This window comes from Gopherus flavomarginatus, chromosome 10, assembly GCF_025201925.1.
Source record: "Gopherus flavomarginatus isolate rGopFla2 chromosome 10, rGopFla2.mat.asm, whole genome shotgun sequence".
Taxonomy (NCBI): Eukaryota; Metazoa; Chordata; order Testudines; family Testudinidae; genus Gopherus; species Gopherus flavomarginatus.
In genome coordinates, this window is record NC_066626.1 from 71,095,102 (window position 1) to 71,501,224 (window position 406,123).

A 406,123-nucleotide genomic window follows, 5' to 3' on the forward strand; every position below is an offset into this window, starting at 1 on the left:
TTTAAAGTCTTATTTGGTAATATGCAAGTAATATTAGACAGAGGCCCTGATCGCAGTGGGCTGTAAGCCCATGACAGCCATATCCAAATTTGATACATCTAGGTTTTAAAACAAGGATTGCATTTACTTTTCTGAACAGGATTTATATTGTCCGTCCATTAATATCACTTTAAAATTTAATGTAACTGATTTTGAATTGTAAATGGTTTATTAAAACCAAAACATCTGGTGTCTGTGATCTTAAATCCTACACAAACATTCTTCTCCAATTCTGTTGTTGTTTATGAGAGAGAAGTTTGAAAACAGCCTTTCAGTTTTTTCCCCACTGCTTTGTACCTTGTGTTGTCACACCTGTGCAAAGTGGGTGTAACACTGTCACAGGTGTGAGGGAGGGAACTCAATTTGATAGTGTTTTTACACTCACAAGGCGCGAGACAGCGGGACTCAGAGCTTTCTCATAAATCAATCAACTTCTCTCTGTAGATGTGTCCTCCTTTGATCTCTGTGGGCTATCTGCTCTCGGGAGTAAGATTCCTTTTCCCGGGCTCGCCTGGGATCTCTGCAATCAGACTCCTTTCTGTGTGCTGCCTGCGTGCTCCTTTGATCTCTGGGATAGCGCAGCAGGCTGCCTGCTGTAGGGATCTCTGAGCTGCGGAGGAGGTGTGCGCTCTGGGTACTGAGCGGTCTCAGGTCAGGAAGCTGCATTCATCTCCACTGCACACACACACCCTCCCTTGTAGGTCACCAACGTTTGTTGTCAAAAGTGCAGCAGCCCATATGCAGCAGGCTGTCTCTGAAACTTTTTCCCAGCGCGCGCACAAAACCCGCCTTCCCCAGCCCAAACCCATGCACACGTTGCCTAATAAGGCTTCTGCTAACGCTAAGGCTTTAACTGACCCCACGTTTCTTGCTGTTGTGAGAGGCAGGGAAGCTTAAAACCCCCCGCTTGGATGGTGCCATTGAGCAACTCTGCAGGAGGAGGAAGGGAGCTGGCTGAAGTTTCCTCCGGGTCTCTCTCTCTCTCCCTCCCCCAGGAGGCTTCCCAGGGCAGCCGCGGCAGATCGCAGTGAGTAACCCCCTCTTCGCTCATTCATTCCCCGGCTCTCGCCGCTGAGCCACCCGCTTCTATTGCTGGCTGGGGAGAGACCTTGTAAATTGCCTGGCGCGGGCTGCGAGCCAGGGAGCAGGTTGTGTCTGAGCCGCCTTCCGCCGGGGGTACTGCTCCTCTGCCTGCAGACTCGGCCTTATTGGCAATTACTTTTGCAAACAGGGTCCGCTTCAGCAGCAGGGTCGGTGCACGCGAAGGAGCCCAGCTCTGTGGCGAACTCGCTGTGCTTTCAGCCGCTAGCAAGCTGAGCCTGGGATCCGTCCCGAGCTCGCTGGGAGCTCGGAGCTCCTTGGAAAGCTCTCGCATGTGAACGCGTGGTACTGCATGGTTTGATTTCCCTGCCTATGCACACCAGTTTGCCCAGTGTTTTATAAAGGGGCCGTGGGAGCTGTCTCGAAACCCGCCTGTGTGAAATGCACTGGCTGGGTTTAGAGCGGAAAGGAGGACGGGAGGGAATGAAAACTTTTCCCTCCTCCCAGTCCTAGATCTGTGTGGGGGGCCGTTTTGGAAACCAGTCGCGAGGTGACAGTGAGGGGGAGAGACAACAGGAAGCGACATTGCAGAGCTTGAAGCTGTTTTGCATCGCTTGGGATTTTGTTGCAAAGTCCCTGTCCGCAAATCTCCCGAGCGAAGGTCAGAGCTCCTCCTCGCCTAATGCACACTGCAATGCCCTTTAGTTTTATATTCTCATCCTTCATACAAAGTAGCAGATACTCCTCCTAGAGCCACGGTCGGATTTTGTGAATAGCTTCTTTCATACTAACTGTGTTTCAAAAGGCTGCCCAGAGCGATTTCTCTCTCAATCCGCTATTGTGTCGTTTAAGTGGCGCACTCACGCGAGGGAATAAAGAGATGTGTTCAGCGGAGGTTTGAGATGCTGAGGAAGAAAGGTGTTCCGGATGGCAGGAGCTGCAGGGAAGAAGGCTCTTGTGCCAAGTTTGAGGGAGGGAGACAAACCCCGGCAAATCCTCATCTGGTGTAAAACACCCTAGCTCCACTGAAATAAAAAATGCATTGAAGTCAATGGAGCAAGGGTGATTTACCCCATCTGGGATCTGTCATGGGGATGTACCCTAGTACTAAGTGGCAGTGTTAGAAAAATACACTTCATGCTCCAGCAGGCCTGGATGCCAAAACACTGATGCACAGGAACTGGACACTTGAGTAGTCCTATTGAAGTCAACAGGGACTTCTACGCATAAGTAGAGAAGCATGTACTTAAGCACTTGTAAGATTGGAGTCTTGGTTTCCCACAAAATTATTAAGACCTCTCTAGCAATGGTGTGATCTCTGAAGTCCTTTCTCTTGCAAAACTCTCATAGGAGTTGTGCATCATTTGCTCCGGATAGATCTCAGAAACTAACACATGGCTCTTTATTGGTCCTGGCCCTGTATTTTTTGGGGAAGTTTTTTTGCTTTGTTTTCTTATCAAGAGCTTTAGGGCTTCCCACGAAGTTCTGCATGAAAAGGGGACTGCAGGACTGAGCCCCTATTACCAGGAATTCATTATTTTGAAAAACAGGTAGCACAGCATATCCTCTTATCAATGATTAATTAAAAAAAACACGATGTCTTCTGTTTGCTAGCAGCAAAGACTTGTCTAGAGCAGATTTCAGTGGGTTAGGTTGTAATTACCACTGCAACTACTTTCACTCAAACCCCTTTTGGGTCTTTAAAATATAAAGAAGTGTGTGCATTCAGATACATAGAAATGTTTCTTCCAAAGTATGCTTATGTACTTTGAATTTTTAAGAAGATTTTTTTTATTGTAATATTGTGGACTGTTAGGGATTTGAGCAATACTATCAAAATTACATTGAGTGCCTCACCCAGGGGTTAAATTCCATTGATCTCCTTCAGATATAATGCATAAGTAGTGGTGGGAGGGAATGGGATACTTAAAATTATTAGCTTGCTGGGAGGAGGGGGAAATTACTTCACAGCACTCTAACTTCATGCCTTAGAGTAGCACAGCTGGGAATTCTTTTCCACTTAATCCTCCCACCTCCTGTCTGCGCACATCTGGCCATTAGCTTGGCATCACTTCCTGGATGGAATGGCATGAAATTGACTAGCAGAGTCTGGAGATCCCTGATGCAAAGATGGGTACTTTCTCCTTCTAAACTATCTGTTCCTTATCTATAAAGTGCAAATCAGGTCCCCAGACCAGGTATTCTGGCTGGGTGCAGGGAGATGCATAGGGAGAAATATTCCTTCCAAGGCTGAAGAGTGGTGGCAGAGTTGCTCCAGAGCCTAGAACATGCCCTCCACAGGGGAAATGGCTGGAGGATAAATGCTATATTAGGTTCTCCTTTACCCTGCCCCTAAATTATTCCAAGCAAGGAGCCCCTGCTGAGTTGGTCTAAGTGACCTGCAAGGAGATACATTCCTTCTGCAGTGGCTCCCCAAAATTTTTTGCCCTTTTTCCCCTTGGTGGGGGAACCATACTGGTCCCTCCATTGGGACCCCTCTGGCCCTGAAGGGTAGGGGCAGACTTTGCATCTAAATGTTCAATAAATTCCCAGCCTGCAGATACATTTTCCTTCTCTGGTTTTCCCCACTGGTTGGATTATTACTGTATTTGCTAAACATACTTTGGTTTGCAGGTTTGAGATCTTTTCCCCTCCCACAGCTAGGAAACTTACAAATAACTGGTGGAGTCTAGGAGTGTCATGTGAGTTGGAAGAATATTTGTCTCTTAAGCTATAGTATATTTACTAGTAATTCTCTATCACCTGACATTTTTTCAGTAATATTCAATTTGATCCACCCCAATATTATGCTTACTGTTTCCTCCTTATCTCTATACAGGGAGAACTTTTAGAGCAGGCGTAGGCAACCTGTGGCACGGGTGCCGAAGGCGGCAAATGAGCTGATTTTCATTGGTACTCACACTGTCCTGGTCCTGGCCACCGGTCCGGGGGGCTCTGTATTTTTAATTTACTTTTAAATGAAGCTTCTTAAACATTTTAAAAACCTTATTTTCTTTACATACAACAATAGTTTAGTTATAGACTTCTAGAGAGAGAGAGACCTTCTTAAAAACATTAAAATGTATTACCGGCACACGAAACCTTAAATCAGAGTGAATAAAAACCTTCTGAAAGGTTGCCGACCCCTGCTTTAGAGCATTAGTTATCTGCATTTAAGTTTTATTGTAGAATTCTCAGTATAATCTTTCCATAATGAACTCCTGCCTCAGTGGAGTATGAACAGTCATCCCCATAGCTCAGCCCTCTATCACTTGAGCTATAGGAGTAACACCATTAGCTAGGACCAGTAGTGGGCTGTTTGCTACAAGGGGATGTGATACATGCTGGGCTAGTGTGGCTTATTGTAATAGTGCTCACTGCTTTCAGTGCAATTATAGCATCACAGCTAGGATATTATGTAAATGTGAGAGGCTCACTGTGGTTAATATCCTCACCCTAATCTTTATTGGTCTTGTAGGGAAATCTCAAAGGGTCTGCTGCCAAGGAAGTTTGGAACTTGGTACTCTACTGTTACAAACATTTGATGTGTCTCCCCCTATGTGTACTTGCCCCACTATATGATGCAAGAGAAAATGCAGGTGATGGTCTAGTAAGATTTGTCTGACTAGCCTGTGTAATGCTGAAGGTGAAAATATTCCTTAATAACACATGACTGTGTACCATTTGCTCAGGATAGATTTCAGAAATTAACGCATGACTCTTTATTGGTTCTAGCCCTGTTTTGGGAGGAGGTTTGTTTGTTTGTGGTGGTGGTTGTAGTGTTTTGTTTTTCTTACCAAGAGCTATAGGGCTTCCTTTGGACCGAGATTCTACTCTTAAGGCAACTGAGAGCCCTAACTAAGACATGCAGGCTACATGTGCAGTGCTAGAAAGATTATACATCTACAGTTACAAATTACTTTACGAACCCTCCTAAAACTAATTGCAGATGCAAATGGGGTTGAGGATTTGGGGAGAGTTCCAATGCCCTCAAGCTGGGAGCGATTGGGATCAACAAGCAGCTGGAGCTATGATGATGCAGGCCATACAATAAATACATATAGATGGGTATATGCAGAGTTTTGGGCCCAGCTCATTAGAGAGATTGGGGCCAACATTTGTATTCTGAGCCCCTCTCTGCTCCACAAGTTAGCGGTTGTTCAGACTCAGGGATTTGGTTTGAGCCTTAGTGTGTCTCACAGTAGAGAGAAGAGAGGCAAGGTGGGTGAGGTAATCTCTTTTATTGGACCAACTTCTGTTGGTGAGGGAGATGAGCTTTTGAGTTTACAGAGTGAATCTGAAGAAGAACTCTGTGTAAGCTCGAAAGGTCGTCTCTCTCACCAACAAAAGTTAGTCCAATAAAAGATACTAACAAGGCAAGGTGAGTGAGGTAGTATGCTGGGACTGACACGTCTCATAGCAGAGACAAGACAGGAGTAATCTGTAATGAATGTACAGGCCAAAGCCATTGGATTTAGGCCAGGGCCGGTGCAAGGATGTTTCGCACCCTAGGCGAAATTTCCACCTTGCGCCCTCCCCTGTCCCCGAACCCCTGCCCTCAGGCGCCTTCCCTGTGGCAGCTCCCCACTCTGAGGCCCCCCCTTCGCCCCAGTTCACCTCTGCTCCGCCTCCACCCCGAGCACACCGTCGCTACTTCACTTCTCCCGCCTCCCAGGTTTGCGGTGCCAATCAGCTTAGGTGCCGCAAGCCTGGGAGGCGGGAGAAGTGAAGCAGCCGCTGCATGCTTGGGGAGGAGGTGGGGCAGGGGTGAGCTGGGGCATGTAGTTCCCCTGTGTGCTGCCCCTCAACCTCTACTTGCTGCAGGCGGCCCTCCCCACGTTCCCCTGCCTCAGCTCCCTCCGCCTAAATGCTGGCGGCGACTGGGGCAGCCAAAGATCCGGCCACCCTGGTCACTGCCGAAGAAAATGGCGCCCCCCAAATCCTAGTGCCCTAGGTGACTGCCTAGGTCATCTAAATGGTTGCATTGGCCCTGATTTAGGCTATGCCTACACTTAAGCTTGGGGCCACTGTAGTGCTTCAGGGTAGCCACTTACTACAGCGGCAGGAGAGTTCTCACATAACTTTAGTTAATCCACCTCTGAGAGGTGGTAATTAGGTTGACAGAAGAATTCTTCCATCAACCTACAGCTGTCTACACTGGGAGTTAGGTTGGCTTAACTACATTGCTTAGGGGTGTGAAATGTTCAAATTGCTGAGCAACATAGCTTGGTTGATTTAATATTTTTAGTGTAGACTGGCCTCACGTCCTTTTGGTACCCAACCTCCCAGACAAATTAAACACAACCTGTAGTGTGCAGCCTGCAGTCACACTATGGGGTCTTCTTAAATCCTAGCCTGGACTCTGCAGTCATGGATGGGACTGTTGACTACAGTAGAGAGCCTGTCTATAATAATTATCTGCACATAAATGCCTCCACAAATAGAATAAAATACTAACAGAACCCATATCAAAGGTGAGAATAAAGATGTTTCTTGGCTGATTAGCAAGTTGCTAAACATTAATTTCTGACTGCAAACTTGAAAGGCTGATAACTTTGTTCATAAAACAGGCCATAAGGTACGAACTGAGACATTTGTCTTTTAATGAGCTAAATCCAGCAGTTCTGATGCAGGCAAAACTCCCATTTTAAATTAGTGGAAATTTTGCCTAATAAAGTTTTTTGTGTTCATAATTATTTATCAACTGTTTCTACCTCTGGAGATTCTCAGGGACTGTGCTCTCTCTCTCTCTCTCTCTCTCACACACACAGTGACGGAGTTGCATTGATGTAAGTGAGGGTAGAATCAAGCCCCTAATAAACAATTGAGGGCCTGATTCACAGAGATTAGAAGACAATGAGGGAGACAGCTGCAACCCTGAAAATTCAACCCTGAAATTCTGGAATAAATTTAGCTTGCACTTCTGTAGAGGGGGAGATTCTGTGAGAAACTTTCTCTCAGTGATTTATTAACTGAGGCTTTTCAGGTTTACTGGAATTTAAGATGTGAGCCTAATCTACCTTTTGTTCATCCAGCTCGCAGGATTTAAGGTTTTAAGGGGGTCTACAGAAGCTTCTCCCTCAGACTGCTTATTTAATTAAAGCATCTTTGTGCATTATTTACATCTAAAACCCCCATGTATCAGGGAATCTTCCATCTGTCAGAACAATGGTTTAGGAATAAACATCTTGAAAGGTGTCTGGTCAATGCTTCATTGTGAATAGAATCAAGGAAAAGAAATGGAAATTTGGGCCATAATTTTGAAACTTGAATGCCTACGGAGCGGCACCTGCATCTGTATTTAGATACCTATGTAGCAGTTGCTGGAGTTTCTGAGATGCTGAAGTGACTTAAATGGGAATTAGGGGCTCTCTGCACCTGTAAAAATCACAGGTGCCTAAATGTGGATTAAGGTGCATGTGCTTAGACATCCAAACTGGGGGAACTTTGGCCTTAAAGCCGGTTGTCACTGGCTTCCATGGGAATTCTTCAGAATAAGCACAGAGAGTATCAGACTCCTCATATGGTGGTATTGGTTATGCTTTAATAGTTCAGGAAATACAGTCTGGAGGCTGCAATCTTCTTCCCCCCCCCCCCTTCCAGGGTGGATTTGATTTAAATCACTAGTCAGTAAGACTTAATTTAATCATGGATTTCTACATAAAAGTGAATTCTTTTTGGTTGTTATTACCTTAATACATATACTTCACAACCCAGAGATGTAGATTTCATTTTTAGACAGTACATACTATACATTTTTAAAAATGATTTATTTTGAAAACTTTTCAGATTAGTTTTACAGCTATATCAGAAAAGGAATGATTGGTTATTTCATTTACCAAAGGTAATTGAAGCAGATATTTATGAAGTCATTGGGAGGTGAACTGTCTCCAATTCAACAGGTGAATCATTAATATTTAGAGGATTTTCTCACCATGCTGTATTAGGAGGAGAACATCACCAGACAGTCATTTAAATTGTTTTAGTTAACTAAAACAACAACATTATGTATTCTGGATTTTTTTTTCTTCAACAGCAAACACATAACATAACAAAACAAGCATATGAATTTTTGAATTTAGTTAAACATTCAAGGTTTTTTCAAATCAGGTATGTTTTTGTTAAAATTGTTAACTAAAATAGTTAAATGAAGTATTTGAAGTATTTAAAAAACCAAAAACAAATTAAATCGTCTGTGTCAGCCAGGTGAACATGAGAAACTTAAAATATTGGCTTCTGCAGCTAACTCAGTCATCTTCTTTCGTTTTCCTGTTTGTTCATAATCTGGAAAAGAAAAACAAGTTTTCCTGCCTTTTCAGGTCCCAAATGATTTCTCAATTTGGAATGAATTAGTCTAAAGGAAGAAAATATTCTTTCTACAGCAGCAGAAGAAGCTACTGCAGTTAAAAGTGAGATTATCACTTCAACAGTCTCTGAATCCAAGCGCTTAAGTGACTTCCACCAGTTCACTGGTGCGACTTCCTTTAAAACATCATCAGCAAACATATATTTCTTGAATGGTTCACCCTCAGCTCTGAAGTTTATTATAGTTGGCATCATGGATTGCTGGATGGCCATGTCATAGCCAACTCCTTTTCTTCAGTAGTTAAGGTTTGACCCTTGTACAAAGAACTGAGAATATTTGCAAGAAAATGAGCTTGAAATAGTGCTTGTGCCATTTGTTTTTGTTTTTAATGCTTGTAATTTAACTCTGGCCTGGTCTACACTACAAGCTTATACTGAATTTAGCAGCGTTACACCGATTTAACGCTGTACCCGTCCACACAACGAAGCCCTTTATATCGATTTAAAAGGCTCTTAAAACCAATTTCTGTACTCCTCCCCGACAAGGGGAATAGCGCTGAAATCGGTATTGCCATGTCGGATTAGGGTTAGTGTGGCCGCAATTCGACGGTATTGGCCTCCGGGCGGTATCCCACAGTGCACAATTGTGACTGCTCTGGAAAGCCATCTGAACTCAGATGCACTGGCCAGGTAGACAGGAAAAGCCCCGTGAACTTTTGAATTTCATTTCCTGTTTGCCCAGCATGGAGCGCTGATCAGCACGGAGTGTATGGGAGATACTGAATCTGATCACTTTATGGGGAGACAAATCTGTTCTATCAGAGCTCCGTTCCAGAAGACGAAATGCCAAAGCATTTGAAAAAATCTCCAGACAAAGGCCACAGCAGGGACTCAACACAGTGCTGCGTGACAAGCGTAACGGAAAGCCAAAGAATCAAATGGACGCTCAGGGAGGGGGGACTGAGGACTCTAGCTATCCCACAGTCCCTGCAGTCTCCGAAAAACATTTGCATTCTTGGCTGAGCGCCAGTGCCTGAAAGGTCAAAAACGTTGTCCCGGGTTGTTCAGGGTATATCTCATCAATTTACCCCCCTCCCGTGAAAGAAAAAGGGGAAAATAATCGTTTCTCACCTTTCTTCAATGTCACTGTATGTCTACTGCATGCTGCTGGTAGACACGGTGCTGCGGCATAGAACAGCAGCATCCTCTCCTCTTCCTTTCCTGATGGCAGACAGTGCAAAATGGTGGAAAACTGTCCTCATCATCCCGTGAGGCTGGCCTTGGTGAGGTTGGCTGAGGGCGCCTGGGCAACAATGGGAGTGACTCCTGGTCATTCCTGGCAGACGGTGCAAAAGGATTGAAAACCGTCCTCATCATAGCAACTAGGGGCTGAGTGCCCCTCCCCCATTTCTAATGAAGAATCTGTACTGCCTGACTATCATAGCAGCTGGAGGCTGCCTTCCCCTCATTTCATCTCACTAAAAAGTCAGTGTCTCTTATTCCTGCATTCTTTATTACTTCATCACACAAATAGGGGAGACACTGCCATGGTAGCCCAGGAGGGTTGGGGAAGGAGGGAAGCAATGGGTGGGGTTGTTGCAGGGGCACCCCCTAGAATGGCATCATCATTTCTGCGGGATCTCTGGGGCTCTGACCCGGAGCGGCTGTGCTCTCTGGTTCTCTAGTACTCTTGCCCCATATTCTCGGCAGGATTGAGTCTATTTTTAGACAAAACATAAAGAAGGGAATGACCTGAGGAGTCATTTCCATTTTTGTCCCATGCGCCCCCGGCCGACCTCAGCAAGGCGAGCCAGGAGCACCCATGACAGCAGCAGACAGTACAAAAGGACTGATAACCATCATCGCCAATTTCTAATTGCAGATGGTGCTATAGCTGGTAACCGTCTCTGCTACCTTGCAAAGGCAAATGAATGCTGCTGTGTAGCACTGCAGTACCGTGTCTGTCAGCAGCGTCCAGTACACATACGGTGACAATGACAAAAGGCTTAACGGGCTGCATGGTTGCCATGCTATGGCATCTGCCAGGGGAATCCAGGGAAAAAGGGCGCAAAATAATTGTCTGCCGTTGCTGTCATGGAGAAAGGATTGAGTGATGACATTTACCCAGAATCACCTGCGACACTGTTTTTGCATTGGGATCTCAACCCAGAATTCCAATGGGTGGGGGAGACTGCAGGAACTATGGGATAGCTACCCACAGTGCAACGCTCTGGAAATCGACGCTAGCCTCGGTACATGGACGCACAGCGCCGAAATAATGTGCTCAGTGTGGCCACGTACACTTGACTTTATACAATCTGTTTTAAAAAACCGGTTTATGTAAAATTGGAATAATCCTGTAGTGTAGACATACCTTCTGTCATTGCATATTTCTCTCTTTAAGATCTCACTCCGTTCCTTCACATTTCAACAGCATCAGCAATAAAACAGGTATTTCATTGCATTTTGTTCAAGGCTACAGAAATAGGCTTCAGGGTACTCAGCATGTGTTCAACATTTCTCTTAAGCCCAATGTTGAGAACTTTGGCTGTGACGATGCCATCTATTTTTTCACGATTTTGTTCACAAACTGTCATCAGATTAGGCCAGTTCTTGATATAGTGCTCAGAACAGTCCACTACTGAGTTCTGTCGCACGTCTTGTGGGAGAGTTAGCCTGGTTCCTCCCACTTTTTTCAGAGCAGCTGCTGCAAAGTGGTTGTTACGGAAGTATTTTGCAATTTCAACAACATTAACCTTTTATTTCTGGAACACTGAAGTATTTGGCTAGAAGGTGCATCAAATGAGCACTGCAACTGTATGTCATTAGCTTGGGAATCTCTTCAGAATAATTTCTTCTCATCTTGGATATATTTGCAGCATTGTCTGTGACCAAGCTGCATACTAAACATCTGAATTTTTTTCATAGTTTGTTATACCATTTACTGCTGCTACTTGTAAGTATTTTGCTGTGTGTGGATTTCCGGATGTTGCTTCTGTAAGGAAAACATTCCCTTCTTCTGTTGTCACACAAGCACATACAACAGGATCATTGTGGTCATTGCTCCACCTATCAAGACTCAGGTTAACAATTTCCCCCTCTAGACCTTTTGCACACTGCTCAATTTCTCTTTCATACAATTTATCCAGCAATTCACCTGCAACATCTGCTCTATTGGGTGGACTGTATCCTGGTCTTTATGACTGAGCCATGTTAATGAAGTGTGGGTTCTCAATCATACGGAAAGGAGAGTTTGTTGCATAAACAAACCAGGCAATTTTTTCATCAATTACCTCTTTTTGTAATCTGCTGGTTCTTATCACAAATTTATCTATGGTTGTTTCTGGATGATGGAGTTTTTTTCTTTTTGCTACAGGTGATATACTGTGGCTATGTGATATACATGATGTGACTGAAAACCTATCATTGGCAGATAACGCGGGAACTATAGAAAACGATGGTGATCTTGAAGGTGGATAGTCTTCAGAATCCTGTATGTTGAGGATGGATTCTCATAAATAAAATAAGTCAATGCAGTTATTTCATTATTACCATACTGCTTATTTAGTATTATTCATTGCATTCACTGATACTCAGTACTACTTTAAAGGTGAAATTGTAAAAGGAAGATCTGCCTATTTCAGCTATTTATTTTATATCACAACTGCATCTAAAACGATAGTGCCATAGAGTAGCAACTATATTTTTTGCTCAAACATGAGAATTCAAGAATAGTCCAGAAGGAAGTATGAAGTAAAAAAGTTTACCAACTTGAAGATCCTGCATGTTCAGACATGTTCCTTTCATCATCTTCAACACAGCTTCCTCCTGAGAAGGAGCCCTTTTCATTATATTGTTTCATTTAGGTAACCAGGCCTTGCAATTCTTTGTTGTGCTGTTTGCATTTTGCACACATGCTTGTCTTACCCACAGATAGAGGAACTTCATTACAATATTCCCAAACTGGGTCTCTTATGGTCTGCTGCCATTTGAGCTTTTCCCTTCTAGTGAGAGAATGGTATGGTGGATCTCAAATCAATGAAGGCTACACTCAGAAACACCTCAAGACTTCTGAAATATGCTGCTCAAACAGTTTCACTTTTGTTTCTACTGCTTGTTCCTCCCTTCTCACACTTATCTCCAGACTTCTTTTCCTTGTCCAGATCTATTCCACCCCCAACAATCTTCTATTCATTGAACTTCTTGGGTAAGGGATTCACTCTGTGTACACAAATTTGCAGAGGGACAATAGGGTTGAGGTCTGTCATTTCTCACTTCTATTTATTTATTTAAAACCATTTTTGCTGTTAACAAGGATGTTATCTCTGGAGACACAAATCCAGAGTTTGAGAACTGCAAAACTAAGCATCTCTGATGGTATCTTCTAGACTAGCACTGAGTCCCATTGGGTAGCTGTATAGATTAACCTAAATAATCTTTCTAGAAGCCCCTGGAACACTATAAGATTGGGTCCCTAATCCATGAACTCATTTACAAATCTTTTCTTAACCATTACATTAATATGTTGTCTCATACTCTAGAATTAGAATTATAATCCCTGTTCCACGATGAGATATCTTTGAGCTATAATGTCTTAATTAAAACTATCTTTAGAGAGGGTTTTTTCCTCAAAAAAGTTCATTTTAAAAAAAATTGATTTTTATCCACCCTGCCCCCTTCCTCCAACTTACGGTTTATAGTTTCAAGCATTAAGTTGTCTTCTGAATGAAAGCAATGAGATTCATCTCTTGCCAATTTCAGTTAAGCATTTAGTATTACACTGCACATTCAGAGTACTCTCTCGCTGAATCCCTTTCCCAGTCAATTTACTGCTACATGTTTTTGTATAATGACCCCAATATTGCTAAAGTTCATTGCAGTGTGTCGGCTCATTCAGAGCTCTAGAGATAAGACCAGCAAGCAAGCTGCTGTTCTTGCACTAGCAGTTGTCTTTACTGCATCACTTCTTCTGTGACTGGATTAAATATATTTGTGCCCTTGTGCCATATTAATTCTTCAGCCAAGAAGTGCCTTTTGTGTGCCTATGGTTTGGCTGGTTCTGAGGGCCGATAGTGCTTTCAAAATTACTATGCCATACTTGGTGATATAGCTGATGTGCCACAGGATTCAGAATGCTTATTGACTGCTGGTTTTCAGTTACTTGTTACACTTAAAAAAAAAAAAAAACAACTGTGTGTGGGAGCACTTAAAATAAGCCCTCCCCATCTATCCCGATTGTCCTTCATTCCAGTATAATATAATCTGTGTAAGGAAGAGGAAAGGTGGTTAAAATCCAAAAAAGCACTACTCAGGGCTGTGCCTTAACAATGTAATCTAGTCCCTGGTTGAGAGCCATGCCAGTTAATTCTGTCCCTCAGGCTCCTCGCAAGTTGTCTGTATCATGATTTGCTGTTTCTTATATGATTTACATTAATAAAGATGAGTCCATACCAGGTTTGTATGGGATGAAGGGAGTCCATCATAATGGGGGGGCCAGTTTGAGAAGAATGAGCAGGAAAGTGTCTTTCTGGTATCGTCTGTCTTGATGTTGGGCCAAATTCAGAAGTCCTCACTCAATTTTGCCTCAGTTCTATTACCTGCTTAGGTAAAACTGTCGTTGGAGTCACTGGGAGATTTGCCTGAGTAGTGCCTTAGGCAAAGCTGAAGGTAGGTTTCAGGATTTGGCTACTCTAGAACAGGGTTCTCAAACTTTTGTATTGGTGACCCCTTTCACACAGCAAGCCTCTGAGTGTGACCCCCAACCCATACAGATTAAAAATGTTTTTTATATTTCACACTACCATAAATGCTGGAAGTGAAGCGGGGTTTGGGGGTGGAGGCTGACATTCATGACCCCCCCCCCCAGTAATAACCTCATGACTCCCTGAGAGGTCATGACCTCCAGTTTGAGAACCCCTGCTCTAGAATGAATTAAGCACATCACACAGAAACTGACCCAGCGGATATTATTGAGGAAGTCTATATACAATGGTCCTTGATCACCTCTAAATTCAGTCAGCTATGTCATTGTTATTGCGCATTGTCATAATGATCAGTGAAATATGATGAATATGTTGTTGTACCTAGTTGGATTTAAAGGAGGCCAAAGGCCCTATTTAGAGTAATACTGTTACCAAGCTCTTATATTGTATAGTGCAGTGGTTCTCAATCAGGGGTATGTGTACCGCTGGGGGTGCACGGAGGTCATCTAGATATTTCCCAGTTTTACAACAGGTTACATAAAAAGGCACCAGCAAAGTCAGTCCAAACTAAAATTTCATACAGACAATGACTTATTTATACTGCTCTATATACTATACACTGAAATGTAAGTACAATATTTCTATTCCAGTTGGTTTATTTTATAATTATATGGTAAAAATGATAATATAAGCAATTTTTCAGTAATAGTGTGCTGTGACACTTGTATTTTTATGTTTGATTTTGTAAGCAAGTAGTTTTTAAAAGTGAGGTGAAACTTGGGGGTATACAAGACAAATCAGACTCCTGAAAGGGGTATAGTAATCTGGAACGGTTGAGAGCCACTGATATCGTGCTTTTCTTAAAGCATTTTACAAGGGAGAGTTAGTGTCTCACATTCCCATTTTATAGATGTGCACACTATGGCATACAGAAGTAAAGTGGCTTTTCCAAGATCATACAGCAGATTAGTAACTGCAGAGCTGGAAAATCTCCTGACACCCAGACCCATACCCTATCTGTTGGACCATAATGTTTTCCAGTATACACAGGCTTCTTAATTCAGCTAATCATCTAGAGCGTCTAGAACACAAAGAATTGGAAAGTAGAAAAGGCAGGGAATGTTGAATGTTCAACATAAAAAGAGAAAGCGCAAAGAGTGCAATATTCAGGCTTTACTCCTCTCTCTCTCTCTCTCTCTCTCTCTCTCTCTCTCTCTCTCTCTCTCATATCAGTCACTTCCTGAAGATAGAATTCTCAAGGTTCCTATACATAATCATGCTATAATCAGGGCCGGTGCAAGGATATTTCATGCCCTTGGCAAAACTTCCACCTTGCGCCGCCCCACCCCCACCCCCCCCCAGCCTAGGGATCCAGGGCCATCCCTAGCTATTTGGGTGCCCTACACAGCCCCTCCCCCCCAGGCCTCCACGGGGTGGGGGCTTGTGTGGGGTCCTGCCCCAGGCCTCCACGGGAGGCGGGAGTGACCCAAAACCTCTGGGAGGGAGGGGGACAGGCCACTTCCTGCGGGAAGTGGAGTGACCCGGCCCCAGCCTGCTCTGCTTCCCTGGCTCCCAGCCACCCACCCCCACAAGTCTGGGAGCCAGGGGAGCAGAGCAGGCTGAGGCCGGGTTACTCCACTTCCTGCAGGAAGTAGCCAGCACCTCTTCCCCCCCCCCACCCCACGGAGGCCTGGGGCCCCAGCCTGCTCTGCTTCCCTGGCTCCCAGGCTTGGGGAGAGGAGGAAGGGGGAACCCCCCCCAGCACTCGCAGGTGGCATGGCTGGGAGCCAGGGGAGCAGACCAGGCTGGGGCCGGGTCACTCCACTTACCATGTGGTGAGTGCAGGGTTGGGCCTGGCTGCAGTCTTCAGCAGAGTGGGAGCGGGGCTGGGGTGGAGCAGGGGCAGGAAGAGCTGGGAAGCCCCCCTGCAGCAACTCCTAGCCCTGTGGCGCACCCCCCGCAGCAGCTCTCCTCCCCCCACCCTGCCTGGGCAGCCCCCACTGCGGCAGCTCCTTGCCCCAGCTCACCTCCGCTCTGCCTTCTCCCCTGAGTACGCCAGTGCTGCTCCACTTCTACCGCTTCCCAGGCTTGTGGCATGAATTAGCTATTTGGCGTGGCAAGCCTGGGAGAGGAGGAGAATTAGAGCAGAGGTGGCGTGCTCACGGGAGAAGGCAGAATGGAGGTGAGCTGGGGCGGGGAGCGGTTCCCCTGCACACTCCCCCCAGTTACTTGCTGCGGGCAGGCCTCCCTGCCCCAGCTCACCTCCACTCCACCGCCTCCCCGAGCATGCTTTTTGGCACCTCCGACCACTTGGCACCCTAGGCAGCTGCCTAGTTTGCCTACTGGTTGTTATAATGCCCTAACAGGAAGCTATTTAGCATAATAATGGAGGTGTCGTCATTGATGATGATGGAGGAAACAGGACTAATATAGCATATGTATTTTTTTTCTCATAAAACTAGTAAACTGTAAAGGAGATATTCGTTCTTGTCCATTATCTGTTATTCTGTGACAAACAAAACTAATTATGTAGCTTTTCAATGCTTTTTGCTTGTTGGTTAGTTTTATTACGTGGGAAACACTAATGTGTATAAAGATTGGGGAGATACAGATTTTAATAGCTGATGCATTAGGATCTTTGTCAAACACATCTAGTTGTTTTTTTGCTCCATCTATGATACAAAGAAGGTTTTACAACAAACCAAGATGCAAATATAATCATCTTCCCTCCAGGGCTCCAAATTTAAGTTGTTATGAAGCTAAACACAAGCCCAGGACAAAGATTTCATCGTCTTAAAGAGGAACTTTTATATGCTATCTTTTCCTGACAGGATCTGTTTTATCCCACAAGACCGGAAATACAGCTTTGCTGATTTTTTTGATGAGGTATGTAACTTCCTGTCCTCTAAGAGAGGTTCGGCTATGTTTGACCAGAATGAAGTGGTTCAAGATGATTGAGTGGACTGAAAATTTCTGTTTTCCTATAATATTAGGATTTCTGGATGTCTTTATTGATGTCTGTAGTTTATTCATTAAAAAAAAAAAAAAGAAGCTCTTCCACCAATATGGAACCATTCAGTGGTTTTTTCCTCTCTCCAAATAACTATAATTTAGTTTGGCCTAAGCTGTTGTATTTCCTTTCATTGTGACCCCTCCCCCTCCACGTTGGCCTTCCATAAACTTGTCCATTTTCTTAGTCTATAATAAAATGAGTTAAACAAAAATTGAATGCAGAGGCTGCATGTGAAAAAAACCCAACCCATGTTTTTGAAAATGTGTAGTTACGCACAGTTATCATTAGACTCTCTCTGAGACAGTGGCCAGAGTGGGAAATTACCCTGTCTGTAGAAGAACATAAATCTGCATACTCCTGTGGTAAATCATGTGGCAAACTTTTTAGATTGATTGTCAGGGGGTCTCTCTGAAACCTTGAAGGATTTTGTCAAAAGCTCGGTCGGCATGATGAAAAGCTAATGCCTAACAGAGAAATAGATTGACGTATAGCATTTGGTATTGCAGTCTGGCTCACCTACCAGTACTGCAATCTAGGTCACCAATATCTTTCAGTGTTTTTCTTTTAGTCTATCTTTAGTAGTAATCTGGATTGCTGCTGTGTAGGAGAATTGCTTGTTTTGCTAATATAATGAGTGGACTTTCCTTCCCACAGGAAAGCAGGTAAAGATCAAAGGAGTATTTGATTGCCATGCAGTAAAAGTGCATGATGCTGTCATTGATTAGTATTGTAATACTATGTGAAAGCCATTGTTTTTAACCGTATGAATCAATTTCTGTGTAATGCTATTCAGGGAAACTCATAATATGGCACATATTTCTCCCTCTATGTATGTATACAGACACACACAGAGTATATAATATATATCTTGCATTTATGTGGCATGTTCCATTGCAGGATCTCTTAAGACTTTACAGATTAATTAATTTGTGCTATAACATTCTGAGAAGCAGGTGGGCCTCGTTATTCCAATTTTATGGAAGTGCAAACAGAGCCAGAAAGTGGTTTCCCTATGCTTACACAAGAAGTCTCTGGACATAGCTACAAATAGAACACTGGTGTTCCTGATAAACATTCCTGTGCAGTAACCACAAGACCAGCCTTCCTCCGTAAAGAAATGTGCTTATATCAAACAGGAAACCAGTGTTAAGCAGAAGCCATATAGAAGTATTTGTCCTAGACAGACACACAGGGAAGATGAACTTGTGTTGGGTGAAGACATTCAACATGAATTGTGGTCCAAGTGATCTGCTAAATGAAATAAGTTTAAACAGATGATGATGATGATGATGTTGCTTAGCCAATTCCAGTTAGTGTTAACCAACAACCATGCACTAACCGAATAACCTGTTTAATAGTGTACAATTAGTAGTTGCTACTAGTTTTTTTTATTAGCCTGGCATTTTGTTAACTTCTCTGGAAACTTTCCTTGGCTGACATTGCTCTGTTCCTAGTCTTGTTTTCCAGACTCTTTTGATGTCTCAGAACAGATATTAGCAGGATTCAGATCAGTGTTCGTAAACTTTCTCTAATGCTTTTGGCAGCTTTTCATGTTCATGAATTCTTCATGATTCTGCAGCTCAGCATCTTAAACAAGCTGTTGAGGGGAATAGGAAGACTTACTCTGCTAGTAATAAGCATCCGTTTTGTGGTGCTGGAAAAACCATATTTATCACATCGGAATACCAGAAAATAAAGGTATTGTGCATAACCGTTTCACCTTGTCTATTGAGTTGGAAACTCTTTCGCCCTGGGACTATCGGGTAATCTGTGTTTGTACAGTGCCCAGAACAATGGGGCACTATTTTCATTTGGCCCTTAGGCACTTTGGTAATAAATATAATTAATAATAGTATCTCAGTGAGGCTGGTGATATTGCCTGTCTGAGTCAATCCTAGCCTGTAAATAAGGAATTGCTGATGGAGAAACTGAGGCAGAAAGAGGTAAAGCGATTGAATGTAAAGGAGAGTCAGCGATAGAACTTGGAACCGGCGAATCCTTTTCCTAAGGTCTATTGCTTGCTAACAATTAGACAGCACTCCCTCAGTAGGAGCAATCGACCTAAAGTGGGAACGAGAATTAGGGATACAGAAATCTGGATGTAAGATAATAGAAAACACCAGGCTACACAGTGAGAAATATTTGCTATATTTTTATTAAAGAGGAGGGCTAATACTCGATGATTGTTCAATATCTTTCGGTGCAGAATTGGGTAGAAATATCCTGTTTGCCTAAGGATAAAAAACAATATTGAATAAAAAGTATTCCTGGGGCATGAGGGCAGCCCAGCAGACAAAAAGTCCCTGTAGTTCTATCAAACAGCAAATTTCTGGTGAGTTTAGTTGCCATGGAAAATATTGTGTAAATTATACCTGCCCCATCTTCCCCCCCACTGGACCCTCCTACATTAACTCGCACTATAAAGATCTGTGCTGTATTGCTGAATGTCTAGGTTTCAAACCCTGCTGCCAATCCGCTTGGACTATGGGGTTGTCACGGTTGGACATCTTCTCTCTGTGTAGTTAGACCTTCACAGATTCCTTCAGTTTGACCTCTGGGGGGACAGACTTCTGAGAGTCAACGGAATACTTTACTGCCTGAACAGCTTAGCAAAGAAGTGGAGCTGTACACTGAAAAAATGAAAGTGAAATTGTCCAGACTGGTTTCATCATTCAAGCTGATTGAAATGCATTAATTGTGAGAGACTATATCTTTAAAATAAACTTTCAGTTCTAGTTTGTTAGTGAGAACTTGGGAGCAGGGGCTGGAAATCATCCCCTCCTGCAATAGAAACTCGTAAGGGGGAAACAACGTAGAATTTCTTAACTTGTTTTTTCAGAGAGTGGGGTTTAAGTCATCTGCTCTGCAGGAGCATGGGGGCCTCACACCCATTGCTGTTAACCCCTCAAGATCCTTGCTGTTCTTGGGGATTCACCTGAGACCTTGTGTCTTCCCACTAGCTCTGGAGCTCCTTGGATTGCTGAAGAATCCATCAGAGAAGGCTGTCGCTTTTAAGGCAGGATTTAGGGAGTTTGAAGTGGAAGGGCTTCTTACAGGAACTGTGCAACCTCTTGTGCAGGTTACCCATAGGATTTTGTGGCACTTGTCTCTGTGTTGTAGTAGCTCCAAGAGGCCCCAGTCAGGGATCAGGGCTCCATTGTACTCAGTACGGTATGCACATGTAAGAAAAAGATGGTCCCTGTTCCATATATCTGACAGTCTTAGTGTACGAGGTGAGGCAACTGGTGGAAACAACAAGCAAATGGGGACAGAGGAGAAGGCAGTGTAAAAGTGGAATGATCATGTTCGTAAAATCAGCTGTAAGAGATGAATCCTCCTTAGCCTTACTTCAGCACTCCCTCTCCTAGCCCATGGCCTTCAGATGTGCAGATCCAGGAACTTGCTGAAAGCTCTCCACGTGGTTCCAGGAATGGGTCAGGGGAGGCATCCTGAGCTTTCCTATCATGTGAGTAATCTTCCACAGGTGGCTCTGAGGGAAAGATTAGGTCCTCCTGGAGTCTCTGTAATCCTATGGATGAGGAAACTAAGGCACAGAGAAGTAAACAATATGTTCAGGTTACATAGCCATTAGTTGAACAGCTGGGACAGGACACAAGGCTTCCATTCTCCTGAATAAAAACCAGTGGTCTAATCCTGGAAATCTTATTGTGCTCACTGGCTTCTACGGGACTGCTTGAGTGAGAAAGTGCCTGTAAAGTGAGCAGGCTGTAAAGGGCTTTTGTCTACTTTCCATATACCAGTATGGATGTACAGCAAAAGGGTATAGTAAACATATACAGCCCAGTTGGTCAGACTTCAGTTGCCTAATCTATTGTTTTGGTTGTTTATGCTCTTGATGATGTACTAGTTAACTTTAGTCTAAATGGAGAGGGCTTTTTTTTAATCTGAATAATTTTGTAGCGTTCCAACTGGAATATTTTTAGCATTGCAGTATAATAAATCTGATAACTTTTCTGTATTCCGTTGTTGTATGCGGTGTAGCCGTGTTGGTCCCAAGATAGTTGAGACACAAAGTGAGTGAGGTAATATCATTTATTGGACCAATTTGTGTCTTATCAACAGAAGTTGGTCCAATAAAAAGATATTACTTCACCAATCTTGTGTCTCTACTAATGAAAAGTGCTATATAAATTGAGTCTCAAAAGTGCTTTTCAGTGACAGTCAGTATCATTACAAATTTACAGAGGTGGAAACTGAGGCATAGGGTAAAGTGACTTGCCTGTGATCATAGCAAGGAATAGAACCCAGACATCTTTAGTGCCAGTCCCGTACTCTGTCCACCAGACCACACTGCCACCAATAGCAATCTCAGTTATTGACTGTAGAATGTGTTTTGTTTTGTTATAACTTTAGCTTGTTCTGTGTAGAGATATGCCTTTTAAGTATGAAATACTAATTCCTGCTGATGGTCCCTTATGAATTTCAGTATTGCATTGTCAGTTGTAACAAGTAAGCCAAGGTCGCTGTCAAATGTTAATATGTTGCTATTTTGATTCTATTCCACTTTTGCAAGTCACTTTTGCTTTCAGCTGGCTTCTGTTTTTCAGTTCAGTTAGGTATGGGTATGAATGTGCTGTATGTCCTGCAGGTTGCTATGGTAATACTGTAGCAAAGCCCTGTGTTGCTATTTAACATGCAAATAGAACCTATGCTAGAATGGCTACCTTTCTGGGAGAGCAGCAAAGAATATAACAACATAGCCTTGGGGACGAGGGAGGGAGGCAGGCAGGCAGGCAAAGAAATTTCTGGGATTGGGTTTTCTCTGAAGGAAACTATAGTTAGGTCTTATTTCTGTAGTGCTTTTTGTTGTCCAGGAATCCTAGGATGTAGGGGGGAAAATGGTGGAGGGGGAGGGGAATCATACTTAGACTGTGTCTAAACACAAAATAACATTGATGTAGTTGAAACAGTATAAATCCCCTGAGTGGACAGACTTAACTTACATACAAGGCAGGCTTATACCACTGTAGTTTAAGTTGATTCCTTACTGAATTCAGCTCAATCAATATGAGTAACATTTAAAGCAATTTAAACCTGTGCATGCCCTTGTGTGGACAGTCTTAATTAAAAACACAACTTTAGTTTAACCCGTGCAAACCCCCCAGTCAACTGTGTATTCATTCCAATAACCAGTATTTGACTAAAAAAATCTTGATTTGAAGACCTCAAGATACCAAGAATCCACCACTTCCCTGGGTATTTTGGTCCAAACCCTCAGTTACACTTTAAAAACCTTTTTTTTAAATAATCCTTATTTCTATTTTGAATTTGTGTGACTTAACCTCCAGGCATTGGTTCTTGTCTTGACTTTCTCTTTTAGATGAGAGTCCTTTTAGTACCTGATATTTTCTTCCTGTGAAGGTGCTTATACACTGTAATCAAGTCACCTCTCAATCTTCTTGATAAGCTACATGAACTGACCTCTTAAACCATCTTAAATGTAAGATGCTTCACCACCCAGCTCTCTCATCACTTTTGTGGCCTTTTGCACCCTCTTCAAATGTTCAACATCCTTTGAAGGGATTAAACGAATCTCTCAAGAGTCAAGCCCAAAGTTCATTTCCTTTCCCTCCGCCCCACCCCAAACTCTTGTGTGATAGCAGTTAAATTTGCTGAGGGGATGCAGTAAATAGGTTTGCTATGGTCTTATTGTCAAATGGACTGTAATTCTGGTTATACTAGGTGATTCTCTGAAAAGGTGAATTCAACCCAAAAGCTGGAAGAAAAATGTTGATGCTGGATGTTTTCTGTGTCATTAAAAAATAAATTAGGCTCATGGGGTTGATCTTGATTGTATCTTGTTTCCCCTTCCAGTCTGTAAAGATGCTTGTAGTCTTTGACCCCTAATGATGATCTGGTTAATGTGTTGGGTTATGCTTATACATTGTGGTGATATTGTTTCCATCTAGCTCCTGGCAGGCAGATTGGCAACGAGTCAGTCTTTGTGGCGAGGGGGCCAGATTTATATGGAGCAAATCAGCACCAGTCAGAGAGTCATCCTGGCAGAAAAAGAGTAGCCTTGTAGTAAACTCGGTTTATATAGATTTGTAGAGTGGAATATGGTAAAACACCATTTCTGTATTGTTAATGGACACTGTCTGATTTTTTTTTCTTTAAAACCAAGGTATAATACCCAGGGGCAGCTCCAGGCAACAGCGCTCCAAGCGCGTGCCTGGGGCGGCAAGCCGTGGGGAGCAGCCTGCCAGTCGCCATGAGGGCAGCAGTCAGGCTGCCTTTGGTGGCATGCCTGTGGGAGGTCCACCGGTCCTGTGTTTTTGGTGGCAATTCGGCGGGTATGCCAAAGGTGCGGGACCATGGGACCTCCTGCAGGCATGCTGCTGAAAACCGCCTGACTGCCGTGCTTGGGGTGGCAAGATACATTGAGCCACCCCGATAATAGCTACTCATTTTTCAGGCATGTGAAATGCATGTGGTAATCCCAGAACATTAATACAGTACTACATCATTCAGGGTATTTAATTCAGTTGGCACCTCTGGCAACAACTGTGATGAGAGATCCTTGGGAGACTATATTTTTATTCGTCTAGCCTTTCCTGGGGTTACGTTTTAATCAAACTCAATTAGTTGGGGTCAATAGAGGAATTAGTGGGTGAAGCATAATGGCCTGTGATATAAAGGAGGACAGACTAGATGATCTAAAGATCCCTTCTGGCCTTAAATGCTATGAATCTGTGACATCAAGTCTGGTGCCCTATCCACTTGGCAACACTGTCCAGGAATCATTCCGTAGTGACAGCAGTGTGTAACCTGCATGAGTGGTCATGTGTGTAATCTGTTCCGTTTAACCCACAGAGATGGTCAGAGAGAGCCTATGGAGAGCCCTGTGCTTCTTCCTATTAAAAATACAGGGAGCTCTACCTTATCTCCCTCTCCCTGGCCTGGGCAATGTTGCTCCTCCTCTGCTGTGTCTGAAGTGGGGGACTGTCGGTCTGCTTGGGGACATAGGATCTGGAAGCAGCTCTTCTTCTCTTTTGAGAGACAAAATGGATGATATCTTTCATTGGACCAATTTTTGCTGGTGAAAGAGACAAGCTGAAGAAAAGTCCTGTGTAATCTAGAAAGCTTGTCTCTCACACAACAGAAGTTGGTCCAATAAAAGAGATTCCCTCCCCCACCTTGTCATTTAATATCTTGGGACCAATATGGCTACAACACTACTAAACAACTCCTCTTCTGTTGTCGTCCTTCATCCTCCCTCATGCATTCTCTCACCACAGGATAATGTGGCACTGACTTCAAGACCCATCATGACACCAGTAGAAGTGGTGACCTGCCAGTGACAGGGTGGTCTGCCCCTTTAAGGCCCAGGAGGCCTGGGGTGGGGCAGGCCAACCCCATCCAGTTACTCACTCCTTGACACACTTGGACCCTTTCTTAAGAAGAATATTGTCCTACTGCTGGGCTTTTATTGGGGAGGAGTGTGGACCAACTGCTTCTCTCTAAGGGCTAAGAGCCTTTGTAGAAGGTTGCCTGAGGACGAGACCCAGGCAAAAACAGAGTCTCCACTGAAAGACCTGAGGGAAAACAGGTGCGGATGCTAGGTCTCTTGTGGGATGGCCCTGGGCAAGGAGCCCAAGTGAGCATAGGGCTAGAGGCCAGTGAGAGGGGCAGGGTGTACCTGGGGCTATTGTGGACTCATGGAACTAAGAGGGAGGCAAAGGGGATTCTTTACAGACCCTAGTGAGACAGCTGGAGAGAACCCCTGGCATCAAGGGAATAAGGAATGTGGTGTGCCCTAATATAGGCGAGGGGAAAAATATTGACAGGCCTGAGTGTAAGGCCTGTGGACATTAGTACCCTGAAAGGGGTTGGGACTGACTGAGACTTAGGCTTGGTCTACGCTAACAAGTGTAGACAAGCCCTTAGCCAGAGATCTCAGTCACTGAAGCATCCCAGAAGGGATTGGCAGCTTGGGCGAGTCGCAGAAGACCTAGGGAAAACTGAGGCAAATCTGCTGCAATACCTCATTCTGTCTCGGGGGGGTGCTGTGGGACAATGAGTCTTGTTACATTCCCTTGAATAGGTTGATCTAATTAAATCCCTAAAGGGACAGTGGTGACAAGCCCCTGAAGAGAGAAGATGTAAAATCACTTGCCTTCTAGAGAACTGCTAACAGGTGTTGGCCTTTAAATGAACCATTTCTCTTCCTAAAACTGCTTCCTCTGCTTCTATCAAATGTTGATGTCTAGTCTGGCATTAATCACTGTATTACAGACCAATGGAGACTAGGGGCTTTGGAGTAGGAGGGTGTGGTAAAGAGGTCCACTGTCAGTTAAGAGATGTCATACTTTGGAAGATTATGTCTCCATACTTTAAAAAAGGCACAAGACTGTACTGTCTGACTAATTCTTGATGCAGTGTGTTTTTAGTGGCGGCGAGGGAGATGTGGGATGGTTATAGAAAGAAATGCTTTGGTCACAACTTGAATCTTTAATAGCAAGTTTTGCTGTGAGGAAGCTCTGAGGCTGTGGTGGTTCTTGGCCAGCTAGTGCTATAAATTTGTGTGATTTTTTAGAGAGAACTCAATAATAATGTTGTCTGAGGTTGGGATTTCTTACAGCAAATGTGGTTTCTATTGCAATATCCCACTTCTATTCAAGGGCCTGACACCATATTCTTCTACTTCATGAGCCAGCTCAGGTCTCACTCAGAAAACCCTCACTCCTTGGAGACCATGTTGTCAATGCTCCCGTTCCCTTCTAGCCCAAGAACTACAGGCTTCCATCTCTTTCAGGATATGCCACTTCCATACCCGTGTGTGCTATTGCCATTGTCTCTGCAGCATTCTTTGCCAGTGGAAATGCTTTAAAAATGAGGAGCAACATTTGTTAGAAAGAAAAGGAGCGAATCAACCCTATTCCCAGGGTTATAAAACAACTTAATTCCTGGTGCAACTCCATTGACTTCAGTGGAGTTGCATCAGAAGTGGGTCTGGCCCATTGTTTCATTGCTGTAACGAATGGCAATTCTCGAGCCTTTAATCCCTAGGGAAAGGTACACTAGAACCCTTTAGTAAGAAGGCTCTTGAGGGAAAATTTATCCCAAATCCATCTTGCTCATGTAAATGTGTTTTGAGGACCCATACCAGTTTATAGAGTACAAGAGAGCATGAATATCTACACTGTGGAGCAAGCCTGGATCATTAGATGGAGCTGATCACCCTGACCTGTGGGAAAATCCTGTAGTAGTGTTAGAGGCTAATATCCTCCATGGGAGGAGAAAGGATGGTGTTGAATATTACATATTTAATACTATAGCTGTTGGAGGGGGAAAAAGCAAAGGAATTTTGGCTTGATCCACCTAAGCCCAGGAAATCCAAGTTAAGGCTAACATTCCATACTTAATTCTTACAGTTGTGGACAAGAAAGGGAGCAAGTTCAGTGGTATGAGGATAAAGGCAGAGGGCCCAAATCCGCCCTCAGAAATGCAAGCACAATCTTTAATTTTAAAGGAAACTGCACAGCTCAATTTGAGGGCGAAACGGAGCCTCAGAAATATGTTTTCAGTTGGAATCTCCAGTGTCTTGATGGTTTAACCCAGATCTTTTGTTGTTCAGACTAGTTTCTTTGAATGTAATTATCTTAATAAGGGATGGGAAATAAACAAGGCTGCAATTGGCAAGATCTTTCTTGAGGGATGTTTGTAACAAGAAATAAAATTTGCTAATAAAGTGTAAACGGGAAGCTCCCCAAATTGGGCTTCAACCTAATCCTACACCCTTAGGTTTAGAACCTGGCCTTCCCAAAGGCATTCTCCCAAGCAGCCATTCATATAGCTCTGTCCATGAGACACCTGTACGCAACAAGGGAGAAGTTGAGCTGGCATTAAGCCTTTGTACACCTGACAGTTCTCCTCAGGTTCATACTCGCACACACTGAGCTGTGGCAAGAAACCAAAGAGGAATTCGACTAGCTGGCTCTGGATAGCTGTAATTATGCACCTCTTGAATACTTGGAAATAAGTGTGGTGTTCATGCTCTCACTGTTGAGAAACCTGTTGTGCAGAGCAGTAGTTTATGGAAATAACTTGGAGCGATGGATGTTGAATCTTCATCTGAGAAATTGGGGGAGAATAAATTGTCTGCAGTTTGTTTTTCATAGCACCTAGAAACCCTAAATTCCCCCCTTATTGCACCAAGGAAGAAACTGGGAAGGAAGTATGTTGTTCTTTGGGTCTTGATCTCTTTGTGAAGAAGTTTTTTTTTTTTTTTTTTTTTCCCAGAAGTTCCTGTGTCTCACTGAATGTCGGTGGGACTTGGGCTCCTCCAGTAGCTTAACTACTTCTGAACATTTTCCCCTGTGTGTTGGGTCAGAGCTAGTCTGTTTGTATGATACTTTTCCCCAAATAAGTGCTATATTAGGAGCTCCTAATTCTGCAGACTCTTGAGCATGTGCTTATTTTTAGTGAGACAAGGTGGGTGAGTTAGTATTTTTTTTTATTGGACCTGTGTCTGTTGGTGGAAGAGACAAGCTTATAAGTCACTTGAAAGCTTCTCTTTCACCAATAGAAGTTGGTCCAATAAAAGATATTATCTTGTGCACCTCTTTTCTCTCTCGTATCGTGGGACCATGGCTACAAGCACGCTGCAAACAACTTGTGTAACGTCATTCTGCACCGTAGAGCTCAATAGGAGTTTTGCAGTTGACTGCAATAGGAGCGTGTGTGTGTGTGTGTAAGTGAGTAAGTAACCCCTTTGAACCCAATAGGGCTACTGGTGTGAATGACTGTTTGCAGGCTGAGGCTCCTAGTGGTTAGGCCAGGGTGACTGGAAGTCTAGACTCACTTCTAGTCTTGCATCCACCACTGTCTTGCTGCATGACCTCAGACAAGTCCCTTAACCCTTCTTTTCCTTGGTAAACCAGTATAATCTTTAAAATGGGCATAAGATATTTACCTGCCTCTGAGAATGTGATGGTTTAAATGTTAAAGCTTGCAACAGCATTTGAAAGCCCTATATAAGTGCAACCCCCACAAATAAACAAACATGTATTTAAACAGTATCTGGAAAAGAAACTACAGCTCTGCCTTGATATAACGCTGTCCTCGGGAGCCAAACAATCTTGCCGTATTCTATTGAACTTGCTTTGATCCACCGGAGTGTGCAGCCGCCCCCTCCTCCCCGGAGCACTGCTTTACCGCGTTATATCCGAATTCGTGTTTATATCGGGTGGCGTTATAACAAGGTAGAGGTGTAGTTTGCTTTATAAAAGCCTGTCCCGTTTCCTTGTTGGAAAAACAAACTGAATCTGTGAAACATATATTTCCTTTTGAGGGCTACGTCTTGAGTTCTTTCACACTCAGCTTAGCTGAAGCTCAGAAAGAATTGGCAGATATTTCTTTTTTTATTCCTCTTTCTCTCTCTCTTTCCTTTCCCCCACATCCCGCATGCCCCACCCCACAGGATCGCTGTGCTCCAAGCCAAAGTGAAACCGATATGGATGTTCTAATAATGTCTGAGGCGGGGAAGGAGCATCTGGTCAGCTAATCATTATTATCTCTGAGGTGTCTAACATGACACATCTTAGAACACACAAAATCCAAACCAGCCAATCCCCCTCCCCCAACTCTGAAACTTATCTGGAAAAGTGCCAGAGGCTCCATGAAATCAGCTAGGCACTTTGCTATTTACATGGAATGTGCTCTGATTCTGTGGCACTGGGCAGCCATGTAAAGATAGCTCAATATTACAGTTTGACTCATCTCCATTTAGACATGTAGGAGGAGTGTGATTACAGCCCATGGTTTATCAGCTAGTAGTAAGTGCCATGGGGTCCATAGCTAACCGTTGCTGATCTCCTCTGATGGGTTAATTCTGAAATTGTATCTAGTGCAAGTGCAGAACTATTCTATCCATTAACTCCGTTTATCACATTTGGGTGCAATCAGTTGTACGATACCAGGGCATTGCAGGGCAGAGTTACCCTTTTCCACTTATAAACAAATCCCTAAGGAAGGAAAAATGATAGGAACTTTGATACTCAAAGATCTGCAACTGCAGAATTTTGTGTGCATCTGGAGTTGATAGCAAACTGGGTTACAAAGAAGCCTATGCAACCCTCTATATGTCTAACCTAGGAATCCTCTGAGAGGTATGAGCACGTGATGCAGATAGGAGAAGATGAATTTTTAGCAACTGAGTGGAAAACAAAAAGGCAGGCTGCTGAATGAGTGGAATTTGCATTAAAAACAATTTGAGTGTTTTGTACTTTACATAGTCTGCTTGGTAATACATACTGTCTTAAAGATCACTAGCTAAGAACTGAAGAGGTGAAACAAACAGGCTTGTTTGTGTCAGGCATTGGTAGTGGGGGAGAGAATCTTTTGAAGAGTGGAGTGGGAAGTTTAAAAAGACTAACCCCAACAGAATCTTAGATTAGTTGAGGTTCAGTGAATGGCTTTGTTGAAAATTCAGGGAGAGAATTTAAATAGGGAAGAGCTGATAAGGTGCAGGGCATCACAGATCTGTTTCCATAGTGACATTGTTCAAACAGAGGCTTAAAAGAACATGAATACCATCTCTGTTGAATACTATAAGCGATACCAATCTTCCAATGGGGAATACCAGTCATTGTCTTGTGTGATGATTTTCCCCTCTAGATTTGGGGAAGGGGGAGGAGATGGGGTTGTGGGTAGACAAACTGTTGGTTTGATTGGCTACACTTTTCCCCTCAAGCCACTAAGTTCGTTCGTTCTTTCTCTCTTTTTGATTGGCATAGATTTCTTAAGGAATATCCATATAATATGTAATAAAGTTGTTTTGCGCGCTCTCTCTTTATATATATTTACACACACACACACTTGCTCTCGCTCTCTCTCGCTATAGGTATAGCTATCTCTGTATCTGAAAACTTGGGAGTATGATTCAAGAAGGGGTCCTTATTTTGCTTCTTATCAATATTCCTCACTAGCTGCATCCTTTGATCAGATGCAAGGGAAAACTCATTGTAAATAGCCTGGGTGTAATGGTAACTTTTTACCTTTCCACTCCACATGGCCCTCAATCCCAAAACACAGCATATCTGATGGAAAATCCAACATTAGCTTCATTTTCTTCATCTAAAGGTCCTGATGCTCTCCCATTGATTTCCCTGGGAACAGGCCCTTAGCACATAGCTGTTTCAAGTTACAAACATTGGGTTTTTTTCCTTGTAAAAAACTGCAGTACTGTAGATTTCCTTTCCATCACAAAGTAAGCTCTGAAAATAATCATAGAACCATCAGTTATAACTTACATCCTGCATATTTTGAGATGAAAAGCATACCAGTCATATCTGTCTGTCTAAATTATGATTTAAAAATTTATTAAAAAGACCATAGCTGGTTTTAGATACACTTGCATTTTTTTTATAGCAGGGTGAATGAGCAACCTACCAAGAAGGGAGTTCAGTTTAGTCATGGGGGATTGGGTACGTGTGGAAATACTGTCCACTTCCTCTTTAAAGGACTTACTTAAATTGCAGTGCTTAAAAAGACAGGGGTAGCATTCAGACCTATGTAGAATTTGTCAGGGTTAGAAACTCTCCACTAGGGTGACGAGATGTTAAGGGGAAAATATTGGGACCGCCGCAGGGGAGAGCGGTTTTTTTACACTCACCCCTCTAAGAGTTCGGCTGCAATTCGGTGGAGAGCCCTTAAGTTGCAGACGGTCTTCAGTGGTATTTCAGCAAGGAGTGTTTCTGTCTTTGGCGGCAAGGTTTATTACCTGCTGCCAAAATACCCCCGAAGACCTGGAAACAAAATATCAGGACAGATGGCGTCCCGACCATACTCTGGTCGGAATGCAGGACAAACTCCTCAAAATCGGGACAGTCCCTTTTATCGGGACATCTGGTCACTGTACTCCTCACTATAATACAAGCCTGAGTTTGATGATAGTCTGAGTGGCTCCTTTGCTGCTTAACTTGTGTTTTCATGACCTTTATTACCAAATTATCAGAGGCAGCTGGAAGTCATTGGTGTTACACTTGATATGAATTTGATGGCTATCCCTTTGTGATCTAGGATCAAAAATAGTTCAAAGTGGAAAATCTTTATTAGATCATTAAAGCTCTCCTCCTGCAGGACAGGGCTAGTGCACTCAAAATACCCATGGTGAAATTCTAGGCTTATTGAAGTTAAAGGAAGTTTTGCTGTTAACTTAAATGGGGTGCTACTTTACCCCTAAACTCTCCCTGCTGCATGGTCCCAAACAATTAAAATGTAGTACGTTCATACACCCGCTGTTGTCAGAGAAGAAATACTCCTTAGAGGTGTTTGAGAGCAGAGGGAAGTCAAAGGGATATTTTTAGGTGTGCAATGTCTTGGTCTGAGTACACTTTTAAAGGAACAGGTCTAAATATCTCACCTTTATTTCTGTTGAAATTGTTTTAGGAAACACGTCTTCTAAAACAGTCTTGCAAGAAAGATTGTCAAGAACAGACACAAAATATATTCATCTGACGTTTACAATGCTGATGCCAATAGCGTTTGCTGAAATTTTTTTGAATTTTTTTTCAAAAATCTTTAATTTTTTCAATTTTTTAAAAGAGAAAATTAGGGCTTCCTCCCCAACGCTTTTTAGTGCCAAAAGATGGGGAAATGATAAGCTTAATCCCTTCTCCTCCCAAAATGAAACCACAAATTTTCACTGTAAAATTTTTTGAAAAAAATTCAAATTGATGAAAAATGTTCTTTTTGAAACCTGTGAAAGAAAAATGATTGACGTTCTTTGTAAAACTTTGAAGATTTAAAAAATGGGTACTTTACTCCTCAAAACAACTTTCTCTAGGTGACTGGACAAGTAGAGCTTGGGTCCTTTGCCCCACTCCTGCCTTCGCATTGAATTGTCACAGTCAGGAGTCCCCTATCGACGACTCCTTTAAAGGATGACTGTCTCCTCACTCATCTCCTGTTGGAAGGGAGGTCTCATTTTTACTAGGTACCTTGCCCACTCTTAAGGGATAAATCTGTGGGAAAGTTTATGCAAAATCATTCTTCTAAGCTACCCCAAAAATCTTGTATAATGCAGGGAAACGGGTTTAGTAGAAGAGGACCTGCGTTTCTGTGTGGCGTTTCATCAGTTCAGGTTCTCCATCCCAATCAAGTCTAACTTTTATGGCATTTATAGGAGCAGGAAGGGGGAGCAGCGGAGGGCTGTACCTACCACGCTGCTTCTCCCTTTCTCTAAAAACACACATTCTGGGTGGCTGGCAAGGATCTTGCTTAGGGACATGGACTCCTTAAAAATGCATTTATTCATCATGCCATTGCTACTTCCAGTCACAGCACGTCACTTTATAGTACTATAGAACATCTAGGCTTGTGACAGCAGCCACCAAAATTGGTGCGCTGCCTCTTCTGTCTTTGGCCCTGAGACATACACGTAGGACACATGCATCCGACAAAGTGGTATTCACCCACGAAAGCTCATGCTCCAAAACGTCTGTTAGTCTATAAGGTGCCACAGGACTCTGCTGCTTTTACGTAGGTCTTGTCAGCAAGGCTGGCTGAAAGTTTTTTGATGGAATATTGGATTTTTGACTAAATTAAATTTTTGGTGAAAAGAGTATGCTTTCTGTCAAACTTTGGGTGGATTTTTATTTTTTTTTGGCTGTGAAATATTTCAGTCAAAACACCTGACATTTTTTGTGTAAAATTTCAACAAAAGCAACAGTATTTTTAGTTCTTCAAGGAGATGGGAGGGATTCAGGCCAGCTCTACTTGTCACCTGGGTGGAGCATTACATACCTTTGTGGGCACGGAATCCCACAGAAGTCAGTGAAGAAGTATCAGAAAACACCATATAAAATGACTGACTACTCCATTTTATCACAGATTTGTAGGGCCAGAAAGGACTTACGATTTAGCCTGATGTCCTGCATAACACAGGCCATATAACTTCAGACTCTAGCCCAACAGTTTATAGTACATCGACTTGTCTAGATATCTGCCCAGTTTTACAACAGGCTACATAAAAAGCCAGTCCAAACTAAAATTTCATAAAGCCAGTGACTTGTTTATACCGCTTGATATAGTATACACTGAAATGTTAAGTACAATGTTTATCTTCAAATTGATTTACTTTATAATTATATGGTGAAAATGACAAAGTATGCAATTTTTCAGTAATAGTGTGCTGTGATACATCTTTTTTGTAAGAAAGTAGTTTTTAATGAAGTGAAACTTGGAGTACACAAGACAAATCAGACTCCTGAAAGGGATACAGTAGGCTGGAAAGGCTGAGAGCCTCTGAATTAGAGCATATCTTCTAGGAAGGCTATCCAGGCTGGGACTCTGAGGGAGCCTAACTTTAAATATTTAATATAACTATCAATGGGATTGGGCACCAGAGTCCATCTGGCTCCTCTGGAATTATCTGTTACTAAGGCTGTGAATTGGTCATGGAAGTCATGGATTCTGTGACTTTCCATGACCTCTGTGACTTCTGCAGTGGCCGGTGTGGCTGGCCCGAGGGCCGTCTGAGCAGCTTGAGCAGTCTCGGGCCACCCCCACCCGCAGCAGGATATGTTTGAGGGGGGGCACAAGGTTGGGGCACATGAGGGGGTGAGGGCTCTGGGCGGTGCTTACCTCAGGGGGCTCCCCAAAAGTGGCAACATCCCTCCGCTCCTAGGGGGAGGTGTGGCCAGGGGGTTCTGCCTGCTACCTCTGCCTGCAGGCACTGCCCTGCACCTCCCACTGGCCGCAGTTCCTGGCCAATGGAAACTGAAGAGCCAGCGCTCAGGGAGGAGGCAGCATGCAAAGCTGTGTGGCCGTGCCTCCGCCAAGGAACTGAGGGATGTTGCCACTTCCAGGGAGGCATGGAGGTGTGTTGGCAGGGCTAGCAACCCCCAGCACCAGCAAGGGTCCCGGGCCACTTGCTGCTGCCGTCCACCTCCCCAGAAGCAGCAGGGGCTTTGGCCCCCCTGAGCACCTGCGGCACCCCCGGGCCACCCTGATCCCGAAGATTTTGTCAGGGTATATAGTGTAAATCATGGAGAGGTCACGGGCCATGAATTTTTGTTTACTTCCCAGGACCTGTCCATGACTTTTACTAAAAATACTTGTGATTAAAACGTAGCCTTATCTAATACACTAGCACCTACACACCCCTTATTCTTAGCTAACTTAGCTACTCTGTCACTAGATTTAGTGACTTTTTTGTTTCCCTAGCGAGAAAGTGAGTGTCAAAGTGACCAATCTAGAGACTTTCACTGTCAATTACAGTGACATGCAGAGAAAGACGTCACCGATATGTATAGTCACAAAATCCTTCACAAGCAGTTCAATAGTGTTGTTGTTAAAATTCATTCCGTGTTCTTACTACATTCTGTTGCACACCAAGTCAGTCATTACATCTCGACTGAGCATGTCCTTGGACGGAATCACTTTCCAGGGCTTCTTGGGCTGAGATCACTGTCATCTGCAGGCAAGGAAAAGAAGTTTATGGAGGCTAATTAAATACTTTGCTAAAGCCAGGCACGCTTTGGAGAGAGCAGCATATTTGCCGGGGCTTGTTTTGACCCAAATGTGGGTTTTTTTGCCATTCTATAGTAGGTAGCACACCCTGTGATGCAGGGAAAGATGGCTAATGAAGCTGGCTGGGCAGGGGAGGCAGGTTAGCCAACAAGGAGAGCTGCATGGATGGAAGGTGGGCTGGGATGAGATAGGGCCATGTGCCCCAATGGGGCGGAGTGGGGGAGCACCGTGCCTCCAGGGATGAAGCCCTTACTACAGGATCAAAGGTGGAGCTTGCTTGAATTCAGTTCCCATTTACTCCTTCCCCTGGCTTGGCCTGGGGTTAGCTGTCCAGCTGTTTTCAGAAACGAAACTCTGGAAGTGGGTGGAAGGGGTCCGGCTATTGGATTTCTGTTTTTAAATCTACTTTCTTGGCTTCCTGCAGCGCTGAGCTCAGATCAGACGAATGCCCTCTTCCTCCTGGTTCTGGGCTCTCCCGTTCACTAATCTGTCCTCTGAAATCCAGGCTGGCAAGAAAGGGAAGCTCAGCTGAATTAACCAACCTCAGCCAACCTGGGCTGCCATGTACAGAGCGCCCTTCCCAATGAGCAGAGGGCACCCTCCTGATGATGACAATGTACTGTTCTAGTTGCTTCTGGTGTGCAACAGAATGTAGTAAGAAGAACATGGAATGGATTTTATTAACACTATGGAGCTGCTTGTGAATAATTTTGTGACTCTACTCACTTTTTGTGTGTGTGTGTGTGTGTGTATGTGTGTGTGTGTGTGTGTATGTGTGTGTGTGTGTGTATATATGTGTATGTATATGTGTGTGTGTATATATAAAAAATTCTCTGGAGATTTTGTTTGGTGACATCTTTTACTCCTTTTGAGTGCTTAAACAGCTACATCTAGCAACTTTTCATGGTTTGTCTGGTGAATTCCTGCTATGTGGAGTTGGCCGCCCCGTTGTGCTAGGCACAATACAAACACATAGTGAGAGAGAGTACTTGCACCGAAAAGAGTGTGCTCAAAGTAGACAAAACAACCAAAGGGTTGGAAAAGGAAACTTTTGTCCTGATTTGATAGGTTGGTTAAGTGACTTGCCCGGGGTCACATAAGAAGTCAGGGGCAGGTCGAAATCTAATGCCTAACTCTGAAGACCATTCTAATCTATTAATTGGTCATTTTAAAAATGTTTTAACCTACACAGTAAAAAGCTCTGTCCCAAAGAGCTGGCAAGGATACTAATTGTGAGGTTGGGATTTTTCTCTGGAATGGAACATGCTTTGCCATAAACCATCAAAAAGCCTTCAGAGGGTAATAATTTTCAGTTATTACCCATCCTGGCAGGATTTGATCTGCTGACTTTATGTCCTGTTATCAAGTCCCTGAGCCATCCAGTTCTTCTGATTGCAGTGTTGAATACCAAGATCCTAGATGCTATCATTGCACTGATAGGTATTAGCTTATCTTAACTCCTTTGAAGACCTACTGTATGATCATTAGTCTTTAAAAATGGGTTGACATTGGTCAATATTATTTTTTAGGGTTAGCACTGAAGAACTAGAAAATAAAAAGCTTTCTACACTCCTTCTTTCCCTTCCAAAAGAATGTGCATTGGTATCGCTCATTACAGTTCTTTGAAATAAGAACATGACCTTCCTTCATAGCGTGATGTTGTTCTTTCATAGTCATTAAATACAGTGAACAATTTTGTGAAGGAAACAGTCCTACTGAGAAATCTGACACTAGGATTTCTGAGGGGGTGTGGTGTTTTTTTTCCCCCTGCTTTTAAGTGATGTGGAAAATGTTGATGCCAAACAATAACAGATGAAATACTGATAAATGTGGGAATAATTTTATTTAAAACAGAGGCGAATTGGAAGGCAGCTGGTTTTCATCTTGTTTTGTTAACTTTTAAGGAGGGGAAAAAAAAGAATTGACTGTATTGATTTATGTCCCCACTGTTGTGCCCTTGAAGAAGGAATATGCATGAGTGCTGTGTAAAAGAAGCAAGCACGCAGTGTTTCTTTGGGCTTCTATTCATCAGAGGCTGTCTCTTCAGAAATGCAGTAGACTTTCCTCACAGGGCCCCATCCTGATCCATCAAAGAAAACGGCAAAACACCCATTGTCTAGGATGATAAATAATCCATAGTAAAGAAACTTTTAGTCACAGAACAACTTAGAACTAAGTGGAGGCTTGGCTAGAAGCAGGATTGGGGTTGTCATCTTGCAAAGCCTACGTAGAATTCAGGGGTTCCCTTCCTAAGGGAAGTGGTGGTGCTGATCTTTGTGGTTAGGTAAAAATTCCCCTTTAGGTCACTGCATTTTGCCTACTAAAGCTACTCAGGCTGGGATATGGTGGTATTCCACTTTCTGGGGTGAGGTTGTATGCTTTTCAGCACCTGCTAGCTTCCGAAGCTCAATCTATGTTTTGGGAGAAAGTGATCCCTATACAGTATCCTAACCTACCTGTGAAGTTCCAAGGCTTAATTAATAGACTTGTGAAAGCTAGAGATGAAAAGGACCCATCTGGTCCATTTCCCTGTAAGTGCAAAACTGTTCTCTGAAAGATACTTTCTGCGTTTGATCTGATCCAGGCTTAAAAGTTCCAGATGACCAGGGTTTTTCCCCCTTCCTAGAGAGACTATTCCACATGACTTTCAACTTAATTCTTGCCCTTTCTTAGTTTCATCCTGTTATTTCTAGTTACCACAAATTACCATATATCAACCTAATTTATAGCAATCTTTCAGATATTTGAAGGCTGTTATGAAGATGAGGTAGAGGGCCTTAAAATATGCTCAATGAAAGGAAGGATGGTCCAGCGGTTCAGATGTTGGCTTGAGTTTTAGGAGAGCCAGAGTCAGTTCCCTGCTCTGCCACAGACTTCCTGTGTGACCTTGGGCAAATCACTCAGTCTGTGGGGACAATAGCACTTCCCTAATTCATAAAGGTTGAAGGTGCTCAGAAACTATGGTAATGGAGGCCATGTCTCCAGTAAGATATTATAAATAGGATAACTTTCCTTACTGCTGCTCATCATTAGTGACTTGATTTGGCGGTGAGTTCTATTTCCAAGGGCTTGGTTTGGTTTTACTAGACTTTTTTTTTAACATTTATTCAACACACGTAAAAAGAAACTAAAAAATATTTTACAACTAAAAATCAAACAAGCAAGTTTTGTTTGTAACAAACATTGTAACAAACTCCCTTTTTCTCTCTCCATTCTATTTTGTATAGTCTTTTGTGTAAGTTTCGTAAATGGCCCCAGATGTCCTTTTTGTGGGGGAGAATTAACTTTAGTAAGTAACACTTGAGTTATGTTGTTTTTGAAGTCTGACAAAACAAGGCAACTTTCTAGTGTAGGCCACGCTAAACTTGCTCAAAGAAATGGAGAGACAAAAGAACAGCCAGAGCTCAGGAAAGGCCATCTTCCCCTCTGGGTTGCAGTTCAGTTGCTTGACGACTGCAGGCACAGTACACTGCCTAAGACCCAAGTAACCCTGGACTCTGTCCTTACTTCCCTAGCTCTGGAAGATATTTGGCTAGGTTGCTCTTATTTTTTTACTCTGTGGGAGGCAAGGATTGTTAACATCCCAAACTGACTATGGCAAAGTGCGGCAAGATTAAGATTTTTGCTTAGCCAAGAGACCTATCAAATGGTGAGCAGAGAGAAGGGGAATAAGTGAGGGTGGAATTGACATGTTAGGAGCTTTAGAGGTCACTCTGGACACACATGAACATGGGTTTCCCTTTCCAGGATCCGGAAAAGACTCTGCTGGGTGATGGTAAATCCTGGTGCGCTGGTTGTGCTAATGATGCTGGAGTGGCAGTGCTGTCCCAACACAAGTATCAGATTTGACAATTTATCAAGTTCTCTCAAGAAAAAAAAATGCTTCAAATGGGTGGCCATCTTGTTCCATCAAGCACATCCAATCACATTAAACTTCCAAGTGTCTAGTATGGATATTTCCTCTCATTTTAGGATATTGGTTTGCTGCTGTAACAATTTTGTAACTTTTTCTAATTTCATTAGAAGTTGTGAAAGCCTCTCATCAGCAATTCTTTTAGTCAAAGCAAACTCCATTTCTTATGTAGCTCAGGTTACTTCGACCTCTTCTGCAGCCCTATCCCATTAGAAACTCCAATAATAATTGATGTTGCTTTACCCACTACTAAGTCTCCTTCATTGTGCCTGCTTCCATCCATTGTGTGTATGCATTTCAGATAATCTTCACTTCTCTCAGATATTGTAATACACTGAGATTTTTTCATGATGTCTCTAGGACACTGTGTATTTCCCTGTCATAGTAACTTTAAGAGGATTTGTGATGGTAATGAATCATAAAGTACTGTTTCATTATTCTATTTCACCACTATCTCAGCTTCACTCCTTCAAAATCTTACAGCAAGCTAGTTCACCTGGAAATGTTCTCTGAAGGCAGCTGCATTTCATGCCGGCAAATGAATGTGTGTTTTTTGTTGTTTGTAATACTATCACTTCGCCCTGATCAGACTTCAGGGCAATACCACTGTCACATTAATGTTGTGCCAGCCAATACAAACTGTTGGAGCATAGCAGTTTGTCAACACCTCTGCTCTGTAGTGTTCTGAAAGTGGAGATACATTTGCTGCCCTCCCAGAGGCTGGGAGCAGGAACTTGCAAATTTCCCATTGTAATCAGTAGGAAACCAACAGGTGCTCAGGGATGGGAAGTGTTCTCTCTTCCCATGTCTGGCCCTGTGCCTATAACCACATTGCATTACTTTAGCTAGCACTGCAACTTCACTTTCAAGGTGAAGAAGTCAGGAAGTGGGGTACCCAGGGTGTCTTTCAGGTTTTCTTCCCTGTCCCTTTAAAATACAGGATACCCTAGAAAGCTCTTAGCATGCCAGCCTCAGAAAACAAAGCAGGCTCCACCATCTTAGGGACAGTGCCTCAGTTAGGCACCCTCCTTACCCAGAGCAACATTACCCTAAGGGGAGCTCTGGAAATGTCTACACTACGAAATTAGGTTGAATTTATAGAAGTCAATTTTTTAGAAATCGATTTTATACAGTTGATTGTGTGTGTCCCCACTCCAAGACCATTAACCTGGCAGAGTGTGTCCACCGTACCAAGACTAGCGTTGACTTCTGGAGCATTGCACTGTGGTAGCTATGCCACAGTTCCCGCAGTCTCCACCGCCCATTGGAATTCCGGGTTGAGCTCCCAATGCCTGATGGGTCAAAAATGTTGCTGTGGATGGTTCTGGGTGCATGTCGTCAGGCCTCCTCTCCGTCCATGAAAGCAATGGCAGACAATCATTTCCAGCCTTATTTCCTGGGTTACCCGTGCAGACACCATTCCATGGCAAGCATGGAGCTCACTCAGCTCACCGTCATTATACGTCTCCTGGATTCTGGCAGATGTGGCACTGCATTGCTATACATCAGCAGCTCATTGCCTTTTGGCAGCAGATGGTGCATTATGACTGGTAGCCATCATTGTCGTCTTCTGGGTGCTCTTTTAGCTGACCTCCGATGAGGTCGGTCAAGGGCGCCTGGGAAGACATGGGTTCTCCTGGCAGACCTCGGTGAGGTCTGTCAGGGGCACCTGGACATAAATGGGAGTGACTCCAGGTCATTCTCTTAAGTTTTGTCTCCTGGAGATTCAGTCCTGCCTGCAGTCGTACTGCACTGTCTTCTGGCGAGCAGCCAGGAGACTACAATGGCTAGCAGTCATACTGCACTGTCTGCTGCCAGCCTAAGATGTATAAAAGAGAGATGGAATTGATCAAAACAAGAAAGAGACCAGATTTGTTTTGTATTCCTTTGCTCCCCCATCCTTCCCTCAATAGTGGCGGGAGAGATAGCTCCGTGGTTTGAGCATTGGCCTGCTAAAACCAGGGTTTTGAGTTTAATCCTTGAGGGTGCCATTCTGTGTGACAGTTGTGTGTGTTTCTCCTTGATGCAGACTCACCCCTTTTGTTGATTTTAATTCCCTGTAAGCCAAGTCGCCCCTCCCTCCATCAGAGCAACAGCAGACAATCATTTCATGCCTTTTTTCAGCGCAGACACCATAGCAGGCAAGCATGGAGCCTGCTCAGATCACTGCCGCAATGTCTGGAACGATTCCCAGTGGCTGTGAAACTTTCACATGCGTAAGAGCACTTACATGGAACGTTGTGACTTGCTTTCCCCTGCCCTGAAGCACAAGAATACCAAGATGAGAGGAGCCCTAACAGTTCACAAGCAAGTGGCGATAGGCCTGTGGAAGCTTGCAACACCAGACAGCTACCGGTCAGTTGGGCATCAATTTGGAGTGGGCAAATCTACTGTGGGGGCTGCTGTTATCCAAGTAGCCAACGCAATCAAAGAGTTGCTGATATCAAGGGTAGTGACTCTGGGAAATGTGCAGGTCATAGTGGATAGCTTTGCTGCAGTGGGATTCCCTAACTGGTGGGCTGATAGGGACATGGGTTCCGTCTATCTTGGCACTGGAGCACCAAGGCAGCAAGTATGTAAACCAAAAGGGGTATTTTTCAATGATGCTGCAAGCACTGATGGATCACCAGGGACGTTTCACCAACATCAACGTGAGATGGCCAGGAAAGGTACATGATGCTCGCATCTCCAGAAACTCTGGTCTGTTTCAAAAGCTGCAGCAAGGGACTTTCTTCCCAGACCAGAAAGTAACCATTGGGGATGTTGAAATGCGTATAGTTATCCTTGGGGACCCAGCCTACCCCTTAATGCCATAGCTCATGAAGCCGTACACAGGCAACCTGGACAGTAGTCAGGAGCTGTTCAACTATAGGCTGAGCAAGTGCAGAATGGTGGTAGAATGTGCATTTGGACGTTTAAAAACATGCTGGCGCAGTTTACTGACTCGGATAGACCTCAGCGAAATCAATATTCCCATTTTTATTACTGCTTGCTGTGCGCTCTACAATATCTGTGAGAGTAAGGGAGAGACATTTATGGTCTGGTGGGAGGTTGAGGCAAATAGCCTGGCTGCTGATTACGTGCAGCCAGACACCAGGGCGGTTAGCAGAGTACAGTAGTGTGCGGTGCACATCAGATAAGATTTGAAAACCAGTGGTTTCTCCTCTTGCTTGCTGTGAGCTATCTTCAACCTCCTCCTCATCATCTTCTTTGTCCCCTAAACCCGCATCCCTGTTGCATGCTACTCCGTTGACAGAATCTAAGCACAGGGGTGGGGTAGTTGTAGGGGTACCTCCTAGAATGGCATGCAGCTCATCATAAAAGTGGCATGTCTGGCGTTCTGGCCCGGAGTGGCTGTTTGCCTCTCTGGTTTTTTGGTAGGCTTGCCTCAGCTCCTTAAGTTTCCCGCAGCACTGCTGTGGGTCTGTGTTATAGCTAGGGCCGGCTCCAGGGGTTTTGCTGCCCTAAGCAGCCAAAAAAAAAAAAAGCTGCGATCTTGATCCTAATCTGCAGCAATTCAGTGGGAGGACCTTCGCTCCAAGCAGGAGCAAGGGACCCTCCGCTGAATATCTGGACGTGCTGCCCCTCTCCAGAGTAGCCGCCCCAAGCACCTGCTTGTTAAGTTGGTGCCTGGAGCCGGCCCTGGTTATAGCCTCTTCCTTTCATGCCCTTGGAGACTTTTTCAAATGTTTGGGCATTTTGTCTTTTGGAACAGAGTTCTGATAGCATGGATTTGTCTCCCCACACAGCGATCAGATCCTGTACCTCCCGTCTGGTCCATGCTGGTTTTTTTTTTTGCGATTCTGGGACTCTATCATGGTCGCCTCTGCTCATGAGATCTGTACTCACCTGCAGATTGCCACACTGGCCAAACAGGAAATGAGATTCAGAAGTTCACTGGCCTTTTCCTGTCTACCTGGCCAGTGCATCGGAGTTGAGAGTGCTGTCCAGAGCGGTCACAATGGAGCACTCTGAGATAGCTCCTGGAGATCAATACCATCGAATTGCAACCACACTACCCCAAATTCGACCCGCAAGGTTGATTTCAGCGCTAATCCCCTTGTCGAGGGGAGGAGTACAGAAATCGATTTTAAGAGCCCTTTAAATAAAAAAAAAAAGGCTTCATCGCAGACAGGTGCAGGGTTAAATTGATGTAACGCTGCTAAATTTGACCTACACCCATAGTGTAGACCAGGGCTCTGTCATCCTATTGAAGCTCTGTGCCTTAAAGGTAGTGTTTCCCAAATGATGGATATGGCCCCTTGGGAGGACTAGCTGGGAGTGTGGGATATGGATGCACATCACAATTGTTCTGTAGAATCTCTGTGGCCTGAGTGTAACCGATGCAGCAATACCTGTTGAGTTTTGCATAGAGCCCAAAACAATAAGCTCGGAGACATAGACACTGGCTTCCTCCGGGCCTTGGGGGGTGCTCAACCCCCTCACCTGACCCCTTCCCCCAAGCTTCCATCCCCTGCTCCTCCTTTTCCCACCCCTGTTCCACCGCAGGCCCTGCTCCCACCTTTTTCCCTAAGTCCCCCCGCCCCACCACTTCCCACCCCTGCACTACCTCTGCCCCAGTGGGAGCTGCGGAGCCGGCGCTTGGGGTGGGGGCAACGTGTGGAGCTCCCGTGGCTGCCCCTCCGTTTAGGAGCTGGAGGGATATGCCGGCTCCTTCCTGGGAGCTGCATGGAACCGGGCAGGGAGTCTGCCTTAGCCCAGTTGTGCTGCCAGCTGGACTCTTAACAGCCAGGTCAGCGGTGCTGACTGGAGCCGCCAGGGTCCCTTTTCAACTGGGTGTTCCAGTCGAAAACTCGACACCTGGCAACCCTAGGTGCCATTGAAGGAGGAGGCTTCATTTTCTTGAAGTGGGGGAGTCAGTTTTGAAAAGTGGGGGAAAACACTGCCTTAAAGGCACAATTCCATGCTGCATGTTTACTAGTGACATATTTACATACAGGCTGGATGAGTCAAGGCCCCAGGTGACAGTTAATGAGGGAAAACTTACAGTGATCTCAGAGAAAAAGGATGCATAGATTTTATTTTATTTTTTCTGTTTCCACTGGAGTCAGTCATGCATTTCTCTAGTGGTCCATTTCATGCTCTCTGAACTTTTGGATGCTGTGTCTAAGGTATTCTCGTGTATACTTAGTTTTGTCTGTGTGCCAGTTTTTGTCTCTAGGCAGCCTGCAGGAGGAAAAGATAAATTTACTTTCCACTTTGGAAAGAGTAGCCAAGTGTTCATCTTAATTTTATTTATCACCAAAAGAAGTGAAATCAAGTTGGTGGGACAGAGTGTTGCTGCTTTGCACTCGTGCTTAGGAGGAGTTTGGAGTGACTTGCCCTCTTATTTAAAAAAAAAAAAGGGGGAAAAAAGCGGGGGGGGGAGGGTTGTGTTAATCTAAATTATAGAGCACTGAAGAAATTGCTTGTAGAGGTTCATGTTTCAAGGAAGCTCCGGCTGCTAAATTACCATCTCAAATGGCTGAATTGTACGAAGAATCTAATTCTTTCTCTTTCCCAATATCAAACATGTCCCAATCCTAAATTACTCTAATTACAGGTTGTTTTTAATAATTCCAAGTTGCTATATAGTTAAAGGACTTTCATGTTCCAATTCAGAGGAAATGTCTGTTGGTTAGAAAGTGTTTTAGTATGGAATTAAGTCGAACAGCGCTGTAGTAAAGCAGTTCAAAACACGCAGTCTGGAAAGATTTAAAATATTCAGTACCCAGGAAAAAGTTTTTCGATTAGAGTGAAAACAAACTGTGTGCCTAAACAAGAGCAAGGCTCTGGGAGACTGCAAAGAACACAAGATAGTAACCCTGTTTGAAGTTAATGATGGCAGAGTGAGTCATCCCTTTGCAAGAACAGGATACATAGTCCCTTTGACAGTCTATATCAGATATTAATCTGATGCTGTTACCAATGTTAGCCAAACGGCCTTAGGAGGTACAAAGCCAGGTCATGCTGTGCCTGATCCTAAGCCCATTTAAGTGAATGGAAAGATTTCCATTGACTTTGGTAAGCTTTGGATTGGGTCCATGAATCCTGTTCTAGTTCTCAGTCTCTCTTTAAGTGATGGTGTTGTTTCTATTTATTTGAAGGTTTTATATGGCCACTCATTGCTACAGCATCTGAACACCTTACACCTAAAATTGTTCTGCAGTTGGGAGGTGGGGGTTTCTTTGCAGGCTCTCGTTTGCCTTCCATCCTGGTCTACAAGCTCCTGTGCACACCCTCAGTTATAAAACACGTTATGGTAGCATTGACAGGTGTCTGGTTTTCGACCAGAACGCCCAGTGGAAAAGGGATCCTGATGGCTCCGGTCAGCACTGCCGACTGGACCGTTAAAAGTCCAGTTGACGGTGCTGCGGGTCTAGGGCAGGCTAGTCCCTACCTGTCCTGGCACCACACTGCAGCCTGGAAGCAGCCAGCAGGTCCAGCTCCTAGGCCTGGGGCCATGAGGCTCCATGCACTGTCCCTGCCCTGAGCACCAGCTCTGCACTCGGGAACCATGGCCAGTGGGAGCTGGGGAGGCGGTGCATGCGTGTGAGAGCAGCGCGGGAAGCCTCATGCTCCCACCCCCTCGCTTAGGAGCTGGATCTGGTGGCCACTTATGGGGTGCAACGCGGTGCCAGGGCAGGCAGGAAGCCTGCCTTAGCCCGCCCATGCTGTGCCACTGAATGGGAACCACCTGGGGTAAGCTCACACCGGAACCCTGAGCCCCAACCCCCTGCCCCAGCCCTGATCCCTCTCCCACCCTCTGAACCCCTCAATCTGAGCCTGGAGCCCCTTCCTGCACCCCAAACCCCTCATCCCCAGAGCCTGCATTCCTAGCCAGAGCCCTCACCCACCCCCAACGAACCCCAACCGCCTGCCTCAGCCTGCAGCCTCCTCTTGCACTCTGAATCTTTCGGCCCCACCTCCCAGCCTGGAGCCCACTCCTGCACCCCAAGCCCCTTATCCTCAGCCCCCACCCCCAAGCCTGCACCCCCAGTCAGAGCCCTCACTCCCTCCTACACCCCAACTCTCTGCCCCAGCCCAGTGAAAGTGAGTGAGGGTGGGGGGAGAGCGAGCCACTGAAGGAGGGAGAATGTAGTGAGTGGTGGGCAGGGCCTCGGGGAAGGGGCAGGGCTAGGATGTTTGGTTTTCTGTGATTAGAAAGTTGGCAACCATATGCAGTTGGCAGCTGTCACAGTTTCATGTTTAGCTAAATGTTTGGCACCCTCCCATGCCATTCCTCCTGGAGGGCACCTACTTAAGGTTCAGATTCCAGTCATCTCTTCTTTCAGGCAGAGACACGTCTCCCTCCCTCCAGACCGGGCTTTAGGCTTGCAGTCTCTCTGCATTGCACTGTGGTTTCCCCAGCAGGTCTGATTGGGGTCCGACACCTGTGGCTAACCTTTCTCCAGGAGCTACAACAGTGTACCCCAGTTACTTACCAGTTTTCACAAAGCAAAATACATTTATTCTTCGGGTAAAAGCATTACAGAAAAAACATAAACAATAAAATGTTCTATATGCAAACCAAGAACTTACTAAGGGGCAGGACCCCCATCAATCTTATTCCCTAGTAAGCCCAAGTCTTCCACCAACATTGGGCCCCCTCCCTTGTGCAGAAGGTCCTGTATGTTTTCTGAATCAAAAGAAGGCCCTGTATTCTTTTAACCTCAGACTTTTGATAACAAAAGGTCTGTCTTTGTCTGTCCGGTCTCTGAAAAACCCTGTTTTGAACCAGTATAAATGAGCTTCCCCAGGGCATGGTACCTCTCTGGATGTCTTTGCTGCCTGAATTATTCACCTTAATTACCAACCCCACCCCGCACACTATTTTTGGTTCATGGAGGAACTGTGGTAACTCTCCTCTCCCTCCAAAGTGCATACAATTCCTGGTCCATACTGATATGTAAACCATTCATAAACTTAATGCAAGATGGTCACCAAAGATATTGCATATGGTTGCAATATCTGTCACCCCATCTATACCGCACAGCTTTGCAGCTGTGTAGAGCTGTGTTTTGAAGCATGCTATATTCAGACTCCATTCTGACTTGATATAGGTCATTGTCCCTGACTTGCACGTCGGTTGTGGATTCAGAAGGGAAGAGACTGACCAAAATGCTAGACTTGTGGAAGGTTTTAAATCTAAGCTCTGTTCTATGTCCTATTTGTCCTCTGTATGTCCCAGTCTCTTTCTTGCCTCTTAATTCCCCTCACAAGTTCCATTTCATTGTTCCCAGACTTTCCCTCACCACTAGATCCTTCTCTTCCACCCAAGACCCCTTGCAATGTGTGTCACATCCTTGGTTGTTGTCTGTCTCTCTTCCAACCCATCACAGTGTGTATGGAGGATCACAGAACCCCCCTTGGGAACTGCCAACTGGTGTGCCAAGACTACTTCAGCCCCTGCTTTCCCTGCCAGCTTGCGACTCCAGCACCCTGTCTTGTTGAGCCAGACACGCCAGTCTGCTCCAACACAGATCCAGGTTCTGAACCACATGCCCCAAAGCTGCAGACTTAAAGTGAAAGCAGCTTACAGAAGTGTTCCTGTCTTTAACACTCAGATGCCCAACTCCCAGTGGGGTCTTGTGATGGGACAAGGCCAGATGGCTACAGTAAAGTAGTGAGGAACAGGTATGTTAGCCCCAGGCTAATCAAATCCCTGGTACAATGGTAACCAAGTGGCAGTTGCTCCAGGTTAATCAAGATACCTGGGGCCAGTTAAGATCCTTCTAGAAGGCAGTGGAGATAGCTAGATTGATTGGGACACCTGAAGCCAATTAAGGGCTGGCTTGAACTAGTTAAAAGCCTCCCAGTTAGTCAGTGAGGTGTGGGTGTCAGGAGCTATAGGAGGGAGTTGTGCTGCTGGAGGAATGAAGCAGTACAAATCCATATCAGGTGCAAGGAAGGAGGCCCTGAGGTAATGGTGAAGGAGATATTGAGTGGGGGGCTGCTGTGGGGAAGTGGCCCAGGAAATTGTACATGTCCTATTTCCAAAAAGTCAGCTACCATAGCTGCTAATTTTAGGGTCCCTGGGCTGGAGCCCGGAGTAGAGGGCAGGCCCGGGCTCCCCCCTCCCCTCCCTGATTAATCACTGAGACTGGGTGTCATAGCATTCTTTCTCAGATCTGAACCTTAGAGTTCAGAAAATGAGATACTAGCACCTGAATTCTCTAAGCTTAATTACCAGCTTAGATCTGATAGCACTGCCACCACCCAAAAATATAGTGTTTTGGGGCACTCTGACCTCCCCAATCTTCCCTGGGGACCCCAAGAACCCAGATCCCTTGGATTCTTAAAACAAGGAGAAATAAACCATTCCCCCACCTTTCCCCCTCCCAGAATTTCCCTCCTTGGGCTATCCTGGGAGATACTGATCCAACCTCTTAAATCACCATACAGAGAAGCATCTCCCTTCCTTTCCACAAAGAGGCAAACAGATTCAAGGAAAACAAAGAGAGATTCTATCTCTCCCCCTCCTGTTTCCCCCCCACCCATCCTGGTGAGTTATCCCAATCCCCTGGAATAACACAAGGGAAACAAGGGGAAAAAAATCAATCAGGTTCTCTTAAAAAAAAGAGAGGAAAAAGTAAAGAATTATCTCTGTAACTTCAAGATGTAACTATTAAAGGGTCCTATAGCTTACAGACACCAGAAAGAGACTTCCCCCCAGTACCAATACAAATCAAAATATTCCCAGCAACTACACATATAAAAGTTAACCAGCCAGATCCACAATTGCAAATAGAGTAAAAACAATCAAAAAGCCTAAACCTCCTGTTTTTACTTACTATATGAAAAGAAACTTAGAGAGCCTGTAGTAATGTCTGGTCTATCTCAGACCCTCCGAGAGAAGAACCCACAACGGACAAAGAACACACACAAAAGCTTCCCTCCGCCCAAATTTAAAAGTATCTTGTCTTCTGATTGGTCTTCTGGTCAGGTGTCCCGTTCCCTGCTTGTAACCCTTTACAGGTACAAGAGACATTAACCCTTAACAATCTGTTTATGACACTGGGAGACAACAGAGACTGCGAGGGAGGACTGCTTCTCCTCACCTCCGTTGTTGGCTTATGATGAAAATGGCTCAGTAAGCTGTGACTGTTGTCTCTAGAGAGAGAGAAGGGCTACGTGGAGGGTCACAGTCAGGGCCGGCGCTTCCATTTAGGCGACCTAGGTGGTCGCCTAGGGCGCCAGGATTTGGGGGGGCAGCATTTTGCCGCCCTCTGTGGCAATTCGGTGGCGGGGGTTCCTTCCGCACTCCGGGTCTTTGGCAGCAATTCTGCGGTGGGTCCTTCACTTGCTCCAGGACCCGCCGCCAAAGTGCCCCGAAGACTGGGAGCGTGCAAGGATCCCCCTGCCTCAGAATTGCCACCAACGACCAGGAGCACGGAAGGACCTCCGTCTAGGGTGCCAAAAACCCTGGCGCCGCTCCTGGTCACAGTGAGCCTCTGAGGCTAGCAAAATCCACCAGGAAATGCAGGACTCACGGAGTTAAGGACAGTACTTTGTCACAGTCTAAACCCCAAATAAATCCTTTTTACCCTGTATAAAGCGTATACAGGGTAAACTCATAAATTGTTTGCCCTCTATAACACTGATAGAGAGAGATGCACAGCTGTTTGCCCCCCCCTCCCAGGTATTAATACATACTCTGGGTTAATTAATAAGTAAAAAGTGATTTTATTAAATACTGAAAGTAGGATTTAAGTGGTTCCAAGTAAAAGCAGACAGAACAAAGTGAATTACCAAGTAAAATAAAATCAAACACGCAAGTCTGAGTCTAATACAGTAGAAAACTGAATACAGATAAAATCTCACCCTCAGAGATGTTTTGATAAGTTTCTTTCACAGACTGGATGCCTTCCTAGTCTGGGCACAATCCTTTCTCCTGGTACAGCCCTTGTTCCAGCTCAGGTGGTAGGTAGGGCATTTCTCATGATGGCCGCCACCTTTGTTCTGTTCCACCCACTTATATATCTTTCGCACAAGGTGGGAATCCTTTGTTCCTTTCTGGGTTCCTTCTAAATGGAAAAACACCAGGTTAAAGATAGGTGACATGATCACATGTCACTGTAAGACTTCAATCAAGATTCCAAACCACCATTAATGGCCTACGCTTTGCATAACTACAATAGGTCCTCAGAGTTATGTTTCATATTTCTAGTTTCAGATGCAAGAGTGATACATTTATACAAATAGAATGACCATATTCAGTAGATTATGAGCTTTGTAATGATACCGTACAAGAGACCTTTTGCATGAAGCATATTCCAGATGCATTATATTCACACTCTTAACATATCTTTATAAAATCATATAGAGTGCAACGTCACATGCACCTGAACCAACTCTTTCCTCCCAGGCATGATGGAACAGAGACGTGCATGCACTGACGATCATATGGCCCTTTGTGTAAGGGTACTGCAGTTTCCTGGTCAAATTTTACATGGGGTAACTGAGCTCTAAATTGAATAGCTACAGGATTCTGTGGCTGGATGTAGTATCACCTACTCTAAACAGTTCTGATGATCTGTTGTATATTACTAAATCTGCTACGCCTCATCCCAGAAGTGGTTGCATTTCAGTGGTGGGTGTAATGATTCACGTATATAAACTGTAATACTCATAAAGCATTCTGGAAAGTGCTCTATATATTCCAGAGATTATTAATTCTACTGTTCTAGAAGCCATAGTATCTTCCCGGCAGGACAGACCCAAAGATCAGCTTTGTTTTCCTGGCACTGAATCCAGCCAAGACCACTCATATCCAACTCCCCAAGTGATTGGAAACCACTGAAATGGATTGTTTTAAACTCTAATAAGTAATTCCCTATTACCATGAAGGATGCAGTTACTGCCAGCATTATACGGGTTCTGAAAGTGGATTACATTAGCCCTTTGTTTGAAATCAAATGAGTTTACAACTCCACTTCAGAGTCTTTACAGCTTTAGAACAGAGCCAACAGAAACTGTTTAACAAGTCAATGCTTCTATGGGATTTGCACTGTTCTATCTTTAGCTTTCTGTAAGAGGGAGAGATTGTATTTTCTTGTGCTTTCAATTCACCCAGGGAAAATGATGCCGAGTATTAGCCTATTCAGTTTTGCCTTGTAACAGGTAGATAGCATTCATTCAAGTGCACATGCATCTATACATAATGAGTGGTAGCTTCCTCATAATGCTCCAGGTCTTTTTTTAAAGCTTCCTCGGATCTGAGATTGCTTTATCTGAACAAACCAGTATTTGCAACCTCCTCTTTAAAACCAGCAGGTTTTTTATTATGTAGGAATTTCATCATCCTCTACTGCACCCATTAGAGAGAGTACATTCTATTTAATTTTTTATTTCCTTTCTATGGTAGGAGAACCTGGGACCCAAGGAAAGTGGTGTCATTGATTTAGGGAAGTTTGGTGCATCTTTAGATTGGCTGCATGATCATCGAAAACAAAATCCCCCAACTGTTACTGAATCTGTGGGCGACATTTGTGCATTTGTGTCCTGGTTCCCTTGTTCATAACTCATGGGTGGAGGAAGATGCATTTAGAAAAGACCATCCTGCCGTAGAAATGGGATACTTATTGTCCATAGCATCTTATGTAGCCTGTACGGTTTTTGGTATGTATCTCCTCTTAGTAAGAGGTCAGGAATAGGAGAAGCACTTCAGGGCTCCACTTTCACAGGCTAGTGGTTTGGCAATGAGATAAATTGGCTTTAAGGAAAGGCAAATCCTAACTACCTCATAGTTAGGATTGAGAGAGAGAGGTTCAATCCCTGATTATACTCAAAGGGAACAGTAGGCTTAGTGATAGAAGTACCAGGGTGTACTGTCAGTTAGAAATACAAAAACAAATAGGGAACAAGACATTGCTAGCTTTCTAAAATATTCCCCTCTGAGTTCCTGCCCAACCAAAATAGATTTAGGGCCTCTATTCTAGTCAACCTCTTTGAATAGAATAGTGGCCCTAAATAACCATTGCCATGGTGTCTTAGTGATTCAGTCTAGTCTCTTGATTTGTGCGTTCAATTCTGTGTGTGCAATTAATTTCCCTTAGATATTGGTCTACCTCTTATGTGTGCCGGTTCTCAACCACTCAATTAAACACGGGTGACACAAAGTGCCTACAAAAGCTGGGGGTTCAGTAAGGGATCTGTGGTTTAAAAAAGCTGGCCCTTAAGCTATTTGTACTTGACTTTAGTAAAGCTTCTGATACTGTCTTGCATGACCTTCTCATAAACAAACTAGGGAAATGCAACCTAGATGGAGCTACTATAAGGCAGGTGCAAAACTGGTTGGAAAATGGTTCCCAGAGAGGGGTTATCAGTGGTTCAGTCATGCTGGAAGAACATAAGGGGGGGTCCCACAGGGATCAGTTCTGGGTCCAGTTCTGTTCAATATCTTTGTCAATGATTTAGATAATACCAAGCTGGGAGGGGTTGCAAGTGCTTTGGAGGATAGGATTACAATTCAAAATGATCTGGATGAAATGGTCTGAAGTTAATAGGATGAAATTCAATAAGGACAAATGCAAAGTACTCCACTTAAGAAGGAACAATTATTTGCACACATACAAAATAGGAAATGACTGCGAGTACTGTAGGGGGGGTCATAATGGACCACAAGCTAAATATGAGTCCACAGTGCAACACCTTTGCAAAAAAAAAGCGAACATCGTTCTGGGATGTATTAGTAGGAGTGTTGTAAACAAAACAGAAGAAATAATTCTTCTGTACTACTCTGTGCTGATTAGGCCTCAACTGGAGTATTGTGTCCCATTCTGAGAGCCACATTTCAGGAAGGATGTGGAGAAACTGGAGAGAGTCTGGAGAAGAGCAACAAAAATGATAGTCTAGAAAACATGACCTATGAGGGAGGATTGAAAAAACTGGATTTGTTTAGTCTTGAGAAGAGAAGACTGAGGGAACTTGGCAAGTTTTCAAGTACATAAAAGGTTGTTACAAAGAGGAGACAGAAAAATTGTTAACCTCGGAGGTTAGGACAAGAAGCAACGGGCTTACCTTGCAGCCAGGGTGGTTTAGGTTGGACATTAGGAAAAGCTTCTTAACTGTCAGGGTGGTTGAGCACTGGAATAAATTGCCTAGGGAGGTTGTGGAGTTTTTTAAGAGCTGGTTAGCCAAACACCTGTCAGGGATGGTCTACATAATACTTAGTCCTGCCATGAGCGGTGCCTGCTGGTCTTATGATTCTATGATTTGCACTTGCAACGCTAATTGGCAATGAGATCAAACCTGGTACTACTTGATGTGAAAACATGAGCTTCTACTGCTTGAGCTAAAAGACCCACCCTTTTAGCTTAAAGGCTGGAGCTGACCCATTGACCTCTAGGTGGTCTACCCACAAAAGGACAGAGCACCACGCAGTGTAAGCGTGCATCACATACTAGATCCTGATCTTGCATTAAATTTAAGTAGTAGTTTAGACAAAATACAAGAAGTTTTGTTTTTTTTTTACTTTGTTTACATGCTAAGCAGGGATGATCTGTCTCTTTACCATTAACTCTTTTCTATATGCTTTGTTAGCTGTCTCCTCTAAAAGCTGGCTCCTGCAACAGTGAAAAGTTTCCTAATACCATGTTGGGCCACTGGAGACAACAAAGGAAGAGAACCACCTGCTCTAGGCCACAACACTCCTTCCTTAAGGTCTCCCATCCAACTACTGATGCAGCTCATCCTTGCTTAGCATGTAAACTTAAAGTATAACAGCACAATGTGATTTGGCTGCAGACTACTTGCTCCTGTGTAAGATTTTCTCAGAGCTGGTTTTGGACAAATATCTTTTTAACTATCAATGCTACGTTAGCTGACATTAAACTTGGGAAGTTTCCAGTTTCACTAATATAAGAGTTGGGGAGATATTTCAGGGTAATTGTGCTTGGCTGACTCGGTGTCTAACAGTTAATTTTTTCGATGTTATGTTTCCTTTGAAATACACTGTGCCAGACACTGACCAGCATGACAGAGAAGGTATTATAGAGATAACTTTGAATGTCTTGGCAGCAATTATTGTAGTTGTATGCCCCAAGTAAGGAACTTCTCATTGTGCACTGGGTATGTATGCATCATTCAGTGAAGATTCAGATGAGGTTCACATGAAATTTTAGCCATTATTATTAGACATCCTTGATAATCATCTGAGCAACTTACAACAAAAGTACTGGCTAGTCCCTCAGTATTTGTAATGCACTTGTAAGCATATTATCGTACGGCATGCTGGGTACAAAATGAAGCATTACATGTACGTGTCTATAAATGACATTTACCCACCACTACTAAAGTGAGGGAGTGTAGTGTCTGTCTATATAAAAATGACAATCCATCGGGAGATCTGGTTGAACAGTTATTTGCTTTGTCTCTGATCATTAAAGCAAGGGTCTACTTCATAGCATAGTCACAACCTTTATTCTCTGCCCTACCAAACTATGCTAAAGCCTTGGATTTTCCTTGTGCAGAGACAGCCAGATTCACATAGCATGAGGTTGAGGTGTCAGTTACACAGCGAAGTATAATTTTCCTTTAATGTAGTAGGGGGACAATTGTATTGAAAGTCCATCAACAGGGTTGTACTTGTAAGGTACATGCCCCTTGCTCTCAGTCACTTCCCTATATCAGAAAAGGAAGGGAATCATAACTAGGGTTGCCACCTTTCTAAGTGCTGGTAACTGGATCCCTGAGGCCCCTCTCCCTGCTATGTCTCTTCCCCAAGGCCCACCCCCATTGCTTGCTCCTCTTCCCCATCGCCCACTAGATTGTCTCAACCTTGACTGCAGGTAGAAGGCAGGCCTAGTTGAGCGGGGGCTGGTGCAGGTTAATGGGCTGGTGCCTCCACCTGCCCTATGGTAACCATACTTTTTGGTTCAGGTGCCATTTAGAGTTGCCAGGTCCCCAAAAATCAGGCACTTGGCAACCCTAAATGACACTTGGACACAAAAGCCCCAAACTGGATATCCGGGTAAAACCTGGATGGGTGGCAACCCTAATCATAACATCAAGGGAGCCGGTTAGGGGTGGATTTTCCATTCTGAGTCCATAAATTTCTGGATAAAATAGCTCAGTCTTTTCTAAGTGCATAGGGCTGAAACCCAGAATGTAGATTGTGAGCTTAGAGACACTTTTTTGGCCCTCGACTGAAGCTTCGTAAAGAAGCCAGGAGCGACACAGGCTTGTGCTTAATCTAATGCTATGAGCTGGATGAAACCTTGTTATGGGTTGAGGTAAAAAAATCCCACCTATGACAAAAGAAGTTTGAAACCACCCAGCAACCATTTTTTCTGAATATTGTTTAGGGAAGAAGTGTATGTGTGGCAGAAGTCAGAACAGAAAAACTGGCAAAGACAGAGAGAGAGAGAGAGAGAGAGAGAGAGAGCCAAAAGGAGCAGCTTAGAGCATCAGGCTGACCCTGGAAGACACCAGAGGAGAAATTTTTTGTGTTAGGAGTACAGGCTGAAAACGGTGCTCTCGGTGCTATGAGTAAAAGAAGTTCTTTCCTGCTATTTGATTCCTTCTGTGTTCATAGACACAGGATTTTGTACACTCTTTGTAAGTAAACAAAACTGCATCAAAGACAATCAATTTCTACTTCCAACTGGAATGTCCTCAGGGCCCTGAAACTTTGACTGGCTGCTCAGATCAAAAAGGGGCAACACTAGAATGCATGTCCAGGTGCTAGAAAAGTGGGGTTGAGTGAACAATGAGATGTCTACAACTAATTCCTAAATACTTCTCTCTTCTGTGGTCACATCTATCTTTTAAAGCAAGCTCTTCTTTTGCAAGCATTGGGTCCCAGGTCTGGTACAGGAAACCCATAAGTTCATTGTGCCTGGGAGCACTTTTTTCAGAAGAGAGAAAAAGGTTTAATGCTATTTGTTCAACTCAGCCGGAGATCTTCTGTTTATAGTCTGAAATATCCTAAATGTGTTCTCAATTACCTTGTGCATATTTTAAAGGAATTAAATTTCCATCAAAGGATTTTGTGAACTGTTTGTTCTTGCTATGTCTAAAGAGTCCAATCTGACTGGAGATAATTTTGTCTGAGCACATATGGTACCATTGTAATGAATTTGTGCTCATTGTGGGGTGTGATTTCAAGGGAAACCAGTCCATCTATTGACTTAGTGAGCTCTGGCTTTTAATGGTGAGTGTGGAATGAGTAGCCAAGGACTTGGCCCTGCAGCAGGACTGAGGTTCTTCATACTATTTGATGATTTAAGCTTTTGTTTCCTGGAGGGGGATGCTCAGTTATTTAGTCATCTGAGTGGCCTGTGATGAGTTGTGGAACCCTAACTTGTAACAAAAACCTGAAAACAAGAGGATTTGGTGGTGGTGGTATTGTTGGTTCCTATAGGTCCCTTCTGAGATTGGGACCTCATTGTACTATATACTGTTCAAACATGTAGTGAGAGACAGTTCCTGCAGTGCAGATCTTACAGTCTAAAGAGACAAGATAAAGGGGGGAAGGGGAAAAAGAGGCATACAGAGAGGAAGTGACTTGTCCAAGGTCACGAAGGAAGTGAGTAGTTGAGCCATGAATAGAAGTTGTGTAGCCTGACCCCTAGTTCAGTGCTTGATTTACTAGACCATGTTGGCTTCCAGAATGTTAGCTCTAACTGTAACGGTGGAAATCAATCTCCCATTCCTCACACAGGCAAATGATATTCACTAAACAGATAAAATATTGATATCTTCTGTAGAGTTCTTGATTGTCCTAACACATTTCACATTATGCAGAAATTAGACCGTAATGACATGAAATGCCTTACATTTTCTCCTTAGAGAGCTGCTCATGCCCCATGAAAATCATTGACTGTTTAGAAGCAGTTCTCTTGCTGCACTATAGCATGCATGTTCTTCATTCTTCAATACTGAGAGATCTTGTGTGAAAGCAGGACTTATATTTCTTGGGAATTCTGTCTGCCCCCACTGCTTATTCCCCATCTGCAATCCTAACCCTCTCTTTGGGAGACTGGTGATCACATCCAGAAAGGTGGGAGGGAAGCTGTCAGTATTGCTGTTTGTATTGTACCAATATAATTTCCAATGCTCTGCTAGAAATTTAAATTAATCTGCACAAAATTAACTAATTTTAAAATGTACTGCACCAAATTAATTTAGGGACACGTGATTATATGCATTTATATGGCAGCTTTAATTACCAAGCCCTTGCTGACGTGATTGCTCAGGAAATATCTGATGTCACAAACAGATGTCACATGGAAAATAAGCAGCAGCAGGTGAACTGTTAAGAAACAAAGATCCTTCTTATGCAGACATCTTCTATATTAAACAATGAGGGGAGAGAAAACCGAACACTCTGTAGAGCAAAAGCATAATTGTTTCTAAACAGAGAAGGGCTTATTTTCCAAAAATTTCAACTAGTTATGGGAAAGGCTATAATGAGAGACAGAGCTGCTTTTCATCCAATTTGCAAATTCAGTTCCAACAAACATGACAAATAAAAGTTCCCATTTATGAGGGTTTGGGGGCAAAAAATAACTATTCACAAATGCTCTTTTTCATTTCCACTTTGATATTTGCTACATATCTGACTGCATTGTTGCTATAAGGCTATAGAAGACTCTATGAAATTATATCCGTGGAAAATCCGTAAATCGGGATGGGCAAACTTTTAGGCCCGATGGCCACATCAGGGAATAGAAATTGTATGGCAGGCCATGAATGCTCACAAGTGAACACGTGTGATGTTCGAGTTTAGAGGGCTAATATAGTCCTTGGATGTATAAGCAGGGAAATACCGAGCAGGAGTAGGAAAGTGGTATTACCTTTGTATAACGCATTGGTGAGACCATTACTAGAAATCTGTGTCCAGTTCTGGTGCTCACACTTCAAAAAGGAAGCCAAAAGCTTGGAAAAAGTTTAGAAAAGAGCTGTAAAGATGTTTTTAAGAGTCTGGAAAACATGCATTATAGTGAAAGACTAAAGGAGCTCAACAGAACTATATTTTCAAAAAAAAAAGGTGAAAAGGTGACTTGGTCATAGTCTACAAGTACCTACATGAGGAAGAGATTTCTAATATACAGTATTTAATTTGGCAGAAAAGTCACAAGTGAATGTCTTTCTAAAAGAATGCCCCACCAGAAATCATAGGTTTAATGGAGAAATTATTGGGTGTGGCTTTTTGGTCTGTCTTATGCAGGAGGTGATGCTAGATGATCACAGTAGTCTCTTTTGCCCTTATGACCTATTAAACTTCTTGGTCACTTGTTTGAAATTAGTTCAAGCCTTCAATTGGTGGTTTATTTTATATGAGGAAATCTGTATAATCTGAAAACCTATGTGAAATAAGCTAATGATTTAGGCCTATTTATAAAGGACAGGGGTCTGTGATAAAAAGCATAATCATCACAAGTAGTGTCAGGAGAGAGTCTCTTCAGAGAGGCCATGGATTGAATGGGCCTGGTGAACAATGTTGAGGATTAATTTAATTAGTTATTGTTATCCTATTGATTGATAACTAAATGTCTGTGTTAAATCACTAGGCTGTCTTCCCTCAGATCACATAGTTAAGTGCTATAGCCTAGATGAAGGCTGGAATCTCCTTTCGCTTATATCTATGTAAATCAGGAGTAATTACACTGAAGTCAGCGGAGATGACGTGGGACAAAACTGGTATAAGTGAAGAAATCGGGCCTATGGCTGAGCTCAGAGCACAGGACTGAGACAGGAACTTCTGAGTTCTAACTCCATCTCTGTGCCCTTAAGGAAGTTACCTTGGCACAAAATTTTACACGTGAGCCTGCAAAAGTGTGTATGTCTGGCCAGCACTCATGTAAATCTGGGGTTTGCACTCAAATGTATTGAGTTTAATAGATCATAAGGGCAGAAGAGACTACTGTGATCATCTAGCATGTAAATCAGACTAGCTTATGAAAATGTCAACCTTAACTTCTGTGCCTTATTTTCTGTCATCTCTAGTTGTAATTCTCATTTATAAAGAGCCGAAGATGGAAAGTTATAAGTGCAGGGTTTCGTTATTATTAACTGTCAGCCACAGAGAGATCTGTTATCTTTTTCCATAAATGTCATATAAAGACGGGATGGATTTTAAAATCTCACAATTCTCCACTCACACCCAAACTTTAAAATAAAAAATAGCTTCTAAAACATAGGAAAGAAACCTACTTTATGGGAGAACCATCGATAGACATTGAAAACATTTGGTACATTGTACCAAGAGAACAACTCTTAGACATCATTTTGAAATCCTCTTTAAGTCACATTGTTAGAAGCTTCTTGCAATATGTAGACAACACAGTGCAAATAAAATATTATATAGATTGAAATTTTGATGGCCCAATAACTTGCAGTCCCAAATACATAATAATTACATTATTTAAAAAGTTTATTATACACAGTAGCTAAAAACAATATTGTTACTGATTTTGAGAGAGAGAGAGAGTATTGAAAAACAACCAGGTGTGCTAAGCAGAGATTTCAAGTGAGTAAAAGGGCAGTATTTCAACCATCAGGCAAAAAATTGGCCAGTGTCATTGCTTTCCATGCAAACAGATTTTTTTCAAATAACGGTATTTCATCAGGCTGTTTTATTCCAAGACATAAATCATTCTTGGTGAAACTGAGCTTTATTTTTTTATTATTTACTCAGGTTGGAAATGGCCTCAGTATCACTCTCAGACCCATATAAACTGAATAGTAACTCTATGGCACGTTTAATAAAAGCTTCAGCAAAGAGGTTTTATTGGAGACTATGTCTAATGTGGACAGAAGAAGGAAGCTGTCCCTGTCAGTCACTTGGAGTGGGCAAGGAGGCTCTTGAAGATGAGATGGTGAATGCTTCATGAAATCATCCTCTCATGCAGCCCAGCCACTGCACTTCAGTTTTCATGTAGTTTTTTTTTCCTGTATGCCTTATGGGATTTTCACTGGTAGACAGCATCTGATGTACAGAATGGAATGTAATTCTCTGCTTTGGACATGACTTTGCTAAGCAAGACAGTTTAGTGCTGCATGTCAAACACGTTAATCATTGCTACCACCAATATCCCTTTCTCTGGAAGAGACTAGCCAAATGTTAAATTCTTCCCTGTCTGTTTAGCATTTGGGAAGCTGAATTTTGGTACAGAATTCACAAGCCCTTACATTATTGAAAATAATAGTCAAGAAGTAGTTGTCAGTGGAGCCCTTCAATAGTCAGACCTCAGATCTTTTCTCAGCAGAGTGTTTTCAGGGTCAGTGAGGTTAAGGAATAAGGTGGATTGCTTGCCCTCTTGCAGGCCTGAAGTATCTCCCTTTAAAAGGAGATCTGGTTGGCACCCTCTCTTCTTTCGTGCAATTCATGTGTAGAAGAGTACCTCCGAATTCTCTCCTGTTTTTGGAGAGCTGGGAAGACTCTACTATAAAATGGATCTCTTTCACCCACCTCCGTACCTCTGGTGGGGATCCATCGTGATACTGTGGGAAATCCCACCAAAACAAGTCTAGAACCATCATCTGCATGCGTCAACGTGGGGGAGAGGAGAACTCCAACACTCTGCTGTTTTCAGAAGAGATAAAGGGTTGGAAAATGCTGCTGTGTTCTGTGTGGTCTTGAGACAGATCATAGACTCATAGAATATCAGGGTTGGAAGGGACCTCAGAAGGTCATCTAGTCCAACCCCCTGCTCAAAGCAGGACCAATCCCCAACTAAATCATCCCAGCCAGGGCTTTGTCAAGCCTGACCTTAAAAACCTCTAAGGAAGAGATTCCACCACCTCCATAGGTAACCCATTCCAGTGCTTTACTACCCTCCTAGTGAAAATGTTTTTCCTAATATCCAACCTAAACCTCCCCCACTGCAACTTGAGATGCAAACCTGAATGTTTCCTCTACAGGGACTGATTTGACTATTGCTAAAATTAGGAGGCAATCCTCTATCGTTCTGATAGATCGGGAACTGCTTTCCTAGGAGTACTGAGTGTCTGTACTTAATGCATTCCACAGCTCCCTATTTATATGGACACAAGTTAAATTATACGCATACAGCATTGTTCCACGTCTAGCGGCAGGAGCACATGCTTATCATCCTGGTCACTTGCATTTTATCCCTTTTGCCCACCTTTTGATCCTTCCGTTTTTTAGGCTGTACGTGCTTTAGAATTGGCACTGTGGCTTCATCCGTGTTTGGAAAGCACATGGTAGGAGCTTCAGCAATATAGATAGTAACTCTCAACGTTTGGGAGGAGTCAGTTTAACAGAGATGGAAGGCCATACTTAGAGTGCTGCACCAGAACAATCTTAGAACATAATTTGTCCACCCTGGTATTAAAAAAAAAAAAAATAGAAACATGACCATTTTTTTTCCCATAGATGAACCAATTATCTAACTCTCAATTTATTTTTCTGGCTTAGCCATTGTGTGCTCAACACCATATAGAGACTATTCAGCCTCTGGCACTAAGAGCTTACATTCTTATAGGCCACAGTGTGTGTGTCTGTCCACTGCATGGGCATGTGAGAAGCAGAGAGTACTAATCACCACAGAATGGGCAGAGAAAGTGCAGCTGTGGCTCTGGCTCACTTCTGCACATGCCCACAGGGAAGGGGCACACTCTACAGTCTCAAGGGTTGCAGAACCAGGCAGGTAAAATCAGGGTTTGCAGAATCAGGCACATACGGAGACCTCGCATGTAAAAATCTCAGCCTAAAGCATCTGAGAAAGTTAGAAGCAAGTGGAAAAGGGTGGGGCTGCAATGGTTGATGGTTGGGACTTGACCTTAATCTATAGCGTGAGCTACTTGTGCACGCTGCAGTGTACCACATGAGCCAGATATATTGGAATTTATGAACAACAGAAAGGGAGAAAAGGTTGTCCCAAGGACAGAAGTTATTGTTGAAAATAGAAACATTATTGCACAGTGCTCATAAAGCAAGGGAAACTGAACATTCCTTTGGTGAGATGGGAATGGAGGGAAATAACTTTACATTGTTCATTGAAAACCACTAAGGAAGATGGTTCTGTTTAGTGGGGGATGGTCTGCATTTTTGCCTAGCATAGCCCAGCTCTGATTAACTGAATTTGGGTATGTCTCCTGTGGCCAGACTATCCCAGCTCTCTGCTGTGGGTCACATATCCCCACAGTGCAGCAAAGAGAATGCTAGCTACCTTTAAGGGACCATGCTAAATGAACCATAGCCCCTAGTAAAAGCCGATGAACTATCTTTTATAATCCTTCCAACTAGCTCTCCTGAATATCTGTTTCAGGTATTCCCCAATCCTTAAAATAAATAGGATTATACTGTACAGTCCATAAAAGGAGAGAGCAAATTACTTTGAGAACAAAAGCAAGAATTTGAACTAAAAGCTCCCCTTCAAATTACAGACATATCAGCCTTCAAATTACCTTAACATCTTGTGTCTCATGGAAAAGAAACAAGTTTAATCTGACACAGCCCTGTTCTAAATAAAGGCCTTTCAATAACTGCATTTTCCAGCAATTGCGTGTCTGTCCCCATTGGACCTGTAAATAAAATCTGTATAAAGCCCGTAAGGCGGTAGCTCTGTTACACTTAAGTTATTTTGATACAGTTAGTTTGGATCACTTTGCCCCTAGAAGGGCTGTGCATTAAATCTTGCAGTGAATTTCCATTTTCTCCATTATCAAATGATGTCATTGTGGGCACAAGGAAGGAACATGGATGTAGCCAGAGCAGTAAAGATTTACAGGAGTAGAAACTCTGCAAAGATTTGGATCAAAGGATAATTCCAGAGAACTTGGTGTATTTTTGCAGTGTCCAAAACTAGTTAGTTTTATTTTTCAGTGTGTGCTTTGGAGTTAGTGAAGAGTCAGGGGGCTGACAGCAGTTGACCATGCCCACAGATAGGTAGGTGCTCTTTAATCTTTTCTCTTTGGCTATGGTGTTCCATTTCAATCCTGCAAAAAAGCAAATATCATTCTGGGCTGCATTTGCTGCAGTATTGTAAGCAAACACAAGAGTAATTCTTCTGCTCTACTCTGCACTGATTAGGCCTCAACTGGAGTATTGTGTCCCATTCTGGGAGCCACATTTCAGGAAATATGTGGACAAATTGGAGAAAATCCAGAGAAGAGCAACAAAAATGATGCAAGGTCTAGAAAACATAATCTCTGAGGGAAAATTGAAAAAATTGGGTTTGTTTCGTCTGGAGAAGAGAAGACTGAGGGGGGACATAAAAGGTTGTTACAAAAAGGAGGCCGAACAATTATTATTGTTAACCTCTGAGGTTAAGACAAGAAGCAATGGACTTAAATTGCAGCAAGGGTGGTTTAGGTTGGACATTAGGAAAAGCTTCTTAACTGTCAGGGTGGTTGAGCACTGGAATAAATGGCCTAGGGAAGTTGTGGAATCTCCGTCATTGGAGATTTTTTAAGAGCAGATTAGACAACCACTTGTCAGGAATGGTCTAGTTATTAATTTGTCCTGCCTTGAGTGCAGGAGACTGGACTAGATGACCTCTCGAGGTCTCTTCCAGTCCTATGATTCTATGTCTTTTGTGGTAAATGGAAGACATCAGTTTCCATGTCTGTTAAGTCTATATCTTTCACAAGCAGTAGAATCACTTAAATCTCTCTTTGTGGTTGAGATTCTTTAGATCTTACCTCCCTTTGCTGTGGATGGACCCTTTCACCCTCATTTTTTTGCTGTCAAACAGCTGATATGCAAGAATAACCAGGCTCTCAGACCTCTAAATGGAATTAGTTGGATCCAGAAGCAGGGCTGGATCTAACTTTTTTGTGCCCCAAGCAAAAAAAGAGAGTGCCACCCCGCCATAATTCCCCCCCACCCGTGAGCGCCACGCGCTGAACACCCCCCCACGCTGCGCCGCCCGAAGCCCCCACCCCCCTGAGCGCTGCGCTGCCCAAGTCCCTGTCCCCCTCCAAGCGCTGCCCAGCCGAACCAAAAAAAACCCAAAAACCCGAGTACTGTCCCGCCCCAAGGTGCCACCCCAAGCACGTGCTTGGTTGGCTGGTGCCTGGTGCTGGCCCTGTCCAGAAGGCTAGTTTGATCCTGTAAGTCACACCCTTAAAGGGAGTAATTTTTGATTTAGCTAGTTTAAAGCTTCAGAACAGACATTCAAATGTGCTGCTTGTTCTGGTGAAATAAACTATGGGAAAACTATATAAACTATTTAGGAAATAAACTATAACAATTAATTTAAACCTTCTGGCTTTTATGTCTGTCTGGGTTGAATGCACGGCATATGTTCTTTTCTAGGCTACAGTTAAGCCATTTCTAAAAGCTGGAAGACTGCTGCTGCTTCTGTGTCCCATTTACCAAATTTACATGTTGTGGCAAAAAATACCATGTAGCATCATGCTTCACTTTGAGTGGAATCTATAATGGCGTGCTGGTTTTCACCTTTAAATGTGGTGAAAATGAAAAATTACGCTCATGAAAAGAGAAAATCCTAAGGAGATGTATTAACAAGAAAATTGTCTGCCCTGCTAGGAGTTTGCAGCTGTAATCTACTTCACATTTTAAATCTCTTACTCAGGCTCCTGTAGATTTAGTAATTTTGGATTTTAAAAATTGAGCCATGCTGCTCCAGAGTCCTTACTGTAAGTTATATATTTTTGTTATAGATTAATAAATTTTGCCTATGAAATACTTTTAAAAGAGCAAGAACTTCCTGGTCAGTTTAAATTTTTGAATCGGGAAACCTCAGTGTACTGGCAAACATGTGGCCAAAATTATGCTTTTGTCTGTTGCTAGGATACTGGCCTCTATATAGAGCATATTTTTAAAATGACTTGGGGTGTAGGGAGAGAGAAAAGTAAACCCAAACAATATGCATGCAAATCTTTAATTATTTAAGTTAACAGATGTATTTCTATTTGAGACTCTTGGGAATTTTTTGGCTTCTAATGCTGAATCCAGGGTAGGTCTGTGTCTGTCGGTCTCTCTCTCTCTTTTTTTCTTTTAACAAGCGCACAAACATTTTCACTCTGTGGATGAATTGTGTAACTTCAAGCAGATGCCTCTTACATCTGCTTAGGTTTTATCAGACCTCCGTTCCTGTGCCTTAATCTTGGTTTTAGTGCTTCTGGACTTGTTGATTTTCATGCCTTTAATTCAGGATCTATCAATATTTCTATTAAAGCATTTATTTTCTGAGCTGTATAGCTAGATGCAAAAATCTCTCATCATCCTGCCAAATGTCAAACACCCCCAAATGCTTAGCACTTTACATGTTTCAGCCTGAAGGGCCTAGTCTGTGCTCTGTATCCCCTTTCCATAGTCTTCATCTGTCTGGTGTCTTTTTAGGCCCCAGTCTTGAAAACACACATGCTTAACTTTTGAGTTCAATTAAATGACTTCTGTGTAAAGTTCAGCATGTGTCTAAGTGTTTTCAGCATCAGAGCCATGGACTGTAAACTTGTTGGGGCAGGGACTCTGGCCAGAATTTTCAAATCTGGTGAGGGGGCCCACCGTTTTGCACCGATGTAGTCTGGGATTTTGCAAGCGCACAATACTTGCGGCTCCTATTGACTTCAGTGGGATTTTTAAAAAAATCACTTTAAAATTGAAAAGTGATTTTTAATCTTTTTTAAAAAACAATTTGCCCATCTTTCAGTTTATAGACGAATGAGGGGAATAACAGTTGGTTTCAGGGATTGAAAATATTTTTATAAGAAAGACATTAGAAAATCAGTGAAAATGTGGCTTTTCTGTGTCATTCACTTGAGCCCCAAAGTGAAGGACCTGCTTAACTGCCGTTAAATGTACCCTGCAAAGTGCATCTAGCCACTGACAGTCTTGATCTTGCTGGAGTAATAATATCTAGCTCTTACATAACAACATACAAGCTGTCAGCTCAAGAACTGGTTTGGGGGTCACTTGGTTTCTATTTCCACGCAGAAGGTGCAGGAGCTCTAGCACCAAATGGGTTAAAAGACAGACACTCCAAATTTAAGAATTTATTAAAATACCCAGTGTAAAAAAGGCAGTAGAAAAGAGCCCACAAAAATCCTCTACTCGCCTCTGGAAGACACCACAGAGCCTTTCCTAAAGCAAGGTTTAAAAGCTGTTTAATAATGCAGCAAGGCACGAGAAAATTTATCACTAGAGCTGGTTGAAATGCGTGACAGAAAGAGGGATGGTTCAAGAAGCGGTTTTTATTGTTTTTTTTTCCAGAGACTATTTTCCTATAATCTCTGGTTACTGTAATAATAATATTTTCCACTTCTATGTGTAAATGCCTTCCACCTGAGAATCTGAGAGCATTAACTGATGAAGCCTGCCAAAGGGCCTGACCTAAAGCCCTTTAAAGTCCAATGAGAGTTTCTCCAATGGACTTTGAATCAGGCCCCATGTCCTTGGTAGGTAAGTAGGAGGTTAGGGATTTGTTATAGAAGTGGATGGGTAGGGTTCTGTGGCCTGCTTTGTGCAGGGGGTCAGACTAGATGATCACATTGGTCCCTTCTGACCCTAGAATCTATGAATCTATGCTAAGTAAGGAGTTATGCCGCATAACCTTAGTTTTGGTTTTTGTACAACCTGTCTCAAACTCTAGGCACCTAACAAAATTAAAGCTCCTTCTATGCAAATTTTAAAATCAGACATAATTACAAATCTCTTCATGTACCATCACTTAGCAGACCCACAATTAAATAAGAACACATAATAAAGCCCCAATACTGTAAACATATAACTGCATACTTAAACTCATGCATAAGCATAATCCCACTGAATTTGGCTAAAACTCTTTCTACACAAATTTTAACCCAGTGGGGTTACTGCCGTGCATAAGAGTTTGCAGGGTCTGGAACGAAGCAGTAACTCCAAGTGAAACCTTGGACAAGCTGCATCAGTGATGAAGATGGTGATTGGGAATCGGATCTCAGTGTTTCTTTCTCCTGATGGAACTGTTTGACCAAGGAGCCCGTGATCTGGCCTGAGCTATACACGCCTTTGTCACCTCTTGTCTGTACTACAGCAATGTTTTATAGCTGGACGTGAAGCCAACAGCCCTCAATAACTCCAATTAGTACAGAACTCTGCATCACATCTCCTCAGCAACACAGGCTAGCATGCATACGTCAAATCTGTTATCCACTCTCTACGCAGACTCCCCATAGAATATTGAGTCATGTTCAAGGACTGAGTCTTTGACTTGAAGGTGCTCAGTGGGACTGGGCCCAGCATATCTAAAAGATTTTCTGTAACTCTGGGATGAGGACCGTGACCGACCAACTCCACTCCCTGGGTACAATGGAACTTTCTACCATAAGGTTAATATTCACTTGTACTGGACACAGAACTTTCTAGGAGCCCCTCTGAGAGTTAAACTCTCACTGGAGCTATGGACCATCACAAACCTCATCACCTTCTGTTCCAGGTGCAAGGATCACTTCTCTGAACTGCCTTCTCTAACGTAAACACAGAGCAGTTGTGTTCATTTAAAAACAAAAACCAAATCCAAGCCTTACCAGAAGAAAATACTTCCTTGCACACACAATTCTCCCTGTGAGAAGAAGGTGAGAAAGAGAATGAAGCATACAGGACAGAAGTTAGTCATGATGTTTAATGCACTGCTGTATGGAATGGAATAGACCAAACTAGAAACAGTCACAGCAGTTGAAAGCAAATGATTCCATTGCTCTCCAGAGGCTAATCAAACAACAAAAGTCCCCCTGCCACCATTTTCTTTCCCCTCTGTCTTCTTCATTTTTCATGTCTAGGTTGGCTTCCTGGGCCTAGAAAAACATGTGCCAGATGTATCCAGAGGATGGCTCTTTTACTTAGACTGCCTCCCCATGTGCTTTTCACTTCCTGTTTTAAGCTCTAGTGTAGTGTCGTCACGATTGTCTTCGTGATTCTGAAATCCCTGTAATATATAGCACATACTCATGTACCCGGTCAATTACTATTTCATTTAAAACAGTGCCATTGGCTTCCCTGGGTTACTCCAGATTTACATAAATGTAACAGCAATAGCTGGCCTACTGTCTGTAAAGCTCTCTGTGAATGTAAAGGCAGAAGTAAGTTAATATTTAATGAGAAACTAAATAATAGAGACTTTTCAAAATTAAAAACTCTGGAAGACATTCGCACAGCAGCTATCATCTGACTGTTGCTTATGTGGCATATAGAGAAGCTGGAGCCTGATGTCTTTTCCATGCCTACTCCTTGCCTGGCAGGAAGTATTGTTTGGAATGGCTTTTGGAATCAGTGAGGAATCAGTTCAAGTGTGTTACAGCTTCGTATATATCTCTTCCTTAGTTTGCTGCAGCACCATAATAATAAAAATGATTCAGCAGTAAGGTTTCTGTCCCAGATTAACATGACAAGGTTTTATTGTCAAGCCCAAAAGCCAAAGACCTTTGCATGAGGCAGTGAATGAAGCTGCTGGGTAATGTCTGTCTGAATCTTCCCGTATATGAAAATACAGGTTCAGCTCATTATTCCATTTTGCATCTGGAGATTGCAAAACTTGTGTGCTGGTTGTGCTTCTGATAACACTGAATTGCAGCTCTGCTTTGAAAAGTGACTAGGTAAAAAGGACTATTACTTTCTTACTCAACAGATCTGCTTCCTATCTGCTCAAAGTCCTATCTTTTGTCTCCGGGGCACTGTAATATTGCTGAGTGGTGATACTTCCATTACCAAGTGCATGTGACTAAGCTATTTTCCTTTCTTGCTTCTAAATCCTTTTGATCATTACATCCACATGATTGAATGCAAGTGGCGTTAATATCACTCAAGGCCTTCCAGGCTTCTTCAATTTAGCGTCTCTTTTCCTTCATATGTATTCAATATAGGAGCCTCCTGTTGAACTGAAAACAAATACAGTGCATTTGTCTGCTTAATTCATTTTACAAGCTTCTAAGATTCTGTGCTGCTGTTCTCCAGCTAACAGATGTTACGAAAATAGCGTAAGATTAGATTGATTTTCTGTGGTTTTGTGTGGCTCAGAAGCAGAGAAATCACTTGCTGAATCGGGCCAATAATTGTTAAGATCAGAAGTAACTGTTGTGACTAGAGGAGCGAGAATCTCAACAGTTACACTTTTCACAGGCTCTGCATGGATTTGTCTTATCCCGCTTCGCCTTGATGTGGGTTTGCGCTCGTCTTGGGTTTCAAGTTCAGACAAAAGCCAAAACTTACTGTGGTTTGGGATGGGAACAGTAACTGAAATTCTTGGAAATGTTTGCCAACATCAGCAAAACTGGCCCAAATTTTGGATTATAATGAAGCCTTTAAATTGGACAATTTTCTCATTGGTTCTGATTTTGGTATAAGAGTATCTAATTGTGATATCTAAAGCGTACAGAGTTTCATATTTTTAGATTTTCTCTGCATTCTATGTGGTGATCCTTGTCCTTGAATAGCTGTGGTAGATCCAAAATAGTGCCATTCCCTGATGATTCATCCCAGCAGAGGAGCAGCAATCTCCTTGAAGTGAACAGCTTGTGTGTTGTTTTTTTTGTTTGTTTGTTTTTTTTAAATCAATGGATTAGGTAATGGTCCTGGGAAAAGCTAAGCTTGTCCATTGACCTAGAAAGCCAGTTCTCAAACGGAGTGATGTAGTATGTCCTAGTGTGTTTTATCTTTACTGCTGCTGTCCCATCAGGGATTTGAACTGATAAGAGAGTCTTCAAATGTTCATTTTCCTGCAAAATTCTGCAAATTTTATTTGTCAATAAATAAATGTGGAAGCTCTGGCATGACAGTAGGGAGACCAGGCCACTGGCTGCACAGAGATGGGAGATCACCATGCAGCCCCCTCCCCCACTTCGGGACATGGACTTGGAGGTGAGGCTGCACCTGATCCTGACACAGCGCAAGAGCTGGGCCTGACCCTCGCAACAGGCACACCTGGTGTGGGCAGACAGGCTCAGCTTGGCAGGACCCAAGTGTGGAGGGTCTTAGAGTGGGGGGATCCAGGTGTGGGGTGGGGCAATCTGGGTATGGGCGGCTCAGTGGGGGGACCATATGCAGGGGGGAATCTGGATGCACAGGGGTTTTGGGTACAGGGGCAATAGGACTCTGCAGGGGGGTCCGGATGAAGGTGGTTGGGGCTCAACGGGGGGGGGGGTCTGGGTGTGGCAGAGTGGGGCTTGATGGGGTGGGGGTCCAAGTGCAGCTGGGGGCTTGTCAGGGTGGCCTGGGGCAGTGAGACTCATTGGGGTGGTGGTTCGAGTGTGGGAGGATCATCAGGAATGGTCTGGGTGCAAGGATGAGGGTTTGGGTGCAGGGGAACTCCAGATGCAGGGGGTGAGGCTTGGTGAGGTGGGGGGTTGGGTGCGGGGGCTTGGTGGGAGGGCTGTGGATGCAGGAATATGAGGCTTGGCAGGGGGCTGAGTATGGGGGGGCTCTGGATGCAATGGTGGAGGTTCAGGTATGGCGGGCTCCGGATGCACTGAGGTTGAGCAGACAGGGGAGCAGGAAGCAGAGTGTGTGTATCTGTGGTGCTTCCTGCAGCTAGGGTAGGTTTCTGGGATTGGGTCTGGCCACTGCTTGCAGGAGAGGAGGAAGTCCCACCCTCAGGCCAGCCAGGACTAGAAGCAGAGTCAAGCCCAGGGTAGGACCCACGGGACTGGGTATCCACACCCCTATTTCTCTCTCCATGAGCTGCTCTGACATGCCCATGCTGCTGGGGAGGGATGCATGACTGCTCTCGCAGCTTCCCTTTGCTTCCCTGTGAGAGTCATTTTTCTATGTGGAAGCAAAGAAATCTGCAGGACATGAAGTCTGTGTGCATGCAGAATTCCCCCAGGAGTAAACGCAGAAAGCAGCAGTAAATATCTTTGTAAGATGCACTCTAGTTCTACAGTCCCATCCTAGTGCAGCTCTATTGTTTTCCTGAATGTCAAAGCAGCTGCTTACCTTTGGGCTTAAGACAGTGTAGTGAATCTGTTGCTCTTGTTCACATCAGGAGTTCCATTATGACTAATGGTACTGGTCATATAAGTAGTGACTTAAATCACTTATGATTGTGATTAAAAGTTGCAGATTCAGGCCCCTGATACTAATTATGTGGAACATACTTGATCTGATGGCTTAATGAATAAATGAAATGAATTCCATCTGAGATGAATAAGTGCTATTGTCCCTGTTTTTCACATGGGAATACTGATACATAGAGAGGGTAAGTGACTTGAATTAGAATCAGAAATAAACCCCAGAAGTCCTGGCTGTCTCCAGCTGTAATTACTAGACCATATATGGAATTTGTCTAGATTGCTCTGTTTAGGGGTTATCGACTAATGAAATGGGGGGAAAAATGTCTCTGTTTGTTTAGAAGCAGCGCCCATGACAGTTAATCTAGAGAGAAACCTCAGTGACAATGCTATCTCTGGTTTCAGATAACTTGGCAATTCACAATATGACTGATGCCTTAGAGGCAGAAATTGTCCATTGTCCAGTATCTGTCTGAGCAGATTTCTGGATTCTGGGTTTCCTGCCTGATTTAGATATGGAATAAATAGTGCTAGCTCACTGATTCAAATACTTCACAGAAATGTGGAACAATGGTTCATGTTTAATGGCTTTGTATTGAGCTGCCAAAACAGACATGCTAGCTGAGGATCTGGTAGCGTAAATCAGAGTAGCCCCACTGACTTCATTGGAGCTGAGAATTTGACTCATTGGCTTTTGGGCCACCCCCTATTAATCCATGCAACATGAGGGTTGAAAAAGTGTCATTTGCCTGCAGTTGGCCTGGCTCCTGCGTCTTCCTTTTTTTGTTCGTTTGTTTTGTTTAAAGAAAACTAAATCTGGAGCATTGTAAACCCTCCCAGGACAGATAGCTGTTTGATCATGTTTAAACAGTGCCCATCAAATACGCCAGGTACAAAATAAATCACTGTTTTGCTGCCCAACATGCAAGGCACATCTTGCAAAAGCCACCTTAAATGCTACGTGATGCACCAAGAATGTTGCAAAGCTCCGTTGGACTCCATAGACTGCTGGAATGTGCTCAGCAGTGATGCAAATGGTGGAGAGCACAAAAATGGCTAAATAACCCAGAAAGCAGCAGGTAAACTCTGCTGAAAGTCGTAATGGAATTAACGCTAGGGTCAGGAAAAGGGTGAGAGCGAAAGGATAGGGTAAAGCTAGGAATGAGGAACTTCTCTATGGTTTTACAGTTCAGAATATTAAAGTTTGGCATTCCAAAAAATGATGGAAAGTTGAATGTTTTCTTGGCAAACTGCCTCTGAATATATGCATGCTTTGGTCCTCTGTGTGCATGGGCGTTAGATCTGTGCATAACCTGGTGCTGTCTGTTCACAGTGGGGATTCACACCCTCAGAGTTTGGGGAGTTCACATAAGTGCCTCTCCAGGTGCCTGAGATGATTGATTTTTGATTTGTTTCCACTCACAACAATAGTAATAATAGTTCACCCTTCGATAGCGCCTTGAGTGCATGATCTCAAAGCTCAGGCTAATATCAAAACCATGTGAAACTATAGCATTTCACAGGTTAAAACCCAACATTAGGACTTGGGAGATTTGGTTTCTGTTCTCAGTTCTGCCACAGACTCATTTGGATCCAAAGTTTCAAACTTCGGTACTGAAGATTAGGCACTCAGGACAGGTCTTCACTAAAGAACTACAATGGCACAGCTGAACCAGTGTAGCTGTACCAATGAAGTGCTTTGGTGAAGTCACTACTACACCACTAGGAGAGCTTCTCCTGTCAGCAAATTAATCCATCTCTGCAAGAAGCAGTCGCAATGTTGATGGGGAAAGCTCTCCCGTTGACATAACTGTCTACACCAGGGGTTAAGCTGGTATAACTGTTGCTCAGGAGTGTGGATTTTTCACATCCCTGAGAGATGTAGTTATATCGATGATTGTAGACCTGGCCTCAGATAAGGCCTTCTGTACCCTAGGAAAAGTGGAAGCCATAGTTGGTGCAGCTCCACCAGAGATAACAAGTGTTGTGATGAATCCACTGAGCAGCAATAGGTCAGCAGAGGGCAGCATGCTGCTCTTTTCCCTGGCTGAGGAGAGGATTAAGTTGGCAACAGGAAAAGATTCTGTGGTAGTTGAGAGAAGTAGGTCACCAAGCAGGATGTCTGTGGCCCTGTGTTGAAGGCAGTTGGAGGGCATATTGGGGCCCATAGAGCATTAGTCACTGAAGCCCCAGCAAAGCTTGCATGAGCCATGGGGAAGCTGATGTGTTACCAGGGGCTGCGTCAGGCAAGGGCTGATAACGTGGCATGCTGGAGACTCCATGACAGACTGACAGTTACAGTGAAAACAGGACCCTGTGTGCTTTTATGATGAGGTTGCCTTATCCTGTGCTGAGCAGGTCTGGGGGAGACAGTGGTGAAAACACCTGAGCTTTGTCAACACTAGTCTCCACCATTTCTACCAGTGAAGATGTATCAGTGCACAACAGAGATAAGGACTTAGTGTCCTGGCTTTCAGAGGTAGGTGGAGGATCAATAGGGAATCCCTGAGAAAGAAGCATTTGCTGATATTTGTCTTATTTCGATACTGATTTAGAACCATAAAGGGATTATCTTTGTTACCCTCCTTTTCCTTTGCTTTCTCCCTTCGTGCCTGAAGTCTGGAGAGAAAGGACTTGATTTTGAAAGGCACCTCAGCCAGGCTGTATTTGATACAAAAATTAGACAACTGATTTGTGGGCATAGTAGCGTACTTAGACATTTGGTTTCTTCTAAGAAGTATTTGTACCCACAAATTCATCCAACAATAATTTTGCACATGTAAACTTGGAGGCGCCTTCTCTAAAACTTGGGCCTAAGCATTCCAAGGTCATCAGACTTGGATGTTAACCACATGAGGTAGAAATATCCTAGGAATTTCCTCAGCAAAACTAGAGTACATTTTTGTGGAAACCTCTTCAGTGTATTCATTTTATTTCTTCCTTATTGATTCTGGATATTGGTAACCTGCTGTGTGCCTTTTATTATAACCTGAAGCAAATGTTGGTCTTCCAGAAATCTCCCCACAAAGGAATTAGCTCTTCTTTTGCAAACCTGAGCCAAGTCTTCTTGTCCAAATGCTGCCTCTCTATTTTTTGTAACTCTGTTGGGAAATGAAACCAGTTTTCTACTCTCTCCCTGCCCCCTTCCTGGTGTGAGTCCCAGATTGGCTGTGTGGTGATTTTTGTCTGAAGTCGGATGTTCATCTTTTTCAGATTTCTCATTCCAGTTTGAAATTTGCTATGAAAAATTTGGGGGGCTACTGTGAGATTTTTCAAGTTGTTTCTGGAACCAGAGATCAAACTTTTTGGAGTGGAGAAAAGTAGATACGCATTTTACGGACTTTCCAAACCTCAAGGTGGCGTTGCAAGTTTTCTAAGCACATTAATACAAAGTTATCAATAACTTAACATTTCTGCATTTCCTTTTGACGTTTTCAGGTTAATTAAGGGCCTTCTGCTCACAGTGTTCTTTTAGGATTGGGCTTCATGCAATTATTTAGTTAGGGATAGTGGCTAAGACTATCAAATTTGAATTTTGGGTGTTTCCATTCTTGAGTGTCCAACTTTTGAGACATTTTGGAAGGGCTTGAATTTCAGAGTGTGCTGAGCACCCACTCCTTGAAAACCAGGCTTCTCTAAAGTGTCTGAAGTTGAGCTCCCAAAATCATTAGCCACTTTTGAAAGTCCTGTATGGTACAAATAGATACTTGTTCCCTGTAGCTTGCCTTTTTGGGATTTGGCACCCTGAAAAAGAGGAGAGGAACATCAATCCAGTTATATCACTGCAAACCCCTTATATTAGTAATACACAAACTGATTTACAGGCCACTTTTATCTGTTTGTCCTAATGCAGTGTAAGAATACTTTTTAAGGCGCCGTGAGTCTGTACTAGGAGTTCACCCCAGTGTAGCTAGATTGATTTTTAAACTATTTTAGCTACGTTGATGCACATCTGATGTAGACAAGCCCTTAGTTCATTCAGACATGCTAAGAGAAATGAAAGACTTGGAAGCACGGAGGGTCTCCCCTGCGCAAATTAAAAAAATATGATCAATGTGTGACATTTTTTGACCAGCTATTGTTATATGGAACACCCAAAATGGCTGGCTGTCACTGAGGTAGAGGATAAAATACTTGTGTGTGATTCAGTCTAACAGCATTTTGAATATAGTCATTTCCTTCATGTAGTCACTTTCCTCTGTTGTTTGTGAGGGTCTTTCCTGCAGCCAGAGAAAGAAAAACACTTAGATAATTTTTCTATTTTACAACATTTTTTTTTAAATCAGGGGCATTCAGAGGCAAGTGTAGGACCCAAAACAACTTTTACCTCATTTTTTGGAAAACTGACTTGATTTCAAGTTGACAGGTGTCCCCTGTAAGGGATCTGGTTTGGAAATAGTATGCAGAGTTTTAAGTAACAGCTGTAAGGCTTTAATTGAGATGCTATCTTATTCCAGACACATTTGTAAAGACTGACAATCATTGGCTGGGGAATCATAATGTTTAGGGCATAGAATTATACTGGGAAGTGTTTGTAAACAAAGAGCATAAGTGGGATATTAGATCCCAGGTCATCTTCGTTGAAGTCAATGGGAGTTTTTAGACTGACTTCAGGAGTTGGATTGAGCCAATAGTCTGCTGTTCATCTCATATATCCAACAGTAGACTAAAAGTCCAGCAGCAGGAGCAGTTTGCTGATATTGAAGTTAATTAGTGTTCGACCCTCATCCCAAACTGACTACTGGAATAAATTTGATAGGATGATGCTAAATTCTAGCACAAAGAAACAGAGTAGTAGGTTGCTCCACTAGGAAATTTAAGCAGTTGACTGACAAAAGCTAATTTAACGATACTTTAATAATTAACAATTGTCCTTCAAGATGAAACTTTTTCTAGGAGATTGTGGGAAGCACCAGGGAGTGTGATGAGGAGTCAAGTAGGAGGTCAGGGGAGGTTAGAGGAGCAGTTTTCAGGTGTAGATTTTCAAAGGTACCAAGTTTTGTAAGATGCCTAATTGTCACTGAAAATCAATAGGATTTTGGCACCGAACTCAGATATGTGGCTGTGAAAATCTCCCCCAGATGTTTTATAATCCCAGATGCCAACAATCACAGTTTTAATTTTCTTCAAATGTTGTACATTTTATTCACATCTGTGCAAACAAATGGGCAATTGGCTTCTTTCTGACCTGCCCACTTTCAATATTGGCTTCCAGAATGGTTTGTCTGGATTATGTGTAAAGGGGAAACCGATCCATGCTGGCAGTTTGACCAACAGACAGATGGTGAGTCACTTTGCTGGGGAAAAATTAAAAAATGTTGTTGTATAAACAATGAAGCCAAAAAGAATCAGACAGTTTCTCCACCATGCCTGGCACTGAGTGGGGAGCACCAGGCCACCAGCTGCTGAAGGAGTTTCTGTGAATGCTGGTTAAACCTGGTTATTTATTCTTAGATGAGAGAGTAAAAGAAAATAACCTGAAATCCAATAATGTAAATGGTCCATGAGACTTACCAGAGGAACCTAGATGCCCAGCATATTTGAAAACTAGTTGCCCCTCGACTGTCTTGATCTTGTGCCCTATTCTCCTATCCCCAACTGTCTCCTCTTATCTGCCCCCTGTTTGTTGTCCCTGTGTGACTAAACTTTCTAATTTCTTTTCTGTACTCTCCTGTTGTCCACATTCATCCTCTGCCATTTCTCCTCTTACTCACATTTCCTTCTTGCCCCACATTGGCTTCCCACCCTTTTATCCCACTTCTTTATCCTCTTCTCACCATAGGTTCTCTGTCTGGCAATGACTTGAAACTGTAGTTGCTTCTCACTCATTGCCAGCAGGGGGAGCAGGACTGGGAGCTGCTGATGGCAAAGACAAAGGGATGTCATGTGATGGCTGGGTTTTGCTCAGGAACCTTTGACAGTCCTCTTTTAAGGACTAGAGTCAGAAGGTCCCTGACACTGGAACTCTGTTCATTTTGGTCAGTGTTACAAGTTGTTATGCTGGGCGGGTCTGATGCAAATTTCCTTTTTCTAGCCAAGCCATTGGTATAGGTGAAGGATTGTCTTATCTGTTTTATACTGGTTACAGGGTGTCAAGCTCCCTTCCCCACTCTGAACTTTAGGGTACAGATGTGGGGGACCTGCATGAGAAGCTCTAAGCTCAATTACCAGCTTAGATCTGGTCTGGCTGCCACCATCCCCAAGCACTATTTTTTCTTCCCTGGGTAGCCTTGAGAGACTTCACCAATTTCCTGGTGAAAACAGATCGAAACCCCTTGGATCTTAAAACAAGGAGAAATTAACCATTCCCCCTCCTTTCTCCCACCAACTCCTGGTGGATCCAGATCCAACCCCCTTGGATCTAAAAACAAGGAAAAAATCAATCAGGTATTAAGAAAAAGGCTTTTAATTAAAGAAAAGAAAGGTAAAAGAAAACCCTCTGGGAGAGATTAGCATACCAGCTACTCTCACAGACAACAGATTCCAAACACGGAGGATGTTCCCCTGGGCAAAATCCTAATTACACAAAAAATACCCAAATACTCAATTTTGATGATTCCCTTAATGGTACCAAGACAAGTTACAAAGAAAATAAACATAAACCTATTTATCTCTTTCTAAAACTTACTACTCTGATAAGAGGCTAGTTCCTTGATCTTTTTCGCTGAAACTGAAAACTAACAAAGGAAAAAACCCTCCTTCCTTTTGAAACATCTTGTTCCCCCATTGGTTCCTCTGGTCAGGTGTCAGCTTGGCTAGGTGAACTTCTTAACCCTTTACAGGTAAAAGAAGCATTAACCCTTACCCTGTGTCATAAACTGATAGTTATATCTGATGTGCTCAGTTGCCAGAATGATAGTGTCATTGGGTAGACCCACCTGGACACCTTCCCTTGGCAGGCTTCAGCATGATCTATATGCCTGTCTCAGTTTTCCTTTGGAATTCACCTGTACAAAGGACTATTGTCTTAATGGCAAATTCAAACCATTTTATTAATAAAAAGGGCCATAGTCCACAGATACCTCGTTGTAAAAAACAGTTTCTCTGAAATGCCCCAAGTAAAACAAGATTACAATGCAGCAGCTCTTTCAGAGGTCGCCATTCCCAGGTCATCAACCCAAGAGTTATTAACTATTCTGTCCCAGTTCCTTTAGCCCCTGTTCCAGGACCCCACTCTCCAGGCCTCCTACCTGAGAGTTCCAAGACACACTTCTCTCCCATAAGTCTTCTCTTATAGCCTCAAGCCAGGTCTCCTGTGGCATAACTCCACCACAGTGCCCCACTCAACCAGGCCTTCCTGCCTCTGACTCCTACCCCTGCTTCGAGGATCCAACCTACAGTATCAACCCTCTTGTTTTAGGCTCAGCTTCTGTTACCCAGGCTAGGTCTTCTCCCTAAAGCTCTCTGCATGAGTTTTCCTGGAATTCAGCATGTGTTCCCCAACTCTGGCCATGCCTCAACATCAATTTTTTGCACTTCCAAATGGCAATCTGTATCCACTCTCCTCTGCTGCCTCTTCTCCCTGGATCTCTCCTTTCTTTCTCAGGCAGCTCTCACCTGCCGTTCTCACCTACTTAGACAAGTTAGACGTCTTCAATTCATTAGGGCCTGATGAAATACATCTTAGAATACTCAAAGAGCTGACTGAGGAGATATCTAAGTCATCAGCGATTATCTTCAAAAACATATGGAAGACAGGAGCAATTCCAGAGGACCGGAAGAGGGCAAATATAGTGCCAAACTATAAAAAGGGGAATAAGGATAACCCAGGGAATTGCAGACCAGTCAGCTTAACTTCTGTACCCGGAAAGGTAATGTAACAAATAGTCAAATAATCAATTCACAAACATCTAGAAGATCATAAGGTGAAAAGTAACAGTCAGCATGGATTTGTCAAGAAGAAATGATGTCAAACCAACCTAATTGCTTTCTCTGACAAAGTAACAAGTCTTATAGATGGGGGGAAGTGGTAGATGTGGTATATCTTGGCTTTAGTAAAGTTTTTGATATTGTCTTGCATGACCTTCTCATGTTCTAGACTTGATTTTAACAAATAGGGAGGAACTTGTTGAGAATTTGAAAGTAGAAGGAAGCTTGGGTGAAAGTGATCATGAAATCATAGAGTTTGCAATTCTAAGGAAGGGTAGAAGGGAGTACAGCAAAACAGAGACAATGGATTTCGGGAAGGCGGATTTTGGTAAGCTCAGAGAGCTGATAGGTAAGGTCCCATGGGAATCAAGACTGAGGGGAAAAACAACTGAGGAGAGTTGGCAGTTTTTCAAAGGGACGCTATTAAGGGCCCAAAAGCAAGCTATTCCGATGGTTAGGAAAGATGGAAAAGGTGGCAAAAGACCACCTTGGCTTAACCACGAGATCTTGCGTGACCTACAAAATAAAAAGGCGTCATATAAAAAATGGAAACTAGGTCAGATTACAAAGGATGAATATAGGCAAATAACACAGGAATGCAGGGGCAAGATTAGAAAGGCAAAGGCACAAAATGAACTCAAACTAGCTATGGGAATAAAAGGAAACAAGAAGACTTTTTATCAATACATTAGAAGCAAGAGGAAGACCAAGGACAGGGTAGGCCCACTGCTCAGTGAGGAGGGGGAAACAGTAACGGGAGACTTGGAAATGGCAGAGATGCTTAATGACTTCTTTGTTTCGGTCTTCACTGAGAAGTCTGAAGGAATGTCTAATATAGTGAATGCTTACGGGAAGAGAGTAGGTTTAGAAGATAAAATAAAAAAAGAGCAAGTAAAAAGTCACTTAGAAAAGTTAGATGCCTGCAAGTCACCAGGGCCTGATGAAATGCATCCTAGAATACTCAAGGAGTTAATAGAAGAGGTATCTGAGCCTCTAGCTATTATCTTTGGGAAATCATGGGAGACGGGGGAGATTCCAGAAGACTGGAAGGGGGCAAATATAGTGCCCATCTATAAAAAGGGAAATAAAAACAACCCAGGAAACTACAGACCAGTTAGTTTAACTTCTGTCCCAGGGAAGATAATGGAGCAGGTAATTAAAGAAATCATCTGCAAACACTTGGAAGGTGGTAAGGTGATAGGGAATAGTCAGCATGGATTTGTAAAGAACAAATCGTGTCAAACCAATCTGATAGCGTTCTTTGATAGGATAACGAGCCTTGTGGATAAGGAAGAAGCGGTGGATGTGATATACCTAGACTTAGTAAGGCATTTGATACGGTCTCGCATGATATTCTTATAGATAAACTAGGAAAGTACAATTTAGATGGGGCTACTATAAGGTGAGTGCATAACTGGCTGGATAACCATACTCAGAGAGTAGTTATTAATGGCTCCCGATCCTGCTGGAAAGGTATAACAAGTGGGGTTCCACAGGGGTCTGTTTTGGGACCGGTTCTGTTCAATATCTTCATCAACGATGTAGATGTTAGCATAGAAACTACGCTTATTAAGTTTGCGGACGATACCAAACTGGGAGGGATTGCAACTGCTTTGGAGGACAGGGTCAAAATTCAAAATGATCTGGACAAATTGGAGAAATGGTCTGAAGTAAACAGGATGAAGTTCAATAAAGATAAATGCAAAGTGCTCCACTTAGGAAGGAACAATCAGTTTCACACATACAGAATGGGAAGAGACTGTCTAGGAAGGAGTATGGCAGAAAGAGATCTAGGGGTCATAGTAGACCACACGCTTAATATGAGTCAACAGTGTGATACTGTTGCAAAAAAAGCAAACGTGATTCTGGGATGCATTAACAGGTGTGTTGTAAACAAGACATGAGAAGTCATTCTTCCACTTTACTCTGCGCTGGTCAGGCCTCAACTGGAGTATTGTGTCCAGTTCTGGGCACCGCATTTCAAGAAAGATGTGGAGAAATTGGAGAGGGTCCAGAGAAGAGCAACAAGAATGATTAAAGGTCTTGAGAACATGACCTATGAAGGAAGGCTGAAGGAATTGGGTTTGTTTAGTTTGGAGAAGAGAAGACTGAGGGGGGACATGATAGCAGTTTTCAGGTATCTAAAAGGGTGTCATCAGGAGGAGGGAGAAAACTTGTTCACCCTAGCCTCCAATGATAGAACAAGAAGCAATGGGCTTAAACTGCAGCAAGGGAGATTTAGGTTGGACAATAGGAAAAAGTTCCTAACTGTCAGGGTAGTTAAACACTGGAATAGATTGCCTAGGGAAGTTGTGGAATCTCCATCTCTGGAGATATTTAAGAGTAGGTTAGATAAATGTCTATTAGGGATGGTCTAGACAATATTTGGTCCTGCCATGAGGGCAGGGGCCTGGACTTGATGACCTCTCGAGGTCCCTTCCAGTCCTGGAGTCTGAGTCTATAAACAAACTAGGGAAATACAACCTAGATGGAGTTACTACAAGGTGGGTGCATAGCTGGTTGAAAAAACATTCCTCGAGAGTAGTTATCAGTGGTTTACAGTCAAGCTGGAAGGGCATATCACAGTCAAGATGGAAGGGATGATACCAAGCTCGGAGGGGTTGCAAGTGCTTTGGAGATTAGGATTAAACTGGACAAACTGGAGAAAATAGTGTGAAGTAAATAGGATGAAATTCAATAAGGACAAATGCAAAGTACTCCCACTTAGGAAGGAACAATCACGTGCGTACAAAATGAGAAATGACTGCTTAGGAAGGAGTACTGCAGAAAGGGATCTGGGGGTTACAGTGCATCATAAGTTAAGTCAACAGTGTAACATTGTTGCAAAAAAGCAAACGTAATTCTGGGATGTATTAGCAGGAGTATTGTAAGCAAGATGCAATAAGTAATTATTCCACATTACTCTGCTCTGATAAGGGCTCAGCTGGAATGTTGTGTCCAGTTCTGGGTGCCACATTTCAGGAATAATGTGGACAAATTGGAGAAAATCTGGAGAAAAGCAACAGAAATGATGAAAGATCTAGAAAACATGATTTGTGAGGAAAAATTGAAAAAATGGTTTTGTTTAGAGAAGAGAAGACTGAGGGGGGACATAAGTTTTCAAGTACATAAAATGTTGTAACAAAGAAGAGGGAGAAAAAATTGTTTAACCTTTGAGGATAGGACAAGAAGTAACAGTCTTAAATTGCAGCAAGGGCAGTTCAGGTTAGACATTAGGAAAACATCTTAGCTGTCAGGGTGGCTAAGCCCTGGAACAAATTGCCTAGGGAGGTTGTAGAATCTCCATCATTGGAGATTTTTAGGAGCAGGTTAGACAAACACCGATCAGGAACAGTCTAGTATTTATTTATTACTTAATCCAGCCTTGAGTGCAGAGGACTGAACTAGATGACTCCTCAAGGTCCCTTCCTGTCCTACATGTCTATGATTCTTTGATTCTCTCTCTCCGGCAGCTCTGACTCATCAGGCCTCTGTCCCCTCAAGGGCCTTAGCCTGTTTATTCCCTCTGGGGCACCTGGCATTGGTCACTATCAGAAGAGAGGACACTGGGCTAGATGGACCTTTGGTCTGACCCAGAATGGCCGTTCTTTATATTCTTAAGGGCCCAGCCAGATGCAATCTTTTAAACCCAGCTGGAGTGAGTTGATGAATTACAGTGCACTGGCTTCTTCTCTCTTAAAGGGACAGTGTTACCCTATGATGCATGGGTGCACCAAAACAAATAGACTAGGGATGTTCTGAGGAGGAAGAATTTGGATCTGGATTTGACTTTTTCTAGGGGCCCAGCCTTTGGGGTTTAGGCTGAATCAAAGCTAAAGTTCAGGTTCAGATTTGATGGCGCTTGGAATCGTACAACCAACTTCTCTCTCAAACTTTCACCATTGCAGGCTTAAATCTCATGTGAGATTTTAGCATGATCCAAACCTGAAACAGGAAAATAAGTCCCTCCCAGAGTTGTAGTACATCAGTAAGGGCAGGCTTGGAGCTGGGGAGTCAAATCCAACCACCTTCCTCCTCATACGGGCCACATGGAAGTTCTAAGGGAATCAGGGTCAGTGTTCCAGTTTTGGCTCTCTTTTAAAAATAGACCTGCTTGGAAATAGATGTCAAAACCAGGCATTATGTGCACATATATAGAATGTTGTTGAGTAAGTCTGATGGGTCCTGTGTGAGTTGCTGCAAACCACTAGTTTATAAACACAATGGTAAGTTATGTAAACCAGCTTTTTAATGTAGTAAAATATTTGACAGTATCAGAATGTGAAAGAGCAAAGGTATTAAAGGCACAGATTTGTTTGTGTATGTGTCAGTCCCAGCTCTTTCCTCCAGCCTGAAGTGAAACCTGTGTTGAGTTGTTTGTGGAAATGGATGCTTTGTGAGCTTGGGTCTAAACAGGATTAGAAGAAATGCTTCCAGTCTGCCTCATTGTGGTAAAGCACTGACATCGTTAATGTCTTGTGTGTTATATATTGGCGTTCTGTGTGGCTTTTCATATGATGACTGTTGCCTTTCCATAATTCAGTCTGTGTTCTCTGCAGGGTAATACTCTCTCGACCTAGACCTGGTGTGCTTTGTCTGGGGGAGTCTATATTCCAAATTTAATACATTGTATTGTAAGCAGTCAGATGACATGGCTCTGTCTGATTCCTAAAGAAAAGGTAAATCCAGGCAGGAAAAGGGAAGAAGTGATTTATCTTCTCCAAGCAAGAGTAAGTAAATAGTTAAAAGCTCACATTTAATGGTTTGAAAATTGGTTTAAATTGGTGCTATTCAGGTTGTGGTTTTGGAGCTACTTGGCTCTTTAGGGTGGCTCTTCTGAAGCCTTCAGGTTGAAGGGAGCTTCTTACACTTTGCCTAGTCTCAGGCAGAAAAAAACAGACCACAAGGGAAGTGCCCTGCTGCCTGAGACACATGCAGGATTATGGACGGGGTTGAGACAATCAACCAGAGGCCAATTTGCCCTTCTACCAATGGTTGATTTATGCCTTAGAGCATGAGAGTTTATATCCTTAATAAATGTTTCTTAGCTAAAATAGCTATGGAAGTTCTTATTGTCTCTTTGAATCCTACTAATCGCCTGGCCTCAGTAGCATCTTGTAGCAATGAGTTCTGCAGGTTACTTATTCACTGTTTTAAAAAAAATTCTTTTGTTAAAAGCTGATTCACAATTACATAAACACCTGCCAGGATACAAGACATTGTAGATCTAGCTTGGAAACTCTTCAGGCAGGGACTGTTTCGGTATATTTTATAGCTTCCGGCATGCTGTCAGGGTTTGACAAAGAATAAATGATCGCTGTTTGCCCTGGAGTAGGTAATGCATATCTGGTTTGCATACATGTGCACGATTGTTGTGCCCAGGAAATATACACTGGTAACATGAGCTTATGGACTTACTCTTGTGCGGACAGATAATGAGATTGCACAGAATGCAAGTCAGTGCTAGATTCAGCCCTATACAACACAGCACTGCACAAAGTACCAATGGCTCTCTTTAAATCAAGAGCGTAATTCCTTTTGTCGTAAATATTCACAGCATAACCCCAAACTTGGTGACATTTACTCAGGTCCCAGTCCGTCTCACATAGAAGACAGTGGGGGCCTTTCCAGTGATTTGCTGGCATTTACAGACCTGAGCCCCTTTGTGGGTTGCAAATGAACTGTGTAAAACTTGTGGCTTTTTTCCCAAAACTGGAAGGAACTTGGCAGACTTGACTCTGTTTGTTTGTTTCCCTTGAGTCTCTTGACTGTCTTTGAAATCAAAACTTGAAGCAGGTACAAATCCCAGGCTGATTGTAAAATGTTTCCTTGACCCACCTTTTGTGAAGCATTATAGTCCTAGTAGTTTGGAAGCAGGCATTCGGAATCGACCACTTGCAGCAGAACCAAGAAAATACACTGATGCTTTGTGGTTACTTTGTGAAACATGGAAACTAAAGTTAATCTGTATCCAGAGTTTGAAGAGAGAATCTGTTTAGCTGTTCAGATAAGAAATTGCAAACAGCATAAATTCAGCATTCCATAATGTATCCCTATCTCCATTATCACCCTCACATATCTAAATCCATGAGTTCATCAGAACAAAAGGAGGAGGTTTAGTAACATATCCTGTCTTTTCCTTCATAAAATGCATCTTGTCACATTAGTGGTCTGAATTCAAAGATGTGCAAGAGGCTTTATGATAATGGTATCTCTGAGCCACAATGCAATCTGCTATCGTAAATCTAATTTATGACTTTACTAGAAACATCTGGATTAGGCTTCATTTTGTTTAGGGTGTAAGTCTCTGTTCTAGCTTTTTAACCCTCTGCCTCAAAGGATATATCTAGCTATAGCCTGGATCAGCAATGCTTGTATTGGGGCTTCTGACTGGGACAACTTGTGCTGTTTTGAGGGCTGAAAGATCAATGACCTTCTGAGGATGTTAGCTAGTGCTAATCTTAATTTGTGCTAATCTTTTCTGCCATACGCAGCCTAAAATCTGGTAATGTAGGTTTTGTTACAGTAAATGATTTGCAGATCAGATAAGGGTACCGCTAGGCACATTCTTCCTCCGATTCTTTCTCTCCATTCCTTCTTGCAGTATATCATAAGGGGAACTGTGGAATATAAACCCAGGAAAGGCAACCCTCCTAAAAATGATTTAGCAAGGGAAGCTGAGTAACATGGGAGGCAGCGATCAGAATCAGACTCCATGGCTGTTTACAGTTTTCCTGCCTTATCAACTAGATGCCTTGCTGGCACAGCTTGTTAAAACTGAAGCAGGTCGTTAAAGACTATCAGAACTTCCATCATATTTGTTTTCAACAGTTCAAAAATCCTCATGCAGCTTCTTATCTAAAGTTGCCTTTTAAGCTTAATATTCAGTTTGTTAGTAAGGTGATGCAGAAGAGGTGTAATGTTTGTATTTTTTAAATTGTATAGATTGCTTAGATCAAAAGGTAAAGCAAGAACAATTGGAGCTAAAGGAAGCCTAGAATGTATTTCTTGGCGGCACTGCAAAAAATGACTGTCAAAGTGCTATAGAGAGGCAGCATAGTCTAGAGAGTTAGGCAGGGAACTGGGGCCAGGAACTCTTGTGTTCCAATATTCTGTCTCGCTGGGCAATGTTGGGCAAGTCATTAACCTCTCTGTATCTATCTTTCCCAGGTGTAAAATGGGGAAAATATGTGGGGCTTGGAAAAATTGTTCCACACCTACTTGCTGCAGGATTAAATTTACTTGTCAAGGTAAAAAATACACTTGCCGTTGTTCACTCCTGCAATTTGAAGGATAGCTCGTATATTTATGGAAATAAAAAGTAAAGATCAAGCTAAAAAAATTACCAGAAGAAACTAAAATCCCATTTCTTTTTCAAGGAGTTCATTTCCAATGGTAGTCTCCTTATCATTTATGATTTTGATCTTTTCATGTACATCTGCTGATTTTATTAGGAGGTGATGTTAGGTTTGGATGGGCAGAGTAATATTTTCTTTTGAGGGGATTTAGGCTTGTGTTTTGGGAGATGAGAGCATGTTGAAAACTGGGCTAATAATGGCAAGCTGGCTTCAACATTTACTATGGAGTGGCTCCCACCACTTTGTAATGAGAGTTTGTTTCTACAGAAAGTGATGAACGTTGACAGGAAGTTGAAGCTCTTATTTGCCACATGTGGGTAAATGGATTGTTTTCCAAGCCCTGCTGACTTAACCACCTTAGAAGGATGGTGTGGTGATTATATGCCTAAAGAACACATTCTGAAGTTGTATAACACTATTGTAACAAAGAAGTTAGGACGTATGTGTACTATCTCCTTCTATGAATAGAATCAGAACAGCTTATCAGAGACTGGAAGTGGCTCTGTATGGCTAAGGCCACGTCCAGACTAGGGTATTAAAATCGATTTTAGATACGCAACTTCAGCTACGTGAATAACGTAGCTGAAGTCGAATTTCTAAAATCGAGGTACTCACCCGTCTGGACGGCGCGGCATCGATGTCCGCGGCTCTCCGTGTCGATTCCGGAACTCCGTTCGGGTTGATGGAGTTCCGGAATCGATGTAAGTGCGCTCGGGGATCGATACATTGCGTCCAGACTAGACCCTCACATATCCCTGAGCAATCGATTTTAACCCGCCGATGCCGCGGGTTAGTCTGGACGTGGGCTAATACAGCTAAGGAAGGTTCTTTGCTCGAATGGTAGAGTCCAGTGTTTCTGAAACAGGAGAATCCTTGTTCTGTCCCCATTGCCACCACAATGCTCTGAGTGGCCATGGTATAGTGTACAGCATAATGACGGCAAAGAAGTTTCTAGAAGATTTTAATTAAAGTATTTCTTTGTTTCTGTCCAAAGGTTACAAGCTGACATCTTGCATCACCTAATAAATGTAAACACAGACACTCTATGACCTGACTAGAGCTGTGAGAAGCCCAGCAGGTTTCATTCATAAGGGGGTCATTGTAAGCCTTTTGTCCATTGTTTATTCCCAAACTCTTTACACTTCTTGATATTTGCTTCTTAAACAACCCCAAAACTCAAAGTAATTCAAGCAAAATGACTGATTTTTTTTTCATCCAGGTGAAACCAAGAGAATTATACTTGTTCTCAGCTAAATTCATAAATCTTGCCAGGGTAGTTCAAATGTGACCGGTTTGTGAGTGTTGCTGGAAAGTCTTGGCAAACCTGGCCTGACTTTTAGATTAGTAATAAAATCCAAAACCAGTTCTGCTTGGCTTTGGTTTTCCTAGAAATGACTATAGAAAGGGAGTTCTCTGATGCTCTTAGATTTACCTAGTGTTGTATTTGGTGGCTCTGCAGTCTAGTCAGATGCATGTTAGATGTACCCCTTTCTTGTCAAGGGGGGGAGGGCTCAGGTCTGGGGATTGGGATGTGGGGTGGTGCTTACATGGGGGGAGGCTCCCTGGATGGGCAACAAGAACTCCCTTCCCTCAGCTCCTAGATCCACTTGCTGCCGCTGCCCACCACCCCCGCCATACACCACCGCTCCTATTGGCTGCAGTTCTTGAGGTGGTGCGCACACAGCACATGGAGTAGGAGCTGGGGTCACAGCTTCCCAGGAGCTGGGTAGAGTGCCTGCCACAGCCTTGAGCCCCCACAACCACTGAGCATTCATGGCACCTCCTGTCCCCAGCACCCAAGGCACCACCTGTGGTGCCCCCCCCAGTACCCGAGCTGCCCTCCCCAGCACCCGTGGGGCCCTCAGTGCCACCGCCCCCCAAGTTTTAGTCATGTATATTGTAAAAGTCATGGACAGGTCACGGGCCGTGAATATTTGTTTTACAACCCCGTGACCTGTCCATGCCTTTTACTAAAAATACCCATTGCTAAAACCTAGCCTTACCTATAATTAGCAGGAAATTTTATTGTTTGAAGCCTGATGCATGCTGCATGACTGTAAAAGAAGCAGATCTTTCTCCTCCCTGACCCCCTTCTCAAAGTGAAAGAGAGAGAAAGTGCAGTGTTAATCTATTTGTGTTGTGAGGAGTGCTCGTTTACTCTTCTGTTCTGCTCAGCCACACAAGACAAACTCCAGTCAAATCCATGGACTATGCAAGAGCTCCATGTTGAGTTTCTCTATGGGGACAGATTACTCTTTTAGAGATTTCTAAAGGTTGAGTTTGGGATTAAGAATAACTTCACATGGGTACACTAGCCATGGACAATCAGTCAGGTGTGTTGCTTTTTTGTTTTTTGTTTTTTAAATCAAGATTTTAGTAATCTTTTCCAACATGGTTGGGTGGTTAGAGTATAGAATTATATGTCAGGAAAACAGCTGCTTATAATCTAAGATCTGATGTTGAGCCTTGGGCAAGTCACTTAGCAGCTTTGTACTTCAGTTTCCACATCTGTCAAGTATCTTATTCACTGCCTGTGCCTACTTCTGGCACCCATTACTAAAGTGTCTGAGCACCTCACATTCACTTTTTCAATAACCCTGAAGAGTAGGAAGGTTCCCCATTTGGGGAACTGAGGCACAGAGAGACAAAGTGGGTTACCCAGTTCGCATAGGAACTCTGTAGTGGAGCAGGGAATTGAACCCAGGTCAGCTTCCTAAACACGTGACTGTCCTTCCTCTCAGAGAGGTGCTGTGAGTCATAGTCCATTAATGTGAATATAAGGCTTTAAGATACTCAGTTGGAAGGTGCTATTTAAATGCTAAGTACTGCTATTATTAAAGCAGTTTATGGGACTTAGGTTAGGTGAGCTCTTAAGGCTTGAAGCCAGGACCTTGGCTGCAAATCTGAGCTTGTGCGTGGGAGACTTGTTTCATGCTGTTATCTGCTTGTATTGACTTATCCTAGCCCTACATACACTACAAGGCTGTAAGTGGGGCTCTTGGCAGCGGAAGCCACTGTAGAATCCTGAACCATGGGCCTCTAAATGTTTCAACAAGGTTCCTGACTTCCACATGCACCTGAGATTTGCAACTACAGGTTTGATCGGTTGTGAACTGGCTGAGGGCATATGGACAGGAGATGAGCAAAGCAAACATTCTGGGTACTATCAGTAGTGTCCTCCAGGGTTTCTATGTCATGTTCATCATTGTACCATCTGGACAGCACTGGGAAATTTGTTTCCCTAGTTGCAGCGATTAGTTAGCAGAGTGTGGTGTACTCCTCTGTATATTAGAGATGGACTTGGACCACACCTCAGAGTCACCTAGATTTTGAGGAAGTCTGGCCCCATCTCTGATTTTTGTGGCTCTTGCATGTTTCTGTAAGAAATTCAACTGCAAGCAGCCTCCTGCATCCAAATGTCCTATTTGTGTTTGTAAAGCATAGGAAGCCTTCAGATATAAGGTGCTAATTAAATGCAAAGGATTATTGGTGAAAATGAAAAGTCTGAAGAATGGGAGAACATATCAGTCACCCTAAGAAATGCTGGCTTTGTGTTACAAGAATCATTCAGTCCCTATATAAGGACTGGGAAAGAAATTATTAGAGATTTGGGCCTGAAGTTTGGCTGATTATAGAGTTAACTGTCAGTGGCGAAATTGAGACCCAGATCCATGTTGTAATTCCAAAGATTTCCACAGATTGAGATGTTTGGCTTGAGTTTTGGAAATCATACAGACCTGTGAAGAGATTTCTATAATGTGTCAATAGGGGTGTCCTGTCGTTTAGTACACTGAAAACCTTTCAATAGAACCCTCTTCTTTTTTCTATATATTGTTTATGAACTAGAACCATAACACATGCTTGTGATCGAGTTTGAATCCCACTACAGTCCTACAGAAAAGTATGTTGGAATCTTAAAGAAAAGCCCCACCTTGTATTCTGTTTGCCAGCTGGGTTTCCCTCTGGCTTCAATTTGCTGCTATAAAATAACTCTTAGGTACGGATACCACATAAGAACCTGCCCAGTACACTTCACATTCACTTGCTCATTTTTCTTCTAAAATAACAGCTGCGAAGAAACTGGATTTACTGCTTCCTAATCTGATGTTTCAGATTAAACATCCAAGGATGTTCTGAATCTTCAGAAGTTTCTGCATTCTTTTAAAATATATTTCAGCCTTTTTGTAAGATGCATACTTTTAAACTTGCATTTTTTTTCAAAATTATTATTTTTTCAATTATGAAAAGTTATATTATACAGAATGGTTTGTATATAGCAGTTAAATAATATATATACATATCTCCCTGTATGTGTGTTTATTTTGTATGCTTTTCCCTTCCTCTGCCTTTCCCTTCCTCTGAAACCCTCTAGCAATAAATAATTAGAGCCTCAATCCTGTAGAGTCTTATGCCCATGCTTAAATTACAAACTGTCAGTAGTCCCAATGAAGTCACCAGGGCTACTCACCTCATGTAAAGTTGCATAAATCTTTGTAGGAGTGAGGCTTAAGAGTGTCCTAAAAAAGTAACATCATTAACAAGTTGGGGGAGGTTGCAGGCCGTGACTGATAGCGGTTGCAACTGAAAATACCTATGAAAAATACATGTCCTCAATAGTTGTTTAATGTTGAGAGGGACAAATGGAAGGATCTGTCCACAGGAGTGACTTTCTTTGCCTTTATTATAAGGCGTATGTACTTATTAACTCATTAAAACAGTGCTTTAAGTAAATTGCCCATTAATGTCTCCCATGACGGTCAATCTGTATTCTAATAAACCTGTCTCAAAACTGAATGTAGATTTAGTTTGCATCATCTAGACTCCTGCTGCTGCACATTGTCAGTGAAATTTCTCATGCAGCCATGTGGTGGCAGAACAGAGAGTTGTTAATGTATCTAGATCAGGGGTGAGCAAACTTTTTTGGCATAAGGGCCACATTGGGGTTGCAAAACTGGATGGAGGGCCAGGTGGGGAAGGCTGTGCCTCCCCAAAGAGCCTGCCCCCTGCCCCCTATCGACCCCCTCCCACTTCCTGCCCCCTGAGTGCCCCCCTCAGAACTCCCGACCCATCAAACCTCTCCCCCCCCGCTCCTTGTCCCCTAACTGCCCCTCCCGGGACCCCCACCCCTAACTGCCCCTGGGACTCCAACCCCCCTGCTCCCAGTCTCCTGACTGCCCTGACCCCATCCACACCCCTGCCCCCTGACAGGCCCCCTGGGATTTCACACCTATCCAACCCCCCCCCCGTTCCCCATCTCCTGACGGCCCCCCAAACCTCCCCCCCATTCAACCACTCCCTGTCCCCTGAGGCCCCCAGGCCTTTATACAACCCCTTCCGGCCCACTTACTACTAACCAGGCTGAGCAGAGCATGCAGAGCAGCGTGTCTGGCTGCCATGCTGGCCAGAACCAGACACATTGCTGCTCTGCTCGGCAGGAGTACGCAGCTCTGCCGCCCAGAGCGCTGCCCACATGGTGGCATGGCTATGTGGGGGATGGGGAGGACAGCAGGGGATGGGATGGAGGCTAGCCTCCCCGGCCAGGAGCTCAGAGGCCAGGCAGGACGGTCTCATGGGCCAGATGTGGCCTGCGGGCTGTAGTTTGCCTACCTCTGATCTAGGTAAAAGCTTGTGTTGATTCAAATGGGATAAAGATGCAAGTTTTATTGAATAGAGGGTTAGATTTCCAGTGCTGCCACTGACCTGTTGTGTGAAGATGGGGAACACACTTCACGTCTCTGTGCCTTCCTTCCCAAGCGCATACAATGAGGATAATGATGCTTATCTACTTTTTGTAGAACACTATAAGTTCTGTGGGTGAACAGCTCTACCTAAGAGTTAAACATTTGTTAATTTATGAAGTGTGCTTTGCCTCCTAGAGCTAGGTTATCTTTTATTTAGAGACATTTCTGTAGCAGTCAGCCCTGGATTTGGAACACTTAACAGAAAATAATGAAATTAAGTCTCACAACGTGCTTGGGAAGTGGGTAAATAGACATCCCCATTTTATAGATCAGGGATTGGCAACTGTTTGGCACGTGGCTCGCCAGGGTAAGCACCGTGGCGGGCTGGGCCGGTCTGTTTACCTGCTGTGTTGACAGGTTCAGCTGATTGTGGCTCCCACTTGCTGCTCCAGGCCAATGGGGGCAGCAGGAAGCGGCGACCAGCACATCCCTCGTCCCGCACCACTTCTCGCAGCCCTCATTGGCCTGGAGCAGTGAACTGCAGACAGTGGAAGCCATGATCGCCCGAACCTGCTGATGCAGCAGGTGAACAAACCAACCTGGACCACCAGGGTGCTTACCCTGGCGAGCTGTGTGCCAAAGGTTGCCGTCCCCTGTTATAGATGCTCACAGAGTTGAAGTGACTTGCCAAAGGTTACATAGGAAGTGTGTCACAGAGGCAGGAATCAACATACATCTGATTAGCAGAGGGACGCTGCACGGAAGAGGTGTGCTAAGAAGGGATTTGGGAGAGGAAAGGATGGATGTTTATCTGTCCAGAAGAGGAAGGGAGCAATTTTTCACTCTCAAAAGGTTCCTAATTACTGCCACCTAATGTGCCTGGTATTTGACACACAACTTCTTGCTGCTTCCTAGATATCTTCTTTGAAGTGGCAGCGTTTCAGTGAGTGATGGCACTTAGTAGAACATTGTTGCTTTTTAATTACACTTAGAGGCTGCAGTGGTATTCTCTTAAAATGAGAAACCAAGCAGTTTATAGTGTCACTCTGCTCTCTCTCCTATACACAACCAGAGTTCTCACTGACATGACAGACCATGGGATGCTTGTTAACTGTAGAATCCAAGGGGACAATTCACTGGATTCTGGGAAAATGTAGTCCTTTTAGAAAAGCATTGGGGGCCCATCTTGTAATCTGCATTGAGTTTCTGCACACTCATTTGTGTGAGGAGGACACAAACTGTATTTGCACATTTGTTTGGGCAGATAGGCAAGTACAGTTTGTGGGAGCACATCCAGGGTTTTGCACACACAGTGTTGCCCAAAAATTAAATTTACAAAATCTTTGAATCAAAGGCTTGGGCGTTCAAATTTGGCATCTCATTTTGTTCCCGCCTGGAATGAATGACAGTGCTATAGAACTTCACTGGGAAAAGGATCGGACCCTTGGAGGTCAGGTTGAAGACATCTTGGAAATCTGATCCTCCAGAGTCTGGATTGTTGGATCGGGCTTTTTCTTCCTGACTTTGCCTAATTTGGGTTCCTAAATTATACCTGTAAAGTATTTACACTTACCTGCACAGATGGGTATTTTTTGTGTGCAAACAGCTCGTCGTGGGCGAAATTGCCACTTTACAATCTGCTCTTTGTAGGCAGCCATGTGTAATTGTGCTGCTGTAAAAAGTAAGTCTAACTCAGACTTCCAATCTGCCTCCCAGGCTCCCTGTTGCTCCAGGTTGGAAGGAAATAGTACTGGACCCCTACCCAAAACAGCATGTATCTCCCAGTGTTCTGGCACAGGAACTCCTCCAGGGTATTGGAGGCATGAACCAAGGTTCCGTCCTGTTACTACCTCCTCTACCCACCTTCTCATGAGGAGAAGGTAGTGACTGTATGGATTCAACTTCCCCTGGTGTTGCTACTAGTAGTCTGAGTAAAGGAGTCACTTATGCCCGCCTTTATGCCATTGGAGGTTGCGTAGGACTAGACCATCAGAAGCCATATGGGTGTAAGTACTTGCTTCTGCAATGTTGTGTGTACGTTTGCAGAATTGTGTGTGCAAAGGAAAAGTTGTCGGTGCATCTTAGCCTTCAGGATAAAGCTAGGATCTGAAAGAAAAAGGTGTGCTAAAATTGGTTTTGTTGGGTAAGGGATCCATACAGCCTGCATAGCCAGCCCTTGCAAATGGAAAGGCACTCTAAAATACTGAATTATTAAACATAATGGGCCAAATTTAACTCTAGTGACACTCCACTGAATTCAGTGAAGGTAGAGAATGAATTTAGAGGATGTATTTTGGAAGATAGACACACTTTTTACAAAATACCTTCAGGTTTTTTTTAACGTGGTTTTGTTTTTTATTTTATTTTTTTTAAACAAGAAGTAGCTTATTGTGAATTTATGGCCATCTGTGTCCCTTTCGCTCGGTGTATGGTACTTACACGTCCCTTCTTCCCCCCCCCCCCCCCCGCATAGCATCTGAGCGCCTTACAGTCTTTAATGTAGTTATCCTTGTTACAGCCCTGTGTGGTAGGGAAGTATCCTCCCCATTTTACAGTTGGGGAACTGAGGCATAGAAAGAAGCTTACCTAAGGTGAGACACAGGCAGTCGTTCCTAAAGCAGGGAATTGAACTAGGTCACAGGCAAATGTTCTAACCACTGGACTAATCCTCTCACTCCACTCCTTAAGGGACTCGATAAAAATTCTATGTAGATTTCAGCAGTGGTAGTGGTTCAAAGGTTTCTGAGGGCACCCAGGTTAAAATAACAGAATGGCTGGACTCAGTAAAATGTGGTGCCTAAGTCTGGAGTTGCAACATCAGTGAATGAAGTCAATTTGCAGACTCTGATTTCTCCTCTCTCTCTCTCTCATATGCACACCCTCCCTCTCTCATTTCACTCCTGACTCAAAGGACGGATTTGGGAAAAGGAAATTAGTGTAATTAAATGGCTATGTAGGAAGCTGTTGGTAAGTATTTACTTATATACAATATATAGAAGAGAGAGACTACTAGGTGGATTTCTTAGCATTTGCTTTTCTCGGTTTATTTTTCTAAACAGAATATTGAGTGACAGAGATTTGTTCCCAGAAGAAAATGCTTGAAACACATTCATCCACTTTGGTATTTAAAGAGATTACAGTGCACACTGTGTGAATTTGTAAGGATTTGTGTGCTTTTTTAGAAAAGATTAAGAATAAAAAATCTAGAATAGAATTGCTGTCTAGCTGAATCATTACACTACACACCAAAGTTTCTATGCTGATTTATGTTGTATTCTCTAATACATACTGCACTTTTTGTTTCAGCATATTTTCTTTTTAAGACTGTAATCTAGCTGTGAAAGCCAGGTGAAATGAAATGGTCACAATCAATCTAGAATTCCTGGAATCCTATTTAGTAGCAAGCTTGCCATACTTTTAAGAAAGAGATTTTGGGGATAATCTGCTATTCTATAAAGTTGCTTAAATAAAAGGATAAATAAAATCATATCCTAGCATTCAAGGATCTCGACTGCATTTGTTCAGACTTATTCTGCCTGCCAAATTCTAATACTGGGCAAGTTGATTTGGTCTCTGATTGCGTTTGTGTAAAAGCTTCATGGAAATGCTATTTTCTGAGCAATCCAAGAACACTTTCAGTGTGAAATTATTTTTTGGGGAACTATATCATTTAAGTATTTGCTAGGCAAAAAGATTTCATAATTGGTCACTAGAAAAGGCTTTAAAATGCAGAGCTCACTAAAGTCAAACCACTAAATGTGAGTGATTAGTGGCTTATGTTGCTAAAAAATTGCTTGTACTCATTTACAAGTTCTTAGTCTTTGGGAAACACAATCTTAGCCCCTTTAAACGCTGCATTTAGAAAAACTTCAATTCACTTTTTATTATTAAACCAGATGTGTGCTAAAACAGAAAAATAGCTTTTACTTTATTCAGTGGTTCACACTAAAACCAAAGCATTAACCTGTTGATTGTATTTGGCACTGCACCAAGATACACTAAATCTGCAACCGAGAGGGTAGGAATGATTGTTGTGCTTTTTTGTTCTGTTTTTTTAATATCTTAAAAACCCTCCTAGGGTCTGATCTAAAGGTCATTGAAATCAGTGGTAAGATACCCTTATGGATTTTGATCAGTTCCCTTCAGAGCCTTTCATCTGAGGATCATCATCTATGTACAGAGTGGTTTTCATTCATTTCACCTTATGTTTTGCACACAGCAGTATGTTATGTCCATGTGGAAACAATTGCTTCTGAAGTATTTTGTTCACATAAAGTAGTCCCATGGGCCACTCAAAATATTTGAATACTATAAAATACATGAGTAATCGTTGGAGGGTCTGTGGGGACAGAGGGCTGGGGGGCTCTTGCTGGTGATTAGGCCACTCACCTGGAATGTAGGAGACTCAAGTTCAAGTCCTGCTCAAATGAATATTTATTTACACAAAGTGGAACCGTTTCAAGAAGAGAGAGCAAGACTCAACCCAGAATATTATATAGCCTGGTGATTAGGGCATTTGTATGGGAAGGGGGAGACCCAAGTTGAAATATTTGCTCCAGAGGAGGGATTTGAAACCGGGTCTCCCACATCTCAGGGTGTAAGGGTGCAACCACCACCTGAGTTTCATGTCCCCAAAATGATTTTTTTTCAACTTTCTGTTAACAGAGAATTCCCCCCAAAATTCATTTTCAGTTTGACCTGAACCATTTTTCCCCCCTACTTTTTCAGAACTACCAATGAACCAAAAACATCAGTTATTCACCCAGCTCTACTTTTTGGATATATACTGGTGTATGTTAGAGAAGAATTGGATCCATTTTTTTAAACATTGTTTTTCTGATATAATTTTTGATTACGCAAACTTTCTGCCCATTGTGAGGTTGATATTTAGGGTCAGATTTTGCACTTGTATATAGCTGTGTTGGCAAATAGACTAATATCTTCAGGACTGGGGCTTTGCTCATACGGTCAGTTTAACAACTAACACACGTGCTATAAAAATAGCCTCGTGTGTTATTGGCCTATGTTGATGCTCAATACGCTTTCCAGCTGATTAGGGGCCTAATTGGTTGATCAACTTTGCTAATTACTTGTGTTTAACTGTTGGGTAAAGGTGGATTTTAGGCTGGATCTTTCAGAAGTGCTCCAGGGAGTTGGAAATCAGTGAGAGATGTGGGTGTATGTTGAGAAGATCATCTGGAGAAAAGAGAGATTCAAAAAAGAAGACTAGGAAAGAGGATTATGGGAAGGAAAAAGTAGATGAACAACATAAAACAGAGAATTTGGTCCAATCAAGAAAATGAAATGAGGAATAACAAATGAGGAATAACAAATACAGAAGTAGCACCTAACTGAATATTGTATGCTGATTCCCACAAAGCAGTCTAGTTATGGATGGCACAATATTGTAGTGTGTTTTCCTTACAATTTGTCAAGTATTTTCTTTATACTTTGTAGAAAAATTGTAGAATACAGCAATTCCAACAATTCTGTTAACCAGATTCTCCATTCATTTACAATTGAGTAAATCTGGTGAAATTCCATTGTAATCCTGGGTGTTGCTCTGGAATTCCAAATGTGAGACAGAGTAGAATTTAGACCTGTATGTATTTCATTAATGTGAAGCAAATTTAAAAAAAAAATTCTTTCGCTATTCAGACAAGGTATATGACTTTAAAATTATGCTAGTGATGACTGCTTTCTTTTTTTCTTTTCTTTTTTTCTGTAGACCATCTTGTCTTGCACTTCGGGCCTGACACAGAACTTGGCACCTTGCAAGATTGGGCCCTTAGGTTACAACAAAAAGTCTGCTTTTGCAAACCTGCTCAGCAGAACTCTCATTTTAGACAGGACAGAGCAGTGGAGAATACAACATTATGAATACTGGTGTGATGAGTGAATGGACTAGACCTCATGGGCCAAATTCATGCAGGTGTAACTCCACTTTCTTCAGTAGAGTTGCACTAGGGATGTATTTGGCCTATTAGTTTTTTTTCTGCCCCCAACTCCTTTGATGTAGAAGACATTCATTTTAATAATAGATCTTAATCTTTGTCCAAACAGTGGACCCTTCCAAAAAGTCCACAGGTTCTCTACTGAAAACTTAGTATCTTGTCTGTTTTTGTATCCTTCTCAGGAAAGAAAAGTTAGTGTCAAAGAACCAGTTTTCTGCAAGAAAACCACTTCACCAAAAGATAGCAGGATTAAAACTTGCTCTTCAGTGTGTTGTGACAGAATACCCTATCCCGCTAATTTACGCAGGATGAGCACAACCTTAGTCCAATAATAGTCCCATTGACTACTCAGGGATTAAGGACCTTCTCTCTGAGTAAGGGTGGTAGAATCTGGCCCTTAAGTATAATCTGTTTTCTTGGACAAGCCTTTGAGTTTTTTTATTGCAGCCTCAAGTTTAGTTGCTTACTCACAACTTGGAAAATCATCCAGTTTCATGTAAAAGCTAAACTCCCACTCATTAGATACCAGTTGTGGCTAATCTTATTAGTGTGGAATAATAGTGGTCAAAACCTGCAAGATATATAGCCAGATCGAACACCTTCACATTTCCTACTTGATCTATTAAGGGTTCCTCCATCCTTGTTAAGAAGCTCTACATCTCTGCGTTGCTTTTGGAATGTTCCTTCATGGATTTGGAACTAGTTACATTGCTAGGAACTGGACACAGGCAGGTTTCCCCTTGTAAAATTGGTGCAGTAGTTGTTTCATTCATAAAGTGGATACTTAATTATGTGTGTTAAAGAATTGCTTATATTGAACGTATAGATCCATATTTTGCTCTTATTTGAATTAGTGCATATTCTGAGTAAGTGCATTGCAATCACAGGATTTACTCCAGGATTTATTCTGGTATAAATGAGGGCTGAAGTTGCAGTGTAGTTAATCTTATACCATCATTAAAGCAGAAATATCTTTATTCTTCTTTATATGTAAGTCTGAGATATTGCAGCATGAGAAGTCGCATGGTTTTCTTTTATAATATTTTCACATATGTATATACAAACATAAGAACAGCCAAACCAGAACGTATCAATCATCTGTGCTGTCTGGTATCTTTTATAATTGCCAAAATCAAGGGAGATTTTGGTTTAACTCCCTTCACCTAACATATGCAGGCAATGAACCTAACTGGTAGCTTGAGGGACATTTCTTCCGAACCACAACTGCTGAGTTCTGAAGCATTGTAGCTTGTAAGCATGAGGACTTACGGCCTTTTCAATGTTTATCCTAGATAGTGTGATTGCATGTGCTGCCTCCTTCCTATCTCTCTCAAGACTCATTTCTTCAGTCCATTCTTCCAGCATTAGCCACTGACCCTTGCTTTCATATTTCACTCTATAATCCTTTTAATTTAGCTTGCACGCCAACAAATAATTCTGAATAGACCTATACAAACATAGGCAGAGTTTAACTTCTGTATTTGGGGGAGTAGAGGTCTTAGTAAGTATAGCTCTGACTTTTGAATTTACCTATTATCAGTGGTACTTAAATTACAGTTTATTTGAGATCACAAATATGGCTTATGTTATTTAATCACCCTTTGTTTTTGTTTTAATGTAGTTATTTACATGTTTACCAGATACCACTAAACAGAACTGAGCATTTTCATGTAACTATGAGTCACAGCTCCCTAGTTTTAGAGCTATAGAATCATTGTCTTAATATAGAAATAGACAGGCCTCTATGCATTCGGTTTATATTCTGACAACAGTAATTTCCAGTGCTGTAGAAACAGTGTGAGCAGCTGGGCCAGACGCCTAATGGCCCAAGTATATTGTGGGTTTGTGAAGGCTCCCAAATATTTAGGCTATTATTGAAGTATTTAAATGAATGTTTGTTTTAATAAGATATTATATATAATAATAAGGATAGGACTTTCAACAGTACTGTACCTTAGAACTGGGTGGGAAACAATTTTCCTATCCCAAATCAGCCCCGCTCCTACCTCTTTTCCCTCCCCACCTCTTCTCCCTCCCCTCAAAAAAAAAAGTAAACCAAAAATCTGGAAAAAAAATAATTTCAGATTGGATCAATTGAAATGCTTAATTTTGATCTTTTCAAAAATCTGTTTAGATTTTGACCCTTTTTTTCTTTTCTTTTACTATAACTTTCATTTAGAGACCCAAAAAACCTTTTCATTTGGAAAATGTCGAAACAGGATAGTTCAACGGTTTTGAGACAAGCTTGTGAGTTTATACAGAGCTCTTCTTTAGGTCTGGGAAAGTATCTTCCACAGACCTGAAGAAGACAAGCTCTGTGTAGCTCAAAAGCTTGTCTGTCACCAACAGAAGCTGATCCAGTAAAAGATATTACCTCACCCACCTTGCCTCAGTGAAAAGATTGTTCTTTGTGCATACCTAGCGGGCCTTTCCCATGAGGCAAAAGATAGGATCAGCAACAAGCCTGTGGACTGGGACGCGGTAAAGCTGGGCTCAATTCCCAGCTACCCCAAGCTTCCTGGGTGACCTTGGATGTGTCAGTCAACCACCCTCAATTCCACATCTCTGAGGTGGGTGTAATAATATGTACTTTATCTATCTTGTTTGTTTAGATTGTCCTTTTGAGCAAGGACTTTGATTTGGTGAGGCTTTGTACAGTGCCCCACAGACTAGGGCTCCAATCTCAGTGAGCCTCTAAATGCTACTGTAGTACAAATATAAATAATAATGAGACACAGAATAAAATCTGAGGTGCTTCTCACACACATATACCATGAATGACCAGGAGTAAGTTGAACTACGATGTTCAACTCTGACTTAAAAGTTATTTGATCCTTTTGTGATCCAGGATTGTTGGTTGTGTATTGTATAAAACCGTCATGCTGCGTGGTGTGGTGTGCTACTTGAGACAGGAAGCATGTAACAGAAAATTCAATGTTCGATCACTGCCTTTTACCTGCAACTCTTGCTGGAATGTCACTTTGATATGATTCTTTTTTCTTTTTCTCCCCAAACTCCAGCTATGCTTCAGCTGGTTGCGTGCATGCTCCGCCTATACGTTTGTCTTTCTTTCATTGCATGTTGGTTCCTCCCAAACTTTAGAGCCCAGGTAATGCAGTTCTTACTGCAAGAAGAAACATAATGTTCACAGAGGTGATCAGACTGCTACTGGGGAAAAAAAAACAACCTCACTTTGGTTTGCTACATGTATATAAATTTAGATTAAACTCTACCCAGAATTCACAAGAGGAGAAAACCAGTGAAACACCCTTAGTGGGGAGGCACTTGCACTTAGGGTGAGGGTTGCCCATTATTAATACCTCCTTTTCCCTAATCTGAGAGGCAGTGATTTTGGGGGGAGGGTCTTCTTCATGTGGCCATAGTGGTCATTGTACTTCCCCGATGGTCACATGCCTGGGGAAGTTTCATGGACCTTTGGAGCCCCCCCCACCAAGGAATTTGCCTGGCTGCACCCCAAGTGGCACTTGGAGATGTGGGGGAGCAGGAGCACCCAGCTGGAGGAGGGAGCCTGTGGAGTCTGAGCTGTCCTCTCCTCCCACCATGCACTGAGGGGACTGGGCTGCGGCTGGCAGATCCAGTGCACATCACTGCTGTGTGTGTGTGAGAGAGAATGACTCTGACGCTGGCAGGCTCTGGAGCACCGCAATAAAAGCTCCCACAGCTGCCTTCTTCCATCCCCTTTTCTCTGCAAACCATGTCCCCTTCCCCGGCAAAATGACCACGGTGGCTGCAGCCTCAGTGTAGAAAGGGTGCTCCTTGACCAGCATGAGCCTCCTACTGCCCACGCTGGGCCAGGAATACAGTTTGGGGGCAATGCTCCTGCATGCCTCCCCAATCTCTGCCTATGTATAAAGACTCTCTGGAATTAACAGTGCAGGTATCAATCTTACACATCTCTTAGTCAGGGCTGGTGCAAGGAAGTTTCACGCCCTAGGTGAAACTTTCAGCTTGCACCACTCCTCCCCCCAGCTAACCCTGCCCCCCCGCAGCAGCTAACCCCGCCCAGGGAGACAAACACCTCCCGTGGCAGCTAACCTCGCCTAGGGAGCCCACCCCAGCTCACCTTGGCTCCGCCTCCTCTGCTGAGCATGCTGGCGCTGCTCTGATTCTCCTCTCCTCCCAGGCTTGTGGCGCCGATTGGAGGAGACTTAAAGCAGGGGCTCAGTGCTCAGTGGAGGAGTAAGAGTGGAGGTGATCTGGGGCGGGGGGCGGTTCCCCTGTGCCGCCCCCCCCATTACTGTGGGCGGCCCTCCCTGCTCGTCCCAGCTCACCTCCACTCCACCTCCTCGCCTGAGCGTGCTTTTAGGAGCCCCCATCCACTAGGCGCCCTAGGTGGCTGCCTAGTTTGCCTAAATGGTTTTACTGGCCCTGCTCTTAGTTTGTTTTTGACAACTTTAGATGTTTAGTTCTCTAGGGCAGGGGCTTTTCCCTTTGTACAGCACCTTGCATAACAACTGTGCTCTATAAAATGTAGTTCTCTAGGATGGGATTTTCAGAAACACTGAAACGATTTAGGAGCACAAAGCCTATTAAAAGACAGTGACAGTTGTGTTCCAACTCCCTTAAGTGCTTTTGAAAATACCATTCTTAATCCTTTTATTTAGAAGGAGGTTAGGGATTTTTAGGGAGTGGTACAGTGGATAGTGGAGGGATACTATGGATGGGATTGTTCTGCTTCATTCTTAGCAGAGGTCCCAAACAAATGTGAAGTCCCCTTGAGTTCTGGGAGAATCTACTTCAAGGGCCAGTTAACTTTTGTGAACATGAATGGGGGGCAGGGGAGGGGTCCTATTCTTTTTGGTTTGCTTTGGTTAAAAATAGTCCACAGTGCTTGTTTGTTCCTTGCTCTGTCTAATCAACAGTCATCTAATATCAGCATGCTAATAATATAGCATGAATTTAATGATTTACTTTGTATTGATGATTTCAATACAATTAAAAATTGAGGTTGCAGAGATAATTTTCTCCAAATTATTTCTTGTAAATTCCTGGGACAGTTGGTTGACAAACACATAGGTACTGGTCAATGACACAGCTTCCCCATTAATCATTATAGGGAGCAAACCTGTCAAACTTGTTTTAGGTTTTTGCTTTTGCAGGATACATTTACTTAACAAAAACTTCTAGAAGCTTTTTCCAGCAAATAGTTGTAAAGTTTTGGAATCCTGATTGTCCCTAGCATCATCCCTCTCCCCCTACACCAGTAGTTCTCAAACTTTTGTACTAGTGACCCCTTTCACATAGCAAGCCTCTGAGGGCGACCCCCTCCTTATAAATAAAAAACACTTTATGTATTTAACACTATTATAAATGCGGGTGGCAAAGAGGGGTTTGTGGTGGAGGCTGACAGCTTGTGACCCCCGATATAATAACCTTGGGACCCCTTGAGGGGTCCCAACCCTCAGTTTGAGAATCCTTCCCTTACTCTCACCCCCACCTCCCCAGGTTTCAGAGCATGACCCAATGAATGTCAATCTCTCCTTGCTTCACAATGCTGGGACGCTGTCTCATCTGGGGATGAGAGTGGACAAGGAGTAGGAGCTTTATGGATATGTTTGGGTAGTAGGGTAAAAACGACTATGGCTACAGACCCCCTATCTGTATTTGTATTAGAGCAAGGTTTAAATTCTGTTCTTGCTAAAGGTAATGGGTATCAACATGTTTTCCCTAAAGAGTGTATACTGGGTTGCAAATAGTCTTGGCAAATTATACTCTAGATTCTTCCTCTTTTCCACCCCCATCTTAAAGCTATCGCAAAACTGTTTATAGTACAGTTAATTCCTGTCTGCACTGGACAGGAAAACCATATTAAGTGGAGACAGGCATCGTCCAAATCTCTCTTCTGTCTGGATTATTTTTTACCTATCATCATTGTGAGTAACTCTTAATGTGGGGTAGCTGAAAGTGTCTAGAGAGAAATATATTTTCTTTTTTTCCTCACCAGGCTTAGTTAGTGCATTGAACAGCATTTTGTATAGCGTCCATGTTAAATAAAAGAGGAAAACGTAATTCTAAAACCACAAAAATTGGCAAGGGTAGACGCAGAGCCTGCAGTGACACTTTTGTTTTAAATTGACCAGCTTTCATGCTGATGTCCTTGTAACACTTGGCCACTTAGACATGCAACGGAACAGGGTCTTGTGCTGCACCTTCCCATGGGGAGCTTTGGAAGGCTCCCTAATGTGTTGGGGAAGCATTCAACCTGAGAGGGTGCATACTGCTCCCCATAGCATGCCTGACATGGGAGAAATGAAGCTGTAATGTTGGCCCTTCCCCACTTCCTCCAGGGTTGTGGGAAATCCCTGGGTGGTTTGTTTTTTTCCGTAGCACCTTTTGAGATGGCATGCCCTCTGCATCTGAACAATGCAGCTCTAAATTTGCACAGTTCCTGCCTATTTAAGTTAAACCTTTACTGCCTAGTTATGTATTTATATCTGTTATAACTGATATCAGAAATGGAGATAGCATGTATTAATGGATGGGGCACTGAACTGGGACTTACAAGACCTGAGTTCTGTTCATGACTCTGCCACTGATCTGCAGTGTGACCTTAGTCATTTTCCCCTTCCTGTCCTTTGTCCATCTTGTCTGTCTATTTCGTAAGTGTTTTGGGGCAGGGGCTGTGTTTTCCTGTGGCGGCATACAGTGTTCAAAATAATGGGGCCTTGATATTTGTTGGAACATCCAGGTGGTGCTGTGATACATCAGCAGTGTGATGTACATAGACGTTCCACGATGATCTGTCTCTGATGGGATGATTATCCATAATGGGACTCTTAAAAATGCCATTTCAATTGCAATCTGGTGTAGTTACCCTCTCTAGCATTGATCTTGCTTTTCCTCATGCATGTAGAAAGCCTTTACTTTTCCAGTTGGAAATTGGAGGTTTGGAATGTTTGCAAAATAAGTATCCCTTGGGTATCTGCAATGTGTTTCTTTGGAGGGAGATTTGCAGATATTTCTTAAGATCTTGAAAGCATGGTATGAAAAATCAGATTTTCAATAGTCACATCTGTAACTTATGTCTATTGGAAATAGAACTCTCTTTATGTCACATGTATTTGTTCAACATTGGCTCTGCTTTTACAGCCTATTGATTGTCAGTGTATTCTGCGCCAGGAAAACCAAGGAATCATATTGTTAAAAACAACTTTAAGTGCATTATTACAGTTAAAGCACAGCTGAGAAGGGTGTGCTTGTGGCCTTGGACTTGGGAGATTTGCGTGAAGTTCAAGGCTCTCACTGATTTACTGTGTGATCTTAGGCAACTCGCTTAAACTTTTAGAGCCTCAGTTTCCCATCTGTAAGATGGAAATAATACTTGTCACTTAAGGCTGAAGACCCTTTGGGGGCAGAGATTGTCTATTACTATGTGTGCATATGACACAACCAAGTCCTGATCTTAGTGGCCCCTAGTTGCTACTGTTATATAAATAATAGTAACAAGTCAACATTTTACTTCTTGTTTTTCTTTCTTTTCAAAGCTCTAACCATGGGGGATGTGAAACTGGTATCATCGACTAGTATTTCCAAAACCTCTATGACGCTGGAGCACTCATCTCTCAGCCTCTCTGTCCCAACAGAAGCACCAGCATTCATTCTTCCTCCTAGGAATATCCGGGTGCTGCTGGGAGGCACAGCCAGATTTGAGGGGAAGGTAAGATATACATAGTGGGGCGGTAGGGGGGCTTTTCATTTCACTGCTCTCTCCTGAAGTTTGGGTTGAAAAACGTAAGAATCTGGTTAAATATCTCGTTGACCCTCATTCTGACATGAAGTCACCCCTTGTCAAGAGATAGCTAGTATCAGAGATCTAACCCATGTCAGTGGAGGATAAAACATTGTTGCTATCTTACTATGACCTAAGTGTAAACTTTGGGCAATCCCATCTTCCAGGCGTCTTAGCCCAGCATGAATCATCATCTCTGCCCCCATAATTGTCTCTGATTACAGCCCAAGGCAGAAAACATGCTCTCCCATTGCTGGCACAATTCCTTCTCTCCCAAAACTGCTTCTGCACAAAACCTTACTTTTAACTCAAAACTAACACAGCAAGTCTTCCCAAGAGTCAAAAGCTGCTCATGTTCTCTAAGACAAAGAACTTGAAAACCTACGTGTAACGATGCCACTTGTCATAACTAGTATTAGTCTGAAAGCAAGGCAATATTTTCAAAATAAAGCCTAATTAATATATAATTTGTTTATCCCAAAAGGACAGAGATCTGGAGAGATAAAAGAGGGGAGAAAAGCCTACAAGATTTGTACAAAAAAACCATTTTCCTTTGGACTTTCTATATTGTCTCTACTTGAATCTGTATTATCTTCTTACTCCGTCACGATAATCTCTCTTTCTCTCTCTCATATCCCAGTTATCTCCTTTTCTTTTCTCACTTCTGGAGCTGTCACCCTTTTCTCTCCCCTCTTCTACCCTGCCTGTTTGGTTGCGTGCTGACAGCTGTATAGTGAAATTAACTAGAATCCTAATCTTTGAAGTGTACATGTTTGCTAGTGCAAGGAGTAGAGTATAGCGGAGAAGCAGGAGGTATCAACCTACTGTTAACAAAAACAGTAGTTGGAAGGTTTTAAATAATTCATTGCTATTAAAATTTAACTTTAAGTAGGGGGCCAGTAGGGGCTGCCTAATATTTATCTTATTTGTTGTTTAAATGAGAGCTGATTGGAAAAAAAAATTTCCTGAAGAAAACTTTTTGACAAAAACAAAAAAAGTTGTTTTTGGAAAACGTTGACTTTTTGCTGCAAAACTGAAAACCAGAAATTAGTTTTTGGATTTTTGTTTAATCAAAAATGTATTTTCTGTCAAAAAACAGTTTACATGGACATTTTTCAGTCAGCCCCAGTGTACATCTTGATTCAAAACTAACAAAAAACCATTTGATCCCTCTGACCTGTGAGGAGCTGACCTATGCAAAGGCTTGTTCCTCTTCTTATTGCTTCTTTTGTACTCCTGCTCCTTTTCCTTCCTATTGTGTTGGCATCTTGTTTCAGACACAAACTCTGTGGATCCAGGAGTTTCTTTACTCTTGAGTTTGAACAGCATCAAGCACGATGGGCAGGGCCAGCTCTGGGCAACAGCTCTCCAAGCATGTGCTTGGGTCGGCACTTTCCAAGGGGCAGCACTCAGTCTCCCTTTTTTTTTTTTTTTGCTTGGGGCGCAAAAACCCTTGGGGGGAACATAGGAACCTCTTTCCCCCCCCAGCTCACTTCTGCTCCACTGCCGCCTGCTCCCCTGAGCACATTTCCGCTCCGCTTCTCCCCCCTCCCTCGTAGGCTTGTCGTGCAAATCAGCTGTTTTGCGGCAAGCCTGGGAGGGAGGGGGAAAAAGCAGAGCAGCGGTGGTGCACTCAGGGGAGCAAGAGGTGAGCTGCGGCAGTGGGGGGGCCTGGGGAGTGCTGCAGGAAGTAACCCTGGGGGGGGGCAGAGGAACCGCTCCCCCCCAGCGCACCTCCACCTCCTCCCCCAAGCATGCCGCTGATCCACCTCTGGAGGGAGGGAGGAATAGAAGGGGAAATGTGGCGCGCCTGGGGGAGGAGGTGGGTCGGAGATTTGGGGAAGGGATTGGAATGGGGCAGAGTTGGGGTGGGACCAACGGGGCACAGGAAAATTTTTTTGCTTGGGCCGGCAAAAACTTGGAGCCAGCCCTGACAATGGGGTCCCAGTCCTGACTGGGTCTTTTATGCAGGACTGTGATTAAAAACTAACAATACACTGAAATCATGGTTGGAGCCCAATATTTGGCAAATTTTACTTCCTTTTGTATTTTAAGTCTTCATTTGGCAATTGACAATTTGTGTTTATTTTCCCCTACAAGCCTTGATGATTACAGATAATTCTGTTTGACTGCAGTGATGCATACATTGGAGATCAGTGACTGTTTTTATTTGCAGGTTGCGGTCCTCATTTTTTTTTATTTTAATAAAAAAGCTGATATATCTGTATTTTAGGCCAAAAGGACCTCATTACTACCCACAATGCACCACTGCATTTCAGGATTAAATGCCAACAGAGTCAAATCTAAAAGATTCCTTTTCTTATATCTTGAATAAAACATTCCAATCAATAACAATAAGGACTTGCATCCTTAATGAGGGACAGTGGTGGGCAACCTGTGACCCATCAGGGTAATCTGATTGCAGGTGGCGAGACATTTTGCTGATGTTGACTGTCTGTAGGCATGGCCCCCCGCGGCTCGCAGAGGCCATTGGTTTGCCGTTTCTGGCCAATGGGAGCTGCAGGAAGCAGTGGGACACCAGAGGTTGAGATATGAAGTTGCATACTTTTTTTTGATCTATGTATAATAGTCCAGGAGTGTGAAATAATAGACAACATGTTCTCTTTATTAACTTGTGCAAAGAAGCTGGGCTCCATTTAATTTTTAGTCAATTAAATCATTGCTTTAAGTCAACATGTTCCTGTCTGCCTGATCCATTGTTTATAACCTAATGTGGTCAGTGACCTTTACATTTGATTCAATTTTATTATGGTTTATAAACCAATCGGGTCATATTGGTGTCTTGCTTGTGGTTCTAGTCCAATGCTGTTGGAGCACTGCACACTGCTGCTTAATAGCCATAGTCTTTGAGATAGCAATCTGCATACTTCATACCATATGTGTACATCTTTAGTTGGTTAGTGCAATGTTGCTCTTTCTGTTACTCTGACATTCCAAGGGCTCAGAAGGACAGTATTTGCTACTGGACAGTCAAACTGCTGAACATGCTTCAGATTTTCTACCCTCGGAAAAATAGGCTATAGCTGTTATGATGAATCATTACTGACACTGTGCTTCATCACACAATATAAATATTAAACTAGACATACATTTAAAGAAAATCTCCTGTCTAGCCATCTTTAATTTTTTTTTGAGAGTTCTTCTGCAATGGAATTTATCTTATCAGAAAAGAACTAACATTTTGAGACTCCAAAACAGATATCAGTTTCATATTGTGATTATCTTAAATTCTCTTAATGGGTATATATGAGAGATCCCAAGAATCAAACCCATTGTTTTTCTTTTCCACATGTTTTCAAGTATGACAGTATGTTAAGTAAGTTACACAAAATGAAAGTTAAAAATAAAAGTCTAAAAGTTGAAAAAAGAAAGTAGCTCATAAGTCTAGGAAACATGAAGTTAGAAAGGAACAGATGTTGTCCTCAAAAGAAAGTTGGGTTGTTTTTTTGGGGTATTTTCCCTCTGAATTTTTGTGAAAACTGTGGAAAATTCACATGTATCTGAATATTCATCTCAGTTTTCCGCATGGGAAATGCATGCATTAGGTGGTATATGAATAGTACTTTTCTCTAGAACTTTTCTCTGGGCTATATAACACTCACTCACTCACTCACTCACTCACTCTGTTGGCATATTTTTAAAATGGCCTAAGCCAAAATGTTGCAAGGATCTGATTTTATGTATAAGCATATTTATTCTGTTAATCATTTTACCAAAGGAAGTAGGAAATCCATTACCACTTCACATTGTTAAATCAAGATCACAGTTTTTTCTAAAAGATATGCTGTAGTTCAGCTAAGTATTGTTGGGTTTGATAGTGTTCACTTGCGTAGCAGTGACAAATAATTCTCTTCACTGTAGAAATTACTAGGTGGATTGCTGTGGCCTGTGTTACACAGGAGATTTGATAAGGTTACCATAGAAGTCCCTTCTGGGCTTAAAATTGATATAAGAATCTATAAACTGCCAATCAGTGGTATCTAGGTGTTGCTGACTAAAATGGGTAAATTCAGGGTCCAAACAGGAACCCATACCAGTTGCTTTCAGAACGTAGCAACCCCTTCCACTACATGACCTGAAGCAAATGACCCTACATTTCACTTTATGCAGCTGTGCAGGCTATTTTCATTACAAAACTGAGAGCTGAACATTTTAGTAGGCTAGCGATGTTGACACAACACCCAGAAGTAAATTATCTTTTGCCCTATTCCTAGTTGAGAACATTCCTTTATATTGGGGGAAAAAACGAACTGAGATATTCCATTGTAATGGTTCAGAACACTGTAGTGTAACAGTATAGTAATAGTGTAATATATCCCTAGTCTAGAGTCTTCCATCAACAGAATTCAGCTCTAGAGAAATATAATGAATTAACTCATGCTGCACTCCCAGGAGATGTGTATCACTATTGGAGCTGCTCAGAAAAATTTCGATTAAACATTTTTCTTCAAAATTTGGCAATTTGTCAAAATTGAACCATTTCAGAGAGAACCCCTTGGAACCCAGGCCTGAATTCCTGCCAACTCACCTGACTTGCTCCTGGGCAGCCCATGTGAGGGACTGCTAGAAAACACAGGACTTTCCTGGGCTTTACAGCTCCAGGGCAGTTTACCAGGCAGACTGCCCCAGTTTTTTTTAGGAGAATTTCAATTTTTTTTATTATGAATAATTGGAACAAAAGCAATTTTGAAATATCCAAATTCCCTAAGAAATGGAATTGCCTTTCTCCACCCAGCTGAAATTGGAAGAGTAAGTATGTCTTCACCTGAGTTTAATGGTGTTTTCAACCCTGCGTAGCTGGCCTGTCCTGGGGTATAGGCTAAATCTCGGGTGCTGCTTTCACTTGGGCTGGTAACCCAACCTCTTTGCAGTGAGGACATAGGCAAAATCACTCAAGGGCCCATAGTTCACTAATGCCTTCTTACAGTTCCCACTGAGAGCTTGAAGGACAGACAGGTTCTCCCAGAATTCACTGGGAAAGAACCACAGAGCAGCTCAACTTAATGCATCACAAAGAACCAGGGGATATGGCCCCCAGAAGTCCTAGTAACACAGATGCGGGAGCGCAGCACCAGTGAGACACAGTAACATGAGCAGGGCTTTCTTGAGTGACTACTCATGCCCCAACTAGGTAAACCCCAGGTCCTGATAACCTTAGTTAACTCAACAGTGAAGACATATTCTAAGGCACAGAGAGGTTAAGTTACTTGACAAAGCTCATACACCAACTTAACGGCAAAGCCAAGAATAGAACCCATGAATCTTGACTAGTCTATAACCACTAAACCACATTCTCTTGATCTTTCCCTCCCTATTTTAAGCTGCAGGGTTTTGGACCATTAGGGTAGAGAACTGCAGGTTTTGTTTTTTTTTAAACCAGGGTAACCCACAACAGACACACTCAGTTGATGACTCTATGATTTACAAAGCTTACTGCCCACTCATAATTTTGCTCAATTTGAATAACATGGAGTACACCAAAAATTTCTGATGAATATTTCTCCCTCTTTACTGAAAGAAATTTCAGGTGTCATATAATATGAAATGAAGCAATTAATTTCTCAATGAAATTGAAGAACTGTCAGTTTACAACCAAGAAAAAAGAAACACCGCTGTATTCAGGGTAATATTAAACTCTGCATTTCACTACTGTGGACAGTTAACTGAACAATGCTTGGCTGTACTATATTTTTTTAAAAGGTAATATCAACGATCATTAATTTTTATGATCCTCAATAATACTTGTACCATAGCTCTGCATGGGAGGTATAGCCAAATGTGCTACAGAGCACGAACTGATTGCACTGGGGGTCAGGAAGGATTTTTTCCCTTGGACAAAGCATTGCCCAGATGGGGTTTGGTGGTTTATTTTAATCCAAGGCAGTTGCCAGATGAATGTTAAATCCAACCTATATTGGTAATGTTTTTTAGGACCTCTCTCTATCCAACCAATGCTGGGTCCCTAGGGCAGGATTTAGAGGCAGGTGACCCAGGCAACCACCTGGGTTGCCAGGCTTGTGGGGTAATGTGCTTGGGGTGCTATCTTTGTTGTTGGTGACAAGGGAAAAGAGATTGTTTGTTTGAAGTGAAATGTTTCAAGTATTCTGTACGTGGATTCATTTTTCACTAACCTCCTGGAATGTTCTGGACCTTTGTAAAATCTCGTGGAACCTTCCAGACTTTCTGAGAACTAAGTTTTCCTTTAATCTCCTAGAATGTTGTTGTCAGCCATGCCCTCACAGGTATATAAGGGGTGGAGCATTGCCAGTCAGTCAGTGAGATATAAGAATGAAGTGAAGTGAGAGCTCTGGCTGCAGCATTGTGAACCTTGTTTTATTGTGTAATTGTACTGTGTTTTAAGACTTGAATAGTATAAGTAGCGACTAATAAGACATTTTAATGAGATGCCAGAGAGATCTAGCAAACCCCTGTCTATGCAACAATACACAGGTGCTAACTTTCTTATGTGTTGGGGTGTTCTCAACTCCTGACTCTGTCCCAGGTCCAAGACCCTGCTTCTGCTCTGCCTCTTCCTGACCTGACCCAACCCACCCCTTCTCCCAAGCTCCTGCCCCCATGTCATCCTGCCCTGATCTGCCCCCTCCCCCTGCGTGCTGTGCCCTTGCTCCTCTCCCCTTCCGCCTGCAGCCTTCTGCACACCGCCAAACAGATAATTGCAGGAGATGTGGGGAGGGAGGGGAAAGCACTGATTGGCGGTGACCACCAGTGGGTGGGAGGCGCTGGGTGCGGGGGATGAGGGGAGCTGATGGGGTTTGTGGTGGGTGCTCAGCACACAGCTGCAGTGCTCCAACAGCATTGGACTAGAACTACAAGCAAGACACCAGTATGACCCCATTGTTTGCTATTGTATCACTTGAAAATGCTATTAGCCAGTGTTTGAATCTCTCTGACACTGTGCTTCGGTTTGTAAGAGCAAAGATGAGAAAAGCGGCCTTTCGAACTAAAGAAATAGGGTTAACATTCTAAGGCTGTCACTTACTGTAACACCATTTAATACTAGAACACCCAGTGTTGGTGCACAGTTCCATTTCTTGATGTTAGTACATTTCAGTTGTTGTTAAAATTAAAAAGTTTCTATAAGCTTAGAGGAAACAATTTTTATTTCCTTATATATGGCATGAATAAATAGAGATTTACAGATTCTAGGGTGCAAATTTATCATCTTAAACAACAGGGATAAATCATGCATGCAAATGATGCATCAAAGTGGTGAATTGGGCTGCAAATGCAATAAAAGTAAGATATTCAGAAGTTTAACAAAGGGAGGGAGGAGGGGCGCCGCAGATGCTCCTCACCTGGGGTGCCATTTGGTCTAGGGCTGGCCCTGGCAGTCCCAAGTGTGCTTTTGTGCTGAATCAGCATTTCTGGAAGCAGCACTGAGTCCAGAGTGATTGAGCAGAGGCTGTCAAATGAGCAAGGCAAGCAAGAGCCTCTCCTAACCTCTTCTCTCCTACCCTGTCTCCCTCAGCCTGCGCCGCTTCTAGCAGCTCCCATTGGCCTGGAGCAGCGAACTGCGGTCGCTGGGAGCTGCGATCGGCTGGACATGTGGACAGGGCAGGTAAACAAACTGGCCTGGCCCACCAGGGGCTTTCGCTACACAAGTGGTGACCCCAGTTTGAGAAACACTGAGAGAGTTTCCTTCTGCTATGAGCCACACTTGATATGCAGTGTCCATCCATACTTTTAGCACAAGCCAAAATGGCTGCATTTGCCGGGTCTTGAACTCCTATTTTTTTTAATGTGCTTCCAGTTATTTCAGATGCTGCTGTTTCCATCTCAACAATTTAAAATCATGTGGAAAACTAGACAATAAAAATTCAAGGAGACTTAATCAGCATTATCTACTCCTACTTCACAAAATTATTTCTGATCCTGGAAAGCTGGTTAAAGAAGACTTTTTGTACTTTCTGTTGCTGTTGACTGACTTATCACCGTAAATCATGACTGCTCATTTCTGCAGCCCTTGCCTGGAAGTTAAACAGCAATTTATTGATTTATAGTTTGAATGGTCCAAAAAGGAAAAGATGACAAAAATATACATCTTATTGTGTGAAGGGAGCTAGTGTGAGGTTGCTAGTTATGATACTGGTCTTTAGCAAGGCTCTTTATGTTCCAATATTTGGTTCTATTTCAAGCTCCTGCTGGATTTTGACCGTTATCCTTTTTTCATATATATGTAGAATGTTTATGATCACAAGACGTCCTTACTCATTATCATTTTGTTCAGTCCATGCTCACTTTGGCACCAGAGACACTCCAAAACTGACAGTTTCTGCTCTTGACATGTTATTTGAGCATAGATGTAGCATGAATTTTGAAAACCTGCTGTGAGAAACCGAGCATCTTACTTTTTGACTTGGGACATCTGGACACCGTAGTATGTAATATGCATACATTAAATATGTGAATAATACAGAACTCAGCCCTTCAACAAAGGAAGCCAGGTTGCCTTTCCACCATTATGTTAATTCTGTGAGAGACAACAGCTTTCTAGATAATTGGGGTGGATGGTTCTGCTGCTGCTGTGTGTGTGTGTTCTTAAGTGAGGCTGCTAGACCCACTGGCTAAAGTTCACTAGCTCAGCTTCAGTACTTCCTGTTTCCCTCTATGAACAGATTCCTGTGTTAAGGTGTTGAAGCCCATAAAGTAAAAACACTGATGTAACATTTATTGCAGAAATCCTCTGTGACTCAATATAATTGTTGGCTTTGCTGGATGAGTTACAATCTGCTATACGTAATCTACCTTCCTCATTATTTGAGAGTGTCATGCAATGTGAGATGCAGACCACTGTTGCTGAAGGAGAGGAGGAGATGGTGTAGGAGATGGGGGCGGGAGGGAAAAGACCCTTTTCTTTGCCTCCCGTTTTTAACTAATTTAAAGCTCTTCTCTCACAGTAGTATGTGTGAGAGGCTGTATGTGATGAAACAAAGACAAACAAAACTGGGCCCATAGTTGGAGGGACCAGCATCAAAACAGTTGGGCAAATCAGCAGCAGTACAAGGGGACAAGCTAGTGGGAAAGAAGACAAGAATAGTCAAAGGTGGGTGGACCTGACTGGAAAGGCTCCTACTCTGATCCAGAGAGAAACTGTCAGACACCCTTCTCAAGGTGTGTGTTTCATAAATGGGGCACCTGAATGGAGAAGCCCCTTCTCCGCACATAGACTGGGAGGAACCTTGGGATGGAAAACAGTGAAAGCTCAGCTGCCCTCTATTTCCATGGAGAGGCTTGTAGAGAAGAGCTATGCTGCTTAGAATGTGCATTGTGAAAGCAGTGTTTATAGTGTTGCAAAAAACGAAGCATGGGACCATTTCAGAGAGGGAAAGAGAAGTGAAAATCTGTTTATTTAAGGGAAGAAAAATACTACAGATGTGCCAGACACCTGAAATTCAACTATTTTGAGCTATATAATCTATGGTGAGACATGAGTCTACAGCTGTATTTCACTGGATCAGCTATTGCATATGGAAACCTGCTGTGCTGTATACCTAGGTTCCCTGTACCCCAGAGGATACTCCAGGAGATGCCTGCTTCTATTTACTTGGGAAAGCTGCTTTCTCACAGTTTGATTTAAGAGTGGAGTTTGATTAAAACATGAAAATTGGTAAGACCTTATACGCTGCTTGGCTTGTGAAGGTGTATCAAATGGATTATTTAGGAGCTCCAAGCAATGTGAATCTATCAGATCTATTTCCAGCAGATGCAAAGCATCACTTATTCTGGTACTTTGACCCTAGACTGGGTGTGAATGTACTGGCATGAAAAGAGACATGAAGCCAGTGGAGAATCTTGATGGAGGTATGTCTGTCTGTAGTACTTATGTCCCTCCTTATTGTAATATATGAGCATCTCATTGTCTTTATCCTCACAACACCTGTAGGGAAATATCTTATTTTTCTTTTTTTAAAGTAAAAATAGGAAAATTCACCATCTGCGTGAGAGAGAGAGCGTCTAGAAATGTTCCATTTTAAAAATGCATCGGTTTCTAGTCTTTGCAGTGGGGAAGATAGTCTTCATTCTCTGTAAGTCAGTGCACTTCTGTGAACCTGCAGTCAGACCGAACAAAACAGTCTTTGTCTTTTGGAAATATTTTGATGCTCAAGAGGAATGAGGAAACCTTAATCTAGTGTGAATTCCAACTAATGTCATCTTTGCATGTCTCGATCACCTGTGCAGACTTCTGTGAGACCTAGACAGAAGGAGGTGAGGTGAGGATGGACTAGTATCTTTCTACCAGTATTTCCTTTGGCTTCTTTGCTTTTGTTTGAGGGTTTTAAAAATTCTATGTGCCTTTTTATAACACTTTCCATTTCATGGCAATTTAGATTGAGAAATAATTGGAGCTGAACTATTAGAATACTAGTAAAAGGTCACGTCATATGCTAAAACTTAATGTACATATACCTTTCATCTGAATATCAGAGTAGTTTACAAACATTAAGCCTAATTAAAACAGGTCACGTAGCTACTCCATGATAAAGAGGGGAACAGATGCAGAACTCCTTTTATCCAGTCCTGTGCTATTACAGTTGGACCAAGCTAATCCCTGCCACTAAAAAGGAAATTTTCCTCTAGGTTTGCAGCACGGTCTTAAATTTGACCAAAAACCTCAGTCACAAGACATCAGCAATCTTTCTGTGTTGGTAACACACCAGCAAACATATAATTTGGTGCACTTATTTGTTATTTGTATTAATTCACATCTACGAGCCTTAACTGAGATAAGGGCCCCATTGTGCTATGCACTTTTATAAACACATAATTAGAGAGTCCCTCCCTGTTTTACAATCTAAATAGACAAGACAGACAAACTGTGGAAGGGGAAATAAGCACAGAGAGGAATAGTGACTCACTCAAGATCACACAACAGGTCAATGGATGAATTCAGATCTGGTTTTTATTCCTGGTTCAGCCAATGTCCTATCTGCGAGCTCATGCTGTCCTCCGTTTGCTAGAGTTTTATTAACTTTCAAAGTAAGCTCTATTTTCTCTCTCTCTCTTTTTGTATTGCCCCAGCACCTAGGAGTCCGAGTCCTAGTCCAGGACCAGGACTGTATTGTGCTATACAAACAACGAATAAAAAGATGGTTCCTGCCCCAGAGAACTTACAGTCTAAGTATAAGATAAGAGATCATGGGGGTTACAGATGGATGGGGGTGTATAAAGAAACAGTGACACAATACTGGTCAGCCTGATGGACAGTGGTCTTTGTAAGCTAACAGCCTAACTGTTATCAAGTTTTTGTAGACATGACAGCAATGGAATAATCTGTCAGTCTAAGCTTCTATACCTTCCCATCATCATAGCATTTGAATACTTCCTTAATTTCTGACTCATTTACATAGTATTTCCCTGGTCCTCAAACAAGAAGCTCCACTAATTAAATTATATTTCTATAACGTATCCAGAGATCAAACTTTCTTTAGATCAGGAAAAACTGAACTTTTGTTGAGACTTATTATATAAGAGTTCAATATAGTGAACCCAAGTTCTTGTCTTTTTAGAATTCTGTTGTTTAATCACAAAAGAATATCTTAGCAGTTTATACAAGAAGGCAAATATAAATTTCTCAAGAAGTGTGTGTACATTCAAACAGAACAAACTAGAAGAAGAAAGATCTTAAAAGAAGAGAGCAAAGGACTGTGATGAATGTCTTTGATTTTTATTTATTTTATGGTCGATTTAAAGTGCCCAGTTGCGTTTGGGTCCCATTTTGCAAGGAACTGTATGCACACATTGTAAGAGGCAGTCCCTGCTCCAGTGATCTTGCAGTCTAAATAGACAGGACAGACTAAGGGAGAGTGAAGGGTATTCTCATTACCCCCACTTGACAGATGAGGAACTGAGGTACAGAAAGATTAAATGTCTTGCCAAAGGTCACATAGGAAGTATGTGGCTGAGCTGGGAACTGATCGATCTTCTATCAGAGGGGTAGCAATGTTAGTCTGGATCTGTAAAAAGCGACAGAGTCCTGTGGCACCTTATAGACTAACAGATGTATTGGAGCGTAAGCTTTTGTTGGTGAATACCCACTTCGTCAGACGCTTGTAGTGGAAATTTCCAGAGGCAGGTATAAATATGCAGACAAGAATCAGTCTAGAGATAACGAGGTTAGCTCAATCAGGGAGGATGAGGCCTTCCTTTAGCAGCTGAGGTATGAACACGAAGGGAGGAGAAACTGCTTTTGTAGTTGGCTAGCCATTCAGTCTTTGTTTAATCCTGAGCTGACGGTGTCAAATTTGCAAATGAACTGAAGTTCAGCAGTTTCTCTTTGAAGTATGGTCCTGAAATTTTTTTGCTGCAGGATGGCTACCTTTAAATCTGCTATTGTGTGTCCAGGGAGATTGAAGTTTTCTCCTACAGGTTTTTATATATTGCCATTCCTAATATCTGACTTGTGTCCATTTATCCTTTTACATAGGGATTGTCCAGTTTGGCCGATGTACATAGCAGAGGGATATTCCTGGCACATGATGGCATATATTACATTGGTGGACGTGCAGGTGAATGAACCAGTGATGATGTAGCTGATCAGGTTAGGTCCTGTGATGGTGTTGCTGGTATAAATATGTGGGCAGAGTTGGCATCGAGGTTTATTGCATGGATTGGTTCCTGAGTTAGAGTTACTATGGTGCGAAGTGTGGTTGCTGGTGAGAATATGCTTAAGGTTGGTGGGTTGTCTGTGGGCGAGGACTGGCCTGCCTCCCAAGGCCTGTGAAAGCAAGGGATCATCGTCGAGGATGGGTTGTAGATCACTGATGATGTGTTGGAGAGGTTTTAGCTCAGGACTGTAGGTGATGGCCAGTGGAGTCCTGTTGGTTTCTTTCTTGGGCTTGTCTTGCAGCGGGAGGCTTCTGGGTACACGTCTGGCTCTATCTTCTGGCTCCCAATCCACTATCTTAATCATAAACCCATCATTCCACTCAATTAGATTTCTGCTACTCTGTTGTTTGTTTGAAAGGAGTGACCCTTCCAAGCAGAGGTGAATATCCCTGAAATCAACTCTTCAATGTGAATGAGGCCCTTAATACCTTACTATAAAAGCTATTCTAGTTCCCCTTGCCTGCTGGACCTGGTAATGGACAAAAGAACACACAGATACGTCCATGACACAAGTTGGGAGATTATTACATAATTATAGGTTTGTTGGAAAACATTTTGTTGGGTTTGCTTGAATATCTCGGTAAGCTGGTGACCTCAGTTTAAGTGGGGCTTTATTGAAAACACATGCTGAGCGAGCACTTTTCTCCACAACTCAAACCAACACAGTTATTGCTGAGCTAACATACGAGTGTGTGTTGCTCTTACCAAGATCAGAGAAATCTTGATTTTGAAAGCATTAAAGAGGGGGTTGCAAGCCCATAAAATTTGTCTTGAACTCTATATGTCTATAAATATTTATTCTGAACTGTTCAGCTAGAAAAACAAGCTGCATCAGTTTATATTTTAGTATTTCAGTTAATTCTTTGACTTTTTTTTCTTTTTAAACCGTTGTTGTCTGGCACTGTTGTATTGCTTTGAACTTGTACTGCACACAGTCCCAGCTGCTGTGAGTCTTAAATCTATATTAATGCACTAGTCAGATTGAGAATTGTATGAATAAAAGATAGGAAACTCAGCTGTTAAGGCTCTCTCAGAACCATTTACTCTCTTGTAAATGCACATAATGTATACAGTGAATGCAATATGTTACAGTAAACGTTGTGGGGCCCTTAACATTTGGGATTCCTTAAGTCTAGTTCATTCAAATCCTCACATTCTCATGATGCATCAACATAGGTTTTTAAATTTAATTTCCTTTTTTATAAATCAACAACCTTACAAAATACATAATTCTGTATTATGTATAAAATGTAACTTGCCAGCACTAGCAAGTGGCATTAGCCGTGGAACTGTACAGATAACAAGAAACAGCATTTTTATTACTGACATAGCACACTTCCTCTGTTAGCACCGTTTGCCACCAGACAGTCTTAAGTGAAGATAGGACTGTGCAATTAAATCATCGAGGAAAAACATTTAGCATTTCCCATGGCCACTGACAGCTTGCTAAATTATAGTAAAAAAAAAAAAAAATTTGTCTGGCTGAAAACTTGGTAAGACCATACTGTGTTCATTCAGAGTGAAGGCTGTTTGTTACCATCTCACAGTGCAAACTGGATTGCTGCCCTTAATTATGGGTTTAGTATCTACAACTCTCTTTTCAGGCAGAAGTGAGTATTTGGTACCCAAAGAAAGCAGAGAACTCTATTTTCCACGTATTCGTAGAGAGATCTTGCATTATATATATGGGTGTGTTGTGAATTTATATCAAAGCTTCCACACTTAAGTGCAATTGGGACTAGCACATATGTGCGTTGCTTTCTCTGGGAATGACATCCCAGCATTGGTAGACAAGTGTATAGATTTGCAGGCTGTTAGTAGACAGAGAGTATGTATTTATTCTCCCAATTTCTGTTTTAATTACTATATGTCACAATCAGTAATCCAAAAGGGATCCATTAGTTACTGTACTAAGACAATAACTCAGTTCCCAGGTTACCATAGACGTCTTACAGGCTCTTGATGCTGATAAAAAGGCATTGCTTTGACAAAACAGCCTAACTCGTGTGTTCAGTGACTGTTTTCCAGCTAGAGGAAAGCCCACCAGAAACGTTATCCATAATGTTAGTAACTGCTTCTAGTGTGTGTCAGCTGTTGGCTCTTTGTTTGCAGTGCACAGTGAGATTGATGCGTGGCATACGTAGATCCCTACCGTAGATGCACACTACAGAAAATTGGAGCTATGTGAATTTAGCATCTCTCAAGATCAACACCATACAGATGAATATTGGAATGGGGACAAGATACAGAAATGTGTAAATTCACAAATAGATCTTCATTGCTGTGTATGTTACAAACAGAGATGGGTGGCATTATTGATAACCTCTGTATTGGCACCTTCTGCTGGATAGAAGAAGAATCTGTGAACATCATTAAACTGTTAATCCAAGGCAATGGCCTTTTTATTTCAGCATCAAGAAACTGTAAAACATAAACAGGTTGAACCTGCTCCCATTGACGTAAATGGCACTACTCCCAAAGTAGGATTGGGCCTCCAGTAATTTGAGACTTGTAGCTAACCCACATTCCATTTGAATGAAATCTTCATATTGACAAAAAATTGCATAATCTTTTAAACCTGTCTCAGATAATATACAATAGAAAAATGATTATGCTCTGCATATATTACAATTACTGATTGTCTATTTTCTTTGTGATGGAGTGGGAGAGAGCACTCATTTTAAAAAGATCACTCGTTGGAAAACAGACATTCTTATTATGAAATGATCATTGCTTTCTTCAAGTAATCCTTGACATTTTAGAATTGCTTTTTTATAGCATCCGCACATTTTCTGATCAGCTTATTTCTCCGTCTCAAAAAATGGCTCAGAGACTTTCTGAGATCTGTGGTCTGTTTTGCATGATCATTCAGTTTAAATATCTAAGACTCTCCCCCCAAAAGATAGGGTACATCTGTTTCTCCTTTTGCTATAGATAAAAGGCCAATCTGGCTCTTAATTGCACTCTGTGTAGTCCAGTAGGCTTGCAAGAAGTGTAAATGGGGCAGAAAGTGACTCAAAATCAATATTTGTTCAGTTTCCTCAGTTCTTGTTTAATGAAGGCCCATGGCAAAATCTGCTTCATTGTTTGTTTTTTAAAGTCAAAGTAGATAAGGAAGAAATTCCAGCTTCCCCAAATTTCATTTTTCTTGTATTAAGTGTCTTACTCTCATGTCTTGGCCTTTCTTCTGAGGCTGTCTGCAAAAAAATCATGAACAAAAGCAATGGAAAATGCAGTAAATCAGCCCCTCCTGTAGAATTGGAAATGAATGAGCCATTCCTGTTTTTCTGATGGCTTTCACAACACAGTGAAGGTCTGTCCTTGCTTTTCAGAAAACTTTCTTCCTGGGACACAAGTTTCTGCTGCCCTGAAATGAATACTTGAAATGACCCAGTATCAGTTGGCATCATTTTAGAAGTTAAATGGGGTATGTGAAGCAATTAATAGAGGCTACGTGGGCATATCTATCCATTCAGCAGCCACTAGTATTTCCCTTTTAACTAATTTGTTTTTATTGTATAATCCTAAATGAGCCATAACAGCGCACACAGCTCAGCCATAGTTTTACCTATGACGTTTAAACTATTCAAAATATTCAGCACTTAATGAAATCCAATGTGTTTTAAAAGGCCTTAACACTACCAGTTGGTTCATGGGAGGTATGCTGCCTCATGTTGACAAAATCAATCTACATGGTTTTTAAAGACTTCAGACTCTGGAAAATCTTGCATTGACGTCAATGGGAGTTTGGCTTTAGTAAGTCCTACAGGGTTTTGTTCTGAAGCAGCAATGCTTACCCTGAAAACTCTTTAGGTCTTTTCTTCTAAATACCCATCTATTCCCCGAATCTGTGTTAAAGTACTAAAACTAATCACATCCTCCAGTGTAGTATCTTACTGGTCTTGCTCTGTGTTCAGACCATTCTGTGTTGGGTTTTTTTGTTTGCCTGTTGTGAGCCCACTTTAGTTTTACTGCAAGGGGTCTGGGGCAGGGACCTGTTATTTGTTAGGCAGTACTCCATCTGTTGTACAGCTCCATGCACATAGATACTTCTGTAAATACTAAAGTGCTGGGCCTAAATATCAGTGTAGAAAGGACCAGCAACTTGATGTAATGCAGATAGACGTGGTACTGAATTGTTTCCATCAGAAGACAAGGAGAGGGAGAGCACCTGTCTCATGTACTCCACTGTGCAATTCCACTATAACGTAGAACATTGCAATGTAAAATCTGTTGGTTACGAAGAAATACAGTTCAGTGATTAGAGCTGAGTATGCTGAGAACGGGAGTCTAGGTTCTGTTCCCAGCTCTGTTGCTGATCTTTTGTGTGAACCTGGGAGATCACTGCAGGTCTCTGTTCCCCTACCCATAAAATGGAAGTAACACTTACCCGCCTTGGTGAAGTGCACCTGTGATCAGATGTCTTTTATACCCCAGAAGACACTAACCATTCTGGAGCAGGAACTGTCTTTGACAGTGCCACGCACATTGTTAGTGCTTGTGACAGGGGGCAGGGCTCTTCTGTCAAACCACCTTGGCTGCAGGTATTGGAACTTCAGCAGCTCTCTGCAGGGTTCTGCTCTCTCATTGTGGCAGGTGCAGCTTATTAACTGCACAAGGCATATAAGGAAGACGAGAGCCCCTGTCTAGGGAGAGGAAGTTAAGACAGCAGATGGAGACAGCCAAAAGTCTGGGAGAAAGCTTTGGCTGAGCTTTGTAGTGTATAATTGCTTTTGAGTTGTCAACAAAGCCAAACTTCAGGAAGGGGGTGAGTTTGGATGTTGACCAAAGGTCGGTCTGAGGACAGGGTAGGGATTCAGCTTGTTCACAATATTTTACAGACGAAAAAAGTCCAGTACCCCTTAATGCTAAAACAGAAAAATTAAAATAAAATCATCTAAGTGAGCTATTTGAGTGGCTTATATAAAACTCTCCTGACATACTTATTGATAGAGGTTAGCTAGCTAATATGCTGGGAAAGTAGAAGGACAGATGTTGCTTCCAGTGAAATGATTTATTAATGCGTTCCCTCAGAAAGCATTCTTGCCACCCACCACCTTGGGATTGCAGCACCTGATTCAGTCTGTGTGAAAACAACATCTGCTGTTGTAGCAAAGTGCCAGTGCTGGTAAAAGATCCATTAACTGAACAGTATTAGAGAAACACCAAAGCGTGTGTATGTGGAAGTGTGCATATGTCTAGTTATTAGAAAGGTTATCACTGTTGGAGTGTTTCTTTATAGTGTTGTCTCCTGCACCACTATTGAAGATACTTTAGTGTTGCCTGGAGATTATATGGTCTATTTTGACATCCAAAAGCTTCAGTAAAAATGTAGGCCATGATTCAGGAAAGCATACAGGCCTGTGCTTAAGTCCTATTGAAGTCACGCTTAAGTGCTTTGCTGAATAGAGCTGTTTTTCCTAAGTCAGAGCCTTAATGCACTTTGTGGATGTTGCTTTAAGGTATCAATCAGTTTAGCTCTGGAACTCCACTTCGGGCCATTGGAAATGATTCAGGGCATGTGGACCCAGTGACATTATGGTACCAGGGAAAGTGTTGCCTTATCCAAATAGTTGGTGACTAAATACCAAAGTCAATACGTTCGGTATCTCTGGGGAAACTACTCCATTTCCATTAAAGAATTGTGGAAAAAATGTAGAATTGAGACGAAATGATCTGCAGCTGCTGTCTGTTTTACTGTTAACAGACCATGTCTTTAGTGGATAGATCATAAATGCTTCCCTGTTGGAAATACCATAAATGCTGGATGAGTTGGCACTTCTACCATTTGTCCTTATAGTATTTTTGAAACTTTGCAACCTATAGCAATGCTTTATTGTTGTGACAACTTTGTCCACTGTGGCTACAAACGTCCCTGTTTTACTATTACTTCTCGACAACACCCACTTGTCTGTTTTTCCATCTTGTTACAATCCAAATTTGTAAGCTCTTTAGGGCAGGGAGTAAAAGGCTGAGATAGATGTGGCAGTGAAGTTAGAAGACTCATGTTGAGATAGTGCAGATTCAGCCACATCTCCCAACGTATCTTCTACAAGCACTAGCTCCTTCTACTGACACAAAGGACCTAAGACCCGACATATTGCCTGTCAGGACTTTGGAGAAAATGCCAGACTAGTGAGCTGTGAAGCACCTGAGTCCTTGCCCCATCCAGGAGCAAGGAAACCACAAGAACTTTGTGTAACAGTTGTCACCCTTACAAAGAGACTCAGTAGTTCCCGAAAGCTCTCCATCCTATTGCTGCTTTGGGCTCCCAGTCTCCTACTCCCTCACTTGTGCTCCTTATCCATGGCCTCAGCAATGTGTGCACTTCAAGATGGAGTATTTTGCCATTGTGTATGTTACATTCTTACTTAAGTGATGAGAACTTGGGAGGTGCTGGTTCCCAGTCGCCTGTTTAGTTTGCTGTATGTAGGTTTGCTATATGTAGGTCTCCTATATGTTCTGTAAATTACACATGTACCATAATGCCAGCATTTCTTTATCAGATAATTGAATCAAAAGTGTGACTTCGGCCTCTATAGCACCTCCAAATGGAGCACTGCAGAAGTAACAAAGCAGGACCTAAAGAATTCTTTTCACTGGGAAAGAATTTTCTATAAGAGAAACTCTCTCTCAGTTTGGGGGGTCCTTCTTTTAGAGAGAGAATTCTAGAACAGTGGCTCTCAACCTTTCCAACTACTGTACCTCTTGTAGGAGTCTGATTTGTCTTGTGTACCCCCAAGTTTCATCTCACTTAAAAACTACTTGCTTACAAAATCAGACCTAAAAATACAAGTGTCACAGCACACTGTTACTGAAAAATTGCATACTTTCTCATTTTTACCATACAATAAAAAATAAATCAATTGGAATATAAATATAAGTATATAGAGCAGTATTAACAAGTCATTGTCTGTACTGACTTTGCTAGTGCTTTTTATGTAGCCTGTTGTAAAACTAGGCAAATATCTAGATAAGTTGATGTACCTCCTGGAAGACCTCTAAGTACCCCCAGGGGTACTTGTACTCTTTGGTTGAGAACCACTGTTCTAGATCATCTGTACTGGTGTTAAAAGATGGAATAAATACAGTAGCATGGTGAAGTCCTTTTTCCATGTGGTTGTGTCATTTCTCTCCTCTAGAACAGTGATTTTTCAACCTTTTTTTCATTTGCGGATCCCTAAAAAATTTCAAATGGAGGTGTGGACCCCTTTGGAAATCTTAAGACATAGCCTGCGGACCCCCAGGTTGAAAACCACTTCTCTAGAATATTAGGACTCTTTACCAGAGGACTATCTAAATCTTCAATGCATGCTACAACCGGGAGAGTGGAAGTCAAGAGAATGACACACTCCACACACACATGAATACATTGGGGCGAGCCTCCTATTTTTCCCCATCTAACCAGAATCATGAAAATGAATCCTCTGTTTGAGTTCACTGGCAGGGAAATAGACCCAGGTTCAGTAGTCTGAGACTTGAGCATTCAGGTTTGTCATGTGTCTTTTTATACAGACTCCACCTTTTACCGAAGTATGTTGTTCTCCTGTAGTGCCCCAGCTTGACATGGTAATCACAAGAGGCCAGAAGTGCTGAGCATCCACAACTTCATTTGAAGCCAGTGGGAGCTGCAGGTATCTCTTCACCTCTGGAAGTCAGGCTATATGTTTCTACATAGGGTTAGGAAGAGATAATCGCCAAATGACATATTAGTATTTGTACTTCAGGAAGGGTTTTAAGAATGTGCATTAGTAATGAGGAAATAGGAGCTCAGTGCCAAGTCTAATGCAGACTCTCATTCCTTCTGGCTCTTGCTACACTTGCATTGAATTTTATGAGTTGCATCTTCATGAGACTGTTTCCCACCTACTGTTGTGGTGAGGGAAATGATCAAAATGCATACAGCCTGAAAAGTTTAAAGAGAATTTATGACATTTTCCCTTCCCTGCTGGTAGTTATCAGGTAATATCGAGGAGGTGAGTTTGTTAGAAGTTTTTTCCTCAATGCCACCAAGTGGAATCCAGGAAAAATACATCTGATCTGAAGTTTATTAAACCTGTGAGAGGAATTAGACACAGTTAGTTTTGTGGACTGATGTTATTTTTTAAATGCATGCCATGACATGCCGTACGCTGACGCCAGGAATGAAAGTGAGTTGTAGAGTTCAGAGATGCTTCACAGATGCTTAATCCACAAAGGTGTAGTTTGTTTGTTTTTTTCGTTTTTTAGAAGACCTGGTTGAAGATGTGGTGTTTTTCTCTCACTGCTCCAGATCATATGAGGGGAAAACTAGATAATCACACTCTCCAATTGTGAAGATGTATGTTTTCACAAGAGTAGCATTTCAATACAGGTAATGCCCAGAGAACTGATTTATGAGGACTCCATGCATTTGGAACATAAAATCTAAACATCACCAGATGTAAAATACCAGAATTTGGCACTTCAACGGCAACTTAGGTTTACACAAAGACCAAGACACACTCCTTGAAACACAGGCACTATAGCTAGTGCTTTCAAGTGAGCTACATTTGATCCTAGCTTTTACATTAAATGATAGCTTTAAATTGGCTACAAAGGGTTCTTTACCATTTCTTAGAAGGGGTATAGTTCCTCTTATTTGAAAAAAAAAAAGTATAGCATTGCTCAGATTGCAAGGTCATAGCTAAGGTACCAAACATCTTAACTTTTTTCAGATTTAATCTTGGCTTGTCAGGTTCCAAACCCAGAAGCAAATTTTTAAAAAACTGGATCAAATATATTTGACTTACGCTTTTAGCATTAAAGTAGGAGCCATAACACTTTATCATACCCACCCCCTCTATCAAGAACATCTGCTCTTTGTTTGTCAAAGTGGGATCACAGTATAAGCCCTACTTGACTGATCTGTACAACCATTCTTGCAAATAGCAGCAGTGGCCAGAACCACATTTTCCCACTTAGCAAGAAAATTGGACTCCTTCCCTGGATCCTCTCCAGGGTGTTGACCTTGTTACCTCTAGACTAGAGCTCTGCAATGCTTTCTACCTCAGGCTCATAGGGCGAGGTCACACACATTTCAGGTGGTCAAACATTCAGTGACTTTTTTCCTGTCAGGAACATGCTACTGCTCAGTGCCCTGCGCTCAATCTCCTGTCCAGTACCAGATCTACATCACAGTTCTAGTCTTCATCATGGAAATATTCAGTGACTAGGACCTAGCTGCCTACAGGGTCACGTCCTTTTTTTGCACAGCCCACCAAGAATACCATGATCCATATCAGTAGTGCAATTGATAGAGCCCGACATGAATCTCTCAGGAGCTGGTATAAAGGGGCACTTGCCCTCCACTTTTTGAGTTCCATATGAATCCATGTATCATATAGCTCAAAGCAAAATACAATGCATTCCTCTTTGCAAAGGCCTTCCCTGAATGGCAACTGAGGTCTTTTATACCCTTGGTTATTATTTATCCCCTCAGTATCTCATAGTAATAGTGTGAGTGAGAAGTGCTGAAGCTGCTCCATCCTCAGGCAAGAATGATTTCCTTTCTAATTGTTTTTGCTGGTAGCTAATTGTTGTTGCTGGTGTGACAGTCCAGGGCAATTGCACCTCTATGCCCCCCCATAGTCCAGCAAAGGCACCCACTCTAGGCTCCCAGCTTCTCAGCTATCACCTGTCTTTGGCAGTGACCTGCATTTCTCTTCCTCCTGAGTGAGTTTTTTTCAGGTACACAGTGCCCTGCCTATATTGTTGTTCTCAGCAAGCCAGCCTGCCTAGACAGACCAGTATCTTCATTTGCTTTCTCCTCAGAGGCTGTAAGCAGCATAATTACCTCTAGTTGTTACCAAACAGCTCTGTCCGTGCAAGCACACTTACTCTTGAGGTGAAAGTATTACAGAGAAAATATATTAAGACCATAGACATTCCTATACACATGGTAAAAGCTTACCAGAGGTCACCCAAAGTCTTATGCAGCCTCCGTAGGCCAAAATCCTTCCAAAGCTTCCCGGAATGAACTGCCCCCTCCCCTCCCTTTGATCAGAAGGTTCTATCACTTTGCTGTATCTAAAAGAAGACTCTGAGACAGTTTAAACTCAGGCTTTTTATCCAAAGGTGTTTTCTTGTTTGTGGGTCTCTAGAGAATCCAATTTGAGCCAGTATATGCAAACCTTTCCAGGTGCTGGTACCTCTCTGGAGGTGTTGCAACCTGTGTGAATTTGCCTAATCACTCTTTACTGTTTGAAGCTCCTGGAGCCCTGTGGTCACCATTCCCCATGGAATTTCATACAATCCCTGACCCACAATGATATGTACATTTAATACAATAAAATTTCCCAAAGATATTGCAGGAATTGACGTATCTGTCACATATAGATACTGCAGTGAGAAGTGCATTATAAATGAGGGTAAGATTATGTCTCAGTTATTTTTAGTAAAAGTCATGGACAGATCATGGGCAACAAATAAAAATTCACGGAGCCCAAGACCTGTCCATGACTTTTACTAAAGACCTGGGTCCAGCCCCAGCCATGGCTCCAACCCTGGCTTCAACAGCGGACAGGTGAGGATGAAGAAGTCACGGAGGTCTGGTAAAGTCATGGAATCCATGACTAAATCGTAGCCTTAATTATAAATACATAACAGACTGAATGAGGTACTGTATCAGTGAATAATGCATGTATCAGGTGTCTGTCAGGTGTCAGTGCCATGGCATATGAAGGTTTGGCGCATTTTTATAACAGCGTGGTAGGTTTTCAAGCAAACTAGTGATAAAGGCCAAGAGAACTAGCAGTCTTGAGTTCCGTCTTGTTAGAATTATGAGTGTGTCTGATTTAGGATATCAGTCCCCATCAGTTCAGTCTTTTACCTGAAGTGAACTTCATGAGTTCTCTGTGCCAGTTTGTAATGAGGAATGCTATGTTTCTTCCAAATACTAAATCCTCTCTCCAGTATTAATTTCAAAATGGGACGTAGGCAAGCAGGGAGAGAACTAGTAAGATGGACATTCCTGGTTTGTTCTTTGCCCTCATCTGAGGAAACTGATGTGCACGGATTCAACCAGTATGTCTGCTGTTTTAAGGGCAGAACTTTAAATCTAAGAGCATGGACAGTATAAAAGCAGCTGGTTTGAACAAGGTGCTTGAGATTTCGGAACTGTTGCTTTGCTCTTGTGCGGTGTCAAAATGCACTAAATAACGTCCTGTGTGAGACGAATCATCTGGTATTACTTCTGTTTACTGCCAAAGATAGCAAAACTGGTAAAATTAACATAAAGCTTGGATAAAAGAAAGAGACCTGCCAGCGGTTTGGACAAGTGGCATGGAAGCTGAAATAAAGCAGTGCTCAGAATTGATAGGAAGTGCAAATGAACAGATACTGTCTTCTGTCTGCCCAGATTGCTTTGAGATACTATAATAAAGAATCTATTTAGTTATATCTAGAATTTGTACACTGCCCATCACTGTTGCGTGTGGATTCTACCTAATTAACCTACAACTTGCCTTCCCTAGCTTTCTTATGCTATAACTCTGCTATTGAGTAGGATTAAATGTGCAGGCTTCACAGCGCTATTTATTTAGTCATACTTTTCTCTGGGATGGTAGGGTTGTATTAAATTATGTATTTATTGAATGCATTTTAGAGAATGCACTAATATTATCCTGTTGTTAATTTTAGTAATTCCTCTGGCCCAACCCCGCCCCTTCTGTGGTAATTTAAGAATCCAAGAAAACAAAGTAACAGCTGTTTATCCTTGGAGGCAGGTATCCCAAGCAGTCTTCTATCATGTGAACAAATCACCCCTCACTGGGATTCCTGACTCCATGATGCCTGCGTCTTAGATCTCCACCTAAGCGAAACTCAGTAGCTCCGTTTTAGAACTTGGCCACCTCCTCACGGGAGAAACGTAGCAGCTGCCGCTGATTCCTCTTCCTCCTGAGGGAAGGGAGCTTATTTATATCCTTTCTCCCTTATCTAGCATCCCTTGCTTTAGTCTATAACTCCCACAGCCCTTTTGGTTCTCAGTGGAAACTACGCAGAGAACAGAAGCTGGACCATGACCTTTTCTCACAGGGCTTGCTCACTGTGTGACACTCTGTTAACAGCTATACAGGCATATATTCAAACAATCTAGAAACCTACCAGCCTTCTTGTGAAAGATCAGAAAACTTTCAGGGGTTCTCAGCAGAGCTGGCTGGTCAGTTGCTCTTGGATCTTTTCCTTAGCTAAGTCTTCTGTGGAGGCATCTTTCTTGTAGGAGTAAAGGACAGGAAATTTAAATATGACGGGATCTAGAATAGGATAACAAGTGCTCTGAGGGAAGGAGAGGAAGGATGATAAGGCATGGACTATGGCAAAAAATAAGCCATCTGCTATGTACATTCCAGGTGTTAAGCTTTCCCCAGTATAAGTATACAGCAGCAGTTTATCATGGTTCTCCTATGAATTCAGTACCAGTGATCAGGCATTGTGATGCTCCAAACTGAAAGCCAGTCGAGGGTATAGCTACAACTGCTACTGTCTACTAATAATAGATGAACCCAGCTGCAATATCAAGCTTCAGGCTTTTTTTTTTGTTGATTAAGAAGTCACTGTGTACACCGGAGAATGAGGCACTGATTCTGGGCAACAGCAGTGGTGTAACCCTAGGGGATTGTGTAATGTCTAGGTGAGCATATGCCTAAAAACATCAGGGCATGTTGAAAACCTTTGTTCTGTATCCCTGTTTCACTTCATGTGTTCTTAGTCCCTGCTGAGCTGAGAGCTTTCTCTTTGAAGTGTGTCCATATTTATTCCGTTTAACCCCTTTTGGCTTCTAAAATAAAGATTTCCCACATGGAGAACCTGGAGTGAGAGGGAATAGCATTTAACAGCAGGAGCAACAAACCCGTAGGTGTCAAAGGATTTAATGCCACCCAGCATATTCTGTTATGCTTTAACACTGTGTTGCAATGACAGCCCTCCCCAAAAGAGGCAAAATAAATATAGAGGAGTAGAAAGCTATGCAGTAGAACCTCAGAGTTATAAGACGGGAATGGAGGTTATTTATAACTCTGAAATGTTTCTAACTCTGAACAAAATGTTATGGTGGTTCTTTCAAAAGTTTACAACTGAGCATTGACTTAATACAGCTTTGAAACTTTACTATGCAGAGGAAAAATGCTGCTTTTAGCCATCTTAATAAAAATGAAACAAGCATGGAAACAGTTGCCCTACCTTGTCAAATCTTTTTTTTTTTAATTTCCCTTTATATTTTTAGTAGTGTACGTTTAACACAGTATATGGGTGGTGGTGTGTGTGTGTGTGTGTGTGTGTGTGTGTGTGTGTGTGTATCCTGTACTTTGGTCTTCACAATCCAAGACAGACTTCTTAGCTGTCATCTCTTTCCTGGCCTTATCATGCTGTATGTTGCTGTGACGGAGATTAGCATTATGTCACACACACCTGAACTTTAGCTGAAATGGCAACCTTCAGACACTTCAGCCAATATTGGAATGAACAAGATAGTACAAGATTTGATATTGTTTCAAATATCTTCTTTGCGACTACACACCAAGTGCATGTAACTCAGCAGCGCAACACGCCTCACTGATATGTATTGCAGTATATTGAATTTGGGATTGTAGCTGTTCTTTGGGGTCTGTGCTCAGCTCTTGCATGTACCATTAACCTCATTGGAGCCACTGATGCCTATCTCAGAGCAGGATTTGACTCTGAACATCAAAGCATAACCTACACTGGTTCTTCAGCCCACCATGACCTGCCATTGAGACTGTGGCATAACTTAGAGCAGGGGTCAGTAACCTTTCAGAAGTGGTGTGCTGAGTCTTCATTTATTCACTCTGATTTAAGGTTTTACGTGCCAGTAATACATTTTAACGTTTTTAGAAGGTCTCTTTCTATAAGTCTATAATATATAACTAAACTATTGTTGTGTGTAAAGTAAATAAACTTTTTAAAATGTTTAAGAAGCTTCATTTAAAATTAAATAAATTAAAATGCATAGCTTCCTGGGCTGGTGGCCAGGACTTGGGCAGTGTGAGTGCCGCTGAAAATCAGCTCGCATGCCGCCTTCGGCACGCATGCCATAGGTTGCCTGTCCCTGACTTAGAGAGCAAACTGCTGGTTTTTGAGTGTAAATCACCTGTCATGTTTTAGAAAATCATGCCCCTAATTTGGAGCAGTCAGGCAAAAAGCCGCTGCTTCTTGGCATATGCGCAACGTCCCCCAGGTGGCATGTGACCAGGATTCATCACTTAATTTGGTCTGCTGGTTGGATCATTAGCCTGCCTTGCCCACATTCATGGGGAGTGCGACATGAGCTCTGAGCCACTGAGAGTGCATTGCTGTCTTAAGGTGTCTTTGGGTGCATATAAGAATCCTGGTTGCAGCCATTTTACGTGACACTGTCCCTTGAATGCATAGTTTGTGATGTTTTGTTTTTCCTATGGGCTATGCACCCACAGAGCTAGACACACAACTGTGACAGTTTCATGGGCATAGAGTTCTTTCTCAGTCCTGGTCTACACTAGTGTGAAATAATAGAGTTAATTTGAAAAAAAAAAAATGATTCCATCCAGATGACCAAACCAGCTTTTTCGATTTAAAGGACTTTTTAAATCAATTTCTCCACCTTGACAAGTGGAGTAGTGCTTAAATCGAGATAGCAATCCCGGGTTAAAGGTATTGTGGACGCAATTCAACGTTACTGGACTCCGGGAGCTATCCCAGAATGCTCCCTTGTAACCACTCTGGACAACACACTTAACTCCAGTGCACTAGCCAGGTGGGCAGGAAAAGCCCCTGGGAGCTTTTGAATTTCATTTCCTGTTTGGTCACCATCAGCACAGGTGACCGTTAGCACAGTCCACCATCACAGGGGACCATGCAGAGTCCACCATCACAAAAGATCACGCAGTCCCGAATTCACAGACGAGCTCCAGCATGGTCCGAATGGGAGGTACTGGATCTCATCGCATGTTGGGGAGACGAGTCTGTTATGGCAGAACTACGTTCCAAAAAAAGGAATGCAAATACGTACGCTAAAGTCTCCAGGGCCATGATGGAAAGAGGCTACTCCAGGGACACAGAGCAGTGTCGTACAAAAATCAAGGAGCTCAGGCAAGTGTACCAAAAAGCCAGGGAGGCAAACAGGCGCTCTGGATCACAGCCCCATACATTCCACTTCTACCATGAGCTGCATGCAATTATGAGGGACAACACCACCACTATCTCACCACTGTCCATTGACACTTGCAAGGGGAGAGTTGCACGGAGCGAGGAGGAAGAGTCATTGGAGGAGGAAGAGGAGGAGGACAATGCACCGGCGGCAAGTGAGGAATCCATTTCCCCCTCAGCTAGGAACTATGCTTAACACTGGAGCCGATAGCCTACCCCACTCCCAATGCGGGCTCCTGGACCATTACCCTGAAAAAGATATTTCTGGTGAGTGACAGCCTGATCGAAGCCACGCAGTGGAGGGCGGGGAGGGGGGGAACCCAGCCGCACTGGGCTGTTCATGTTTGAAGGGCTCATCCCTGCTCAGAGCCTCATCGGAGCCACGCATTGGGTGCAGGGGTGGGGGTTGTGAGTTGTGTGAAGTGATCATCCCAGAGAGCCTGCAGGCCCTCCTTTATGGCAAAACCACCAGGCATTGCTTGCTATGGGAAAGGGGTCCCAGCAGTTTGAAAACATTGAAATTAATGTAGAAGAAGCAGAACCTCGCATGGCCCTGGCTGTGTGTGATGGCTTATTCATACCAAAGTGTCCCCTTTGTTCTCTGAAATGTATATTTTAAAATACTACCCTCCCTTTTTCTCATCCTGCAGGTGCAAATGTTTCAACGCGGCCCCTATTTACTCCATCCCAGAGGCTGGTCCAGATTAGAAGGCAGAAAAAACGAACTCGGGAAGACATGTTTGCCGAGCTCATGCAGTCCTCCCGCACTGATAGGGCCCAGCTGAATGCGTGGAGGCAAACAATTGTGGAGTCCTGTAAAGCATTACAGGAACACGAACAGAGTAGGGACACGTGCGATGAGAGCAGGCAGGACGCTATGGTCAAACTCATGGGGGAGCAACCTGACATGCTCCGCTGTATGGTGGATCTAATGCGGGAAAGGCAGCAAGACCACAGACTGCCACTGCAGCCCTGTATAACTGTCCTCCCTCCTCCCCAAGTCCATAGCCTCCTCACCCAGACACCCAAGAACACGAGGTGGAAGGCTATGGGGACCCACACGCTCAACCCCAGAGGATCACACAAGCAGCAAAAAGCTGGCATATGCGAACTTTTGATTTGGTTTCTCGACTTGTCCTTCCCTCCTCCTCCACCCCCCTAACCCTTGTGTTGGCTCCTTGCAGCACTGCAGCCTCCACAGTATATTTGCCCACTCCAAACTGATTCCCAAGTGACCAGTAGCTGTTGGGCTTTGCAAGCTTCCACAGTGCTATGGCCACTCACTTCTCAGCGGTCAAGGCTGCTCTCATTTTGGTGTCTTTGCACTTCAGGGCAGGAGACAGCAAGTCACAAAGTTCCATGAAAGTAGCCCTATGCATACGAAAATTTCGCAGCCACTGGGAATCATCCCAGACCTGCAATACTGTGCAGTCCCACCAGTCTGTGCTTGTTTCCCGGGCCCAGAATCAACATTCCACGGCATGAACAAGGCCCAGTGCCACCATGATCTCCCAGTCGCCTCATGCCACGCTTCTAGGAATGTCTGTGTCCATGTTCTCATCAGTATAGTAATTGCGTTGTCGTCGCTTCCTTGCCCGGTTTTGCAGGTACTGCACATAGTGCTGGATAACGTGCGAGATATTTACAATGGTCAAAACTGCAGTGGAGATCTGACCGGGCTCCATGCTTTCCGCGCTGTGCCGCCTGCACAGATAATCCTGGACAAAGGGCATGAAACGAGCTGTTCTGTTCAAGATGGCCAATAAAAGGCAGTAAATGGTTGTCTTCTGTAGCTTTCACTGAGTCGGGAAGCTCATTAGAGCTGCAAGAGCGGGAGAGCAGAGTTTGCGGCGGAAACGTGAGCAGAGTTTGCGGCGGAAGCTGTGTGGCTCTGTTCATGGTGGCCGAAAAATGGCGGGGACTTGTTGCCTTCTGTAGCTTCCATGGGAGCCCAGGACAGACAACATGGAAAAAGCGGCAGAAGCTGTGCAGCTCTGTTCATGGTAGCTGAAAAAAGGCAGGAAATGGTTAGATGAAATATGAGAGGACATGCGAGGTGGATTCATAGTACCAGGAGACAGGCGGGACACCGTGCTGCACCATCTGCTGGCAGTGTGGCATCTGCCGTAGCTTTCACGGAGGGAGGAGCGAGTGATGGTACACGCCCAGAAACACCCGTGAGTATGTTTTTGCCCCATCATGCACTGGGAGCTTAACCCACAATTCCAATGGGCAGCAGAGACTGCAGAAACTGTGGGGTAGCTACCACAGTGCACCACTCCGACATTCGATGCTAGCCTCGGTACTGTGGATGCACTCCGCCGTATTCACGCGCTGTAGTGGGGACACAACACTGAATGTATAAAATCGCTTTTGAAAATTCAAATACATTCAAATTAATTTCGTGCTGTAGACCTACCCTCAGATCTTCGTCTTGGTGCTTTGATATACAGTTGTGTTTATACTAACAGGACTTTTCAGGAAGATTCAGCAGTTGACTGTCACAGCCCAAAACTCTAAACATTTACATGTACCATACATAAGATCTTCACTATTTTTTGTTGTTGTCAGCATTTTTTAATGTTTGTTGGAGAGGCTGGAGTGAAAGGCCAGGGTCTCATCAGAATTGGAGATATTCATACAAAGAAAGGACGAGGCAGTAAATAAAGGTTATAGCCCTATGCTGCAGGGCATTAGATAAGCAGATAGATTCCTCCTTGCTATGGATGCATTATTCAAGGCAGATGTTTTTACTGAGCTCTGGAAAGGTTGGGAGAGGAATATAAAACCTGCTGCAGTTCTGGAATTGGTCCATCAGCATAAAACCCAGTAACCAGTGATTCATTTAAGAATCCCTGACACTTTTATGGCAAGGCTATGTCTTTCAGAGTGGGTCTGGCTCAGTTTGAAACACATTCCAAACCCAAACCTGAAATAAATCCTTTCAGTAGAGCAGTGCTGCAAACTTTCCTCTCCATTTCATTTTCAAGCCTTATATTAAAGAACAAAAAAATAGAGCTAGCGAAGGGAATGACTTAACCCATCAAAGGGAAATCGCATGTCGATCAGCCTGTATTATAATTTTTGGTATGGAATTTCCGCAGCTTCTTAGATGTGCATATGTCTAAAAACATACAGATATCATGTACAAAATAAACACACATGGAAGAAATTGAAAAAATGTTTATGTATAACTCAGCCAAATGATACTGAAGAGGTATCTGTAGATGCCTGTCCATAACTGAAGAATTGGGTAGTGTTAGGCAAAAAGATTCTTTTCCCCAAGAATCAGGCAAGCACAGACAATACTGTAGGGGGTTTACTCACTGTACTGGGAAGACTGACAAGCAGCTTCAAAAATATGGTGCCCTAGTGGCCAGTTATATACATTGTCTTATCAATTCATTTGCATTTATCTGTACATACAGAAACAGACATTCTTACAAGTCAAGAGAGAACCCTGAGCAAAGATTAAACTAAGAACAGTACGTACATATAGAGGTCATCCTAATTGCATCAAATGTCTATGACTACCTTATGGGGGAAGGAGGTGGGTGGGGGGTAGGGAGGAGTGTTTACAGATATCCGGTGGGCTGTGAAGGGAGGATTTGTTCTGTTGTAAGAGCTGAGTTACTGGCGGGCATTGCCCATATAAGCTTATCAGTTGTTTACAGTTGTCAGTGTCCTTGCTGCTGAAGCATTCCTGCTTGTTCTGTGGTTTTTGTCTTAGCTGTTAGCTAAATTTTAACTCTTGCCTGACAGTGCCCTCCTGTTGACATATAGAACTTTTAGATGAGATAATGTCAATACTTCAAATGCTTTGATATACATGATCTGTTTTAGGGTTGCCCAAGGGAGGGGGAGGGGAGAGAGGGAAATGGGGAAAGAGGGTAAAGGTAGGAACCATAGTAAGATTTTTAAGCATGTGTCTAAAGTACCCACACATGACCAGAGAGGTTAGCAACACAAATATAGAAGCAACAGCAGCATCAGGAGATGGGGCTGTAGGATGCATTATGAAGAGGATCTTCCAGTTGGGTGATGGTTTGATTGGATGGTTTGGTGATGTGGTTATGAACAGTGGTAAACACAGATGCAGCAGCCAGGACGACTTTGAGTAGTACCTCCTTGGCTAGTTGAACCAGTGTATTGTCCAGGTATAGGTTGTTATGCCATGGAGGACCCGCTGTCATTTTAGTGAACACACGGCCGGGGAGGTGCACATCACCTGGGGTAAATGAGTCAGTAATCTGCAGGCACATGGAAGCGTTTGCCTGGCACTGTAATCATCCGTATGTAATAAGATGCAGTGATGATGAAACACCATTGTGTAGCGGATACTTATACAGCAACTTCACCATCTGCAAGAGGAAGGACATCCACAACAACAGAAGAGGACAAGATTAAAGGACGAAGGGTGGAACAGTAACACCACAATGTAACTGTTTTGTTTCTGTACAACAGTCTGAGGTTGTCATCAGTGTAGCATTAGCAGGAGATGGTGCCAGGTATCTGGACAGCCCTACTTTGTACACCATATCGTTAGTTACATATCCAATAGACTTAAAACAGAAAGGAGGAGGAAACACATGGGTAGGGATAACAGAAGCATACACAAGAAGGAAATTAAAGGAGAAGGATGAGTCTGGAGGAAGTAAAGAGGCTACTATCAGTTGAGTAGAAATGCCTGCATGTGGGCAAGGGTGGGGGAGGAAAGGGTATGGGATGGAGGAAAACCCTGGCATACATCTAACATGTTTTCTTTTGCAATGTTAAACATATCACAAGCATATCACAAGCACAACCTTTAGCTTGTGACTTGGCCAGGTTGACTATAGCATCTGAGGTTTTCTCAAGGATTTTGTAAAAATCCTCTATGCCTACAGCAGTTGCAGTTGGAGCATAAGATAACCTGGTGTTAGTATGCTTAAGGGCTTGGGTGGTTTGGCCTTTGACCCAAGAATTGTATGACCTTGCATCCCCAAATGGGGGTCCTATATGTGTGTGCCCACATCCCATGGAGCTAAATACTCAGTTACAGTCCAGATCCGGTGAAATGCAGGGAGGGAGCCGAAGACTGCTCCTAGGCTGTGATAGATTGAGATCTTGGAACCTGGATGTTTTTGGAGGCGAGCTGTAACCATGATAGGTCCCAGGTGGTCGTTCTGGGGGCAAGCCAAGGGTCCGTTTTTTGTTTTGTTTTTTTACCTATTCACTGCTGTCTCCTGTAGGGAGTTGCACATACTGGCCAGCTTTGAAACAGGCATCTTGTGTAACATGCGTTAAGGGCAGGTCCCAGGAGGCTGCATCAGGTACGTTTGCCAGGAGGATTAACGTGGGGAGTTGTTTGTTACCTAAAAGGATACAATATAAACAAAACAAATTTTTTTATACATTTTAATTCTGGTTATATGAACCCATGTTTTAATTCCTTGCACTTTCACAGAGGTATCTGTATGGGCCAATACCATGTGCGGGCTGGAGTATTTTGGCTGAAATATCCCAGAGTTGTATGTTTTTACCATGACTTGATCTCCCTCCTGTACGTCCACCCAAGAGGGGGTTTCTGGAGGGTCCTGGGCTTAAGAGGGGGCACCTCCACAAGGAACCAGTATACCTTGCTGAAGTAAAGAGTGAATAATGTTACCTACCACATCTACGGCCTCAGGTTTGAGAGGGTATTGCTTGGTGGGTGGAGGGAGTTGACTGGTAATCTGGATAGGTGGGCATAGATGAGCAGGCATCAAACTGCAAGACCATTTATTTTCTGCCCAAACAGAGGGGAACCTGGAACATAATTCTTGAAAAAGGGTTAGAGGTGTCCCAAGTGAGAGCCATGGATTTGGCAGTTGCAACAGAAGAGAGAAGTTTATCATTACGAAGAGGAATGGTATGAGTACGCATAAGTTTATCAGTAACTGTACTCTGCGCAAGATTAAGAATTGCTGCCAGGTCGCAGAGGACATCCATGCCCAAAATAGTCCCCTCTGCATTTGGAACTACATTTTTAGAAAAAGGCTGAGTCCAGAAGGATAGATGAGATTTTACAAGAACAGGATAGCTTTTATAACCCATGAGTTGTGCACCTCCTACCCCTGAAATACTGTAGTAGCATACTGTTTAGTAGTGGGGAAGGGGAGGTCAGTAATGGAAACAGATACTTCCATGTCCACAAGAATTGTGCATGGCCAGCCCCTAATTCATGCTTGTAAGTGTGGTCTCAAAGGATTTATATCTGCATTAGCAGTACTGATGAGCAAGGGGGGGCAGCTGGATCCTAACGGGTCATGGAATTTAAAAGCCTAGCCATTTGCTCTTTGCTTAGGTGTGAGCAAGGGTTGGCAGCTGGTTGAGATACCGGTTGGGGCCAGTTGCCCAGGGCTACTCGGCTTGGGCATCCAGCTGCCCAATGTCCGGTTTCCACACGTACAAAACACTGTGTGTGGGGGAGGAGGGGTGGGGACGATACTGAAAGGGCAGTGAGGTGCTGCAGGGATTCAACTGGCCATAATTATGTCCCTGACTAGGCTTTTGGGCCTTGTGCCTGCAGTGCTTTTGGATATGTCTGAGACAGCCACAATTATAACAGGCTACATGATCTTCTGCTGTTACCATGGCAATGCAAGTAGACTTGCTCCTTATTTTTTTTAGCTTGTCTGGCTGCACATTCACATACAGATGGATTCATAATAAGAGCTTGGGTTCACTCCCAAATTAAGGGCTGTTTGCAGGTGGGAGTTAAAACCTTCCTTTAACATTTTTAGAAACCCCTGACCTGTTTTCTTTGGGTCTGCAAGGCCTGCATTGCTGGAATATATCTCTCATTTTCTTTCTCAATATTGAGCCGCAGGCTCAGCCTTGCATTGTACACTGCCCACGATCAGTCCCCAGTTACCGGCTCCATTCCCCAAGGCTTCTTGGACAGCTTCCTTAAACTCAGTGCAGGCCCGGGTCATATCATTTTCAGATTTAACAGAGGCCCAAATGCTGTTTCGGTGTTCTTCTGTAGGGATCTTGGCCCATGATAGATCGGGGTATTTAACTTTTGTTAAGATATAAAGATCCCTTTTGGGATGTAACGTATAGATGGTAACCATCTGGCTTATTCTTTTCCAGAATATCAAATTTGGGTTTTTGGGCTTTAGATCAGGGAGATCTTTCAGTAAGCCCTTCATTTCCTCTGTGCTGAGAGGAATGTACTTGTAAGTATTATGAGCCACTCTGTTTTCACCTGTTCCTGACCACCAAGTGGTCACTTGGAGAGGGGCCAAGGGAGCACTGGCACTTAATTCTGGGTTAAAAGGGGGGAGAAGGAGGGGGTAAATTATCTTGATCTTCCCCCGTGCGTGCCAGGTTCCAACTTTGAATTTGTTTCTTAAGGTGTTTCCAATTAATTTCATTTTGGTCTTTATCAGTATTGCTGCTTGAGTCAGGGTCAGTAAAATTACCCTTCTGTTGTATGGTAGCAACAATACGATGCGCATAGGAGTTGGGCTTTTTTTTTTAGTTTTGCTTTTAGAGCTTTGTTTTCTGCTTCAAGCTTACTCAGCTTGCAGTTGCAATCTACCTTTTGATTTAGCTCTGATGTAAGAGCCTTTTGGAGTATTTCCAACTCTTGTAGTTTCCTTTCGTATTCTCAATACATTTTTACAGTCCCCTTCTCTAATCTTCCTATCGTCTGACCAGACCATCACAACACACTGTCCATCATACTCATACCCTCATTCCATCCATTTTTGCGATCATCTTTTGAACCTTCTCATGTTTCCCTTTTATAAAATCAATGAGCCTCCCTTCCGTAGAGGGCATCATTGATGTTCCCCGGGGCCAGTCAATGAGTTTCCCTCCTGTAGAGAGTAAGTCTCTTTGGTGCACCTGGGGCGTGCCAATGAATCCCCCTCCCATAGAGGGAATCATTGACACATTCTGGGGCAACTCATAGGACATTGTATCCCAGCTTCCTGAAACCCACTTAAGCAGTGCTTCAGGGGAGACCGACTGAGCACACCCTTGTACTCAGTTTACTGCAGCACCCACTCTGGTGCTCAGTAACTAGTGATGCAGCCTTCGCCTCCAGCGATCTCTGCACTCCAAAAACTTGGCCACAAACACAGTTCCATTCAGTCCTCTGGTCTGTGCACCCTATATGTGGTTCATATTAAAAAGGGAGTGCGAAGGGATGTCTCGGGGAGTCCCAAATCAAGGTGTACAGTAGAGGTGGTAAGTAAAAGGATACTCACCTCTATCCCTGGTTGTGAGAAACTCTCCGAGGATTCCCGATCACATCCTGCTCGCTGTGCCAAAACTGTTAGGCAAAAAGATTATTTTCCCCAAGAATCAGGCAACCACAGACAATACTGAAGGGGGTTTATTCATGGTACTAGGAAGACTGACGAGGAGCTTCAAAAATATGGTGCCATAGTGGCCAGTTATATATAGTGTTATTAATTTGCATTTATCTGCATATATATGAACAAAGATAGAACTAAGAACAGTACGTACATATAGAGGTCATTCTAATTGCATCAAATGTCTATGACTACCTTGTGGGGAAAGGAGGCGGGATGTGGGGTGGTGGTGGTAGGGATGAGTGCTTACAGATATCCGGTGGGCTGTGAAGGGAGAGTTTGTTCTGTTGTAAGAGCTGAGTTACTGGGCAGGCATTGACCATACAAGCTTATCAGTTGTTTACAGTTGTCAGTGTCCTTGCTGCTGAAGCATTCCTGTTGTTCTGCGGTCTTTGTCTTAGCTGTTAGCTAAATTTTAACTCTTACCTGACAGTAGGAATATCTACTGTGGTCCAAGTTGGAGCTGGGAATACTATGACAAATAAAGGCAAAAATGTAGACTAAGGCCATGCCTACTATAGCTCTTATGTTGGCCAAACTTTTGTTGCTTGGGGTTGTGAAAGAAACACACACCTTGAGCAACGTAAGTGTTGCTGGCATAAGTGCTCATATGCACAGCGACACTCGTCAGCTGGTTTTATTATGTCAACAGGAGAGCTCTCTCCCATTGGCATAACATGGCTACAGGAGTGCTCTTACATCTGTGCTGCTGTAAGCTGGGAAATGTAGACATGGCCTAAATCTCAGGAAAATTCTTCCAGTTACAAGTCTGTTAAATGTTGTAATTGTTGCCTCCAAAAGAAGTAATGGAAGCCCATTGCATGGGCCATTTGAAGCTGAACTGGACCATACACTAGAAGAAATATTGTAGGGAACAATTTTGCACTGGCAGGGAAATGGAGTGATATTTTTCCTATATCTTTAGCATCTACAGGCCTATACATTCTGCAAGTGTGTGTGTGTGTGTGTGTGTGTGTTAAGCATGTGTCTTGGGTGAGGTGAGGCAGATGAATTATGCTTATGGACTGGATTCTCAGCAGGTGCAAATTGACATAGCTAGTGTAACTTCAGTAGAGCTATGCTGATTTACACCAGCTTAGAATCTGGCTCATTCTGGCCAAAAAATGAAGTAGCTATTAAAGAACCTCCTTTCTGCATACCACTCAAATAGCTGCTTTCTGAATATTTATGACAGTCTTCTTGGTCCTAAACGTGTGTGTATAAAACAATAATTTTAAATTCTATTTCATCTAAAATTCCTGAAACCTAATATCTCCTACTATGTATGGCCTAACATCGAAATTCAATTCTAATTAACACTTTGTCCCTAATTACCATTGGCTTTGCTCATGTCCCTCAACCCCTCTGTGGCTCAGTTTCTTAATCCACGCAGGGGAGATCAGACCTTCTTACCAGGGGGGCAATAAAGACTAAAGAGTTAACAGTCGATCATAGCACATTTTTGAAGATAAAGAGAGTCTTCCTAAATTCCACATCTTATTATGTATTAAAAATTGGGAGAAAGGGCATTCACTTTAATTTCATAGTCGATGGAGAATTTAGGGCCTGTCTACACTAGGATTTTTGCACAGATGTAGCAGCCCTGGTACAAACCCTTGGGGCAGATGCATTACACTAGTGTTCAAAGGTTCTGATTGGGATAAACTGCAGTGGCTCAAGCCACTTTTATACCAGTGCAGAATCATTAACAGTTATCGGTCAAAACCAAACTTTTGGTTTTGGCTGAGAATTGTTCAGTTCTTGTGCATTTGGTCTTTCAATGGAAGCAGACACTTCTTAAGAAAAGTGTTTTGTAGAAAATCCATTGAAAAATAGTTTTGACAGAAAATTTTTGACCAGTCCTAATACCGTGGTTACAGAATCCAGATGTTTTAGGTGTCAAACATTGTGTAGAACAGTGGTCCCCAACCTTTTTCTGTCATCCCCCCCTTACCAGTAATGGAATCTGTCCATGCCTTCCCGGGAGCCACAGTCGGGAACTGCAGCAAGGGGCCAGGATTGGGCCTGGGAGCGGAGCAGGGGCCGTGGCTGCGAGCAGGGCTGGGGCTGTGGTGCTGGCCAGGAGCCAAAGGTGGAGTTGGGGGCAGAGTGGAGCTGGGTGGTGTTCCCTTCCTGCCACCCATGGGGGCTGGCCCAGGCCCTGCTGCAGCCCCCCAAATGTTCCTCTGTGCCCCGTAGTGGGGAGTGCCCCACAGCTTGGGTACCAGTGGTATAGAAGATGTTTCCCTTCTGCTACGTGATCATCTCTGGGTGAGCTTTCCTATTTAGTTTTTAAATTATGATAGAGATTTGTTTGGTGTGTTTTTGTTTATTTTTAAACAATATTCCTGTAGCTTGAGGACCCTGTGATAATCTTTTTGACCATGAAATATAAACGAGTATAGTGGATGCACAGTCTGTGTGTTGTTGGACCTTGTGCTCTATGAAATGCATGGCCACATAACAACATGGAGAGAGGATGGACAGTCTAGTGCTTGTAGTATTAGTCTGAGCTGTGAGAGACCTGGGTTCAATTCCTGTTCCACCGCAAACATCCTGTTTGTCTCCAGGCACATCATCTAGCTTCTCTGTGCCTCTGTTCCAAATCCATAAATGGGGATAATAGCATTTCCCTACCTTACAGGGGGGCTGTGAGGATAACTACATGAAGTTGAGATTCAGTGGCTCTCTTTATTTATAATAGTGCCTCCCATTACTGAAGAATTCAAAAGAACTTTTGTAACACCGACCAGACCCTGGTCGTCAGTGGGTGGGATAGAACCTGGAATCTCTGGAGCTAAATGCATGAGCTAAAAGTCCCATGGCTCTTAGCTAAGACTCATTAATCTCTTTCTAAGTGGTCTCAGTGCCACTAAATGGGACAGAGCACCTACACACAGAAGGTGTGTGGGTTACATACTTTCCCTAACTGAGGAAGCATATCCTGAGCTTCAGAGACTTCCCAGTCGAAATCCAGGACAAACCCCCACTTTTAACACCAACAGATCACAGTCGATGGTGGGCAGGATTAAACCTGGGACCTTTGGAGCTTAGTGCATGAGCCTCTACTGCATGAGCTGAAAGCCATATGGTTCTTAGCTAAGGCTGTAGAGCAGACTCATTAATCTCTCTCTCTAAGTGGTCTCAGTGCCACTAGATGGGACAGAACACCACACCCAGGAGGTGTGTGGGTTACACTTTCACCAAAGGACCTTGATGTTGTTTAAGTAAAGATAGGCTTGAGAAAAGCTTTAGATGTTTAGATTGGAAATAGAAAGCTCCTCCAGCACATTCATTATGTTGCCTACAGTGGGAAACATAAAATGTCCTGTCATGACATACTCTATATTAGGTAATTAATGTGACGGAGTGTGGATTGCCATGTCACTAACAAAAGTAACTAGGACCTGTGGAGTTAATGGAAGAGAAAGGGCTTCTGACTACTGTAAGTGATGTGGTTCTAAAAAAAGTCTTACAGATCAGAATGTTAGGCTCCAGCAGAAGAGAAACCCAGGTGGTGTGAAGAGGGATTGGATTAAAAATGAAAGGGCTGGTTTTGAAAGAAGAGAACAAAGGAATGAGTATGAGTGGTGCTGCTGAAAATTGTAACTAGGAGAATGAGTGGTACAGGAAAAGGAAACGGACAGCTGAATTAAGGCAGGGAGGAAATGTTGGAGGAATCTGAATAAACTAAGTTATGTACAACTAAAGACAAAGCATCTAAATTTTGCTGGGCAGCTAAATTGTCAACTTGCTAGGAAGCCCAACTTCCATAAAATAGAGCAGATTGCAGCATTCCTTCTCCTTAGTAGGAGATGGAGGACAGCATGAGGCATTTCTTCTTGATCCATTCAGTTATTAAGAATTTAAGGCAAAGACAATACGTTTGATCAAGGAAATGGGAGCTAAATTATCAGTTAGGGATTAGGGAAGGAGAGTGAAAATGTTGTAGCCGAGTTATTTTGCTGGCTGCATTAGTGTGACTTGACACATACAGAGGCATAAAGTGGTGGCTCTTCTCATGAAGTATGGGAAGAATCATTGCCTGAACAGTTAATTTTGTGAGGAAATCAGGGGTATGTCTGGTTTTTGTTTTTTTTTCTTGCTTCTGTGAGTGAAAAGGCCACAACCTCAGCTGATGTGAATGGTTTAATTGAAGTAGATAATGCTATGACAATTTATACCAGTTGAAGATCTGGCTCAAAATGTGAAGCTATCTGTAATACCTGCAGCAGATGATGAGCTACCCACATCCTCTCCTTTCTTTTAAACAAAATTAACTTGGTTCTCTTCTGCAGTGAACTTGCTACTGTCATTTTATAGTCAATTATGCGTGTCTGTGCTCGCTCACCAATAGACTGAATCCATTTAATATAGCAGGGATTGGCAACCTTTCAGAAGTGGTGTGCCGAATCTTCATTTATTCACTCTGATTTAAGGTTTCGCTTGCCGGTAATACATGTTAACATTTTTAGAAGGTCTCTTTCTATAAGTCTATAATATATAACTAAGCTACTGTAGTATGTAATGTAAACAAGACTTTTAAAATATTTGAGAAGCTTCATTTAAAATTTAAATTAAAATGCAGAGCCCCCTAGACCGGTGGCTAGGACCCAGGCAGTCTGAGTGCCACTGAAAATCAGCTCATGTGCCGCCTTTGGCACCCGTGCCATAGGTTGCCTACTCTTGTAATATAGTATGGGGGAGAGATGTCTGATCTTTCTAGGGTCCTGTGCTATGCCTACCACCAAGGCATCTGAGTGGCTGTTAAGGCGTGTTTTCAAATGTGGACCCTTAATTTCTCTTTTTAGGTACCTAAATAAAAGTGGGTTAGTTGATAGAGGGATTGAGTACCCATAGTTTCCGCTGATGTCAATAGGAGCTATAGGTGCTCAGCACTTTGGAAAATAAAGTCCCTTTCATATGGGTGCATAAATACCATTTCCAGTTGCAGCCAAACTGCAGGCAACCCTGTTAGAAAAATTTGGCCTAAAGGCCCTGAATACTTAAATGTACGGTAGTTGCTCTGCCTTTGAATTTCTGTATACTTGGAACCTAGGCCTCAGAATTCCTCATTGGTGAGTTTAATATGTTGTTGCAGGCAAATCGTTCTAATGGAAAACTTTCACTGCATAGATATCTGCCTGAGTAGTATTATGAGTTTAACATTTTGATATGTCCAGTAGTTTCTCTGTTTCATTAGGTTCTGCCATTTGGCTTGCAAAGTTTTTTATGTGTTTAACAGTTACTGCTTCAAGAACTTTCCACAGTATTGCTCAATATCCTGCATTTCTTATTGCTAAAATCACTTGTGATGTTTTTCTTCTTCCTGTCTTCTTCCCAACCCATCTTTCTAGGTCAGGGGCTATCCAGAACCTCAGATCACATGGTACAGAAATGGACTTCCCATCACAGAGGGAGAGTATTACGTAGTGGACCGCAGCATTCGAGGGATTTTCAGCTTAGTGATAAAAAATGTGCAAGAGGAAGATAGTGGTAAATACACTTGTGAGGCTGCAAATGATGGTGGAGTTCGCCAGGTGACAGTGGAGCTAACTGTGGAAGGTAAGAGGAATATTATTATTCTGCTCCTTAAATATAATCATAGGTATGATAAAACACACCCTCTAAAGGGGGAAAGGTAGATGAGATTATCCAACTGACAGGTGAAGATCCGACCTGTATGTACAATGTTGATCACTGATGCAGAAGTAGCACTCGGTATTAGCCTCTTCACCGTTCTCATTGAGAAGAGTGGTCTGAGCACAGGGTTAGGGGCCAGGAGTTTCTTAGTTCTAATCCTACCTGGCACTCATTTTTTCTGATGCTAGGAGCAAGTCACATAGCCCCAAATCTTCAGAAGCGTTTCCACTTACCTTGGGTGCCTCCATATTTGGGGGCTGTATCAGTACAGAATGGGAAATGAGCCCCAAGAATACCAGAGCAATTAATAGGAGTTTTGCTGCTAAAACCTGGTATGACATTTTGAAAATGTAAGGGGAGGTTTTAATTTAAAACAATGGAATTTTTGAACATCATTGCATGGCTTTATTACAGCAATTTACGGTAGCATTTAATGTGGTTGGATGTACAAGACAGTTTGACATGTACTTATCACAGATGGCACCTTGTATTTTGAATTTTTCTAGATTTTTTTTTAATGGAAATCCAGATCAAGAAAAAACTCACTTAATCAGTGTCCTGTATGAAATAAGTTTGTGTTTAAGTATTAAAGGCTTGAACCAGTGTTCATTGGATTCACTGGAAAGCCTTCCAGTGACTTCAGTGGGTGTTGGATCAGACCCATAAGTTTCCTCTTGTCATTTGTAAAGATGTTGAATTGATACCAATAAAAGTATAAGCAAGACTCATGAATGATGTAATTCCATGAGCAGGGGTTTGATAGCAAAATGTCCCTTTAGGGAAATCTACCACAGGAATCTTCAGTCCTCTGGCTGCTGAAATCAAGTTTTTTCTGGAAGTCTGGCCACCCTCCTCTTGTTCACTGTTTTGGAACCTGGCAGGAGCCTGCTCAATAGAAACAGTAATCTTTTGCCTGTCACCTTCTTCTTTCCCCAGAAGCAGGGGAGTTCTAACTGTGTGTGTGTGTGCGTGTGTGTGCGCGCGCGCATGTGAGGTGCGAAGGTAGGTGTTGTTTTAGCTTCTTATGCCTTAAAATGGCTGGGTAACAAAGGACCTGATCTTGGGGGCTGCTAAGGCACCGTTAACTTCCATGGAAGCCACTTCTCAGGATTAAGCCGATAACCATGGAAGCCTCAGATTTCTGAGGGAAATAGCAACTGACTGTCAGATACAGTGATGGCACCAATTACAGATGCTTTTAGAACACAGTAGCATCACAAGTGAAAGTCTGCATTTCTTGAGTATCTCCCAGCTATGCTCAATATATGGTTCAGTTTGCACATATGTCTGTGTCACATGGGAAGCAGCGAAGATCAAAATGGGAATTCAGAAAGGCATATCTGCATATTAGATAATCTAAGGCTTTGTTTACACTTGTCGCTAAAAGTTAGGCAGTGTAAACTCTGTTTGTCAGCACTTTTGCCAACAAAATACTTCCACCCCCTACGAGCGGGTTTGGCGTTGTCGACAGGAGAGCGCCTCTGCCAACAACGAGCTGTTTACACTGCCACTTGCTGCAGCAAAACTTTTGTCTTTTGCAGGGAGGAGGGCTTTTTAAGCACCTGTGAACAGCAAAAGTTTTGTCCTTCAATTGGCAGTGTAGACAAAGCCTTACACTGCTAAATTTAAAACTCCCAGTAACAGAGCCAGAGAAAAGTGTTAGAAATTGACATCAGTGCTACTCTCTGTTTCAAGCTGGCCAATGTGCCTCTTTTCACAGTTCTGGTGAATACCAAAGCCCTTCAGGTTGTTGGCTTCCTGTTGAATTCCCAAGGTATATCTTGCCCAACTTCATCCTTTCCTGGAAAAAAAAAAAAGAAGTTTGTCTATTCATGGTCAAAGACCTCTTATGGAAATCATCAGAGTGCAAACTGAAATATGCATGTTTCTGGCATGATCATTATTATTTTCTGTTGGAAAAATGTATGCAAATTCTTTCCTTTTCTGATTCTAACTTGTTGCAATCAACAGGTTGCACAGGGGCAGAGTTTGAAATCAGTTTCCTGACATTGGCTATTCAGTCCTGAATTCATTATTGTTTTAACTTCCTTGCAGTAAAGAACCCAAGGGTTAAGCTCATTAGGGTTTAGGAACTACAGAAGTCTCTGTTCTAATAATCCTCCATGCGCCACTGATGTAAAATACAGAACTGTTTTATTTCCAGCGAAGATAAGCATACGGGACTGCTTGTTGTCTGAAAGAAACATTACTGACTCACTACATAGCTTTCCTGCCCAGAGGTTTTGACTGGTACCATTCCATCTGGTATTCTTGTTTTAAAGGAGATCTATGGCAGATACTTATAAATGTCAAGAAGCTTACATTTTTGACAGCTGCCATATAGTTGTTTTTCCTCACTGTCACCCTTGATCTGCCCTGTTTCATTGACAATTTTTGTCTATTAAAAAGCTAGTAATGTTTATTTTGTTAGTCTGTCCAGTAGATGGCGCTAAGTATTCAGTGTATATTTTGTCAGTACTGTAGGGTGGGTTATATTATCTTGAAAAAAAGCACACTGAAAAGAAAAGGTGACATGGACAAATACATGAACAAAAGAATAACCTGTTCATATGACTCTCTAAAAATGATTATTAATAATACTTGGATTTTATAATAGAGTGTTTCATCCTGTGATCTCAAATGGTTTTGCAAAGGTGAATAAGAAATTATCCCTATTTTATGGATGGGGAAACTGAGCCAAGAATTTAGCTGTTAAGTCCTAAGTTTTGAAAACTGGCCTCTTAAGTAATTTTCCCAAAATTACACAGTAAGCCAGTGTCAGAGTTGAGAACGGAATCCAGGTCTTTGAACGTTGGACATGTTGTTTGATGCCTTCTCCACTGGAATACAGTGTGAGTGAAAGTCATGTTCTCTAATCATTAGTCAATATTAGTTATAAGTAGACAGAGGTCTTTGTGGCTTGAGTCAAAAGTGTGGATAGTGGATTTGTAAATTCCTAATATTCAGGGATGATTAGATTGGAGTTCTGGCTGGAACCCAAATCTAGTTAATAGTTAAGTATTTAACACAGTCTTGAACCAAACACAGTCCTATACTGAAGGGCATACAACTGCATTGGTTAGATTGTGGGTAAAATAACTTGTACCATAGGTATCTTCCGCCTCTAATTTTCTTGATCCTTGTTTGAAAGCAGGAGAAAGAAATATAGTACTTACACAGATTTTGGTATCTGTAGTACCTAATAATCATAAGTCATCTAATTTGTTGTCTTTCTATAACATACAGGAAACTCCTTGAAGAAATACAACCTGCTGTCCAGTGCCAAAACCCTTGGGTAAGAATTCTAGGCTCCATGGAGTTCTTTAAAACACAAGGTCTGGTAGAGAATTTTTTTTCCTCAAGTGACTTTGCTGTTTAACATTACTGCTCAGTTTTACTTTGAGGGCCAATTAAAACGAGTTTGATTTCCGCTTAGTGACCTTGGCAGCATTCTCTTCCAACATCAGAGGCTTGAATAATGGAGGAAGGGGTGGTCTTGTTAAGGCACAAGACTGAGAGCTGGGAGATCTGGGTTCTATTCCCATGTGGCCTTGTAGAAAACACTGCAGTGCCATAGTTTTCCTGTTTTGTAAAATGGGGTAACACTACTAACCTAATTCCCGAAAGTGCTAGAAGGCCGACCTCATTAGTGATTGTGAAATGCTCAGATTCTGTGACGGAGTGCCCACGTAATGCCTGTAAACAAGTAACCAGGATAAGCCCAAATCAGTGTGCTACAGTGAGAGCTGTTCTGTCTATAAATCCATGAGAATAATATATGCAGAGGATTGACATTTGTCTGTTGAGAAGGGATGGCAGTAATCTGCTTCAGCTAGTCCTGTCGCATGCCAGTCGGGAGAATACACCCATAGGAATCAATGTGTAGACAAGCACAGTTTACTCCTGGTTCACCAGGGATGTGAACTCTTTCCCATTTATAGGAGAGCTGGAAAGATGCATCTCGCTAGCCCTTTTGCAGTTGGCACTCATGAAACTGTCTTGAGTTGGGATCATTGAGATTAAGCAGCTTAATGGGCCAAATGGTGTTTCTGTAATATTACCCATGGCCACAACCAAAGCACTTGGTTGATGAGAGCTTTTCTTAAGGAGGCGATGGAAGGATTTTGATAGCTTGAAGATTAGGTGTGAGTGCTTTTTAAATAGAGTTGCCAACTTTCTAATCGCACAAAACCGAACACCCCTGCCCTGTCCCTTCTCTGAGGCCCCACCCCCACTCGCTCCATCCCCCCTTCCTCTGTTGCTCGTTCTCCCCCACCCTCACTCACTTTCACTGGGCTGGTTTGGGGGAGCAGGGTGGGGTATGGGCTCTGAGCTGGGGTGCAGGCTCTGGCTGGGGCCAGAAATGAGGGGTGCAGAGTGTGGGAGGGGGTTAGGGTGCGGGGGAATGAGGACTCGACTGGGGGTGCAGGCTTGGGATGAGGCCAGGGATGAGGGGTTTGGGATGTGGGAAGGGAGGTGGGGTGTGGCAGGGGAGGTGGGGTGCGGGAAGGGGTTTAGAGTGTCAGGACATCTGGCAACCCTATTGTCAGTGTTGGTATCCTTAGTGCAATACCATATCACCTGCAATCCCTGCCCATTAGCATTCTAAACTCCTACCGGCATTACCTGTCTATTTATCCTTAAAGCCGTGGCAGATATAGATAAAAACTGAGATTTTAGAAGGGAAGTGTACTGTAAAAGAGTGTTCTCCCATATTTAAGGTGATCCCCTTCCTCCCCCACCCCAGTACCCAGCACAACTGTGTGTTTGATCAAGATTTGCCCCATATTACTGCTACCACTAGCAATAATGGACTAATGTATCCAGACATAGCTTCAGGGCTGAGGCTGGCACAAAGGACCAGGGGTGGCTCCAGGCCCCAGCACGCCAAGCACGTGCTTGGGGCGGTATGCCGTGGGGGGTGCTCTGCCGGTGCCGCGAGGGCGGCAGGCAGGCTGCCTCTGGCGGCTTGCCTGCGGAGGGTCCGCTGGTCCCGCAGCTTCGGTGGATCTCCTGCATGTGTGCCTGTGGAGGGTCCACGGGTCCCGCGGCTTCTGAGGACCTCCCGCAGGCACGTCTGCGGAGGGTTCGCTGGTCCTGCGTCTTCGGAGGACCTCCCACAGGCACGTCTGCGGGAGGTCCGCCGAAGCCATGGGACCAGTGGACCCTCCGCAGGCAAACTGCCGGAGGCGGCCTGCCTGCCGTGCTTGGGGCAGCAAAATCCCTAGAGCCGCCCCTGCAAAGGACAATTTCTCCACTGCATGGGCTGTGCTCTTCACCAAACATTTATAATTAAATGGTGGTTTTGGGGTTCAAAATTCTGAGTCTGATTCTTCTTGCAATTACCTGCAGTTTTACACTTTCATAACTCGATTGACTTTAATTGGCTTATTCCTAATTCACACCACTGTGATTGAGTGGGGAAATGGGCCCCCTAGGTTCAAACAAAAATAATTTCCCTTGCCAGTGTTAGTGATCAGAACACAGATGATTAGTATTGAGTATTTTAATTTCCCTTTTCGCTATGAATCCTATCTGTTTACTTTTTGGATTTCGCTCAGATTACAGCGATGAAAATAGACTAGTCAAGCAAGTGAAAATTACTAGTTCTTCTTCGAGTTCTTGCTCATGTCAGTTCTATTCTAGATGTGCATGCGCCCACATGCCCGGTCGTTGGAGAATTTTGCCTTAGTGGTATCTGTACGGCTGGCTGTGGTGCCTCTTTGAGTGCCGCTCTCATGTGTCGGTATGTCAGGTGCTGCCATCCCTACGCCCTCTCAGTTCCTTCTTACCACCAGTGGTGGTTACTCAGAGCGCCTTTCCTTGTAGAGCAAAGGCTAGCAGTTTTGTCTCTTCTGACTTCAAGCCTTAGGGCCTTGTAAATAGTTGCTTATAGTAGTTAGTGTTAAGTGTAGTTAGAAGTTCCAGTTCCAGCGGGGACTTTGCCCCAGGGGAGCATGCCCCAGTCTCTAGGTTTAAGCCCTGCATAGACTGTAACAGGCCTATGCCTGTAAGTGATCCCCACAGCAGCTGCCCCAAAGGATTGGGGGAATCATGTGTGAAGGACAAGCGTCGTATTTGCAAAAATTTTCGCCCCAGCACTCAGAGCAGGATATTTGTTTGTGGGCTCTTCTCATGGAGATGGCCCTTTGTCTGGCTTCCTAGCCATCCTGCTAAGACCTGCCTAGAGCCTGGTGTGCTGGGCACCCTCGGCACCAGGCTTCACCAGGCACTGCTCCCCATTGCTGGTGCCCAGAAAGAAAATGAAGAAGCATGGTTCCCTGGCACTGAGCAAGAAAGGCCATGGTGCATCAGATAAAGAACCCAGTTTTGGCCAGCCTGCCACTCCGGAGCCATGTGGACATACCTCTTCTGTCGGGGCCCTTAGCCCCTTAAAGGATCCACCACCGTAGGAGCAGTAGGGGACCCAAACTTCAGGCGACAACAACACCTTCCCAAGTTCCCTTGATGCTGTGAGAGTAGTAGAGGCCTCCGCTTGCATCGTATCTGCTGCAGGAAGCGGCAAAGGCTCCCTGTGAGGGCAAGCCAGCTGCTGAGACCCCTCAGAGGGCAGTGGAGTGCTGCCGATCCTCCGAGATAAGGCAGCGCTCTCCATCTCCGTGCCACAGATCTGCAGTGTCTCAGCCCGGATCCTCTGGGGCTCACCATCAGTCACTAGCACCGTGATCATGGTCCCCTCCATCTCAACGAAGGTCGCCTAGGGGGAGGTGCTGGTCTCTGTACTACCAGCACTGTTCACCCTCCTGCCAGTCATTCTCTCAGCACAGATCTTGGTCACCTGCCCCGTAGGAGCACTCCTCATCGTGTTTCTGGTCCCCCCCAGCCCTGGCACTGATTCCCTTGATACTGGCACCGATCCTCCCACTCCAGGCACTGGTCTCTGGCAGCAGTGGTCAGCAGGCAGACGTAGGTGTTAACAGCCTCACCGTGGTCATCGGAAGGGAATTCCTCCAGCACGGAAGGGCACCCTCACCAAGACCCCACCAGTGCGATTGAGCACCTGAGACCCTGTCAACATCTGTGATGTCGCTTTGGCAGTACAGCCAGTGGCCATGTTGCTGATGACTACGTCCCTTCCGTACCGTTTATCTGCCACCAGCTCAGAGCAACAGCTAGTGGCACTAGCGGCACTGGGGTCGGTGCATAAGACACGCTCAGAGGTAGGGGTAGAGGAGACAGCACTCACCCCCCCAAAAACCCTTCCCCATGAGGGATGATGCCCTGGAGCCTCCCCTAGTGGTACAGTCATCATCCTCATCCCTGAACGAGGTGGTTGCGGGACCCTTGAGGGCCAGCCCCCCGGACAGTTTTAAAAAACACCAGGTACTGCTTAGATGGGTGACCGAGAACTTGGGCCCAGAGGTGGAAGAGATGGCCGAGCAGGTGGACACCTTGTTTGATGTCCTGTCAGCCTCTACCCTGGCACGTGTTGCACTACCAGTGCATGAAGGGGTCCGGAAGATTGGCAAGGCCCTCTGTCAAACCCCATCATCCATCCATCCCACCTCCAAAAGGGCCGAAAAGAAGTACTTTGTCCCAGCCAAAGGGTTCAAGCACCTTTATACTCACCCACTTCTGGGCTTGCTGGTTGTCTCTGCGGCCAACAAAAAGGACAAGTAGGGGCACACCAGTTCAACTCCCAAAAATAAAGAGGCCAAAAGACTGGACCTTTTGGGGAGAAAAATTTATTTAACAGCCAGCCTGCAGTTCCGGGTGGCGAACCATCAGGCCTCCTTCCGCAGGTACAATTTTAACTTATCAGACTCCCTCTGTAAGTTAAACAAGTCTCTCCCTCAGGTTATGGCCCATGAATTTGGCACCCTGATGGAGGAGGGCATCACGGCAGCTAGGTGCTCTCTCCAGGTGGCGTGGGACATGGCAGACTCAGCAGCTAGGGTGGTCGCATCGGCGGTGGTCATGAGGTGCAACTCCTGGCTTCAGACCGCCAGCCTGTCCCAAGAGATGCAGACCTCTATCCAGGACCTCTCATTCGATGGGAATGGACTCTTTTTGGAGAAGACTGATGCAAGGCTGCATGGGTTGAAGGACACTAGGGCTACCCTTTGCTTGTCGGGCATGCATATGCTGCAGTCGGCACAGAAGCAGCTCCGACCGTCCCCACCCCCACATATTCATGTCACATTATGTGCTTACCCAACAAGCTCGAGATGACACTGGCTTTGGCAGAGCAGTGCTGCAAGCTGCAAGTCTGTGAACTCTGAGTCCACCTCCATGGACATTGCTTGTGAGTGACCTGGAATGGAATCGACATGAGCAAGCATTCAAAGAAGAAAAAACAGTTACCTACCTTTTGGTAACAGTTGTTCTTCAAGATGAGTTGCTCATGTCCATTCCATTACCCACCCTTCTGCCCCTCTGTCGGAGTTGCAAGAATGAACTGAGAGGGCATCGGGCCGGCGGCGCTTGATATACTGACGCATGAGCGCGGCACTCAAGGGGGTGCCACAACCAGCCCTATGGATACTGCTAAGGCTAAAATTTCCCATGACCACGCACTTGGAAATGTATACACCTATAATGGAATGGACATGAGCAACACATCTTGAAGAAAGTCATTTATGAAAAGGCAGGTAACTGTTTTTTAGGTTCTTTTGTGCTATTATATGTATTGCAAACACGCTAGGGGAATATGCACATCCCAAATAGTCCTACTGAGGAAGGATAGTCATATTGCTATTTAGCTCTGTCTTTCTAAAGAGCACACCTAATCCAGTGGATTTTAATAGTTATTAAAAGGTTCATTCTCCTGTTTTCTTTGCTCTTTTGTTTTACTCCTGTTTAGAGCTTTCAGAATTTTCAGTTATGGAAAGATTTAAATCCAAAATACTCGAGTTATTTTAAAAAAGAAAATAATATGAATATAGCTCTTTGTATTTGGTTTTGTAAATCCTAGGAAGGGTGTGTATGTACGTCTAGTAATCTAGTGGTAATTAATATTCTCTTTTGATGTATCAGTATATATACATACACCTGTGTGTACATGTATGTATAGATATACACACTTGTGTGCACACATGCGTGCCCTCTAAGTTTTGGGATTGAACTATCTGAGTGACCTTCTTTACAAAGCACTAGCCTTTCTCTTTAGGGTAAGGCACCACTTTTTCCCAAAAAATTTCAATATTCCTATTCTCTGTTTAAATCCTCTCCATCATGGTCTTGTCTTGCTCAGAATCCTCGAGTAGCCCATATGGCCACCATCATATCTTGGAGCTCCTTGAACTGAGGCTGTGAGGTCTGTATTAGTGTTCTGATACCTTATAGAAAAAGGGAGGTATTTGCACGTGGGTAAGATGCTGTGTGGAAAATCAATGCCCCAAAAATGGTTTGATTTGCCGGAAATTCAAGGCTAAAAATAATCACCATCTTCTATCTTCTGCTGATGTGTGGCTTGATTATACCATGGCTGTATTCAGATAGCTCCTTTTGACATTAACAGGCATAAATGGCACTTATTTTGTCTTACTTACAATGCTGTTTTGTATTTCAAGGTTATGTGACTGACCTCACTCAGTGTTGAAGTGTCACTTCCATAGCAAAGCACTTTGTTCCACAGCTATGTCATCTTTATAAGCAAAGCTGGGCCAATCCTGCTAAAAGTTATTAATTATCATTAATTTGAACTTCTAAACTCATTTGCTTTGTTTTGTTTGTGCTCTTTTCATGTTCACTTTGTGAACATTTTAGCGAATGAATTTCTTGGCAGAAACATTTACTAAAATACTGAATTTTAAGTACACACGTTAGAACAGTGCTGAAAAGTGAATGTCATTCATAACCACAAATGATTGTGATTATGACACTCATCGACGGGTGGAATAATTGAAGAATAATTCTGAACAGCTAACAAATACGAGTAAATCTATATCTGTTAGCAGACAATTAACAGATTGGAAAAAAAGGACTGATTTAAATGTGTATTTTGTACATTGTGACTCGTTGCCCAGCTCTGGTTATAAGCAACCAGAATTGTCAAAAAAAAGGTGTGAGTGCTTGTTGTGTGTTTGTTGGATGAGGGCACATAGAAGAACAGTGTCCAGTTGCATGAGAAGTTGAGAGCATGTGGGCCTGTGCTGGGTGTCTCCTTATCACAAGTCAGCATTTTGTTCCTTACGTTGGCCACACATTTGCCAGCTTCTGATTTCTGAACATTTTGTCCTCTGGCCAAAAATTGTCATCTTATGCTAATACCTTTGTAACACAATGTTGGTTACCACTTATGCTATTTCACAGTTGGCAGACCACTGTTCTGATAATTTTTGTGAAGTGTGCCTAACCAGAAGAAAAGGTTACAACTCCTCTGCTAAGCTAAGATGTTCATTGCCTTTCCAGGGGCAGATTTTCTGTTCCGTCAGTGGAGAACAGGCCAAGCATCTGGGGAGAAAGTCCACCAAAGTTTGCTACGAAACCCAACAGAGTCATCGTGCGTGAAGGCCAGACAGGCAAATTCTCCTGTAAAATAACAGGACGACCACAGCCTCAAATAACTTGGTTTAAGGTATGGTTTCCTGAGGGGTTAATGTCCTTGTTCTGCCTCATAGCTTCTATTATAGGAGGATGAAGTCTGTTGGTTCTTCAAGTGCGGGTCCTGCTATGTCTTTTTCCAAACGAGGGTATGTGTGCATGCCATACACCTGCATCCAGAAATGCTTCAAAGCAGTGTCCATTGACCAGCACATGCACAATAGTGTCCCTCATGCTCCCGACTGAGAATATAAGAAACAGTGTGGGTCAACACCTTTCCAGGTCCTTCTTACCACTGCATGGCCTGAGTCAGAATCACGTCCTCCTTCTCTCCATGCATAACCTGTAATGGAGACTTGCTGTAAATAGTTTTTATATCTTAACTTGGTAGTTATAGTTAGTATATTATAGTTAATATAGGATAGTTTCTCTCCTCTGCCCCCATTTATGGAAATCTTCCTTGGTCCAAGACTACACCCACAGTCTTCGGATTCAAAAATTGCATCTCCTGCCCTTGCTCTTTCTCTGTCAGTGATGAGCATCAAAGGTGCCTGTTCTGCCTGGGTAAGGTGCACATCTCTGCAAAGCACAGTAGTTATTGATCCTTCCCACCCAGAACTAGAGAGCTCCAAGAGCACTAACTAAAAAATTTCCTGATGGAGGAGGTTCTGAGGCCCCATTCTGACCTTATTCCCAAAAGACCCACCATTTATTGGCCTCAAATGACCAGCAGTGCCCCTTCAGGCATGAGCCTTGGTACAGAGCCTTCACCACAGAAGCCCAAAGAGTCCTCCTCCAGGACTTCCCATGAGTGTTAGGGGAGCTCTTATGGGCTTCAAGAAGATGACCGCATGCCATTTATCAGAAGCCGCCCATTTCAGGATCTCTTAACCCAGGATGGAGGGAAAATCAAGCACCCAATCCCAGGCTCACTCCACCTCAGGCCTGGTGTTTGGATGGGCATCTGAAATAGAATACTCCTACGCCACCCCTGATCGGGAAATCCTTATCCAAGGTAGAAAGGATTCTACTAGAGCCTGCTACCAGGCTAAATGGTGGCACTTTTCAGCCTGGGCACAACGCCACCAACATTCCCTTGGTAGGTGAGCATTCTGGTTTATCCTAGACTAGTTCCTCTCCTTAGAGACTTCAGGTCTGGCCCTTAGTTTGCTGCAGGTACACCTAGCAGCAATTAGTGCCTTCCTCCTGTGTTCTGTGTTGATACACCTGGCTACTGTGCAATTTATGAAGGGCTTGATCAGTACCTTCCCACTGGTCTTCAAATCTGTGCCTCAGTGGGACCTTAACCTTGTCCTGTCAACACTCTCAGGTCGACCTTTTGAATCTATGGCAAAACGTACCATGACCCACCTGTCCATGAAGGTGGTGGTCTTAGTGGCCATCACTTTGGCCAGAAGGGTCAAAGAACTAGGAGCCATGATGGCAGACTCTTTATACAGTATTTCAGAAAGAGAAGGTCTCTCTTAATTTATACCCCAAATTCCTCCTCAAGATTGTTTGAGTTCTATATCAATCGGTTGACTTGCTTACCTGCAGGTCCACGGACACTGCTTTGAAGGATTTCTTTACTCAGGTGCATTGTGGGCATGCACACCCACATGTACAATACAGACAGGGGCAACACATCTCGAAGAAACTTCAATTACAGTTAGTAAGCGCCAGTGACTGTGATAGTATAAACTATACTGCATGTCAAGAAACCTGTGTACAACATTGAGGGGGCAAATCTTCCCCTCACTTGTAACCCAGACAACTCCACTGAAACTAGTAGAGTCATTCCAAAGTGTAACTGTCACTTGTATCTGTCTCTTTACTCTTGTTAATGATATTTATTATTGGTATTGTGATAGTGCCAACCAGGATCGGGGCCCCATTGTACAAGCCCCTGGTACGAAATAGTCCCTCCCGCAAAAGGCTTAGAATCTAAGGAAAACACAGACAAAGGATGAGAAAAGAGACATATTATCATCTCTTTTACAGATGGGGAACTGAGGCCCAGAGAGATTTAATAACTTATCTAGGGTCACCAAGGGAGTCTGTGGCAGAGCTGGAAATGGAAAACCGCTTTCTTGAGTCCCTGTCCAGGGCCTTACCACAAGGCTATCCTTTGTCTTTTTGGTCTTTAGTTGTCCATAAGAAGTTTATATTTAGTGATACCTGAAAAGATCCTACAGAGGAAAATGGAAATAAGCAGTCTAAATGCAGTAACAGCCAGGTGTATTTTTATTTGCCAGTATTTTGCATATTTAAAAAAAATCCAGGTTTGAAAAAGAACAGTTCATCCACATCAATATAAGCTCTGCTAAACCAGCCACATCACAAAAGAGTTTAACTTCTAAAATGAGCAGGGCCGCCGAGAGAGGGGGGGCAAGTGGGGCAATTTGCCCTGGGCCCCACGGGAGAGTTTTTTCAGGGCCCCTGGGGTGGGGTCCTTCACTCACTCCGGAGGCCCCAGAAAACTCTCACGGGGTCTGGGTCCCCAGAGCTTCTCCCGCTCAGGGTCTTCGGTGGCGGGCTTCCTTCCACTGCGGACCCCCCGCCATTGAATTACTGCCGAAGTGGGACCCACCGCTGATGTGCAGCCTGGTCTTCGGGGTCCTTCCATTCTGGGACCCGCCGCCGTCTAAGGGCCCCGAAGACCCGCGGTGGGGACTGCCCGCCACCGAATTACCCCTGAAGACCGGTCTGCACTTCGGTGGCAGGTCCTGCTTCGACGGTAATTCTGCGGCAGGGGGCCCCCACCGCGGGTCTTCGGGGCACTTCGGCGGTGGGTCCCAGAGCGGAAGGACCCCCCGCTGCTGAATTACTGCCAAAACAGGCTCCCTGCCACCGAAGACCCCAGGCCCCAAGAATCGGGCCCTGAAAATGAGGAGGGGCCTAAGCTGCAAACTTCAGATCAAAGCTGGGAAATGTTCAGGTCTGGTGTTCAGCTTCTAAACAAATAACACTACAATTTCTGATTTGTAAGGTAAAGTTAGGGTTATTAGAACAGTTAAAAAACACCATGCTCTAGTGACTTTTGTTATCTGGACGATTTCCCAAGTTTACAACCATATTTGTCTCAGTAATTGTGGCGCTTTTGGGTGATATTTAATTATTAGATTGGTTTGCCCATCCCCTGCTGAACCATTTGTTTTGAAAGATTGCAGACATTTTTGCTTTTCAAAATTATAGAATTGAACATGAATTCTTTTGTCTTCCTCTCTTCCACTGTCTTCTGCATCACAGCAAGGACTGTTGACCAGATGGTAGGAAATGTAGGGAATTTTTCTCACTGGTTTTCATTTCTTCTGCTCATACAGGTTCTCTGCCAAAAACTGAACAATCCCATTAATCAACAGAGGAGGTGTGGGAATGTTTAAAGGTGTGGGAATGTTTCATAATTGAAAGAACACATTTCCAGTTACTGGGCACTATCATAAAATCTATCTCTGTCTTCCCTTCTCTCTTGAGATACAGAAATGCCATGGAGCATCAGTCAGTGTTCAGGGCTCCACTCTGCCATGCAAAAACATAATAAAGTCCCAAGGAGCTTTAGCTAATCTGCATTTCATTAATCCATGTTTTATAACTTGTTCTGCCAAGTGGCAGTCTCTTCCCTTTTCTTAGCAAAGATCTAACAGCAGAGTGTTATCGTGAGGCATCATAAAACTAATGTACACTTACATAAAACCACAATTTTCAGAATGAATGAATCAGATCCATTTGGGGATGCCTTATTCTTTCCTTTTACATTGCTTACCTGCTAATTCAGAAAGATCAGTAGTTCATGCTGGATTCCTAGGACAGTGGTGTCAGTTGGTTTAACCGAATTTTCTTTCAGCTGTGATTTATACTATTCAGACACTAGGAAGTTATTGAGTCATCGGAGGTGTTAAAAATTCAACATCTACCAACAAGTATCATACAATGCTGCTGGGGAGAGTACAATTTCTACCTGTATTTAGAATAGGAAAGTTTGTGGCATCTGTTAGCAAAGACTACTGAAGCACATGCACTGATTAGCTTACAATAGCTTGCTCAGTGTGAGATACATAGATTATAATGCCAAAAGGGACCATTGTGCTCATCAACACTGATCTCCTGTGTAACACAGGCCATAGAATTTCGCTCATTAATTCCTATGTCAAGTCCATGGCTTGTGACTGAACAAGAGCCTATCTTTTAGGAAGTCATCTAATATTGTTTAAAAGATTTCAATTGATAGAGAGCCCATCACATTTCATGATAAGTTGCTTCAGTGTTTGTTTATCCTCTCTTTAAAAATAAAAGGGGGGGGGGCTTTATTTCTAGTGTGAATTTAACTCGCTACAGATTCCAGCCATGGGAGATTCTCTCTTTGTCTGCTAGATCAAAGAATCCTTCATTATCAGAAATCTTCTTTCCATGTAGATACTTCCAGACCGGCAACTTTGACCACGACTGTTTTTGAGGTTGAAGTTTCAACCAGAACTTACAATTCTGATAGGTCTTGCATTTAGTTGTGCCTCAATCTTAATATTATTTGCAAACATAAGAGACTCAATTGTTGGCACAGGAATGGAAAGGGTGAGGGTCAAATATAGCTTTTATCCACCTTTGCACACTCTGTATTCTAGGCCCTGCAAGGGTTTGCTCTAACTTGCACTCTGCTTCCCGTGGCCTCCAGTGAGCTAAGGAAAGCAGAGAATAGCTGTACTACAGTAGCCCAAGACCTTTTGCTCCCTATAGTCTAACCCTGAGATGCTCCCTATGCCAGAGAGAGACTGCACTGGGTCTCTCTGGCAGCTCTATGCTGCTCAGGAACCTCTCTTAGGCTGGGGGAATTTCCTTAGAATCATAGAATATCTGGGTTGGAAGGACCTCAGGAAGTCATCTAGTCCAACCCCCTGCTCAAAGCAGGATCAATCGCCAGACAGATTTTTGCCTCAGATCCCTAAATGGCTCCCTCAAGGATTGAACTCCCAACCCTGGGTTTAGCAGGCCAGTGCTCAAACCACTGAGCTAGCATAAAGGGGCCATAGCACAATGCACAATGGAGAATTGTTCCCAAAGTCTCTGTCTGTAACTATAATTCTAAAAAGTGACAGAGTCCTGTGGCACCTTATAGACTAACAGAAGTATTGGAGCATGAGCTTTCATGGATAAATACCCACTTGATCAGGTGCTTGAAAGCTCATGCTCTAATACTTCTGTTAGTCTGTAAGGTGCCACAGGACTCTGGATCTGTAAAAAGCAACAAACGCAGCTGCCCCTCTGATGTAATTCTAAAATGTGATGTTCATCTCTCAGGAAAGGAAATAAAATGTTTTACTGCTTCAGTTGCCTATACAGTAAAAGTAAATTTAATTTTCTAAGGATACTAATGTGAATGATGAAAATTCAGAATAGAATGGAAATAAGGGGTGGCAAAATCCAGGAGAAGCAGTGTCCTGCAGATTTGAATTATAAAGCTTTGAACCCAAAATGTTTGTTTACACTGGCTGAGTACTAGCCACAGAAGGTATTTGGCTGAGAGATAAGTGGAAAGAACAATATGGGACAATGGACTGGTGTTTTACCACAAGCTGCTTATTTCCATGACTGTGTCTCTAATGGGACTGTTTTGTGATCTTTGCAGGGTGATATTCAGTTGCAGCAGAAAGATCGTTTCAACATGTTTGAGAAATCAGGCATCCAGTTCTTGGAAATCCAAAATGTTCGTCTGGCTGATGCTGGAACTTATACTTGTACCGTGATGAATAGCTCTGGGAAGGCATCCGTGTCTGCAGAACTCATGGTTCAAGGTACAACAACAAGAGATTAATTGGGAATAACACAAGTGCATTACAAAGCGTTCTTAAATCCTTGCTTTCAGCAATGTCTGAATACAAGTGTTGATTTTCTCCCCCCCCCCAACTCACTTGCTCTCTCTCTCCCCTCCCATGCGCCCTCCCCTTGTGTGGAAATTCTACATATGTAATTAAATACAGTAATCATACCTTTTAGAGAGAGCCTCATTTGGGATGGGGAGGGGCAAATCTTTTTACCATGGTTGTTAAGTAATTGTGTTTAGCATTGTCATAGTACTTTATTCTTTCAGTGCACTGTATGAACATTAATCTTCACAATTCCCCTTTGAGTAGTAAAGCATTATTATTATTATTATTATTATTATTATTATTATTATTATTATTTTTATTTATTTATTTATTTATTTATTTATTTATTTACTTATTATTCATAGATGTGTAGAGAGGGATGAACAGAGACATGGGGAAGTTAAGCTTGCCCAGACCAGCACAAGAAGAGAGAAAAAGCTGAGTTTAAAACTCGGATGATCCTAGCTCCCAGCCCTGTCCTCTTCTGACTGTAATTAAAAGGAAAAAATAGATTTGTATAAACGTGTGCTCCATATGTCATGACATATATAGTTAATTTTCTGGGTTGATGCTCCTTATGCTTGTACGTCAACACCAAAAGCATAGGCCTCTATCACTTGAGCTATAGTGGAAGCCTTTTTATCTCTGAGGAAGACTGGGGCCAGCTGTGTGCACAAAGCCAATACATTACATATGCCCCTATTACACCAGCTTGTTGTAATCATCTGAGGTCCATAGGAGTCTGTGTCCCATCTGGTGAGCCATTTTGAGAAGCAACAGGGTTATATGTGTACAAATGACAATGGGAATTGAACTTAACCATTTGCTACTTAACCTAAAAGGATGCTGTGAGCAAGTATCAATCTGTGTAACCACTGTGGTCAGCCACTAGAGAGACCCCATTTGCCGGTGTATTACTCAGGCAGTTTTTTGTTCATTGAGCCTTTTATTAAATATGTGACTGAATCTCTGACTGCTCCTGCCAGGTTAATGATCCTACTGTGTATAATGGACACATCTGTCTTGGGACATGATGCAGGCTGGGAACCAACAGTTCAGCCACATTATGTATAAATTTCAAATGCTAACTGCATCCCTAATTAAGGGGCACAGTCTTTCCTGGATCAATATGTTCAGAACAGGAGAGGACTATGGGCCCCGGGCATTTAATAAAAAGGAGGTTACATGGTAGTGTATTTATCTTATCAGCTGCCTTTACCATTCTAACCTCCTATATCTAATTCTTTAAGTATCAATTAAATCAGCTAGTAGGAAGTTCTGTAAAGCATTATCAGGCAGTCATACAATTGAAATTATTGCATTAATTTTAAGCAAAGCTATGTAGATCTCCTGTAAAGATAATCTTGTTCCAAGAGCTTTATTTCTTCCAAGTTTCCACAGTCGGGTGGAGGGTGGAAAGAACATTCTCTTAATTGATAGGGTCATGTAGCACTCTTTTGTCTTCAGCCAGCTGAGGTTTGTTAAGCTTTTTATGGATCTTTAACTGATCATCTTTCAACTGGGATTCAGCTTACTTCTTCAGTGAAAAATTTTGGTAACTGTTTGTTTATGGCCAGACTAATTGCAGGGTCGTGATAGGTTATTTTTGTCCTATGTACCTTACGAGTCTTTTGTTCACTCTTTGTGGAGTGCCCTGTTTGCACCACATCTCTCATCTCTACCCTGAGACAAGGATTCAAATGTATGGCTCACATTTTTCATGGTTCATTCAGTGTTTGCTCACCTCTTCCTTCATCTCAGCTATTACATTCCTTTATGCTGCAGTCCCAGTCTCACAGCTGGCCTATAACACAGTAGTTCAACTTGAAACCTGCTGCTGATGCACAGAGGATGGGAAACATTGCCTTTTGGAGGCTGAGCCTCTCTGATGCTTCCAAACACTACCTGCCTAATATCTGAATCTGGATCTCCCAGAACAAGTGGTTGTGCGCTTTTGCCAAAACGCTAGTCTGAGCCTCCTGAGAATGAAGTACACTACAATGAACTTGGAAAATTGAATGAAAATGCTTCTTTGAAATACTGTCCAGTTCTGGTGTCCACGGTTCAAGAAGGAAGTTGAGAAATGGGAGAGGGTTCAGAGAAGAGCCACAAGAACAACTACAGGATTAGAAAACATGCCTTAGATTGAGCTCTTTGAGTCTATCACTATCACTATATTTAGCTTAATGAAGAGAAAGTTAAGGGTTTGGTTGCAATCTGTAAGTACGCAGATGGGCAACACATATTTAATAATGGACTCTTCAGTCTAGCAGAGAAAGGTCTAACATGATCCCATGGCTGAGTGTTGAAGCTAGACAAATTCAGACTGGAAATAAGACATTTTTTTAACAGTGAGAGTAATTAACCATTGGAACGGTTACCAAGGGAGTAACTGCTTCTATTAGTGACCAAAAAAAAAAAAAAATCAAAATTGGATATTTTGCTAAAAGATCTGTTCTAGAAATCATTTTTGGGAAGTTCTGTGGCCTGCATTATTCAGCAGGTCAGAGTAGATGATCACAATGGTCCCTTGGAATCTGTGAATTTCTTAGACTATTCTGTGGCATTTTAGTAACTCTCTGGGCTAACTGGAGTAGCCACAGCTCATGATCTGGCAACATCATCAGTGCATTCAGAGAGCTAATTCTACAGAGTCCCCCAAGGTGTAAGAAATGCAGTAGAATCTTTGTGTTATGTTGTGAGTGTAACCATAACTTGTGCAAAACACGTGCATAAAATGCAGTATGGATTTCTGTGTGGCAGCACACAAGGTGCTTTGGAGAGGTGTCTGTTAGGAGTGTTTTATGCCTTTGGTATTAACCAAGCTACTTTCATTTTTAAAATACTTCCTCAGAAAGAACATTCTTGGCCCCTCCTACATGGGCTTCGTTCCTCTGAGGCAGCTACTAAGGCTGAGTTTAATTTGCTGTTCTGTGCCTCAGTTTCCCCATCTTTAAAATGGACATTTGTCACCTTTGTAAAGCTCTTTGAAAGCTGTGAATGAAAAGTTCTATATGAGAGACAGGTATTATTTTTATAGTGATTTTGGGTTTCAGCTTCAGACACCTGAAAGCACCTGATTTGTCTGCATGTGCTAGCATCACCCTCTCAAAATCAGGCCATTTAAGGTATCTCAGAATCACTTATCACTTTTGAGTAACTGGCCCTAAATCTGTTGTAGCTTGCTGAAAAGGTATTGCCCAGGCTCTTTGCACCTGCCAACACAGCCCTCAAAATGTTTCCTAAAGAAGAGAGTTTTCCATCCTCCTTGCCATCAGCTTGAACACACTTACTGACAAAGAACCATTTCTAGGCAGCTTACTTCCTGAAGTGCATTGCTGGGGCTATTCAAAGACTCTTTGGTCAGGAGGAAGACTGCAGAAAGAAGAGTCTTGGGCTCAGACTGCTCTCCAGTGGCAGGAAGTTCCATGGGCAAGTCCCTGCCTCCCAGGCATTCCCCCTCATCTTAACTTCTTGATTTCAGTGTTGCAAAATACACAGATCAGAAGAGACCAAACATTCACTGAGCGTGATGAAATAAGTGTATATGGACTGAATGTCCCCGGGTCAAATTCCAACACATTTAGTTAGCGTGAATAGCACCATGCTCCACCAGTGATAGCTTTTCTTTCATTGAGAATACTTGTGGAGTGAAGCGCTGTTCAACATGAGTAAAGGTATCAAAAGCTCCCCTCAATGGGCACTGAACAGCAATGTAAACTTACACCTGGCATTTCCTGCTGGAACGTAAGCGGTGTACAACCTTCTAGTTGTCCCTATTTATTTAATTTTTTTATAACTTGCAAGTCTACACCAGGGTGCTCAGCCCTGCTGGAGGTTTGTATGGACATGGGCAAAACACCACAGAGTGAAAATAAAAGTTTCTGAATCTTGCTCACATGAGGGAGTCTGTGCTCCTGCTTTTCAAAAGTGAGGCGACAATCTTTGTCTGGGAGATAAAGCTGTCCAGTAGGAAGTAGTCCACAGCCAAATGAATTGTCAGATTCAGAGGCAAGTCCCTTTTAGGGTGAGAACATGTCCCATATGTCTGGGGATGTTCTCAGCCCCCTCCCCCAAAGTCTGTCTCTGTTCCACATGAACTTTACACATACGGTTGTTTTTGTCCTGGTTTTTGTAACTCCCTGTAGACTAGTCACCTGAACGAGCTGCCTCAGATATTGATACTGACAACAAGCAGTCTGAGTTCATACGCTCTTCAAGGGACACTCCCCCGACCTCCTTGATCTGTGACATACTGAAGACCTGCCCTGTTTCACCTCCCACTGCCCTTCCTAGCACAAGTTCTGAAGCCCATCTCTGCAAACTTCCCTGTACTTTACCAAGGCCCAAGTTCAAGAAAGTAGCATTATTCAGGGCAATACTTAAATATGTGGGACTCAGTGGGAATTTAGCATCATTAAACATGGGCTTAAAGTGCTTTCTTGTACTGGGATCTAAAACTGTTCCTTATGCTGCCCTCCTTTCCTGAACTGCTCTCCTGGTTGTTCACTTTAAAAATCTGGTCACCATGTACTGTAACCAGTGCTTTCCTGTGCTTGCAGACTTAGAGCGCAGCAGACTGCACTAACTGGCATCCTGTCTTTGCACTCTGCAGAGTTGGCAGCCCATTTATGGCTACCAGTGCTATGTGCATAAGTGTGGGAGAAAGAGCTTTCTCTCGTGGCATACTTACACAAGGACAGATGTAACTGGAACTAAATGACCTAGAATAATTAGAGTATTTTAAAATAAGAAGAAAACTAAATCTCTGTTTTGGGCTGTAAACTACACTAAGCAATTTGAATCCCTGGATTCATTGTAAGCCCTGTGTGAGCTTCCATGCCAGAACATTTCTTCCAAAAGTGAAAGATTCAATATGTTGGTTTCATTTTTATGCTGTTGTTTGTCTTTGTGTTGAACGTGTTCATCTCTACCAGCCAGCTAAAGCTTAGTCAGGAATTTGCGGCTGGACACAGTTTACAACCAGAACACCTGATTCAGCATCTTCGTAATTACATGGTTTAGGTCAAATACAGAGGATGAGTGGCCTTCCCAGGTCCACATCCTCTCTGAAGTTCCATTAAGAATTAATGGGCTGCCTCCAGCTGGAATATCATACATACCTGCCTTTTCTAACCCAGAACATTTCAGTCTGACAAAACCCTTTAATTTTCAGTGGGCCTTGCAGTTGCTAGATCCAGAAATATCTTAAACTGAGCCAAGGCCTCTTGCCATTTCTGTTAAGCAGTCAGCGCTTGTGGTTGGGAGTCAAGATCTATCAATGAATCTGTTGTGGTCCAGTGACTCAGCAAAAAGTGGGTATGATTTAGATCCATATCAACTTTCCTCTGGTGGCAAGCCATAATTTGGCTCCCATACCAAAAAAAAATGACTCTCCTAAATATAGACTTTACCTAAAGCTCTATTTTGACATTTACAAGGTTTGTATTTAGTATAATATGTTTCCTTTATTTTTATTTCAGGTTCAGATAAGACAGACCTGTATGTTCACCCATTATGGTATGTTTTTCATTCAATAGATTTTCCCTTTTCTGATCTTTTAAAATGCAATATACTGTGTCTTGTAACTGCAGCATGAAACTCCACTGAAAAAGAAACAAACCATCCTCCTTCATAGCGTAAGTCAAATCTAACTATTGAGGATTAGAAGGAAACTTTACTCGGGGATAGATTATCTCATAATGGATTCCTTGTACCTCCTGTGAAGCAGTCAGTATCGATCGCTGTTGGTGGGTGCATTCTGTCCGAGACAGACCACTGATCTGATCTGTAAGGGAAAATTCTGATGTTTCTGTTGTAACAAAGTCAGGCCGGGTGGCCATAGGAGTCTGGTAGAGGGCCACTATGTTTGCCCTAGAATGTTAAAGGCCCTCTCTCCTACAAGCTGAGAAGGGGTTACCTCAGGTCAATTAGGGACACCTGCATCCAATTAAGGGACTGCCTGAGACCTTTTAAAGCCCCTCCTCTGCAGCTGCCAGGCTAGTGGCAATAGGGAAATAAACTTCCCTAGGGTGAGAGGCTGTTCTCCTTCCCATAAGGGAAACAGCCAAACATGAGTGTCTGCTAGGGGAAGAACTGACACCCCAGAGCAAACAGGACAACACTCTGCCCCAGCGAGGGAGCAGGGAAAGGTATCCCCCTTTGTTTTTGTGTTTGTGAGACTGTTTGTTTCATTTTTGTTTGGTGGAGACTCGCCCCTTAAGCCGATCCCAACGCCTACCCTGAACATATGGCCAGAGGAGTACAGAGAGGGGAAGACACTGCTCCGAGTGGGGCTGATTTACCCCAAGCCCAGTGCAAGCAAATGGGGTAGTGCTAGATCTGGCGAGATGAAGGTCTGCCACACTATATACACTGTCTTCAAGGAGGAGCTCCAAATGTGGAATGGCTACAGCATTGACATGTGAACTGTATGAAACAAGAGATTGCTTGCTCTGAACACTCCCCTAATTCATGCTCAGAATACTTGCATACATCATGTCAATATGGAGCAGATCTTTCTTAAAAGCATGGTACTGCATGAATCTTAATTAAAAAACTGAAACTAGATGAGTAAGAAATTGGTCTAGTGATTATGATTTCTATTTTCATACATTTAGAAAACCTCTGAAGGTTTTAGTCCTGGAAAACAAATTTTGGGAACGGAACAATTTAAACTTCTGCAGGACTAGCTTTGTGTTTAAATTATTGTGTCTGCTGAAGTGTAAAGGAAGGCTGGAGTTCTAGAAGTGATTGCTGAGATTTTCAAAGTAGTTTAGAGGATTTATACACATCTTCCAGGTAACCAGTGTAAGCAATGACTATGGAATACCTGTGCTCCTTCTTTATACAAGTACATACTGTGCTTCTGAGTCCTTCACATAGAAATTCCAGGATTAGATCTGGTCAGAATGATAAATATTTCTGTGAAAAAAAGATATAAGAAATGAAAAATGTTCTCTCAATTTTTTTCTGAAAGTTTTGAAAATTTTAATTTTTTTAAGTTGAAAAGTGAAAGAAACATTTTCAGTTAGAAGAAAGAGCATTTTTAATAGGAAAAAATGTATGAATGAAAAGTTTTAACCAGTGTTAACCAGGATGTACAAGATCACTTCATGGAGTCATCGAGGCTCATATTAATTTATTGAACGTACCCACTAGCTCTGAGTTGTAGACCATTCAGGATGTTGGATTTCTGTCCCAACACATCTGGAGTGGGATTTTCAAAAGTGCTCAGCTCTGCTGGAAGCAGATCTAAGCAAAAACTGAGAGCATTGTGATAGAATGAAATTTTGAAAAGCAAAGATTTAGGCTTCTCCTGGTAACGTGCTTTTTAACAGTAAAATTGAGCTACTCGCCAGAGCTTGCAATGTCCTGAGGACTCGAGAAGTAGAGCTCCTAGGAGAACTGGTATGTTTTGTAAACCATAACATTGTACAATCACAAGTGCAAGCCTGATACATAGTGCCTAAGGGCCTCAACAAGGTTAGGTTGGATAAATAACTATGGGTAAAATTTTCAAAAGTGCCTAAGTGACTTGCAAGCCTTAGTCTTATTTTCAAGAGACTTGAGGACTTAAGAGCCTAGGTTTCATTGAAACCTAATATAAATTAGGTTCCCAAATCACTTAGGCATTTTTGAGACTTTTACTGTATGTTTAATAAGCATAATAAAATACAATGAAAATAGTCAACTAGAATTATCTACAGGAAGTTGACTTATACAGTGTTTTGAGTCATTTGTGTATGTGGCCTGAATCCGTTCACACTTGCATCGATTTTACACCACTGTCACCCCATAGATTTAAATGGAATGAACTGTAAGTCTAAGACAGTGTATGTGAGATCAGAAGCTGACCCATGTCCTGTAAAAGAGGGCCTGAGCAGAGGAATGGGATCCAGCAATTCCTGTTATGTAATCCACATTCTGACATTGGCACAAGTCATTTATTCCCCTTTAACAGATAGAGGTAAATAATATTAACCTCTATCTCACAGGGATTTTGTGGGGTTTAGTTAGTTAACAGGAATTAATTCAAGGATGTCCTGTAGCCTGTGTTATACAAGAGGTCAGACTAAATGATCACAATGATCCCTTCTGGTCTTCTAAACTATGAATGCTAGAAGTGCTGTATAAGTACTAATTATTACAAGCCATTGATTATATCTCTAAATAAATAATTTCCCTTCAGCACTCCAACAAAATCAACTTCCACTGCAACCAAAACTACTGAAAATTCAGAATTCAAACTTGCAACTAGCAATGGGATTGCTAAGGAACTGAAATCCAGCAGCACTGGCCTCACAGTTGAAACCAAAGAGAGGACAGCAGTTAAGAAAGAGTCCTCTTCTATCTCCTCCTCCAAAGAAGCCAAGGACAATAGACAACGACAGCTCAGAGAACCCAACACAGAACCTGCTCAGGAACCTAAAGGGGAAGCGAGGGGATCTCAGGGCCTACAGAAAACTTCCAGCACCATAACCCTGCAAGCCATTAAAGTGCAACCAGAGCCAAAGGCAGAATCCACGGCCACTTCTACTGGACAGGATGAGGACAGGAAAGGGGCCACACAGCCCCTGACGACAACTCGACAAACTGCGTCTCTCATCAGACAGGCTGGTCCAAGGAGTAGAGAAGCAGAAAACAGAGTTGGAACAAGGAAGAGCACAACAGAGCAGAAGAGGGAGCCTCAGGGTGTCCCTCCGCAGTTTGAGAGCCGTCCACAAAGCCAGGAAGTATTAGAAGGCCAGGAGGTCAAATTCAAAAGCAAAGGTAAAGGGATGAAAGCTCAAAGAACCCAGTGCTTAGGGCTCTGTTGCTGTAGATGGGATAACGGGGAAATACGTCACACTTCAGTGCAGGTTTCTTCTCCTTCCTAAACCATTCTTAAAATAGCTCTTCTGTGGTACTCCACACTTGCATCAGCAAAACCGTTATTCCACTGCACGCCATTGTGGTGTTCTGTCTCTGTGTTTTCTATACAGGGCCAGACCTTAATATGACTGTTCAGGGGAATAAGAGGGAGTGTCATAACATTTTTTCCCAGATCTGGACCTTAGCGTCCAAAATATGGGTGTTAGCATGAAAACCTCCAAGCTTAGTTACCAGTTTGGACCTGGTATTGCTGCCACCAGCTAAGAATTATACAGTGCCTAGCTCACTGTGGTCTCCCCAGAACCTTCCCTGGGGGACCCCAAGACTCAGATTCCTTGAGTCTCACAACAAAGGGGAATAAACTATTTCCCTTTCCCTTCCCCTTCCTCCCCTCCAGGTGTTCCCTCCCTGGGTTCCTGGAGAGACATACAGAAGCAAGCTCCGTGAATCTAAACAAAGGGATTCTACCCTCCCTGTTTCCAGTCCTGGAAACACAAGTACCGAGAGAGCTAATCTCTCTTCCCCCTCCCCCAGAGGGTATGCAAAGTCAGGCTTAGTAAATCTAACACAAAGAGATTTTCCCCCTGACTTCTTCCTCCCACCAATTCCCTGGTGAGCTGCAGACTCAATTCCCTGGAGTCCCCACTAAAGAAAAACTCTAACAGGTCTTAAAAAGAAAGCTTTATATAAAAAGAGTGAAAAAGAACATAATATATAGTGTCTGTATCAAGGTGGCAATATACAGGGTCAATTGCTTAAGAAAAAAAGTGAATAAACAGCCTTATTCCAAAAGAATACAATTTAACACATTCCAGCAACTACACACATGTAAATATAAAAGAAAACAATATAAACCTATTGTCTTACTATCCTTGTACTTACAACTTGGAAACAGAAGATTAGAAAGCCTGGAGATAGAAAAATCACTCTCAGAGCCAAGAGGGTCAGACCCAAAACTTCCCTCCACCCAGATTTGAAAAAGTCTTGTTTCCTGATTGGTCCTCTGGTCAGGTGTTTGGTTCCCTGTGTTAACCCTTTACAGGTAAAAGAACATTAACCCTTAGCTATCTGTTTATGACAGAGAGTACAAGCCCGAGGCCACTCTCCTGCATGGCTGTCGTAGGGCTCCCTGCATCAAGGCTCAAGTGCCGAATGGCCGACCATGGGCTGCGTGCCTAGCGCTCACTCCCTCCTTATCCTGCCCCACCAGCAGATTCTTGCTTCTGTCCCCTTCTCCAGTATGCTGACCTGTGGTGCAGAATTGGTACAAGAGGATAAGTAAGTGCTGTAGTAAGTTACTGACCCCTGGAGCAAGGAATGGAGTAGAGAGGATGAATTGTAGTGGAGTCGCACTGCTTCCTCTTGGCACTTACACATCGCCCCCTGCTTAGGGCTCAGTCTAGCCCCTGATGTTTAGGCAAGTGTTTCTAATGTTTTAACTACAGAAGGTCATAATTAAAAGGCCTTGGTTTAGTGTTTCCTCTTCTTCAGAAATGGATCAGATTTTAACCTCTCAGAAGAGAAAGGAACAATGGAGGGCTTTTTGGCTGCATATCATGGGTAACCTTTTAATCCATTCCTTGAGGAAAATATGAGGAACTTCCATTTTTAGTGCAGTTTAGTAGAAAATAATTTTGAAGCATTTTTCTGGAATTTTAATGTAACATTTGCACATCAATTAGCCCCCTAAAAAAAGAGAGAGATGACTTTACATTCTAGGCAGGAAAAAAATCTAGTCGTTGCTTTCCTTTCTGGATGTGTCTTCCTCGCTCTATAAAGAATATATTTTTTATTACCCTCCCAGTGAGTCAGGATTGGAGAAGGTATTCCAAAGGGCTCTCTGAATACTGTATATACTTGCTCATAAGCAGAATTTTGTTGATAAAAAAGTGAAGCATTAAAGAGTGGAGGTTGGCTTATCAGCAGGTCTACACCAAAAGTTGATGATTTTAAGCTCTATTGAATTGAATATCTAATATATTGTCATTATAGATCAGGGGTCGGCGAACTTTGGTTCCTGGCCCGTCAGGGTAAGCCGCTAGCAGGCCGGGATGTTTTGTTTACCTGGGGCGTTCGCAGGCACAGAGCCCCGCAGCTCCCACTGGCCACAGTTCGCTGATCCCAGCCAAGAGGAGCTGCAAGAAGTGGCAGCCAGCACGTCCCTCGGCCCGTGCCACTTCCCGCAGTTCCCGTTGCCTGGGAATGGCAAACCACGGCCAACAAAACGTCCCGGCCTGCCAGTGACTTGCCCTGATGGACCGGGAGCCAAAGTTTGCCGACCCCTGAAGTATAGGGACGGCTTATGCAAGGGTCATACGGTTTTTGCCATTTTTACTTATCCATTTTGGAGGGGTCAGCTTATAAATGAACAGGCTAATGAACGAGTATATACAGGTAGTTTTATTTCCATAGTATATTAAGCTAAGCACTTCTTTATCACCTTCTCAACGGACTTTACAAGCATGAACTAGTGAAGTCTTGCACTACTCCTGTGAGGGAGGGAAGAGTTCTCTGTTTTACAGAGGCACTAAGGCCCAGATTCTCAAAGGAATTTAGGCTCCTGACTTCCATAGAAGTTAGGAACTTAAATAACATTGGGGATCTGAGCCTAAGGGCCTCCCTCATTCACTGCCCACTGAAGTAAATGAATGTCTTTCTATTGACTTCAGAGCGCTTCCGATCAGGCCTTAAGAGTCAAGTGACTTTGTGCAGTGTCAGCTCTTCTTCTTGATATCTCATCTGCCTCGGTCAATCTGTCCTCCCTGTACTTCACAGTTGTACACACAATAGATGCTCCTCCAATTTATTTTCTCCCATTGTGTCTGCTCCTCCTGTTTGCATCCCTCAAAAACCAGAGAGGTACCAACAAGATGCGTCTATGATGTTAGGCGCATCTCATGATCTTTCACTCTTGTAACCACCATTCTCCCCCATGCCTCATCCCTTGCTGTGCTGAGTCAGATTAAGTATCTGGTCTTGCAAATGCACAGTTGAAGGAATGGCATTTTTTCTAATTTTTTACTGTTCTGTTCCCCTTTGCTGTGTGAAAGACCTAGCCAAACAGCAGAAATTGAGCAACTACTATAACCAATTTTACAGTAGAAATTGACAATTCACAAAGTGCTGCTAAATGCAAAAAAAGCAAACAAACTTGAGGGTAGGGGAAGACAGTGGAACATGTTTCTTCCTCCCTACCTCCTATCTCCAATCTAGCTGGATTATAGCAATCTTAGATGTGACTTGTAACAACACTAGAGGAACAATTTTCAGACAGAAGTGCGTGTGACTTTTTTCTAGTTGTCAATGTCTTTTTAAGGGCTGGGATGGGTGGGGAAAGATAAGCAGTAACTGTGTGTCAGAATATTTTACAATGTCTACTGTGTTGGTAAAAAAAAATATATATATAATAGGCAAAGGTGAAGGTTTATCATAATGGGGAAATATCTTTAATGGCCCTCGCCCCCATGCTCCAACTTTGCATCATCTAGTTTCAGGGAAACCAAAACCAGATGTGGAATGGTTCAAAGAGGGAGCCCCTGTAAAAGGAAAAGATGGCATCCATATATATGAAGAGGATGGAATTCATTGCTTGTGCTTGATGAAAACCCACTTGGGAGACAGCGGATCCTATAGCTGTACAGCCTTCAACCCCAGGGGTCGAACTTCCACCAGTTGGGTGTTAAGTGTAAACAGTAAGTAAGTTAGGGTGAACCAACATGCACTTTAAGAACTGAGGATGGGATTTTTAAAGAGATTTGGCTGCAAAATTCCTATTAAAATTAATTCACATATAGACTTTTTAATTCCCAGCTCTGCTCTACCACCAGTCTGGAGTGTGATCTTGTGAATGTCCCTTTATATCTCTGTCTCCCTTCCTCACCACTTCACCCTTTGTCTTCTCTCTTGTAAGTTCTTCAGGGCAGTGGCTGTTCCTCACTGTGGTGGTAGGATGCCTGACACCTGGGGGGGGGGGGCGGGTCCTGATCTTGGTTGGAGCTGCTATGGCTGTGTGTAATAAAACAATGTAATATGAATGAAGAGGAGGGCAGAGACCCTGCCCAAAGAGGTCTGCACCTTCTGCACGGAACTCTGTTGGAAGTTTTTTTTAACACTTATGTAGTGCTTTGCATTTCTGAAATTCTTTCCAAATGCTGACTGATTCTCATGACACTCTTGTGTGGTACAATAGGAATAAGAATTACATGGAACAAAACCTGAGAGTTTTGTCTGGCACCATTTTTGAGCTTGAAATCTTTGAATATCAGGTTTGCTTGAAAGATTCCGGAGCATCTTAGCAAACACTGGCCTAAGTTATGTTTTTTTTCCAAGCCCATTCTTTTATGTGATTTGAGGTTTTGTTACAAAGCTCCAGTCATGTTGATGCAACATTTCTCTGCTAGCACTGAGAATTGTTGGCTTTTAAACCTGGTCCCTCCACAGCACACTTCCTGCCTTGTCAGAGTCCTATTTCCAGCATGTGGGCAAAATCCTGAATTCCTCCTCTGTTTCATTGCCTAACGAGGAGAATTGTGAAAAACCTGATCCTTCCTGTTCTTTGCACTTCTTCACTTTCTGTTAATAGATTTCAGTTCCTCATGGTGGCCTGATGCACGTGGCTGCGTGTGGGGTTTCACTTGCAAAACCAGAGCCTAATGCAAAGCATGAAAGGCAAGCAAAATCTTTTGAAGATTATGCAGGGTGCCCTATTTTTGTATTAGTCCATGAGTCAAAATTGTTTTTACTTCCAAAAGATTCTTTTCTTTACAGCTGTGATCTTGCACATGTATGTGGAAATTATTTTGCATTGTCATTCCAGTATATCCTCTTAATCTACTGAGTAAAACTCCCAGAGGAATTGTCGATTTGTCAGCCCTGTATCAACAGATCCACTTTTGCTTTGACTTAAAGGGCCTAAAGTTGAAGAGATTGCTCCGAGGTTTTCCAGTGTCTTGAAGGGATGTACAGTGAGTGAAGGGCAAGATTTCGTGCTGCAGTGTTCTGTGGAAGGTACACCTGTGCCTCAGATCACCTGGCTCCTCAATGGTAAGAGAACTTCCTCTGGCTGCAGAAACACATGCATCCAGATACTCAGATACCATGGGGATGGGCACATTATAGAAACCTAGATGACTAAGCAATACGTACTGCACAGAATTTGTTAGCTTCCCATAATGGGATATGTGCTGAATAATGAGTCTGGGTATATTTAATGCAGTGGTTCTTAAACTTTTGTACTGGTGACCCTTTTCACATAGCAAGCCTCTGAGTGCGACCCCACTTCTAAATTAAAAACACCTTTTTATATATTTAACACCATTATAAATGCTGTATGCAAAGCGGTGTTTGGGTGAAGGCTGACAGCTCATGACCCCACATATAATAACCTTGTGACCCCATGAGGGGTCCCAACCTCCAGTTTGAGAATCCCTAATTTAATGTGCCATTGGGAACATTTTCATTAAGCAATTTTGTTCTTTATTCCAATTTTGATGTGCATCCAGCAGGGGGCTCTTGTGACACGGGTGTGTCATACTGTTGTTTTTTTAAGTTTGGTCTTAATAGCAATACAACAGAGGCTTCAGAGAAGTTTTTAGTCTGATCCACTAAAGTTACTTTTATGTACCACCATTATCCCCAAGAGTGACATCAAAATGGCAACAAGGTGCTTGGGAAAGGATGAATCTGGCATCATTACCCCCATGCTTGATCCCTGCCTCCACCCTTGGCTCAAAAGTCTAGGTCAAGTTCACAGTACATTTTAGCTTTTGCATGCCCAAACAATAGAAATTAGTCAGTTCTGTGCCACTAAGCCACAAAGCCCATCAAGCTCTTTGAGTCTGGAGGACTAAAGCTGACAAGATTAACCTTAAGGTGTTTATTGGGCCAACTTCTGTTAGTGAGCGAAACACACTCTCGAGCTGGTGCACATTCAGAAGCTTGCCTCTTTCACAGAATCGTAGGGTTGGAAGGGACCTCGAGAGGTCATCTAGTCCAATCCCCTGCACTCATGGCAGGACTAAGTGTTATCTGGACTAGTGGTTCCCAACCCGTGGGCCGCTTGTGGCCCAATCAGCACAAAGCTGCAGCGCACGTGACATTTTTAGGGCCATATGTGTAGTATATATATTGCGTGGATGTGGCCCACATAACACGTAGAGACCTACATATGCAGCCCACAATAGTAAATAGGTTGAGAACCACTGATCTAGACCAGTATGCATACTCCTGGGGGTAGGCAGAAATCTCATCTAGATATTTGCCTAGTTTTATAACAGGCTACATAAAAAGCACTCGCAAAGTCAGTACAAACTAACATTTTATACAGACAATGACTTGTTTATACTGATCTATATAGTGCACACTGAAATGTAAGTAAATATATTCCAATTTAATTTATTTTATAATTATATGGTAAAAATTGGAAAGTAAGTAATTTTTCAGTAATAGTGTGCTGTAACATTTTATGTGTTATGTCTGATTTTGTAAGCAAGTAGTTTTTAAGTAAGATTAAACTTAGAGTACGCAAGATATATCAGACTCCTGAAAGGGGTACAGTAATCTGAAAGGTTGAAAACCATTGATCTAAACCATCCCTGAGAAGTGTTTTATTGGAAGCTGGTCCAGTGAAAAATATATTACCTCACCCATCTTGTCTCTCTAGTATCCTGGGACTGACATGGCTACAACAACACTGCATACAAGATTAACCTAAATGCATTTAGGTATCAGAACCTTTCTTTAGGGGTTGAGGGACTTAACCCTTGCTGTATCTCACACATCATATGCACTTTGTTGATGAAAAAGAATACCTGAGATGCTGTTAACATAAAACTTGTGGATTTTTATCATTTTATTCCTCGATAATACTTTGTATCATTTAAACATTTTTTAATTTTTAAACTCCTATTGCCTTCTCACCACCCAAGCTGTGTCTTTTGTGCCCTTGTCTCAGCTGGGACAGTGAAACCAGACTGGCAGTTCCATTTTCTGTTTTTCTAGTTCTTTCTGTACTAGCAAGATGGATTTCTAATAGTACACAGAAAGGGAATGTTATGTCCAAAACTATTTACAACTATTTTGTTTTCATTTCATTAAAATATTTCTGTTGATATCAGGTTTAATACTCTCAAACCCAGATTTGTTTAAACAAATGAACAGTCCACAGACAAAACCTCACATGTAGTTCTTAAATGTCTTAATGGATCCTTTTACAATTAGAGATGGGCCCACGGTTCAGTCTTCTGCATAGAATCCAAACTTCCTCAAAATTCCAGAAGAGTTTAGTTTTGGGATTTTTTTGGTTCACGCCATCTCTGTTGAAGGCTAGCCTAAATTATTCAGTTTAGCCCTTATCTGGTGTGTTATTCACAAAGCATGAGTTGATGTTTCAGGTTTTCACAGGCCATAAGTTTTAAAGGGGAAAAAACAGCATGCTTTGTTCTCAAGTTGCTTCTCTCAGGGTTGCTTTACAGTGAGCGGTTTGCACATAATCGTTGGTTACACGGCACACTTTTTCAGTCATTCAGTGTGAATGGGAGAACTCAGAAAGGTGGCAGGGAGAATAAAATGTGACCTTGAGATTGGTATGTTCCCACAGCCTGGCTGGATCCCTTTCTCAGTAACTCAGCAGTGCTCCATGACTGTAATGGAAAAGCCCCTGTTTTATCCCCAAAGATAAACACATGTGAGAGAAGCTCTGACCTCTCCCACTGGAAATAACTTGCCTGTCTGGCTGAAGGCTGCCTGGGAGGGAAGTACTGCGCAGAAGGAGCACTCCCACAATTATACGCGGTCAGCCCTGTCTCCTTCCCAGTCCATGGTTCCTCCTCCTCCTCCTCCTGAAAAATTCCCCAAACCATGGAATAGCATGGTTACACATAACTGCATGTGGTTAACTCCCTGTCACTGCCTTCCTGTCGCGCAGAGCACCTTACTGTCTCTTCATAGAGAGACTCTTCATTTCCAAATTCAGGAAAATGAGCATTGTCCTGTCAGAATGACCCTAGCCACAGTGCTTCAGGGGTGACGTGCATCATAAAGCCTCTCCAAATACCTGAAGAAACACCTCTTTGTGTAACTATTATCAACGGCACTGCTGAAAAACATACAGTCTAGAGATAAATAAATACATGATTGTTATAGAAAATCCTAGATTTTCAATATATTTATACTCTCTTCTTGCCATTCTCCAGTATGTTAGATTTGGATTGACCTTCCGCCTGCTTGCCAGTATGGCCTTCACGTACCTGGATAATTGCCTTTTACAGTTGCTGACAGAGGGTGCTGTATTCTACCAAAGCAGCCTGGTTTAAAAACATGAATCTCTTTTTGGAATTCACATTACACCTTCAACACTGGCAGTTGAACAACAGACCCAGGGGCAGAAATGCGAACATGGGGAGATACTATTTCCTCTCTCTCCCCTTCACCCCCACTCCTGCACCACTGCTTATCATTCAGGCTTGTTCCTAACCACCTTGACCACGTGACTTTTGACTTCCAGTTATGAGCCATCTCTTGTATCTTGGAACCTGGGTAAAACTTCACAGAGAACTTCTATACAACTGCACTTTATCCTGTATATTTTGCAGCCAAGAATCCTGTATTAGTCTTCATGATGGCTTTTGGCTGTTGAGCTGCTTTGGGTTGTTTTATCTACAAGTACTGTTGCAGTACAGTGGCAAGTGATCCTGTGCTCCAGGATTGTGTGTAAACCATTATTAATTTATATTACATTAGTGCGCCTGGTGTACTAGGCACCAGAGAAGCACATAGTGAGAGGCCATCCCTACCCAAAAGAGCTTACAATCTAAATAGACAAAGGCAGGAAGGGAAACAGAGGCACAGAGGGAAGTGACTTTCACAAGGTTACACAGGAGGTTGGTTGCAGAGCTAGGAATAGAACTTTGGTTGCCAAGCGCCGAGTCCTGTGCCCCATCTACTAGACCACGTGACTTCAGATATGCTTGTTTCCACACTCTAACTACATGTGTGCTAACTACATCGTGGTACCAGTTGACAATGAGGCATTTTTTAAAAGACTTTTTTTGTTGCAGAATTATCCTGTAATAGAATACTTGCAATTGATGCATGGCTTCTTGGTGTACAGACCATCATAGCCACCTGACAGTGTTAATGGGGAGATGTGCATTAAAAAGCTGCTGTTGGTGGAGGGGATGGCCACATACTGTATTTTAACATTAATATCTTGTAAAATACTAAAGTGTGTATATAGCATTTTGAATGTACTCCGATATTGGTCCTAATATTAATAATGCATAGTATGACATTACACTACCCACAACCCTCAAGAGTAAACTGGGTGTGTCTTCCTGGGGAGTGGAAAAAATGGGTTTGCAGGTTGTCCAGAAGGCTAACTAATTTGGACACTGGCAAACTAAATGTAAAGTAGTGAAATGTGGAAAGGCAAGGCTGGCTCTGATTCTATAAAGATTTGTGTGTGTGTTTTACTTTAAGCATGTGTATAAATCTTTGCAGGATCAAGGTGCCTGACTGCAGTTGTATCAGTATCATGTGGGCAGGGAGGCGATCTCTCTGATAGATAGATCCCAAAACATTTAGGGTTTTATAGGTTAAAACCAACACCTCAAATCCCATCCTATACCAATTGGCAGTGATGATTTTGAGTAATAGTTAGCGATCAGTGTTACCCAAAAAAGCCACAGTACTGTGAATTCATTGTTTCATTTACTATTTACTATTTATAAATGAATTTATTATATATAAATAGTAAATGAAACAATGAATTCACACTACTGTGGCTCTCTTCCTTCCCATATTTCATTGCTAGCTTCTATCTAGCATGCAGTGGTATGGCTAACATCTCATTGTTCCAAACATCTCCTTCTTGCTTCAGGGGGTCTGCCAAGCAGGGCCAGTGTTAGACTCGGTGGGGCACAGGGCAGAAAGCTGAAGTCCCACTGCATGGGGCTGAAGCCTGGGGCCCTGAGCACTTCCACTTGGGACTGAAGCCAGAGCCTGAGCAACTTACTTGCCTGGGGGCCCCTGTGGTATGGGGCCACAGGCAATTACACTGCTTTCTACCCCCTAATACGAGTCCTGGCTTTTATATGCAGAAAACTAGTTGTTGTGGCACAGGTGGGCCATGGAGTTTTTATAACACGTTGTGGGGGGGGAGGGCTCAGAAAGAAAAAGATTGAGAACCCCTGGTGTAGCCAGTCAGGCTTGGGCTGGAGCCCAAGCTCTGGGACCCTGTGAAGGGGGAGGGACCTGAGCTTGAGGTGCAGCCTGAGCAGCTATACCACAATTAAACAGCCCCTTAGCTCAAGCCTGAGTCAGCGAGCATGGGCCAGCTGTGGGAGTCTAATTGCAGTGTAGACATCTCCAAAGTGGTTTATGCTACAGTGCCACCATGCATATATTTCAGTAACCATCCAGCATTCCATGCGTTTTTGTCAGCTGAAATCGTATGAAGCTTAATATTTTCTCCAAGCCACAGCACATGGAGACTTCCACTAAAGATCAGCTAGCCTGGTAGATGAATAAATGCTTTCAACTATCCCATCTGTAACTACCTCTCAGTGCCTGCATGGAGAAAGCACATACTCATTTTGCACAAATAGGTGCAGCTGAAGATCTTCACAGTATCCTGGAACCACCAATCTTTTCCATCTCTTACTGCTCCCATGAAGCATTGTTGCCTACAGTACATTTTCTGGTATTTTATCCAATCTAGTTTTGAATTATCTGAAGCTTCTGCTATTCCCTTTGGAGACTCTTCCTCTTCCTCAACTTAACAAAGTTTTCCTGCTTTTCACCCTAAAATAGTCCTGTCCTTAGTTTAATCCTATTAGTCCTAGTAATGCTCCCTTTTGCCACCTGAGCCACTTCTCATTCTCTTTGCTGTTTACATCCTCCATCTTCTTGTAGATGGTTACTAGGAGAGCGCATAACCAAGTTCTTTACGCAAGTTTATTAATCTTTCATAAATCAGTACCATCCTGCCCTTTAATGATTTTAATTGCTCTTCTCCAGATTCCCATCAATATAATATCAACTTCCCCAGAACTGAGGTACGTAGAACTATACCGCAGTATTCTAGGAGTGATCTCACTGGAACTGCTCTCTGTCATCATACTTGTGTATGTAGCTCAGAATGGAGCTGCAAATGGCTCTTTAATGTGTCTCCTGCAGCTCTTTGCAGCACATGATATTATAAAACACTCTGGGATTTAAGCATCAGTCTAAGTTATTAACCAATCAAATGCTTTTACTGTGTTATCCAATTGTAGTTGAAAAAATAATTATGCTTGGTCATTCATTTTGCTGTGAGAATAAAACATATATAAAGCAGTGATACTCAGATCTCAGTAGTTAGCAATCATTGTTACCCAAAAAAGCCACAGTATTGTGAATTCATTGTTTTATTTACTATTTATAAATGAATTTACTATATATAAATAGTAAATGAAACAATGAATTCACACTACTGCGGCTCTCTTCCTTCCAATATTTCATTGCTAGCTTCTGCAGTGGTATGGCTAACATCTCATTGTTCCAAACATTTCCTTCTTGCTGAATATGCTTTTCAGACTGTTTACCCATTTTCCCAGGCTGAATCTCATTTTGATGGGTTTAAAAAAGAATGAATATTACCTTAACCTTTTAGCAAAATAATTCCCCAAGTTGTGTTTTATTTTAGGACAGCTTTTAATAAATAGGAGGAAAATTTCCTTTCTTCTGTTATAAATTGCCAGCAGTAAAGTATTTTTGTTATTATTCTTGCTGCCAAACTGTCAGAGATTTGAATGTTATGTCCTTGGAGAAGAGAACATTTCCCTACTGGGAAAATTGTTATTATTAGGTGTAAATCTAGACAAAGGGGCGACATAAGGTAGACTCTGACTATTGGTTGTTCCACTGGGCAGATGTGGTGTTTTCTTTTGTTTTTTGTTTGTTTTTTTGGTTCTGTGTCTGTGTTTTCATGAAATGGCAAGTAGTTCTGCAAACAAAGTAAGTCAAAGTTTTGTTAATACCCAAAGAGGAAAATTGAAGCACCAACAAATTTTGATTTAGTTAATATGGCAAAAGAAATTACATTGCTTTTTCACAGAGAACATTTGCATGGCTCTTTTGCTGCTTCATGCCTGAAGAAATTATGCCGTCTTGTTCTCGGTAAACCAGATTGCATACTGAATGCATTTAAGCATGCACCCCTCTGATACTGGAATTCTTTTTATTATTATTTTAGTGCCAAAAGTCTTAACCAGGATCCCCATTCTGGTAGATGATGCACAGATCCAGCCTAGGAAGATGCTCCTTGCCCTCAAACAGCTTGCCATCTTGGGCCTTAGTCCTTCAAATAATTATTTGGATTTAACTGGATTATTGCATGCATAAGTGTGGGATTGGAGCCACCACAGTATGCAAAGGGTAGAAGAGAGGATAAAGGAAATAGCAATAAAAACATGTCTGATTTGGGAAATGAATGTTTTATGAAGTGGTTTAGGAGGTTTAACCCTGAAAATATATTGCTGACTCCCAAAAAAGTAGTTAAATGCTGACCCCAAACTTTTCAAGAAATAGAAAGTTACTTATTTTATAAGATGGTGATTTAGTGGACAAATAAATTGAGATCATTCATCTTAGTATTTTGTAACATTGTAAGTACTACACAGGAAGACTTCAAGCTTCAGGGACAAATGGAGTATGAAAGCAAATTGTCTTCTTTCCAAGACTGAGAGCACCAGAAGAGATGGTAAAAACCTGCTAGATCATCCAGTTCATGGTTGGTCTCTGTAAACTCCCGTGCTTTGTCCTAACTAACTTTAAATGACTCAGACAATATTTCTTTTTTTTTCCCTTGGAGATTTTTCCCCCATTGATTGAATTTTTTGTCCAATTCAACCTACTATTTCTTTTGCTCAGTTCCACCCCATTTTCTCTTAGATATACCCCAAAGGATGACCCTAAATCCTTCCTCAGCTTCGTGTTTATACACAGCTATCAGGCTGTCTTAAACTTTATTTAAACTAGGAAAACATACCATTGGTGAACCAATATTGGAAACTAATTAAGACCAGATAAAACAGATTTCAATAACGTTTCAGAAAGTCTGACTGAGACTTGGTGGAACTTTCTGAAACAACATTAAAGCAGTATTATCTGGTCCCACACTAGCACTTAAACCATTTTCAGGATCTCCTTAGGGGAACCACTTGGTGAAAACCACATTCAGAAACAGTCAAGGTTTCTAATATAGATCAGGCTACAGTTGTCAGTAACCAAACCATTCATACTTGGATGTAATTCTCTTACTTTTTCTTCCTAAGTCAGTCCCTCCAGCCTTCATCATTTTTTGCCATCTTGGAATGCCTTCTAGAACTAGCAAGATGTCAATAAATGGAAATGTTCAGAACAGTACATTATTCTTTTATTATTTGTGGTGTAGCACCTGGGACTCCCATTCATGGACCAGGACACCATTACGCTAGGTGTTGTACAAGCACAGAACAAACAGACTGGGTGGCAATTCCACCATCTAATTTCACACTGGTAGAAAGTGTACATGGTTGTTAGGATAAACAATAGTTGACTGTTATTTACCAACCTGACTATGAATCTATTCAAAGATACAGGGCCAAATCCTTCAGCATTTTCTTGAGTAAGGACAGCAGGGAGTCAGGGGGAGAGTTGTCTCGATAAGGACTGCCACACGTAGATATAATGATACTGTAGCAAAGGCCACATTCTGCCTTTGGATCCATGTGGAATGTTTCTGTTGCAATCAAGAGAGAGCAGCACCTGGGCATCAGAGAGCAGAATTTGGCTCTTGTTTGTAACCTGTCTACAGCCATTACGATTATAATGTGCATTAAAACTGAGCAGTGTTTATGGAATTTATGGCCTGCTGAATGTGATGTGTTAAGAAATGTTCTCTTTCTTCATGTCTGCAGATGAACCAATTCAGTACGCCCATTCCATCTTCGAAGATGGGCTTGCAAAGTTGACTGTACAAGATGCTTTACCAGAAGATGATGGTGTTTATACGTGTCTGGCAGAAAACAGCACAGGACGGGCATCCTGCAGTGCTCAAGTCACTGTCAAAGGTGAATGTGTCAAAGATAAATACTCAGCTATTGCAGTAGAAATGCTCCCTGACCTGCAAGGATTTGGCTTGATTCTTCTTCCTCTTTCTTAGCTTCCATGTTGATGTGTCCATGTGTGCATCCCATAGGATATATAAGCTTTAGTGGGCTGACTGGAGAGGAAAGTGATCAGGAACAGTCAGCATGGATTCACCAAGGGCAAGTCATGCCTGACTAACCTAACTGCCTTCTATGAGGAGATAACTGGCTCTGCGGATGAGGGGAAAGCAGTGGATGTGTTATACCTTGACTTTAGCAAGGCTTTTGACACGGTCTCCCACAGTATTCTTTCCAGCAAGTTAAAGTAGTATGGGCTGGATGATTGGACTATAAGGTGGATAGAAAGCTGGCTAGGTCATCGGGCTCAACGGGCAGTGATCAACGGCTCCATGTCTAGTTGGCAGCCGGTTTCAAGTGGAGTGCCCCAAGGGTTGGTCCTGGGGCCAGTTTTGTTCAATATCTTCATTAATGATCTGCAGGATGGCGTGGACTGCACTCTCAGCAAGTTTGCAGATGACACTAAACTTGGAGAAATGGCAGATACGCTGGAGGGTAGGGATAGGATACAGAGAGACCTAGACAAATTAGAGTATTGGGCCAAAAGAAACCTGATGAGGTTCAACAAGGACAAGTGCAGAGTCCTGCGCTTAGGACAGAAGAATCCCATTCACTGTTATAGACTAGGGACCGAATGGCTAGGAAGCAGTTCGGCAGAAAAGGACCTAGGGCTTACAGTGGACGAGAAGCTGGATATGAGTCAACAGTGTGCCCTTGTTGCCAAGAGGCTAATGGCATTTTGGGCTGTATAAGTAGGGGCATGGCCAGCAGATCGAGGGATGTGATCATTCCCCTCTAATGGACATTGGTGAGGCCTCATCTGGAGTACTGTGTCCAGTTTTGGGCCCTTCACTATAAGAAGGATGTAGAAAAATTGGAAAGAGTCCAGCGGAGGCCAACAAAAATGATTAGGGGGCTGGAGCACATGACTTATGAGGAGAGGTTGAGGGAACTAGGATTGTTTAGTCTACAGAAGAGAAGGATGAGGGGGGATTTAATAGCTGCTTTCAACTACCTGAAAGGGGGTTCCAAAGAGGATGGATCTAGACTGTTCTCAGTGGTACCTGATGACAGAACAAGGAGTAATGGTCTCAAGTTGCAGTGGGGGAGGTTTAGGTTGGATATTAGGAAAAACTTTTTCGCTCAGAGAGTGGTGAAGCACTGGAATGGGTTACCTAGGGAGGTGTTGGAATCTCCTTCCTTAGAAGTTTTTAAGGCCTGGCTTGACAAAGCCCTGGCTGGTATGATTTAGTTGGGAATTGGTCCTGCTTTGAGCAGAGGGTTGGACTGGATGACCTCCTGAGGTCCCTTCCAACCCTGGTATTCTATGATTCTATGACTGTCTTCTCCCAACAGCTTTACAATGGTGTGTGCAGCTGCGTCAGAGCCATGTGGCTGATCTTGTTAAGGCATTAAGACTCTGAAGCATAAAATAATATGCAGTTTTATATAACAAGCAGCTGTGGTGCAAGGAATAGTGCTGCTAAGGTTTTGTGAATGCCTGGCTTGACGGGACGTATAACTACAGGACAGTAGTGTCTGTGATGGAAGCAAGATGAGTGCAGTATCCATAACTATCAGGCAGGGAAAGGTATGGAACAGAGGATAGCCTAGTGGTGTTCATACAGACTGCCACATCATTCCCCTAAAATGCAGTGTTTCGAGAACCCCATTGCCTGGGGGCAAAATTGCAGTAGCAAGTGTGATGCCATAGTACAACTCCTCACACCTTGAGCTAGCGCGGCTGGGAGTTTGGCTGCACACTTGACTCCCAGATAGAAGCATTAACTTTAAATTGGTCTCAAATAACACTTTCTGGCTACCTGGGAGCAGTGGCTTTCCAACTCAAGGGAGTCTGAGTAAGGTGAAAGGAGTGGGAGAGGAAAGTTGTGATGAATGAATAGGGTGATCGCCTGTCCCTGGAAACTGGGAGTCCTTGCTTTGCAAAGATCTATGCTTGTAACGCTCTGGATACTGGCAAACTGAAGGCATCCGCAGCCAACTGACCTGGTGCAATGGATGACTGCATGGCTGAATGGATGTGCACTGAATAGAACTTCCCCCATCAGGCCTGTCCTACGCTGACCTCTTGCCCTCCAACTGGGCACCTCGCAGGGAGTTTCCCTCACAACCCACTGTGCAAGAATTTGAACCAGCCTTCCCTCTCACTCAGAGTTAAATCTACTGCATGTCAGAGAAAGAGAGCAAGGAGTGAGTGCCCTCCTCTCAATAAACCCTCCTCTGCGTACCTCCATGATGCCCACAAGAATGTCTCATTGCATTGTGGCATGTTTCCCCAAGCACCTGCCCCCAGTCCCACGTGACAGGCACCCAGATTTCATGATATGAACAGCTGATCATTGTATTCACAAAGGCAAACGGTTGATTTGGACCATGTGGGTCCCATTCATTGTGTATATATTGAGGGAGACAGTTGCCTTCATTGAGGTTGCCTGGAGTGGAGTTCAAAAATCCTGGTATATGAAGACAGTGGCTGGCAAGAGGGGAAATCCTATTCTGTGCTGAAAAACAAGCACAGGCTCACTTCAGCGTTAGCTTATTTACTCTCTTTATTCGAATATAAAACCTTCTGGTGCATTGTTAATGGGAAAATGCACATTAATCTCAGGGATTAGAAAAACTGTAAAAACTGCAGAACAGTAACCCTATAAAACCATAAGAGCCAATGCAGGAATCACACTGCCTCCTGAGATCAGAAACTACTTTTGGAGCTTGCATTTGGGCTTTGTCATTGGCCTGCATCTGTCTGCAGCTGCCGCTGTGAGATGTTTTTTCCCCCACTTCCCATCTCTGCCTGGCTTATGGAATGCACAGCATCTGCGGGGAGAACAGGAGCAGGGTTAGATGTTTGTGGGTCTCACTGTAAAATCATTTAACATTTTAACAGATTTAGGTCACCCCCTAAAACTCATGACATCCCTGCTGCCATTTGGATTACATTTGTTTTCTCTGTGATTCAGATCATCATGGATTTTCATGCTAAAAATAGTCCCAAATTTTAACCTCTGATTTCAGAATCTCTTATCTTTTTGTATATTTTCATAAGACACCCTAGCAAATACTGGTTGGCATTAGTGTTCTCTGAAGCACTCAGTGCTGCTGGTATGGCCACCCTAAATGCTTGGTTTGCAATGGGCATATTACAGCAGAAAATTAATGTACGTACTGGAAAAAGGGAAGTAATAAATCTTCTCCAGACCACACACTGCATTTTGGGATAATACCTAGTGCAGGGGTGGGCAAACTTTTTGGCCTGAGGGCCACATCAGGTTTCCAAAATTGTATGGATTGCTGGTTAGGGGAGGTTGTGCCTCCCCAAACAGCCAGGTGTGGCCCGGCTCCCACCCCCTATCCAACCCCTCCTGCTTCTCGCCCCATGATGGCTCCACTGGACTCCTGCCCCATCCAACCCCCCCCCCCCCCCATTCCCTGCCCCACACATCCCTCCCTGACTGCCCCCGGACCGACTGCCCCATCCAACCACTCCTCTTATTCCTGACTGCCCTCCAGGACCCCTGCCCTATCCAACCATCCTTTCTCACTGACTGCCCCTGGAACCCCATCCAACCCCTTCTCTTATTCCTGACTGCCCCCTGGAACCCCTGCCCTCGTTCAATTCTCCTGTTCCCTGCCCTCTGACCACCCTGCATCCTATCCACTCCCCTGCCCTCTATCGAACCTTCTCCGCTCCCTGCTCCCTTACCGCGCTGCCCGGAGCACCGGTGGCTGGCGATGGTACAGCCGCGCTGCCCAAAGCACCAGGACAGGCCACCGTGCAGCACAGAGCACTGGGTCAGGCTGCGGCTCTGCAGCTGCGCCACCCTGCAAGAGCATTGCGCTGGTGGCGCAGGGAGCTGAGGCTGCAGAGGGAGAGGGAACTGTGGGGGAGGGGCCAGGGGCCAGCCTGCCAGGCCAGGAGCTCAGGGTCCAGGCAGGAAGGTCCCGCTGGCTGTAATTTGCCCACCTCTGACTTAGTGTGTGACCCGTCTCTCCCCACTTTGTATTCCTCTCTCAGGCAGTTTAAGTCACCAAGTCTGATCCATAACTCCAGTTGTTCACACTCCCAGTTATAGGTAGCAAAATAAATAATAGTACCGTGTCCTTACATATCACCTTTAACCCAGGGATCTCAAAGTGCTTCGCCAACGTGGGTTAATAGTAATATTCCTTTTTACATATGAGGAGTCCCTGAAGATTATTGGCTGGACTTTCAGTAGTCCAGGGTATTGTGCCCAAAGGGAGTTGCAGATGTTCAGTGCTTTGAAATTCAGGCCACAGATGATTTACCCAAAGTGCACAGTGAGTTAGTGACAGAATTGAGACTACAACCCACTCACTGGCCCTTGCTCTAACCATTAGACCTGCTGTCTCCCTCACTCCAATGAATAGCAATAGAAAAGAAAATGAGAGAGCAATTTGATAAGCTCTCTTTGAACCTGAAATGATTGTTGGCTTTGAACAATTTGTATTGAGTTCAGATCAAGCTGGAGAGGAAACAAGGATTCCCATTGTATATCAATATTAATCTGATACCAGTGTACAGAGTTCTGCTTTCTGTAACCTGTTTCCCTGGCCATATTTCTGAATCTGTGTGGAACTAAATTTCATGCTGCGTCACCATTTTGGCTCAATTACCAAAATGACACTGTGATGGGGTGGAATAGGCCCAAAGGCCCCCTGCTGGAGGCCTCAGGGTTCTGTCACGCCCATCCCAGGAAAGGAGCAGTGGAGAGGTCCTCCAACCAGATTAGAGTGGCTGCAGGGGAAGCAGCCAATCAGGGCCCAGGAGGGCCATATAAAAGGAACTGCAGAACAGCCCAGAAGGCAGTTGCTGCTTGGAGCTGAAGAAGAAAGGTTTGCAGGCTTGGCTGCCTGGAAGAGCAGCAGGGCCATGGACAGCTCAGTGTGTGCAGGGACCAGGGGAGTGAGAGGCACCTGGCTGGCTGCAGGGACTGAACCGGGAAGGGCCACAGGAAGATAGTGTCTCCAGGGAGGAAGTTCTGGGGATATGGCTCCATACAGGGCTGGACTGATTTAAAGACCATGGACACACCCACAAGGGGATGCTTACGAGAGATGGATGCCGACCCCGTTACAGACGCAAACCTATGTTGAAGGAGCAATAACATCTGCTGTGGTCATTTGGGGAAGTTTGCCTGGAGTGAAGTGTCTTGAAAATTTAACTTAGTTTTGCCCAAAAATCCAAAAAGCTCTTTCCAGTTTTATTTTTCAAAGAAAACAATTATTGAATTAAAGCAAAGGCTTTCAAATAACTTTCAGAAAGGCCCCATGCAGGCGTGGCAAATAATTTATAAAAGGAAAGTCTGCCTTGTACGTACTTTTAGATTGCAGATCAAATTTAAAACTGAAAGAATATTACACATCCCATAAGGTAAACAGGGTGTAAAAATAGCCTAAACATTGTCCCTTTAGAACCCCGATGCTCTCCCTTAGTCTGTCTCTTGTTAGACCTACTACTTGGTTTCTGTCAAAGATAATTTCCTAGTGTGGCATTAATGCAGGAAACTAACATCTCAAATCTCCTTAGGGTTAAAAAGGGCCTGATCCACAGCCTATTGAAGTCAATGGGAGACTTTCCATTATCTTCAATGAGCTTTGGATCAGGCCCGTAATGACCAGTTTGGGCCATTGTGATGAAGCATTTCTTCCCCATCATCAGTTTCGGATTAATTTGTAACTGAGATTTGCCTTATTAATATGAGACAGGGCCCAGTGCTGCGAGGGGCTGAGCACGCTCCATTCTTACTCATTCTAGTGAATGAAAGCTGAAACGGCTCGGCATTTCACAGAAGGCTCCTAGCACCTTGTTGGACTGGGCCCATGCTCTGCACTTCCATTGCACCATCCCTATGACCATTTCAAAACACTTTACAAACAGTAAGTAATTAATCCTCCTATCATCTGATCAGTGTAAGGCAGGAAAACGTTATCCCCGCTTGACAGATGGTGAAACTGAGATAAAGGAAGGTTAAGTGATTCGCCTGAGGGAGCCTGTGGTAGAAACAGAAGTAGAATCCTGATGAAGCGAGAGACTCAGTGTGGAGAATCCTAAAAACCTAGCTGTCTTTGACTTCAGTATTATATAGCTGAAATGTGGTAATGGGGTTGATTTCCAAGAAATGAGCAGCACATTTTTAAAAACAAGTCTGACAAATCTTTTCAGCATAAGCTTTGACCTCCTCCAATGGAATGCACTGCATAGAGTGCTGTGCTAATGATTATTATATAAGGAAAACCAGATGTGTGCTGAAACAGTATAAACCAGGCTAGTCAAGCCTTCCCCTCTGCATTTATTGGAAATTCCTTGATTTTTCAAACTTCAGTGGTGCCCTCCACTACATTTGGATTATCAAGGTTTCTATCAGAGATGAAGAACCTTTTTTCTATCAGAAGCCATTGACCCACATTAAAAATGAGTTGTGGGCCACACAGCCCTGCTCAGAGCTGGGGCAGGGGGTTGGGGTGAGGGAAGAGGTTCGGAATGTGGGCTCTGGGAAGGCGTTTGGGTGCAGGAGAGGGCTCAGGGTTGGGGCAGGCGATGGGGGTGAGGGCTCTGGGGTGGGGCCAAGGCTGAGGGGTTTGGGGTGCAGGAGGGGGCTCTGGGCTAGGGGGCACGGGCTCTGAGGTGAGGCTGGAAATAAGAGGTTTGGGGAGTAGGAGGAGGCTCCGGGTTGGGGCAGAGAGTTTGGGGTGCAGTCTGTCGCTGGGCAGCACTTGCCTTAGGCAGCTCCTGGTCAGTGGTGCCCCAGGGCTAAGGCAGGCTCCCTGCCTGCCCTGGCTCTGTGCTGTTCCCGGAAGTGGCCGGCATGTCTGACCCCTAGGGAGAGGCACAGCCAGGCGGCTCTACGTGGTTCCCAGCCAATGGGAGCTGTGGAGCTGGCGCTGGGGGTAGCTCAAAGCTTCCCTGAGTGCCTCTGTTCCTAGGGGCCGCAGGAACATGCCAGTTGCTTCTGGGAGCTGTGCGGAGCCAACTGGACTTTTAACAGCCTGGCAACCCTAACTTTCCTCACCCCTCACCAGCACTCGCAGCTCCAGCCCTGCAGGACTAGAGGGGGGGAAGAGGGGAGGAGCCTCAAGGCTCAGAGCTTCCAGCCGGCATAATGGAGACTTGCCACAGGCCAGATGAAATGAAGCAGCAGGCTGGATCTGACCCACAGGCCATAGGTTCCCCACCCCTGGTTTATACTGTGTATATATTTGGGGGTTGATGTTTTGTAAAAGTGAGCAAAATGTGTTTTCAATTGCATGACTAGTTTGCTTGTGTAAATTATTGTGATTATGTGTGCAAACTAGCCAATTACACACTTAAATGGCAATAACAAAAGCATTTTCACATATAATTGTGCACCCAACTTCTAAAAAGCTCATCTCCATAATGGGCGGCGCATATTTACAACGCACTGTGCATTCAGGTCACCTGAGATAAAGCTATAGTATTTATATCCAGAGATAGTGATTTTAGATGCTGAAGCTGAAATATAAGGTAGCTATTTATAAGTCATGTATAACAGTACTTCTATCATTCTTTCTCTATAGGAATCTAGTTGCTTTCAGAGAGGGAGTAAACATTATTATCCTCATTTTATGGACAAGAAACTAAGGCACAGAGAGACTGTGACTGGGATAAGGTTTATAGCAAGTCAGAGGCAGAGTTTGGAATAGAGGTCCAACACATAGCCCACACTCAATCCCCTAGACTCTGACTAGCAGCATGGTGTTTCAAATACACTAACATCATAAAGCCCTTTGAAGCGCTGTAGCTATTCACTAACAAAAGCCTGGGGAACCTCTTTTCTTTTATTCACAGTGTAGACTGGTCTAAGCTACAAAGTTTGGATCCCAGCTCCTTGAAATCTGGGAAGATTCTGGATCTCTGTTTATTAATATGAAATGATTTTGTACTGCAAGGATAAAACAGCTTGCTTTAATGTCTAGGGAAATTTCCTTCCACCTTGCAGTTAAGTCTAGCAATACATGATAACCAATGCAACTGACTGGCAGTGTGCTCTGCTTTCATAATTTGGGTCTCTCTCTTCCTCTGGACTCTCCATTTCCACCAGCTTGTCCTCCGCATTGGCAATATCTAGTCATGAGGATGGTGGCAACATAGATGCAGGCCTAAGACTTTCTTTTGGTGCTGTCTTCCTGGTCTGTCACCATATAAGTTCATTTGCAGACACTCATTGTCTGCATTCTGTGTTCAGTGTAAAGAGTCTGCTTCCTAAAATTGCTTCTCTGGCTCAGCTAATGCTGTACGGCGAGGGCTGCAGCTCTAATTAATGCTCTTGACCCCATTTCTATCCCTTGCCAATGGTTCACTTTTTCAGTTTCAGTTCTGTTCTTCTCACCCCCACTTAATACCACCCTCTATATCCTATTCACATAGATATTTATTTATACAGTCTCCCCAGAGTAAGTGTCTGTGTTGGGTAGCCTCTGGCCTTCATAATCTGATTAGTATAGGCATTCATTGATCAGCGGACAAGCAGATTAGAGTCACCTGAAAGCCTGTCAGTCTCTGCTGTAACCATTTTATCACAGCAGTGAAAGGATATGCTTTCTGGAAAACAACTTGGTTTTGTTTCTGCCACTGTTCAGTCCAGTGTGAGTGGGGCCATAATACGTAATTTAGCGGATGACAAGATTTCAGGTAGGAGACTTTTCCCTCTGTATTTGCTTAGCAGGTTTTCTTTTTACACCTTAGAGTGACCTCTCTTGGACAATAATCTTTAAACGAGGTTATCACTGATTATTCGGTAATCAGCCTTTTTGAAGCCTAAGTGAAATCCTGTATATTTGTGTCACAGAAATATATATTTCTGCCTGAGGTACATGAAGTATAATGTTCTACTTGTGTAATGTTGACATTGGCTACAGCTGTGCAGAGATGCAGCTTTATCTGAAAGCATTATTGTCTAATGTGGTGTAACTGGTAGAGGACAATAGATTTTTAAGAATATATAAATCAGTCTTGTTACACATTAAAATGTTATACCGAGCTATTGATCTAGGAAACCTCCTTGGCTGCATGATCAATGGATCACAGGACTAGCTTTGAAAGGACATATTTTTGTTGCCCAGGAAATGCAGTGAAGTGTCAGAGGGAAGCTATAATGATCAGAACTAATGTAGTCAACTTATTTTAGCAGTGTCTTAGTGTTAATATTCCAGCCCTCTGTTTTTATATGTTTCACTTACAACTGCAAGCCTTATAGGATTAAACTTCCTTTTAAACAAATTTCCCTTCTCTTGACACCCAAGGCCCAAATGTGAACACAAAATTCAGGCTAAAAATAAAAAAGTGAGGGACAAAAGTGAAACACGTGAGCAAGTTTTAAATTATGTAGGACTCAGTCCATCAGCATGAGTGATGTTTTCTAAAGACAATTTAATGAGATGAACAATTTCCAGGAAAAATGGAACTAAATTTGCATGGAATTGAGGGATGTCTGTGTACAGAAGGAACAAAAGCTGAAAAGTATGAATTACATAAATATTTCTTGTAAAAGAAAAACGAAGTTGAGCGGATGGTATTCTTGCCATATAAGGTGGTCAAATGCTGTGATATTAAAGAGACAAGGTGGGTAAGGTAATATCTTTTACTGGACAACTTCTGTTGGTGAGAGACAAGCTTACACAGAGCTCTTCCTCAGGTCTGGGAAAGGTACTCAGAATGTCACTGAATCACAGTCAACTTAGGAACAATCCTGCATTGGCAGGGAGATGGACTGAGTGATCAAATAGGCCTTTTCATCTCTGATTTCCAGCCTTGCAGAAGTGTCACATCCTTTTGTCAAGCATTCTGTGTTGAACAAAATGCAGCCACCAAAATATGTTAAAAAACAATGTTGAGAAAATATGTATAAACTAGTTTAAAAACAAGATCACAGTGATCCTAAAAAAGTTTCCTAAAGTAGCGAATGTGCATTAGTTAACTAGTTATAAATCAAAAAGCCATTCTGCTAAAACCATCTGTGTGAAATGAGCCTGATTTTATAAAGCTCTTCAGATATTATTGTTGTGCATATGGATTCAGAGCAGGTGTGATATGGATTGTCAGGAAGACCTAGGCAGAAGAAATCAATAGGAGCTGCAGGTGTTCAGCCTCTTGGTAAATTAGAACCCTAAGTACCTGAGAATAGGATGCAATTAGTATTTTATAGAAGTAAAATGGGCTTGGATTTTAACTCTAAGTCTCATAATTGTACCAACTAATTTAATGCTTGTTGAGATTCTAGCTGAAGTTATGAATTCACCCTTCCTATGATATACACACTGGAAGGTACTTTCAGTCTAACTGTATTGAACTTCACATCCACAAGCAAATGGCTTTCCAGACTAGCCTTTGGTTATTATATACTCATGCTCATGAGACAGCCCTGTTGCCTCTGTATATGTGAGTGAATGGGAAAGAGAAAACCAATCACATGCTTCAGTCCCCTGCATGGCATGCATCCTGGTTCCCATTGCTTGAGGCACTCATGAGACCAACTTTGACATCTACAAGCTCTGCCAGACAATTACATAACATTTAAAATCATTAGGTGAGCAATTACATAATGGTTAAAATGGTTAGCTGAGCATTGGTAGTCCAGTGAGTTAATGTATTAACTAGGGCTGTCTATTAATCGCAGTTAATGCATGGGATTAATGCAAAATTAATTGCGATTAATCACACTGTTAAACAATAAAATACCAATTGAAATTTATTAAATATTTTGGATTTTTTCTACATTTTCAAATATATTGATTTCTATTACAACATAGAATACAAAGTGTACAGCTCTCAATTATTGTCAATTATTGTTGATTACAGATATTTGCACTGTAAAAATAATAAACAAAAGAAATAGTATTTTTCAATTCACCTCATATAAGTACTGTAGTGCAGCTGTTCTCAAACTGTGGGGCAGTGGAGCTTGGATGGGCGCAGGCTTCGGCCCCCTCCTGGGGTCGTGAAGTAATTTTTATCAGAAGCGGGTCACCGTGCAGTGAAGTTTGAGAACCCCTGCTGTAGTGCAATCTCTTTATTGTGGAAGTGTAACTTACAAATGTAAATTTATTTTTTTTTGTTACATAACTGCACTCAAAAACAAAACAATGAAAAACGTTAGAGCCTACAAGTCCACTCAGTCCTAATTCTTGTTCAGCCAATCATTTGTAAAAGTTTGTTTACCTTTATGGGAAATACTGCTGCCTACTCCATATTTACGTCACCTGGAAGTGAGAACAGGTGTTCACATGACACTTTGGTAGCCGGCACTGCAAGGTATTTACATGCCATATATGCTAAACATTGGTATGTCACTTCATGCTTAGGCCACCTTTCCAGAGGACATGTATCCATGCTGATGATGCTCGTTAATAAAATGCGTTAATTAAATTAGTAACTGAACTCCTTGGAGGAGAATTGTAAGTCTCGTGCTGTTTTACCCTCATTCTGCCATAGATTTCACGTCAGCATCTCGGATGATGACGCAGCACATGTTGTTCATATTAAGAACACTTTCACTGCAGATTTGACAAAATGCAAAGAAGGTACTGTGACAGGTTGCCTCCCTTTAATATGCCACTTGATATGCTGAGATACCACTGAGCCTGCCTGTTCTGCCAGCCTGGGCACCCTATAACCCTGTCTTGCTGAGCCAGGCATTTAAGCCTCCTTTAGCACACACACAGGCAGGGTCACAGCCCACTGTAGGACGACAGACACTGAGATCAGCTCTGGGAAGACTCAGATTAAGGGACTTGCCCCAGCACTCAGGTGTCCACCTCCCTTGAAGCTTAGACCCAAAGGTATATTATGAAATCCGCCTCCTTCCTCAATGTGGAGGAAGGTATGCACAACTTCTCTCCCTGCCCCTCATTATGAATTGTACAAAAGGGTTTATATTATAAACAGGAAATAAGTGTAACTACAAAAGGTGAATTTTAAGTGGTTAAAGAGATAGCAAACAGAACAAAGCAGATTACTAAGCAAATAAAACCAAACACGTAAACTAAGCTTGTTTCACTAAAGAAACTAGTTACAAATAGTATTCTCACCCTAAATATTGAATTTAGGCAGGATTCAGAGTTTCTGTAATTCCGCGTTCCAGTTATTTTTCTTACAGACTGGACCCCTGCTTTTCCCTTCAGGTTGGGTTTTGTCCTTTCAGATACTTTCAGCAGTCTGTCTTTCTTGGGTAGGCAAAAGAGGAGAGTCCCCTTTGCCTTCCTCCCAACCCTTAAATAAGATTTACATAAGGCGGGAATCCTTTGTTTCACAAGCTTGATGTGCCTGCCCCCTCCTTTTAGTGGAAAGTTACAAGAGGTCCAAGATAATGTTTAGTATCAGGTGACAAGACCACCTGATCTAGTAGTGTCACAGTTAGGTCCCAGGATGCCTCCCAGGAGGGGGAGAGATTAGTTTCTTCACAGTCTTGTTGTTTCTTCCTAATGGCCCATCAAATCTGATTGCCTGTTGTCTGGTGGATGTCTTCTCAATACACACCCAGTTGTAATTGTTACACCGTCCCTATTCCTAACTACAGAAATGAGACATGCATATAAGTTAGATAATCACATTTGCTAAATCATAATCTTTCCAGTGATATCTTACATGAGCCATCTTGCATAAAGTACATCTCAGTTATGTCATATCCATAAGCATATTTTCATAAAGAGTATGGAGCGTAATGTCACAGGTACCAATGTGAGATTTCTAAAGATAGCTACAGCACTTGTCCCAAGTTTTATGGATCTGAAGTGCCTTCCAAAATCTGAAAGGGATGATGTGTGGAGCATGCTTTCAAAAGTCTTAAAAGAGCAACACTCTGATGCGGAAACTACAGAACCCGAACCACCAAAAAAGAAAATCAGCCTTCTGCCAGTGGCATCTGACTCAGATGATGAAAATGAACATGCATCAGTGTGCACTGCTTTGAATTGTTACTGAGCAGAACCCGTCATCGGCATGGATGTATGTCCTTTGGAAGGGTGGTTGAAGCATGAAGGGATACACGAATCTTTAACACATCTGGCACATAAATGTCTTGCAACACTGGTTACAACAATGCCATGTGAACGCTTGTTCTTATTTTCAGGAGATGTAAACAAGAAGAAGGCAGCATTATCTCCTGCAAATGTAAACAAACTTGTTTGTCTGAGAAATTGGCTGAACAAGTAGTAGTACTGAATGGACTTGTTGGCTCTAAAGTTTTACGTTGTTTTGTTTTTGAATGCAGTTATTTTTTTTGGTATGTAATTCTATGGTGGTAAGTTCAACTTTCATGATAAAGCAATTGCATGACAGTGCTTGTATTAGGTGAATTGAAAAATATTGTTTCTTTTCTTTTTTACAGCGCAAATGTTTAATAATATAAAGTGAGCACTGCACACTTTGTATTCTGTGTTATAATTAATATTGGAAAATGTAGAAAACATCCAAAAATATTTAAATGGTATTCTATTATTAACAGTGTGATTAATCGTGCAAATAATCACAATTAATGTTTTTAATCACTTGACAGCCCTAGTTGCTACATGTACAAGGAGGGCAGTATTAAACAGGGCCCTGAAGTGAACTGAGAGACAAAGGGATAGTTTTGATACTAGGGTAATGTGCATATGTTGCTTTGTATCTATGAGGAGCTTTCTGTACATACTGATATCCAAAGAGTGAAGGCCTGAGGTGTCCAGAGAGTCAGTCAGAGGCCAGTATAAGAAGGTGTAAGTGAGGATATCTGCAGAAATGGCCCTAGACCAGTGGTGGGTATGAGCAGAGTTGCCGGGGTGAGAGAAAAGGGAAGTTCAGGGTCAATGATTGCATCGAGTTTACGGACAGAGGAGGTCAATGGAAAATTTGAATTTAGGGAAACTGACGAGATAGAGGGGCATGTGAGGATGCTTCTCTTGACCAAGACTTCTGTCTTTGAGTCAACTAGCTAAAGAGAAAAGGCTCCGAAAGTGATACATCCATCAGACAGATTGTGGGGGTAAATATGGAGCGGAGACCACTAATGGGGGGTGCTTTGAAGGCATCCCTCAGCAGTGGACAACCAGTAAAGAAATCTTAACACAATCCAAAAGGTCACTTTTGAGGTTCAGAGCTGAAATGCTGCATTTCTGACTGACTAATTCTCTGAATGTTCACATCCTCAATGCTGCTATCTTGCAAATGTTTTAGGAGCTCTGGAAAACTGCTAATTGAATTCCTAGAACAACAACGCACCAAGTGTTTGGGCCCTAGAGATGGTCTCCACTATCCAGTCAAGACCTACAACAGCATGTTCCATTGGAGCGGGGTCAGATCAGGCCAAAGATGATAGGCAGAGCTCTCCTCCCTGCTCAGCAAGAATGTATAGTTAAGGAACCACACAATATTGTGGTGTAAAGTCTTTGGTCCATTCAGCAAAGCACCTAAGCACGTGCTTCAGTCAATTCTTAATCAGGAAAGCCCTTATGCACGTGATTCAGTAGCTTGCTGAACCAAGGTCTTCATCAGTAGAACTTAGGAATGATGAAAGTTACTCATAGTGACACCGCCAATGTTGTGTTAGGCAGGTCATCTCAGCCTTCTGTACCACACTATCGTTCTATATATGCTACAAGTATTACAGAAACGCTATATTTTATGAGTATATAGAAAGATTTGTATCCCCCATCCTCCCTTATGGCTAATTTTTGTGTCCCTCCACTTGTCATGCTAGGTCTGAATTACTATGAGACCAGCTTCACAGATCTCAAAGGGAGCTATATAATTCTTTAGAATTGAGCTCAAAGGGCTTTTCTATACATACAAATGTAGTGATTTTAAAGTCTGTTATTTCAGGAATTTCCGGGGCTGGAAGTGAGTTCCTGGTTTCACTGAGGTGCTATGAATTTCTCATTTTCCAGTAGTCAAATGCAACCTCCATTTTTAGCCCTGCATCACTGTGAGATATCTGAGTGAAACTTGTGACATTTTTATGTATAGAGAAGTTGGTACTGGTACATGACTGAAAATGGTGTGACTCCATTTAACCCTGCAGACCTGTCACACAGCTAGTTTCCCCCTCAATTTGGGCAAGTCACATCACCTATCTGTGCCTCAGTTTCTCCATTTGCAAAATTAGCATAATGACAATGACGACCTTTTGTAGAGTGCTTTGAGATCTCCGGCTGAACAGCACTATATATGCGCTAGCTATCTCCATATCAAATCTGGTCAGAGATTGAATCAAGGGGCATTTTGTGAATTGAAATGGAAAAACAGGATTGTACTAGTTCATTCTGATATTCCTTTGAAAACAAAGGCACAAACCTATTATTAGTAGAAATCTGTATCCTTAACTAAGTTGCTTCAGGATGAAATTCACCTCACCCACCCAAAACCTGAATGTTTGGACTCTGTACAAGTGGTGTGCACTGAAGTTGGGCAGGAGTAATGGACACAACCCTTTTCTACCACACTTGTGCAAAGTTCTGAGGCCACTGGATTGGTGTAAGCATGGATCTGCAGCCCTCCCGTAGCCAGCCCCAGAGCTGAGTGCAGTAAACACTTAAGGGAGCCAACCATGTGCAATTATTCAGGTAGCAGAACACCAGATCAGCACAGCCCCTATGCTTGGCTTAAGTAGTGCTAAGCATCTTATGCTGCCCTCCACACCATGGACAAATTTTGCCCATAGGGTGGAAGAAACACTACAGCATCTCCAAAAATATTTATAAGACGTGTACTGGGTACTGCTGTCCAATTGCGCAAGTCTATTTTTTCCACACATTCAGTAATTTTAATATTTTAATGTCTATTTATTACCATTCTTTGAAGATCTCATTGTTTTACAAACATTAAGCTTAATACTTCTCTGAGGGCAGTATTTATCCATTTTACAGTTGGAGGAATGTAAGACAGAGAGAGGTTAAGTGACTTACTGTAGATCAACAGTGAGTGAAAGTGGCAGAGCTAGGGAATAAAGCCTAGAAAGCTTGTACAGTTGTATTTTATGGGAAATATTTCCATGTAGCTTCAAGCTAACCGGGCATTCCTCTAGCTTGCGATTGCATTGAAGATCATAGACTGAGTGGCATGTTACCCACTCTTTGCATGGATAACCCTGGATCTTGGTTTGTTCTGAGTCCTATTCAGTTTTCAAATTAAGAACCAATTGACTGTAAGCAAGGTCACAATAACTCTACATTCTCTTTACAGAACATAAATGCCAAATAAGCCAACAATCCAACTAGTCTGGTGTCACATCTCTGATGGTGGCTAACCTGGACGTTGTGGATTAAAAAGTAAAACTTCTATACTGTCCCTGGAGAATTTTTTTCCTGAGCCCATCTGATATCCTGAAACATGAGGGTTATTAGTTCGTGTACTTTTCTCTTTGTTTAACTCCAAACACACTATTTTAAGTTATTCTTAAAAGTTATTCTTGTCTTGATATTCGGTGACAGTAAATATCACAGATTGTAGTAAAATTAAAATGTCATTTCAGCTAGCAGGTCCATTCTGTTCTGTTCTGTCCATATGTATAGCTCCCACTGTCACTAATGGGAGCAGTGTGCCTGAATCTCCACACATCAAGACTAAACACTTTTTAAATAGCCAAATTCTGCCATCAGTTACACCTGTGTAAGTGCTGTATCTTAAACTGAGGTGGCATAGGTGGTAACAGAGCAAAAAGTCTGCTCCAAAGAGCTGATATTTAAATCTGGCACTCCATTAACTGCAGGCGTAAGTGATGGGGGTTGGGTGTCTAAAGGAAACTGTCATGTCACTAGATCTTTAACTACTATTGCATGCACATGCAACATCGGAGACAAGCTGAGGCTTCTTTAAAAGCAAAATTGGCCTTAAGTGCCTTAAGCACATAGAGATTTGATTATTTCTTGTGGTGGTTTTAACCAAATTTGCAAGTTGTGCAAAACTTGCAGAGAATGTGTTGACCACATGAATTTAGGTCTAAGACAGAAAAACACTTTTAGGAAGAATGAGGGACAAATTAGATGAATGTCAACCCATAGCAATTTTCTATGAAATCAGCCCATTTTTTTATTGAGTTGACAGCTCTGTTAATCTGCGACTTGCCAACAGCCGGTGATATTTACATTGGAAATACACAGGAAGGTGGAACTCCTTTCTAAGTGTGTAATTCTAGCTGATAGCTGGGGAGGCTGCTACAGAACTTTAACTGTACATGTGTGTGTGAATCTCTGTGTCGGAGAGATGTTAGTGGAAACTGCAGCTTCGTTGTCTGAGTTTGCTCACAAGGAGTGATTTCTGGAGTTAAGTCTTCTCTTCAGCTCAGTTGATTTATTAGCCTTTGAGCCAAAGCAATATTTAAACACCATAAATGGTAAACGCTGCTCAGAGAGTCCCTACGCAAGGGTCAGGCTAGGCATTATTTGGCTGCTTTACCATATGACTCTGGCAAACAGATTCCTCTGGTATAATTAAGTCTTTTATAAGACTAAACAGTAGGTTTGCAGCATTCTGAGTAAAAGGCAGCAAACACTTCATTCTTTGCATATCCTTGACTGTAACTGGCTACAGGCCTGATCCTGTGACAAACTGAGCGTCCTGCAGTTGCAGTGATTTCAGGGGGGGTTGATAGCTCTCTGCTCCTCACAAGGAAGTGGCCCTATGGGTGTGCTTTGATATCCACTTAGAGTATTGAGAACAGAAGGAATATTTGTCACCACTGAACACTAAGAATATTAAAATTGTCGTAGCCAAACAGACCAGTAGCCCATTTAATTGGCTGACTAAATTGACTAAAATTTCCTGGCCCCATTGATATCAATGGCAAAACTCCCAAATAGGATTTTACCCATTTTTCTCAACTCTTTGTGTCTTACAAATCCTACTAACTGGCTGAGGGGAGATGGTTGCTTACCTTAAAAATTCTGGAATTTTGGGGTGTATTTTCAAGGGACCAAGACTCTGCCTCCCTTTCTGATAGGCACAGTTTCTGCCCACCAAAATGGGACATAGGCACAAGTCTAACTAATTTGTGCTCAAAATTCCTTTGTGATTACCCCTAGCATCCCTAGCTGAACTCCCTATTAGCTGTGTTGGCTCTGCAGGCCTCACAAGAGTAAAAGAGGAAAAAAAAACGTTTTTTGGCCCTGAAATCAGCCAAATTATGCTAATTAATTATAACATGAAAAAAGAGCCACATACAAGTCATTTATATATAGTCCCATTTTAGAGTAGAGCCATGCTTTAAGGCTTAATATGCTAGAAGATGGCTTTCCAAGGCAAGAACAATGGGGATTGAGGCAGAAATCAATATACCAAACCTTAATGCTATGAATACTGCGAGCTATTGCAATGTACAGTTTCTAAGGATTGCTGTGAATGAAGCCAAACATTGTTTTGTTAAGAGATAACATTTAGCAGTTACCTCTTGTAGCTAGAGACAAGGTGGAACCAAGGTGCCATCTCTGAACACATTCAAGCTTTGAAAAGGATTGGATCCAGATCTTCCCATGTGCCTCAACATAACTTTAGTGCCGGATTTAGGAATCATAAGGCCATGGTCTGATTAGTGATGTTTTTTATTCTTCTTTCTCATCTATATTTTCCATATTAGAAGATAACCATGCAACAAACAAATCTTTCAGACAAATTAAGTCTGAAAGACTTAAATAAATAAGTTACACAACTGGCATGTAGTAGGTTTACTCACCTTATAGTGCAGCATGAATTTGTCATATTTTTTCTCTTGCAAGTACTATGTTTAACAATGGCACTGTTTGCAAATGTTTAATAATAATAAACAATAAATGTGTGCGCCTCAATTTACCCTTCTGTAATATGGATCTACTTATTGAAGATGCACTCAAACCATAGAGTTCTGATACAGATCTAGACTTTCCTGAAGTCCAAGTGTGTTTTGGTCTAGATTTTTAATAGTCTAGTAGTAATAATTTACAATGTACAGAGATGTGGCGGTTCAATTAATATAATGTACTCTTGCAATCTGGTAGCAAAAGAGGTGATAGAATTTCAAAGTATTATTCATCAGAGTAGGTGTTTATAAACAGTAAAGAATTGGCACAGCAGCTATAGAGAGGTGAATTACATAGTGTTGATTATTTATGGCCACAAGCAAATGAGGACGGAATAGAAATTGTATACCAGTGCATCAAAGGCTGTGCATCTCTTTCCTGTCCTTTTCCAAAAATGCTAGGACCCTGTCTCTCTAGTAGGAAGTCAGAAGCATTTGAACTTTGTCTCTTATCTTTCTGGATTTAATGCACTTGCTGGCTGTTCTTTTAATAAACAAAGAATTGGATGCCCATTTAAGTGGCTTTTTCTAATAAAAAATGAATTATTATGGGAGAGGAAACACTGTGGGAAAATCCTATATTACTCCTGCCTGGTATAAGATACATGTGGGTGTATAATGTAGCCTTTAAATGCCTCCCTTTCTATTTCTAGTCTTCCAGGCCAAGGACTGTGCTCTTTGGACTGATAATTATGGAATCTATTTGTTTTCCCTCTGGGGTCTGCATCCTATTACTCTGTTTCCCAAGGATCTTAAGTCCTAAAACCAGAAGGAAGAGAGAAATGCAGGAGTTGTATGATTATTACAACAGTTCATAAAGGGTTGATCCAAAGCCCACTGAAATCATAAGGAGTCTTCCTATTGAGTTCAATGAGCTTCAGATCAAAACTGGTTTTAAGACATGAGCAAGAATTATTAAGCTGTGTGCACAAAAGGAAGATCAATACTTTTAGACTGGGAATTTCAATGGAGCCTAAGGGAGTTCACCACCAAAATCCCATTGATAATCAATAGTCTCTTTGAAAATCCCAGGCTTAATTCAAGGGATAGCATAGACTATACTGTCCTGCATTATTTGGCCTCCTGTATGAAGCAAACAGCTGCTGTTAAACTGGTGCCTATTTTTATAAATTACAGTAATATATCCCAGCTGTTAGACAATTACATTTTTTTAAAAACAGATTTATGAAATTTTGCCTTAATGCTTCATCAAACCATTTAACCATCTGTTTAACCATCTTGATTGCTAGCACTTGGGATGGATTGTAAAGACATAATTCAGTAGAGCTCAGTGCAGCAACTATGCTAAAATTCTTTTAAAAAAAAATAAACATCCCACAGTTCAATAGGTTATTTTTGTCATCATGACAATTTTCTCATGTGATAGCTTCTGGCTTTTTACTCTTAAGGTAAATCTAAGGCTGATAAAGCAACAGAACAGTGATCATTAAAAATGGAGGAGAGAAGTCAAAAGGATGTAGTTTGTTGTAGTGCTTAACACCAGCTGAGGTTGAGGTTACTGAATTTCACATTTGATGCATCAAGGCCAGGAGTACAGGCAGAGATGAGGATAAATAAAGGCCTTCATCCAAAACCTCAAACCAACCTGTGTTGAGGTCCCAGATTTTTCAATTAACTCTTTTCCCATTTGACTGCATTTTTACCTCTGGCACCAGAAATGCCTTAAAAATGTCATAGGATGGGCCTGCACAACTCGTAAAGCGGCGAGGGCCATATTACTCCAAAGAAAAAGCTTAGAGCCAAAATTCCCCGGCCCCACCAAAACACCCGCCCCCCCCCCCAGCGCTGCCCAGCCCTGCCGAAACACCCCCCCATAGTACTGCACGCAGCAGTACCAAAAATTAAAATACTGAAAATGCCCCCCCCAGCACCAACTCGCTGCTTGCCTCCTCACCCATCCCCCCCACTATAAAGCCTTGCCGCCACTGCCCGCCCACCCACTCAACTCGTCATTTGCCCCATGAAATAAAGGGAGGGGAAAAGGGGGACAGTTTGAAAGGATTTTCTGGGGCTATGAACTAAGAGGAGAGGAAAGTGGGGCAGTATGAAGGGATTGGATGTGACTGTCCAACGCACAGACGCAGGGGCCGCAGGGAGCCCCGGGGGGGGTGGCAGTGTGATAGGGGCCGGGGAGAGGGAAGTTCCCTGGACCAAGAAAGGGGGCAGCAGTCGGGGCGGGGCAGGGCAGGTGCAACACACACACACACACGTCTCCCCTGGGGATTTCCTGGCTACCAACAGACAGTTCAACCCCCTGATCACTATGGAGGCCAGCCTGGGACCAACCAGCGCAGTAGCCACCCTGCCTCGCTCCAGCCAAAGAGGGGGGATGGGTGGGTCTCGGCCCAGTCCCTCCTCTTCCCCCCCCCCCAACCTGTGGCTCGAGCCCAGGCGAGGCGGCCCTCCCCTTGCTCAGCACTTACCGGCTCTGCCCCGTGCCCAGCGCTTCCTGCCTCAGGCTATGAGGCAGGTCCCCACCCCGGGCAGGGGGTGAACCCAGCAGCCCTACCCCAGTGCTTGCCCGCGGGCCACACAGTGAGCGCACACGGGCCGCATGTTGTGCAGGCCTGTCCTAGGAGAAGCTGTTCCTGCCAGAAGTTTAGTGAGACACTGCTCTCATAAGATTTCCAAACAGGAAGCAGTTCAAAGAAGCATCTGAACTCGGGGGTTAATATGGCAGAAAGTGCTGGGGGGTGGGGGGGTGAGAGAAAGAAATCCCAACCCACCCCAAGACCTGCCTCTTGTTGTATAGGGTGTGCTGTCAACCCTTTGTTCTTGAGTATTATGTTTCTCTTGTCCCATCCCCGCCCCCACCCTCCCCTTATACAAGTGTTTGGAAAGTCACTAGTTCAATTCCCAGTGCCGTGTGTGGTTATTTGGTGACTGGTGGTGGTTTTGAGTGGTTGTGGTCTGCATTTGTGGGTTGTTAAATCCTGAGGTTACTCCAAGGACCCATTGCAAGATGTCACACTCTTTTTCCAACAGAAAAAAAATCAATCAAAATACTTAGCTAAGTATTTTCATTACATGGTGGAAACATATAGTGCCTGTCTACTTTCGTCATAAATGGGCATGAGTTATTTATTTAACCTGGAATTATAGAGGGCATGTTAATGTTTTATCTTTTTTTCATAAAAACACAAGACATTTTTTTAAGCATAATCTATGCAAGGTGAAGTAATGTGTGTGAAACTGAAGAAAATAGGTTTTCTTCCAAAGTAAGTTAGGAAAATACTTGTGCAGCCTTGCTAACAAGTTCTAAGTCAGGAAGTAGTATAATGCAGTCTGCAATAGCTTTTAAGTTAACGTAATGCATTATTGTTTCCAGTGTTGTAGCCATGTTGTTCCCAGGATATTAGAGAGACAAGGTGAGTGAGGTAACATCTTATATTTGACCAACTTCTGTTGGTGAGAGAGAGAAGCTTTTGAGCTTACACCGAGACCTGAAGAAGAGCTGGTCCAATACAAGATATTACCTCACCAACCCTGTACTGCAATATGTGATTTACAAAAGGACAACTGGGTAATGATTAAGGCCTAGATCCTGCAATTTAATACTCCTGCACTAGCATGCTGTATGAGTAAAGCATTCCACTCCAGCACATCACATTGCAAAGTTGGATCCCAAACTGAGAAAGTGTGGCTTTAGACTAAGAGTCAGCGAGACTACAAGAGAACACCCATATTGTCAGTCTAGTGTCCAGTAGAAGTCACACCTTTGTCAGCATAGCCATTCAATTTTCCTAAGCATAATTAAAATCCAGTGTCTTGTGTCCTTTTTAGAGGAAAGGACATTACATGGAATAAGTGGTCATGGTTTCATTTTAAACAGATGGTGTTTAAAATCCAGAATTTAAGTCTCTATAATATAAGCCATTTTCAAGTTTAGAAATAAATGGCAATTATGATAATCTGCCTTAAAATATCAGTGCATGCAGGACTCTGTGTTTGAACATGAATAGCTTAAAATCAGATTGTTCCCTGTAAGACGCATCTGGGGGAGGGATGGTTAAATCTGTTTTGTTAGTGATGTGTGTGTTTGAAAAAAGTATGTTCTGGTTTCTTTGTAGTCAATCTCTTCAACCTTTCATTTATTGCACTCTGATTAGATTGTAAGCCCCGGGGCAAGGGCTGTTTTTTGTTCTATGTTTGTACAACACCTAGTACAGTTGGGTCCTGGTTATGATGAGAGCCCCTAGGCACTATGGTCATACTACTACTAGGTGTCATAATTTGAACAGTAACACTCGTTATCTTAGCCATGATTGAAAAAAATAGGTTTGTTCAGTCTGAAGAAGAGAATTGTAGGGGGAGGGGCATGATAAGTCTTGAGTACGTTAAAAAGTTGTCATAAAGAGGAGGGTGATAAATTGTTCTCCTTATCCACTGAAGACAAGACAAAAAGTAATGAGTTTAAATTGCAGCAAGGGAGATTTAAATTAGCTATTAGGAAAAAAATCCTAAATGTGAGGCTAGTTAGGCACTCGAACAAATTACCTAGGGAGGCTGTAGAATCTTGGTCACTGGAGGTTCTTAAGAACAGGCAAACACCTGCAAGGGTCAGGTCAATACTTAGTCTTTCTTCAGTGCAAGGGATTGGACTAGATGGCCTGTCAAGGTCTCTTCCAGTCCTACATTTCTATGATTCTTTGATTGCACTTTTCATTTCCCTTGGAATTCTCACTCAGAGCAGGTGCAGTTAGAAGCTATTAGAGCACTGTCAGAGTCTCATAAATGCTCACCTCCATTGCTTCAGAGCTGCCTTATAGACTCATAGGTCAGAAGGGACCAATATGATCATCTAGTCTGACCTCCTGCACAAGGCAGGCCACAGGACCCTACCCATCCACTTTTATACAACCCCTAATCCAGGACTGAGTTATTGAAATCCTCAAAACTGGTTTGAAGACCTCAAACTGCAGAGAATCCACCAGCAAGCGACCCATGCCCCACGCTGCAGAGGAAGGCGAAAAACCTCCAGGGCCCCTGCCAATCCGCCCTGGAGGAAAATTCCTTCCCGACCCCAAATATGGCGATCAGCTAAACCCTGAGCATGTGGGCAAGACTCACCAGCCAGCACCCAAGAAGGAATTCTCTGCAGTAACTCAGTTCCCATCCCATCCAACATCTCCCCACAGACCATTGAGCAGACTTATCTGGTGATAATCCAAGATCAATTGCCCAAATTAAACTATCCTATCATAACATCCCCTCCATATACTTATCAAGCTTAGTCTTGAAGCCAGATAAGTCTTTTGCCCCCACTACTTCCCTCGGAAGGCTGTTCCAAAACTTCACTCCCCTAATGGTTAGAAACCTTCATCTAATTTCAAGTCTAAACTTCCTAATATCCAGTTTGTACCCATTCGTCCTCGTGCCTACATTAGAACTAAACTTAAATAATTCCTCTCCCTCCCTAACGTTAACCCCCCTGATATATTTATATAGAGCAAGCATATCCCCCCGCAGCCTTCTTTTGGCCAGGCTAAACAAGCCAAGCTCTTTGAGTCTCCTTTCATAAGACAGGTTTTCCATTCCTCGGATCATCCTAGTAGTCCGTCTCTGGACCTGTTCCAGTTTGAATTCATCCTTCTTGAACATGGGACACCAGAACTGCACACAATATTCCAGATGGGGTCTCACCAGCGTCTTATATAACGGTACTAACACCTCCTTATCCTTGCTGGAAATACCTCGCCTAATGCATCCTAAAATCGCATTTGCTTTTTTAACAGCCGTATCACATTAGCGGCTCATAGTCATCCTGCTATCAACCAATACCCCAAGGTCCTTCTCCTCCTCCGTCGCTTCCAACTGATGCGTCCCCAACGTATATCTAAAATTCTTATTATTAATCCCTAAGTGCATGACCTTGCACTTTTCACTATTGTATTTCATCCTATTACTCTTACTCCAGTTTACAAGGTGGTCCAGATCTTCCTGAATAGTATCCCTGTCCTTCTCCGTGTTAGCAATACCCCCCAACTTTGTGTCATCCGCAAACTTTATTAGCACATTCCCGCTCTTTGTGCCAAGGTCAGTAATAAAAAGGTTAAATAAGATTGGTCCCAAAACCGATCCTTGAGGGACTCCACTAGTAACCTCCTTCCAGCCTGACAGTTCACCCTTCAATACGACCCGCTGGAGTCTCCCCTTTAACCAGTTCCTTATCCACCTTACAACTTGCATATTCATCCCCATCTTTTCCAATTTAACTAACAGTTCCCCATGCGGAACCGTGTCAAACGCCTTACTGAAATCGAGGTAAATTAGATCTACCGCATTTCCTTTATCTAAGTAATCCGTCACCTTCTCAAAGAAGGAGATCAGATTGGTTTGGCACGATCTACCTTTAGTAAATCCATGTTGCAATTCGTCCCAATTACCATTGACCTCTATGTCCTTGACTACTTTCTCCCTTAAAATTTTTTCCAAGACCTTACATACTACAGACCTCAAGCTAACAGGCCTATAATTACCCGGATCACTTTTATTCCCTTTCTTAAAAATAGGGACTACATTAGCAATCCTCCAGTCGTACGGCACAACCCCCGAGTTTATCGATTGCTTAAAAATTCTCGCTAACAGGCTCGCAATTTCACGCGCCAGTTCCTTTAATATCCTCGGATGGAGATTGTCCGGGCCCTCCGATTTTGTCCCATCAAGCTGTTCAAGTTTGGCCTCTACCTCAGTCACGGTAATATCCTTCTCTGCCATATGTGTGCTTTAGCAAGCGTGAGCATCAGAAAACAGTATCATTTCCGCTACTGGGTCATAAAATATAATGAGAAATTAAGTAGTGGACCATTTAAAGTAAATCTGAAAGGCTTAATACTACATTCTTAAGGAGAAGTTTAAAACAAACAATGTCTGTGTATTGATACAGAACATGTTTATAAGGATAGGAATGTCTCCCTAGTGGTTATGATATACACTGTGCCTTTCTTTCTGCTCCTGAAGAGACCCTGCTCAGCTTCAGGAATTTTTTCTCCCTGCTAATATTCAGCCTAATTTTCATGTTCATAATTTCATCCCATTTCTGCCTTGTCCCACCTTAATTCTTCTCCCTCGCTAGTGTTTACATCCTTTTGCCCTCTCCCTTCCAGCTCTTTTTTTATTGAGCTAAACATACACTGTTTAAGTATCTTTATGCTTTCTGTAAAGGTGAAATTCAGCTATGTGGAGAGATTGGTACAAGCCTAAGCACTGCTTAAATTCAACCTAAGCCTTGTTTCTGAGACTTAAGCGGTGCTTGGCTCTCTGCACTTCATCTTAAAGTGTCAGGTACTATAGGTCAGCATTGGCCAGTCATGATGGAAGATTGCTTATTTAGACCTTGATCCTGCAAGTTGCTATACATGGGTAGAGCCGCCCTTCCACACACAGCCCCAGTGAAGTCATCAACACTGCATGTGTGTGGAGGGGTTCATCTGCTTGGAACAACTTGCGAAACTGGAGCCTAAACTTGTAATCACTCTTTGTTATATTTGAGATGTAATTATTTGTAGTGGTTTGCTCTTCACCACCACTGCAGATGTCCTTTAACTTTGATACAGCTTTGTATAAACAACTGGTTTCATTCCCATGGATAAAACATGCATTTTTGTGGTGCACATTCGGAGGAGTTAATGCTGTTGACACATTGTTTTTTGAGTTTTGTTTTTGACATATTCCTTCTGCAGTGATTAAACCGGTTTAACATATTCTGCGCATGCTGTGTAGTCTCATCTCTTGATAACAGAACAGAAATTCACCTGTTAAATTATACAGAACAAGGAACTCAAACATTCTAGTAAATGTCCTGGTCAGTCTTAGTGGAGTACTATTAGTAACAATGCTGTTTCCACCCTTTATGTTCTTCCTGTTCCTTCTTTTTTAGTTTGCCTCCTCTGTTCCTCCTCTTTGCGTGCCTTCTTCCTTCTCTCTGTATTTCTAAAGTGTTATGAGGTGCTGGGATAAAGGGCATTCAAGAAGCATTATTTCTCAGTGTCATTTTTGGTCTCTACTCTCTCCTATTTCCTGTCCTATTTCTCTCTTCCTCCCCTTCCCGCCCCCATTCTATTTGTCTCCTCCTCTCCCTTTTAGTGGCTGTCCCCCCTCCTCGATCTTTATTCCTTTCTGTGTGGTGCTTTGCCAGGCATTAGAAATGTAGCAGAGGAAGCTAGCTTGGATTGCACAAGGCAGTAGTCCTTTTCCAGCACTTCCTTTCTCTAACATTCTCTATGAGTGAAGAATGAAGTACAGGGGGAGCTAACAAACCCTAGTAGCTTGTTACTGGAGTTGGGCCTGAACCAAAATCATGACCATTTTACCTACACAATGCCACTTGCACTGCAAATAGATGCTAGATACATGAAGCATGGTGGAAAACTAGGCATTTCAAAAGCTAAGCCCATTAAATCCAACTGCAGTAGGTCTGAATTCCCACATTTCTTACCGAACAAGCTTCGATCTCTTTCTATCCATCCCTATGGGAAAGTTTTCCTGTACCATAAGCCTCTGGGACAAAACCTCATTAGAAAAGGCCCCTTAGACAAAAACACTCTAGGGAGAATTAGGGCAAAATCTCTTGGACGGGAACAGACACAAAAGAAGCTGTTCTTGTTTATGGAGGGCCATGAGTGTGTACTTGTCATTGTACAAGACAAAACAGCTCTACCCTCAGCGAGCTCACAAGATAAATCAAACAGCAAGTGTTCCCAAGTGACTGACAGATGGTTGATGGCTTGCTATATTTGGCCACCACCACTACATTGGCTCCATAAATGCCCTTCCTCTGAGCTTTTGAGCAGAAGTACCTACCCTTATCTGATGCATCTGTCAGGATCTAGCCAAATAAGCTGATTTCACACCATATGAATCCCTCCAGACAGACCGTAGTAGGAGTCTCCAGCAATCCTGGATAATTTTTAACAAAAGGAGCTGTAGTTTCGTTATATACCCTAAAGTAAGGATAAACAGAGCTTATCCTTCAGGGCATAAGCCAGTTGCCTCAGGGGGCAGGAAGAAATCTTTCCCATCGTTGCATATTTTGCTGAGTGTAATACAGGACAGGGGTGAGGTGGGTTTCCATATTCCACTATGAATTTAGTATTCATGAAAGGAACTGGATTGTCAGCTATAGAGAGAGAGTCTCTGCATAAGGAGAGGTGTATTAAAGAAAATTAGTTCAAACTTCTCCATGCTATCCTTCCAATATACCTGAACTCTGAGCTGGAAGGACTGGGGGAGGGAGGACACTTCAGTCAATACTTTCACTCAGTCTTTGGCCTCTCTTCTGGGGCTGCCAGCAAGAGAGACAGCCATGTTGGTGGTGAGTTTTGGTGATGTGTATACCTGTCTAAGAACTGGACTGAACCACTCAACTGAAATCATCCTGAGTCGAAGAACAGCTAACATGCATAGTGAGAGTTCCCAGTAAGAGACCTATTTTTCCATTGTTTCCACAGAAAAGAAAAGCAGCAAGAAAGTGGAAAGTGCACAGTCTGTCCAGACTAACAAGACCTTTGCACCAGTCTTCCTTAAAGGCCTGACTGACCTCAAGGTAATGGATGGAAGCCAAGTAATAATGACTGTGGAAGTATCAGGTAAGTAACCAAGTATCAGCATTATTTAAAAGAAAAACCTTGGATGCTAGACCTACCAAATAATTAAAATGTGCAGCGTTTGCCTTTTATGTCATAGTGAGAGAGACTTTTTGTAATTAAATATAGTGCTTCAAGGAGCCAATTTTAACAAAGTAAAAATCAGGGTCATCTAGACTGAACCTGAAGGTGGATGAACACTGTCTATTGTTAGTGTTCAGATCTGTAGAAGGATCTCTTTATTGTAATAATAAGCAGAATAATATCAACTCCTTGTTGAACTGAAATTAAGTCTTGAAGGGCTCATAATAGCCTGTGCTGTGAACCAGACAAGATTGAACTGCTGTCAGCTGGTGCAAGATTAATGCTGCAGAAGAGAGATCAGCTGTAGTGTGAACTTTAGTAACACAAATCTTTGGCAGCTAACTTTGATCAGAGGATCTAAAATGTAATTTTATAGCTCACACCTTTATTTATTTATTTTTTATCTCCAAAGAGATGTACTAAAAAATACTCAACATTACCTCCTATCGCAGACATCTCCATTGACATCCATGGCTTTTTGAAGATGAAATCATCAAGTGTCAGACTGATTCCCTTACTCAGAGTAGTACCTTACTATTCAGTACTCCTATTTATTCCGTATGGGATTGTGTGAGGGAAGTGGCGTATTATCGCCCAGGCCTAGGGTGGAAAATTTGCAGGATCGGCAAATTTGCTCATGCCTGCTCCCCAACTCCGCCCCTTCCCCAAATCCCGGGCCAGCCTCCTCCCCCAGGCGTGCTGCGCTTCCCTCCCTCCACCTCCCTCCCAGGCTTGCCACGTGAAAGTGCTGGGAGGGAGGGAAAAGCGAGTAGCGGCACTCAGAGGAGGCGGAGCAGAGGTGAGCTGGGGCCTGGGGGTAGGGCCGGGAACCACTCCCTGCCCCAGCTCACCTCCACCGCTGCCATCACCTGAGCGGCACAACTCCTCTTCTGCCCCCTCCCTCCCAGGCTTGCCGCGCAAAAACGCTGGGAGGGAGAGAGGGAGAAGAGAGTAGTGGCTCAGGGGATGGTGGAGGTGACCGGGGGCCAGCGGGTGCGGGGAGTAACTCTTTGGGGGGGGCAGGGAACCACTCCCTGCCCCGCCATCCCCCGAGCGTGCCACATCTCCCTCCTCCCTCCCAGACTTGCCGCGCAAAAGTGCTGGGAGGGAGGGAGGGAGAAGCGAGTATCAGTGCGCTCAGGGGATAGCGGAGGTGACCTGGGGCCGGCAGTCGCAGGGAGTAACTCTTTGTGGGGGGCAGGGAAGCGCTCCCTGCCTCAGCTCACCATCACTCTACCTCTGCCATCCCCCGAGTGCATCACAACTCCCCTTCTCCCCCCTCCCTCTCTCCCAGGCTTGCCGCGGGGGAGCGGAGGTGAATTGTGGGGGGGGCAGTTTTTCGAGGGCCTAGGGACAGCAAGTTTCTTAATCCGCCACTGTGCAAGGGATAAAGTACTACTCAGCAGGAATAAGGGTATCGCCTGCTTGACCCAGAATTGAACTATTAAAAACAAACAAGTCTCATCCTACCACCTTTTGGCTAAGATCTTCCCTATCGAGCAACCAACATCTCATGGAAAACCTTCTACTGGAAAAGCAGCAAAGAATCCTGTGGCACCTTATAGACTAACAGACGTTTTGGAGCATGAGCTTTCGTGGGTGAATACCCACTTCTTCAGATGCATGTGGTGGAAATATCCAGGGGCAGGTATATATATGCTAGCAAGCAAGCTAGAGATAACGAGGTCAGTTCAATCAGGGAGGATGAGGCCCTGTTCTAGCAGTTGAGGTGTGAAAACCAAGAGAGGAGAAACTGGTTCTGTAGTTGGCAAGCCATTCACAGTCTTTGTTCAATCCTGAGCTGATGGTGTCAAATTTGCAGATGAACTGAAGCTCAGCAGTTTCTCTTTGAAGTCTGGTCCTGAAGTTTTTGAAGTCTGGTCCTATAAGGTGCCACAGGATTCTTTCCTGCTTTTACAGATCCAGACTAACACGGCTACCCCTCTGATACTGGAGTTCTACTGGAAATAATTTTGCCTGTTACAATAATTAGAGTAGGTGACTGGGAGACAGCCTTTTGGGCAAAAGTTGTCATTGTACTTTGTGCTCTCACTGCGGACCTCTGCTTTAAGCTAGCACCTGTTTCTTTTGGTGTTCATCCACTGCTTCAAGTAGATGCAGCTGTGTATTCCACTTAGGATCCGGCACACTGGAGCCAGAGAATTTTGCCTCGCAGTACCCATAGGAGGCAGTGCTCATGCCTGTTGCTCATTACCCCTCCCCTGGCTATATGAGGCAGCATCGCCTCAACCCCCCTCAGTCCCTTCTTACTGCCTGTGGCTGGAGTCAGAGCTCTGTGTGATTCTTAACTTCATAATCTCTCTCTCTCGTTTAGTGACTTTTCTAGTTCTATATAGTTAGTACCCTTAGTTTTAGTATTAGTTAAGATTTATTGTGAATTAGCTTTAGTTAAGTATTTCCCTGGTGATGCCCTCACTGGGGTTTAAACTTTGTCTGTTGTGTTGGGGGAGCGACCCCATGTACGATGCTTGCTGTACTTGGGCAAAGACCATGTCAGGGAGTGGTGTTTAATTTGTAAATCATCCACAAAAGGGACTCAGGTGGCTAGGGACCTTCACAGGTCATGCGGCCTGCTTCAGCACCAAGGCCTATATCAGACTGAAGGTTGCCCTTGGGTTCTGAAACTGCTGCTGTTTCGCACTCTGGATCTGGTGCCTCACTGAAGAGATGGAGGAGCTGATCCCACTCAAGTGCACCAAGGAAAAGGTCGCATAAGACCAATTGAGACCATGCCGGGTCTCATGGAGACTCTTCTCCAGAAAGAGCATGGGCCAGCCTAGTGTTGTTACCAGCATGCAAGGTGGAGCAGGTCCCTCTCACCACTCCCCAGTACTGTGTAGGGGGTTAGAGACCCTGTACTGTCTACTCTGGTTCCAGCTCTGAAGTGTCTGTTGTCTGGTACCTATATAGGTGATGTCAATACTGGCGGCGTATCAGGCTGCAGTGGGCCTCCTCTGCCCCGACCTCTGCCTTAGTCCAGAACTTTTCCAGGGCTAACCTAGGTTATAGCCCTGGTGGGTAGGTGGGTGGGCCATTGAACTTTTGTGTCTGTTGGCACAGCAACTCAGTGTTTCCTTTTGTGGTCTCTGGAAGTGGGGCAGTGCCAGGCTCTGTGCAAGGGACCTCCTCAACACCAGGAAACTCCTTGTTACTGTGCTATGCTCAGTGCCACTAATGTTACTGTGGCAGCACTCACCATTCTCCATTTCATCACTGTCAGCGACATTGTTACTGCTCCTGGCTTCAGGGTTGGTGCCACTCCTAGCACCGGAAACAGAGGTGTACTCGATGCTGGTGGTATCATTTCCACCATTGGGGCCAGTCCCTGCCTTGTTCTGGGTGACGGCGGATGAGTCAAACCAGATACTTGCACCCTCAGGGCTGGCTCCATCTTTATTCCTGGGAGTCCGAGACTCCTTGGCATTCAGGTTGGGTTCTTCCTCCTCCCACTCTCCATTACCTGGCATACATCAAGGGCTGTTCATGGAGCACCATGGGCACCAGGATTGGCACTCATCTTTTGGTCAGGATGGGGACTCCTGACCCAGCACCTCCTGGCCATCAATGCCCTATTCTTTCCCACAGTGGGATCCATGGAACCTGGGGGACACTCACTTGAAGAGGTCGCACTCCCTCAGCTTACCCTAAGGTAAGATCACCAGGCAGATCAGTGGCAGGGACCGTTGATCTGCTGCAGATCCAGGCACCAATTCAGCCTTCCTCTTGCAGAGCCTCCAGAGTTGTCCTGTCCAGGTTCATCAGTCCAGGAACGGGATCCAGCCTGGTGCAGTTAATGACCTCTTTTTTTGTCCCCAGATGATTTGTCAGTGCCTGGCTCTTCCTCTCCTTTAGTGCCAGAAGACTTGAAGGCCAACCAGGACATTTTGCAGCACATGTCCGCTTCCCTGGGCATTCAGGAGTTCCTGAAGAAGAATACCCATTAGTCGTTGGATGTCCTGCAGCCATCTGCCCCTGGGAGAGTGGTTCTCTCTATTAACTGTGTGCTCCTAGATCCTGCAAAGATTCTTTGGAGCACATCTGCTTTGGTACTCCCTCTGCAAAGAGCTTGGAGAGACACTATTTTGTACCGATGGAAGGATTTGAGGGCATTTACTCCCATCTGGCCCCAAATTTCTCTGGTTGTAACTGCCATGAAAGATAGACTCCGGCAGGGCAGATTTAAGTCCACTTCTAAGGACAAGGAGTAGAAAGCTCTAAACCTCCTCTTCACTGAAAATGTGGATTGCGAGCCAGCAGGCACTATTGTCCAGATATGATTTTGTGAATTGGACGGCTCTGTCTAAGTTTGCAGATCAGTTGTCTGAAGCCTCCAGGGAGAAGTTTCAGGGGTTCATCGCCAAAGGCTGCCATGTGGCCAAGACATTGCAGTCCACATGGGATGTCACAGACACGTCGACCAGAGTGATGGCCTCAGCAGGGACCATGAGAAGAGTCTCCTTGCTGGAGAACGTGCGCATTGTTCCTGACATGCAACAGACTATGGAGGATTTACCCTTCGACAGCTGAGTGCTTTTTTTCAGACAAGATGGACGAGACTCCATTTCTTCAAGGATTCCAGGGTTACGTTACATTTCTGGGGGGGGTGTATATTTCAGCAGTGCAAAGGCACCACTATGGTGGTCAATAGCAGCAGCAATACTGTCTGCAAAACACCTTTGAGCAGCCTGTCACTTCCCCAAGACAATGGAGCTACCTCAGAAAGGGGCGTAGGTCGCAGAAGAGAAAGTATTCAGGTCTGGGATTTGGCCAGTCAACATGACCCTACTCTCTGATGTTTCTCTCTCCCCCTACTCCACCTCGAGCTCCCATTTTGACTCTTTTGTCCAGAGCAATGGTCCAGTCATCACCTCTGTTCAGGACAGGCTGGCTAGCTATCACAATGCTTGGGGCTTAATTACCACTGATAGCTGGGTTCTGAGCACTGTCAGATTGGGCTATGCCATCCAGTTTCTGTCCGCCCTACCCTTCCTCCCTGTCCCTCTTCAGGAACTGTTCTCACGAGATACTATGTCTCAAGCAGGTCTGCTCTGAGAGCAGTGGAGAAAGTTCCTCCAGAACACTAGAGTCAGTACTTTCTGATTCCCAAATCCAAAAGGAGGGGGTAAGACCTATTCTCGTCTTTTGCAGTCTCAACAAATATATGAGATACTTGAGGTTATGAATGGCCATCCTATCCACTATCCTCCCCCACATTGTTTCAGAATGACTGGTTTGCTGCTCTGGATTTTCAGGATGCCTATTTTCATGTGGTGATTTTCTGAGCCACAGAAAATTCCTCTGGTTTGTCGTGGCAGAGTGCCGTTTTCAGTTCATGATGCTTCCTTTCAGCCTCTCATCTGTTCCGTCCCTGTCCCCTGAATATTTACGAAGTGTGCAATCATGGTGATGGTGTACCTCAGTGTAATAACCTTAGTCCCAGATTTGGACCTTAGCGTCCAAAATATGGGGGTTAGCATGAAAACCTCCAAGCTTAGTTACCAGCTTGGACCTGGTACCTGCTGCCACCACCCAAAAAATTAGAGTGTTTTGGGGCACTCTGGTCCCTCTGAAAAACCTTCCCTGGGGACCCCAAGACCCAAATCCCTTGAGTCTCACAACCAAGGGAAATAATCCTTTTTCCCTTCCCCCCTCCAGGTGCTCCTGGAGAGATACACCGACACAAGCTCTCTGAAACTACACAGAGGGACTCCCCCTCTCCGTTCCCAATCCTGGAAACAAAAAGTACTTTCCTATTCCCCCAGAGGGAATGCAAAATCAGGCTAGTGATCCAACACACAAATCTCCCCTTGATTTCTTCCTCCCACCAATTCCCTGGTGAGTACAGACTCAATTTCCCTGAAGTAAAGAAAAACTCCAACAGGTCTTAAAAGAAAGCTTTATATAAAAAGAAAGAAAAATAAGTACAAATGTTCTCTCTGTATTAAGATGATACAACACAGGGTCAATTGCTTAAAAGAATATTGAATAAACAGCCTTATTCAAAAAGAATACAAATCAAAGCACTCCAGCACTTATATTCATGCAAATACCAAAGAAAAGAAACCATATAACTTACTATCTGATCTCTTTGTCCTTACACTTGGAAACAGAAGACTAGAAAATAGAAACTACTTCTCCAAAGCTCAGAGAAAGCAGGCAGCCAGAAAACAAAGACACAGACACTCAATTCCCTCCACCCAAAGTTGAAAAAATCCGGTTTCCTGATTGGTCCTCTGGTCAGGTGCTTCAGGTGAAAGAGACATTAACCCTTAGCTATCTGTTTATGACACGCCCCCCAAATTGCAGACAGTGGGGAAGCTCACTGGCGGCGATTTCCTTTTAGAACTTTAAAATAAACAGATTAATACAACACATACACCTTTACATATACTCCTAAGTATATAACTAACAGACTTCTACATTTTAAGAACACTTTTTAACTACTGAATTTTGGGAAACTCTTACGGGAGAGTGCATTAGCAACTTTATTAGAAGCTCCTGTGGTGTGTTGAATTTTAAAATTAAAATCTTGGAGAGCTAAACTTCAACGAAGAAGTTTTTTGTTGTTCCCCTTGGCAGTATGAAGCCACTTTAGTGCAGCATGGTCAGTTTGTAGTTGGAACCGCCGTCTCCAAACATATGGGCGTAGCTTTTCCAGGGCGTACACAATGGCATAGCATTCCTTTTCACTGACTGACCAGTGACTTTTCCTCTCAGACAGTTTCTTGCTGAGAAACACGACAGGATGGAAGTTGTGATTTGTTGCTTCCTGCATGAGCACTGCTCCTATACCACGCTTAGATGCATCTGTGGTTACTAGGAATGGCTTGTCAAAGTCCGGGGCCCTGAGCACAGGGTCAGACATGAGCATTGCCTTAAGCTGGGTAAAGGCCTTTTGACACTTATTAGTTTACTTAACTGCATTTGGCTGGGTTTTTTTGGTCAGGTTGGTTAGTGGGGCAGCGATTTGGCTGTAGTGTGGTACAAATCGCCTGTAGTATCCGGCCAAGCCTAAGAAGGATTGGACCTGCTTCTTGGACCGTGGGACAGGCCACTTTTGGATAGCATCCACCTTGGCCTGTAGGGGGTTTATGGTTCCTCGACCCACCTGGTGCCCCAGGTAAGTCACTTTGTTTTGGCCTATTTGACACTTTTTGGCCTTAACAGTTAGTCCTGCCTGCCTGATGCGCTCAAAGACCTTTTCCAGGTGTAGTAGGTGTTCGGGCCAGGAGTCTGAAAAAATGGCCACATCATCGAGGTAGGCAACTGCAAATTCTCCCAGTCCAGCTAGTAGACCATCTACCAGCCTCTGGAAGGTGGCGGGTGCATTTCGAAGGCCGAAAGGAAGGACATTGAATTCATACACCCCCGCATGGGTGACGAATGCTGACCTCTCCTTGGCAGGTTCATCTAGTGGTACTTGCCAGTACCCCTTGGTTAAGTCTATTGTAGAGATGAACTGGGCACGTCCCAACTTTTCCAATAGCTCATCGGTACGTGGCATTGGATAGTTGTCCGGACGAGTTACAGCATTTAGCTTACGGTAGTCCACGCAAAAGCGTATTTCCCCATCTGGTTTGGGTACCAGAACCACTGGAGATGCCCATGCACTGGTAGATGGGCGGATTATACCCATCTGTAGCATGTTCTGGATCTCCCGTTCTATAGCAGCTTGGGCATGAGGAGACACTCGGTAGGGTGGGGTTCTGATTGGGTGAGCATTACCTGTATCAATGGAGTGGTATGCCCGTTCAGTCCGTCCTGGGGTGGCTGAGAACAATGGGGCGAAGCTAGTGCACAGCTCCTTGATTTGTTGCCGCTGCAGACGTTCCAGGGTGGTTGAGAGGTTCACCTCTTCCACGCCACCGTCTTTTTTCCCGTCGTAGTAGACACCGTCAGGCCACTCAGCATCATCTCCCTGGACTGTAAACTGACAAACCTGTAAGTCTCTGGAATAGAAAGGCTTGAGAGAATTAACATGGTACACTTTAGGCTTTAGTGAGGAATTGGGAAATGCTATGAGGTAGTTTACAGCTCCCAGGCGCTCTTGGACCGTGAATGGCCCTTCCCATGATGCTTCCATCTTATGGGCCTGTTGCGCCTTCAAGACCATAACCTGGTCTCCTACCTTGAAGGAACGTTCTCTGGCATGTCTGTCATACCAGGCCTTTTGCTCTTCTTGAGCATCCTTTAGGTTCTCTCTAGCAAGGGCTAAAGAGTGTCGGAGGGTGCTTTGTAGGTTGCTTACAAAGTCCAGAATGTTAGTTCCTGGAGAAGGCGTAAACCCCTCCCATTGCTGCTTCACCAACTGTAATGGCCCCTTAACCTCGTGACCATACACAAGTTCAAATGGTGAAAACCCTAAACTGGGATGTGGTACAGCCCTGTAGGCAAACAGCAACTGCTGCAACACTAGGTCCCAATTATTGGAGAATTCGTTGATGAATTTTCGTATCATGGCCCCCAAAGTTCCATTGAACCTTTCCACCAGGCCATTGGTTTGATGGTGGTACGGGGTGGCAACCAAGTGATTCACCCCATGAGTTTCCCACAGTTTTTCCATGGTCCCTGCCAGGAAATTAGACCCTGAATCTGTAAGGATGTCGGAGGGCCAACCTACCCTGGCAAAGATGTCTGTTAAGGCCAGGCACACAGTGTTAGCCCTGGTGTTGCCTAGAGCTACTGCTTCCGGCCATCGGGTAGCAAAGTCCACTAAAGTCAGTACGTACTGCTTTCCTCTGGGCGTCTTTTTTGGGAAAGGGCCCAGAATATTCACAGCTACTTGCTGAAATGGGACCTCAATTATGGGGAGTGGCTGGAGAGGGGCCTTGACCTGGTCTTGAGGCTTTCCCACTCTTTGGCATACCTCACAAGACCGGACATACTTGGCAACGTCCTTGCCCATCCCCTCCCAGTGGAAGGACTTCCCCAACCGGTCCTTGGTTCTGTTCACCCCAGCATGGCCACTGGGATGATCATGGGCTAAGCTTAAGAGCTTCTCCCGGTACTTAGTTGGAACCACCAACTGTTTTTGCGGCTGCCATTCTTCCCGGTGTCCACCAGAAAGAATTTCCTTGTATAAAAGTCCTTGGTCTATAACAAACCGGGATCGATTAGAAGAGCTGAGAGGCGGTGGGGTGCTCCGTGCCGCCGCCCAAGCTTTCTGAAGGCTGTCATCTGCTTCCTGCTCAGTCTGGAACTGTTCCCTTGAGGCTGGGGTCACCAGTTCTTCCTTAGACTGTGGACTTGGGCTTGGTCCCTCTGGAAGTGATGTAGGTAATGGGGTTGTTTCCGTTGCTGGTGAACCGCTCTCCGCTGGTGCACCTGAGGGTATTTCAGGCTCTGGCTGAGCCTTTTGGGTATGGCTGTCTTGTGCTTCTGCCAGTTCTGGCTCGCTGGCGCCCTCTGGCGTTGAGTTTGAAGATGGGGTTGCACTTGCTGGTGCTGGTTGCTGTTCCAGTTCCGGGCCTGGGACTGGAGATGCTGTGGCTGTTTCAGTGGTAGGCATGGAATCCGGGTCCACTACCTCTGTCTGGGTCTCTGGTAACACAGACGGGGCCTCTGTGGACGGCTCAGGAACAGGAATGGGTCTGGAAGCTTGCCTGGTTTGGCTACGTGTAACCATTCCCACTCTCTTGGCCTGCCTCACCTGGTTGGCCAAGTCTTCCCCCAGTAGCATGGGGATAGGATAATTGTCATAGACTGCAAAAGTCCACATTCCTGACCAGCCTTTGTACTGGACAGGCAGTTGAGCTGTAGGCAAGTCTACAGCTTGTGACATGAAGGGGTAAATTGTAACTTTGGCCTTTGGGTTGATGAATTTGGGGTCAACGAAGGATTGGTGGATAGCTGACACTTGTGCCCCCGTGTCTCTCCACGCAGTAACCTTCTTTCCGCCCACTCTCAAATTTTCCCTTCGCTCCAAGGGTATTTGAGAGGCATCCGGGCCTGGGGATCTTTGGTGTGATGGTGGTGTAATGAATTGCACTCGCATGGTGTTCTTGGGACAGTTGGCCTTGATATGTCCCAGTTCATTACACTTAAAGCATCTTCCATCTGATGGGTCACTGGGCCGAGGTGAGTTACTGGAGACTGGTGAGGTTGAAGGGTAGGGTATCTGTGGCTTTACTTGGGTGGTATGTGGGGTCTTTGGCTGTCCTCGGTTGTAGGGTTTATGGTCTGTGTGCCCCCTGGGGTAATCGTTCCCCTTGACAGTAGCTTTCTTGCTTTCTGCCAGTTCCATCCATTTGGCTCCAATCTCCCCCGCCTCAGCGATATCTTTGGGATTTCCATCTTGTATGTACCGTGTGATGTCTTTAGGAACACCATCCAAGAACTGCTCCATTTGTATGAGGAGGTTTAGTTCTTCCAAGGTTTGAATGTTGTTTCCTGTTATCCAGGCCTCATAGTTTTTTGCAATGTAGTAGGCGTGTTTGGGAAATGACACCTCGGGTTTCCACTTTTGGGTTCTGAAGCGCCGACGGGCATGATCTGGGGTTATCCCCATTCGGTATCTGGCCTTGGTTTGAAAAAGTTTATAGTCATTCATTTGCAGCTTAGGCATTTCAGCTGCCACCTCTGCTAAAGGTCCACTGAGCTGTGACCTCAATTCTACCATGTACTGGTCTTCGGGGATGTTGTACCCAAGACAGGCTCTTTCAAAATTTTCCAAGAAGGCCTCGGTGTCATCACCTGCCTTGTAGGTGGGAAATTTCCTGTGCTGTGGAGCAATATTTGGCGCCGGGTTGTTAGGGTTGGCTGGCACATGCAGCCCAGCTTTTGCCAACTCCAGTTCATGTTTCCTCTGTTTTTCCTTCTCTTCCATTTCTTTTTGTTGCTTTTCCATTTCTCGGCGGTGGGCCAACTCTTCTTCTGCTTGTTTCCTTCGGTAGGCCACCTCTTCTTCTTCTAGTTTTCTTTTGTGTGCTGCCTCCTTGGCTGCCTCTTTGGCTGCCTGTTCTCTTTGGTAGGCTGCCTCTTTGATCTGTTCTTCTCTTTCTTTCATCTCCATCTCTTTTTGTTTTATTTCCAGTTGTCGCCTGTGTTCAGCTTCTTTGATTTGTTCTTCGGCGTCAATTTTTGCCTTAGAAGTCATGGTTCCTGTTTTCTTGTGTTGGGGTGCCCTCCGGTGTTTATCTTCTGAACTGCAGGTTCTGTTGCCTCCTGAAGTCTGCCTAGCAACAGTGCTTTTTTTTCTTTTCTCTCTCTAGCTAATGTTCAATGAAGGGAAACCAGAAAAACCACTTTATTTGCATGCCTATAAGTGCTGGTACTTGCCTCCTAATGGGAGGGCTATTGCATGACAAAAGACCCTTAACATGCAAGCCACAAACTGCCAGAGAGAGCAGAAAAAAAAAATTCTCTCTGGTTCCCTTTTAAAACCAACTGTTTCTCTCTGCTAAAAAGCCCTTAGCAGAGAAGAGAAAAATAAAATATTTCCACTGGCTTCTGGATTCTGTCTATATCATCCCACCGCTGCCACCATGTAATAACCTTAGTCCCAGATTTGGACCTTAACGTCCAAAATATGGGGGTTAGCATGAAAACCTCCAAGCTTAGTTACCAGCTTGGACCTGGTACCTGCTGCCACCACCCAAAAAATTAGAGTGTTTTGGGGCACTCTGGTCCCTCTGAAAAACCTTCCCTGGGGACCCCAAGACCCAAATCCCTTGAGTCTCACAACCAAGGGAAATAATCCTTTTTCCCTTCCCCCCTCCAGGTGCTCCTGGAGAGATACACCGACACAAGCTCTGTGAAACTACACAGAGGGTCTCCCCCTCTCCGTTCCCAATCCTGGAAACAAAAAGTACTTTCCTATTCCCCCAGAGGGAATGCAAAATCAGGCTAGCGATCCAACACACAAATCTCCCCTTGATTTCTTCCTCCCACCAATTCCCTGGTGAGTACAGACTCAATTTCCCTGAAGTAAAGAAAAACTCCAACAGGTCTTAAAAGAAAGCTTTATATAAAAAGAAAGAAAAATAAGTACAAATGTTCTCTCTGTATTAAGATGATACAACACAGGGTCAATTGCTTAAAAGAATATTGAATAAACAGCCTTATTCAAAAAGAATACAAATCAAAGCACTCCAGCACTTATATTCATGCAAATACCAAAGAAAAGAAACCATATAACTTACTATCTGATCTCTTTGTCCTTACACTTGGAAACAGAAGACTAGAAAATAGAAACTACTTCTCCAAAGCTCAGAGAAAGCAGGCAGCCAGAAAACAAAGACACAGACACTCAATTCCCTCCACCCAAAGTTGAAAAAATCCGGTTTCCTGATTGGTCCTCTGGTCAGGTGCTTCAGGTGAAAGAGACATTAACCCTTAGCTATCTGTTTATGACACTCAGAAAGAAGGGAATCTATATCTTCCCATTTCTGGATAACTGGCTACTGTGGGGCAGACCCAGAGAGGAAGTTCTGGCTCATGTGCACACTACATTGCATTTACCTGACCATCTGAGTCTCATCCTAAACACAGAGAAGTCAACTTTGACTCCCACTCAGAAAATCAAGTTCATTGGGGCACTAGTAGACTCTAAGAGTTTGATAACATTTTTGGTGATTGATCGTTTTCAGGCAATTCACCACCTTTGCCTCGGTCTGCAGTCTCAGCCCTCCATAACAGTTTGATGTGCCTGAGGCTCTTGGGCCACACGTCCACTTGCACACAGGTGGTTCAGTTTGCAAGGTTGGGTCTTTGCCTCCCTCAAATGTGTCTCAGAACAGTTTACTGCTTGACTCTTCATCCCTTGGACAGATTGGTCCGTCTCCCTCTGCTGTCCTGGTCATCTTGCAGTGGTGAACACTTATGGAAAATGTATGTCAGAGCATTCCTTTTGTCCAGCTCTTACCAACCAGGTCTGTGGTCACCAACACCTTCCTGGTGGACAGGAGCACATCTGGGGTCCCTGAAAGTTCAGAATCTGTGGTCAGAGCAGGAGACCTCGCTGCATATCAATGTACTGGAGCTTCAGACTATCTACAATGCATGTCACGCCTTTCTGGACTGTATGAGGGGCTCAATGATTCACCTACGTACCAATGCCACCGTGATGTATTATGTCAACAGGCAAGGGGAGCACACTCCAGGGTGTTCTGCTAAAAGGCAATCAGGTTATGGCAGTTCTGCATTGAGGAGAGTATCACTCGATAGCTGATCACTTGCCTGGTGTCCAGAATCATCTTGCAGACCATCTCAGCAGGACTTTTTCCCTGAGTCACGAGTGGTCCCTCAAGACAAGCATCCTGTGGGTCATCCTTGTAGCATAGGGCATTCCAGTGATCAACCTGTTTGCTACAAGGGAAAACAGGAAGTGTTGTCTGTTCTGCTCTTGAGGGGGCCTTAGTCTAGGCTCCCTGACTGATGCCTTCTATCTCAGCTAGCAATCGATTCTCTTGTATGCTTTTCCCCTGATCCCAATTATTCCACAGGTCATCCTCCAGCTGAAAGCGGATTGGGCCAAACTCAACCTCATTACCCTGGCATGGCTGAGGCAGTGTTGTTTCTCTAGCCTTCTTGTGCTGGTGATTCAGCCTCCCATATCCCTTCCTCCCCATCCCGACCTATTCTCCAACGAAAAAGTTACTTTACTGCCACACCTCAGTTTCATTTAGCCAAGGAGTGTATTTACTTGTGTTCTTTCCAAAGCCACATTCATCCCTGGAGAGCAACATCTCCAAACACTAGATGTTGTCTAACCTACCTGGGCAGGATTAAACCATTTTGTGCTTCGCCTCATCTGTGTCATATGCAGATCATATGAAGGGGCAAATGGTCTCTTCACAAACGATGTCTAGGTGGATAACATCCTGTAAGAAGACTGCATACAAAATAGCTTCAACTATACCTCCTCAGCAGGTGAGAGCTCATTCTATAAGAGTGCAAGCTACGTCAATAGCTTTCCTCAGTGATGTTTCAGTACTGGATGTTTGCAGGGCTGCCACTTGGCTGTCCATACATACATTTACGAACCTTTATGCCATTACTGTGTCATCCAGAGTGGATGCAAACGTGTAGATAGAATCTGAGCCCAGCCTCTTGGGGTGGGTACTGCTTGTGAGTCACCCAAGTGGGATACGTAGCTGCATCTACTTGAAGAAGAGGAAACAGTTACTTACTGTAACTGTGGTTCTTAGAGATATGATGTGGATGTGTATTCCATGACCCACTCTGTCTCCTCTGCATTGGAGCCTAGTCTTTGGACGTTGAGCACGAAGCAACTGACGGGGGATCAAGGCAGCACTGCCTCATATAGCCAGGGGAGGGGCTGTTGGCGTGCTGCACAAGCACTGCCCCCTAAAGATACTGCTAGGCACAATTCTCTGGCTCTGGTGTGCTGGGCATGCACACACCTAAGTGGAATACACATCTGCATCACATCTCAAAGAACCACAGTTACAATAAGTAACTGTTTCTTCTGCCAGTTCTTCCCTACCTGAAATCACAATCTTTGATCACTTCTATTGTGACCCTATTAGATGATTCTGGCTTGAATCTGGGTGAGGCGGATACAGATTCAACTTTACAAGAGGGTTGTGCTTCCATGCTGATCCCATACATGGTAGCAAATAAAAAAAGGAACAGTGGCAGGGGAGATAATGCAACAAGCTGAGTTATGTTTATACCAAATCTCATGAAACACTCTGAAAGACTTGTGATCCAAGTCCTAGCACAAAAAGGCACAGCACACAATAGGTAATCAGTATGATTTGTGCCTGCTTATGCCATGGCTGAAATGGGTCTTTTCTGAGCTCCTATGAAGCTGATGAGGTTGTGTCTCTTTTCAGTTGTGTTGATGCCTTTTGTTTTTTTGGTGTTGTGCAGCTAACCCACCTCCTGAAATTATCTGGCTGCACAATGGGAAAGAAATCCAAGAGACAGAGGACTTTCACTTTGAAAAGAAAGGCAATGAATACAGCCTGTACATCCAGGAGGTATTCCCTGAGGACACGGGCAAATATACCTGCGAAGCATGGAATGACTTAGGAGAAACTCAGACCCAAGCAACTTTGACTGTACAAGGTATGAAGCTGGAAGCTCTCTGAACCTTCCAAGTTTAGGAAGAGCACAAAGGACAGCATTCCAGTCTGCTGGATGAGATCTATTTAAAGTAGATTGTGTATGTAAGGTATGTTGTGGTGGATACTGCGAGCACTCAGATCTGTGTGTCTGGGTTAAGAGAGATGTTGAGCAAAAGCAACTTCTCCATTTTTACTATGGAACTTCACATTATTTAAAAACCTCATCCCTGCACACTATTGCTAAGGACAGTGCAAGAATTCTGCTAAATACCACTTCAGATTCTGATTATCAAGGCTTACTTAGCTATGGACTTACTGTAAACCAGTTAGTACTGTTTTTCTTTCTAATTAAAGCACTGGGCATTTGGAAAACCTGCCCAGGAGCCAGGCATGCTGGCTTCTTTTATTACTTGCTCTATAAGAATAATGTGTGAGGAATATGTGGCATCTGCAATTTGAATACAACCCCATAAATGAAGTCTGTGAAGGCAACTTTTGTGTGATGTAAATCCCATCCTTAATGTGGTATGAGGTACAGGGAGGGGGCTCTGCCCTAAGCTAAGTGCATGGGGTTTTAGGTGTACTCAACACCACCTCTTTTTAAAGAAAAATTCAGGGATGTAGCACGGTCAAGTCACTTAAGTATATGAGAAGCAGCCATAAGTCTTCAAGCACTCCAGTCTGGTTCTTTCGCTGGGGCCCTCAATAAATAAAATCTTCATTCAGTTTTCCTCTCTGATGTTGGAGGCCCAAGTTGATGTGGTTGGGTCTGTCTTTCAGATGCCCTGAGCATCAATAGCTCCAATTCATGTTATTTAGAATTGTGAGTACTTGGTTACTTTTGAAAATTGAGCCCAAGATGTCTCAGTTTGGATACCCAAAATGAGAGAGGAGTTCCAGACTTTGTCCTGAATTCCTCTGTCCCAGTTTCCCTAAAATGGGAAATCTATTTCCCCCGAGTTATCTGATAAATTAATGTTTCTAAATGATTTGGAGGCTATAGGGCTTAATCCTTGGATACAGCAGACTAGTGACTGGCACACTTGGGTTTGCAATGAAGAGGTAGCTTTGTCTGCCTTTCCCCCTCTGCCCGACCCAGGATTCAGCCTTCAGGGTTCAGCCTCATGGCAGATCTGTTACACTAGTTTGTAAGAGCCCCATGAATCACATTCCACTGACACCACACCTGCTCCCCGCATGTCCCCCTACACTAGAGAGAAATCCTCAGTTCTCCATTTAGGGCAAGTTTGTAACATGGGCCTAAATCTGGCTAATAATGTGATCTATCATTACTTAATATTAATATTACTAAGAGTTTCTTGCAAGGCTAAAGGCCAGCTGTGTTATCAGGTTGGAAGATTATACCCTAAAGTGTTCAGAATTCCCTTGTGACCCTGTGATTACTTTGTATGTAGTGTAGGCAGTTGGATGCTCACACTTAGGTGTGGCCATTTCTCTTGCTTTTTTTTTTTTAATCCCATATTGCTCCTTCATTTGTGTGCTACAGAACCTCAGGACGGTATTCAACCCTGGTTCATTAGCAAACCACGATCAGTGACAGCGGCTCCTGGACAGAATGTCCTTATTTCCTGTGCCATCGCTGGAGACCCTTTCCCCACAGTTCACTGGTTTAAAGATGGGCAGGAAATAATGCCGGGAGCAGGGTGCGAGATCCTGCAAAACGAGGACATCTTCACACTGATCATGAGGAATGTGCAGCGCCGTCAGGCTGGACAGTATGAAATCCAGCTCAGGTACGTTCACCACAAAAGAAATACCTGGTCGCCATTTTTTGAGGTGCAGATTTGTTGTTTCCCCAGCCTTTGGAGCACTTTGATGTAGTTATTTTCGTCCCACTCCCACTTCCATCCCCCAAACTGCAACCAGGCCTCCCTCCCTTCTCCATCCCCTGAACAAAACAAGACCCCTTCCATTTACATCTTCCTTTCCTAAAACCTCCCAGCACCCTAGGAAGGCATAGAACCTCATGCTGCCTGCTTCACAGCCTTGCGTTCGCTCATCCCATTGGCTTATATGGTGCTGTCCTGGACAGCTTGCCTGTTATTCCCAATGGCCAGCCATGGTCTTTCAGTGTAACCAGTCCTCCCCTGGCTGATTCCTGATCTTATGGAAAGGTCTGGATGGAGTTTAGCTCAATGATTACAGCATGGGGATGGAGTTCTATTCCTGGTCTTGCCCCTGACTGCCTGTGTGACCTTGAAAAGTCACTTAATCTTTTGGTGCAACTCCTTACCCGTTTATAAAACAGATGTTACAAGGGTTCATAAATGGTGGTAATATGCTTTGCAATCCCTGAGTCCAAGTGCTGTAGAAATGTAAAGTACTATTTTGTGAATAATAAAGTAGCTGGGTCCATGTGATAGATCAAAAGACCCATTTAAAGCTGCGACAGGAAATGAGGTGCATTTGAAAGAAAAAAGGGGGGGAGAGAGTAGGGGCATAATTTTCTTTTTAGATGCTGGAAAAAAAATCAAGCTTGGTCAGCGGCAGTGGGAAAGGTAAAATACGTATCTAATTATGGATTTCATGGCCAAGCCTATTTGTTTACCATGCTCCCCTGCTATCTCATTGGCTTTTTTTCTAATGACCCCAGCTTTTTGAGGGAACAATCCCTCCGAGAAGAACCATTTCACATGTTTGACTCACCACATGGGGGGATGCACTTCCCAGAGCCTCCTTTTCCTGGCCCCTCATTTGGGCTAAAACACTATTAGACATTGCCTTTATTGAGCAAGATACTCCATGCTTGTGTTAATCCCCTAAAAACCTGGAAGGCACTTCTTAAAAATTCTCTAGGATTTGCCTTTTAGTCCGTTCTTAAAATTATGCCCTTCAAATCTAGCATCAACTTTGCTGCCATTCTGTGTCACATAGAAAGTGCTGTAGCTTTATTTCCCCCTATTGATAGTGACAATCAGACCTATAAACATGTTCCCTTTATGGTCATAAACTTAATTGTATAACTTTATACCAATATCATTCTACGCTAGGTGCCTTATTTGTCCAATTTTTGTGACTTTCTTTATTAAATTTTATTTAACTTCCATGGATCTTTGAGCCTGTGACATCAGGTACAAATGCATTTGCTCTGATTGCTCTATATGCTACCTTTTTAGTCCAGATTGACTAGTGGACAGTTTAGACAGGAACTTCTTCAGTGTTACTTTCAAACGTTTGTACTCCAGTTCTAGTCACTCTTGCACACGAGTTATTTTTATCTACCTTACATAACACACTGTGCACCATACGTTAGCATGACACTAAGATGTTAAAGGAGCACAGAGGAGTCACAACACTGATTCATTGGGGTATGTCTTCACTGCAGAGTTAGCCTGGGCTTTTACTCACCTAACCCTGCCACCCCTCCGCACACAAAAACCTCTCACTCACCGTAAGTGCTGCTTTCAACCCATGCTAGGTGGCTTGACTGAGGGTGTGGAAGCCCATATTCTGCTTTTATTCAGGCAGGTAACTGACCTTGCAGTGGGGACACAGGATTAATCATTCAAGTGCTGATAGTCCGTGACTTCTGTGTGCCCAGAAAGACAGACAGCTTCTCCCATAATTCGCTGGGAGTGGCTCAGCTTACTGCAGCACACAAAAAAAACCATGGGACATGTCCCCAGAAGTCCTAGTGACACACAGGTGAGTACAGCACTAGTGAGGACACAGTAACTCAAGTGTGACTTTGCAGTGTGGCGTGCCCAAGCTAGGATAACTTGGGTGCTGATCATCCAGGCTAACTCTGCAGCGAGGACATACCTAAAATGCCAGGCTTTCCATACCATGTGATAGACTAGAAAATAGAGCTAAGGCCATAAAATTCTGTAACAAAGCCAGTGCCATAGGAGATTTCTGGTGGGCTTGATGCAGGTATGAAATAGTAAACTGAAGAAAGCATAACAGAGAGACTACATAAAAGTTGAAGTTTATTTCCTAATCTGTTTACAACAAGAATTGTTGGAGATCATACAAGGATAATAAAGCTATGTTGGAATTGTTGGATGAATTTTGAAAACGCTGATTACACTCCTCTGGTTTGTAAAAGTTTCAGTTACCATTCAGGGAGTAGAAATAAAACCATGTGCTTTAGGTAACAAACCACTCACCACAAATAATAGCCGAAGAAATTTCAGCTGGTATAAATCAGCATAGCTCCATCATGGTCCATGGAGATGCACTAATTGACAGCAGCTGAGAATCTGAACCAACATGAATAGCCCACACTGTCCTGCACACTTGATTGTTTGTGGAGTATGGAAATATGTTTATTGCCTATCTAAACATTATCAGAGGCAGTGACAGCTGAATCTATTTGCCTTCTCTTTAACTACATGGCTCTGAGAGAGCTAGATGCTTCTGTGTCAGTGCTACTGGATTTTATAATAGCATGTGATGGGGTGCACCACTCACCGGTAGTCTGGCGTCTCCTCTTCATCACTCTGGGGATTAGCTCTAGAGGTTGCATGCCGCCACACCATCTTTCTTTCAGGTCTGTCGCTCCTCTCAGCCCAGGAACTGAAGTGTCGTCTTTGTGACTCAGCCCTCAGGCTAGGTCACTCGGCATCTCCCCCTTCCGGGGGGTATATCAAAGTCTTTCCTTCAGCAGCCCTAGGCAGTTTTCCCAGGACCTATTCACTGCCTCAGGTGCCACTCCCTCAAGGGTGATAGGGGACTGTGCACCCGCCCTCTACTCTGGGTTCCAGTTCAGGGACCTTCAGCCCAGCAGTTCTGTGTTTTACTCTCCCAGCCCCTCACTGCTCCTTCCCTGGACTACTTCCTATCGTTCTTGGTGGTCCTTCCTTCCCTGGGAGTAGCAGCGCCAAACCCTCCTCCCTCTTTCCAGGGAGTGACTGCTGTTTCCCAGCAGCTGCCCCTCTCTGTTGCCAGCTTCCAGGCTTTATAGGCCCCGCCTATTCCTGCCCAGCTGAACCTTCTTACAATCAATTCCTTGCAACACAGCTCTTCCTCCAGGTGCAGCCTGTGAAGTTAATAGGCTTAGGGCTTGTCTACATCACAAAGTTGCAGCGCTGGTGAGGAGGTTACAGCACTGCAACTTAGGAGGTGTACACATCTGCAGGGCATCACCAGCGCTGCAACTCCCTGTTTGCAGCGCTGGCCGTACTCCCGTTTTGTCTCGGGTGTAGAGGATCCAGCGCTGGTGATCCAGCGCTGGTGATCCAGCGCTGGTGATCAAGTGTAGACACTTACCAGCGCTTTTCTTGACCTCCGTGGAATAAGCAGATATCCCAGCATACCTGAGGAAGCCTCTCTGGTAATCAAGCAGGTCTCCTTCCCCAGTTTGCTCTTGCGTTCCCCGAACCCCCGAGCAAGCAGGTCTCCTTCCCTGCGGTTTGCAGGGGGGTTCGGGGAACGCGAGAGCAAACCGCGGGGAAGCTCGTCTCCTTCCCCGGTTTGCTCTCGCGTTCCCCGAACCCCTGTGCAAGCAGGTCTCCTTCCCTGCGGTTTGCAGGGGGGTTCGGGGAACGCAAGAGCAAACCGCGGGGAAGCTGGTCTCCTTCCCCGGTTTGCTCTCGCGTTCCCCGAACCCCCCTTGAAGCCGCCCAACAGCGCTGCAGTGTGGCCACATCTAACACCACTTGCAGCGCTGGTTGCTGTAAGTGTGGCCACTCTGCAGCGCTGGCCCTATACAGCTGTACTAATACAGCTGTAACAACCAGCGCTGCCAAATTGTAGATGTAGACATACCCTTAGCTGATCACCTTAACCCAGTGGTCCCCAACCTTTTCATCTGGTGGGCACTAGATGAAGGACCGTGGTGGCAGTCAAGCATCCACCGAAATGCTGCTGAATTTCTGTGGCATTTTGGCGGCGACGCCTCTCGATGACGCCGTTTGTCGGCGGCAAGCAGCATCATCGAGAGGCGTCGCCGCAGAAATTCGGCGGCATTTTGGTGGATGCTCGACTGTCGGCCAGGACGCAGGTGTACTTAGATGCCCCCGTGGGTGCCATGGTGCCCACGGGCACTGCATTGGGGACCCCTGCCTTAACCCCTTCCAGTCTTGTGTGGGGTGGATACCCCATCACATAGCATAACTGAGAAATCCCAACAATAGAGCAGGCTGGTAATATAATGCACCAGAAGATCTTAAAACTTAGTCTATTTTTCTTCAAATTAAATGTACTTTGCCATTTCTTGTATTAATTTTATATAGCACCTTGCACGAGCCATAAAGCATTTGCACAGAGACATCCTGTCACCCTGAAGCTGATGGCAAAACTCACATTTGACTTCTACAGGGACACCTTTAAGAACAGACTGATCAAGTGTGATATTCTATCTATCTTAGGTGTTTCTAAGAAGCCTTTCTCTGAGGTTTCTAAGCGCTGCCAAATGTTATTCATGTCTTCCCCAATTTTCCATTTGCATTGACCACCCACATATTCAAAAAATATGTTAAAAATCTTTAGGCCCCTTACCTTCATTCTTCCACTCCATTGTATCCTAGTTAATTCACAGAGGCATATAACCCAGTTTGGTCCTTGTGTTCTATCAGTGATTATTAGTTAGCTCCCTTTCTTTTCCTTCAGTAAATGCTAACTGGATTATTTGCTTACCTTGTCCCTTGGGGGTGGAATGCTGAATGTCAAGGGACAGTGGTTAAGCTGATACTGTTCCTTGTTTTAAATCTAAACAGAACTCGGTTCTTTGTGGTAGCTGTGTTTGTTTTCATTACCTTAGCAATGTTTTGCTGACATGTTATTGTAAAGGGCCATAGGAATGGTGTTCCACAAATTAGTATAAATAGAGGGATCGAGTCACCCGCTCCTGAGCTGCAGCCATTGAAATGGAAAACAGCAGCCTGTATAGCTGCAACAGCAACTCTGCTCACTTGAGAGACAAGGGAGCAGAATCCATTTGCTGATACAACAGTGTAAATCAGATCCTGGTCCAGGATGTGAAGAAAAATTGGTTTAGCCAATTAAAGGTAAGCAGTGCTTTTTAACTAGGGGAAATGGAAACACCTTCTCCCCCACCCACCCCCTATGTTCTGTCAGTGATGTCTGCTTTGATACACCTTATCATCATCTTGTTTTGCAAAAATCTCTGTGCTTCTTTACAATGCTCTCTCTTTCCTGATGCACCTTCCCTGATGTAAACAGGGAGATCAGGAGTAATTGGAGGAGCCCCCCCTAAAGCCAAGCCATTGTCTCCATAATAACAGTCTTGCAACAGAGAGCTGAGGAATCATCCTCTTGCTTCTCCTGCAGATTCTCTGCTCTGCTTATGTCACCCTATCCCCATAGTAGCCGAGCCCTTCCCAAACATTTAACAATTGCTCTTTCTTCCTCCTTAGCAACCTCTTCGAAAGTTTGATTAGTTTTGATTACTTTATATAGAGTTTTTGAGGGTGTGAAGAAAATCTAAAGCTAGCTCCCCCTCCTCATGAGCCAGGGATTCTTTGAATTTTATTGAGTAGAGGTAATTTGCAGAGCAATTGACATGCACCAGATTGCACCCAGAAGCAGTTATTCTTTAGAAACAATGGTCCAGAGGGAATGTGTTATTCATTTCTGTGCAAATCTGGTGCTCTCCTATCAACATGCTGTGTGTTTTTAAGGAAGAAAGCAGTGACCTCCCCTCTCTTGTCCCTTTTTCTATTGCAAATTTGCCAAACCCTAATAAAGGTGTAACAACACTTTTGGGCCAATCCTTAGCTGCGTAAATCTGTGTAGCTACTTTGACGCTGACAATCTAGCCCATTATGGTTAGTGAGTTTTTTTAGGGTTAAAACTTTGCATGATCTGGATGTTGTTCCCATGTAACTGCCTCTGAGCAAAGAGTTGCCAAAGTCTATTCTGAACCCTCACAATGAGCATCCCTAAAGCACCAGAGCTGCAGCTAGAGGTCAATTTGTTCGCCCTTTTTCAGTTAATTTTTAGAAAGCATAATTCAATCTGCAATCCTTGTTTCGCATGCCACCACTTAGCAGGAATCTTCAACATCGCCCCTTACTTCAGCTACTATGCTTCTCCTTTGCTTCCCACTTTCTGGGGACATACAGGAAGAGTAGACTGGAGATACAGTGAAAATATTTGAATAGATCCTGCCAAGAAATGAGCATTTTAAGATATCTTGAACGCAAAAGTCATTCCAGAGAAAACTGATCCTACAATTAGGACAGAAGCTATTTTTAAAATAGCTTCAGGCTTCACAGCTGGGGTTTTGTTTGTTTTTTTAAAAATTCTTTGACATTTTAAAGATAAGTCCTGTGTAGCAATGTTATGCAAAGCAATTCTACAGAGTCCAACACTTCCGAACACAGTTCTTTATAGTGCGACCATTAAACTCCGCTACAGTTAGGGACCTATACAGAATTCCAGCATTAGGAGGGTTTGTGGTAACTCAGACACTGAAATCTGCCTCTGTCTGCTGTTTAGCATATAAGATCCCAACACGAGAGAGTTTTTATATATATATAAAATAAGTTGCAGGAATGCGCAAAAAAAAAATGCTTCTCCCAGCCTAGCTTGGAGTCAAACCAGCGTCCTGTATGTGAAATGCTTAATATCCTCTCACTAATCCTCTGAGCCATCCAGTCCCTCCTAAATAATAATAATTCTTTGCACTTATATCACCGTATTAATCTAAAGAACTCAAAGCACTTTGCAAAGGTGAGTAAGTCATATTATCCCCATTTTATAGATGGTGAAGTTAAAGCACAAAGGTAAAATCCTGCCCCCATTGAAAGCAATGGTAAAAAAGCACATAAATTTCACTGGAGCCAGGATTTTACTCAGAGAGTTAAAGCAATTGGACAAGGACACAGTGAAGCAGCGGCAGAGTCCAGGCGTGAAGCCAGTGGTCCCAAATCCCAGGTATTTGCTAGAACTTGTAGATCATAAAAAAAGATTTAGGAAACTGCCTCAGGATGGTTTTATCTATCTAAGCACTTATGTGGCCCACTATCACCATAGTATCCGAACGCTTCCCAAGTATGTAAAAATAGAAATCTCTCTCCCTTTTGCCCCCTCTTCCATTCCCAGACCGTAGGAGAAACAGCTGGGTAGTCTATAGGACTTTTTCTTTACTTTGTTTATTTTGCATGTGTGAAAAACTTGTAGAAGGAAAGCTATGCTGAAGTAATGAATGGGTTCTGCATTCAGTAATGAAAATGATGAGGTCCAGGGTCATTTATCTCATGTGGGGAGTGACTTTCATGGTTCCTCTGGCACTAGTCTGAAGAAAGGGCCTGCAACATTTCAGAGTGTTTCCATTCACGCTGAAATCTTGGAGGTGGGAAAGGAATATTATTTGGGTATCAGATGTTGCAAAAAGGTCCATTAATATGAGCACAGAAGTACTGCCCCTGGCCTGTGAACAACAGGAGGGCTTTATCCACTGTGCAACAAGTGCCGTCCCAGTACCATGCCTGGCTTGGAGCCCGGTTGAGAGGAATCCAGTACACTAGCAGCTTAACACGTGATGTTGGAGACTGTTGCTGTTCTCCTGTTTTCTTAATTCGCTTGCTTCCAAAGGAAGACTGGCCGCTAGGAAGTAGATTACAAGGTCTCTAGCGTCAAGCAGTGGTTTCTTTAGGATTGGTTGGACCATAGGCGGCTTGTGACTCCTCCATCTGGGGAGGCTGGGCATACCCGGGCCATGGGCCCACCCAGAGGCCTGCCTCTGCTCGGCCTCCTGCCCCAGAAGCCCCACCCATGCTCCACTTCCAACCCCAACCAGCCCCTTCCCCTGAGGTCCCCTCCCTGCTCACTCCTTCCCCCAAGTATGGTTGCCAGGCATCCAATTTTCGACTGGAGTGCCCATTTGAAAAGGGACCCTGACAGCTCCTGTTGGCAGGGCTGTTCCTATGCCTGCACAAAGTATGCAGCCAGGGCCATGCCTTGCTATTCTGGGGCCCTATGCAGCCCCCTTGGGGGTGGGGCCCCAGGCCTCTCCTCTGCGGGGGTTAGGGAGCTGTCCCCGGGCCTCCATGGTGGGGGGCTGGCTTAGGAGCAGGGCGGAACCGTCTCCCAGAACTCACCAGCAGCGTGGCTGGGGCCAGGTCCCTGCACTTTCCACCGCCAGTGAGTGCAGGCCCGGCCCTACTGCAGAGCTCAGGGGAGTGGGGAGGTGGGGGCGAGGGCAGGGGCTTTGGGGAAGGGGCAGAGTAGGGGTGGGAAAAGGCGGGGCTGGGGCGGAGGCCATGGGAAAGAGGAGGGCAGGGGCTGGAGCAGCATGCAGCTGCTCAGGGCACCAGGAAATTTGGTGCCCCACATTTCCTGGTGCCCTTTGCAGCTGCGTACAGTGCCGTCCTTACCCATACGCAAAGTGTGCAGCTGCATAGGGCACCAGGAAGCGTGAGGCACCAAATTTCCTGGTGCCCTGCACAACTGTGTGCTGCTCTAGCACCTGCCTGCCTCTTTCCCCTGCCCTGTCCCAGCCCCACTGCGTAGGGCCCCAGAATAGCTAGGGACGGCCCTGCCTGTTGGCACTGTCAACCAGGCCGTTAAAAGTCCGGTTGGTGCAGCGGGGCCCTGGGGCTAAGGCAGGCTCCCTGTGGGCAGTGGCGTAGCCAGGTGGAGGGAACACAGGGAACAATTAAAAAAAAAAAAAAAAAAAGGGCGCCACCCACTGTGAGGCTTTTACTCACCTGGCAGCACTCTCTTCACTTGCTCCCGGTGTCTTCGACGGCGCTGCAGGTCCCGCTGCCAAAATGCCGCCGAAGACCCGGAGCGCTGCCAGGTGAGTAAATTCAGTGCCGCAGCAGGTGGTGCCTTTTTTTATCATTCCCCCAGGTGAGTAAAAAGGCGCCAAGAAATTGCCAAGGTGCAACTTGTGCTCAGTTGGGGAGCGGCTGCTCCCCCGCTCCCTCCTAGCTACGCTACTCCCTGTGGGTTCTGGAAGCGGCTGCCAGGTCCCTGCAGCCCCTAGGTGCATGGGTGGTCAGGGAACCACCGCGCATTTCCCTCACCCCCAGCGCCAGCTCCGCAGCTGCCATTGGCCAGGAACTGCAACCAATGCGAACTGTGGGGGCGGTGTCTGCGGGCACGAGCATAGCACGTGGAGCCTCCCTGGCCGCCCGTGCACCGAGGGGCTGCAGGGACCTGGTGGCCACTTCCTGGGAGCTGCCATAAGTGCCACCAGGACCCCAACCCTACCCCAGCCCAGAGTCCCCTCCTGCACCCAAACTCCCTCCTGGAGTCCGCACCCCGCTCTCCCCCTCTCCTCCCCCTCCAGTCTAATATATTACCATTATAAAAATAGAGCCTTGTGCTGGACCTTCGGTATTGATTCTAACCACTGTGTTATACTGTTGTAAGTCACAGAGGCTTGGGGCATTGATGTTGAATACTGTAGTATATTCTAAAAGATGTTTGTATAAACAGGGCCTTGTCTAGGAAAACATTTTCTAATTCTGTTGAAAAATTGGCCAGGCAAACTCTGTTTAACCTGAGCTACCAGAAACTATTTTAAAATCCATATTTAAAACTTCAGTGCATAATGGGCCAAAGGGGGTCCTGTGGTGGTCTTACTAAATAAAAGCCTTTTGAAAAGGGAAGAGCTGGGAAAAAATAACCTCTACTTTCACATGCACATACCTGAGAATGTTTCCAATGATATACATCATCTTTGTTTAAAAAAAAAAAAAATCCATCCAAGAGGAGTTTCCAGTCCAGTTGTAAGTTTTTGCTTAGACTGGAAAGGATCAAAAGTCCACCCACCAATAAAATATCTCTGTGGTCTTTAATCATTGGAAAGGATTGATTAATGTGGGGTTTTTTGTTTGTTTTTTGTTGTTGTTTTTTGACAACACAAGGTGCAGTCAGGATGACTGTACTATTGCCAGGGACATGAACTTTAGCACTTGAAGTCTCCTAAGTTAAGTGGAGATGAACCATTTGCAGCTAGGAGGATATTATGTCTGCTGGAGAAGCATAGGTGGGGGAGGGAAGCACTCTAATAACTTCTTTAATGGGAGCCATTTACAAAAGGCATCTGTGGCATTCCTCTGCAAAAGGAAGAATAAGGGCTCAGCACCATATATGGTGACACTTTTATGTTTTTTAATATAAACATGTACAGGCTGGAGCAATCCATGTGGATTGAGTGTTCTGACTGGTTGGCTGGGGAGGGGCAAGGGGGAATGAGACCCTGCTTTTACTGTCTTAGCGTTAGGAAAATTAAAAGCTTGGATCTGAACATATAAACACTAAGGCAGAGTTGGAAAGATTTTAAACATTGCAAAATAGCCTCTTCCTCTGCCTAGATTTTCCAGCTTTATATTTGTTTTTCTTTAGCTTGTTTGTGTGGGGCTGTTTCATTCTTTAAGTGTGCTTTGGTTTAAGAAGGCGGGTGGGAGTGTTTGTTCATTCCATAATGCAAGCAACAGCCAATTAGCAACAGCTTTTGGAGATACCATTCATCCAGACAAATAGTAACCTAAACCAACTTAGCCATCCACCAGGACACTGAGCTCAGAAAAGGAGAGGGACACACTGGGTTTGATGTATTTTAGTGGAACACAAACAATTTAGCTCAAGCATCTTATGCTGTTGGAGGTGGGGGTGAGGAATATCCTACTCTTCCGATTTCACTTAAACTTTTCAGGAACCAAGTTGGAGAATGCAGCTGCCAGGTGTCTCTGATGCTGAGAGAAAGTTCAGTTTCCGGAGGAGAAATGCACAGAGAGTGAGTACAGTTCCCAGGGACTTGCATGGGTGGGTTCTGTCTATTTTTGCTCTGCTAATTCTCTGGCCTTCCAGACCCAGGCTGGCTGCATTTCAACCTAATCCCCAAATGTGACCCAACAAATTGTTTTCATCATACAATTGAAGCATATTGTACCAAGCCAGTGTAGAGATCTTTTTTGTTTGTGCCCATATATGGCTCCTGAAGTCATCACTGATGCAATAAACTAATGGAGTGTGCTCCTCTAATCAAACTTCCCTTCTATAAACACATTTCATCCTTTCTCTGAGATTGTTCCCTGACATTTTAAACCAGCCCCTTTCCTGGCTGTCTTTCTGTTTTCTTTTGCTGATCACAGTGGTAGGGAACCAGCCTGCTCTGGAGAACAAAGAGATGGTGGTGATCATGGTGCACTAACATTCGGCAGAATCAGTGGCTTCAGAAAGAGTGGTGGTGAGACCAGACCATCTGAGGAGGAGCAAGAAGACGTTCGAGGGGTACTCAAAAGACGAGTGGAAACCCGGGAGCACACGGAAGAGAGGCTCCGGCAGCAGGAAGCAGAGCAGCTCGATTTCCGTGACATTTTGGGGAAGAAAGTCAACACTAAAAGCTTTTCTGAGGAGGAGCTGAAAGAAATCCCAGCTGAGCAAATGGACTTCCGCGCTAACCTGCAGCGGCAGGTCAAGCCCAAGACCTTGTCGGAGGAGGAAAGGAAAGTTCACAGCCCTCAGCAGGTGGACTTCCGTGCGGTGCTGGCCAAGAAGGGCACCGCCAAAGTCTCCTTGCCAGAGAAGGTGCCACCCCCTAAACCAGCCACCCCAGATTTCAGATCTGTGCTTGGCTCGAAGAAGAAGCCACCAGCTGAGAATGGCAGCACCAATACCCAAGCTCAGGACACCAGCACCAATTCTGTGGCTCAGAATGCCAGCACCAACTCTGAAGCTCAGCATGCTAAACCAGAGGTGAAAGAGGAGGAGAAGAATGACACAAACTGTGCACATGGGTGCTCGATGGTAGATGGTGGAATAATTGAGAAGAAAGTCGACAGCAAAGGAATGGCACCATCATTTACAGAGAAGCTCCAGGATACTCATGCAGTGGATGGTGAAAAATTAGTGTTACAATGTCGGATTTCCTCTGATCCCCCTGCAGCTGTCACCTGGACTCTAGATGGCAAAGCCATCAAATCATCAAAGTTCATTGTCATCTCTCAAGAAGGTAATTAAATGAATAACACACCAACTGGATGGCACGCTGTTCCATCCACCTCTTGATTAATAATGTTTACTTTATTAAATGCAATGCAATACTTTATTTGAGTGCTATGCGAGTAACTGACTCCAGATGCATCAGTCTTGTTATTTCAGTGGCGTGCACAATGAACAGCATTGTTTGACGTTTCCTGTAGATTCCCCTTTAACAACTTGCAGATTTTTATAAAACTGAACATCTTGCATTCTTGTTAAATGCTGTTTATATTGTTAACAGTGTTTAAGGATTCCGTACATGGTGTTTATTTAAATTGAACTTAAAGGATTTATAACAATGAAAAACTGAATAACATTATTGCTGGTTTGTAAATTTTGATTTATATCTCATGTATGTTAATTTTTCAGGCTGGTTCTAATTGAGCTCAGACACATGAGAGGAAGGGGGGGGATTGAACTGTAAAAAGTTGCTACAACTCCAAATTATAAAGCAGCCTCCAAGATCAGAGCTGAGAGATTTAATTCCCAGTGCATTTAACTCAGATGTATTTAATTGATGTTATACCACTTGAAATAATACCAATACCGTGCAAGATTTTTCAGCATTCCAGAAAACTAGCTTGAAAGTTTCTAAATTAATTAAGCTATTTCATAGCTCTGGGAAATGGATCAGAATTTGGCAAAGACCCTTAAACACAGTGTTGTCAAATTATCAGAATCATTCCTTTGCTATGTTCTGCATACTGAATAAACAGACTGTCTTGAACTGGTTTTGTACAGTATGAAATGGGCTGTTGTCTCTAGTACAACACATTTTGCAGGGGACAAAAATAGGAAAATGTAATATCAGTAACACAGAATGAAGCCATTGTTTGTTGGTTTCATAAGGCACCTTTAGGTGTTGTGCAGAAAATGACATGGTCCTATGGAACTCATAGCAAAAAAAGTGATTGTGGTAATAAGTTACTCAGCCTTCTACAGTATCTGTTCTCTTATCTATGTTTCACTGTATAGCTAACTCACAATAATGAAACTAAATCAGAACCAAAATACCATACCTAGGTGGTCCATCAAAAGCAACAAGTTACTGCACAATGATCTGAACACACGAGCAACTTCTGGACTCCTTTATTTTAAGCCAGTGGGAGCTAGACGTTTTGCAGAGGTAGCACTGTCTTCACATAGCTACCAGGTTGGTGCTTCGATGCCACAGTGATGGGCACAGTGTCAGTAGTTAGATGGCGTGGAAGATGCACCAAGTGCATGACTTCTTGCATGTACCTGAAATGGTATAATAATTTCACTGACAAGCATCAGCCCTACTTGTCAGCGGGTGTGTCTCAACTTAGTGCAGCACAGGTATGGTGTGTGCATGTAGGTGTGAGAGGGGTTGAAAGGGAGGGAAGCCAGCCTTGAATAACCCTCATCCTGAGCTGAATCCCTGCTTATGCAGAAAGAAGCCCAGGTGGCAGGGATTTAACTCTGGCCTTGGCTGCAATTAGTGTTTCATCTCCCCAACCCACCCCACCCCCTACCCGCTCACCACAACCCAATGCAGAATTACAGCAAACAACCTGACAGTGCAAATCTCTCTCCCAGACAATCATTTTTCTGAATTGCATTGGAGCCTGCTGGGCCCGGTTTTACTGTCACAGTGCTCTTTCTGCATGAAGTTGCTTTCTTGCCTGATGGAGGTGGAGTACTAAGAAGTATTAATGTTATAAAGGAAATGGGGGTTATGATATGTGGGTCAAGCTAGAAACCAGAACTAACTAGGGCTCCCTATGGTCCGGGTTTTCCAGGGAGAGTAATGATGCTGATGTTGGCCTGTCAGCTAGCCTGGCTGATGGGTTGTTAAAGCCCCCCAGTGTAATAGGGCTGGTGCAGCAGCATTGAGTTGTGGTGCCACATGGCTGATATTTTGTCATGAGCTCACAATAGGGCAAGTTCTTGCCACGAGACTGAAAAGAAAAGTTTATGATGAGAGGAAAAGTACAACATTTAGAGATGGCCACACTGCAAGGAGCAGGAGCTCCGTCCCAGATTTTTAAGATATTTAGGCATTGGTCTGCTCAGCAGTGCTACACTGAAGTGACTTAGGAGCTTATGACTAAGGCTCTGTCCACACTGCCAAACTGTTTGGTCTTCGAGGATGTGAACAGCAGTACACACCAAAGTGCTGCTCAGTAACTCCCTGTATGGATGCTGCGGCGTGTACTAACAGGTTCCCAGTTCAAATGAATGTAGCCCTGTTTGAAGAACGCTATGTTAACGCGAACAATGAACCTTTTAGTTTGCATCTGCAGTACTGTTGGCAGAGTGACAACGCATCCTTAGGTGCATGCTGCTATTCACACCTCCATTGTCTGAACTGCGGAGCAGTGTAGACAAGTCCTTAGAATCAAAGTGAATTGGGCACTTCGGAGTCTAAATCTCACTGAAAGAGACTTAGGTTCCTAATTCAGTTAGACAATGCAGTGCTGATTGGAACAATATCTAAATATTTCTAAAAATCAGGGCCACCGCCTTTATGTTCTAGTAGTAGTAATACTATTAGCTCCTTGGTATCATCTTTAACTTGTTTGGCTTTTGGAAGCTACCCACTCGTAAATTTCGAATCAACATCAGCTGGCTTTGGAGCTTGTGGTGGTGGTGGGGATTAAGTTGTGCTGCTGTTCTGCAGTGAGATGCTTCCATTGCCTGCTGTGAATTAAATAACTAGAGTTTCATGATCCTCGTTCAAAGCAAGTGCCAATTATTTTGGTGCTTTCTTTTCTTTTTCCACTAATAAGGTTTTGTAAATATTTGAAGGATGTAAACACTGAGACTGGAGAGGAAATAATTAGCATGCTAAAAGGACATATAACTAGCAGCTTCAAGGTAGATAGTAAGAAAGGGCAAATTTAGGTTGAATATCAGGAAAGAATTCCTGACAGTGAGCTCTGTTGTCCTATGGGATAATCTCCCAGAGAAAGTGGGGGACCCCACCACATTTTAAATCCAGATTGGATGTAACAGTAGTAAGTGTACAAAGGCAGCGTGGGTCAGTGGACAGGGAACTGGGCTGGTAGTCAAGAGACGTGGTTCTGTTCACTGACCTGCTGTGTGGCCTTGGACGTATCATGTCATCTCTCTGCGCCTTTATTTCTCCTCCAACCCTTTGTCGGTCTTGCCTAATTAGACTGTAAACTCTTCTGGGCAGGGACTGTCTCTTAACTCTATATCGTGAGACCTTGATCTCAGTTTGGGCTTCTAGAAGTTGCCAGAATATAAATAACAATAGGAAACAGTCCTGCACTGAGAAGGGGTTAATCTAGGTGACCCAATAGGTCTCTTCCATCTCTAGCTTATACGCATAAAACAGCAACAGACTGGACTGGTTGCAGGTTAGAACTCTGCATTACCATGCTGAAGACCCAGGTCCAGTCTTTGGGACTGGAAGTGCTGAACAAGCAGCCTGCTCCCTCCTGGCACCTTGTCGTCCTGCAGCAAGACCTTCTGCCAATCTATGAGCAGCATTTAATGGGCTCTGCAGATAATCCTGTTCAGCCATCCTCAGCTAAAAGAAGGTTGATGCAATGTAGAGGAGAGGACTTAACAGCAAAGGAACCTAGCTCACGTTAATGGGCTTAGTTCCTGCAAAGCTATTTTTGAGTGCTAGGGTATCATCTAGCTCTCATCGTATTCAACAGTAAAAATCCTAGTGGAAGCAGGATTGAGCCTATTGTCCAATATTTCTCCCTCTCTTTGGAATGTATACTACCCTTAGATTTGATGGCAACATTTTAGTTGATGGCCATCAGTGGTAGAAAAGGAGATCTCTGGGAAAGAATACCGTAAAATGTATCCCACGATACTGTAGCTTCATTGTGAAGGTCACAGAAATGGCATGCACCTCGTTAATGAATCAGGATCTAAGGCTGCATTGGAATAACCTACTGCCAGAAGGAGAGAGTCCTTTACTGCCCTTTTGCATAGCGCCCACCTGTTCTCATTGATGTGGGCTGATTGCTCACAAAGCATGCAGCATCAGTAACACATGAACCTGGCACAATGCCACATTTTTGCTTTTCTGAAACCAAATTAAAACGCTCCAGCGTTAGTGGAAAGCCAAAGAGGTTGCAGCTTCGCTTAAGTTATGTGACCTCCCATGTGGCCAAATTTACCACTGAGGCAAGCACATGGAAAGTAAAGTAACATGGCCACCTGCCATATGCCAGTGATTTATTGGTTTAGGAATTCCAGGTTAAAAAGTATGTATCTTACACACACCCAGTCTCTTCTGACGTCTAGGTCATACCAGTGATCTGATTGTTACCACCTGAGTGTAACAATCCTTTGGAAGGAACTTCCCCTGCTGTGTTTGTCCCCTATTTGTAATCAGCCCTTTCCTCTGCTAAACACCCTTCTACTGAAATGTCTCCCTCCTCTTTGAAGAGGCTAACCTCGTAAGCTCTCCCTAAACCAAGTCATCCCACCGGCAAGCAGGAGTGATGGGCCCAAGCAGTGAAGCTTTGAATCTAGATCCAAACTTCCCCAAACCTTAGAGGGTTGCAAACTGGAACACAAGCTCCAAATCCCATTTCGATTCTAACGTCTCCAGCAAACAAGAGATAACACTCTGCTCAAGGAACCCCCTTCAGGCCCTGGCCCTCTGTACTTAAGACTGTGACAAAGTCATGGACCAATTCTTAAATAAGGCTTCCAAAATATTTCTCTAGGTTAAAGCCCATGTTAGCTATAAAAATCCAGAGCCTGGACAGCATAATATTGGACACTATCTCACAATCACAACATACTGTATCTAAGAACACTGGCTCTTCCTTCCATCCCAGCATCAAAACTGTTAACGTCATCACTGATTTTATTTTTCTTATTCAACTTAGGCACCTTCATACTAACTGCCTGTCTCCATGCTGTTAGAAGAATGCTTCCCCAAAGAACAAGCTGCAAGGTTTAGTTTTTTAGGGATGGGTGCATTTGATACTTGAGGTATAATTTTTATGGGAGGGTGAGGCAGGATCTCCAATGTTTCTTTTAGCAACAGATTTGATTGGCTGCTATTTGCATGTGGTGGAGGTCACTGCTGGTTTTCTTTTCATAATTACAGTTTGTGCTTTTAAAAGCCTGTCAAAGGTTCGGTTGTCTTAGCACTTGGGATAGGCACCTTTCTTTGTCTATCATAACTTAACTTAAATAAATAACTGATAGAAAAGATACCCAGGAGGTGGGAAATGTTACTCAGGTTAGACATAAGTACATCTGTGTAGTTAAGAGACATCTGATTTTAGTTCACGTTAAAGTGTGAGCACGTTCTCTCTTTTTTAGGTGACTTATTAGGGGGAATTTGAAAGTCAGAGTGCTAGATCCTGGATGGACAGATTGGGGAGGAGGGATAGCTGAATGGTTTGAGCATTGGCCTGCTAAACCCAGGGTTGTGAGCTCAATCCTTGAGGGGGCCATTTAGAGAACTGGGGTAAAAATGTGTCTGGGGATTGGTCCTGCTTTGAGCAGGGGGTTGGACTAGATAACCTCCTGAGGTGTCTTCCAACCTGGATATTCTATGATTCTATGGAGAGCAGCAGCATGGAACAAAATTACTTTGACTGTAAGCTACGTGGGGGAGGGATTATCTTTTTGTTCTGTGTGTATAGTGCCTAGTGCACTGGGATCCCGGTCCATGACTAGGGTTCCTAAGCACTACCACAATAGTACTAATAACCGCAAGGCACAGAGACTATTATGCGAGAAGGTGATGAAAGGAGCATTGAAATGGGTCGTTGCTGGAGAGGAGAGATGCAAAATTGGTCTATGTCACAGCTGGGTGCTTTGCCTTTGTAATTAAATTCTGATTTAACGTACTCTGCAATTTCTGCCCAAGTGCACCGCCACCACTGTGGAATGACCCTGTCTCACTCCCTGAAATGGTTCACAACTGTGAATGCCAACCTCAAGGCAGACTGCCAAAAAGCAGGGCAGAGACCCCAATTGGTGATAGGTTCTATATCTAGATTTCACCAACTCAATAACAAATGTGAACTCCTGAAGCACTATACCAGTCTCACCATGGAGTTACAGACAGACTGGAATGCCCAAAGGGACTATCTTGCCTCCCAGGCAAGCTGCACTTAGTGATAGTTGGTTGCTATACATCAAAGATCACAAAAGATTCAGGTTGCTTCCAGTCCCAAGAGACCAGTCACTTACCCCACCTCAGATCTCACACTAAAGATAATGCTTGTAGCCAATCCTATAGTAAATCCACTAAGGATTTATTAACTAGGAAAAAGAAATGAGAGTTATTTACAAATTAAAGCAGGCAACATATAAACAAATCAATTTCAGTCTGTGTCCAAAAGGTGACAGAATTGTAGCAATCTGTCAGCAGCACTGAATGTCTTTGAGGGCTAATCCAGATTGACTCCGGGGATCTCCGCTTCAGTTTCATAGCTCCAGCCCTGTGAGAGTCCAAACAGCCAAAGAGAGAGAGAGAGATTTTCTTCTCAGCGTTTTTTTTTTATATCCTTCTTCCAGAATTCAAGTTGATGGGACGAGCACTTTTGCATGTAATCTCTTTGGGGGTGTGTAGGGGCAATTAACAATGTCTCTGAATGCGAGGTCCCACAATGGCCCATTTAGTTTTGCTAGGTCTTCTTGATGGTTAGAAGACAGTCCCTCCTGATTGAGTTCAGTTTCCAAGCAAGCATTTCCTTATAGCATATGATAAAGATATTGCAATTGAGATTAATACATGTAGCAATTTATAAGCATTGTGTAACATCTAACCACTAAACACACTTATAATTCCAATACCCATCTTAACCATCCTAACACAAAGGTGAAACAGATTTCCAGCAATGAATTTGTCATTGCTCAGCTGAGGTCTAAAGCTTTGACAAGAACTGGCACTTGGTCTGCCAGCATCAGACCCTATACACAACCTTGGCCTGAAGGATCATTGTTTCTACCTGGGCCTACATCAGGTGACAACAGTGCAGCTTGGCATTCACCAAGCAAATATGGGGTTGTGCACCAGAATTCCTGTTGCTTTTCCCAGAACATAGCTCCTTCAGTGCTAGTGTTCTTTTCCCATCCCTGGCGTTGGGACAGCATAAACTATTGTTGATCTTGTTAGCAATAATGCCTTTAACAATTTCTTTGTGACTTAACATTTCTTCTAAGCCCTCCTGTCAATCATGCATGTCCGTCTGCTGAACCAGTGCCTGCCATGACTTTTTGGATAAAATCCTTCCTTTATCAAAACAAACAAAAATTTTGAGAGGATAATTCCACACCTGTACACCACAGATTTTACCTCCCTGCAGGTGCATTTTCTTGTGCCTAGCGAATAACTGCATCTGATGTCCTATATGTATTATTAAAAACACTACAGCTCCTTTGGTATATCTGACATCTTAGGCCTCAAAATGTGTAACCTCCAGGAACTGACTGGAAACCCATCATCATGAATTAGGACACTCCATAAATCTGAACACTCTAGGAAAGGTCAGAAGAAAAGCAACTGCAGAATCTCAAAAAGGCCATGACACAGTTCTGCTAAATTATCCCAAATGGTCCTTTTATATATGATTTCCACCCCCACCATATTGTGGTTCCTATTCCTCCAACAAAATAAAATGACCTGGTCTGACCAATGCCTTATACAGAGGTAAAAATCACTTCTTTACCGCTGCCCCCCAAGGATCTCCTTATCCCTTTTTGCCATAGCATCACACCAGGAGTTCATGTTCAGCTGCTTGTCCACAATGACTCCTAAATCTTTTTCAGCATTGCTACTTTCCAGAGTACAGTCCTCCATTCTGTAGATGGTGGCCTGCATTCCTTGCTCCCAGACGTATAACACGGTATTTAGCTGTATTAAAACACATTTTGTTTGAATGGGCAAGATCGCTTTGTATGACTGACACATCCTCCTCATTATTTACCACTCTGCCAATCTTGTTGTCATCCACAAATTTTATCGGCAGTGATATTATATTTAATTCCAGAAACTGTTGTACAAATCCCTGCAGAACCCAACTAGAAACACCCCCATTCGATGATGATTCCTCATTAACAATGACTTTTTTGAGATCTGTCAGCCAGCAATTCTTAATCCATTTACTATGTGCTCTATTGATATTTTATAGAGAGAGCTTTTTAATCAGAATCTCATGTGGTACTGAGTTAAATACCTTACAAAAGTGTAAGTATATTACATCTACACAATTACTTTTATCAACCATGCTTATAGTCTCTTCAGAGAATGAAATTATGTTTGTTTGATCAGAACAAGTTTTCATACAACCATGTTGACTGGTGTTAATTATATTCCTATCCTTTATCAGTAGAATCCCATATCAGTTTTTCCAATATTGTGCTGGTATTGATGCTAGGCTAACCTGCCCAGAGTTTTACCCAGGTCATCCCACTTGTCCTTTTTGAATATTATCACAGTATTAGCACTCTTCCAGTCTCCTGGAATTTCCCCACTATTCCAATATTTATTAAAAATGAACATACTCATTCTATTGATCTCCTCAGCCAACTCTTTTAGGATTTTGGGTGCAAGTTATCTGGGCATGCTGATTTTAAAATGTTTATCCTGAGTGAATGATATTTAACACCATCCTTAGTTACTAATGGATTAGTAAGAACTTCATCATCTGATTTGAGTTTACTCCCATGGGAGATAAGGAGTCAGGGGGTTCCCTGACTCGGAGTCAGGACAAGGAATTGGACACAAGAGATGGTGGTTGTTAGTTTGTATTCTTGTTGTGTGTTCTGGAGCTTGCTGACTAGAGCTTCATGGAAGCAATGCAGCAGCCAGCGGTATTTTGCTACATTTGCACTATTTTGGTTAAACCACAAAATCCTGAAATAGGCCCAAAACCCCAAAAAGGGGTTTTGTGTTTAAACCTGAACCTCCTGTAAACTGTCTGCTTACATCTTCCTTAACCCTGCCATAGCACAACTACAGAGCACCAAGTGGTAGTCCCTGAAAATGTCTCATCCAGACCATTTGTATGAGCTCTATTGCATGTGCACTATCCTCAGAGGCAGTGGTTCTCCATAGCGCTGATGTGCGAGCTGTAGGGTTTGTCTCAATTGGCTGATTACTGCAAACAAATCTGAGCAGGACAAAATTCATTGTGAAGTTGTTCACTCAGCAGGGATTTGTGAAGTGCCAAGATTCAAAATACCCAGCTGGAATCACCAGGCTGAGCTTTCTCAGAACTATGAGAAAATAATCTCTGTGCAAGAGGTCACGGAGGGCTTTTGCAGAGGAAATACCAAATACTTCATTGGAAGACATTTGGCCTCCTAGCCCAGGGAATGGAATATAGCCCTCGATCACTGAACACAGGTCTTTCGGAAAGTTTTGGGGTTTATTGTTTGTGTTTCTGTCCCTGTTGAACCCAATCAGATTTTTTTGTTTTTGTAGTTAAGGGCTGTAGTGAGGTGACAACTCACTGGCGTGGCACCTCCTGCTTGTCATCTTGGGAATTCGTTCTTTTCCAGCATCTGGAGCACCCGCTGCAGGCCCGTGTCTCGCCTGCCGCTGGCCCCATGTCCCTCCCAGACCTCGGTGCCCTTTACCTTGGGGTTCTGCCCCAGCAGTACCCCCACACTCTGGGTCTCCCCCAGCCCTCTAAACCCACCTTGCCTCAGTGGCTACTGCCAGTCATCATCTAGCCCCCACTCACTAGGGCAAATGGCAGTCTGTAATGGCTACTCATCATTGGCAAGGGGTTCAGACCAGCTGCCTCTGCCTAAGCCCGGGCAGCAGCCTCTGCAACCCCAGTACCCATTTTGGCCTTTTTCCAAGGCCTGCAGCCTGGGGATTTGCCCAGCTGGAGCTCACCAGCTCTCTTGCCTTTCCTCAGCCCCGCTCTGTTCCTTGAGCTCCCAGGCAGCCAGGTCCTTCTCCCTCCAAGGCTGGAGAGAGACTCCTCCAGGTCCTGGCCCCCAGCCCTCTTATAAGGGCCAGCAGGGCCCTGATTGAGCTGGCCACAGCTGTGACTGCTTCCCCTCAGCCTAGCTTGGCTGCTTTTAACGTTTTTCCAGCCACAGCCCCTCTCCAGGGTTGCTTTCAACCCCTGTTCTGCAGGAGTGGGGCAGCCACCCCACTACAAGGACATATAAATATTCAGTATTAAATTCTATAAGCAAAGAGGGGAGACCGAAACCTAGACATTAAGTGAGAAAATATTTTCCAGGAGAGTATTTACAGTATACATTAGGTAACTTAGTTTATAAAAGAGGAAATGAGGTTTGGTGGATGGGGTACTGGACTGTGAGTCCAAAGATTTAGATTCTGTTCCCAGCTCTGCTATAGATTTGTGTGATTGTGGGCAAGTCACTTGACCTCTCTGTGCATCTCTTTCTCCTCCCACCCTTTACCTGTGGTGTCTAGATGGTAAGCTTTTCAGGGCAAGGGCTATCTCTCATTGTGTTTGTACCGTGCCTGGCACAATGGCACCCCAGTCTTAGTTGGGGCCTGTAGGCATTACTGCCCTACAAATTACAACAGGCAGGGAAACCTCGCTTCTGTGAGTCAGATCCTTACTTACACTGGGTAGCACCTTAATCCATGAGTGATCCTATTGATTCCCATGGGACTACTGAGCTAGCTAACGAGTAAAGGTGGCCCTTTATTACTGCCCCTATGTTAGTACTCCATTTATTTGCTGGGCTGTAGTAAGTGAAAATTAATGAGCAGGGGACATGACACATGCTAATTAAACAATGAACTTGGACCCTGCTTTGCATTTAGTACATTTAAACGAGCTCTAACGAGAACCCCAGAACTGCTAATAGAAATACAGATGTTTTCAACTAAAATGATGAGCAATGAAATAGTTAACAATGTTGATGTTTAAATTGATAGCATAGGGCTTTTCAGTCTAGCCTAGCTGAGATGAATGGAGCAAATGAAACATCTCAGAGCTGTTGAGCAGTTACATGAATGACATAGCAGCTTAATTCAACTCTTGCTGTGGACCCTCAAGCTCGTCGGTTATGAATGCTATTGGTACCTATTTCTGCAGTTGCTGTGAGACTGAAAGTTGGTGCAACAAAAGCATTTCCTTGTAGCCGTAAAAGGGCTGGATTTTAAAAGCATTTTAACAAAGATTGTTATACACCACGTGGCACATGCAGCATTGTTACTAGAAATCCTGAGGATTTGTGTATAGCTAGTATTTTAATAATGGGGAATGATCTGTTGGTCCGGGTAGGAACTTTCTATTTGTATGTTGAATAGGGAAGCATTTTTCTTAAGGAATTAACTTTCTAAGAAGGATAAATGACATATTTTCAGTGTCCTGTACAGCTAACTGTAGTCCGTTTTAGTAAGGTGTGTAACAATCCACCTTATATGTGTCTGTTTCCTAGTTTAAGTTTGAATAATGGTGATTCTGTGAGCGAATGTGTTATCTTTTTTATGCAAGTTTTAGAACTCTCTGAATTATTTGAAATTACTCTTAATATCCACTCAGACTTTGTCTATGAATTAGAAAAGACTGCCTTGAACGTTGTATGTCATTGCAAGCTGCTTGTGAGAGCATTTTTTTAATGCTTCTCCTCCATTTGCTGTTCATGCTGCATTTTGAGTTCAGACCTGATTATTGAGATAAGTCATGTCGGGGAAGACACGCATTTCTTTTCCTGTGACTGACAGAGCCTATATACTATGTGACTAAGAGGGCCAGCCTTTCTCAGCAGAAATAATTTTCATTTTGTTCCTTGTGGAGCCGGGGGGGGGGGGGGGAATTGAATTTTAGTCCATTTCTCCAATCTAGCTGAGAGTCCAAAAAAAAAAAATCATTGTCCTCCTGCTCATGCTTGCTTCACAAAGCAATTGCGTTGAGAACAGTCTCATTACATTTCATTTTGCTTCACATCGACATACCCTTTTAAAAAGGGAGATTTTCTCTGTATGAAGAGTTCAGTTGTTGCATCAGACCAGAAGCCAAATCTTTATGTATCCCTGGGAAATCCGTAATCTCTGATATTCCTGTCACACTTCTAAGGGAGTTTGGGTTCAGTTTCACCTGTGATTGTTTTCCTTCTCAGATCATGAGATAGGGATGTGTGTGATCAAGAGGCAGGCCTGCTGGGAGCTGAGAGGTAATCTGTACTTAACCCAGAGAAAGAGATCAACCAGTAGGAGGTGCTGGAGAATGGTACGGTAGTCAGTGTCCAAGATAACTGGAGAGGCCTAAGAGGAAGTAGGACATGAGACTCCAGGAATGATAAATAGAGGACAAAAGAGGCTTGGACAATCAAGCACTGTTGGGCTGGAGGCCCAGAATTTGTACTCGGGTGTGTTAGGGGCTCAGGCTGTGCTACCCAAAGAGAGAAGAAGGAAAGAAGCAAGCCCTGTCTTTCACCTGAGCTGAGAAAGCTGCTTGCTTGTATTTGGATTTTGCCTTAACCAGGGGGCTGTCACTCTAAAAGCACCAAAGCAGCATATGAACTGTGGGGAAAGGAAGGATGTGCCCAGAGTTGGACTGAGTAAGTCATTGGTACAGCCTCCACCTATTGGAAACAGACTCTTGGTTCACAGAAGAATAGCATGTTTTAAACAGGAAATTCGTTTCCCTTGGGTTAGAATTCCATGGTCACAACAGAATTGAGGTGGAATCCTGCATTCTGTCTCTGTGACCCGATTGAAACCAAGTCTTGTACATTTTCCTCTAGGAATGCATTTGCTGCAGCAATACCTTTTGATAGTGCTGATGTATGGGCCTTTTTCTTTTTTGAGAGCTACCATTACACTTGTTCTTTGAGCCATGCCAACAAAATGAAAGTGACTTTTGCAGTATTATTTTCAAGCTTAGGTACCTATCTTAGGTTACCCATTTTCACCGTTGGATACTGAGATGAGACCAAACAAAAAGCCTGCATCTGATCAATTTGCAGAGGTCCTGTTGTCCGCAGTCTTAGACTGTAAGCTCTTTGGGGCAGAGACCATTTCCTTGTTATCTAGTTGTACAACACCTAGCACAATCTGGCCCCAATCTCAGGTGGAGCCTTTAGGTGCTGCTATAATACAAATAATTATTACTACTAACAAAGGTTTGTATCTTGTTCTTGCGTGCATCTCTACCGAAAATCCATTTTAGGTGCCTCGGTCCTACTTAGAAAATCCAGAGTAATTCACTTAATTCAGCCTTCATATATAAGGTGTTCATCACTCCAGTGAATTTGAAAATTGGCCTCCTAGTTTAATGAAACATATCTTCCAGCGTAGAGACATTTAAGGAACTGTGATCTCCTACAGAACTCAGCATTGCCAGTACAGTTCAGCCACTCTGCTCCATCACTGCTAGCAACACTGTACTTCCAGAATTTGCAAAATGCAATGTGTCTCTGACCTCTCTTTCCTTTGTGTTAGGGTCACTGTGCTCACTCACCATTGACAAGGCCTTTCCTGAAGATGTGGGCCAGTACAAATGCATAGCTGAGAATGCAGCAGGGAGAGCTGAATGTGCTTGCAAAGTGTTGATGGATGGTAAGTACTTTCCCTGATAGGGAAACTCCTTCAGTAAAACTCCCTCCCTCTTTCTATACGTGCTCTTTCCCAACCTCATCCCTCACTAAATGGCAAAAAATAGCTGCCTTCTTCCTCCGTGCGTTCTTTCTGTGAAAAATTGTAACTTAATCCCCACAACAGACAGCCCAAGCCGAGAACCAACAGGGAGCTGAGCAATGGGGCTGCTTTGGGGTCTAATCCCTCTTTGCTCCTGCTGCCACTGGGTTTCTAAAATGATTTTAGAACAGTTAGTGTAGAGTGTTGCTGGGCCTATGAGGATTTGCCTCTCTAAGCTCTCTCCATTCTGTCAGTCCATGTATAGGTGATCAGAGTTTCTTTGGTTAAAGTTTGGTTAAGTTCTTTGGTTTATGCCCTCCATCCTGAGCTGTGCAGAGAGCAGCTCAGGCACAACCCCCCTTCTTCTCATTGGTTAAGAAAGGCCAGTCATCCTTGGCATTGTCCTCTTTAATTGGAGCAGTTAACTGTATCAGCTTTGTCAAGTCCCGAGTGCCGCTGCTTCTGAACTGCAGAGAGCTTGCCTTCCTTGTTGGTCCCTCTTCTCTTTGGAGCTTGGTGTTCCCCAGCAACTGTGAGCAGTAAATCCTGTGTAAACAATGTGCAAACCAACAGTTTTCCCCAACTTTGCAGGAAGACCAAAAACAAATTTATGATGAAGGAGGGGGAGATTTTCTTCTCCCCCTCAATTCTTAAATAAGATGAATATTTTATTATTACTTTTGTTTAAATTTCAGATCCCTCACCTACAAAGACCCCAAAGTCTGCTGAGAAGAAGACCAAAAAGCCAAAGAGCTCGCTTCCTCCTGTACTTGCAACAGAGAGTAAGTGGTGTAATGATTTAACAACTTCCTTTTCACTGGAATTATGAGTGCTTGAGCTTCGATGGTACTTCCTGTGTACAAGCACTGTAATGAAGGCAGGCAGCTTGTGTTGTTTCTTTAACCCTTCCGTGCAGGTCATGCGAATTGAGAGTTTGTGCCTTAGGGAGAATGGAGGGGAGAGGCAACAGTGTTTGACACGTCCCACTCAGTTCCCATCATGATGCAGTATACTTACCACACAGATTATTTTCTGACTGCTTTCTAAAAGGAACTTGGAAATTCTCAAAAGGTTTACTATCACTGCAGATTCAAGGCACATTTTATTTCCTGTACGGAGAAGAGAGGGTACTGCAGGTGACCCTGTAACCTGAATAAAATGTCATCAGTACCATAGTCTGCTCAGTTTTTCTCCATTTGAGTTGGATTGTGGGGTTTGTGCACTTTTTGTTTCAAGTTAATAAGGTTCGGTTTGTTGGAGCATTAATTGAAATGACAGTTGTCACTAGCCATAACCTGGAAAAATTTCTAGTGTATATCAATGAGATGCACATGCAGTGATTTCCCTACACCCCTCCTACCGGGGGTGTACATCCCCCGTGAATTTCCCCAACACCGTCCCCAGTTTTTTGAACTAGTTACATGCCAAACCTGGTGGCTGAACTTTGCAACTTTGTTCTCATCCACAACTATTTCACATTTGGGAACAATATATACCTTCAAGTCAGCGGCACTGCTATGGGTACCTGCATGGCCCCACAGTATGCCAACATTTTTATGGCTGATTTAGAACAAAGCTTCCTTAGCTCTCATCCCCTAACACCTCTACTATACTTGCGCTACATTGATGACATCTTCATCATCTGGACCCATGGAAAAGAAGCCCTTGAGGAATTCCATCATGATTTCAATAATTTCCATCCCACCATCAACCTCAGCCTAGACCAACCCACACAAGAGATCCACTTCCTGGACACTACAGTACTAATAAATGATGGCCACATAAACACCACACTATACCAGAAACCTATTGACTACTATACTTACCTACATGCTTCCAACTTCCATCCAGAACACACCACACGATCCATTGTCTACAGCCAAGCTCTAAAATACTACCACATTTGCTCCAATCCCTCAGACAGAGACAAACATCCACAGAATCTCTATCAAGCATTCTTAAAACTACAATACCCACCTGCTGAAGTGAAAAAACAGATTGACAGAGCCAGAAGAGTACCCAGAAGTCACCTACTACAAGACAGGCCCAACACAGAAAACAACAGAACGCCACTAGCCGTTACCTTCATCACCCAACTAAAACCTCTCCAGTGCATCATCAAAGATCTACAACCTATCCTGAAAGATGATCCCTCACTCTCCCAGATCTTGGGAGATAGGCCTGTCCTAGCTTACAGACAGCCCCCCAACCTGAAGCAAATACTCACCAGCAACCACACACCACAGAACAAAAACACTAACCCAGGAATCTATCCTTGCAACAAAGCCCAATGCCAACTCTGTCCACATATCTATTCAAGTGACACCATAACAGGACCCAATCACATTATCTATGCCATCAGGGGCTCGTTCACCTGCACATCTACCAATGTGATATATGCCATCATGTGCCAGTAGTGCCCTTCTGCCATGTACGTTAGCCAGACCAGTCAGTCTCTATGCAAAAGAATAAATGGAAACAAATCTGACATCAGGAATCATAACATTCAAAAACCAGTAGGAGAACACTTCAACCTCTCTGGCCATTCAGTAATAGATTTAAAGGTGGCAATTTTGCAACAAAAAAGCTTCAAAAACAGACTCCAACTAGAAACTGCGGAACTTGAATTAATATGCAAACTAGATAAAATCAATTTAGGCTTAAATAGAGACTGGGAATGGCTGAGCCATTACACACATTGAATCTATTTCCCCATGTTAAGTATCGTCACACCTTCTTGTTAAACTGTCTTAAATGGGCTATCTTGATTATCACTACAAAAGTTTTTTTTCCTCCTGCTGACAATAGCACATCTTAATTAATTAGCCTCTTAGAGTTGGTTGGGCAATTCCCACCTTTTCATGTTCTCTGTGTGTGTGTGTGTGTGTGTGTGTATATATATATATATATATCCTCACTATATGTTCCATTCTATGCATTCGATGAAGTGGGCCCACAAAAGCTTATGCTCAAATACATTTGTTAGTCTCTAAGGTGCCACAAGTCCTCCTGTTCTTTTTAAAAAAGCAAACAGAATGTTGGGAATCATTGACTGCTGCTGCACGCTGAGTGGATGTTCCCACAATGACTCCAAGATCTCTTTCTTGAGTGTTAACAGCTGATTCAGACTCCTTCATTTTGTATGTATAGTTGAGATTGTTTTCCAATGTGCATTACTTTACATTTATCAACACTGAATTTCATCTGCCATTTTTGTTGCCCCATTACCCAGTTTTGTGAGGTCCCTTTGTAATTCTTTGCAGTCTGCCTGGGACTTAACTAGCTTGAAGAGTTTTGTATCATCTGCAAATTTTGCCACCTCACTGTTTACCCATTTTTCCAGATCATTTATGAGTATGTTGAACAGTACTGGTCCCAGTACCAACCCCTGAGGGATACCACTATTAATCTCTCTCCATTCTGAAAACCGATCATTTATTCCTACCCTTTGTTTCCCATCTTATAACCAGTTACTGATCCGTAAGAGGACTTCCCTCTTATCCCATGACGGCTTACTTTTCAAAAGTCAATTTAAATTAAATACTTTTTCAAAAAATTATATTTTTTTAGAAATCTAGACCTGTTATGTGTTTTGGTGTAACTTGCATTATTCTTATGTTAAATTTGCATCATCCTAACAAAACATTTACTTTATTCATATCTCTTTTATATATCTCATTGGTCCTGACACCCACCCTAATTTCAATTCCTGCGGAAACCACTGTACACATGCACTACATTTCTTTGCAGTGACAACACACTTGCGACTCTGCATATATCAGCAAGGTTAAGGAGAAAAGTGCCAGTGTGGTAATATACAGTGTTTTATTTCAAGTGGCACTGCTACATTTAAAAGAAAGAGTAGCAGAACATATGGTGTCTCCCTGAAATGAAGTTTAATATATTAAGCTCTTAAAGAAGCTGTAGAGAGAAGATTCTCTTTAAATGCAAAAATCGTGTCGTCGTCTTTAAGATGTTTCCTTGTGTAAGGTGTGTCTGATGGAGCCACAAAATAATATAATCATCTGTTTTAAATAATAGTCTGCTTTTCTGGTAAATGGAGTACTTACAGCTTATTGTACACTTGCCCAATACAATTTGGTTCTGCACTGGAAGTATAGTAATGAACATCACCTTTTGGATTGTTGATGCATAACAAGGCTGTGTTTACCATGTAACCTCAAAATGTGTTGTCATGATACACACTGTGCATGAATCCTAAAAATGTACTCTAAGTGCTGCTCCCTGCCTGCAGATAAACATGTTCTTCTTTAAAGGTGACTTGCACATTGCACTGTATCTACCAAAACACAACAACTTGAGGATCCTTCCCTTAGTATTCAATCCTGATCTGGGTGCAAGTTCACATAGCACCATGGTCTTCCATGGAGCTACACTGCTTTACACCAGCTGAGTATCTGGCCTTAAAGGGAATAGGAAGAGTTAAGAAGGACCATCAGCTTATACTTTACCTTCAGTAGAAAAGAAACTTACAAGGAATTGGATATTCAGATCCCTTTGGCAGTTTTGAACATCTCAGCCTTAAGTCTCATCGGGTGTGTACTTATCTTCCTGACATTCCTGTTTATGTTCCTCTGTGGTGACATACTTAATATAAAAACCAATTCAGTAGCGTTTACCATCTCAGCCGTGAGCTGAAATCCCGCTCAGATAATGTACTAGTAAGAAGCATTGCCATCTGAAAGATAATGGACTTAATGATGTGTGTGTGTGTGTGTGTGTGTGTGTGTGTGTGTGTGTGTGTGTGTGTGTGTGTGTGTGTATACCTTTTTAAAGGATCACTATTACAACTATGAGTGTCCTTCAAGAATGCCAATAAAGTAAGAGGTCCCAGTCTAAATAGGTCCCAGTCTCTTCCGGGCCATGTCGCCTCCTCAGTCCTAGACTATCTGTACCCTGCCCGTAGCTGTATTTTTGGGTTAACTCTGTGTTATTTGCATTGTTTGAAGATGGGTTTACTTGCAAGTTTATTGAAAAGTAATTTAAAAAAAAACCCATCATGTCAAAGGGAAATGTGCTAGTTGGTCCAATTTTATGTGAATGTCTATATCTGAGCATAACGAATGTCCCACTAGCTTTGATAAGTGGATCCCTGGCCTAATGACTATAAATTGTCATTCATACTGGCAGGTAATACTCATTCATGAAGGCAAGGCCATTTGATCAGGTAAAGAGAAAGTGAGCGCAATGTTGTACCCGGGTAGTTAGGATACTTGCCTAGGGACACCCAAGTTCACATCCCTGTTCTAATGACTAATTATTTATAAAAAGTGGAAGAGCTTCAACAGGAGAGATTGAGACAGACCCATACCAAAAATATCCCATTGCCCAGTGACAAGGATGCTCTCCTGCAGTATAGGAAATCAAACTTCAAATTCCTTGGGGACATCAGGCAGAGTGAAGAATTGAACCTGGTGTGACGAACTGGGAATGTTCTTAATGTTTTCTCTGAATACTGTGTTGGTGCCTCAGTGTCCCCATGGCCGTTCTTAAGTATCTGGCAGAGCAAGGGCCAGTGCACCTAAATGCCTGGCACTCTGTCTCCTAGCAACTGATGGCCTGGGCCCCTCCTCTGCAAAGGTGCCAGCTGAAGGTGTTGGAGACAAAGAGATCAGGTGACCTCCTGGCCCGGGAAAGGGGCTGAGCAGAGAGAAGGGGCTGGAAGGGGTTGTTAGTCTGGAGCTGGCTGAGGGCAGACGTGGGGGTCTGGCTCACTGACCCCCAGAATGGACCCGGCCGAGGGGTCCGGTTCTCTGTACCTACAAGCTCTGTTTTAGACCTTGTTCCTGTCATCGAATAAACCTCTGTTTTACTGGCTGGCTAAGAGTCATGTCTGACTGCGAAATGGGAGTGCAGGACCCGGTGGCTTCCCCAGGACCCCACTGAGGCGGGCTCGCTGTGGGAAGTGCACGGAGGGGCAGAGGATGCTGAATGCTCCAAGGAGAGACCCAGGAGGTGAAGACGTGTGAGCTTCTTGCCCTGAACAAGTCTGCTCCAAGGGAGAGGAGGCTCCCCAAAGTCCTGCCTGGCTTGGTGGGGAGCAGTTCCAGAGCATCGCCCGGTGACTCTGTGACACCTGGGTCTCCTACACCTTAGGAGAGCACCCTAACCACTGGGCTAAAGATTGTAAGGGAGGTTCTCCTAACATGGCAGTAGTTGTGGAATGAAAATTACAGTGGTCCGAGATCAAGGACTTGCCTCAATCCTGCCCAGTATCTTGTAAAAAACACCCCGTAGACAAAGCAACCAGTGACATTTGTAATATTGATAATATGTGCTACAATTGGCCAATGTCAACAGCCACCCTCAACCTCATGCAGCTCATCGTGTGGTTTAAAAAGAATGTGTCATGGGTTCCCTATGCTCCTGGAACAAGAGCCATTTTCTCATTTGGTTTGATTCTTCACTTCCTCTGGCCTAAACAAAATGCTAGCCTGTAAAATACTACCAGATCAGAATAGTGATGTATTGCATTCACTCCTCGCACATGTCAATAAGCACACAAGACCCTGGAGAATAGGAAGGTTGCCGAGTTTATGTACAGTTCCTTGCATTGCTGGAGCAGTCACATTGTCAATGGATAATGCATGGGCCACCAGTTGAGAATCCACCAAAAAAGATGTGGACAACTAATTACCATTAAAATTAATGGGAATTGGGCATCCAGATGTCCAATGTGGCTTTGAAAATCTTGGTCTACACCTCTGGTGTTTTATGAACTTCAGTCCTCACCCGCCCTATCAAGAAGAATGTTGTCCTCTGTTATGGAGTGGCAAACTGAGGCAGGGAAGTTTAAGACTACCATTTTCAAAGCTGACTAGTGATTTTTTTGGTACTCAACTCTAATTGTCCTTAAAGGGATGGATTTTCAGAGGGTGAGTACCCAGTAGTATCTAAAATTGAGGCCCCTTTAAAGTGTCCTATGTAGGGAGTCCAAAATAGTTAGCTTCTTTAAAAAAAAATTGCTTAAGTGACTTGCCCAAGACCACAAAATGAACCAGTGGCAAAGGTGGGACTTAGAATCTAAGTCTCCTAACTCTCAGGCCTGTGCTCCCTTGGTCCACTATATCACAGTCGCTCTCCAGAGTGAGCTAATTTTAAAAATCATGAAAAATAGCACTTGTCCCAGAGCTGGTTTTCAGGGCTGAACGTGTCTGCTCTCTGAAAACATTACCTTTATGAAATATCAAAAGAATCAACCAAAAAGAAATGTGTGATAACAGCTGGAAGCGGTTGCAGAGGGATTGTGATTGAACCAGGGCTTAACAGTGCAACAACACAACTCCGTTATAGTGGGAACAAACTGCATGCAGCTCACAATGAGTAATGCAGTGATCCAGACACTGATGCATTGTGAAATGGTCTTCTAGAATTTAACATCTTCGAAACTGAGGTGTATGAGAAGAATGACACACTTGTGAATGTCTTGAAAGTAATGCCTGCTATATTCTGTAGGCATATTTCACTGCACCGTTTTAAGCTAAATATTAGGGAATGGTGACTAACTCTTGTCAGCAGATGAAGTAAATTCCATTTGGTTGTATTGGATTCTCCCATCTCAACTGCACGTATTACACCTCTAGCTCCCATTTACATGATACATGTTGAAGGGATGATTTAACACAGAGATTAATCAGATCAGGTACAACTTCTCCCTCTGCTCAGTGAAAAATGCATTGTACTGTCAGAAAAAATATCTTGTGTATTGATTTTATTTACTTGGAAAGGAACAGGCCCAGTAACAGGAACTACAGTATTTAAAAGTATTTGGTATCCTGCTGAAATAAATCTTTATTCCTGCTACTACATGAAATCTGTTTGATTTCACGTCAGACAAATGTTATGCTTACTTTTGCTGACAGTTGTTAATAAAATGTCATCACAACACTATCCAGAATAAATCCTCTGGAAGGCTGTAGCCTTATCTTACCAGATCTGATTTCTCAGCATCACTGTTGCATGGATGGAATGCTGAGCAGCGGCATCATTGGAAGACTATGTCATAAATGTAAATGTGTCAGGGGTTCTTTATCATGTTACATATTTATCTCCAGAGCAGGGAGGATTCAGGGCATTTTAATTACTGTGGAAAAATCAGCAGTCGATGACCAAGTGATTAGCACATAGTTCTGTTAGTTGCTCTTCAATTAAAAAAAACCCTTGTCTGAGAATCCAAGTCTGTAGGAGCCATTTTAGGTAAATGTCACATTAAAGAACCAGACTTGACATGTCTGGTTTGGGAGGTATATAATCAAATCATAAAACACTTCAGGTTATTCACTGTTATCCATTCCTTGTCAAGATGGAACGACAACTTTTGTGATTTATTACTATAGTGTAAGTACAAACCGTGGCCACTAATGCTTATTTCTCCCTTATGAAATGAAGTGCTTCTACATCCATTTGCTGTGTCACGCTTTCAAGTTCTTTTACCTCTATATAAAATTTGCCCAGTTACAGATTCGTCGTTCTTCTTGTGAGGATGGGGAAACCTAACTGGATCTGGGAAATCAGATACCCTTAGGTTAGGACAAAATTATGCAGGAAAAATATCAAATCTGGTATTTTGCTGTTCCAACAGGCAGCAGTGGGAGATCTGTGTTCTTAGGGGATGCAAAATGTGTTAGCAGAGATGTGTGCATCCGAAATGGATGTAGAATTTTGCCCTAAAGAGCAGATCCCATTCCCTGTCCAAGTAACTGGCCCCAGGCACTGTGCAGATACAGCAAGGGGTAGAGGAGAGGACAATTCTGTTGCAATGAGGATTGTCTTCACTCCCTAAGGGAGTAGGGGGCATTTTAAGGGTCCAAGTAAGCTACTCCAAGCTGCTTCCCTCACTCCACCCCTTTTCCCAGGATGTTCATGCCCCACCCATTGCATGCTGACATGTAGAGTGTTCCCAAAAGCAGGGCTGTGTTCTGGGCAGTAACTGCAAAGCATTCAGTACCATATCTTGTACGTTGGAATAACCAGTTCATTGGCCGGGAAGCCTCTTTCCCCATAGACAGTGGGACTGGATTTGTTCCCAGCTGAAATCTGCTTCCTTAATATACACAAAGAAGAGGACACTGAGCCGTAGCACTTGAATCTGGACCTGAGCTTCCCCAAAGCTCCAGGCATTTGGAGCAGAAGTTTCAATTGGGCATACCTGGGTTTTGTGAAACTTGAGAATTAGTCAAGCATCAGCTTGGTGAAATAAAAGAGCATAAGAGACTCAGCTTGCTGAATCTTTAATATGTGCCTTAGTTTACAATAGAGAATCCAGTTAATGTGTATATATAAAGCAATAGAGAAATAGTCACCTATTGTGTAAGTTATTCCTCCTTGATGCCTAGTTCACTACCATCTAACTTATGCCAGGTATGCTACTTGAATCCATGCCAGGTTACTGTACAGTTTATGCCATACTGACATTTTCTAACTGAGTGAACATTGGCAAAGAGCAGTATTTTCCATGGGCTTTGCTTATAGTCCATCCTACATAACTGCATGTTGCCAGAAGAGGAGTGACTTTTATTAATTGTCCTACATGAAGAAAAATGAGAGCATCTGTCCAGAAATATGTTTTTTGCAACATAGGGCTGAACCAGAGAGATGCTACACACTGTAAATTTCCAGTGCAATAATCTAGTAAGCATATGAGAGCTCGAATATGAAACAGAAACATAAGACAGACCAGGTTTTCAAAAACAGGAGCCTAAATCTGGGCTCCTAAATCCATTCTTAGACTCCTTAAGTGCTGAATACCTATCCACTCTTGCCGAAGTCCCTCAGAGCAGCTGAATGCTCCACATTTTTGAAAATCAAGCCCCATATACTTTGGAGTCTAAATATCCACTCAAGAACTTGGCTTTAGGACCTAATTCTGCAATTTCGGCCATGGCATCTTAGCACCACGTCTTACTTAATTGAAGACGATGAGGGTTGTAAGTGTTCACAACCTCCTGGTATGTGAGGAACATGAAAACTACAAGAGCCCGACTTCTCAACCTTGCTCCCACTGAAGTCAGTGGTAAAATTCCCATTGATTTCAGTGGTGTAGGGCCAGATCTGAGGAGCCTATATTTCTATTTCATGCTTGGTTTCTATATACTTACTCGCCTTGGTTTAATGCGTTGTAGGAACAGCCTGTGTCCTATCAAAGCTGTTTTGAACCAGTCCTTTCATCTACCATGGCTGTTAAGAAAATAATGTCTCCTACTATATTTAATCTTCGGAGTAAAAGAGGCTCAAGAGAGGGTCAGTGTGTCTTCTCTCTTCCCTGGGAAAGTCTATGTGAATTTCCCCAGATTTCTTAAGGGAGGCTAGTGAAAAAGTAATGATGGATCTGTCTTTAAATGTTTTAGAAGCTAAATATGGGATTTTCCATTGAACCAGCTGGTCATTTTTTAATGAGAAAATAAAAACTATTATAGACGTATTATAGAAAAATATGTTACCCTACTCTCTGGCCTGGATGGCAAATGAGTTATTCTGTCTCGCTTCTGTTTGTCACCAAATTTAACTCTTTGATTACTAAGTTAATAAGCATTTGTCTCAAAATGTTGTGAGAAAATTGCAGCCTGAGAAATTGTGAATCTGGAACTGTTTAGTTTTCAGCCCTTCACTGCTGTTTCTGGACTATTGGGCAGGTTCTCTTGTCGCTGCTCTACTTTCCTTTCCAGCTATTTCTGTATGTTCTTATATCTGTGTCATGGGACAGCAATACATTACAGTACCAGAAGACACTGCATTTTAGTCTCATCTTATACTCCACGTTCTCCAGTGGTGACTGGGTGTTGTAGGCATCTATCTGTCACCAGACCACAGAGGATATTAATCTCTTGCAGCCCTACCTAGAGAGGCTTGGGTCTTTAGCTTAAACTATTAGCTGCTTATGTGGTTAGGGGTCAGGAGGTCCCTGGTTCAATCCTGGTGTGTCAACCAAGATGGTAGTCATAATGTTTGTTTTTTGAGTTCTGTCTCTTATTTGATATATTTTTGTATTTTAAAATGTGATGTTCTTGCATGTTTGATGTAGGAGATAGAGAAGATTGTTCAGTATTTTGTATTTTGAGAGATGTAAGTGTTGCAATGTTTCCATTGGAATGTATTTTTTGCTGACTGATGAAGGGGTTGAAGGCCAGCTGTTAGATACCGGGTGTTCCATGCCACTTTCTGTAGTTCATTAGAGCAGTTTTCATCCCCATAACTTGGCTTAATTGGGTAAGGAGTGTCTCTGTCAGTGCTTTCATTTTTTGTTCTTTGTCTTCTGTTCTTAGCTGTTATGCATAATTGCTAATGTATTATAAGGGACCATAGATGATATTTTCATATAAAAGGTCAGTGGAATTACACAGGAAAAATCTGGCCCAAGCAAGGAACAATGATCTTTTGTCTAGTCATGGGACTGGGACTTAGAAGATGCATGTTCAGTTCCCAGGATTGTATGTTCTTGAAGACCAGGACTGTTTCTTACTGTGTATTGTATAGGACCTAGCACAGTTGGGCCTGGTCTCAAGGCTGTTATGGGCAATACTGCTACTGAATAACGTTTTTACACTTGTTAATGCAGTTTCTTTAGCATCTGTCAGTGCTAAATGCTATTTATGTATCCACTGTAGATTGAAACTGTAGCATAGCAGATTCCCAACATATCTTGAAGGGGGATATGAGATTGACCAAAAGATCCTTTTACTCCTAATAGCTAGAGAAGTTTCCTACCCACCTTACCTTTTGCTCATTTCCTTTATTTCAGGGAGAACATGGTCCCCAGATATTAATCCCTGTGCTGGCCAAGGAGAGAGGAAGACTCTTATGTATTTAGGGCTACCTTGTGTTGCTCTGGGAGGATCCCTGGGGAAGGCATTGTGCCTTTAAGGAATCATAAGGGTGGGGGAGGTGGAAGGATCCATGCTGACATTTCACCACACCTGTTTTCTCATGGTGTGGAGAGTCTCAAGATTGTAGCCCCTGCTCCTTCCTCAGACTGAGCCATGACTGGATTATGTCCTGCACAGCTGTGTATGGAGATGTGCCCTACACTGCCTTACTCTGCTGCTTGGATGCATATGATCACGGTACAAACACATGGCCAGGGTACTAACTGTACTCTTCCAGCATGTGCTGAAGTCCATCCCTATTCAGGGCAGCTCTTAAGCATGTGCTTAACTTTAGGCATGTGCTCCAGGCCCATTAAATCAGTAGGACGTAAGCACGTACTGGAAGTGCTGTCCTAAATAAGGATGTTTTCTTGAATTGGGATCAATGTGAAGGACAGGCTTTACCTGGATGACCAAGTGTCCATGCTGTAGTTACATTTGCTTTTCCTTTGATATTTTATGAAGGCTCAGACTGTGCAGAGAGCAGTTTCCGGGAGAGGGGACTCTGACTATTTTTAGTAGAATTCCAAAAAAGGGAAACAACAAAGAAAGAGAGGTTTCCAAGCATCTCTGCTCCCATGAATTTAACATCGGGGCCAGGGAAACAGCCCGACCAAATGTTCCACAGATATCAGCCTGCAGAGGAATCTTTCCCTTTCAATGTATAACCTCTGGCTGTCTCAAACAAACTCCCTAACAGGCAAATCTGTCTATAAAGTTATGTAAATACCAGCCTGGCACTGTTTACATTATGTCATTTCTGGGAGGCTGATTCATTTAGGGAGAGCATATTGTGTCCTTTTGTCTCCTATAAGCTGGTGTTCTGCTTCAGCCCCTTTCAATGTAAATATCAGGAGAGAGACACATTGTCTTTTCTAAACAGCTGAAGCAGCCTTGAACCAAATAACTAACATTTTGCAAGAGGCTCAAATATTTTAATGAAAACAATCATTTTGACCTTGTCAACTTGGTTAATGCTATTAGTCTTCTTTTTTTGTAACTGTCTCCAGCAGCTAATGAGAGAAATTTGGTTATGCCCTTTGCAGGAGACATGCAGTGGGAGCTGGAGTTTTTAGGGTGAGGTCCAAGAACAATGAAGTAAATTCTGTTAGTGAGGACAGCTATAAGCTCTGTAATACACACATGCACTCCTCCCAGATTGCCCCAGTTTTTTCTTCCTGCCCACAGCTATTTGTGGCTGCAAAATAAGATCAGGATCATCAGTCAGACCTTCTCGCTACCCCTACCCAGTCTGCGTTCTTTTGATGAAGTACAGTGGCAGTCTGCACATCCTCTGTTAAGTACAAGTAATGTTCAGGATTTTTTCAGCATCTGTGTATTATACTAAAAGCAGCAATCCCAGCTGAGTGAGGTGATAGGTTTATGTTCTCTGCTCAGCTGGTACGGAAATCCTCATTGATGCAAGAGCCTTTTAAACTGCCTGAGCATAGCCCTTAATTCTCACAGGGATAAGCACTGTGCATTAGTTTCACCTGCAGTGTAAATTTAGCAGATGGTGGTTCACTGTACATCTTCACATATATATACACGCTGGCCATTTCCATTGATGAAGTAACTATTACTGTGTTAATCTGTGAATGAATGAATAATGTGGAATGATGTGATTCTTGTTTTATGAAGTGAGTGGCTGGTGGGTAGTAGACAGAGGGAAGTGATAGATGTGTATGAATATGTATATATATACTCTGTGTGTGTGTGTAATATATCCTTGAATGTGGAAAGCTAAAGAATGAAACGTAGGTAACCAGGAAAAATATCTGGTGAGATGTAGTCAGACTGAATCTTACAAAAACAAGAGAATTCAGAGACAGAAATGACTCTACTCATTACCTTGCCTGTTAGCCAGGATTTAGCGGTACGTGTATAGTTTATGTTTTGACTATTTGAATGTATCGGACAAGAGTTTAGCATAGATCCTGTTCGATCAGAACCGTGTGCCTTTCCTGTTACTTGTCCTGCACTGGGGTTTCTAAAAGTTGACCATTGTACCTTCAACTCAGGAAAGTATGTGGCAAATTGTGCTCATTCATATTCACTGAAGTCCCTTAATGTCATTCATCTGAGACTTACTACAATACATAGTCCGTGAGATCACTTTCATAGCTTTAACTAGCACTTAAAGCCTTCATTGTTCTCGGAGGACAGTCAATATTAATTTCACTCTCAGTTTAGAATATTCTTAGGGGACAGGGAGACTCTGATGTGCGGTGCAGCAAAAAGAATAATATATACCTAGTATAAACCAATATAGTGCAATAAGTGTACGTGGCACTATACAGTAATGGAGTTGTGCTGAACAAATAACAAAGGACACAATCTACTCCTCTAGAAGTCATTTGTAAAACTTGCATTGACTTCAGTGAGGGCAGAATCAAGCCCCACTTTGGAGTTTACAATACAAATAGAAAGCAAGATTCCACAACCATTAATGACTAGCATCTACTCACATAAGTAGGTGCTATTGATAGTGAGACTGCTCATGGGAACAGAGGTACCTATTCAACATGGGTAGGCATTGCAGAATCGGGCCAATAGCAAACATAGTTGAGGAGTTACATATAGGATCTCACTCTTTTTTTGTTTTACTCATACAGATTTTGGGAGAGATGTGATTTGGAGGGTATTTACCTGATGTAGATAAATGATCATGCTTAGAGCATTGATGCTGAACAAGACCCATAGGTAACTAGGCTGATAACCCAAAAATTGATAGTCCCCTTTAAGGGTTATGGGCATTTCTGAAAGTATCTGTCTAAAGTTAACAATACAAGGGGGTGAAGTAATATCTTTTACTGGACCAAGATCTGCTGGTGAGAGAGACAGGTGACCTGAAGACGAGCTCTGTGGAAGATATTACCTCACCCCCTCACCCTTGTCTCTCTAATATCCTGGGACTGACATGGCTACAGCAACACTGTACATGTCTACAGTTAAACAGGAATGGGTCCTGAAGGAGTGTGTAGTGAGATGGTGAATATGAAATGCTCTGGTGGTTCAGTTATGTCAGGGTAAACATCCCAAAGGTAGATACCAAAGTGAACCAATAACACTGGTCTACAATTTTTGAGAAGTCGTCTGCTTCAGAGATAAAATGTGCTATTTATTATGTATTTTGATGTGCTGAATTCAAATATGACAATTAAAACAACTGATTGGCTACTGTTTCTAGGATATTTAAGTTTTTACATTTTATGTCTATGTATATTGTGTAGATAGTAGAGTTTTAATCATAAATTGTAAACCTAGGTCTTTTCATGTGTTTATGGTTGCTTTACATGATAATATTTCACCTGTCCTGTTTATGTAACACATTAAAAATCAGCAAAAGGATTATATAAATAAAATTTATTATGAAACAAAAGGCAAAAAACTATTATGTACATAGTTTAGTCCTATTCAGTGTCTACTTGGCGCTTCTTGGCTTGTCTCTTGTATTCATTAAATGGAGCATCTCTTGTCACTGTCCAGCAATAGTCTGCAAGCATTGATGGGCTCCATTTGCCCTGATAGCGTTTCTCCATTGTTGCAATGTCCTGGTGAAATCACTCGCCGTACTCGTCGCTCACTGCTCCGCAGTTCAGTGGAAAAAAAACTAGATGAGAGTGCAAAAAATGTATCTTTAGTGACATGTTGCAACCAAGGCTTTTGTATACCTTGAGGAGGTTTTCCACCAACAACCTGTAGTTGTCTGCATTGTTGTTTCCGAGAAAATTTATTGCCACTAACTGGTAGGCTTTCCATGCCGTCTTTTCCTTGCCACGCAGTGCATGGTTAAATGCATCATCTCGAAGAAGTTCACGAATCTGAGGACCAATACCGACACCTTCCTTTATCTTAGCTTCACTTAACCTTGGAAATTTTCCATGGAGGTACTTGAAAGCTGCTTGTGTTTTGTCAATGGCCTTGACAAAGTTCTTCATCAGACCCAGCTTCATGTGTAAGGGTGGTAACAAAATCTTCCTTGATTCAACAAGTGGTGGATGCTGAACACTTTTCCTCTCAGGCTCCAATGACTGTCAGAGTGGCCAGTCTTTCTTGATGTAGTGGGAATTTCTTGCACGACTATCCCATTCGCAGAGAAAACAGCAGTACTTTGTGTATCCAGTCTGCAGACCAAGCAAGAGAGCAACAACCTTCAGATCGCCACAAAGCTGCCACTGATGTTGGTCATAGTTTATGCATCTCAAAAGTTGTTTCATGTTGTCATAGGTTTCCTTCATATGGACTGCATGTCCAACTGGAATTGATGGCAAAACATTGCCATTATGCAGCAAAACAGCTTTAAGACTCGTCTTCAATGAATCAATGAACAGTCTCCACTCATCTGGATCGTGAACGATGTTGAGGGCTGCCATCACACCATCGATGTTGTTGCAGGCTACAAGATTACCTTCCATGAAGAAGAATGGGACAAGATCCTTTTGACGGTCACGGAACATGGAAACCTTAACATCACCTGCCAGGAGATTCCACTGCTGTAGTCTGGAGCCCAACAGCTCTGCCTTACTCTTGGGTAGTTCCAAATCCCTGACAAGGTCATTCAGTTCACCTTGTGTTAGGAGGTGTGGTTCAGAGGAGGAGGATGGGAGAAAATGTGGGTCCTGTGACATTGATGGTTCAGGACCAGAACTTTCATCCTCTTCCTCTTCCTCATCTGACTCAAGTGAGAATGATTCTGGTGCCTTAGGAACCGGCAGTCCTTCTCCGTAGGGTACTGGGCGTATAGCTGATGGAATGTTTGGATAATGCACAGTCCACTTTTTTCTTCTTTGACACACCTTTCCCAACTGGAGGCACTATGCAAAAGTAACAATTGCTGGTATGATCTGTTGGCTCTCTCCAAATCATTGGCACTGCAAAAGGCATAGATTTCCTTTCCCTGTTCAACCACTGGCCAAGATTTGTTGCACAAGTATTGCAGCATTTGTGTGGGGCCCACCTCTTGTCCTGATCTCCAATTTTGCAGCCAAAATAAAGGTGATAGGCTTTCTTAACCATAGTGGTTATACTGCGCTTTTGTGATGTAAAAGTCACTTCACCACAAACATAGCAGAAGTTATCTGCACTGTTCACACAAGTACGAGGCATCTCTGCTCACTTTGGCTAAACAGAAATGTGTCCCTTTGCAAAATCAAACACTGACAAATAAGAGAGCACGACACTGTATGATTTCTAGAGCTGATATAGGGCAATTTGTTCAGCAGAGTGATGTAAGCTTCCTTATGATTGCGTCATCCATGACTTCTAGGAATAACATGATGCAATTCATATCATGTATGACGCAATACCAGCTTCAGATTGCAGCATTCATTGTTTTGCCTAAAAAGCAAGTACTGTACAAACCCAGTCATAGATTTATTCATAGATCTAGTCAAAGATGTATTTTAGTCATTTCTGGTTTAAATTGAGATCCCTTCCCTTTATAACTCACTTATCCTCCACCATTCCCAAGTCAAGGGTCGTATATACTGACCCAATAGCATATCTTGAAAACTAGAGCCAATCAACAATTTTAAGCATCATTTTCGTTCTCAGTGACCCAGAATTAGTAAAGTTGGACTACATGTATTTCAGAAGCATTTTGGCTGTAGAGCAGTGTAACCAGCTAAAGAAGTCTCTAAGGAACAGTGCTTCTTAGGGAATATACAATACTTCCTGTTTTGTGACTCAGCTGTAAGTATTATGATAATAGACTTTCAGTGTATCACAGTATTTCTGGTCCCAACCAAAACCAATACATGCAGCGCGTGTGGAAACGAAACATATTTTTGGGGGGGAAGAGTTAAACTTTTTTATAAACAGAAAGTGATATTGACCAGTGTCATTGTCCAAACTTTGTAAGATATTCCCAAAAATGAAGAGAGAAAGCATTGATGCTGAAAAATAAATTATAAAGTTCTTTCTACTGAAACAATCTAAAGTGATGTGAGAGCTGCTATCTCTGCTAATAATAGGGATTGAACTGGGGAACACCATAGCCTAGAAGCTGAGTTTCTACCATTTGAACTAAAAAACCAAGCCCTGTATTTATTTAGCAGCTGTAGCACACTCATAGCCTGCATGGACCAGGTATAGAAGGGACATTTAACACGGAATGAGCAGGGAGTTACATTACTAACATGAGCAAAAGCTGTAAAAACTGTATTTTGTTCGCTATCTGCATTACTGTTTTCAGAGCTCAGAACAATAAAACTACTGCAGTTCTAACTAAATGTTCCACAGCTTCAAGAAAAAGGCTTTTTTGTAAAGACTGAGACTAATACTTGCAGATACAGAATGTTCAGAATCTGTTTAAAGGGAAGATTTACATGAGAGACAGAGTGTTTTTACAATTTGATCTCCCATCACATTTGTCATAACTAATGGGCCAAAGGTTTCAAACATAGGTTCGGCTGCTGTATGAATATTTAAGCTCCAAAACAGATGTGGTCTAATATTTGAAAATATGGAGAAACCCCAGTTTCTACTGAAGTCAATGAGAGCTGCAGCCCTTGTCTTGCATACACATGGATTTAGGAACCTAAATGTAGGCAGCTAGGTTTAAAATGCCAGTCCATTTTTTTAACAATGGTGAGATTCCCAGCATCTTGGAAAATGGCAAAAGCTGTCCCCATTCATAAAAGCAATAAAAAATACTAGTGTTCAGTTCCTGTATATGCCAATTTCTATATCCGCACATGAGGCGCAAATAAGAAATACAAAATCAACTACCTAGTTTTAATTGGGGTTTTCTCTAAACTATTCAGCAATTTGCACATTGAAAATCTGTGGTGATATCCAGCATGTGGTGGATCTCAGCCATTTGTCTGGGCCAAAACCAAATATGGTGGGTGCTTAAATGCAGAAGAGCACAAATCTAATAGGAACACGGATGCCAAACTGCCTTACATACCTTTGAAAATCCCAGCTTTAAATGTGAGTATTCTAAGGATCAGGTCAGACTCCTTGGAAGTGCCGAGAAGCAATACAAGTGTAACATAGATTTTGTGCTGGAGTGAGCTCAGCAATACTGCCAGGAATGTGACTATTTGTATAATTTAATTTGTATCTCCCAAAACGCATCTGCTAATGAACTGTTTAATTTTTTTTATTCATTTTTTACTAGGTGAAGCAACAGTGAAAAAGAAACCACCTCCAAAGACCCCTCCGAAGGCAGGTAAACAGCTGCTTTTTGTTGCACAGAAAGCATAGGCAGTAATGCAATCGGATTTCCAAGAAAAGGCCACTCCTACCTTGAAACAAATGTTTGCCTGCTACATGTTTTCTTCTGATTAAATGGTAGGTGTGATATTCTATGGGGACAATTTCAAAAGCACTATGTTCCCCTTCTCTAGTAGCTCCACCTAAATTTAAGGTTGCTCAACAGTTTCTGTTATAGGACCCTGTGTTCAGTTGTTTATAACTTGGGCAAACTTTAACCATTGAAGCTGATATTTGCCATGCTACAGGCTGAATATTTTTCACAAATTTCATCCAAAACAGGTCAGTCAGGAGCTGCTGGGCACCAGAACTCAGCGCAGGAAGACTCTCTCTCCTGTGCTCTGAGCACTGTGCTGACTGATGTCCAGGCAGTGAGGAGGCAAAAGAGGAAGCACTTGAATTCAAAAGTCAAGAAGTGCAGAATGGGGGTGTGTGGAGGAGAGTGGGAGCCAGAGGATAGGAGCAGAGTGGAAAAGATTGGCAGGAGATGGAGTACAGTGCCAGAAAGGTCCGTAACCACTAAAGAAAGCCCCTTCCCCTCTGAAATCTGGAGTTGAACCAAGGAGTCCCAAATGTGTACATTCCTCTGCTGTCAGCAAATAACTGTGACACCCATTGGTAAAGTGTGTGTCTTATCCTCTTGTGGATCAGCCACTTGAAGGAGATAACAATGTATTATTGCTGCCAGTTACTCCTTTAGCTCACAGAAGGGACCATTGTGATCACCTGATCTGACCACCTGCACATTGCAACCAACAGAACCTTGCCCACTCACTCCTACAATAGACCCATAACCTCTGGCTGAGTTGCTGAAGTCCTCAAATTATGATTTAAAGACTTCAAGTTACAGAGAATCCACCATTTCCTGTAATTCAAACCAGCAAGTGACCCATGCCCCAGCCTGCAGAGGAAAGCAGCAACAACAACAACAAAACACCCAGGATCTCTGCCAGTCTGACCTGGGGGGGGATTTCTTCCTGACCCCAAATATGTACGAATTCAACTGTTCAGGAAAATAGAAAATATAATTCTCTAAAGAGCTGGGTTTTTTCTCAGTTCTTTCCCCTCAGATCATTCAGTTTCCAGAAGACCAAAAAGTCCGTGCTGGTGAATCAGTGGAACTGTTTTGCAAAGTAGTAGGAACGCCACCCTTAACTTGCACCTGGATGAAATTCCGAAAGCAGGTAAATTGTCTTTTGTCATGTTTTAACAATGCATGATGATTAATTTGAGAAATGCCTGAAACAATGTCTAACTAAAAGGATGCATAATCCGAAAGAAGTGTTCTATGTTTCTCTCCTGCCCTTGATACAAGAAATCCCCCTTTCTTCATTGGTGCTTCAGGTTTTCAGCTTTGCAGATCGAACCAAATGCCACTGAAAAATACTCTTGAGTAAAGAGCATCTTACAACAAAAATATCTCCATACTAAGCTTGTTTGTTGTGGATATAAATGTTCCCACAAACTGTTGTTGTACAATTCCTTTCTCTAATTAATTGACCTCTCTGGTACTAAAGCACAAACTTAAGCACTGTTCCTGAAGAGGGAAAATTTCCTGAATCAGGGCTTTAGTGAACAAGTTCAAACACTTTAAACTCAGCAGCTCAGTGTGAGCTTCAGCAAGCAGAAGCTGGAGTATCATATTGGCATGGAGCAAAGATAAATATCTGCTGGAGCAGCTACTATTTATTTTATTACGAAGTTGCTCAGCGCTGTACAGTACACAGATAAAAACAGTGCCTGCCACAAGGAAGCTTAGAATCTAGACCTGAGTTTGTCAAGATGAGTGTTGAACATTTCATCGGGAACTTGGGGGCTCTATATTAATTGTACAGTCTATTGCAAGTTCTACCTTTTTAAACATTTTAAGCCAGTTGCCTTTTATTCCAAAGTATCTTGTTCTTATATTATGGAAAGGGTGCCTGGTAGCATCCAAATAATTTTTTCTCTACCATTCATTATTTTATATGCCTTCGTGGTATCTCCTCTGAGGCTTTTCTTTTCCAAACTAAACAGTTCTAAACTTCTTTAAATTTCTGCAACCTAAAGACTGATTTAGGACCAAGTAGACCATTTTTATCAATGTTATTTTTATTGCAGTATCCTCAAAGAGATTTGGTGTCCTCTAAGGAATCCTGCACTACATCTTCAAAAGACAAGCCTAGGAGCTTAAGTGAATACCTTTACTAGACACTAAAAACCAGGGCCTGAATAGAGATGCTGGATTTATGGCTTATTACAACAATCTAAAACTCACTGTATCCTCCCTACGCATTTTTTTCCTCCTTAGGACTGCAGAGATGTTAACTGACCACTTCACCTTGAATAGTCCCTTGAAATATGCATTAATTACTTACACTAAACAATCTGTACCACCTTGTATTTAGCTGTGACACTGGGTACATTTCCCAGACCTGAAGAAGAGCTCTTTGTAAGCTCAAAAGCTTGTTTCTCACAAACAGAAGTTGGTCTAATAAAAGATATTACCTCATCCACCTCATATCTCTAATTCTCCTTTAACTCAGCAAGGAGAGGCCTGAGGTCCTTTTCCTGCTGAGTGACCCGGGCATGTAGCGCAGTGACTAGAACTGGTGGGGAAAAATTGTGCATATGACCATTTTGTGGTGGCATATTGTGTTCTCATAGAGCACTGAAGCAGTTGAATAAAATTTGAGAATCATGCTACCTACCTACAATCTCATTGGAACCTCAGCAAATTACAGTCCAGTATCTTGTGTGTGCATAGCTGCACTCCAGCGAATGGAGTCTCTGGGGTGGGATTTTCATGAGTGTGTAGCATTGGCTACCTCTGCTCCCACTGACTTCATTGGGAGTAGCTGTGATATTAAGCTATGCCTACACTACAAGCGCTACAGCAGCACAGCAACAGCTATGCCAGAAGGGTTTTTTCCATCATTGTGATTAATCGACCTCGCTAAGAGGCAGTAACTAGGTTGATGGAAGAAAAACACCTTGAATGGAACCTAAATTGTGTTACTACTTACTCCCAAAATGCTTACTCCTATTGCTAGTATTGCAGATGCAGCTATCAGGTTAACTTCAGTGGGCTAATGCCAAAGTGTGCTTCATATCTAAACTAAGGGCAGAGACCTGCTCTGACCGTCATGATTTCTTGTTCTGTAAACATGTCTGACAAGAGAATTAAACTAAATAGCCCTCGTTTGTAATGAAAAGTAGAGAATGAATTGAAAAATCTCTTATCTGGCAGGAAATGGTGGGAGGAGGAAGGGCACTGACATTATGCTGTCTACATCACTATAAGAACACAGTGTGCTCCTTTTACAGTTACAATGTAGCATCAGGTTTTTTTAATTCCCTTTAATGTCTCAAGTTAATACAAATCAAAATGGAAATCTTTTTGACATTTATACTGAAGTTCTTGGTTTAGTTGAAAGGTAATAGTTATATTTACAAGTACTTAAAATGTTTGTGGAGTTCAGCTGTGATTTTGACTTTTGGTTTTCTCTGAAACCATCTTAAAATCTTTATCTATTTCAATTGAATTAGAATGATTTATTTATTCTATTCAGCTTGGGAACTTTAAGAATTCAAAGGTGAATGTATCAGAAGAATCAAAATGGAAGTTGAAAGGGTAACAAATACTTTCTATGGCATTTTTCTGGGGGTTTTTTTTTTGTTTTTGTTTTTGTTTTTTTAATTTTGGAGAGTTATTTTTGGTTCTAGAAAAGTCAGACTGCCTTACTAAAGCTAGGCCAGTGCTTTGTAAACTTTCCTACACAGTTCTGCCAGTGCAGTTTGACTCCAACCAACGTGGTACCATCCGCTGTTCCAGTCTAGAAAACTATGATGATCATTTGTGTGGCAATGCTGATATGGACACATGGAGACTAGAATCGGATAGTGGCATGGATGATCTGGGCCAGAATGTGAAGTTGGGCCTTGAGAAGTGAATGGTGAATGAACCAGTGTTCTTGGGGCCAAATCTTGGTTTCAGTGAAGTCAGTGGTAAAACTCCTATTCATGTCAATTTAAATAGAATTTGGTCTTTTGCCAGTTAGACACAATTTTTCAACTACATTTCCTGATCCTGCAAAGGGATTTTAGCCATGGACCCTAACACCCAAGCACTCTCATTAAGTCAAAAGGACTGTGTGCATGTATACTTTGCAGGATTGGGACCACTGAACTACTGGCCTGCATCTCTTGACTTTCTTGGTTAGTTTCACTCTTTGCCAGCTATTCTTACTCGCTGCAGTAATGGAATTATCTACATTGCTCTCCTAGTGCTGTAATTTTGGGCTCCTACCTGACTGAGAGGTTGGGAGCCTCACTTCTGAAAGCGCTTTAACAGTTCTTCTGTTTAATTTGGCAGATTCAGGAAAATGAACACATCAAAATCGAGAATGCTGAAAACAGCAGTAAGCTGACTATATCCTCCACGAAGCAGGAACATTGTGGATGTTATACTTTAGTGGTAGAAAATAAAATGGGCTGCAGACAAGCACAAGTCAACCTCACAGTTGTCGGTAAGTGCAGAAAAAAGATTTAATTCTATTATAAAACACCCACCCGGTGCTCTGGGTGCTGTACCAACAATCAGAGCAAAACAGCACAGTACGTTCAAGAGCCTGCAAAGCAAACAGGTCCATTTAACAAATTAAATTGCTAGGCCAGATCCTAAGCTGGTGAAAATCAGCATAGCTCCTTTGACTTAAAGGAGCTGTTCTGATTTTCACCGGCTGGTGATCTGCCTGTTGTTTTGATGACACCTTATATTTCAATTTAATCTGAAGACTATTGTAATGAGAGATGGGAGAGGGGAAGAATAATCCTTCTTATATTTGTTCCTTGTTTATATGTAGACAAAAGTCCAGTCCTCCTCCTCCCATTAACCCTTTGTAGGGTGCAGATGCTCACTAGGCTATTAGTTTGGGAAAGGTCAGTTTTTGAAGGGTTGAGGAGGTTTGTGTTGTATTGGAGATTACAATCTGGAAACTGTCCTGGTGTGTAGTTACTTTATAGTGCTGTTGATTTATGAAGGCAGTCTTTTTAAAGCATACATGTTTATGCAAGGGCTGCACAAGTTTTCTGTAAACATGTATGAAAAGTTGAGCGAGAATCATGTGTTTGATGCTTTAAAAGCTTGTTTCTGCTCTGAATAGTGACTCTGTCAAATGGAATTGTGTGGCTTCAGACTTACTCCCTCTCCAGGGCTCCAGAGCAAATTTGGTCAGTTTACTAGTTAAAGAAGATGTTTATTCAAACTGCCAGTCTGGTTCTTTCCACTTTGTGCAGGGTCACTTGTAATGAAAGTTCTGCTGGCCAAATTCTGCCCTCAGTTACCCATTGTCTGTAATGGGGTTACTCAGGTGTGTCTGAGGCCAGAATTTGTCCAGGCAGTTTGAATTTATGTAGCCTGTCTGTTGATGACATTAGCCAAAATAGAATCCTAGTCATTCTCCCATAATTGTAGTCCTAAAAGGAGTAACAAGTAGTAGGCAACTAATATTGTCTCTAAAGAAATGCAGGTATGAGGCCAAGGATGAAGTCCTGGCTCCACTGAAGTGAATGACAGAATACCCATTGATTTTCCGTGGAGCCAGGATTTCATCCCAGGGATCTACTGAGTAAGATATGATTCTATTAACTAAAATTACACCTTATGTTCAAGTATAGTATCCTGTGAAGAGTGAACACTGCTGCTGTATGTATTGTGTATACAGGCCTCTTGACCATTTAAGTACATGGTTATTTCTGTTGTCTAAACCAGATTGCTGATTACATTTAAAAGACAATTGGACAGACAAGTGCAATTATTAAATAAAGTTGAGCAATGTATGAAATTCAGTTTCCTGTTATTCTGTGAGCTTCATGTAGTTATTATGTAAGTAGCAATTTTATATTCTGAGGAATATGTTGGTTTGAAAATCAGTAGTCACAGAAAATGTTGAACTCTAAAACCTCATGAAGCTACATACCAGCCTCTTCCTTCATGATGCCATTGGCAGGAAATGTGCTGCGGGGTTAGTGGGGCTCTCAGAGATGCTTCGGGAGAGCTGGGTGAAGAATTCCTACAATGTGCTTGAGTTTGCCATGCCTTCTGGCTGATGACTCCCAGATAGAATTACTATTGCAAATTTGCCAACTGCTTCAGCTAGACTTCTTACTGAATTAAGAACTGTAGTGGGCATGATGGATGTCAGAAATGTGTTGCCATCAGGATTTCTACTTGCATGAAGAAAATGGCTTGCTAGCTGTCATTTTTTTGGGGGGAGAGGCGAGATTCCTGCCAGCCCTAGCTGAGTATCCATGCTGTAGGCAGGGATGGGCACAAGGAGTTTCTTCTGCTTGGGCACTAGGGGAAGAATCCCATTACTGAGTACAGTTGCTGCCCCTTGCTAGCACTTTTATGGGCACCTGCTGTCTAAAACGGAGTGGAGAGACCTTGACTTCTCTCCCTGTCTATCTTGCACCAGGCAACATGGCAAGGTCACTCGGTTTGTATGCCTGGAGAGACTGCAAACAGTGGCTCCAGCTGTGCACACCCTGGGAGAACCCTGCAGGAATTCTAGCTGAGTCAGCCAGAATTATTCCTTGGGGCTCCAGTCCGAGCACATCCATTTTCTGCACCGTCTCCAGTGTGCTGGGCTGAGTCTTGCCCCCCCCCCCCCAAATAAGGATTTATAAAGTGGCTATAAATCTGGCTAGTGCCAGATATCGGCTTTGTTTGTCTTAGCTATTTATAATGAGGCTCTCTGATCTTTGTGTGAGCTGCTTCCCTGTCGGATTACAGATTAAAAATCACATCACCTTGTATGTTCTTTGCTCAAAACATAGCTGGCTGATCAAGGTACTTGCTTGGGTTTTGAATGTGTTTAGAGAATTTAGATGTGGTCTGGAATGTGTGTTCTCCTGCAGGAGTGGGCCAGGACTGACCTAGAGCCAGATTCCTTTAAAGAGGTAGCTGGCAGGCTAGTCTCTTTTTGAATTTTAAAAAGTAAATGACATATTAAAATTCAAAATGAAAGAAATAAGGAAATATTACTGTAATATTCTAAATGTGTGGACAGCTGAGCATCCATGTGCATGGTAAAGATAACATGACATTCATATGTACAGTCTCTCACTCCAAAGGATCTCAAAAGCTCTTCACAAACTACATCCATGCAGCACCTCTGAAGTGCAGCCACCTCTAAGACAGAAAGGCAGCAACCAAAAACTGTGCATAGCGCACTATACCCCAATGGGGAAGGGGAAATTTTGGTCTAGGTCACCATACCAGAAGTGCCATGGGATTGTTAAGGACAGCCAGGACCTTGTTTTTAAGCCCTCTTATTGAAAAGCCCCGTGCACAGTAACCTGCAACACTGGTTTATCTGCTACAGAAAGACAAAGTACTGAGTTGACTCTGCCAAGATTCAAAGCAGAGATGATTCTTCTGTGATTCAACCCGTGACTCCAGGGAGTCAAACCCAGGGCTGGCTCTAGCCATTTCGCCACCCCAAGCACAGCGGCATGCCGCGGGGGGTGCTCTGCTGCTCACTGGTCCCGCAGCTCTGGTGGACCTCCCGCAGGCGTGCCTGTGGATGCGCCACTGGAGCCGTGGGACCAGTGGACCCTCCGGAGGCACGCCTGCGGGAGGTCCGCCGGAGCCGCCTGCCGCCCTACGGGCAACCGGCAGAGCTCCCCCCGCGGCATGCCACCCCAACCACGCGCTTGGTGTGCTGGGGCCTGGACCCAGCCTTGGTCAAACCTGTATTTTAGCCCACAGTCCTTAGCTGGATGTATGAGCAGCGCACGCTTTTTATAAATAGCAATGGCATTTTTTCATTAACATCTGGATAAAATTAAAAAAAAAATCTCCCCATTCCCCTTTTGATGAATCTGGCTCCTAAACTCTTATCCTGCACTGCTGAAACTGTCAGACTCGGACTTCAGCTGTGAGTATAACTGAACCAAGTAGGGGTTCTGACATTTAAGGAGTTCGACTAGTCAAAAGACCATTGGCTTCCTTGTTGGCAATGGAAAAAGCAGTTCTGCAAAGAGTCCCAGTTTTGAATTATTCTAAGGGTTTTTTTCCCCCCCTGTGATCTTAATGAAGATCAGTGAACTAAATTTTCATTAACTGCAGCTCCAACCTGAAAAACCACACAAGTATCCAGGCAGATTAGGGAGTCTGCTTATGCTAGGTGATGAGTGCACAGGACTGGAGTCAGGAGGAGTTTGAGCTTGACACTGATTCCCTGGGTGACTTTGGGGGTCTACAAGTAATAACAATATTATGAAACCTGTACAGGAAGGAAGCCACCCTAGTAAAGCAACCTCTTGTTTTAAGAGAGTGCAAAAACTACCCACAATATCTTCTGCCTCATCTATTTTAGAGGACCACTCCCAGTAAATGACCAATTGGTTTGTCCCTGGAATAGTCACTTAAGAGAGGCTTTTCTGTAATGTGTTTCTGGTACCAAATCCATAACTATATGTTCTGGGACACAGCTAGGGATTTACAACCAACTGTTAGTGTCAAATGGTAGTAGCCTCATGTTGCCAAAGTTTCATTAGAAGAGTTGGTGGTGGGATGAGTATAATCTAAAGCTGAATTAGGGAGGGCTAATGTGTCGTCCTTAATGCCATAATTTAGGTGCCTGTAGTATGTGGCCAGTAACAGTCGTCCCTCTCAGCAGTGCTTTATTTTTTAAATAAAAAACCTGTGTGCGCTTTATAGAGAGATTTGTGGTAAGTACATGGGTTAATATAGATCATGGGTGAAATTTTTCAAAAGCACCTAAGTGATTTAGGAACCTAAATTCATAAGACATTGGCTCCTAAGTGCCTAACTGACTTAAAAATGAGACTTAGGCTTCAAAGCCACTTAGATGCTTTTGAAAATGTTACTCAACAAGTATGTACAAGTTTGAAATTGGTTATTGTAATAAAGAGAGGAAAGAATGATCCTGTTGTTAAAGAACAGGACTGGGACTCAGGAGGTCTGGGCCCTGTTCCTGTTTGTGCCACAAGCTTCCTGGTTGTGAGGTGATGAGTCACTCCTGTGCAAGCCTCCCGCCAGGAACTGATCTGGTGACTCTTAGGGCAGGTATATAAGCCTCACAGGAAGAACAGCAGTTCAGTTGGCTTGCAACTCTCTCCTGCCTAATAGTGGCAATGAACTCCCCAAACCTTAGTCTGCTGTGGCCTTGCTCTTGCTCTGGCTTTGCTTCAACCCCGCTCCTGACTCCTGGCTCTGACCACTAGGCCTGACTACCCTGGCTCTGACAACTATCCCAATCACAATTTGTGACGTTGGGTAACGTTGGGCAAGTCACTTAACTTCTCTTTGCCTCAGGTTCCTATTTTACAGGGGAGTTTAAGAAGGTAATTCACTGTTTGAGTAATGCTTCTGGCTCCATGGACATAAGTGCAGATTGTTATTGTATAAAATTAAGAACACACATCCTTGTGGGTTGATTCTGATCAGTCATAACATGGGGTTTACATAAGTATAACTTCATTGGCATCATTGGAGTTACTCCATATTCACACCAGTGTGGGGTACTTGGTGTAGTGATGTCATAGTAAGATTAAATGCTGTGGTCACTGGGGCTCTAGAAATACCTATGCACAGGAATTTGGTGCAGTTAGTATTATACATTGACAGTGGTATGCAGTTTTTAATTTCACTATTCGACTAAGTAGCTGTGCATGTGCTTTACTTGCACAGTGCTGAGCAATGGTGCCCCAAATACCTGTGTGTAACAATGTGCTGCATTAAGTAGCAGTTCATAATCTTACATATAACATTATTGCACTAAGTATCATCTGCTTCTCCACTTGATGTAATTATTCTGTACTTTCGTGGGGATGGCAGTGTTATTTTCTCCAAGGAAATTGGTATTTCCATTTCTTGGAGTTCTGAGTTAGCAGCAGATCTTCTAAGCAAAAATTATGAAATATATGTTAGCTTCTGGATGAGATATGCGTCATGGCCCTGATCCAAGACTACTGAATTCAGTGGCAGGACTCTCTGACTTGAAAGGGCATAGGCTTAGAACCCAACTCCATAAGTTAAACCCATTCCACATGACACACTGGCCTGAGCACCTTGGTCTCAATCCTTTTGTCAGGAAATGACAAGGTAACAATGGTACTTCCTCTTGGCAGGTTTTAGGATTGCTTAAGAAATCTGGCTCAATGGGAAACTTTCCATTTTTGTGTCAGAAACATCACATTCCCCTTTTGGAAAAGCTAAGACCAACTTTTGTGATATTGAAAGAAAGGTGGAGGGGGAAGGGGCGTGAAGCAACTAATGACAAATCCCAGGAAAACAGTATAATTCCAGAGTGTTAATACTGAATTCTTCTACAACGTTTCATCTTCTCTTCACAAGCCAGCTACTCGATGTTTAGTGTTCCTGTGAGGCAAGTGATTATCACCCTTTTACAGATGAGGGAGCTGAAGTTGAGAATTTAAGTGACTTGCCCCAGACTGCAGAGGAAGGCTGTGTGAGAGGCAGAAATAGAATTCGAGCATTTTCTTTGCCTCCGATTGCTTGTCCTTCCTCTGGGCTGCCTCTGGAGGGACTTCTATCTCCAGTGAAGAGGGCAAGTTGGCCAGTGGGCCAAGAAGGGATGCTTTATACTGCCCTCTTACAGTCTTCAGCGACACAACATACACTATGGGAAGATTACAAATGCTTCATCTCTAAAACTTTGTGACAAACCTCAGCAGCCACATCAACACCAAAGATTTTTGCAGAAGGATCATAGAAATTAGAGGGAAACCAAACTTATTAGGTCACCCAAACGGTCACTCAGCCAGTACTGGATTGTTACCTTTGGGACATAAGGTTTGAAAAAAGGCTCTTGAGAATGTATTTCCCATTATATGTATGTTAGTTCTGTTAGGCCTATAGGAGAAGGAAATGTTCTCGTGGTTACAAGACGTGTCTGGGAGTGGGTCTATCTGAATTCTCCTAGTTCTGCCGCAGACTTCCAGTGTGTCCTTGAGCAGAGTCATTTTACCTCTTTGTGTCTAGGTTTCCGCATCTGTAAAGGAGGGAAGATGTATCTATCTTCCTCAGTAGGGTGTTGTGTGACGTCATTGTGCTTTGAGATCCTCAGAAGAAAGTGCAATTATTTAACAATGCAACTTAATTGAATTGTTGTGTAAGAGGCAGAGAGGTTGCCAGTGGTTTGAACTGTGAGAGTAGGGAGGGACAGGATTTAGGAGAGGCTGGAGCAAATCTCTTGAAGATTTTAGAAAAAGTGGACGGCAAATTTCAAATTGTGTTCTTAGCTCTGGGAGTGGAGCTCCAACTAAACTTATTGGGGGTTGTGCACATAGCTAACAGCAGGATTTGCAATTTGGCATTTGGGGAAGATGTTTTATGAGAGGAAAAGTTGTGTTCACTGTAGCGCACTTCAGCTTCTCTTGTACTGTTTTTTTATGAAAAGAGATTTTGTTTGTTTTTTCAGTCTAATGTTATGCTAAACCTGTAGTAAATTAACATCCGTAAGGTACAATACCTTTAAATTATAGCACCTCTCTCACTTGGAAAATAAGTTCCAGGTCACAGTTTTCCAAGGAAAGCAGAGAGATTTGCTATGACCCCAAAGTCCTATCAACAGTAACATAGAGTTCAATTATGACCTTTTATGGTTTCGATTTTCTCCTACTGATGGATTTCAAAAGAAGGCTTTGCCAGTGCTGTCGGCATGGATATTGTCCAACTGGCTTTAGCAGTATATTAAATACCTTCTCTGGCTAAACAGCCTGTGGAGTGGAATTAAATTGTTGCTTTCTGTCTGCTCTTTATCTGGCAGACAATTATTGTAATTGCTAATAATAGTATTGTATAGTAATATGATAACTGGATTTAGAAAGAAACCAAACCAATTTTGAGATCAGATAAAGAAAACCACCTCACAAATGTCGTTTCAATGCTGTCTTAGTCTGAAGAACAACAGTATCCTTTTCTTTCAAGGTCTGTGAATATAATAATCTCTGATTTTAGGGGTTCTGCATTGAAACAGGATTGCTGCTTAAGAACTCCCTATAGCCTTATAATCTACTGGTGCAAAATGAGATTTGGTTTGGCTCAGGGTGACCCTTGGATCAAGTAGCAGAACAGCTTCCATTTTCTGCTCCAGAAGTTAAAAAAGGATATATTGCCTTTTTTGGTCTCCTAGAATGGAATTTATTTACTGTGGACTTTGTAAATTTGAGCCACTTTGGGAAACCAACTAGATTGAGGTAGCATAGAATTTTTTTGTGAGTGTGTCCTAAATAGGCTGTACTTATGCCGCCGATACGGGGTTGAGGCTGGGGGTCTCTTGGCCTGACAAGGGGCTAGAAAGTCTCTTTCCTCATCGGGAAGAATTACAAGTTAAACAGCTTGCACAGGATTTCACTGAAAAGTTAGAACAGAATTGTAAGTGAGACTGATAAATAATAGTGATTTAAAGGTCAACTGGATTCATGCTATGCTCTTCTCTGCACTTCAAGTGAAATAATTTAATGGGTTAATTAAAGATTATTCCACAGTGTCTTTCAAAACCTGTCTATCAAAAAGCCTGAGCATTTGTCAGAGGAAGAGGTGCTGCTGAATCCAGTTTGGGAGGAAAAGGAACTAACCGTAGTGAAGATAGTTTGGTATGGTCCTAGCAGAGGTTGTTATAGGTCGTGTGGGACCAGACTGTAAATTACAATCTGCTCTGAGTAAGGAGTGGTACATAGCTACATTGCTGCAGGCGCAGAGGACAGATTGGGACTCAGAATGACACACTTCCTCCCCTGCTTCCATGTTGCTCTGAGGAAGGAGTAAGTTACCACTCTCCCTTTCACGGAGCAGCTTACTCCCCTTTGTGTGCCCAAACCATTACCCTTGACAGGTGATTGGAGTGGTGCGGGAAGGAGCCAGTGCTCTTTCTATTCCTCTCCATCCACCCACTTGCCACTAAGTGTGGAGTATCCAATGACTAGCTTCTCTCTTTCCTATGTAGCTGGAGTCACGATCTGAGCAGGGCTAAGCAGTGTCAAGGAAGGGCTGTGACAATCTAGCACATCATTATTTTTATACAGCAGACTCCTGTCTGAGGAGTTGTTTGCATGATATAGTTAATAAAGATTGGATGGTCCCCAGTTTCTTGGAATTAAGGACAGGGAAGACTGGAAAACAATTCTAATGGAGAACAGTTCTGGAAACTGTTAGGGTATATCTACACACTTGCTGGGAGAGCGTCTTGCAGCCCAGGTCGACAGAGATGAGTGAGCAGGGCTTGCGTTAGTGTGCTAAAAATAGCAAATGTGGCTCGGGCTCTGAAACCCACGCCCTAGCTCCAGCCTGAACCCAAATGTCAAAGCAACATCTCCATAGCTATTTTTAGCATGCTAGCACAAGCTCCACTAACACAGCTCTGTCCGCCTGGGCTGTAGGCCTCATAGCCAGCTGCTGTGTAGACCTACCCTTAGAGCCCAGCACCAGCCACCACAAGGTGTGTGCTTCTCTAAGCGCACTGGAAAACTCCGGGCTCCACTCCAAAGCCCTGGGATCAATAGCTCTACCTACTATTGGCCATTTTTGACTGTGGATGCCAGCTCCAGTTATAGAGTTAGAGCAAGCTGGTTTTTGTTGACACTGCCTGTAGTGATCATTCAACTCTTGTGGATTAAGGGTCAAATTTTCAAAAGTGATGTAGGCACTTAAGAAACTAAGCCAAATTGAACATCAATGGGACTTAGGAGCCAAAGTGCCTAAGCGACTTCAGAAAATATGACGTGGGCTCAAAAGTTACTTAGGTGCTTTCAAAATGTTACCTGAAATCTACCTTCCCAATAACCAGCTCTACAGGGTGGTGATGGGGTCAGCTGGTCAGGAAATGTTCAACTCATTGTTTATATGTCAGAAAATGAAGATTTGTCAAACCTGAAACTTTTTGCAAAAAAATGTTGGTCTTGAGGACATGTTTGTTGGGGTGGTTTCTCAGATCCAGACATAATGAGACTGCAGTCCTAGGATAACCAGTAGTCTGGTGGATAGGGCACTCATATGGAATGTGGGAGACCCAGGTTTATGTCCTTGCTCTGAATCAGGCAGAGTAAGCGCTCTTATCCCTGGGATATTGAGTGTCTCTCTCTGTGGTCCCATTAATACTCACTTACTTTTACAAAGTGGAACAGCTCTAAGTAGGAGAGGTTGACTCTATAGCCCAGCTCGCTCATGTGGGATGTGGGGAATAGGGGCCAAGTTGATGTTCCTCCTCCTAATCAAGGACTTGAACCTGGGGTCTCCCTCATTCTGGGTGAGTGCCCAAACCACTAGGCCATTGAGTATTCTGGCATGGGGCTTTTAGTGTTTCTGTTGGCTTGTTCGTTTGCAAAAGATTTTGAAAGGTCTAGTTTTCATTCCAGTGCAGAATGAAAATAAATGTTAAACCCTTGAACTTTTTTACAAAATGGAATTCTTGTCTTCTGGTCAGCTCTAGTGACATTTCACCCCCACACGGATAACAGTGAAAGTAATGTAATTCATTCGCTCCAAGGGTCATGAATCTTTTGATGTATCTTGTCTGATTTTCAAAGTTGGAACAATTCTCAAAACTGTATGAGTTTCATGTGTGCAAGTTTTGTTGCAAACATTTTAGACAGGTCTAGTGACATTATTTGTTAGTGCCTGGACCTCTAAATCAATGGATGAACAGCTAGCACAATATGCTTCAATGGAAAACCAAAGAGAAATCATGTGCATATTGTACCTTTTTAGCTGTTTCATTTGAGTTCAGGATCATATGTCTATCAGTTCCTGCAAATGCATGTTAACTAGCCTTGGGGAGAGAAACCCATTCACCTTTCTTTAATACTGTAGTAAAGCTTAAGAGTGTTGGGGGCCATCACGTAGGGGAGATTCATTTTGAACAAGTCTGTTTTCTTGGAAGTACATTCCCATGTAAGGAAACACAAACAGCAGCATATTTCTGGGTACCCTTTCACTTAGTTCTAATTCTGGTTCCAGATCACAGTTGTGGAGGGGTTCAGAAAAGGAAATAGTCAATTATGGTATAATGGGAACCTCTGTGAGGTCCTCAACAAGGTAAGTCTTACGTTGTGCATGTTGTGTATGCAAAGGCTTGAACATCACATAAAAATGAAGTATTGGTTTGAAGTTAGCCTGCCCCAAGGACATTAATGGTGTATTAAACACTGAAATCGGAGGACAGTATAGAACTATGCTTAACCTTCCCTCCCCATTCCAAAACACTGGCTTCTTCCTCTGGAAGCTGGTAATCATGCTGGGGGGATTTCAGTATTCCTGAAGGGAATGTGTTTTGGTAAAGCTCTTTAGCCTCCAGTGCAGACAGATGAATACAGGATAACCTTCTAAATCCTGTGGAGTAAACTGGTGAGAAACAAAACAGACAAATGAAGGCAGCATCTGCAAATTCTCTGCATAGTCAGGGCGAAAGTATGTCATACAGTCTGTATTTGAGAGTAATTTTTGTAGGCATGGTAAAATGAATCACTGAGTAGTTAACAGAGCTACCCAGATAATGTCATGTGACTATACCCCAAAAATGCTTAAATTAGATTTGATCCTCTGTTTTATATAGCACAGGGGAATTAGATCTGCAGTGCATGTCCTGTAGTGGTCATCTGGCGGTACTATGCTCCTTCTCTATTCATGGGTTCAAGGAAGTTCTTCTTGCATCATTTTGTTTTTATTTGGGTTTTCTCCTGGTGGGAACAATTATCAGAAGGGTGGAGCATTCTCGAGGCAATCAGAATTAGGATTAGTCTAAATAAGAAATAAGGAGGCACTGGTGAGACCTCATCTGGAATACTGTGTGCAGTTCTGGTCTCCCATGTTTAAGAAGGATGAATTAAAACTGGAACAGGTACAGAGAAGGGCTACTAGGATGATCCGAGGAATGGAAAACCTGTGGTTATGAAGCTCAGAACTTATGAAAGGAGACTCAAAGAGCTTAGCTTATTCAGCCTAAACAAAAGAAGGCTGAGAGGAGATAAGATTGCTCTCTATAAATATATCAGAGGGATAAATACCAGGAACAGGGAGGAATTATTTAAGCTCAGTACCAATGTGGACACAAGAACAAATGGATATAACCTGGCCATCAGGAAGGTTAGACTTGAAATTAGATGAAGGTTTCTAACTATCAGTGGAGTGAAGTTCTAGAACAGCCTTCCCAGGGGAGCAGTGGGGTCAAAAGACATATCTGGATTCAAGACTAAGCTTGATAAGTTTATGGAGGGGATGGTATGATGGGATAGCCTAATTTTGGCAATTAATTGATCTTTGACTATTAGCAGTAAATATACCCAATGGCTTGTGATGAGATGTTAGATCCCACCCCATCTGAGTTACTATGGAGAATTCTTTCCTGGGTGTCTGGCTGATGAGTCTTGCCCACATGCTCAGGGTTTAGCTGATCGCCATATTCGGGATCAGGAAGGAATTTTCCTCCAGGGCAGATTGGCAGAGGCCCTAGGGTTTTTTCACCTCCTCTGCAGCGTGGGGCACAGGTCACTTGCTGGAGGATTCCACTGGTCTACAATTTTTGAGAAGTCAGTCTGCTTCAGAGATAAAATGTGATATTTATTATGTATTTTGACGTGCTGAATTCAAATATGACAATTAAAACAACTGATTGGCTACTGTTTCTAAGATATTTAAGTTTTTACATTTTATGTCTATGTATATTGTGTAGATAGTAGAGGTTTAATCATAAATTGTAAACCTAGGTCTTTTCATGTGTTTATGGTTGCTTTACATGATAATATTTCACCTGTCCTGTTTATGTAACACTTTAAAAATCAGCAAAAGGGTTATAGATATAAAATTTATTATGAAACAAAAGGCAAAAAACTATTATGTACATAGTTTAGTCCTATTCAGTGTCTACTCGGCGCTTCTTGGCTTGTCTCTTGTATTCATTAAATAGAGCATCTCTTGTCACTGTCCAGCAATAGTCTGCAAGCATTGATGGGCTCCATTTGCCCTGATAGCCTGCCAGGAGATTCCACTGCTGTAGTCTGGAGCCCAACAGCTCTGCCTTCCTCTTGGGTAGTTCCAAATCCCTGACAAGGTCATTCAGTTAACCTTGTGTTATGAGGCGTGGTTCAGAGGAGGAGGATGGGAGAAAATGTGGGTCCTGTGACATTGATGGTTCAGGACCAGAAGTTTCATCCTCTTCCTCTTCCTCGTCTGACTCAAGTGAGAATGATTCTGGTGCCTCAGGAACTGGCAGTCCTTCTCTGTGGGGTACTGGGCGTATAGCTGATGGAATGTTTGGATAATGCACAGTCCACTTTTTCTTCTTTGACACACCTTTCCCAACTGGAGGCACATGCAGAAGTAACAATTGCTGGTATGATCTGTTGGCTCTCTCCAAATCATTGGCACTGCAAAAGGCATAGATTTCCTTTCCCTGTTCAACCACTGGCCAAGATTTGTTGCACAAGTATTGCAGCATATGTGTGGGGCCCACCTCTTGTCCTGATCTCCAATTTTGCAGCCAAAATAAAGGTGATAGGCTTTCTTAACCATAGTGGTTATACTGCGCTTTCGTGATGCAAAAGTCACTTCACCATAAACATAGCAGAAGTTATCTGCACTATTCACAAAAGTACGAGGCATCTCTGCTCACTTTGGCTAAGCAGAAATGTGTCCCTTTGCAAAATCAAATACTGACAAGAGAGCACGACACTGTATGATTTCTAGAGCTGATATAGGGCAATTTGTTCAGCAGAGTGATGTAAGCTTCCTTATGATTGCATCATCCATGACTTCTAGGAATAACATGATGCAATTCATATCATGTATGATGCCATACCAGCTTCAGATTGCATCATCCATTTTTTTGCTTCAAAAGCAAGTACTGTCCAAACCCAGTCATAGATTTATTCATAGATCCAGTCAAAGATGTATTTTAGTCATTTCTAGTTTAAACTGAGATCCCTTCCCTTTATAATTCACTTATCCTCCGCCATTCCCAAGTCAAGGGTTGTGTATACTGACCCAATAGCATATCTTGAAAACTAGAGCCAATCAACAATTTTAAGCATCATTTTCATTCTCAGTGACCCAGAATTAGTAAAGTTGCACTACATTTATTTCAGAAGCATTTTGGCTGTAGAGCAGTCTTCTCTGCACCTTTAAGTCTTTAAACCATGATTTGAGGACTTCAATAACTCAGACACAGGTTAGGGGTTTATTACAGGAATGGGTGGGTGAGATTCTATGGCCTGCGTTGTACAGGAGGTCAGACTAGACAATCATAATGGGCCCGTCTGACCTTAAAGTCTATGACTCTGAGTCTAATTTGTCTAGTAATTTGCTTCACAGCCAAGCCCTTTTGACAAGGAATATATGTCATAAGACTCTGGCTTTTGCACACTTTGTCCTGAGTTTTGTGAGCTACACAGTCCACGAGGACTGCAGCTGTTTGTTCAAGTCTTGGTTGGAGAGGTCACTAATGTAGCTGTGTCCTGCCCATTGATTTTTTTTTTTTTTTTTGGAGATCATCTCCAGAGCCTCAACTTGGCTGTGGAAGCAGGGTTGAGAGCCAGTGCAGAGTGCAGGAGTGATGTACTCATGGCAGCCTGTCCCACTGAGGAGGCAGGCTGCTTGTTCCACACGAACTAGAGCCTCTATGTTGTTTCCAACTTTGAGGCAAGATACTGAATTACAGTATCCCACTCTAGAGGTGGATCACTGTGGCCAACTCCTCCCCTTGCAGGAGAGGGTAAAGTCTCATAGCAAGCTAAAGGTGGAAGAAGACTTTTTTTTTGTCATTTTTTGTCCACACTTAGTCTTGTGTCCAACATAACCCCATGGCTTCACGCTACTTTGACAAACCTTGGTCAAGGCCTCTGAAATGGCAGAAGGTCAGTATCCCAGCTAGTTCTTCAAAGTGATTTCCCTTTGCTTATTTTGGTTTGGTTTGAACCAGCTGTTCTTTATCCAGGTGCTGGTCTCTTGTAGGCACTGGGACATCTTTGTGATGAAGGTGTTCACAAGAAATACAGCAGGGGAGTCACTAGCATTTATTGGCAGCAGAGCCTGTGGTATCTCAGCACCTTTCCACACAATCTCAGGTGGATTTTGAAGAGGAGAGAGGCAGGGTAGATCTCAGTGGTATTGCCAGACACAATGATTTGTAGCAAAAAGGAGCAGTTAGTTATCACCACTCTTGGAGTTTTGTGATTGGACCTATGTACTCCATCAATGTCATATGCTGTGCTGTATTGTAGAGTGTTGCTGATAGGGTGAGTGATGGGAGCATTGAGTTCTGCCCTCTATCCATTGCTAAGAGGAGGTTGTCCAATAGTGCTAATAAGATGGAGAAGAAGGATGGTCTTGTAGTTAAGTCACTGGACTGGGACTCAGGAGATTTGGATTCATGTCTCAACTCTGCCTCAGTCTTTCTGTGTGACCCTGGACAAGTCACTTTGTCTCTCTCTGCCTTGGTTCCCCATCTGTAAATTGGGGATGATAATAGTTCCTTTCTCACTCCCTTTGTCTGTCTTATTTATTTAGATAGTAAACTCTTCTGAGTAGGGCTTGGTTATTACTATGTGTTTGTGCAGTGCCTAGCTCAAAGGGATCCTGATCTCTGTTGATAACTATAGGCATTACCATAATAGAAATAATAAATTATAATACATCAGTGCCTTGGAAAAAGTACTCTGGAATGGGAAATTGGACCTGTAAAGAGTCACACTGCAGATTCTTATTTACATGAAGGCAATTTTACATCAGTCTAGCAATATAAAGGGGTCTAAAAGTGGATGTAAATTGAATTTATGCCCTCTTTAATGCCCCTTCATGCTACCAGAGGATCAGGCCTTGAATCTTTAACAAATAAGAAGGACAATAAGCCATTCTGGAGTTAAGGTCAAAATTGCATCTGGTTTCTGATATTTCAGGGTTTAATTAGAGGTTTGCTGTATAATGACGACTCCTAATGGAATGGTGTTTTAAGTGTTGCCAAGAAATGAGTACAGATAACCTAAATTATTAAGTCTCTTTATCTTCTTGCTGGAGACGCTCGTGGTGAGTGCATCTGAAAATTCTTTATCCCCATTAAAAGTTATAACCCTTTACATTCCATTTTGAGGAACTCTTTTTTTTATTGGTGAACTGGAAATTATAAAAAGAAAAAAAGAAAAAGGCGCTGGCTAAGTTAAACCAGTCAAAGCACAAAAGTGATGAGTATTCAATGGAGAGAAAATTGTCCCTGTTTCAATAAAAAAAAAACCCTGAATATTTAGCACTAATACAGAACTAATATAATTTGATCAAAATATCCCCTTTTACTTTACACTGTCATCACTCTGCAGCACTAGGGGATGTCACAGATCTGGCTGGGTGCCTCTTTCCATCCACCCACAAGACTGACGTGAGGGGAGAATCAAAGCCTCTGAGGCCCTGGATACCCAGGTGTTTTACACTTCCAGAGTACGTCTACACTACGGGATTATTCCGATTTTACATAAACCGGTTTTGTAAAACAGATTGTATAAAGTCAAGTGCACGCGGCCACACTAAGCACATTAATTCAGCGGTGTGCGTCCATGGTCCGAGGCTAGCGTCGTTTTCTAGAGCGTTGCACTGTGGGTAGCTATTCCGTAGCTATCCCATAGTTCCCACAGTCTCCTCTGCCCCTTAGAATTCTGGGTTGAGAGTCCAGTGCCTGATGGGGCATAAATCATTGTCGCAGGTGGTTCTGGGTAAATGTCATCATTCCTTCCTTCCTCTGGGAAAGCAACGGCAGACAACCATTTTGCGCCCTTTTTCCCTGGATTGCCCTGGCAGACACCATAGCATGGCAACCATGGAGCCTGTTTTGCCTTTTGTCACTGTCACCATATGTGTACTGGATGCCACTGACAGAGGCGGTACCGCAGCGCTACACAGCAGCATTCATTTGCCTTTGCATGGTAGCAGAGACGGTTATCAGTCGTTCTGTACCATCTGCTGCTGTCATGGGTGCCCCTGGCTGAGGTCGGCCGGGTCGCAAAGACAAAAATGGAAATGATTCCCCGAGTCAATCCCTCCTTTATGGTATCTAAAAATAGAGTCCGTCCTGCCTAGAATATAGGGCAAGTGTATTAGAGAACCAGTGTACTAGAGAACCAGAGAGCACAGCCGCTCCTTATCAGATCCCGCAGAAATGATGAGCTGCATGCCATTCACAGGGGGTGCCCCTGCAACAACCCCACCCGTTGCTTCCCTCCTCCCCCAACCTTCCTGGGCTACTGTGGCAGTGTCCCCCTCCATTTGTGTGATGAAGTAATAAAGAATGCAGGCATAAGAAACACTGACTTGTTAGTGAGATAAAATGAGGGGGAGGCAGCCTCCAGCTGCTATGATAGTCCAGGCAGGACATTAAGCGGTGTGGGGGAGAGGAGCCCAGCATCCTGCTGCTATGATAGTCCAGGCAGTAAAGAATCTTTTCTTTACACATGAAAGGGAAGGGGCTGATGGAGCTCAGCCCCCAGTTGCTATGATGAGGATGGTTACCAGCCGTTCTGTACCATCTACTGGGAATGACCGGGAGTCATTCCTATTTTTACCCAGGCACCCCTGGCCGGCCTCACCTGAGGCCAGCCAGGAGCACTCACAGGCTCATGACGAGGACGGCTATCAGTCCTACTGCACTGTACCGTCTGCCACTGGGGAGGGGAGGAGAGAGGATGCTACTGTTTACTGCTGCAGCACCATGTCTACCAGCAGCATGCAGTATACATAGGGTGACATATAAAAAAGTCAATAAACGATTTTTTCCCCTTTTATATCACGGAGGGGGAGGGGGGGTAAATTGACGAGATAGACCCTGAACCACCCCGGACAATGTGTTTGACCCTACAGGCATTGGGAGCTCAGCCAAGAATGCAAATGATTTTCGGAGACTGCGGGGACTGTGGGATAGCTGGAGTCCTCACTACCTCCTCCCTCCCTCCATGAGCATCCATTTGATTCTTTGGCCTTCCATTACACATGTCATGCAGCACTGTGCTGTGGACTCTGTATCATAGCCTGGAGATTTTTTTCAAATGCTTTGGCATTTCGTCTTCTGGAACGGAGCTCTGATAGAACAGATTTGTCTCCCCATACAGCGATCAGATCCAGTATCTCCCGTACAGTCCATGCTGGAGCTCTTTTTGGATTTGGGACTGCATTGCCACCTGTGCTGATCAGAGCTCCATGCTGGACAAACAGGAAATGCAATTCAAAAGTTCGCGGGGTTTTTCCTGTCTACCTGGCCACTGCATCCGAGTTCAGATTGCTGTCCAGAGCGGTCACAGTGGAGCACTGTGGGATACTGTCTCTGAGGCCAATACCGTCGATTTGCGGCCACACTAACCCTAATCCGATATGGTAATATCGATTTTAGTGCTACTCCTCTCATTGGGAAGGAGTACAGAAACCGATTTAAAGAGCCCTTTATATCAATATAAAGGGCTTCGTTGTGTGGACGGGTACAGCGTTAAATCGGTTTAACGCTGCTAAAATCGGTTTAAACGCGTAGTGTAGACCAGGCCCCAGACACTGAATGGAATCCAGCCAGTGCCTGAATCTTGGGGTCCCTAAGCGCACACTCTGTGTGCAGAACTTCTGTCTGGCACATCCTTCTGAGAGCTGGAACCCACTGTCCAGCTGCCTGGTCCCGCTGGGCACAGTGCTAAGCCTTCAGATTCACCCATACTTAAACACTTCCTCTCCCAGAACTCACCTACGAAGGTTTCACTTTCCCTGGAGGCATGCAGTATTTATGAAGCTCACAGTCAGACACTGTTCCCAGAGACTAGCACATTATTGCTCTTTTATTTAATCATATAAAGCACACAAGTGTACTTATCATCAGAAAACACTAAATCCATGTCCCTGCCTTAGTTTCCTTGTCGCTCCAGGGCATTCTTCGGGCTGGGGTCGGAGCCCCTTGGATTGCCCAGAGTCCTTCTGCTTCAGTGTATGATGTGGGCTGCAACATGGAGCTTTTTCCCCCTTGGTCAGCTTTGCCCTTGATCAACCTAACCCTTTCCCTTGGGAGTTCTTGGGGCCATAGAGGCTCAGGAGCAGGCAGTGTCCCTGCCTGATGCAGACCCCTGCATGCTGGGTTGCTCAGTATTGCCAAGCCCAAATGCTCAAAAATCATGAGTCAGGCTCACCAAAAATCATGAGATTGGCTTTAAAATCATGAGATTATGTAAGCACAATAGATTTGGTGTTCTTTTTATTTACCTTCTGCTTTTTGAGCATTTAGGGTACCCTGGGATCACATTTTGTAGCTTTCTCCACAGCCACGAGGGCCAGAAAGTTACTTTGTTCTTTAAGAGTAAAGGCTGAAATCAACACATATCCACTTGACTCCAAGAGCTGGGGCTTCAAGGAAAACAGTAATTATTGTGAGAAAATCGTGAGAGCTGGCAACACTGGTTGCTTCTCTCTCTCTCTCTTTTTGAACTAGAGACAAAAAGAGCCAAAGTTGTTCCCCCTTGCCCCCATTCCTGTGTGGTGAGAGACGAGCTTTCAAGCATACAGAGAGCTCTTCTCTCTCTCACCCACCTTGTCTCTCTATTATCTTGGGACTGACACAGCTGCAACAACACTGCATGTAAATGGTGGTGTCTGTTACATGTCAGATTACTGTAAACTGTGTAATTTACCGACTGGCAAGTGTGTATACATTGGTGTAATTTATACTCTTGAGGGGCACAGAGAGAAAGCAACCCACGGAAACAAGCAAGGCAAAGTATTTGTGATTGTCACTTTGGTCCAGTATTGCCATGGTTGATTTAGGCATATCTCTGCGATATATTTTTTTAAAAAAAATTGTAGTGGTTGTGTAACAGTTGTATGAGAGCCTGGAGTTTGGGGTGGGATCTATAAAAAGAGGAATCGAAAGGAAGAAATAGAGTGTTTTTTACCTTGCATCATCTTGCACCCTGATGCTGAATGAGGTCTCATAATTAAGGCACTGGCTTAGGACTCAGTAGATAGAGGGTCAGTTTTTCTTTCTGCCACTGACCTCATGTATGAACTTAGACAGGTGCCTCTGTGCCTACATTCCCCACCTATAAAATGGGAATGATGATGCCCCCCCTTTGTCTGTTTTGTCTACTTAGATTATAAGATCTACAGGGTGGGGACAGTGTTTTACTATGTGTTTATACAGCATCTCACACATACTCATCTGTTGTACCAATGTATATCTTACACAGACAATTGCATTACCACAGAACGTCTCTCTCCACCTCTTCCCTTTCACTTTACACAGGACTTTATTCCCTTTTCCTGATGTTACCAATCAATCTTTGGCCATTAGTTCATCCAGATCATCATCATCATTATCTTGTAGATTTTACTTTTAAGAGCAGTCCTGAGAGGATTACTCCAGCACAAGATATTCTGCATTCTTTCAGGTTTTCTGAAGAATTTATCATAATTCTTTTTAATAAGTAATTTTAAAAACAAATGTGTCAGCATCTTTCTATCTCAGAAAAGCATTTATCTACTTAACTTCTGAGTTAACCGTTACATTTAATTTTGAAAGAGCCAGGAGAACTGAGACGCGTCTTTGTGTCGTTAACCAGAGCAGCATGCAAATGGCACATAGAATCATAGAACTGTAGGACTGGAAGGGACCTCAAGAGGTCATCTAGTCCAGTCACCTGTACTTGTGGCAGGACTAAGTATTATCTAGACCATCCCTGATAGGTGTCTGTCTAACCTGCTCTTAAAAATCTCCAATTGTGGAGATTCCACAACCTCCCTTGGCAATTTATTCCAGTGCTTAACCACCCTGACAGGAAGTTATTCCTAATGACCAACCTATATCGCCTTTGCTGCAGTTTAAGCCCACTGCTTCTTATCATATCCTAAGAGGTTAACAAGAACAATTTTTCTTCCTCCTCCTTGTAACAACCTTTTATTGACTGGAAAACTGTTATCATGTCTCCTCTCAGTCTTCTCTTCTCCAGACTAAAAAAACACAGTTTTTTCAATCTTCCCTCATAGGTCATGTTTTCTAGACCTTTAATCATTTTTGTTGTTGTTCTCTGGACGTTCTCCAATTTGTCCACATCTTTCCTGAAATGTGGCACCCAGAACTGGACACAGTACTCCAGTTGAGGCCTAATCAGCGCAGAGTAGAGTGGAAGAATTATTTCTCATGTCTTGCTTATAATACTCCTGCTAATACATCCCAGAATGATGTTTGCTTTTTTTGCAGCAGTTACATTTAGCTTGTGATCCACTATGACCCCCAGATCCTTTTCTGCAGTACTCCTTCCTAGGCAGTCCTTTCCCCATTTTGTATGTGTGCAACTAACTGATTGTGCCTTTGGGAGTACTTCGCATTTGTCCTTATTGAATTTCACCCTGTTTACTTCAGACCATTTCTCCAGTTTGTCCAGATGATTTTGAATTTTAATCCTATCCTCCAAAGCCATCATGCAGGCTTTACTCATGCAACTAAGAGCTGCAGGAGTGAACCCCTAATTGAGAAACAGTTGCTCCATGCTTAAGGTTGAAGATTAAAAAGCCCATTGTATAAGCCTGTTTTCACACTTCATATCCCAGCCCATGGTAGAATTTATTCAGGGAAGGTTTAAAGAAAATCAGAAGAGCCACTCTGAGATAAAATCGTAATTCTTTCTACTTGCCTTCTAGTTTTTGAGCCTTTCGGGTACACATGTTTTCAAGTTTTTTCTCTGCAACCATATAAATTTGCTTCTTTACTAACGTGACTCCAGGAGCTTTACGGAAGCACAAACATTCTGAGACTGTCAATAAAAACGTGAAAGTTAGCAACAGCATTGGCCTGCTAAACCCAGAGTTGTGAATTCAGTCCTTGATAATAAACAATCTATCAAATGTTCAGTATAGATCTAACTAGATGTAACAATTACAGAACAAAAGAGGTCAAAGTTGAGGATGAGAGGGCTCTGTGGATCAGGTGGGTGAAATAACAATTAATGAGGTAGTAGGTGGCAGAATTAATTTGTTTGATCTAATGTATATTTGTATGTGTCTCCTCGTTTGCAGATAAACCTGATCCCCCAGCCGGAAAACCCTGTGCCTCGGACATACAAAGTTCTTCCCTCACTCTCTCTTGGTATGGCTCTTCTTATGATGGTGGAAGTGCTGTGCAGTCTTACACTGTGGAAATCTGGAACTCAGTGGATAACAAATGGACAGATCTCACTACTTGCCGGAGCACTTCTTACAATGTCAAGTCCCTGCTGGCTGACCGGGAGTACAAATTCCGGGTGCGAGCTGCTAACGTGTATGGCATAAGTGAGCCCAGTCAAGAATCAGAACTGGTAAAAGTAGGAGAGAAACAAGAAGGTTAGTCCTTACTGAGAAAAATGATTAAACTCTATTAGAGAATGGCCCAGGATTTTTCAAGGTTGGTGCAGCCAATTGCCAATATACATTTGCACATTGCTACTGGTGGTTTGAGTGTCAATGCCTGAAATTTGAGATGCTAATGCTTGATGTGAGGCATTTTTATGCTTCCATTGGGTATCTGGGCAGATCATTTTTTGTGTCTTCTGAACTTGGAAAATCTGGGCCAATAGTGTTCTGTCTGTTTTATGAATGCAATGAATTCTGTCTCAACTGCATTTGTTCATGTATGCTTATCTGTATTTGTTAATAAGTTTCTATAGCTCAGGATACTTGTAGTGAGATATGGAACGTTTCACCCAAGAATTATGGGTTCAGATTTAATCCTGTTTGAGAATGCTGGTTAGGGACTTCTGGGAAATGAATCAGTGGCTTCTGTCTACTTTGTAATGAAAACATCACCAAAAACATCACCACAATTGACACCAGCTGGTACATTTGTTGGCAGCCTCAGTGGAGAAGCTAAGGGCAGGGAAGCTAAATTAACCTCTCATACCTAGAGACTTCAGATCTGAGGCATGTTAGTGAGTCAGCGTGGGAGATTTTGTGCCACAGTTGCCCATGAGGTGCCTGATCTGCATCCAGAAAACTTCAGTCTCCAGCACTGTGCTGTCAAACTGGCACCTTATATGAATAGCCAATTTTTTAAAGAATTTTTGAGCCAGTTACCATTCCAGAATATTTTACTCCTGTTTTATGTGCTCTTGCGGATATTTTCCACCACCATTCAACATTTTTCCCTTGACCCTTTATCAGTGGAGAAGCTTCAAAGAGAAGAGCTTAAGCATCCTGAAACTTACACTGAACAAGGCCCATACGTCAAAAAACAAAGAAACAAACATTTGCAGCTGCGCAAACAAATAAATTCTATATTGCATGCCTGTATCTTTATGCACACGCACATAGTGTAGAACAGGGATCGGCAACCTTTGGCATGCAGCCATGTGGAGGACCTCTTTTAGGCGCTTGCAGGGCACTGAAAAGTCCAGAATTGGAAAATAAAGGAGAACATGTTACTTTTCCATATCTCCTACGGCTTGTCTTTGGGGAGTGTTTCAGCTCTCAATTCTTGTTTTGAAGTATATTATGTATGCAGTGCTTTGTGCTCATACCTGGTTCAAATAAAGCCATAGAGAGTTTGTAATATTATCTTTTAGTGACACATCGGGGCAAAATAACTGCACAATGGTGCAGCACTGTAAGATTTTCCACAGCTTTTAGTCCAATATTTCCATGCAGAAGTAATTTGCTCTCTTCCTTGAGCAACTAAATTGGTGCTATATTGGTTATTTACTTTCTCTCTCTCTCACTAATTAAAAGAAAATCTGAAAGGTTGATATAAATCAAGGATCAATTTTCTCTCCAGGGGAAGAAAGCAGTAAGAGTGACCATAAATTTGTAAGAAAGCTGGACAGTGCTGGCTGTTGATAACAAAAATTCCCTGTGTTGGAATGCCTCCTCTCTTTGGTTGCTGGAAGAATACATTTAGGTTTGGAAACTGTCAGACTCTTCCTTTGCTTTTGCACTTCCAAGAGCTATCACTGATTGTGATGGGTGGAATCAACATAATTTTTTTAATTGAAGAGAGAAGATGTTGTTATGTTTTTACAATCTCTGACACAGTAGGGCTTGAGCACCTAGGAAGTACTGCAATACAAATAACAAATGATAACGATAATATGGGTTGAGTAAAGAACCCATTGTACAAAGATAACTCCTTGTATCAGCAAAAAGAACAGGAGTACTTGTGGCACCTTAGAGACTAACAAATTTATTTCAGCATAAGCTTTCGTGGGTTACAGCTCACTTCTTCGGAGGCATAGAATGGAACACACAGACAGGAGATATTGTATAAATATGTATGTATGTATAAATATCTGTATGTATAAATATCTCCTGTCTGTGTGTTCCATTCTATGCCTCCGAAGAAGTGAGCTGTAACCCACGAAAGCTTATGCTGAAATAAATTTGTTAGTCTCTAAGGTGCCACAAGTACTCCTGTTCTTTTTGCGGATACAGACTAACATGGCTGCTACTCTAAAACCTGTCCTTGTATCAGGGAGACAGTGTAATTTAGTGATTTCAGCAGGAGATTGGAAGCCAGGACTCCAGGGTTCTGTTCGTGACACTACAGTTGACATGGGCAAGTTACTTAAGGCCTAATTTTCAGTAATACTGAACCCAAACAATTCCAATGGAAGTCAGTGGGAAATGCGGGTGTTCAACACACCTGAAAATCAGGGCTTTTAAGTTCTCACCACTGTAAACTCCTGGCCAAGTAACTAAGGCTATGCCTTCATTGCCCCAAAAGGTGTGTGTCAAGGTTTACATGAGATAACTAACATTCATTAGTCATCTCACTGTAAAATACTAGAGGAGACAAGATGCTGGTAGTTTTTGCTGCATTGTAACTAGGAAAAAAGAATCCTGTGGCACGTTATAGACGAACAGGCGTTTTGGAGCATGAGCTTTCGTGGGTGAATACCCATTTCGTCGGATGACATGCATCCGACGAAGTGGGTATTCACCCATGAAAGCTCATGCTTCAAAACATCTGTTAGTCTATAGGGTGCCACAGGATTCTTTGCTGCTTTTACAGATCCAGACTAACACGGCTACCCCTCTGATAATTGTAACTATACTTGTATAATTGTGGCAAATACTATACCATCCACCTGGTTGATCTCACCTGGCTGTATTCCACTAAGAACTACAGTGCCTTGTCTCCACTAGGATTTTACAGTGAGATAGCTAATGCACATTAGTTATCTCACTGTAAAAACACAGCTTTTTGGGTGTGAAGACATAGCTTTAGCCTCAGTTTGCCCATCTCTAAAAAGAGGGATAATGCCTGCCTCACAGGGATGTTGAGGTCTCATGATGTGGGTGAAGCACTTGGAGACCCTCCGATGGAAAGTGCTTTAACAGTGCAAAGTATTATTATTGTGAGAGTGAAATGGGCAGGTTGCCGTATATTCACCATCAGTCCAGATTCAACATTGCTAAAGTAATGTAATAAGTCATAAAGAAGCAAAGTATGCATGGCCAGCTTTGATGTTCAGTTGGTAACACTGGTTTCCAGCTGAGGAAGACATTTGCTTAGCTTCACAGAGTTCAACCACAGAGGAGATGTACCTTTTTACTAACTTAGAGCTTCCACCCATGGACCACAAGGCTCCCAGTCCAAGTCTTTGATGCAGTGATGTGCATGTTGCATACACAACAAGTCTAGCCATGGGACATTTGGCAGACACAGCTATTGGCAAAGAGGATGGGATCTGCTCCTTCATGCAGCCCTTAAAAGGGGAGGAAAATGTGAAGTGCTCAGTGTAAGTGTGATTTCCAGGGCAGAAAAGCTGAGCACAGCTCCCACAGAGTGGAGGAGGCCAATCTTCCTTTCTTGCTTCCCTGCTACAGTGGCAGACTGCGAACCAGTCTGTCTCTGCTGCAAGTATGTAAATATCACAAACACAGCAGGGGGAGAGGGTGATGGGGTTTCTGTTGATTGGCTAAGTCCACTCAACTTGTCTGGCTACCAGTTTGCAGATTCATCAACATCTGCTGGGTGTTGAGGGGAAGGGATAGCTCAGTAGTTTGAGCATTGGCCTGCTAAACCCAGGGTTGTGAGTTCAATCCTTGAGGGGGCCACTTAGGGATCTGGGGTAAAAATTTGTCTGGGGATTGGGCTTGCTTTGAGCAGGGGGTTGGATTAGATGACCTCTTGAGGTCCCTTCCAACCCTGATATTCTATGTTTCTATTAAATTCATCTCTGTTGTCACATAAAGATGTCTATGTAACATAACTCTATAATCTTATTACTGTGTATCTTGCCCTCCATCCTTCACCCATCCCTACTATTTATTACCATACACTGAGTTTAGCTTTATATTGAAAAGAACCTAGAATGTATTGGGGCTCTGTATAAATCAGTGGTCCCCTAAATGCGCCTGCGTCCTGGCCGGCTGTTGAGCATCTGCCGAAATGCCGCTGAAATTCGGCGGCATTTCGGCGGCGATGCCTCATGATGACGCCACTTGCCACCAACAAGCGACATCATCGAGAGGCGTTGCCACTGAAATGCCGCTGAATTTCGACGGCATTTTGGCGGATGCTCGACCGCCGCCACAGTCCTTCGTCTGGCGCCCACCAGACAAAAAGGTTGGGGATCGCTGATATAAATAATAAATAGTGTAAATCCATTGGCACAAAGAGGTTAAGTCACATGGTTAGGATGTACAAACTCAGTGGGGAGGGTCAGATAATCAGGTCCAGCTATTTGGATGGAGAGCTGCCTTGGTCATTGTGAAACATTACAACTCACAGATCCTCAGGCCACTGAGAACCAGTATAGTCCTGAGAAGCAATTTCAAGCAGTAACTTAGAACTGCTCTAAATTGTATGCTGACTTCACTTGCGTTACTGGATTTGTAAAGATTTGAGCCTGCAAACAGTTGTACATTTGGAATTGAGGTTCTGTTGAAAAAATTGGGCCTACATGACTAGGCAATTCATTTCAGATAAGCACCAAAAAATGTGGGTGTTATCTGAACTGTCCAAAGCTCTAGGTTTGCAAAATTGGTAGGACAGCTTCCAAGAACAGCCTTTCTCAGAGGTTTTTGCTGTGTTTTTTACACTTTCAGGTTTGGATGTGAGAGTAAGAAATGTATTTTCCCTATACACAATCATTGTACAATTAGGGGCTTTGTGGACTTAATAATTTTAATTGTTTTATTTTTCCCTTCCTCTGAAGCATTCTGAAGGCAGCCTATTAAATAATCCAATGATCTGATTCCTTACATTTTATGTGCCTTGTAGACATATAAACCAGATGGTTTCTCTTCAAAGGATATTCTACACTGATGACAACAGAAGTGCCTGGCTTCTGCTACCAGATTTTAATTTAGTACATTGAGACTTGAACAGATTTTTACTGTATATTTAGTATGCATACCCTGTTAGATGGCTGCCTTTTGGTACCTAACTGTCACATTAACTGTTTACCCAAAGGATCTTAATTTGGGGATAAGATTGCCTTCTTTAAGCATATGCATCCTATGCAGACAGGAGTTAATCATCTCAATTTTTCTTTCTCCCTCCTCCCACCCCCCGTTTCTTTATAGAACCTAAAGATGAAGCTGAGCTATCCGATGATGGTAAGAAGTTCATAATTTCATCAGAGCAAATGAATCTCTATATCTTTAATACATGTAGTATGATTTTTTTAATCACAGTTCTTAATCCTCATTTATAGAAGAGAAAGAAACAGAGGTTGACTATCGGACAGTTACTATAAATACACAACAAAAAGTTGCAGAGTTCTACGATATTGAAGAAAGATTGGGATCGTAAGTAGACTATTAGGTTTCCTGTTTCAGCCCTTGGAATGCTGTGTTTCTAAGGCTATAGAGAGCTAGGAGGATGCATTCTTAAATGTGTACAGTATGGGCCTTTACGTTCTTAGCATTCTAGCTGGGCTGCTTGTGTGCAGTAAAAAAATACATTCTAAAGGGGTCTGGTTTTGTCTCTGTAAAAGCTCTTCATTCCCATTAACTGACATTTTAAAATAGGCATTGCATGTGCTTCTGGTGAGGAGAATGAAGCCTACAAATGCTAGACGATTCATTTTTTATTCTCTGCTCTGAAATCTGTCTGGAAGGCAGAAACCCACTGTGCACTTACAGCTCCATTATATCCATTAGTGCTAATGAGAATAAACCCTACTCCTTAGTGGTAGGGTACAGTCTTTGTTGACAGTAGTCATAATCCCAAAAGCAAAAGCATTAATAGTATTGCTCATTAAAGGTCAATGATTAAGTGGACTGTATGTGTCAGTACTCAGGTTTGTGGGTATGCAAATCGTATGACAGGACACACTTTGAGGGACTTGTTTTGCTGTTGGCAATCAAGGCCATAGGATTCTACCTCTGTATATTCTTCTCTATAACAAAACTAGCTGTCTCTTGTTGTGTTTTCCACTTGTAAGGGTTACGGTTAAGGTGGAATTGTAAGTAAACTCACATTAGCAATTGTAGCCTGAAGTAATAATTCTGGAGCCCCTAGAACAGAGGTTTTCAAACTGAGACATGCCCCACTAGGGGGGCATGGAGGAACATTCAGGGGGGACAAGTGGTGATGCCAGGCAGCTCGTGTCAGTCCCACGTGCCAGGACCTGGGCCAGCCCCCACTTGGGGCGGGGAGAGAGCACCACCTCCACCCCGCTGCCCTAGAAGTCCATTCTTTCTATACATGTATGTGTAGCTGTAATGGATGCTAATGGAAGTAATGTGCATCAGAGGGTAAAGACTCTCTCTAATTAGGGAGCATTGGACTGCCATAGGATTTTAGATACATAAGTGTGTATAGGTGTTTAGCTTGTAGTATCAGTGTGTACAAGCATAGGTGCTTATTTTTTATTGTGACTGGTGATACACACCAGTCTAGCTAAGGGCAGAACTGAGCCTTCAGGGCAGATCCTCACCTCTTTCAGATCAGCATAGCTCTCTTGACATGAACAGAGCCCCAGCCTTATATACTATGTGAAGATCTTGCCTTTTGAATGTAATATTCGTCAAGATGATTTTGCAAATTAGTATGCCCAGTTTCAGTCTTGAACAGCACTTGGACTAATGCGTGTGATCATGTGTTTTCAGTGCAAGATTTGAGTTAACCATTCTGAAAAAGGTTTTAATTGTTTTGTTTTTAGTCTTAGTAGGCCATAAAATATTAAAACCATTTCATGGAAATAGTTATATATTTTCAGGGGGAAATTTGGACAAGTCTTTAAACTTGTTGAGAAGAAAACTGGAAAAGTTTGGGCAGGAAAATTTTTCAAAGCATATTCAGCTAAGGATAAAGAAAATATAAGGCAGGAAATCGGCATCATGAACTGTCTACATCATCCAAAACTTGTCCAGTGTGTAGATGCCTTTGAAGAAAAAGCCAACATCGTCATGGTCTTGGAAATGTGAGTATAACCCTTAAGAGCACATTTTAGTTTATTGGTGCCCAGTGTGTGAAGATCTCCTGATATCTTGACAGATAATTAAAAATAACTTGTCCTTTTTGTATAAAATATTATCTAGTGATATGTGACTCTTTTAAAAAGGCCAGATTTTTTGTTCTGGTCACATAAATCATCCAAATTTTGTCTTTTGAAGATATTTAAGCATCTTTGGCCAAATTATTCCTAATGTATCTCCATTGATTTCAACACAATCTGGCTAAAAATTTTATGAGTACAGGCACTCATGAGATTTCTGTTGCCTCCTGTATCTGATACTGAAGGAAGGGTACTTTTCTGCTTCCAGCTGAAATGTGGAAACATAGAGGAATGTGAAAATCAAAAATAACGATTGGAGAGAAAAATTTAACCAAATATTTCAGAATCTTCAGGTCCAGATTGGTTCTAGAAATGAGAAAAGGTTTGGGGATGGAATTATTACTATTTATTTGGTTTGGCAATCTCTAAACATGCATTAGATAAAGTACTACCAATTATTTATTTAAATACTGAAAAATAGTAATTTTTCATAGATGCTGGAATGGGTGTGCAGAATGAATGAATCAATAAATTAGACACAAGAAAGATGTGATTCAGAATGCAAACACCAAAGCCAAACTCTAACAGAATAGTTGAATTGTTATGAAAAATTCTACTCGGCACATTTATAGTCATGTCAAAGAAGCAAAAAAATCAACAACAGAACTCAACCGTTGTTAGAAGACAAATTTATTTTTCATCTAAGGTGGGGTCCTCTGCACCCTTAAGAGAGCCTTGTAGATTTCCTTGGCAGAGAAGATAGAAAACTTGGTTATTTAACTCTTCGCACCCATCACTGTAGTATCTATAGAAAAATCTAGATAGATGATAGAAAGAGAATTCTAAAGTGAGTTTAATGGATGCAGACAAGATTATATATAGTTCTTCCTGGCTGTCTAGCACCCATACTGGCTCAACACAACCTGAGCTGCCTCTAATGTCACCACACAGGGTCTCCCTAACTCATGGCCCATACTTAGCAGTTAAAGAAGGGACTGATCATCAATGCCTGTTTTGTTTTCCTTGCTTCCATCACATGACTCTCAAGTCTCTGCATCAAAGCTACCATCCTTCACGCCATGGACAGCTAATCAGGACTACATTCAAAGACCATCTGTGCTGCTTCCTGGTTGTTGAACAAAGCAATGGTGCCCCATCTTCCCACCCTCACCAGGTCTATATACACTGTTCACTTTGTGCTCCCAGCCCATACCATCACTGAAAGTGGCAGACAAGCAACATAGGAATCACAGTACAGAGCAACATGATGGTGTTATAACTATATGATAGTTATTTAATCTATCTTGCCATCAGCCAAGTAGGTATCATAGTACGTATTCTTTCACTTTTGCAGAAGACAGGGCTCAGAAGGTGTCCCTGTGCTGGAACTCCTTTCAAGATGGGAACCTGTATAATACAGCTTGGAATGCAATGCTCAGACACCACAAGCAATGAGAGCATGCATGACCAAAATGATAGTTGCATAATTTATCAGTTCACCTGTTTAATGTGAACACCATATTTGTAGCAGCAGCAGCAGCAGCAGCAAAGAAAATCAACTCTTGATCTCTGTTGATGTTTTGCCCAAAAGGATAGGTCAATTGCTGTGCTGCTTCCCATTGTGGTGCCTAAAAAGGGAAAGGAAGAGAATTTTATTGCTGACTTGATCTTCCTAGCAAAATACAGATTGCTTTAAGCAAAGAGACTGTAGTGCTACTTGTCTTAGTTAATGCATGTTCAGACTGTGTTAAAGCTATTGTTCGCACACGCATATTTCACAGATTGAATCCTTGTTATGCAACATTAGTGCTTAAATATAAGATGGTGCATTTATTTTTTTGTTTAAAACTTGAGCAAGTTAGTGATGGTTGGAGGAGAAAAAGTCCAACTTAGTTTGGAATTGGGAGCTGGCAGGCCTAATGGAAAACAGAGGCAAACGTATAAAGGGTTCTGGATAGTAATTTCCCCCTCCACCAAACCACCCGCTATTTTAAAAGATAAGATGCATTTAAATACCACAGAGTTTAGTTATTTTAGTCTGTGTTTAGGCATGATTTTAGGTTTTAAGCTAGTTTATTTTTGCACATCAAAGTTTCCGAGCCAGAGTTTTAGAAGATCTCAACAGCCAAGCAGTTCCCATTGTTCTCATCTGGGTATAAAAATGTAGCCAGATTTTCAAAAGGGTTCATCTCCCATTGGTCCACTCCAGCGAAGTGGCCAGATTTTCAATAGTGCTCAGCATTTAGCAGCTCCCCTTGTTCTCTATAGGAGCTGCTGCATATTGAGCACTTTTGGAAACTTAATTGCAATGGCTTGATGGTAGATGACATATAAGCACACAAAGGATCCATTGTCAGGCGAGAATCTCATTCCAGGCAATTTTCCTCAGCCCACCCTTGGCTACTGCTCCCAGGGGATTTTCCACTTTGCTTCTCTATCACTCCTCCATCAGAGCATCCTGCAGGATTCTTCCTTGCCCTTTTTGCTGAGTACCATCTCCCAGCACTTTCTCCCTGGAGGCCCTTTTTCCCCAGCAGGTTCCTACTGCTGTCTCTCCCAGGGGACTCCCTCCTACTCCTGATCCCCCTTGCTTACTGAAAGCCTGAATCGTCATAGCCCCAAGTGCTGCCGTGCCCTCTTCATTGGCCAAACTGGGAGCACCTGTTCTAGCAAAGAGGTGCTGGACATATTTCCAGGGCCGCCCGGGGGGGGGGGGCAAGTGGGGCAATTTGCCCCAGGCCCCACAGGGGCCCCCACGAGAGTTTTTTGGGGGCCCTGGAGTGGTGTCCTTCACTTGTTCCGGGGGCCTGGGAAAACTCACGTGGGGCCTGGGGCCCCGGAGCTTCTTCCGCTCTGGGTCTTCGGCAGCAATTTGGTGGCGGGGGGGGGTCCTTCTGCTCTGAGACCCCAGGCCCCCTGAATCCTCTGGGCGGCCCTGCCTATTTCATTTCAAGGGGTCAGCCACCCTGTGACATAAGCTCTTCTAAAATATCTGATCATGTTTATATATATCCAGGGTCAAATTCTGTTTTTGTAATGTATGTATGCCATTCCCATTGATCTTGTACATCCAAGAAGAGAATTTGTTTCTATAGGAATATGACTGAAAGCCATTTACATTGAATTTAGAAATAATAGTAACAATCTGACCAACTTGCCATACAGCCAGAATCCAGCCACTTAGATGCAGGATTGTTCCCTATAATACAATTTCTAGTACTTTGTACTCTCTTGTTTACATGTCTCCAAAGATTTCCATTAGAAGCTTCATCTATTATCTTATCATCACTGCCAGGAGGATTGGTATTTCCTGATACTCAGCCTAAATTTTCCTTTTAATTTCATCCCAAAGTGTCTGGTTATTTCATAGATTCTAGGACTGGAAGGACCTCGAAGTCATCAAGTCCAGTCCCCTGCCCTCATGGCAGGACCAAATACTGTCTAGACCATGCCTGATAGACATTTGTCTAACCTACTGTTAAATATCTCCAGAGATGGAGATTCCACAACCTCCCTAGGTAATTTATTCCAGTGTTTAACCACCCTGACAGTTAGGAACTTTTTCCTAATATCCAACCTAAACCTCCCTTGCTGCATTTTAAACCCATTGCTTCTTGTTCTATCATTAGAGGCTAAGGTGAACAAGTTTTCTCCCTCCTCCTTATCACACCCTTTTAGATACCTGAAAACTGCTATCTTGTCCCCTCTCACTCTTCTCTTTTCCAAACTAAACAAACCCAGTTCTTTCAGCCTTCCTTCATAGGTCATGTTCTTGAGACCTTTAATCATTCTTGTTGCCCTTTTCTGGACCCTCTCCAATTTCTCCACATCTTTCTTGAAATGCGGTGCCCAGAACTGGACACAATACTCCAGTTGAGGCCTAATCAGTGCAGAGTACAGCGGAAGAATGACTTCTCGTGCCTTGCTCACAACACACCTGTTAATGCATCCCAGAATCACATTTGCTTTTTTTGCAACAGCATCACACTGTTGACTCATATTTAGCTTGTGGTCCACTGTAACCCCTAGATCCCTTTCTGCCATACTCCTTCCTAGACAGTCTCTTCCCATTTTGTATGTGTGAAACTGATTGTTCCTTCCTAAGTGGAGCATTTTGCATTTGTCTTTGTCAAACTTCATCCGGTTTACCTCAGACCATTTCTCCAATTTGTCCAGATCATTTTGAATTATGACCCTGTCCTCCAAAGCAGTTACAATCCCTCCCAGTTTGGTATCATCTGCAAACTTAATAAGCGTACTTTCTATGCCAATATCTAAGTCGTTGATGAAGATATTGAACAGAGCCGGTCCCAAAACAGACCCCTACGGAACCCCACTTGTTATACCTTTCCAGCAGGATTGGGAACCATTAATAACTACTCTCTGAGTGCAGTTATCCAGCCAGTTATGCACCCACCTTATAGTAGACCCATCTAAATTGTATTTGCCTAGTTTATCGATAAGAATATCATGTGAGACCGTATCAAATGCCTTACTAAAGTCTAGGTATACCACATCCACTGCTTCTCCCTTATCCACAAGACTTGTTATCCTATCAAAGAAAGCTATCAGATTGGTTCCACGTGATTTGTGGTTCTTTACAAACCCATGCTGGCTATTCCCTATCACATTACCACCTTCCAAGTGTTTGCAGAGGATTTCCTTAATTACTTGCTCCATTATCTTCCCTGGCACAAAAGTTAAACTAACTGATCAGTAGTTTCCTGGGTTGTTTTTATTTCCTTTTTATGGATGGGCACTATATTTGCCCTTTTCCAGTCTTCTGGAATCTCTCCCGTCTTCCATGATTTTCCAAAGATAATAGCCAGAGGCTCAGATATCTCCTCTGTTAGCTCCTTAAGTATTCTTGGATGCATTTCATCAGGCCCTGGTGACTTGCAGGCATCTAACTTTTCTAAGTGATTTTTAACTTGTTCTTTTTTTATTTTATCTTCTAAGCGTACCTCCTTCCCATTAGCATTCACTATGTTAGCCATTCCTTCAGACTTCTCAGTGAAGACCGAAACAAAGAAGTCATTAAGCATCTCTGCCATTTCCAAATTTCCCTCCTCACTGAGCAGTGTGCCTATCCTGTCCTTGGTCTTCCTCTTGCTTCTAATGTATTGATAAAAAGTCGTCTTGTTTTCCTTTATTCCCATAGCTAGTTTGAGCTCATTTTTTGCCTTTGCCTTTCTAATCTTGCCCCTGCATTCCTGTGTTGTTTGCCTATATTCATCTTTTGTAATCTGTCCTAGTCTCCATTTTTTATATGACTCCTTTTTATTTTTTAGCTCATGCAAGATCTCGTGGATAAGCCAAGGTGGTCTTTTGCCACATTTTCTATCTTTCCTACCCAGCGGAATAGCTTGCTTTTGGGCCCTTAATAGTGTCCCTTTGAAAAACTGCCAACTCTCCTCAGTTGTTTTTCCCCTCCATCCTGATTCCCATGGGACCTTACCTATCAGCTCTCTGAGCTTACCAAAATCCGCCTTCCTGAAATCCATTGTCTCTATTTTGCTGTACTCCCTTCTACCCTTCCTTAGAATTGCAAACTCTATGATTTCATGATCACTTTCACCCAAGCTGCCTTCTACTTTCAAATTCTGAATGAGTTCCTCCCTGTTTGTTGAAATCAAGTCTAGAACAGCTTCCCCCCCAGTAGCTTTTTCAACCTTCTGAAATAAAAAGTTGTCTGCAATGCAGTCCAGGAACTTATTGGATAGTCTGTGCCCCGTGGTGTTATTTTCCCAACATATATTTGGATAGTTGAAGTCCGTCATCACCACCAAATCTTGGGCTTTGGATGATTTTGTTAGTTGTTTAAAAAAAGCCTCATCCACCTCTTCCACCTGGTTAGGTGGCCTGTAGTAGACTCCTAGCACGACATCACCCTTGTTTTTTACCCCTTTTAGCCTAACCCAGAGACTCTCAACACTTCCGTCTCCTATGCCCATCTCCACCTCAGTCCAAGTGTGTACATTTTTAATATATAAGGCAACACCTCCTCCCTTTTTCCCGTCTGTCCTTCCTGAGCAAGCTGTATCCATCCACACCAACATTCCAATCATGTGTATTATCCCACCAAGTTTCAGTGATGCCAACAATGTCATAGTTGTATTTATTAGCACTTCCAGTTCTTCCTGCTTATTACCCATACTTCTTGCATTTGTATATAGGCATCTAAGATACTGGCTTGATCTTGCCTCCCAGTTTTGCCCTGACCCTCCTTTCTCTCTGCCATTAAAGCCCACGCTCCCTCTTGTTTCCGACCCATCTCCCAGATCTCCATATTCCCCACTTACCTGTGGGCTTTGCTCACCTGTTCCCGTCAAACCTAATTTAAAGCCCTCCTCACTAGGTTAGCCAGTCTGTGCCCAAATAGGGTCTTTCCCCTCCTCGAAAGGTGAACAGCATCTCTGCCTAGCAGTCCTTCCTTGAATAGCATTTCCCTTTGTACCATGTTGACTAATTCCTCTCTCTCCTTTGTGTATACCCTATGCAAATAATTTGGGTGGTTTAAACCTCTGTAGTTACCATGGCTTTGTTAGCCAAGATATAGCTATTACATTCTTTTGATTGGTTCTCATAAATCAGTCCCTCCAGCTCCTTAAATCATTTCAGTTGCTCTTCTCTGAAAACCCTCCAGTTTGTCTACAGTTTGTTACCTGGCTTGGAGATCTAGGGGCAAGCAAATCCCAGGCAATTTAATTTCCAAATATAGAAGTATTCCTGTCTCTGTAGACATTCCAGTGCCTTGTGAATTCCTTTGAAAGTTGAGGAGTAAGTGCCTTCAGATTCTTTCACTTGCCCCATAAAGCACATTTATGTTTGCATAGACTGTAATAACCTCAGATTATTAAAGTGCAAATGAATCTCCATTCATTTGGTATGAATGAATTGTCACAAATCAGCAATTGGTTTGGGTATATGTCAAAATATAGTGAAGATAAGATTTCACATAAGGAAGGTTCAAAATAGGGTCTTTAAATGACCATAGTGTCTCTATGGGCAGAATCTTAAAATTACAGGTGGCTGAAGACTGCAGTTGCTGTGAGATGCATCCAGAAGTATATGCTTCTCAAGAGCCTGAACCAAAGCCCACTGAAATCAATGCAAAGGCTCCCACTGACTTGATCAGCCCTTAGATGATGATGATGATGATGATGATATTGTTCTAACTGCATGAAGAAAAAACATTTTCCCTCTGCCAGTGCATGGAACCTGGGTTACACTTTATCAATCCACCACCTCAAAGAACCTTTAAAAGCACAGCCAGAAAAAGAAACAACTCTGCTTTTCTAATATAATATAAACTGCAGGAAAGAAATGGAACATGAAGAATCTAGGAAATGCAAGCACAGTTTATCTTAATGACATTACCAGAATAGCTAGAGGAATGAGGGGAGAGAACAGCATGCACGTACATTGACATGTAACATGGCTAAAAGAGATATACTAGAGATAATGGCATAGTCTCTGCAAAGGCAGAGCCAAGAAGAATGACATCTGGAGTACAAAAAAAGAATTGTTCAGATTAGTCATTAAGTCTATTTTAAGCAATCACTGAAGTATATTTCACTTGAAGGTTTTTGTCCTTTCTTTTTAAGTTAAGTTCTTTTGTTGGGAACCCTCTTTTAATTCAAATAAAATGGTTGTCTCTGACAAGAAGCTGCCTGCTTGCTCCTCTCCATTTCTTGTAAAGTACAAGGACGATATTTATTTTGGAGCTGCAAAGCGCTCAAAGCACATACTTTCTGAGAACATAAACATCTCTGCACTGGTTGCTAACATACTGAACTCATAAACTATTAGAACCAAGAAACTTCAATTTGAGATATGTTTATCTGAAACTCTAGCCATTGTATTAGCCTTACATAGTAATCCATGTAATTATTTGAGTTTGTTAAGCATATGCTGTCCTTATTGTTTCCATGTTTAGTTCTCCTATACTTTTTAGTAGGAAACTGCAGTAGCTACTCTAATTATATATTTTCTGAAACCTTATAGTTAAAACAACAAAAGGAGTACAGAACTCCAGATGTTTCTATTTCATTTTAATACATGAGGGACATAGAATTTCTTACCATGTATCTGACAATTTATAAACCTTGAAAGGCTGCTTTTTAATTGTGTTTTCCTTCTGTAACTGAAATGTGCAATTACATTTGGCAGAGAGCGTAAATGTTGCTAAATATTAAGCCATATAAAGAGTATGCCATATTTCATTTAGAACAGATTTACAAGAGCAAGGGGCTTTTCACCATTCCCTCCCCTGTTCGTGTGTCACCCAAAGCATAAATACAAAGTATGTCCCATCTTTGGACAGTAGTTGAAGAACAAGTTGAGTAATTTACTAAGCATCAAAAATAACTAATATTTTGTGTACACACACACACACACACACACACACACACACACACACACACACACACACACACACACACACACACACACACACACACACACACACACACCCTTCCTGAGACTCCAGCCAGAAGGCTCTGTTCCCTTTCCCTGGACCCGTCTCGTCGTCTTTTAATATCCAGTTTCCTTTCCCACCACTGTTTGGTTTTCTTTCAATTTTGAATTACTTATCTAGACCTCTTTGATATTCCAAGGAAAAACAATGCACATTCCAAATCCAATCCTGCTTCCATTCAAGTCAGTGGATCAGGCTCCATATTAATGGGTTCAAAGTCTGGGGTCGTGGCCCCCAAGGCGGTCACAAGCAGATGTCAGACTGTCACAACCACCTTGCCCTTCTGTTATTGCTAAATGCAAGGTTGGGTCCCAGCTAGATCCCATCTGGGACTGGTGACAAAAACGAGGTCTCAGTATGGAAAAGGCTGAGATCCACTAATCTACATCATGCACAATGACAGCTAAAAAGTGACCTTTTTTCCTGTGGTGTCTATGAAAATCTCCATTACTACACAAAAGCTGTGCTTTAAAATACCTTAAAAACCCTTCAGGAACTGCTAGCAATGCGAAGAATCATCTCCGTTTGTATAATGGAAGTGTTCAGTTTATCAATAAATAAATATATTTTTAAATAATCCAATAATCTCCCACCCCCACCCCTTTTTTTGTTTTGTTTCAGTGTTTCTGGAGGAGAACTCTTTGAACGAATCATTGATGAGGACTTTGAACTAACAGAGAGAGAGTGTATTAAATACATGAGGCAGATATCAGAAGGAGTTCAGTACATCCATAAGCAGGGCATTGTCCATTTGGACTTGAAGCCGGAAAACATTATGTGTGTCAACAAGACTGGGGCAAGGATCAAACTCATTGACTTTGGACTTGCAAGAAGATTAGGTAATAAATCTCTTAACTTTGTTATGTTCAAATGACAAATTGTGTGTGGCAAGAATAGTTTTATCATATTTATTGTTATGCTCTTTTGCACATAAATAGCAAATGGTTACTTTAAAATTTAATCTTCTTATTTTAGAGTAACATATTAAAATCAAGAAAGAACAAAATAAGACATCCATAGGAGACCACATAGTGTATGTCTGTTCTCTGAAACAGTCTGCACTGCCGTAAATACAAAATGACAGTCAGTCTCTATAGATGGCAGTGCCTTTGTACATCAAAAGGTGAAATACATAAGTCAGAACAGTTGTAGAGATAAATCACCACATTTACCCAAAATAATTTTGAAACACTAGTTCCTTATACTTGAAATAAAACACAGAATCAAGCTCCTGATCATTTGTAGTTATTAAAGATCTCATGACACTTTTTTTTTTTTTTTTTTTTTTTAAGAGTAGGACTTGTGGGAATTTTCTCTCTTGGATAATTACATTCTACTTTACATTTCCCCTTCACTTTGTGTTGGTTAAAGTATTCTTCACTTCATGTCCTAAACTGTTGTGTATTGTTGTACATGCTGAATTGTTGAAGCAGAGTTGCCAACTTTCTGATTGCAGAAAACCAAACACTCTTGCCCCGCCCCTGCCCCACCCCTTTTCCAAAGCCAGCCCCCACTCACTCCATCCCCCTTCCCTCCCTCCCTCTCCCCCACCCTCACTCATTTTCACCAGGCTGTGGCAGGGGGTTGGGGTGTGGGAGGGGTGAAGGTTCTGGCTGAGGGTGCAGGCTCTGAGGTGGAGCTGGGGATGATGAGTTTGGGGTGCAGGAAGGGCTCAGGGCTGAGACAGGGCATCAGGGTGCAGGGGAGGGGGGCAGGGCTCTGGCTGGAGGTGCGGGCTCTGGGATAGGACTGGGGGATGAGGGGTTTGGGGTGCCAGAGTGGGCCCCAGGCTGGGGGATGGAGCCGAGGGGTTTGGAGTGTGGGAGGGGGCTTGGGATTGGAGTAGGAGGTTGGGGTGCAGAAGGTGGCTCCTGGCTGGGGCGGAGGGGTTTGGAGTGTGTGGGGGGTTTAGGGCTGGGGCAGGGGATTGGGGAGACGGAGGGGGTGCGGGCTCTGGGAGGGAGTTTGGATGCAAGAGGGAGTTCCAAGCTGGGGCAGGAGGTTGAGGTGCGGGAGGGGGCAGGGCTCTGGCTGGGGTGGGGGCTCTGGGGTGGGGCCAGGGATAAGGGGTTTTGGGGTACAGGAAGGGGCTCAGGGCTGGGGCAGGGGTTGGGGTGCAGGCTCTGGCCAGGTGGTGCTTACTTCAGGCGGCTCCCAGAAGTGGACGGTATGTCCGGCTCCTATGAAGAGGGACCAGGAGGCTCTGTGCAGTGCCCGCACCTTCAGGCGCCACCCCTGCAGCTCCTGTTGGCCACTGTTCCCGGCCAATGCGAGCTGCAGAGCTAGTGCTCGGGGAGGGGGCAGCGCACGGAACATCCCAGATCGCTACTGTGTCTACGTGCTGCAGGGACGTACAAGCTGCTTCCAGGAGCTGTGCAGAGCCTGGGCAGACAGAGAGCCTGCTGTAGCCCCGCTGTGCTGCTGACCACACATTTAACAGCCCATTCAGCAGTGCTGACCAGAGCCGTCAGGGTCCCTTTTCAACCAGGCATTCCTATCGAAAACCGGACACTTGGCAACCCTATGTTGAAGATGCACTTCTATCCCAATCCCCTGTTTTGAACTATTCATAGCTTCCTCAAAATTCTTTTTGGACTGAAGGTTCCCATGTATGGTGTCATTCCAAAGTGGAGTCATTTGGATGGCTACTTGCCTTCATGCTCTTCAGTGGCCTCGTCGCTAGTTCCATTAGCAAGCCTCATATATGCTGGGAAGCCATACAGCAAATAGCTCTGCTAACTGAACATCGAGTGCTCTTTTTATTTTCTATTTTTATCTTATACTTTGCAGCAGAAGAAAAATCATTCCAATTATTAAACTAGATACGGGCAGATTGTGAACTTGCACTCAGGTTTGGGGAGCAGTTATTCATGTAACTAATCCAACTGACTTCCTTGGGGGCAATTTATGGGAACTACTGCTCACCAGTGTAAGTAATGGATTCACAATGGGGCCCATAGTTTTGTGCTCCCCTTTTTAAATAAAATTACATGTGATTCCTTTACAAAAAACAAAACAAGTGATTAGCGTGCAAGTAATGTTTGGAATTATTGTATTCTACCTTTAATAGTACATCTCTGTATCCATCCTTCCCTTTCTGGTCCGTCTTAAGTCACAGAGTAGTGCAAACATAATAAGAATTCTTAGCAAACAGATTGTATTAATCTAATTAGGAATGAACAAGTCTGCCTTCCAGATTTAAGGTACGGCTATGCTCTGAAAAGAGACTATGTGAAAGTGGTACCTTTTTATTCAACCAATCTGCTCACTTTACTCACTGAAATACAAATTCAAGAATCATCAGCAGAAATGTTAATTAGGTTCCAATAGTAAAGTCTTTATGGGTGATGTGTGAACAACTCCAATTTGACTGTCAGAGTCCAACTAGCATCTAGGAAACTCATTTACTTGTGAAGTCAGCAGATTTGATCTTCGAGAGACGATAAACATGGAATGCCAGAATGGCATTTTTACAGTAACTTTTCCAAGTAGCACCTCACTTTCAGATCACAATTAGTTGAACCCAAGATTCCAAAAGAGAGACTGGATTCCCTCTTCTCAATGTGGTGTTCATGTTAATAGTTTTTAGATTCTTGGAAAGCATATTGCATTCACTATGTATTTTGCACAGTGTGATGCAAAAATGTGAATTGCTGCAATCAGGTCACAAATACCACATTGGCAATTATGCTTCGTTTTTCTCAATCATAGGATTGTAGACAAGGACACCAGAATTTATCTTGATTTCATAAAATGTAGATTAATTTGTGGATTGCTCTTGCTTGCAGAGTGGCATTATGAGCATTTGCTTTTTTTCTCATCTATGAACCAAACTCACCTCTGGTGTTAATCCATGGCTGAACTGTGAGCAACTCTGTCCAAATAATCCACCAAGTTCAAAATGTGGCATGTATAGCAGTTCCCACAAAGAGAGAATACCATACTGAATAGGCCACATTAAGGAAAATAGTGCTTTACTGATCAGTAAGACTTTTTCTCAATATTCAGCTCAGACTTCTTCCAGTAAAAGGACAACAATTTTTATTAGCAACAGCTCTAAGCCATCCAAGATTGTTTTGTTATGTGGTTTTGTTTAGTTCATTCTTCTTTGCAATTGCCTACTTTGACAGATTGTGAGCATTCTAATGCACCTATTTATGATTATGTTGGAACGCCCACTGACTTTAATCGAAGGGGAGTAGGACCTATGTTAACCCTGCAATCTATTATTCTAATCCGGCAGACTTTACTCAATCAAATCCCTCATAAAGAGAATGGAAGTGATAACTGAGTGGAGACTGCATCAATTTGCAATATAATATAACTTTCTTTTTAACTGATTTGTAACCAGTAAAAATCTAGTGCACCTTAACTTTCAGTACTTGGATCTAACTTAAATTAGTTAAAACCATTAATCCATCTGCAGTCATTTTATGAAGATAATTAGTTCTCTTATTTTGTCAGGAAATACCAAAGACGTAGTGAGAGATTTTCCTGACCTTTTTTGGTGTTCTTAGAAGCTCATGTAAAAAATTTGTTTAAGATAAACTTTGTGGGTTCATAGGATTTTTGTGTGTGTGCTGTTAAGACATTGTTTTTTGGAAATCAATTTGTTATGCACAGTGCAGAAAAAAAGGCCAGTTTCCAACTAACGCTTCAGCATTAGATCTCACTTAAATGGTAGCTGAAGCCAGGGTTCTTCCTATGTACTAAGCTTGTAAAAAATTGGCCCTCTGTGCAAAATGTGGCTTTTCAGTCACTAGAAACTGACATCCTTTCAACCGGATGGCCCTGGAGGTCTCTGACTGCAAGATTTCCTGAATTAACTTGCTAACACCACTTATGACAAGAGGAAGAAAGGATTTTGTAGTGTGTAAAATGAAAAGATGAGGAATGTGAATGAATTCACCATGATAGTGCCCGGTGCATACTTGCAGGAGGAAGGGATGGTTAGTGATTATGGCACAAAACTGATTCTGTCGCAGACTTGCTGTGTGATCCTTGGGTAAATTACTTAACTTCTCTGTGCTTTGGGTTCCTGATCCATAAAATGGGGATACTAATGCTTCAAAGGGTGTTAAGAGGTTGTGTGATTAGAGTTTGTAAAGTGCTTTGAGATCTTTGGATGGAAGGAACTGAAGAAGAGCAAATTAATTATAATTTCTTAACCATATGAACTGATGTTCATGCAGGAATGATAGTAAAACATGGTTAATTTGTCTACTAGATGGTTCTGGCAAATAAATATATTCTGTAGGAGCGCTCTGTTCTGATGGTCAAGTAAGTCCAGTTGTAGTCTAGTAAACGATTAACCTGCTGATAATTTTTTTAGTTTTTGTTTTAATTGTTATAAAGGTGCAACACTTTTTGTAACATGATTATTTTAACATTAACGGACTAGATTCTATTACATCTTTCCCCCTCCCCCCAATCCCTTGTCTGTCTTTCTATTGAGATTGTAATCTCTTGAGGCAGGGACAGTCTCTCCTTCTGTATTTGTACAGAACCTAGCATGATGGGGCCCCGATCTAGGTGTTACTGTTATACAATTAATAATAACTATAGTAGGGCAGGTTTCAGAGCAGCAGCCATGTTAGTCTGTATCTGCCGTACTATAAAAAGAACAGGAGTACTTGCGGCACCTTAGAGACTAACAAATTTATTTGAGCATAAACTGTAGCCCACGAAATCTTATGCTCAAATAAATCTGTTAGTCTCTACGGTGCCACAAGTACTCCTGTTCTTTTTATAGTACGGCAGTGGACTTCATTTACACCAAGCACTGATTGCCGAGGTTATCTTGGAGTCTGGACAAGAACTGCTTTCCCAAACTAAATCCATTTGCTCCAGTGTAGCCAGTAGACATAATTTCTTGGTCCTTTGTTCCCATTTGCACTTGATCATTTCCTTTTTCCATTCCTGGACATCCTTGTTCCCTGCCCACTTCTTTCTTGTTGGTTGCCTTCCCATTTGCACTCTTGCTTCTTTCCTCTGTTTACTTCTCCAGCTGTTTGGAATAGACATGGTCTAAAACGGGCACATTTGGATTTCCTGATAATTCCATACTAAATGGCTTGCATGGTGTTTCACACCCTTCTCTGGAAGTGTTATCTGAAACAGGACATATGTGTAGTACAAATAGTGGTGCTGTTGTTGCTTTTGCTGGTAATATGGCACCTTTCCTTCTATTCTGTATAGGTTTTATTCCATGCTCATCTCTGCAGTATCTGAGCACCTTCCAGTAGGGCATTAAGCGACCTAATATCTGCTCTTGTGGAGCTACCTAAGCAGAGATGGGCCCAGCTACCCACAAAGTTTTGGGGAAAGTTTAGCTCTGAATCCAAACATCACAAGCTGGGCCCATCTATTATCTTCCCAATGTGTGCTGGTAACCCTGTCTCTGTCTTATTTAGAATGCAAATTCTTCAAGGGAGGAACTCTCTTTATTGTGTGTCTCGTGCAGTGCTGAGTGCATTTGTGATGCTTAGCACAGAAGAATTATTATTTGTTATTCGTTCATGAGTCCAGGAAGACATGAGCTGGCCAAGCTAGTAGCAGCTCAGTCAATTATTTACCTTTTTGGTGACGGAGTTTAATAACTAACCCATAAATGTGAGTGCAGGCTGTTAATTATACTTTCAAAAAATATACAACCATTAATGTTTTCCTCTTTCTTTCTTCACAGAAAGTACAGGTTCTCTGAAAGTTCTCTTTGGGACACCTGAGTTTGTGGCTCCAGAAGTTATAAACTATGAACCTATTGGATATGCCACAGATATGTGGAGTATAGGAGTTATCTGCTACATCTTGTGAGTACTCTTGCTAGTCTTGGGCCAAATCCTGGGAGCTTCTGAGCATGCTCAACTCCTAGTGACTGCAGAGGTGAATTGTTCAGGATATGACCACTTATATTTTGTAATCATGAACTACAGAATGATCAATGAACACTAACATAAGTGGGCCCCAGTCACACATTGTTTTCTGAAGAACCCCAGTGATAAATTTCAGGATTGGAGCCTTCATGAGTTTAGCCATCTACAATTTCATTTTTCATTGTGAGGTTTCAGAAAAATACAGCTTGTTGAAAGAATATTAAGTTTACATAAGTCAGCAGCAGTCCATGATCACTTAAAAACACATTGTTAAAATGTCTTTCATATGATCTTTAAATATTTATCCTTCTTTGCTGCTTAAAAGGATCGCCTTTGTGTCTTGAAATCTAAATCTGTTTCCTTGCGTGTACCTTGACTTGTTAATGAAGGGTTGCTTGTGAATCTCTGGGTTGCCGCCATTGATGTTACTTATCTTAGAAATCAGAGCACTGAAAAATTTATGGTAGAAAAAGAATATGGCTGAATTATACGTGTTTAGCAAATTTACACCAATAAAAATGACTAGTTACATTTTGAGTTTCTCCAATCCTGACTATATCCTTCGAAAATCTTTAAGATGAACTAACAAATCCCAGTGATGCTGTACCAGTTTTTAAAAAAAAATTTAATTCACTATTTTACATCTACCACTGTATAAACTAATTAATTTTTATAAACAGTTTGTATCAACCTAATGCAAATGTGAGGTTGGTTACAGTTTCTGCTTAGATGGTCTTTTTATGTAGGTGATTGATTATATACACTCATAATCTTTGAGAAGATATTTCTAGAAGAGTACATAGATGAACAGGGTTTTCATTCTTGCATGTGAAGAGCAATTGAAATTATCTGACTCCAGCTTCGACGTGTTCAAGTTTGATGTTCTGTAACAAAAAAATATAATAATTCAGTTGGGAACAGCTTTTTTCCTTTCTGTCTTTCTCATCACAATATCATACTCTAATTTAAGTCCATTTGCTTATGATTCTGTAACAGGATTGCTCTGTATTCTTGAAACATCCTACTTTAGTAGCAGGGAAAGGGTTTAGTGGGTTCTTCCGGATCTGCCCACTCACTGAGACAGGTGACCCATTACCCCATCTAGTTACAAGAGAGGTAGGAGTGGTTATCTAGTAGGAATAGATCTAGGGTGTTGGCTGAGCAGTCCTAAACCAGGAACCCGAGGGGCAGCCATGCCTACGGAAGAAGGTTTGAGCAGAACTTTATCTTATTGGTAATTTGTTGCTAACACCAAGTGCAGAGAGCGTATGACTCTGCAAAGTGTTCAGACTTTGCTTTAGAATAGTATGTGAAAGGCACATGCTCACAGGTTCCTCTCATTTATTTTCTCAAATCCTGTCTACCTGTTAATAAAATGATACTATTAGACTTTAAAATAAAAAAGAAGAATGCCTTGGTCAGATATTTGAGGGACAAAGTGTGTGAGGCAGTGTCATTTATTGGACCAGCTTCTGTTGGTGAGAGAGACAAGCTTTCGAGCTTACACAGAGCTCTTCTTCAGGTCTGGGAAACTAAGGCCTGGTCTACACTTTGTGGGGATCAATCTAAGTTACGCAACTTCTGCTATGAGAATAACGTAGCTGAAGTCGACGTACTTAGATCTACTTATTGCGGAGTCTTCATTGTGGTAAGTTGATGGCTGACACTCTCCCATCAACTCCACCTGCGCCTCTCTCCCTGGTGGAGTACTGGAGTCGACGGGAGACCGCTCGGTGGTTGATTTATCACGTCTAGACTAGATGCGATAAGTCGACCCCGACTAGATCGATCGCTGCCCCTCGATCCAGCGGTAATGTAGACAAGCCCTAACTCACTGCTAAATACACAGTGAAGCAGATTGTTTATCATAGGTAGCTAATACATTTCAAAGTGACATTCAAGGTGAAGTGGCCCATTAAAACCTCTCTAGTCAAAGGAGAGAAAGGAACAGGGCAGGAGGCATATGGGGAGCAGTTGGGGGCGAGGGGGGTTTAATGAGTTACAGATTGTTGTAATAAACCTATTAAACTCTCTGGAACACTCCCACATCAGCATCAACTTTCTAGACACCATGATCAGCTTCAAAAATGGAACTACAGACAACTATATATTTGAAACTCATGGATCACTATGCCTACCTTCGTAGATCCAGTAACCACCCCAGACACACCAAGAAATCTGTTATATACAGCCACGCACTCAGATATCACAAAATATGTTCTGAGGAGAAAGTCCAGGATATACACATGAAAACACCAAACAAGGACACTCCAGAGAAGCAGATCGCATCATGGAACGGGCCACCCAGATACCCCAAGAGAACCTGCTTCAATACAGAAATAAAACCCCCTTCACCCTCACATCCCTAGTTGTCACCTACCATGCCACTCCGGAACCCAAACAGTGTATCATCAAACTACAACTCTCACTCGATGGGGATCTCCATCTTGAAAAAAAGTCTTTCCTGAGCTCCCTCTTCTGGCCTTCAAACAACCCCGCAGCCTCTCCAAGCTCATCATCAGAAGCAAGCTCCCCACAGACCAGACACACCAACTCAGTGGTACCAGAGCCTGCCAAGAACAACGGATGGAAAACCTACAGACATCTCTCTACTGTTACAATGATCAAACCTGCCCCACAACACACCTTTCAAAATCCGTGGGTCCTAAACATGCCTATCTCAATTTGTGGTGTACCTCATCCAGTGCACTAAATGCCCCAATAACAACTATGTGGGTGAAACCAGACAATCATTATGCTCTCATGTGAACTCCCACACGGAAGATGATAAAAGACAAAAACACAACATCACCTGTGGAGGAACACTTTTCACAAAGCAATCACTCTATATCTGACCTATCAGTCCTCATCCTCAAAGGAAAGCTGCACAGCCCTTTCAGAAGAGAAGCCTTGGAGCTTAAATTCATAACTTTGCTAGACACTAAAAATCATGGACTGAAAAGAAACACTGGTTTGTGATTTATTACAACAATCTGTAACACACTAACAACCCCACTCCAGCTGCTTCTCCATATCTTACCCTACCCCATCCCACCCCACCTGTCCCTTCCTTTCCTCTCTGTGGCTGGAGGGATGTTTTCAGGCCACTTCACCTTGAATGGTCCCTTGAAATATGTGGTAACTGCTTAGGCTAAACTATCTGTTCTATCTTGTAGTTAGTTTTTATTTTTCCATGCTATTCATGTTCAGTCCTTCTTAATCATCCCAAATAAATCATTCACTCCAGTCACTACATAATTGTTTTTGTTCTTTACATTTCCTCCATTGTATCTATCTCTTATTGTTTGTCTTCCTTTTTGATCTCACTGTCCTGTTCTACTTCTTGTTTCATCATCTTTAGTTAATGTATTGAAGTAACATGCCACAAAAACTATGGGTTGTGTAAATCATCTCCATTTGTCTATTTTCAGGGTTCCTCTTTGTGTTTATAATAACCTTTGTCTAATTGAAGCATAACGGTGATGAATTCTTTCCAGCTGTCTATATGCCATTTAGCCTTGCAGGCACTACAGAATTTTTGTTTATTTTTACTATTCTTGGCTCTTTTCTAATGAACCCTTTTGGACAGCTATATTGCTAACATTCAATAACATAAAACTCTGCCTAGGTGAGGCATGACCAGGAAGCTCTGCACACTGCCTCTGCCCAGAGCACTGGCTTTGCAGCTCCCATTGGCCAGGAACCATGGTGGTGCCTGCAGGCAGAGGTAGCGTGCAGAGCTTCATGGCCATGCCTCCGCCTTGGAGCTGAGCCAGTGGGATGTCGCCGCTTCCAGGGAGCCTCCCAGGTAAGCACCGCCCAGGGTCCACCTCACCCCATCCCATGTCCCAACCCCCTGTCTTCTCCCACACTCAAACTCTGCTGCTGCTGGGCGAGGGAATGTGGTGGCTGGTGCGACTGATGTAGGGGCTCCCTGAGATGCCCCGGAGCCAGCCACACCGGCCACAGAAGACATCATGGAGGTCAAAGTAAGTCATGGAATCTGTGACTTCCATGACTTCTGTGACAAACTCACAGCATGTTCACCTAAGTGTATTTCCTTCAAATTACCTGCTAGGGTTACTAGAACCAATGTGTTTGATTCATTCTAACAGTTAGTCAGTTTTGCTCATTTGTCACTGGCAATATGTTGAAAGGATTGTAAAGTGGAACTCAGCATCCTTGAGATCCAATCACGGGAGATGCTGAGCATGGCAGGCAATGCTCAGTGAGTGATTGTGTGAGGCATTGAGCATGCTCAATTTCCTTTGATTAGTCATGGTCTTACTGCAGGAATTACTGGATGAAATTCTATGGCATGTGTTGTGCAGGAGCTCAGGCTAGATGATCTAATGGTTCCTTCTGGTCTTAGCATCTATAAATATAGGCACTCAGGATCTTCCAAGAATACGTACGTAAATATTGAGCATTGTCAAGAGAGTAAAATATCTCAGTCTTGTCCTTAAAAATGGAAATTGCAAAAGACTTTTTAAACAAATTGTGTTTAGAATGCCAGAAAGATGCCTGGTTAAGTAGCTGGAAAAATGTTTTCAGTAAACAGCCTGATATTCGTCTAATAGTAAGATCATAGCTTAAACTCAAAATTAATTTTCCTGGGCGCACGCAGCTCATTTTTATCACTTAGCTTTCACATTCCTAAAAGGAAATTGTTTCCATAATCCGTCAAACCAATTGCTAGGCATTTATTACTTTAAATGGCTATTAAGAAGGGAACAACTGAGTCCCCAGGTCAAGAAGTTCTGCGATAAAGACAAGAGCTTGTGGGTACTGCATCCATTAGCTGCCAGTTTTTCTTTGTTTTGTTTTCTGAATACATACAAAGATATGGCCTTCCTTACAAGTATTCCCAATGCAAATCAACTGACTCACACTTTAACGCAGGAGGAAAGGAACAGTTATTGTGGCCTTGTAAATTCTCAACAGCATGGAAGGTCCAGATGTAGGAAAACCTGATTGAGTTTTAAACAACAGTATTTTGAAATAGTGTTTGGAAAGCACAGAATAGAGGAGAGTGTTTTGGTTGCTTAATGTACAATGGGCTGCTACATGTAATTTGCTAAGTACAGAAAATGCATAATAAATCAATTCAAATGAATGCATTTTAGAGTTTACCAAACATTCCTATATGTCAACCACTCCATTTTTTCTAAAAACAGACTCTTTTCTCTCCCAGCTTCCATCAGTCTTACCCTGAGCCTCCAAGCACTTTGCAGGACAATGATATCGCTTCTCCCACCATTACCCTTTGTTAGGCCTGAGAAGTTGCTGCAGTGACGTTGATGAGACTTAGGCTAGGTGTACACTGTGGGGGGTGGGAGGAATCGGGGGGTCGACCTAAGATACACAACTTCAGCTATGTGAATAGCGTAGCTGAAGTTAGCGTATCTTAGGTAGATTTATCTGGCTGTGAGGATGGCAGCGAGTCGACCGCTGCCGCTCCCGTCGACTCTGCTTCCACATCTCGCCGTGGTTGTGTTCCAGAGTCGACGGCGGAGCGATCAGGATCGATTTTATCGCGTCTACACTAGATGCGATAAATCGATCCCTGATAGATCGATCACTACCCGCCGATCGGTGGGTAGTGTAGGCGTGCCCTAAGGCACATGCTGAAATGCTTTATTGGGTAGGAATGGACTTAAGCACATCCTTGAGTACTTGGCTTAATCAGGGCCAGAGATTCTGCATCAGTAACTTATCTAATGATACTTGCTGATGAAGCATGAAGGCGAATAGAGTCCTTTTCATTCTACCAGTGGCCATACTGGCTTTACAGTGCTACAAGGAGTGAAAACTTGTCTTAGGTAGTAAACAGAGATGCGTAAAAGACAGAACAGATATTGTGAAGTAAGATGTCATTTTACATTGTCACTTTTTCACACATTAATCTTCCAGTGTTCATAGGTTTTATTACACATTCATGCATGTGACTTATAATATTGTACACACTTGTAAAGATGCCCTTCAATGTAGTGTAGTGTACCTTACATGGTGTAAATTAAGAGAATAAAACATTTCTCAAATAAGAAGCAAATACATCTGCTCATTTTGATTTACTTCTTCCCCTCTGGGGCTCATGCCTCCACCTCACATACAGTACCTAGCTAGTTTTCCAAATGTCTGTATGAGATACTAGACTTTGGGCTGGTCTACATTAGGGGGGGAAATCGATCTAAGATACGCAACTTCAGCTTCGTGAATAGCGTAGCTGAAGTTCAAAGTATCTTAGATCGAGTTACCTACCGTCCTCACGGCGCGGGATCTATGTCCGCGACTCCCCCTGTCGACTCCACTACTGCCGTTCGCATTGGTGGAGTTCTGGAGTCGACAGGAGCTCGTTCGGCGATCGATATATCGCGTCTAGATGAGATGCGATATATCAATCCCCGAGAAATCGATTGTTACCTGCCAATACGGCCGGTAGTGAAGACGTACCCTGAGTTACAGGCAACTTCCTGGGGCAGTAAAATATTTAGTGATACTTTTGTGTGAGGGAATGGGGCTACAAAGAGTGGATATTTTCCAGTTTACTTATGACAGCATAACACTTGGGAGCAGTCTTTGTACCAAATTTTGGATGGAGTTGCTAGTGACAAAGGGGAGTAGCACAGCTCTTTTGTGGGGGCTGTTAATAATTCTGTGAAAGTCTAGTATCTTTAGAATGTATGGACAGAAGCAGTTCTTGAAGGATAGTGGGTCTTAACAGCAGTTTTGCTGGGCCTGATCGTTCATTCTTCAAGTGCTTTCTGTAAACTATATATTTAGAGATGACTTCACATGTTTCAATCCAGAGTGTTTTTAAAACCCAGTGAGTTCCACCTAATTTTGTTTTGTTCAGGAGCAGTGATATTGTTGGAGTGTGTCTGACTGCATAAAAAGGAGGTTGAAATGGTCAGGGCTCAGAAAGAGCCAACAAAGGAGGCTGTTTCACCCACAGATGTGGAGCATTGCGGCCCTGAGTCAACAAAGCACTTGAGCGCATGTTTAATTTTAAGAACAAAAGTAGTCCCATTGATTTAAATGGGACTGCTCACATACTTTAAAGTTAGTCATGTACTTAGGTGCTTTCTGGGATCTGAGCCTTAGAGCACCTTACAGAATTGAGTCTCTATAGTACTATGGTTCTCTCTAGGTCAAAATTTTAGGTGGAATACATCAGATGTTGAAGATGAAAGGCATATTATTATATCCTTAGTCCAACTCCCTGCCAATCCAAGACTGTCTCATACAGTACTGCATTCTAGAGTTTTGGTACTTGTGACCCTTCTTTCCTTCACATCTGCTCATTAATTAAGGGGACTTGTCAAAGTGCCCTTCAGTCCTGTGCTGCAGCTGCTGGGCTGCTGAGTTTAGGGCAAGCACATTCTTGAAGGTTTCCTTTTGTAATGTGCGATAACCAGTCCGGGATGCCTTTTATGGTGGAAGAAGTAAGTTCTGTCCTGTTGAATGATCTGCTCTGAATAGCACACACAACTGGGGTGGAGATCATGGAATCCAAATACAATAAATGTTTCTTGTGTTACCATGTGGATCAGTGCCCCAATTCTTTTACTGTCTCCTTTTTCTGATATGCAGCAGTGGCATGCTCGAGTCACTGTGAGTGGCTTGATACACAGTGGCCTTCACATTTTGTAAATGAATTGTTCATTGTTTACTCGACCATATACAAAACACAAATAGACTTGGGTGAAATCCTGGTCCCATTGAAGTCATCAGGCATTTTCCCATTGACTTCAATGGGGCCAGGATTTTATTTAAGTATCCTGCCTCAAGGAAAAAATGTTTTTAAAAATCTCACCCACAACTAACAATAGAATGGTCCACTGGAAGGTTCATTACATAGGCCACCAGAGCAACACTTACAATAAGCGTCAGAATGAAAGCTAAAAACACATAACCAAAGATCTGGGCAAGTGCTCTATAACCTTTGTTTTAAACTATAGGTATATAAAAGGCATTGTGAGGGCTTGATCCCAGGCCATTTGCCCTAAAGCTCAGTACAGTGTTTTAAGATTCTTCCCCTTCCTAAGCAGCAAAGAATCCTGTGGCACCTTATAGACTAACAGACGTTTTGGAGCATGAGCTTTCGTGGGTGAATACCCACTTCCTCAGATGCATCTGAGGAAGTGGGTATTCACCCACGAAAGCTCATGCTCCAAAACGTCTGTTAGTCTATAAGGTGCCACAGGATTCTTTGCTGCTTTTACAGATCCAGACTAACACGGCTACCCTCTGATACTTCCCCTTCCTAGTGCCTCTCCCTCAAATTAATATAGTTTTTGTAAAGACAGTTATCTTAAAGACATTGAGTCCAAGCATATTGAAAAATAATATCCTGGATAGACATGCCCTCTAGTGGTAGTTGTTTTAAACAGCAGTTAGTTAGCAACTATTTTAAACCAAATGTAAGGCAACCTGTCTTGAAATAGCATTCTTAAGTATGACAAGGAGGGTGAGTTAATATCCTTATTTGGACCAACTTTAGTGTGAGAGACAAGCTTTCAAAATCTCAGCTCTCTCATCAACAGAAGTTGATCCAATAAAAGATAGTACTTCACCCACCTGGTCTCTGAATAGCCTGGGACCGACACCGCTACACTTATCCTGCCTACATTTTTAAGAATGTTTTTAATTGAATTGTGTGCTTAAAAAAAGACGAATTTCCATACCATGACAAATCAGAGCTAGTGAAGGGCAACAAAGCAAATGTAATGGGAGTCTGGGCAACTTTGATACATTAGTGGGACAGAACCTTCATCCCTTGTTCACTAGCTTGAATCTAGCCCTTGCTGGTAGTAACCAAAAGTTACTACTCTCTGACAGCGGCATAGAAGCCTCTACGGTTCATGCCCACTTTCCTGACACTTGAAGGGACCCCAAAGCATTCAGTGGATTATGACAACAGTATTTATATCTTGTTAAGCAATAATGACAGCCTTGTCTGCTTTCACTTTTTGTGAATGTCAGTCATCAGGGTAAGCACTAAGGGACCGTGGTAATGATAATATATGTTTACTTGATTCCCAGAATGAAGAGACTCCACTGGGCACAGTTACAGGCAGCTGGCAATGCACTGACCTGTAATGATGTACCTGTCTTTCAATGGACTATTCTAGACCAGAAGTTCCCAAACTTTTTTTGCTGCACCTCCCTTCAGAGATTCATGTCCCATATGTGCCCCTTTGGCACAAGGGTACCCAATGGTGTGCAGCTTGGACCCCAGAGGAAAGGAGAAAATCCCCACATGAGCAGCCAGGGAGGGAGGAGGCTCTCAGACACCCCATTTGAATCCCAGCAACCTAGAGTGGCAACTTGTGTTCATTGGTTCTGCACCCTCCATGCGTGTGTGTGTGCACACAGTTGTGTGAGGCCTTTGCTGAGGGGCCAGGCCCATGCACACTGTCCCTGCCATGTTGATTCCCAGTGCAGTCATAGGCGGAGTGAGAGCGATAGAAAGGGAAGGAGTTCTTGTGAGGCTGTGCAGTTCCCATGACAGTTGGCCAACAGAAGGATGGTGGCTCAGTGCTGGGCATATTGGGATGGGGGCAGAGGAAGAGAGCAGGTATTCTGGGACTAACCTCCTTTCACCCACCCTACCCTAGGGCACAAGGGAACAGGGTTGAGCTCCCCAGGGATTTGGACCAGCATACACTGGATACCTTGAAGAAACAAGAAAAAATGAACTAGTCAGGTCCTTGCATGTCTGCCCCACAATTTAAAAATCAACATTCTAGACAGTTCCTTGCTTCCACCTAGTGGTTGGATTAACAGAGCTGCCATTTTAGTTTACCATGTACAAAACAGAAGTTTTAGAAAAATGTTTGAATCCTAGTGCTTCCTCTTATTAGCAATGAGCCAAAACTAGGATTTGAACAACTCCGAACTCTGGAAAAGACTGGATCCTGATCCAGATCTGACCTCTGTGGCTTATTTCTGAAAAGGGCCAAACTGAATGCCTGGATATGAATGTTTCTGAACTTTAGAAGAGTTCAGATCAGTATCAGAACTTTGCAGCTTGGGCCCATTTCTGTTCTTGATGTTGCTATATGTTTATAGAAATGGATTATTATAGGCCTTCTTTGACATTTCCTCAGCTGATTTCTAGATGCAATAATACTGAGTTGTCATCACTTATATAGCTTATATTAGGTTATAGTGTCACTTAAAGTGCTGCTCTACTTTGAAAAGATATTCTGTAAAAATGGCAGGATGAGGTGGAGGTTCCATGTTTGTACATGACTCTCCCTCAGTGACAACAGATCAAATTTGCTCAGTGCAAAGGTATTTCTTCTAACTGCCAGCCCTGCAAACTCAACCTCACATATCAGAAACTAGCTATGTTATTTCCTTCTCATGCATCATCATCAGTAATAACAGACCTGAAAGCCAAATTAAATCTGCAGATACATTTGTGCAACTCCATTGCCTAGAGAGGTTGCACCATTATAACTGGCCTGTAATCAATTTTTAGAAAAGAACTTTGTTAATGCATGAGACGGGACAGGATCCAGCTTTCACTTCTAGCTATGTTGGCCTTGCCTGAGCATGAGGAGTAAAAAGCACTACAATCTTATTTCTGTCACTAAAGTTAGCAAATATGACTTTGAATATACACAAGAAGCAGATCTGCTGAGTTACAGTATCATCTTTGCATAGTCATTATCTGAGGAGAACTCAGCCTTCTATATAGCAAATTATTATGGTATCAAACTCTAACTCTCCACTTCATCTTTACCTAACTGCTGTTGTCTCTCCCCAAAATGGGGAAGTATAAGAAAGAGGAGAATTTTTCTCTTTTAGCTTTGGGAATTTAAATTCTAGTCTTCTTCCCATTTATTTTGCCTGTATATCAACTTTCAAGTATATTATTTTAAGTTGACATGCGACTTCTCCTGATACAGATTTTCAGAGAGCAAAGAGCTGTCACAACGATGTTAACTGTTATCTATGATGCTCATTTAAAGACTGACATTGTCTTGTGGGTTGTTTTTTTTTTTTTTTTATCATCCCCAGGGTCAGTGGACTTTCTCCTTTCATGGGAGACAATGACAATGAAACTTTAGCCAACGTTACCTCAGCAACCTGGGACTTTGATGATGAAGCTTTTGATGAAATCTCTGATGATGCCAAGGACTTTATCGGCAATCTGCTAAAGAAGGATATGAAGTAAAGCTGTTGGATTTGCCATACTTTGCACTTTCCTATTTAACTGAACTTGTGCACCTTTTGCTCCCACACTCTGAATATCTTTCTTTTTTACACAAACACCTTGGGCAGCAATGAATAAGGAGCTCTGAATGCTCCAAAACTCTGTGTCTTTGTGTTCATCACCACAGCCATCCTTCACTTGACGCTGCACAGCCTGGAATGGAGCACTTTAAGTGTCTGCTCATTCATTTCACTTCTTTCCCTCAGGGATGGACTCATATGCCAAATATATCCCATGGTATTGTACTATGTGGTTTGAGCGATCATCCTCATTAATATAGTGATGTAACGCATGGGAGCTAGAGAACCCAGCATGAAATGCTGCTTCTTGATCTGAGTGGATTGCAATAGGATTTTGGTTTTTCTCACTTGTTTTTAAATGTGATGCCCCTGAGTGGATGGCTTTGACATGACCATACATTTCCTATGACTCTCATAAAGCTCAGTATCACAAAAGCCCTGGGCCATCATCCGTTTTATTAATAGTAGCAAACATTTATATTATAGTAGTGCCCAAAGATTCCAGTCAAGATTAGGATCCCATTGCTGTGAACATTGAACATACCTAGGGAAGAGACAGTTCCTGTCTTGGAGGGTTTACAGTCTAAATGATCCAAAACAAAGTGTTATATACTTATAAGTTATAAGCAAGTGAATACAGAGGTGAACTGTCACAGCTTTGTTAGACATATATACTTGTTAAAATGTATTTAATGGGTGGGAGAGGTAAGATGAGGCATGGCAGGAATAGGAAAGTTAATCAGAGTAAGAGAGTAAAACGAGGAAGAGGAACAGTCACTGTTCGTCAGCTGCTAAGCCATGATCAGCAAGCAGCGTTTTGTAGGCATTGTAGCAGAGATGATTATGCTGTGGCTATAACGTTTGGCTCTTTTTTGACAATATTTTATTAACATTTTTATAGTATTTAGCCTTCCCCACAAAAAGCCTTCAAAATCTGTTAAACTGGGCATAGATAGCGAGTGTGACAGATAGCAAGTAACCACAGCTCGTAAGCAGCTGTCCCATTAAGGCTAGCTTAGTAAAGTATGTAAAGATCTATTGCTTAAAAAAGAAAATGGGAAACAATAACATAACAGCAAATCGATTCTATCCTGTGTATTGGCAACACTGACTTAGTCTCTTTACATAAAAACAGGAGCCGCTTAGATTGTACTCAATGTCTTCAGCATCCTTGGCTGCAAAAAGACACCAAAAACATGGAAGCCAAAAAACTTTCCAAAGATAGGATGAAGAAATATATGGCCAGAAGAAAATGGCAGGTAATAAAGAGGGCAAGGAAGTGGGCTAGATGCCCTAACAGGTCTCTTCCATTTCTAGCTTCTGTAATTCTGAGACGTATCATTACGGAGGGCTTCTGCTGCTAATGAAAATTCAGTTGCAGACAGTGCACAGCTGCAATAGAGCAGCTGTGGTTTTTATTGCTAATTTAATGCATGGGCAGCAGCAGTGGTGTTGGTGCATAAATGTCACAAGTGCTATCAGAAGGCTACTAAAGGCTTTGATTCTAAGTAGGGATTTTCCCTGTCCCTGCGTCTGAGGCTCCTTGGAAGAGGAAGCTTCTTATGCCTGGAACCTTGCACCCCCCTCCATACTCACGGTAGGGCCAGGAATAATTGGGCCCCTAATGGGGCTGACCAGAAAGACACTTTTATTTTAGGGGGATTTGTTTTCCTAATCCAGAGACTCCCATCCTCTCTGAGCACTGAGATCTTTTACTGTTCTTCTCATGAATTATCCATCAGATGGCTTCATTAATTTTCATTGAAACATTTTGTCCCCACATCTTCTGTTTCCTTGATGCTGGAGCCACTGTAGGGGCTCCATCTGGGCTGTTCTCATGGATGGAGTAGCAGATGCATAGTGGCCTGGATCAAATCTTTTGACCAGCTTACAAAATACTGAGCAATATATGTTAATCATATACTTTCTACACCATATACAACCCGAGTTATAAATGTTGTCAGGTGCCAATACAAACCTTACAAAGGATATTACACTTAGTATCTATACTGTAGAGTCTATTATATCAACATCTTTTAGCATTTGCATTAGCTAATATCATGTCATTTCAGAGGCTTGCCAAGTTAAATTTTTCTAACATGCAGATGGCACTTGCTCATTCATTTCACACTAGCTGGTTACTCATTTTGTGTGAAGTTCAGTCCCATGGAGAGGGCCCACGCAAGGCCTATCTGCCATCTAAGCCCTATGTAAACTTTAATTTGAGGCATTCTCTGGTTCCTAGGCTTTGTGCTGAGCCACTACAAAGGGATGCATTTCATCCTCTGTTAAGAACAGTGATGAACCTTGTGTCTGAATCCTTTGTGGAATTTATATCTGCACCTGAACTTGGCAGCTCAGGTCTGTCTCTCTAATCTAGAACAATAGAATGACTTATTAAAGACTCTGTCCATTGACTCCCATAACCTTTGGATCAGGCCCTAAGTCATTTGTCCACAATTCTCCTGCTACAGAAAAGACGTGTACCCATTAGGTTAAACTGATGAGAAGCCTCTGTGTTATGTTTCAGAAAACAGGTCATGCTGTCCGAGCCATAGGGAGACTATCCTCCATGGCAATGATTTCTGGTCTGAGTGGAAGGAAGTCCTCTACAAGCTCACCTACCAGTCCTATAAATACAGATAAAGTAGACCTGAATGGTAAGGTACTGCACTGAATTGTAAAAGTAATAACAATTTTTATCGATACAATGTCCTCTGCCAAGTCGGAACAAAGAGTTTAATTATAGAAAACCTTTTAAATAGCATCTGTCATATAAAACCAAACAAAATCCCAAAGACTATTGGAAACTAGCAAAGTTGCATAATTAAATATGTGTGTGTGCGCGCGCGTGCACATGCACATATGCACGTGCCCATCAGGATTGGTCTATTGCTCAGAATGGTTTACTGCACATACTGGGAGGCAGAAAGTGCTTGCTGTAATGCCAAGTAATGAAGGCACATTTGTCAGCTGTACTTAAATCAGCTTTGGAGAGAGTTTTGTGTGTGTGTGTGTGTGTGTGTGTCCACTATATATTTTGCAAGGGATGTATTTAGTTTTCATACAAATAACAGCACTAGCTGTGTCTAGGAGTGGAGCGCAGGCAGTACTATGTAACTCCATGCACAATGCTGCCAGGGCTTCTCAGACAAGGGACAAAATTTTCAAATACATGTGCCTAAAGCTAGGTACCCAAATCTTTATTTAGAGACCTTAATAAATGACCTCTTTTTCAGGGGTGCAGTATGCAGCAGCTGCCATGTAACTTACTGTGGATGGCAGGTGTGCAACCCCTCAGAAAATCAGGCCATTTGTTTGGGAGCTTACATATGAACTTTGGCCATCTAAGGCAGCCTAATTACCAGGAAATGCCCAGCCTAATGGTCATAGACAGATACAAGGAAAGAATAATGAAATTACGTTATGTTGCACTTTGCCATGTGTACATAACTCATTCTGTTTGATAGTCTGAATCTCTGGCTGGCTGTTAAAGACTAGCGCAAAAGGGTGACATAGTCTCACTATTCCATTAGTTTTATAGCATTAAGCATAATGAAAAAAAAAAGCTGGTTTCTGCAATTGTTTGGTTATTTAAAGAACCCCACCGTCATTCCTAGGGAATTTCAAAATAACTAACCCTCCTTTACTTTCTCTAGATGATGCTGCCAGGGCTTTCCTTGAAGTAGTGGCAGAGGAAAAACCCCATGTAAAGCCATACTTTACTAAAACAATCCTGGACATAGAAGTTGTGGAAGGAAGTGCTGCTAGATTTGACTGCAAAATTGAAGGTACTTTAAATTAATGTCTGTGTCATCCTTTTGCTTTCTCCCCTCCCCTGTCGTTTCTCTGTATTGCTCCATCATGCTTTTTTGCTTTAGTTCCCTTCAGCTTTGCCATTATGTGCACACTTACAGCATGGAACATGTTGCAATAATAGAATATATTTTGAGCCGCTTGGTGATCTCCCATGCTTGCCATGAAAAAGAAACCAGCTTCTACAGAGCTCCCATGGGCAAGTCACTTAATCTTTCTCCACGGCTAAGATCCCTACCTCACAGAGGGATTGTAAGGGTAAATTAATTAACGCTGGTAAGTGTTCAGATACTGCAATGAAGGGGGCCATGGATGGATAGAATAGATTAATGTCCTGTGGTAGAACTCCAAGCTCACATTGGATTAGTACTGGGTTCCTAGCACTTAGAGGGCTCCTGCTTTTTACTGATTTGTTTAAACAGGGAGACATTATTGGGTCTTTATTCAAGACTTTGCTGATGCAGCAGGCAAGAGAATAGTCTGAGAGCCTGTGCTCTCCTGTTTGCATGAGCAGCTCCTTATTGTAGTTCAGTTGTGTTGGAAATGTTTGCTTTCAGCAGTCTGACACTCACATTGGGATGGATAATCAGGTGGGTGTGATGGGAGCTTTAGATGTGTAACATGAGAGGAGAGTTCTTCTCCATCATCTTTTTCCCCACCAAAGTTGCTGGTCTCTTTCTCAGAGATACAAGAGAAGAGAAGCAAATGAGAAGTTCCCTTTCCAGCCTGAGCAGAGCTCTCTACTCCTTTCCTGGGGAGAGGGAAGTGCCCTGCAGAACAGGGGAGTGAGAATAGTGTGGAAAGCAGGGTCGAAAAAAATTCATGAGGGCAGATATATGTTTCTGATTCCTTTCCTGCTGTCCCCTGTAGAGATTTGTACCAACATGACCACTTTTTCCAGGCCCCCACTTAGTCAGGCCATGTCTACATCTAAAATTTTGCAGCGCTGGTTGTTACAGCTGTATAAGTACAGCTGTATAGGGCCAGCGCTGCAGAGTGGCCACACTTACAGCAACCAGCGCTGCAAGTGGTGTTAGATGTGGCCACACTGCAGCGCTGTTGGGCGGCTTCAAGGGGTTTTGGGGAAGGCGAGAGCAAACCGGGGAAGGAGACCAGCTTCGCCGCGGTTTGCTCTCGCGTTCTGCGAACCCCCCTGCAAACCGCAGGGAAGGAGACCTGCTTGTTCGGGGAACGCGAGAGCAAACCGCGGCGAAGCTGGTCTCCTTCCCCGGTTTGCTCTCGCGTTCCGCGAACCACCCTGCAAACCGCAGGGAAGGAGACCTGCTTGCTCGGGGGTTCGGCGAACGCGAGAGCAAACCGGGGAAGGAGACCAGCTTCGCCGCGGTTTGCTCTCGCGTTCCCCGAACAAGCAGGTCTCCTTCCCTGCGGTTTGCAGGGTGGTTCGCGGAACGCGAGAGCAAACCGCGGCGAAGCTGGTCTCCTTCCCCGGTTTGCTCTCGCGTTCGCCGAACCCCCGAGCAAGCAGGTCTCCTTCCCTGCGGTTTGCAGGGTGGTTCGCGGAACGCGAGAGCAAACCGCGGCGAAGCTGGTCTCCTTCCCCGGTTTGCTCTCGCGTTCCCGGAACCACCCAGCAAACCGCAGGGAAGGAGACCTGCTTGCTCGGGGTTCGGGGAACGCGAGAGCAAGCCGGGGAAGGAGACCAGCTTGATTACCAGAGGCTTCCTCAGGTATGCTGGGATACCTGCTTATTCCACGGAGGTCAAGAAAAGCGCTGGTAAGTGACTATACTTGATTACCAGCGCTGGATCACCAGCGCTGGATCCTCTACACCCGAGACAAAACGGGAGTACGGCCAGCGCTGCAAACAGGGAGTTGCAGCGCTGGTGGTGCCCTGCAGATGTGTACACCTCCTAAGTTGCAGCGCTGTAACTCCCTCACCAGCGCTGCAACTTTCTGATGTAGACAAGCCCTCAATTTGATTAATCTCAGATTGGCCTGTGTTCTGTTACTGGGGTGAGAACTTCAACCCCACTATGGTCCCTTTGTGTTGGATAAAAGAGCCTGAGCAATGTAAAAGGTCTCCAAAAGGCCTGGATCTGATGTGGGGAGAATTCCACTGGCCATGGGTATTGCAATACTGCCTTTCAAAGACCCCCTCAAAAGCCCTGGCATGTGGGCATGCTAGGCACGAGTTGGACATGCTGAGGACAGGTGGGGCCACAGCTCGTAGAACTACAGAGATTCTGAGCAGCTTTGCTGCCTGTAAAGCAGCATGAGAAGGCTGCCCTAACTTATTGGCACAGCACACAATCTCATACCCCTAGTATTTAAATCTCCGTGTTGGGGATTGTTAAGACTGCAAGCACTGTGAATGCTTCATGTCCTAATAGGGAGCCTCAAGTCTGTCATTAGGGACCCGTACTAGTTGATGACTGAGCTGCTGTGAAAAGCTTTCTTCTTTCATTAGAAAATAGTGACAAGTCAGATTAGTGAATACTTCCACTGTTAATTTCAGATTTTTGTTATTTGTACGGAAGTGGCAGCAGACAACTCTTATTTTCATTAGAATTCAGTAGGACTACTCGTGTGCTTAAATTTATGCATAAATCTATGTGGGATTGGGGTCTAAAACATTTAGTGTCTTGGCTTATTGCAGCTGCTGTTCTTTCCCACTGTCACAGGCTACCCTGACCCTGAGGTAATCTGGTACAAAGATGACCAATCTATTAAAGAGTCTCGTCACTTCCAGATAGATTATGATGAGGATGGGAACTGTTCTTTGACTATTTCTGAAGTTTGTGGGGACGATGATGCCAAATACACCTGCAAAGCTGTTAATAGCCTTGGAGAAGCAACTTGTACCGCAGAACTCATTGTGGAAACAATGGGAAAAGAGGAGGAGGAGGAGGAGGAGGAGGAAGAAGAAGAATGAAACAAGACGCAAAGGAAAAGATATTTGAAAAATTACATTATAAAGACTATATCTCTAAAACTCAGAAAACCAAGTTATTAAAAACACCTAGTGTGATACTTACATCACTGGGGGGAAGATGTTGTTTTTTCAGCATTATCAGTTGATACCTGTTTGTTTTATTTATGGGCATTAATTGGAAACAGCGGGCACTTTAAGTTGCTATGGTGATTGGATTTAGTTTAAGTAAGTCAGTTGTTGCCCAGCCTATTTTTAATGTGAAAGTATCATACTAATCTACAATTATAACCTGAATTTATAAATATCCTATTTATTGAGCTCATTCATTTGCACCGTCACTCTCATCAACCAATACTATAGCTGAGGTGGCTCCCTGAGATCTACATTTATCTCTATGCCCAGAAATCTTATCAAACACACACAAAGTTTCTATTGGTCTTAATACAATTGAACCCTACCATAGTAAAGTCATTCTTCACATAACTTAACTATAAGGGAAGGTTACACTATAACCAGCATTGCAATTTGCACGTAATAAAATGAAACAATCTTAGTCTTTCCTCCTCTTTAAAATAGTTTCACTGTCTGTCTGACCTTTACACACACACACACTTACCTCTTCCAATTTGCTATTAGTGTATTACTAATTCCACTAATCTTAGACCTCCATGAGTTTGTATGAGCTGATATTTCTTTCCTCACCTTTAACCAAGTGATTCTAACTTATCTATTTTCTCTTGAGGTGTCTGTTACCCTGGTACAGGTACAGATGTCTGCTTTAGAAACAAACTGAAAATGTAAAGAAACAGAAACCTTGCGGTTGTGCTTGTCATTTTAATCAAGATTCATGGTTCATATAAGTGCTGCTGGGAACTATAGGTTATTGTACATCCATTAACTTTTATCTGTGTGTGGAAACCGAGTTTAGTTAAAAATTTACTTGTACTTTATCTGGCCATTACAAAACAGCTCTCAACTGATGATTAGCTGGAAATTGCCACAGATTTTTAGAGTCGCCAAAAGAAAAAAGTAGTTTGGATTACAAGCTTCTTTATACCAAGCAATTACCAAGGAACCTTGTGTACTCTATGTGCTTGACAGTTTAGTTTTCATCTTGAGCCTGTCAGGAAGGCTTTCGCGTTTCAAAATTTTTTGCAAAAAACACACAAAAATCCAGAAAACATGTATCTTCTCAAAAGTGATTAATGCACGCAGACTGAGCAACTTTCCTTTACTCTCTCACTATTGGCACTTGTTAATTCTTTTTGTTCAAGGGTAATATCAGAGGCCATAAGATGATGTGCATAATCCAATGAGAATACATTTCCAGTATCTGTACATCATTCCAAATATGTGTTTTTTTCCTTTATTCCACTTTTTGTGTGTAGAGTACAACAATTTTATTTCAAGGAGTACCTTTTAAAAAAAACTTCATTTTGTTCCTCAAATTAAGGTTTCGAGTGTACTTTTATGCAGATGTATATGATATCAAGTTTAGGATGTTGGATATTACCTAGTTTTGTGTGTTATATTATTTGCTCTTCTACATGTCTTTAAAGTAACAAATCAAGCTCAACTAATGTGGATCACATAATGGTTTTTTAAATAACTGCTTAGCTCTTTGTTGCTAGGTTCAAATTGCCAGCACCAGCATGTCTTTTCTTTTTAAGTGGGTAAAGAACTCTTGTTATACTAAACACAATATTGCCACTACTCCTTATAAGGAAAGATTTTTTTTTAATCTGATTTAGAGCATACAGAGTTTTCCTCACATTTTAAATGTGTTTAGGTAACAATGGAGTGTCTTTTGTACCTTAATAAAATATGCTAGTATTTCCCCATTTTGTTAAACCATCAGAATTGGGAGAAATGAGAACACTACAGCTGTAGTTACTCACAATTTCTAAATAAATAAATAATACCACAAAGCATGCTGTTTGTATAATCAATTGCAGACTCCAGTTTATTCACACAGGCTGAGGAAGGCAAACAGGATCTCTCCTGATTCTCTCCTATACTGAGATCTACTTAGCACAGGAATAGGGTGGAGAAAGAGTGGCGGGGTTATGCCTCTGATTCTCATGGTGCATCTGCTGCCAGTTCAGGCCTATGGACATAAATTAGAGCTGCTAGGGGCTGCACTAATTTACACCACTGGCTATAATCATTATGGGACCATAAACTAGAGAATCTGCAGAGCATGGGCTGGAGGAAATTCTCAGCTGGCCAGTTAGGGCCAACTTCTAGCACTTTCTGTTACTTCAACAGCTCAAAATGGCTGGAACAGGGAGAGAGAATCTGTCCCAAAGCTTAGACAAGTGTATGTGTAGATTAGGGTGACCAGATAGCAAGTGTGAAAAATAGGGACACTTTCAGGGAGGGAAGGGGGTTGTTGCATATATAAGACAAAGCCCCTAATATTGGGACATCTGGTCACCTGAGTGTAGATATATAAAAATGTTATGCTTCTGCAAACTGTAAAGTCAAGCATATTTACCACTTGTGGTGCCTTTTTCATGAAAGAATGTATACAATCCACTAATGTACGATAATAGTCCAGGCACCATGCAGAACATGCCCAAAATAAAACTCTATGCGTTTGAGAAATATTCTGTTTTTCTAGAAATGCATATCTTAAGCAATACTTTAACATTCGAGAAGCACTGGTGATTTGAAGAATCAGAGCCTAAACAGACTTTATGCATGTGCTTAACTGTATTCATTGAAGTCGGAGACTACTCATTTACTTAAAGGTAAACATTTGCAGGATTGGAGTTTTAGATGAGGTTTCCGCTGATGCATCTACCTCCAACAGCACAGCTGATGCCTCACGCTCTCAAGACACAGTTCCTTGCACAGACTGGTTCACTTTACATCTGCTTCTATTTCCTTTGCCTCAAATTCAACTCTTCTCACTTAAAGCATAAAAAAAGCCTGAAGGCTGGAATAGTGGCCACTGCCTTCTGCTACTCCCATGCAAAGACTCTACTGTATGGCCAACCCACCCCTGCTTGCCCACAGAGAAGATATCGCAGGGCTTAAGTGGTACAGTTCTCCAGTCTTTAGTGAATTTCCCCCTCTGAAACCATAGGGACAAAAAAGAAACCATTGGACAAGACATTTGTCTACACCAATGGTTTTCAACCTTTTTTCATTTGCAGATACCTAAAAAAATTGAAAGGGAGGTGCAGACCCCTTTGGAAATCTTAGACATAGTCTGTGGACACCCTGGGATTGGTGGACCACAGTTGAAAATCACTATTCTATGTCAACATTTCACAGACCCTTTAGACATAGTCTGCAGACCCCCATGGATCCATGGACCTTAGGTTGAAAACCACTGGCCTAAACCATTAATGACCCAACAGAACCTTATTCCTAGACCTCACTGAAATTTCTTTACATATTTAGTTAAAGAATCCATGCTATAAATATTGCCTTAAAAACTGTTTTATTGTAAATTGTCTTTAAGGTCCTTAAGCCAAATTGACTTTCGATACACGCACATAGTGCACTGAATTCAGTGGGTGTTGTATTTGTTTATGTGAAAGCAAAATTTGGACTTTGCTCATGCTGTATCTGAGACAATGTCGTGTGTGTGCATGTATCCATAGTGTAGACACTAATTTCCTCATATCCTTGTAAAGCAGCTACACTATAAAGCCCTGTAGCATAGAAGACAAAGTGAGAACTACAGTGGGTTCACAGAATATTTATAACTTCAGTAAAAGAAATAATTTAATTTCCTCCCTTCATTGCTGTACTTTGTAAATTAAAAAATAATCTGGCAATATAAAACATCTAGTTATACTAGCTCTAGTTATACCTGGGTCTAACAAGCCACTGAAAGTTGTGGAGTGAGATCAAGAAGAGAGATTTTACCTTGTATTTTAAAAAATTGCATGGAAGTCATATCATTCTATTAAATGAATGAGTTTTTTTTAAATAAAATAACTCATTGTGCATTTTATTCCTTAATCCACATTTCAGTCCTCTACCGGTCTCTCAAGCAGATCCACGAGCACCTGCTCCAAACCCAGATGCAGGTAAATGTGGGTTCTGCCCATAGATCAGGCTGCCATGAGTGGTTAGAGGACTGGGAGTGGGGCAACCTAGACTCTAGTCCCAACTCTGCCCTTGACTTGCTGTGTAACTGGGATGCAAGTCACTTTAGCCACTCTAGCCCTGTTCAAATCAGGACTTTTGCAACGGACCAGGATTTCATCATCGATCTTCTCAGGGACAAAGCTAACACCGTCTTTCTCCATCCGCGCAATGCGCTTGGGGCTTCTAACGACAAAGCATCGCAGTTTCCAACTCTTGCCGAATCTGGTAATAGTTGATGTTTTCCTTAAAGCCCCAATTCATGGAGTAACGTGACTGCAGAAACAGCTCAACTTTCCTTTAAAAACAGCTACGTGTCCAGCGCACGGGGGTGCAGAGAAAAGCTCAAACCATGAAACTTACCACGGCTACATCTGAACGCAAACACGGAGAACCGCCATGTACTCAGATGGCATTAAGCTGGGGGAGGGGTCATGATTTTCAAATGCTCGGGGCCGCAGGCTGCTCTGAGGGGGCTCTCTCCTCACAGGCGCCTTCCCCAGGGAAGGGGCCCCGTGCACGCAGCGCAGGTCTCATTTGACACCAGAGCGCCGCTCCCGCCCGCGGCTTGGCGGGAACGGAGACCAGCTCCGCCCCGGCCCGACCGGGCGCTGGCGCCCCAGCGCGCAGGGCCGGGAGGGCCCCGCCCCCGCCCGGGCGTGCTGAGAAGAGGCGGGGCCGCGCAGCCGGCAGTTCCTAGGCAGGGCGGCAAACATGGCGGCGTCTGGGAGCGGCGGCGCTGGCCGGGCGGATAACGGCTACGGCAGCCAGCAGCCCCGGCGGAGGAAGGGCCCGGGCGCTCTGGCTACGACCTATCTGGTCATTTACAATGTGGTGATGACGGCGGGGTAAGCCGGGGCGGGGCGCGGCTCCCGCCTACTCTCTCGGCAGGGTCCCGCGCTAGCTGGGGCGGACCCGCATCCCATGCCGGGGACGCCAACCTTCTCCCGGCGTGAGCCCGGTAGCAGCCCGGGGACCCGGTCCCGTCCTCCACCTGCCTCGCCTGGTCCCGGGGCACCAGCCTTCGCCCGCGGGCTCCCGCCTAAGCTCTCCTGGGGGCTGCAAGGCTTGTCTGAGGGGCGGGTTTCAGAGCCCAGGTAGGGAGAGCAGGTATCCGCCTTCCTCGCCCCAGAGCCCCGCCTCTAGAAACCGCCCTTCCATCGGCGGGAGACGCTGTTCCCAGGTTCAGCCAAATCCGCCCCGACAGGAGGGGAGCTGGGGGGATTCTTCAGGATCGGCTCTAGGAATTATTTTGGGGGTGTTCTGTGGCTCGTGTTATACAGGAGGTCAGATCAGATCAGTGGTTTTCACACTTTTTTTTTTGGCGACCCAGTTGAAGAAAAGTGTTGATGCCCCTGACCCAATGATAGCTGGGGAGGAGGGGGCTCAGGGCTGGGTTCTGGGCTGGGGGTGCAGGCTCTGGGGTGGGTCTGGGGAGGAGGGACTTGAGGTGCAAGAGGGAGATCTGGAGGGACTCAGGGCTGGGGCAGGGGATCGGGGTGTGGGCTTATCTCTGGTGGCTCCTGATCAGCGGTACAGCCGGGGTGCAGAGGCAGGCTTCGTGCCTGTTCTGGCGCCACAGACCGCACTGAGCTCCAGAAGCAGCCCACAGGTCCAGATCCTAGGTGGAGGCTGGCAAGCATTTCTGCTTAGCTCTCACCTGGAGGCACCTCCCAGCTCCCATTGGCCAGGGGAGGGATAGCTCAGTGGTTTGAGCATTGGCCTGCTAAACCCAGGGTTGTGAGCTCAATCCTTGAGGGTGCCATTCAAAATCTATCTGGGGCTTGGTCCTGCTTTGAGCAGGGGGTTGGACTAGATCAGGGGTAGGCAACCTATGGCACAGGTGCCACAGGCGGCACGTGAGCTGATTTTCTGTGGCACTCACACTGGGTCCTGGCCACCAGTCCGGGGGGCTCTACATTTTAATTTAATTTTAAATGAAGCTTCTTAAACATTTTTAAAGCCTTATTTACTTTATATACAACAATACTTTAGTTATATATTATAGACTTATAGAAAGAGATCTTCTGAAAACATTAAAATGTATTACTGGCACGCAAAACCTTAACTTAGAGTGAATAAATGAAGACTCGGCACACCACTTCTGAAAGGTTGCCAACCCCTGGACTAGATGATCTCCTGAGGTCCTTTCCAACCCTGATATTCTATGATGGTGCTTGGGGTGGGGAACTGCATGCGGAGCCCGGTGGCACCCCTGCCTACGAGCTGTACCTGCTGCTGGCCACTTCCAAGGGAACTACTAGTTTTACTACTAGTTTTTACTGGCTGCCCCCCAAGACCCCTGGGTGCTAAGCAAGGTGACCTGGTGCCTTGGATTCCACGGCACAGTACTGGCTCGCAACTCGAACTCTGAAAACCACTGGACTAGCTTATCACCATGGTCCCCTCTGGCCTTGGAGTCTCCAAAATAATAAATAAGTGACTAGGGACTGTCATACTGGGCCAAATTGAGTGAGACCTTTCTTTTTTTTTAAAGCAATTTTAGGGTCTTGCTGAAACGTGGACTGAAAATCTTCCTTTGCAAGGAGGAGGGACTTGGGGAGGAAGCCTTAAAATGAATCCAGATAACCGAGACTTGGTCGATGTGGTACCGCGAAAACAAATCTGACAGGTCTTCTTCCTTTGGAGGAAGATGCCCTCATTTATGATTAGTGCTCATGAGGTTTCAAGTCCCTCCCTCTTGTAATGAACTTCTCTTGTTACATGTTTCAGCAGGACACAGAGTGCAATGCTTATTTTTAAATCTTTATTAAAATAATCTCATGTCAGCACACATCACTGATGGTGAGCTGGTGGATTTCAACTTGCTGGATGATTTTACTTTCCTTTAGGCATCGCTGTACGACAAGACAGTCCAACCCACATCAGGCACACACAGCTATGCATGAGAATAAATCTATTGTGAAATGTATAACGTATGCACATTTATGATATAAACTGTGATTATCTAATGGACAGAAAAATCTCTGTCTTCCTATCTGCTATAATTAAACTGTTTGTTTCATAAATGTGTAATTACATGAGCGGTAAATAAAATACACAGCTGGAAGTCAGCAGCTCTGGTTTGCTTTCCATCTTGCTGTGATGTTCCTATATGACTTTAGCTAAATTAACTCTCTGAGCTTGTTACTCCCCATTTTACAGATGCAAAAACACTTGCCTGAATCACTTGGCTGCTGTGAACTTCATTTGTTTGTAAAGTGCTTTGAGATCCTCAGATGAATTTTGTAGAAATGCGAAGTTGTTACATTCACATACACACAAACTTTATTTAAATGCAACAACTACTTTCTTTGTGAAAAATCTACACCTTAAAAAACACACACAAGTGGGGAAATAAATAAGGAAATGATCCAGACAGTTCCCTGCAGCCATATAATTCTTTATCACTTGTTATAACCTCCTTTTCTGATTTATTTATTTTTTGCCCAACTTTCCAGAAAACTGCACTCTCATGAGGTGTGGCCTGCAAAATTTCAGGTGGGCTGTTTTTGCTTTGGGGAAGCTTGTGGCAATGGGATGAAGAAGCATGGTCCCAGTGGTTAGGGCACTAGCTTAGAATTTGCAATTAAAACCAAGTCCCCAGATAGAATTCCTGTGTGACCTTGGGCAAGTCTCTGTTCCTCAGTTTCCCCCATCTGAAAAATGAGGATAATAGTTCTTGTCTGCCTCACAGGAGGGTGTTATGGGTATGACTATCGTAAAGCTTGTGAGGTGCTCAGATAGTGTGTGTGTGTGTGTGTGGGGGGCTATATAAGTACCTAAGGTAGATAGTTTTAATTTTTTTATGGAGTTATTTCAAACTTTGTAATTACAGATTAAATGTTTTTTAAGTTACCTTATCTGTTAGTAAAATCTTTTATTAGAACAGAATAAGTGTTGATCAAAACTTGATTTTCATTGCTTTTGATTTTCATGTTTGTTTTGTATTTCTCTGAACGTAAACAAGGGGTGCGGAATCTTTTTTGTGTCACCGGCTGTTGACCGACAGGGGAAAAAAAATCAACCGCAGGCCACTAACCCAGGGTGGAACAGAGGCTCAGGGATTCCCCCTGCAGCAGACTGGATGAAATTAACTAACAGGCTAGGTTCGCCACCCCTGACTTAGACAGTGACCATAGATTAGTTCCCTTTAAGGTTTATTTATAGTCAGTGTCTAATTTTGTTTGCACATTCTCCTGCATCAACACAATGCCGCATTATTTGATTGCCAAAACATTTTGGAGGGTGGGGAGGAAGGAATTGCAGAAACATTTCTGTAGGTTGAAGTTTTCTAAATAATTTTTTATATATCAAATTTCAGTCCAAATATGACCTGATGATCTCTTGTGGCAGACAGACAAACCCCACACAATAGAGAAAAACCTACTATGTTTTAATTTTGTTTTGTAACTGAATATTACAACATAAAAAAGTTTTTCCTAAAAATGGCTGATGAGTTCTAAAGAATGCCAGTAAGAATTTTTTTAGATGTGGGTACAGTTTTGTGGGCATATGAGGGATAAAGGAGGAACTTCCATTTTAAGCTCTTCATGAGAGAGAGCAGCAAAGAATCCTGTGGCACCTTATAGACTAACAGACGTTTTGGAGCATGAGCTTTCGTGGGTGAATACCCACTTCCTCAGATGCATGACATCCACCCACGAAAGCTCATGCTCCAAAACGTCTGTTAAGGTGCCACAGGATTCTTTGCTGCTTTTACGGATCCAGACTAACACGGCTACCCCTCTGATTCATGAGAGAGACTGTCACTTTTTTGTTTAGTAAAGTGCCATGCTTGCTCTTTTACTCCTGGAGGAATTCTGCGCCAAAACATTGAAGTCTGCATGCAATATTTTAAAATTCTGCATATTTTATTCGTTAAAATAACACAATATAATCATGCCAGTGTCAATTATTTTGGTAATTTATTTCAAAATACCTGTCAACAATTCTCCCAGCCAGGGGTCCAGATACCCCCACCCCTTCCCCTCAGAGCCCAGCCATGGGGTGCACCCCCCAACCCAGACACCCACACACACCCCAGAGCCCAGCTACAGGGCCCCCTTGAGTCCAGACACTTCTACCTCCTGTCCTCCCAGAGATCCAGAGGGGGAGAGAGCCAGATGCTGGGTCCTGGGCTTGTATGGAGTTTCCTGCACATGGCCTCCTTTCTTCAGAGCATGCCAGGAACTGGAGCTGCTGGGAACCCTCTAGATTCCTCCCTCTCCACCCCCCCTCCCCCGCAGCTGTATCTTCTATTTGAGTTTAGGTCAGGAATAAACAGCGGGAGCAGATGAACTCTGAAAATAATAAAGATCCCGTTTACATGCTGGAGTCCCTATTCTTGCCTTCCTCCCACACCAAATAAGCTCTGTGTGAAGGAGAAGGCCACCAAAAGTTATATAGAACCATTTTTAAATAAGAGCTCACCATGGGGCCTCAGAAGTTCTTTAAAAACTAGATATCAAAAACAGGGCATAGAGCTATTCAGCTGTCTGGTTGGAATCCAAAACAGATCAGTGGTTGCAGCCATCTTTCACTGTTTTTGTGCTATCTTAAATGATTTGGTGGTCTTAATCCATCTCCTAGTGAATGGATGTCCAGATCAACAAAACCTATCCGTGCATTAGGTGTCACATGAGTGGCCGTGGGAGGCAGTGTATTGGGCTGACATTAATCCTGACTTCTCTCAGCCCTTAAGGTGGGGGGGCCCTTCAAGTCAGTGTTGAGCCATAATGGGGAAGCTTACAAGGTTGCTACCTATACTGTACCAGTTCAGTAGCTAAACAGAACTTGGAATACATCAATTTTGAGGCTTTTGCATGTTTACAAAGGATAGCAGCTATCGTTGAATGGGAAAGGAAGATAAAAGGAGCAATCAAATGAGAAACTTAGGCACAGCATAAGATCTGTGTGGGATGGAAGGAAGTTGAGGACAGAAATATTAAGTCCTTAAAAAGAGAAGCTTTAAATTTTGTCTGGATTACTGCTTTCAGCACTAAATGCATTTTAAAATATAGTCATTTTATAATTAAAAGAGACTGTAATTGAAATTGTTGTACTTCACAGTATTTCTAAAATCAGCCATCCAACAGAAGAGAGAGAAAAAGGCAGGAAAAAGGATGGAGCTACTTTAGAACCCCATGTACTTTACCAGTTGCTTGATGTGGGTGTAATCTGTGTCTGCTGCAGGGGAATCTGTTGTTATGCCACCACGCATAACTTGGAGCTTTAGCTCAATTTCTCAACAAACCTGAAGAACGAGAGAGAAACAGGCACTTGCAGGTATAAACAAGACAATATCAACTTTCTGACAATCTAGTTTCAAAGGGAATCCTTGTGTGTTGCAGAGGATAATCTTACTGGTATTACAGTAACATCCTGGCATATTTTAAATAGCAGTCTTTTGAATAGCTAAATAACTTAACTCTTTACATATAGTAAATACTTAGTTTATCAAGGCATTGTTCCCATTTTCTAGAAATAGTGGAGATGGAAGTAAAATAGCTTTTTTTAATTGCGTCAGTGAATGCTACTCTGTACACATCTTTGGGCCTCAACGTTCTTTTATTTGGGCATTGAAAAGCCTGTGTTTAAAACATTAAAAATAAAGTTTAAACAAAAAAAGAAAAGGTTGATGTTTACCATTGAAGTTGGAATGATGTATGTACACTAACATTTAAGGGCAAAAAAAACTCTTAAGCCTTTAATACATTGGAAATAAACAAGGATAGTAGGAAAAAAAATTGAAATACACTCACAGTTCATGCAATGTCTTCAGTACCATTCCATGTGAAAAATCATATTATGTACTCAAAAAGCTATATCAGCACTACGCTTATCTGCACATATAGCTTCAGTCTGTCAACTAAGAGCTTGTCTACACTTGAAACACTACAGCAGCACAGCTGCAGCGCTTCAGTGTAGACAGTATACCTACGCTGACAGGAGAGGTTCTCCCACTGGTGTAGGTAATCCATCTCTCTACAGTCAGTAGCTAGGTTGATGAAAGAATTTTTCTGTCAACCTAGTGCTGTCTACACTGAAGGTTAGTTTGGCTTAGCTATGTTGCTCAGAAGTCTGGATTCTTCATATCTCTGAGTGATGTAGCTATGTTGACCAGGCCTGTAACACTGCTTTCTTCTTCCCATCCTGCAACAATCAATCTGAAATTAAAATTCACTGTGTTTTTGTCTGTTAACAGCATTGTTTATAAAGCTGTTGGGCCAGCTCATGGCTTCTCATACATCTCCCAGCGCTGCAGAACTGAATCCCCAGGATCCTTGCTTTCTGCTGAGTTCACACTGCCCTGAAATTTGAGTTCCTCAGTATCGATTTCCCTTGCTGTCCTGCAGAGCATAGGCTCTCTGTAGTCTTACTGAAAGTCTGTCTGAGGGACCCAATGAAACATTACACTCTAATCAAAATTTCAAATCAGGGAAAGTTAATGACTTATAACAAACAATTTAACCAATTTCAGATTTTGCAGAAAAGTTGTCCTTTGTCTTTAGAATAAACTTGGCAATTTTCCTAACAAGTTATAGGTGAATTAAAATTGGGGTTTATGATGCAATCCTGGTTGTAATCTTAATTATGGATTCATGTCTATGGTACCATAATAGTCTTTCTTACAATATTTTTAATAGTCCATTACTTTATTCATATTATTGAGAAAGATATGTGGTAATATTGTACTATGTGCATCTTTCATCCGCCATTTGTTTGTTTGTTTTTATTTTAATATGATGCGGGTCCTTTCCTGTGCTGAGGACTTTACTCACCAGGTTCAGTTTACTTAGAGAAACTTCCTTACCTGTAGCAGTTTCTGAAGAAATTTTAAGAAATTAAAAATGAAGACTGACAGGCTGTCATGTACATTGATTGGGGAGGCTTATGATGAATGGGGAAGATTACATTGAATCACAACCCTAAAATTAATGTCTTTTAAAATTTAATTTCCTATTTATATGGTAGGCTTCATAAAGCTATAGTATTGTAAGAGCTCTGAACACCAGTAAATATTGATTGATTGGCTGCTTGATAATTACCAAGTAATTAAACCCTCCAAAAGGGGTCTATTATGTAATCTTGAAGACAATGTTAATTTTAATGGCATGAACACCCCTCAATAACTAAATTTTAATTAAGCGTGGGTTATTAAGGGATAGTTTTTGTTTTTACCATGGTGTTAAGGATATTTTTGTATGCTCAGTACTGTAAGACATTCAAAAAGTGCATAAGACTTAACTCTTAAAAGTGATGGTTTGTACACATTCAAGCTTTGAAGTCCTTGCAGGGTTTCAGAATTTTGGCCAACTGTTGACATTGTGGAGGATTGTTGAATGACTGTTAACTGAAAACTAGCAGATAAGGATGGGAAATTATTTTTCTAGTTCAGAGGGTAACTTTTTAGCTTTGTTCATTCTCCGTATACGTGTTCAATTTAATATCCGCTTATCTTCAGTCTTTTCTTCTCTTTTTCCAGATGGCTTGTTATAGCAGTTGGTATAGTCCGAGCATATCTGACTAAGGGTAGCTACCATAGTCTTTACTACTCAATAGAAAAGCCCTTGAAATTCTTCCAAACTGGAGCTCTGCTTGAGGTAGGTGTAGATTATTTTTTTTGAAAAATGTTGCTGACAACTACATGAGTGTTAGGTGAGACAAAGTGACAAACTATTGTTAAACATCACTTCATTTTAAATTAGCTAATAATAATTAGCACTGTTTATTTTCAGTGTGCTTTACAAATATTAATGAAATAAGTCTTATGCCTCTGTGAGATAGGTTTTTTATCCCTATTTTACAGATGGGTTAACGATAAAGTAACAGAACTTGCTCTGCTCTAGGAAGATAGACAGCATCAAAGCTGAAATTTTATGCCCAGTATTTTTCTGAAAAACTAGATGTTGATGCTTGAAAACTGCAGCAAGTAGTGGGAACTTTGAAAGACTCCCCGTTATTGTAGTGTTCGTGGATGCTGTTCTGATAAAGCTAACTGTTTTAAAAATGATTAAACATGAAGTGTCTCTATTGATTTGAATTTTCTTTTTGTTCTAGATTCTACATTGTGCATTTGGTAAGCTTGGAATTGATTTTTCTGTTTCTCATGGAAAAAATGCTGTTTTGATTTTATTTAAAACAATCATTATTTAGTTTGTTACTAATATTATGGAGTAAATTCCCAGTTTCATTCTTGCATAGCTTCTCTGGCTTCTGTATAAATGTAGTAGAATTACTTTCAGTTGTCTCTTTCTAAATTATTATTTGGTAAAGGTTAATTCTAGTTGACAAAGAACTTTAGAGAAATCACAATTTTAAAATGTGGCCAAACTTAAAGTAAATAATACAAAGAGAGATAATCACTTAATGAACACTTTTATATAGTCTTTCATTGATAGTGAATCTTGAAGTGCTTTATAAATGCAGTACAGAACACTGCAGTTATTTCCTTAATTTACCCATCTTTATGATTCTTTGTATCACCCTTCCTTTCCAAAAACACCCTCCTTTATCTAGGAAGCTAAAATATCAGATGACTGTGAGCATAACTGTAATCCCTGACTTATAGTACATGATCCAAAACAGAGTGAAGACACACTATCTTTTCAGAATGTATCTAGAGTTTTTTGGGTTTTTCTGGTAGTTAGATGCAATTGATTATCTCCGAACTGGGAGGTAAATTCCAATAGAATATAAAACTCCATGTGTTTTAGATCTGATTTGACCCAATGTTCTGTTGTTATAGTGGCACAGGACTGTCACTGTAGGGAAAGGTTGCGTCAATACATCTGTTTAAAAGGTGGAGCTTTCTAAGTCCTCTAAAACTGACATGCTTAACTGGATTTCTTTGAAATGTGGTGCATCTCAGGAGAGTGCCACATAGGGTTAGACAGCCAAATCTGGAGTAAGTTGACCAAGGGGTTCCAAAGATATAACCTCCCCCCCACAATAGCCCTATTTAAAAAAGCTTCTAGATGGGCTTTTTTTGCCCAGAGCTCGAGCTCAAACTATTGATGTTATGTGGGTCAAAATTGTGTCAATCTGTCAAGTTTTATCCAAGGTAGTATATGGCACCCACTAACTCTTTGGGGGACCCAAATTAAGAACAGTATTTAGGAAAATATACATTTTATTTTTTACACTATGCATTCACCCACAGAGAAAAACTGGTAGAGTGTTTTCATTCCTGCCATTTTATATGCTTTAAATTCAACTCTCATAAGTGTTGCAAAATCCTAACAATTCCTCAGATTGCTTTGAAATTCAATGTGCCACGTGGGAGCGCGGGGTAACGTTAGTAGTCCAAAGCCTTGGCTCCTTCTGCTGCTTTGTACTGTTAAAGTGAGAGGTACTGATGACTGAATGAATCACAGACTCTCAATGGCTATGAACACACACGTCAATTAACATATCTAAGAATAAATTTATTCCTAAGCCTCCATCCAAGGGTATATCTACACTGAAGATGCTACAGTGACGCTGCTGCACTTCCCTGAGAGATGGCAGCTAGATCAATGGAAGAATTCTTCCATTGGCCTAGAGTTATCTACACCGGGGGTTAAGTCAGAATAGTATAGGGGAGGGGTCATGATTTTTAAATACTCGGGGCCGCAGTCATAGCATTTCTAAGTTCATCTGGGATTTTCTCATGGTTCCATATTTTGAGAACAAAAGCATGTAGCTGTAAGGTGAGTTTCTTTTCCCCTTTGCTTGTAAATTTCTGCAGTGATTCCATCAACTCCAGGTGCCTTTTGGTCTTCATCTGCTAAATAGCTCTGCACACTTCTTCCAGGGTTGGAGGTATTCCAAGTTCACCTCTGATCAGATACTGTGGGATGAAGGTGAAGAAACTGTCAGCTGCAGAGTCACTATTGAGGAAATCTTCAGAGTGTTCCTTCCAGTGTGCATTGATGGCTTCAGTTTCTTTGAAGAACTCCCTTCCATCCTTAGATCTCAGGAGGTTGCTCTCCAAATGCATGGGCCATAAATGGTTTTAATGGCATTAAGGAAGCCACACATATAATAAGTTTCTGTTCTTTATGTCACGAATCTTTACATCCTGTGCCTTTGCTTGTTGGTGAGCTGGCTTCTTTTGCACGGAGTTGATGTTCTGCCAGACACAAAAGTTGTTGTTTGTGATCAGTCAAGTGTTGTATCTTCCGATCATTATCATCAGTCCTGGTGTTTCCTGTCAGAGAACTCTAGTGCGTCTTCGCAGGCATTGAGGATGCTGGATTTGGGGAAAACCCTGCTGACACATTCCGGTTGTCTCTTTACATTTGACATTTTTTTGCTGAGGCATTTGCAGAAGACGTCCCTCTTTCTTGGATCTTTGAGTGTCCTTATACTGATTTTCTGTCTGCATCGTTTCCATTGAAGCTGTTTAGGGGCTAGTCTGCTGGTTGTGATCGAGCAGATGAGGTGATGATCAGTCCAGCAGTTGTCGCTTCCAGTCATGGCTTGAGTAATGCAGATGTCTGCAGTCCCAGGCCTGGACAATGACATAGGCAATCAAATGCCAGTGCTTGGATTGTGGATGTTACGATGTCCTGTATTTGTTTTACTGGCAGAACAAGGTGTTAGTGATAACAAGTTCATGTTCTGCACATTTGGTAAAGGAGGAGGATGCTGTTTGAAGTGATCTTTCCTACACTTTCCTAGCCAAGTCCCATCTGACTCTAGCATTAAAGTTGTCAAGAAGGATGAACCAATCTGTCACTGGAACACCAAAGAAGACTTGATCAAGGCTGGTGTAGAATTCTTCTTTGGCATCGTCGCTGGCATCAAGTGCTGGGGCATACACACTAATAACAGTAGCCTATTGGTTCACTGCAAGTTTCAATCAAAGAGACATAAGCACAGAGAGAGAGCTTGTTAAGTTGGTTAACAAGTTCAGTTTTGATGTCAAATCCAGCTGTGAGTTTGACATTTTTCTTCAGGTTTTCCTTTTCAAAAGAAGGTACATTAACTCCCTTGTTCCTTAAGCTCCCCCTCTCCTGCTCATTGAGTCTTGCTCAGAGCTGTGATATTGATGACATATTGCATAATTTCTTGGGCCACAATTGTGATAAGATGCTCTGGACAATTAGTATTAGGTTGGTCCATGAGAGTCTTGACATTCCAGGTCCCAAATTAGATGAAATGACTTTGCTGATTTCAGCCACTACAAGATGATTCCTCTGGATGTGGTAATGCAGACTGGCGGTGTGATGCAAGCTGTGTTTGAGGCACCTTTTCTATTCAGTTACAGTTGCCGAAAACGCACTCCTGCCTCATCTGAGTTCTTAACAACCATCTTGTAACTGCAGCTTCCATGCCAGTTTATGACTAGGAGCTCCCAGACATCACAATCTTGTTCCCATTGCCATTAGCTGGCCTCTGAAGGACTGAGGTATGTGCTGGTAGGTGGTGGTTCCATAAAAGATGTCTGCATGGATTCTTTTAATGTGAAGAAACCATTGCACACCAGTTTCCACACAGGTTCTTGACAGGACAAGATCTTAATCCATTGGCAAGGAGACCAAGACAACTGGAGATATACTGCTCCACTGCAGCCTATATTAAACTTCACAGCCATTGAGGATACTAGTGTTGACCTCTGCCTAATCAGTCATTAAAGGTCTTACTCCCAAAAGATTGAGGGCTAGACAGGTTTATAATAATGATGGCCTGAATTCGCCATGTCACAGCACCATTGGAGAGCACATGCGGCTTTTCAAAAAGGACAACATTGTCTCCACCACATTCTGGTGGTGCTGCTGCTGCTTGGTCCATGACTGCTTATTTGTCAGAGCTACCTCTGCTTATTTCGCAGTTAACATTCACTTTAGGTTGTTGTTCTGTGATCCACCACTTGTGGACGTGCTGGATAACAGTACAGCTCTGCAACCAGCCAGTTATCACAACATACTTCAATATGCACATACAATGGCCCTTGAGACTATAAGAATCAGGAGGGTCAAGATTCTGGTATTGGCTCTCACCTAACCAACTCCCCATAAAGAATACCACACGTGTACAATTTAAGAATTACTGTAATCTTTTACAACTGCCTTTCCCTGAGGGTATGTCTACATTTGAGCTTGGAGGTGCAAAAAATTATATATAAAAACAGTGTAGCCCAGGGTAGCATAGATGGTAGCTTGGGATAGTGTCCAAGGATGTACGAAGAGGGTCGAGGTGGGTTTGTACTCATAAAAGTAGCTTGAGGAGAGCTAGCACGGATACATCTGAGTGAGCTGGGAATCACACTTTCTAGCTCAAATGTAGACATACCATACAGAATACACTTAACCATCATTAAAAACTGCTTATTGTCTACTTCACTGCTGACAATATCCTTTGTAATAAATCCCTATGGCCTGCTACTGATGTAACGTACACAGTCTGCAAGGAAATGATGCCTACTGCATCCTGAAGAGACATATGCACCTCTTCCCTTTCATCACACTCATCAAAGGGTGCAACACAGCAATCTCCTCGTATCAGTCTCAGCTGTCACACCTCAAAGTAATCCACAGATCTCACAAACACCTCAGAGCTAAATACTGCCTTCACCATTCAGTACAGCTACACCTGACACTGACCACACTCATGCATGCAGATGATAAATGCTTAGACTGTTATTCCCAGCTCACTACTGACAATACTTTTTTCTAATAAACCCCCCTTGCACATTTTATCCTGAATATATACATGCAGCTCTTACCTGTGCTAACACACTGGAGGATGCAAAACATAGATTTCCCCATATAATCATAGCTCTGTCACTCAAGGTAATCCACCCATGTATCACAAACACATCTTTACTGCATGGATCCGACTGCTGCCTCCATCATTTAGTGTAGGCACACCTAACACACTCCTGGCACTTGGAGTCTGTCCAAATAATTCCCATTGTCTACTGCAAGCTTCAGGGGAGCAGCCAGAAGGTAATGTTAGCAACCTTCCTTCTTTTTGTCCTTTAATAGTGTTAAGTGGAATCCTGTGGGTGAGAGTGAGTGGGTTGTAAAAGGATGTGACGAGCTTATAAATTTCAGCAACTCTGTGATTGGCAAAGCAAAAGTATGTGTGTCAGTGGGGCATACTAGGGCATTGCTGAAAGAGGGTAGTGTTAATTTTGCATTTCCTAGTTTTCAGAAGTTTGAGTTTTGCTCAACTCACTGTTCTGCAAGGGGACACCACCACCAAGCAACCTTAACTCTTCGTTAACTTAGTTTTTTTGGTCATTGAATGTGGAGATGTAGTTTAGAATTGGGCAAGGCAAAGTCACTATTTATTCCAGATCTTACCAATAATAATCTTGCTTTCTTCAGTGGGACCAATTGGGTAAGTAAGGATTACCTCAGGTGAACGAGGGTTGCAAGTTCAGACCCTAGCATATTGTCTGTTCTGTGCGCAGTGTGACAAAGCTCTGAGCCTGTATTGGTGGGTCTCGCACTTCCAGGTGGATTCAGTGGCCTCACAAGCTTGTTAAGGCACTCAGTGTGACCCCCCTTTTTCAGTATAGCAGCAATGGTCACAGCTTATTGAGCTTTTTCATCACAGGCCAGTATGGGAGGTGGGAAGGTGGAATACTCATAGTCTCTGTTGCTCCTTAGAGCTCAGTAGGCACAATTCAGCCTCCTGCCTGGACCTAAGTCTGCTTCCCCTCTCAAGGGGATCTCTGCCTTAACTGACCCTTTGCCGGTTAATTGGAGTCAGGTGCCTGCATTAGCCCAATGACATTAACTTTTAATTGGTGTCAGGTGACCTTGATTGGACTAGAGTAGCCTTTGATTGACTACCCAGGGAACAGGAACCTGCTCATTCTGAAGTTGATATATTTGCCTTCCACTACTCTTTTATAGCCTTCCGGTCTGAGTCCGTCACACAATAGACAATAACGTGCCTATACACAGACAATATCTTGCCTAATAGAAACTGTAAACTCCATATAAGTAGTCTGGATTTCAGTGCATAAGTGCTAGTAGAATGCTTCAGTGTGTCCAGAAGTGCATGGACCTACAAACCCCCACCTCACATGATGGCAAGAAGGGCATTTTTGCAATTGATTGATCTTTGTGCTGAAATGTTGCTACTTCAGTATTCTTATGTGTTACTCATACGGGCACTGATTCTGCAAATACAGTACTTAAGCACCTGCTTAACTTCATGCCCTATAACTATTTCTAGGAAACTGTTCACAGTGTGTGTAGTTAATGTTTGTAAATCTTTGCAGAATCAAGACCACAGTGTGAAGAAACCCACTTATGCTGCTCTACCAAATCCAGATGTTTATTTTTAAAACTAAATTAATTTTCATAAAGAAGTACAAAATTCTGCATTTAGAAAGTTCCTCTTGTAATTTGAAATATGACTGTTTGTTTAGTCCTTATTCAACAAATGTTCAAAGACAGGATCAATCAACACAATGTCCTTATGATTCCAAATCCATAAAGCTACAAATCTGAAAACAGATAGGTCCCAGACACCATCTAAGCATCCCCCTAAATTTGAAGTATTTCCTGATGCTAGCACCAAGTCTCAGTTAATTTTCTGGTTTTAAAATGTATTGCAGTATAACCAAATATTGCTGTTGAAAAGTTGAATTCAAACATTGATATATCTAGCAGCAGAGGGCAGTCTAATACTGTTTGATGCAATTGTTTTTGGCTTTCTGAATAATTGTTGCTCTAAAAAATTGTGTGTTTCTATGAAAGGCAATCAGTAACCAGTAACTATGCTGCTCTACCAAATCCGGATGTTTATTTTTAAAACTAAATTAATTTTCATAAAGTACGAAATTCTGCATTCAGAAAGTTCCTCTTGTAATTTGAAATATGACTGTGAAAGCTAGATTTTTTTCAAATTAATGAAATTATAAAAGAAAATTTATATAACATAATAGATCTCTCCCTACCTATTTGCGGGAATACTACTACTTTGGACGAAAAGACTTCATTAGAAGAAACCACTAGATTGCTTAAGTGTACCAGCCCTTTGAAAGCAATCTGAATTTTTTTGTTCCAGTGAGGGTTTGACAACGTTTTTTATTATAATAGTGGTAACTATATAAACTCTTCCTGAATGAAATAATTGCAAATGCTACTTTTAGCTTAATTTAGTACAGGTACAGTAGTAGCTTACAGGTTATAAAACTGGTCCCTAATTTGAGTATCTGGTAATTTTATAAAATAAATTATTTGTATTATGATAAGATCCTGCAGTATATTAAGTATTGGACATGTGCACATGAAGGCAAAGTCCATGCACTTAAAAAAGTTACTAGAAAATAGTTATCAAGAGGCTGATAATGTTTGGTTTGTCACCAGCCACTTGATCAAGATAGCCGATTTTCTGTTCTGAGTTGAGGAATGTGAAAGGAGACTCAAAGAGCTTGGCTTGTTTAGCCTAACCAAAAGAAGGTTGGGGGGGATATGCTTGCTCTTTATAAATATATCAGAGGGATTAATATTAGGGAAGGAGAGGAATTATTTAAGCTTAGTACCAATGTAGACACAAGAACAAATGGGTATAAACTGGGCACTAGGAAGTTTAGACTTGCAGTTAGACGAAGGTTTCTAACCATTAGAGGAGTGAAGTTCTGGAACAGCCTTCCAAGGGGAGTAGTGGGGGCAAAAGACATATCTGGCTTTAAGACTAAGCTTGATAAGTTTATCAAAGGGATGGTATGATGGGATAGCTTAATTTTGGCAATTGATCTTTGATTATCAGCAGGTAAGTATGCCCAGTGGTCTGTGATGGGATGTTAGATGGGATGGATCTGAGTTACTGCAGAGAATTCTTTCCTGAGTGCTGGCTGGTGAGTCTTGCCCACGTGCTCAGGGTTTAGCTGATCGCCATATTTGGGGTCGGGAAGGAATTTTCCTCCAGGGCAGATTGGCAGAGGCCCTGGAGGTTTTCCGCCTTCCTCTGCAGCGTGGGGCGTGGGTCACTTGCTGGTGGATTCTCTGCAGCTTGAGGTTTTCAAACCACAATTTGAAGACTTCAATAACTCAGACATAGGTTAGGGGTTTGTTATAGAAGTGGATGAGTAGGATTCTGTGGCCCGCTTTGTGCAGGAGATCAGACTAGATGATCATATTGGTCCCTTCTGACCCTAAAGTCTCTGAGTCTAATATCCTTCTTCAGAAATCAAGCTTTTCTTTATTTTAGTAAAAATTACAATTTCTAATACCCATTACCATGAATAGATACATTATTTCTTAACAGTATGTTAGTGTTCAGTTCTTTTAAACATAAAATTATTATTTAACAGAATTATTTTCAAGTGCCATTCTTCTGTAAAGCAAATGGGAAATATTTTTCACAGGCTTATTACACTTCGTACATAAGAATTACCTATCCCAAAGTGGAATTTAACAGCCTATTATCATAAATCATTGGATTATATTTAACCAATGCTGATCATTTCAGGAAAGGTGATTGCAGTTATAAACTAGTAACATTAATAAATCTCCCAGATTAACATAACTTTCTGCTGTTACCCCAAGGTGATCACTCAGTTACTGTCCCTCCAAAATAATCTGAACTCATTTTAAAAATGGTCCTTGATAGTTGGAAAACTTAAAGTGAAACAGGGTTTTCTTTCAGAAGTATTAATAAGGACTTATAATTCTTTCACTCCTCTTTTCTGCAATCTCTTGCAAAGGCTGGCCTTTAAATAATCTCAAAGCAATAAATGTTGATTTATAAATTAAACCATTTTGCTTAGGTGTCTAATACAAAACATCAGCACTATACTATTTGTGCTTGTTCTCCCAGGCTTCTCAAACCAGACTGATCTATAAATGGCTGCTGATAGCAGTATTCACAGTTCTTCTCAAAATGTCTCTTGGATGGTCTCCAACATGTCCTGATTTATCCCAGTTTCTCTTCATTGTTCTTAAGGGACACCTCCCAGTACTCTGCATCCATTTTGCAGCCTTTTTGTTGATAGCATCTGATTGTACTTTCTGGACTCATATTGCATTTTGCCCTGGAACTCCTTTCACAGAACTATATGTTGTCAAATAATAGTCATTGAATTTGAGCTGAAAGTTCAGTTTAATAGTTTATGGCAATCTAGGAATTACATGAAACAGTTCCTTGGAAAAATTTTAGACTTGAGTGGTCAGATGTCACGCTGCCTTTCTCCCTGAGGTTCTTCTGTCTTATGGAGCTTGCCTGCTTTAGAGTTCAGCCATGCTATGAAGTTGATTATTGTAATCTGGCTTCCAGTTCCACTGAGCCGCACACTCTGCTTTCCCTCCAGATCCTGAGTTTTGTCTGTGTGTTTAGCAACTATTCCTGTTGGTCAAATCAAATTCCCTTGCTATATTCTTAGCTGTCTTCAGTAGGGTTTTGTTGGTGCACTTTACATCACTCTTAAAGAATGACTGGTGGGCTTGTCTGTTTTGCTACAATTAATTTCAGTTCATCATTCATTAAATCCAGCTGAGACCATCATATGGATTCTGAAAGTTCACACAGTGGAAAGTACATCCCATGATCGCATCTTATGAGAGAAATTGGCATATTTTCAGCAGAGTGGTTGCTATTAGCAGAATGCCTAAATGCCAAGTTATTTACTGAATTACTTACAAATATTTGATTTATGTATGGTAAGAACTGTCTTATCCTTTGTGCCTGCATTATTTTTCAAGTTGTTTTACTCATTCTTTCAGGAGTATCAGGATTTCAATGATTTAAATTGTTACCAACAAGTTTTTATTTGAAATTTTAAAATTTGCAAATTGTGTGGTTGTTTGCCTTGGTGAATCTGTGTTAATTTTGAACATTCTAATGTGTTTGAGCTTTCAGTCTCTCTAGTTCATGTTACTCCATAAGTCCCATAAACTTATTTGTCCACAATAAAACTTTTCAGCTCTCTGTGTAAGACACTGTTAGTGTAATGTCCCAAAATATTTTCAGTCAACACAATGGCATACTTCTTCTTTCACAAACAGTGTTTCCACTAATAGCTTCAACTATATCCTTGGCTGTCTTTTTCCCCTTGACATCTGGAAGCCTTTTAGGGTATGTCTACACTGCAATTAAAAACCCACTGCTGGTCTGTGCCAGCTGACTCGAGCTTATACGGCTCAGGCTAAGGGCCTGTTTAATTGAGGTATAGATGTTTGGGCTTGGGCTGGAGCTAGCTTGAGGAACCTGCAGGGTGGGAGGTGAGCTGAAGAAGAGCTCTGTGTAAGCTCAAAAGCTTTTCTCTTTCACCTACAGAAGTTGGCCCAATAAGAGAGATCCTGGGACCAACACAGCTACAACAACGCTGCATATTATATATGAAAACGTTGATGGCACTCATTAACACCTTCCAACATAACAGCCTTTAATATCTCATTTCTGCCCATCCAAATAAATATTAACCCTGAATGATTTATCTCCCAGACAGAAAAATAATAATAATGGTGGGTTGAGAAGGAGGTAAAGAGGGAGAATGGGGAGACCCTGACATGGGGGGCGGGGGGAATACAAACATAAACAGAGCCAGTTGTATGTGGTGGAAGTGGGATGAGGGGCACACAGCCCCTTGGATGAAGGAGAGGTGAGGGAGTATAGGGAGTCCTTGAAATAGAGGGGAATGAGAAGATGGCACAAAAGGGAGCTGGTGCGGGTGGATTGGAGGATTGCAAGGAGCCTGTGGTATGTTAATTGAGCTCAGCCTACAGAAAGTGTGTGAGGTTTGTTTGTAAGCAGAATGGATTTGATTTAAATCAATATGATTTAAATCACTAGTCAGGAAGACTCATTTTAATCATGGATTTCTACATAAAAGTACATTATTTTCAAATTAGTTTTACAGCTATATCAGAAAATGAATGATTGGTTATTTCATTTACCAAAGGTAATTGAAGCAGATATTTATGGAGTCATTGGGAGGTGAACTATCTCCAATTCAACAGGTTAATTATTAATATTTGGAGGATTTTCTTGCCATGCTGTATTAGGAGAAGAACATCACCAGACAGACATTTAAATTGTTTTAACTAAAACAACAACGTTATGTATTCTGAATTTTTTTCTTCAACAGCAAACGTAATATTTTAACAAAACAAGCATATGAATTTTGAATTTAGTTAAACATTCAAGTTTTTTAAAATCAGGTTTGTTAAAACTGTTTAAAATAGTTAAATATTAAAAAAAAAAATTAAATCCACAGTGTCAGCCAGGTCAACATGAGAAACTTAAAATATTGGCTTCTGCAGCTAACTCAATTGTCTTCACCTTCACTTTCCTGTTTCTTCATAATCTGGAAAAGAAAAACAAGCTATCTTGCTTTTTCAGGTCCCGAACAATATCACAATTTGGAATGAATTAGTCTAAAGGAAGAAAATATTCTTTCTACACCGGCAGAAGAAGCTACTGCTGTTGAAAGTGAGATTGTCACTTCAGCAGTCTCTGAATCCAAGAGCTTAGGTGACTTCCACCAGTTCACTGGTGTGACTTTCTTTAAAACATCATCGGCAAACATATATTTCTTGAATGGTTCACCCTCAGCTTTGACATTTATTATAGTTGGCATTATGGAGGGATGATTGCTGGATGGCCATGTCATAACCAACTCCTTTTCTTCAGCAGTTAAGGTTTGACCCTTGTATCGAGAATATTTGCAAGAAAATGAGCTGGAGATAGTGCTTGTCCCATTTGTTTTTTTAATGCTTATAATTTAACTCTGTCATTACATATTTCTCTCTTTAAGATCTCACTCAGTTCCTTCACATTTCAACAGTATCAGCAATAAAACAGCTATTTCCCTGCATTTTGTTCAAGGCTACAGAAATAGGCTTCAGGTTACTCAGCATGTGTTCAACATTTCTCTTAAGCCCAATGTTGAGAACTGTGGTTGTGACGGTGCCATCTATTTTTTCATGATTTTGTTCACAAACTCTCATCAGATTAGGCCAGTTCTTGATATAGTGCTCAAAATAGTCCACTACTGAGTTCTGTCGCACATCTCGTGGGAGAGTTAGCCTGGTTCCTCCCACTTTTTTCAGAGCAGCTGCTGCAAAGTGGTTGTTACGGAAATATTTTGCAGTTTCAACATTAGCCTCTATTTCTGAAACGCTGAAGTCTTTGGCTAGGAGGTGCATCAAATGAGCACTGCAACCATATGTTGTTAGCTTGGGACTCTCTCTTCTCATCTTGGATATATTTGCAGCATTGTCTGTGACCAAGCTGTGTACTAGGCAGTTGAATTTTTTTTCACAGTTTATTGTAGCTTTTACTGCTCCTTCTTGTAAGTATTCTGCTGTGTGTGCATTTACGATGTATCAGTTGTTTCTGTAAGGAAGACATTCCCTTCTTCTGTTGTCACACAAGCACATACAACAGGATCATTGTGGACATTGCTCCTCCCATCAAGACTCAGGTTAACAATTTTCCCCTCTAGACCTTTTTCACACTGCGCAATTTCTCTTTCATATACATTTTCCAACAATTCACCTGAAACATCTGCTCTGTTGGGTGGACTGTATCCTGGTCTTTGACTGAGCCATGTTAATGAAGTGTGGGTTCTTAATCATATGGAAAGGAGCATTTGTTGCATAAACAAACCGGGCATTTTTTTCATCAGTTACCTCTTTTTGTAATCTCCTAGTTCTTATCACAAACTTATCTATGGTTGTTTCTGGATGATGGAGATTTTTTTTTCTTTTTGCTACAGGTGAGATATACTGTGGCTATGTGACATACATAGTGTGCCTGAAACACTACCATTGGCAGATAGTTCTGAAACTACAGAAAATGATGGTGTTCTTGTAGGTGGATAGTCTTCAGAATCCTATATGTTGAGGATGGATTCTCCTAAACAAAATAAGTCAATGCAGTTATTTAATTATTATTACCATACTGCTTATTTAGTGAAACTGTAAAAGGAAAACCTGCTTATTTAAGCTATTTATTTTTTATCACAACTGCATCTAAAATGATAGTGCCATAGAGTAACTACTGTATTTTTTGCTCAAACATGAGAATTCAAGAATAGTCCAGAAGAAAGACAGGCAGTCCTTAAGAAAGAAGTATGAAGTAAAAAAGTTTACCAGCCTGAAGATCCTGCATGTTCAGACAGGTTCTTTTCATCATCTTCAACGCAGCTCCTCCTGAGAAGGAACACTTCTCATCATGTTGTTTCATTTGGGCAACCAGGCCTTGCATTTCTTTGTTGCACTGTTTGCATTTTGCACACATGCTTGTCTTACCCACAAATAGAGGAACTTCATTAAAATATTCCCAAACTGGGTCTCTTTTATGGTCTGCTGCCATTATAGGTTTTCCCTTCTAGTGAGAGAATGGTATGGTAGATCTCCAATCAATGAAGGCTACACTCGGAAAGACCTCAAGGCTTCTGGAATATGCTGCTCAAACAGTTTCACTTTTGTTTCTACTGCCTGTCCCTCCCTTCTCACATTTATCACCAGACTTCTTCTTGTCCAGATCTATTCCACCCTCAACAATCTTCTATTCATTGAACTTTTTGGGTAAGGAATTCACTCTGTGTACACAAATTTGCAGAGGGACAATAGGGTTGAGGTCTCTTATTTCTCACCTCTATATATTATGTATTTATTTAAAACCATTTTTGCTGTTAACAAGCATGTTATCTCTGGAGACACAAATCCAGAGTTTGAGAACTGCAAAACTAAGCATCTCTGATGGTATCTTCTAGACTGACACTGAGTCCCATTGGGTAGCTAGAAAGATTAACCTAAATAATCTATACAGAAGCCCCTGGAACCCCATAAGATTGGATCCCTAATCCATGAACTATTGGCACTCATTTACAAATCTTTTCTTAACCATTACATTAATATATTGTCTCATACTATAGAATTAGAATTCATAGTCCCGATTCCGTGATATGAGATTATATCTCAAAGATATATCTTAATTATAACTATCTTTAGATAGGTTTTTTTCTCAAAAAGCTTTTTATCAAAAAATCCAATTAAAATTAAAAAAGAATATTTTTTTTGTTTTTAAATCATTGATTTTTATCCAGCCTTTTTGTAAGGTATTCGATAACTCTGGTGTGAGGCATCCTGGAATGGATATGTTAGAATAGAGGGTAAAGTTGTGTTTGTCATGAGGTTTCATAGGCAATGTCTCTATATTACCACTTAGGTCGGATAAACTTATGTCACTGAGGGGTATGAAAAACACTATCCCTGAGCAATACAAGTTTTGCCTGCATAAGTGCTGGTGAGGAGACGGCTCTCCTGCCAACATAGCAATGGCCGCTCATTGGGGTGGTTTTATTATGTCAACAGGAGAGTTCGGCATAGAGCGGCTACGTGAGCAATTTTACAGCAGCACAGCTGTGGCAATGCAGCTGCAAGTTTGCTAGTGTAGAATGGCTTTAGTGTTGATTAGCAGACAGATGGAGGCAAGCTTAGTTACACAACAATCATAATTACCCGGTCAGTTTGGTCTCCCATTTGGGTTTAGACTCTTGCTTTTCACTGTGACTGAGTGCTTGTTTCACTGCATTGTTAGCTTGAGCTATAATTCTTTCTGTCCACACACAAAAATCTCTAGCTCAAGTTAGCTGACCTGTCAGTAATGAAGTGGGGATCCTAATCCAACATCTCTGAGAATTTAATACAGTAGAACCTCAATTTTTACAAACACCAGCCTTATGAATGATCTGTTATAGGAATCGTATTTCCAATTTGGGGAGTGGGGGACACATAACAAAAGTGAAGTCTGAAGAACAAGTCAACATCCCTTTGCATTCTGATACCTTCAGTGCACTGGAAATCACTTTGCAGTCATTTGAAGGACAAAAAGAAAGTGATGCAGTGCATCAGACTTCAATTTATGTGTTGTTCCTACTGTGACTAAGATGTTTCATTTTGAGAAACTCAGTCCCTAATTAGTTCATAAAATAGGGGTTTTATTGTAAAAATGTCAGTTGAGTGTCTTGTGAAGGGATCACTCACTTGAGCTAGGCTGGTGGAGTAAGTGAAGCATACTAACTCAACCTAACAGTTGCAGTGAAGATAGCCTCTGGGACAGCGTTTCATTTAGCTCAGAAAAGTGGCTAATCCCAAATAGGTGCTACATAGCTCTTTCTGGCGGAGCCCTGCAACCTGATCCAAACCTAACAGGAACCCACTACAAGTGTCAGGTTTGGGTTAGAAAACAACCAGACTCTCTTGGAACTGGGTTGGGTGACCTGTGATGACTTTTTCTGGCATATAAGGTCAGTGCAGTGGTGACTGTTTTCCTCATTTCTGTCAACCACCATGTCTGTATGCTGCAGGGAGTGTGCCAAGAAGTCACAGTGCTTCTCACTCCATAGTGTGCACACTGCAGCGGAGACAGCAGGAGCAGGCGCACAGACACTGGGACATTCCACTACTGGCATTCACTAAACCCGATGGGCAGGAGAGAGCAGCAGTGGCACTAACTCAGGTTCAGGGGAAAGGGTCAAGTTGGGTTCAAAAATGACTTGACCTTCGTTGGGTCAGGTCGGATGGGCTCGGATCCAGTTTGGGTCCTAGTCAGGACTAGTAGTCCTGTGAACAACAGCTAGGTAAAAGAGAGAGTCTGTCACATTTGGTATATGTTCTTGTGGTATAGCACTCACTCTGTGTGGCACTGCAGCACCTTTGCCTCAGTCTGCCCAAGGGAGTCTTCAGCACACTTTGGTGATGGATATGGGTTAGCTGTCTGGCTAAGTCACTGAGAATTCAGACTCTTCTATAATAACGGCCTCCCCAAGTCAAAGTGCAACATAAACGCAAACTAAAGGAATTTTCAACCCTGCTTGGCTCAGCTTTCAGCCCTTTTCTTTCAGGCTTTAATTGCTTGCCTTAATGGCCCCAACAGGTCCTGGTAACAAATCAGACTAACAGTTTGTGTCACGCCTCCCCTCCTCTCAAGGAGACTCTGGCAGACAAGTCTTCAGATGGCTCTTGGCCCACACATTTCTTACATGACATTGTAACTGCTAGTCTCTTTTTCTTCCCAGTCAGTCCCAAACTGAGCTGGTTCTCTGCATTTCAGAAATCTACCCACCATTAATACATGGATAACATTGAAAAGTGCTATGCCTCAGTTATTTTTCTTACCTTATTTGGGTGCCTTGGTTCTTTCCATCACTTCTACTACTTTGTAATGCCTGAATTAGCTCTTTTGAGGTCTGTACTGCCTGTCTGATGAAAAATCTAATTCTTGTGAAATTATTTTGTCAGTTCCTTCTGAACCCTTCCACATCCTTGCCTTTCTTTTCTTTTTCTTGTTCCTACGCAGTCTTTATTCATCTACCAAGCACTGCTAGTGCTAGATGTTTGCAGTAATTTGTGTTCAGTTAACATAAGAACAGCCATACTGGGTCAGACCAGTCATCCATCTAATCTAGTATCCTGTCTTCCAACAGTGGCCAATAAACTCTCCTGCTGGCAAAATAAAACCATCCCCAACAAACGGCCGTAGTGCATCTCCTGCCGACAAAGTGCTGTCCACGCCAGTGCTTTTCATCAGTAAAACTTTTGTTGGTCAAGGGTATGCTTTTTTTCACACCCCTGACTGACAAAAGTTTGACTGACAAAAGTGCAGTATACACATAGCATTGCCAAGTTTGCTCCTTGGGTATTAAGGTCTGTGCCGTACTCGTTGCAACAAGACTGATTATTTCTTATTTGTATTAGGATAGTGTCTAAAGTCCCAATCAAGGCATCTCATTAGTAGAAACACATCATAGGACACAGTCCCTGCCCTGAAAATTTTGCAGTTTAATCTAAAGTTCATGTGTCTGTGTTCTAAAAGTTCAGCTTTACTGGAGTTTTGCTAAATAACATTAGTAAATCTGTCTCCAAAATAGTAACACTGAGTATATTTATCAGTCCTAAAATATCTTTCAGGCATTGTTCCCTCTTCTGTTGTCCTGACTGCTTTCCAAGTGATGTCAAGGGTTTTCCTGACATGGGCTGTAACACACAGTGTAAAAGAGGTAAGTTTGAGCTACAGGAGAGAGACTGAAAGGTAATGAGAAGGTGCTACAAAGAAGCCAGTGTCAGTCACTTTAATTTAAATATGTTCTTCTCTGCCTCCCCACATCTGAATGATTTATATGAGAGGTCTATACACCACAAAGAATATATTTGACTACAGCTTACATGGTATTTACCTGTTCCACGTTGGCATTTTCTTTGATCACTTCTCTCTCTCTTCCCATGCTTAGTTTAAGAGAGTCTTACATTTTTGACACAATAATTCCTTGTATTCAGAATATTTGGGCAAATGAAATGATGGGAAATACATAATTTCTGGTATTTCATTTTACTTGTGGTGGCCCTCTATATAGAGGTGATATTCAGAATGAAATAACTTGCTTCTGTTCCAAATACTAGTGTATCTCATTGGTCATAAGCACCCCAATTCTGGCCCACCACCATCTTGGATTTTAAGGTTTTTTGATAGCTGACTATAAGCTCTTTCACTGTCTTCAATTGAGATTCCCCCTTTAAATTTATAATGTCCATTAACTAAACTTACTATCCTAAACCCAAGATCCCACTTTTTCAGTATATCATTTTGAATTGAGCAATGCCAAACCATTGTTACCTGAATCTTGCTACTATATCATATCCTTTTCTACTGTGTGTCTGATCCTGCTTTCATTAAAGGTAATAGTAAAATTACTTTTGAGTTAGAACAGGATTAAGAATTGTAGGTGTTTTTGCATTAAACTTACAATATTTTCCTGAACAATATTTCTAACATTCTGTTCTTTGTACTAACAATGGAATATTTTTCAGATAATTTGTTACATTTAAGAGAATATTCCTTTTATCACAATTAGTGTCCAGTAGGTCCCAAAGTGTGCTATGAGCTGTTCAAATGTATGTACAAAACAAGTGGAGGAAAAGAATATGATCAAGATAGTGATTAGCACATATTTTACTGGAGCCATGATTTTGCAGGTTTTCTAACACCGTGAAATAATCCTTTCCACTAGTTCATTTGATAAGCAAAAGAGTATTTAAACATTTTTCTTAATAAAATCCAAAACACCTATGTGAAAACATCTGCTTTTCCTCTGACAGATATATCTGCAGAATACAAGTATAGTAATGTTCTAGTCCCTGTTGACTCCAGCAAAAAAAAAGCACCAGAGATGGCTGCCAGATTTCAAACAAGCAAAATGGGATTCTGAGACTTTAATTAGGAGCAAAGAATTTAGTTGGGGATTGGTTCTACTTTGAGCAGGGTTGGACTAGATGACCTCCTGAGCCCCTTCCAACTCTGATATTCTATGATTCAATGAAAGAATTAATGTTTATATTTAGATATATCTTAGGATACATCTACACACCACAAGTGAAGATATTATTGTTAGTTCCATAGTGCCATTGGGATGCATGGTGCCTTGTAAACAAGAACAGTAATATAGAAATTATCCACATTGGGGATTTTCTTCATTATCTCAGCACTAAAATATTAAGGATTAGATTGCCTAGACTACTTTTCTAATATCCCCAAGGTAGGGTGAGGATGGCAAAGATTCATACTGGATGCTAGCTTCAGGCATGGTAATTACACCACCCTGAGACAATGACTAAAAAAAAGTGGTAGCAGGTCAGGTGAGGAGATGGACACCAGATCCCAGGTAGACATGGTGCTGTAATGTCTGATATTTACAGTGTCCTGAGTGTTTTGCTTTTTCTAAAGGACTGTCTGCATAAGTGATCTCCTTGATGAAGTCCAGGATTAGATTTTCGCACCTTTATGGATTGTGTAAGACAAATATGTATCTGCATGATGAGGTTTTTCTAAATAAACTTCAATTTTGCTGTTTAGCTTCTTGAGTTAGAAGCATTTAATATCCTGCTTTCCAGAGTGCTTGCAGATATGATAGATTCTTTGAAAGAAGAAACATCAGTACCACATTCTTCCTCTGTACATTGACCATCTAGAAACTTATTCTGATACGATCTGAAGCATGAATCTTGCTGTTAACATGTTTGTGCTTCTCATGATTTTGTTGGGTTTGGTGCTGTCATGTTTATAGATATATTAACTTATAGCTGCATGATAGACTTCTGTTAAACTTTGTGTGATGTATGGTGGGGGGAGGGGAGAGATTACCTTATTTTGTTTGGGTCAGCTAAGACTGGCAGTCGTTCGCCTTACAGAGAAAGTCCAGCATGTGGTGCAATATCTGCTATCCAGCAGTTATTTATGAAGTGTCATTACATCATGAGTTGAGTCTGCTTGGCCTCTGTGGTTTGATATGTGCCAGTATTGTGGTTCCAAAGGAAAAAGGGAAAGAGAGTGGTTCGAGCAAAACACTGGTGTGTTTAAAAAAAAAAAAAAAAAAAAAAAAAAGTGTAAGGGTAATAATGGGGAGCCTTCCAGTTCCATGTCATATATTTGAATCTTATGTAGAGCAGTAGTGACTGAACCATGCTATCATGTGATGGCTTGTTGGTTGCCCATGTGAAATACAACTTGATTATTTTTCTCCAGTTCCAGTGGAAAGTTGTTCCTATCAGTATTGGCACCCTTATTTGCGCTCTAATCAGAAAGGTCAGGAATTGATGACATGAAGACCAATACATATTTTATTTTTAGAGGTGGTCTTTCCAAAACAGAATTGATTTCTATCAGATCCTTGCAGTCTGTCTGTTTTATACAATATCTTGGGTTGGTAAGTGGAAAATGTCAGGTTCTGAGTCTGTGAACTTGACCTCTTTCACCAGCAATCAAGTATACTAAAAATTACTTGAAAAGAGAGACTGCCAATTGAATAGGTTAATATCCTAGTTTTATTAGGATATTATTATAATAATTGAGACTGCAAGAGCTTTTATCAGGGCAGATGGAATAAGAAAAAGCCCACACTAAAAAGATCAAAACTCTCAGCAACAAAATGCTGTAGGCCTTTAGACCATTATTTAAACTGATGTAATAATACTTGCACTGACATAAAACGGAAGTAACAGAAACACTGAAGTAACTCATGTATCAGGCCCCGTATATCTGTTTGGAACCCCACATTTTCTTTATGAAGATGATAAAACAGGATTGGAAGGAGTTGTACTTACCCTTATAATTAACATTTGTATAGTGTTTCCTTTCTAAGCACCACCCATTTTCAGTCCTCTATCACTTCCCAAAATATTCACATTGTAGGCTGAAATTTTCCAGAAGAGCTTTCTGCCCAAAGATTATTCTTGTTTTTAAACTTTGAGGAAAACAGTTCAGCCATATTTGAGTATAAGAAAACCTCTTTACACATCATAAAAATCAAAAAGCATGAAGAACTCCCTTTTTCTTCTTCGCCACCAACCTTAGGATATCTTTCATGCGTATGCATGAGGGAAAACGATTAAGGTTGGATAAATGACCTTACTTTGTCATATTTTCTGGATTCTGAACATTAACTTTACATCTCAGCATAGTCTTTTTTTGTTGTCGTTGTTTGACTAATATAAAGATTGTCTCCTATTCGTAATTCTGAGGGTAAGCTAAAATAAATCCAAGACCTTCATTGGTAAGAAATCAATTTGAAATTGCTTTTGACAGCAATTTATATCTGTGGTCTGAACAGCTTAGATAAGAAGCTTGTTAAATCATCAGTCATTAAGAGCATGAAATATACTTCGAACAAATATCTGGGACTGCATTCCAAGGCCTACAGGAAGAAATGGGTATTTTAAAAATTAAAATTAAAAAGAGTTTTAATGAATGCAAATGACTTTTGAGGATGGCATTAGGCTGCTGGTTTTGTAAAGTCTTGCTGTCCCTTTTTGTGCTCCCCTGGGTTATTTCCTTCTAAGGAAAGGAGAGGGAATGATACTTTTGCTGAATTAACTGTAGCTGTATCTAATCAAATAAGACTCTTGAGATATTGTTTAGTAAATCAAGCCCTTGAGGTTTGGTAATGTGCCTCTTGGACAAATTCAAACGTCTAATTCAGTTAAAGTGTCCAAAAACGCAGAATAAGGAGTTCTAGCCATGATAAATAGATTTCCAGTATGTCTGTCAGTAAGTAACTGGTACCTAATTCTTTGTGGTGATATAAAGAACTTAGCCAAAAATGATGAAGAAAATGAATACTCAATCTGTGGCTTTGCTGCAAAGAAAAGACTGTTGGTTGAGAACAGTTTTAAAACAGCTCAGGCATGCCTCCTGCTGAACTGGCGTCTACCATTGTTCGACCAACAGGTGTGGAGGCTGGTTTGACAACATTTCTAAGACATCATCCACATTGGTTGGTCAAATGGCCTTAGCAATGATTGGTAGAGCAGTTTTTCATGTTTTCATATACAGCTTTCTTGGTGTAGATAGGGAATGAGAGGACTATGACTTCAGAAATCAATGGCAACAGAAAAGGTATACCATAGAATTAGATCAGAGCTATCTAGGTTCTTTTCTCCACTTATGTCAGTATTTTTCATCACCCACTCCAAGGACCAGTTTCTTGGCACCCTTTCCCCTTACTCCTACCATTTGATGCTCCTCTAGTGATAATTTATTTCCCACATCCACAGTAATCCACTCCTCTTCCTTGATTTAAGGGACAGAGACCAGAACAGCATGTGAATCTTAACTTTCATCAGAGTCCATCCTTTTCCCAACACGAAATAAATTGGCAAACTTGAACTCACCAAATGCTGCTCCTGATTTGACCAGAAGGGGCAGCTATTGAATGCTTTGAAACTGCCTGTCCCTGGAAATAGTACCATCTGTGCAATGCTCCTAATTCTCTCCAGTTTGAGGAGTAAGCTTTGCTATTGATATTTGCGAAGTAGCACACAAAGCTCCCAAAGAGGATTTAGGACTCCATTTTGCTGGGTGCTGTAGAAATATGTAGGAAAGCCTGGTTCCTGCCATGAAGAACGAACACACATACACACGCACTATTGGTGGGATTGGTATACAACATACAAGCAACATGACCATGAATAATAGCAAAAATGTTTTCTGGGGTTGCTGTTTTTTCTTATGTAATGCCATTTGTTGTTGCAGTCTGTGTGTATTAAAATAACATCTTTTTTTGTGTGATGTCCCATGAGCTTTTGACAAGCAAACATATGATCAGCCCTATTTACGAGCAAATGTTTTCCCTATGTCCATATATTTTCTTGTTCCTCTTTTTGTCTGTGTGCATGTACTTTACCCAGGGTAAATTGTATGGGTGTACCACCCACACCTACTGACTTCCTTTTCCTCTTGTAAGAGTTGGAGAAAAAAGGAAAATATGCAAGTACCAGTTGGTGAGCTGTTTTGCTTTTGTTGTTCTAAAGTCCAGTGAAACTGAGCTTATGGTGTTCACTAATAGAGAAAATTCATGACATTTTTTTCCTGGAAGAAAACTGTACATAAAAATGTTAGCTGAAATAAGCTATGTATTAGAGATTGCCTCCATTTGTAATGCAGTTTTGTGGACACATAAGCTGCTCCATTATTGCTGTCCCTTTTTGAATTTGTGCTTCCAAATCTAAGCTTTCTTTTTTAAAAAAAAATCTTATTGTTGTGAAAATAAATTTCAAAATGTGAATTGAGTGAAACTGATGGTGATGTCTTCCTGAAACAATATGTCTTAGAGTAAAATGGCCTATTCTTCTTGTGTATTTCAGTGTATTTACAGTGAAACCTAATGATGCTTTACATATCAGTGTTAACTATTTCACTGCTCCTAGTTTAAGCAGAAATTACACTGGATGTAGTAGCAGAAATTGGGACAAGGTGCAGTGAGGCAGATAGTTGTCAAGTTTACTGAGGTAGGTAATGAATCCTCCCACACACACACACGCAGACACACAAAGGTTGGGGACGAGAAGGAAAAGGAGATGTATTTTTTTTGCAGTGCCAAAAGTTTCAGCTTCCTCAGTAATGCACAAAACTCAGATAGAACCCCATGCCTCCCTCAGTGCCAAAAGCTCTAGCTTCTCAGATGAAGCTATCAGCCTCCAGGTTCCCACTTGACAACTTCAATGATGCAGTTAATGCTTTTTAATACACTACATGCATCATGCTGAAAACTAAATATTTAGGGCAGTGTAAATGTATAAGGCTCCCATCAGCATAATATCTGAGCACCTCACAGTTTTTAATGTATTTATCTTCACAACACACATGTGAGGTAGGGAAGTATTGTCCCTATTGTACAGATGGGGAACTGAGGCACGGAGAGGCTAAGTGATTTGCCCAGTCAATGGACCATCCTCCCTCTCCTAACTAAACCTAATAACCCTCCCCCGGAGGTTTGGGAGGCGATAGGGGATGGGTACAAGCCTGGGGATTCAGGAAGCGGAAAATTATTCCATGGGGCTTTTGCACATCATGTAGGCCAGTGGTTCCCAAACTGAGGTTCGCAAAATGTTACAGGGGGTTCTCAGGAAAATATTCCCTAATGGCAGACAGAGCTGTCCCTACAGACCCCGGACAGCACGGGGCCAGCAGCCTGGAGCCCCTGGACTTCCAAGAGCTAAGCAGATCTATCACACTCAGGAGATTTAAACTTCAAGACTCTTTATGAGAATTGGAAAGGGAGATGGATATTTTTTGCTGTTTTTAAAATTAAATAGCTAGTATTGTTTTTAAAATAATTATGAAGAACATGTTTAAGCTTTGTTGTAATGTGCGTTGTTTGCCTGGACTGCTCAAGACCTGAATGCTTGTGTAGGAGGAACTCTTTGAGTTGGCTTCTTACATACCTTCACGCTGTTTCACATCTGATACTCCTTGATGAAACATAGGAGCCTTGTCTTATAACAGGCTTATTCAAAGTGATACAGGCTACGAAAGTGAGATCTTGGAAGAGTGTTGCCATTTTCATAATGTAATAAAAATACTGTAATGATAAATTATAATTAATAATAGTGTGTAATAAGCATGTCATTAAAAACAAATTTTGTATTTCCAAGATCACTGCTTTTATAAAGGAGACAATCCCTGGAAATATTCATTTTTAGGAGGGGGGGGGGGTCGCAAGACTTGACATTTAGTGAAAGGGGTTCACAGGTTGTTAAACTTTGAGAACCACTGATTTAGGCCTAGTGTGTTGCATAGGATGGTGGGGCCATCAGTGTAGCTCATAGTGATAAGAGGTTGGTTTCCATACTTTTAAATTATATTTTCCATTTTTCTTTGGAATTTTTCACTATTGGGAGAATATTTAGAATTAACAAGGAAAACTATTACTGAAGCACCATGTTGATCTTCAAGTGAATCTTGGGATCTCACTTTCTTAAATGAAGCAATAAAACAAGGTGCAAGGGTGGATTATTCTGAGAACTATTTCTTGTCATGTGAGTAGTTAACAATTTATAATTTCTGAAGTTGTTGTACTGTATATTTTCTTCCTCTCTTTAATAGGTACAGAATGAAGATAGTGTCCTCTTATTTGTTGTTGCCTGGACGATCACTGAAATTATCCGTTACTCCTTTTATACATTTAGCCTATTAAACCACCTCCCTTACCTCATCAAGTGGGCCAGGTAAGATGCATAAAAGGAATGTTGACCTTTGCAGATATTTTACCGATTTGACAGGAAAGTTTATATAACCGCACAGAAAATTAGTCTAGTAAGCATGGAAAATAATTGTTGTACACAACATTATTGATTATTAGCTGACAGTAACCACCTCATAGCCACAAATGGATATGTCTCTGGGGCCAGCTCTTGCTCCCTTCAGGCAATTTGTGTGCTTAAAATCTGTTAAACAGAAGTTGACATTAATGATCTTTAATGTTCATAGTGAATATTGCTTCTGAGTCTCCTGCCAAATTATATAGTTTTAAAGTAATTTTCTTTTTTGTATGTGTCTTTCACATAGTAGTGAGGAAAGAACATAAAGAAATGTCAGTCATCCTATTATAAGTTTCTCGGTTATCTTTTAATAAACTAATTTTGGTAGCTGAACATCAGAGATATAATAAATGTGTCAAATTTCTTTATCTTACAACAGGCTCCTATATTATCTGTGCTACATGTATCTCTATTTTAAAGGAACATGACCATTTAAAAATCTAATTTCTGTCTGAAAATATTTATTTACTATTGTTATAAGTTACTCCCTGTTATAAGATGACTGTAACTGAAAGTGAGGGAAGAAAAAATTTACAGCACTCTGTATATAGTCAGTTTTGCTGTTTCCCGGTTTGAGACAGTTTCTTTTGTTTGTACAGATCTTTTATATAGCAGTAAGGCAAAATGTCTCTTTAAAAGGAAAATGTGATGGAGAATCCTCAAGTTGGCAGTGGCTCAGTGACAGGTGTTGTACCTGAAACTACTTTTAACTCGTTCTAGACAAGATTTCAAGCAGATATGGACTCTTAAGTTGACTATCATAGCAGGTGGTTCAGAAATGTGAATTACAGTTTTACAGGGTTATATTCAAATATAATTTGCAGCTTATCAAAGGCACTTCTGCATTCAGTGAAATTTGATTGTTGGTCTGAACATTTTACCTTGGAGATAGCAACGTCACTTTACTGTGCTCTAATCAAATACCAATTAATACTGAAATAAAAAGGCAAATATTAAATTTGTTTGTGGTTATTGAAAAGTGGAGTAACCATAACATAATTTAACAAATAATTTCACTTATTAGAGCTTCGGACTGATTTTTTTTTATGTCTTTCCCTAAATGTTTTGTTCTAGGTACACACTGTTCATAGTACTGTATCCAATGGGAGTCTCAGGCGAATTACTCACAATATATGCTGCTTTGCCCTTCGTCAGACAGGCTGGCTTGTATTCCATTAGCTTACCTAACAAATACAATTTTTCCTTTGATTACTATACATTCCTGATCCTGATTATGATATCTTATATTCCAAGTAAGTACACCATTATGTTAGGGTTTTGTGTGAAAACAGTATATGGAAAGCTAACTGAGAAACCGAGTGATTAAACTGTGTGCATAGCTAGCTAGCTTTGCAGGTAGCAACATACCTTTCTGAAAGTTTCTTAAAGAAAAGAGATCAGACAAAAGTAGAACTACAGCAGTCAGCATTTGCCAATGTTTACCACAGAGTGGTAATGGAGAAACTAGTTTTTTTTAATCTATACTTGAAATATAAAATAATTGTAGTATCTTTTGGCAAATAATGACTGTTTAAATTATTTTTCTCTCTGCCACTCTCTTTCATTAGTTGTTCTGAACAGAGTTAGTATATAGTTATAAACAAATTATTTATTTTTGAGTTATCTCTTCATGACTTTTCCAGTAGTTAAGTAAATGAGTGGCAGATTTGCTATCCTCACAAAAACTGCAGAGTAGTGCACTTTTGCTCAGACAAAAACAGTGGGGAACACTGTTTGTACTCATCAGGATGCTTCTTTAGCTATCTTATCTTGAGGGGAGAGGCAGCATGACTCATAATTTAGAAAGCTATAATGTAGGTCTTGTTTTTCTTTGATCTGTGGTGTTTTAAAGTAAAAGACCTATAACCAATATAGTTATGCCATTGAGTCTAAAATTCAAAAAAATGTAATGATAATGCTATTGGTGTCTATTTAGCTATTTCTACAGCTGTTTTTTCTCTGAACTTTTTATTATCTATGTAGCCTTCTAGTCTATGCAGAATGATGAATCGTATCCTAAGTAAGATTTAAACTTGAGCAGTGTTGAATTCTACAATCAGCGCTTATAATCTTCTAAGTAAGGCTTCTTATGAATCTTGATGTCACAAAAGTCATAAACTTTTCCATCTGCTATGAAAACTGCATTTCATTCATTTGTGTCCGAGAATAATATATTTGGCATAGCTCCAAAGATGCCGACTAACTTTGGATTTATTTACATAAAAAGAAGGGAAAGTCTCACTCTTTCACTTCCATCCATCCACTGGAATAGTTGGATTGTAGTTGGTGGAACCAAGCGGGGTGGTGGAAACTGAGCCTTCAAAACAATTTATCTAGATCTCACCCTTAAAATAGCTCAGTTTTGGGGCAGCACTTGCTCTTTCAATATGTTCTGTTTCCAGTGTAGATTCATCAGTGTATTCAAATATGTACAGAATTTTTGAACTAATAATCCAATAATATGAATTTTTTTATCACCCTGGTAGATAAGCATCAAAACATTCATGATATATGTTTGCTATTGTTCAACTTGTACTAGGTGTCTTCTTGCAAAAACTTGTAGCCTTTGATATTTTAGTAGCATGTGAGAATTAAGATTCAGTTGTCAAATCAGTTTATTCAGTTCATTCTCCCTGACCAACTTCACAAGTCTGCTATCCCTCCACAGAAGCCCCACACTTTTATGGAAGTCTGTCTAAGCCTGGAGAAAATAAAAATAGGACCTAATGAATGCTCTTTTCCTGACCCTAAATTCCCACTGAAAACTTCAGAAATACTGGGGTTACAATGACAGAAAAATTTTGAAAACTTCCTCATTGAAAGTAATACAATTAATTTTCCTTATAGTTGCAACTCCACTTCATGAAAACCTTTAGTTTTAAAATGAAGGTCCTGTCAAATTAGCTTCGGACCAAAATAATTCTCATATGAAAATCTTGATTGCTCATAATGGATCCTATGCATGACAGACTTCCTGCATTTGTTCAAGTTTCATTGGAATAATTATGCAACAATGTGTTTCTTACCAAGTTAATGAATGTATTCATCAACACTAGTTTCCCTGGAGTGCAGTAGTATAATCTGGAATTCAGTCAGGTGGGAGACAAACTAAAGCGGGATAGGGAGGAGAGGATATGTGAGAAACAAAATGAAAGAAGTTGGAGCAAAGAGTGCTAATTTATAACCAACCACCTTGAAACCTTTTTAGTGCACAATTTAAATACCCATGGGCTGATCTATTTTGCATAACAAACTCTTGTAATACAAAATTGATATAAACTAGGCTGACACTATCCTTAACAGGCTCATATGGTTCACTAGGATGAACTGATCTTGAGCTTATGTTTAGAACTAATATTCAGGCTTGTTTAGCTGTTCATATCATATGTGCATGATTTCAATCTCACATTTTGTTCTCCCATTTTGCAAATACTATAACTTATTGTATAAATACAATTTTACTCCACTCTGATCCTATGCATCTCCTTCAGGATCAAAGAAACTGTACCCAATTTGTTGTCTTTGAGATCTATTTCTCTCCTTTCCCCCATCCCAACCTCCCACCCCCACCCCCTTCAAGAACCTATTCTTCCTATTCGTGTGCAGTTCAGGAACCTTTTTATCCTATGTGTGTTTTCAGCTCCTAGTTAGATATATAGTCTGGCAAACCCACTATGATGCCGGTGTTCTGCTGTGTAATCTTGACTGTTCATGAATAACTTGAAGTGAAGATCTACATTGGGTCATGCAGAAAAACAATGTAGTATTTTGTCTGTGAAATTAAAAAAAAAAAACATACTGGCAAAAATTGATGCATGGTACTTGAAGTCTGTAGGGAGAATAGTGTGCATCATCCACTGTGCCTCTATTTTTCTCTGATTTTTTGAGAAAGTGGATAAGTGATCTGTTACTTTCTAAGAGACCTTGAATGTATGACTGTAAGTGTGCCATGTTCAAACACAAACCTGATTTCATACTTTTTATTTACATGTCTATTCTCTTTTCAGTCTTTCCTCAGTTGTATTTCCACATGCTACATCAGAGGAGAAAGGTACTTTCCCATACTGAAGAACACAAGAAATCTGAATAATTCCAGCTCTTTCAGAACTTTTCACACACCAAAATGCTGCAGACTTTCAGTAACCCAGCACATTTATACAAAATAAACCAGGAGTGTAAAAATTAAATCAGAAGTAAAAAAAAAAAACCTTAGAAATAACGAATGTGATGATTTTGTTGAAATTTCACCATGTAAAACACTAGAATATCATTTTCAGCATGCACTGCTATAAGAAATGTATGTGGCTTTGACTTTTTAGCCTTTTGTCTTTCTTTAATATATATGCTAACAAGACTTCAATTTATCATTTGACACCAGAAAGTTACCATGTTTGTGATAAAGTGGTACCCACTAAGTGCAGTGCTTGAATTGGGATTATATTATTATTGTCATTGCTTTTTAAAAGCGCTTGACTGCATGCCAGAAATTGTATGTATTGCTGTAGAGGCAAACTATATTCTCTGGAATGCTCTAAGATTTTGGCTGGGACTCCAGTAACCAGGCAGATTGCTTAAATCTAGCAAGAGAATTTCCTAACTCTAAAGGCAAGTGGGAGGGAGAGCAGGGAATCAATTATTGAAACTGAAGGGAAATGTGATTCTCTAGGAATTTAAATAATATGGTGTCCTACCAGCATATGTTATCTAAAGATTTAACTGTTTATTACCTCAAGCTCTGTTCCAGTATTGTCCCTATAGAGCTATAATACTGCTCTGAAATATTAAAACTGCCTTGAGTACAGCAGCCTCAGATCACTTCTTTGAAATACATGGGGGGAAGTGTAATTTTAAATTTTCTGAAATAATTGGGTAAAGCAATGTCATCAGTCATGGACCTGTACAGAGTGATACCAGGACATGTCACTCACTTGCTCAGTGTTTTCCTCCCTTTATGGCTTTAAATTATCCCCGTAACTTCTGTTTTCCACTAGCTCATTTAACAACCTCTTTTGTTTACACACTTGTAAACAGAGAGGATTCAAATACATTTCTGACTTTCAACTTTAAGAATAAATATACACAATCACAGTCTAAATATGTTTTATACAGAGCCTTTTTCCAAATTTTGTTTGGCCACTTAAAGATGCTTAGGCAATAATTTCAGTGATACTGTTAAATCTAATTTTAATGATGCTAGTAAGAAATGTTTGGCTTTTTTTTAAATGTAGTCATTCATAGAGGGGCAGTATGTCCATGCATAGATTTATAGTTACATTTATTTTAGGTTTTTCTAAAGAAGACAAAATCTAAATCTTTTCATTACTATGTTTTATTTTTGTTGGCAACACTGCTTCTTGCTCCATTGAAAAAGTACAGCTGAATTTTATCAGTGCTTAAAATGGTAAAGAGCTTTCGATATGTAAATAGCTAAACCTTATAATGCAGCACAAATGATACCATGGCAGCACTGGAGAGAGGAGAAAATTTAGAGATAATAGTATTGGTCTGTTTTAGAGAAATATAGCTGTTTGATTTACTCTACAAAATAATGTAAATGTACATCTTTATTGACCAATAAATCTCCCCCTATCCCTTTCAAATTGGCTATCCAGGTTAATTATAGCCTGTGTTTTCAAAGGGAGGCATCCAAATATATACATAGACACTTAAATCAAAATGGCCTGACTTCACAAGTTCTGAACACACACAGCTCCCATTGAAATCAGTAGGAATTCTGGATGCTCAATTCCTTTGAAAATCAAGCCACTTTGATTTAGGTGGCTAAATATGGAGTTAGGAGTAACTTTAGACTCCCATGTCTAAACATTTTGGCCTATGTGAATGATATATGAAGTGGGATACGTTCGCTATATTCCTGGGAAGGAGGTTTGTACAATAGTTTTAATTAGATGGCTTTGGGTTTGTTAAGAAGCAAAGAGATTGCCACAGATCTTTGAGAATGGGGAGAAGGCTCTATATAATTACCTATTTAGTTAAATAAGTGTTTATATTTTGTCATTTTATCACTTCTGTACCAATAACACAATACCATACATAAAGGTTATTGACCACACATTTAAATGAACCCCTGCCTTTTAAAAATAAAACAGAGCTAGCATTCCCAGATGAGATTTCTTATAACCCAAACAATTTATTTTTCACATCATCAAACAAAAATCTATTCAAGAATTCAATACTCCACATTTTCAACATGTAAAATGCATTCCTGCTGTACTTACTCAGACTAAGCTCCTTTTAACTTGGTAGAAGTTCATCCTGAATTAGGACTGCAGAATCAGGCCCCAAGATAACTTTTTAATAACTGGTTTCTTTGTTTATTATATTAATTTTGTTTTTATAAAATGAGAATGAACATACATTCTGTGAAGTGTGTATCTTTCACTGAAATTTAATTCAATTTATGTGAACCTAATAGTGAAGGGTTTCATAGGTACTTTATTTGGTATAATCTAGAGAGTTCTTTTTCATACCCTATTTATTTGACTCATGTATTTTCTCCCTTCCATTGGTATCATCAAACTGCTACAGCAGATATCTGCTTCTAGTGTGATGGTTTTCATGGTGTTCATAATAGTTTGTAGATGGGTAACTAACTAGAGTCCTGCCATGTTTCTTTATCCAAGTTTGTCATTACATGGAAGAAACACCATGGTCCTTCCTAGTAGAGAATGTACACCTGGAGTTGTAGAAATTTTCATAGTGTAATTTACAGTAAAATGCAGATTAAAGGTGCAGATAAACAAATTGTAATTTTTCACAATGTGATGTTTCTATCAAAGATTTTTTTTATTTACCAGTGAAGGTTGGCACTTGTGTGGACTAATCTGCAAAGTCATTTTAAAGTCATCTTTCAAGGTACAAATATTTATGAATATACATTGAATCAGGTATATGTTGGTGCATATTGATATAATGAAATTTGGATGAAAACTGTACATTATATACAGTCGTTTTTGTATTTTTTGTATGTTGTGAAGAATACAATTGTAATTTTATAAGTCTTTGATTCACTAAGATAATTATAAGTTTAAATGTATTTTTTTTGTATATGTAGGAACCAGATATTACAGGGAGCTCTGAAATACTAAACTTAGACTTTTATGCATGTTTGGAAGATATTTCTACCAGATGTTAATGTAGTGAAACAGTTTGTTCACTAAATATTAGTTTGTGTTGTTGCATTGTGTAATAAATAGATTCTGTGCTCTGTGCCTGGATTTGAACTACTGACCAGTGATACTAATTGCTGTAATCCAAATAATAAAATGATGGATGAAATATGGAGTGTTGGTAGTATGTAAGGAAAAAAGCATAAATATATTTGAGTATGCCATACCAGTCGGTTAATCCTTAATAGTTATTGCTGTGTACTATACGCAATATTTCTTTTTCTCGCAGTTTGTAGGAAAATTTTTGGATTCATAACTTTTTGCACTCAAACAGAAGATGGTCTAAACTTAAAATGTAGTAATTAACATTTTATTTTTCAGTTTTTGGAAATGTCCATCACAATGTGTTGAGAACACGTACAGGTCCTTGAATAGAATGAGAGATTTTTTGCTTTTCCATTGCTATCTGTACAATCGCAGATAAGTACAGCTATTCTATAAGCACCAGTAATTACAATTATTCAAAATACAATGGAATGTTTTAACAAATGCAATAGAGTGTTTGGGAGTTCACTTACTAAATATACTGCAAAGTGTTTGCTACCAAGGCAGCTTTCTGGATATTGTCTTAATGTTTTTAACACTTCTTGGGAGAAAGATTTTAAATATCTATGAAAATTAATGGAATCTAGCTAATATGTTGTAAGCTTCTAACAGGACCTGAGTAACGGTTGCAAAGTAAGTTATTCTGTTCTAGCCCTATGTTTCGCATAGAATTCCACAACTACAGTGATTTTTTTTGTTTGCAAAAAGGATGAAATAAAGGACTGTTTTCATGCCCTATAAAAGCACATGCCTCATGTATGACAGCTGTGACTTAGCACAACGTGTGTAATTAAAAACTTCCTTTTCTAACTTTTGCTGTTGATGTACAGTGGTTAGGCTGAGCTCTTCCCAGCTTTGCCTTAGCATAACTAATGGTCAATATTTTTAGGGTCCCCCTTCATATTTATTTTACCAAATCTGAGAATACAGCAAATATGGAGGCAATACTAATTACCTAGGGTAAAATCTAAAGGCTTTTAAGTATGAGCACCTTGTTTACAGGGGAATTATTTAAAAAATAATATTTAAGTGACAGGCCATGGCAGTTGATGGCCTGAAACTCAGGAAAAGCTCTGCGCTGGGGTAGGCATAAAATAAAAAGGTGTGGATTTCTACACAATTCCCTTTTATTTAGTATGGAGAGGGCATTTCTGGAGGGCCAGTTCTCTTTCCCTTAGAGATGATGTTAGCCATCTGACTACCTGAATATTCCATTCAGCTTCCAATAGGTCTGAAATTCTACTCACCCAGTCACCTAAAGAGATGATTTTTATTTTTATTTTATTTTTTATTTTGACAAATGAGGAAGATCTTTTCTCAGTATGATGGTAGCAGGTGAGCAAGTAGATTTTCTAACTATGCAGGCAAAGTTTGTGACAGTTTTTCAAGGTTAGGTTATAATTAAGCAGTAATTACTGCTAGGAAGGGTACCCCTGGTAGTTACCGACTGGATGGATAACTTCAGACTGATTTAGTTGGTCACTAATTTCCAGATAATACCCTACCCTAAGAATTTGATGGCTCCTAAAGAGCTGTTGAAAACAAAGTATTTATCTTCTTACATATTGAAAAATTAAGTTGGAGTGCATGCTGTCAGAGCTGTGGGATTCTCTTTACAGTGCTAGACGTGATGTACCAATATGCTCACCAACTGGAAAGCAGAACTTTTCTCTCAACACTGCATTGTTTTATAATTTAAGTAACCTTGTCTTCATTTCTTTAAAACCCTCAGTTATAAAGGGATACCTTAAAATATGTATAAAGCCTTCCACTTGTAGGTCACCATTTCCAAGCCAGGACAATTCCAAAATGACACAATAGTTCAGCCTCTGTTGTATATCACCATGTGGGTATGTCTTATTTAATCATTTCCCTGCCATTGCAGATGCCTTAGGCACTAGTGCACCTCAGTGCCTGCTGTTCTCTGTCTCTGGAACAACATCTTAGTCTCCCGAGGGCTGTAATACTGTGCTCTAATTCTGGTTGTTACACTGGGGGTGGAGGAGAGGACAGGGTAAGGGTGTTTAGTGGCCTGTGCTATACAGATGGTCAGAATAGATGATTTGGTGGCCTGAAACTCTGCCACTATGACATTAAATGTGTGCTCTCTTAATCCAGTTCCTTGTTTACAAGCAATCCCAGCCACATGGTACTACTGGGGTTCCTTTTCTGGAAATCTCTGCAGGGGGTTCCTCATATAGATGCTGAACTGCACCTGTCCCTGTGTGATGATCTCACCACTTCAGAGTTGAAAGCACCTAGCTATGATAGTTATGGATAAGATTGTACAGCTGCTACCTGTTGTGAGGATAGACTGTCAGGCACCTTTCATAAGCACTAAAATCACTAAGTAAAAATACATTAAAAGATTAAGATTGCAAAATCAAGCACTTGAAAAATAGGAAATGACAGAGTTAAGGTTGCCCTTACAACCTTAATCCAGCCCTCTTGTGTGACTGCATTATGATAGGATGATCTTGTGGTTGAGGCAGTTGAATGTTACCCTGAAGAAATGGAATTTTTAAACTGTGTCCGTTTACATTCAGTTCTATATTTGTAATATCCACTTAAAAGCTAATCCTGCATTTCTTGTGGATTTAAAATGCCGAAGAATGCTTCATTTTGGGAGTGCAGGAACAGGCCCTTATCAGCAAGATGATATCCATTTAGCATAAGATTGTTCTAAGAAATCACTTTGTGTATGTTTTTCAGTTGCTTTTCATTATTGTAAAGTTCTGCAAGTGTACACAGCACTACATACAATGGAGAAAGACAAAGGTCCCTGGTGCTGGGAGCTTACAATCTGTGACAAATGACAAAATGCCAATACAAAGATGAGATGAAGAATGGTTCAGGTGCCAGAGGGCATGGAGGAATTGAGGGTGGTGGAACTGACCTAGCAAAGCTTCAAGTGAGTATTAATAGGGTTACTCCAACCAGCTTATAGAACAATTATTTTAGTTATGCTGCAAACAACTTTTGCTGAAATGTTTTTCCTTTTGCTATGATAACAAAAATAGTACTTCTGGGTGTAGCTTTTTTCTAGCAATTAAGCTGTGCTCAGGAAATTTTTTAACATTTCAGTCTCTCTTCCCTTAAATAAAGGAAGCAATTGGAACCAGTTTTATCCTCTAGAAACCACACTTATTTTGAACACACTGACCTTTTTGATGGTCTTTATTAATACAGAAAAGCTGTTACATGTTGATCAATTTTTAGCAGGACAAACACTACGTTGTACAATGTAAAGCACTTATTTGGTATCAAAACAGTTAAAGTCAGGTATACAGTTAGCCTCAGATCCAGTTGAGGTGATAGCCTTTCTTATTAGTGTTCTTTTTTAAAGAATTGCTTGCATGATTCTAATTTATTATTACAATGTACTACTTACCTTCTCTCACTATTTTGTAACTACATACCAGTTATATTAAAATAAATCCACTACATATCTCTGGGATCTGATTTTAAGAAACAAAATTGAAACATGCTTGCATAATTAAATAGCTGTTGGAACCCTAAAACGTTATTAAAATGAAGAATCACAGTCCATACTTCCACGTTCATTTCACTCTAGCTGATCTCACAGCATGATACAAAGCCCCTACTAGTGAAAATTTAAAATATCTTTTTAATAAAAATCTTGGCTGTTTGTACTCTTTTTATTATTATTCCACTATTGCTGATTACCGAACTGCGGAAATGCCCTCTTGCACAATAGTCTGTCACAGTGTGAGTATATTTCTATCAGTGTCACAGAGATTGGGTGGGAGAAGACAACTAATAAGGGGTCTGATCCCAGTGAAAGCCCAGGGGAGCTGCTGGTGCTCAGCACTTCTGAAAATTGGGCTGATTATCTAGTTGCCTATGTCTGGATTTAGGTGCCTAACGTGGAATATGTTGTCCCCAAGTCTCTCTACCTCTGTACATATCTGTTACATGAGTACAATACTGCTACAGAGGTGATGTAAGGCTTAGTCTTTCTAAAGCACTAAGATCCTTGCAGTCAAGGTGCCAGCATTAGGTAAAAGCAAAACAATCACTTGAGGTGTCTGCATTTATGTTAATGACAGGCTGCAATGTTTTCCATTGCATCTATGCACATACCACTCCCCACTTGATTGTTTTAAGGCTGGCCCTGTGTGCCATGCCAGTGCAAATCCTTATTCATCTTTTCTCAATTCTTAGAGACAGTGGTGTTCATAAAATGAAAGAAACCATTATAAATACATCCAGCTCAATAAGCAAGTTTTAAGTCTTTCTAGGATCTGTGCAGCTCACTTTCCTTGTGAGCTTGTTTAGCTTACAAAATAAAGGTCAATTATGAGTCAGGCTGTTAGAAGACCTGGCTGTACTTTCACAGTGCCAGTCTCTCCCTTGGTTTTTTCCTCCTGAATCATCACGAGAAAAGGCTGAGAGAATATATAAAAGCAGCCTGAATGGAGTTTCAGCTTGTTCATGATGCAGAGTCAGATTCTGTAAATGCTTTGTGGTTCCAAGCATTTTGTGCCACGTACGTGATGTCTTGATGAGGGAAATGTGAAGTGTTTCAGGAGACCTTCACTGATACAGATGGCATGGACATTTCAGAGGTCAGGAACAATATTTTTGCAAACCTCATACAACAAATTAAGCCATTAAAAACAGAATATTTGCTACTTGCACTGGTGACATTTCTATGGCATTATGTTTCCCATTCCAAGTAAATAATGGAGTGAGCAAACCTCCATCTTTAAGGTGCCTACTTGCACCTATTGCAACATTTTCCATTTCATTATATTGTAATATTTAAATGCAACACTGCATCTGGCTATGTAGTGAATGTCTATCTGTAAACAGGGGTGTTTTCCTCTGTAAGAACCAGCTGTGACATAATGTACCTTCATTTAGGTCCGTTACTATACAGGCAGTTCCTTCAGGGCAGCTGTGAGCTAAACAGGGAAAGTCTCCTCTTGCCAAGATATTTCTCCATGTAAAGACTTCCATGTTGGCAAACCATGGATCTGCTGCATGTCCACTTTTCTACAGCTACAGTATACTGTGCCTTTCTAGGCACTTCCGTACCTGAAATTTCTTTTTCGTTTTGATCTACAAAGTAAAGAGTCTGAAAGGACCAATTTAGGAGAAAAAAATTAAGAACTGACACTATCTGGAGCTTGATTAAATGATGACTAAGGCAGGCTGGCAAAACTATCATGGATGTTTACCAGCAGAGGCACAAAATCCACTTTTCAACATTTACTTTTGTAATAATTAAAAATAATCATATTTTAGTTATATGAGTAAGCAGATGAGTAGAATTCTGCAAGGCTGGACTAAGGTGTGGGGAGAGCATGTTATCTAGGTAAGAATGAATAACATTGTGTACTTACGCATTATATTGTCATAGTTATAGACACATTCATTGATCTGTGAGAGTTAGGCAGGTAGTTTACAAATCAGGAAACATACAGAGCGTAATATGCCTTAGCAAAGGTTACATAGCGAGTCAGTAGCTGAGGTGGGGGCTAGAACTCAGTGGTTCTTGGCTCCCACATCAATGCTTCATATATTAAGTCTATGGGATAATTTCCCAAAGGAAGTGTTGGTAAAACATACTGTATGGAATAATCCTTTACTGGCAGGGGAGTGGACTAAATGACTTAGGTCTCTCTTCCCTGCATCCTAGTAAGAAGTTAAGCCTACCTGTGTAAGTTTAAAAAGGAAAGAAATCCAAATGGCTCTGTTAGCTTTCTTCCTTGAATAGCTCTTCTCATAGCGCATGGTTGTGATATATTGCACATTTGGCTATTTTCAGTCTTAAGTCCAGGTGTGAATTTAGCTTGGGTTATTTTTATTTTTTATTACTGAAACACATTTTAAAAAATGATCAGTGGTTTCAGGTGCCTAGATTTTTCAGGTGCCCAACTCAGCCATGCTCAGCCATTTCTGACAATCAAGGTACCTTTTAAGTTGTCTCAGGCAAGTTGGGTACCTGAAATTAAATCACTTTTGAAAAATTAGGCCTTGTGAACTAAAATGTAAGTCATTTAAGTATTTTTCCTTCCCTGTTTCAGTCTCTGTTCCCCTGGTCTATGACAGAGACAAGTAGGGTTGCCAATTTTGGTTAGATGTATTCCCGGAGATTTCATCACATTACTCTTAAATTTCTGGAGGTTTGCATTCCATCAACCTGGGTTTCTCCTTTCTTAGTCCATGGAGTTGTGTTGAAAGAAGTAGAAATTCAAAACTGAACAGGGGACTTTTACTTCCAGAGCTATTTACCTGCCAGTTAATTATGTTCTTGGTTCATGAATTTGAACAGGTGGTCAAGTTTACAGGACCTGCATGTTAAGACGAAAGGTAAGTGTAATCCTTTTGGGGCCTTTTCTTACTATGTGTTTATACTGCCTACCATAATAGGGCCTCTATCATGACTCGAGCTGCTGGGCACTACTGTAATACAAATAAATAATTGCTTGCCTTTTTCATTGTTTCTGCAAGGTTGTGACTTAAACTCTATAATTCAAGACTTCATTAATTACCTGTACCAGGGTAGGATTGTGCTTTCAGTTAAGACAATTTGAAGTCCAGTGTGACACTAGTATCTGGCCCTTTTTCAGGAATAAGGGCTACATTATATTACTTCCAGTGCAAATTAATGCTTATGAATAATTTACCTGAAGATTGGCTACTTAGTGGGATCAAATTATTTCAGATACCACTTCCACAAGTTGAAATGTAAAGGTTTTTTTTCGAGTGCTTGCTTGTATTAGGTGTGTGTGCTTGCCACATGCACTGGTGCCAGAAGTTTTTCCCTTAGCAGTATCTGTAGGGGACTGACTCTGGCGCCCTCTGGAATGGCACCCACATGGCGAGGTATAAGGGGTGCCGCCAGCTCCCCACACCCTCAGTTCTTTCTTGCCGCCAGTGACTGTGCTGGAACTTCTGCTGCTTTGGCTAGCTTTTGCTTAGTTCAGCATGTCTCACGAATAGTTTTATATAGTTTAGTATTTACCCTTAGTATTAGCTGTAGTTAATTGGTTCCAGATGGGATTCAGCCTAGGGATGGGGCATGCCCCAGTCCCCAGACTTTAAACCATGCAATCGTAGTAAGCAGCCCATGCCTATCACTGACCTGCATGTAAGCTGTTTAAGGTGTCCAGGAGAAAGACACATACGCAACAAATGTCGCATCTGTAAGTCGTTCAAACCCAGAATGAAAAAGGAGAGAGACATCTGTCTCAGGACACTTCTGATGGAGTCGGCACTGACCCTGGCATCAGAGCTGAGGGCTGGCACTTCAGTTGAGAATCAATCAATTGTAGATATCAGCTCAAAAGATATGTTTTAGGAGTATAATTTTAAAAAAATCCTACTATATAAGATTTTATCTGACTCATGCATGTTCTTCACAGCCTGATGGGTGCCCCCAAAACACATTCTAATTCCAAAAGCAACAATGAAGCAATGTGCTAAACAAAAAGAATATATGACTGCTTTCTAGAAGGTCTCTGGTCTGGTAGACTGAAGGCTGGTATAAAGTGTTTGATAAAGTAGGTAAGGCTCTGATCACTGTTTTACATGCTGATCAGTATTATTTCCTTGTTTCTTCTGTTGGTGTTATGATGCTACACCCATATTCTTCATAGAAATATGATATGAATATGGCATAACTACAATATATTTTATGTAAGATGAGTCATGTAAGGTATCATTGGAAAGGTTATGATTTGCTGAATGTGGTTATCCAATTTGTATACTTGTATCATTTCTGTATCTGAAGTTAGGAATATTGACTATGTAACAATTATAACTGTGTGTACTTGGGGGAACGCCCATCAGACAGTAAGCAATCAGCCTGAATGGGCCATTTAAGAAAGATAACAGAACTTTGAAGATACTAATCTCCCACCTTTCCAAGAAGCTTCCTGGGATGTTGCTTTGACACTGCAGGGTCATGTGATGATGTCACCTGGTACAGAGTACCACTTTGGACACTGCTGGTATTCTTCCACTGGAAACAAAGAATTCCTGCCTTATGTAAATCCTACTTAAGGCGGGGAAGTGAGTCAGTCAGGGCTCTTCTCTATTGCCTCCCCACCCAAGAAGGAAGACTGCTGAAAGTGCCTGAAGAGACTCATAGACTTTGAGGTCAGAAGGGACCATTATGATCATCTCGTCTGATCTCCTGCACAATGCAGGCCACAGAATCTCACCCATCCACTTCTATAACAAACCCCTAACCTATGTCTGAGTTATTGAGGTCCTCAAATTGTGGTTTGAAGACCTCAAGCTGCAGAGAATCCTCCAGCAAGTGACTCGTGCCCCATGCTGCAGAGGAAGGTGAAAAACCTCCAGGACATCTGCCAATTTGCCCTGGAGGAAAATTCCTTCCCGACCTCAAATGTGGCAATCAGCTAAACCCTGAGCATGTGGGCAAGACTCACCACCCAGCACCCAGGAAAGAATTCTCTATAGTAACTCAGATCCCACCCCATCTAACATCCCATCACAGACCACTGAGCATATTTACCTGCTGATAATCAAAGATCAATTGCCAAATTAATTGCCAAAATTAGGCTATCCCATCATACCATCCCCTCCATAAACTTATCAAGCTTAGTCTTGAAGCCAGATATGTCTTCTGCCCCCACTACTCCACTTAGAAGGCTGTTCCAGAACTTCACTCCTCTAATGGTTAGTAACCTTCATCTAATTTCAAGTCTAAACTTCCTAGTGTCCAGTTTATATCCATTTGTTCTTGTGTCTACATTGGTACTAAGCTTAAATAATTCCTCTCCCTCCCTGATATTAATTCCTCTGATATATTTATAAAGAGCAATCATATCCCCGCTCAACCTTCTTTTGGTTAGGCTAAACAAGGCAAGCTCTTTGAGTCCCCTTTCATAAGACAGGTTTTCCATTCCTCTGATCATCCTAGTAGCCCGTCTCTGAACCTGTTCCAGTTTGAATTCATCCTTCTTAAACATGGGAGACCAGAACTGCACACAGTATTCCGGATGAGACAAAGGAACTAAGCTGGGGAAAGCCTGAACTCAGCCCTTGCCTGAGATGGGTCTAGCCTGTGAAGAGAAATAACTGGAACTCTAAGCTGCAGAAACTCTGCAACCAGCCAAAACAACATGAGAGTGAGAAATTACTATTTGTAACCTGTTTCTTTAGGAAATTAAACTTAGGTTGCATGTTTTGTTTTATTTGCTCAGTAATCTGCTTTGTTCTGTTTGCTATCCCATAGAATCACTTACATTTTACCTTTTGTAATTAATAAACTTATTTCTTTTTTATTTCAAAACCCAGTTTGTGCAATTCATAACTGGGGGGGGGGAGCTGTGCGTATCTCCCTCCACATTGAGGGAGGGGGTGATTTTTATGAGCTTACAGTGTACAGATCTCTCTGTACAGTGCAAGACAATATAATTTTGAGTTTACACCCCAAAGGAGGTGTGCATGTGAGTGCTGGGTAAATTCCTGAGCTGAATCTTTCCCCACACAGCTGATTTCAGTCTGTGTCTGCAGCTGGGTGTGGTCTTACCTGTGTGTGTGTGCTATAGAAGGCTTGAGGGCCTGGCACAGCAAGGACAGGATGAGGAAGCCCAGGATCATAGAACGAGTGGGCTAAGTGGAACCCCAGCACATCCGGTGGCACCCTGAAAGGGGAGTCTAAGCAGTCACAGGTGTATCCACCTGTTGTCTCTGGTCTTATACATAAATTGTAAGCTCTTTGGGCTGGGGGCTGTTTGTGTTTTGTGTTTATACAGTGCCTCACACAACAAAACTCTGATCCCTGATAGGAGCCCTTAGCACTACCATAGTTCACTTTACCAATCTTTGAAATGCAACCATTTCTGAGGTAGAAGCAAGCAACAATAGTGTATAACAGTTTAGGCTAGTAAGTAAAGTATTCTATTTCCAATTGAAACTGAAGGTAGTGTGGGGGAATCCTTTTTCCTGGACATTGGAGAAGAAAGAAATTAGAGATCTCAACTTAACACATTTTATTCTTTTGTGACCTTCATTCTTCCTCTTTACATGTTTCTCATCCACTTCTTGTATCTTGTTTTTCAGATGGAACAGGGACTGTCATTTTAAGGCAGTGGTGTCCAAACTTGTCCTGTGGTGCTCCCCCTTACTAGTAATGGAATCTGTCAGTGTGCTCTCCCCCACCCCATTACTGGACAGTTGGTTCAGCAGAAGAGTTTGGGCTGAAGGCAGGGATGTGGGAGGAGCTGAGGCTAGAGGCGGAGCTGGCCTGGGGGCAGACAGGGAATCAGGGCAGAGCTGGGTTGGGGCTGGAGCGGAGCTGCATCTGGGATTGGAGCTGGGCTGGGGCAGAGTGGGGTTGGGCTGTGCTCCCTCCCCACCCCCTGTGGGGGCTGGCCTGGACATTGCTGCATGCCTCCCTAGGGGATGGTGCATCCCACAGTTTGGAGAACTACTGTTTTTATAGTACGTATATGTTGCAGTTAGACACCCATGGCAGCTGACTCAGGCTCATGGGGCTTGGGCTAAGGGGCTGTTTAATTTCATGTAGAGGTTTGGGCTCAGGCTGGATCATGAGCTCTGGGACTCTCCCTCATCACAACATCCTAGAACTCAGGCTCCAGCCTGAGACCAAACATCTACACTGCAGTTAAACAGCCCCTTAGCCTGAGCCCCATGAATCAGTTGGCACATGCCAGCCATGGGTTTGTCACTGCAGTGTAGACATATTCTTACTGTGCAGTGCCTAGAACAATGGGGCCCTCAGCCTGATTGAGCCTCGTAGTGCTATTGCAACATAAATGCTAAAGATTTTATTTAACTCTTTGGTTTAGGCTTGATGGTGAAACATCAGACTCCTGGCCCCTGGGTTGAGCAATGCTTTTTGATATTCATTTAGAACTAAAATAGAGTAAGTCCTAGGCATTGGATCAGGGAAGGGTTCAGTCCTTGTCCTCCCACAATCAAAAATGCATTAGGGCCAGCTAAGAAGCTGTCCTTGGTCAACCTTGCACTTCCTGACACTGTGGAAAAAGAATTAAGCAAAATCTTCTATCTGGTTTTGCAGAAGGAATCAGAGGCCCCAGGTCAGCAGAGAATATAGATGTAAATGCCAAATTTTTAAGCACACGTGTAATCCCATTAAAGTTAATGAGACTACCATCCTTAAAGTTAGGCACCTATTCGGAACAAAGTCCATAGCTTAAGGGAATTTAAGTAGATTTGGTTTCATTCTTTTTCCGCAGTGTCAGAAAGTGCAAGATTGACCCAGGACAGCTTCTTAGATGGACCTAATGCATTTTTCTTTTAAAGATTAAACATAAGTATGTGGGAACAGAATGGCTGAATGTGTGGAGAAAAGAATAAGAAGGTATGTGACCTGGGGTCCCGCTCTAGTAAATGGATATTGTGCCTTTACAGAGCACGCTTAAAAAGCCATGGACCCCTCCGCAAAGAGCCTGCATTCTGAGGCCCTGATTCTGCTCATACTTACACGCATGTTTACATTTTAAGTCAATGAGACTCCTCATCTGCTTGAAGTTAAGCAATGAATGAGTGTTTGCAAGATCAAGGCCTAATACCATAAATGGGGGAAACAGCTTGATCACCAGTGAGATCACCAATGAGCTGCCTGTGCTTGATTTTTGCATTGCATAGAAAAAGAAACCACTTTGCTGCTTATTTTTAATTTTTTTTGGCACGGAAGGGTGAGGACATGCACCCTAGGCTGACTGCATTGATCCAAGGCAAAAGCCAGGTGGAGGAGGATGTGTGAATGAATTGCCAGGTCCCCTTCGATCCTGCTTTGCAGAGAAGGCTGCATTGCCCCTGGAAGACAAGACCATCACTAGTTCTTCTCCTGGCTCATTTGGTGTGGCTTTAACAGGGGAGCTTCTGCATAGAACCTACCCCCATGTGTTCTGCTGGCTGGGAAATAGCCCTGTGAGCTAGCGGATGGCTCTGTCTCTCTAAAGGAGTCGGTTGACTTGGTTCCCCCTCCCCTCGGACATTAATGCTGAGTCTACTGAAAGGGAAAGCTCATTGTATGTCCTCTTTGTAAAGGATGCATCCACTACTCCAGACCATTATTGTACTGTGAGCCTAAAAAATAAAATTTAAAAAAACCCAAGCTCCCTATTTCCTGCAGTGCTCTGCAATAGGGCAAAGAGGGATTTTGGCAATCTGTAGGATATTTTCTATTTTTATGCGACTAACATCAAAAGATTGGTCTCAGCACCACATTTTGTAGTTTGGTTCTGAATCAGTTCAGATGACCACCAAATAGTGGTTTCTCCAAATGCTAACCCCAGGAGGGAGTTGTTACCACTGATTCTCTTCTGCCTTCTACGCAGCAGCCAGCGCAGAAATATGCCAGCTCTTCAGCACACTTCTTGTAAGGTACCTTGGAGTGGGAGCCTTTGCTTCTTGTGCCTGGATAATTGTTTTGATCCAAACGAGAATTTGCACTTTTACTGTGCTAATAAAACTGAGTAATCTGGGGCAGTGATTCTGGCCTGTGGTGGAAGTTCAGGTGATTTTCCTCTCTCCTCCCCCAACGCCCTTCGTGTGGAAGTTACATAATTATTTAAATGAATGACCAGTTCGCTAGAGAATTGGGAGAGAACATGACAGACTGGGGGGAACCCTCTAGGTAGCTGCCGTTGGGGTTCCAGCTATTTATGAGACACTTGTAGCTGGCTCCAGGAGACCCAGGTTATAAAGGGGAGGGTGTTTGTTCACAGAAGTGGCTGGGCTCTCCTGACAACTAGCAGGAATCTTGTATCTCTGACAACCTGAGACTTTTGTGTGAGCCAGGACTTTGCCAAAGAGGGAAGGATCTGCAGTTTTTGCTCCCCTTGCGTTGTTTCCCTGATGCTGGGAGAAAGATGCTCGGAAGATCAGGTCCCTTCTGGCTGTGAGTGGACTTTTTTTTTTCCCTTTGTGGCTTGTCCCCTTTCCCAACACACTTTGCTGCAGGTCAAACAGTGTGAGCCTATAATGAGAGATTTTGCCTCTACCTGTCTGAATTACCTTACAAACACATTTAAAAGCTTACCGAAAAACCTCAAAGGGTTTAAAATTCAGAAAAATTATAATTCTCTTAATTGGACTGTGAAAGAATGGTGATAGTATCTGGGCACTTTGGAATGCATAAGACAGTAATTAGTTTTAAAATTTAAGCTTTAATTAAATAGGAATTAATAGCAGTTTAGAATGAAAGAATCCAATAATGGTGGATGTAGGGATGATATAGTGGAAGACTCCATCTCTGAAAAAGATAGGGTCACGCAGATATTCTATTCCCTGTAATGCAGTAGGAAATTCCATTCCCTGTGATTTAATAATTCCACTTTTTCATGGAGTGTCCCAGTGGGTGCTCCACTTTTAGGTGTTTGTGCACCCCTGCACTTCTAGTCAGAGATTTGCAGTAGCAGTGCCCCGGTTGACCATGCATACACAGCAGCCATTTTGCACTGCTCAGAGCGGCTACCCAGCGCACGCAGCCAACCACCCCCCAGTTCCTTCTCTCCCACCATTGGCTTCTGTTAGAACAGCAGCAGCACCCTCAAAACCTTATTATTCATTTAATTCAACCCTCATAGTTTTATCCTTCTTTATTTACTTCTTCCTTCATTTTTTTTCCTCCATTGAAACAAAAACAAACAAAAAAACCCTCTTTTTCCCTCCTGAGGTGAGCATCATCCTCACGGGTCAGAGCCACTTGGAAGGGACTATTCCCATTCCTTGTTTGTGAACAGCCTTTCTGACACACCTGGTTCTCCAGGTTGTAAATGCAGTCTGACCTGTAGACTGTCAATACCAATCTCAGACGGTCACTCTCAGTGTGTCTGCTGTCTGGGAGAGACACACATCACACAAAAGCCCCACCACTGCAAAAAGCTGACAGCAAGGACTAGAAAAGCCAGGGATATCCAATTAAAAGTTATGATGCTGGAGAAATCCCAGCTTCTGATCCTGAGTGCAGGACCCCTACCTGCCAGCACTTAAGGTAGATGGAGTCACTATCTTCACCCATCCCCTAACCAAACGCTTTCTCAAAGGCATACAGAATACTTATCCCACACAAAGACCCAACCCCTATGTGGGACCTCACCCTTGTTCTCTGTATTCTCATGGGCAAACCCTTTGAACTACTACCTACTTGCTCACGGTTACACTTATCCATGAAGGTTGCTTTCCTAGTGGCGATCAGGTCAGCAAGGAGGGTGAGAAAGCTGGGTGCCCTAATGGTAAACCCACCCTTTACCATATTCCTCACGGACAAGGTAATCTTACATCCATATCCAAAATTTATACCCAAGGTTGCCTCCTCCTTCCATCTCAACCCACCCATCTACTTACCTGTATTCTTGCAAAGTCGCATGCTGACAGCAGGGAAGCGTCTCTTCAAACGCTGGATGTTCGTAGAGTGCTTGCGTTCTACATGGAAAGAACAAAGACATTCAGAAAATCATCCCAATTATTTGTATCCACAGCAGAACGTCCCCAAGGCCAAACCATTTCCGAACAGCACTCATGAAATGGATCTCTGACTGTATCAGATTATCCTATCAAAAACACGATCTGGAACCTCCTTCCGGACTTTGCACGTGCTCTACCAGAGCTATATCTACATATATAGCTTTTCGCAAAAACCTACCTATCATTGACGTTTGTAAGGCAGCCCACACATTTACCAAACATTACACCTTGGTGCAACATTCAGCTGCCGATGCCCACTTCGGCCTATCCACGGTACATTCAGTAACTCTGAAGCCTCTTCCCTCCAAAGAGGAGCACTGCTCTATAGTCACCTAAAGTGGAGCACCCACAGGGACACTCCTCGAAGAAGAGAAGGTTACTCACCTTGTGCAGTAACTGAGGTTCTTTGAGATGGTTGTCCCTGTGGGTGCCCAACTATCCCCTCCCCTTCCTCTCTTCTTCGGAGTTTCTCTTCGATACTCCGAGGTAGAGAAGGAACTGGGGGGGAGGTTGGCTGCGTGTGCTGGGTAGCCGCTCAGAGTGGCATAAGATGGTGCTGCGTGTGTGAGGCCAACTGGGCCACTGCTACTGCAAGTCTCTGACTAGAAGCGCAGGGGCACATACACACCTAATATGGAGCACCCACAGGGACGACCATCTCAAAGAACCTCAGTTACTGCATAAGGTGATTAACCTCTTTCTGCGACATAATGGTAGATTCCACTTCCGGTGGAGAATGACACAGCAAAACCCCATAGGGACACATGAGACTTCCAGTAGGGAAGAATGTCCTAGAACTGTCTAGAATGTCCTAGAACCCAAGATGGTGGTCTAACCCTAATTAATATATGCTAATCTCTGACAGCTGATTGGCTGAGCCAGTGAATAAATGATAATGAGCTGAGCCTGGGTGAGCAACCAGTATATAAGGGTGTCAGCCAACAGGCTGTAATAGTAGTGGAATCAGGACCTTGAAGAAGAGCAGAAGCTGCAAGACACTTAGGAAGAAGTTACCTGAAAAGCAACAGCAGCAATAGAACCCGGCAAAGAAGCAGCTACCTGAGCAGCAGCAACCACAGAATTCCAAGGTTGCCCCAGAAAATGGCTGCAACAGCAACCCAGCCAGCAGGAGGCCACAGCAGCAGCCACCTCAGCGCCAAGCAGGCTTCTGTATCTGCCACCAGAGGACAACATGTACCTCAGTGACAGCTGGCAGCAGCAGACACACTCCCTGGTATTTTGACAGAACGGAAGGACCACGGACGAATGAGAGGGATATTTACCTAGAAGAGGTGTAAGTCTAATCTTTTTTTACCCTTATATCCACAGAGTGTATGGGTTTTGTCTGTAAATAAAGCTGGGTGCCTGTGGTCTGAGTGAGATCTTCCCCTACCCAGCTAATGACTGCCTGATAATACTAAAACATCTAATAAGTGCTGAAGTATTAAATGTTATAGTGTTATATGTTGTTAAGTATATTATAGAATCTGTATATTGATATATGCCAAAGTATTAAATGCACAGTATATTGTTAGATGTTATATAGAATGGTTATATTATTATGTTATAGAGTATTAAATAAATGCCTATCTTTCATTTGCTGCTTTTAACTGTAATTGTTATTTGCTATAGAGCAGGGGTGGGCAAATTACAGCCTGCGAGCCGTTTTAAGCTGGCTGCAAGCTGCTGCTGGGGCACCGGGTCGGGGGCTGCACTACGTGGCTCGGCTCCACTTCAGGGGGTGCCCCACGCAGCTCGGCCCTGCTCCAGCCAGGGCGCCGGCTGCACCATGCAGCTCCTGGAAGCTGCGACATGGCCCTGTTCTGAGGGTCGGGGGCCACTCCATGTGTAGGAGCTGGAGAAGCGCCATACCACTGCTTCTGGGAGCTGCTTGAGGAAAGCGCTGCTCAGAGCCTGCACCCCTGAGCCTCTCCCCCTGCCCCAACCCTGATCTGCCTCCCGCTCTACAAAATCCTCTATCCCAGCATGGAGCACCCTCCTGCACCTCAAACTTCTTATTCCCAGCCCCACTCCAGAGCCCACACCCCCAGCTGGAACCTGCATCCCTTCCCACAACCCTGCCCCAGCCCTGATCGCCCTCCAAACCCCTCGGTCCCAGCCCAGAGCACCCTCCTACATCCCAAAGTCCTCATCCCCAGCCCACACCCTCAAACAGAACCCTCACCCCCTCCTGCACCCCAACCCCAATTTTGTGAGCATTCATGGCCCACCATACACTTTCTGTTCCCCGCTGTAGCCCTCAGGCCAAAAAGTTTGCCCACCCCTGCTACAGAGTCTGTATCTTTTATGTGCCATGCTGTTTCATTTTTAAATAACTGAATTTTGTTTATGTTCTGTCTATTCTTTTTTATTGTAACCACTCACTTCTAAATAACCATTATTCATGTTGTCTGAAGAATTACTGCTTGTGGGCCAATTCTTGATCAGAGGCCTGTATCCATGTCCTTTCAAGGAGCAGTAAGACTAGCTTGCTCTGGGAGCCCTCTGCATATCAGAGAGAAACAGCCTGATACTATCTTGAAAATTCCTTTAGGGCGGATCATGAGTTACGGGGAAGCACTGAGCAGCATCGATCCACTGGGGGAGAAGCAGCATCCAGGGCCAGTGGCTATTCCTAACCCCTGTGCCCCAAACAGGTCATCGAGCAAGAAGGCCTCCTGCATAGCAAGCAGGTGGAGGAGTGAGGAAGGCTACGAGCCCCAACCCAACAGGAACCAGGGGGAGAGCGGCTGCAGGATGATAAGTTTTAGATTTCAGTCAGCCTGGCAGGAGCATGGTGAAGAGAGTCACCGCCCCTGCCACCAGCGCAGAGGGGATCCCACTGCTCCCACCAGCCTTCGACACTTTGGGGAGGTGGGGGAGATGCAGCTCCGTGTGTGCAGCTGGGCTGAGGAGAGGCAGATCAAGGCCAAGATTGAGGAGCTAGAGGAGGAAAGCGACTCCCAGGTGCCCTTCTCCATGGGCAGCTTCTGCAAATCTTCGTCCAAGAAGTTCCAGTCAGAGAAGCTGGAGTGCCTCTACCAGCGTTACTACTTCCATCTCAACCAGAGCAGCCTCACCATGCTGATGGCAGTGCTGGTGTGCCTGGTCATGCTGATCTTCCACGTTGTGTACCGTCACTACAAGGTGCCCTACATGGTGGTGCTCTCGCTGGCCATCCTGCTGGTGTTGTGCAACTGCAATGACTTTCATTGGGACCACGTGTGGTTGATGTGCTACTCAGTCATCCTGGCCATTGTGACCATGCAGGTGGAGGTGCCACTGGTTTGGCCCAGGAGCGCCTCCGAGGGCATCTAGTGGACTGTCTTCTTCATCTACAACAGGGGTCGTCAACCTTTGGCACACAGCCCATCAAGATAATCCACTGGGAGGCCGCAAGAAATTTTGTTTACGTTGACCATCCGCAGGCATGGCCCCCCATAGCTCCTAGTGTCTGCGGTTCGCCATTCCCAGCCAATGAGAGCTGCAGGAAGCCACGGGCCACAGGGACATGCTTCCTGCAGCTCCCATTGGCTGGGAAGGGCAAACTGCAGCCACTGGCAGCTGCGGGGGGGCCATGTCTGCAGATGGTCAATGTAAACAATGTCTCACAGCCCGCCAGCA

At 42.6% G+C, this 406,123-nt stretch overlaps 2 protein-coding genes and 1 long non-coding RNA gene across 7 annotated transcripts; 2 read left to right on the forward strand and 1 right to left on the reverse strand.

The window, feature by feature from the left end:
• The first annotated feature begins 823 nt into the window (after positions 1-823).
• Positions 824-345,077, forward strand: MYLK (myosin light chain kinase). Of its 3 annotated transcripts, XM_050916915.1 has the most exons (32): positions 824-1,066; positions 104,797-104,969; positions 146,554-146,761; positions 150,086-150,134; positions 157,214-157,379; positions 162,966-163,131; positions 168,690-168,726; positions 171,398-171,978; positions 175,569-175,772; positions 176,989-177,123; positions 186,018-186,170; positions 214,537-214,674; positions 229,612-229,809; positions 231,316-231,562; positions 242,404-242,484; positions 242,843-243,702; positions 257,095-257,211; positions 257,985-258,071; positions 276,298-276,348; positions 277,449-277,576; positions 280,747-280,900; positions 302,437-302,739; positions 307,921-307,953; positions 308,052-308,145; positions 309,561-309,764; positions 318,940-319,157; positions 325,004-325,127; positions 336,222-336,374; positions 337,573-337,696; positions 338,968-339,097; positions 340,097-340,228; positions 342,896-345,077. In XM_050916915.1, the coding sequence occupies exons 2-32, from the start codon at positions 104,805-104,807 to the stop codon at positions 343,144-343,146; spliced, it is 5,691 nt and encodes a 1,896-aa protein (XP_050772872.1). In that variant the 5' UTR covers positions 824-1,066; positions 104,797-104,804; the 3' UTR covers positions 343,147-345,077. The 3 variants fall into 3 exon arrangements, with proteins under 3 accessions (XP_050772872.1, XP_050772873.1, XP_050772874.1); XM_050916916.1 differs by lacking the exons at positions 824-1,066; positions 104,797-104,969 and adding an exon at positions 137,306-137,520; XM_050916917.1 differs by lacking the exons at positions 824-1,066; positions 104,797-104,969; positions 146,554-146,761; ... (9 more) ...; positions 229,612-229,809; positions 231,316-231,562 and adding an exon at positions 236,651-236,779.
• On the reverse strand, positions 136,017-141,403 carry LOC127030529 (uncharacterized). 2 transcript variants are annotated; one of them, XR_007768402.1, is made up of 3 exons: positions 141,351-141,403; positions 141,089-141,153; positions 136,017-138,202 (listed from the first exon to the last, which is right to left on the reverse strand). It is a non-coding gene; the product is annotated as an uncharacterized LOC127030529 (long non-coding RNA). The 2 variants fall into 2 exon arrangements; XR_007768401.1 differs by lacking the exon at positions 141,351-141,403 and having other exon boundaries at positions 141,089-141,292.
• A 2,875-nt stretch (positions 345,078-347,952) lies between the features above and the next one.
• On the forward strand, positions 347,953-388,100 carry HACD2 (3-hydroxyacyl-CoA dehydratase 2). 2 transcript variants are annotated; one of them, XM_050917179.1, is made up of 8 exons: positions 348,031-348,098; positions 350,712-350,751; positions 355,739-355,856; positions 356,314-356,332; positions 373,122-373,210; positions 380,587-380,708; positions 381,876-382,054; positions 384,809-388,100. In XM_050917179.1, exons 2-8 carry the CDS (start codon positions 350,726-350,728, stop codon positions 384,889-384,891), a joined length of 636 nt encoding a protein of 211 aa, XP_050773136.1. In that variant the 5' UTR covers positions 348,031-348,098; positions 350,712-350,725; the 3' UTR covers positions 384,892-388,100. The 2 variants fall into 2 exon arrangements, with proteins under 2 accessions (XP_050773135.1, XP_050773136.1); XM_050917178.1 differs by lacking the exon at positions 350,712-350,751 and having other exon boundaries at positions 347,953-348,098.
• Positions 388,101-406,123: the final 18,023 nt, after the last annotated feature.

Bases quoted from the DNA above. Each gene is read 5' to 3' on its own strand.
- MYLK (XM_050916915.1), top strand. From the start codon at position 104,805: ATGGGGGATGTGAAACTGGTATCATCGACTAGTATTTCCAAAACCTCT. The intron at 258,072-276,297 runs GTAAGTGGTGTA...ATTTTTTACTAG, and splicing joins TCCTGTACTTGCAACAGAGA to GTGAAGCAACAGTGAAAAAG. The intron at 308,146-309,560 runs GTAAGTAGACTA...ATATATTTTCAG, and splicing joins ATTGAAGAAAGATTGGGATC to GGGGAAATTTGGACAAGTCT.
- HACD2 (XM_050917178.1), top strand. From the start codon at position 347,965: ATGGCGGCGTCTGGGAGCGGCGGCGCTGGCCGGGCGGATAACGGCTAC. The intron at 373,211-380,586 runs GTAAGTTTGAGC...TCTCTTTAATAG, and splicing joins TAACACACAGTGTAAAAGAG to GTACAGAATGAAGATAGTGT. The intron at 382,055-384,808 runs GTAAGTACACCA...TTCTCTTTTCAG, and splicing joins TATGATATCTTATATTCCAA to TCTTTCCTCAGTTGTATTTC.